The sequence below is a fragment of the Homo sapiens genome, chromosome 4 (genome assembly GCF_000001405.40).
Source record: "Homo sapiens chromosome 4, GRCh38.p14 Primary Assembly".
In the NCBI taxonomy this organism is placed as follows: Eukaryota; Metazoa; Chordata; class Mammalia; order Primates; family Hominidae; genus Homo; species Homo sapiens.
This window is the reverse complement of record NC_000004.12, coordinates 4,348,844-4,893,087: the sequence shown is the minus strand read 5'-3', so window position 1 is coordinate 4,893,087 and position 544,244 is coordinate 4,348,844. Positions and strand designations below refer to the sequence as shown.

The following is a 544,244-nucleotide window of genomic DNA, read 5'->3' as shown; positions in this document are numbered from 1 at the left end:
TACTGTCATCATCCCTATTTTGCAGATGGGGAAATGGGGTACATGGCGCTTATGTAATTTTCCCAAAGTCACATGGCTGATAGTGATTATATTTGAAACCAGAGAGTTTTGGTCTAAAACCCCCTCCTATAAACACTGCACCATGTTGTCTCATATGTAATGCCTACTACATGCCAGTCCTGTGCTCTTTTATAAACTATAATAAGCTAGCAGTTTCCTTAATTTAAAGAAACCCTTAACTTTCAAGTTTGCAACACAGAATCTCCATCAAGGAAGGGGTTTGGGACCTCACAGTCCCAATCCTCTTGACTTCATGGATGATGCTGGTTTCTGCTACCATGATCCACCTCTCTGGCCTAGGGGAGATGGGTTGTCCCCCTTAGACAGCCTCACAGAGCCAGATTAAGAACCAACAAGGCCAGGCATGATAGCTCATGCCTGTCATCCCAGCACTTTGGAAGGCAGAAGTGAGAGCATCAGTTGAGCCCAGGAGTTCAAGACCAGCCTGGGAAACAGTGAGACCTCACCTCTACAAAGATAAAAAAAACATTAGCCAGGCATGGTGGCATGAACCTGTGGTCTCAGCTAAGCTACGGTTGCCCCACTGCACTCCAGTCTCAGTATCAGAGCAAGACCCTGTCTATAAAAGGAAAGAGAGAAAAAAGAACCAACAGCTGAGCATGTCTCTGAAGCCATCTATGAGAGGGACCAGATCATTCCAGGGAGAGTAAGATGGAGGGAATTATATTTAGCAAAATTATCTCAAGGGCAGTGTGACAGGAAAGAATTCTTTGAGGGGCCTCCTGGATTGAAAAATAAGACCCCCAAAGGCAGGCTTGATGATCAACAGATGGTTGATCTAATCTTATTAGAGGGGCCTGAGTTAATTATAGTTTTATTTTATTCTGTAAAGCCTGCAAATTTGGGCCAGAGCAGAACTGTTCTGACAGCAAAAGAGATATAGAATCAGGGTTCCTACTTCCCCATATCTGCCACTCCTACCCCCAGATGAATATGAAGGCAACATTTAGGGAACATGAGTTTGGAGGACAAACTCTTTGCTTGCTCAGGGCCCCTACACATTTTCGCTGTCTTTACAGAGATTCTTCCCTTTAAAATCCCATAGCACAGTTGAGACATGAATAAAAGGTTCTATTTTATCAAGATTTTTTTCCCTAAAGTCCAAAATAAATATGGAGAGGAACATAAAACAGCATCATCTCAGCAGGCTATGTCATCCTGGCTTCTGACCTGCTCTGCTTACCATCTTAGCACCCACTGCCCGAAAGACCACCCTGCCAGACACACCTGCCCTTGAGGAATGATAATCTGTAGTGATTCATGCAAGTCCCCCGCTACCAGCCCAGGGCCCACCCTCCAAGATTCAGCTTCCCAGCTGAAGATACAGCTCTTCATTTGATTAACACTGGAAGGGCCTTTTAGAGATAATTAGGTAGTGGGGCTCAGAAACCCCTACAGGAAAACACCATCTCCACCTAGCCCCTCATTCATAAAAGACAAACACACACACACACACACACACACACCCTAGGAAGAAGAAGACCACAGAACACACACAGAATCCACACAGTAACTCCTCCGAATAACTCATCAAAATGAGTACCATTAGCTCTTTTTACAGAGCAGTAAACTGAGGCTCGGGAAACAACGTAATTTCTCCAACCCACGCAGTAACTAACGAAGCCACAGTTTGATTAAGCTTTCTCAGACTACAGAAACCACGCTGCCTCCCCATGATAAAGGAAAAAAATAAATAAATAAGTGCACACAACTGTTTTGGCATCAGTAACCCACACCCTTCTCATTTCACTACTTAATATTCAAATGCAGAGAATTTCCACACTGGAGAATCAAAAGCCCAGAGATTTTCCCTAGAAGGCCTCAGAGCTTGATTTTTCACAAATGGCCCCAAGGATGGAAAAAGTCTCCCAAATTGAGACTGGCAGGAGAGCGGGACCCATTTTGTCTGATTTTTCTTCTCTCCTTTCTTGGCATTAGCAGGCTTAGCTCGCGCCAGTGGAAAATTCCCAAGTGCCAAGCAGTTCTCAGATAATCTGCACGCAAAACAAAACAAAATTAAAAAAAAAAGAAAAGCCTTTCAACAGAGGCAGCTCATGAGGGGTTAAGGCGAGCCTGCAGCCAAAACATAGATTTTTTCAGATACTTGACGTCTTTTTCATGTTGATCAGGAGGTTTGTGCCCAGCCACAGCCTATAATGGCTTCAGTCCATCACTGAGACCGGTACTGGGTCAGACCAGAGCCTGCCTTTGGACTCAAGAGGGTCCCAGGTCCAGATAGTTTGACCTCTGCCAGGCTCAAGAGGGTCCCAGGTCCAGATAGTTTGACCTCTGCCAGGCCTGGGCCTGGAAATTCCCTGTGGGAAAGGACAGGAGCTGCCTGGGAGGGCTGAGGAAGAAGGATCTGTGCTGGGTTGGACTCAGGGATGACAGATAGATGGACAGAGGTGGAATTTGGAGAGGGTGAGAAAGAAAGAGAGAAATATTGACTGTCGAGGAGTCCCTATGTATATCCTAGAAGACAAAATCTAGTATAGAATGCTCTATTCATAAGACAAAAGATGTATTAATCCTATCAGAGTGCAATCATATTAACAATAACATTTGCATATAGTCATTTAGCCAATATTTATTAAGCACCTAAGCATCAGGCAAGAATTTGACAATGGGCAGAGTAGCCTGGGTGCCTGCTGGCAGAGAGCTTTCATCCTCACCGTGGAGACATGCAGTAAAATTGACAGTGACGTAGCAGACTTCAGTGCTATTGAAGGGGCCATGGGAGTGCACAAGACAGGGAAATCTGATGTTTATTTGGATTTGATGTTTTTACAAAACATGCTCCCCCACTGCAGTTCTTAATCTTTTAAAAAAAAAAAAAAAACCTTGTAAGGTAGGCATTACTGTGTTATCATCAGAGTCATCCCATGTTGGAGATGAGGAAACTGAGGCTCAGAGAAGTGGAGGAGCACACAGGGCAGCCCAGAAGCTAGGTGTGCCTGCCCTTACGTCTGAGATGCCCTCCTTCGGGACAGCGCCGGGCTCCTCTGCTCACCCGCTGAGGGCAGGTGGGCAGGGCCTGCCGCAGCTGGGGCTGGCTTACTCCTCGTTGTGAGGAAGCAACCTGCCTGCCATCCGCTCACTCAAGGGTCTTCTCAGCGAACTCAGTAGGTCTGAGAAACAGACATGGAAGACTGAGTCAGACCCACCAAGGTGTCCTCTGATCACCCCTGTTCCCCTTGCCTTCCCCAGGCTTAGCATTATAACAACCCTGCTTCCCAGGTCAGGAGATCCCTAGGTAGTTCATAAACACAGCCCAGTTCTGTGACACCTTATGCCAAAGACCTGTAACTCAACACAGGCTCTACCTTTGCCCACAGGCATGGGAAGATGCCTTTTCAGAGGGCACATCATTCTTCCCCTCCACTCCTTCAATCCTAGCCCCTGGGGCTAGCGACGGGCAGAATTCCTGGGGAAGAAGGACCACCTGAGATAGTACATCTTGGGGAAGGCTGCAATGACCTGTTCTCATTCCCTCTGCCCCAACAAGTTGTAAATCGGAGAGAGCTGAGTTCTAACCTGGCTTCACCATTTGTCTTAGCTCCAGCTGCTATAACAAAGTACCACAGTGGGTGGCTTATCCACAATGGATGCCTATTTCTCACAATTCTGGAGGCCGCCAGTCCAAGATCAAGGCTCCAGCATGGCCAAGGTCTGGCGAGGGCCCCCTTCTGGGTTGCAGAATCCTGACTTCTCCTTGGATCCTCACATGGTGGAAAGAGGGGACACTGGCTCTCTGGTCCCTTCTCATAAGGCACGAATTCCATCATGAGGGCTCAGCCCTCAACACCTCATCACCTCCCAAAGGCCTCACCTCCAAATGCTGTCACATAGGGGGTTAGATTTCAGCACATGAATTTGAGCTTGTTGGTGGGCTATGTAGGCATCTCTTGACCTGGGAACTGGGATTTTTATAATGTTGTGGATTTCAGCATATGAATATGGACAGGCACTTGACCCATAACCCCACCTTAAACCTGGGTGACCCTTGCTAGGATCTGTTACCCTTTGAGCCTTGGCTTTCCTACCTGTTCAGTGGCGACACCTGCTGCTAGTTGAGTGGCCCTGAGTCTGTGTCTGGTGCACGTGTCATGGGCTCAGCACAGGCTGCTGTTAGGGAGTTCCTTCCCTCCATCCTTGACAGCAAGGACCACCTCACTCCCTAGTCCCGGCACCCAGTGTCGGCCAGGCATAGAGGAGGCACAAGGAGCATTTCCTTTTGATTAAAGTTAGTTCATTTTATTCTGCCTTATTCTTTACCTTGGGGCTCTGTGGGAGGGGACCTACGTGGGATTTGGCCACATGGCCCCAGACCATGAATAGATCCATTAGGTTACATTTTCCAGTCTCAGAGATACATGCCCAAAGGAAACGAAAACCAGAGGTTGGAGTCAAGAGACCTAACTTCTAGCTTGGTTCAAATTCCAGCTTCATCACTTGCCAGCTTCATGAGTTTAGCAAGTCATTTGCTTTTTCTGGGCCTCTGTTTCTCAATCACAAGGTTGGGTCCCAAAGCACTACTCCTCCCTGACACTCCCAGAGGTCTCCCTAGTTCAAGAACAGGCCAGGAGACTCCCTCTGGGTCTGCTCTCCTCTATCCTCTATGTTGGGGGCCAATGCTGGTTTCAGAGCCGTGACTCTTCACCAGGACCGTGTAACCTGAAGCACATACAGAACCTCTTTTAAAATGCCCTGGGATGGAGACCAGGTAGCTTCTGGGATGGAAACCAGGTGGTTTCCACATACACCCTGCATTGAAAACTGCAGAGCCTGCAATAAATTAACCAAGCCTAAGCTGGAAAGAAACATCAGCCTGAGATTGCTGCCCTGGATCTTTAGAAACCAGGTCATAGTTCAGCAGGTATCCAGTTGGTCATGTGTGGGAGAATCCTGAGATGTTCTACACTCATACCTTTGTTGTGAAAACTTTTCCCAAATGCATCATTAGTTCCCTGAGGCTGCTGTGACCAATTAACCACAAGCTGGGTGTCTTTTAACATGGTAAATGTATTCTCTCACAGTTCCATCCCAGCCTTTGAGGGGAGTGACCACAAGTAAGCCACTTATGGCTAGATCCAGGAATAATAGCCCAGGAATGAGAGGTCCAGGGGCAGGAAATGAATGGGGAGCACACAGGCCTGGTGGGAAGGTCCTCATCACAGGCAGCGAGATGAGTACCACCCGTCCTCATGAGCCACCTCTCTGGTTTCCTCTCTGGAGGAATTGCCCCAAACAGGCTTTGGCTTCAGGAACACCAACACATCTGAAGGAGGTGTCCTGACACCTGGCTAATCCCAGAACATGTGGAGGAATTCTGCACTCACAATGGTGAGATATCTGGGCACCTTTCTCAACTTGGCTCCCAGAAACCTGGCAGCCAGGCTGTGCCCTTGCTGCCCTCCCCTGGGAAGAAACTGAAGGATCCCCCTCTAGGGAAACCCACTGGCATAAGGGGAAAGACCTACACAAACTGCCATTTCGGCAGCACCAGTGAAATGACGGATCGCTGCTTCATTGCCTGACTTGCCCACAAACCCAGATTATGCCCACAGAGCTCTTATTTCATGTTTTTGGGCAAATGTCACCAGTCATTTGGGAAGCATCTCTTGATATAAAAGAGGAAGATGAAAGCAGAAAGGGAGAGAGAGAGAAGGAACTCAGAGAAAAGAGAGAAAATGCAGCAAGCAGAATAAACTTATTTTTTTAAAAATCTGTAATTCCAAGCCTCGGAGAGATAAATATTGCATCTGTGAAACAAGAACAGGATGCTATAATAAAGGTGACATTCAGAGAATATGGAAGAGCTCTTAAACACTACGAATATGACAGCAGAAATGAAACCATCAAGGAAATGAATGAATGATAAAATGCAGAAAATCTTCAGAATGGAACATAGGAGAGATTTTAAAAGATTTTTTAAAATTAAAGGATTGATCTAATCAGCAAAACATCCAAACAATAGGAAGTAATAGGAATTCTGGGAAGAGAAATGATTAGCAATTAAGGGTACAGGTTGAGTATCCCTTATCTGAAATGCTTGAAACAAGGAGTGCTCTGCATTTAGGATTTGTATTAGTCCATTTTCACAGTGCTATAAAGAATACCTGAGACTGGGTAATTCATGAAGGAAAGAGGTTTGACTCACAGTTCCATATGGCTGGGGAAGCCTCAGGAAACTTACAATCACAGCAGAAGCCGAAGGAAAAGCAAGGCATGTCTTACATGGTGGCAGAAGAGGAAAGGAACAGGGGAAACTACCACTTATAAAACCATCAGATCTCGTGAGAACTCACTCGCTATCATGAGAACAGCGTGAAGGAAACAGCCCCCATGACCCCATCACCTCCCACCACATCCCTCCCTCAACATGTAGGGATTACAATTCAAGATGAGATTTGAGTGGGGACACAGAGCTAAACCATATTAGACTTTTTATCAGATTTTGGAATATTTACATACATATAATGAGATATCTTGGGGGTGGGACCCAAGTCTAAACAATAAATTCATTTATGTTTTATATAAACCTCATACACATAGCTTGCAGGTAATTTTATGCAATAATTTTAATAATCTTGGGCTGAAAACAAAGTTTGTGTACACTAAAACATCAGAAAGCAAAGGTGCAGGGAATGGGCACAGTGGCTCACCTGTGGTCCCAGCACTTTGGGAGGCCGAGGAGGGAAGATCACCTGAGGTCAAGAATTCAAGACCAGCCTGGCCAACATGGCAAAACCCTGTCTCTACTAAAAATACAAAAATTAGCCTGGTGTGGTGCACACCTATTATTCCAGCTACTCGGGAGGCTGAGGCAGAAGAATCGCTTGAACCCGGGAGGCAGAGGTTGCAGTGAGCTGAGATCGTGCCACTGCACTCCAGCCTGGGCGACAGAGCAAGATTCCATCTCAAATAAATAAATAAACAAAGAAATAAACAAAGAAAGAAAGCAACAGTGTAATTATCTCAGCCACCAATGTGGACAATCTGTGGTTGGTTGGCATCACCAACATTCCTGACTCTGAATTTATATTCTACCAATAAATAACCATTTTCTTACACTTATTCACATGAGTACTTTAACAGTAAAAAAAAAAAAAGATATGCCATTAATACAGTGAAAAATCATGTGTTCAGGGCACCCATGCGGCAGCATCACGAGAACTCCTGCATCACCGCTAACCAGCAGCAGCCAGCAAAGGCGGCGTTCGACTTCACTAGCAACGCGTTGCCTGATTAAAAGGTTACTAATAACTGGTTTTGTCTGTTTGTTTGTTTGTTTTGAGACAGTCTTGCTCTGTCACCCAGGCTGGAGTGTAATGGCGTGATCTCGGCTCGCTGCAACCTCCGACTCCCAGGTTCAAGCGATTCTCCTGCCTCAGCCTCCCTAGTAGCTGGGATAGAGATGGGGTTTCACCATGTTGGCCAGGCTGGTCTCAAACTCCTGATCTCAGGTGATCCACCCATCTTGGCCTCCCAAAGTGCTGGGATTACAGGCGTGAGCCACAGTGCCTGGCCTAGTAACTGTTTTTTGTTGTTTTTTTTGCTTTGGTTTGTTTTGGGCGAAGAAAAACATGAGAAGCAGTTGAGGAACAAGAAAGTGAGTCCTCCAGGCAGAATGAGGAGGCATTCCGCGAGATGGCTTTTTAAACATTTCCTGCAGAGTCCTCTGCCTCCTTAATAAGGTTTTTTTTCTGAGAGTCTCTCTTTGATTTTATCAAAGGACATGATTTTTTTGTTCTGTTGTGAATGTGCAGCACTCTAGCCCTTCAATAAGCCCATCCTGCATTTTCATCATGTCATGTGTAGACACTCTTTCTGCAGTGCTAACATCATCTTTATCATCACTATTATCACCATCACCTTGATTCAGAAACATTTCAGCTATTTTGCCATCAGTCAATAAATTAACAATTGGAGCCCATTCTCAATGTTAAAAACTTCTATATTCACTTTTTCCAGCTTACTGATAAAGTCTGAAGGTCTATATTTTGCACATATAAGGTCAGACATGATTTTTTTTTCTCACTTGACTTATGGAATCCTTGAAAGTCACCAGCTTGTTTATTATCATCACTGAATACAGTCACAGGCCAGAGGTTGTGCCAGGCATGCACAGCTGTGTCTTTAGTCACTGTGTTCTCAGCATTGGCAACAGTGTTTACAGCCTCCTTTGCGCTCAACTCCTCTTGAAAATCTCCCACACGCACACCACTGTTCACTGCTGCTAGCGCGCTGTTCAAGAGAGGGTTTTTATATTTACTCTTCATTGATCTAAGGATAACCTGGTCACATGACTGAATTAATGAAGTCACATTTGGGGAAAGTACATGGCATAAGCATTTTTTATGAGAATCTCAGCTGAAAGATGAGCAGAACTGTTGTCAAGGAATAACAAAACCTGGCCAGGTTTTGTGCCTCATGCCTGTAATTCCAGCACTTTGGAAGGCCAAGGCGGGAGAAGTGCTTGAGCCCAGGAGTTTGAGATCAGCCTGGGCAACATAATGAGATCTTGTCTTTACAAAAAACTTAAAAATTAGCTGTAGCCCTAGCTACTTGAGAAGCTGAGGTGGAAGGATCACTTGAGTCTAGGAGTTCAAGACTGCAGTGAGCTAGGATAACACCACTGCACTTCAGCACGGGTGACAGAGAGACACCTTGTCTCTAAAAAATTAAAATAAAATAAAATAAAAGGAATAAGAAAATCTTGCAGTCATATCTAGCTCAGCTTCCCTGAGCACAAGTCACTGGTACAAAATGTTTGTGAAATAGGCCGGGCACAGTGGCTCACACCTGTAATCTCAACATTTTGGGAGGTTGAGGCAGGAGGATTGCTTGAACCCAGGAGTTCAAGACGAGCCTGAGCAACATAATGAGACCCTGTCTCTATTTTTTTAAACTAAATTAAATCGAGTTTTTAAAAAACAAAATGTTTGTGAAATCAATCAGAATTGGTACTGCATGCATTTTTGTTAGTATAACAATTAGACTGGTAAGAAATTTACTCCATGAAAACAGTGAGGGTGCAAGTGTTTGCCCATCACAGCAAGCTCAAACTTATGCGTGCCTGCTGCATTAGCACATCCCAGCACCGTCGTTCTGCCCCTGACATCCTTCATTCCCACAGGGGCTGTCTCATCAGCTGTAGTCAGTGTCTTTCTGGGGCAAGCTCAGCAAAACAGTGATGTTTCATCAGTGTCGTAGAGTTGCTCTTGTGTCTGTAGAGTTTTATCAGTGATGAACTTGGCAAACTCATTAATGAATTTCCTCACTGCTTCTTGATCAGCAAATGTTTTATCACCACAAATCTTTAAGAATTTAATGCTGTCTTTAATTTTCTTTTATTTTCTTTCCTTTTTTTTTTTGTTTGTTTGTTTGTTTTTGTTTTTTTCCAGAAGGAGTCACGCTCTGTCTCCAGGCTGAAGTGCAGTGGCGTGATCTGGGCTCACTGCAACCTCCGCCTCTCAGGTTTAAGTGATTCTCCTGCCTCAGCCACCTGAGTAGCTAGGACGACAGGTGAGAGCCACTACGCCCAGCTAATTTTGGTATTTTTTCTTTTCTTCTTTGAGACAGGCAGGGTCTCACTCTCTCACCTGGCCTGGATTGTAGTGGTGCAATCATGGTTGACTGCAGCTTCAACCTGCTGGGCTCAAGCCTTCCTTCCACCTCAGCCTCCTAAGTAGCTAGGACTATAGGCACATACCATACCTGGCTAATTTTTAAAAAGTTTTGTATAGTAATTGGTTTTTCTGGAGTAAAATCAAAACAGAAATCTCATCCCCAAATATTCAGGATATGTATTTTTTCATTGCAGACACAGTGGGGCATTGACCGTAACTGCTTTAACAAAAATATTTAAATTATCTTGTAAGTCAGTGTTTTAAGGAGATAAAAAGAATCTGGGATGATGTGAAATAAAAATACAGTGGAAATAAAAAATCTTAGAAAAACATGTTTTGTATAGACGAGGTCTCACTATGTTGCCCAGGCTGACTCACACTCCTGAGCTCAAGCAACACTTTCTCCTCAGCTTCTCAAAGTGTTAGGATTACAGGCATGAGCCACTGAGCTCAGCTTAATGTTGTCTTTTCTTAAATTTCTGCATCCAGCCTGTTGAATATTCACAGTTTCCTTCAATTTTTTGTTCAGCTTGACTGATCCTTGCTTATTTAATGATCAGGGTACCATCATACAACACTGACGGGGTCACTCTCAGTACACAGCTGAGATCTTCATTTTTAGCTTTACGCAGTTTTTTTCTAGTTTCATTAACTTCTGTTCGTTTCTTGCGGCATAGTACTTTGACAGTTCATCCTTCTGTTTCTTCAGGTCATGTGCCATGGTCATTCCAACACTGAGCTCTTCCATCTGATGTTTTACATCTGCAGCACTGTCCGGCTTCTCCAACAGCTTGACTTTCCATGTTATAGATAAACACAAATGCTTCCTTTTTTTCTTATCACTTCTTTTTTTTTTTTTTTTTTTTAGCCCATGGGAGTATCAGCAGGCCTTTAAAATTTTAATCAATAACTTTATTTATTTATTTATTTTTATTTAATGTAATTAATTTATTTATTTTTCAGATGGAGTCTCACTCTTGTTGCCCAGGCTGGAGTGCAGTGGCACTATCTCGGCTCACTGCAACCTCCGCCTCACAGGCTCAAGCAATTCTCCTGCCTCAGCCTCCAGAGTAGCTGGGATTACTGGTGCCCGCAACCACACTCAGCTAATTTTTGTATTTTTAATAGAGATGAGATTCCACCATGTTGGCCAGGCTGGTCTCGGCCTCCTGACCTCAGGTGATCCACCCGCCTCAGCCTCCCAAAGTGCTGGGATTACAGGTGTGAGCCACCGCTCCTGGCCTTAATCAATAACTTTACACCACACAGCAGAGAATAAGAAAAAGAACCAAGTGAGTAATGCAGGTAGATCTTGGCTTCATGTGGGGCATAGTGGGGAATGTGTTACTGGTGCCTCAGCCTGTGAAAGTGCTATTTTATTCTCTGTGTGAGTGCTTGAGGGGCAGAGGGAACCTGGATGTGCGTGGAAAAGATACATCACTGCTGAAGCGGGCTGAGAAGGCCTTTTTTTCCTTTGGGGATATGAAATAAACGATGTGTTGTGCACCAGTATTTTGACTGTGACATGTCACATGAGATCAGATGTGGAATTTTCCACTTGTGACATCATGTCCACTCTCAAGACATTTCAGATCTTGGAGCATTTCCGATTTCAGATTTTAAGATTAGGGATGCTTAACCTGTACTTTCTTGCAACTGAAGGCCACAGGTTTCCAGATTGAAAGGATTCACTTGGGCCCAGCACAAACAACAAAATAAAACCACACCAAGGCACAGGATGATGAAATTCCCAAGCAACAGAGATAAGGAAAAGAATCCAAAACCCCACAGGGAAAGAAAATAAGAATTAGAATGACATCAGACTATCAATAGCTGGAAACAAGATCACAGAGAAATGGTTCCACGGTTGGAGGAGGTACAATGCTACATCCAAGCAAACTATCACTGAAATGTAAGAGGAGAATAAAGACAATCTCAGACATGCAAAACTTTGAAAATGTTACCTTCCATGCAGCTTCTCTCAGGAAGCTACTGAAGGAGATGCTCCAAGAAAGGAAATCAATGAAGCAAAAGGAAGGCCTGAAACCCAGGAAATCAGGGCTCCAACTCAGGAAATGGGCAAAGGGGACTTCTCAGATGACGGAGCAGGGAAGTCCAGGGTTGACAGCTGTTTGATGGCTTCCAGGACAACCAGTGGTAGGAGGGCAACGTTCTCCAAGAGAAGTGTCTCCGAGAGGAGAAAGGGAATGGGGATGTTACCTGGCGTGTGTAAATTTGCTCAGAATAGTTCTCCATTTCTGAGAGAGTGAAGAGGTGAAATTAATGACAAGCACATAGGTAACTAAAGAAAGCATAAAGGCAATTATCAACTTCCAGAAAGAAAGGTTATACAAGACAGGAAATGTAATTAAAGCATATTATGTGGCATAACTACGGACACTATTTATGTGGTCATAATAGTAACCACAGAATATTGATCTAACAAAAAATGATACCCTTATGAGAATGGTGAGAGGGTACTTGGGAAAGCAGCATAAGAGCTAATCTTCATCTTCGTAACAGAAAGTCCATCAATAATATTTAATACTAAAAAATCAAGGATTATCAGTGCAGAGAGGTGATTTAGAAAGAGGTAAGAAAATGCCAGAAGAAATAACTAAAGGTTGAAAATGCTCCATCTGGGGAAAATATTTGGTCTGGGCAGGCACAGGGTGGCGCTGCTCTTTTTCATTATATGCTGTTGAAAACCATTTGACCTTTAAAATGATATATGACTTCTTTAATTAAAAAAATCAAAATTAATTTTACAAACAACTTTTAAAAATAACCTCTAGGGAGAAGTGGAAACAGGCTTTATAAACATATGTATCCCTTTACAGGGGAAATATATTTAAAAACTGTTTATATTAAAACAAAAAATAAATTTTAATTAAAAAAAGGGGGGGTGGATACTGGATTTGAACCCAGGACTTTGACTCTCTGTCAGAGGACGGTGGAGGGAGGAGTTGGACCCACAGGACACATAGGACTTGGACCAACAAAGATGGGGAGGGAATTCCCAGCTGGGAAAAGACACAGAATATTTGGCTCAAAACAAGAAACCCACACAGAGATTTTGGTTTGAAGCTTTGGAAAACATTTGTTTTCGTTCCTTGTAAAAAATGGATGACGAACGGAGTTATTTGAAATGAGATTTTAACAAGAAAAAAACTCATCACATTTCATTAGCATTCTCCTACGAGCCCATTATTAACAAGTCCGATGACTGGTTTTAAGAGTTTCTATTTCCTTATGATCTCCAGTGAAAGTCATCAACACCAAGAGAGGGTTCAGAGTTTGTTCATTGTTTGCTATTTTTTTCAGTTAACATTCTTTGTTCTTCCTCTAAGCATATTATTTGATTTATATTTTTGCAACCACTTTCCACACTGCCTTTAGAGCTTATTTATGTGTTAAAAAGGCACTTATGCAAGCGTAGGTCCCTCAGCGTGAGTGGATTGAAACGGCATGTGCTTTAGAGACACACAGAACTTAATTTGAATTCCAGATACTGGTTTATTAACTGTGTGATCCTGAGCAACTGACTCATTCTCACTGGGCTGCAGGATTCCCTGAAAAACTGGAACCAGACATTCATTTCCCTAGCTATTGATGTGAGTAGTAAATTAAGGAACAAGGCTGGGTGCAGTGGCTCATGCCTGTAATCCCAGCACTTTGGGAGGCCAAGGCGGAGGGATTGCTTGAGCCCAGGAGTTCAAGATCAGCCTGGGTAACATGATGAAGCCTTGTCTCTACATAAAAATACAACAATTAGCCAGGTGTGGTGGCACGTGCCTGTAGTCTCAGCTACTCGGGAGGCTGAGATGGGAGAATCACCTGAGCCTGGGAAGTCCAGGCTGCAGTGAGCCATGATTGTGCTACCACACTCCAGACTGGGCGACAGGGCAAGACCGTGTCTCAAAAAAAATTAATTAATTGATTAAGGAACAGACTTGGAGAACCTGCTAGTTACTTAGCAAACAGAAATTACTCTTCCTTTCCCCCATCCACATATACAGAAAAGTACTCAGACGCTAATTACTTAAATGACTTTTACCACAATTGTGTCCAAGTGGAATTTCATCCGTCCACCTACATTTTGAGGATTTCTTGGAACTCCTTGTCCATACATATCTCACGGCTATTACAGACTGATAGTGCCTGCTGAAAGCTTCTAGAAAAGCCTTGGAGTTCAGTGGCTGTGCTCTGACCTAGGATTAGCAGTAAAACAGGGTCCAACTCCCTATCGTGTCTTCAGGTTCTAGCTCATCTGAGTCATGATCAGTCCATTGCCATTCAGAAGGCAGATCCAAGGAAAAGCGGTGCCATGTGCAAATGTGACCAGAATATAGCACTGGCCCCGGAATCCAAATGTCTGATTCCGATTCTGGCCTATCCCTCACGTGCAATCTTGGACAAATCCTTCCATCTTTCCGGGCTGTGGCTTCCTCATCTGGCTAAAGGGAATCACACCCCTGCCTTGTCAAGCTCACTGGTTTGTGACGAGGTTTACAAGGTGAGGGAGCAGGTGAGGGTACTATCTGTATATCTTTTCTTCCAGTGTTTCCTTGCCTCCTCTTTTCTGCTCCTACCCTGGCTCTGTAGGGTGGGAGGACAGGAAAGAACCCTCAGGGCTTCCGGCTTCTGAATCCCACGAGAGACAGCTTATCTCAGCCTCACTAAGTCCCTGGCACTGTTCTAAGCACATCACGTGCATCAACTCATTTGATCCTCAGAACAATCCTAAGAGGCAGGAGTTATTACAGCCCATCATCCAGATGAAAAAACTGATCGTGATCACTTAACGGGGTTCAGAAATCCACCAAAGGTCACACAGCCAGGGAGTGAGGGGCCAGGATTTGAACTCAAGCTTCCTGGCTCCTGAGCCCCCAGACTCAGCCAGTTCCTGTGTTCATACTTCCTCTCACACCATAAAACGTAAACCTTTAGGAAAATTGAGAGAAGTTTCCCAAATGGAAGGAAAAGAAGGGGAATTGTGGGTCCTCACACACCATCTCAGAGCCAAGGGGAGGTGGTATTGATTCCAACTTCTTGGATCACTGTGGGGATTGAACTAGAAAATAAACATTCTGGCTTATGGAAGTCCTCAGAGATTGGCACTTCCCTTCAGCACCAGCCCCGGAAGCCCCATCACCCTGAGCCGGTCCATCTCTTGGAATCTTGAAGTGTCCTGTGTCTGGTCGGGACAGGTAAGTAGCAAGATATTCGTGGAGCTGGCAGGCCTACATGGAAATGAGGGCCAACTTTTTCACCTTTATCATTTTCCCCCAAATCCAGGTTCCAGGGACTTGACTGCCATGGCCAGCTGTCAAGGGTGAGGCTGCTGACTTCTCGGCACCCACCTCCATGCCTCCTGGGCCTCCCTGGGTTCCGTGGGGCCTCCTCCGAGTATTGATGGCAGGAAGGACAGGCCCTAGAGCTGGGCTCAGAGCTCAGCAGGGCCCAGTTTGCCATCCTGAGGCTCCTCCAAGCCTCAGGCTCCTATTGTGCAGAACAAGGACAGAAATCCTTCAGGCCAGGAGCAGTGGCTCACACCTGTAATCCCAACACTTTGGGAGGCTGAGGCAGGCAGACCTACTTGACGTAGGCCAGGAGTTCGAGACCAGCCTGAACAACATGGTGAAATCTCGTCTCTACTAAAAAATAAAAAAATTAGCTGGGCCCGGTGTCATGTGCTTGTGATCCCAGCTACTTGGGAAGCTGAAGCAGGAGAATTGCTTGAACCCTATCCGGGAGGCACAGGTTGCAGTGAGCCGGGATCACGCCACTGCACTCTAGCTTGGGTGACAGAGCAAGATTCTGTCTCAAAAAAAAAAAAAAAAAATCCTTCATTCACTTAACAAATATCAAAGTCCTACTGCGTGCTGGGCGCTGTTCCTGGTGCTGGGAAGATCAGGGAATTACACAGATGAAGCCACTGCCCTCACGGAGCCCAGAGCCTAGTGAGGGACAGATAAAGAATAAACAAACGTGTAAGCATGACCTCTGCTGCCATGGAGTGGTTTAAATGGAGAAAAACAAAGCAAGGTGAGGAGGGATCGTAAAGACTCACAACAGCACAATTTTAGGCAAGGGGTCAGGAAAGGCTTCTCTGAGCCACCGAGCAGGTACTTGAGCCAGGTAAAAAAGGGACAGAAAGAATCACACAAATAACCAGGGCACAGCGTTCCAGGAAGAGGGAACAGCAAGTTCAAAGGCCCTGCGGCAGGGATGTGTGCACTGTGCTGGAGAGACAGCCAGAATCACTCAATGGCATCAGTCATTGAAGTCACAAGAGGCAGGGGAGCTACATCCTGTAGGGACTTGCGGGCCAGGGTAAGGGACACTGGAGGAAGGGGAACATTTAGCAAAAGAAAAGACTTAGGAGGACAAGGGATAGTATAGAGCCAGGCCTCAAAGTCAACCAGACAAGGTTCAGACTATGGCTGTTATATTCAATAGCTGTGTGACCTCAGAAAAGTTCTCTAAGCTTTCTGAGCCTCTGTTTCCCCATCTACAAAATGAGTCATTGGCTGGGCATGATGGCTCATGCCTGTAATTCCAGCACTTTAGGAGGCCGAGGCGGGAGGATCACTTGAGGTCAGGAGTTCGAGACCAGCCTGGCCAACGTGGAGAAATCCTGTCTCTACTAAAAATGCAAAAAAAAAAAAAAAAAAAAAATTAGATGGGCGTGGTGGTGGGCGCCGGTAATCCCAGCTACTGGGGAGGCTGAGGCAAGAGAATCACTTGAACCCGGGAGGCAGAGGTTGCAGTGAACAGAGATGGCGCCACTGAACTCTAGCCTGGGTGACAGAGCGAGACTCCGTCTCAAAAAATAAAATAAGTCATCAAGAAGATTCGATGGCAGGGGGGCAGCCCGGGAAGGGAAAGTACCAGGACAAATAACTAATGTATGTGAGGCTTAACACCTAGGCGATGGGCTGATAAATGCAGCAAACCACCGTGGCACACATATACCTAGGTAACAAACCTGCACGTTCTGCACATGTATCCCGGAACTTAAAGTAAAATAAAAATTTGTAATAAAAAAAGAAGCTTCTGCAGCTCAGCTCCCTCTGTGTGACCTGCCTTCTCTGAACTTCAGTTTCCTCCTCTCTGGCCTTGGTGTTCCTTCTCATAAAACAGGGGTAAGAATGTCTTCATGTACTGTGGTGACCTCATGTCCAAGGTGATTATTAAATAATATAATATATGTTGAGTTTTCTCCCAGCACAGTGTCACTTACGAAGACGAACATTTGAAGTGTATTTTCATAATCTTTAGTTAATATCTGTCTCACCTAAGCTCCAGCCTCCATAAGGGCAGAGACCTTGCTTTTGTCCCTCTTTGCCAGTGTGTCCCCAGCACTAGCCCAGGTCCTGGGTACATAGTTGGTGCTCAATAAGTGGTTGGTGCTCATTATGGGTAAGATAAATGCTAACTGAATAGGTGGATAGATAGACAGAAAAATTAACTGTTTCCCCAAGGTGGTGAGTGCCCCATACCCGGAAACGTACAAGAAAGCATCAGAGCAGAGATTGGTTTCACTTATTCACTCAACAAACATTGCTGGGCTGCCCCATGTACCAGCCCTAAGGACTCACAGGGTCACAGCAATGAGTGAAACTGGGAAGCCCCTGCACATTCCAGTGGGGCTAAAAGAGACAGGAAACAATAGATGACGTCTAGGGATGATGAGTGCTAGGAGTAAGAGAAGTAACGCCGGGAGCTACAGAGGACCCCATGTGATCTTGGAAAAGGTGCAAATAAAGAGGCGCTTGGATTCTTCAAGTTGGGGGATTTGAGAATCGCTTCCAGCTAGAAGATGCTTTCCTCCCTCGATGACTTCAGAAGGAACTGGGGTTGGGGTGCCGTCCCTTCTCTGGGTAGATTTGTGAAGCAAGAGGCTGAAATTGGACCAGACCACGTGAGTGCCCTATCCCACTCAGCTCCACCTCCTTGTGTAATGCTGTCACCAACTCCTCTTAACCTCAGAGTCCTCCGGTGGCCCCTCAAGACATGTACCCATGGCTGTTTTCATGCCCTGCCAGCTCTCTGATTCCGAGCCTGGGACTTCCAGAGTCCCTGCTGCAGGTATGTCAGCCCTGACCAGGCAGCATTTCCTGCTGGCATGCTGCCAAGTGTGTCTCCTTGTAAAGCTAGGGTCCCAGAGGAAGGGAGGCATCCTATTTTATGAAGACATGTTTATTGGCTGAGAGGTTGCTCTTGCCTGTACCCAGACCTCTCGTGGCTCAGCCCTGCTGACCAGTTCAAGACACCCAGTACGTGGGGGCAGGATTCAGCTACATAATCAGTAGGGTCCACTACAATAGGAAAATGCAGGTCTTCTGTTTTAAAGTAGTGGGGGGAAGCATTGCTAAAAGTATTCTCATGTAAAGCTTTTTCCTTTCTTTGTGGTCTTGCTCTTGACCTGTCATGATTTTTGTTGTTGTTGTTTTTAAATTTCCTATTTAACGCCACACTCACTCATGCATTCTCAGGGATATTCGCAAGGGAGTGCAGACTGTTGCAGGCACCTAGGGGCCCCAAACAGTGACTTGGCATGGGAGCACAGGGCTCTCCACCAGCTGACAAATTTGACCCAGGGTGAAGAAGTCAAGTCAAGCATCTACCTCCTCTTCCCTCAGGCCACTGCCCCAAACCATGGCAGATGGGTAACCTCCAAAGGCATTGCAATTTCAGTGCTAGGATATGCTCGGTACCTGGATCAGGGCTGGGTGAAAGGTTCACCCTTACCCACGTTGCCAATGAAACATATGTCACTGCCAGCCCAGGGCAAGAACGGTCAGTGCCCACCATGCCTCACCTGGTGATGCCAGGGGTATGAACATTGAGCCCTGACTCTCCTCACACTGGCACCCAGGCCCCTGCCAGGTGGAAGGCAGCAGCAGTCACACTGGGGACAGGGAGCTGGAGGCTGGGCAGGGGGTGGCTTCCCAGGGAGTGGAAAGCAAGCAGCCAAGAATTGTCCCAGGGAGGCATTTGAGGCAGGTCTAAGTGCCCAGAACACACTCCATTGTCCCATCAAACATCACTTATAATGCATAAATTCAAAGATAAAAATCACTAAGAACTCCAAGATAGTGACTGCAGCACTACACCCCAAGCGTGGCACCCTTCTGAGTGCAGGCCCCACGCCCATGAAGCCAGCATGCGGGAATGAAATCAGACTGGGCCCTTCCACTCCCCAAGCAGTGGTCAGGGGTTCATTCAGGTAAATGACTTCAGAGACCCCACACAATCCCGGTGAGCCTGGCCAGGTGCACGCTGGTCCCACCTGACTGTGAATGGACCCCAGAGGCAGGTGCTTTCTCCCAGAAGGAACGAGGACCCAAACATCTTTGGAACCCCACCCAGGTAGGGCAGACCATATACAGGAAAAAGAAAGACCCCCTGAGATCAACGCCCTTCCGAAACCAACAGCTCATGATCCCGCAGAAACCAACAGTTCCTGATCTCCTCCAGGGGCCTCTCTCTCAGCAAGAGGGTGATGTGTTCTGTGTGCGCCATGCTCTGGAACATTTCTTGCGGCTCATCCAAACCACCGCCCTGTTCCTCCTGGAATGAAGGTGCTGGTGAGATGCAGCCATAGACCTCAGCGCTCTCCTAAACCTGTTTGCCTGGAGTCAGCTGGGTGTCCTGGAATGACCAAGGCCTGCTTTCTCATCCCAGATTGACCTCCTCACTCACGGACAGGTCACAGAGCCTCACTTCACTTATCTAGAAAATGGGCACAGTGAGAACCCGTCCCTGCTGCCTGCTAGATGATGAAGGCCAGAGGAGACAAGGTCTGTGAATTCACATGAACAGCACAGAGTCCCTTCAGCGAGGCAAATCATGCCAGGGTCATCTGAAGGTTGAAGACTGGTCACAGCCTCACAATGTTGCCCACTCGTTGACTTGGGGAACCTTGCATTTGCTGGTCCCGTGGCCTGGACTTCCTTTATTCCATTCAAATGTCCCCCATGTTCCCTCTTCGGGAAAACCCCCACCCCGATCGCTATCTCGCCGCTCTGTTTTATGTACTGCCTGGCTTGGTAGTGTTATTTTTCCGTTCCTTCTTAGTGCCACCAGTTTCCACTCAGATCCTGCGCTGCTGCGGGGCAGGGACCCTTTCCCAGCACAGCAGGGGCCTCAGCACCTCACCCTGACCCTGCATGTGGAGGAGTGGCTGAATGAGCCAGAGTCCCGGGAACCACTGCCCACGCCACACCTTTTAATATAAGAAATTATAGTCATTGTATTAAAATAAAATGAGGGAAAAGACAGACAATAAAGGAAGAATAAACTTAGGGAAGAAATGGAGGGGCAGGAAGAAGTACTCTTAGGGGTCTCCGCCTGCTTCCCCTGCCTCCCCCAGCCCGGCTGTCAGGAAATCCAGGGCTCTCCTCCTGGAAATTAAGGACGTGGCTCAGGCATGGCTTTGTATACCGAGCCCCTGGGGCGCACCTGCCCCAACTCCCCACCCCCGAAGCCGGTGGAGTTTACTGGGCCAGGTGGTCTGCTGGCCCTACCCTCAGACGGGAGCTGCCGGATTTCCCACCGGGAGGAGCTTGGGATTCTGCTGCCCAAGGCCCCGCCTCTCCAAGGAGCAGTCCGGAGCAGGAGCACTCAGAGCAAACTGGTCCCAGCGCCTCCTTGCGTCCCCGCCTCTCGCAGCTCCCCTTGGAGGCCCCGAGGGCGAGGGGAAATCCCGGGTTTGGGTCGGGATTTAGGATTCCCTGAGGGCTCACCCAGAAACTGCTTGGTGACCTTGGGCACGTGGCTTGACATCTCTGGTCCACAGTTGACACGTCTGTGAAAAAGAACCAAGGCAATGTTTTCCTTTAGAGGCCTTGGCGTGGATTAAGGCAGACAGTAGCTATGGGGGGGCCTGCCACAGACTCAGGCTCAGAGTAAGCCCTCACCGAGGGATGGGGCGCTCGATTCCCCACGCGGGGCCATACTGGGCGCTGGCATCAATTCCTAGGGCAGGAATTGAAGTGTGAGTCAAATCCCAGGTGCTGGTGGCGGTGGCGAGGGGCAGATACGGACTCACGTTCTGCTTCTGTTCAATGGACACAACAGACACCGCCGAAGCGGAATGGAGACAATTATTCCGATAAGTCGGGGCCGGGCGTGCCTTCCTCTCTGGATAGTTCATCCCTCCTCCCTTCTCCCCGGGTGCCCACCCCACACTTGCACAACCCTGAAAGTGTCTCCTTACATTTTGCTTCCCGGGTTGCTCCCTTGCCTTCCTGGGTTGGAAATGGGACTAGCTGAGACCCTGGGCAGGTACCTTCGTGCCTCTGCGCAGCAGTGTGCTCGTGTGTGCAATGGGATAATATTCCTCCCTAAGTCGCTCGACTTTTGTGAGGATTAAGGGGCACCATGCACGCCGAGCGTTTAGCACAGGGTCTGGATCCGGTACGAATCGATAGGTAGCAGTCCCTCCCTTCACAGGCTTCCACACCTCAGTTTCCTGGGCCGCGAAATGGGCGCGGGCAGGGCCTGGAGGATGACTGCGTTCCAGGAGGGCAGGCGGAGCAGGCTCCTACAGCTGGCACGCACCTGGGTCGCAGGAGCCGCGCAGGGTGTCAGAGGGAGGGGAAAGCCAGCGGAGTTGGGAGCTGCGGTTGCCCGGGGGGTGAGGGTGTCCGCAACGGACTCCGCCCCACAACTGAGGTTCAGCTGGCCCCGCCCCGGGCTGGCACAGCCGAGTTCGGGGACTCCGGGGCCGCAGCTGGGCGCCAAGGAATCCGGGTGAGCTCCGTAGGGAAGAGAAACATCCTTGGGTCCCGGCGATGCTTCACTCTGCAAGGCTGCGAAGTTTCTTCCGGAACCCTCTCTGATTTGGGGGTAGGGGAATCACCAAAGACGAGGCACGTCTCAGGCAGCCACCCCTGGTCCCGGCCATTGACACTTCCCTCTCCTACAAGGGCACGCGGCCCCTTCTACCTCGCCCCCATCTTTCTCCTCCAAGTGGCCGCCAGAGCATCACAAAACGCTAAGCCTACTCCAAACTCGCCTAAGGCCGGTTCCAGCCGCGCCGGCCTCAGCTCTCCTTGGGGCTTTTGCATTTGCCGACCCCTCTCAATGGGAGATTCCTTCTTCAAACTACGGCTCCACCTCACCCTTCAAGTCTCAACCCTTAAGTCGCCTCCGCCGAGAGGCCTGCCTTGACCGCTCCGCCAAAAATAGGCTCCGACTGTGCTTCCTGCCCCCGTCTTGTTACTTTTCCCCTTAGAAGCATTCAGCTCTACCCGAATTCGTTATTTCTTAGTGTGCTGGTCTTGTTCAACCCCGCCGAATGAATTAATTTAAGGAAGCTGGACTAAAATTGGGGATGCCGGGTCTGTCCAGCCTTTCTGCCGGATCTCGGCCAAATCACGAACCCCCTTTGAGCCTCAGTATGTCATCCGTAAAGAAAGATGTTGGCCCATTGGTGACAATGGAGCATCACTCAGGTAACGCTCAGAGCAGTTTCTCCCAGTCCAGTGTGGGTTTAGGGATTCAGCCAGCATCTAGAGTGAGGCAAACTTGGTCAACTTTGACCATGGCCAAAGGGGAATTCTGCCAAGTATAGGAACCGGCTCTGGCCTGGGCGCTTGCTTCCCAGTTGCCGGTCGGCTGTTGGCTGCTTTCTGCATTCATGCCAGAAGCAGCGGCAGAGGTTGGTGGGAAATACAGGCCGGGTCTTAGACACCTATGTGACATTTGGCAAGTCACATACGCTCTCTGTGCCTCGGTTTTCTCACTTGAAACAGATTAATAAGAGTGCCTGCGTCATAGGGAGAAGATTAAAAGAGGTGAAGGTGTCTTAATTCCGGGTCCAGAGTGGCGCACAGGCACTTTCTGACACTTTCCAAGAGCAAGAACACTCTCCTCCGCTTCCACTCCGCTCATCCCTTCCGCCTCAGGGACCTCCCCTCACCCACACACACCCTCGGGGGACTGGAGAGTAAGGAATTCCAATGGCGCTGCGGAGAGCAGAGCCGGCCAGCAAAGAGCGCTCAGGTCACCATCCTGCCTCTATGCTCCGCGCTACGCTTGGCGCTCTCCTCGCGCGCTCCCCTTCTCACCCGGAGTTCTTACCGCGCGCTGCCTTTGGAGTCACCCATAGTTTCCTCTGCACCAGCCCGAAAGTGTTCCCATTCCGCGGACCAGGGAACTGAGATTTAGGGGCGCCAGATGGTGGCACCGGCTGTCTGAGTTGGAAGCTCTGTTTCACTCTCACTAGCTGTGTGATCTTGTCTGAGTCATTCAACTCTCTATGCTTCAGTCTATGACACGGGTCACAATGGCACGTGCCCACCTGGTAGTGAGGATTCGTTGGGATAACCCGCGTGGAAAACTTAGATTCTAAGGGTTGTGATCCATAGGCAAGCGCGCATACATGTCAGCTGCAGTCACCGCAGGCGGAACAACTGTGATGACCTCACCACCATCACCGAACTGGGGACGCAAGTGATGGTACAGCCCGTGGAGAACCCCTTCCCTTCTACTCTTTCAGGACCTGCCAGGGGTCAGGATTGTGTCCATTTAACAGAGATGGAACCTGAGTCTTGGAAAACTCGAGAGGTGGGGGGCCCCACCCAAGGTCTCAGCCTGCCTCACACATTCCCTTTTAGTCGATGTGGCTGTTTCTCCGGTGGAGAAGCCCCTGCTGCCACCCGGGTGCCACGAGAGTCATCAGAGAGGGAACGGGGTTTTCTTTTTAAAAGCAGCATCGTCAGAGAAACAGCGACTCAAAGCACTAGAGTCCAGCCCGCCCTTGGGGCAGCTCATCTAAGGGGCAACAAAGAGGCAGGGCGCCGCAGAGGGTTATGGAAAGCGCCAGGCGGGGGAAGCAAGGAGTGGTCTCGCAAAGGGGAGGCTTTGGGGTCTCTCAGACCCTCCTCCCGCTCCCTGAACCCCGCAAACTCTGGCAGCAGCGCCCGGTGGGCGCACACACGCACTGTCAGGCCGCGCCCTGTGCATCATCAAAATCTGCACCCAGCTGGTGAAGGAGAAAGCAACTCCTGAGGTCCCACAGCAGCGGGCTTGGATCCCACCACTGTCTCCTCGCCTGTAAAATGTGCAACAAAGGCTGCCACGTAGGGTCGGGGACCCTTCCTTCCATCTGCCCCTAATCAGGCCCCAAATTGAGGGCGGGCTTTTGAATTCGCTTTTAACTACCTACCCCCCACTCCTCCCCCCCACCACACACACACAAAGGCCGATCTTTATTGCACCCCGCTGGTGCGCTAGCCCCTGCGAGCCTGGCATTAGGGGCAGAGATTCATCCTGAGGGGGAAACCTAGATTCGAGCCCCATGTCTGAGTCAATGGCCGGCCTTACTCTTTGGGAGTTTCCAGGGAGGTACAGACATAACCCTCCCGCCTTTGAAATTGATCTAAGTGTCTAAGTGCAGAATTCATAATCAATGTTAATTGCTGTCGGGGCCAAGCATCTCACAGAGCGTTTCATTTTATTCCCTTAACAATAGAAGCAATTGTGACGATTCCACACTTTATATGGAAAAAGTGAGGCTCAGTGAAGTTAAGGAACTTGCCCGAAGTCACACAGTAAGTACCAAAACCAAAATTTATAAGTAGATGATCTGACTCCAGGTCGGCGACTCGACACCCGCCCTAACCAGGGTCTGCGACTGCTTCTTGAAGTACCGCCTTCTCTGTCCAGGGGAGGTGGGATGGGCATTCCTGATCTCTGGCTTTGGTCCGTGGAGAATGAGTAGGGTGTTGGGTCTGATCAAGGCATTCTGAAACCCTCTGCCTAGATGGGAGAAGGTGGGTGTACAGGACGAGGTGGGGCCGAAGGGGGTCCCAGAGGAGGGGACCCAGGGGGAGAAAGGAGAGCTGAAGTCACTGGCTGTTCTTGCGCGGGGGCGGGTGGGGGGGGGAACTCCCAGCGTTCCCTCAGGCGATTCTCCAGGCCTTCCAGTAAAAGGTCTGTGTCCGGGGATTGACCCCACGTGCGTGGAGCCAGAATCCGCGCTTACCCTCTGGTGTCAGCACAGCAGAGCACCCAGCGCTCTCACGCCTTGTGCTCTGAGCTGAGCTTCTGGCTTGCTGTATTGAGCTTCTGCCGCTCAGGTCTCGCGTGGCTTTGCTCCTCCTCCCTGGAGTCCCTGAGTCTGAACGCCTCTCAATACAGCACCTCCTTGGTTTCTCTCTCCCATCTATGTCTATCTCTGGGGTCTCCCTCCCCCTTTCTCCCAATATTATATGTGTCTGTGTCACCAGAACCCCTGTGGAAGATGTTAGAGAGTGGCCTTGAGTGTGTATGGTTGCCTCTATAACTAGGGCTTGTGGGTGTGGGATGTGAGAGTTGATTGTGGGTGTTGGGTGTGTGTTGGTTTTGTGTCTAGCATGTATTAGTTGTGCGTGGCTGGGTGTGTTGGTGATACGTGTTGATTTATGCGTTGTGTTTGTGTTTGTCAGCCTTGTGTGTATGTGCTGGGTATGTGTGGTGGGTGATGTGTGTTGATTCGTTTGTGTGTACCGCGTGTGTTGGTGTCTGCATATGGGTTATACATGTGTGTTGCATGTGAGTGTCATGTGTGTCTGTTTCGGTGTGTGTTGGTATGTCGTGTGGATGACGTGTGTTGGTCGTGTGCGTGTGCGCACTTGAGGATCTACTTGTAACGCAGGGAGCCAAGGCCAGCGTCCAGCACCGGAACTACAGTGAGCAGGCGCTGGGAGAGCTGGCTGTGAGCTGAGGGCCGCGGGAGGGCGCTGTGGGGGAGGCAGGCGGGGTGGAGGCAGGGTCCCCCTGGGCCTGGGAAGGGGGCGGAGTGCGCGGCAGGCGTGGGAGCTGTTGAGTGGAGCGGAACAAATTCCGCAAGTCTGGAGTGGGGGCCTGGGAGTGCTCTGGAGAGTGGGCACTTGGTGGTGGCACTTGGGGGTCGGGGGCTTCCCAGGGAGTCCGGCGTCGGGGCCGGGGGACTGTTCCACTGTGGGGCGATGCGAGCTGAGCGTCTGGGAGGGCGGGACGGAACCTTGGAGGCCGCGCGGCCTCGGGGGCCCGGCCAGGCCGGCGCCAGCCGCAGAGTTGAAAGGCGGCCGCGGCCTCTCCTCGCCGCTTCCTATTGCGCCCCCGAGGGCTCTAGGCGGGGCGCAGGCCTGGACCCGGCTGGGCTCACCTCCCGGCCTTGGGTCACTAAGGAGGGCGCAGCGGTAGGATTCGCACTCGGGGCCCCTGCCTCACCAGTAACTGTCCTCACTGGGCCTCCTGCTCAATCTGGTCCTTCAGCCCCGGGTTCAGCGATCCGAGAAACTAACCTTAAAGTAAGGCGCTCTTAGCGCGAGGTCTTCAGCCCCACCCCAGCCTCCCGGTCCCCAACCGCCCCGGCCCTGCGGACCTATGCTCAAAGCTCGAGGCGCCCCAGGTCCCTTGCCGCCAGGTAACCTCATTTCTGCCCCGCTTCCACGCCACGGACTGCTTTGGTCTTGACTGCGTGGTCAGAAGCTGAATTTGCAAAATGAGGCTTCCGTCTCCTCCCCAACAAAACGAAAACGCTTTCACAGCGTGCAGGGCCGGTGAGACGCCCCTATCATTCCTCAAGGGACAGTGCCTGTTCGTGGTTAGAGCGCAAGGAGTTAAATTCAGAACTAGTTCCCGGATTCTGCGCTCCGTTTTCCAGCGCGACGCGCACTTCGCAGGAGAGCTGCTCAGGCACCAGGTGACCCTCAACCAGATGGAGATGGGCAATGCGGGAAAAACCGGATCCTCGAGTGGAATCCGTGTTGGAATTCCTGCTATGTCCTTCATTAACTGTGTAACCTTGGGAAAACCATGTCACCTCTCTGAGCTGCAGTCCTTTGCGCTATAAAAATCTCCTAGGTGTGTTGGGAGTCAGCGTGAGCGGGAACTCCCGGCACACAGTAGGCTGTGAGTGCAGACTGCTCCATCACTACCTCCCAGCGCGGAAGGTGGCCGACCTCTCCGCCTGGTAGATCCCATGTTTCTTGCCAGAGAAGGAAATTGGTCCGTAAAGGAACAGACCCAGGAAACCCCTGCCCACTCCGCCCTCGGTTGATAAACCAGGGAACACAGTTCGAAGGACTGGGATGGACGAGAAGCAGTGCCGGAAGCGCAGCCGCGATTTCCGGCCGGACCCGGCTGACTGTGGCTCTGGGTGTTCTCCCCACACCAGCGTGCCGCTCCGATCTAGCAAACAATTATCGAGCACCTTCTGTGTGCACACCCTGTTCAGAGAGGGAATGCGGAAACAAAAGGGGGGCAAAGAATGGGCTAGACGGACAGAAACAAAAATGGGGAGATTCGGAGGCCCAGAAGTGGAAGGAAGCCCCTAGCCAAGGCCAGCAGCCAGAGGCGGAGGCGCGCGCGGGCCGGGGTCCCAGGGAGGCCGGGCCCTCGCACCCGGGCTGCGGCGCAGGGAGGGGGCGGGGAGGCGCGCCCGCCTCGCCTGCAGCTACCGCCTCGCTGGAGCCGCGACGCGTCTGCAGAGGGTGAGCCGTTGCTCATTACCGCAATTATGTTGCTCTAAATTTGCCTCTACCCTAAATTGCCAAACTCCAAGGAGCCAGGAGGTCCTGGAGCCGGGGCCGGGGGAGACACCCGATCCTGCCCTGCCATTTCCCTATCACGAACGCGCGGAAAAAAACTTCAGTGCTGCGGGCGCGCAGTAAGCCAAGAAAAGTCAGATGCACCCGGTATTCCCTGGGTGCCCTCCCGCGCGGGGGCTTGTCGACACTTCCCCCAAATCCTGGGGTGTAGGGGGAAGAGTCCAAGGCCCATTTCACAGACGAGAAAAAGGCGGTGCAGAGAGATGATATGATCTTTTATAGTAAGTGGCGGGCTTGATCCACACTGAACCACATTGGCTCTCTGACTCCAAGTTCAATACTAACCCCACGACGAGGACGTCTCTAGCGTGTTCCAGAAAAGAACCCAGATTTGCCAGAGCCGGGCGTCCTGCGCGCCGTCATTCGAGGGTTACTTAATTTATAGAGGAAAGAAAAAAGAAAAAAAACGCGGCGAGGCACTTCAGCCCTAAAGCACCTTTAGAGAGCTGCGTGGTGTGGGAGTCTGAGACCTTGTTATGCATAGCTCCCCTTTGGGGGGCGAAAAGGCCCAGACCCGGGCTCTGGTGCTTTTCTAGAAGTTCCCAGGCCGAGGGCAACAGCTCCGGGGCTCCCCAGGAGCGAAACTGCCCTCCACAGCAAGCTTTTCTTCTTAAGGAGCGGGGTTGTAACAAGTTCATACTGCAGCTCCAGCCAGGGAAGACAGAACCTTTGCCCGAGCTGCAGAGGCTGGAGGATCCGAAGCCCAGGACGCCCCGGAATGTGCCCGGCGCCCGTGCAGAACCTGCCCAGGGCGCGTTCCCGCAACCCTGGGCTCGCTGGGAATTCCTAGACCGACCTAAGGGTCCTGGGGCTAGAAACCGCGCGCTGCCCTTGGGGCTCTGTTTTTAACGTCTCTATCTGTGAAGCTGTTCACCCCTGTTCAAGTCCAACGCCAGGTACCCAGGTTTCGAACCATCTTTAGTCTACTGACCTCCGGCTTAACGGCTTACTGCAGACTGTCCGGCGCTATCCTGCGTGGAATTTGGAGGAGCGGGTCACCGCGGGACAGAGGCTGAAGGAGGAGAGGGATGCGCAGGTCTGCCGCCGCCCGAACACGAAAGACAACAGAGCGGTGCCTGGAGCTTAATAGGCTTTATTTAATCAGGGGGTAATTTTCTGCATTCGGCGTCCTTGCAGAATTCCCCGGAAAGCTAAACTTGGCGCGTGTGCAAATATATTCTCCTGGAAGACTGATCTTAAGAAAAACCGAGTTTGTGAGGGTTTGGAAACAGGGCTCCTGCAGAGGACTTTCCAGGCGAGAGTGGAAGGTGGCCCTGGGTTTTCTGTAAACTTTGTTAGGTTGTGTTGTGTTTTTAGCGGCCAGAATAGGGGGTGAGAAGGTTCTTATATTCTGGCAGCTCAAAATTAGTTCCACAAACCGCGTCTACAGTGGGGGTAATTTAGAGAGGCAACGCAATCGCTTCCATCCCCCACCTGGCCTCCCGTGGGAAAAACAGATTTGCGGAGGTGGGAATTGTCTGGATTAGCTGTCCACACTCATCAAACCATTTGGGCGATTTGCTTTGTTTTCATAGACAGGTTAAAAGGAGAGAAAGAAAGCAAGAGTTGGTTATAGGTTGCCCGAGTAAGTGTCGATTTCAGCTTAAAGTGAATTGGAAAATTGAGCCTAATTATCCTAGGTAATTACTTCAACTCTCCACTTGACTTTCCTAATGCAGATCTGTCGTGGGTGTTCAAAAAGACACCCCCCTCTATCCCTGCATACCCTGTTATCACCTTTCAAAGTTGCTGTCGTAAAAGTACCGTCAAACTGAAAAGCAACTGTACACATAAAGAGATAGCAAGAAGCAAAATTAAAATAAAAGACTCAATCAGTAAAGAGATAATTTTTGTAGCTTAAAATTAATTTATTTAACAAATATAGCTATAATATAAATGATAATAAAATTTCAAATATACAGTATATTACATAGTACACACAATCCCTTCCAAAGGGATGTTTGAGAGCCACACAAATGTACTGTTAAATAGAAAGAGTTTTTTTTTTTTTTTAATTTTACAATTGTGTTTCTGGTACTGGTAAGAGAGAGGTCCCTTCAACCTACCTTTGCAACACATCTGTGTTTTCCCTGCCCCCCAGAGCAAATGTTTTGTTGTTGAACTTGTCTTAAATTTTCCAATGGAAGAAGCTAGGATTCATCTTCCTGGCTGGCTAGTCTTTTTTTTCTCTTTTCTTTTTTTTTTTTTTTTTTTTTTTTTTTTTTTTTTTTGAGATTGTTCTCATTTCCAAAATCGTCAGACACCGATTTCTCTGCGCTTTTCTTGCCTGGTGTCAGGACAGGGAAAAGCTATGCAGGAGACATGGCCTCTAGCTCTGTTCAACTGTCAATTCTGCTGGGGACCTTAGATAAATCTGTTAACCTCTCTGCCCTCAGTTTCCCCATCTTTAACTCGAGAGTGTAGATCTAAATGCTAGAAGAGTACTAAGGGACTCTTCCAGCCACTTTTTGGCAGGGATCAGACTTCGGAGAGTGAACTCAGGGAGCAAAGAGGTGAAACTGGAGCAGTGTGAGGGTTAAAGGGAAGGCGGCTGGCGGTGCCGAGCAGGGGAGCACGTCGGGGGTACAGCACCAGGGCTGGAGGAATCGGCTGGCCCACAGGTGGGCGACCTGGGACCCTCTATGTCAGGTGGTACATGCTGTAGCCCACATGGGCCGTGTAGAGTCCCACGGGCGCCACAGGCAGCGCGGCGCGCTGGAAGGGGCCAGAGGCACCGTAGAGCGAGGCACCCGCCGCGGCCGCTACAGCTGCGGGGCCGCCGAGAGGGAAGGAGAGGCCGAAGGCAGCCGGTGGCAGCATGGGCTTGGCGGCCATCTTCAGCTTCTCCAGCTCTGCCTCTTGTAGTCTCTTTGCCTTGGCGCGGCGGTTCTGGAACCATATCTTCACCTGCGTCTCAGTGAGGCTGAGCGAGCTGGAGAACTCCGCGCGCTCGGCGATGGACAGGTACTGCTTCTGGCGGAACTTGCGCTCCAGCGCCAGCAGCTGCGCGGTGGTGAAGGGCGTCCGCGGCTTACGGTTCGTCTTGTGTTTGCGGAGGGTGCAGGCTGGGGGGCTCAGCCGCCCTGAGGGCCGAAAGAAAAAAAAAGCAAGGGGTTAAGAGAGAAGCATTGGAGCATGATCAGCCCAAGAAGTAGTAATAATAGCCAAACAATACCAGATATTGAGTGCCGCCAAGTGCCTCGGTGCCGGGCATCGCGCAAGGCACTTGAAATATATTTTCTCCAATTCCCATTGCAACCCCGCAGGGGAGAAGTTCCTGTCTACTTTTTGCAAATGAAGAAACTAAGATTCCAGGAGAAAAATACCCACGTTGAAGGCTCGATGTCCACATCTTAGGCCTAAACAGCTGGGAAGATGTGAAATCACCTTTGTGCTGCCCGGCGGCTTAGGAAGGCCTTCATGGCGGGCCTCCTCCCAGGGCCATCCAGAGGAAAGGTGGATGTTAATACAGTTGACGAACATGCAGAAAGAGGCCCTGCGCCCAGCCCAAGGGCACATTTAGTTTTACGCGTTGGCCAAACATTTATCAGTGCCCACGGAGTGCTTCAGTGTGGGGCTAGGCAGTTTTGTGGCATAGAATCCAAATCAAATTCTACACTTTCCCCGGAACACTTCGCTCCTACGGGATTCTAGGAGTAGTTCCCGCAGACCAGAGATGGAGCAGCGCAGACCATCATGGAGGGTGCACTGTGGCCAGCCCTCTTAGAAACAGAAAGTGTCATCTGGAGCGGAGAACGAGGGGCTGCTTTATTCTAATGGGCTTTTTCTTTAGATTGTCTCAGTCCTCTGTTGGATCGCGTTCACCCCTGGCGCCAGGGCCCTCTGGCCCCACTCAAACGTTTGTGTGTGTGTGTGTGTGTGTGTGTTGATGTTGTTGCGGGGGGAGTGTTGAGATCGCCTCTCCCCTCAACCTGTGGCATAGTCAGCAGACATCAACATGCCCAGCTGTCTTTTTCTTTTGGCTTCAAAATAAACCTCAAGGGTGGACAGTGAAGAAGCATCAGAGCGCAGGACTAGTGCAGGTCGGGGATGGGGTCTGCTGGGGACTGCCCCCGGATAAAATGTGGAACAAATTATCCCAACACAGCCGGGATCGCTTTGACTTCGGGGTCTTGGGGCCCAAGGCCCTAAGCGTTGGAAAGGACACTTTGCCTATGCAGCAGCTTTCCCGGCAGAAAGTGAATTCAAATCGAAGATGTTTCACCACGCGGGTTTTGCCTAAGTATGCATTTTTTCACACCTCTCTAAAAAACAACCACAAACAAACAGAAAAAACAAAACAAAACAAAGAAAACACAACGATCCTTTGGACTTTCAGACCACCAGGATGTGAGTCAAACGAAATCTCGTGTTAACACCCCGCTTCTTCCCTGCTGGAGGCCACCGGGAGTCCGGGAAGCGCTTGGCCCCCAACTAGCTTTCCGCCGGGCCGCCCGAGGGGCGGGCGCCGAGAGAAACGTCACTCCCTTCAGCGGCGACAACCCAGAGCGGGGCCACCTTCTCCGGCCATTAGGCTTAGGGAGGGACTGGCCTTTCAAAGACGTTTAATCCCCAGATAAAAATCATTCCTCAGCATCACGCCATTGAAATCTGGCTGCTATTATGCCGAGCAAAATAATCGGAGGAAACGAGGAAAACTTGGGAATTTCCCGTGCTCCTGAAATATCTCCGAGCGTGTTCTCTGAGTAGAGCAGCCAGGGGGCCGTGAGGCCTTGGAGCGAACCGCCTTGGGCACCTGGAGTCCACTTTAATGGCTCAGTCCTAGACGTTTGGGAGCTTCCCATAGGATTAGCGGGGGCGCCTTCCCCTAATTGACTTGGTGCCCCGCCCCCTCCACTGGAACCTGAATGTCCCCACCCCTGAATCATCCATCCGCCCAAAGCACCAACTATCTGCCTCAAACTCAAAGGGCATGGGGAGGTAGAATTCTGTAGGAGCTTCGGAACCTCTAGGCAAAGAGGTACTTGAAAGGGAAGAGGGGCTGGGGGACACCAGCTCCTACTGCGAGAAAGTGAAACTCCGGGTGCAGGGAAGATACCGCACCACACACATTCATCCGCTGGGGTGAAGCCGATGAAACAGAGTTTGGGATCAGATGAGGGATCATGGACCCCTGAGGTCGTTTGGTGGGGGCAGGAGGACAGGGTGCCCAGACATCGGTGTCCTATCCGTTAACTCCCACCCGCAGCGTCTCTGGGCCAAGGCGAGGAGGTCTGGAACCTTCTTCCTGGGTGGGAGTGGAGGGAGGCGCAAGACCCGGCCTTGCAGCCCACGGCTCCCTAGCACCGGCTGCAGGTACGCAGGCGCCGGAGGCCACCAGGAGCCCTCGGGTCCCACACCCCACCCGGCCCCCACCCGGCCCCCTCCCTCTGCGCCTGGGTTCTGGCTACTCACTGGCCGGCGGCGGGGAGAAGCGGGGGCTCTGCATCCACGGGGTCCTCTCGGGCTTCTCGGGGCTCTCGGCTTTGACGAGCGCATCTTCTGGCAGCTTGAGGAGTCCCCCCACCGAGAAATGGCCGAGCGGCCGCGGCGAAGAGGGCGCGTCCGGGGCTCCCAGCGACCCCGGCGGGACGCCCAGTGGCTGCGCCGAGCCACCCGCCGCCTGCACGCCCTCGGAGGGCGCCAGGGCGCTCTCCTTGGCCCCCGGCTTCCTGTGGTCGGCCATGAGCGCCTCCACGCTGAAGGGCAGGAGCGAAGGGGACACTTTGGGCTTGGCCCCCTCCTCGTCCGCGCCCATGGCGGCTGCCGTGGCCGCGGCGGCGCTGGGGGCCTGGCCCGCGCCTCCCCCCGCCGGCTTGCCGAAGGCGGAGTCCTCCACTTTGACACCGAGTGGCAAAGAAGTCATGTCAGCAGCCGGGGCCATGCAGAGCCGGGCCCCCCCTTCTGCCGCAGCACTGGCCAGCCGCCGGGCATGGGCTCCGGGCGGGCTGGGAGCGCGGCCGGCCTCTGCGAGCGCCCGGGGCCCTGGCCGGGCGGACCCTCCCGCGCGCGCCTCCCGCCCCTCCCCAGCAGGCCAGCTCCGGCGTGCTGGGCCTGGCCTCCGGTCGCTGCCGCCGCGCAGGCAGAGTTCCCGGGAGCACTCGCCGGCTCCGGGCCCTACCGCGGCTCCCCAGAGAACTTGCTAATAAGGCGAGGCCAGCGGGGCGGCGGCCAATCAGCGCGCGAGGGGGCGGGCCCGGAGCGATCCATTGGGCCGCGCTCCTGGGGACTCGCCCGGAGGCGCGCTGGGCCTGGGGGCACGCAGGGCAGGGCCCAGGCGGCGGAGGGCAGGGGAGGAGAGGGGGTGCCCGGGAAACTTTCCTCTGCGCTGAAGCCCAAGAGGCCCTCTCTGCGGGAGTCCCCTGGGTCTCTATCTTTCTGTGTTCCCGGGGGATTTTCCCTTGTTCTCGTTCCTTCTCTTCTGCCCTCCTCTCCTCCCCTCCCCTCCCCTCCTCAGCCCTCTTTTCCGCTCCTCTTTTTTTCCCCGTCCTTGTTTCTCTCCTCTACTGCTTCTTTTACCTTTCTCTTTAGTCTGTGGCTGGGTTTCCCTGTGCCCCCCTCCACTGTCTGACCCCCCCTCTTCTTCTACCACAATAATTTGAGTTGAGGTTATTTCTTACACATTCCTTTTATATATAGTTTTTAAAATACGCATGGCTATTTATCCTAGGAGAAAGACATACTATTAACTTCTTTTCAAGAAACGAAACAAAACCAAACCTTCATTTTCTTCCTGTTCTGAAATCTTGTAAACTTTACCTCGAGGTAAAAGTGGGCCTTTGTCTCTAACTTAGAGCTGGAGTAAACCTTGCGGGAAGAAGCTAGCTTCCTGTAGTGCCAAGGATGTGAGAATACGTAAGATTATCTAGAATCTGCAGTCGGTTTTCATACACGATGTGTATTCCCCCCCCCCCACCCTCGCTCTGAACTTCTGTCCCAAGGGTCACAACACCTATAGCGCCCGGGCGGGGAAAGGAGCTGCCAGATCCTTTTGATATAGAACTTACTGAAATAAAACCAACAGAATCGTCAATGAAACACCGATCTGGCCTTAAGGTGACCTCAAACAACGCGTCCTCGGAAACAATGACATGTCCCTATCTCTGGGCCGCTGATCCTGGAGGGGAGAGGCACATTTGGGGGAGGGGGCTGGGAAAAGAGGAAAGTTCCTGGAGGTGGACTCTAGTGTGGGACTTGAGAACTCTTCTTTTGCCAATTTCGGAGAAAACGTGATTTAATGTTTGCTGTTAATAATAATAATAATAATAAAGACAGAAAAAATGAGTTGGGGTCAGGGGAGATGCAAGATCTGCCTGAAGCGGGGTCGGGGCTTGGCCATTTTCTGCGCCTGTCGCTTTATGGCCTCTCCTCCTGCGGCCCAGGCCAGCGGCTCTCAGGGAGTGAGCGGAGGTGATTGGCGGCTCACTCGGCCCTGCCATTGATGACTGCGGGGTTCTAATCTCCAGGAAACACAAGGGGCTGCCGTGGCCATTTAGGGGTAATTATCCGAGCGCGGAGGGACAGCGAATTCCCTCGACTTTTAACTGGGCGCAATAAAAGCTGTAGATTAGGGGCGTCCAGATTAGGGAAAATGAATTAGAGCGGGAACTTTATTATCCGGAAGACGTCCGGGGTCTGGCGGCAGGGGTCGGGCTGCGGACGCCGGAGCGATTGGTAGCCTCCCATCTGTCCACAGGCCGCCGAGATATGCTGAGGCCTGGGGAAGTTCGGGAATACCGGCATCTGAATTTTACGCACATCTCCAGGTTTCTAAAGGACCCAAGACTGCAACTCAGGCACTGGGCAGTGGTTGGGGCTTCTAGCTCGAGTTGGGCCGGCTGGACGCGCGGTGCACCGGGGCCTCCGGAGGTTTGCCCGAGAGGGTACAAGGATAGAAGACCTTAAGACCCAATTTTGAAGCTCAGCTCGCTGAGGCTGAGCAAGGCTGTAGGGCAAATACCTTGCTGGTAGCCCAGCCAGGACAGCGAACAACAGCATCTTCCTCTTCTTCCTCTTCTTCTTCTTCTTCCTCTTCCTCTTTTTCTTCCTCTTTTCTCCTCCTCCTCATCCTCCTCTTCCTCCTCTCCTCCTCATCTCCTCCTCCTCCTCCTCCTTCTTCTTCCTCTTCCTCTTCTTTGAGACGGAGTTTTGCTCTTGTCGCCCAGGCTGGAGTGCAATGGCGCGATCTCAGTTCACTCCAACCTCCGCCTCCCAGGTTCAAGCGATTCCAGGACGGCGAACTTCTATTGCTCCCGTTCTAATCAAACTCTCGTCAGAACAACCCCCTCCGCACCCAGCCAGAATCTCCCTTTGTGGCCAGGTTAAAGGGGGAGAGGAAACAGAGGCCTATCTGCTTTTGGGGCCATTTAAAAAGCGAGCAGTGTGCCTTTTCGAGTCTTTGCTTAGTTCCGCCCTCGCCCTCCTTCTGCAAATGTTTTGCTCCCAGGTCTCTTTAAGAATCTGATACAGCCAAGAACTTCTTCCCTAGAAAAATGCACACCTACAAAAACACATTACAAGCAACGGGGCAGACAACTTCGGGGGCTCTGGTCCCAAGTGGAGTCCTCCAGTTAAGAACCCCTGCTTTAGGGCTGAGCGGGGGCTTGAACTCAGAGAGCGAAGCCGCATGGTGCAGCGGGGGCTAGTGTGGAACTTGCGGCGGTCGCAGTTGAGGAGCGCAGCAAGGCCTGGACTCCGCCGCGGGGGGGGGGGGGGGGGCGGGGGGCCCGGGGGCGGGCGGCCTGAAAAGGGCCGCATCGCTAATTGCGGGGATAAACAATGTGTCACGATTCCTCAGCGCGCCTAATAGGCAGACTAGGATGTTGTTTTAAGGCGCCAGCGGCGGCCGGATCAAAGGCTGCACCCGGCGCACGGGCCCTTGAAGTCGCGCCCCTGCCTCCGGGGAGCAAATCGCCTGGCCCCGCAGCACCGGCCCCGCAGCCAGCCCCTCGGCTTCCCGAGCCGGGTCTGAACGCCACGGTGTCTTCTTTATAGGTTCGGCCTGGGTTCGTGTCTGCTGTCGCCCCGCGCGGCAGGTTAACCGCGTGTAAACGTTGCTAGGCGAGAAGAGTGCATCGGCAGAGAAGGGGGTTCAGACTCAATTCCGTGTCAGAAAAGCGCGGGGCTTTCCCATTGCTCTGCCCCTGGATTGCGAGAGAAAGAAAGGTGCCGGCAGTCTCAAGAGAAAGGAGTCAGATAAAAGAAATAAAATGTCTGCCTGTTTCCCAGGGCGTTGTTTGTTCCCGCGGGAGGAAAGCCACGAGTTACAGGGGCAGTGAGAGGGAGACTTCTCTGAGTTATTTTTTGTCTAGGACTTTACCGATTTCCCGGCCCAGGGGTTCAGCGAGCAGGCAGGCCCTGGGGCTGAGCCTGTTATCTCGCCGCCAGCTCTAACCTCGAGGCGTTTGTACCCCCGGCATTTCTCTGCGCTGCCGCTGCAGCCGAGAAAGCCGGGCAGTAATTCATGCCTGGCAAGGGCAGGGCTGGCCCCAGCAGATAAAGCTCGGGGACTGGCGCTCCGCTTCCATCCTCTAGACTTCTCTCCCCTCCCCTCTCGCTCCATCTCCCCTCATTTTCAGGCATCCTAAAGCACTCCCCGCCCCCAAGTAGAGGGCCTCTGCATTTCGGATCCTGAAGATGGATTATCCTTCGTCTACTTTCTGGGCAACTAAACTGGTGGTGGGTTTAGCTGGTTTTTTTTTTCCCCCAAAATTTTGCGGGGGTTGGGGGGATGGAGGCAGGGATGGTGGTGTTGCTAAGTATACACCACTCCCGTGCAAAGATTAATTTTTAGAAGGACCCCGTCCTAAAGACGGTTATCCCTATCTGGGTATTGCTGCACCGGTTGGAAGAGCCTGGAGGCTGACTTCTCACTTCGGCATTTGTTGTCGCCTCCGTCGGGTTTTTGTTTATGCTCCCTCCCTCTCTTTCCACTGCATTTTGTGACCTCGGCCCAGGAATCCCGCGTGCATTTTTTAAAAATGTGCAGCTCAGTGGGATCCCCCGGCAATTAGCGAGCCCCAAACAGTCCTCTTTAATAGAATGAATGTGCTATGAAAACCGATTACCCGGAACGATTTATTTTGGTGGGAATTCACCAATCGCCAGGAGGGCGACGGAGGGGGAGAGAGAGGAGGTATTTTGTCCCGGGGAGGGGGTGGGGGTTGACGGGCAGACAGAAAGCACTGTCACGGGGTCTCCCAATCTGCGAAGGGGGCCTCCCGACCCAGCCATCTCCACTCTTTTGGCCTCTGTCGCCTAGAAGTGAGGGGCTGGGAGTCAGGTTCAGCAAACTGGGAGTCACTAACTTCGGGAGGACTTCACAGCGTTCCAGAGAAAAACTCCGAGCCCTGAGAACTCCAGGGAGTCTTCAGCTACTGGTTGAAGATCCACGACACAGACCTGGAGAAAAACAGCGTTCTGCTTTCCGGAGACCTAGGCAGAACTTGCGCTTTTCAGGAGTTTTGGTACCTCCTTTTAACAGCGAAGTCAAAATACAAACTCTTTGTGAAAATGTTTCCTCCTTCTTGCTAAATCCTCCTCAAAGTGGGTGCAACTTGTGCGGTGGTACAGTCCGCGTGGAGTGGATTTCACCCGGCGCCAAGGCGAAATTGACAAGCCCCACTCCCGGCTTCTGCCCCCACCCCCCCCCCCTTCCCCCACTGTCTGCTCTCCCTACCGTCCCAGGCCCGGGCTTCCTTGTGTCTTTAAATTTGGAAGGGGGTGAGCAGGACCAGGATCAGCAGGAGAAGAGAGCCCCAGCCTCCCCCCTCGCTTTCAAATGGCCCAAATTAATGTGATCGCGACGTGAGGGTGCACTTGGGAAGATGAAAGGAGAGGCCGGCCGGCTCTCCTAGAGCTCTATAATTATAGATAATATATCCCATTTCAAAGCAATTAGACCAATCAGGCGTAACGAACCACTTTGCTGCTGACGAATAACAAAGGCGCACGGTTATTTAAGCCCGGAGATGTCAGGCAGACCCCGAGGCTCCAGGGTCGACCAAACGTCTTCCATTCTGGCTCTGCCCACCCCGGCGGAGGAAGGCTGGCCCTTCTCCCCTCCAGCTCTGCCCTGCGCAGCCCGCCGTGGGCCCCATCTCAGTTCCGGCAGGGGGTGGGAGGGAATGCGAGGAAGATAACTGACTTGTATTGAGTTGGGTGTCAGGCCCCTTGTCAGAGGTTTCACAAACTTTATCTCTTTATAATCCTCTCTACTCTGTACTCTGGGAGGTAGGTATTATTGTCAGATTTCCCCCCGCTCCCCCTCAGATGAAAGAACAGAATCAGAGAGGTTAAGTGTCTTGCTCAGGGTCACACAGCTAGTTAGTAGTGGCATCAGGATCTGTTCGCAGGTGGGTCTGAACGCCTGGAATCCACTCCCTTCATTCCTGGGTGCAGCCTCTCTCGGGGCGCTTTCAAAAGAGGAAATGCACTAAAATATAGCGAGTAGGGACGATGGCTTACGCCTGTAATCCCAGTACTTTGAAAGTCGGGAAGATCGCTTGAGCCCAGGAGTTCAATACCAGCTTGGGCAAAATAGAGGGACCTCGCCTGTACCAAAAAATAATAATAATAAATAAAATAAAATAAAGGCCAGGCGTGGTGGCGCGCGCCAGTGGTCCCGGCTACTGGGGAGGCTGAAGCGGGAGGATCTTTTGAGCCCAGGAGGTCAAGGCTGCAGTGAGCCGCGATCGCTCCACTGCTCCAGCCTAGGTGACAAAGCAAGACCCTATCTCAAAAAAAAAAAAAAAAAAAAAACATAGGATGCTCTCATGCTCTCAGTATTTTCGTGGAACAGCCTCCCCGTCCCTCCCCCAATCCACGAAATGGGTCTTTGGGCCCGTACTCACTACTTTTCTCTTATGCTCCTCCCCCTCCCGCCCACCACCTTCTTTGGGAGTCCTGAACACTGTCGAGGTTTTCCATGAATTTAGGAAATGTCGAGGATCTCAGGTCTCTCTGAGAAGAAAACAGACCCAGGGCTACGAGCCAGGTAACCAGCCGAGGGTGGAGGGCCAATTTTTCTAAGCCTCTGTTGGTCGTCTTTGAAATGGGCGAGGACGGGCAGGAGCAATGATCAAGAGACTCCGGAAGACAGAGATGCTCCGGCCCAAGAGGCGCGGAGCCACAGAGGGTTGGGGAGGCTCCTTCCGTGGACACGGCGACAGAGAGAACGGAAGACCTCCCGAGGCCTCTGAGAGACCCAGATATGGAGTGAAACTGAAGGCAAGCTGGGGATGCCGAGAAAGGCCAGAGCTGAGGCTGGAAAGGAGGGGCGTCCAGGGAGAGAGTTTCCCCCGGAAAAGCCGCCCCTCGCCCCACCTTCGCGGGGGCAGCTGTCGGGACTCTGCGGGGCTGGGGAGCTGCCTTTCTGTGACAAGGCGGCCCGCGGACAGCCTGGTGTGTGGGAGTTGTCTCTTATTTTTCTGGGACTCAGGTTTGTCCCTGCCTTTCGGCGACATTCCTTTCCTGTATCCTTCTGTCTGCCTGTCTGTCTGCCTCTGAATCTCTGCGCCTAAGGCGGTCTCCCCTCCGAGCGTCTCTCTTGGTCTCTGTGGGTAGGTCTCGCAGCCTCTGTCTCTTCCGCTCTCTGCACTGCTTCTCGAGGCGCGTGGCTCGGTCTCTCTTCCCCTCCCTACCGCTCAGTCGTTTTCTCTGGAAATCTCTTTCTCCTCCCCCGCCCCTCCGCCCAAGTTGAAGTCTGAATCACTGCTGTCAAGTCGCTGAGAAGCTGCTGTGACTCCAGCAAGTTCTTCCTGGAGGCAGTCTGCGATTTCTGGAGCAGCCGGCGCACCTTCGTGAGAAGCAGTAAAGCGCCGGGTCGGCCCAGGCAGGAGAGGGAACTTCCGCCGGCAGCTTATCTCCGCGCCTCCCTTTTCACTTCTGGACCGCGCGCTGCACAATGCACTACCTTCCCCCAGGCAGTCCTGAGGACCCAGGAGCAGTGGCCCCAGGCCGCAGCAGGCCGGGCTGAGCTAGAGAGAGCCAGCCTATAGTGATTCATCCCTGCCGTCCTAGAACACGAGGATGGGAACTGGAGTGTGCGAGCGGGGCAATGCAGAGCATCTCCAGGAGGGGGAAAGGGTCACCGGGAACCCGCAGGCAGCCCACCGCTGGAGGCAGCAGGCAGCGTCTGTTTTCTGGAGGGGCAGCTGGCACAGCTCAGGGCACCCAGGCTGGACCCCAGCACGTTCTCTTTTGGCTGCTGGCTCCCTGTCTTCAGGGCTGGAAGAGCCACAGCCCCTGCCACCTGGAGTTTCTGCCCTCTTCCCTCTTGCGCTTACCGCCCAGACCTCAGCCGGCCCAGGATAGGCAGCAGCAGGCCTACGCCCTGTATCTTTGGGCCTGACTTTCCTCGCCCTTGAGTGAGATGGAGGGGTGTTCACCTTACCGGAGGGCCTTTCTGGGTAGAGAACAGAGGTCCAGAGGAGACGGTGACTGGGAAGCCTCCCACATGCAGTAAGTGCTCAATCAGTGCTCGCTGAGTACGAAGAGAGGAAGGGGAGAGTCCATTGAGTTTGCCTTTCAGTGGGGAAAGTTGGGGAGGTGGAGAACCAATGACCCAGGGTCCCTGTGACCTCGGTGACACCTGGACAAGGTTCTTCCTCCCTTGCCTCTTTCCCCCAGCCACCGCCTCTTGCTCACCACAGCCCCCACCCCAACCTGGGTTTGCTATGGAGAATAGGGCAGTCCTTCCCCACCCCGGGGTGGGGTGTGGGTGCTGTGTGACCCTTTTTGGTCCTTGCACTTTTCTGAGCCAGGGTCACTGACACAGCTGAGACCAAGCTGAGGGACTGGGGAGGGGAGGGGAGGGGCGGGATGTTCATGCTCACTCCTCCGCAGGCCTTCCTTTAGGCCCAGGAGAACAAAACAAAACAAACACAAAACAAAACAAAAAAAACACCGGGGTTGCAAGAAACTAGACATTTGGCGCAACATCCATCCTCCATAGAAAGGGACACTGAGGCCCAAACGGGAGTCATTTTCCCGGAGGTCTCTGAGCCAGAAACTGGCAGAACTGATACTAAGTGCAGGTTTTGCAGCCCCCACTTGGTGCTTATCCTTCCCCGTCCCCAGGAAGGTCAAGATACCTGGGGCATTCCCCAGCCTCTCTAAGCAGAAGCCACCTGTGCCATGTGGCCTGCACCTTCGCGACCTCGCAGAGGGCCATGCCCATTCGTGAGGACTGGGGTGCAAAAGGCTGTAAAGTGTGGGGCACCCTGCAGCACTCTGGCCCGGTAGGTTCAGAGAGCATCTCTTCTGCTCTCTGGTGTGGGAGGAGGCGCCCGAGTTCAGTTCTTGGAGCAGGGGGCGCCTGGAGAAAACCTACTTTGACTACGTGCTCCTCTTACTTGCTGGGTGCTTCACATGCACCGCCAAAGTTAATTCTCATGACAGTCCAGAGGTGACCACCCCACTTTTCAGATGAGAAAGTGGACACCCCGGGAGTTGAAGTGGCGAGGTCCTGGCAGCGCAGCTGTGCATAGGGACCACCAGGACTGGAACCCATAGGTGCCATTGCGTGGTTTCCCGTATACCACGGGCTGGAGGGGGGCTCTGGTTGTAGGCCTTCTAGCCTCTGCATGAGGTGGGTTGGCCCTGGGGCCTGCAAACGTCTCAGACTTTGGTTTTCCCTGTACCACGAAGGTCAGGGAGGTTTGAACTTCTTGGGCCCCCCAGGTCTAGAGTGTTCGCAGGTCCCCTGGGCACGCAGAAGGGGCAGGACAGTGATTCCCTGAGAAGCCCTACCCTCCACCTCACCCCACTGGGCTCTGCGGGAGGGGGTGGGGGTGCCAGCCTCCACCTCTGACCTCAGCTAGTGACCATCCCCAGATCCCAGTTGCTGCATCTGTGTAATGGACCTGCTAAGCCCCATTCTGTCTTCCTCCTTGAAGTTGGGTGAGGAGGATCTGAGTCCGAGGAGTCTGGAAAATCAAGGAGCTGAATACCAGGATGGGAAAGACTATTACTTGTTAATAATAGCACGTATTAAACAATTACTGTTGCCAAGCGTTGTTCTGAGTTCTCAGCATGTCTTCATTTACTTCATCTTCACAGCAACTCTATTTTTATCCCTAGGTTATGCAGGAGAAACTGGAGTTAAACAGTTTATACGAGCAAAAAGGAGCATAAAACAAGACGTCTCCTGGCGCTCGGGATTTTCAGGGATGAGTCCCACTTCGGAGACTCCCTGCTGTGGACTTCCTGATGAGGAAAGGCAGGGAAGGCTGCTTCTCGCTGCCCCAGTGCCAATCCCTGTGTGTGGCCATGGGGTGGCTCCTCAGAGTGAGCCCATATGGGTCCCTGAGACCAGTACAAAGCCTGACATAAAGAGGGGACCTCAGAGGGGGATGAATGGCTGACTACCAGGCAGTCAACCCTTCATCAACCAGGCTGGGCTCCTAACCCAGAGCACCCCAAACATATGGGCAGCTGCACCCGGGTGGTGGGTAAGGCCTGAGGGCAGAGCCTGGGGGTTAGGGTTGGGGACAATCCATTGGAGTGTTGGTCCCAGGTTTCTTGAATGACATTTTAAAAAGAAAGCTGAAGTCACCCCTCTTCGGTAGCTTATTCTCCTGTGTTTAAATTTCCTTTTTTTTTTTTTTTTTCCAGACAGGGTCTCACTCTGTTGGCCAGGCTGGAGTGCAGTGGCACAATCTCAGCTCACTGCATCCTCAACCTCTTGGACTCAAGCGACCCTCACACCTCAGCCTCCTGAGTAGCTGGAACCACAGGCTCGAACCACCATACCTGGCTAATTTTTAAAAGTATTCGGTAGAGCCTGGGTCTCACTATGTTGTCCAGGCTGGTCGCAGACTCCTGGGCTCAAGCGATTCTCCCACCTTGGCCTCCCTAAGTGCTGGGATTACAGGTGGGAGCCCCTGAGCCTGGCCTAAATCTCCTTTGCACTTGAAGATGGGTCTAGCTACCCCTTCCTCCACTGAAAAGGAAGCTGAGGCCCAGAAAGGTCAGGCAACATGCTTGGTGTCACACAGAATGATCTGTGTGACCTCCAAGCCCAGTGGCTGTCCCCACAAGGCAGCCTTCCCCTGCCCAAGGCACCTCCCACAGCCGCTTGCTTCCTCGCCAGTGTCCAGAGCTGGGCTGTGGGAGTGGAAGGTGGGCTGAGCATCCCCTAGGAAGATGTGGCAGCGTCTGTCATCCAGTGGCCCCGTCTTTCCAGGAAGGCCAGGTTTCCCTCCCTGGGTTTTCTGGTGGAGGAGAGAGAATTATTCTCCTGACAGCCTCTCCCCAGTCTAGGGTTCTCCCAACCCCCTCTAGCTTCTCCTGTCCCAGCCAGGGTGTAGGACCACCCCATCTGATGGAAGATTCCATCCCTGGGGAGACCCCCTATCTGATCAAATGCTGGACCCTTGGCCACAGTCCAATTAAGTGAAAATAGATCCAGCCTTATCAGATTCAGGCTGTAGTCCCTGGGGTGGTCCCCTCAGCGCCCGGAGGGTCCCTGTCTCTTTGACTTTCCTGCTCAGACACACTTGTTTAAACAGACCCCTCAGGGCCTTCAGTAACCTGAGCCAGCCTGGAGGGCAGTTGCCAGGTAAGGCACAGCGGTTCAGATGGTGGGTGGGGCAGCCAAGAGCACAGAGGAGGCAAAGGTGGTGTGGGGAGAGCAGGGTGAATCCACTCTTAGAACACAGAGGAGTCTCTGGAGCTTGCTCCATGGGTTCAAATCCTGCCCCCACCCCTTTCAGCTTTGTGGCCTTGGACAAATTACTGACGTTCTTTGGGCCTTGGTTTGCCATTATGGTGAGGATTCAATGAACATGAACACTTCTAAAGTTCTTGGAGCTGTGTGGGCACAGACTCAGGGCTCAGTGATCTGAAAATCCAGGTGCCCAGCAAGTCCTTTTTGCCATCACAACAGCCCCGGAATGTGGTTACTCCTGTGCTGCCCTACAGGCGAGAAAGCCAGGGGCCAGAGAGGTCCAATGACTGAGATTGGCCAATGTCTGGAGACTGTGTCCCCACCCAGGCTTGTGGCCCCAGGCAGGTGTTCTTTCTATCCCACCAGGCCACTGAATAGCTCTTAACTCAGGATCTGAGTCAGGATCCAGCACCTGCCCAGTGTAGGCAGCGGCAGAGCACAGCGCATCTGGGGATGTAAGTCCTTGGCCTCTTCCTCCTCCCAGTCCCGAAGTCCTGGGCCTCAGGTCTCTACAGGAGCCGTCCTCCCTTCTCCGCATCTCCCGTTCCCTGCCACCTCCACCACCATGTCTGGCTCAATCCAACAGTCACACTCTTGGATTGCAGTTAGACCCACATGCCAAGCACACTCCTGCCTCAGGACTCCCGTGTGGCTGTTCCCTCTGCCTGACATGCTGTTCCCACAGATATCCTCCTGATCCCTCCCTTCAGGGTTTCTGCTTAGTGGGTATGTCCTCAGAGAATGCTTCCCTGACCACCTTCACTAAAATACTAGACAACCCTCTCCCCAGCCAGGCAATCTTTTCCAAAATCCTGCTTTAACTTTCTCCAGAGTATGCATTGCCATCCAACATTTTATTATTATCTCTGGTTAGTTGCTTATCTGTCTCTCCCCATTAGAACTTCAGCCACATGTGGACAGGTACTATGTTTTGCTCATGGCTGTCTCCCCAGTAGTCAGCACAGAGCCCAGCACATAGTAAATAATTAATAAAAAATTTTAAAAAGAGACTGGGTCTCGCTATGTTGCCCAGGCTGGTCTCAAACTCCTGGGCTCAAGCGATCCTCCCGCCTTGACCTCTCAAAGTGCTGGGATTACAGGCGTGAGCCACCGCAACTGGCCCAATAAATATTTTTGAATGACTGAATAAATGTCTCACATACGCACTGTAACTTCATGGCCTCTATAGCCTCAGTTTTGTCATCTGTAAAATGGGCCTAATAAGTCTGTGCATCTTATATTGTTGTGAGGAATAAACTACAGAAAGCATGGGAAGTGCATGGTGCAGTGCCTGGCACCAAGGAAACCTGCAGAACTGTTTTTTTGTTGTTTTTTTTTTTTCTGACTAAAAAAGGTGAGTGGACTTTCCAGAAGTTTTCTGCTCTTGAGTGGAGTTAGTGCAGCAGGGTCAACCTTAATTCCAGGTTTTTATCATTCACTCCAGAAGATAAAGCCACTTCCCATCCTGTATTTTATCTGAGCCTTTCAGTGACTCTATGAGCTGGCCAGGAGATGTTTAGGTCTTTTTGTAAGTGGAAGGACAAGGCCCAGAGAGGTCAACACACTAACCCAGAGGTCACACAGCTAAGCAGCTCTTTCACATACCTGAGAGAGCTCTCTTGGCCCTACTCTAAGTTCTCATCCAGGGACTGGAAGCTTGCGGCTGACATCTTTGGATCTTACCTATCTGAGAGGGCAGGTTCCAATAGGCTGACACCTTCAACACGGACTGGTGCCAGGCAGTTTCCCTCAGAAAGACTCTGAGCTAAGAGCGGCCCTGGAGATGTGGACCTGGAGGAAGGGTCGGGATTTGGCCAAGCTGAGTGGAGGGGGCTAAGCAGGTGCAGGTGAAAGGACAAAGGCAGGGGGGTGGAGGGTGCAGGATATGCAGGGTGTGAGTGACCCCAAGGCTCCGGCAACCCTCCCTGCTTCTGACACTTCTACCAACTCAGCCTTTGGTCAGAGGAGGTCAGGGGGCCGTTATGGGCTTCCATGGACTCCATCTCCCCTGTAATGATAGTCGTTGCAGCTGCCTGCTCAAGCCTTCATTTTCCTGTTTACAAGCTTTCCAGAAAACAGAAGTAAGCCCAGCACGCCCCTCCCCGTTTCCTAGGCAGGAGTGCCAGTTCTGCACTCTGGGTGCAGACAGCAAACCCTCCCTGGGACTCTCCTGGGGATGGCAGTGATCTTGGTAGCCCCCGGTTGCCTGTGGTGGGGGTGGGGGGTGTTGTGGAGTTTCTGTCTTGAAAGGCAAATTTGGGCTGACATTTAGGCTTTGCCTTCACAATTCAAAGACAGGTGGTGAGAAGGGAAAGCAGAGGTGTGATGCTGGCTCAGTGTGAGGCACTGTTAGTATCTCATTGAATGTGTCCAGCAACCCTGATACCCAGGCACTATGAACCCATTCAATAGATGAGAAAACAGAGGCACAAGAGTCTGTGGTCTATGGCAAGAGTCCTCCTGAATGGTGTTTGCTTCTCGCATGTGAGGAACGTGGAGAAAATTAATGGCATAATGATTACCACCATGAAGCTTCCAAACACCTACTAGGGGCAGGCTCTTTACACACATTACCTTGGTTAGTCCTCCCAGCCACATGGGGTTTACATCACAGTCTCCATCTGACAGATGGAGAATATAATGGGGGTGAATAGTCGCTCATCCAAGGTCATTCAACTACTGGAAGAGAAGGGAGGACTTTAGCCTCTGAAAGAGTCTCCTCCAAGAGGAAGCTGCCCCTTTGTAGGGAAGACTAGGCAGGCTTGTGAAAGTACAATGAAAGGAAACAAACATTTTTGTTGCCTTTTTCCCTGGCAGGAAAAGCCCCCTGGGATTGCCCCCTCTCCACATGTGCAAAGATATCAAAGGCGGGACAGAATTGCTCTGAAATCCCAAGCCAGGGGCTGGGTCTCCCCTAGGGAGGGAGCCGGGATGAAAGGGAGAGAGAGGGAGGAAGATGGAGCAGGAAGAGGAGGAAATGAAGGCGCATCAAAGCCACCCGCCTCCTGGATCCACCGGGGTCTGCTGTGCCCTAGTGGGGTGGGGGCCTAGGTGGGGTTGCCACCTTCAAAGAGGAACCCTTGAGGCGCTCAGCCTACTGCTACTGAATGCAAGGCCCTAAGATGGGGCATTCAGGGCCTCCCAATGAGGGCTTTTAAAAAATCAGCGCTTGTGGCTAGGTGCGGTGGCTCACACCTGTAATCTCAGCACTTTGGGAGGCCAAGGGGGGCGGATCATCTGAGGTCAGGAGATTGAGACCAGCCTGGCTAACATGGTGAGACCCTGTCTCTACTAAAAATACAAAAATTAGCAGGGCATGGTGGCACACGCCTGTAGTCCCAACTACTCAGGAGGCTGAGGCGGGAGAATCGCTTGAACCAGGAAGGCGGAGGTTGCAGTGAGTTGAGATCACACCACTGCACTCCAGCCTGGGCGACAGAGCAAGACTGCACCTCAAAAAGAAAAATAAATCAGCGATTGTGATAATGTCGTATAATTAACAATCTTGCCAAGTGGGCCAGTGCTTCACTGACTTGATGCCATTCACTTTATTTATTTATTTATTTATTTATTTTGAGATGGAGTCTTGCTCTGTCACCCAGGCTGGAGTGCAGTGGTGTGATGATCTCAGCTCACTGCAACCCCCGCCTCCCAGGTTCAAGCGATTCTCCTGCCTCAGCCTCCCGAGTAGCTGGGACTACAGGCCTGCACCACCACACCTGGCTAATTTTTGTATTTTTAGTAGCGACGAGGTTTCACCATATTGGCCAGGCTGGTCTCAAACTCCTGACCTCAAGTGATCCACGCATCTTGGCCTTCCAAAGTGTTGAGATTACAGGCGAGAGACACCGTGCCCGGACCTCGTTCACTCTTTCCCTCCAACCTGTGACGGGGGGCATCGTGGTCCCGTAGCTCTGGGAGAATGGGGCAAGTCGTTCAGCATGGTGGGATCCCCACTGCACATCAGGGTCTGTGTGACTCCAGGGCAAGGGCTCTTTGGCCCCACCACACGAGACTTGGAATCGAAGTTGTCCTGTTAGGATGCATATTCATTTCCTAAGGTGGTCCTAACAAAGTACCACAAATTGTATGGCTGAAAACAGCAGTAATGTGTTTTCCCACAATCTGAGGGCTGGAAGTCTGAAACCAAGAGACTGGCAAGGCCGTCTCCCTCTGAAACCCTGGGTAGAGGCTTGCCCTGCTTCTCTGGGCTTTGGTGGTGGCCAGCAATTCCTTGGGGTTCCCTGGGTTGTAGCTGCTCACTCCAGTGTCTGACTCAGTCTCTCATGGTGTTCCCTTGTGCATCCCACATGGCGATCCCTCTGTGTGTCTGTTTCCACATTTCTGTCTTCTTGAAGGACAGCAGTCATATTGGATGAAGCGTCCACCTACTCCAATAGGACCTTATCTGAATTTGATTACTTCGGCAAAGACTCCATTTCCAAATAAGGTCACTGTTCCCAGGGGTTAGGACTCTCATATATCTTTTGTGGCAGGGGAGGGTTGGGGGGGCCACAATTTAACCCACAACAGGACAGATGCATCTCCCCTTCTACTCACAGGCAGCTCTGTGGTGCCACTGGCCCCCCGCTCTGAAAACCACTGGCTCCAAGTGAAATAATGGAAATGAAAACTCCCAGGTGCCCCAGTTCCTTTAGATGTTGTGGCCCATTCACGTCCTTTTGCAATGCCCTCATCCAATTTTGTACACTAGCCGGACGGGCATCATTATCCCCACTGTACAGATTAGGAAACCGAAGTTTAGAAATGTGGCATGGTAAAGCTTAAAGCTGAAACAATATCTGTTTGACTTCAAAACCAACCACCATCCCCCCATTCCACGAGGGGTTGGGGTGGGCAGGCAAGGGTTAAGGCTGAGGAGGAGGTGGGCCCTCCAGGCCCTGCTGGCTCCCGGAGCGCTGAGTGTGATGCTGGTGTCCGGGTTCTGTCGGTTGCCGGGGTGCTGATTAAGATGTCACAGAAGATTATGCTGTCAGGTGCAAGAATCACGCTCCAGGAGGGGTGGCTGCTGGGCCGGGAGGGAGGTTACCCTAGCAACGGAGACGGAACATCCACGCAGTGCAGCGTCCCAGCCTGGTGAGAAGGGCTTGGGGTTCAGCATCACCTGTCCTGGATAAAAAATTTGGCTCTTTGGCCCTGCAGCTGGGTAACTGTGGGTAAAACAGTTCACCTTCTGAGCTTCTTGGCCTCATCTCTGAGATGTGGGAGTCATTCCATCCCCCTGTGGATCAAATGGCAGAGCCAGAGAAAATCCCACGTATCTGCAAGCATCTGCCTCATGGCAGTTCCCTGGGAACCCCAGGCAGGCATTAGCTCAAGAGCTGAGGCCCGGGCATGGGCAGGCTTGCCCAAAGGTGGCAAAGCAATGGTGCCAAGTCACCTTGCTGCCGGGACTGAGGTGCTGGGAATGCGGGGTCACCTGGTGATGGGGGGGCCTTGTCTGCAGCCTTCTTTTTACTAATTAGTGGGGGGATCAGCAGATCCTCCTCCGAGTCTCCTAAACTTTCTGCACTAAATAGTGTTGACCACAGCACATAGTCACTGTCTATTCAGTTGTTGTATTTCCTATTCAGCCGTGAAACCTGTCTCTTTAGATGCCCAAAGCTCAGCATACAGCCCAAATGCATGTTGAAGTAAAGGAAAAGATGAATGAAGGTGTTTGCTCACATTCCCCCTCTATTCCTTGGAGTAAATTTCTTCTGTCATTGAGGAAGAAATATTCTTTCTCTCTTGCAAAGCTACTCTTTCCCCATGTCCTTAATTCTGATCTTATTTTCCCAAGTCCTGGCTTTCATTCACCCACCCACCATCCACCCGTCTCTCCACCCACCCATCCAGGCAGCAGACAGTGGCTGAGTGTCTCTGAGCCACATCCTGTGCTAGGCCAACAGGGCCAAGTCACACTGGGATCTTGGTCCAAACTAGTTCTCACTCAGCCTTGTAGAGGTGTGGGGGCATGAACCCAAATCCGTGTGATGCACAGTAGAACTCACAGGCTGTCTCGGAGAACGGGACATGGCAGAAGAAGGAGAAATTATGTTCCATTCAGAAATCAGGGGAAGCCAGAGCAGACAGCGACCTCTCTTTGAAGGAGGAGGATTTGGGCACAAGAAGTGAGCGAAGAAGCAACTGGGAAACACCCTTGTCTTCCACAGCCCTCACCACATCCTGATGTCTCCTCTCCTTTGCAGAGCCCTCACATGGGTTCAGAGAGGTTAACTAACTTCCTCCAAGTCACCCAGCTCATAAGTGGTAGCGCTGATTGGAGAAGCTCGAATGTTGATCTTCACAAAGGCCTTCCTGGACCACTTCTGTGTATCTCACTTGGCCTATTTTCGGTCGCTCCCTGTCCTGTGTCTTTTGTGCCTCTCCACTGCTGGAAGGCCGGCTCCACGATGGCGGGGGGTGGGGGTGGCCTTGCCTTGCCTCTGCTCTGTGCCTCGCCCCTGGAAACTAGTGGGTGCTCAAAGACATCTTTCTGAGATGCTGTGGATGCACCAGTCCCTGTTCTGACCCAAAGGACTGTTACCTGGTCCCCAACCTTCTTTCCATTCCTGGTAGCCGTCTCCTTGGAGGTCTGATCTGCCCTTACCACTCATCTACCTTTTAACTCTGGCCCCTTGGCTCCGCAGCTGGGCCCCTCAGCCAAACATGGTTCAGGCTCGGTGTCTCCTGGCCAGGGCTGGCATCCTTGCTGCACACTTCTGATCATCTCAGGAGCTGCATACCTCACAAGCAGATAATTGAAAAGATTACCCTGAGATGGAACTCTTGGAGGCTGATTTATTGTGCGTCATCCCTACTTCAGGGTTTTTATTAGAAATTGAAGAATGGCTTTCCAACTTGAGGCTGTGTTTAACCTCCACTAGTCCTGCAAACCAACAGTGGCTCCCAGGGTGGCTGCAAAGTCACTGCGCACCAGAGCTCTGCCCTGCAGCAGCACCCTTGAGTGGCTCTCACCCCAGAAACAGAGCCTCTCCTTCCTTTCTTTCTTTCTTTTTTTTTTTTTTTTTTTTTTGAGACTGAGTCTTTCTCCGTCACCCAGGCTAGAGTGCAGTGGCGCGATGTTAGATCACTGCAACCTCTGCCTCCTGGGTTAAGCAATTCTCATGCCTCAGCCTCCTGAGTAGGTGGGATTACAGGACAGGCGCCCACCACTACGCCTGGCTAATTTTTGTATTTTCAGTAGAGACAGGGTTTCACCATATTGGCCAGGCTGGTCTTGAACTTCTGAACTCAGATGCTCCACCCACCTCAGCCTACCCTCCTTTCATTTCTCCCTCCCTCCTTTCTGTGCCTGGGGGCCTTGAGAGAACTGGTTAAGACTGGGCACTCAAGCTAGACTATCCAGGTTAGTGGGACGGGGAGGAGGCTGGACCTAGAACGCAGTGTGCTGCAGTGGAGGCAAATATTATGTGGAATCCACTCTGCTCTGGGAAGCCCTCCTTAATTCTGCTCTTTCCTATCTGGAAGTAGTCCCTTTCCCAGGTGTGTCCAGAGCTCTTGGCTGGTGCCTATGTCTGCAGCACCCGCCCTGCTCGCCTGGCACTGGAGTGGCTGTGTTCACTGTCAGTCTGTTCCTTCTCCTTTAGGGCAGAGGCTCCGTGGTCTCTGAGCACAGAGGCCAGGAAGTGGGGGATGATACCCGGTACTAGGGAGGGTGTGGGGTGGGGAGTGGTTAGATGATGTATTGGACCTCATAGGCCAACAGGAAGATCAGCTGGGGATTGGTCCATAATCCAAGCGAGATGACCCCACACGTGAACGCAGCGTTTAGCAACCAGGTGGCTTTGGGCAAATCGCCTGACTTCTTCGAGCCTGCTATTCCCCATTTATTTCTACCATGAGATAATAGCACCCACCTTACTGGGCCAGCAGCATGGGCATCACCTGCCAACTTGAGAGGGACACAAATCACTGGGTCCACCCCTGACCTGCTGAATCCAGAACCCTAGGATGGAGCCAGCAGCCTGTGCTGAGGGAGCCCTCCTGGAGATTTCCATGCACACTCAAGGTTGCAATCCACTGCCCTGGAGCATTGCTGAGAGCAGTACAGGAGATAATGTGGGTGTAGCAGTTGGCAAAGCGAGGCACACGGGGACTCCGGGGTCCCTTCTTCTATGCTGAGATGATGAGGCCATGAGTATGCTTCTGACAGGGAAGACCTGGCCCGAAAGAAGTATGTGTTCTGCAGCCAAGGGGCTGGGGGCTGCAGCTCCAGATGCCCACAGAGCAGCAGAGTCCCCCACTCCCTCCCTGAGGTGCATCTGGGGTTCAAGGAAGGAAATGCAGCCCCAAGGGGAGGACCCTGGTGGGGACTCATGCAGTTGGTGATCCTCCACGTTGTATTTGGTTCATTCCTGTTCACTTAGATCTGCCTTCCCCTAGAGAGACGGACAGGGCATGCTGCTGCCCTCAGTAGGGCTAGGGCCAGGGAGATGTGTAGTTAACTGATACCAGACGCCTGGGGAGGAAGGGAGGGAACGACTGTTTCTGAGTCCCCACTGTGGACCAGCGACACAGGGAGAAGGTCATGTGACGACAGGCAGAGATTGGAGGGTCGCAGCTACGAGCCACAGGATGCCAAAGACTGCAGCAGCACCGAGGCCAGGAAAAAAGGCCCGGGCTGGATCCTCCCCTCAAGCCTTCAGAGAGATCAGGGCCCCATCAGCACCTTGGTCTTGGACTTCTGGCCTCCAGGACTATGAGAGTAAATTTGTGTTGTTTGAAGCCTGCCCATGTGTGATACTTTGTTATGTCATCCCTAGGAAATGAATTCAGATTTTGTTTTAGTCCCTGAGGAATGCTGTAAGGAGGGTATATGGGTCCCCATTAAACAGATGAGAAGGCTGAGGCTCAGACAGGTTAACTGCCTTCCCCCAGGTCACTCAGCATCAAGGGGGCACCAGGATCCCAAATGGACATGCCTGTGTCCCAACAGTGCATGCTCCTGGGGTGACGGTAGCTAACAACCTCCCCTGATCCTGAGACCCTCTTCCTCCTCATTTCCACCCCTCCCTGCTCTGCTGGGTATTTCTCAGGGCCCCCTCCCCACCCCCACACTTTAGTGTCTGCACGACTTGAAAAATCAGTGCGTAGACCTGAATAACTCCACTCGTCCGATGGCTTGGTCCCTCTCTGCTCAAACTGTAGTCCCCAAACCAGCATCATCAGCCTTACCTGGCAATTGGCCAGGAATGGCTAGAATCCTGGGGCCCCTCCCAGACCCCTGAAATGGAATGTGCATTTTAGTAAGACCCCCAAGCAACTGGATGCTTTCTGAAGTCTGAGAAGGCAGCTCAGCAGAACCTACAGAGCCCTTCGACAGCTATGGCTCCCTTGGCGTTGGACTGTCCTGTCCTGGCAGGGGCTCCAGAAGGACAAGGTGGGGCAGGGCCAGGGCCAGGGGAAAGGGCTCTGTCTTCTCAGAGTGGAGCTCTTGCTTGACTCTTGGCTCTAACACCGGTTGGCTGTGTGACGCTGGGTCAGTTTCTCAACCTCTCTGGGTCACACATCCAAAATGGCAGGTAACTGAACCAAGCTCCTTCAGAGTGTGGCTGTAAACGCTCAGTGGGTTCATTCAGGTTAGAGCTGAGTGCCCCCAAGAGGGGCTTTCACAGGGAAGGGGTTGAGCTGGAGAAGTTCCTGAGACTTGTGGGGAGGCATCCTCAAACCCGCCACCCACATCAGCCCTATTGCCATCCCCACTGCACAGACAGGCTCCTTCCGATTTCCAGCAAGGTGTCCTGAGGCCCAGGTGCAGGCTGCACAGCCAGGGGCGGGCGGGGAGTCCTCTCCTGGCTGAGACTGTGGCCACTGGCTCATGCCTCACCATCATCTTCGAGAGCTTTGCTCTCCAGCCCCTTTTGCCCTTTTGCCTTTTTTTCTGTCTGGTCTCGGCTCCCTTTTCCCCCATCTTTCCGTTCCCTTGTTTCTGCTCTCCACATTTTCCTCTCTCCCTTCCTGCCCCACCCTCTCTCAGGGACACACACAGCCGGGAGCTGGGGCGGGCACGTGGGAGCAAAGGCCTCTCCCTTGCTCACTTTCTCACAGGTGGACCCAGAGCCTCGATCTCCACTGCTTCCTGATATCTTTTCATCTGGGTCATGTCAACATATTTGCTAAAACCAACTGTGGGAGATGTGTGCAGGTGGACACAGCCTCCTACCCTGGCCCAGCCTCTCCGCCTTTCTCTCCTCTCTCTTCTCCCTCTGTCTCTCTGTCTCTCTCCCTCCCTCCCAGCTGTCCCTTTTCTTGTTTCTCTCTTTGTGCCTGTCTGTGTCCCTGTTTCTAAGTCTCTCCCTCCTTCCTCACCATGGAAACTGATTTTAATTCTGACCTCATCAAAATGCTTACAAATAGGAAGAAAAAACCACAGGCCTGGAATCTGGGCAAGGCGGCTCTGTCAGTGGCCGCGTTCGAAGCTTGATTTCCTTCCTTTGGGGTAGGGCAGGGTGTCCCTTGAAGCCCCCAAAATGGGCAGCCTGCAATGCCCTCTGTCACTCCCACTTCCAGGCCCCAGGCCTGAGTCTTTGAGCTCTCGGGTACAGGAGGAGGGAGGGACTCACGCCAAGGCTGGCGTCAGAGGATTATGTGACTTAGGCTGCTCTCCAAGGCCTGCGACCACCCTCTGCAACTCCTGGGGTCTCTCATCCAGCAGCAGCAGTGGGGTTTATAGTGACCAGGCCCAGGAGCTCTGGGGAGGGCTGGAGTGAGGAGCGCTGCCCTGAAGCAGTGCAGACCTGGAGGCCGGCAGGCTCATCCAAACCTGTTTGCCTAATTCCTGCTCCAGGAGCTCCCTGGAGACACAGTTGTGAGGGGGAGGGTGGCTACGCCTGGCCTCTTTCATCAGCTGGGACTTGTCTCTTTCTCCATCCTTGCCCCTCCCCTGAGACAGACCTGCTATCACTTCAGTCCTTTCAAAGAGAAATGCCTTCTACTTCCATTCCCTATTCAGTTCTGAGGTTTAATGAGTCAGGATTACGATTTGCAAGATAGGGGATAAGCTTACATGGGTTAAAAGGCTTGATTAAGGAACTAGAGGAAAAGAGGTGTAGTGTTTCTTGCCCCTGCTCTGGGTCTCAAAAATGAATGTTTTTATTCTGAGTCAATCAGCCATAGTCTTGGTTTGCAACCTCCAACTTTAGTGGATACCTTCCTCCCTAAAACACATACCCACTCAGACACCCATCACATGCATGCCCTAACACGTACATTCACACCTGTATACATGCACACATGCCACACGTACATGCTACTCACTCACATGTTCATGCACACACACAGCCAGACACTCACATGCACTGAGGCACTGACACACACATACTCAAACACACACTCACACTCTTACACTCAAATACACACATGCATACACAAACACACAACTCACACTTTCATGTACATGCACACACACACACACACACACAGAGAGAATTTCTTTGGCTCTAACAGAGGAAATCTATAGACACCCAAGATTGCTAAAGCTACCAGGAACCTCAGAGGCCCTCTGACTCAGGGATGGCAAACTCACTTGGTCTGGCACAGGTTGACTTGGGCCATGTGTGACTCTGCTGACCCGGATGAGACTGAAGAAGGAGGCAGCCAACACTCAGTGCAGTCACAGGGCTGTGTGGGAGTCCTGACCTGGGCTCACCCTTTCTGCTGATATTTTCAGAGAAGCTGGAGACCTGAATTTTTATTAGAAATAGCTCATTTTAAAATATTTTTTCAAGGAAAAAAACCGCAATTTTAAATGCTGGCCATTAATTGAACTAATGGCAAGAGCAATGTTTCTTCAGGCTAGATCTGTCCTTGGGGCAGCTCATTCAGGACCTCTTAGCAGGGCCAGTGTGCCCATTTCACAGCTAGGGAAACTGAGATTCACAAAGGAAAGCGGCTTTTCCAGGGATTCTCAGGAAAAGATTGACCCAATGAGGAGTAGAGCCAAGATCTTTTGGGGTTTCTCAACAATTGAATCTGGTAAGTGTAGACGGTTCTCCAAACAATCAGAAAAAGTTTAGCAAGGCAGTCGCCTGCCTCCCTTAACCTAAAATTACTACTCCAACAGCTCACATGTCACTTACCCAGACTGTCCCATCTAAAGGAGCTCCCTGCACCAGGCTCCTCCATCTCTTGTTACCCAAAAACGCTGCTTTCACTTCTTCACAGCAGTTATCATGATTGCAAATGATCTTCATTTGCCAGCAGTTTGCTTTTTGTGGTAGCCAACAGCGCTATTCTCTCCACCTCCAAGAGAGAATGGGAGGATAGCCATTCCTTGTCCCTCATGAGTGGATTCAGCTATGTGACTGTGAGCAGAAGTAACTTGTGTCACTGCAGGTAAAAGATTTCACAGCCATTTGTGGCTGGGCATGGTACCTCATGCCTGCAATCTCAGCACTTTGGGAGACCAAGGCAGGATGATCATTTAAGGCAAGGAGTTTGAAACCAGCCTGGTCAACATAGTGAGATTCCATCTCTGAAAAAAATTTAAACATTAGCCAGGTATGGTGGCATGCACCTGTAGTCCCAGCTACTTGGGGGGCTGAGGTGGGAGGATCACTTGAGCCTAGGAGCTTGAGGCTGCAGTGAGCTATGATTGCACCACTGCACCCCAGCCTGGGTGACAGAGCAAGATTCTGTCTCTTAAAAAAAAATAGCTGTTGTGAGATCCTCCAGAACACTCTTTCCCATGGTCATGGTGACCTGGAATATTTGAGAGCTGGCTACTCGAGCAGTCTGGTCACCACCTCCAGTGGTAAGCAGAGGCCCCCTGGTGACCCACGGTGGACATACAGCATAAGCAAGAAATAAATTTGTTATTTTAAACATGGAGATTGAGGGGTTGTTTGTTACAGCAGCATAACCTATCCTACCTGACTGGTACACTTAAAAAAATTAAAGACAATATTTTTTGAGCAGTTTTTGGTTCACAGCAAAATTGAAAGGAAGGTGCAGAGCTATCCCATATGCCCCTTGCCTGCACATGTCATAGCCTCCACCATTATCAACATCCCTACCGGAGTGATACATTTGTCACAATTGATGAACCTACCTTGACACATCATTATCACCCAAACTCCAAAGATTATATTCGAGTTCACTTTTGCTGTTGTACATTCTGTGGGTTTGGGAAAATGTATAATGGTGTGTATTTATCATTGTAGTATCATGCAGAGTATTTGCTTTGTATTTATTTATTTATTATTTGAGATGGGGTCTCACTCTGTTACCCAGGCTGGAGTGCAGTGGCAAGATCACAGCTCACTGCAGCCTTGACCTCCCGGGCTCAAGCCTCCTTCCACCTCAGCCTCCTGAGGAGCTGGGACTACAGGCATGCACCACCACACCCAGCTAATTTTTGTATTGTTTGTAGAGATGGGGTTTCACCATGTTGCCCAGGTGGGTCTCAAACTCCAGAGCTTTAGCAATCTGCCCACCTCAGCCTCCCAAAGTGCTGAGGTCACAGACATGAGCCACCTCGCCCAGTCTCAGAGTATTTTTATTGCCCTAAAAATCCTCCATACTCTGCCTATTCATCTCTCTCTCCCTTGTAACTCCTGGCAATCACTTACCTTTTTACTGTCTCCAAGTTTTGCCTTTTCTAGAATGTTATATAGTTGGAATCATACAATATGGAGTCTTTTCAGACTGGCTTCTTTCACTTAGTAATGTGCATATAAGTTTTCTTCATGTCTTTTTTTGTGGCTTGATAGCTCATTTCTTTTTAGTGCTGAATAATATTTCATTTCCTGGATGTTCCAGAGAGTTTATCTATCCATTCAGTTATTAAAGACCCCCATGGTTGCTTCTGGGTGTCAGCAATTACAAATAAAGTTATTATAAACATCTGTTTGCAGGTTTTGCATGGACATAAGTTTTCAACGCCTTTAGGTAAACACCAAAGAGCATGATTGCTGGATCATGTGATTAGGATATGTTTAGTTTTGTAAGAAGCTGCTGAACTGTGTTGGCAAATGGCTGTACCATTTTGCATTTCCACCAACAATGAATGAGAGTTCCTGTTTGAGACGGTTTGGCTGTGTCCCTACCCAAATCTCATCTCAAATTGTTAGTTCCCATAATTATCATGTGTTGTGGGAGGGGCCCAGTGGGAGATAACTGAATCATGGGGGCAGGTCTTTTCCATGCTATTCTCATGATAGTGAATAAGTCTCATGAGATCTGATGGTTTTATAAAGGGGAGTTTCCCTGCACAAGTTCTCTTCTCTTGTCTGCCACCTTATGAGATGTGGCTTTCACCTTCCACCATAATTGTGAGGCCTCCTCAGCCACACAGAACTGTGAGTCCATTGAACCTGTTTTTCCTTATAAATTACCTAGTCTCAGGTATGTCTTTATCACCAGCATGAAAATGGATTAATACACCGTTACCCCACACTCTTACAGGATTTGGTCTTTTCAGTGTTCTAAATTTTATCCATCTAATAGATGGACAATGTTATCTCCTTGTTGTTTAAATTTACATTTCCCTAATGACACATGATGTGGACCATCTTTTCATATGCTTATTTGCCATCTCTGTATTTTCTTTAGTGAGATGTCTGTTAAGGCCCTAGGCCCATTTGTAATCAGGTTGTTTGTTTTCTTATTGTTAAGTTTTTTAAGATTCTTTGTATTTTGGGATAATGTTTCTTTTAAATCAGATATATCTTTTACAAATATTGTCTCCCAGTCTGTGGTTTGTGTTTTCATTCTCTTGACTATCATCTGCAGAGAAGAAATATTTACCTTTAGTGAAATCCAGCTTATCAATTATTTACTTCATGGATCATGCCTTTGGTGTCATATTTAAAAAGTCATCACCAAACCCAAGGCCATCTAGGTTTTCTCCTAAGTTATCTTCTAGGAGGTTCACACTTTTGTATTTTACATTTAGGTTTATGATACATTTTGAGTTAATTTTTCTTTTTCTTTTCTTTTCTTTTTTCTTTTTTTTTTGCTTGTGGATGTCTGGTTGTTCCAGTACCATGTGTTGAAAAGATGATCTTTATTGTATTGACTTTCCCCCTAGTCAAAGATCAGTGACTGTATTTATGTGGCTCCATTTCTGGACTCTCTATGCTGTTACATTGCTCTATTTGTTTATTCTTTTGCCAATGCCACACCTTCTTGATTATTACAGCTTTATAGCAAGTCTTAAAGTAGAATAGTGTCAATCCTCCAACTTTGTTCTTTTCCTTCAATATTGTGTTGGCTATTTCTGAGTCTTTTGCCTCTCCATATAAACTTTAGAATCAGCTTGTCAGTAGCTACAAGAGAACTTGCCGAGGCTTCGAATGAGATTGCTCTGAATCTACACATTAAGTTTGAAATAACTTACATCTTCACAAAATGGAATCTTCCTATCTATGAACATGGAATGCCTCCATTTATTTAGTTTTTCTTTGATTTCTTTCATCAGAGTTGAGTAGTTCTTCTCAAGTAGATCTTATGCATGTTTTATTAGATTTATATCCAATATTTCATTTTTGAAGGTGCAAATGTAAATCATTTTGTGTTTTTAATTTCAGATTACACTTGTTCATTGCGGGCATACAAGAAAGCAATTGACTTTTGTATATTAACCTGTAACCTACAATATTGCTGTAATCACAATAGGAGAATTTTTGTGATCTAATACAGTTTTTCAAATCTAAACACTTAGTAAATACCTGACACTTAGTAAATAATAAATATTGGTCTCATGAACGGATGCATAAAATAGTGTAGTAATTAACAGCACTGCCTTTCAAAACAAGACAGACTCAGATTGGAAACTCAGCCCTGCAATGTGACTTTCAGCAAGTGACAACTTGTCTGGGCCCCATTTTCATATTCAGTAAAACAGGGACACTATGAGACCCACCTCACATGGATGTTACATGGATTTATTGAGATCATTCACACTGTATTCTTAGCACTATTCCTGAGTTGGATAAATGTGCTAGGCAAATGCTCCTAAACAGTAGCTGGTGATATTCTCATTAATGTAATTAATGAAACTCCCTCCCAGGGAGGTAGGTCTTAGAATTTCTCCAGGTATGTAGTATAATGCCCACTCCAGGGATCCAATTCTAGAGAGCCTAATTCAGTCTATCTGGCCCAGAGCTCTTTAACCTGCAATTTTAAATTTTTTTTAGCAATCCTATTCCAGCACTGGAAATCTGCATTTTAAATAAGCCCCCTGGGTTCCTTAAAGAACGAAAAGTAGATCTAACATTTGATTCAGCAATCTCACTCCTAAGTATCTACCCAGAAGAAAAGGAGCCGTTATATGAAAAAGACACTTGTAAAGGCAAGTTTGTAGCAGCACAATTGCAAAAATATGGAACCAGCCCAAGTGCTCATCAATCAATGAGTGGATAAAGAAAATGTGGTGTACAGGTATATGTACAGGTGGTGGTTGGTTACATGGAGAAGTTCTTCAGCAGTGATTTCTGAGATTTTGGTGCACTCATCATCCAAGCAGTATACACTCTACCTAATGTGTAGTATTTTATCCCTCCCACCCTCCCACCCTTTCCCCCGAGTCCTCAAAATCTATTGTATCATTCTTATGCCTTTGCATCCTCATAGCTTAGCTCCAATTTATGACAGAGAACATACGATGTTTGGCTTTCCATTCCCGAGTTACTTCACTTAAAATAATGGTCTCTAATTCCATCCAGGTTGCCGCAAATGCCATTATTTTGAAACCCAAAATCCAGAAATTACTGCTAAAGAACTTCTCCAGGTAACCAAACACTACCTGTTCCCCCCAAAATTACTGAAATAAATAAATTAATAAACGAACAAGCCTCCTGAGTGATTCCGATGCAATGGCTGCGCTTTGAAAACACAGGTCTAAGTTTTCACTAAGGAAACTGACAGTCAATTTAGGGAAGGTGGAAGGCTTAGTCAGCTTGTATTTAATTTGGCATTTGACAGGGCCTCATAATTTCCTCATGATTAATACTCTAAAAGCAGACAGTTTCAAGCACTTCTCATACACCAAGCTCTCTGCCAAAGTGACTAACAGGTCTCAGCTCCTAGCGACCCAAGAGGAAAACGTTATTGCCCCCATTTTACAGATGAGGAAATTGAGGCTCAGAGACAGGCAGGAATTGCCTAAGGGCACCGAGCTGGGGAGTGGCAGAGCCTGTGGGCAGCCCAGTCTTGTGTACTGTGGCTGAAGGCATGAGCCCGCCTGCAAACACTGATGCAGACGAGGAGGAGCTTGTGTGAAATCCGACAGAGATCCCCACAGATTCCAATGGGTAGGAGAGGCTTATCAGGATAAAATATGGTGTAGTTCAGTCTAAGCACCGATATTAACTTTAAAAACAGCTTCATTGAGATATGATAGAAAACACTAAAATATCTGTGTTTAAAGTGTACAATTTGATATGTTTTGACAAATGTAAACACCCATGAAACCTTCACCATAACCAAAGTCATGAGCATGGTATTGGTCTTTGTCAGCTCCGGCTGCCATGACAAAATTCCACAGCCTGGGGGATTTAAACAACAGAAATTTATTTTTTTTCACCATTGTGGAGGCCAGAAGTCCAAGGTCAAGATGCCAGCAGGGCTGGCTCCTGGTGGGGCTCTCTTCCTGGCTGGCAGACGGCCGCCTTCTCACTGTGTGCATACATGGCCTTTCCTCCAGATCTTGTTCTGTTCCTCTGGAGTGCAGTGGCGCCATCTTGGCTCACTGCAAGCTCCGCCTCCTGGGTTCACACCATTCTCCTGCCTCAGCCTCCCTAGTAGCTGGGACTACAGGCGCCGGCTGCCAGGCTCAGCTAATTTTTTGTATTTTTTAGTAGAGACAGGGTTTCACCATGTTAGCCAGGATGGTCTCGATCTCCTGACCTCGTCATCCGCCCGCCTCGGCCTCCCAAAGTGCTGGGATTACAGGCGTGAGCCACCGCGCCCAGCCCTTTCCTCTTCTTATAAAGACACCAGTCCCATAAGATCACGACTCCACCCTTGTGGCACCCTATTTAACCTTAATGACCTCCTAAGAGCCCTGTCTTCAAATATAGTCACATCTGGGGTTACACCTTCAACATACAAATTTTTTGGGTTGACACAGTTCCTCCATAGCAATATTTAAACTTTTAAAACTTAATTGCTTATCCAAGTATGGGTGGAAATTTTTGCCCATAAAAGTCTGTTGGCCAGGCGTGGTGGTTCATGCCTGTAATCCCAGCAATTTGGGAGGCCAAGGTGGAAGGATCTCTTGAGCCCAGGAGTTCAAGACCAGCCTGGGCAACATGTGAAACCCTATCTCTACAAAAAATAATTTTTAAAAAAATTAGCCAGGCAAGGTGGTGTGTGCCTGTGGTCCCAGCTACTTGGGAGGCTGAGGTGGGTGGATCACCTAAGCCCAGGAGGCTGAGGCTGCAGTGAGCCATGATCACTAGCCTGGGAGACAGTGAGACCCTGTCTCAAAAATAAATTATTATGGAATTACTGCTAGAGTAAAAAATCAAAGCCACTCAAATGCCTAACCATAGAGGCAAAGCCAAGTAAGTGATAGTGCACTTGTATAGCAAATGTGAACATAAGCCTGCATTTAGAACAGGACTTGACACTTAGTAAGTCCTCAATAAAAAAGTTAAAAAGCGTTAGAGTTTCTAGTGATGTAGAGAAATGCTGAGGATGTGGTCTTAAGTGAAAAAAGCATAATTTTAAATGGCATTAGAAATCTAATCTAAACATGTATATAGCAAATATAAACACATAGAAAAGGCTAGAAACTATTAAAATTTTAACAGGGATTGTCCTAGAGTGATGGGAATAATAGAAATTATATTTGCTGCTTTAAATACTTTTCTCTAGTTTCCTGGTTCTCTAAAATGAGCACATACAACTTTTATAATGAGGAATAAAAACTGTATTTGCAAATTAGAAGCAGCATTGGAAAACTCAATTGCACAGGAATGAGAGAAGAGGCACCTGGCTTGGCAGAGGTTCATGACAATGACCTCGAATAACTGAAAGAATTAGACAGACATGGGTTTGGGTTTCAGATTCAAACAGATGTGCTATTTTGGGGCAATTTACCGGGACTTCTCTGGGCCTCAGTTTCCACATCTCTAAAATGGGTATCTTCATGGGTCCTTTAGGAGCATGCTTTGAGCTTTGAGTATAGCTTCATCCTCAATTTTCTTTTCTCCATCCTCCCTGCTGACTCTCTTTCATCTTTTGTCTGTTCTTTATCTTCCTGATTATTTTTCTCAGTTATCCAATTAATATTTACTCACACACTTTGTTCCAGGCTTAGCCTAATTTCTGATGATGCAAGGATAAACCAGCTATTTTCCCATTCCCCTTGAGGATGAGGAAAGGCCTTGATGAGCCAGGACAGGCCAGGGGTCTTGGAGTCAGCCACTCCTCATTGTCAGCACACCACAAGTTCTCCCTGTCACACCAGGAAGATGCAGTCCGACTGGAAGGTAGAATGAGCTGTAGGGGCTGGCCCACAAGATCTGCACCCCTCATCCTCCTTCCACGAAGGGAGCTGGGAATGCCAAGGATGGATGCATAATTCTGGGGTAAGAGGGACTCAGGAAAGGGCAGACATCTGATCCAGGTCTGGAAAGCTAAGCAGGGGTTTAATCAACAGGGAAAATGCAGGGAAGAGGGAACAGCACTGTTAAAGGCCTGGGGTTTAGACCTGCACTTTGTGCAGCATAACTAATTCTGGATGGAGAGGAAGGAGGACATGAGGGTGGCACCTGGAGATGGCTGGGGATTTGAGGGATGAGTGTAGATAGGGGCAGGAACCACTTCCCAAAGTGCTTGTAGGTGAGGGTGAACACTCAGATCTTTAACCCAAAGGCAGTGGGGAGCCATTGAAGGGATCATGTAGTGGGGAGGTATGAGGTTTTCTTAGACAGAGACACCTGTGGCTCAATGAAGAGGCTGGATCAGGAGTGAGAAAGCAGCAGGAGCAGGTGAGAACCTGTTTCGTGATACAGGGAGGGCTGTGGGGATGGAGAGGGGAGGAAGCTCCGAAAGAGGTTGGGACAGAAGGATTGACAGGGCTGTGCAATGGGCTGATTTGGTTGTGCAGGGGATGCCTGCACAGCTCCCGGGGAGTAAATAGATAATGGTGGTCCCCTGTAAGCCAGGAGAGGCTGGAGGAGGGAGAAAAGGAAGGAGAGGAGAGAGGAGGGGGAGAGGAGGAAAGGAGGAGTAAGTAGAGGAGGAAAAGAAGAAAGAGGAGAAGAGAAGAAAGAAGGAAAGGGAGAAGGAGAAGAATAAGGAGAGAAAGAGAATGAGGAGGGAAGGGGAGGAGGATAGAGGAGAGGGAAAAGAGAGAAGGCAGAGGAGGAGGAGGAGAGGGAGAAGCAGGGGGAGCTGAATTCCTTCTTAGGGGATGGGACTCTGCCTAGGAAGTGGGGAGCCTCCTCTTCATGCCCTGGGGTGACCTTCCCTGCCCTTAAGAGGTCTTGCCAGGCTTAATAAGGGCCTATAATGTGCAGGGACTGTCAATTACGGAGATGAGTTTATTTTGAAGTCCAAGATAGGAATGGCTGTGTCTCAACCAGGTATGTGTTTACACCTCCAGGCCACCGATGCCAGAAATAAACATTTTTGTCATGGCCTCAAAACTGAGCCCAGGCCCTAGAAAGGTGCTGTGCAGAGGTCTGCCCTCTAGACTCTAGGTCATGGTGGGGGAGAACAAACATTTAGGTGACCACTACTACGTGCCAGGCAGTGCTGAGCACCCAGGATGAGTGCAGTGGGAACTTCATTCTGGAGACCCTTATAATCCGGCGGGGAGGCAGAGGGGTACAGGCAATGACAGGGTTGTCATCAGCATTGAGACAAAGAGAAGTGCTTGGGGCTGGAGGCCCACAGGGGTCTTCCCGGAGGGTGATGTCTCTCCTGAGGATTGGAAGGGGCTAGCCAGGCTGCAGCAGGCAGGGCGGGGAGCTCTGCTGGCCCATGATGAATGGTGTACACATTTCCTGTGGCTGCTGTAGTTAATAACCACACACTGGGTGACTTGGGACAACAGAAATGTTCCCCTTCATAGTTTGAGAGGCCAGATGCCTCAAATCAAGGTGTCAGCAGGGCTGTGCTCCCTAGGAAGGCTCTAGGGGAGGAGTCTTCCTTGTCTCTTCCAGCTTCTGGTGGTTGGCAACAACACAGGTGGTGCTTACAGATGTGTCCCTCCAGTCTCTGCCCGCATCGTCACATGGCCCTCTTCCCATGGCTGCATCTCTTCTCTTCTTATGAGAACACCAGTTACATGGAATTATGGTCCACTCCAATCCAGTGTGACCTCATCTTAATCACATCTACAAAGGCCCTATTTCCAAATAAGGTCACATTCACAGGTTCCGGGAAGACATGAAGTTTGGAGAGACACTACGGAACCCAGTATAAGTGGAATGGCTCAGTGTGACTGAGACTTCCTTCTAAGACAAGGAGAGGTGCTGGTTGGAGATGGGCTGGAGGGGTAGGCAGGGGCTAGGTTATGGGGGACCTGTCAGGCCAGGCAAAGAGCCTTGGACCTCGATTGCAAATCTATAAACAAACACGGCTTTCTCAGGAAACACAGGCAGATTCCCTTGCAGAGCAATGCAGAGAGGGCATTAGATTTTGATCTCTGAAGGGCTGGCTGAATTCGAAGACGTTGGCCTCATCCTCCCTGATGTGTCTGCTGCCCTCTGACACCCTACAGATTTATTCCTCAGCAGCAATTAAGGTGAAGAAATGTGGTCAGGCCAGAGGCAGCTCCTTTTTCTGATGTCTGGGATTGTTTTTTTTTTTTTCTTCCTGCGGAGGATCTGTCTCTGAAAGATGATGAGGCCCTCTGCCCTTGCTCCAGGGAAGACCCCCTGCCTTTGTCAGCCTGGGCCTGATTCTCACAGATTGTCTTAGGGTCCTTGAGCACAGGGGACATGTGACCACTTGTGACACATGGCCCTTCATAACACCTGGCTGGGAGCCTGAATGTGTCTTTCTTACCTCCTGTGTGCCAAGTACTGTGCTCAGCACTGCAAATTCACTTTTGGTTTGAAACCTGCTAACCCTTGCATGCCATTGGCTTGGTTATCCCCATTTTATAGAGGCAGGTGCTGAGGCCCAGAGAAGCTCAGTGGCTGGCCAAGCTCATACAGCCAGTAAGCCAGGCAATGGTTAATTTTAGGAGTCAACTTTTCTAGGCTACGGTGCCCACTTATTTGGACAGACACTGGTCCAGATGTTGCTATGAAGGTATTTTGTAGATGAGAATGACCTTGATAATTAGCAGACTTTGAGCAAAGCAGAGGACCTCCCATAACGGGGGTGAGCCTCATCCAATCAGTTGAAGGCCTTGAGACTCGAGACTGTGGTTTCCCAAGGAAAGAACTCTCCTCAAGACTGCAACCTAGAAAGCCTGCCTGAATTTCCAGCCTGCAGATTTTTACTGAAGACCATATGACATCAACTCTTTCCTCAGTTTTCAGCTTGCCAGCTTGTCTTAAAGATTTCAGATTTACCAGCTCCTACCATTGCATGAGCCAATTCCTTAAAATCTCTCTGTCTTGCCCAGGCGTGGTGGCTCACGCCTGTAATCACAGCACTTTGGGAGGCCGAGGCAGGCAGATTACGAGGTCAGGAGATCGAGACCATCCTGGCTAACATGGTGAAACCTCTTCTCTACTAAAAACACAAAAAATTATCCAGGCGCAGTGGTGGGCGCCTGTAGTCCCAGCTACTCAGGAGGCTGAGGCAGGAGAATGGCATGAACCTAGGAGGCAGAGTTTGCAGTGAGCCGAGATAGCGCTACTGCACTCCAGCCTGGGCGATAGAGCGAGACTCCGTCTCAAAAAAAAAAAAAAAAACTCTCGTCTTTCCAGCTTGCAGATAAATGTTTTGATAAGTAGATAGATGGATAGATGGATAGATGGATAGATAGATAGATAGATGAGAGAGGCATATAAATATAGATATGGTTGGATAGACGGATGGGTAGATTAAAAGATGAGAGAGTGATAAATATAGGTATGATGGATGAATAGATAGATACAAAGACAGGTAAAGATGGATGGATGGATGGATAAATAGATGAATTGGTAGATAGATAAATACATACATACATACATAGATGAAGGGTGAGTGAGTGGATTGATAGATGGGTGGGTTGGTGGACAAATGGATAGGTGGGTGAGTAGATGAGTGGATGGATAGAGACAGAAAGAGAGAGAGAAGAGAGAGAGAGACAGACAAGACAGACAGAGAGACATCATCTCCCATTGGTTCTGCTTCTCTGCAGAACTCTAACTAACAGCACAAACAACAAGGCAGGGATTCAAATGTTGGGCGTCTCACACCAAGCTGCTGTCCTGCTGCCTCCCTCACATGGCCCCTCTGAGTGAGTTGCACTGGCCATGCCCAGTGTGCCCCATGCTGCAGCAGCATTGCAGCATCACCTGGAACCGGCTGACATGCAGAGACCCAGGGCCCCTTACTGAATCAGCAACCGCATTTCATCAAGTCCCAAGCAGTGCGGGCATGGAGCTCCTTTCCTATTCCTAGGTAGTATCCCACTTGATATGGTTTGGCTGTGTCCCCACCCAAATCTCATCTTGAATTGTAGCTCCCGTAATTCCCACGTGTTGTGGGAGGGACCTAGTGGGAGGTGATTGAATCATGGGGGCAGGTGTTTCCTGTGCCGTTCTCATGATAATGAATAAATCTCATAGGATCTGATGGTTTTATAAAGGGGAGTTCCCCTGCACACACTGTCTCTTGCCTGCCACCATGTAAGATGTGACTTTGCTCCTCATTCACCTTCTGCCATGATTGTGAGACCTTCCTAGCCATGTGGAACTGTGAGTCAATTAAACCTCCTTCCTTTATAAATTACCCTGTCTTGGATATGTCTTTATTAGCAGTGTGAGAACAGACTAATACATCACCTCACTCATGGTCCCAGCTAGCCTGCTTGCTTTCCCACATAAGAGGCATGAAATAAATTCCAATGGGTTGCTTAGTTGATCTCTGTCCTGTCCCTGATATTTAGAATTGGCCCTTCTATTCACTGTATATTTTATTTCCTGTCCAGACATTTTTTATTGTGGTGAAATATACATACATAAAATTTACCATTTTAACCATTGTTATGTGTATGATTCAGTGGCACTAAGTACATTCATATTATTGTACAACAGTCATTACCATCCATCTCTAGGACTTTCTCATCTTTGCCAACTGAAACTGTCCCCATTAAACAATAACTCCTCTTCTCTGCCTGCACCCCAGCACCTGGCAACTGCCCTTACACATTCTCTGTCTATGAATTTGAGTACTCTAGGGACCTCATATAAGTGGAATTACACAAATTTGTGCTTTTGTGTCTGGTTTATTTCACTTAACATAATGTCCTCAAGGCTCACCCATGTTGTAATGTGTGTCAGAATTTCCTTTCTAGGGCTGCATAATATTCACGTGTGTGTGTGTGTGTACTATATTGTATTTATTCATCTGTCAGTGATCACTTAGGTTGTTTTCACCCTTTGGCTATTGTGAATAATGTTACTATGAACACGAGTGTATAGATATCTATTTGAATCCCTGCTTTAAATTCTTTGGGTATATCCAGACGTGGGATTTCTGGATTTCTGTTTGACTTTTTTTAATGTTTAACTTTTTGAGGAACTGCCACACTGTTTTCCACGGTGACTGCACCATTTTACATTCCTAGCAGCAGTGCACAAGGTACATAAGGGCTCCAATTTATCCACATCCTCACCAACCCCATCAGTTATTTTCTGTTGTCTTGATAGTGGCCATCCTAATGGGTGTGACTTGATATTTCATTGTGGTTTTGATCTGGAGGGAAGGAACCATGTTTTACATGCCTGTCTCCCCAGTCCTGGTGCAACACTACAAGGAGCAGGAACCCAGTAACAATGTGAGAATGAATGAATGAATGAGTGAATGAGTCGAGATATTTTCAGATGACCTCAGTAAGCCCACCTCAGTTAATAGCCCTCCACCTGATTGAGTTAACCTGCCCCTCTGCATTCCCTTACTGCAATTCACACAGCACTGGACTAGGGGAGTGAACTACATCTTCCCCTATCATCCTGCAAATCTGGAAAAGCCACAGGGCCAGAGCAGCCTGGAACCAGCTCTGACAGGGTCAGCCAGCTCAGTTCTCCAGTGGAAGGCTCTGTTTTGAAGAAGGTGTTTTATCTATCCCTGTTGTAATTTGTGCCCAGTGGACTCATAATTTCACCAGCAATTCATGATATATGGCAGAGTGTGTATGTGCATGTACACATGTGTGTGATGTATTACTCCCCATCGCAGTCACTGTGGCTCACAGTGGAAAGCACACAGGTTTTGGTCTCAGGCTGGCTGGGATGTAAATTCCAGTGATGAGATTTCAGTCAGGAGGTGTGGGCCCTGGAGGGGGCACCCAACCTCCTGGAGCCTCAGAGTCTTCATGCATAGATTGTGAGCATCAGAACCCTCCTTGTCTAATAGTTCTGAGAATATCAAATCATAGTAAATATTTATTAACTACACCAGTACTTTACATATTCATTTGAGTTGAGTGTATTTTCCGTATTAGTCCATTCTCGCATTGCTATAAAGAACTACCTGAGACTGGGTAATTTATAAAGAAAAGAGGTCTAATTGACTCATAGTTCTGAAGGTTGTACATGAAGCATGGCTGAGGAGACCTCAGGAACTTAAAATTATGGAAGAAGGCAAAGGGGAAGCAGGCACATCTTCCCATGGTGGAGCAGGAGAGACAGAGCAAAGGGGCAGGTGCTCTACACTTTTAAACAACGAGATGTCACAAAAACCCATGATCACAAGAACAGCAAGGGGGAAGTCTACCTCCATGACCCAATCACCTCCACCAGGCCCCTCCTCCAATGCTGAGGATTATAATTCGACATGAGATTTGGGTGAGGACACAAAGCCAAACTATATCATTCTGATCCTTGCCCCTCCCAAATCTAACGTTCTTCTCCATTTCAAAACACAATCATGCCTTCCCAACAGTCCCCCAAAGTCTTAACTCATTCCAGCATTAACTCAAAAGTCCAAGTCCCAAGTCTCATCTGGGACAAAGCAAGTCTCTTCTGCCTATAAGTCTGTAAAGTCAAAAACAAGTTAGTTACCTCCAAGATATTTGTATAATGGGGTACAGGCATTGGGTAAATCCACTCATTCCAAAAGGGAGAAATCCGCCAAAACAAAGAGATTTTAGGCCCCATACAGGGGAGTAGTTGAATATTAAATAAATAGTAAATAAAAAATATATGTTAAATACTTCCCAGCAGGGCAGTAATTAAATATTAAACCTCCAAAATAATATTTTTTGACTCAATTCTTTCACATCCAGGCCACACTGATGCAAGAGGTGGGCTCCCAGGGCCTAGGGGACCTCCACCCCTGTGGCTCCACAGGGTACAGCCCCCAAGGCTGCTTTCATGGGCTGGTGTTGAGTGCCTGTGGCTTTTCCAGGCACACGGTGCAAGCTGTCAGTGGACCTATCATTCTGGGGTCTGGAGGACAGTGGCCCTCTTCTCACAGCTGCACTAGGCAGTGCCCCAGTGGGGACTTTGTGTGGGGGCTCCAACCCTGCATTTCTCCCGCTGCACTGCCCTAGTACAGGTTCTCCACGAGGGCTCTGCCCTGAAGCAGACGTCTGCCTGGACGTCGGGGTGTTTTCATTCTCTGAAATCTAGGTGGAGGCTCTCAAGCCTCAACTCTTGCCCTCTGTGTACCTGCAGGCTTAACACCAGGGCTTCTTACAGTTTGCACCCCCTGGAGCAGCCACCTGAGATATAACTGGGGTCCTTTTAGCCGCAGCTGGAGCTGGAGTGGCTGGACACAGGAAGCAGTGTCCTGAGGAGGTTGCACAGGTTTTTGTGGACTGGGCCCACAAAAACCATTCTTCCCTCCTAGGCCTCCAGTCCTGTGATGGCAGAGGCTGCCATGAAGGTCTCTGAAATGCCTTTGAGGCATTTTCCCCATTGTCTTGGCTAGTAACATTCAGCTCCTCTTTAGTTATGAAAATTTCTGTAGCCAACTTGAAAACCCCCCAGAAAATGGGTTTTTCTTTTCTACCACATGGTCAGGCTGCAAATTTTCTAAACTTTTATGCTCTGTGTTCCTTTTAAATATAGTTTCCAGTTTCAGATGATCTCTTTGCTCACACATATGATCATACACTGTTAGAAGCAACCAGGCCATATCTTGAACACTTTGCTGCTTAGAAATTTTTTCTGCCATATTCCCCAAGTCATCTCTCTGAAGTTCAAAGTTCCACAGATCTCTAGGGCAGGGGCACAATGCCTTCCTCTTTGCTAACACATAACAAAAGTGACCTTTGCTCCAGTTCCTCATCTCTATCTGAGACCATCTCAGCCTGGACTTCACTCTCCATATTACTGTCAGCATTCTTGTCACAACAATTCAACAAGTCTCTAGGAAGTTCCAAACTTTCCCTCACCTTCCTTCTTCTTCTGAGCCCTCCACACTGTTCCAACCTCTGCCCATTACCCAGTTTCAAAGCTGTTTCCACATTTTCAGGTATCTTTATACAATCCCAGCACCAATTTTCTGTATCAGTCCATTCTCATATTGCTATAAGGAACTACCTGAGTCTGGGTAATTTATGAAGAAAAGAGGTTTAATTGACTCACAACTCTACATGCTGTGCAGGAAGCATGGCTGGGGAAGCCTCAGGAAACTTACAATCATGATGGAAGGTGAAGAGGACACAGGTGCATCTTCACATGGTGGAGCAGGAGAGAGAGAGAAAAGTGGGAAGTGCTACACACTTAAACAGGCAGATCTCATGAGAACTCACTTATTATGACAAGAACAGCAAGGGGGAAGTCTGCCCCTATGATTCAGTCACCTCCCACCGGGCCCTTCCTCCAACATTGAGGATTACAATTCCACATGAGATTGGGGTAGGGACACAGAGCCAAATCGTATCAGGTGCTGGTATCTCTATTTTGCAGATGAGAAAACCAGGCTCAAGAGATTAGGTGACTGGCCCAAGGTCATATAGCCAGAGAGTGACAGAGCTGGAGTTTGAACCCTGATAGTGTGGTCCCAGAGACCCCATGCTTGAGCTCTGCATGGGGCTTTGCACAGGAGTGCCCCAGGGCTGCATAGCAAACCTACGAGGTGGAAGGTGTTATTGTGTCCATGGTCAACACTAGTGCCTGAGATTCAGAGAGGTTGAGTGACTTTGCTCAAGGTCACAGAGCTAGCCAGGGATTCCACATAGGTCACGTCATGCTGATGTAAAACCTGAGCTCTTGGTACTGGGCAGGGGCCTGGCAGTGAACACTAACTGCTGGCCATTATTGTTAGGAAATATTATCCACGTTGCTTTTTCATCAGCTTTAAGGAAATAGTCATCAAACTGCTTGGCCTTTTGGCTTCCCAGCTATTCTCTAAGATTTCACCTTCACCAAGGCCTCTGTGGCTGGGGTGCAGCAGGACAGCGAGTTAAGGTGCTTAATGCGCAGAGAACCCTCAGCTAAGCAACCTGGGGTGGAATTATCCCCACTCTGGCCTGGCACGCCTGGAGCCTGTCCACAGCCAACAGTCAGCTGCCCGCCCTCGCCGCCTCCCGCCCTCCAGCAGAGTTGTCACAGCAACCGCTTGGGCATCTCATAGGCGTCTCCTTCAATAATCTGGGCCTCTGATCTCCGGCAGGCCTGTAATGAAGGGACAGTTTGTTAGTGCTGACATAAACATTGGGGAACTCGAGCCGCCTATTTCATGTCATTTAAGAAGTCAGCTCAAGCCTGCCGACAGCCGAGCAAACTGTGAAGATATTTATTTGTTGAGCTTCCTATGGTGAAAACCAATGTTTATGAGGCCAGTTTTTTTGTAGTCATTGATTTCTTTTTTTTGTAAGGAAAGAACAATATCTCAGAACATGATCATGTGCAATTTTCTTTCCTTCACTCAACCTGTGGCTAAAGCAAGTGGAATAACAGTGCCTGATCATGAACAGAGGAGATGCCATTTACATCACATTCTCTCATTTGCAAAGCCCTTTCTTGGGCATCACTGCTTCAATAACACATCAGTTCCGAGAGGAAGGGAGGTCTTGTACCCATGGGCAGATGTAGGGAAAGAAAGCAGAGAGGTTGAGTGACACACCCAGGGTCACACAGCTAATAAACAATGGAGTCAGGATTTGAATCCAACGAAGGCTTTCTGTGAAAACTCCAGAGTTCTTTCCACTACCTTGTGCTGGGGTTACTTGCTCCAAGGTATCTAAGCAACCCCATGTATTAATCCCCAAATTCACAGGAATGGCAGGAGGGGACGGGTGTGTCCTAGATCTTTCCATGTGTTTTAAAAAAATTAACCTGATGATTTTTTGGCAGCGAGAAAAAAGAATGACAGGAACAACCACAAAAACAAAACTTCAAGAGCTGCTAATGGGTTTGTACTTTGTCTTCTTAGCAAATAGACCTTTTTAAAAAATCAGGCTTCTTGGGGAGAGATTAGGTCCCAGATTCTAGCAGCTCTATAGTGCCAAGTTGTTCCCTGGGCCTCCCAGCCAAGGGTCTGGGTCCCTCTGTCAGTCCTTGGCTTCAGTTTTGGGCGTCATTCTAACGGGTTGCTGGGTTGTAGCCCTGGCTCTGGCACTCACCAAGAGAGTGACCTTGGTCAAGTTGCCTAGCTGCTTAGTTTGCTCATCTGTTAAATGGAGTTGAAAATCCCCATACCTTTTCTCGCAGGGCAGGATCTGTATGGGGAAAAAGTATCTGCCAAAACTAAACATGCTTCGTGCTTGGGCGGCACCATGTTGATGAGGAAAGGACCCAGGGTCTGGGTCAGAGGTCCTGAGTGTGTAGTCTGAAGGACTCACATTCCCTCTCTGGGCCCCTGCTTGTTTGTTGCAAAATGGGATGACAGTCTATGGCAGTGGCAATGGCAGCGACATGTTCATTCGCTCCTTTATCCATTCATCAGCTGTTTACCCCATGCAGGGCTCTGCATCCCAGGCTGTGCATTTTATGTATCCAACTCCTGCAACTCTCTCAGCACATGTACCCATTCTACAGAAGAGGAAAATGAGGCTGGCCTATCTGACTAGTTTCTCCTGCCAGGGCTGTCGTGAAAAACGAATGCCTCTCATCCAAGGGTGTGGTAAACAGTCACATTTGTCAAGGAGTGATTCACTGGTGCGTTGTCTTTTCCTTTCATGCTCCCCCTTCTCTAATGCATGGGGCTCCTCTGCACTCCTAAATTAGGTGCCACAGGACACAGACTTCCTGACTCCCGACAAAACAGAGCCAACACTTTGAGGGGAAAGGCATCCTGGCTCCATGTCCGAGTCTTCCTCAGCCACCGGGCTGGCCAGGCAGCAGGGGGCGGGCAGCGCCTCACTCCTTTTGGAGCCTCTGTCTGCAGGAGCCTGGTCCCCAACTGTCCCCTGGGGTGAGATCCATCACGCGGTGGCTGCACTCCATCAGGCACGCTCAGCCGGAGGGTCAAGTGGCCCGCAGACGCCGGGCTCTGGGAGCCCATCACAGCCATATTTAATTTAATTAAGGCTGTCAGCACTATTGATTTTGGCAGTTTCAATTACTAGGCTGTTATGGTTTCTGGATCAACTGATCTGTGATGGGTCCTATCAGCAAAGACACACATTGAGGAGAGGGCCCTTCATCTCCTTTAAAACCTGACACATGCTGCCACGGGCCATAAGTGATTGCTTTTATCCCGCCCCGCTCCCCTTCCCTTCCTCATAATTAATTTCTCATTAGACAGCTCTTTATTGTTTAATTTGTGCAGTTTATAATCAAATTGGGCACATTAATTGTCATTGAATTTAAGGCTAATGAAAAATAAAGGTTTTCAATAACTTACTCTTCCATTACTCCCGACAAGATAAAATAAAGCGCTCCAAGAAGTGTCAGCTTTTTAAATTATAAATTAGGTTTTTTAAAGAGCATGGGCATTTAAGGAGCAGTTATCACACATTTAGTAATTATAAATCCTATGCTGCAAAATAATTATTAAGATATAATTATGCTGCTTTACTGTTATGCGGCCCCCGCAGCTGGTAAAGGCCTGATTCTTCATTGCTGATGGGGTGGGGGCTTCTGTTGGGTTTGCGGAGGAAAAAGACTCCAGCAGGGAGCTAAGTTGGCAAACTTCGGAGTCGGTGAGGTGTCACTACTTTTTAATGAAACTGTTTGACCTAGGGGTGTATCGAATGGAACACCAACTCCTGGGCTTTTCTCTCTGTCCTTTAGATCTTTGAAAGACTACCCAAGGCCCACTCATATGTCCAGCCTGTGCTGAGACCTAGAGACACAATGATTAAGCAGACATGGGACACAGACACACAAACAAATGGAGGCACAGGTCAGTGGGGTGTGAATAAGGGAATATCCAGATCCACCTGTGGGGGAGGTCAAGTCTTTATAAGAGACTTATAGAGGTCAAGATTTAAAACTAGGTCTTCTTCAAACCCCACCATTTTGCACCCACTGTTCCATGAGCACCTACTATATGCAGGAAACTATGCCAGGGGTTTCAGGAGAAACTGGTGAGTCAGACAAGGTCCAGCTCTCAGAATGATGCGCAGGAGCCAGGCATGTCCACAGGAATTCAAGAGAAGGAACACCAAGAGACAAGAGTGTCACATCCAGGGTGGGCTAAACATAGCATTAAAGAACCTACTTGGTCCAATTCTACTTCTGGTTATATGGTGTGTAACAATGACATTCATGCATTCGTTTGCTCAGCAACACTCTGGAAGGTCCCCATGACCAGAGGTGAGCACCAAGAGAGAGGAGGCTGATGTTTCATGGGCAAAGTAGATTTTAATGGAGGAGCCTCCAGAAAGTGTGCAAGGCATCACTAGAGGACAGTAGAAAGGGTTCCCTTGGGAGAGGTCAGTGATGTTTCTTTGAGAAGTGACATTTAAACTTCAACACTAGGGATCAGAGGAAGCCTCAAAGATAAATCCAAAGTAAGAGTTGATTTATAACCACACCCCACGGCAGGGTTATGCCCCTGGCAATTCCAGGATACTTGGTGATACGGTTTGGATATTTGTTCCCTCCAAATCTCATGTTGAAGTGTAATACCCAGTGTTGGAGGCAGGGCCTGGTGGGAGGTGTTCCAGTCATGGAGGTGGATCTCTCATGAAATGCCTTCCCTGTGTGTATTAGTCCATTCTCATACTGCTAAGAAAGACATACCTGAGACTGGGTAATTTATAAAGGAAAGAGGTTTAATTGACTCACAGTTTTGCATGGCTAGGGAGGCCTCAGGAAACTTACAATCATGGCAGAAGAGGAAGCAAACATGTCCTTCTTTGCATGGCAGTAGCAAGAAGAAGTGTCAAGCAAAAGGGGGAAAACCCCTTATAAAACCATCAGGTCTCATGAGAACTCAATCACTATCATGAGAGCAGCATGAGGGTAACTGACCCTATGATTCAATTACCTCCCACCAGATCCCTCTCACAACACATGGCAATTATGGGAACTACAATTCAAGATGAGATTTGGGTGGGGACACAGAGTCAAACCATATGACCATGGTAATGAGTTCTCACTCTATTAGTTCATGTGAGAGATGGTTGTTTAAAAGAGCCTGGCATCTCTCTCTTGCTCACTCTCTTGCCATGTGACACACTGGCTCCCCTTCATCTTGTGCCATGGTTGGAAGCTTATTGAGCCCCTCACCAGAAGCAGATGCTGAGGCACTATGCTTCATTTACAGCATGCAGAACTGTGAACCAAATAAATCTCTTTTCTTTATAAATTGCCCAGTCTCAGGTATTTCTTTATAGCAACACAATTGCACAAATATACTTTGGCTTGCCCAGATGGCCTCAGGAAAACTGCTCACCCTATTTGGGCTTCAGTTTCTTCATAGGCAGAGCTGAGAGTATCTGACTACTTTAGATGATCTGTCAGGTCCCTGAGCATGGGCAGGGTCTTTCGGAACCCAGAGGAATTCAGAATTGCTTTGAAAATGATTGTCCACTCATACCAGCCACCCTACCCAAATCCCTGCTGTTCTTTGGCTTAGAGATATCTGAACGTTCCCAACTGCTCAGGTTTAATTGCCTTTTTTAGACTCCATACACGGACATAAAAGGCATATTTCTCTGTCTCCAAGTTGAAAGAACTGTTACCTGTCAGACCCTCTGTTTCCAAGCAAGATGGACCAACATCAGTGTGCTCCACCTCTGTACCCCCTGGACAGACAGATGAAACATCTACTCCTCAAACATTTTATCTTTACAATTAAGCCTGGAGGTAGGGAACTTTGCTCCCATTTTATAGATAAAGAAACCGAGGTCAGAGGGTTAGCACGGATGGAAAGGCAAATCCTTCCAGCTCATCTCTAGGGACTGTCAGTCTTGCAACTCAGGGGCCCAACAAGAGATATTTTTCCCCTTTATTTCTTCTAAAAAACAAAAACAGGATACATGTGCAGAACGTGCAGGTTTTTTACATAGGTATATGTGTGCCATGGTGGTTTGCTGCACCTATTGACCCATCTTCTAAGTTCCTTCTCCTCACCCCCACCCCTCCATAGGCTCTGGTAGGTGTTGTTTCCCTGTGTCCACGTGTTCTCAATGTCCAACTCCCACTTATGAGTGAGAACTTGTGGTGTTTGGTTTTCTGTTCCTGTGTTAGTTTGCTGAGGATGATGGCTTCCAGCTTCATCCATGACCCTGCAAAGGACATGATCTCATTCTTTTTATGGCTGCATAGTATTCCATGGTGTATATGTACAACATTTTCTTTATCCAGTCTATCATTGATGGGGATTTGAGTTGGTTCCATGACTTTACTATTGTAAATAGTGCTGCAATAAATATACATGTGCATGTGTCTTTATAGTAGAATGATTTAAATTCCTTTGGGTATATACCCAGTAATTACATTGCTAGTTCAAATGGTATTTCTGGTTCTAGGTCCTTGAGGAATTGCCACACTGTCTTCCACAATGGTTGAACTAGTTTACATTCCCAGTAACAGTGTAAAAGCATTTCTATTTCTCCACAGCCTCACCAGCATCTATTGTTTCCTGACTTTTTAATAATCGTCATTCTGACTGGCATGAGATGGTATCTCATTGTGGTTTTGACTTGCATTTCTCTAATAATCAATGATGTTGAGCTTTTTTTCATGTTTTTTGGCCATGTAAATGTCTTCTTTTGAGAAGTGTCTGTCCATACCCTTTGCCCACTTTTGATGTGGTTGTTTTTTTCCTGTAAATTTCTCTAAGTTTCTTGTAAATTCTGGATATTAGACCTTTATCAGATGGGTAGATTGCAAAAATTTTCTCCCATTCTGTAGGTTGCCTGTTCACTCTGATGATAGTTTCCTTTGCTGTGCAGAAGGTTTTTAGTTTAGTTAAATCCCATTTGTCAATTTTGGCTTTTGTTGCAATTGCTTTTGTCATTTTCACCATGAAGCCTTTGCCCATGCCTATTCAATACTGAATAGTGTTGCCTAGGTTTTCTTCTAGGGTTTTAATGGTTTGGGGTTTAACATTTAAGTCTTTAATTCATCTTGAGTTAATTTTTGTATAAGGGGTAAGGAAGGGGTCCAGTTTCAGTTTTCTGCACCTGGCTTACCACTTTTCCCAGCACCATTTACTGAACAGGAAATCCTTTCCCCATTGCTTGCTTTTGTCAAATTTGTCGAAGATCAGATGGTTGTAGATGTGTGGAGTTATTTCTGAGGTTTCTGTTCTGCTCCATTGGTCTATATGTCTGTTTTGATACCAGTACTATGCTGGTATCAAATATAGTTTGAAGTCAGGTAGTGTGATGCCTCCAGCTTTCTCCTTTTTGCTTAGGATTGTCTTGGCTGTATGAGGTCTTCTTTGATTCCATATGAAATTTAAAATAGTTTTTTCTAATTCTGTGAAGAACGTCAATGGTAGTTTGATGGGAATAACATTGAATCTATAAATTACTTTGGGCAGTATGGCCATTTTCACAGTAGTGATTCTTCCTATCCATGAGGATGGAATGTTTTTCCATTTGTTTGTGTGTTCTCTTTTATATCTTTGAGTAGTGGTTTGTAGTTCTCCTTGAAGAGGTCCTTCACATCCCTTGTTAGCTCCATCCCTAGGTATTCTGTTCTATTTGTAGTGATTGTGAATGGGAGTTCACTCATGATTTGGCTCTCTGTGTGCTTATTGTTGGTGTAAAGGAATGCTTGTGATTTTTGCACATTGATTTTGTATCCTGAGACGTTGCTGAAATTGCTTATCAGTTCAAGAAGTTTTTGGGCTGAGATGATGGGGTTTTCTAAGTATAAAATCACGTTGTCTGCAAACAGAGACAATTTGACTTCCTCTTTTCCTATTTGAATACCCTTTATTTCTTTCTCTTCCCTGACTACCCTGGCTAGAACTTCCAATACTTGGTTGACTAGGAGTGGTGAGAGACCAACAAAAGAAATCTTAGGATAATTTTCTGTTAGACTGTAGTAAAAGCTCTTCTCTGCAGGGAATGATTTGCTTGCCATGATCACTTGCCTGGTGCCCCCAATTCCCAGGCACAGAAGACCCCAGATGCTTGAGGTGTCTCCTCTGCCCTCTGGAGATTTAAGTCTGGAATCTGTACACTGCATACTGGATTTAGGTCTGCTTCATATACTCCATAAACAAAGCTATTAAACAAATAGGAGTCATTTATTGGTTGTGATTCTTTTGTCTTGTTTTTGCTTTTAAATAACAATGAGCAATTTTATTTGTCTAAAATGTCTAGATAATTAAAGTTTTTATAAAAATCATTTTTTTGTCTTCCTGGCATTGTTTAGATCATTGCTTCATTGTTCACTTCAAACTTCATGTACATTCAACCTCAGGCTTTTCTGTTGAGTAACCACCTTCTGCTGTCTCTTTGTGACTGATTTTTAGGTGTGTACATTAGAGCAAGGGCTTCTTAATTGTAAAATTGTGGCATTTGCCTTACATCCTCTAATTTTTCGTCCTGAACTCTTTGCTTACTTCCCTGTGACCCCCATCTCTCAACTGACTAACTGACTCTCTACTATTTCTATCATGAGCTGTTCTCAAGAAGACACCTTGTAACAGGCATTTAAGCCCAGTGCAACTTTTCAGGTATATTTTGCCTACCAAGGGCATTTACAAGTAAACATCAAATTTTGTGGACTAAAAAGCCTTGTCCTGGATAAAGAATTGTGAGGATACAACATCATGGAGATGTTTTCAGTCAGAGGAAAAAGCTCTGCTATGATCCTGAAGTTCCACCATCCAGGCAGTGGCCTATGTTATATGGATTTTAGACTAGTCTTGATTACAGTTTTCATCTTCCTCTCTCTGAAACACCTTCCCCAGAACATGGCCTGGTTTATCCAGATACACTTAACTAGCTCTCCAGGGATAGAGAAAAAAGCCAGACGTTGAGTTTTAGTGTTGTCTGAGTATAAGAAGAACTCTTTGCTACATACAGGGTACCCTGGACTTTGAGACAGGAGAGCTGGCTCCTAAGTAGTTTTAGTTTAACCAGGAACTTACATGACCCTGGGCAAGTCACTTACTCGCCAGGGTCTCAGGTTCACTGATATTTACAATATAGATGAAGTAATGATTAGATGATTTCTAAGGTCCCTTCCCACTCTTACAAACTTTTCTGACTTCCTCTCTTCACTCTCTCTTCTTTCCCTTCTTTCTCTCTCTTTTCCTTCCTTCCTTCTTTCCATTCTTCCTTTCTTCCTTACCTCCCTCCCTTCCTTCCTTTTTTCTCTTTCCCTCCCTCCCTTCCTCTGTCCTTTTCCTTGAGTGATGTGAACACTTAACACAGGATCTACCCTTTCAGCAAATCCCCAGTCTTATCCTTGACAGCGTGCATCTTTCTCCCCTGCCTCCCATAATAAAAAGTAACAGGAGAATATGTCTAGCCCCAGGGTGGGATTCCGGGGACTTGCTCCATACAGCATGACAGCTGATCCCTTCCCAAAGAGGAAAAACCTTTTGGCCAATCTGGGACACACGTGGGGACTACGTGGTTTCCAAAATAGTTTCCCACCTTCTATCCGCTGACAACAAAATGGGTTCAAGTTAACACATCTTTATGGTTCACCCACTGTGTGCCAGGAGCTGGTGAACAAGAGTGAAGGTCCCACTTCCAGGAGATCGCAGGCTTTGGGGGTCAGATGGCAAACAGGTGTGATTAAAGGGAAATAAACAGCAGACGGGGGACACTTGGGACAAGAGCTGGGGCAGGAGGAGGCTGGGGCGGGGAGGTCTCCTTGGAACAGGAGGCACAGACTTTGAAACCAACCATTTGTGTGGCCTCAAGCAAATTATTTAACATCTCTGTATCTCATTTGAAAAATGGGGATGACAATAGCACATGCTGTCACAGGGTTGTCCAGAGGGTTGAACAAGGAGCATGTGAAGCACCTGGGACAGGGTCTGTTGCTCAGGAAGCCTCAGCGCCCATTATCGCGATGCTGGCATGGTTGGGGAAGTCTCTCTCGGGAGTGGCATTTGAGCTCTCCTGGGCCACTGTGTGGATGAGAAGACAGGGAGGCAAGAATGGAAGCAAGGACACAAAGTAGGAGTTGATGGCAGCCATCCAGGCAGCATCCAATGGCAGCTAGGACCAGGAAGGAACTGGGTGACATGACCTTTGGGGGAAGAGCTGGCAAGACTTGTTGAGGGATGAGGAAATGGAGGGAGGCATCCAAGAATACCCCTGAGATTTTGGCCTGAAAGAGTAAATGAAGCAAAAGTAGTGGCGTTTATTAAGATCAGGATGGAGGGCCCAGGCAGGAGGGAGGAACAAGTTTGGGGAGGAGCTGTTTGGTTTTGGATGTGTTGGAGAGGTGATGTCCGTGATTTCCAGAGGAAATGTCAAGGAAGTGGTTGAGGATATGAATCTGCAGCTCAAGAGAGGGGGATGAACTGGAGATATAGATGGGCAGGAGAATGTAGAGAGAAGAGAGATGAAAAGAGGGTCACCTGGGTGGGCCCCTAGGGCACCTTAACATGTGCAGACCTGGCTAACAGGACAGCCAAGTTCAGGCCCTGAGCACTGACCAAGAAGACTGAAGGATCAGGAAGCCCCTTGCTGGGCCAGGCATCTACCCTTTTGTTTTGGGATTATGAGGAAGCCCAGGGATTCCTGTGCAAGGGTGCCTAGAAAGTGGGAGGCCCATAGGGGGCTGAGGAAACAATTTACCAACTAGTATGTAAGTATTCTAACAGTTAAGCAGGATAATTGTACTAGTGTCCACTGAATAACACCCCATGTCAAGACCTCTTGGCAGGGGTGGCCCCAGCTCCCCCAGGTTCCTTGCATCCCCAATCCCAGCTGGGACACTGATGTGGATGCCAACTGGTCACTGCTTCCAGCTCCTGAATTTTCATTAAAATCCTGGGCATTTCCCCAGAGCTCAAAGTCGTCCCGATTAATTACAGGCAAATGTTGGCTCTCCCCCCGGAAATCTGCTGCCCCAGCCTGGCTCCGTCCCCTATGATTTTATTAAAATCCACCTTGCCAGCCAGGGCCCCGAGATTTATGGCCACAGCTAATAGGCTGCCTCCCCAGGAGACATAAATCTGGGGCCTGCCCAGGGAGCTACTCGCTGCTAAGAGGCCGGTTAATTGTTCCACCCAGAGGGTTCCACGGAGGAATGTTCAATTAGACCTCTCAGAAAATTTGGAGCATTAAATAAGGTGAACAGGGATTTGGGTGCCATTATTTTCTGAGTGAGAAACAGCACTTCCTTGCTCCCCTGGCCTATTTCAGGCCCCTGGGCCTCCACTGGCTTTTTGCAGAACAGGAGGAATTCTCTAGGGTCAGGGCTGTGCTCTTAGAAGACAGCTAGACAAAAGACAAGACCAGGATTTATCATCCTACAAAACCCTTGAAACTTTCTAATGCAAGGTCAACTACAGACTTGCTGCTGTGTCCTTGGGTGAGTGACTTCTACTCTCAGAATCTGTTTCCCTTTCTATAAGATGGATCAATACTGTCTATTCCACCTGCCTCACAGCATTGCTGAAGGATACATTGATTCATTCATTTATTCATTCTTCATTTAACAACTATTTGATGAGGGATAGGCCTTCTGTCTTGGTCAATTTGGGCTGCTATAACAAAATACCATAACATGAGCAGCTTATGCAATAAAAATTTATTTTTTACTGTTCTGGGGGCTGGGAAGTCCAAGATCAAGGTGCCTGCAGGTTTGTTGTCTGGTGAGGGCCCACTTCCTGGCTCATAGATGGCCTTTCTTCTTACTGTAAACTCACATGGCAGAAAAGGGAAGGAGCTCTCTGGGTTCTCCTTTATAAGGGCACTAATCCCATTCATAAGGGTTCCACCCTTAAGTCCCAATCCCAAAGGCCCCATCTCCTAATGCCATCACAATGGAGACAAGATTTCAACAGATGAATGTTGAGGACATACAAACATTGTCTATAACACCTCCTATGTGCCAGGAAATATGCTAGATCTGAGGTTATAGGGGAGAAAAGGACAAGGTTCCTGTTCTCAAAGAGCTCACAGTTTTGAGGAATGGCCAATAAGGGACCCAGAGATGTGGACTCATACATGCTATGATAGAGGCACGAAGAATGTGGGAGCCCAAAGGAGATTCTCATTCCAGACGGAGGGTAGCACCAGTCTGGGGAGACTTCCTGGAAGAAGCAAGAGGAACTATATGATATTGTATCTGTGTGTGGCTCAGCTCCATGATACCATGCCACCATTTCCCTTCATGGCATTTCTTTCTCAGAAGATTACTTTATGAGCACACTCTAGGTATATCTTGCATTCACAAATTAACAACCTCAAGCACCCAGTCTATTGCTGTGTATTAGAGCCTGGGGCTCAAAGTCATTGAGTAACAGGTGCATGGTGACACCGCTACAGCTAGCAAGTGGTGGAGCAGACTGTGAGATGGGCTAACAGCTCTGCAAGGAGGTGGTCAGACGGGGGCCTCCACGAATGCCTGGGGGTGATGGCCCCAGGCCCCAGGTAACATTCTCCGCTGGATTCCACCTGGAGGAGAGACCTTTTTCTGAGCTGCCATTTCTGGAGACCTGAATCCTGGCAAGCCCTTCATTTGTTCAACACCCAGCTGCCCTGAGCCCAGCTGCCATGAGCCTGTGACCTTGGGTCCAATCTTGCAGGCCACACAGTCTTGGTCAGTGGGAAGAGGATCCAGTCTCCCTCACTGAGCTCACAGGCCCCCTTCTCTCCCTCCTCCAGGATGGTGGCCCAGTCCCCTGAGTTCTTGGACCCTGACCCCCAAATGGGGCTGTAGCTGAGGATGAGCTCCACACTCATCCCCTTGCAAATACTACCCAGCCCTTATAAACAGTCTCATTATTAAATACTTGAAAATACTCTTTCCCATTGGACCCTGACTGGTAACACCAAGTAAGACATAGACAGGAAAATGTCCCCCAGGTTTAAGCTGGAAGGACGAGGACATCAATTCCAACCCTATTGGGAATACCAGTTGGCTTTGAACACGTTAGTGATGTGATATTTAGTATTTTTCCCGATCTCACCTGATACATTAAGAAGACAAGTGGCCGAGTAGAAGGTTGCTCCATGTGGAACCAAACGGGCCTGGCCTGAGTCTGGGGGATCTTGCTTCCCTTTCTGTGGCCTTGAGTGCCTCAGTTTTCTCATCTATCATTAGGAATAAAACTCCCAGCCTGGAAAGATTGTGGTGGGGATCTGTGGGGCGAGATGGCTGGGAAAATACTTGGCAAAGTGGAAAGAGCCGCGAGAACAGAAGGGATTATCACAATGCTTTGCATTTTTATTTTTAACCTGCATGAAATTCTGGAAACCACTGGCTGCCAAGAAATGCTAAGCTACAGTTTATGTTCCACAGGGAAATCAAGTTTTTTTTTTTTTTTAAATGGGGAATTGCTTGGTGCACAACTTTTTTATTTGGGAAACATGGACAGACCCAAGACAACTCCAGCCACCTGTTCTCTCCCTGGCATTGCCTCCTGGGACACACCAAACCGATGGGCTCTTCGTTTGCAGTTAAGGCCCCATCCAGAATTTGGGCACAGATTGTTTTCGCCCGTGATCTCTGCCTCCTGCCCCTCCCTCACCTGTAGGCCTGGTTAGCCTGGGTTTGCATGAGCTGTCCTGAATGCCGCTCCCCACAAATATAATAACATTTCTCACCAGAAGAGCTGTGACTGCTGGCCTCACCAACACAGAAAAACAGTAATTGTTGTATTCTCACAGCAAGGCTATGGCAGATGACATGGTTCAGGAGGGACACAGCTCTGTGTTGCAGTACGTGTTGGTGGCGGAGGCTTATTCCTGAGTCCTCCGCCATATTTGCCTTTAACTAAAGAGTCCTGTTGGCCAAGACAGGAAGGAGGAGTGGCCCCAAATCCACCCCAAGGGGCTGGATCTGCTCCATTTGCAGAGCGGCCTCTCCTGACTCTTGTCACCTCTGCCATGCTGTTGAGCCCTGCTTCACTTGTTCCTTCAGATGCACCACTAAAATCTTGGGCACGTGAATCACAGAATCTGTTTCCCAAGGAACCAGACCTGTGGCAAACCCTATGAATAGCTGTCCCTCTTTCAGAAATGAGAAAATGGAGACACAGAAGGTTGAGAGACTCACACAAGGCCCTGAAGCTGGCAGGTAGCAGAGCTGGGATTTGAACTGAGGCCATCTGATTCCCCAGGAACATAAAGCTAAACACTCACTGTCAGTGAGCACCCACTGAGTGGCCAAGCCGATGCCAGCCCAGCCCTGGCCCTCCTGAAACCCCATACCTGGGCCACGCACAGGAAAGCCTGGAGCATGTAGAATACAGCCCTGGGCAGCAGCACCGGCCACATGGACCCCCTGAGGTCCTGCTCCTCATTCTGCTTCCCTGCAGTCCTATGGCTCTGGGTAACAGAGGCTGCCCCCTGCCTGGGCCACATGGCTCCTGATATTCTCTCTAGCAATGGAGAAGGATGAGACCCGTGCTGGTCCGCAGGGACCCAGATAACTAAGATACGAAATCCCTGAGAACCTGTAACTCACGGTCAAGCTGAGATGACTGATACTCCAGGTACGGTGGTGAACAATGGAACAAAGGAAGAACAGCATCCCTGCCCTTTGTCCCTGCCAGGACACACTGTCCTAAAGATGGAATTGTGTACAAGGCACAATTACAATTATATATAACAAAGCACTGCTTGGCCCAGATTCACAGGTGCAGAGGTGCTGATCTATCTACCTAGTGGGTCAGAGCAGACCTCTGGAAGCTGTGGCGTCTGAGCTTTGAAGGTGGCACCCACTCTCCTACTCACAATGCAGTAGTGGGGAGGGCATTTCTGGCCAAGGAAACTGCACAGGGAGCAGCCTTGGTTCTACCTCCTCTGTTCTGTGTACCACCAAATGCCGCCATCCCCTCTCTCTACCTCCTGCCTACCCAGAACCGCACAGCATATTAGGAGGCATCATCCCAAACCTCTGTGCGCTGCATCTGGCAACACCAACTCCCAAGGCCCCTTCTGTTTTCTCAGAGACTTAACAGGGGATGAGGTGCTTGCAAACCTCTTGGGAAGGCTAAAGAGGAGCTGGAGGCTGAACCGCCTCGGAGTGACTGGCCAGGGTGGCTACTAAGGTTTCCACCATGGTAAGATGGGAAACCAGAAGGTCACCGCTTCGACTGCGGAGCTTAGGGGGCCCACGGCACTGGGCAGATGGAAATGCTTTATAGCTAGACGATGGGGTGGTTACATGGATGTATGTGTACATGTAACAAACTAATCAAGAATTCACTTTTGCACACTTTATATAGGAGGTTAGATCTCAACAGTAAAGGACCACAGCTATGGCTATAATCAGGGATCAGGGAGAGGAAATCAGAAGGTTGCAACCACTGCTAAAACTGTCCCTCTAGGAACCTGCAGGAACCACACTCCACTGGAACGCTGACTGCGGCAGAAACGTGCCCTGGCTGCCAACAAAAAGGAGCGTGAAGCGCTGGAAAGAAGGCCTCGCCCTGCTTGTTCTTCCAGGGCTCCAGATGCATCTATTTGATGGAACCTAATTTGTCTTGGATCCAGAACTGCAAGGAAGTCTGGGAAATGTAGTTTTTAGCTTTCCAGCCCCTGAAGTCCAGGAAGAGGAAGCAGAAGGCACGGAGCAGGGATGCTAAGGGCCTGCCTACCCCAGGGACCCTTTCACGTCTGCTTGAGTTTTCTCTGGAGCTCTTGTCAGCATCTGACACTTCCTGACATATTTATGTTTATTGTCTTCTTCCCCATTAGAGTGCAAACGTTGTCTCACACTTTCCCAGAGCCTGCGCAGTGCTTGGCTTACAGTAGGTGTTCAAAAAGTATTCACGGAGTGTAGGAATGAAGTCCCATTTAAGCCATTGCAACTGCCTCCTTCCTGATCGCTTTGCCCCCAGCCTCTCACTCTTTGGCCTGCACATTGCTACAAGAGATCCCTCCCCCCAGATAAAGCCGATCATATCTCTCCCTTGCTTAAAACCCTTCTATGGCTCTCAAGTCCAGACTCCCCTGCTGGCCTGTAAAGCCCTTGCCTCCATTGTCCAGTGAGCATTCCCCACTGACACACCGCATCATGCCTTGCCTCTGCATGTGCAGTTTCCTCCGCTGGGATGTCCTCCCATAAAGGGGCAGACTCCTGTGTGAGCTTCAAAGCCCAGCCCAAAGACCCTGTTCCCAGCAGGACTGTGGTTCTCTACTCAACCCTTGCCCCTCTCCAGACAGTCAGCTCATAGAGGCCAGTGACGGTGTCTTGGTCACCTCTGCAACCCCAGAACCCATGCCTAGCACAAAATGGGCACACAGGCAATGCGGAATGAATGGATGGATGGATCAATAACCAGGGTGAGTTCAAAGAACAGTAATTTGTCCAGGGTAGGTAGGACTTAGGATTCAAGACGTATTTATGACATTATTTGCATACCAACTTCCTGACTTCATCCTCGCCTACGGTAGGGGGTAGTGGGAAGGAGGATCTTTTCACTTCCATTTTATAGGCAAAGAAACTGAGGCCAGGAAAGGTAGACAACACACAGTGGCAAGTGGCAAAGCTGAGACCAGAGGCACCACCCCAGAGGCAGTGCTGCTGTGGCTCAGCTCGCCCCAGGGCAGCGTGAAGTGCCACAATTAAGACTTCAAGAGAGGGGCCCTTTGATCCAAATTATACAGCCCCTTGTGCTCTGGAGCAATTAACTTGGAGCCACCGGATGGCTCTTGCAGCTGGTGCGGCCAGTGTGGGCGACACAGAGGCATCATTATCTGGTGCCACGTTGCCTGCCCTGCCCTGCCTCCAATGGAGGGCCCAGGCAGTGCCCAGCACAGCTGAAGGCGGTGCAGGTTTCTATACCGGAAAACTCAGGAGTATCTATGCCCCGCAGGCTGTAGACCTGAGCCCCAGAGCTGTGGAGGAAGCTTTCCTAGACCGCAAGTTCCCACCCTTCTCCCCTTCCATACTGGCTTAAGTGTTCCCTCCTGGAGAAGCCCACTCTGACCACCTGACTTGCATCTGCAGCCCTCTCTCCCAAATGCACTCCCAATCCCTGTTACCAACTCTACCCTTTCTTTTTTTCATGATGCTTCCCCAGGAACTCGCATGGAGCTTGCCGTATAGCAGACACTCATGAAATACTTGTTGAATTAATTAATTAATTGGTAAATAATTGAATGCAAGGAACTAGTGGTGTGACTTTGAACAAGTCACCTTACCTTTCTCCAGGCCTTCATCTGCCCCTCTGTAGAATGGGGAGAGGCTTTCCCACCTCACCCAAGGACTGTAAGACTCTTCGAGATAGCAGAGGTGGAAGCCCTTGCCTGAGGCTTGGCACTTAGTACAGTCTCAAAACTTTCCTTTTTGCCCTTCCGATCTGGAGGTGCTCCCTCCACCCCCACTAATTCCTGCAGTGGTACTTGCTACTCATTTAATATGATGTCACCTCTCCAAATGACTGTCCAAAGGTCAGTCCAAATGACTGTTCCATGTTTCCACTGCTGCGTAACAAACAGCCCCAAACTTAGTGACACAAAACATTTTATTCTATGTCATGATTTGGGGGTGAGGGGTCAGGGTTCATCAGGATGATTCTCTGGTTTATTTGGCATTGATGAGGGTTACTTAGTGGTATCCAGCAGGCTGCTGAGCTGGGCTTGTCTGGAGGGGATGTGCAGACACAGAAAGACAAGTTTACGCAGTCCCTGTACATATGGGTTCATTATCCAAGCCCTGGCAGGTACTGTGCAGCAAAGGAAACAAACATAGGTCTTTGTAAGAGGAAGAGCCTCACAAGTGAATGGACTACATATACTGTCATCCCCAGCAAACGGCCTTCTCTGCTCACCTCCATCAATCATCTTGTTAAAACCACAAACCTTGTCTCTGCTCCAGGCAGACCAGCCTGAGGCCATCTGACTCCCTTGACTGCAAGCAACACAATCTAAATGTTTGCTGTCTTACATGGAGTATACCAAGAAACATGTCTGAGAGCTGATTTGCATGCAGAAAATTCCTGGAGAGTGCTCTGGGCAGCAATGCCCAGGAGGGAGAGAGAGGAGCACCTTAGACAGGGGAGAAGCTAAAACGTGATGCAGCCATCACTGAGCACCACGTGGAGCTCTGAAGCTGGGATGAGCCTGAAACTATCCAAATCAAGGCCAGACTCTGTCCCCTGGGATTGACTGTTCATTCAATGCAGGCTGCCCCAGTGGAGAGGGGTCATAACCTTGGGTGAGGCTGCTATCTTCTGCAGAGGGCAGTTCCCAGGGAGGACTTGGCTGTGTGACATTCATAGGAGAATGAGGGCCTGGGTGGGATGACTGGAGGGGCAGACACAGAACATCAACCATGCGTCCAGCTCCCACTGTGACTGCAAAGCAAATTTCAAAGTTTTCAAAGATGCACGATTTCCTCGAAGTGGATAAAAATGGCATTCGTTTCCTACTGCTGCTGTGTCAAATGACCACAAACTTAGTGACTTGAAGAACACAAAGTTATTACCTTACAGTTCTGAAGGTCAGAAATCAGAACTGGGTCTCCCTAAGGCTAAAATCAAAGTATGGGCAAGATGGTGTTCCTCCTAGGGGAGAATTCATTTCCTCCCCTTTCCTTCTTCTAGGGGCCTCCTGTGTTCCATGGGTCATGGCCCTTTCTGCCATCCTCAAAGTACATCACTCCAACTTGTGGTTCCTTCATCACATCTACTTTTTGTGACTCTGACCCTCTTGCTTCCCTCTTACGAGGACCCTTGAGATGACTTTGGGCCCACCCAGACTGTCCAGGAGAGTTCCCCCATCTCGAGGTCTTTAACTTCATCATATTCAAAGTCCCCTTTATCCTGTAAGGTGGCATATTCATAGACTCCAGGGATTAGGACGTCGACATCTTTGAGACCATTATTCTACCTGCCACAATGTTTTTCAAGAATTTCTTCTGCCACAAGCAAAACTGGAGACACAGGAGGATCTGGTGGGATTAACTCCGAGAACATTTGACGAAGAGCAGATCCACTCAATCAGGACAGCACAGGCACTTCCAGAGGAGGGATGTGCATATCCAAACTTGAGAGAGGCTCCTGGGAGCATTGATGAGCTCCTCGAATGCTGTAAAAAATGATGCTCTTGGCTTGACGCATCCTGGTGTCCTACAATTTGTCAGGATCTCCAGAAGCATCAACTCTTATCTCATCTTGACCGGTCCCAGGAGCCAGTCCATTGGTATCATAGGACTAAATGTTGTGAAATGTAAAATAAACAGTTTCACAATGTTATTTCATTTATTTATTTATCTATTTATTTATTGAGACGGAGTCTCACTCTGTCACCCAGTGGCGTGATCTCAACTCACTGCAACCTCTGCCTCTCAAGTTCAAGCAATTCTGCCTCAGCCTCCTGAGTAGCTGGGACTACAGGCGCCCGCCACTACGCTTGTCTAGTTTTTTTTTTTTTTTTTTTTTTGGCAGTTTTAGTAGAGATGGGGTTTCACCATGTTGGTCAAGCTGCTCTCAAACTGCTGACCTCAAATGATCCCCCCGACTCGGCCTCCCAAATTGTGGGGATTACAGGTGTAAGCCACCATGCCCAATCTGTTTCACAATTTTAAATTTTATTTGCAAGCTAAGCCCTGATCAGCCTCCCCTGTCCCACATTATTTGCTATGACTTTTTGGTGCCTTTCCAGAACCCTGCATCCTCCACAGCCAGGCTCTCCTGCCCTTGAACTGCGGCCAGGTTCAGAGTCTCTACGAGGCATGGAATGGGAGCAGAGGAGGACAGGGCCAATTCTTCTTGGGGATGGGGACTTGAGTCAGTCAAGACTTCATGGATGAGCTGAGCCTGAGGTGAGGTGCTGGCTTGGCTGGCAAAACAGGGCATGCGTATTGGAGGAAGGTCATAAGCAGGCATGGTGGCATAAAACCGCTTTGAAGGTCCTGGGAAGTTCTGGAACTCTTAAGATGTTCCTAAGGGGTACAGTGGTAATGGGAGGAGGCTGGGGAAGAGAACGAAGGAACGTGTACTACAGCTCTCATAGGGGGCCAAAACCACAGAGCTTCCGAGAGACCCCGGCTGTGGCGTTAGGGCTGTGAATAGAACTGCAGCTGTTTTCAGCTCTCTGGACAAGGCACAAGGGACAGAAGAGAGTGGCAGGAACAGGAGACCAGGCCACTGAGCCAAATTGCTTGGGTTCATCTTCCGGACTCAACCTCTTTCTAGCTGTGTAACCTTGAGCAAGTTCCTTCACTTCTCTGTGCCTGTGTCCTCATCGATAAAATGAGGACAGTACAGTCCCTCCCCCAGGAGATTGTTGAGAACTTGCAATGAGTGAGCTCAGGAATACTACTAAGAGCAAAGCTTGCCATAGGAAAAGCATTTACATGTCTAATCTTATTGGCTCTCTTCTTAGAAACTCACTTTCTTTTGAACCATTTTCATCTTCCTTGGAAGAATGTTATGTCTGGAATGCATAACTCATGCAGTTACCTCCTTCTTGTCTAGTATTTCAGTTTCTCTTTCGAGCTTTAAAAAAATCCCAGCTTTGTTGAGATATAATTGACATACTGCATATATTTTAAGCATAAAATTTGATAAAATGTTAGCAGATGCATATGAACACAAATCAATCAATCATCACAATGAAGTTAGTTAACGTAAAAGTCATCATCTCCCAAAGTTTTCTGGGGCATCGTTATAATCCCTTCCTGCTTTCCCCACTGGATACTCCAGAGAGCCACTAATCTATTTGTTATGACAGATTTTCTAGAATTTTATGTAAATGGAACCATTACAATATGTGCATTTTTGGTCTGGCTTCTTCCACTCCACATAATTAATTTGATACCTGTCCATGGTGTGCATGTACTACCATTCATTACTTTTTTGCTGGGTAGTATTCCACTGCATAGATATACCCAGTCAGTTTACTATTCACCTGCTGATGGACATTCGGATAGTTTCTAGTTTGGGGCTATTGCAAATAAAGCTGCTCAACGTGTTCCCAACATTTGTGTGCAGTTCTGTATGCTTTCATCTCTGTTGGCTAAATACCTAGGAGTAGGATGGTGGGTCATTTGGGGGTATGAGTGTAACTTTTTGAGAAACTCCCAAACTGCTTTCCAAAGAGACTGTACCTTTTCATGCTCCTAGCAGCATATGACAGCCCTAGTTGTTTGACATTTTCTCTGATACTTGGTTAATCAGTCTTTTTAATGTTAGCATGTGTGTGTGGTGGTATCTCCTTGTGGTTTTATTTTTTATTTTATTTGAGACAGAGTCTCACTCTGTCAACCACGCTGGAGTACAGTGGCTCCATCTTAGTGCACTGCAGCCTCTAACTCCTGAGCTTAAGTGAATCTCCCACCTCAGCCTCTGAAGTAGCTCAGACTACAGGCGCTGATCATCATGTCCAACTAATTAAAAAAAAAATTAAAGACACAGTCTCACTATGCTGCCCATGCTGGTCTCAAACTCCTGGCCTCAAGTGATCCTCCGGCTCCAGCATCCCGAAGCACAAGGATTACAGGTATGAGCCACCTCGCCCTACCTCCTTGTAGTTTTAATTCCCCAATGATTAATGATGTTGGGCATCTTTTAATGTCAGTATTTGCTATCCACATATCTTATTTAAGTCTTTTGTCCATTTAAAAATTAGTTTATTTTTCTTACAGAGTTCTGATAATTCTTTATATAGTCTAGATATGAGTCCTTTTCTGGATATATGTTTCACAAAAAACTCTGCCGAATTTGTGGCTTACCTTTTCATTTGAGTGTCTTTCAAAAAGCAAAAACTTTATATTTTGATTAAATACAATTAGATACTTTTCTTTTATAGTTGGAAATTTCTGTGTCCTACTTAAGAAATCTTAACAAATCAAAGATCACTACGATTTTCTTCTATGCTATCCTCTTGAAGTTTTATAGTTTTAGCTCTTACATTTTAGATTTATGATATAGTTTAGGTTAGTTTTTGCACATGCTTTAGCGTAAATGTCAGGGTTCATTTTCTTGCATATGGCTATCCAATTGTTACAGCATCATTTGTTGAAAGATTATCTTTTCCTTATTGAATTGCCTTGGCACCTTGGCAAAAGTTGAATGTTTTCTTTCTCTAGTGATGCGTTAGTGTTGATAGTATACATTTTTAACCTATCACGGTTTACCTTCAAGTAGTATTGCACCGCTTCACATTGTAGTATAAGAATGAACCACCTCCTAGCCTTTGTGCTGCTGTTGTTACATACTCAGCCTCTACAGGTTATAAACCACACGGTTGTTATTTTAAAATATAAACTGCCAATTATGTTTCAAAGTGGTCAGAAATTTAGAAAAGAAACCCTTTACATTACCAACACATTTACTATTTCTGCTGTTCATTTTTTCTTTGTGTAGATCCAGGTTTTCATCCCATCTCATGTTACTTTGCCTGAATAATTTCCTTTAATACTTCTTGTAATATTGCTCTGCTGCTTTTAATTTTTGTATGTCCTTTTCAATCCTCTCTTTTTATTTCCCCTTTCTTTATAAAGAACTTTTTGCTGGTCATAAGATTTTTATCCAACCTTTTTTTTTTCTTTCAGTTCTTTAAATATTTTGCTCCACTTCTTTCTGGCTTACATTGATTCCAATGAGAGATCTGCAGCTATTATTATCATTGTTTTTCTATATGTAATGTCTTTTTTGTTACAGGGTCCTTTTGAGATTTTCTCCTTATCACTGTTTTAAAGCAATTTAATTATGATGAACCTTGATAATGTTTTCTTTTTCTTCTTTTTTTTTTTTGCAGTGGGTTCACTGGCTCTGTGTGTTAAAGATTTCATCAAATTTGGAAATTTTTTAGCTCTTAATTCTTCCAATATTGTTTCTATTTTCCCTTTCTCTCTTCTCCTTTGTGGATTATAATACACATATGTTAGCAAACTAGAATCTGTACCGCAAGTCAATGATGCTCTGTTTGATTTTTTTTCAGTTTTTTTCTCCTTTGTAGTTCATTTTTGAATAGTTTATATTACTAGGTCTTCAAGTTCACATATCTTTTCTCTCTGCAGTTTCTAATCTGCTGTTAATCTCATAAAGTGTTTTGTTTTATTTTTTAAAAATCTCAGGCATTGTAATTTTCATTTCTAGAAGTTCGATTCTTTTATACCTTCTATGTCTCAACGTGCTCAATTTTTTCTCTACTTTCTTAGACATAGTTATGTAGTTGTAATAACTGTTTTAGGGTCCTTGTCTCTTAATGCTATCACCTGTGTTATTTTTTGTTCTGTTTCTGTTGACTGATGCTCTCATCATGCATTTTATTTTACAGTTTCTCTGCATGCCATTGCTTCTTTTATACCACATATGATGATACTTATTTTCTTGTGTGCTAGACATTTTTATATTCTGTAAGTATTCTTGAGATTTTTTTCCTGCAACACGGTTAAATAACTTGGGAGCCATTTGTTCCTTTCAAGCTTTGTTTTTAATCTTTGTTAGATGCTATCGAGGCAGCCTTTAGTCTAGGGCCAATTTTGCCCACTTTTAAGACTATAAATACCTTCTGTAGTACTCTGACATCCTTCTAACTCTGAGGCTTATCCACTGTGGCTGGTGAAAACGCTATATTCCTGGTCTGTTTGCACGCTAGGGATGTTTTCCCTAATTCTTTGGAGGAGGGTAGCTTCCTCTCATGCAAGTGCCGATAAGTACTTACAGGATCAGATGAAGACTCAGGAGGGACCCTGTGCAGCCCTTTCTGTGTTATTTCCACCTCTGGTACTCTGCGTGAATTTTAGCCATCTTGTACTCCCTGTACTCTCACTTCCAGCACTTCAGCTCGTGGAGATGGTCAAGTGCTGCCTAGGTTCGACCTCTCCTGTAGTTGGAATGTGTTGCTCAGAACACATGTGCTGGAAATCAAATCCCCAATGCAACAGTGTTGGGAGATGGGGCCTAATGGGAGGTGTTTGGGCTATGAGGGCTACATTCTTAAGAATGGATTAGTGCTGATTATAAAAGAGCTTGAGGCTGAGAGTTTGATTTCTTGCTCTCTTTCACCCTCCCTTGCCCTCCTGCCATCCACCATGGGATGACCCAGCACAAAGACCCTTGCCAGATGGAGGCCACCTGATCTTGGACTTCCCAGCCCCCAGAACTGTAAGAAATAAATCTCTGTTGTTTATAAACTACTCAGTCTCAGGTATTCTGTTGTAGCAGGATAAAACTTACTAAGATAGCCTCCCTGCACTGATCTCAGGAAATGGTGTCCAAGCAATAGGCTGGGCAATTGTAGCCTTGTTTGTTTTCTCTTTCTCAAGGATTTTGGTCTTGTGCTGCCTGATGGCCAATATCTGAAAACCAGTTTTAACATGTTTTGTCTTGGTTTTTATTTGTTTCAGGAGGGAGAATAAATCTGGTTCCTGTTCCTATTTCTATGCAAGAAGTAGAAATATCCTCTTACAAGTTTTTGAGGTAGGTTTTCCCTCCCTTTTAATAGACTAAGAAACTGAGGTTCAAAAGGGTTATGGGATTTCCCATGGTCACGCAGTTGTGATGTGGAAGCTCTGGGCTGGTAAAGCAGAATCCCTGCCTGGGAGCCTTGCATTTTTTTCCTAATGCCTCCCATGCTCTTAATGCTGAGGAAATTGACTGGGTGTAGGCATGAAGAACCAATGTTAAGCTATTAGAATTGTTGCTGCACAGATCTTTGTTTGGACTAGAGGTACTCAACCCAAGGGATCCCATTGAAAATTTAAGAAATGTTGTAGACTCTCTTCCCTGAAAATCACATGTATATATTCTTCATTTTGCATACAATTTTAGGAAGTCTTTAACTCCACTGTGGCAGAGACAGCTGGTAGTCTATTCAATATCCACTTCCCTTCTTTCTTTCTAAAAGCACGTTAGTTTTACTGGGAGCCTTCAGTATACCAACTCAAATACAAACTTAATTCTCAGCCTCTCTTGCAGTTTGCAGTAGCCAATGGGATGTATGGGGAAGATCTTTCTAGTAAAGACCTTAAACAGGGATGAACCAATTGGCATATGCTTTTTTGCCCCTCACATTTACCCCTTCTTCCTGCTCAGAAAGACATTATGATGGTGGGGGTGGAGGACGGTCCGCCCTGTGACCAAGAGTACAGGAACTGCAGGCTATGGATGGTGGCACCAGTGAGTTGAGGAGTCTTGGGTCCTAAGGAGCCCTGGATTCTGGACCAGTTATTTCCAGAATTCTTATGTCAGAGAAAAATGAGTCCTACTTGTTTGATTTTTATACTTCTTTAAGTTGGCCATGTGTCACTACAACCCTTAGGGAGAGCAATGACTTTGTCTTAATCGTGGTTCAACTCCTTCACTGCTCAATAATTTTCATAGAGACAAGCGTAAGGCCAGAAACATGGTGAAGATGTTATAAATAAAAATGACAGAAAATGATAGCTGGGAAGTGTAAAATGTCACACACTCACCCATCGCCATTAGAACATGGAGGAGATGGCCAGGTTAGTCCTGGCAGAGAGCCAGGCCTCTAGGGAATGGGACACAGGAGAGGTGGTCGAGATGTGGTGCAGTGAACAGGGAATCAGGCTCCAGATTCCCCCCAAGCCCTGCCACTAGCTTCAGCAAATCACTCCTTCTCTCTGAACCCATTTTTCCATCAGAATCAAAGGTCTAGGCTCTTTATCAACCTTGACTTTCTCCTTAGCTTTGCAATGATGATTCCAAAGGCCTTGCTGTTGACTTACCCGCTCCCTGTAAAACTACGTGGAAATTTCCTTCCCCTCCATAACAAGGGGCATTTAAATTTGACCTGTAGGTCAGCCTCCTCTACTGTTGTTGATTAGAAACCATTTCCCGCACAAGCACAAACCACAAGCTCTCCCTGAGGAGCGGGATGTGGTCCATTTGTGTGCATGGAGGCACTCCAGGCCTGAGGAACTAGGAAGTTTGCTTGGTCGAGAAGCACATGGCGGCCAGGTGCAGTGGCTCATGCTTGTAATCCCAGCACTTTGGGAGGCCAAGGCAGGTGGATCACTTGAGTCCAGGAGTTTGAGACCAGCATGGGCAACATAGCAAAATCCTATCACTACAAAAAATAAAAGAAAATTATTCATGTAGTGACACATGCCTGTAGTCCCAGCTATTCAGGAGGCTGAGGTGGGAAGATCACATGAGCCTGGGAGGTCGAGGCTGCAGTAAGCCATGATCTTGCCACTTCACTCCAATCTGGGTGACAGAGTGAGACCTTGTCAAAAAAAAAGGAAAGAAAAGAAGCACATAGCTATTTAGTGTGTGCTGCTGAAGGGCAGCAAAGCCAAGGGGCTAAGAAACAGATGAGCCAACCCAGCTTTGAATCCTGTCTGTAAGCCTCAATATATGCTGTAACACAGGGATATTGGCAGAAAAGAATAAGAACAATTAAAGGAGAGAAAAAGGATTAAAAGCACTCTTGATGCCAAGATTTGGCACAATGCCTGGAGCACAGGGGCTCTAAATGATTATTACAGCACCATGTGCCCTGCAGTGTGCTTGAGGATGTGTAGGAGAGGGCAATCAAGTCACATTCCCAAACACCTTTTCCAATCCAGGCAGTGTGCTCTGTGCCTGACATTCCTGATTGTCTTTACAACTTCTAAAGCTTATCAGGAAGATCTTTCTCTTCTCTCATTTCATTTTTCACCATACCTCTGCCCACTAAGATTTTATTATTTCCATTCCATTTTGTAATAGATAAGGAAATTGGCTAGGAGAGGTAAAGCCACTTGCCCAAGATCATGTAGCTGGTCAGCAGCAGGGTCAGATCTGCATGGCTCTGACACAGTGTGGTCCTTGCTTTTAGTGACTTGCCCTGTCCATTCAGTGTGAGAAGAGCTGTCCAAACAATATTCATTGCAGCCCAACCTTAGATCGTGCTACTCCATGATGAAGAATGTGTGAATGTTCTAGATTGCAGATTAAAATAGTCTAGTAAGTCTCATTTTCAGAAGAAGCAGGATGGAGAGGGAGGAGGAAGGCATTCCAGGCAGTATGTGCATAAACAAAGTCACAGAGATGGAATTCAGCCCAGGGCATTAAGGAGCTATCACAGAGACTGTGATATTAGAGGTCCTAGAAGGATGTCCTAAGGGACTTTCAAAAGTTTAGCTTAGTCTATTTAGTCCTTCACACTAGGAGAATCCACTAAAAATTTCTGAGCATAAGGATTTTGTGATGGTACATATCGTTTGCAAGAAATTCACCTGGTATGTGCAGGATAGACCACATGGGAGAAGAGGTACATGATTAGAATCTTGGATCAGGGATAAGCAAACAAAAGGGCAGATCATGATGTAGCAGGGATGAGGGATGAAAGTAGGTGTTTACAAAACGTGAACAAATCAGGCAGCCTGAGGCTTTTGCTATCACAGGTCCTTTGCATGATACATTGGAGAACTTCCTTGAAAGTCAAAAGATTAGAGCTGCAAGTGGTAGAAGAAACAGTGTGGAGTGGTGCCTAAGAGAAGGCTGGGAAGTAGGACAATCATGGATTAGATGCTAAATCTGCTGGTTATCAGCCATGTGACTTTCATCAAATTTCTGGGGGCTTTAATCTCCTCTTCTATAAATTAGGAGAGATAAATATAGTTCTTATCTCAAATGGTTGAATATGTGAGTTTAAGAAGAGAATGGGGGGTGCTTAGCACAGCAGTAGACCGTATAGTATAAATGCTCAGGGATGGTAATCACCGTTGTTACCACCACCACCTCCATCATCATCATCATCATCATTACTACCACCACCATCACCTCAAACATTATCACCATTATCACCACCACCACCACCATCACCACCAACATCACCCTCACCATCATCACCACCACCATCACCATCATCACCGTCACCATTACCACCACCATCACCATCACCACCACCATCACCCCCACCCCCACCACCATCACTACCACAGCCTTCACTACCATCATCAACATCACTACAATCACCACCACCTCCATCACTATCATCTCCGTCACTATCACCACCATCATTCCTACCACCATCAGCACCGTCACCACCATCACCACCATCACCCCCATCATTACCACCATCACCACCATCACTATTACCACCACCAGCAACATCAGTCATCACCACAGCCCACTGTTACTACCACCATTACCACCACCACCACCATCACCACCATCATTACCACCAACATCACCACCGTCATCATCACTACCATCACCGTCACCATCATTACCATCACCACCATTACAACCACTATTATCGCCACCATCACCACCAACAAAATCAATACCAACCTCACCATCACCACCATTATCATCGTTACCAGCACCATCATTATTACTTTGCAGAACCACAGACTGTCAGGGTAGGAAGAGTCCATGGGGATTTCCTAGTCTAAAAATTCTCATTTTACAAAAGGGGAAATTGAGACCCAGAGACTGGCCTAAGCTTATACAATGAGTTAATGGCAGACCTGGAACTAGAACCAGGTACTCCTGGCTGCCACTCCCATGTTCTTGCCCCTGATACCAGACCATGTGAGAAATATTGTCAATCAGCACACATTCTTCACAGGATTCATAGGGAGTGAAAGATTTGAAGATTCTTTCCTCTTCAGAGTGGTCCTAACTCTTCCATTTCCTTGTGGTATGTTTCCATAGTCAGTTATCCACTGTGTTTAGACCCTCAGCAGGTATCCAGAGCGAGTATGTTTCTAACAAACTGATTTTCGTTTTAGTAAAAGAAATTTAAAAAATGAAACTAAGAAAGAAAAAGAAAGTAGGAATCTCTTTCAAGGGAGCCTCCCTGATTGGTGATTTGGAGCTGGGGCTCTGACACATGTGGACGTAGTGCTAAGGCAGTGGTGACTCCTACAGAAAATTCTGCTGTGGATGTGCTTAAGGTTCTGACAGGCTTCCAAAGAACTCCTACGGAAATCTTGAAACATTTGGATGGAATTTTTGCAAGGCAGCCTCATGGAATCTTTTATAAACCCTCCCATAAGTCCTGCTGCACTTTCTTCGGCTGCTCCTAGAATGTTCATGTCAGCTGTGTCTCCTTCTCATAGAATTTTTCCACAAGTCTGATGGAATGTTCATAGAAGACCTATGGAGTTCTCAATGAATTTTCGTGAAAATCTCTCAGAGTTGCCATGTGATCCTTAATGAATTCTCACAGAAACAGTGTGGAATTCTTACTTGGAATAGACCCCCAGCTTCCATGGAATTCTTAACTAACCCTCATGGCATGTTAATAAAATTCCAAAAACATGTTCACCGAGCTTGCATTAAATTTTCTTAGAAACCACAGAAAGGACTCCAAGAAAACTTGCAGAATTCCTTGGGAGCAAAAACTAATGAGTCTCCAAACTATCGAGGATAAGACGGGTCCAGTCCTTGGGGTCACTTTGTCCAAGGATTCTTAGAGTGGGTGTCTTCACTAAATGTGGTGAGAAGGCAGGCAGCAGATGTGTCTCAAGCTGTAACTTCTGATTTGAGCAGCAGGGAAGGAGCAGGTCCTCTCAGCATAAGATGAGGGATTTTGTCATCAAATATCTTCCCATCCCACTTTGTACTGTCACACGCCAAAGCCAGCTCCACACAGGGCCCAGCAGCAGTTGAACGGAGTGTCTCCATCCAGTCCTTTATGTTATTAATCTATCCCCAGCCCCTCCCTTTGGAGCCTCAGGCTCTCCGTGGATGTTCTCCCAATCATTAACTAAGCCCGAGTCAATTAAGAGCCCTGGATGCTGGCACATAATGGGTATCATTTATTGATGTAACATAATTCTTTTCAGGTTAGAATACAGAGACATGCAGGGCTGGATTTTCATTGAACCCACCCCAGAGCCTGCTGTTACAAGACAATACCCCGGGTTTTGCAAGTCGGCCTCCACAGAAACTGGATCCCAAGGGGCTCGGCATGGGGGACAGTGCTGCCACACAAAGGAGATGCCCTGGGAGGTCAGGGAGGCAGCCAGGCAGCGCTACCCTGCCTTCAGCACACAGGCATCTGCCAATGCCTGGCCTGCTCTGAGCCTGCCTGGCCCGGTCCCAAACTCTGGGCCTGGGAGCTGAGGCCCGACAAGCTGGTTAATGCAGCCAGCACGGAGGGGCCTTGGCCTTCATGCCTGGTTTGCTGAGCAGCCCTGGATGAGCCTCTGGAGCCCCGTGAGCTCTTCTCCACTCTTAGCTGGGCTGACTCCAGCTGGTTCCTGAGGACTCAACTCATGACAGCTGCTCCCCAGGGAAGCCCCGGGTAAGCTCAGTGGCCCTGCTTCATGCTTTCAGGACCCCCGGCATGAATCACAACTCAAGCTCATTAAGTGTGGGATGAATCATTTAGGGGCTGGGCTCCCAGCAGGGCAGAGACTCTGCCTTTTTTATTGCCGACTCCACAGTGCCAAGGCTGTGCCTGGCACACATGGGGGTGCAATAGATGTTTGTTGAATGAATGAATGATGACAATCACAACAATGCCATGATAATCATAAGAATAGTGGCTAACGCTTAGGGAGTATTTTCCATGCCTGGCACTAGTCTTAAGTCTTTCCATGCATTAAATGCATTTGAGGAAAGAATGAATACACTTGGAATGCCCTGGTGTGGAATACTGATAAGCGTAAACTGATGGTAAGTGCCTACTGCGTGTCAAGCACTGCACTTGGCACTTTTTCCTTTTTATCATTCAAGGTTGAACTTGCTGGATGAGTTTCTTTTCAGGTGGCCGGGCAACCTGTGGCTAGTTCCTGAGGACATATGTGGTTCTGAAATCCATGAGAACCCAGAGTCAAAATCAACATCAATGACAGTCCCAAATTCCCTACCTTGTTTTATGCTTTAATGCTTACATCAGGTCCCTGGCACACCCCGAGCTGCCAGGGAGGCTGGAAAGGGAGGATTCCATCTTTGCAGCCTCTGTGATGGATGTTGGGCCAGAAAGAAGCTGTGCTGTTGGGAGAGCCCTGGGTGAGTGGCTGCCACGATCCTGGGAAGAGGCGAGGGTGTGAGCCCCGGCCTTGGAGGCAGCAGGGCCGGCCGCCCAGCCTCTCTGAGCCTAGGCTTGCCTCCTTTGCAAGAGGAAGGAAGCTATGCTAATGGTACCAACTCCAGATCCTGGAGTAATGCAGAGGCTCACCATTTCTTACTGCCTTCATGATGGTTACCACACCCACCTGTCACCTGGACTTAATGTCCTTAATCATTTTTTTCAATGGCCTCAACTTTTAAATACTCTAATCTCATCCCAAGCAATAATATCAATGAAATCACACTTTGGATGTGTGTGGAAAAGACTAGTGTCTTTTCCACAATAATCGCTCTCCCCTTCCTCCCTGTGGAAGAACCTCTTATTTCTTTGCTGGCCACAGAGTAGCTTGGAATAAAGATTCCCAGTCCTGGCTTCTCTTAGAAGGAAAAGTGTGGGTTTTTTGTTTTTGTAAATGTTTTTAGAGATGTGGTCTTGCTATGTTGCCCAGGCTGGTCTCAAACTCCTGGCCTCAAGTGATCCTCCAGCCTTGGCCTCCCAAAGTGTTGGGATTACAGTCATGAGCCACCATACCCATCTCATTAAGTGTGGTTTTATAACTTGTACTCACCAGTGGGATGTAAGTGTGAGTTAAAAGAGAGGAATGTGTCTTTCTCCTTTCCTGTTCTCCTTCCTGCTGTCTGGAATATGGGCATGATAGCCAGAGCAGCAGCAGCCAGATTAGACCATGAGGTGACCTTGAGAATGGAAGCCCTGCATAGCAGAGTAACAAAATAGAAAGAGATGGACCTTGATCTTGTGGCATACTGTATTAGTCTGTTTTCACTTGGCTATAAAGAACTACCTGAGACTGGGAAAGTTATGAAGAAAAGAGGTTTAATGGACTCATAGTTCCACAGGCTAAACAGGAAACATGACTAGGAGGCTTCAGGAAACTTATAATCATAGTGGAAGGCAAAGGGGAAGTAAGGCATATCTTACCATGCGGCAGGAGAGAGAGACAGTGAAGGAGGAAGTGTCACTTTTAAACCACCAGATCCCATGAGAACTCACTCACTATTGTGAGAACAGCATGGGGGAACCACCCCCATAATTCAATCACCTCCCACCAGGCCCCTCCCTCAACACATGGGGATTACAATTTGAGATGAGATTTGGGTAGAAACACAGCCCCAAATCATATCATTCCATTCCTGTCCCCTGTCCCCTCCCAAATCTCATGTCCTTTTCACTTTTCAAAACACAATCATACCTTCCCAACAGTCCCCCAAAGTGTTAACTCATTTCAGCATTAACCCAAAAGTCCAAGTCCAAAGTCTCATCTGAGACAAGGCAAGTCCTTTCCACCTATGAGCCTGTAAAATAAAAATCAAGTTAGTAACTTCCAAGATGCAATGGGAGTACAGGAATTAGGTAAATCTTCCAGTTCCAAATGGGAGAAATTGGCCAAAACAAAGGGGCTACAGGCCCCATGCAAGTCAGAAACTCAGCAAGACAGTCATTAAATCTTAAAGCTCTGAAATGATCTGCTTTAACTCCATGTCTCACATCCAGGGCATGCTGATGCAAGAGGTGGGCTCACAAGGCCTTGGGCAGCTCCACTTCTATGGCTCTGCAGAGTACAGACCCTGAGGCTGCTTTCACAGGTTGGCATTTAGTGCCTGTGGTTTTTCCAGATGCAAGGTGCAAGCTGTCAGTGGATCTACCATTCTGGGGTCTGGAGGGGTCACAGTTCCACAAGGCAGTGCACCAGTGGGGACTCTGTGTGGGGGCTCCAATCCCACATTTTCCCCTCTGCACTGCCCTAGTAGAAGTTCTCCATGAGGGCTCCACCCCTGCAGCAGACTTCTGCCTGGGCATCCAGTTGTTTCCATACATCTTCTGAAATCTAGGAAGAGGCTCTCAAACCTTAACTTTTGCATTCTGTGTACCCACAGGGCCAACACCATATGGAAGCTACCAAGGCTCAGGGCTTGCACCCTCTGAAACAATGGCCAAAGCTGTACCTTGGCTCTTTTTAGCCATGGCTGGAGCTGGAGCAGCTGGGACAAAGGGCACAGTGTCCTGAGGCTGCACAGAACAGTGGGGCCCGAGCTTAGCCCAGGAAGCCATTTTTTCCTCCTAGGCCTCTAGGCTTTTGATGGGAGAGGCTGCCATGAAGGTCTCTGAAATGCTCTGGAGACATTTTTCCCCATTGTCTTGGCTATTAACATTAGGCTTCTCTTTACTTATGCAAATTTCTGCAGCCAGTGGCTTGAATTTCTCCCCAGAAAATTGGTTTTTCTTTTCTAGCACGTGGTCAAGCCTCAAATTTTCTAAACTTTTATGCTCTGATTCCCTTTTAAACGTAAGTTCCAATTTCAAATTATGTTTGTGAACACATATGGCATATACTTTTAGAAAAAGCCAGGTTACCTCTTGAATGTTGTGCTGCTTAGAAATTTCTTCCACCAGATGCCCTAAATCATCTCTCTCAAGTTCCACAGTTCTCTAGGGCAGGGGCAAAATGCTTCCAGTCTCTTTGCTAAAGCATAGCAAAAGTGATCTCTACTCCAGTTCCCAATAAGTTTCTCATCTCTGTCTGAGACCACCTCAGGGTGGACTTCACTATCCCTATCACTATCAACATTTTGGTCAAAACCATTTAACAAGTCTCTAGGAAGTTCCAAACTTTCCCACATCTTCCTGTCTTCTTCTGAGCCTTCCAAACTGTCCCAACCTCTGCCCATTACCCAGTTCTAAAGTCACTTCCACATTTTCAGGTATCTTTATAGCAGTGCCCCATTCCTGGTACCAATTCTCTGTATTAGTCTGTGTTTACACTGCTATAAAGAACTACCTGAGAACGGGTAATTTATGAAGAAAGGAGGTTTAACTGACTCACAGTTTCACAGGCTTAACAGGAAGCATAACTGGGAGGCCTCAGGAAACACAATCATGGCGGAAGATGAAGGGGAAGCAAGGCATGTCTTACCATAGCAGCAAGAGGGAGAGAGAAAGGGGAAGTGTCACTTTTAAACCATCAGATCTTGTGGGAACTCATTATCACAAGAACAGCATGGGGGAAACCATCCCCATGATCCAATTGCCTTCCACCAGGCTCCTCATGCAACACTGAGGATTACAATTTGAGATGAAATTTTGGTGCGGACACAGAGCCAAACCATATCACATGCCATGCCAGCCCCTGACTTACAGCAGAGGGCAAAATAAACTTCTGTTGAAGCCACTGGTTTTTGTTGTTGTTTTCTTTACTTTTTGTCTTGTTGTTTGCAGTGAAAACTATTTCTGATATAATACACCAGAAATATTTTTAACACATATTAAAATAAATGCAAAAGTATTAACATTTTAAAAGGTTCATTCACATATCACCAACCATGTTACACTGGTTGCCCCCAGTGCAATGCTACTTTAGGAAACACTTACATCATGTGTCTTAGTCTATTTGGACGCTATAACAAAATACCATAGACTGGGTGGCTTAGACAATGAACATTTCTCACAGCTCTGGACACTGGGAAGTCCAAGATCAGGGTACTAGCAGATTTGGTGTCTGCTGAGAGTGCTCTTCTGGTTTGCAGACTATCTTCTTGTTGCATCCTCATTCAGTGGAGAGAAACCTATCCTGTCTTTTTCTCCTTTTGCAAGAGCAAAATCTATCATGGGGGTTCCATCTCCATGACATCATCTAACCTTAACCAGCTCCCATGGGCCCCATCTCCAAATACCACCCCATGGGGGATTAGGGCTTCTATATACATATTTTGAGAGGAAACAAGCATTCAGTCCACAGCAAATGAAAAAAAATCTTGAAAATGATCAAGTATCCCATAAATCTCAGACCTCCACCCTCCAGGTGCCCTTGGTCTTGCCCAGCCTCCAACACATACAAGGTGCTGGGTCATGCTTTTCATGACCAAAGAAAGGGGACAAAGGTGCATTGAAAATGCAAAGTACAAAGCCACGGCCCCTCTGCCCCCTCCCAGGAATAACAGAACTCTCCATGTCCATGCTTGGATGTGACAGTAATCTCAGAATTGACACTGAAGGTGCTACTTAAGGTTCATATCCAAAGTCAACAATCATGAGTTCCAGTCATGGGTTCCAGTCATGGGCTCTGTTATTGCCTCCCTGTGTGACCTTGGACAAGGTTGTTGATCCAACTGAAATTAAAGCATTCAATTCAATTCTCCAAATATTTCCTTGTTGCTTAGTGTGTGCCTGGTGCTCATGCTTTGTGCTGGGATTCTTGCCCTTAAGGAGAGTAGAGTTTAACTCGGGGTAGACTTGGCCCTGAGAAGATCAGGAAGAGAGGAGCTGGACACAGGCCATTGCTCAGAGGGCAGCATCTTCATCTGGGTTCCTGGAGACAAGGGTTCAGCATCAGAATTTACTTGACAGGTGATCTTGGGAAGTGCTTGTCTTAACCTCTCCATGAGTTAATGCTCTAATCTATAAAACTGGCATAATAAAAGTGCTGTCCCCCAATCAGGGTGCTGTGAGTTCTTAAGAATCAGTGCACTGGAGCCACACAGGAGACCCAGTTGTGTGCAACCCCTCCCAATTCCCTGTCAATAATCTCATATTGATAGCTTGAGATCCACCATGGTGGGAAGTGGGATTATTTACACCATGGAGGAGAAATACTGTGGATGGGAGTTCTATCTCCAAGGGCTGTTTGTCAGACATTTCCCAGCATGCCACTGATTTCACACAGGACAGTACCTAGCACAAGGCGCTTCACACATAGCCAGCAATGATTGTTAGAAGGCAGTGAGGGCCACGTGGAGCCCAGGCCCGGGGCACACAGGACATACTTAGCCCCAAGGATGCATTTTCCACTCCAGGTCATGGTTCAATCCCTTCATCCACCTTGAATCTCAGAACTTCTGCTGGCCTACAAGGGCACAGTCAAAGGGCAAGATAACCGTACTCCTATGCAAAAGTAGATGAATTCATTGCTGTCTGCCAGACACCAGAGTTTCTGTTCAAAAGTAACGACGCTTCCAAGCAGATGGTAGCTTTTGTTCCTGCTTTTGCTGGCCATTAAAACTAGTCACCATTCTCCAGCCCTATGATATTGAAAAAGTCACTTGGCCACTCTGTGCCTCAGTTTCCTCATCTGTAAAATGGGAATGAAAGTAGCATCACAAAAGTGCCGGGCATGTAGTCAGTGTTGAGGAAAGTTTACTACTGTTCATATAATGTGACGTTGACATCAACGGGGCCCTCACATCTGTGCCCATGTCACCATTTATATTTCACCTCCACACACAGCTGCTCAGCAACATATCAGATAAGACCTTTGCACCCATTTGAAAGATGCACAGTGGGAGGCGCTGAAATTATGTAGCTCTAGCTGAGGTTACAGTAAAGATTAGAACTTCTCCATACAGCCCAAGTCCAGACCCTGCAAGGGGGAGATTTTAGGTCATCTGTAAAAGGATGGGGAAGGATCTTCTGCAGTGAGGGACCAGCATTAGCAAAGGCCCAGGGTTGGAAAGCGTGTGGCTCCATTAGTCTATCAATGTTCCTCGAGTGTCTGCTTTGTGCTGGGTCACACACCAGGTAGGAGGAAGGAGACTTGGCCCCAGCTTCATGGTGCTAACAGAGGTATGGTTGATGTGCCTGCGTATGAACCTAGGCGTGGACTCCCAGAGAGGGGACTGTATCCTATTCATGTTTATATCCCAGGGCATAGGCTTGTAGCTCTAGCGAGGTCGCAGTAAGGTCAGTGTGGGAGCTGGGAGGCCTCAGCCCCTTGCACACCTCACCCCACCACCTGGTCCTAACTAGTCACCCACACTCGGGCTGTCTCTGCCCTGACCGCCATTTCAGTCCCTTCCCAGCTGAGAGGCTGCTGGCCCCAAATAACTTCTGCATCCCCTCCTCCCAGCAGGAGCTTCAGAAGTCAGTGGCTCGGACAATTGCACTTGCTTTTCTCTTTCCAAAGAGGGATCTGCTTTGGGAGCCCTTTGAAAGGGCTGTGATTACATCTTCATTTGTGGGTAATGGGATTAGCACAAGGATGGCAGAGCCTCCCCGCAGCAGTGGGGATTGTCAGGTCTGCCCGAGAGGGCCAGGGAAGAGGAGCTCTCTGTTCCTCTGAGCTGCCAGGCGCTGGCCACTGCCCCGGAGGAGGGGGCACCCCAGTGCTGGGACACAGGGACTGGAAAATGGAACTAGCTCCATTCCAGTGCACAGAGGCCAGCTGTCTCACCCAGCCCCAACTCCTCAGCTGATGGACAGGATCTCCCTGAAGAGGAGATATGAGTGTGTGTGTGTGTGTGTGTGTGTGTGTGTGTGTGTGTGTGTGGTGGGGATAAGGTGGGGGGTCTTTTCGTGCCTTTAATCCCCAGCTATCCCCTTCTGGAGGGACTCAGACAGGTGAAGTCACCAGGTTCGGGTCTCCCACAGGTTACATCCAATTTCCTGCTTCCCATGTGCCAAGCCCAGTAGTACTTACAGGGACCCACACCACAGTCACCCTTCTTTGAAACCTGGCTTCTGGTGCAGGCTTGGTGCCGAGGACTCTACGCATGCCATTCATACAATGCTCACCACACACCTGTGAGGCCGTGACCGACCTCATCCCCATCTGGCATAGGAGGGACTCAGACCTGGGGCCGACTGACGCTGGAATGTGGGATCTACTGGCCACCTGGAGGCCCCACAGCAGGGCTCGGTTTAATGCCCACTAACACATTGTGTGTTTACTTGATACTTTCTTTAAGCTTTCTCACTTTTAAAATTTTTAATTTATTATTTTTCCAACTTTTTATTTTGAAAAATTTCAAGCCTACTAAAGAGTTGCATGAATAACACAGCGAACATTTATATGGCCTTTCTTTAGAGTCTAGATGCACTGGATGTTAACGCTGATATTTGCTTTTTTCTCTGTCTCACCCTCTTCTCTCTCTCTTTGCATGTGTATATATATGTGTATATGTATTTATATGTATGTGTATATATACAGATATGTGCACAGTTGATTACAGCAGTGCCCCCTTATCCATAGGGGATATGTTCCAAGACCCCCAGTGGCTACGTGAAACCTCAGATAGTACCGAATCCTATATATACTATGTTTTATTCCTATACATATCTAGGATAAAGTTTAATTTATAAATTAGGTGCACTAAGAGTTTAACAACTAATAAGAAGATAGAACAGTTATAACAATCTACTATAATAAAAGTTATGTGAACGCTTTCTCCCTCTCTCAAAGTGTCTTCTTGTACTGCTCTCCCCCTTCTTCTTGTGATGATGTGAGTTGGTAACACGCCTGCGTGATGAGATGAAGGGAGGTTAGGCTGCTGTTACCTTCTGATGATGCTTTGGAAGAAGGAACACCTGCTTTGGGTGATCCTGTATCATAAAGACAGGATGATGTCGATGGCTGGATGTCAGGAGCAGACGATCTCTGTGACTAACAGTACGTAGTATCTCCAGTGTGGACCCACTGGACAAAGGGATGATTCATGTCCTGGCAGGATGGTGTGGGACAGCATGAGATTTCATCACGGCCACTCAGAATATTGCAAAATTTAAAATTTATCAATTGTTTATTTCTGGAATTTTCCATTTCATATTTTCAGACCTTGTTTGACTGAGACTAACAGAAACCATGAGAGCGAAACCATGGATAAGGGGCGACTGGTGTGTGTGTGTGTGCGCGCACATGTGGGCACGTGTGCAAAAGCGCACACATATTTTTTGTGAACCATTTGTAGACAAGTATGAGACAAACATGAGTTGTCTCCTAAATACTTCAGCACATATCTCCTAGCACAAGGGCATTCTTCTACATAACCACAGCAATGATTCTCACACCCAGAAAATTTAAAATCCATTCAATTCTATCATGTACTTCTTAATCTACATTCAAATTTCCTCCCAGTTAACCCAATCATACTCTTTAGATCCTTTTTCTTTGCAAATTCCAGCAATCATCAAGGATCACTCATTGCACTTACTGATCATTTCTCCAAGATGTGATCTGAAGAACTGAAAGCAGACTGAATGAGGGGACTCTCCCTTCCTGCTTGGCTGCAGAATGCTGTGTCAGCACGCAGAGAACATCAACACTCTCATGTGGGGCGCCTTCTAGGAACCCTGCCCACTGAGATTGCTTCCAAAAATCAGTACAAAGCTAGATCTCCTCCAGATCCCGTCCTTGGGCAGTCACACTGGATTTGGTCTCCTGGATTGTTAAATGACGGTGTGGTCAGGGCTTCCATACCCCCTTTCCCTTCCCTTTCGGCTGCAAAATCATTGTGATTCATGAATGTTTCATGTGACTGACCCCCAAACAGCAGCGAGTGCAGCACTGCAGTTACCCAGGCCAGGGGTGGACTCCGGCTCTACCACACGCAAGCTGGGCAGCCGAGGGGGCGAGTCACAGCTTCTGTGAGCCCTGGTTTTCTCATCTATGAAAAGGAAATAATCATATCTGCTGAGCAATGTTACTGGCATGTAATTGAAACTCGAAGGGAGCAACCCCTTTCCCTTCCCCTCACCATCTGGCCCCAATTTTGTTCAGAGCAGCAGTGAGCCTGTTCCTGTGGAACAATCATGATTGGCCTGGGCGACTCTGGCCATCCCGTCCATCTTTGCTGGAGGTCCACTTCTCCAGCCGCCCTTGCAGCCAGGATTGGCCATGTGGCCAAACTAACAAGCAAGGCTTAAAGGAAAGTCTTCTGAGACAGCTGCCTCTGGTTCCCTTTTTCCTTTGCTGATATAAGAAGAAAGCACTTCAGGAAACTCGCCACCCCCTCCTTCCTTCCTGCCTCCCGCCTTTGAACTTGGTTGTGATGCCTGGAGCTGTAGCAGCCATTTGTGACCATAAAGCAACAACCATTAGGACAAAAAGCCATCTGGTGGAGTATGACAGAAGAGAAAGCTGGAAATAGCCTGGTTCCATGATGCCAATGCTCAGCTGTTGCCCCAGTCCTGAACTGCCATCTGCCACTTCTCCTCGTGGAAGAGGAGTCCATCTTTATCGCTTAAGCTACTGTTACGCTTTATAGCTTAAGATACTGTTGAAAGCATTCCTAATTGATACAACTTCCAAGAAACTTCTAGATGCAATGGAAAATATAAGGCATATGGGACCAAACACAACTGGGTTCAAAGGTAAGAGGCAGCCCCTAATTAGGTGCATGGACCAGGATGCATTACTTCACCTCTCTGAGTCGAAATGTCTCAGCTACCAAAATAAAAAACAAACAAAAACAAAAACCCACAAACAAACAAAAATCTCCAGGAAATGCTGTGAGGCTAGAAAGACATACTTATATGATTATGTCTATTCAATTATTCATTCAACAAGTATTTGCTGAGCACTGTTGTGTACTGTTCATTCAATGAACATTTTAATGAGCACCTAGTATGCTCTAAGTACTGTTTTAACATTGCAGGTATCACAACGAAATAGACCAAATCTTCTCTCTCATAAGCTTACATTCTGAAGTTCCCTTTGAGTTTCAATTACATGCCAGTAGCATTGCTCATCAGATATGATTATTTCCATTTTCATAGTTGAGAAAACCAGGGCTCACAGAAGCTGTGACTCGCCCACATGGCTGCCCAGCTTCCATGTGGTGGAGCTGGAGTCCACCCCTGGTCTGGGTAACTGCAGTGCTGCACTCGCTGCTGCTTGAGGATCGATCATGTGAAATAGTCATGAATCACCGTGATTTTGCAGTTGTAAAATGCTCTGGAGGAAGGACAATGCTGTTTCCAACTCCTTTTGGAAATGTGTTTCTCATTTTGATCCCATTTTATCAGATACATAAACTGGATTATCTGGAGAACGAACAGGCTCAGTGGTGCATTTTCAGCTAATAACCTTTGCTTTCAGCTTCTCAGACCTAGTGGAATTGCCATGCCAAGAGGGCCCTGGCCCGGACTGGCACAGAGCACGCCCTTCTGTTTATTTGTATCACCCTCTTCTTTTTCAGCTACTCGAGGAGCCTTAGAAACCCAAGTGCAGTCTTTCCCTCCGCAATCAGGGAGAGCAGGAAATAATTCCACTTTTTAGAATGTCTACTAATGTGGTGGCCTATGTCTCAACCCACTTCATTTTATCCTCAGGTCAACTCTGGGAAGCAGGGGTCATTCACCTTATTTTATAAATGGAGAAACTGAGGCTTGAGGGGCAACTTGCTGAAGATGACCCAGCCCAGACCTGTTTGTGTTTGTTTAGCGTCTGTCTCCCAGCATGACTGCGAGATCAGAAGCCATGTCTGTTTTATTTACTACTAAATCCCCTTAGTTCGGGGTCTGGCGCCTAATATAATAAATGTTTGTAGGATTGAAATGTGGAGTCTAGAACCTCTTGCTGCCTGAGGGTCTATGTGGCTACAATTCTAAAATTCTCCAACTTGTTTGCCTTAGCCTGAGAGGGGATGTGCGAGGCATAAGACAGAAAGAAGAAAGGAGACTCACATTGAGAATAAATGCAAAGCCCAGGCTAACATCGGACACGCAAGGCTTCCCCGTCATGGCCCAGGACTGCTTCATCAGAGCCTCTGCAGGTTTCCATCACACACATTAACCAAGGCTTGGCATCATTTTCTAAGACAGAAAGAGGTGGGCAAAGCGTACAAGGGTAGCACTGAGTGAGTTGCAAGCTCCTGGGTAAACCCCTTTCCTTTTCTGGACCTCTGGTTCCCCATCAGTAAAGTGGAGGAAGTTGAATTCCTAGACTCAATCTTCTCTCTACTCAAACATCCTTCCCAGAGCTGAGATTGCTGGACTCGTTTCCAGGCACCATAAAGTAAAAATGCAAAACTCTAGCTTAAGACACCTTCATCTTATCTATTTGCAAAGAGTAGGTAGCTTAACAAACTAATAGGAATCAACCTCATCAATGTACAGATGAGAATAAAACTATGCGTACGTGATGCTTACTAGGTATTTCATCACCTCCGTTTAACAGATGAGCAAACTGAAGCGCAAAGAAGATGCATTTGCATAAGTTGTCACAGCTACTAAGCGGCGGAGGCTGACTCTCAGTGTCCATGCACCTAACTACCTTACCGTACCACCTTCCAGTTTGTTCTCTGCTACATGCTGGACCTGGGGCCAAGATTTTACACAAAATATTTCTCACTGATCTCTCCAGATGGGAAGACATTGCTGTCATCTCTGTTTTCAAAGAAAGTGAGTAGTGCTCACACAGGAGGCAAAAATGGCTGAGCTAGAACCAGGGTTTCCCCTGGGAGTTTGACACTCATGTCCCTAAAGATGTCATTAAGCAGGCCAACTTGGGTGGCAATCCCTGCTCTTCCACTCAGCTCTGCGACAGCAGGAAGCTTGCTAAACCTCTCTGATATTAAGCTTTTCCATTCTGGGAAAACTCCCCCAGGGCTGTGTAATGCAACTCTTTGAGCTTAGGCTCTGAGATAAAAGAGAAACTGCCCTGGATTATTCTTTCCAGTGAGGCTGATGCGCTGAGGGATGGAGGAATACACACATTGGCTCCAGGTACTTTTCCCTTCAGACTCTTCCCTCTCCAGTCCTTGAAGTGAGTGGAGCTGGGACTGGGCACCTCTGTTCAGGCCACTGTTTGTGAGGACAGAGGGGTCACTACCAACCTGCCAAGGATTTAAGGGCAAAAGCCTCCTACATCCCTGACTAAATTCATGTTCACTCCCCACACTGCGGGGTGTGCGGAAGGCCACCACTGTTGTACTGTGGTACCCAGCATCTCCTGATCCAACCCAAAACACTCAGAGAGGACTGATACTGGAGGACGTGGACATAGGGAATATTCACTCCCATTTGCAGAGGGCTTCCCATGCTTTGCTTGTATTGCATCATCCTTTGAGCTCAGTAGTATTCTTCCTGCTTTACAGATGAGGGCATGGGCCCGAGAGATCATTTCCATATCACATGGTGGTGCTAGGATGAAGGTCATCAGTTATCCTGTCTTTAGATCATGGTTGTCACTGCCAAACTGCAGGCAATAGCTGGTGGATGTGCCTGGGCTGCGAACCTAGGTGTGGACTCCCAGAGAGGGGACTGTGTCCGATTCATGTTTATATCCCAGGGTACAGGCTTGGCACACAGTAGGTGCTCACTGAGCGCTCACTGGATGGATAAATGATGAATGCACAAATGAGAGCCCCAGCTCCTAAGGTAGTGACTAGCTGCTCACCACGCCCACTTCCTCTTCCCCTGGGCACCCAGCTAGACTGCATTTTCCAGCCTCCCTTGCAGTTCTGGCCAATGGACTATGGGGAGGCATTAAGTGCACCATTTCTAAGGTTGGTCGGTGAAAATCTTCCGTGTGATCCTCCACTTTTTCTTTTCCCACATTGTGTAGCCTTATGCACAGGATCCATCTAAGAACTCAGAGACTCAAGGGAAGGTGGAACCACAGGTGGAAGGAGCCTTGATGCCTGAGTCACTGCCTGGAGGAAGGCCACTGGTAAGTACCTGCATGGAGCTGTTACTTGGCCAAGAAATACACTTCCACAGCATGAAGCAATGAGTGACGAGGTTGTTGGCAACAGCATTAGGCTACCTTCACTAATCTTGGAGTTGGAAGAAAAAATTTCTCCTAGTATCATAGGCTCTCAGGGTTGGAAAGTACCTTGGACATCCCAGAAATAAAGTTTCCACCCAGTGCAGGAATCCCTTTATGACATGTCTGCCTACAATTCTTCCAACCAGATTTACACACCTCCAGTGACGGGGAGCTCACTTTCCCAGAAGCTTCTTTCTCTATCTTTGGACTGCCCTGGCTGCAGGAGGAGACTTCCTTACCCTGAGCCTTGCCTCCTCACATCTTTCTCATCTTGATCTGCCTCTTAGCCCCTCAGAGATGAAGCTGGCTTTTCCTTCTCACATGTAGTTGAAGGCAGAGATCAAGTCCTCCTGAGTGACTTCTCATTCCTTTAGTCAACAGGTATGTGCTGAGCCCCTCCCACCTGCCAGCATCCCCCCCACTGCCAGGCCAAGCCTTGCCAGCTATTCACTGTTACCCCCTGGGCATGGTTTTAGGTCCTGCTCCATTTTTTATCATTTCCTGTAGATGTGAGCGATCAGATTCTCTTCAGCTCTGTTCCTGGCATTGGCCTTCGTGGGAAAACTCACCTTAATAAATAGCATTTCCCAAATGACCACCTGTGCAGTGCTAAGTATCCTTTCTCCCATTTCATCCTCACAGTGATTCAGTGGAGTGTGCATCGTTTTACTCCCATTTTACAGAAGGGGAAACTGAGGTCAGAGAGGTGATGTGACTTGCCCAGAGGACCACAACTAGAAAATGGCAGCAGGGAGTTTAAATCGAGGTGCATCTGACACCAGAGCACAGGCCCAGCCTTTCAGGTGGTGGGGAGAGGCCCCAGGCCCTAGACAGCTGGGCATGAGGGACCGGGCTCAGCCACACTGGCCTTCAAGTGGTAGCATGGGCTCACCTCTAGAAGCAGCTGCCCAGCGCACATTGGCCCTCTTTGATTAGCCTGGCCACACCATTGGAGGCTACGGCTCCTCCCTGGGTATGTGGGAGCTGGGGTTACATGAGGAACGCCAAGGTCTGTGCTGTGGCTGTTTCTTGTGTCCAAATTGGTTAAGGAAGCCCAGAGTCTGGTGGAGCCAATTGCTTGGCCGACCTCTGCTGACCAGAAAGTTGCTAACATATGTCCCTAATCCGACCCACCAGCCACTTGCCAGGTGCTAGAATTCGGGAGCTGCTCCAAGGCCCTGCTGATTTTGGACAGGAGGACCCCAACTTACTGGGGCTGTGTACCTACTGCGTGCCAGGGGCTAACACACCAGACTTTATTTTATCCTCACAACAGGCCAGAGAGGTAGATCGTAATCTATCTACTTTCCAGGTGAGGAAACTGAGGCTCAGAAAAGTAAAGTCACTGGTGTACACAGACAGGGGCAGGAGAAACGGGATCTGTCCACACTCAGGCAGATCTGGGTTTGAATTCCGTGTTCATTTCATGCTGTGATTCTCCAGTCTTCTGGCTAGGAGAGATTTATTTATAAATGGTTTCTCCTTCGCCCCTCACACCTCATCCACCACGTGGGCAGGGCCCCAGTGCACTATGAGCTTCGTGAGAGCAAGGATTGACCCAGTTAACACCTCTGTTCCTGTGACATGCAGGAGAGGCTCAGGTAACGGTGAGTGAATGGGACTCCAGGGGTTTGATGCAGGGAAAGCACGGGAGCGGGAGGCCTGGGGAACACAGGAAGGAAGGAAGCAGAAGAGTAAAAGGGCAAAACATAAGGAGAAAGTCAACCAGAAGCAAGTCTGGAAGGGAAATCGGTCACAATAAAAGCAAGAGACAGAGGAAGAAGACCTTTAGCAAAGGGAAGGCCTTAGCCTCAGCAGGAGAATGTAGAGAGCTTCCCAGCTACATTCCAGCGACGTAATGAGCTCACTGTCGCTGGAGATGTGCAAGCAGGGCTGCACGTACCTGTGTCTGGGGAGTCCTAGGGTGGATTCATGCATCCAGGAATGGCTGCACAGGCTTCTCCTACCTCTGAGAGACCGAGGTTCTGATCAGATAACCACTCCCCTCTTATACACAAGCACATTTAGAGAGCTCAATTCTCATCTCTCATGCACTTTGAAAGGAGGTAGAAAGTGCCAGAATTATAGGCTCAAAGCTGCTCTTCTGAGTTGTAGGTGCTCTGTCCTTGACCCTGAAGTCTCTCAAACCCAGGCAGAGGAGAGCTGTGAACCTGATGAAGGCTACTTAGTGCCAGCAGAGGATCAGGTCTGCATTCCTCCAACTGAACTCAGAGCTGACTGTAGTTGGTCCGGGCCCTCCCCACCCCTCTCCCTCCACATCCCATCAAAGCCCCACATAGGCCTAAGTTCAGCCCCAGCCAGTCCCTCCCCTCCTCTTCACTCTCTGAATAGCCACGGTGGCGGCTGCACAGTGACTATTTTAGTGCTTTGCTTGATGCCACGTCCAGCATAACTCTGTTAGCACCGTGAAGCTGGCGCCAAGTCTGCTTCCTCCTGCCTGGTGTGTGACCCGGCACAGAGCAGACGCTCGAGGAACATTGGTAGACTAATGGAGCCACACACTTTCCAGCCCTAGGCCCTCACTCATGCTGGCCCCTCACAGCAGAATACCCTTCCCCATCCTTTTACAGACGACCTAAAATCTCCCCGATGCAGGGTCTGGACTTGGGCTGGATAGAGAAGTTCTAATAATAGCTCACATCGGCAAAAGGTTTGTTACGTGTTCTTTGTTCCTCAAGGTAACCTTAGGAGGTAGGTACATCACTATCCCAGTTTATAGGTGAGGAAACTGAGGCAGAGAGTCACAGAGGGGTGTTTGAGGACCAGAGTGCTGGCTTCTGAAGCTACACCTCAAACTGTAGACTGTGGGTTCTCAGGAAAAGAACACTCAACTGGAAAGCAGAGAATGGTTTCCTGTAGCTGTAGGTTTCTCTCCCCCATCCCCTGGCTCCTCTCAGAAAGGGGACAGATCTCCTTGGGGTCTGGCAAGATGCTTAGCACACAGGAGGTACACAGAGAAAAGTTGGGTAATGAATCAGTTCCCTTTAGGCAGCACTTTACTGGACTGTCTTTTCTTCAAGTGACCCACTAGTATGAAGGATCCTGAATATTGTGTGGCTTCCCTCGCCCCGTCGATCAAACAATGGAGTATCAGGAGCTGACTTTGTGGTGGCTTGCAAATCAAGGATGGGACAAATGTATTCAGTGTCAACCAAACCCTCCGCTGATGTGAGACCTTCCTCGAGCGGAAGAGCCTGGGACTGGGGTCTGAGGTGCCCAGTTTGCATTCCCATTGGCTGTCACAGTGGGTCCCCCAGGAAGTGAGCAGGATGGTTCTTAGGGTATGTTCCAGGGCTCCACACCTATGGGGTGGGCGAGGAGGGAGCAGGCTGAGCAGAGGAAGGCATGGAACTGCAGTGCAGTTTCCCCAGGGTTTTGTATCAGGGATGACCCTTCAGAGCCATCCCAGCTGGGACTAGAGGCCAGGCCTTGATGCCCAGCTGGACAGGCCATGGATGGAGCTGACCCTGGAAAGGGGCGTGAGTTTGCATAACTCCAGCCCAAGTACAGGTTCAGTTTTCTTCAGCCAAAAAAATCCCCAAAGAGGGCCAACAGCTGAGTTCCATCTTCCAACAGCTGGGGAATCTGGGCAGCGCATCACCAGCCCTTGCCATCATGTTGGGTCATTTTCCAGCATGGCGACCTCAGCCACATCGCCAGCCTCTCCCAGCTTTCGTTTCCTCAACTGCAAAATGGACTAACCAGTGGTTCTCAACTTTTTTGATCTCAGGATTCCTTTGTACTTTTTTTTTTTTTTTTTCTCTCTGAAACAGTGTCTCGCTCTGTTGTCCGGGCTAGAGTGCAGTGGTGTGATCTTGGCTCACTGCAACCTCCACCTCCCAGGTTCAAGCGATTCTCCCACCTCAGCCTCCTGAGTAGCTGGGATCACAGGTGCCCACCACTATGCCCAACTAATTTTTGTATTTTTAGTAGAGATGGGGTTTCACCATGTTGGCCAGGTTGGTCTTGAACTCCCGACCTCAAGTGATCCGCCCACCTCAGCCTCCCAAAGTGCTGGGATTACCGGTGTGAGCCACTGCACCTGGCCTCGTTTGTACTCTTAAAAATTATTGAGGACCCCTAAATTGCTTTTGCTTATGTACTAAATCTACCAGCACTAGAAATTAAAACTAAAAATATTTTTAAATATTAATTCACTTAAAAACCATAATAACAAAACTTGTATGCGTTAACACAAATAACTTGTTTTTATTAAAAAAAAAATCGGTGAGAAGAGTGGCATTGTCTTATATTTTTGCAAATTTTTTATCTTCTGGTTTACTAGAGGATTGTTGAATTCTCCTATCTCCTTCTGCAATCTGTTGTGAGATAGATTGTTTGGTTGAAGTATATAAAGAAAATCTGGCCTCACAGATATGTTGTTGGATGCAGGACAAGTATTTTTATAGGCTTTTCAGATAATTTCTTGATACCACAAAAAACTTGACAAGCAGTAGTATAGTATTTTAATGTGGAACCTGAAAACACATCAGTGAACATTTTGTTCTTTGTCACATTAAAATCCATTAGTCTGTCTAGCACTTTGGAGGTATCTTTTGCCTATGTGAGATTCTGAAACATCAGCATTAGTCCTTGGAAAATGCTGGTTCACTGACTTACAAGATCTGCCAAATGTTCACACACTGAATTTTACAACATCAAAAGGAAGCACATTCGCTAATACTATCATCAAAAAGTCTTTAAATTTGGAGAACAAGCTCACAATGATGGATACAAGCTTTCTAAAATTCTAAGTTTTGTTAAAAGTGCAAATCTCGGCCTGGCACGGTGGCTCACGCCTGTAATCCCAGCACTTTGGGAGGCTGAGGTGGGTGGATCATGAGGTCAAGGGATCAAGACCAACCTGGCCAACATAATGAAACCCCGTCTCTAGTAAAAACACCAAAATTAGCTGGGTGTGATGGTGTGTGTCTGTAGTCCCAGCTACTCAGGAGGCTGAGGCAGGAGAATCGCTTGAACCTAGGAGGCGGAGGTTGCAGTGAGCCGAGATTGTGCCACGGTACTCTGGCCTGTGTGACAGAGTGAGACTCTGTCTCAAAAAAAAAAGGCTCAGATCTCTCTGCAGATAAACACTATTAGCTGTTCACCTTGAAGCAACAGACTCACTTTGTTCATTCTCAAAAAATGTCTACCGAGAGATACCATCTTCTGTACCAAAAATAGACAAGAGAATGCTGTCAATATTGGTGTACTGTAATGTGAATCTATACTGGTGAAAACAATTTTTTGTTCCCCTTATTAAAAACTTAGTGTCCTTTTCTCAAAAAAAAAAATTGTCTACCAAAAACACAAGTCCGAATAACCATGGTTAGCCTGTCAATCATTCTTTCAAATAAAAAGGGTACTCCGTGAAGAAGGCAGTGAGTTTCGCTTACCACTCAAATGACTGCACGACTGTGTTTCTTCCATCTGCAGTGGAAGTGCTTTATGCAGGCTTCCCATTTTGTCACACAGAATGCTGAAAAGACATTCTCAAAGATTGAGATTTGACAATCCTTAACGAATTTTATTGCTTCATTGAAGATTATGTGTTTATGTTTTACTGACTGCATGATGGTGAACAATACCGTAACTATTAGCATAGTATAGCATAGCATAGCATAGCATAGCATAGCATAGCATAGCATAGCATAGCATAGCATAGCATGGCATGGCATGGCATGGCATGGCGTGGCGTGGCATGGCATGGCATGGCATGGCATGGCATAGCATAGTTTGGGGCCAGCATTTTGATTCGAGTTAAGCCTTAGCGGTTTTCCCCACTGTTGGATTTGTATCATCAGTGATTAGTCAACAGAGTAAAATATAACTTAGTGTTAGTAGTATTAGTATTAATACTAACATTACGATACAATATTAATATTACTATCAACACAAGATTTTACCTCATAGACCTCAGAGAATGTCCAGGGGTCCATGGGCCATTTGCTGAGAATAATTGATATTAAAAAAGGGTGTGGTATTTGAAGTCAGATAGACCTGAACTAAAAACCCAGGTCCTACTAGCTGTGTGGTATTGAACAATTTGCTTACACTCACTAGGTCTCAGCTTCCTCATTCATAAAATGGAGATTATGCTGCCTGCCTCACGGAGTCCTCTTGAGACTCAAATGAAATGGTATCTACGAAAGTGCCTGGTTCAATGCCTGGCACATGGCACATGCTTCATTAATATGCCCTTTCCTCCTCTTATGGACTTTTTTGTGTCCCCCGGCCAATTCACATATTGAATCCTCAACCCTAATGAGACTATACTTGGAGATGGGGCCTTTATGGAGATAATAAATGATAGGTGAGGTCACAAGGGTGGGACCTTAATCCGATAGAACTGGTGTCCTTATGAGAAGAGAGACACCAGGTTTCTCTCTCTCTCCCTTTCTCTCCCCCCGCCCTGCCCACTGTCCCACCCCCCACAACACTACGAAAGCACAGAGGAAAGGACACAGTGAGATGACAGCCATCTATAAGCCAGGAAGAGAGCCCTCACCAGAAACCAAATTTGCTGCCACCTGATCTCAAACTTTCCAACCTCCAGAACGGTGAGATAATAGATTTCTGTTGTTTAAGCCACCTAGTCCTTGGTATTTTGTCATGGCAGCTCGGATAGATGAATGCACCCTGCCCCCACACTCTTCTCCTTTCAAAGTGCTTGTGCTGTTGGTTTATATATTAATAGTTTGAAAGGCCTCTGTTTGCTGGAAAGAGCTGGGCATGAGCAAATAATATTGGCATTAGAAACTCTGTGCCCAGACAGCCTTTGGGCAAATCTCCCAGCTTCAACGATCATGCCTTTCGGGAGGTTTCTGATGAGAACATTCCGAGATGCCAGTGGAAAATCCTGATGCTGGCTAATTGAGAACCATACTGGGAAGAAAGCAATTTTCTAATAGATTTTCTAAAACAATAAACAGTGGAGAGAATGTCAGGATAGTATTTTTAACTACCACAAGCCAGAAAAAATCAGCTTCAAGTCCTAAACCATCACTCAGACTTACTATGACAGATCTGTCCCATGGAAACACCAACAGCCCATCTGATGGTAATAACGGTGGTCGTGACGATGGTGGTGGTGATGACGAAAAGGATGATAATGATGAAGATGATGCTGATGTCATGATGATCATGATCATGACAATCGATAATGATGAAGATGATGCTGATTGTCATGATGATCATGGCAATCGATGATGTCAATAATAGAAATGATGGTGATGACAATGGTGGTGGTAATGGTGATGATTGTGACGATGACGGTTATGGTTACAGTTATGATGTTGATGTTGGTGATGATGGTGGTGGTGATGATGATGGTGATGATAATGATTATGATGATGGTGTTGGCAATGGTGATGATGGTGATGATAATGACAATGATAAGGATGGTAATGAAAATGATAATGCTAATGCTAATTGTGATGATAATGGAAACCATGGCAATGATGATGGTAACTATCGTGATAATGATGATGATGATAATGATGATAGTAATGGTAATGATTGTGACGATCATGGCGGTGGTAACGGTGATGATGGTGATGGTGATAGCTACATTAGTGATGTTGGTAATGGTGGTGGTGATGATGATGGTGATGCTAATGATTATGATGATGATGATGGTAATGGTGATGATGGTGATGGTGATAGTTACAGTAGTGATGTTGGTAATGATAGTGGTGGTGACGACGGTGATGCTAATGATTATGATGATGATGGTGGTGGTAATGGTGATGATGGTAATGTTGGTGATGATCGTGGCTGTGATGGTGATGGTTATGATGGGAATGTTGGTGAAGATCGTGGCTGTGATGGTGATGGTGGTGATGATGATGACAATGATAAGGATGGTAATGAAAATGATAATGCTGATGCTAACTGTGATGGTAGTGGAAATCATGGCAGTGACAATGATGGTAATTACAGTGATGATACTGATGATGATGATGGTGTCAATAAAACAGCCAGTTTTTTGAACATCATATGCAAGGAGCTTTGCTAAGTGCTTTAATGAGCACTCATTTAATGCCATTAAATGTATCATCTCATTTAATGACAGGCAATACCTTCAAAGTAGGTAAAATATGCCCATTTTACAGGTAAGGAAACTGAGCGCAGAGAGGCTGAGTAACTTGACTAAGGGCACACAGCTGGTACATGGCTGAGATGTATTCTTTTCCATCCATCCCAATAGTAATTTCTTTTCTTTTCCTTATTTTGTTATTGCAGCTATTCCTAGGCTGACAATAGACTGAGATCAGGGTTTAAGTTTGTAGGAGAAGAAAGCTGAGCAACTTGCCCCAAAGTCACACAGCTTGTGAGTGGCCATGCCAGGATGTGTCCTCCAAAGATCTGTGCAGCTTTTGGAGTTTCAACTGATGTGCAGGTGTAAGGCCTTATTGGAAGTGCATGCCTGATGGTTTGACCTCCAGAATCCAAGAAACTCCAGAGTCCTCTCCCAGGTGGCCAGGAGAGGGAAACAGGTTGATGGACACTGCAGACACTGAGCAAGGCATTTGGGCCCCATCCTGCCCTGTACTTAGCTCCTGCCACTCACTCCCTACACCCCATCCACTCCAAAGCCGGCTTTCTGAGACAGTCTCAGCTCTCCAGCTCCCTGAGGGTCCACGGCACTTGCTGGGAACCATTGGTGAAGCAGAGAGAACTCACTTTTCAGGCTCACAGCACTGAATCGGGTTTTTTGTTTTGCCCCAACTTGCTCTGTGACCCTGCACATGGTACCCCATCTCCCAAAGCCTCAGTTTCCCACCTGCAAGAATAACCACTTCCCAGATTCAAGCAATAATCCACATGGGCCTGCCTCAGGCAGAATGTGGCAGGAGACGGATGCTTGGTCAATGGAGCTTTTATCCTCCCTTTTCTACAAAATAAAGTTGTATGGGTGAGCTACATATATTTTGGCTCAAGAAAGGCTCACTACCCACAAGATGGAAAAACAAACGTTCGGTGTTGAAGAAAACTGCGTGTACCAGGGACCACATTGGCTTCCCTGTCTAAAAGCACAACGCAAGCCCAGTGATTACCCATGCCACTGGCCCCAGAAATGTTGATTGACCAAAGCACAATTTCATTAGTGGTTTTAGAGATATACTCACGCCAAAGTGGCTAATGCAGACTTTTCTAGCACATAGCCTTACGAATTAAGCTCCTCTTGGAATCTGAGATTTAGCAGTGGATGTGGTCAACTCCCCTCACCTACGCCAACCCCGCATTTATCCCTGGATTTCCACTTATAAATCCACTTTGGGATTTGGCCTCTCTATCTGTCCATCTCCTGCACGCTGGGCTGACAGAATTCATTAGGGAATCCACGGGCTGCCCACTATGGAGCAGGGGCCGGTAACAAGGGGCCGGGGTGGGTGATCACAGGGCCAATCACTGAGCAGGGCCCTGAGTGCACCCGGCTCCTAGTTCTGGCATTAATCATGATTACCCAGGGAACCCCTGGGGATGGATAGGAAGCCTCAAACTGTTGTTTCAAGGCCCACCAAGCCCAAGCAAGGCACTTTTGAGGAAGGGTGGCTCTGGGCCTGGCGGAGCAGCTTTAAGGCCCAGGTATCCATTCTCACCGCCACCCTAGTCCTCTGATCCACACTGCAGTGTCAGGGCTCAGAGTGGTGTGGGTTCTTACTCGAAGTCAGGGTCTCACTGTGACGCTTTAGCGCATGGGCTCTGGAGCCAAACTGCTTGGATTCAAATCCCAGCTCCACCCTTCCTTGATGACATGGGGCTATCTGCTTTATCATTCAGGGCCTCAGTTTCCCCCTCTGTAAAATGGTAATAATGAGGATAGCTTTGTGACAGGGCTGCCGTGAGAACTAGAGGAGCTGTAAGGGCTCAGAACCGGGCATACACTGGTAAGTGTTCCGCTGCGACTTCACATCATCCTCTATCGACACAGTGTAAGAATGGCATTCAAAAGTTCCTCAGACATAAACAACATGGTTTTATTTATCTATTTAGAGACTGGGGTTGCTGGGGTTTCGCTGTGATGCCCAGGCTGGAGTGCAGAGGTGCGATCAAGAATCACTGCAGCCTTGAACCCCCTGGGCCCAGCTGGTCCTCCCACCTCAGCCTCCCAAGTAGCTGGGACCACAGGTACGCCTGCCATGCCTGGCAAATTTTTTTTTTTTTTTTTTTTTAGAGACAAGGTCTCCCTATGTTGCCCAGGCTGGTCTTGAACTCCTGGGCTCAAGTGATCCTCCTGCCTCAGCCAACCAAGGTGCTGGGATTACGGGTGTAAGCAACCAGCCTGGTTTTAATTTTTATTGAGGTAAAACTCACCTAGCATAAAAGTAACCATTCTAAAGTGTACAATTCAATGGCATTTAGTACATTAAACTCACATGCTATGCAGCCATCACCACTATTTAGTTCCAACACATTTCCATCACCCCAAAGGGAAACCCCATACCTATTCGCCAGTCACTTTCCTTCTTCCCTCTCCCAAGTCCCTGTAAACCACTCATCAGCTGTCTTCCACTATGGATTTTCTTGGACAAATTCTGGAAATTTCATATGAATGGAATCATGCAATGTTTACCCATTTGTGTCTGCCTTCTTTCCCTTAGCACAATATCTTCAAGGTTCACCCACACTGTAGATCCTCATTTTTTTATGTCTGAATAATATTCCATTGCCTTAATAGACTACATTTTATTTATCCATTCATCAGTGATGGACATCTGTTTCTACCTCTTGGCAGTAGAGAGTAGCATTGCTATGGACATTCACGTGCAAGTTTTCGTGTTGACATCGCTTTTCCTTTCTCTTGGGCATATACCTAGGAGTGGAATTGCTGGGTCATATGGTAGCTTTATGTGTAAGTTTTTAAGAAATCACCAAACTGTTTTTTACAGCAGATGCACCATTTTACATTCCCACCAACAACACCCAAGGGTTCTGATCTCTCCACATTCTCACCAACATTTATTTTCCATTTTTAAAATTAGCCAGCCTGGTGGTTGTGAATGGATAACAACATGGTTTTCAAATGAAGGTAGGATGTGACTTTTTTGTAACACAAGCATTGACCCCACAGCGTTGACCCTCTGTAAGCTCAACAAGGAGACTCAAGGAACAGACTGTGGCCAGGATTTCCTCTCTCTGGGCCTCAGTTTTCCCCTCTGTAACATGACCCGGTTGGTTTTGATTAGTGTGTCTCAAATGAGCTCTCTGGAAATGGCAGAGAGAAGAGGACGGAGATATCTTGCCACTGAAATGGAATAGTGCAGATCCTTTCTGGAGTCCCAGGGGAGGAAAAGATGAGTCATTCAGATAGATTCCCCTTCATCTGGAGTTTCTCATCTACTCCGAGGTGAGGGGTCTGGCCCTGATGATCAAGTCAGCTCTTTGGGGCTGTTATATCAATGTCTTAAGAAAGAGTACCCGGCCCTCCCAGCCATCAAAAAGCTCTCAAGCCAGATCAGAAACATAGGAAATCTCCTTCCACGCAGCATTCAGCCTTCTCCAACCCAACCCTGAGTGGGGCCCCAGAGACCCTGAGGCCACATGGAACATTCCAGGACCCCTCTGTTACTCAGGAGGAAATGCATTCCCACATCAACTGCTTGTCTATTTCTCACTGCGTGTTTTGCTCACCCTCTGCTCAGAACACCCTCCCCCGCTTCTCTATTCAACCAGCTCCTGCAGCTCTGTGTATGCCCAGCACAGCACTGCTTCCTACAGGAAGCCTTCTCTGATGCTCCGCCTGGAGTTAGGGGGTCCTACCCATGTGCCCCCTCTGTCACAGCACTCTTTACCTTGTTTCGAGCACTTTCTACTTAACTAGCCTCCTCCACTGGGCTGTGAGGTCCTTGAGCAGGCACTGTGGGACCCACGTAGGGGTCCGGCACTCATCAAGGCCACAGCTGGGATAAAGAGCCCATCAGGGATGACCCGTGTCTGGGCTGCCAGAAGCCTTGCGAGTTGTTTTCCTCCAGGAGCCAGCTCCTTCCTGTTGCAAGCGGTCTTGGTGGAGGGTCAGTCATGGTGTCTGACCCTTTTTGAGCACATGACCCAAGCTGAACGAATTCTGTGCTCCCTGCTGAGAACTTCAGGCATGAGAGAGCGACACCAGGCGGGATAAGAGTTGACACCAAGGTTTTCTGATCTCCCCTTACTTCCTGCTCTGTAGAAACCCAGAGCTACCCAATTCCTGTCTTCCTGCAGCCTGATGGTTCAACTTCTCTTGACTTTTGTGAGCTACTCCAAATCTTGGAAATAGCGCCTTTTGTTGCATGAGGTTTGCTGGCGTCCATCTGTGTTGCTTTTCCCCAGAAAACTCTGGCAGATACAGCATATCCATTATTCTTTAGTGCACAGATCACACAGATTGGTGAACAAATGAGCTGACTCTTGAGGGGAGAGATGGCCAATCAGATGGGAAGGACTGAAGAAAGAAAAGCCCTCACAGCAGAGGGATCTGCAATGGCAAAGATCCCTGGCAAGGATGCACACGAGGCTGCAATGCTGGGTTGAAGGTGGGTGGGAGGGGTCCTAACTGCAGAACCATCTTCTATCATCTTGGCCTCCTTTAGTTTGTGTGTATTGTGGTTGAATACAAAACAGAGAGAAGATGTCCAAACCTATGCAGCAGCTTATGGAAGTGGAGAAGGTGGCAGGGAAATGAGACTTTAAGTGATGCTCCCCACCCCAAGACATTGATGGGGAACCTGGGGTGCAGGACAAGGCCCCAGAGCAAGCTGAGGTCCCTGCTGGGAAATCAAAGGTCCAGTTAAGCCAACAGCATGCTGCATCAGACAGAGCTGTCTTACTTCAATAAAAATGGATAATCTCTTCCTTAAGCCTTTCAAAAGGTGGGCTCCGGCCGGGCGCGGTGGCTCACGCCCGTAATCCCAGCACTTTGGGAGGCCGAGGCGGGCGGATCACGAGGTCAGGAGATCGAGACCATCCCGGCTAACACGGTGAAACCCCGTCTCTACTAAAAATACAAAAAATTAGCCGGGCGTAGTGGCGGGCGCCTGTAGTCCCAGCTACTCGGGAGGCTGAGGCAGGAGAATGGCGTGAACCCGGGAGGCGGAGATTGCAGTGAGCCGAGATCCCGCCACTGCACTCCAGCCTGGGCGACAGAGCGAGACTCCGTCTCAAAAAAAAAAAAAAAAAAAAAAAAGGTGCGCTCCAGATGGATTACGGGCCTAAATGTGAATGCTAAAATAATAAAGCCAATCAAAAAAGCATAAGGAGATATCTTTGTGCCTAAAAAGGAATGACTCTACTCCAAAAGACCCTAAGAGCACAAGACAGAAGGAGACAAATATGAAGAATTGGACTGCGTGAAAACTAAGGATTCCCGTCCACCCAGGGCACCGCCGGCCACGGCAGCAGACAGAGGACTCACGGGATGCTGCTGCAAAGAGTCAAACTGGTGAGTGGCGACTACTTGGAATATACACGGAACTCTTACCAAACAATAAGAAAAACATCAAAGATCTGATAGAAAAATAGCCACAGGTTGTGAAAGGCAGAAGAGAGGTCTAAACGGTTAACAAGGATAACGAGATGTTCGAACTCCTCAGCAAAAAGGACTGGTAGTTTTTAAAGCAGCAGCGTTGCTTTAGACTTACTATGAGAAAGGCAAATTTCCATAAGTCGATGAAGTAACATTGCTTGGAATGTCTTGGAGAGCTGTGCACTCTCGTGTACTGTAAACCTGAGAGTCTTTCTGAAGGCGTGCTGGTCAGTCCGGACGTAAGTTAGGCCTGGGTACAGCTCACATCCCGGAGACCCCACTCTGGGCTGTGGAGGTATGGATGCCAGGGAAGTTGTCACATAGGCCCCTAGAAGAGCAGAACATGGATACCCAAGTAGCATTGGTCATGGGAGCAGAGGACTGGGGACATCCTGGCATCCACCGCTCACTAGGAGACACTGGAGTTCAATGCAGTGAGCTCCAGGCATAGCACACCATGGGGTGGGACAGGAAGCAAGGGGAACAAAGGTGCCCAGTCCACAGTAAGTGCTCAGCAAACATTATTACCAACTCTTGCAAACATGGCATCCGTTCACAGCAAGGCAAGGCTTACTCACAGGAAACTGCTTGCCCTCACTCCTCTAGGAATGCTTAATACCCAGGCAGTGTCTCTGGGACCTTGTGGACACCAAGTCCTTTATTCATCTACCTTTTTGCCGTCCCACCAAAGTCCTGTGACAGGAAATGCAGCAGGTCTAATCCTGAGGTCAGAGTGGCCCTCTGCGATGGCTGTTCTTTCCGGCCCACCCCCTCTGCCTCCCTCCCATTCTTGGGACCCTGATTAGCCTGAGTATTGGATGACCGCTGCTCTTCTTCCCCTGCCTCGCAAGGGTTAATCAGCCTTCCTGCGGGGCGGCAGGGCGGCTAGGAAGGAGGCAGCAGGGCGTCCTGGCGGCAGGCGGCTTTCATTACTTTGATGGGATACATGTGCTCGGCTTTATCTCCGGCCCTTTCTCCGTAATTCAGAGCTTGAACGTCTCAGCTGTCGGCCGATCTGCAGACAATTGCTCGGGGTAATACTATCCGGAAAAAGCTGATAAAATGCAGATGTGACGAGGCCTCTGAAATTTGCGGTTTGCTAAGTGGTTTGCTGCGATGCTTGCCCCTGGCCAGGGTGGCTTCCCTTCGAGGCTGGGAACCAGGGGGGTGGGAGTTGCATTTTTTTTTTTTAAGTGAAAGGTTGAATAGAGGAAGTGAGTGTAGATTTTTTCCCTCTAATTAGGAAGATGGGCAAATAGAAAGTAGAGGGGAAGGGGACAATACCGGAGGACGTGGCAGTTCAGGCCTCCCCTTGGGTCCCCATCTAACCAGCCTCTTCGGGGGGGCACCTCCAGAAATGGGCACCCTGGGATTCCTCTGTGCAGCCTGGTGCAGGGGGTGGTGCAGGGGGTGCTTGGAAGGAGGCCACTCACTGACTGTGTGACCCTGGGCCAGTCACTCAATCTCTTCCTCAATGACTCAACCAAAAGACCAAATGACTCACAATCTCAGTTACTTACCAGGTGCGCTGCACCCAGCAGGATGCCTGAACACAGTAGGTGCTCGATGAATGACGCAGCAGTTTCCTTTACCTCACTTGGGACCCCACATGACCCTAGAGAGTAAAGCTGCATGACACTGATGTAAACACAATGAGTCCCAGTTGGGTGGTAGGCAAGGGGCCTGCCAGGCTGTTAGTCCCAAAAATCATGACTTCCCAGGCCAAAGTCACCGGGCTGGATCCCCTGAGGAAACAAGCATCACTGTGTTTTCCTGGGCCAAAGAAGCATTGGGGCAGAGCTCCTCCACTTTACTGTGTGCCCGAATCACCAGGGATCATTCCAAATGCAGATTCCCATTCAGGAGGGCCGGGCAGCCTATGAACATGCATCTCTCACAAGGTCCCAGAGATGCTGAGGCCTCAAGCGGGGTGAAGACCCCGAGTCATCAGGCTGGGGAGGAGGCTTTGGGCATACCTAGGCCTTGCCCTTTCAGTCCCAGGAGAACCCTGCTGACCAGAGAGGACAGGCGGCATGGTTGGTGTTGCTCAGGACGTTGGGGACAGAGCCAGACTGGAAGGGTGACTGCACCCTGAGCTTGGTGCTTTTCCCACAGGGCCTCTGGTGACCAACCTTCCATAGCCAGCCCTGGTTTCAGACCCGTGGGTGAATCCACATGACAGCATCCCAGAGAGCTCGCCTCATCACGCCCTTCCCAACTTGCTTTTACGACAAAGGAAAACTATTAATAGATGAATTGATGCTGTTACGTGCTGCCATTGAGGCCACATAACACAGTTCTCAAAACAGCCACGGGCCTGACCCGCACCTATCTATGGACCTCATGCCCCAGTCTGTGTGCAAACATCTCAAATAATCAATAAGCCGTGAAGACAGCTTGTGAAAACATGGCTTCAGTTTCAGGGATGCCTTTTCGCTCTCTTATATGTTTACGCTAAGGTAAAAGTAGCCAGCACATTGAGCTTCTCCTGCCGTCCTTACCTCTCATCCTCGAAAATATCCCTGGGAGGTGACTTGATCACGCCCATTTTCAGATGAGGGAAACTGAGGCCCAGAAGGTTAAGTCACTTGCTCTAAGGCTCCTCGCTGGCAGGATCAGAGCTGGAGTTCAAACCCAAACGTGTTTAGGAGTATCCAGCTCCAAAGCACACACAGCTGGGTTGGTGCCACGCTGTCTCCGGACAAACAGGACCCCAGGGTCGGTGCGAGGACGCAGAGTGCTAAGGCAGCCGAATGCAAAATTTAGGGCAGGGCCTGGGTTTTTCCCTTGTAAAGGCCAGTCTGCAATTAGAGGGGCCTTTTGCAGTTCTTGCCTTTCAAAGAAAGAGGGCGTCTCTCCCCCTGCTGGGGTGTGGGCAGAGCTGGTAGCAATTTTCCCACAATGTGTAAATTAGTCAATCTCCGAGTCTGTAAACGGGGGCCTTTGAAGCGATCTTAATGAAGCACTCCATTAGGGCTTAGTGATGGCTGCCTCCAGCATTACTGGACCCCGCGCCTTTTGATGTCTTGGGGCCACGGGTTGGAGGCTCAACTTATCTAAATGTCCCGGCAGGCTTAAAAAAAAAAAAAAAAAAGGCAAAAAGCTCCCTTAGAGAAGCTGAAAAATTTTTAATGAAAAAAGTTAGTCCTGGCCTGACTGATGTTGGCACTTCAAAGCCAGTGCAGACTAAATTGCTGTAGACTGCTTAATTCAAAAGTGCTCCCTCGCGGGTGACAGTCCAATGGTGACAAAATACAATTGGCAACAGGAGACGGGCAAGATCAAAGGCTGGCTATTGTAATAGTTTTGTTCCATGAAGAATTGCTCATTGTCAGGAGTTTTTAAGCCTTTTTTTTCTCTCTCCCTCTTTCTCTCTCTTTTTTTTTTTTTTTTTTTTTGGCCCCAGAGCCATCCCGGGATTCTCTGGTTCAGAATCAGTGTACATAAATACTTGTAATTACATCCTTCTGACAATACATTTCAGTTCGCAGAGGTTGCGGCTGCCTTCCCGTCTCTCTCAAGGTTCATGGAGCTGATGGTTGGTTGGATTGTAAAAATCATTTCTGTGTTTTTGTTAGAAAAGATCTTTCGAGGCACTTGGAGGGCGAATTAGAGCTGGGATGTGCTCATCTTCTTGAGGACTATTTTAGGATTTGCTTCAGATTAAACTGCTGCCTGCAGAGGCCCTTGAGGGGTGATGGGGTGGAGGGAGCATCAGATGACTGGTCGTGGGGTTCTGGCTCTTCTTTATGACTTTACCTGGTTTCTCCTGGCCTCAATTTCCCCAGTTATAACCTGGGGCTCATTTACTCACACCACAAGTATTTATTGAGCTCTGACCTGGGTGAATGCATGCCTTGCCAGGGTCATTTGTAAGGCCGTTGGGAGAAAGTGGGCATGAAAGCCCTCTGCGATCTGGACACTGCCTCCTTCACTCCGCTCCGTGGTTTGGAGGGGCTGTTTCCGGGATCTGTGGGTACTGGGATCTGTGGGTTACCTGGCTTCTTTGACCACCATCATTCCCTAGGAACACAGAACCCAGAATGAGATATTCTGGTGAGCTCTTCACAAGCCTCTACTTGGAGGGAGGGAAGAGATGAAAGGAAAGCGTCTCCCCAGGCCTAGAATCCAGTCCTCACTTCTCTTCCCGCAGTGTGGCTCCACCAACTCACTTTTCTCCCAGAACCTCAGTTCCCTTCCGTGTATCATGGGAATCATACTCCCTGCCCTGGCAAATCTCCTGTTTTTTACCTGACTTTACACAAGGCTCAGACAAGGGAAAAGATGCCAACGCACTTTGTAAATGACCAGAAAGCCAGAAGCATCCCAAAGTTGGTCCATGCTATTTTCTGACCCAAGCCGGAGGAGGCTGGGGCTGTGTGGGGCTGGGTCGAGGGTGGGGATGACTGGAGACCATTAAGAAGCAGGAATGCTCTGGCTCCTTTTATTGCTTCAAATATTAGTCACCAGGAAGCTGCCCCGCGAAGCCTATGAGGCCTCGTATCATTTACTTGTCTTGAATTAATTAAGAAGACTCGTATGGGGACAATTAGGGGACCCTCAGGCTGATGATATCTCATCTTGTTGGGATGGAATTTGCTTCTGCATCCCATTTGCCTCCCTGCATGCCCCCAGATATCAGCAGGTTCATTTTTTCCCAAAGTATCTCAGGTATATGTTAGGGCTGGATTTGTGGTTCTACAGGCACGTGGACAGACAGACAGCCCCGTGAGAGATGAGCTGAGGGTCTATCTAGTTGACAGGTGTCTGTTTGCTTTACTCCATGTCTTGCTTTCCTACTTTCCTTTCCTTTGAACCCAACTACCCCTGCCCTTCCCCACCCTTTGCCAATGTTTCTGTCTGTCTTTTGTTTTTAAATTCCATTGGCACCAAGAATTCTAATTTCCCAAACATTTTAAGCAAACGTTCGAGGGTGGCACCACACTAAAGCCAACAAGCTAAGGGGTTTCATCCCAACTTTCTAAAGGTGCTGTCCAAGTGTCCGCAAGGCCATGACAGGCTCCCAGAAACTCCAGATCCACCCGCTAATCAGGAAGGGACACATCATCCGCCACAGACCCATCTGTTCACTATAATCACGCACAAGTATGCATAAGCCCAGCTGAGCAATTATGAATAATTAAATCAATTAGAGACAGTCTAGCACCGGGGATTATGGACGTTCGGGTGTGGGCCTCTGTAATATTTTAACAGTAAATGCAAGAGCCCCAGAGAGGCCTGGCGGGGAGAAGGGAACAAAAGCGTGTCCAAATGCCAAGCCATGTTGCTCGGTGACCCTCCTCCGCAGCACCGGCGGCCTTCCCAAGGAAAACAATGACCATGAAATGCCAAGAAAATATTTTGGGGACAAGTATGAAAGCTTCAAAATGAGTTAATTAAAAACGGATAAAACACGAGCCTTCGAAAGTATGTTGAGGAAATTTAGTGCTTGAAATTTGACAGAAGAAAAAGGTTTTCCAGCATGAAGCAGAACTTAAAAGTGGCAGAGCTGGACCACTGGGTTGTTTTCTTCTAAAACCAACCTCCTCCAGCTTCTTCACACCACAACGGCAGCTCAGGGAGGCCTTGGAAAGCACCTAAGCCTTCCGAGGTTGCAGAGATCAGCCAGGGCACCTGTAGGGCTGTTTCAGGAGCAGGCGACTGAGAAACCTGTTTCAGATCATGGGCGTGTGCGAGGTGAGTGGTTCTGAAATGAGCAATTGCATATGTAAGGCATTTGCAGAACGAAATCTTGACTCCATTTACACTTGCTTAGCATTCAATGAATATGGAAGAAGTGACGAGCTGAGAGAATTAACATTGTGTGACTTGGTTCCCTAGAAAGGGACTCAGTGACCCAGATGCAGGAAGGGGTTCCGGAAGAGAGAAGCATCTTGTGTGTCTTCTTATGGAGACAGGATTCATCTCACAGCCCAGCCAATTTGGGAGCAGCTGTTGAAGATGCCAGCTTCCCAGATTCCATCATCCCCATGGCCTGGGAAGGGTTGAGATCTCACTGCTTTATTGCAGACTGTCAGAGGATACCAGGAATATGATGGGTTTGATGAAACCAACAGGAACATAATCAATTTTCTGTTTCTTCCATGTCTGAACCAAAGGCATAAATATGGCTTGCTTTGGCCCAGCAAAGAGATTTGAATCGAACCCTTCTGGCAACAAAGGACCAGTGTGCCTTTTAAGTGACATTTTGTCCAGATTCATTAACCAGGGCCGGAAGATTATGCAAGAAAAGAACAGAAATTCCCACTATTCTCTCCGACAGGCCAAATCCAGTCCTGTCCTTATGAGTGCGAGAAAAAGCCTGGCCTCCCAGGCTGCACTCTACTCTTCCAAGGTTCCATTTGACACTTTGCATTTGTTTATCTCTGGGCTGTGTTTGAGACATTAGATATCAACATCCTGTGTTGTGGAGGAGGCTACTGATGCTCAGAGAGGTCAAGGAACTCGCTCAAGGCCTCAGAGTAACAAGCGGCTGCTGAGATTCAATCCTGCAAACACCTGCACTGCTGCCTTGCGCTGCTTCTCAGTGCCCGCATGGTGCACGTCGTGCTAACATTTCGAGGTATCAAGATGTCCCAGTGAGTTCTGCCCCAAATGGAGAAGCTCAGGATCCTCATCTGTGATTTTATAGGGTTGCCGCATGGATTAACAATCATGCCCCAATGCAAACCTGATTTCCCCCAAGTCTCAATGATCTAGAGACATGATTTCCCCAAGTCTTGATCCTAAGGGGTGAGGGACTCGCACCCTTACCAACCCTAGCATGTCACTAGCTCCTCACCCCTGCCCAGTTCAAGACATCCCCTGAGATTCCCAACCCCACCCTCGGCCTCCAAAGGGAGACTCCAGCGCTGTCAAGAGCCTGCAGGAGAGATCTCAGGTTAAGTTCTTTCCTTCCAGGTGCTGCTGAAATTCACTTCCCTACGTTTGCTTGGCATCTCTGTGTCCATGGTGGCTCCAGCTCATTCACCAAGTTCTCAGCGTGCCAAGGCAGACTATGCCCCATTGTAAGAGCTGGGGAATAGCGTCCTTGCCCCTCCTTCGGTTACACTGTTATACGGTCCCTGCCTGCGCTGCTCAGGTCCCAGGGGGACCTGAGAGCACAGGGGGAAGTGCTGCCATTTTTCTTTCTAGAGGCTGTCTTCCTTCTAGAGCCACATGTGGGTCTGTCCAGGGGATGGATTTGACTGAGTTGTTACCTGAACCCTGGGTTACTGTCCTCTAATGACTGGGCTTCGTCACTAGGTGGTTCTCTCCAATGGCCATACATGCAGAAGCAAATAGTGCATCCCAGCCCCTGTTTGCTAAGATTGTGTTCCTCCTCAGCAGACCCTCAGCTGCCCAGATTCAACCTGGGTATATTCCTCTGCAAGCAGCCAGGTGTGCCCAGAAATCTTTGCCCATGAGCTGTGGACGCCACCTCGGCCCATGCTGAGATCCCCTCTCCATGTGCACCACAGCCCTGGCTCCTGTTAAACATAGCAATAGAAAGAGACCCTGACTCCTATAAAGAATAGAAGGTTGCTGGATGCTAGAGTGAAATCTGGGGTGGGATGAGAAGATTGACATCCATCCAGGCCACCCTCTGATGACAATGAGTAAGGTCAAAACACTGATGGTGGAAGTGGATCCACTGGATCATTTGACTCAGCAGGTTCTCATGAAAGCCCTGGCAGAAGGAGGCACAGACGGCGATTACAGAATGGCTCTCGGAAGTGCAGGCACCTGCAGAGGGTTGGGGCTGCCTGCTCTCTTCCACATTCTCACAGCAACCAGCAGAATGAAAGGGGCCAGGAGGTGACCCCAGGCTGGCCTCTGCCCTCACGGACAAAGCTGCTTCCCCACGGCAGGTGGGAGTCGCTGCCCTTCTGCTGGCAGTGAGTCCCACCTGGAGTCTTGCTAAGCCCTTCCTAACTACCAGCAGCCTAGAGATCAACTAACCCTGAGGACAACGTGGTAAAAATGGGGCTTAGATGAGGGGCATGGCAGTGAATAGGGGAGCGACACAGAAACCCGAATCTTCTCTCTTTGCAGCTTTGTCTAGGACTGACCTTCTACTGACCCCACACCCCCTTATTCATCCCTTGCTGGGGGCCATCACAAGCCACTCTGTCCCCAGCTATGGATAGCTGCACAGATGATAGCACAACCAGGTGGGAATCTGAGCTTGCGGGCCCTCAGGTCACCCTTCTGAGCCTCAGCTTCCTCATCCACGAAATGAGAACAACCCTAAAGCTGGCCTGAGTATCTCACAGGAATGTGGGAGGCAGGAAATTAGATGATGGGTAAAAGTGAAGTGCAAACTGTGAAGTGCATGTCCATCAATGACATCCTGATTTCATAGGAATACTGTGGAATGAGAGAATTTAAGGCAAGTCCATCAAAGACATCCTGATTTCATAGGAATACTGTGGAATGAGAGAATTTAAGGCAAGTCCATCAAAGGCATCCTGATTTCATAGGAATACTGTGGAATGAGAGAATTTAAGGCATGTCCATCAAAGGCATCCTGATTTCATAGGAATACTGTGGAATGAGAGAATTTAAGGCATGTCCATCAAAGGCATCCTGATTTCATAGGAATACTGTGGAATGAGAGAATTTAAGGCATGTCCATCAAAGGCATCCTGATTTCATAGGAATACTGTGGAATGAGAGAATTTAAGGCAACATATCTTTACGTGGCTCCCCTGATATGATAGCAAGGAGTGAGCAAATCCCAAGTCCGAATTTTTCCAAATTCAGTGAGTTTCCCGCAGTGCCCCAAAGAGCCGGAGGAGCCTGGGGCCATCCCTTAAGGGTCACCTCTAGGGGAAGGCAAAAAGGGAGGTCAAGGAGGGCAGAGCTTAGGGCCCACCAACTCAACTCTGCTCTTTTTGGCCTGGTAAATTGTGAGGTTTCAGTGCAAGAGAGTTCTAGTTCTTGATGGAGAAATTTAAAAGCCACAACTCAACAATGCACAGTGCCTCTGGTGGACTTAGTGGGGACACAAATCCCCTAAACAGCCCCAGGCAGAGCTGCTGAACAGGAGTTAGCAGGGGAAGAATCCAAGCTCCTTGAAGAATAATAAGGATGAAACAAATCCCGTTTCCCCAGGGAGTGATGATGCCACATGGGCCTCCTCAGGCTCCCAAGACAGCAACGGCTCCAGGAGCAGAAATGCTCCTTGTGTCTGATTTGCTCAAATCGCTGCACATTCTCAGGTCCCTGGGTGATCTTGATGACATCACTTCCCCTCTGGGCCTCAGTTTCCCCATCTGCACCTCAGTTTCCCCATCTGCACCACCAGGGGTGAACTGGATGGTCTGAAGCATCCTGTGAGCTCTGCCATCCTAACCCTAAATTCGCCAGGGTCCTCTCCTTGCCACCTGCTTTCCACCGTCTCAGCCCTGCCTCTGTCTCCAGGAGCATCCAGCACCCCCACCTCCGGCCAACCCCCACCCCAGATCCAGACTTCCCCTCCTCCCCCGCCAAGTCCTCTACAAGGCCACCGCAGAAAGCAGCAATTTGGACAGAAAGCAGCAATGTTTTAATTTTACTCGATTAAATCACCATGTGGACAGAGGCTTGCGAAGGAATCTGCTCTACAGAACTTTTCATTTAATAGAATTAGTTGAAACCAGATCAGCCAAGCCCCCGTTCCTGCAGGCCATCTGCCCAGACAGGGAAACAGCTTCCCTAAATAGAACCCCATGCTGCTGGGAGCCTCCTCTAAAGGGCCGGCAGGGAGCTGCCCCCTGCACCGGCCTGTCTGTTCGAAATGGGTTCAGAGTCCTTCCCTTTGGGGCCGGCGGGGCGAGCAAAGCTCACATCCACTTTCAGCTTAGAGCTGGGGACTATAATCAGATTCACATTCAGCTCCACCTGCAGAGTCATCATGCCAAGATGGGGGACTGCAGAAAGGAGATGCCAACATAGAGCCTTTTAATTCAGAAAAGAGGTCTGTCAAGTCATCTGGCCAGACTCTTTAAGAAAATTAGATAAACTAACATTTACTCAGCATTTTAGTTTCCCAGGAACTTTCCCGCGTGTTTTGTTTAATCCTTGTGACGATCTTGCAGTACGGCTCTTCTATGTCCTTTTGCAGATGAGGGTCTGAGAGGTTTAGTAACTGCTCAAGTCTACACAGCTAGGAGCGAGGACCCGTCAACTCTAAAAGAGCAGTTATGACAGACACATAAAACATAAGTGTGGGGGATGTGGTGATAGCCAGGAGGAAGGCTGATGACGGGAGACCCGAGAGCTTGCAAGGATTTGAGAAAACCAGACACAATATGCCAAGCACCTTATTCTGGGGCAAATGAAGTGATGTCACCGTAGTGCCTCACATATGGTCACTGCTACCTCCCTGCCCTTCTCCTGAGCATGTGAGACCGGAGCTGCCGGCTCGAATCGTGTCATGTCCCATGCTAGTTCTATGACTTTGGGAAAACCACTTAACCTCTCTGGATCTCAGTTTTCTTATCTGTGGAACAGGAAGAGGCAATGACACCTCCCTCTCCCAGTTCAAATGAGATGAGGTGTGGAAAACAGTCTGACACACCTCTGGGTGTCAGGAGCCCTTGCTGGGAATCCCAGGTGCTGACTTGAATTCTGCAGGCTAGCCCCCTTATCACTCGGAGGGCGAGTTGCCAGTGACGAGGATGTTAAGGATGAGGATGCACCATTTAGAGCAGAGGTTAGCAAACGCCAACCCGAGGGCCAAATCCTGCCTGCTTATTTTTGTAAATAAAGTTTTATTGGCACAGAACCACACCCACTAGTTTACACATTGTCTATGGCTGTTCTCACCCGACAACAGCAGAGTTGGTAGTTATGACAGACACCAGAAGCCAAATGGCCCAAGAAGCCTAAAATATCTAGTGTCTGTCCCTTTACAGAAAACGTTTCACAAATCCTGATCTAGGGAGCATATAGCAGTAGCACCACTGCCCTCACACCCAAAGAGGCTGAAGACAGGCAGGGGGAAGAGAGAGGAAGTTGTCTAGGGAACATTTTATCCCAATTGTTAATGAGCTTGCTTAACCTCTTGGGCTCCTACTCCCTGATCCTAGAGACCAGTTTGGGTCTTGTGTGTTTTGATGTGGCATTCCTGTTTCAGGAGGAATTATGAATGTGCCCTGATTAGTCTGTCTTGGGGAGTTTTAAAGAAGGGAGGTGGGTTGGGGGTAAACTGTTCTGTTATCAACGGCCACTTTATAAGTCTGTGGCTTCCACTGCAGGGAGTGGCTGCTGTATGGAATTGATACACTTGGAGATTTATAAGGTCAAGTTTTATGAGCCTACAGATTCTCGTGGTGTATTACCACATCCTTATTACAAGCTCATGCTGCTGTCCAGTTAAACCAACGGAGCTAATATATTACTCCTTGCCTGCCTGGGCCACAGACTTGAAGGAAACAGTGCAAAAAAAAATATGGCCTTTGGGAATCAATCGTGTCCTGGTTTTTTCCGCCCAAGCGACTTTGGTTGTTTTTCTCCTCTCCCTAACCCGCATACTGAATGAGAGGCTGCTGTTCAGTTGGTGCACACAGAACAAGCCCTTAGGAGTGGCCTGAGACCCCCAGAGTTAACTGGGGGCAGGGGGAGCAGGCCTGGCTGGGACATTTCTCCAATAGGAGGGGAGACCTACAGGGAGCCCTCTGCAGAGCGTGGCCAAGAAGGAACGCCTGGCTGCGCTGCTGTCGTGCTAACAGGACCATAAATTCAGGATGCTTGTTTGTCTTTGGGCCAGGGCTGTTTTAATGGAGAGGGGGAAGTCACCCTGAATCAGGATGTGCTGAGCTGGTCGGGATGTCTGTGGGTGTCTGTCCCCTCTCTCCAGGCCTTTCAAGCCTTGCAGTGGGGAGGGCCCAGCCAGGAATGGGTTCTGAGCCAGCTCAGGGAAGCAGAGGCAAGGGTGCACCATGACCATTCCAGGTGGGGCCGCAGGGACCTCGTGGCCGTGGCAGGGGAGTGGGAGGGGCTTCAGGTCCCACCCCAGTCACCAGAGCTATGGTAGTGGTGATTTCCCAGCCTTCTCTGGTATGGATGACACTGTGATGAACACTGAGATGAGTCTTTGCACAAGTCTGCTTGTCTACCCATCTTTCGAGGAAATGAACTGATCTGCACACACCCACAGACACACCTGGTTCTGGAGCCAAAGCGAATGTTGAAAATGACTGGCTCAGACGACGCCCGAGAGTCTTTAGTCCCCACAGCATAAGGCCCTGTCAGCTCCGGCAATCTCCCCTGGCTGCATCCCACCCCACCCCAGGCTCTGTCATCACCCAAGTCCCCCAGCAAACTCCTGGGTTCTCTTGCTGGCAGGCGCCGGCTGCCTTCCTGTCTACACTGCCCAGACTTGTTTTGTGAGTCCAGGCAGCTCGCCCCTCCCTGGGCTCCATGTCTGCAGCCCTGTAATAAAGGCACGTTTCTAGGGGCAATTCGACTGTCCATACAACGAGTCTCAAACAATTTTGACTTGGGAATTCCACTTCTAGAAACCTATCATATGGAAAGAACCCGATGTTTGAATAAAGATCAGGAACAAAAGCTTCCACCATGGCGTTAATTATATTAGAGAATTGGAAATAACAGAAACGTCCAACCATGGGGGACTAGTTAAATAAACTAAGGGTCATCTAGTCAATGGACCGCTAAGCAGCCATTCAATATTTATCTTCGTAAAGAATTTGTGGTGACAAGAGAAAGGCATGCCACCATGCCAAAGGGGCACCCCCACCCCCGGCCCTGTAGCAGGAACAGCGGCAAGGTTGGTAAGGAGGGAGTCAACCCTCCCCTGGCTGTCTCCATGACGCCCTGGGGCCGGGGGTCACCCTTGCACTCAGGGTTCAGCAGAGCTGCAGGAGTCCTAAGGGAAGAGGGAATTTCTTACAGGAATTAGCCTGCACGCAGATGAGGGCCACCTGGAAGGGGAGGTCTGGAGGAGCACCCTGAGGACCTGAGAGAGACATCACTCAGCGCCTTGCCACACAGGTCCGGCACCAGCAGGGCCAGACAGGCGAAGGTTTGCAGGAAAATCCAAGAAGCGGCATGCGTCTGGAGAAGGGCACCTGAGGGGCTGAGGCCTGGAGAACCTGGCTCCTCTGGGAGCTGCCCCCTTCCAAGCTGCCCGCAACCAAGCTCCTAGTGGCAGGCTTGGGCTGATGTTTGCCAGCAGGGCTGTCACTTGGGAAGATGAGCTAGATGCAGAGAGCAGGACAGTAAGGACACGCGGAAGCCCACCACACACCTCTGAGTCTGCCACCAAGTGTGGCCAACGTGATCATCCGGGATCAATGGCCTCAGCTTCCCTTCCATCTCCCACATCCCGCTCGGAGCTTCCTTCCTGGGCAACTCTACAGGACAATATAGGGGAGGGAGTTCTGGGAAATGCAGTTCCCATCCCGCAGAAGGGAGCCAAATTCACAACACACACTCCTGCACAGCCTTCATTCCACAGCTGAGAAAACTGACACACGGAGATGTTGTGTGACTTACTCAAGGTTACACAGCACATGAGTGCAGCCTCTTGGGGCACTTAGGACTGAACACCCCCTTGGGCTAGCTTTGTTTATTGTTCATCTTTGGCTCTTCCACTCCATGCAGGATGACATAACAAGGTGGGGAAGGCTGGAGAAGTGGGGATGTTGGACTGGGGGCAGGGAGCTAGCAGCTGTGCCACACTGTGCTCAGCACCTTAAGTTCTCGGCAGGCGCTGGGTGCCTACGTCTCCTGTCTTATGAGAGCTCTCAGCAGCCCTCTTGGCAGGGGCTATGATTATCCCCATTTATGGGTGGAGCAACTGAGGTGCTATTCCTTGCCCAAAGTAACAGCGCTAGTAGGGGGCAAAGCTGAGATTCAAACCCAAGCCGACAGGCTCCAGAGCATGCTGGAGCCCTCTCATTTAGTCCCCACAGCAATGGAGTGTGCTAAGATTTACTATCCTGTCTGCCTTGGCCCCCACTGTATCTGTGGCAGTAATAAACTAAGTGTTCAATCTTAAAGACACAAAGTCGGTTGGCCTGGTGGCTCTCCAAGCAGCCCTTTCAAAAGGTGATGTGGAGAGTTAGATAGCCGGTGTGTGTCTGGTCACCTCCAGGCATTCAGGTTACTGGGCCACCTGGTCCAAAAAAGAGCACAGTAGGTGGGTCACACCTGACCAGGAGGGGTGTGGCTTGGGAAGGGGCGTGGCTTCCTTCCACTCCTAATCCATTGGCCAGAACCAGTAATGTGACTCCACGGGACAAGGTGGGGGAGCACGGGGGTCAGCCGCAGGGGAGGGGAGGACTGGAAAGTGTGGGCTTCGAGTACATTAGTCCTCTCTTAACTGCCTTTCCCTTTCTGTGGTTTCAGTTACCCATGGTCAACAAGGGGTTTGAAAATATTAAACGAAAAATTCCAGAAACAAATAATTCAATTCATAAGTTTTAAATTGCTCGTTTGATGAAATTTGCAGCCTTCAGGTATCCATGCTGTCTACACTATGCTGTTAGTCACTTAGTAGCTGCCTCAGTTATCAGATCTACAGCCGCTTTATTCACAATGGCTCCAAAGCACGGAGTGGTGATGCTGGCCATTTAGATGTGCAAAAGTGCACATAAAGTGTTTCCTCCAAGCAAAAAGGTGAAGTTCCGGACTTTATAAGGAAAGAGAAAAAAATATGTGCTGAGGTTGCCAAGATATTTTAAAGAATGAATCTTCTATCTGTGAAATTAGGAAGAAAAAAAAGAAATTTGTGTATAGTATACGTAGGGTTCTGTACTACCTGCAGTTTCAGGCGTCCACTGGGGTCATCTGATATATCCCCCCGAGATAAGCAGGGAGAGACTCCTGTACTGTGCTCACCAAGGAGAGGAAGTGACTCCACAGCCTGCCTTTTTGGACTCTGAATATTCAGCAAACATTTCACCCCAAACTTAGAACGAACTCACCTCTTCCCCCAAGAAACAAAACCCCAAACTCCCAGACCTCACTGCTTCTGCCTGCCTGGTGTCAGGGGGTTCATGGGAATTTCCAACCTAGAAGGCTCCAGAGACCCAGAGACCCCCCCGGTCTGCCCCTTCCTCCCCAGCGGGGCCAAGGTAGGCTTGGCCGCCCACCTCCGCCTTTGACTCAAACATTTGCCCAACCTTGAAAAAAAATGGTCTGGAAGCCATGCTTAAGCCACAGTGACCCCCATGACAGGGTAGACTCTGCATCTGTGTGATTGATGATGCAGAGACAGCCTCTTCCTTTGCCTCTCTCTGCTTCTCTGCTCCATGCGTTCCTCTTGCTTCAGTTGGCTTCATGCAATGTGCAGGACAGGCCTGAATTCCCAGCCCTGTGGAGCTCAGCTGGAGAGGCTTGCTTTCTGAGGACTTACAGGAAAAATTTCTTCATAGGTCTCTGTACCAGGAGCAGTTGAGCTTCCTTTGAGCAAATGTTTTCAAACGTTTGAGCAAATGTTTTTGTCTTAGAGTCTCTGTGAATCTTGTATCTGATCATTTTTACCTTCTGCTTTGGCCACAAGGAACCACAGAGACCAACCTTTCAGCATGGCTGTGGCAAATACACACTACCTATGGTATGCTTCCCTCCGAAGACCGAACTTAGCTTTGGCTCACTCTTATTTTCTTACTTCTGTTTTCCTATTGTACTAAATGCCCTTGATTTTGTTTCCATTCTTATGGTATTAAATACACATTAACATGATGTTTCAAATTTATTTTTAAGAGTTGAGGTCTTGCTCCATCACCCAGGCTGGAATGAGATGGTGCAATCACAGTTTACTGAAGCCTTGAGTTCCTAGGCTCAAGCAATCCTCCTGCCTCAGCCTCCCAAGTAGCTGGGACTACAGGTGGATGCCACCATGCCTGGCTAATCTTATGTTTTTAATTTTTTAGAGATGGGGTCTTACTATGTTGCCAGGCTGGTCTTGAACCCTTAACCTCAGGCAATCCTGCTGCCTCAGCCTCCCAAAGTGCTGGGATTAGAGGCATGAGCCATCATGCCTGGCCTCAAATCCTTTTTGATGTGAGGTAGAAGTTTAGAAATAATAGAATGTAAATAAGTCAATTAAACCTTCCTGTTCCAACATTCTGCTTCCCACCTCCCATCCATCCCATTCATAAAAATTGCTCCAACAAATTTGCTAAAGTGACATATTAGGTTTTTACACAGTCAATATTAAGCCAGGCATTCAGGGAGACAGAGAGTGCAAAGAGCCACATTGGATGGCCATGGCCATCCAGAGCCCTTGTGGTCATCTCATGGATTTCTCCACTTTTCACCTTAGCCTTAAGAGCTCTGGAAGAATTCCAGCCACGATCTAGTTTTCCTCCTGCCATTCCATTATGTTACAGCTGTATTAAGAGAAAAAGATCACATCTACTACCAAAAATGGCTCCATCCCAGTATTTCCCATGGTTTCTGCCAACATTGCACTTCCCTGGCTCTGGCAGTGGCAAGAACTGGAGGGATCATGGTGTGGTGCTCAGCCAGGGCTCCTAATCACATAGCTGTCTTCACAGGAGAGAGGAACCAGGGCTCAGAAAAGTGCATGTTAGCCTCATTGACTTGGTGGCGCCTGGGACGTGCCCAGGGGCTTCATTGTGACGGTCTTGGAGATGTTACAGATTAGAGTAGGCTATCAGCTACGCTTCCCACTTCCCAGGTAGAAGATACACAAAGAACTGGGCTAATTCCTGCTTGTGGCATGAACTTTGTGACCCAAAGTGCGTTACCCCTGGTAAGCTGGGTTGGAGAACAATAGCTTTGCCTCAAGGGTCTAATGGAGCTCACTCCTCTTGCGCTTGGGTCTTATCCAGCAAGTATGGGCTATGAAGCTGGAGAAAACTTCCTCTTCTACAGGCTGGGAAGGTTCTATGGGAGGCCCCCTTTCTGGAGCCAAGAATGCAGAATGAATTCACTCTGGCCAAGGACAGGCATTCTCAGAGAACAGAAGACACAGAGAGAGGCAGCAGAGCCTGCTTTTTGCATGGTGTAAAAACCCCAGCCCCTAGTCCAATCTTGCCTATAAGGGGTGGTGAGAAGAGAAAAAGTCTCTTCTAACTGTTATGGGCTGACTTGTGTCCAATCCAAAATTCATATTTCGAAGTCCTAACCCCCAGTACCTCAGAATATTGCCATATTTGGAGATAGAGCCTTTGAAGAGGTGATTCAGCGAAAATAAGGTCATTAGGTGGGCCCTAATCCAATATGACTGAAGTCCTTATAAGAAGAGAAGACTGATACACAAACACACATAGAGGGATTACCATGTGAAGACACAGGGAAAAGACACTGTCTACAAGCCACCTAGGGAGGCCACAGAAGAAACCTAAGCTGCTGACACCTTGATCTTGGATTTCTAGCCTCCAGAATTATGAGAAAATTAATTTCTGTTGTTTAAGCCACCCAGTTGGTGATATTTTGTTTTGTAAACCCCTGCAAACTATTATACCCACTATCCCCAAACTAATATACCTAATATACCCAACAGGGATTGGTTGAACTTCCTTATTCCAGTGAGTCAAGGCAAGAACTTGGGGAAGGTAGTATGGTATACGGCTGCATTGATGACCCTGATGATCTACCTCTTCCCACATCCTTTGCCACATGACTTTGAAGTTCCTCTCACTGAAGAAACTGAGCCTGTCTCCCTACCCCTAGGTCTGAGTTCATCTTAGTGCCTTGCTTTGGCCAAAGAGATGGGAGTGAATGTGACACAAGCACAAACTTGAAAGAGTGCTGATGTGTTTCCCATCTGCTCTTGTTCTCAGCCTTGGCTGCAAAAGCATACCTGGACTGGCCTGCTGGATGGGGAGACATGTGGAGCAGCCCATCTCCCCAGCTGCCCCAGCAAGGACTCTTCTAGGTTAGCCAGCCTACCACCAGTCACCAAAAATGAAAGTGACTCCAGCCAAGACCAGAAGAACCGCCCAGCTGAGCCCAGCCTAAAACAACAGCCACTCATGAGAGAAAGAAATGCTTTCTTCTTTTAAGCCACTGAGGGTTGTGTTATTATGCAGCTTTATTGTGGTAATAAATAACAGAGCCCCCTTACCACAGCATGTCTGAGCTGGGAAGGATCCTCATAAAATCTCAGCCAGTGATTTTAAATTGCTCTTTAAGAATTTCTCAGATGTTTGTTTCATATTTCAATGTTTTAATAGAATTGTCAACCCTTCTAAAAATGGAATAAAAAATAACATACAATCCAATGGATGGAGACAGATTTTAACACACTGGGGGCCACCACAAATCTGTTATAACTTGGACTGCCAGGTTAACTAGGTTTCATTCAGACTTAAGAAAAAGAAACACCTCAAAAACCCCCTCCTTTCATCTGTATTTAATTAATGCATTACCTGAGACAGTGAGACAAGATGTTTGAAGGATGTCACCATTTGCATATATTTATTTTTGTGAATGAGCATTTGTACTTGCAATACAGTGAATCCAAACAAACTTCAGAAATCAGAAATAAATTAGCTTTGGAGGCTAAGAGAGACCGTCTCAGACATAACTCCTTATTTTAAACGTTTGTGTTTGTAACCACTCCATTTTCCTCATTGTACAGTTTTACAAGTAAATGTTATTGTAGACTAATAAAATGCCATTCATATAGTTTTTATTTTACCAGAACCCTATATAAGAATCTATTTGAAATTTTTTAAAGGGTTCTACATCTAAACAGAAAAAAGAAAAGTTGAAAGCAAGAGCAGGGAGGCAGGCATTGGGTAGAAATGACCAGCTCTCCTAGCCCCATTCTGAGAGGTCACTGTCCAGGAGCCACCTGGGGGAGTGTGGACACTGCAGCAGATCCCAAAGGTGCAGCAGTCAGGGGCTGCACCCAATTTCACTCCTCATGGCTGGTTCTCTACACAGGGAGATCTGAGGGGCCGCAGCCAGCGTGACCACAACTTTGGGGGCACAGTTATATTTGGGAAGAAAATCCCCTTCCTGTTTCCCAGGAGTCATAATCATAAGACTGAAGTTGGAATAAAAATCGGAACTAAGAAACAGGAAAAATTAGAGACCTAGAATTCCAGTACTATTAGGGAACTCTGGACATTCATTCATTCATCAGCCAATATTTACAGCTGGCTCACTCTGTGCCAGTCACAGGGAATTCAAACCTGGCTTGGTCCCAGTGAAGCCTGCATTCTAGCAGAGCAGAAGGGAGTGAGGGGCAGTAGACAGTACAAGGGCAATGGAGTCACCAAGGCAAGGTTTGAAACTCAGCCTCCTTCCCTTAGATGTGTGACCAGGAGTGAGTTGCTCCATCTACCTGAGCCCTGATTTTCTTATGAATAATAGGAATAAAATCACATCTTGCCTAATCCTTCAGAGATACTCAAAAAGTAGCACTTTCCTTCCTCTTTCCCTTCTACTTTTTTTTTTTAAGCTCCCAAATACCTGGCAAATTGCTAAGTTCTGCATTCGCGTTCACCTCAGCCCACCTCCACCCCATCTCTGATTATCCCTGTCTTTATTCATAAAGTGATAAACACGGCTCCTAGGGCTGTGGTAACAAAACACCACTAACCAGGTGGCTTTAAACAATCAAAACTTATTCTCTGGCAATTGTAGAGGCCAGCAACTGGCCTCAAGGTGTCAGCAGGGCCATGCTCTCTCTGAAGGTTCCAGGGGAGGATCCTTACTTGCCACTTCCAGCTCCTGGGGTTTCCTAGCATTCCTTAGCTTGTGGCAGCATCCCACCAATCTCTGCCTCTGTCTTCCTACAGATTCTTCTAGGCAGAGTAGTCATTGGATTTAGGGTCTACTCTAATCCAGTATGACTTTGTCTTAACTAATTAAATCTGCAAAGACCCTACTTCCAAATAAGATCCCATTCTGAGGCTCCAGGTGAACATGAATTCTGGGGGGACACTGTTCAACCCAGTACAATGGCCAGCTTGCATCCAACAGAGGTGGCATGTCATGGCTGTGCTGAGCTCACAACAAGTTTTAACTCCACAAACTGCAGAGCACTTACAACAGAGCCTGGACCATGGCAAGCATCCATGATCTTAGCGTTATTACCGATCTTCACTGCTAACCTATACGGTGGGGGTTACGATCATCCCCATTCTGCAGAGGAAGAAATTGAGGCACAGAGAGGTAAAGTTACTTTCCCAAAGCCACACAGCCCATAAGTGGTAGAGGCAGGACTCAGTCTCATCCAGTCTGGTGCCAAGTGCCTTAAACACTACTCCCCAGTGTCCCATAGGGCTGCTGAGGGCCAAGGTGGGAATCCTCTCAACACCACTTCCTTGAGCCATTGTAATTCGTTGGCATCATCAACTGAAACCCCTCTCCCATTTCAGAGATGAGAAAAGTGAGGTCCAGAAAAGCCAAGTGATTTGCCCATGACTGCAGCGCTGCGACTCGGCCACCTTGCATCTGGTGCCCAGAACGCTGTGTAGCCTCCACTCCATTCTCCCACCAGTGCTCCTCATTCTTCCAGCACAAGCTGGGCAACTCCTGTTCCAATGACATTCCAGACCTGGGACCCAGCACTGTGGCTCTGTGGCTGTGGCTGCTCAAATCTGTTTTGGATTTAGTGCTGCAAATTATGCCAAGTACCCCAACCCAGAGCCATTTAAAATTCCTCTGTGCCTTGAGGACGGAGCTTGGGAAAAATGTCTGCTTTGCCATTTTCACGCTGTAGTCATTCAAGACCCTGATGTACCACAAAAGGTAAGTGTCCCAGGGGAAGGCTGGCAGGGCATGCAAGGGGCCTGGACGATGCAAAGAAGTGCCCAGCTCCTTCCTTCTCACTTTGCTCCTTCATTTCCTAAAGGCCTCTGGGTGAGTTTAGTCCATGACATGAACTCTGGACTTGGCTCTGACATAGCCCAACTACAGCCGAGAAGGAAAGCTCCTCACTTCTCACATAAAATGTTTTACACAGCCTTGCAGTTTAGGTCCTCAATGGCAAACTCATGCTCCAATGCTCCAAAGATATGTTGTGAGGTATCCAGGAGGCTTTGGCCACCCCATGGGCTCCATGGCTATGGGGGGCACAGATTCAAGAAGCCCCAAATCTTCTCTGAGGTCAGGAATCCTGGGGACATGATGTGCAGATATACAGAGAACTTCCATAGACTAAGCCAGGGACTTACACACTTAAGGGCCCACAGGGGTTAGGCAGGAAACACAAATGAGCCAAGTGCAGTGGGTGTAAGGCAATAGGGAGTGGTGGGGATGGGGAAACTGAGGTGCCCAGGCCTGTCTCCATGGCAACCATGTCTCCGCTCTGGCCTGCCTCCATGGCAACTACTTCTCAGCTCTGGCTGAGTGTTGCCAGGTAGGAATACAGGCCCATGATGCCCAGAGCTTCTAATCTGTCAATAGAAGTTGAACATCTAGAACTTTTGGGGAAATTGTTCCATTTTTGAATGCCAGTTGCTAATTCAAATTCTTTGAAAAAACACTATGAAGTTTGAGAAAACACATGTCTGGGCTGGGCTACTTTATAGCCCTTGGGCCACCACTCGGAGGCCAGTCGAGGCAGCAGTGATTTCTGCTTATCATTGCCCTCAGTCTCTTAGGAGTGGAGTGATGCTCTGTGAATTCCCAAATCCACACTGCACCAGATCCTCCTTGTCCTGGATACGCTTGGGTATCTTCTCTTCTTGTCCATATTCATGCCCTTGCTAACTTGACCCTATCTGATGGCTTTAAATATCAACAGATGCTCCCCAAACTGGAATCTCAAGGCCTGTTCTCTCCCCTGAGGCCCAGGCTCAATTCTCCAACTTCCTGCTTAACACCTTTATCTGGAAGTCTACTCACTCTCTCAAACTGAACATGCCCTTGACCCAACCACTGAAGCTCCCTGTACCCACAAACCTGTCATTTCTAGTGTCTTCCCCTCCCAGTAAATGCCAATTCTATCCTAGAATATCCAGCTGCACCCAACCTAGCTCAGCCAACCTCCACCCTGAAGATGCATGATTGGTGTTTTAAGTCACTGAGCTTTGGGGGTGATTTGTTACTTAATAGCTGGCTGATGTACTTCTTGTTGGATAGCATCTTTCTTTCCACCATAACCAGTTTCCTCGCCATAATACTCAACTCTTGAGGGGACATATTGTTCAACACCAGGCAAAAGCAAGGGCGCACTTTGACATCACTGTGGACAAGCACACGACAGCACAGATGGCTCACACCGGGCAGAATATGGAAGGCCTCCTTCAGTGCCAACATCAGCTGAAACACACACTCCTTTGGTTGACATGTGTATATATGATTCTGAGAGTCTGCGGATTTTATTTGGGATGTAATTGGAGACTTTTCTTACTCATCATTTTATTTAGGGAAAATGTTATGTTGAGTTATTTAGACATAAATATAACTTTTAAATGTAAACACTCATCCCTCAAAATGAAGTACTATGAGATATAGATAGTCTATAAAATTTGGATATTAAAAACCAAGGAGATTCCTCCTGGGAGCACATTAACCAAAGTGGTATTCTTGGGGAGGGGAGCCTCTATTTCCTCAATTCTAAGGCACCATCAATTATCAGAAGCATCATGGATTTAGTAACAGCTTTCTTTGAAAGAAAAGAAGCAAAACATTTTGCATACATTCAGTCCTGGGCATCTCCGTTTCTCAAGAGTTACACAGGATCAATAGGATTTCTAGACTTGAGGACGCACACGTGAGTGTAGAGAGACACACATGTACAGTGACACAGCAGCTGTTCCACTTGAAATTCCCAGCTGATACTGGATGGCAGAGTCTGGTTGGACCCAATATGTCCCGCCAACGCACCTTGGGATCACTTTAATTGAAGTGACAGGGCATGGCGTTGCCACACCACTTTGATCTGTGTTGAACTCTGGATGGAAACACATCTAAGCTTCCTGCCGAATGCTTCCCTGAACTACAGATTTGGGGCTGGATTCAGGCCCCAGGCATGATTTCTCAGGGGTCCTGCCATGAAGTAATGCAGCTGTCTGTGTGATGAGCCTGCAGAGGCCTCTAGGAGGCCCTCCCAACCCCCAAATATCTCCCTCCCTGCCTGACACCCTGCTTGAAATTCTAGTATGAAGTTCTTGAATTTTTTTTTAATCCAGAAGAAACCTTAGAAGAGATTTTCGCCAGTCAGAGTTTAACCAGGAAAGTAGAAGCCACTTTCAGACTTGACAAGGTAGGAAATGTGTGCAGATGTACAGAGATTGTGACAGCAGGAGACACTGGCACCCCTACGTTGCAGAGGCAAAGGGAGATGGTGCTAGTGGAGCCAGGACTAGTGGGCTGTGCTGTATCCCAGGATGGCAGCTGAGCCATGCAGGAGGTGTGGTTGCTTCTGGAGACGCAGTGAGGCAAAGAAGAAGGGGAGAGATCCTGCACCACTCCTCCTCCCTGAATCTTCCCTTGAGTGTCCTTCCAGAACCTTCCATTAGTTGAACCTTCCATTAAGCTGACATGGAGCCTGGGAGTTGCAGCCTGCGGGAGTCAGCCTCTGTAGATACCGAGCAAATCAGGGGAAGTGTGAGATCTGGATCTGAGGACAAATAGGTCTCTAGGATTCTCAGCAACTAATGTAATCTGTGTGTGTCCCATGCAAGGCCACTGAGGCCCAGAAATGCTGAAGGGCTGTCTCTCATTTAGGATCATTAACTTGTGACCACTGAGAGGTCCAGAGGGGAAAGGGATGCCTTTCCATTCGTCTTTGCATCTCAGGCTCCTAAACCAGGGCTGAGGACATAGTAGGTGCACAAGAAATATTTGTAGGGGCAAAAAAGTGCGTAAAAGGATGAATGAGTGAATGAATAGAATAAATGTGAGATGAAGTCACATCTCTCTCTGGGCTTCAGTTATGCTATCAGGAAAAATATTAGCAATCATTGACATTTACTGTGCTTAGCATTGCTTCAATTTTGTCTTTATATCTTTACTGAGGTATAATTGACATATAATAAACTGCACATATTTTAAGTGTACAATTGTATACAATTGACATATTTCTATACCTGTGAACTATCACAATCAAGAGAGTAAACAAATCCATGATCCCGAACTTTCCGTATGCCTATCTGTACTCTTTTCTTCCTGTCCTCCCTACCCCCTACTCAGGGAAATATTGATTTGCTTTTTGTCACTGTAGATTAATATGCATTTTCCAGAATTTTGCATCAATGAAATCATACATGTACTCTTTAGTCTGGTTTATTTCATTCAGCATAAGTGTCTTAGTCTGTTTTCTGTTGCTTATAACAGAATACCTGAAACTGGGTAATTTATAAAGAAGAGGAATTTATTTCTTACAGTTATAGTGGCTGAGAAGTCCAAAGTCCAGGAGCTCATCTGGTGAGGGCCTTCTTGCTGGCAGGGACTCTCTGCAGAGTCCCAAGGCAGTACAGGGCACTTCATGACAAGGGGGCTGAGTGTGCTGGCCCAGGTCTCTCTTCCTCTTCTTATGAAGCCACTGGTCCCAGTCCCATGATAACCCATTAATCCATTAATGCATTAATCCATTAATTCATAAATGGACTAATCCCATTGGGTCCATGAATGAACCCAATCACTTCCTAAAGACCCTACCTCTCAATGCTGCTGCAGTGGGGATTAAGCTTCGACATGAGTTTTGGAGGGGACAAATATTCAAACCTTAGCAATAATGCTTTTGAGTGTTATGCATGTTGTTGTATGCATCAGTTATTCATTCTTTTTAGTTGTTAAGTATTCCATTGTATAGACGTACCACAATTTGTTTATGCATTCTCCCATTGGTGGATATTTAGGTTGTTTCTAGTTTCTCACTATTATTTAAAAAGCTGCTATGGACATTCCTGTACAAGCGTTTGTGTGCACAGATGCCATTGTTCCTCTTGGGGATACACAGGAATAGAATGAGTGGGTGATATGGTAGGTGTACGTTTAACTTTTTAAACAACTGTTTTCCATAGTTGTTGTACCCTTTCACATTCCTACCACCAGTGTTTGAGAACCCACCAGTTGCTTTGCATCCTCACCCACACTTGGGATGGTCTGTCTTTTTAATTTTAGCCATTCCAGTTGGCATGCAGTGGTATCGTATTGTAGTTTTAATTTGCATTTCTTTAATGATTAATAGCGGGGAGCATCTTTTAATACACATATTTTCCTTGGTGTAGTGTCTGTTCAAATATTTTCCCCAATGTTTATTTTCTCATTTTAAAGAGTTTTTAAACATATTCTGAAAACAAAACCTTTACTAATATGTGATTACAAATAATTTCTCTTAATCTCTGCCTTTTCAATCTCTTAACAGTGTCTTTTGAAGAACAGGAGTTGTTAATTTTAATAAAGTACAATTCATCAATTTGTTCTTTATGCACTGTGCTTTTGGTGTTGTATCTAAGAAATCTTTGCATAAAGCAAAGCCACAAAGATTTTCCATGATGTTTTCTTCTAGATGTTTTAGCATTTTCGGTTTTACATTTATGTCTATAATCCATTTTGCATTTTCTATATGATACAAGGTATAGATTAAGGCTCATATTTTTGCATCTAGAGGTCCAGTTTTTCCAGCACCATTTGATGAAACTGAATTATCTTTACACATTTGTTGAAAATCAGTTGAACATATGTGGGTAGTAGGGGTAGGTGTCTCAATTTGGGCTGCTGTAACAAAATACCGTAGGCTGGGTGGTTTAAACAACAGACATTTATTTTTCACGTTTCTGCAAGTTGGTCACGGGACACCCACAGACTAATCAACAGTGGCCAGATGGGAGGAATCACCTGGGAACATGGCTGCCTCTGGAAACCACATAATGGGAAGATGGGAACATTCTAGAAGCAGATAGGCGCTGCACCAAGAAATTGTGTGGGCAGGGATCTGGCACATAAAACTGAAGGTGGTCACCATGGGTGTACATCTACTATGTATCTTAAAAATTAATCTAAAGCCCAGTGTGGTGGCTCACACCTGTAATCCCATCACTTTGGAAGGCCCAGCTGGACAAACTGCTTGACCCCAGGAGTTTGAGACCAGCCTGGGCAACAAGACAAAACCCTCTCTCTACTTTAAAAAAAAAAAAAAAAAAAAAAAAGCCAGTGTGGTGGCGCAGGCCTGTAGTCCCAGCTACTCAGGAGGCTGAAGCCTGCAGATTGCTTGAGCCCAGGGAGTCGAGGCTGCAGAGAGCTGCATGGCGTCACAGCACTCCAGCCTGGGTGAGGGAGTGAGACTCTGTCTCAAATAATTTTAATTAATTTAAAATAATAGCACCCAATCATTTACTAAATATTTAGTATTTTGCCATCTATGGCGCTAAATGTCTGATGACAACTCTATGGAGTATGATTTTCCTTATTTTCTGGATGAAGACATTAAAGCTGAGGTCAGGCAACTCACTCAAGATTAGCCCCCACAGTCAGCACACACCCAGTCAATGCGCACAGCCACACTGCAAAGTGAGCATGGGTGGCCTTACTTTTCAGATGAAGAAATCAAGGTTCTGAGGGATTAAACAATATGTCCAAACCCACAGCTATGAGCTGGTAGAGCCAGGGTCCCACCCCCCATTCTGTCTGACCAAGTCTAGTCTCTGTCCACAATTCTGATACTATTTTCCTGCTCTTTTGATTTTAACAGTGGGGAGACTGAGGCCTGGAGAGGTGTCAGGACTTGTGAAGATTCCTTTCCCAACAGACAAAGCCATGGCCTAAAAGCAAACAAGCCCCCCCAGGAGCTGAGCTCAGGGCCCCTTTTTGTAAAAACAGAACAACAGCAACAAAAATGTACAGAAATGTAAAGTGTTTTCCATTCTTTTGTAGTCTCTCTGGACTTGCTGTGGTGTATTTTAATTTGTTATTTAATGACATTGTAAGTTTTTTAAATTAAAATTTCATATTATTAGCATGAATTTCATGGTTCAACTTCATAGCATGTGATGCCAGTTTTAATGCACATATAAGAGTAATTAACTTGAAGGTGAAATCGCAGAAATCACACATTCGTGTGGCGTATTGTGCATGTCCTTGTTTCCAAAACTGGAAACACTGCACAAAGCCAATTCAGCTGTTTTTAGTTTACGTCTTGAGATGAACGCATTCTGCCACCACTTTCTACCTTCAGCTTATGGAGGACTAAGGAAGTACTGAGTCGAAAAAAAGCCTGTGATTTCCCTATCCTTCTTTTTCTTTCTCTGTCATCATTGTCAGCATAGGTGGTTGTCTTATACCAAGGAAGTAGCAGGAAAAGGCAAGGACAGAATGGGTCATTCCCATTGCTTAGAATGTCATTGTCTTCTTTCTGCACTTGAAGCACGTCCTGGTTGGAACAGAAAGTGCAGCTTCTTCTTACTGCACCCCACCCCACGACCTCCATAGCCACACATGTAACCTGCTTTCCTTGGACTTGATTTGAGTCCTGCTGAATTCCTATGCACCCCGCACCTCTGGGGCCTCACAGATGCTTTGTGCAAAAAGGGCCACAGGAACACTGGGCACACACATGGCATGGAGCTCCTCTGCCCATGTGCATGCTCCATTGTCCCATCAGACTTCGCTTACAAAACACATGTCAAAGGTAAAATCAGGAGCTCATGTCCCCTGGGCTGGGTGACAGGCTGCTTGGGGTTCCAACTTTCCTCACCCCACCACCAAAGTCTCCATTGCCTCACCCTCTCCAAACTCTGGTCAGCTCCCCATGCACTCTGGGTAGGATGAAGCCTCCAGACCTTTGCCCAGTCCATTTTGTCTGTCTAGAATACTTGCCCCTTCCACCTGCCAATGCTCGGTTCCAGCATCACCTCTTCCTGGAAGCCTTCCCTGACCTCAAGCTGGGTGGTCCCCTCCCTCCTTGGTGCCTTTTCCTCCATTCTCTGCCTTCTACCAGAGAGGTGGCTCTGTGCAATGATGAGAGCTGAAACTCTCCAATTTTGGAAGCTGAAAAGGGGTTCGAATCTCAGCCTCCCACTCACACTTTAGGAGATTTTAGCCAATGACAGCCTCCTGGAACTCAACTTTCTTGTCCCTAAAATGAGACCAGTACTGGTACTGTAAAGCCTAGCAGTGTAAAATGAAATGGGAACACAATTGTGGGACTGTTATCTGCTGCAGAACATACTGAATGCACTGATTCCATTGTTCATCTGCACCTTGCCCCTAGTTCGAGTTCGTCAGAGGAGAAGGGCATTTGTCCTTGTAGTTCCCGGGCTGGGCATGGGCACTCTCCAACCCTGGGAATGACATCTCAAGCAGGAACAGGAGACTTCCCCACACACTCTGGACTTTCCCACCCTCCTGAAGTCAGTCCGCCTGCAGGATTCAAAGGATTCAAAGCAGGTTCCAACTTCCTTCTTCATTTTCCACCAACCCCAGACAGAATTCCCTTCCTACCCATCCCTTGAGTGTCTGTCCCAGGCTGATTTGCTGTTTACGCTCTCATTTCTCTGTTTATGTTCACCCTCCCTTCCTGGGCCTGCAGCCTGCCTAACCCTCCCTCAGCAGCTCCAGCCCCCACTTGCCCAGGCCCCTCAGGGCAAGCGCCAGTTTACTTTCACAAACCTTAAGAAAAGAAAAAACAAAAGGCAGCCACTAATGCCAAAACTTTCCAAGAAGTCCAGACACCGCATCGTAATCATCTGGGGAACCACTACGTAATCACGGGGCCCTGCCAAGTTTCTGGTTTAAAGGGGGAAAATACTTTGTAAATAGACAATATATCAGGCTATTAGAAATGTTCAGGGTAGGTTGCAAATTATTTGCAGCCCTGAAAGGAGGCAGACAGCCCTGGGCTGGCGTCCCTCCTCTGCCCTTCCTGGTTTAGGCAAGCAAAGGGGCTACTGGGAGCCTCTCTTTTCTCATCTGTGAAATGGGTGCAATTGGTGGGGCCCTACCCAGACCAAATGATCTAAGGTAAGTGAAGGGTGGAACCCAGCACCCAACACCAGGAAAGCACCGAGCACATCTTTATTTTCTCCCCTACGGAGCAAAATTGCAAAAAGCAAAGGAAAAAAAAAAATGAGCAAGAGTTTACAAGCAGCCACTGGGGTGCCAGTAAAACCCAGAGGGCAATTATTTCAAGCAGGAGCATAGATGTTACTGGAAGGTCCATGGGGTTAGGTGGAGCCAGCTTCTGAGAATCTAAGCATCTCTAAGGGGAAAAAATAAATTAAATAAATGGTTTCTCAAATACACAGCCATCTGGAGATTTGATAAAAGTATCGGGTTTCTCAAGGCAATCCACGAGTGCTCCCTGGGCGCCACCGTTTATGGCTTAAATATGACTCGCATGTGGAACCAGCATTACAAATGGGAAACAGCAGCTCCTGAGCTTGTTCCCTAATGGGGGCCTTTCATCACCCAGTTACCCTTAAGCGTCTCCCTTCCTATTGTAATTGGCCCTAAATGAAAAGCATTAGTCCCGTCAATAAAAACTAATGGTTCTACTTACTAAAGAAGAAGGGGGTGGAGAGAAGAAGAGAAGTCTCTTTAAAAGGCAGGAAGGGCCTGGCGTCGCTTCCCTTCCGGAACTTGGGGGGTTTCATATTGGGGTGCAGAGGGCCATGCTGGGGAAAGTGTCCCCAGCAGGAGCCAGCAGGCAAGGTCCCTACTCTGGCTCTTGCTGTGTGATGCTAGACAGGTAGCTCTCCCTCTCCGGGCTTCCCTTGATCTTTGTCAAAGTTGATATAATGAGGCCACTCTGGCCTGCTCACAGTAGGGCTGATTTCAAAAATCAAAAGAGAAGCTGGACGAAAAAGGGTTTTGAGAACTGTCAAGGGCTTGAGCTCTGGGTCGAGTCATGGCAATTTTATCCTTCCTGGCAATGGGAAAAGTCCCCCAGGCGAAGTCTTCTGCTGGGATCCAAAGGGAAGTCTATTCAGGGTCCTGTGCCCCAAAAAATGTGGCCTGTGGCTGGTCGGCCCACAAAGAGGAGCTGTTGGAAATTAAACTGAGAAGGCATTCTCCACCCACATGGCAGGGGAGTGGTGGGGATAGTTATTTATTTGTTTGCTTAAGACTTCTCAAAAATGGTCTAATCCTCTCTTGGCTAGTGGCCATCCCCGGCCGTGGGCCCCCAGTGCACGTCAGTGGGAAAGGTATGTCCTCCAGTAAGCACAATTACAAGAGCCTAGAGATGGGATGCTCAGGAGCCACTGGCACTTTAAACAACCCTCACTTCAGACTTGTCACACTGAGCTTCTGTTTTGCACCTTGTCCTTGAGGACAAGTAGAGTGCAAGCCTGCTAGAAGGAACAGCCCTTGGGCAGAGAGGTAGGAAACTGAGCTGTGAACAATTGCTATGGCCAGAACCTTTGCCAGGTGCTGAGCAGCTATCCATGCCTGAAGTACTGCCAGCAACACTGCAGGTGTGGCCTGCTATCTGCATTTCATAGGTGAGGGAATTGAAGCCCATCCCAGTAAAGAGAATTGGGTAAAGCCACACAGCAACAAAGGAGGTGGTAGGTTCAGACTAGGTACAGAGCAGGTGCTCTGCCCTTCAGAGTAGCTTCCCCAGGACAGCAGGTAATGGCAAGAACCTCAATAAGGCTATGGTTCAGATGCTACGGGGGTCACACCTTTATCCCCTCACCCTTACCTCGCAAAGCATGCTGCCCCATTTCCCACCGGCTGCCCCTGTATTTTCCTGCCTGATAGCTTTCTCTGGCCACCACAGGCAAAGCTAGAAGTGTCAGGAATCCATACCTCCCAGTAAATAGCCCTTAGTCGCTGATGTGGGGTAGTTGGGGTATAAATACCACAGCTCCCTCTCCCTTGGGTGAAATAAGTCTGGGTTGCCTGACTACACTTGTTCTCAGAGCTCCCTGCAGGCATGAGCCACACCTGCTTTCTAACACATTCTTGGTTGCCTGGCTCCCCTTCCCTATCTCACTTCCCACCTCCTCTCAAGTCTGTCCCAGGTTCTGCTTCTGGGAGAATCCAAACTCAGATGTGTGGGATGGGCCCAGGGGAACTAACCTGACAGCTGGGTCATTCCAGGCCAGGTCGATGTGAGCCCAGACCAAGGTTAAGACACAGTTATATTCATTCATTGTTCATTCATTCAACAAACATTTATTGTATGCCTTGATGGGCCAGGCACTCTGCTAGGCACAAGGTTTCTGGTGAGAACAAAATAGAGATTGTGTCTGACCTCATGAAAATCACAGAGAGATGGCAAAATTCCATCAATAACCAATAAACAAATGAGAAATTGTGAAAGAACAGCACAAGTGCCTTGCAGAAATAAGAGGAGGGAACTATGCTAGAGAATATTGGAGGAGGGGACATTTCTTCCCTAAAGAATGGGAAGGATCCAGGCTTGCGAGAGCAAGAGCATTCTCTGGGGAGGGCATAGCCCCTGCAGAGGCTCTGAAAGTGGAGAAAAGATTCACAAGTGAGGAAGCCTCTTGTATTCAGAATAATGCTGAAGTGGGCTTTTAGGACTTGATGGACATTGAATAGTACTCTTTGGATGACAAATAATTGAAAACCTGATTCAACCTGGCTGAAGCATAAAAGAGAAAATATAGCCTTTAGGGGTAGATGTAGTTCCAGACACAACCACGGAGGTCAAACAGTATTGGCAAGCTGCTTTTGCTTCTGTCTTCTTGGCTCACTCTCTCATGTTAACTCTGTTCTTAGACCAATTCTCCCCTCAGAGCTACAGAATAGCTACCTAAATTCTGGCAAAAGGCTGGAGATTCACTCTTATTGGACCAGCTCAGGCATCTACCTAAGTGGCTCAAACCACACCAATTACTATGTTAGGGCAAAGTGATGCCCAGTCTTAGATCTGGGTCATGTGATCCCCCTCAGGGCTAGCGAATGATGGATTCTATTGAAAATCAATGCTTTCATCCAAAGAAGGGGAAATGATTGCTGAAAAGGGGGAAAAAGTCTTCTAGAACCACCATGCCCCCATGGGAATGGCTGAAATTAAAGACTGACAACATCAAGTGTTGACAAGAATATGAAACAACAGGAACTCTTGTGTGCTGCTGATAGAAGTCTAAAATGGTACAACTACTGTATCACAAAGCACAATAAAGTGAGGTATGCCTGTACTGTATGTAGGAAAGATGCTTGGCATTTTCTACTAAAGCTAACCATTCACATACAATATGACCCAGCAACCCAACTCCTGGGTATATATACCCAGCAGAAATGAGTGTTTATGTCCCCCCAAGAGTCATACTATATTAGCCTCTTCTCACATTGCTATAAAGAAATATCTGAAACTGGGTAATTTACAAATAAAAGAGATTTAATTGGCTCATAGTTCTGCAGTCTGTACAGGCAACATGGCAGCATCTGCTTCTGGGAAGACCTCAGGAAACTTACAATCATGGTGGAAGGTGAAGGGGAAGCCAGCACTTTACATTACCAGAGCAGGAGAAAAGTGGGGGATTAGGTGGGGGGAGGTGCCACACACTTTTACAACCAGATCCCAGTGAGAACTCACTCACTATACAGTACCAAGTGGGGGATGGTGCCAAACCATTCATGAGAACTCTACCCCCATGATCTAATCACCTTCCACCAGGCCCCATCTCCAACACTGGGCATTACAATTGAACATGAGATTTGGGTGGGGACGTAGATCCAAACCATACCACATGCCTAAGAATGTTCACAGCACCTTCATGTATAAAGCCAAAAAGTAGAAATGGCCCACATTTCCCTCACCAGTAGAATGGATAAGTCCTTCACATGAGATATAAAGAGTACTATGCAGCAGTGAGGGAGAGGAGGGTACAGCTGCCTACAATAACGTGAGTGAAACTCACAGATGTAATAGTGAAGGGAGATAGATACAAAGGAGTATTTACCATGTAATCCAATTTACATGAAGGCTTAAGAGCAGGCAGAACTAATATATGGTGAGAAAAGTTGGAGTAGTGGCCACCTCTTCTGAGGTGCTGATGAGAAGGGGAAGCCTAATAGAATCTACAAGGGTTCTATATCTTTATTGGTGGTGGTCACCTGTTGGCCACACATGTAAAACCTGTAAACCAAAACTAAAATTCTAAGGCCTCCCATCAACCATGTGAATGGGGACCCCTCCTCTTGGCCAAGGCCATTCCAGAGTCAACCTGAAAAACGAGTTCAGGACACGATGGAAGAGAGGATCGGACCTGCCTCATCTACCCTCCAGCATTATCATCAACACAGACCTTAGGTCTGACAAGAAACATTTACAAACTCTTCTCTCTGAAGCCTGCTACTTGGAGGCTTCAGCTGCATGATAAAGCCTTGGCCTTCGCAACCCCTTAGTATAACCCACACATTCCTTTCTATTGATAGTAACTCTTTCAACCAATTGCCAGGTAGAAACATTTTAAATCTACCTATGACCAGGAAGTGCCCCCCATCCCAGTTGAAATTGTACCCTCCTTCCAGATCAAACCAATGTAAATCTTACATGTATTGATTGATGTATTATGTCTCCCTAAAATGTATAAAAGCAAGCCGTACCCGGACCATCATGGACACATGTCGTCAGGACCTCCTGAGGCTGTTAACCTTGGCAAAATAAACTTTCTAAGTTGGTTGAGACCTGTCTCAGGTAATTTTGGGCCACAAGCTTCATTGAGCTAGCTAAACACTTAAGACTTTCTTACTTATATGCACGTTATACCTCAATTTAAAAGTTTTTTAAATATTATTTTTAATGTTCCCAAGAGTATCATATATAGTTCTGTTTATTATCTTTCTCTGGCTTTATTCTATTATCCTTTCTTTATTTTCCCTTTGTCCTGATTTCTTAATCTATTTATTTTTATCCTATTATATTGCGTCTCTGTAAACTATCTCAAACTCATTTGCAATTAGAGAAGTTAAGAATTTAAGGGAAAAAAAGCTTGAATAGGAGTCTGCTTTTTTAACTTAATGAACATGATTCTCTTTTTATTGTCTTAGCTTCGTTGCTTTTAGTCCTAAATCAAGATTTTTCTCTGTCTGCCAATTTGCAAATGGGCCAATTTCTACCAATTGGCCTTAACATATACAAATCAGTCTCATAAATAAAAACAAAAGTTTTCCAGCCGACACAGCGTTGGTTTTCCATCTTCAGATCCCTACCCCATGGTGTTCTTCTGGCAGTAAAACAAGAAAGCTATCGTCCTCTTCGACGCAGCATAAATTGTCATCTTTCCCTGGTTAAGCTTCAGATGCTTACTGCCAAAAGCAGGCCTCTGATTCATTCCACTGAGATTCCGGAGTAATCTGCCTCGAGGCTGCAACCGAAGATACCTTCAGCAGACCCCATTACAAATTAACGTTTAATCTTGGCCCAGAGAATGCTGGAGCTGAAACAGCCCACGGGGGTGGCTGAGCCCACCCCTGTGAAGTCCGGGAAGGAGCCCCATCCCCACCCTGAGCCCCATGGACCCACCACAGTCCAGGGATGGATGCAATTTCCAGGTGCCTGGGCACGGGGCTCTGCTGCTGACGCCACGTGATTGCGCACAGCCTCTGTAAGCCTTGGTGTCCTTCCCACTCTGCTCCCATAGCAGGAGATGCAGGGTGTAGGGCTGATGGACTCAACGATCTTTGCATCTTGATCCCTCGGGATTGCAAGAGCCTGATTATAGGGACTGTGTTGTACTCTGAATGTCCAGTGCAGTGCAGGGCACACAGCAGGGACTCAGCCAATGCTTGTCAAGTGACAAAATAAGGACGACACGAGACACCACTGAGCAGTCGGATGTAGGCTCCGAGGGAGGGGAAAGACTCAAATATGGCAGCAGGTTCATGGCTTGAGTAACTGATGAGACGGTGGTGCCATTCTCCAAGGTAAGCCCCTAAGAGAAGGCAGGAGCATGAAAATGGGAGTCAGATTTCATGATTTGCCTGCACGTCCCCAAAAGCCAGCACCAGCAGAGGGAGATTCTGGTCTTTGTAACATGCTCAGAGAAGTCCCTAACTCAATTGCTAACTCAGTTGCTCCTCATGGGCATAATAGGCCCCACTGTTTCCAAGGGCAGGGTCCTAGCCTTACCGACAGGGAAAATCATCTTTTCTCGAGATGGAAATAGACCATGGGGTCATCAAGGCCAAGCCGCACACATCTCTGAAAGATGGATCACAGGAAGAGGGGCTGCCAGCCTGCCGCTGGTTCTGGGGGTGGGGTGGGGATTGAGGTGGGAGCTCAGGTTCCAGTAGGGCACGTTAGCCAATGTTGAGCTCAGATGATTCATGAGCGGAAAAGAGCACCAGCGCCCACCCAGGTTGGGGCTGCTGCACATCTCCCAACTGCCGAGCTCAGGATACCCATGGATGACTCCCTTGCTGCACCATTAATCCATTCCCAGAAAAAGGGGTAAAGTTTCACACTGAGAGGCTTGGAGAGGGAACTGGATGGGGCTTAGACAGGGCAATGAGACAGGGGTAGGGCGGGGGTCCCCTTGCAGAAGGCTCAAGCCCTGAGCAACGCAAGGGAAAACCCAAGTGGAACCCGGTCTTGAGTGTCACCCCTAACGGGACGTAATCCTCTGTGACCCCAAGGGATTGCCCTGCCCCACGTAAGAGCTCTACACAAGCCTGTGTACACTGGGGGATGCTTCCCAGGCAGGGGGATCAGGGAAGGGTGGACTCTACCCTGCTGCTTCCCAGATTGTCACAGAGGAAAGGGCCTGGCACTGAGGGTGGGGAGTGGACAGGAGCTACAGAGTGACTGGCAGCAGCCAGGAGCCATGCTGGATATGGACACTTAGAGAAACGGCTGCGTGAAATACAGCACTCTCCACACTGCCTCTGTGCCACAATGGGCAGTGCCCACTGTGCTTATTGAAGCTCTTCATCCTCATGGTGACCCTATGAGGAATATTCTATTATTACCATTGCTCATTTTGCTCATATCCTCATTTTGCTGATGAGGAGCCAGGAAGTAAAAATCAACTGCCCAAAGCCTCAATGCTAGAAAATAGCAGGGTCAGGCTTTGAATCCAGGGAGGTGGACTCCAGAGACCCTGCGCCTAACCCCAGCACCCCCACTTCTGTGGCAAGCCATGACATCCCACCCAATTTGCAAAGCTGCCCCGGGTGATTGGGGGCAGGAGCCTCAGCCACCCCAGCCCCTACCCATGCCAGCTCAGAGCCACAGGGGGAAAAGGAGCTCAGTTCTGGCCAGTGCCCTTCGGTGCTGATTCTGAACCCTTTATTGAGGAATTCGTACGGCCTTTTGCCATGTATTTTGTGATCTACTCAGCCAGTCCCCAGAAGGGCAAAACTTCCCTTATGATATCCTAAGATCTATATATTGTTACTATGAATAATAATAATACCTCACATGAGTTCAGCTCTTGACAATTTATGGACTTTTCACCTCCCCAAATGCAATTGGCTTTCACAGCAACCAGGCACAGACATTACAGTCCCTTTCAGAAATGAGGAAACTGAGGCTGAGAGAAATTCACTGACTTGCCCAGTCTTGTACAGAGTACATCAGACTTTTAATCAAGAACATCTAACCTCAAATCCTAGGCAAGTATTACCTCATGCCTGCAAGATTTTCTTATTTGGAGATAAAATTATTTAAATTTGAAAAAATTATGGGAAGGAAGCAGCTTGGTAATTTTAATATAAGGAACCTTTCCCAAACTATAAGTTATTTCCTTTCCAAAACAGGCTCATAAGTGGTTTTGCTATTTTTATATGATTCTCTGTGATGAAATCTGTTATAGGGTACACTTGCAGGTTCTACAGCACAGGAGGGGGAGGTGGGAAAAGCCCATTACCTGTCACTAAGCCCAGTCCTCAGAGAGATGCCCAGGATTTGCTCTAGGTTACCACAGAGTAAGAGGAGTCCTTCCCACCATCTTGCAATTGCAGATTGCTGGGTAACTGAGCCATGAAAAATAATCCTACCCATGTTCCTCCACTGGCCTCAGAGAAGGAATCCTGAAAGCAAATTGTTGTGGTGGAAAGACTCTTGTCTGCATGCCAAGGGGTTCTTTCTGGGGGATGAGAGCATTCCCATGGTTCCTAAGAAAGTATCCACAGAATTCATACATTTCCAGGTTAGCTTCGGTGCAGAAAATCATCTCCTTTCCAGGTTCTGATGGATGCTTGTGGGGTTGGTGACCATGAATGTGTTACTGAAGTTCTCTGTGCCTCAGCTTCCCCATATATAATACGGCATCAGGACCCACTTCCTCGGGTGGTTTGAGGATTTGTATATATGTATTAGTCTGTTCTCATATTGCTATAAAAAATACCTGAGACTGGGTAATTTATAAATTCCCCATGTAAAATAGGTCATGAGGACCCACTTCCTCGGGTGGTTTGAGGATATGTAGATATGTATTGGTCTGTTCTCATATTGCTATAAAAATACGTGAGACTGGGTAATTTATAAAGAAAAGAGGTTTAACTGTCTCATGGTTCTGCAGGCTGTACAGGAAGCATGGTGATTCTGCTTCTGGGGAGGCCTCAAGGAACTTGTACTCATGGTGGAAGGCAAACCAGAAGCAGGTGTCTTCATGTGGCTGGAACAGGAGGAGGAGAGGGAAGATGTGCTGCATGCTTTTAAACAACCAGATCTTGTGATAACTCACTCACTATCATGAGAACAGCACCAAGGGGACGGCGCTAAGGCATTCATGAAGAATCCACCCCCGTGATCCAGTCACCTCCCACCAGGGCCCACCTTCAACACTAGAGATTACAATTCGACACGAGATTTGGGTGGGGCACACATCAAAAACACATCAAGATATAATAGAGGTTAAACATCCAGCCAGCTCTGTCCTGACACATGGCAGGCACTTGATAAATGTCACCTTCCCGACCTTCCAAAGCACACACCCTTTCCCTCACCACCCAGGGAACACCCTTGACTCCAGAAAGAGGAGTGAGAACTCCCAAAGTTGTAAACATATGGTACTTGTTTAGAGATGGAAAGTGAAATGCTGCTTCAAACCTAAGCTGCCTCCTGGGAAAAGCCAGAAGGGAAACAAGAAGAAGTCACTGCTGAAGCTCTGTCACCTACAGCATGGGGGACTCTGCTAAAGCTTCTGCTATTTTTATGCATGCTGGAAAGTGAGGGGAGGAAGTCATCCCTTATTAATTTTTATGTAGCAACCTGTATTCTTTGTTTTACCAACTCCGGGCACAGTGGACACCTCTGAACTTTGCCAGTCAATCACCAAAGGCTTTTGTGTCCAACTAGCAGAAGCTCTTTTCCCTCTGAGGTCACCTTTCCACACACCTGAACCCACCCTGCACCTGTATCATAATCGTTTGAAATACTTAGAGGCTTGCTCAGTCTAGAAGGGGTCATTCCTGCTTCTGAGGTTCACTTGGAGAAGCGGAGTCTGATCTATTTACTGCTGTCATTGCCTTGCATGGCCACAGGTGTCACTGTTGAAGACAAACTCTGTGCAGCTTGCCTAACACACTTGCTCCTGCTGCTGGGCTGCACCTACTTATGGAGGCTACCATGCTGTCTCACTCTAGGCATCAACAATACAAATCTTGCAGTTCACATTCCCATATCTTTTGCTTAGCTGTTGTTCCCTCAAACACACCATTTGCAAGGGTGACTGGGTCCAAAATAATTTTCTGAATAGATCTCAACTTCTGCCCAAACCAGCTCCTTCCCTGTGAACACTCTGTGATGGTTCATTTTACACAACAGCTTGGCTGGGCCATAGTACCCAGATATTTGGTCAAACGTTTTTCTGGATGTTCCTATGAGGGTGTTTGGGGATGATGTTGACATCTAAGTTGGTGGACTTTGAGTAAAGCATGTTGCCATCTATAATGAGAGTGAGCCTCGTCCAATCAGTTGAAGGCCTGAATAGAACACAAAATTAACCTCCCCACTAAGCAAGAGGGAGTAGTGACAGCAGATGGTCTTCAGATTCAAACTGCAACATTGGCTCTTCCCTGGGTCTCCAGCCTGCAGGCCCACCCAGCAGATTTTGGATTTGCCAGCCTCCATAATTGTGATTGTGTCAGTTAGTTCTTCAAAATAAATCTCTCTCTCTCTCTCTCTGCATGCACACACGCACACACACACACACACACACACGCACACATCCTATTGGTGCTGTGTCTCTGAAGAACCCTCTATCCCTATATTGAGACTTCAGTCTGACTCTCCTGACTGTCACACAAGTTCTCCTTCAGTCTTTGATGCTTTCTCTACCTGCAGATCATAACCAGGTGACCTCCATCTTTCCTGACAGTAGACTGGGTCCCTGGGCTTTGTATGCAAGATGGTAACTTCCACACCATTGTCTAAAAATGAAGGTCTATTTGCCTTATACTGCACTGACAAACCAAGAGAGGCTGCCAAAGGATTCTTTCCTGGACAAAGATGATCTGCTCTGAGATGAATTGCCCACCTCTTAGGAGCCAAGAATCCCAGATTAGCTTCTAGTAACCAGAAGCCATCACAGACAGATCAGCTTTGGGCCTGCTAAAAGCACTTTGCATAAATTTTCTCACCTGATTGAATTCTCCGCTCACCCTGGGAGGTGGGTGTTTTACATGCACAATGAGAACACCAAGGTGAGTTGCTTCTCCAAGGTCACATAACCGGTTAGTGGCAAAGTTAATATGCCCCTTATAATCTGTAATAATGTTTTAATACAAGTGTTATTTCTTAATAGAAAAGAAAAATTGGATTTGTGCCTTAATCCTCAGCCCATCTTAGCTAACTTAGGACCAGACTACACTCCAAACTTTTAAAACCATTTTTGGATTGATCAGCCAAGAAAAAAAACGGCTTCTAGGGAGTGTGCTTAGCAATGCCAAGCTATTAACTTCCAGCAGAAGTCAACCATGATACTAAAATGAAAGTTTGATAATATCTATTATTTATCATATTGTTCCCTCCTCATCTCTTTATGATAAATGGATAGAGGCCCAGAAATCCTAATTGCCATGCTTTTTCCAGATGGGAAAAGTAATAATTTTCTCTGTTCTGCCTTTTTTGTATTTGAATGAAGTTTATGAGGAACTCGAGTTGACTCCATCTGGTTCTTATGGGAAAGCAGTTGGATGGTGTTCTGACTGTGTTCCAAATCTTTGGGATCAGTCTGCCATGAACTAGATATAGGACATGAGGAAGGTCACTCATCTTTCTAAGTCTCATTAAAAACAAGAGGCTGCTCTAAAGTCCCTTCCAAGTCTGATGGTCCATCTGCCTCTGGTTCTGCAGATACCTCCTCAGGGTTCAGCCAGGGGCAAACAGCTGCTCTGGAGAGATGGAGGCCCTGACACGGTCCAATATGGGTAACACCTTCACAATCAGAGCGTTTACAAGGCCCAGATGCTGATCCTGGCTCTACCGCCATTGGCTACAAAATCTTGGACAACTCATTTAACATCTTGGCATTTCCTTATCTGCATTTTCCACATTGGTAAGGTAGAGATGATAATGCTGGCCCGAAGCCTACCATTAAAAAATATGAAACAGATTCTTTTAAAAGGCCATAAAGCTACAAGGCAGAACGCTTCACCAAAAGAAGCACTTGGAAACAAGTTTGCCTGGCCACCAAGTCCTCAACCATTGCAGGGTTTCTATGCAAACACTGCCCTCCCAACACACACTGACTCCAGGCTGCTAAGTGTGACTCCTCTGTCAAGGGTCCTCAGCCCCCCGAGGAGCTGCACCAGTTTCTGCATCCCAGATCCAAAAGGGGGTTCATGGGATTAGCCTGAGAAAGGAAGAGTCACAGAGGGACATTTGTGTGAGGTCTTGAGCCTCTACCCTGGCTACCACGGCTCCCCTCACCTGTGTCTGACGCACATTTCTTGAAACCCAGAATGTTTATTTTCTAGGAGCTTGGGGAGTTCTTTTCTCACAGACTCAGGAAGGACTAAAACTGGAAGATTTCTAAGATCCATTTTCCATATAAATGTATATCTTCAAAATGCCATGCCCCACACATCTTACAAGCTCCCAGAGAGAGGGAAATGGAGTGGAAAGGGAGAACCTTATGGCCAGTAGTACCGGGGCAGCTGTGTCCAGGACAGCATAGCCCCAGTCTTCCAAACAACAGTCCCTGTAGCAGAGAAGCAAGAAAACCAGCACAACATGTGCTCCCACCTCTATAGCAGCTTCTTCTCTGAGCCCTAGAGTAGGGGTCCCCATCCTCTGAACTGCAGACTGATGCCAGTCCCTGGCCTGTCAGGAGCTGGGCTGCAGAGCAGGCAGTGATCAGCGGGCCAGTGAGCATTACTGCCTGAGCTATGCCCCCTGTCAGATCAGTAGCAGTATTAGATTCTCATAGGTGCACAAACCCCATTGTGAACTGTGCACGTGAGGGACCTAGGGTCCAAGCTCCTTTTGAGAATCTAATGCCTGATGATCTGAGGTGGAACAGTTTTATCCCGAAACCAGTCTTCCTTGGTCTGTAGAAAAATTCTCTCTCATGAAACCAGTCCCTGATGCCAAAAAAGTTGGGGATCACTGCCCTAGGGGACAGAACTTGTTTGAAGGATAGGATAGTCATCTTTAAAATTGGGGAAAAGAGTTGGGACACTCATCTAAAGTTTCCTCTTCTTTCCTCCCTGTCTACTCAGGCATGGCCAAGGTAAGCACTAGCCAGTAGGGCTCCAGTGGCCCACAAGGAAGTCTATACTAAACATGGATGTTTACAAAGGCAGATTTGCAAAACTGAAAAACATTAGTCTGCACCAATTGTCCCTACTGTTCTATGGACTGATTACCAATGAGAGTTGTTATTGTATAGCCCATAGATTTTGCACATAGGCAATGAAAGCCAAGATATATCAGGGACCCAGGGGCTAACTCCAGTATGATCCAGTTTCTGGCTTGAACAACTGGGTAGATGGTGTCACATCTCAGATGCGGAGCCCTGGAGAAGGAGCACTGGCCCAGGGATCATGGGAGGAAGACGTGAGTTCAGTTTGGGACTTCTAAACTCTAACTATCCAGGCCAATTCCTAAGAGAAAGGTGTTCAATGTTTACTGAGTTCATTGTTCAGTGTTTACTGAGTACAAGATACGGTTCTGGACGTGGAAGATTCATTGACAATGCAATACTCATATGGATAATATAGCAGCCTTGGAACTTATATTACCCCCAAGCGGTGGGAAAAGGATTTGGCAGGAAGATGAGAATCCAGAATTTGGGCCACATGCACTGGGCCCCACAGAGGCTGTGTTTTAAACTAGGAGTGACTGAGTTATCTGGAATTGGCAAAAACACGTTTATCCCCAATGAAAAAACTGGGAGAGTCATAAGATAAGCTGAGGTCAATGGAAAAAAAACTTCTGTTATTGCACATATCACTACAAGAGAAAGAGAAAGAGAGGGAGAGGAAGAAAGGGAGACAGGCCAAGAAAGTCACTTAAATATTGCCACTAAAGAGATAAAAAACACCTTGCTTTCTCATTCCACAAAGGAGTAAAATGAGAAAACGGAGGCAAAGACACTTTGCAAATTCAAAAATTCATCCCTCTGTGGTAAAATATTCTAACTTCTTATTTAGAACATAATATCTTTAAAATATGAACTTTTTATTTCAAATTGTAAAATAGCTTGTAGACCCTTATAGAAAGTAGTTTAGTTATCAGTTCATCTCTAGGACAGTAGTCTCCATGTTTTTTTGGATCTGGTCCTCATTTAGTAAAACAAATTTGCGCCATTAATATATATTGATTATTTTCTTTATAAATTCATTACATGTCCTACTATTATTGGCTTATATCCCAAGGTACAATAAGCCATGCAGGGCAAAACTTCAAGCAAAACTACGGAAGCAGTAGAAAGATCAGTGGTTCCCGGCAGTTGGGGATGAGGAGAGGGAGGGATGAGCAGATGGTGCCCTGGAGAGTCTTAAGACAGTGAAATGATTCTGTATGACACTCTCACGGGGGATCAGTATCATTATACATCTGTCCACACCTATAGAATGCACAACACAAAGAATAAACCCCAATGTAAACTGTGGACTTTAAGTTATAATAAAGTAGGCATATTGGCTCTCGTCAGTTGTAACAAATGCATCAAGTGAATGCAGGACACTGATAATAAGAACTTTTGGGAATGGAGGGGAGGGGCCACGGGAGCTCTGTATTTTCCATTCAATTTTCCTAAAAACCTAAAACTGCTCTAAAACATATAGCCTGTTACTTCAAAAACAAACAAACAAACAAACAAAAACAAAAAACCAGTTTGGCTGACCAGTAATTTTGTTCAAGAACTTCTGGTTGTTTTAACACATGTCGAGCCCCCTTAAAAATGTGTTTTCAGCAACCCCAGTTCATGAATGTGACCATCTGTGCTCATCTGAAGGCAAAGCAGGCCAGTATAATCCAGAGGAAAATCTATAGGCCAGCTCCATTTGGACATCGTGAAAATCCATTTCTCAGAATCCCTTCTCTCCTAAAGTGAATTTGATATGCCTTCCTTTCATCACCCATGGGGAGTTATTCTAAGAGGGTGGTCCCCCCGGGTTCTTTTTGTTATTTCTGGAGTTTGAAATAAGCTCCATGTGGTTATGGAGGAGAGGAAGGTACATGAAAGCTTCATAGGTTTCATGTTCCAGAATTCAAATATTTCAAAATCAATTATTCGGCTTTTTGGTGGAGTCTTCAAAACATGTCCTCTAAGTCATAACAGAGGCTCCTGCAGGGCCAGGGAGTGGAGCCACCTCTTGGTTGTCATCAGATGCGACTCACAGGCTCACGGCTGGCGCATCTGCCCGGGGACACATGCCTAGACATTGTATTCACTTGTGTGACATGCTGTCCTCTCCCTTTTTTTCCTCTTTTAATCACCCTCCAAACACTGGGAAGAGATTCACTACCACGCCCCTCCCACAACCGCTACCCTTCCCTACCCTGTTCTGTCCCTGGGGACACTCACAGGCACAGATCTGTCCAGATGCCAGTGAGAAGAGGCAGCTGGTCTCCAGGTACTGTCCTGAGTGCTTCCATGTATTGTATTGTTTACTTATCAAACAGTTTCAAGAGGTGTGTGTCATGATTACCCCATTTTTCTAGATGAGGATGCTGAAGCTGGAGATGCTAAGTTGTGCTATGCTTTAATCACGATCAGCAAGTGTTTATGACGTGCCTGCTTGAAGCTCTGCACTGTGCTGATAGAAGGGAGAGGGCTCAGGCTTGGAGACAGGCAGACCTGGGCTCTAATCCGGACCCTGGCCAAGGATGAGAGCAATGCCCAACTATAACCTGCTTCCCAATATGCCAACCGTTAACCCACTTTTGTTGAGCACCTACCCTATACCTGGAGCTGATCTGAAGGATTAGGGGGTGTCTGTCTGTGAGGAGTTTATATTCTTGTGGAATGAAACAGACAAGACCCAACACACAACATCAAAAAATAAGAAGCTGCATATGATGTATCGAGTGTTCCTGGCATGTAACCTGAGCAGTTGCACCAGGCCCCATGCATAGAAGGGACCCCAGGTTGGCTTAATGCTCTGCTGTCTCTATCTTGAAATTCTAAATCATGTTTGAACAGGGGACTCTGTATTTTCATTTTGCCTGGGGCCCTGCCAATTATGGAATCTATCCTGGCTCCAGGAGGGGAGAGAAATGACAGTGGCATAGGGGGATTGGGAGGCCTGGGAGAAGAGTGGGGGTGGCCTGCAGTGGGAAGAGATGGTCCAGCGGGCCTGCTTCAGGAGGCAATGGGGGGCTGTGCTCGGTTCCCGGGGCTGCTGCATCACAGGGCCACACCGGACACCTTCAGACATCACAGATTCTCTTCCTCCCCATTCTGGAGGCCGGGTGGCAGCAGAGCGGATTTCTTCTGCAGACTGCGGGGGAACCTGCTCCAGGCTCTCCCTCAGTTCTGGTGGTTGCTGTCAATCTCAGCCTCCTCCTTCCCATGGTGTGTCTCTGTGTCCCTGAGTCTCCACATAGCCTTCTTATAAGGGCACCACCCGATACGGTTTCATGTGTGTCCCCTCCAAGCCTTATGCTGAAATGTGATCCCCAGTATTGGAGGTGGGGCCTGGTGGGAGGTGACTGGCTCATGGGGGTGGATCCCTCACCTATGGCTCAGTGCCATTCCCTTGGTGATGAGTGAATTTGCATTCTATTAGCTCATGTGAAAGCTGGTTATTTAAAGGAACCCAGCATCTCTCTCTTGCCCCGTCTCTTGCCATGTGGCACGCCCACTCCTACTTCACCTTCTGCCAAGATTGGATGCTTCCTGAGGTCCTCACCAGAAGCAAGTGCCAATGCCATCCTTCTTGTACAGTCTGCAGAATCCTCAGCCAAATAAACCTCTTAATAAATTACCCAGCCTCAGGTATTCCTTTATGCCAACGCAACATGGACTAAGACACCACCCTACTCCAGTATGACCACCTTTTAACTTGGTTATGTCTGCAAAGACCCTATTTCCAGATGAGGTTGCATTCATAGACACCAGGGATTAGGACGTCAATGTATCATTTGCGAAGGGACACAATGCAGCCCCCATCAGGAGGTGAGCCCCATGGCTATCAGGGAAGGTGCTCTCAGCAGAGGGAACCAGCAGCACAGAGGCCCTGCGTGTGCAGCCACAGGTGACCATGCTTGCAGAAGCGCAGAGCCCAAGGCAGAGTGAGTGAGGGGAGGGCACAAGTGGAGGAAGCCAGAACCAGGCGTTTTCCGCATAATCCCCCTGCAAAGCAACAGTTATTATTCCTATTTTATTGATTAGGAAACTGGGGTTCAAACCAGTCAATTAAGTAACAGATACACTCTGTGGTACACCCCGAGGGACCTGAGGGGGAGAGAGAGAGACCCTCTGGTCTGTTCGTTCATTCACAAATGGGGCACTAAGACCCAGGGAGGAGAAGGGACCCAGGGAGGAGAAGGGACTCACCCCAAATTGGAACCTCCACCCAGGCTTTTGCCTCTTGTCCTCATGGACCTGTGAGAGGCCTTCAGACCTGCTGGACTTCTAGGCATTTCAGAAGGAGACAGACCACAGCATACTCCACTCTGCTGAGGAGTACATGATGGGAGAGAAACAAACCCCATCTTTAAAGGTGTGCAAAAGCAATCAAGGGGCAGCCTGTGGATGGGAGGCCCTGTGTGCAGGGGCCAGAGAGTCCTGTTTCCCTCCAGCTTACACTCATTGAGAGACACTCATTCATTGACACAGAACAGTTCAGGAGGGTGGCTTGGTTGGGTTCCCCTGGAAGCAGGAGTGAGATAGGGCCAGCAGATGCTGTGTTTGGGAGGTGGTCCAGGGAAGCTGGCTGAGGGAGGAGAGCATGAGATAGGGAAGGAGAAGCCCAACAGAGGGTACACTAGTGCTGGGCCACCACTGTGGCACTTGGGCTCAGTCCTGCTGGGGACCCGCCAAGGAATAGAGAGGAATCCACCTAGAGTTGTTCCAACAAGCCATGAGGAAGTTGGGATATTCATCCACCAACTCCTGTCTTTCACTGGGGGATGTTAAATCCCTGGACTTCCCAGCTGTCCTGCAAATAAACAGGCCAGGTCTCAGGGCACCCCAAAAGGCCCCAGGCAGAGAAGTGGACTCTTCTGGAATTGTCCACCATGGCCACAGGAGAGTTCAGAGGAGCCCAGGGATGACACCCGGGCATCAATGATTGCCTGCCTTGGGTTTGTGGAACATGAGCTGAGTGAGGACAAAAGGAGAGCCATCCCTTGAGTTATCCTTCACATGCAAGCCATCCCTGCCTGGTACACAGCTAGGGTGGAGGAGATGCTGGGGCACGGAGGAAGAACTGTGCAGTCAGCACATTCCGTCAGCTAGACCTGCTGCATTCCGGTGACTGTGCACACACTGGGAATCCATTCCACAGGGCCAAAACATTAATTAGTCATTTGATTCAACCAACTGATACTTCCTGAATGCCTTATCTGTGGCAGACCTGGTTCTGAACAGAGAAATATAAAGAGGTTCTTTCTTCCAGGTGAGAGAGATAAATTAAGAGATAATGCTGTGAGCGAAACGTTATGGCAGAGAAGAGCCCGGATGCCAGCAGAACGGAGGAGAAGTCCCTGCCACTAATGTTGCATGGGGACATGGGGACATGGGGACAGGGGTGAAGAGTTAGGGAAGATTTCCAAAAAGAAAGAAGTCCAGCTGGATCCTGAAGGAGGAGTGGAAGTTCACCAAGAGGAGAAGCTGGAGAAAGGATGCACCTGCTGTTTCCTGTGGAGGGGGAGCAGGTGGAGACCAGGGGCCACAGTGGTGACCCAGCATTAGCGTACCCCATGTTGGCTTCTCCTTCCCTATCTCATCTTCTCCTCCCTCAGCTGTTTTCTGTGGAGGAAATAGCTGGAGCAAAGGTGTGCAGACCCATAAGTCAAATGATCTGGCCACACTCTGTCTGCTGTGCTGCATGACTTATACATGTGATATGTGTTGCTGTTTCCTAGTCAGGAGTTCCATGTGGCAAGAGCCCGGGCTGGTGCACAGCTGTGTCCTAGCACTGAATCCAAGGCCAGGTACACAGTAAAAACTCCTTTGTGCATGTTGGATTCTCCACTCTTGGATAGAATCCTGGAGATTTATCTAGAAGAGAAATGCAAGAGGCCAGTACCTTTTTCAGGCTGTGGACAGAGAATACTCATCAAATGCCTTAACAGTTCATGCACGCAATCTGGTCTCAACTGTGGAGTGAATCCCACCAGCTGCCCACCCACCTCCCCGGGGTGGATGTATTATTCCGGGTCACTGTTCCTCATCTGAAATAGGGATGATGGAGAAGCCAACAGAGGGTGTGCTAATACAAGGTCACCACTGTGGCACCTGGGCTTAGTCCTGATGGAGACCCTCCAAGGAATAGAGTGGAACCTACTTAGAGTAAAACCTTGCAGCGGTGATGCAGGAATGGCATGTGAGAAAATGCTTAGCACAGCTCTCAAGAGATTATGTTTACTGTGCAAACTGACAAGCAAAATAAGCCAGTCCAGAGAAAGAAAAGGAGAAACAGACTATGAATTCGACCTACCAAGTGGAGCCATGGACAGAGAGTATGACCCAGGGGTTCTTAATTTCCTGGATGTCATGAGTTCTTTAGCAGCCTGTGTAAGCCTAGGGATTCTTCTGGGGGTGGGGAAAGGTAACATATAAAATAAAATGGGCTGGGCATGGTGGCTCACGCCTGTAATCCCAAAACTTTGGGAGGCCAAGGCAGGCAGATCACCTGAGGTCAGGAGTTTGAGACAAGTCTGGCCAACATGGTGAAATCCTGTCTTTACCAAAAATACAAAAAACTAGCCGGGCGCGGTGGCGGGCATCTGCAATCCCAGCTACTCGGGAGGCTGAGGTGGAAGAATGGCTTGAACCAGGGAGGTGGAGGTTGCAGTGAGCTGAGATCATGCCACTGCACTCCAGCCTGGGCGACAGAGTGAGATTCTGTCTCAAAAAAAATTAATTAATTAAAATAAAATAAAGAGGATTATCAAGGAAAGCAATTATAGTAAGATACCGTTATCAAAATATTTAAAAATACATTTGTGAAACAGTAACATATGTGCTGCTTTTTTCATCCCACTAGAAGACACCATCCAGCATCAGAGCTAAGGTGCTCATTTTGAGGCAGTGATGGGCACAAATGGTCATAACCATGTGATGTGAAATATCTGTGATTTCTATTTGTGACAAATTCACAGGTATTGCTAATATTGCTCTGGTTTTTGTCTATATTCATAAGTGGAGGAAATGCTAAATTTCAATTCAAGATTAATAAAACTAAAGATGCAATGCTTTTCATTCAAGTGTAAGAGCTCCCCAGAATTCCACATACAACCCTTGAGCATCCGTAGCTCCTAGGCCGAAAACCCTTGCTCATCCTATTCTGAGAGCAGGTGCTTCTGCCTGTTGTTTGCATGAGATATCTTTCCCTTCCCCATTATCCCAATAAATCCCCCTTTGATGCTTGAGGGAGCCTGCGGATCTCTGTTACTTGCAATCAGAAGAAACTGGTTTAAATCTCTGTCTATATTTCTACCCTCGCAAGGGCATTGGCAGTTGTCAAACATCAGCTTGCATCCTCCTTCCACCTCGTGAGCATCAGGATGGTTTCTTTCTGTGTTGTTCCACGAGTGCCTAAGAAGCCAGGGGAAGAGCCTAGCATGAGTGAAGTCTTCCTGTGGCCAGGCATTAGGCCAGAGGACTTATCATAGCCCTGCCAGGCAAGTGGCCTATTTAGCAGATGAGAAAACTTAAGACTCAGAAATGCCGGGAGACTTGCCTAAGGCCACACAAGTGAAAGGAGTGAAGCCAGGGCTCAGTTTCAGGTCTGACTCAAAGTCCATACACTCTCATCCCTTATATCATGGGAACGAAAGGACTTGACACTGTGTATGTTTTTTATATTAAAGTATGTGAAAAAAGTATGTGACTCCATTTAGAAAATTGGAACTGCCCTTCATTTTGTAATAATTGTATTGTATTGGGGGAAAATGATACATACTCAACCATCTCTGAATTTGAACACTTCAACAGGTTGCTATAGATAAAATACACACACAACACATGCACACACAATGTACACACAACACACACACACACAAACAATGGAGAAGGACTTGTGAAGATGAAGGGAGAGATTAGAGTGATTGAGCTACAAAACAAGGGACCCCAGGACTGCCAGCCGCCATCAGAAACTGGGAGAGACAAGGAACCAGCTCTCCCTGTAGCCTTCATGAGAGTGCAGCCCTGCCAACCCCTTGATTTGAACTTCTAGACTCCAGAACCAAGAGAACAAATTTCTGCTGTTTTCAAACTACCAGTTTGTGATAATTTGTTAAGGCAGCCACAGAAAATTGATACTGACCCCAACACATGAAAATTTGAACCCACTTTATCCCCACTAAGCAGAACAGAGGATTCTGCTCTTCTCAGATTTGAGGGTTCAGCATGCTTCCCCCATTGGAACCACTTAATCATCTGTCCATGGCACAAGGACTACAACAGCCTTGTGCATCCCATATCCCCAGAGTGTGGTGAGTACTTATTGAATTGCATTATACACCTTTATCACTAATCACTTGGGGTTCAGGTATCTAATTCATGGATTCAGATCTCAGCTCCTACACTCACTACAGCTTGGTAACCATGGCCCACTAGTCTCTGACTAGTCTCCGCTGACTCCTCTGTTTCCAAGGGGATAGTTATGACCTCATAGCATTGTCATGAGGCTTCAGTGAAGTTCAGGGAAAGTTCCTCAAGAAGTGGCCCACTGCTTAACAGAAGCTCAAAATCTCTTTGCTCCAGCCAGGGGTTGTGACTTAAGCCTATAAATTTTGGGAGGCTGAGGTGGGCAGATTACTGGAGGCCAGGAGTTCAAGACCAGCCTGGCCAACATGGCGAAACCCCATCTTTATGAGAAATACAAAAATTAGCTGGGTGCATTGGCACATGCTTGTAATTCCAGCTACTCGGGAGGCTGAGGCACGAGAGTCACTTGAACCTGGGAGGCGGAGGTTACGGTGAGCCGAGATCATGCCACTGTACTCCAGCCTGGATGACAAAAATAGACTCCATCTCAAAAAAAAAAAACGACTTTGCTCTTTTCATCAATAATTATAATATAATTATAAAAGAAGGAAATGGCTTTATTATTAGTAGAAGAAAATACTTCTAATTGAATTAGAATAGAATTATTCATCTATAATAATTATAAAAAGAAGGAAAATGATTATATTATTAATAGTAGAAGAAAATCTGGGTAAGTACTGGAAAACTGAGTTTGTTTTTCTAAAAAAAAGTGTTTATTTACTTTATAACACTAGACTCTTCAAATATATAATCAGATATACAGGTTAATGTAATAACCACCTATGTTCGCACTACCTAAATTTAACAAATATTAGTACTCTGGTATATTTGCTGCTGATTTTTCATAATGTTCCTGTGTTGTGTTTTTCTTGTTTATAGGATTTGTAGATATTTCTGAGTGATAATTTGTGCCTTGTCTTTCTCTGTCTCTCTCTCTTGTTTTTTTAGTGTTAGGGTCTGGCAACATTGCCCAGGCTGGTCTCAGAACTCCTGGCCTCAAGCAATCCTCCCATCTCAGACTTTCAAAGCACTGCTATTACACTGTAATCCTCTTTTTCTTAATCAGTCTTATAAGAACGCTATCAATTTTATTGGCCTATTCAAATCTCAAACCCTTGGCTTTATTGATTCTATTGAATGTTTCTTTTCTATTGTAGTAATTACGACTCCCACCTCTATTATTCCCTCCCTTTTGCATTATTTGTGTTTATTTTGTCTGTTGTGTAACTGCTGTGGTCTGATGTTTGTGTCCTCCCCAAAGTTCATGTGTTGAAATCCTAAGTCCCAAGGCAATGGTATTTGGAGGTGGGGCCTTTGGAAGGTGATTAGGTCATGAGAGTAGAACCCCTCCTGAATGGGATTAGTGTCCTCATAAAAGAAGCCACAAAGAGCTCATTGGTTGCTTCTGTCATGCAAACACAAGAAGCATGTCTACAAACCAGGAAGCTGGCCTTCACCAGGCACTGAATCTGCCAACACCTTGACCTTGGACCTCCCAGCCTCCAGAACTATGAGAAATAAGTTCCTGTTGTTTATAAGCCATCTAGTCTATGGTATATTGTGATAGCAGCCCAAATGGATGAAGGCACTAACTTACTTAGGCAAATACTATTGCACGATAGGCTCCCTCTAAGATCTGGGTACAGGACGTGCCTGTAGGATCAGTCCCTGTAAGGGAGGGAAACAACCAGGATGGGGCAGAGGGAGAAGTTGAACTGCAATGCAGACCCAGCAAGGGCCTCTGCCAAGCCCAAAGGGTCAAGCACTGGTACTGGGATATGCCATCTGGTTCAAGGGGTGTTCTGTGTCTTCTGATATTCTTTATTTGTCCATGTGGCATCCATTAGTCACAGACCAAACTTATGGCCGAGTTGTTTCCTGCTGCCCTGAGATTCAGAGCTCATTCTGAACCACTTCTCTATCTAACTCACACACCAGTCAATATTTCCCTGCCCTAAATCAACCCAGGGCCAGGTACCAGACAACTAGGACAGCCCCTGTGGCCCAAGGACTGCCAGAATTATTCAAGCTAGACAATCCTAAGCCATTGCCTCTGCCTTCCCTTTCCTGCAGAAATTCTAATACAATCTCTTGCCTAGACTTGGTCCTTGCTCCTGCTGTATGTCCTGACTAATCCAGGTGCTTCCCCACACGGCCCTGTGTGACATGGCATGCCCCCTCCTCTTGGGAAACGTAAGCAATGAAAATCTGTCAAGGGGACCATATACCAAACTGTTAATAGTCATTTCCTCTAGGAAATGAAATGAAGGCATGATATTCAAAATTTTTTAATTTTCTTTTGTAGTACTTGATTTTTAACAGTAATTGTGTATTGCATTTGAATTGAAAACAAAACTTAAAATCTTAAAAATATAACAATACGTTCTTCTGCTGCTAATGAAACAATAAAGAAATATAGAGAAACCAAAAATCTTTCAGGGCATTGGCCTCTCTGTGCTGGCCCCCAGTCACCTCCATAAATTAAAATTCCACAGGTATGACTGAGGAATGCGGCCAGACCTTTATTCTCTCATCAACTAGCTATTGGATGTAGACCATCCCTGAGAAGAGAATGTGGCCCGGACAAGGTGGCTTTCATTAGTCAAGGGCAGTTTCCCAAAAAAGACTCAACTGAAAGCTGTTGGCTGCAGGCATTCCCAACAACTGAGGCAATGAGGGCTTCAGTCCTGAATGGGATAACCTGGGCAATACAGTGTCTGTTACAGATGTTTCCATTTCCAACCTTTCTTTCTTTCTAATATTTAAGACTAAGAATCTCTCTCGAAGCATACCCTTAGCTGCATCCCACAGTTTTTTATATTCATTGGCATTTTTATTTGGATTTTCTAAATTTTATTAATTTGATATTCTAAAGTATAATTGCTGAGCTTCCTAAAATTTGTGAACTTTCTAGTTATCTTGCTTTCAGAGGCTTTTGCAGCCATTATTGTAATTTACTCACCCAGATACGCTAGAAAAATTTCACTGGCTAGCCAGAAGATTAAATTAACCAGAATGTTTTTTTCTAAGCATTCTGGGTAATTGTCAATTTGTTGCTCCACAAAGGAGTGCTAATTATGGTATCTGTAGGTCATTCAAGCTAAACGCTAATATTTCTTTCTTCCCACTGCAGATCAGCCATGTGGCCTTGGGAAAATCTTTCAATAGGTTAAGGTCCCAGATGCCCTCTTGGTAAAATATGGAAGCAAATCTTATTCCCTAGAGAAGAAATATGAATTCATGAATATACATACATATTCATATTCACACTCGAGAACCATTTTCATTTCAAGTTTGTGACTTTCTAATAATAATCACTAATGCAAACTGAATACTTCCTATGTGCCAGGCATTACCAACTGCTTTATATGTATAAACCCAATCCTCACAACAACACTTTGCAGAAAATACTGTTATTAGCCCCAATTTACAGACTGCGATCTGAAGCACAAACAGGTTAAGTAACTTGCCCACGGCTAGCAGATAAGAACTAGCAATGTTGGGATTTGAACCTAAGAAATCTGCCCTTAGAATCCACATCTTTGGCCACTATGTTTTATTCCCTCTGAGCAAGCCAAAGATTAGCAACTTATTATAAACAATATTTTTATTTCTGGGGAAATTCATATAGTAGCTCAAAGATATTATTTTCTTTTTTATCCTGTTTCCCATGAAGTTTGCTACAAAGCAGAATTCCCTTTTGGTCCATTTAATTTGGCATCAAGTATTTTATTGGTCACACATCCATTTTATTAACATTTCATATGAAATTTCAGTATAATTGCACTGGTTACATTTTCCGACAAAATTATTTTCACAGCAGAAAGAACAAAAAAGATGCAGCTTAGCGGAACCACTGTGTTTGAAATCAGGAGATAAAAGACAAATAGACAATCTCTCTTACAAAGCATACTTCACCCTTCCTTCCTAGAGAAGGGGATCACTGAAAGATTCTCAAAAGGGTCCTCATCACAGTTCAATTCAGAGTCTTAGGGGGACATCAAGGGAGGTTCCTTGACATTTCAATCCTCTGATCCCATGGAAACTGTGAAATCAGAAGCAAGTATGCTTAATTTACAGAATGTCAGACCTGGTTAAGAATCATCAGTTTAACCCTCATCAGGAAATTGAGGCTCAGTGGAGCCGTGTCCTATTGAACATCATCCAGCCAATTAGCATCAGGTCTCAAGTGGGTTTTCTGGGGTTTGCACACACAGTTTCCTCACTAGTTCCGTCCAAAAAAAAGAAAAATAAAATAAAGCAGGGTTTGAACTTGATTTTATCTTCAACAAAGTGGCGGAATTGAGTCTTAAAATGTTTCAGTTACCAAAAACCCATAAAATAAAAGAGTAAGACATCAGGGGAGCATATGTGGGAAAGAGGACTATGAACGAAGCAGTCCAGAGGTCTCACCAAAGAAATGGCAGAGCATCAGGCCTCCATCGCCCGTCAGCTTCTAGAAGACCCTAACTTCCAGAAAAGACAACTCCCAATATCTAATGCAACCTTCGAGTCTGTGTTGGCAAATACACAAATGCTTCAAAAAGGCAGTGTGGCCATTCATTAAGAAGTTTTAGATGGCCTGTAATCCTAGCTCAAAGGAAATTAATGTTCTCTTAAACAGTTCCAGGTTTCCTGGTCCAAGCCAGAGGTCTGTAGTGCTTGGAGAGATATTACTGGCTTATTAAAAATTATATGGAAAGAAGGCAGGCGGCCAAGTCTGATTGTCCTCATAGACTGTAAGCAGCTCCCATTAGTCCTGGCACCAGAACAGCTAAGGCTTTTCACACGCTTGTGGGTGAGGTACAAAGTGTATACAACAGATTACTGTATGCGAAGAGAGGAGCGGGGTCTTGGTAGAAACACATGGGGGCTCCCGGTCAATGAACTGGCAATGACATTTACCAGCAGGTGGCCTTCAGGAAGCCTTGTTACCCAGGTGAATCACCTGAGTCAACCAGTGGACACCATGGTGGACAAAGTGCTGAGACCCAGATCAAAGTCCCTGCTTTGCTACATATGAGCTATGTTATCTTTGGCCACTCACCTTGTTTGAGCCACTATTTCTTTACCTGAAAAATGGGCATCATGATGTAAGCACGACAGAGCTAACAGGAGAAGTCAGTAATGTCTGTGAATAAAGCATATGAAGGCTTTATCATCGATTGCTATTACTTTTAATAGTATTATTTCCTAATCTCCAACTCTGAACACACAAGAGTATCCACATTCTGAGGCAAGAGGTATGGTGCCTAGCCTGAGTGGGGTCAGAGACTGAAAATGTCAAAAATGGCAAAGTTAAGTTCTGATGAAGTGGGAAATATGGAGCCATGGAAGGCTTTTCACCAACAGAATCACATGTTGAATTGGGGGCTTAAAAAAGATGGGTTTCACAGGATTATGCCAAGTTTACTAGAAAATGAGAAAGACCTAAGTTGGGAGGTCAGCTCAGAGATAATTATAACAATGCAGGGAGCAGAGAGAGGGAGAAGGAGGAAATCACCAAACACCTAAGGAATGCTCCGAGATGAAATACAGAGACACAAATAAACAAACAAGGGAAAAAAGTAACTTGGGGAAAACAGACTATAAAAGAAAGAGGAAAGATATTACATCCATGAAATAAGAACAGGCTACTATATAAAAGGAACAGTCAGAGAACACTTCCCTCCACTCCCCTCTCCAAAAAAAGGTATTTTGGAATTTAAAATTATAATCACAGAAAAGATAAAAGTTTAGAAGAAAAAATTTGAGAAAATATCCCAGAAGGGGGAGAAAAGTGGCAAAGAAAAAAATGGAAAAAAGGAGGAGAAAAGATAAGAAAATTAAAGCTCTGCTCAAAAAATTCAACATATGAATAATAAAAATTATCAAAGAGGAAACAAACCAAATAAGAGAGAAAATCTCCAAAGAAATAATCTTCAAAAATACTCTCCAGATCTGGAAAATTGCTGCAGTTGGCTCAGAAAACTGCGATGCTCTCACTTTGAGATAGTAAATACAGTTTGGAAAACTCACTGAGACAAAGCAAAACAAAACACCATGCTTTGGCTCTGGATTATTTATTGAGAATCACAACATGTTAAGAGCAGCAGAGAACATAATAACTGCTCGTGATCCCTGGTCAACCCACTAAGAATTTATATTCCAGGCAATCACACTGCCCCTGCAAGAAGGAAGCTATTGTGTGAGAACTATGCAGTCAGGAATCAATTTTTAAATCAGGAAGCAGAAAAAGCTCCTGGCTTGTTATAAAGTAGGAATACTGATATTCTCTGGAAGAAAAAAAACTTTCACTCAGTGAAGGATTCCTTGTGTCTCCTTCTGGAAGCAGTATTGGCCTTCTGCATGTGGTGAGAATGGTCGCTATCCCAGAATCCTTCCCCCACACCCCTTGCCTTCCTCTTTTAAAACATCTCCATGCAATGAAATAAAATAAATGAAAACTAAAGAAGCCTGAGTTTAATAATCAGGGGATATAATTCAAGTGTAGCCAGTTGGACAACTTTTCTGTTAATCAGAAGAATAACAGTTTTTCTCCTAGTTTTCTTTGTAAAACATAAAACTCAGACTCGGCACAGAGGCCACATAGATGTGTGGGAAGAGTGTAGATTCAGAATTGAAGCCTGGCTTGCCTTGGACTCACCACATCTCCCAAGAAAAAGCTCAAGACCAGATTTCCCCTAACCCGACTATATTAGAATCATTTTCAAGTCCTCTTAAGAATTCAATTCCCTTTGGTTTCTAAGATTTATCTAAGGAAAAGAAAAAAATTTTTTTAAAGAATTTATATTCTCAAGCCCCACCCCAGGCCTTCTGAATCTCAGCCTCCAAATATAAGAGTTCAAAAGCCAGGCTTTTATAGACTCTCCAGGAAGCTCTCGAAAGAGACCAACTCTGCTCCTGTTGACACCCAACACTGGAGAATGCTGTACTCGGAGTTCTTTCCAGCCCTGAGATTCTAGGATAAGGCTGCCAATATGGTGATCCATGGGCTCAGTTTTGGGCTGGTGTTTGATTTAACAAAGCAGAGTTCAAGCAAGAAAATAAAAATGAAAAAGAGGATCAGAATTCACTCAGCTAGCAAGAGGAGCACCAGCTTTCTCTTTAGCTGAAGTCTCTCTTTCGGACTGTAGGAGATTGTAGAATTCTTTAATTCAGATTGGGGTGGAAATAGCTTTCTCTAATGGTGTGGGTGATTTGAAGAGCAATTAAGAGCTATGGTACATCTTTTTTTATTATTATTTTAGATTTAGGGGATACAGGTTTGTCACATGGGTATATTGCATGATGCTGAGGTTTGGGCTTCTATTGATCCTGTCACCCAAATAATGAACTTAGTACCCAATAGGAAGTGAGCCATCGTTCATCTTTAACTGGTACAATAAGACAGAGGGTTTATATTCAGGAGGGGTTTCTGCCTGGTACCCCTCACCTAATTGAAATGCATCCGGAAAAAAAAGAAAAGAAAAAAACAGAAGCAACCAGCTTAGATGACCTCCTTTTTGTTCCAGAGCTCCAACACAGTGGATATCTCATCACAACCCACAGCAAAGCCACTCCAGACCACCTGCGGGTCCCTATATGTACCCGTGCTGTCTCACATCTCTGGCTTTTGCATGGACTTCTGCTCTGCTTACAGTGTTCTCGTGCTGCCTCTGTCCTTTCATTCCCTCCACCTGTTTCACCAGCATTCATCCACCCACGTGTACCTAGTGATTACAGGCTCATCCTTCAAGGGCACCATTTCCACAAGGACCTAATGACTCCTCATCATTTTTCCCACTGTCCCTCAAGCCTTCTCATTGATAAATCAAAGCCCAAATGTGTAGCAGGTGTCTTTGGGGATACGTGACTGCTTTCACCTCTGGACTCAGTCCTCTTCCTTTGTGGCTCTAGACAGACTCCTTACCTCTGCCATGCTGCCCTGTGCCCAGGGGATTACCTCCATTATCTGTCTCAATTGATTTCCCTTGCCCTCTGGCTTCCAGCTGGGTTCAGGCAACAGGAAGCATTAGCAAGAACTGCAAGGGAAGGATGAGCAAGGCCCCATCCTGCTGGGCCTCAGATGCACAAGGTCTGTGCTGCTCTACAGAAGGGTGCAGCTCATGTTAGGTGGCCCTGCCCAGGCTTTGGCTACAGCTAATACTGGGTCCTGTAACTCTCCTGCCCCAGCCTTTTAAGTCAAGTGAGAAGGTCTCCCAGTGTCGCTAGTCTTGGGGTGCTTTGTCACATCTTGCTGGTTTCCTTTGAAACAGTCTCTTGGGCTGCCCTGTGTAAATGTGCCTTCCATTTCCTGGTAAGATCCTGACACAAGAATATGTAGCTTTGGGGAAGGAGGGCACCTTGATACTTCTCAGCTGGGGTTTCAATTCTACCTCTAGTCTGAGAACTTTTAACTCTGTTTCTGACCCTCTACTAGTGGAATGTTGGGAAATAATCTTGATTGTCTTGAAAGTGAGGCACTGAGGTTCCTCTGTTTAAGACTAGCTTGTTGATGTTGGTAAAGAAACAGCCTGAGACTATAGAGTGTCTTCTTCCAGAACAAAGGGTGGATTTGCTCAAAAAGTGTACTTATCAAATTGTACACTTTACCTATATGCAGTTCATTGTATGTCAATTATAGTTCAATAAACCTGTTTTAAAAGGCAGCAAATCCAGTAGTCTGGGGAACAACTTCTGCATTCAGGCTTATAACACAACCATCTACAAAAGCAACAAAGAGCAGACACATACACCTTGTTAGTGTATGAAGGCTAGGCTGCTCTAGTCCAAGGTTCCCAAAACACAGTGGTTCAAATAAGATAGAAGCTTTTTCTTCTGTCTCATGATAGTCCAGGGGAAATCAGGCAGCCCAGGGTGGGCAAAGGCCTCTGCTCCACAGGTCACTCAGGGCCCCAGCTTCCTTCCATCTTGTTCCATGCCCACATGATGAAAGCTGATCATCCATGGCTATCCATGATTACATTCCAGGCTGCAACCAGGGGAAAGAGAGATAAATTGGAAGGCAAACAATTTTCATTTAGGAAAATGTCGCTGAAATTGGCACACGACATTTCCACTCATATTCCACTGGTGAGAACATAGTCTCATGGCCATATCTTCCTGCAAGGCAAGCCAGGAAACATGTTTTCTGGCTATTAAAATCAGGGAGGCTGTTTCTCTTAATAAAAGGAAGGAGCATGTGTACTGGAGAGCAGTTAGCCATCTCTGCTCTACAATGTTTGGGACAGAGAGACAACACAAGTCTCCATAAATTCTATTGCCACACACTCAATAAATTGTATTGTCTTAAAAACTACAATGTGTTTACCATGACGAGTGGTAGATTGATTTCTTGGGCTGCTGTAACAAAGAACCATAGACCAGGTGGCTTAAACAGTGGCAATTTATTGTCTCATAGCTCTGGAGGCTAAGAGTTGAAAAGCAAGGTGTTGGGAGGGTTGGTTCCTTCTGGAGGCTGTGAGGGAGGATCCACTCCACGCCTCTCTTCAGCTCCTGGTAGCTTCAGGAGTTCCTTGGCTTCTAAATGACCATCCATCTTCTCCCTGTGTCTTTACATTGTCTTCTTTCTGTATGTGTCTCTGTCTCTCCATGTGGCTTTTATTAGGTAGAGTCTTGCTGTGTTACCCAAGCTGGTCTCAAACTCCTGGGTTTCAGTGAAGTGATCCTCCCACCTCAGCCTCCTAAGTAGCTGAGACCACAGGTACCCATCATTGTGCCCAGCTTGGCTTTTTGAAAAAATAAGGACACCAATCTCAGGAGGCTGAGGCAGGAGTATTGCTCGAGCCCAGAAGTTTGAGGCTGCAGTGAACTGTAATTATGCCACCACACTCCAGCCTGGGCAACAAAGCAAGACTCTATCTCTAAAAAATAATAAGAAGAAGAACACCAGTCATTGTATTTAGAGCCCACACTACTCTGGTATGACCTGATCTTAATTATTAATAATTACATCTGCTATGAACCTATTTCCAAATAAGATCACATTCTGAGGTACTGGAAGTTAGGACTACAGCATATAAATTTTGAGAAACACAACAAGTGGGAAAAGAATTGAATTTGAAGGCAAGAAACTCGACTTCCTGTCCAAGCCCTGCATGGCTGGCTGTGGAACCTCGGACAATCACATGAAGTCTGACCTCATTCGCCCCATTTGCTGATGATGAAATAACCACACGTTCTTCAAGGGCTGAGGTTAGAGACAGAGGAAACGATGTCTGCAACAGCAGAGAGCCAGCAGTAAAGGGTGTGTGCCTCTCGCTGGTCTGCCTTCCACCCTTCTCTCATTAAAAGGTCAACTCCAGAGGAAGATGGAGCTTCGGGCACTAGCCTGTCCTCTCTTCCTGGAGCACACTCTTCTGAATTAAATCTGGAAGAAGATTCTCCACACTACTCAAGTCAGAAGGGACCTCTTAAGAGAGAAACTACCACAGGGCAAAATACCTTCAATTCCCTTCAAGGGGAAAAAAAATCCCTTTTGGTCTGCAGATGGGTAATTGTATTCACTGTTTCCAAATGTCAAAATGCCAGCCTGGGCCAGCTTTCCACTAAGATCAAACATGCTCCTCAGGGCCTCCTCTCTACTGATGTGGATGCGCGTTTAGCCACAGTGGAAAAGGCTGATTGCTGAGTGGAGTGGCCTTGGCGGACTGCACCGCTCACACAGCAAAGGAGAGATTGGATGTTGACCTTCCTGCTAGGTCACACTCCGAGGAGTCACACCCAAACCCAGGAAAACCCTTCAAGCTACCAAAAATGTACAGTCTTCATTGCCCAATATGAAGAAATAAAAACTGGAATATCTCAGGGAAATAAGGCAAGCAAAGTTGTCCAGTCTACGTTCTTAGTTTTGTGATTAAAGATCAGACTAATTGTATTAGTTGTTTTAACCCTCTTGATAAAGACATACCTGAGATTGGGCAATTTACAAAAGAAAGAGGTTTAATAAACTCACAGTTCCACATGGCTGAGGAGGCCTCACAATCATGGCAGAAGGTGAAAGTCACGTCTCACATGGTGGCAGACGAGAGAAGAGAGCTTGTGCAGGGGAACTCCCCTTTATAAAACCATCAGATCTCATGAGACTTATTCACTATCATGAGAATAGCACGGGAAAGACCAGCTGCCGTGATTCAATTGCCTCCCACCAGGTCCCTCCCACAACATGTGGGAATTGTGGGAGTTACAATTCAGGATGAGATTTGTGTAGGGACATGGTCAAAACATATCACTGATTCTTTCCATGAATTGATATTTGTTATTAGTTTTAGAAATTAAATTAGTAGCCTAGTGTTGATGATGGCGGAGGGCCAAAGTGTATGCTCCTGGAGGGTGTGAAGGTGGTATGAGCTTTCTAGAAGGCACCCTGCAAATGCGCTACCAAAGCCTTTTGTGCCTTCAGGCTAAGGGAAGAATCAGACCAGCCTACAAAGTGGAAGGTGGTTTGTTCTGACTGTTTATAAGAGCAAGGAATGGAAACACCTAAACGTCCAGTGATGGATGTCCCCTCGGGGCTCATCTCCAGTGGGAGCTCACGTGGGAAGGCTTGCTGACAGCCCCAGCAGGTTCAGACTCCTTCTTCTCTGGTTCTGAAATCCCTCGCACACCTCCACCCTAGCAACTGCTTGCGTTAGAATCCTTTCTCTGGCATGTTTCTTTTAGCTTCACAGGGGTGGGCAAACCACAGGTGAGCCAGGCCATCACTCCTTCCTTCCTTCCTTCCTTCCTTCCTTCCTTCCTTCCCTCCCTCCCTCCCTCCCTCCCTCCCTCCCTCCCTCCTTCCTTCCTTCCTTCCTTCCTTCCTTCCTTCCTTCCTTCCTTCCTTCCTTGACAGGGTCTGGCTCTGTCACCAGGCTGGAGTGCAGTGGCACAATCTTGACTCACTGCAACCTCTGCCTCCTGGGTTCAAGTGATTCTCCTGCCGCAGCCTCCCGAGAAGCTGGGACTACAGGTGCTTGACACCACACCTGGCTAATTTTTGTATTTTTAGTAGAGACGGGGTTTTGCCACATTGGCCAGCCTGGTCTCAAACTCCTGACCTCAAGTGATCTGCCCACTTTGGCCTCCCAAAGTGCTGGGATTATAGGTGTGAACCACCATGCCCAACCTACCACCTGTTTCTTAAATAAAATTTTGGGTACGCAGCCACACCTATTTGTTTACATAGTGCCTGTTGCAGCTTTTGTGAAGAAAGCTACGTGACCTGCAAAGCCTCCAATATTTGTTATCTGTCCCTTTACGGAAAAACTTTGCCGGCCCCTGACCTATGCTATAAAGCCCTTCAAAGAAACAAATAATCTTACTCATGTCTGCATCCCATGAAGACTGAGTGGTGCCGCGGGCATAGAAGGTGTTTCGTAAATGTGTGTTGGGTTAATTCAGGAGCTTGAATCTCCAGACGCACAGTGGCTCACACACTTATGTGTGCATCAGAATCACTGTGGGCATTTGTTAAAATGCAAGTTCCAGATTCCCAAAAGTGTGATTTGAGAGTCCTGGGGTGAAACCAGAGAATATGTATTTTATTAACTACACATTCCCAAGGTGAGTCTGATGCTGATAGACCTTAAATTAATCCTGTCAAGAGACACTGATGATGACACAGGGAATCAAGTGGCTTTCTAGCAGCATAGTGGATGGACCAGATAACCTGAAAACCCTCCTGCTACTTGCTTAAGAAAAACTGCAAAACTTAGTTAAATGCAGAGTTAAGTTCATCAAGTCAAATAAAGGAAACTTGCAGGGCACAAAGGAGTGGCAGGAACTGACCACCAGAGCAATCCACGTGAGCTTACCTGTGGTTTCTCTGGGGCAGGGATTAGAGGGTAGGCTTTGGTAACTTAAAGGCTGGGGTGTTCATGGGCCAGCTGAGGTCAGGAGACAAGACCTGAGGCCCATGCATGATGGGGAGTTAGAATTGAGGACATCACCATAAAGCAGGGACCCTCAACAGATTATAACCCTGGAGAAGAGTGGGTTAGAAAAACCCTCCCACTGGCCCCAGCAGCTGCCCAACAAGCTGGTCTCTCTCAACTGTGTCATCCTTTAAGAATTTGCTGGGCGCAGTGGCTCACACCTGTAATCCCAGCACTTTGGGAGGCTGAGGCGGGCAGATCACAAGGTCAGGAGATCAAGACCATCCTGGCTAACATGGTGAAACCCTGTCTCTACTAAAAATACAAAAAATTAGCTGGGCGTGGTGGCAGGCAGCTGTAGTCCCAGCCACTCGGGAGGCTGAGGCAGGAGAATGGTGTGAACCTGGGAGGCAGAGCTTGCAGTGAGCTGAGATCATGCCACTGCACTCCAGCATTTGAGCAAGTTTCAAAAAAAAAAAAAAAAAGAATTCACACTCACTGAATGTAAACTAGCACAACCACTCATGGAAAACGGTGTGGAGATTCCTTAAAGAACTAAAAGTACAACTACCACTCAATCCAGCAATCCCATTACTGGGTATCTACCCTGAGGAAAAGAAGTCATTATATGAAAAAGATACTTGCACATGCATGTTTGTAGCAGCACAATTCGCAATTGCAAAAATATGGAACCAACCTAAGTGCCCATCGACGAACAAGTGGACAAAGAAAATGTCATATGTGTGTGTGTGTGTGTGTGTGTGTGTGTGTGTGTATATATATATACACACACACACACACACACACACACATATATGACAGAGTACTACTCAGTCATAAAAAGAAATGAATTAATGGCATTTGCAGCAAACTGGATGAGATTGGTGACTGTTACTCTAAGTGAAGTAACTCAGGAATGGAAAACCAAACATCATATGTTCTCACTCGTAAGTGGGAGCTAGGCTATGAGAATGCAAAGGCATAAGCATGACATAATGGACTTTGAGAACTCAGGGGGAAATGGGGTGAGGGATAAAAGGCTACAAATTGAGTGCAGTGTATACTGCTTGGGTGATGGGTGCAACAAATCCCACAAATCACCACTAAAGAACTTACTCATGTAACCAAATGCCACTTGTTCTCCAATAACCTATGAAAATAAAAAAAAAAATTTAGAAAAAAGATTTCACACCCATAGCTTGTCTGCATTCATATTTACTATTAGCATTGATACTCCCCATGTAGCTGATGAAACTTGAAGCAGAGAAATTTACCTAAAAGGCCAGGCTCATCTCATGAATCAATATTTGTTGACTGTTTTCGAAATTAAGGTAGTAGCCCAGTGTTGATGAGGATGAGTGTCTGAGATGCCCAGAAGAAGCATATGCAAAATTTCCTTGGAGATGTATCCCTCAACCTTAGCTGCAAGGTATGTCCGCTGAAGATAAGCTCACACACCACAGTCACAAAACAGTGGCAGCAAGCTAACAGACGCAACCAAGTGCAAATAACAGAACTATCATATCCTACTGTTTCTCGCCACTTTCCTAACAACACCTGGTCCCAGCCACCATCTCCTCTACCTGGGATGACTGCTTTTGCCCTTGTTGTCACTGCAGTGTGTTCACTTTGGCAATCAGAGTGATTCTGTTAAAATATAATCTGATCATGTCTCTCCTCTGCTCAAAATCTTCCGAAGACTTTTCCATCTAATGCAGAGTAAAAGCCATGAGACTTTGCATCCCCCAACCCCTCACTGTCTTTCAGTCCTCATTTTTTATAGTCCCACTCTTTCTCTCACTCTAGACTCAAGGGCATCCTGTGTTCCCCAATCACTCCAGGACTCTACTATTTGTTTTACTTATTCCATTTTTGTTTATTCATCTTGCTTGTTGTCTGTTTTCTCTGTTATATTGTAAGTTCAAAACAGATACTTTGTTTTGTTCCTTTGTCCCTGGTATCTAAAACAGTGCCTGGCACATACTAGATGCTCAGTAAATGTTGAATAAGTGAATGAATGAATGAAGACACAAGAAAACCACCGCAGAATTTGAATAAAAGATAGAACTTGCTCATACTAATGCTTTAGAAAAATCGCTCTTCACATTAGGACTGCAATTATTGCTCACCTACTGTATACATGTATGGATTTAATTGCCATGGCTACCATGTGAGGTCAAGAGGAAGGAAACTATTTTTATCCCTAATTTGTAGATGAGTACAAAATGCTTCCATGATTTAATGGCTCACCCAACTTCATACAACTGGTGGGTCTGAATTGGACCTATGCTTTAAGATTCCTCATTCTGACTCTTACTTTTGTATTTACCACCCTTCCCCTAGTTTCAAGTTTCAGTGTGAAATACCTCTTGACATATGAAGGATTTAGAGCTCGAAACCTCAAATCAAATGTTACTTAAACACCAATCCCAGGGATGAAATGTCATTTAATGAGGTGTCTAATGGCAGGATTATCTGTGAAGATATTTCACTAAGGAAGGGTGGGAGGCGGGAAGTGGCTGCCTCTGGAAGGTCAATTTTGATGTGGTTGAGGTGAGATGGGAAGCTCACCCAATGGGACATAGAAATCCTACCCTCCAGCCCAGCTCCACCCTCAACTAGCTGTATAGCAGCTGGCAGTTTCCCTGACTGCCCTGGGTCTGTTTCCTCATCAACAAATAGACAGAAGCTCAAACTAAAGTAATATTATGTCTTTCCCAGCCCTAAAGGCTGTGCTTAAGGAGTTGATGGCTGAGCTTGGGAGACCAAAGTGCTGATTCACTTTCTCTATTAAACACTTCATTGACAATTTCCCTGTGTGTGAAATAAACCCAAACACACTTCTCAGCCTCTCCAGTGACCCTCATAACTCTTAACCACCCACATTGTTTGACTGACCTGGTCCAGAGCGCCATGCTTAAAGCTCAGGGTTGGAGACCTGGGCTTGAATCCTTACTCCAGCTCTCAAGCTAGACGTCCCTCAGTGAGTGAGTTAACCTTCCCTTATCTGGAAAGGTGAGATCATCCCAGCTCCACCTGTGTGGAGGGGAACTCAATGGAATTAGTTCCATAAAGTACTGGGGACCCACCCATTAGAAGAAATTGCTTTCCATCATTGAGCATCATCAGACCTTTGGCTTGGGAGGGAACGTGATTCCAGGACTCACAGTGTTGTGATGGGAAGACCTTCATCAGTTCATCCCCCTGCTCTGAGCCAGAGTCCACCAGGAACACATTACATTTATGCTTTTGGCATGAAATATCTGGCTTTAACAACACAGACTTGCAGAGAAATGAAAGAACAGTTTGCAAACATCAACATCCAAAGGCCCAAGGAGATATTGCCAGCCACACAATCCATCAAAAATAAACAGTGATGGATTTTATTGGGAAGATGTGATTTGTTAGCAGAGCTTTATCCTGAGAATGCTTCCTGAGGCTTGGAGGCAGGCCATGTGGGGAAAGCGCTGCAGAATCCCTGCCCACTTCCCCAGCTCTTTCTCACACCCTTCTCTCCTCTGCCCCACTGCACTGCATCACACCTACGCTCTGTCACTTCCAGCACCACACAGGTCATTCTCTTTGGTGGACTGCTCCCCTACCCCACTGGGGCAAATTCTCCAAAATCAGTAGATCAGTCTCTGTTTAAAACTGACCTCTGGCCGGGTGCAGTGGATCATGCCTGTAATCCTAGCACTTTGAGAGGCTGAGGTGGGATGGTAACTTAAGGCAAGGAGTCCAAGACCAGCCTAGGCAACAGAGCAAGACCCTGCCTCTACAAAATTCTTTTTTAATTAGCTGAGTGTGGTGGCACCTGCCTGTAGTCCCTGCTAATCAGGAGGCTGAGGTGGGAGGATCACTTGACCTGAGGAGGTCATGAGCTGCAGTCCTGCCATTGCACTCCTGCCTGGGCAACAGAGTGAGTCAATAGATAGACAGGGAGATAGATAGATAGATAGATAGATAGATAGATAGATAGATAGATAGATAAGATAGACAGATAGGTAGATGATAGATAGATTAGATAGATAGATGACAGACAGACAGACAGATAGACAGACAGACAGACAGACAGACAGATAGACAGATAGATAGATATTTAGATAGATAGATAGATAGATAGATAGATAGATAGATAGATAGATAGATAGATAGATAGATCTGACCTCCCACAGGACAGGCCCCATCAGATTGGTGCCCTCTGGGTTGGCTCTCTTATCCGCCTGTGGATGCTGCCTTGTAGCACTTTTCACACTGGTGGCTCGTAAATGATTTGTATAATTCACTGTTTGGTGTCCACCACTCCCATGAGATAACAGGGAAAGGAAGAGCCATCTGTGACTGTCCAGTTTACTGCTGTCACCGGGCCTGGCATTTAGTAAGTTCCAAGTTGTCACATGAACAAATGAGAAGGAGGAGAACCAATATTTTTTGAGTTCCTCCTACAAGCTATGGTCTCATTTCTTCCTCCTTACCTTCAGGGAGGTAGAGCTTTCAGATGAGAAAACAGACTCACAGAGACAAGAAAATAGTCTAAGGTCTCCCAGCCAAGAAGAGAGGGAGTCAGGAGTCAACTCCAACATGACACAAAACCTCTCCATGACCTTTGCAGTTCCATCCTCTGGGATTCCAAGTGATCCCCTGTAGTCTGTGAAGTCACTCTGATAGGGGCCTCCACATTCTGGATATTAAGTGGGTATCAAGTCACTGGCATAAGGAAACATTCATGGAACACAAGTCTCCCTTTTCTTCTCAGTCCTGTGCAACTTTGAGAGTTTCACAATTTGCTTGAATATATCTTGGCAATTTCAGGGTGTGGAAAGGCTTCATCCCACTTTGCCTGACCCAGGAGTAGAGGATGGAGGAGGCTGAGAGGGGTTGGAAATGCCTGACCAGACAGAGCACAGAGGGGTGATCTGTGGGGCTCTCATGAAAGCAGACAGTGCTTAGTGAGGCAAGGCTTCCGTCGGGCACGGGCAATTCGGTGGGGTCACTGAGGCTTCAGTGCCAGCACAATGGCGTTCCGGGAGGCCGGCTGGAGGGAAAACAAGATTACACAAATCCCCCGGCTCATGGACTCATCAGGGTAATGAGGCTTGATGCCTGCTGCTTGGTGGTAAAAGAAATTAATTGTGGCTCCCGTGCCTGCCTCCCACAGCACAAGATGGAGCCTCTGGCTGCACATTTGTGGACCTGCTCCTAACACACTGGCCTTAACTGTGGCCTTGAGAGAAAGTCTTCCTCATTCCTTCCACCCTCCATCCATCAAATATTATGAAGCAGTCAGTCCTCCCTTTGAAATTTGCCTACTACCTCTCTGACCTTGATTGGAAGCATATACTATGTATAATGATTGTGATGACCAACATTTGGGTGTTTACAATATGCCATTCACATGCCTTATACCATATAATGCCCACAACAATCTGATGAGATGGGGACTGTTATTATCCCATTTCACAGTTGAGGAAACAGAGACTTAGGGAAGGAAGTAACTTTCCCAAGATGCAGAGCCAAGATCTGAACCAGGCATCAGAATTACAGTGGGAGCACAGGACAGATGTCACAAATGAGGCCCTGGACTAAGCTCTCTGTCTCTCAGAGCTTCAGTCTTCTCCTCTTTTAAGTGGGTAGAGAAAGCCCCATGTCACAAGATTGGCATGAGCATGCGAAGTGGAAATGCATGTGGAGTGGGATCCCTGCATGGGACACAGAGTAGGGCAGAAGAATGGTTTATGATCTGACAGCTCATGGAAGCAGGAAGGGTCCAAAGGTCAAGGTACCTTGAAGCCTAGTGGCTTCAGGGTTCAGGCAGCTTTGGGATGGAATCCTGGCCCACTGACCTCGGACAAAACTGTAAGCTCCTCAACTATGGAGACCTAGCTATAGGCTTCTTAATCTGTTTTCTGATGCAAACACTGGGGGATGGCACAGGGGATGGATAGGTGGGTTAACGGATGGGTAGGTGAATGGATAGAAAGATAGATGGATGGAAGGATAGATGAGTGAATGGAGAGATGGATGAGCAGATGGATGGATGCATGTATACATGCATGGATGGGTGGGTGGATGGATGGATGGATGGATGGGTGGGTGGGTGGATGGATGAATGGATGGATGGATGGATGGATGGGTAGATGGATGGAAATATGGATGGATGGCTTGATACCTACATGGAAGGGTGGATGGATGGATGGATGGATGGATGGATGGATGGATACATGCATGGATGGAAGGATGGATGAGGGAATGGATGGACAGAATTCCAGAACTACAAGGAGGTGGCCAGCTCAATCCACCCATTCCTCTTCAAGTGACCAGAAGCCTGAAGTAGGGAAGTGACTTGTTCAAGATCACACAGTTAATTAGGCCCAAGACTGAGAGATTCTGGCCCTTTTCACTATGCTCCTCCCTCTTTTTAAGTTCCCTGGTGTCATTTATTGCTTCCTAAACTTGTAGCACAGAAACTAGATTATACCACCCACAGACCCTGCCCTGTGCTTGGGGGTCTGGGGTAGGGAAGGGAGGTAACACCTTTGTTTCTGGCTTGAGCTACATGTGGTGCTGCCTCAGTCAGTCTTCATCTCATGAATCCTCAAAAGATAGGAAGGTGGGTTCAGGTGAGTCTCACCCTCACCTGGACTCTAACACAACCCAGATACTGGAAGACTTGAAGTCAGCAAACTTAAGGTCTAGCTCTGATTCTGTCACTAACTGGTTGTGCAACTGGGCAAAAGTCACTTAATCTCTCTAAGTCTCCAAAATAACATGTGAGGGCCATTCTGTCTCTTTTATGGTTTATGGTTTATGGATGTTGGTGAGAGATAACATTCCAGGGCAAATGTTTTCCAAAGCCATCCTGGAGGCTCAGAAGCCCAAAAAGGCAATTCAAAAGAAAACTGCCTACAAAAAAAGGGAGGGCACAGAGAGCCCTGGTGCTTTCTGGAAGGTTCCTCACCTATAAAGCTTCTTCAGGAGCTGAGGGGAGCTTTGCACGCAGCTCCAGATGACGGGCTTCCATGCTGCCAGGCTGCCCAGTCACAGGAGAGGTAATGAGGCAAAGGCCCAGTTCCACCATGCCTCTTATTAAAACAGTACAAGAAACTGTCTAAACACTGGCCAGCTGCCAAGGCCACTGAGGCCTCCTGCAAGCTTGTCATTCCATGAGCTGAGAAGAGAGAACCATGCTGCTGCAAAACGGCAGGGAATTCTGCCAGCCAGGACACTTCAAAGACATTGATGTCCTTGTCCAGCAGACGTGGTGATTCCTGCAGCCTGCACAGAATGGACTTTTTACCCTGGAAGGCCCACTTTAAACAGACGCGAAGGAAGGAGAGTTAGAGCTGAGCGGCAGCAGGAGCTGGGAACTGGGGGAAGCCCTCAGGCCAAGGTCAGGGCTGGCAGGGGGAAGCCACTGAGTCAGCAGAATCCTCCAATCCCTGTTGCTATTCATCAACAACCACTAGGGGACAGGGGCTGATGGGGATCCATTGTGATTCTCACAACAGGCCTGCAGAGCAGATGCTGGGCCTAGCCCCACCTCACACAGGAGAAAACCGAGGCTCCAAAAATAAGGAAATTGCAACAGGCTTTCCAGAGGTGATTCCAGAATTTAAATCTAGGTCTGTCAACTCAAAGCTGGTGAGTCTCCTCTCAGCCTGCACTATTCCTGCTCCTGGCCATGGCACGACCCCAGAAGCCATTTAGTGACCCGAGGAGAAGAGGTGTGCCCCCCTCACTTCCCACCATCAAGGTTGAGTAGGTAGGCATTCCCACAGACTGGTTGCACCAAAGGGAAGGCGGCCAGCCTTTAGGAGCAATCAATGCCTGGCCCGCAGCATTCCACGGCCCAGAGCTCACTGCAGATCACTCTCAAACAAGCCATGAGCTCCCCTCTCTCTGGCTGCAGGGGCTTGTTTGGCTTGGCACACAGAGCAAGTCGGAAGTGCCAGGAAGTGAACATCCTAGGAGTGACCCTCAACCAATGAGGGAAAAGAGTTGGGGGATAAACACGCTATGCTCCTCACTCTGCATGGGACAGTTCTGAGCTGCACCTCCACATCCTCCTGCAGAGGCTCCCAGGGGGCTGAGCCCTGGTTGCCCTCAGCGAAGACTGAAGACCTGACCATCTCCCCCCTTGATTGACTTTCCCTCCCTTCTTGCCTCACTTTCCTTTCCTTCCCTGTGCTTTCTGGATCATCACCAAATAAACTGCTTGAACCAATCCTTGTCTCAGGATCTGTTTGGAGGGAATTTAAATTTAGATACCATCCTGTGAGCAACAGGTGCCATGCAAAAGGGGAACCCCCAAAAGAAAGAGGCAGAGGGAGCTCCAGGCCACATGTGCACTCAAAGCCTCACCTCTGACTCATTCTCAACTTCTTCCTGCCACTGGACTGCACTTTTTTTTTTTTTTTTTTGACACAGAGTTTTGCTCTTGTTGCCCAGGTTGGAGTTCAATGGCGCAATCTCAGCTCACTGCGACCTCTGCTTCCCGGATTCAAGCAATTCTCCTGCCTCAGCCTTCCAAGTAGCTGGGATTACAGGCATGTGCCACCATGCGAGGCTAATTTTGTATTTTCAGTAGAGATAGGATTTCCCCTTGTTGGTCAGACTGGTCTTGAACTCCTGACCTCAAGTGGTCCACCTGCCTCGACCTTCCGAAATGCTGGGATTACAGGCATGAGCCACTGCGCCTGGCCTGCACCTCTTTCAATTATCTGGGTACTCACCTGGTGACATGTTTCCACTTTCCTTCCCACTTTGTGTGATGGTTAATTATTATTATTATTTTTTAAGACCAAGTCCACTCTGTCACCCAAGGAGTGCAGTAGTAGAATCTCGGCTCACTGCAACCTCCACCTCCTGGATTCAATTGATTCTCATGCTTCTCAGCCTCTCGAGTAGCTGGGATTGTCCATGTGGGTGACACATGGACAGGCGCGTGTCACCATGCCCGGCTAATTTTTGTATTTTTTGTAGAGACAAGGTTCACTATGTTGGCCAGGCTGGTCTTGAACTCCTGACCTCAAATAATCCACCCGCCTCGGCCTCCCAAAGTGCTAGGATTACAGACATGAGCCACTGCGCCTGGCCGTGATGGTTAATTTTATGTGGCAGCTTAACTAGATCAAGGGGTGTCCAGATATTCTGCTAAACATTGTTTTTTGTGTGCCTGCCAGGGTGTTTCTGGATGAGATGAGCATTTAAATGGGTGAACTGAGAAAGGCAGGCGGGCCTCCTCAGTGCGGGTGGGCCTCGTCCAATCTGTTGCAGGCTCAAATAGAACAAAAGGTGGAAGAAGGGAGAATGTGTCCCTTTTCTTTGCCTGACGGGTTGAGCTGGGACTTGGGCTTTTCCTGCCCTCAGGCTGAGACATGCACCATCAGCCCTCCTGGTTCTTGGGCCTCTGGACTGCCCTGAACTCTACCGCCAGCTTTCTTGGGTCTCCAGTGTGGGGGATTTCGCAGCCTCCATAATCATGTGAGCCAATTCCTCATAATAAATTTTGTGTGTGTGTCTGCGTGTATGTATGTCTGTGTGCGCACATCCTGTGAATTCTGTTTCTCTGGAGAGCCCTGACTAATACACCTTGCCATCGAGATCAGACTTTGGGGCCAGTTCCAAGGTCCCTACATCACATTTACTGCCTGGAGTCACTTAGGTAGGTGCTATCCCTCAGACCCTGAGCCCAGACATGCCTTCCCCTGGGCCAGCCTTCTGGCGACAGGATTACCAAATGTGCCTCATTCTCACTTATTTTCTTCAACACTCAGGGGCATTTTACTCCACAGAGCAGCACATGTCTGCCTTGGGCCACTGGGTGGACAGTGATATCATTTAACAAAGGGAACACCCAGGGTGAAGAGCTGGTTTAGGGAAGGAAAAAGTGTTGAGCGGGAGGTCCTGAGGCACTGCTGGGAGAATGCCTCAGGGTGGCTTGAGCTATAAAGCTCAGGCTTAGCTGACTGAATGGATCTGAGAGGTTTTTGCCCAAGCAGCTGGTGGGCAAAGCCATCAGAGTGGGTGAGGGTCCCCAGAGGCCAAACCTGAGCCAGATTTTGAGGGGCCCAGAGTTTATACAATTTGGGGAATGGGGAAGAGCTTATTAAGAAACAAGACTGGGTGTGGTGGCTCACACCTGTAATCCCAGCACTTTGGGAGGCCAAGGTGGGCAGATCACCTGAGGTCAGGAGTTTTCAAGACCAACCTGGCCAACATGGTAAAACCCTGTCTCTACTAAAAATACAAAAAAATTAGCCAGGCTTGGTGGCAGGTGCCTGTAATCCCAGCTACTCAGGAGGCTGAGGCAGGAGAATCGCTTGAACCCAGGAGGCGGAGGTTGCAGTGAGCCTAGATTGCGTCTCTGTACTTCAGCCTGGGTGACAGATAGAGACTCTCTCAAAAAAAAAAAAAAAAAAAGAAAGAAAGAAAGAAAAGAAAAGAAAAAGAAAGAGAAACAAAACCCAGAAAATTGTGAAAACAAAATCGCAAGGCCTTTCTCAGACCTGGGTAGAGACCCAGGCAAGTGAGGGACACTGAAGCTTAAGCTTCATGCTTCACTGTATACTCACCTCTGAGTGGGGTCTAACAGACAGGTACATTGTAGTGACATTACTTTCTAACTTTCTGTCTCCATCACTAGAGTGTGAGTGTCGTGTTATGGAATTAATTATGTCAGGTTCACCTGTAGCCCCAGGGCTTTGCATAGTGAATGGCTCTATCAGCAGAGTTCAGTCAAGGAACCAGAAATGTGTCTAGGTATTTTTGGCAGCGAGGTATTCAATATGAGGAAATAAATAGGTGCTAGAAAACTGTTGGATGAGCTGGAGGAGTGAAAGTGATAAGGCTGTTACTGGGCTTTAGGCTTCAAGGTCACTCTGCTTGATTCTGAACTCAGGATACTGTAGGCAATTCCAGCTGATGCCCCACCAGTCCCTTACCCATGAACTGATAAATAGAGAGTATGACCACTGCAAAGCTCACTCCTGCCAAAGCCTGCCCACCAGCTGCCACTGCCAGAGCAAATTCTGCTTTCCAAATGTTGCACATGTGCTTCTCATTGGCAGAGCCTAATTTTTTTTTTTTTTTTTGAGACAGAGTCTCACCCTGTCACCCAGGCTGGAGGGTAATGGCTTGATCTCGGCTCACTGCAACCTCCGCCTCCTGGGTTCAAGCAATTCTCCTGCCTCAGCCTCCCGAGTAGCTGGGACTACAGGTGTGCACCACCATGCCCAGCTAATTTTTGCATTTTTAGTAGATACAAGGTTTCACCATGTTGACCAGGATGGTCTCAATCTCCTGACCTCGTGATGTGACCACCTCGGCCTCCCAAAGTGCTGGGATTACAGGTGTGAGCCACTGCGCCTGGCTGGCAGAGCCTAAATTTTATCCAGAACCCTAGCAGCAAAGGAACATAGGAAATACATTTCATCCCCTATGAAATAGCAGGATTGGGAAGTTCATAGGAAGGGGTACAAATAGATGCAAATTGTCCAAAGAAGACATTTAGGACAATGGCACAGAGTGGGAGAGTGGGTGCTGTGTGAGTTATTGATCATGGTGTAGGAGATTACCCCAAAACTTAGTGGCTTGAAACAACAGTTATTATCTCGTGGTTTCTGTGGGTCAGAAGTCCAAGCACAGCTTATCTGGGTGCTCTGCTTCACGGTCTCTGGCTGATGCCATCAAGCTGTGTCAGTCCAGGGGCTGTGATGTCATGGGAAGACTCTAAGGGGGAAGGGTCCACTCACTCAGTGGCTGTTGGCAGCGTTCAGTTTCATGTGGCTGCTGAATGGGGGCTCCGGTTCCTCACTGATTTTTGGCTGAAAGTCACCTTCAGTTTCTTGCCACATGGGCCTCCTGCTGGTTTCATCAAAGGATGCAAGCCAAGAAGTCAATAGAAAGAATCTGCTAGCAAGACAGAAACCATGGCCTTTTTCGAACCTAACCACAGAAGTGACATCCCATCATTTTTGCCATATTCTATGGTTAGAAATGATTCACTAGGTCCAGCCCACAGTCAAGGGCAGGGGCTTACACAACGGTGTGACTACCAGGAGGAGGAAATCATTGAGGTCATCTTCGGAAGCTCTCTGCAATACTTGGTGAACACCTGAGTGAGGAAAGCCCGAGAGCAAGAGGCAATGGAGTCTGGTGCTCCAGGGGGAGGCCTCTGGCTGTCTGCGCACAGCTTCACATGGTCATGGTGTCCCAGTGGCACCACCTGGAAAAGGGTGCCCAGAGGCGGCCAGGCTGGAGAATGGAGGAGGACTGCTTCACTGGGATCAATGCATATGACATGGATAGATAAACTGCATGTCAAATTCTCTTCTGTTTTGTTTGTTTGTTTTGAGACAGGGTCTCACTCTCTTGCCAAGGCTGGAGTGCAGTGGTGTGATCTTGGCTCACTGCAGCCTCAAACTCCAAGGCTCAAGTGATCCTCCCACCTCAGCCTCACAAGTAGTTGAGACTACAGGTGCACACCACCATGCTTGGCTAATTATTTTATTTTTATTTTTTGTAGAGCTGAGGTCTTGCTATGTTGCCCAGACTGGTCTTGAACTCTGGGCTCAATTGATCTGACCTCCTCAGCCTTCCAAAGTGCTGGGACTGCAGGTGTGAGCCACTGCGTCTGGCTCCAAGTACCCTTTTAAAATGAGGACGGTAACTGGCACGGGGGTCCAGAAGGTGGAGTCAGCCCGATGTCTTGTGTATGGATAATTGTCGCAATTTGATTTAATCTTGCCTTCTCCTCTCCTAAAGTTCCTATCTCCCCTCGTCTCTTTTTTCATTTTATGTCACAAAAATCCACATGGTAGATAGCTGTGACTGAGGGGCTTCATTCGGACACACTCGTGTGCTTAGCATCCCCCAGGCACCGTGCTAGGCAACGGGAGTATAGACACGAGCAGGACATTTCTCCTCCTGTTTTCACAGTCTTTGCCGACCCTGGTGGAGATGTGAGCACAGACAGGAGGATTGAGTACGGGCAGAGCCAACCAAGGGAGAGGCCCTGAACTCCAACTCGGAGAGGATAAAAGGCCTCCAGAGGAAGCGACCTGGGAGAGGAGTCTCAGAGGTTAAGAATTTAGTCAGGGAAAAAGGAGAAACGACTCCAGGGAGAGGAGACAGCTGGACGACAGCAGGAGTGGGGATGAGAAATGGGGAGACAGGGAAGCAGACATCGGAGGCAGTGGGAGAGCTCACATTGCAACGAACCAGGGAGCTGCCTCTCTAGAGGTTGTTTGGGCTGCCCTCTTGAAATCGTTAGAAAGAATGCAGTGTTCGGAGGCACTTTATTTTAGGCTTTGTTTAGACTGAAAGGAAAAGCAAAGACGGTGGTGTGATCCTTAATGAAAGCCTAGCAGACGCGGGCATCAGCCAACTGGAAAGCAACAGTCCACTTCTCGGGAAAAGCAAACAGTCACTCTGGGCCTTGGTGTTTCCATCCATAAATGGGGCTGTCTATGTTATACACCTGCTCACTTGATGGAAGCACTAGGGATGAATAAAGACGAGGGTCCCAGGCAAGGTAAGTCTCCGGGGAGCTGTCTCCATCTTTAAAAAGGCCTTTGAGTTCCTCAAGATGAAAGAATCTGTGGACGTGAAATTCTGTGATTCTCCAGGAACAAAGTGCCCAGACCAATTTGTAAGCTATGGAAGAAGTGACTCATCTGCTTGAAGGGAGAGATGTTGAAGGAGCGTGGAGCCAGGGAGGAGGGAACGCAGGAACACGATGGGAACCCACAGGTGGTTTATGAAGGAGCCCTCAGAAACAGAGAGGGGAAAATCAACGATATCACAAACAACAGAATGTGCAGCTGTCATGGAAGTTGGTGTTTACAAAGGTATTTTAATGACATGAGAATGTGTTTGATAAGAAGTGAAGAAAAGGAAAAAGCGGCAAAATTGCGCATGTAGTTATGTGATTATTATCACCAATATATACACTTACATACATGCACTTATGTACACACATACATATATGTATTATATAGATGTAGATATAGCTATATAAACACACATACATACAGGGGAAAATGATTGGATGGAACTTTGTGTAAAGGAAAAACATCCAGGTAGTGGAATCACAGATTTTTATTTTACATGTGATTTTTTTTTTCAAATTTGCCAATTTTTTTAGGAAGGGCATGCTATGCTTTGAAATCAGAAAAATGTTTAGAAATGTAGAAAGAAAAAATGGCGGGGCGGGGGTGCGAGATAAAGGATGAAAGCTGGAAAAGTGAAAGGAAAAAGTATTTTGGAAAATAAGAAATTCAATCCATTTCCCCAAACATTTCACTTGACCACACGCTGTGTGCCCAGTGCGGCACAAGCAGAATAAGATAAAATCATGCCCACCCAGGAGCTTCAGTCTGGGAAAGGCTGAAAAGTAGCAGGCTGTCTAGTACCTGTGGTGTGTGCTAAGGCTAACAGGAGGCTGTGTGAAAACGAAGGTAACCACTCAGTCCAGGAAAACCCAGGAGGCCTTCCTGTAGGAGGCAACACTTGAACTGAGTCTCAAACAAGCAGTGGGAGATGGCCTAATACAGCAAGGATGATGGGGAGGGATGGACAAGGGGTGATAGACATCTCAAGGAGGGTTAACTTGTGAATTCTGTCAGGAGACAATTAAAAAGAGTGTCTTTCCAACTGAGCCAGCCAATATGTGGTCCCCAGCGTCAACCCTCATGTCTTCAAACTCTGGGGGTTATGAGGTTTATTTGTTTAATATCTTCATGTAACAATAGTGTCCTATTGTTTTAAAAGGCCTTTGTATGTTGTCTCATTTTATCCTCTGACAGCTCTCTGATGTAGATATCATCACAATTATCTTTTTATACATGATAAAATTGAAACTTGGGAGCCTGGAAGGAAGCAAATGAAGCCATAAGGGCAAGGCCCTGATGCAATAGAACTGGTGTCCTTGTGAGAATAGGAAGATGCCAGGAGTGTGATGCACAGGAGAAGGACCATGTGAGAATGCAGCAAGAAGGCAGCCATCTGCAAGCCAAGGAAAGAGACCTCAGGAGACACCAACTGTGCTGACACCTTGATCTTGGACTTTCCAGCCTCCAGAACAGTGAGAAAATAAATTTCTGATGTTTAAGCCACCCAGTCTGTGACATTTTGTTATGGCAGCCCAAGTACATTGATACAGGTTCCTATATCAGCTTTATCACTATTAGCTGTGTGACCTTGAACAAGTTGCTTAACCTCTCTGTGCCTCCATTTCCTCAACTGTAAAATGAAGTGGCCGACTTCATACTGCTGTTGTAAAGAGTATATGAGTTAATATCTCTATATAAAAAGCACTAAACACCCCTGGCATACAGTAGGTAGTAATAAATAAGGGTTATTTACTATTTTAGTGACCTGCCCAGGGTCATCACACTCTAGCCAGTGCATGGAACAGAAGCTCAGACCTGAACCTGGGACAACCCCTGCTTCCCATTGCTCCCCTTAGGTGGATGTCATAAAACCCTTTTGTTTTACAACTATGGAAGCTGAGTCAGACAGAGGGTCAGTGGTGGAGCCGAGATCTGCCTGGACTTTCCTCTCGAGGCTCCGCTTTCTTCCTCATGGAAGAAAGTTTTGGTTCATTTTTGCCCAAGGCAAGCAGCACACCTGAGCACTGAGGCAGGTCCTGCCAGAAGGCACCTGCCACTCACCCAGGCCTCCACCTTAGAGGCATCCAGACCCATGAGCCAGTCAGTAGACCCCACAACTGACTGGCCTCCCAGCAGCCTGCACATTCCTTACAGTCCCAAGGGACCGAAGCATGTGGTTGAGATACCAAGTGTTAATTTACAATGAGAAATGAACTCTCCCGTGGCTGGACATCTAGGCTGCCCCTGGTTTCATCCATTCACTCGGTAAACGCTGCCGAGCATCTGCTATGCTCCAGGCCCTGGGGATGAAATGGGGAGCGATGCAGACTTAACCCCTGCCCCCATGGAGCAGGGAGCCTGAAGAAGGACACGCATTTTAATGAAAGACCTGAGCACGTTCATGTAAATTATGTAACCAGAGTTTTGAACACAGAGGATTCCTGTGGTGTAATCAGAAAAGCAGCTGCAGTTTTGTTTCTTGAAGTCCCTGCCTGCCTGCCCTTGATCCCCTGTCCCGGTGAAAACTCCGTAGTTCCACAACTCTCCTGCTCCTTCTTAGGCAATAGAAAGTTCTGCCATCACTCTAAGCCATAATCCTGGTTTCAATTCGGCATGAAATAGCCAGTCCCAATTTGGTAATAACCAAAACTCAGAGCTCAATTTAAACTTGGAATTTTCTTCTCCCTAGCCCAGGCTGGCTCCAGATGGGGCACCTGCCCAGGAAGAGGAATCCATCCTCCTTTGCCCTCTCCCTTTCTCCCATGCTGGCTGTTCTTCCTGACCCCACCAGGGTTAAAGTAGGGGGAGGGGCCAGACACAGTGGTTCACGCTTGTAATCTCAGCACTTTGGGAGGCCAAGGCGGGTAGATCACTTGCGGTCAGGAGTTCGAAACCAGGCTGACCAACATGGCGAAATCTCATCTCTACTAAAAATACAAAAATTAGCTGGGCATGGTGGTGAGTGCCTGTAATCCCAGCTACTCAGGAGGCTGAGGCAGGAGAATCACTTGAACTCAGGAGGTAGAGGTTGCAATGAGCCAAGATTGAGCCGCCACTGTACTCCAGCCTGGGCAACAGAGTGAGACTCCATCTCAAAAAAAAAAGAGGGAGGAGAGGGAAGAAAACCAGAAAAATATTCCTGTGATGGGTGCTGCTGTCAGATGGCTTCTTGCTCTCTGCACCTGATGCATATTTACAGGTGACCCCCCGTATGCTGCTGCCACAGGCCCCTTCAGCTGCCTTCACCAAGAGGCAGGCACCACTGCCCTGTGCCCAGCTACAGGGCACACAGCAAGCCCTCCGATGATCCTTTGGGTGCCTTTTTTTTAACCAGGTTTGGGATTTGTACAGAGCATTTCCCAATCCCCAGCCCTGTACACCAACAACTTTCTTCAAAAATATCTTCCCATTTCCACTCTCTTGATCTGCTTAATGTCCTTGCCTTAGACTAAGGGTCCAGTAGCCATTCTTGGATATTTCCTGTCAAGATGTGCATTGTGGTGGGCGATCCTGCCAATTTTTTTTTTTTTTTTTTTGAGATGGAGCCTTGCTCTGTCGCCCAGGCTGGAGTGCAGTAGCGCGATCTTGGCTCACTGCAACCTCCGCCTCTTAGGTTCAAGTGATTCTCCTACCTCAGGCTCCCAAGTAGCTGGGATTACAGGTGCCTGCCACCACGCCCGGCTAATTTTTGTAGTTTTAGTAGAGACGGGGTTTTGCCATGTTGACCAGGCTGGTCTCAAACTCCTGACCTCAGGTGACCCACCCACCTTGGCCTCCCAAAGTGCTGGGAATGCAGGCATGAGCCACCACGCCTGGCCTATCTTGCAAATTCTATCACTGTCTAATAAACTCTGTCTTGGCACCTCAGCTAGGACATGTGACCACTGGGTCACATTTCACCCCCAGTGCCTACCACAGGGCCTGGCACACAGCAGGTGCCCAAAAATATTTTTTGAATGAATGAATTAATAACCTGATAACATGAATGTCTGGTTGGCTTGCTTATTTATTTTTGTCAATTAGTTCATTGCTATCTGCTCAGTGTGCTTTTGCTTCTTGTGCTTTCGATTAGGGGAAGGACAAGGCACTAAAACACCATATGGCTGGGCAACCCAAGGAAGAGGGTATAGAAGGGAGGGGAAAGGGGAACAGCATGGAAGGAAAGAGAGAACAGCATGCACGTAGGCTCAGAGTATGCGTGAATGAATTAATAAAATGGAAAAAAGAGGGAGAATAATGACCAAAAGAGCTACTCTTTATATATTACTCTTCAATATTTATTGAATGTCTTGTGCCAGGCTCTGTTCTGCATTCTTCATAGATGAGGAAATTGAGGCAGGAGAGTTTTAAGGTAATGCCCCAAATATTAGAAACAACCATGTCTGTCAATAAGGCATCGATACTAAATTGCAGTATAGCCCACACTGGCATCTGATAAAGGCGCAGTGACAACCAGAATAAAGGAAGTTCATGAGCTGGTCTCCCGCCACCTCCAGGATGGAGAGTTAGGCAGGAAAATCAAAGTGCACAGCAGAAGGGGAGAAGGGGAAGAAAAGACTATAGCCGTATATTGGCTTGTGTGCACAGAACCCATCTCTCAAAGGATACATGAGAAACTTGGAACACTGGAAGCCTTCTGGGAAAGGAATGCGGAGGCTGGGGAGAGAGTTACAGAGAAAGTTTTCACTGTACATTTGCTTAGACTTTTTTGATTTTGCTTTATGTGACTATATTAGCTATTTTCACAAAAATGTTTAAGTTTAGCCAGGCTCAGTAACTCACACCTTTAATCCCAGCTACTTGGGAGGCTGAGGCGGGAGGATCGCTTGAGGCCAGGAGTTTGAGACCAGCCTAGGCAAACATAGTGAAAACTCATCTCTTAGCAAAACAAAACAAATAATAATAATAATAATGACATTTAAGTTAAAAGAAGGAAATAAAAAATATAAAGGTCTTTGCCCTGTCTCTGGAAATGAATGGCTGGGAGTTAAGTCTGCAGCTGGGTCCTCGGCCTCTAGCTCTCCTGCCTTCCCATCCATTGCACTCCATTCCTGCTCCTGAAACAGGCATAGCTGGGAGAGTCTGGCTGGGAAGGAGAGTGGCAGCTGTCACAGAGGTCAACTGATCACCACCCTCACTTGTCACCTAGACCACCTGACCTGACCTCAGAGGTCCCTTCCAGCCAGAGAATGCAGAAGAGACAGCCCCAACTGAAACATGGCAGAAAAAGGACAGCTGCCCCTCTGCTCACGAGGAGCTGCCTGAAGGACACCCTTGTTCTGCTGGAAGCTACAGGACTTCCTTGAGCCTCCTCCACTGACGGCCCCTAGGATCAATCCCACCTCCCAGATGAGGAAACTGAGACCCAGTAGTGGAAGGGACTTGATCAAGGATGTGGCTACTAAGGGGCCAGGGTGGAGCTCATGACTTCACATCACCTGCTGTGAGGGGATGACTTGTGTTCCCCAAAAAATCTATATGTTGAAGTCCTAACCCCCAGGGCTTCAGAATGTGGGTGTATTTGGAAATAGAGCCTTTACAGAGGTAACTAAAGTTAAATTATATCATTAGGGTGGGCCCTAATCTAATCTGATTGGTGTCCTTATAAGGAGAGGATTTTGGGACACAGACACACAGAGGGAAGACCATGTGAGGACACAGGGAGAAGGGGGCTGTTTGCAAGTCAAGGAGACAGGCTTCATTAGAAACCAACCCTGTGGACACCTTGATCTCAGACTTTTAGCTTCCAGAATTGTAAGAAAATACACTTCTATGGTTTAAGCCCCCAAGTCTGTAGTACTTTGTCATGGGAGGCCCAGCAGACTACTATCCCCATCCTGCCCTGGGCAAACATTGTCTTATTTTATCTTCACAAGAAGCCCGTGGGGTAGATATGCTATTCCCATTCTATGAGTAAGCCAACTGAGTGAAATCACTCTTGAGTTAACTTAGCCAATGAAACTATTAAGAGAGACAATCAACAGAAATCGAAGGAAAGGCTGGACACAGGGGCTCACACCTATGATCCTAGCATTTAGGGAGGCAGAAGCAGAAGGATAGCTTGAGCCCAGGGGTTTGAGACCACCCTGGGCAACATAGCGAGATCCTGTTCTCCACAAAGAGAAAAAAACAAAAACAAAAACAAAAACAAAAACAAAACAAAAGACAAAGAAAGAGAATGAAACGGAAATGAAAAGTGTAAAACTTTAAAGAAATAAGCACTGTACTTTGTTCTGCTGTTAGAGTAACCCCATCAGCTAACACATCACTTAGATAAAAATTAACATAGGATGCTGAAGTCTGCAGGACTTTTTGCAGCCGTGGTGTCAAAGTCAAATTTCTCAGCCAGGAACAGCCATACAGTCTCCCAGATGAAACATTAAGTGCAAAGAGCTTTAGATGCCAAAGGCCATGCTCCGTCCACAGTACCTCCCATGGCCGCCCCCTGCTCAGATAATCCTGGGTACTTTCACATCCAGCAATTTTATGGAAACATAGACATTCATAAGTGTATGTATGTAATAAGTATATGTATAAATTATATATTTATTAATGTAATAATATATAAATGTATGTAATGTGACCACCTCTGTCCTGGATGCCGTCTAAGGATCATACTCCACCTAAGCAAGGCAGCACGATGTGGAGCTTTCTACAGCGTTGGAGTCCAACAGACGTGGGTATGAATCTGGCCCTGGTAGTTCCTAGCTCTGCCTCCTTGAGCAAATCACTTGCAAGTTCCAGGCAAGGCCTGAAGATGTATCATGGGTTTGCACTTCTTCTCTATGCATTTCTGCCATCACCCTGAGAAGAGAGTCCCCAAGTAGTTGATGTTCCTTCAGAGATAACGAAAAATGAGTATACAGAGAGCAAAGCCATCCCAGCCAAGCTCAGCCACCAGACTCCCAGCTTGAAGGAGAACCGCCCAGCTGAGGCCAGCCCAAATGCACTGCCCCAGACGACTTCTACCCCCATAAGAAGTAAATATTGATTGTTGAATGCTTCCGAATATTGTGGTTGTTTGTTACACCGCATTACCAGGCAAGAGTTGACTAATACAGGCTATCAATGGGATTTAAAAGTAGTTGTACATCATCACACACAGCTTTAAATTGGTAATCAGTTGCTCCTGTTATAGCTTGAGAGAGGAAGATAGGCCTTTTGCCTTTATGACTAAAATCCTAGTAATGACAAAACCAACAGTGAAAGTCAGGTGGCATAGATTTGGAGTCCAAAACCAAGTGTCATCACTCAGTAACTAAGTGACCTTGGCCAAGTTACTTAACCTCCCTGTCTTTCAGTTAGTAAATAAGCTGGATAATAATCGTTCCTAAAGAATAGGACTGTGTGGGAATTGAATGAGTTCCTATATGTGCAGCATTTAACACAGTATCTGGCACATATTGCTAGTTACTGCTATGCATTGAGCACTTACTTCATTCTAGGCCCCAGGCTGGGCACCCTGCCTTGTTATTGCTCATCTTCTCAACAAATCTATGAGCCCCATGTACCAATGAGCTCAGCGAGGCTGATCCATACAAATCTCTCCACCTTCATTTCTACCCCTAGTCCAAACTCTGGAATGCTCTTCCTTTGGGGCCCCTACCTATCTTCTTGAGACCTCAGCTTTGTTTTCACATCTTCAGAGATATTTTTCTACCCTGCCAGCAGCCCATCCGCCCTCTGATAGCCTTTCACAACACCAGGTACCTGCGTGTCTCGCAGCTGCAGCACTCAGGATAGGCCAGGCTCTGCTGCAGTAACAAACAAGCTCTGAATCTCAGTGGTTTAACAAAGGTTTATTTCTCCTCATGGTATGTGTTCATTGTGGGATGCCAGGGGGTGGGAGTGTAATTCATCAGAGCCACTCTGGGACCCAAGCCTAGAAGAGGCTTAATTTAACACCCGCTTCCACACTCACTGCCACAGTGGAAAGGGAATGTGGCAAACGGAGCACTGGCTTGTAAAGCTTCTACCCATCACTGAGACACATGGCCCTTATGCTTGCATTTCATGGGCCAAACAAGTCATGGACATGCCTAACCTCAAATGGGGTGGGTAAGTACAATCATACCATGTGTCCAACAAGAAATGAGGGGACAAGCTGGGTGCAGTGGCTCACGCCTGTAATCTCAGCACTTTGGGAGGCTGAGGCAGGTGGCTCACTTGAGGTCAGAAGTTTGAGACAGCCTGGCCAACATGGTGAAACCCTGTCTCTACTAAACTAAAAATACAAAAAAAAAAAAAAAAAAATGAAAAAACCCGTCTCTACCAAAAATACAAAAAAAAAAAAAAAAAAATTAGCCAGGCATGGTGGGACACACCTGTAGTTCCAGCTACTCAGGAGGCTGAGGCAGGAGAATCACTTGAACCCGGGAGGCGGAGGTTGCAGTGAGCCAAGATCATGCCACTGCACTCCAGCCTGGGTGAGAGAGTGAGACTCCACCACCAAAAAAAAAAAAAAAAAAAAAAAAACGGAAATGAGGGGACATCCCTGGTAACTGCCATGATAGTTTTGAATGTCCACATATTTGTGTGACTCTGATGAATATCTACCTCTCCGCTAGACTATGGCTCCTAGGAATAGGGCCCATCTGGTTTAGCTCATCTTTGCATCCCTTGTGCTTTGCACACAGTAGGCACTCAATAAAATTTGTTGAGTACATTATTGAAAAGTGACTATTCCAAAGTCACCTTGTGGGAAGATCTGAACTTCAACCCACATCTATATAATATAAAAACTTTTATCCACATTGCTATACCAGTGTTTACTTCATTAGTCTGAATTTTATTAACAATGATTAAACATGGTACCCTCTTTTGAACTGTTAATTTTGTGTGTGTGTGTGTGTGTGTGTGTGTGTGTGTGTGTGTGTGTGTTTAGAGATAGGCTATCACTCTGTTTTCCAGGCTGGAGTGCAGAGGTGCAATTATAGCTCACTGTAGCCTCAAACTCTTGGGCTCAAGTGATCCTCCAGCCTCAGCCTCCAGAGTAGCTACAGGCACATAGCACCACATTGAGCTAATTTTTTAGTTTTTTATAGAGAGAGGGTCTCGATATGTTGTCCAGAATGGAAATCCTGGCTTCAAGCGATCCTCCTGCCTTAGCCTCCCAAAGCACTGGGATTTCAGGCATGAGCCACTGTGCCTGGCCCTGAACTGTTTTGTTTTTTTGTTTGTTTGTTTTTAACTCTGAAAAGAGTTTAGGTAGGAATGGAAGGATTAGTTCATGTCTCAGTGGAAATTATTAATAATTCAGCCATACATTTTTTCTCAAAATCTGGCTTAGCTCTACCTGAGAAGCTATATCTGGGGTGCAGGTGCTGGTATGGATCATGGGTTTAATTAATGAGATAAGGATGAAAAACAGGAAGCGGATAGTGCTCATTTAGAACCTTTATCACCTGCGTAACAGTTTGAGATGAGATGACTTTTGAAGGACAACGTTTGAACATTCCCTGGTTTTGCCCACAGTGGACTCTGATCGCAAAAGTGACACGACCTTAGTTGGATAATCCACATCACTTCCTTAGAAGGCGCTGTCATTAGGAAACTAAGTCATCTAAGCAAGTTGAGCACACAAGTAAAACAAGGACTCTGTAGAAATATAACTTTCCCTTTTCTTAATTGTGGCTGGAAGTAATTTTGCCAAAAGTAAGCAGGCCGTGGATATGAAATACTTTTACGAAAGTTACTACCACACAGCACCCTGTCATTCTCAGGGTCTTGTGCAAGGGGATACCAAAGTGCCCTCTTGTGTAGAACCTGAGAACTACAAGCCCACTGCGGTCACCGCTGCTCAAACGCATCCTTTACATCTTGCAAAGGGGAATACATGTTTTGCAAAGTATGTTTCCTAATACTTCTTCTTTGTTGTCAACCACAACTATCTCAAACAACATCGGATGGCTAAAAGATGTGTATTAACTGCTGGATTGTTAGCGGTGTGGGAAAAGTGAGAAAAGATGGCTGTAAACTGATACACGGTACTGACAATAACTTGTCCACGGTAATGAAGCTATACAGATATTTTCGGTAATTACAGCCTTTGCTAACTGCCAGCTTGAATTGCATAATGGGAAAAAGGGAAGAATGTTTTGTTTTTAAGGAAAAGAGAAGACACACTTGGAAAGCTGCTGGAGCTAAAGGTGGGGGCAGGGAGTGTTAATGCAGCACAGACATTTTGGCTCCGAGAAGCTAAAGAATTCAGCGGAGAGACTTTTTCCAAGATGAATAAACGCATTTTAAAGTGATCTGCGATTCATTTCACATCTCGGTTTTCAAAAGCCTCACTGAGAAGCGCACTCAGGTAGAGCATTTAAATTTAGCCTGGAGATTTCCTGAGTCTGAAAATACATTTCTGCGGACTTTGCTACTTGTGGCCCAGAATTAGCCATATCAACACAAGAGATTTTTTAACCTCAAAGACACAGCATCGCTGGCACTTTTACTGGCTTCATACTTGAGGTCGATGTAAATCAGGAGCTCCCAGGAAAACGCCCACACCCCAGCCCTGCTTGCACCCTAAGCTGGGCGGCAGACCTCCTGCCGGCAATATCCCGCTGAATGAAGTTTCCCAGCTCAAAATGTCAAAGAATTTCTTATCAAGTCAGAGCCTTTTTTTTTTTTTTTTTTTTTTTTTGGTGGGGAGGAAGGCAAGGCACTGGGAAAGACTCACAACAGATATGACCCTAGTCGTAAAGAAATCCATAATTGCCAGTAACACGACATATTTAAGAACAGGAAAAGACAGACAAGAAAAGAGGGAATTTTTTAAAAAACATTACTAAAGAATAGGACATAGAAGAGTGAAATTGAGAAGGTAAGGAGGAGGGGGAAGGATGTAAAAACTATGACAATACACGAGTTATTCAAAGAGTAGCCTTTCTTCTGCATGAGGCCGCCATGCAGAGTGCCACTTACATGAGGATGGCTGTGACACTGGTACTCATGGGAAGCTGTGGGAAATAAGTTTGCTCCCCTGGAGAAGAAATGGTTGCGAAGATTCTCTGAAGGGGTAAGTGAAGACCTTTCTGGAAAGTTCTGGAAATGTCCTCCTGAAGCCAACTCTTCTATATGGATTTGGGGGAAGATGTGGATTCTCATTAGTGCACACTTGGGTGTATTTCTCCATCATCTTTTATAGTGGCACCCCCACTCTCTCAGTGGTTTACTTTGAGGCAAACACTGTCCTACCTCAGCTCCCCTCCTCTTTTCTCCAAATGTCATTTGAAAATTTGAAAAAAGAAAATTTAAATGAACTTTTTTTTGGTCAGAGGGCCCAAAAGAACTGAAATAGCCCCAGGAAAGCCCAACTACAAGAGAGTCCTTAGGAAAGGCAGTAGGAAAGGGAGTAGTTTGCTTCTAAAATAACAACTGCGCCCTGTTTCCAGTCTCCTCAGTGCTCGACAGTGATCAATGCTGGCTTCTTGGGAATGGACGGTATTTGCCGTGAACTCCCCGTGGCAGTTGGAAGCCGAGAGCCTTGTGCATGGATACACACACAGGTAGTGTTTGGAACAGGAATCTTCCCCCACATGGTGGTATTTTTGGCTTAATCCTAAGCTAAATTTTATAAAAGGGCTTCTCTCTCTCAAGTACCTATTGGACTGATACGGAAATTGCCCTCAAAGTAAACAACTGGGGAAGTGGGGTTGCCGCTATAAAAGATGATGGAGAAACACGCAGTGTGCATGAGCCACGTGCCCTCCGTTAGAACTCCTGTCTGAAGTCAGTGCAGACTCCAGCTGGGGGAGCAGCACACCCTCCAGCAGAGTCTGAAATGACCTGCTTTGTAAAATGTGAACTCTATGACAGTACACCTTTCTCTCTATTTTCTTTTTAGCTGAGAAACCCATTTGTAAAAGATCAAAGCATTTGTTAAGCCAACTTTAGGATCTTCTTCTTATCCCTCACTTTATTTTGGATGCCAATTCGGCCTCATTCTAAAATGCTTTTTTGCTTATTATTTATTCCATTTATTTGAGATAACCTCTCTTCTTAAATCCATCCTAGAGTGATTTCCAGGGAATTAATAGAGAGATAAATATTATAGTTGTTTTCTACTTTTTATAGAAATACCCCCATATAATATGCCTATCATTATGCTTACATTAAAACACACACACGCACACCAGATCTTGCCTTACAAATTTCAGGACAAAGTGAGACTGTAACATAGTATAACATTTGCTGTAAATCATTGTAAATACCTCTTAATTCTCTTAGCTCCAGGCCCAAGATGCTATCTACAAAAGGAGATATTTCAGAGCTCAGAAACTCCTCCTCTGCCAAAGGCCCCCATAAAAGCCACTAGAATCACAGGCAGCCACCTCACCAACCCACCTGCTTAGGAAAGAACAAAAGCAGGGGAGGCTCCTTGGTGAAACTGTAACTCCACAGTAACAATTGAAAGTATAACATGGTGCAAACTAGGAGGTGGGAGGAGGCAGAGAAATTTGATCTTTATTTAAAAGATTCAAAGATTCAATAGAGGAATTTCAAAGAGACTGGGGGCCCAAGGCAGGGAGCAGGGGAATGACTTAGAAAGGTAATAAAGTGTGACCTTTCAGATGCCCCTGCAGGAATAAAGGACAGAGAGAGAACGATTCTTAGATATTCTCATCTTCTTATTCTGTTGTGTTGTAAACAAATAAGAGAGTAGCTTCAAGAAGATGGAGCTGGAAAAGACAGAAAAGATGGGTGGATGGGTGGATGAATGGATGGGTGGATAGATGGATGATGGGTGGATAACCGGATGGGTGAATGGATGGATGGGTAGATGGATAGGTGGGTGGATGGATGGCTGGATAGGTGGATGGATGGGTGGATAGATGATGGATGGATGGATGGATGGATGGACTGATGGATGGGCAGGCGGATTAAATATGTAAGACCAGTAGACAGGTGGGTGGATACCTGTACAGGTGAGTGGGTGGGTAGATGGGTGAGCAAGTGGGTGGGTAATGGATAGGTAGATGGATAGGTGGGTGGAAGAAAGGGTGGGTAAGTGAGCAGGTGGACAGATAGGTGGATGGGTAGGTGTTTGGAAGGAAGAAGGGTAGGTGAGTGGGTAAAGAGAATAAGCCTTTTCCTATTATTACATGTAATTTCATTACAGCATGTCCCCCTCAATATTCACAGGTCTTCCATTTTGAAAATTGCTGTCAAGTGCTGAATATAGTAAAATAGGCACTCATGCAGCCACTGCTAGTGGATATGGAAATTGGTACAACTTTTCCAGATGATAAAGCTTATTAAGAATCTTTAAAAGGCTGGTGCACCCACATGTTCATAACTGCATTATTCACGATAGCCAAAAGGTGGGAACAGCCCAAATGTCCACGACAGATGAATGGATAAATAAAACATAATACATATGAGATCGCGCCACTGCACTCCAGCCTGGGCGACAGAGACTCGGTCTCAAAAAAAAAATTAAAAAAAAAGTAATACATACACATGCAATGGAATATTATTCAGCCTCAAAAAGGAAGGGAATACTGATACATGCCACAACATGGGTAGAGCTCGAGGACATTATGCCAAATGAAATAATCAGTTACAAAAAGACAAATACTGTACTTGTCTGAAGTTCCTAGAGTAGTCAAAATCATAGAGACAGAAGCAGAATGATGACTGCCAGGGCCTGGAGGAGCAGGGGTAGGGTTCATATTTAATGGAGACAGAGTTTCAGTTTTGCAAGATGGAAAAATTCTGCAGATGGATGGGGTTGATTGTGGTATAATAATATGAATGTACTCAGTGCCACTGAACAATATTTAAAAACAATTAAAAGGTCACTTTTATGTTATATATATTTTACCACAATAGAAAAAAAAAAGAAAAAGAAAAAGAAAAACATCAGTGCTCTCTGACCCCTTGTAAAGCTACTTAGAGCAATCAATCCTTAGGAAATATGTCAAAATGCAGACAAAGAAGTGTGCACAATTACATGTGTCACCTAATTGTTAACTGGAATTAATATAAATGTCCAAAAAATTAGGGACTAAGAAATGATGCCTCATTCACACCATGAATTATTAAGCAGCCATTTAAAAATGAGATTTGGCCGGACGCGGAGGCTATCGCCTGTAATCCCAGCACTTTGAGAGGCCAAGGCGGGTGGATCCACCTGAGGTCGGGAGTTCCAGACAAGCCTGATCAACACGGAGAAACCCCGTCTCTACTAAAAGTACAAAAAATTAGCCGGGCGTGGTGGCGGGCGCCTGTAATTCCAGCTACTCCGTAGGCTGAGGCAGGAGAATCGCTTGAACCCGTGAGGCGGAGGTTGCGGTGAGCCGAGATCGCGCCATTGCACTCCAGCCTGGGCAACAAGAGCAAAACTCCGTCTCAAAAGAAAAAAGAGAGAGAGAGAGAGAGATTTACAAACTATTTTAAAGAAATGGGTAATATGTGAGATCGTTTTAAATGATAAAAACAGAACACAAAATTGTCTGCATAACCTACTAATAAACTCATAAAGAAAAAGAAATAGACTATTAGAAACGGGCCAAAAGATTATCTCCAGTCCTCAGAGTAGTAGAATAAATGGATAGAAGTTTTTCAGCTTTTTACACCTTTATGTTCTAAATTTCCTACAATATGCGTGTGATGATGGTGGGTGGAGTTAAGATAGCAAATGGAGGGAAGAAGTATGGAGATCTGTCTCTTTGAGCAAAGTCAGGGGGTAAGGGAACGTGGTCTGAATCGGCGTCAGGATAATGTGTGCAGAGAAATACTACTAATGCTGCAACCATCAAAGAGGCTTCCAAAAGTCCACTCGCAGTAGAAGACCTGAATGGAAGATGAGCTGGGCGTGGGCGTGAGGAGAACGGGCGTGGTCCGAGGAGGAGGTGGGCGAGGTCCTGAATGGGGTGGGCGTGGCCTGGAATGGGAGAGGGGCGTGGTCCTGAGGGGAGGAGAGGCTAGTCCTATAGGGATGGGAGTGGTCAGGGAGGGGGTAGGCGTGGTCCTGAAGGGGACAGGGGCTGGGACTAAAGGAGGGATGCGTGGGCGTGGTCGGGAATAAGTGGGTGTGGTCGTAAAGGGGTGAGGGGCGTGGTTATTGCAGGACTCCGGACAGACGCTTTTGCCAAGCTCCTAGGCAGCCTTCAGAGCCAGAGTCTCCCAAACTCCTTCGTCCTACAGTGAACAAACCAGGCTAGAGTTTTAAGGGAGGTCTAAGGAAAGGACTCAGAGAGGAGTCAGAGTCAATTAAGAGCTTTTCAGAACTAAATATATTATTGAAATAGCCAATGGGCTGATTATTTCTACTCTATAGATTCTTTCAACACTGGGGACAGGGTGGAGAGTAGTTGTTGTGAGGATTTTTATAAATGAGAGGATCAGACAAACATTCTCATCCTGAAAGCTGCCTGTGAGTGACTATATTACCCGTTCATCCGACAAATACATTATCAAGTGCCTACTATATCAGCAGGGCACTAGGCTCTGGGGATATCAGTGAACAAAACAGACGAAGATCCCCGCCTTCGTGGAGCTTGCATTCCAGGGGGAACAAAGGACAGTAAATGTAATAAACGTGTCCAAAGGGAGTGGCACGTCACTGTGTACTTGGCACCACCCTGGTGCTGGGAATGGAAACTCAAGTGTCTGTCTGCTCAGGGTACATCACATCTCCACGCCTGCCCACAGTGTCCTCACTGGAGTCAACAGCACTTGAATAATGGAGAAAGACCCTAATACTTGGAATGTTGCCCATTGCTGAATTCAGTGTCCACCACAAGGCAAGCACACAGTAAACTTGTACTGAATGTACTGAACAGTAAACGAATGAATGCGTCAATCTGTGACTCAATCAATCACATCGTTCACTTGAAGGGCAGAAAAATGAGGGTTCTAGAAAGAAAAGTGTACCAGCAAAAAGGGGTTTGCCAGCATGAGGACCTACTGTGTATCAGGCACTCCCTGTCCACGTAAGACACACAGACACCCACATACACACACACACATGCATGCTTGTGCAAGGCTGAGCACACATTGACACAGAAAGGCTCTGTGCCCTGCACACTGGCCCACACCCGTACTCAGGGAGCCAGGGTTTATATCCAGGTCTGTCTGCTCCTTCCACTCCCTTCCCTGGGTGTCTCTGTAAAATAAACTCAGCTGCTAAGTTTTCTCTTTGCCCCAAGTAACTAAACCCTAAAGAACTTCCCAGGAATCCAGACATGTTTGCAGCAACGATGACTAACTTTGCTGCCTGAGACGGGCCCTTTGTCATCTTTATCTAACATGTCAGAAGTTTCTTCTAATTGGGTTTGTTTGTGGGTGTTCCACCCAGCCCTACAAATTGCTGTCAATAGAATCCTAGGGACTGACTAGGTTTAAATCTCATCTTACAAGGAGTTGATAAAAGCAGTATCACCTCCTCTGGAGGGGGCTGGAAGGTAACTGGAAGCCCAGCAGACCCCTCAATCCCAATCCCCCATCCATAAAGAGCCTGCCCTCTCCCAGCCCAGTTGACAGTAGGTATTTATGCTCTGAGACCCAGAGATGTTGTTCCGTGTATGATGACCCTAATGGCTGGCAAGCCAAGATGCTGTTTGGAGGAGGACATAAATTAGACCTGGAATTTTCAGGATAAACATCTTCAAGATTTATTCCTGCAGCCACTCCCATGAGCACTGGTTTCAGAGTAATCACAAGGCTTCTAGGAAAAAAGGCTTCTGCACATTTTTTCTGGAGCCAAGGTGCTGGGAAAAGGTCACAGGCCCATCCTCAAAGCTCACCAGAGAGAAAGGTCCCTCCTGAATGGCAGGAGCTCTCGCCCTGGGTGGGAGACTGCTCTGAGAATGCAGCAGTTAGGAGGCCTCCAAGCTTGGAGTTTTCCCTTGGTCAAGTCCTTAGCAAAGGCTTTTTTACATTCCGCCAACTTCTGCTTCAAGAATTAGCTTTAACCATGTCCAGGGTAGCACAAAGTGCTTGGGTTTTGTAAGCTAGAGGTAGGTTTGGGAGCCAGCAGGAGGATACAGAACACATTTCCTCTTTTGTAGAGACAGGGTTTCCCCATGTTGCTCAGGCTGTTGTTGAACTCCTGGGCTCAAGCAATCCATCGGCCTTGGCCTCCCAAAGTGTTGGGATTACAGGCATGAGTCACCGTGCCAGGTGGGAATCATTATTTAACAATGGCAGCCTGAGGCTCAGGACACCAAAGTAAGTTGACCAAGACCACAATGCTAAGCAGAGGAAGAACCAGGATTTGAACTCAGATCTGCCTGACTGTTACGCTCTTGGTTTTTCATTGTTCTATGCCGCCTGCCTCTTGAACACAACCGATCACACTGAGGTGCAATTCTGCCTCTCCAGGGCTGCCTCTGTGGCAGGGCTCAGGCCTGGGCCTGGAAGGAGCCAGCACTAGGATCTGGGTGCCAGATGCCCATAGCCAGAGCCAACTGGGAAGATGCTGAGTGACACTCATGCAGCCAGTCTGTTACTGGAAACAGGTCCTGATCCAGAAGCCAAGAGAGGGTTCTTGGTCTTGCTCGAGAAGAATTTTAGTTGAATCCATAAAGTGAAAGCAAGTTTATTAAGAAAGCAAAGGAATAAAGAATGGGTACTCCATAGGCACAGCAGCCCTGAGGGCTGATGGCTGTCCACTTTTATGGTCATTTCCTGATTATATGCTAAACAAGGGATGGATTATTCATGAGTTTTCCAGGGGGTGGGCAGTTCCCAGAGCTGAGGATTCCTTCCCTTTTTAGACCATATAGGGTAACTTCCTGACGTTGCCAAGGCATTTGTAAACTGTCCTGGTGCTGGGGGGGGGAGTGTCTTTTAGCATGCTAATGCATTATAACTAGCATATAATGAGCCATAAGGATGACCAAAGGTCACTTTCATCACCATCTTGGTTTTGGAGGGATTTGGCTGGCTTCTTTACTGCCACCTGTTTTATCAGCAAGGTCTTTATGATCGGTTTGTTGTGCTGACTTCCTGTCTCATCCCGTGACTTAGAATGCCTAACCTCGTCACCGGGGTGTGGTGGCTCACGCCTGTAATCCCAGCACTTTGGGAGGCCGAGGCGGGCGGATCACAAGGTCAGGAGATCGAGACCATCCTGCCTAACATGATGAAACCCCATCTCTACTAAAAATACAAAAAATTAGCCAGGCGTGGTGGCACATGCCTGTAATCCCAGCTACTCGGGAGGCTGAGGCAGGAGAATGGTGTGAACCTGGGAGGCGGAGCTTGCAGTGAGCCGAGACTGCGCCACTGCACTCCAGCCTGGGTGACCCAGCGAGACTCTGTCTCAAAAAAAAAAAAAAAAAAAAAAAAAATGCCTAACCTCCTGGGAATGCGGCCCAGCAGGTCTCAGCCTTATTTTACCCAGCCTCTATTCAAGATGGAGTTGCTCTGGTTCCAACACCTCTGACCAAATCCAGCCTCATTCATTCATTCATCAACAAATGTTCATTGAGTGCCTGCAATGAGCCAGGTGCTGTTGTGGGCACCGGGAAAACAGTGGAGAAAAAGTACAATTGTCGCAGCCCTCATGAAGCTTGTATCCTACTGGGCAGAGCCAGACCACAAAAATACAACAGGAACCATGTCAGCTGGCTGGTCATGAGTTCTATGAAGGAAAGTAAAATGGGGGAGGGTGACAGGTAAGGGGCGGGGTCACCGTTGCCCATAAGCTGGTCAGGAAAGGCCTTTCTGCTCAGAGACTTAGAGGAAGCTAGAAATAGTGGGGAAGGGAGAACGGCCTTCCAAAATCCCAAAGGCGGTGGGAAGAACATCCTGAAGACGGAGCCAAGGCTGCTTCGGAGGAAGGGAGAAGGACGAGCAGAGCGCCCACTGGCGTCGAGGAACGGGAATGCCACAGCTGTGAAGTCCAGAAAACGCTGAGCCCTCCCGCAATGGCTTCCTCACTGAGGGGTGTCTAGGGCCTCGGGAACGAGGCGGAGGATACCAAGCTCCTAAGCCTAGCCGACCCCAGAATTCTGGGAGAGGGAACACATATCCGGGATAAACACACTCCTCAGAAAACACATTGGAACCTCAGAAAGGAGGGTTTTCTGCGATTTTCGGCAGGAGCTGTTTTCTAAGCTAGAAAAGACAGTGAGGTCTCACGTCCTCGAGCTGTGGGCCTGGGGAAGCAGACCAAGTCCTCAATGAGCACAGCTCCCCGCCTTTGAGGCAACGAGGTTGAAAAAGGGCCGCGTGTGAACGTGGGTTAGCGCCGGCACCTCTCTGAGCCTCAACTTGATAGTACTTCCTAGGCTGGACTTTTGTGAGGATTAAATGACTTAACTTGTGGCAAAATTGTCAGGCAAACTGTAAAGTGCTGAAGACATATGAGTCATATTCGTATCTCCCCCCAACGGCTTAACATCCTCAAAATATGTTTTATGTCAACTAGGGCAAAACCTTAGTCAAATTAGTGACTTTAAGGATAAAAATATTGACCTTGAGGACAATAATAAAAATTCACACTAAAAATATCAAAAACAACAAAAGCTTCATCTATGACTTGTCTGTGACTGGCCCATTTACATACATTAGAACTAGTCACAGCAACTCTGTGGGGTAGACATTACCATTTTCACTTTATAGATGGGAAACCCAAGCATCAGAGAGGTTAAATAACCTGTCCAAGGACACACAGCAGGCAAAGATGCCACTGGAAAGATATTTGTTCATTCATTTAAGAAATATCTGCTTGCTACTTTCTCTGTCCTGTTCTCTGAGGTTTCAGAGAGGACCTCCCGCACTATCTATTACCTGCAAATAGGTCACTGTGGTGAAATGAAGTGATGATACAGACATGCAAAATGTACTGCAGAAACAAACTCAGGCCTGGAGGAAAAGAAGGCTCCCTGGAGGAGGTGACGCCGGCACTGAGCTTTGGAAATGAGTGGGAGGCAATTTGGAGAGAGAGGAAGAAAAGGGGCCTTCCAGGGTAAGCGAACAGCTCCAGAAAATACGTCCAATGGAGAACGGCAGCCTAGACCTTCTCAGTCAAACCCCATCTTCTGCCCTCAAGCAGAGCCATTCCTGGTGCCTGGACAGTAGGGAACCCCATGGAAAAACGCGCTCGCTTCTTCTCAGGGCATTGGTTTTGGACAGTGGTTTGAAAGTGTTCTCCCCAAACCAGCAACATCAGCATGACCTGGGAGCTTACTAGAGACACAAATCCTCAGGTTCCACCCGAGACTTGTGGAATGAGAGCCTCTGCAGGAGGGGCCCCGCGATCTGCATTTTAACGAGCCCTGATTCTGATGCGCTGGAAGGGAAGGTCTGAGAACGTCATGTATGGGACTCTGATCAGCCCAATCAGCGAGAATGTTAGAATCTCAGGCCCCACCCCCGACCCACTGAATCAGAATCTGCATTTCACGAGATCCCCAGGAAATCGTATGCATATTAGCATTCGAAAAGCTGGGTGACACCCAAATTCGGAATGACGCCTCCTTGCAGCTGTAAAACTCCAACAGAAACTCTTGGGAAAATCACCCAACCTTTTATTTCTTCTTCTGAGAAAACTCCCAGGTGGGAGGGAAGGAAGCCCTTCAGGCTCAATTAGGGCCGTGAGACCCTTTGATTCTTTCCAATCTCCCGATAAGAATGCGGGGCCAAGGGGCGCTGGGGGCAGCCCTCTCCCAATAAGGGGAAAGTGCTTCCCTCCAGGAGGCAGGAAGCCAAACAGTGCTCTTCTGCCAGCTTGGCCAAGGAACGGCCCCCTCGTGGAGCCTCTGGAATTGGGAAGAAAATTCCTTGCAAATTCCACGGCCATCTCAAACCAGTGCGAAAACGCAAGGGCAGCCCAACGTGGTGCAGCCCAGCTCAAAATGAGTTCAAAACAATTACCAGCCAACATGTGTTTCCTATGAATGGTGCAAGTGTTAAAACGGATTTAATTTTCTTTTGTAAATAAAGAGGCCCATCCAGACCGGCCTGTTTATCTCCCTGGGAGAGATGAAAGTGTTTCATCTGCCAGTAGCCTCTGCCTGCTGCGGAGGTTGGGGGCAGCTCTCTGGACCCCATGTGTTCTCTATCTTGTAATCCAAAGTCATCTTTCCCATGTGGAACTGTTTGAGCACCATGAGGTCTTTTCTCGAAGTCTTACTTTTAGTTATCTAAAATAGTACTCCCTTTTTTTTTCTTAAACATATTAGTGATTCATAAACAGTAAAATTAGTCTGCTAGAAGCTGATGGAGGTATTCATCCTGGTGGCGCCTGCTTTCCTGGGTTAGTAGTTAAAATAAATCATTGCTGTCACAATGGAATTCAGGCCTAAAAATCACCTGTAGGAATCCTCACCATCCCCCCTTTCACCTCCCCCAGGCCTCCAGAGCATCTAGGATCAAAGCTATCTTCCTCACTCCAGCTGAGGGGGGAGAGAAGGGAGGAGAAGGAGGAGGAGGCCCAGAAGGAAAATCCCAGAAGTTATACCAAACCAGGAAATTAATGTCTTTGCTCTATTGTTGAAACTGGAAGCACAAAAGTATGAGGCCAATTTATGATATTAGTGTTTCTAAAGCAAAATATGATTAACCACTTCATTATGTAAAGTTGTTTCCACTTAACCTCTTTGTGCTGGCAACCAGAACTTTTTTTTTTTTTTAACTGCAAATTTAATAAATTCCAACATGCCCAAACTTCCTGACTTCCACTGTCCACCACTGGTTTCTTTGGAAACTTCAATAGCGAGAGATAACTGGCGAGGTCTGCTCTGCCTACCTTCACGGCACATGCCATAATCCAGGATCAGGCAAATAAGCTTTCATCTTCGAAGCACTTAAGTTAATTACATGGAGGCCGGTGGAGGCCCCAGAGCCAGTTCTGCGCACAGCCCTCCCAAAGCCAAACATCATAGGATCCAGATGCAAACCCTTGGCAACTTAAGCCCAACAAATTTCCTTTGTCAAGAAATGCAAACAGCCAAACATTGAAGCGTAGGCTACTTCAGTGAGTTGGCCTCCTTGGGTGCTAGGGCCTGCAGAGCCCAGGCCAGAAACCCAGATCAGAAATGATTCAAATGCGCAAGTGGTCGGGACCTAGCTGGTTCTCAGGAGGACCTTGGGTTGTTCGATTTCATTTTGGACGCGTAACCGACCATGCATGCTTGCCTCCTTTTGACATTTTGACAATTTGAAAGGAACACGTCCCAGAAGCAAGGATGTGAGGGGAATGTGTTGTGGGGGGCAGGGGGAATGCTGTTCCCCCATCCAGTGGAGTTCTCACTGCAGGGTTTCTGCCAAGACTGCTGCAACCTTCCACTCTTTCTGACTCCTTCCTATCTGTCCCATTTACAATCGTCTCTTTTTGTGGACCCCTCTACAGACCCAAGCACCATGTCTGGGGATGTCTGTGTCTGTCCTCTGTTCCCATTGCGCACTGCACAGCCCATGCTCATCATCTGGAATTTTCAGGATAGGGCAACCTCCTGTCCTGGCTGCAAGATCCAGGTTCCATGAAAGGGACATTCATGGCCGTTCTCATCCCTCCTGCCTTGCAGGGTGGCTTGGACTGCGTGGGTGAACCTGCCTGATTCTGGGGTGGCCAGAGGAGGTGCACTGGTGCAGCACTTATCCCACACAGTCACCAGCTTCTAGACAGAGCACAGTGGATACTTTGGTGCTGTCCACCTGACTTCAGTGGATTTAGAGCTCAGGCAGATTCAGAGGAGAGGGGTGTGCTTGGTTAGCATCTTACTGCAGGTTGAATTGTGTCTCCACAAAAGATATGTTCAAATCCTAGCCTGTAGTGCCTGTGAATGTCACCTTACTTGGAAATAGGCCCTTTGCAGATGCAATCAAGGTAAAATGAGGTCACATCAATTAGGATGGGTCCTAATCCCATGACTGGTGTCCTGTTAAGAAGAGGAAGATTTGGACACAGAAACAGACAAAGAAGGAGGCATGTGAAGAAAGAGGCAGAGATGGCAGCCATAAGCCAAGGAAGGCCAAGGATTACAAGCAATCACGGAGGCTGGAAGAGGAGAGAAAGGATCCCCCACCCCCAAGAGCTTCAGAGGGAACATGGACTCAGGACATGTGGATTTCACTTCCAGCTTCCAGAACTAGGGAGGAATCATTTCTGTTGTTTTAAGCCACCCAGTTTGTGGCACTTTGTACAGCAGCCACAGGAAACTAACGTACCTCCTAAAGCCTCAATGATAATCACCTGCTTATGGTTTCCCAAGTGCACTCTGAGCATTGCAGGGGGAGAAAACTATACCCTTTCCTCCCCCATGGCAAGCTTCATAGCAGACACCCCTATAAGAAAAGACATATTAACAAGAGAAAAGTGCGATGCATTGATTCCATCTAAGTTTTATGTGACATGCGAACCTTCAGAAATCAAGACTCAAAGACACAGGAAAACGATGCATTTTTCTGCCTAGGTTTGCTGGAGAGTGGACAGTCGTGTGATTGGAGAGAGGGGGTGTGATCTCAGGGTCCTAAACTGGAGGTGCTCAGCAAGGCCCTGTTTGTTCAGATGCGTCTTGGCAGTTCTGTGTCTTCATTCCTTTCCTCTGGGTACAGGTCAGGACACCTGTCACATGAGGGTCTCTACTTTCAGGGGAGTGGGTCAGAGAATCCTTTCATGCCAGTGGTCATACAGCAAGGCCTGGGAAAGGCAGACAGTGGCCTTCCTGCTTCTGATGTTTTCTCCATTTCCGAGGTGCTATGTCTTGGGGTGACATGTCCTGCACACTGTCAGCAACAGGGGGAGTAGGGACCAGGTTGTCCACAGCTTTGCCTGCTCTCTTTACTGGCACATAGTAGGGCTTCAGTATGAGCAGTGAAGCCTGCACTCGCTCAGCTGGACATATGAGCCCTGCTCACGAGTGTCCGGCTACCTCTTGCATTTCATCACCAGCCCCCAGGCCCCATCCGCTTAGCCTCAGCTACCCTGGGTCTTTGCATGTTCCTGGACTGGGACTGGGATGCCCTGCCAGCCCCCAGCCCTCAGCTAGTCTGTTCTCCCTCCCTGTCGAATCCATCCTGCTTCTACACCTGGCCAGCTCTCACTCAACTGGCAAGACCCAAGTGAAAGGACCCTGCTTCAAGGCTCCAACAGACCTTCCCCAAGCCCCATCCAGCCTGCTTCAGGGCCTCCCTCTGTGTCCCCACAGCCCCTCGCATAGCACCTGTCACACAGTACTGTCATTGTCCATTCACAGGACTCCCTCACAACCACCTGAGGGCAGGGGTCATGCACCACCCACCCCTGGGCCCCCAGCCCTCTGCCAGCCAATGACGCATGGGATGCGTGTTGAGTGAATAAATGCTTAAAATGAATAAATGCTCCATAAATAACTGAGTAAATCTCAACAGTCTCCCCAAATGTGCATCCATATGAATCCCAACTTCACCTCAAAGGTCATATCCCCACATAGGAACAGAAATAGGAGAAAAGGAAACCAGCAAGGCCTTCAGTCCCCTAAAAGAGCAAAGATAAATAAAGGTGAAAATCCCTGTAAATTCTCTATGTTGGGCTCCCTTTAAGCTGGACATGAAACATGCCTCATGAGCCCTTGCTTTTTGGTGTGTGCATGTAAGAAAATTAAGAAAATTATATATATTTTTCCTTTTTTTTTTTTTTTGAGACGGAGTTTCGCTCTTGTTGCCCAGGCTGGAGTACAATGGCGCAATCTCCGCCTCCCCAATTCCCCAGTTCAAGCGATTCTCCTGCCTCAGCTAATTTTGTATTTTCAGTAGAGACAGGGTTTCTCCATGTTGGTCAGACTGCTCTCGAACTCCTGACCTCAGGTGACCTGCCCGTCTCGGCCTCCCAAAGTACTGGGATTACAGGTGTGAGCCACCGTGCCCGGCGAGAAAATTGTAATTTGTCTAGCTGTAGAAAATTCTCTTCTTTATGAGCTTCCAAACCCATCTTATCAGTGTGCAATTTTGACTGTTTGCTTTCTCCTGAATGAATATTGTTGTTGGCAGGAACAGCGATATGATTAATTCCCTGAGGGTGGTTAGCTTGGGATGACCAAGAGGGACCCACTGGATAACTTCGTAACATTGACGCTGGGAAGAAAAGTTCCAGATGCAGGTTGGTGTTTAATTTCTCACGGGGTCCCAAATCTAGGAAGAATCTTTCTAAAAGTTAAACGGCCAATCACTAAATATTTCCCAATGACCACAACCCACCCAGAAGGGGAAGTTAGGGCAGGCTGTGTTCTCTTGGTGTGAGAGTTTTTATCCTAAACTTTGTCCTGGACAAAGTGGCCAGCGACACAGTAGCCTTGATCGTGTCACTGCACTCTCCACTTCCATCCACAACTTCTTGCCAAGCCGCAAATTTGCCATTCTCTTGTTTCCTCTGCCTGACACTACATTCCCTTCCTGCGTTGGCCCTGCCTCCTGCAGGTCTCAGCTTAAATGTTACCTCCTCAGGAGACCTTTGAGCCCCATTCCAGCTCAGCCCCTCCTGCAGGCCCTTGTGTGATGGTCCCCAGGTAAGGTGACTGCATCTGCCCTGGCCACACCACACTCCAGCACCCAAGACCACACCTGGCACAGAGTGAGATTCAATATCCAGAAAGTAAAAACAGCTTGGCTGTCTCTTTGCAGCCTCTGGTTTAGTGAAAGGCACACACTGGCAGGAGGACAGAAACTGTCATTCATGTATAGTGACTCTAAGAGAGACCCAGAATAATCGTGGCTTAAACTCGAGAGAGAGGTTTGTTTCTCTCTCACCAGGGACCCAAGCTTCCTCTGTCTTCTTGCTCTGCCTAACAGGAAACTCCCACTCATGGCCCAATATGGTTCCTCTGGCTCCTGCCCTCACATCTGCACTCCAGCCAGTGAGAAGAAAAGGGGCAGAGGAAGGACATGCCCTGCAAGTTGCACATATCACTTTGGTTCACAGCTCATTGGCTGGAACCTGATCCCATGGCCACACCTGGCTGCAAGAGGGTCTGGGAAAGTAGGCATCAGCTAGGCACCCACATGCCAGCTAAGAACTCAATTACTGTAGAAGCAGGAGAGAATGGACAGTGGGGGACAGTGGGGGAATGCCACCTCCAGGGATCATCGTGAGTAACTCTCACCATCCTCTCCTCAGACAGTCTCTAACCAGTCACCATGTCCTTGTCCCTTGGGTTTAACCTTCCAAGGGTCCTCATCCCTCAGCTGGAATGCCACAGTAGTCCCCTCCCCACCAGCCCTGCCACCCCACCACAGCCACACTGGCCCCAATCTATCCTCCATATCTGAGAGTCCATGTGGTACAACCCTGTGGTGGGCAATTTGGAAATATATATCAAAATTGCAAATTCCCATGGAGCCCTTGACCCAGCAATTATATATCTAGGAACGTGTCCTACTATGCTGCTTATGTGCAGGCACAATGCTGCTATCCATTGTGGTCCAGTGCTATTCAGTGCAGGGCTGTGTATAACAGAGAACAACTAGAAATAACCCAATAGCTATGCTTATGGGATTGTGAATAAATCACAATATACCTGTGCATTGAGACCCTACCTATTACTCAAATAAAAAAAGGAAAGACTAGGTAGGTGTAGTGTCTCACTCCTGTAATTCCAGCACTTTGGGAGGCCAAGGTGGGAGAATCCCTTAAGCCTAGGAGTTCAAGACCAGCCTGAGCAATATAAGGAGATCCCTGTCTCTACCAAAAATTTAAAACTTAGCCAGGCATGGTGGCATGGACCTGTAGTTTCAGCTTCTTGGAAAGCTGAAGCAGGAGGATCGCTTGAGCCAGGAAGGTCAAGGAGAGTGCAGGGAGCTGTGATTGTGCCATCGCACTCCAGTCTGGGTGAGAGAGCAAGACCCTCTCTCCAAAAAAAAAAAAAAAAAAAAAAAAAAAAAAAAAAAAAAAAGTGTTCTGTGCTCTGATATGCAAAGATCTGCAAGATAAACTATTAGAAAAGAGATTCATGGTTGCCAGGGCAATATAGGAAATAGAAAGAGCTGGGCATGATGACTCATACCTGTAATCCCAGCACTTTGGGAGGCTGGGGCAGAAGATCACTTGAGATCAGGAGTTCTAGACCAGTCTAGCCAACATGGTGCAACCCTGTCTCTACTAAAAATACAAAAATTGGGCTGGGTGCGATGGTTCATGCCTGTAATCCCAGCACTTTGGGAGGCCATGATCCTCATGGATCATGAGTTCAGGAGCTCAAGACCAGCCTGGCCAAGATGGTGAAACATGGTCTCTACTAAAAATACAAAAATTAGCCAGGCATGGTGGCAGGTGCCTGTAATCCCAGCTACCTGGGAGGCTGAGGCAGAGAATTGCTTGAACTTCGGCGGTGGAGGTTGCAGTGAGCCGAGATCGTGCCACTCTACTCTAGCCTGGGCAACAGAGCAAGACTCTCTCAAAAAAAAAAAAATACAAAAATTAGTTGGGAGTAGTGGTGGGTGCCTATAATCCCGGCTACTGGGGAGGCTGAGTCAGGAGAATCCCTTGAACCCAGGAGGCAGAGGTTGCAGTGAGCCAAGATTGTGCCACTGCACTCCAGCCTGGGCAACAGAGCGAGACTCTATCTCAAAAAAAAAAAAAAAAAACAAAGGAAATAGAAAGTCAGGATTCTTTCTGGGGTGATGAGAGTATTTTAGAATGAGATAGTGGTCACAGTTACACAACTCTGTAAACATACTGAAAAACCACTGAATTATATACACTTTAAAGGGTAAATTTTTCATCACTAAGCAAAAAAAGCCAGGTGCAGAATGACACCATAATATTTTGTGTTAACAGGAAAAATAAGAATCTTCACTGACCATTGTTTCACTTAAACTCTGAAAGGCGACACAGAAAACTAACCTGGGAGACTAATGAAAATGGGAGTGGGGACGTCAAAAGGAAACTTTTCCATTTCCCTTGTATATTTGTTGGTTTGTGAGCCATGCGACTCTATTGTTGATTCAAATATTTTAATTAAAGAAACGGACCCTGAAGTGGCTCCCTGCTGCCTCCAGGTTCAAGTCCAAGATTTTGAGGCCGCAAAACAGCCTGGTCTCTGACTCACATCCTGCACAACCCCTGTTCCCTCCCCAGCCTCGCTGTGTCATCATTCTGTGTATCCTTGCTCTGGCTGGCTGTTCCTTCTACCAAAAACGCTGTTCTCCAAGCTGTTAACCTACTCACTCTCCACTATAGCTATAGCCACAAAGCAGGTGGGTAAGGCGTTGACCTTCATGGGTCCAAAGCCAGGCTCAAACTCTTCCTAGCTGGACAATCTGGGTAATTACCATATGCAAAATGGGAGCCATAAATACCGCCTGCCTTGTGAAAGAAGCTGCGTGTGCCTGACACATAGGGCCCAATGCGTGGTGGATGTTTTTATTTGGTTCAATCACAAAAGTAAAGAGAACCAGGGGCGCCTGGTGGGAGGAGCCTCTCCTTTACCTCCATGTATCTTGGGGCTGGAAAAACTAAACATTTGTTTTCTTAACCTCCTTTTAGGTCAGGCATGGCCAAGTGGAGGTTCCAGTGATCTACTGCTGCCAGTTATCTTTCGGCCACTATGGAGGTTCTAGTTACCTATCCCTGTCCAACCAAACACCTCTTAACTTAGGAGCCTAGGACAACTTCTGTATTTTGCTGATGGTTTTGTGGGTCAGGCAATCGGGAAGAGCCAGCTGGGTGGCTGTCTCTGCTCTACATGGGCCCAGTTAAGGTGGCTGGGGCTGAAGGACCCACCTCCAGGATGGCCTCACCTCATGTCTGGAGCCTCAGAACCCCTGAGCTCCCCCATCTCTCCAGGTGCCTTTTCCTCCTCCAGAGTTTCTCCTAACATGGCAGCCTCTGAGTTATCTGACTTCTTGCAGAGCGGAGGGAGGAGGTGGAAGCTCCTAGCCAGTTATGGGCCACACCTGGAGCTGTGCACAGGCAATTCCGTTGTGTTCTATGTAGTCATAGGATCTTCCCAAGTTCAAGACAGTGGAGAAACAACCCCTACCTTTTTTTTTTTTTTTGAGACAGAGTTTCACTATGTTGCCCAGGCTGAAGTGCAGTGGCATGATCTCTGCTCATTGTAACTTCTGCCTCCTGGGCTCAAGCGATTCTCCTGCCTCAGCCTCCCAAGTAACTGAGATTACAAGTGCCTACCATCACACCCAGCTAATTTTTGTATTTTTAGTATATACAGGTTTTCACCATGTTGGCCAGGCTGGTTTCCATCTCCTGACCTCAGGTGATCCACCTGCCTCAGCCTCCCAAAGTGCTGGGATTACAGGCATGAGCCACCGCTCTCAGCCCAGCCCCTACCTCTCGATGAGGGAGTGGCAAGGGCACCTTGCAGAAGAGCGTGTGTAATGGGAAATATCGCTGGCACCATCTTTGGAAAATACAATCTGCCATGCTGGGCTAAGCAGAAGCCTTTAGCAGATTCTGGAAAGCTTTGACTTTTTCAGTGAAAGGGTTCACATGTTGCTGGTACTGCCCCTGTTCCCCTTTCTTTCTTCCTTGAACAGGAATGTCATGGTCAGAGCAGCAGTAGCCATCTTGCAACCAAGAGAAAACAGTGAAGAGAAAAACAGACATGTCAGTCCTACTCCCTTGAACTGCTAAATCAACACCAGCAATCACCTGCCTTCGGGTTTCCTGTTACATGAGAAAAATAAACCTACTTTTCCAAACAGAATTCCAACTGATACAAGCAGGAGTTCTGACATAAGACAGAATGGGTTTGAATCTCGGCCTTTCTGGGGGTAGGAATCTTGGCTCTCTCTCCTTCAGTTTCTTCATCTGTAAAGTGCAGGCGACGATACCCACTATCTCATGAAGACCACATGGAAGACACATGTGAAAGTTCAGGACCCAGACTCTTTCCATCATGCTGTCCCCCCAGCTTAGCATGTGGCTTCCAGACCCAAAGTCCTCTCAGGATACAAGAGAGCTGCTAGAGTTCCAGACATCACATCTGCATTCCAGACACCTGGAAGGAGGAAGGAAGGAATGCTCGATCGAGATGAGTCAGCTCCCTTAAGGAATCTTCCTAGAAGTCCCTCTGACACTTCTGCTTTCATTCATTGGCCAGAACTTAGCCATATGACCACACCTGCCTTCAAGAGAACCAGGAAGTACAGTCTTTTAGTTGGGCATATTATAGCCCTGAATTCATTAGGTTTTGTTACTAAGGAAAAGAGATGTAGAGTGGGCAGCAGTCTGCCCCAACTCTGTGCATCTCCTCCGAGGCTGTTCTAGCACCCTAACTTCATCTTCCACTGGTTCCCATCCTGCAAGCTCCACTCCAGGCAGGCCTGTCCCCTGAATCCCCTGGCTACCATGCGCTGAGTGGGCATCCTTTTCTTGTCCGGACCCCAGGGTCCTCCTCTATAAAATGACTGGAGAGGCATTGTTGTGTCTAAGCCCCCATATCTGTCTGACAGCAGCAGTTCTCTGCTCTGTCTCTCTCACCCCCACTGTCATCTCCACCTCTGAGACACATGCACAGACCTTTCTCAACTGCTCAGTTCCTACCTCAGAACAGCCAACACTGAAATACACCCACAACCCATCCCCTCCCTGCTTTCTCATTGGAGACCAGCACCACAAGAGAAGCCGAGACCGCCAGCTAGATGCTCGTACTCCCAGCCTCCCTGACAACTAGGAGTGGCCTCTTGTCCTAGGTCTGCTAAGTGAGACATCAGTGATGTCTTTCAGGGCAGGGAAGCTTCTGGGACAGTTCTTCGTCACTGAGGAAGGAGAGAGGAGCGTTCCCTGTCACTCCCTTCCTACTGTGCTATTGTTGGGTGAGGAGATGATGCTCAGAGCTAGGCTGACACATTGTGACTGTGTGGGAAAGGTCAGAAGAATCTTAGAGAGGCCAAGCAAAGGCCCTAAAGTGGTTGGGCTCTCAGCAGTTTCCTTGTAAAGTTTTTGGATAAGTTAGGATCAGGGTCTCCTGCGTATGAGGATTAAATGATCCCGCTCAGTGTAATCTTCACGACATCCATGAAGTAGGTAACACTGTGACCCCACTTCACAGATGGAGAAACTGAGGCTCAGTAAGTAGGTAACACTGTGACCCCACTTCACAGATGGAGAAACTGAGGCTCAGTAAGTAGGTAACACTGTGGCCCACTTCACAGATGGAGAAACTGAGGCTCAGTAAGTGCCCCACACAGCCCATGAATAGAAGTGAGACCCAAGTTTGCCAAACACCCAAGCTTAATAGTCATTGAACAATTCTGCGAAATGGAGATTTAAAAACACAAATGCATGAAATGATAGGCCTGGCCCCCTGTCAATGTGCAGATTGTAGTTATTGTTGTTACTGACAGCACATGGCTTCCATGGCCAGGAGGAACGGCAAGTGGGAGGGTTGCATCCATTCTAAGCCTTCTGCGTTAGTCATTTCTGATGCTATCACAAAATACCTAAGAGTGGTGAATTTATAAAGAGCAAAATTGTATTTTTCAAAGCTCTGGAGGCTGGGAACCCAAAATCAAGGCACTAGCAAGTTCAGTTCTGGTGAGGGCTGCTCTGTTTCCAAGAGGGTGCCTTCTTGCTGCATCCTCTGGAGGGGATAAATGCTGTGTCCTCACATGGTGGGAGGAAGAGAAGGGCAAAGGGACGTATGTAATGAAGCCTCTTTCATAAGGTGATGTGGTTTGGATCTGTGTCCCCACCCAAATCTAATGCCGAATTGTAACCCTCAATGCTGAAGGTGGGGCCTGCTGGGAAGTGATTGGATCATGTGAGCAGTTTCTAATAGTTTAACACCATCCCCGTAGAGCTGTCTCATGACAGAGTTCTCAGATCTGGTTGTTTAACAGTGTGTGGCACCTTCCCTGTCTCTCTCCTCCTCCTGCTCCAGCCATGTAATGTCCCTGCTTCCCCTTCACCTTCCACCATGTTTGAAACTTTCCTGAGGCCTCCTCGGAAGCCATCATGCTTCCTGTACAGCCTGTGGAACCATGAGCCAGTCCAACCTTTTTTGTAAATTATCCAGTCTCAGGTATTTCCTTATAGCAGTGGGAGAACGGACTAAAACATAAGGCATTAGTCCCATGCATGAGAGTGGAACCCTCAAGACCTAATCATCTCCTAAAGGCCCCACCTCTTAATACCATTACATTGGCCATTAAGTTTCAACATATGAATCTGGGGAACACATTCAGACCACAGCGTCTTCTAAGGTCAGATAACCATGTGGTTTTTATTAAAACTCACATTGCTTTGCATTTTTCCTTCCCTTCCCTACATCCTCTGCTATTATATCTACCCTAAAAGGTTCAGCCTGCTCCCCCTTTTATTTTTTTGAGATGGAGTTTCGCTCTTCTTGCCCAGGCTGCAGTGCAATGGTGCAATCTCGGCTCCCCACAACCTCCACCTCCCAGGTTCAAGCGATTCTCCTGCCTCAGCCTCCCGAGCAGCTAGGATTATAGGCATGTGCCACCATGCCCGGCTAATTTTGTATTTTTAGTAGAGACAAGTTTTCTACATGTTGGTCAGGATGGTCTCGAACTCCCAACCTCAGGTGATCCACGCACCTTGGCCACCCAAAGTGCTGGGATTACAGGTGTGAGCCACCATGGCCGGCCTACCCTGCTCCCCTACTAAGCTCATGCATGTCTCCCTGCCTTTGCCCATGCTTATTCCCTGTGCTGCCTGCAGTGCCCTTCCTGTTGGTTCTTTCTTTCTTTTTTTTTTAAATATTAAAACTCCTATTCATCCTTCAATGCCTAGGTCAAATGGCACCCCTGTTCGTAGCTTTCCTTCATGCCTCCTTATACTCCTGATAAAAGAATTATTGCTCCTACCACCACCCTAGAGGGCCTGGAAAGGGCCTAAAATGTAAGCACTTACAGATCAAAATGTGGTTACTATCAACTCCTAATTATCCATAGGTTGAGAACTGCTTTTCTGATTATAGAAGTGACAGGCCATTGCAAACCTGGGACCAACCACCTCCCCAAGCAGGCTCACGAGTTAAGCCAAAGAGGAACCCAGACACCTTGTGAGTTGATCTGCTTGACAAGAACCAGGGACCCAGAGCCCCACCCTTCTTGCCTCCTCCTCATCAGTCCTGCAGCCCAAGGCTATGGATTGGCCTCCTCCTGTCAATAAAAGCTTACTGTTGCCTTGGAGCTGAGATTCCAGGGGCAGGATAAACTTAAAAACCAGTTACCATACCCAAACATACACGGTCATCTGCTTATGTCAAAGATAGCATTGCAGTGATCAGTCAATTGAATGTCTATGTGGGGAAAAAACAAAGCTGAATTCCATCTCACACCATTCACAAAAATCAATTCCAGATAGCTTATAGATCCAAATATGAAATGAAAGGTAGGCTGGGCGTGGTGGCTCACGCCTATAATCCCAGCACTTCGGGAGGCCGAGGCGGGCAGATCACCTGAGGTCAGGAGTTCGAGACCAGCCTGAACAATATGGAGAAACCCTGTCTCTACTAAAAATACAAAATTAGCCAGGCATGATGGTGCATGCCTGTAATCTCAGCTACTCGGTAGGCTGAGGCAGGAGAATCTCTTGAACCTGGGAGGTGGAGGTTGCGGTGAGCCGAGCGCCATTGCACTGCAGCCTGGGCAACAAGAGGAAAACTGTCTCAAAAATTAATTAATTAATTAAATAAAATGAAAGGTAAACAATAATGTTTTAGAAGAAACATAGAATAACATCTTCATGATCTCAGAGTAAACTGAGATTTCTTTTTTTTTTTTTTTTTTTTTTTTGAGATGGAGTCTCACTCTGTCGCCCAGGCTGGAGTGTGGTGGCACGATCTCGGCTCACTGCAACCTCCGCGTTCCGGGCTCAAGCGATTCTCCTGCCTCAGTCTCCTGAGTAGCTGGGACTACAGGCATGTGCCATCAGGCCCAGCTAATTTTTTTGTATTTTTAATAGAGACGGTGGTTTCACCGTGTTAGCCAGAATGGTCTCCATCTCCTGACCTCGTGATCCACCCACCTCGACCTCCCAAAGTGCTGGGATTACAGGCGCGAGCCACTGCGCCTGGCCTTAGATTTCTTAAATAGGACAAAAAGGGTGCTAACTACAAGATTAAAAACTAATAAAGTGGGATATATTAAAATTAAGTACTATATCCAAAAACACCATTAAAAGAGTGTAGCAGCAGCCCACAGAACAGGAGAATATATTCACAATATATACACCTGACAAAAGAGTAGTATCCAGAATATATAAAGAATGCCTATAAACCAATAAGAAAAAGAAACTATCCTATTTTTTAAATGGGCAAAAGACTTGAGCAGATACAAAAAAAAAAGAGAATATTCAAATAGCAATAGGCATATGAAGGTACTCTATATTAGTCATCAGGAAAATGCAATTCTTTATTCTAAAGGAGGTGAGAGCCACTGGGCTTTAGCACGGGACAGACGTGTTGAAAAATGGACTAAATGGGGCTGTGTGAGTTTCCCGGAGCTGCTATAACAAATAACCACAATCTGCATGGCTTCAAACAACTGAAATTTACTACTCACTGTTCCAGAGTCCAGCAGTTTAAAATCAAGGTGATTGGCTGGGCACAGTGGCTCAGGCCTGTAATCCCAGCACTTTGGGAGGCTGAGGCAGGCAGATCACTTGAGGTCAGGAGTTCAAGACCAGCCTTGCCAACATGATGAAATCCCATCTCTACCAAAAAATACAAAAATTAGCTGGGCATGGTGGCGAGCACCTGTAATTCCAAATACTCAGGAGGCTGAGGCACAAGTATCACTTGAACCTGGAAGGCGGAGGTTGCATTGAGCTGAGATCACACCCCTGCACTCCAGCCTGGGCGACAGAGTGAGACTCCATCTCAAAATAAATAAATTAATTAATTAAATAAATTAAATAAAATCAAAGTGATGGGCAGGCTCACTCCTCCAGGGGGCTCTGAGGGAGGATTTGCCCATCCTCTCTCCTGGCTTCTGGTGGTTCCCAGCCATTCCTGGTGCTCCTTGGCCTGTATGCACATCACTCACCTCAGCATCCATCTTCTCATGGCTTCCCCTCTGTGGGTCTTCTCCTCTTGTCCTCTGAGAAGGACACTTCTCATTGGATTGAGGGCCTACCTAGGTCATCCAGGAAGTTCTTGTCTCAAGATCCTTAACTCAATTACATCTGCAAAGGCCCTTTTTCCACATAAGGTTACGTTCCTAGGTTGGGGGTAAATGGATCTTTTGGAGACCACCATTCCACCCCCCTCAGGGGGCCAGGGTGGACAGGGGAGGATCACTTAAGAGATGCATGGCAGTGGTGGCCTGGACTGGACAGGAGGAAGCAGAGTCATGGGCAGGTTTGAGAGGTACCAGGAGGTGGAATCCAAGCACTTCACCAGTGTTGACATACACAGAATTGAGGAAGATGGAGATGTTAAGGGTGTCTGTCAGGCATTGGCTTAAGCAACTGGGTGGATCATGATTTTTTAAAAAATCTTTATTTATCCAATTCTATACCACAAAGCTTACCTGTCTCCCCAAACCCAATTGCCCCAGTTCCTTGGGTTACCTCCAGGGCAAACCCAACTTCTTCAAACCAGGTCTGGTTCTCTACAGAACTCCAGGAAACATGAGAAGCCCTTCATGTGATTGCTAAGTAATTGCTTTTCAACTATAAAAGTAATTAAAAAATGGCACCAATTTCCCTAAGTGTATAATATAATTAAATCCACTGGCTTGGAAAATCATTTGTGATAAACCGAAACAGCAAAAGATCAAGCCACTGGGAATTAGGGAAACGTCTGACATGAGGACAGAGAGCTCTCTGGGGCCTTTTCCTGGAGGGGCCTTGGTGGGCGTGGAATGTGGCTGGGAAAGGCAGGGAGAGTGGAGGATGGGAAAACCAGATCCCCAGCTGGCTGGGACTGGATAGGGAAGAGGCGGTGGGAAGCCACCTGCCAGGCCTTGGGCTGTGGGATGGAGCTCAGGGCCCAGGCCAGGCGGGGTAGAAGTGTTGCCGGTGAGGGTCTTGACTGTAAGTTGCCCAGGTTCTTGGCGTTTTGAACAAAGAATTGGACAAAAGCCCAGCAAAGCAAAGAAAGAATGAAGCAACGAAAGAACCAAAGCAGGGATTTATTGAAAACAAAAGTACCCTCCACAGTGTGGGAGGGGCCCAACCAGCGGCTCAAGAGCCCAGATACAGAATCTTCTCAGATCCAAATACCCCCTACAGGTTTCCTATTGGCCCCCTCATGTAAATGAAGTGGTGGCCCGCAATCAGTGTGATTGACTGCAGAAAACAACCAATCAGAGGCTGAAGTGAAGTTACAAAAGTCACACTCCTCTGCAAACACCTGATTGGCTGCAAAAAGCAACCAATCAAAGGTTAAGATGAAGTTACAAAGTTCCACTTCTATGCAAAGGAAGACTCCGCTCTCAATCAGTCTGATTGGTTGCGGACAGCCAATTTCCCATCTGCCTGGAGGAAAAGGGATTTGCAAAAGGAGTAGCCTCTGGTCCTTTTGTTACTTAGGCGTGGAAAGTTAGGGTTTTCTTTTGAGACGGAGTTTTGCTCTTGTCACCCAGGCTGGAGTGCAATGGCAGGACCTCGGCTCACAGAAACCTCCGACTCCTGGGTTCAAGCTGTTCTCCTGCCTCAGCCTCCCAAGTAGCTGGGATTACAGGCACCCACCACCATGCCCAGCTAATTTTTGTATTTTTAGTAGAGACGGGGTTTCGCCATGTTGGCCAGGCTAGTCTGGAACTCCTGACCTCAGGTGACCCACCCTCTTCGGCCTCCCAAAGTGCTGGGATTACAGGCGTGAGCCACCACGCCTGGCCCGGGTTTTTCTTTCAATTTAGTTCTAGGAAGTCGGCCTGAAATTACCTTAGGTTTCCTGCCTCCAGACCCTATTCTCTTGTCTCAGAAGCACTACCCCAGGAGGTCAAAGGCAGCTCAGACTCAGTCAAAAAGGCAGCTAAGGAAGCAGGATGGACGGTGGGGCACAAGGAATGAACAGAATTGGTTGAAATCAGTGTCAAGTTGGGCTGCGAAATTCCGGACAGTTCAGGCAAGCCGTTCAAGACTAAGATTCGGCCAAAAGGTAGGGGTCAATAACCTCTTTTTATTTCTTTATTTAAAATTTTTTTTTGTTTTAGAGACTGGGTCTCACTCTGTGGTACAGGCTGGAGTGTAGTGGTGTGATCATGGCTCACTGCAGCCTCAGACTCCTGGGCTCAAGCAATCCTCCCGCCTCAGCCTCCCGAGTAGCTGGGACTACAGACATGCGCCACCACACCTGGCTAATTTTTTAAAAAATTTCCAGGTCTTGCTTTGTTGCTCTTTTTAAGTGGTTTAGCTGCTAACACAAAGTCTGTTGGCTTAAGGGAGCCAAGGGGTCCAACAGACAGATTTCCAATACACACTGAAACTAGCCCCCTTTTTTGGCTGGGTGTGGCAGAGATAGAACCTGAGTCAGGCACAGAGCGCTGTGTTCAAATCCCAACTCTCCCCCTTGTTATCTTGAGCAAGCTGCTTAACTTCTCTGAGCCTGTTTCCTTTCCCATAAAATAGCAATCATAATTCCTAACAAGCGCATTTTAAGAGCGGAAGTACAGGGTGTACTTTATAAACTGTAAAGGCCGATGCGTGCATCCCCTGGGATTTCTGAGAAGGCCTTTCCCTCCTCACTCCCTAACTCCTCCATCCAGCTAGGACGTCCCCTCTCTCGGATCCTCATTGTCACCTCTCTTTCCACTGGTGCTCTCCCCTAGACATAGGCTCCTGCTTTCTGAATCTCAGTTTCCTCAAATATAAAAAGAAGAAAATTAAACTCCCTCCCTCATGGAGGACTATGAGGATTTAAATACATGAATTAACACAGAGAATGAGGCTGGCACCGAGCTTTGTGGGCCCTCAGGAGTGCTTAGCTATTATTATTATTATTATTATTATTATTATTACTACTACTACTACTAACAGCTTAGAAAATAGTGAGCAAAAGAAGAAAGAAAAATCATCCCTGAAAACTTCCCCCTAGCAGTAACTATTATTAACAATTGGAGAATAACCTTCTTGGCTTTTAAATAAAATGCATGAAGTGAATTTTCAGGAACTCATCATATTGTGCAAACTGTTTGGAGACCTATTTTTGTCATATAACAATATACCGTGAGCAACTTGACATGTTATCATGCTATCTTGTGCATCATCGTTTCAGTGGCTTCCAAATCACCCACAGTATTAGCACACCACTGTTTAATGCAATAGTGATTCCATGGACCATTGCCAAAGCTGGTCTCCAAACCTCCTTTCCAAGCAATTCCCACCCCCCAGGGCCCCATTTCTGGCCCAGGCTTCCTCCTCTTCAGTTCCGCCTACAGATCTCCATCAAGGCAAAATCCAGTACCAAACACATCACTTATCCGCTCAAACACCTTCTATGGCTCCCCAGTGCTTAACAGTTGAAATTGTATCTTCACTGCCTGGCAGCCAAAGCTCTTTACAAACCACTGCTCTAACCCTGCTTAGCTCCTACATCTTCCTTGTTATACTCCACATGCCACCTCAAGGACACTTCTCACTCTTGCTGTTCCCAGCACCTATAAGGAACTTCTTCCCCCATTCCTGTCTCAGTCCTACCCATCTTTCAAATCCCAACCCAAGTTCATTCTCTTCCTCTCAGTTGACCCATTGTACCACTTAGGATCACATTCAACTGGCAAGAAACAAGACCCAGTATCACAGTGACGTTAACACAATACGAGTTCACTCACCCTTGCATAGAAGATGATCAGAAATAGAAGATCTAGGGGCAGGTATGGTAGCTCTTCAGCCATCAGGGACCGAGTCTTTTTCTGGCTTTCCTCTCTTCCATTCCTGGGGTGTACATTCATCCTTGTGGTCTGATATGGTTGCTAGAGCTCCAGACATCATATCCACATTCCTGCTAGAAGGTTTTTGAGGAAAATGGGAGAAGAGTGTATTCGCTCTCTTTCAGAAAGCTTCCCAGAAGTATTACACAAGACTTCTATGTACATCTCATTAGCCAGAAAGTGTTCACTTGGTCACCTTGCTGCAAGAGAGGCTGGGGAACGCAGTAACGTGCCCATTACTAAGAAAGAAGGGAGCGTGGACACGGGAGACATCCCAGCCCTCCACAATGAGATAGAAAAGCTCCTTTTTCCAAGCATAATGTTGAGCTCTTACCCCAGGCAGCAGCAGTGTGTGCTGGAAGACACAGGCTTTGGAGTCAGACAGACCTGGGGTAGATCCTGGCTCAGTTACTGAATTCCAGCTAGATGATTTAGAAAAGTTGCTTAGACTCTCTGAATCTCTGCATCTAAAAAATAGAAAAGGCGGGGTGGGGGGAGCAGTTGTGAGAAGGTAATCGACTAGAATCTGTGTATAGAGAACACAGGAGGGTGCCCAGTACAAGCCTGATGGTCATGAACTGTCATCCCCATCAGCATTGTGTCATCTATATCCATGTATTCTATATTCTACAACACTGTGTTATTTAAATTCTTTCATTATAATAATATTTTTATTTTATTTTATTTTAAAGACAAGATCTTGCTCTGTCACCCAGGCTGAATTGCAGTGGTGTGATCATGGTTCAGTGCAGCCTCAAACTTCTGGGCTCAAGTGATCCTCAAGACTTAGCCTCCTGAGTAGCTGAGGGAAGTCCAGGCACCTGGCATGTAGTCAGGGCTGTCAGTAATATTTGCTGCATTAAATGGAATCACATTGTCCTGACCCTTCTCCTGGGCTTGGTCTTACCCTGCCTTCGCCATTGGGATACTGTGCATAATGTGGTCTCAGCAGGTTTGGGATGGGGCCTGGAAACCTACATTTTTCATCTCTCCAGTATTGTAAATCTCTCTTTCAGAAGGCTTCCCAGGAGTACTACACAAGACTTCTGTGTAGGCCGGGCACAGTGGCTCATGCCTATAATCCCAGCACTTTGGGAGGCCAAGGCAGGGGGATCACTTGGGGTCGGGAGTTCGAGACTAGCCTGGCCAACATGGTGAAACCCTGTCTTTACTAAAAATACAAAATTAGCCAGGCATGTTGGGGCATGCCTGTAGTCCCAGCTACTTGGGAGGCTGAGGCATGAGAATCGCTTGAACCCGGGAGGTGGAGGCTACAGTGAGCTGAGATCGTGCCATTGCATTCCAGCCTACCAAGAACAAACAAACAAACAAACAAAAAAACTTCTGTCTATCACTGTAGCCTCAACCTCCTGGGCTCAAGCAATCCTCCTACTTCAGCCTCTCAAATAGCTGGAACTACAGGCACGCACCACCATGTCCAGCTAATTTTTTTTTTTTTTTTGTAGAGACAGGGTCTTGCCACATTGCTCAGGCTGGTCTTGAACACTTGAGCTCAAGTTATCCACCTGTTTTGGGTGCTAGGATTACAGGCATAAGTCACTAAGCCCAGTCCATTATCACTTTTTTTTTTTTTTTTTTTTTGAGACAGTCTCGCCGTGTTGCCCAGGCTCCAGTGCAGTGGCGTGATCTCGGCTCACTGCAATCTCTGCCTCTTGGGTTCAAGAGATTCTCCTGCCTCAGCTTCCCGAGTAGCTAGGATTACAGGCACACACCACCACACCTGGCTAATTTTTGTATTTTTCGTAGAGATAAGGTTTCACTACATTGGCCAGGTTGATCTTGAATTCCTGACCTCAAGTGATCCACCCGCCTCAAAGTGTTAGGATTACACAGCCTCCCAAAGTGTTAGGATTACAGGCCTGAGCCACTGTGCCCAGTCTCATTATCACTTCTTTACAAATGGAAGAAGCTGAGTTTCAAAGCTCCTTCTTCCTCTGACTGTATAAGCTCTTAATACAGTGCTGAGCACACAACAAGTACTTGGTCAATGTTAGCCCTTATTCAATGGTTGTTATATTTGCTCTACATACTGTTGCTAAGTAACAAATGAACCCTAAAATGTAGTGGCATTGCACAGCCATTTTATAACATTCATGATTCTCTGGGTCAGGAATTTGGGCAGAGACAGTTTGTCTTTGTTCCCCAACATCTGGCACACAGGAGACTCAATTTGTTGGGGATGACTCAGGGGTGGGAGCCATTCTGAGGTGTCTTCATTCCCATGCTGGCAATTGATGCTGCCTTTCAGCTGGGACCTCAGCTGGTCTCTTGGTTAGAACACGAGCTCTCTCCATGTGGGCTAGATTGGGCTTCCTGACAGCATGGCAGCTGGGTTCCAAGAGAGACTCAAGAGAGTAAGGTAGATATGCATAGCATTTTATAATCTAATGAGCTTTTCTTGGAAGTTCCATAGTGTCACTTCTGCCATAGTCGCAAGCCTGCCCAGGTTCAAAGGGAGGGAATACAGGCACCCCCACCACTCAGTGGGAGGAGTGTCAAAGTCACGTTATAAGAAGAACATGTGGAATGGGAGATATTGTCACAGCCATCTTTAGAAAATATTATCTGTATAATAATAAGTGATAGTAGTTGTCATCATCACTGTCATGATCTGTGATCCCCCAGGCCACTACAACTCAGTTCTTTGGAGTCAGACAAATCTCAGATCTCTTACTTCCCAGCCATGTGGTCGTGAATGAGACCCTTCTTGTCTCTTCCCCTAGGCTGTAAATTTAGAACATGGGAGTGAGACTTCTTCTCTTCCAGAACTATTATGAGTCTTAAAGAGAAAGAAAGTGTAGAAAGTTCCTAGGACCTGGTGCAGGCTCACTACGTGGGTTTTCTTCTCAGTCCTGCCTCCCAGGCCCGAGTTAGAGCCAGTCCTGCCCACGGACATTTTTGCAGCTCTGTGAGGCTTTTGGTCAGGGTCAGGGACAATGGGCGCCAGACCAACAATGTGTGTCCAGACCACCTTTAAAGGGCTGTCGTGGACTTTTTAAATTTCAGCTTTCTGGAGGACCGTCCTTTGAAGTTACCCGCAGTGGCCTGAATCTCTTTGGGAGTGCATTTCAACTTTCCCCTAAGAGTCCAGTGAGATATTTCGTTGGTGATAGGGCCGGAAAGATCCACAGGAGAGCCATGCAATATCTTTCTTCCCAAATTTCCCAGTCCTCGAAGGAAAGGCCATGTTTGGTTTGAAAACAGAGCTGCTTTATCACCAACCAGGGCCCTGGATGAAATCTTTCCCCCTAAAGCTGAATAAACAGCTCCAGGCTCAGCTCACACCCTGCTCTTAGCTCCTGAAACTCACTTATCTAGGTCCTGCCTACTCCCCAGCACCCCTACACATACCCCAGGCCTGCCCAGACACCTTCTTCTTTGAGGCGTACCCTGAACCCCAGAATGACCTCATAGTGCTGTGAGACCTGTGTTCAGCTCTGTCTCTTCCTTGTAGGATGAAAAAGAGGCAGCTGGATTCAAGTCTTCTCCAACTCTGAGCCCCAGTCTCCTCCTCTGCAAAACGGGGATGATATTGCCTGCCTCGCCAAACTGTGCCAGGGCAGAATGATACTATTTTACTGGAATGTGCTGGCATAGAAGGTGCTCAGGGAACTCTGGCTCAGCTGAGGAGTGGGATCCAGAGTGAGGCTTGGACCCATGCCCACCAACATTACTACTTATGTGCTGGGTGATCTTGGGCAAGTTTTAACCTCTTTGAAGCTCAGTTTCTTCCACTTGTAAAGAAGTGATAATGGGCTGGGCGTGGTGGCTCACACCTTTAATCCCAGCACTTGGGGAGGTGGAAAGAGGCGGATTCCTTGAGCCCAAGAGTTCAAGACCAGCCTGAGCAACATGGCGAGACCCTGTCTCTACAAAAAAAAAAAAAAAAAAAAAAATACAAAAATTAGCTGAACATGGTGGTGCATGCCGGTAGTCCCAGCTATTTGAGAGGCTGAGGTGGGAGGATCGCTTGAGCCCAGGAGGTTGAGGCTGCAGTGAGCCTTGATTGTTGCATTGCACTCCAGCGTGGGCAACAGAGCAAGACCCCATCTCAAAAAAAAAAAAAAAAAGATTGCTGATGAAATTAATATAGCACTTCAGGACTGTGTCTGACACATGTCACTCAATAAATGGTAGTCATTTAAAAATTATTACTATTATGATTAATTCAGTACATTCCTCTAGGGCAAGAACCAGGTCTTATGTTTATTCCAAACATTTCACATACACACAATAAAGTTACTCAGTGTGTTTATAGAGAGAATCCTCTATATTTTTTAGTTTATTTATTTATGTATTTATTTTTGAGACAGGGTCTGGCTCTGTCGCCCAGGTTGGAGTGAAGTGGCATAATCTCAGCTCACTGCAACCTCTGCCTCCTGGGCTCAAGTGATCCTCCTACCTCAGCCTCCCAAGTAGCTGGGACCACAGGCATACACCACCATGCCTAGCTAATATTTTTGTATTTTTTGTAGAGGCAGCATTTTTCCATGTTGCCCAGGCTGGTCTCAAACTCCTGGGCTCAAGCAATCTGCCTGCCTTGGCCTCCCAAAATACTGGGATTATAGGCATGAGCCACCATGCCCAACCCATTTCTATTTTTTAAATTGATGTTTTGATTGAGATTATTGTGGATTCATGTGAAGTTGTAAGAAATAATACAGAAAGACTCCTTATGCACTTTGCTCACCCATGTAACATTTTCAAAACCATAGCATAATATCACAATCAGGATATTGGCATTGATTTAATCTACCAATCTTATTCATACTTTCCCAATATTACTTGTATTAGTGTCTGTGTATTAAATTCTACACAATTTCATCAGGATAGATTTGTGTATTTACCACCACAGTCAAGATACTGAATAGATCTAACACAATCCCCCCCATCCCCCACCCCATAGAAATCCTATTTATTTAAAGCTAGAGACCAGGCGTGGTGACTCATGCCTGTAATCCCAGCACTTTGGGAGGCTGAGGCAGGCAGATCACCTGAGGTCAGGAGTCCGAGACCAGCCTGGCCAACATGGTGAAACCCCAACTCTACTGAAAATACAAAAATTAGCCAGGCGTGGTGGTGCACGCCTGTAGTCCCAGCAACTCTGGAGGCTGGGGCAGGAGAATCGCTTGAACCTGGGAGACAGAGGTTGCAGTGGGCTGAGATTGTGCCACTGCACTCAAGCCTGGGTGATAGAGCAATGCAAAAAGTAGAGTTTCCTCTTCAAAGGCTTTCCTCCCCATCGAATTAAGAATAAATAGTAACTTCTCTCAGAAGCAAAATTTATTCAAAGACCTGTGCTAACATTCTTAAATATCTGCTAGCCGTAATAAAGAAATCAATGTACTTTATGTTCTTGGCTCCCACAATTTAGCCTAAATATTTGCCCTGGCATGCTTATACTGGTCCAAGCAAGCATTAGGTCATAGCATGTTCCTCTTCCTCATTTGAAGGTTTTTACCTTTCTCAACATTGCACAAAACAATCAGGACAAATACAGAATGTGAAGCCCGGTTCCAGCCAATGGAAACTGGACACAGCAGTAAGGTGGACACGTCAGGTTATAAATGACCCTGTCTCCTTTGTTCGGTGCACTCTCGTGGCAAAACTGCTGACGAGTGTACCCTTTCTACAGAAAGTAAAAAAAGGAAAAAAAGGCCTTGCTGAGGAAATTAAACTTATGTTCAAGTGCTATTTCTTTATGGCACCTAGGAACAAGCATTTCTAACAGTAAGACTCTGTCTCAAAAAAAAAAAAGAAAGACAAAAAAAAAAAATATTTAAAGCTAGAAATGCCCCTAGTTGGATTTTGTGAGTCAACAGATCATAAAGATTAAGAAAAGGCTCAGCATCTGCTGATCTGGGTTCAAATCCCAGCTACACAACTCACAGCGTGCGAACCTGGCAGGGCCTCTAAGATCTCAGTTTCCTCATCTGTGAAATGGGGAAACAACAGCACCAGCATTCAACAAAGCATTCCATAAATGCAAGCTGTTAGCCCAGCGTGGAGACCGATATTCTGGAAGTTGGTAATGAAGAAACTGAGGCCCCAGAGGCACAGACACTGGCCCAAGTTTGCACACGAAGCTGGGGACACAGCTGAGATGGGAGCCCAGACAGACGGGTTACAGCAAGATTCCTGACCAACCACGCAGGCGGGCCGCGCAGTCCAGCAGCCAAGAGAACAGGCTCTAGAGGCCACCTGCCTGGGTGAGTATCCCGAATATTAACTGAGACAAGCTACCTCAGTTTCCCCCATGGCTCAGTTGCCTCATCTGCAATGTGAGGATGACAATCAAGCTGTGGTATGGATTTGATGACATAATACAGGTCAAGTAATTAATTATCAGATGAAGAGCACAGTGTGTGGTTATTATTCATATTAAGCCAGTTTCTATAACTACTTGTCTTCACTAATTTTTTTTTTAAATTAAAATTATTGTAAGGGACTCTCTGGGCTAGGATGGCAAGGGGCAGACACGTCCAACAACGTGAGAATGTTATGGCAGAATCTGAGTATATTCCCTTAGAACCATAATAAACAATCAAACTAAAGGAGACCTCAGACAACCCATCTGGCCCAATCCTGTGTTTCCAGGCAAGCGCAGCGCCTGATTCCTCCACACAGAATTTCCTTCTTTTTGTGGCTGGATTAACTCTTGAATACCAAAAACTTCTGATCCTGTACTTGGAGCCTGTTGTTAAAATGTCATTTCCAAACAAACATAGGTTACAATCTTTTCTTCTCTCTCTCTCTTTTTTTCCTTTCCCCAAGATCAAAGAAGGCATTTGGGCCTTTAAGATAACATTCATTTGGAAAGAGATGGTAATATATAAGATTAATGAAAATTAACATAATCCCTCTGAGTAGAAGAGAGCCTTTGTTCAATCGCTTGTCCTGCTGTTAATTATGCGTTAGGTGGTGATAAATGCTTTAAATCAAACGATGCTGTGAAAACCATTTAAATGATTTTCACCTAATTAGGTTCCTTGCCCTGTTCTGAGCCAGGGATCCCTCCCCAGCGCACCCGCCTCCTTTTGATATGTAATGTACCAGGGGGAATCAGGGAACCCTGAGCTGGAGAAGGAACCTTTTCTGGCTTCTCTGGCTCTGACCAACCACCGTGGGCCCACTGTTGCGATTTATTTTTTCTGAGCGGCTTTGCAGATCTGAGATCAAAAGAAAATTTATCAGTTTCTGTCTCCCTTCAGCCCATTCCAGCCAGACTTTGTGACAAGACCCTATCAGACTTAAAGTTGAGAAGGCCCCAGCACGGAGAACAGAGAGAGAGAGCGAGAGAAGGTCCCAGTGAACTGTCACTGTCAGATTCGGCAGCGGAAATTGCTGCGTGGCACCCAGCCGGCCTTTGAAGGGGGCTGGGGCTGGCAGCCGCTGGACCGGGGTGGGGGAGAGCTAGTTTGTGCAACTCAAAGAGCCGGGGGTCACAGATCCATAAAGGCCCCCCAACTCTGTCGCTCCCTCTGAAGTTGAAATACCATCTGCGCGCCTGAAAGAAACTGGTTAAAGGTGAACTGGCTACTCTGGAGGGGAGGGAAGGGGTGGAGGAGTGAGAAACAGGCAAACATCCCAGACAGCTCCCAGGTCCTCAACAGGAGGTGTCCTGGGCTGAGAACTCTGGCCACCACAGTGAAAGTTTGGGGAGCAAATGAACGCCTCCTCCTGGGAGGCTCCGGGATTGAAATTCAGCACGTTCTAACTCGTGTCTTTCTTGCAGCAAAATGCGCACATCAGAAAATTCATTTGGAGGCAAATCAGCCACCACTATGGACTGGCCCTTAGTAGCCAGGTGGCACTGGATAAGGTGCTCAAGCTTCCTGGGCCTTGCTTTCCTCTCGGGAAACCTGTAAAGCGCCGCAGGCCCCATGGCCCCACACACCGATATGATTCCCAGATTCCGCGAGGAATCCCAGCCAACACCCCATGTCTGCATCACCTCAGTAGATTCCTGGTATCTTTCTGTTTCCAGCAGGCTGAAAAATCACAAGGGCAGCCTCTCTCGCTGTGTTTTAACCTCTCGCCATCCCCTTTGAAGCCCAAAGATACAAAAGGGAAAAGGAAACAAAAATTCCTACAATAGACACCCCTTCTGGCTTAAAAAAGAGCCAGTTCACTTGTGAAGTTGGGATCACCAGAGTTTCTTCTCTCCTTTTATCCCAAACAATTTGTCTGTTTACAATGGAGAGCTTTTCAGATCCCCCTGAAGTTGCAATGATTCGAACATTTTTGGAACGTGTCTGTTGATTTATGATCCCACGAACTGATTTTGAATTAATTCCTTTTTCTAAAGGACAGTTGGTTTCCCATTAAGGGGCAGACCCTGAATGCCATGCCTCTGCCCTCGTGCTAAATGAACTTTTTAGAGGTTCCAGATGATGCCTGGCATCGGACAGAGGCCAGCCAGCCAGAGAGGTCACTTAGCTGGGATGAGTTCCCCGGACCATCCCCCATGTCACTGTGGCAGGAAGCGGTGCCCTCTGGAGTGAGGCATTTCAGAAATGCCTTTGAGACCTCAGGCCAGGCCGAGCTGGCCTCTGGGGCCCTCAGCAGGAGCAAATGGGAGAAAGGTCAGTCCCAGCGCCCTCAAAGCCCCGAGGCCCCGCTGCTGTGCCCCGCTTGCCTGACTCCACCCTCCGAGCCCCACAGGCTCCCTGCTTCACAGGGAAGCACTTGGCCTTCCCAGGAGCCCTTCATCATTCTTATTCCCCCACACTTTATAATATATACACAACATAAAACTTACCATTTTACCCTATTATTATTATTATTATTATTATTATTTTTTTTTTTTTGAGACGGAGTCTCGCTCTGTCGCTCAGGCTGGAGTGAAGTGGCGCTATCTCGGCTCACTGCAAGCTCCGCCTCCCGGGTTCACGCCATTCTCCTGCCTCAGCCTCCCGAGTAGCTGGGATTACAGGTGCGCGCCACCACGCCCGGCTAATTTTGTGTATTTTTAGTAGAGACGGGGTTTCACCATGTTAGCCAGGATGGTCTCGATCTCCTGACCTCGTGATCCGCCCACCTCGGCCTCCCAAAGTGCTGGGATTACAGGCGTGAGCCACTGCGCCCGGCCCATTTTTATTTTTATTTATAGAAATGGGGTACCATCTTGCCCAGGCTGGTCTCAAACTCCTAGGCTCAAATGATCCTCCCAGCTTAGCCTCCCAAAGTGCTGAGATTACAGGCATGAGCCACAAGCTTGGCCGATTTTCCCCATTTTCAAATGTGCCACTCAGCGGCATTAAACACATTCACATGGTCTCGGAACCGTCACCACCATCCATCTCCAGGGCTTTTTCATCTTCCCAGACTGAAACTCTGTTCCCATTAAACACTAACATTCCCATCTTCACCCCACAAGCCCCTGGCACCCACCATTCTCCTTCCTGTTGCTGTGAATGGACTACTTTAACTACCTCATACAGTATTTGTCCTGGCTTATTTTATTTACCATAATGTCCTCAAGGTTTAACCAGGTTGTAGGATGTGTTAGAATTTCATTCCTTTTCAAAGCTGAATACTCTTCTATCGTAGGTACAGACCACATTTGCTTATCCACTCAGCTGTCATGGACACTGGGTTGCATCCACCTTTTGGTGGAAATTAATGTTAGTGTGAAGAATGCTGCTATGAACAGGGTTGTACAAATATCTGTTTGAGTCCCTGTTTTCAATTCTTTTGGGGATACACCCAGAAGTGGAATTGCTGATCCTATGGTGATACGGTTTTGCTGTGTCTCCACCCAAATCTCATCTTGAATTGTACCTCCCATAATTCCCTCATTTGTGGGAGGGACCCAGTGGGGGAGAATTGAATCATGGGAGTGATTTCCCCCATACTGTTCTCGTGGTAGTGAATAAGCCTCCTGAGATCTGATGGTTTTATAAGGGGAAACCCCTTTTACTTGGCTGTCATTCTCTTCTCTTGTCTGCCGCCATGTGAGACATACCTTTTGCCTTCTGCCATGATTGTGAGGCACCCCCAGCCATGTGGAACTGTGAGTCCATTACACCTCTTTCTTTTGTAAATTGTGCAGTCTCGGGTATGTCTTTATGAGCAGCATGAAAATGAACTAATACATATGGTAATTCTATGTTTAATTTTTTAAGTACCTGCCATTCTGTTTTCCACAGTGACTGCACAATTTTACATTCCCACAGCAATGTACCAGGGTTCCAGTTTCTCCACATCCTCACCAACACTTGCTTTCTGTTTTTTTGTTTTTTAATAATATCCATCCTAATGGGTGTGACATAATATCTCATTCTAATTTTAACTTGCATTTTCCTGATGAGCAGTGATGTTGAACATCTTTTCATGTACTTTGCCATTTGTATATCTTCTTTGGAGAAATGTCTATTCAAGTCTTTTGCCCCACCTTTTTTTTTTTTTGGTAGAGACAGGGTTTTTACTATGTTGCCCAATCTAGCAATTCTCCTGCCTCAGCCTGAGTATCTGAGACTACAGGCATCTGCCATCACACTCAGCTCATTTTTGTATTTTTAGTAGAGACAGGGTTTCACCATGTTGGCCAGGCTGGTCTCGAACTCCTGACCTCAAGTGATCCCCTGCCTTGGCCTCCCAAAGTGCTGGGCTTACAGGCGTCAGCCACAGCTCCCAGCCTAGATATTTTTCATTATGAAGACCTTTAACCTAAAGTATTTCACAATTATTCACCTGATATAAATTATTTCCATGTTTATATTGAGAACATGTATGACAAAAACAGCGAGGTTTTAAAATAAGTGTGCCTCTATTTGGTACCTATAGCATCTACACTCCCTCCATCTACCACAGTGCTGGTTTATAGGGGAATGCTAAGACTCAGAATAATTATGCAGTCCCCTCACCCCTACTGGGATCCACAGGCCACAGATGGGGAACAACCACATATTTATCAAGGGGAAAATTAAGTCTCAACAGTGGAAAAGGAATTGCCCCGAGACTCTGGCAATAGTAAGTCCCGAAATACCAACTGCAAAACTCCTGCCCTACTGTCTCCATGAGATGGCTAGCTTTGTTGGACTCTTGTCCAGACGTGAGATTTGAAAAATTGGGTGAATGTGGCACAGACAAGCCTTGAGGCCCACCACTCATTTCTCCTTCCTGGGCACATCCTGGCCAGCGTTTCCCAGCCTCCTGTGCAGTTAGACTGGAGACCATAGCACTGAGTTATGGCCAAAGGAATATGGCAGAGGGGTGAAAGCCACTCAGCTGTGGTGGTCTTTAAAAAGCATCCTGGCTGATCCTCACTTTCCCTGCACCTTCCAAAGTGACCTTGGCAGCCATGTGTTTAGGACAATGATGACAATGATGTCCCAAGATGGAAGAAGCCTGGACCCCCAAGTCACCACTTGCAGGAGAGCACTGACGTGTGACACAAACGAGGAATATACTTTCGGTGTGTCAAGTCCCTGAGATGTCTGTTAATTTGTCACCTTGGCATGGCCTAGCCTCCCCTGACTAATGCAACTACTCCACAAATGAGTCACGTCTGCTAAGAAGGAGCCTCACCTGCCGGCAGGGTTCAGACTCCCAGCCCAGTGCTCTTTGCAGCACACAACCTCTTTCAGTGTTATCCAGTTTTTTCAATGGAATGTGGAGACAGGTGACACCTTCCCCTGTCCTCAAGCACCTCATAGTCTAATGGGGGAGGCTGACAAAGCAAAGGTTTGGGCACAGGGACACAGGTGAACTGAAAGTCAGAGTCATGGCCACATGTGGGACAGGCAAGTTATAAGTGACAAACCAAAAGGAGAAAAAAACAGCCCAAATACTTGGGTTTTGGAGTCACACAAATCTGTGTTCAGTTCCTCCCTTGGCCACCTGAACAACTCACATCAGGTCCCAGGCCTCAGTTTCCTCATCTGTAAAACAGGAAAATAATAATTACTAATAATACATACATCCATCACTCTCTGTTTGCCGGAAGAGCTGAAGGAGATGTATAAAGCTCTGTAAGTTCTATAGTTCTGCATGCCACCTTTGTAATTTTATGTCTCAACTATCTCCCAGCTTAGAGTGCAGGAACCAGGCCAAGCGTTAAGGAGCAAGAGATGGATTTTCCCTGAGGAATGAAGAGAACAAACTGTGCTCCATTGGTTTCCTTTCTTTTTCTTTCTTTTTCTTTTTCTTTTTTTTTTTTTTTTTTTGAGACAGAGTCTCACTCTGTCACCCAGGCTGGAGTGCAATGGCGTGATCTCGGCTCACTGCAACTTCCTCCTCCTGGGTTTAAGCAATTCTCCTGCCGCAGCCTCCCGAGTAGCTGGGATTACAGGCGCCTGCCACCACGCCCAGCTAATTTTTGTATTTTTAGTAGAGAGAGGGTTTCACCATGTTGGCCAGGCTGTTCTCGAACTCCTGACCTTAGGTGATCCACCTACCTTGGCCTCCCAAAGTTCAAGGATTACAGGCGTGAGCCACTGTGCCCAGTCTCCATCAGTTTTTCAAAAGTAGATGTGGTGATCTCCATTTTATACATAAAGGAACTCTGGCTCAGAAAGGTCCACTCAGCCGAGTGACAGTTGATAAAGGAAGGAGCAGAGATTCAAACCTGACGCTCCTGCTTCCAGCTCAAGGCGTTTCTGCCAGTTGCCCATCTTCCAGGTAGGAGTGTCTGAAGCCCATATCGGAGGTGCTGATGGGGGCGATAGGATCTCTGTGCTCCCCACATATCCCCCTAGGTCCAGATCAGAGAAAGCTCTTGGAAATGCTGGTCCCAGCTCCCTTTGGCTTCATCTCACTCCCTGCACTCCAGCACATCTGCCTCCCTGCTCTTCCTCCAATATTCCAGGTACACGCCCACCTCAGGGTCTTCGCACTTGCTGAGTCCCTGCCTGGAATGTTCTTCCGCCAGATAACCTCTGGGCTCACCCTCTCACTTCATTCCTAGCTCTGCACAGATGTCACCTTCCAGAGAGGGGACTTCCCCGTCTAAAAGAGCACCCCTTGTTCTCTGGCCCTCACCTGCTTTGTTTCTCTTCGTAGCACTTACTACTGTCTCTTACATGGCAGTCATTGTGGGTTTGGTTTGCTTTCTTCTTCCCTTTCCTGCCATTTCAAATAATGGAGTAGAGAATCGTGGTCTTAGATACACTGTTTCCCTAATATCTAAACCAGTGCCTGTCATGTGGCAGATATGCAGTAAACATTTTCTGAGTGAATGAATAGATGAAATAAAGAATGAGTGAACAACTGAGAAAGGATCTCGTTAGACACGTTCCGAGTTGCCGTCCCTGGCTCTAGCTGGCCTCTGTTTGAAAGAAAACCAGCTTGGGAGGCCGAGGCAGGCGGATCACGAAGTCAGGAGATCGAGACCATCCTGGCTAACACGGTGAAACCCCGTCTCTGCTAAAAACACAAAAAATTAGCCGGGCGTGGTGGCGGATGCCTGTAGTCCCAGCTACTCGGGAGGCTGAGGCAGGAGAATGGCGTGAACCCGGGAGGCGGAGCTTGCAGTGAGCCGAGATCGCGCCACTGCACTCCAGCCTGGGCAACAGAGCGAGACTCCATCTCAAAAAAAAAAAAAAAAAAACAAAAAACAAAAAAAAAAAACCAGCAACTCATCCTCTCTCTGTGTCGTGAATGCACTGGGCCTCCTGGCAGACTCCACCCCATTGCCTCTGGCTGGTGGGTCCTGGCTACATCTGATGTCTCACTCCAACTAAGCTGCTTAATTCTCATCTCTTATTGCATAAAATTAATTCCCCAAAGTGCCAAGAAGTCCCCCGTGTTGAAGAAACTAGATGGGCATTTTGTTTGGACTTAAGCGCACTAGAAGCATTATTTTACATTATCTGCAGCTTGAAAGGAGAAAACCTAGATTCAGGGATCCAAGATTTTCTGAGAGGAGCTTAAACCATGCATATAGCAATTGATTCAAGGCTGGTGAATCTGGTTACAATATAAATGAACAAGCTACATCTGCTATGAAAAAAATCTAGGCCAGGTGTGGTGGCTGATGCCTGTAATCCCAGCACTTTGGGAGGCCAAGGCAGGTGGATCTCCTGAAGTCAGGAGTTCGAGACCAGCCTGGCCAACATGGTGAAACCTCGTCTCTACTAAAAATACAAAAATTAGGCAGGTATGGTGTTGTGTGCCTGTAATCTCAGCTATTCAGGAGGCTGAGGCAGGAAAATCGCTTCAACCAACCCAGGAGACGGAAGTTGCAGTGAGCCAAGATCGTGCCACTGCACTCCAGCCTGGGCAACAAGAGCAAGACTCTGTCAAAAATAATAATAATAATAATAAAAGATGAAAGAAAGAGAAAGAAAGACAGAAAGAAAGAAAGAAAAAGAAAAAAATCTCATAGCTTAAAGTGCAAATAGAATATTTGGTAGCTTAATGTGCAATGATGTATACATGCTTTGAGACTGATGGTTACATTCTGGAGAGATTTAGCAAGAATTCGCCATTTATCAATGAATGAGAATCCAAAAAGAACTGAGAGTTACTGTTTCTCCAAGAAGTTTTTGCTCCATCTCAGAAAACATGGACAAAAGGCTTTCTATAAAATTAAATGTAAACCGACCTTTTCCCCTCCTAAGGAAAATCTCTGTTTTCTGGGCTCCTGCAGCTGTGGAATGTAAACAGCCTCACCTCACCAGCAAGACACTTTGAAAGTGTCAAGTACTCATTATAATCAAATTCTTCTGTCCCAGGTTTATCCAATTAAGTTGTGATATCGTTCCTTTTCACTTTTTTTTTTTTTTTTTGAGACGGAGTCTCACACCCTCGCCCAGGCTGAAGTACAGTGGCGCCATCTCGGCTCACTGCAAGTTCCGCCTCCCAGGATCACGCCATTCTCCTGCCTCAGCCTCCCGAGTAGCTGGGACTGCAGGCGCCCACCACCGCTCCCGGCTAATATTTTTGTATTTTTAGTAGAGACTGGATTTCACCGTGTTAGCCAGGATGGTCTCGATCTCCTGACCTTGTGATCCGCCTGCCTCAGTCTCCCAAAGTGCTGGGATTACAGGCGTGAGCCACCGCGCCCGGCCCGTTCCTTTTCACTTTAACCAAAGTTGAATCAAAGGGTTGGTTCTCCATTTCTATTTCTGTCTTTGAGAAGATCATGTCCACGAATGCTGTCAAGTAGGAAGTTAATTCTTCAACAAACCCAAGGGACAAGACTGTTAACAATGGCATATTGATACAAAATTATTCTGGTAATCCCAATCTCCTACATTTTTACAGGACTTGAACAATGGCACAGAGCTCTTTTCCATTCCTGCATTTAACCCACACACTGAGAGAGGTAAGCCAGAGAGGTGAGAGCTCTGCTCATTTTGCAATTTTTTATTTTTATTTTTTGAGACAGAGTCTCACTCTGTTCCCCAGGCTGGAGTGCAGTGACACCATCACAGCTCACCATACCCTCGACTTTTTGGGCTCAGGTGATCCTCCCACCTCAGCCTCCTGAGTAGTTGGGACTACAGGTGTATACCACCATGCCAGCTAATTTTTTGTATTTTTTTGTACAGACAAGGTTTTGCCATGTTGCCCAGGCTGGTTTCAAAATCCTGGACTCAAGCGATCCTCCCTCCTTGGCCTCCCAAAGTGCTGGGATTACAGGCATGAGCCACTGCGCCTGGGCCATTTTGCAATTATTAATCCAATTTTACTGCTATTTACTGAGCACCTACGACATACCAGGTCCCTGCCTCAAGGAGCCACAGTCAAGAGATACATAAACAGACAATGAGGTTGTGGTATGATAGAGAAAAGCCACCATTTGCTGAGCACTTGCATGTGGGGGGCACCATTCCAAGTGCTGCACATGTGTCATTCATTTAGTCCTCATGACAAATTCACAAGCTATGTCAGATTAGGACCATCTCCATCTGGCATCTGAGGACAGTAAAGTCACTTGAAGTCACTAGTTAAATTCTGGAAGTCCATTCTAGAGTCCACACTCTCACTTACTCTAGTGATGGTTCTGACGAAGAAAGCATTGCATGGCCTCTGAGAAGGCAGCTACCCCAAGCTCAGTGGGGAAGGGGCATCCTGGAAGGCTTCCTGAAGGTGGGAGCCCCAAGATGAATTGTGTGGATGGAGTAGGAATCAGCAAGGGAAGGAAGATGCTCTGGGCTGAGGAAATAGTATATGCAATGACAGGGAGGGAAGACACTTACCATGGCCACCCCCTTCTAGTGTGACCCCTGATGCTCAGAGGGAGGTGATGGAATGAGACATGTTCCTGGGCCCATATACCTAGGTCCACCTTGGGCCAAGGACTTCATATTCCTGGACCTCAGTGTCCTCATCAGTTGAATGGGGTAGCTGGTATACCTACTGTATTAGTCAGGGTTCTGTAGAGGAACAGGATGAATAGGATAGATGTATATAAAAAAGGGAGTTTATTAAGGGGTATTGACTCACACGATCACAAGGTGAAGTCTCACAATAGGCTGTCTGCAAACTGAGGAGCAAGGAAACCAGTCCAAGTCTCAAAACCTCAAAGGTAGGGAAGCTGACAGTGCAACCTCCACCCTGTGATGGAAGGCCTGAGAGCCCCTGGCAAACCACTGGTGTAGGTCCAAGAATCCAAAAGCTGAAGAACTTGGAGTCCGATGTTGGAGGGCAGGAAGCATGAAGCATGGGAGAAAGATGGAGGCCAGAAGACTCAGCAAGTCAGTGCTTCCATGTTACTCTGCCTGCTTTTATCCTAGCTGCACTGGCAGCTGATCAGATGGTGCCCACCCAGATTGAGGGTGGGTCTGCCTCTCCCCAGTCCACTGATTCAAATATTAATCTCCTTTGGTAACACCCTCACAGACACACCCAGGAACAATACTTTGCATCTTTCAATCCAATCAAGTTGACTCTCAATAGCAACCGTCGTACCTACTTCATAAGAATACTATGGGATCAGAAGATAAAACATAGTAAAAACAATTTTTAAACTCTACCTAAGAGGTTTTTGCGAATGAAAGGATGCTTGTTACCATCTTACAGATTTCCACTTTTTGATGCTTTCCCAAAATATTATTTTGTTGTACTGCAGGCAACATTGGGATGAATTCACTCAACGGACATTTGCTTAACTGTAGGAGAAGAGGGAAAAGGGGAAATCAAAGACATCTTTGAAGTGCCAAGCCAGGAAAGCTTAAAGTGCACTCATTCCAAAAAATTCATCGAGTACCTCTTAGGTATGATACATATTGGTGCTAGAGATTCAGAAATAAGGATGATTGTATCCATTTTAATCATATTACCTCCTATAACAAGTAAACTCCCACATTTCAGTGACTTTATGAAATATTTCTCACTCCCTCACAGATACACCTGTCTGCTCTCTTCTTCAGGGTCATTCAGGAGCTCAGGCTGATGGAAATTCTGCCATGTCACACAGTGGCTTCCACAGTCATCCTGGGAATTGACCTCTGGCTAGGAGGTGGGAGAAGATCATCTGTAGGATTATACCAGGAGGTTGGCAGGCCAGGCCTGGAAGTGGCCACATCATTTCCATTCACATTCCAGTGGCACAGACACAGGGCCCCATGTAGCTGCCTGGGGAAAGGGAAACTAGGTTTGATGCACAGCTGGCTGCCTGTGCCAACTGACTCTGCCCTCCAGTGGCTCATAACCTCGCCCAAAAATTAAGAAAACAATTCCAGTTTTGATACCATCTAAAAGGACAAAATGTTAAAAATAAATTTAGCCAAAGAAGTGCAACACTTGCATCCTGAAACTAGAAAACATAGTTGAAAGAAATTAATGACAACCCAAATAATTAAAAAGGCATCCTATGTTCATGGATTAGAAGACTTAATATTATTAAGATGGCAATATTTTTCAATTAATCTGCATCTGATATGATGCCTATCAAAATTCCATCTGCCCTTTTTGCAGAAACCGACAAGCTATTAAAATTTATATGAAAATGTAAGAGACCCAGAAAAGCCAAAACAAACTTTAAAAACACAAAGTCAGAGAACTTAGACTTCCTAATTTCAAAACTCACTATGAAACTATAATAATCAATATGTGATATCTAGAGTAGTCAAATTCACAGAAACAGAAAGTAGAATGGTGGTTGCCAGGGGTGGAGGATGGAGAACAGGGAGTTATTATTTAAAAAGTACAGAGTTTCAGTTTTGCAAGATGGATGGTGGTGATGGTTACCTAACAGTGTGAATGTACTTAATGTTGTTGAACTGTTCACTAAAAAATTATGAAGAGGAAAAATTTTATGTTATGTATACTTCACCACAATTTAAATAAATAAATAATCCAAAAAATGAAAAAAATACACATAGTAATCATGACTGTGAGACACTAACATAAGGATAGACATATAGATCAACAGAGTAAGAGTGAGTCCAGAAATGAACCCTTGCATTTATGGTCAATTTGTCTTCGAAAAAGGTGCCAAAACCATTTGCTGGGAAAAGAATTATCTTTTCCTTCTTTTTTAAAAACCTTTATTTTAAGTTCAGGGGTACATGTACAGGTTTGTTATGTAAGTAAACTTGTATCACAGGAGTCTGTTGTACAGATTATTTCATCACCCAGGTATTAAACCTAGTACCCATTAGTTCTTTTTCCTGATCCTCTCCCTCCTCCCACCCTCCACCCTCCTATAGGCCCCAATGTGTGTTGTTCCCCTCTATGTGTCCATGTGTTCTCATCATTTAGCTTCCACTTATAAGTGAGAACATGCAGTATTTGGTTTTCTGTTCCTGTGTTAGTTTGCTAAGGATAATGACCTCCAACTCCATCCATGTCCTGCAGGGGACATGATCTCATCCTTTTTTATGGTTGCATAGTAATTCCATGGTGTATATATACCACATTTTCTTTATCTAATCTATCGTTGATGGGCACTTAGGTTGATTCCATGTCTTTGCTATTTTGAATAGTGCTGCAATAAACATATGCATACATGTATCTTTATAATAGAATGATTTATATTCCTGTGGGTATATACCCAGTAATGGGATTGCTGGGTCAAATGGTAAGAATGGTGTTTTCAACAAACGGTGCTGAGACAACTGTACATCCACATGCAAAAGAAAGAATTTGGACCCTTACCTCACACCATCAATAAAAACTAACTGAAAAATATCAAAGACCTAAATGTAAGAGGTGAAACTATAAAATTCTTAGAAGAAAATAGGTATAAATCTTCATTACCTTGGATTAGACAATGTTTTCTTAGATATGACACCTAAAGTACAATCAAAGAAAAATATATATAAATTGTACTTCAACAATATTTAAAACTTTTCTGTATCAAAAGACACCAACAAGAAAGTGAAAAGACAACCCACAGAATGAGAGAAAAAATATTTGCAAGTCATATATCTAATGAGGGTCTAGTATCCAGTATATATAAAGAGCTTTTACAACTGAACAATAAAAAATAATTTTTAAAATGGGCAATAGAGGCCGGGCACCATGGCTCATGCCTGAAATCCCAGCACTTTGGGAGGCCGAGGCAGGCAGATCACCTGAGGTTGGGAGTTCCAGACCAGCCTGACCAACATGGAGAAACCCTGTCTCTACTTAAAATATAAAATTAGCCGGGTATGGTGGCAGGTGCCTGTAATCCCAGCTACTTGGGAGGCTCGGGCAGGAGAATCACCTGAACCCGGGAGGCAGAGGTTGCCGTGAGCTGAGATTGTGCCATTGCACTCCAGCCTGGGCAAGAAGAGTGAAACACCGTCTCAAATAAAATAAAATGGGCAACAGATTTGAACAGATAGTTTTTTAAAGAATATATGCAAATGGAGTGTGCAAATAAGCATAAGAAATATGCTCAATGTCACTACTTATCAGGAAAATGCAAATCAAAACCACAATGAGATAACACGACACCTCCAGTAAGATGATGACTTTTATCACAAAGACAGATAATGACAAGTGTTGAGGACAATTTGGAGAAAATGAACCCCTAATACACTCCTGCTAGGAATTCAAAATGGTGCAGCTGCTTTGGAAAATACTTGGCAGTTCCTCAAAAAGTTAAATATAAGAGTAACCATGTGACCTAGCAATTCCACTCCTAGGTATATACCCAAGGAAATTGAAAGCATATGGTATCAGGTCATTCTTGTGTTGCTGTAAAGAAATACCTGAGGCTGGGTAATTTGTAAAGAAAAGAGGTTTCATTGGCTCACAGTTCTGCAGGCTGTACAGGCACGGCACCAGCATGTACTTGGCTTTTGGTGAAGCCTCGGGAAGCTTACGATCATGGCAGAAGGCAAAGGGAGAGCTAGCATCTCATGGTGAAAGTGGGAGCAAGAAAGAGGAGGTGGGAGGCACCACACTCTTTTAAACAACCAGATCTCATGTGAACTAACTAAATGAGAACTCTTCACCAAGGTGATGGTGCTAAGCCATTCATGAGGGATCCGCCCCATGATTCAATACCTCTCACCAGGCCCCACTTACAACATTAGAAATTACATTTCAGCATGAAGTTTGGAGGTGACAAACATCCAAACCATGACACATATATCTATGCGAAAACCTCAATGTGAATATTCATAGTAATATTATTTATAACAGCCAAAAAGTGGAAACAATCTAACATCCATCAATGGACAAATGGGTAAATAACATGCAATACATCCACACAATGGAATATGATTCAGCCATAGAAAGGAATGAAGCATTGACCCATGCTACAGTGAGGGTAAACCTTGGAAACGTTATGTTAATTGAAAGAGGCCAGACACAAAATATCCCACATTGTATGATTCCATTTATATGAAATGTCCAAAATAGGCAAATCTAGAGACACAAAAGCAGATTCGTGGTTGTCAGGGGCTGGAGGAGGAGGAAATCAGGAGGGGCTGCTGATAGGCATGGGAGTTCTTTTGGAGGTAATGAAAATGTTCTGAATTGGTGGGAATGGTTATTACACAACATGGTGAATATACTTCGAACTACTGACTTGTATACTTTAAAATGATAAATTTTATGTTGTGCGAATGACATTGCAATAAAATTTACTCTAAAAACAAATGTGGTAAATTAAAATAAAGTGTGATTAGGGCAATGGCAGGTTACTCAGGGGAGGGAATAACTAAAGTGTAGGGCCAGCAGGAGGGCAGGGAGGGCTTCCTGGAGGGAGTGAGACCTAGGTTGAATTTTGCAGGATGAGTAGGAGTTTATCAGGCAATGAGAACAGCCCAAGCAAAGACACGGCTGATCTGTTCAGAGAATGAGAAGCTGCTCATCTTGGCGGGGGGAGAGTGGGTATGCCAGGAGCACCAGGAGTGAAGCTGGGCAGGGGACTGTCACCCTGCTGAGACCAGAGATACATCATCCAGCCCCAGGCCTATTCTCTTGCTCTGTGCTTTTCCACACTTGTGATTTTTATTCAATTATTTGTGTAACTCTGCAATCAGGGGGTCTGCCTGCTAGACTGTCAGCTCTAGGAGGGTGGCTGCTGGGTCTGTCTGTTCACCATCCTGGCCCAGCAGCTAACTTAGTGCAGGCCAAGAGGGAGCCTTAGGAGCTTATGCTCTCCCAGGCTCCCCCATTATACCCCACAGCCCTAGGCACCCTACATTACAAGTCTGAATATATCAGACACTGCATCATGAAAGCTGTCTGTTCCATCAAGGCAAACCCTCATTTCAAAGGCCTGACAAGGCAAGGGACTCTAATGCAGGGAGCCATCTCTGGACTGCTCAGCACTTCCAAATGTCAAGGCAGGAAGTAAAATTCAGATAAGATACACGCACAAGGCACCTGCAGAATTATCTCATTCAAGCTCCTGCTCCTCCAAGGTCAAGATCCCACTGCCCCCAGATTCTATATCCCCCTCCTGATGAGCCAATCAGGGATGGAAACACCCTTGACTTGTTCATGCAGAGCACATCTGCCAGCTAAACAAATACCAACCCGCAAAACAGCACAAAGTGAAATACAATGACTTCACAATACACTGAAATAAGCTGTTGTGTTTGGACACGTGGATATGGAGAGCTCTTTCCTTGTGTTGTTTCCTTTTGCAGGGAAGCAGGGAAGATGCCCAGGAAGGTTCCTTCTTGCTAGAAGCTTTGCAAAGGCCGCTGGCCACACCCACAACTGCTGGCTGAGAGGCCTGGTGGGCTCACAACTCAGGAAGACCCCACCCACCTGCCCGCCCCCACGAACAGCCCAGGAGCAGGACTGAGCTCAGCACAGTGGAGCTGATTTACCTGCTGCAGCCTTTCTCCTCTGCCAGAGGTCTTCTGGGGCCACCAGAACCTGGCCATGCTCACAGAGTGTCCAGCCCTCACTGAGCACAGGCCCTAGCATGGACCATGGGAAAAGAGGTAACAGGGTAGCCAGGGCCATGCTCGGCTGGGCTGGAGTTGGAGGAGAAAGGAGACTCAGGCCTGAGGGGTTAGGGACTGTGGCTGGGAGCGGCTCCTCTGGGCTCCATAGCACCCCATGTAGACCTCTTCATATAAAAACAGTAATAGCTGCCACTCTTGTATGTGTCACCATTACATACATTTTCATATTTCAAGCTCCCATCAACCTGTTGGTGCTGTTATCATTTCCACTTTTCAGAGGAAGAAACTGAGACTAAAGCAACTTGCACCAGGTACCACACCCAGTTAGTGGCTGGAGGGAGATCCTAACCCAGGTCTCTAATTCCACAGCCCATTCTGTTAGCCACTAATGTTATGCTGCCTGCTAGCATGACCCTCGGGCCCGGTATGAATGGGACTGAGGGGTTTTCCAGCACACAGGACTTTCAGTGTTCAAATGGCCATCCCAGGCTGGGCATGGTGGCTCATGCTTGTAATCCTAATACTTTGGGAGGCTGAGATGGGAGGGTTCCTTGAGCCCACCAGCCTGGGCAACACAGTGAGATCCCATCTCTACAAAAAGTTTAAAAATCAGCTGGGTGGGCCAGGCGCGGTGACTCATGCCTATAATCCCAGCAATTTGGGGGGCCGAGGCGGGTGGATCACCTGAGGTCAGAAGTTCAAGAACAGCCTGGACAACATGGTGAAACCCCGTCTCTATTAAAAACACAAAAATTAGCCAGGTGTGGTGACACATGCCTGTAATGTCAGCTACTCAGGAGGCTGAGGCAGGAGAATCGCTTGAACCCGGGAGGTGGAGGTTGCGGTGAGCTGAGATTGCACCACTGCACTCCAGCCTGGGCAATAGAGCAAGACTCCATCTCAAAAAAAAAAAAAAAATTAGCTGGGTGTGGTGGCTCGCACCTGTAGGCCCAACTATTCAGGAGGCTAAAGTGGGAGGAGGGCTTGAGCCCAGGAGGTCGAGGCTGCAGTGAGCGATGATGGCGCCACTGCACTCCAGCCTGGGTGACAGAGTGAAAATTTATAGACGATCTATAAATTAAATCAGTTAATCAGTCTGGCAGTCCCAGGCAAATCGGGTTGGTTGTTCACTGTGATCAGCTGAACAATAGCATACTACCACCACCACTACAAAGATGTCCACGTCCTTATCCCTGGAACCTATGATTGGCAAAAGGGACTTTACAGATGTGATTCAATTAAGAATCTTGAGATGGGAAGATTATCCTGGATTATCTGGATGAGCCCAAAGTAGTTACAAAGATCCTTATCAGAGGGAAACAGAGGGTTAAAGTCAGAAAAAGGAGATATGAAAATAGAAACAGTGGTTGCAATGACGCAATGCTGGCTTTGAAGATGAAGGAGCCAGAAGGCAAGGAATGCAGGCAGCCTCTAGAAGCCGGAACAGGCAAGAGCCAGAAGGAACCAGCCCTGTCGACAGCTTGACTTTAGCCTAATGCGAGCCACATGAGACTTCTGACCTCCAATGTGTCTGTGGTCATCTGTTACGGCAGCCAAGGACACTAAGACACACACTGTAGCTGCCTCCAGGCACTGGCCTTGCCACTATATTTTATTTCATTTTCCCAGGGGAAGGAGCAAATGTTTACTGAGCACATACAGTGTCAGGGCCCAGAAGGCTCCTCATTCACTCTCTTGTACATTGTTTCCTGGACTCTCTGGACAAGAGGTGTGGTGCGTATTACCATGATGATTCTCAGTTACAGATGAAGCAGCTAAGTGGGAAGAGATTCAGTGGGTCCTCCGTGCCCTTGGCTCTAACGAGCTCCCAGGTCCCCACCCTCAGCTCGCCCTCCCAGTTCCAGAATGTCACCCCCAGCCCCATCCTAGAGCTTCAGTCCTGCTCTAGGACTGCTCATGGACTGATCCTGGTCATGTATTCTTTCATTCATGTGTCCAACAAACACTGAGCGAGCCCCTTCTGGGTGCCAGAACAGTCCCAGAAGGGACCCAGAGGTGAGCACAACATGCATTTTGCCCACAAGTAGCTCATAATCTAAGAGGCCAGTGGTCTCCAAAGTGGGCGAAAATGCATGCTAGGGACAGGCAAGATGATGCACTGGGGCGTGGGGAAGCCCTCAAGTCTCTGCTTATATTCATTTGTATCAGATAAGTAGCAGGAGCTAGGAAATTGAGTCATGCTGTATTTATTATGAGGGTCAACCCTGGTGCCCAGGAGCATACTATGTCTGGTGGGCATTTGAGAGCATCTGACGGTGATATAGTTTGGCTGTGTCCCCACCCAAATCTCATCTTAAATTGTAGCTCCCATCTTTCCCACATGTTGTGGGAGGGACCCTGTGGCAGATAATTGAATCATGGGGCGGTTTCCCCCATAGTGTTCTCGTGGTAGTGAATAAGTCTCATGAGATCTGATGGTTTTATAAGGGGTTTCCCCTTTTGCTTGGTTCTCATTCTCTCTCTGGTCTATCTCCATGTAAGATGTGCCTTTCACCTTCTGCCTTCCCAGCCACGTGGAGCTATGAGTCCATTAAACCTCTTTCCTTTGTAAATTACCCAGTCTCGGGTCTGTCCTTATTAGCAGTGTGAAAACAAACTAATACAGATGGGAAGAGTGAGAGCTCCTCACAGAGGCTGGGGGACCCAGGGGGTGAGGGCGCCTTGCATCCACTAGCCTGCTCAGTGCTCTGTGGCTATCTGTGCTCTGTGAAGAGAATTTGCAACTTTATATTGTCTAGTTAGTCACACGAACTCTCATTGTGGAGCCACAGATGAACAGAATTCCTGCAAGGGAGCCATGGATTGAAGACAATTGTAAACATGGAAGCCTGAGAGAACAAGAAAACAGCAGATTTGGTGTTTGTCCTTCAAATATGAGTTCATTGTCATCCCTTAGGTACAACCCCTGAGAATCTAATCAGAGGCAGTGGGAGTCAACCAGAGAAAGAGGGAGAGAGAGAGAGAGTGCTCATTGAGAAAAGAGCTGAATATAATTCACCTCTAACATTAGCAATGTTAGCAACACCACTAACATTAGCAATAATTCTCTCCATAAAGGATTATATATTGTGTCTGGAGATATTCAAGATTATGTGAAAATACCCGAAACATTATTAATAATTTTTGTTTTAGTACTATGAATGAACACAATGAAAGAATATTTTAAATCTTTTTAAAATTCTTTTTGAGTATCTTTTAACATTCTTTTTGAAGTTTTTATTTATCATTATCATTATTATTATCGCTTGTTTGTTTTTTTGAGATAAGGTCTCACTCTGTCACCCACGCTGGCATGCAGTGGCATAGTTTTGGCTCTCTGCAGCCTCGATGTCCAGGGCTCAGGTGATCCTCCCACCTCAGCCTCCTGAGTAGCTGGGACTACAGGCACACACTACCAAACCCAGCTCATTTTTGGTATTTTTTGTAGAGATGGGGTTTCACCATGTTGCCAGGCTGGTCTCGAGCTCCTGGGCTCAAGCGATCTTCTTGCCTTGGCATCCCAATGTGCTGGCATTACAAGCGTGAGTCCTGCGCCTGGCTATTGTTATTATTTTTAAATTAATCAAATTGTCTAGAGATGATGCCTGTATTCGTCCATTTTTACACTGCTACTAAAGGCACACCTGAGACTGGGTAATTTATTTAAAAAAAGAGGTTTAACGGACTCACAGTTCCACATGGCTGGGGAGGCCTCACAATCATGGCAGAAGGCAAAGGAAGGGCAAAGGCATGGTGGCAAGCAAGGGCCATGTGCAGGGGAGCTTCCCTTTATGAAACCATCAGATCTCATGAGACTTATTCACTACCATGAGAACAGCATGGGGGAAACTGCTCCCATGATTCAATTATCTCCACCTGGCCCCGCCCTTGACTCGTGGAGATTATTACAATTCAAGGTGAGATTTAGGTGGGAACACAGCCAAACCATTATCAATGTCTCATTATGTTGCCCAGGCTGGAGTCCAGTGGCTATTCTCAGACTTAGTCACAATGCACTGCAGCCTCAAATTCCTGGGTTCAAGCAATCCTCCTGCCTCAGCCTCCTGATTATTTAAACTACAGACACATATCACCGTGCCTAGGTTTGAAATTTCTATTTTTGTGTAAGGTTTTTATCATTCATAATATATTCGTAGGTATAAATATATAATTTCTAGACAAGCGAATACATGGAGTGCATGCTAAATTTTTTATGGGGTAAACAACATTTTTTTTTCAATGCAGACAGCAGCAAAGAGGATGAAAGACACGTCAATAATGAAGCAGATAAAAAATTACAGGTACCAGTTGAGCAATGCTGGCTGCCGACTTTCTATCTGTTTCTTTTTCTTTACTAAGAGAGCTCTGATTTTTCTTTTTGGATGTCAATGTGTTTGCTAAAATTCTATATTCCTCAGCATCTTTTTGCAGTTAAGAGGTCACCATGTGACACACTTATGGCCAATGGCATAAGTCCTGATTATCTGTTAAAATGCAACAAAACAATCCAAAACCTATTCATTTTAAACAGCAAATCACCTAAAGCAGTTTGTAATTTACTTTACAAATCTGAATGTGGGCACAGCTCAGCTTGGATGGCTCACTTAGCCCTACAATGGCATCAACTGGGGCAGGTCATCTAGAAGATCCATTTCCAAGGTGGTTCACTCCCGTGGCTGGCTGTAGGGTAGAAACTGTAGTTGGGGGTTTCGGTACCTCTCTACATGGGGTTCTCCACTGGGTAACTTGGACTGCCTGACAGTATGGTGGCTAGGTTTCAAGAGCAAGGGTTCTAAGAAGAACTGGAAGCTGCCATTTTCTCAAAGCCTGGACCTAGAAACTAGCATAGCATCACTTCTGCTATATTCTAATGGTAGAGCAGTCAAAGACCCTACCCGCATTCAAAGGGAGAGGACATAAGCCTTCCCTCTCAGTGAGGGTGGTGGTTGATCTTAAATCTAAGATTACATGTAAGTAGAGCTTGCCAGGGATTTTTAGAAAAGCTTTTACATCGTTTTTACTATTGCTTTCTTCTTCCTTTTCCTAGAACTCAAATAGAAAACTTGGGGTGAAACATGCATCTTGTAACGAGGAAGCAACCGTGTTAATGGGTGCCATGTACTGCAGATGATGGAACAGAAAGACACAGGGAGCCCGAGCCTCTGGGAGCACCACTGAGCTGCTATGGCAGCCAGGTCTTCCCATTTCTAGACTTCCTGTTATATGAAGAAACAAAAATTTAGTTAAGGTCCTCCAGTAATATTTCTGTTGCATGCAGTCAACCATAGTCCCTAATTCAGTGCACAATGCCCAAGGTGCACAAAGGAGAAAGGATAAAAGGACTTCTTAGGAACATGATCTTTGAGTTGATCTTGACAAATGAATAGAGTCTAAGATTTCCCATGGGCGAAGGCACAGAGGGGCAGCCTCTTATTCTCCCCGCCTGCCAGGGCTTCGATACCTGAATGTGCAGTCATCGTGTGACACCCACCTTCCAGAACCTCTTACTTTTTCTTGGGCACCTGAAACTAAGAATCTGGTCTTTGACCAACTAAATCAATCATCACCTTCTCCCATTCAACATTCCAACCCCCAGGCTGGGCGCGGTGGGTCACGCCTGTAATCCCAGCACTTTGGGAGGCCGAGGCGGGCAGATCACCTGAGGTCAGGGGTTCAAGACCAGCCTGGTCAACATGATGAAACCCCATTTCTACTAAAAATACAAAAAAATTAGCCAGGCGTGGTGTTAGGTGCCTGTAATCCCAGCTACTCAAGAAGCTGAGGCAGGAGAATCGCTTGAACGCAGAAGGTGGAGTTTGCAGTGAGCTGAGCCTGTGCCACTGCACTCCAGCCTGGGCAACAGAGTGGTATAAGGAAGTGGGGCCTTTGGGGAATTATTAGCTCATGAGGGTGGTGCTTTCATGAGGAGGATCAGTGCCCTTATAAAAAAGACACTCCAGAGAGCTCCCTTGCCCCTTCTGCCATGTGAGAACACAGTGAGAAGGTGCCATCTATAAACCAGGAAGTGAGCCCTCACCAGACACCAAATCTTCCAGCACCTTGATCTTGGACTTCCCAGCCTCCAGAACTGTGTGAAATAAATTTCTATTGTTTATAAGCCATCCACTCTACAGTATTTTTATTATAGCAGCCCACATGGACTAAGACAGGAACCTTCTAGGAGCCTGGCTCTGGGCTCTGTGCCTCACATTTATCTCATTTCACTCTTGCAACCACCCTGAGATAAGGACATTTGTCCCCACTTTGCAGGGGCAGAAGGAACTGAGGTGCAAAGAAATTAGCAACCCAGCCAAGGTCACACAGCTAGTAAGTAAGGTAGGTTGGTGTGGAATTCAGACCTGCCTGTGTACCTTCAAAGTATGCTTGCACTCTAGTTCCCCATTCTGCTATCAGGAGCCTTGAATTCAACATCCAACCCAAACACCACCACCATGTGTGGCTTAGATAAATTAATTTCACCTCCTTGAGCCTCAGTTTGTCCATGTCTAAGTTGAGAGAGTTCTGGGGGCTAAATAGGAGGTCTCAAAGGAGGCTTCTGCCCTCAGTAGCTTTTGATCCTATGCAAGCTCAGATAACATCAAGGTTTATAAAAACAGAACATCATCAAAAGAGCTTGTAATGAAATTCCAAAGCAATATGCAGGGGTTAAGGGCTGCAAATCCATAAGATGGCAATTCCAAGTTGAGTACAATTTGCAAGAATATGGGTCAAATATCACAGGGTCAAATAATTTTGAGCTTTCCAGTATTTACAAACATACCTCACTTCCTAAACTTTTCCAATCCATGCTGCACCATACATGTATGCACATATATACATACACACACACACACATATATATACACACACACACACATACAGGAGGACCCATCTTAAAAGGCCCTATTTAATTTGATGTGGCTTTAAGTGAGGTCTGTTAGAAATATGCTACTAATTTTGGACTTTTGTGTTTAGGAGGAAATGTGATTAAAGCTTAATCCAATTTTCTAACACCAGAAAACAGCTACAAGAAAAATAGACAGCCATGAAAGAACAATGGCAGCAGTCGCCTCAGAACAGCCTCTACTGGTCACTAACTTGTCAAACTAGAATATCCCATACCAACAAAACATTGGCCCTCAGGCATGAGAGAAAGTAAAGCCGTGAAGATAGCTCATAATGGGGCAGGGAACTGCAGGAGAAGAGTAAACTTAGCATGTACAGCTGCTCTCAAGAAACTCTTTTTGGGGCCAGGCACAGTGGCTCACGCCTGCAATCCTAGCACTTTGGGAGGCTGAGGCGGGTGGATCACTTGAGGTTAGGAGTTCGAGCCCAGCCTGGCCAACATGGTGAAACCCTGTCTCTACTAAAAATACAAAAATTAGCTGGGGGTGGTGGCACACACCTGTAGTCCCAGCTAGTAGGGAGGCTGAGGCATAAGAATCACTTGAACCCTGGAGACGGAGGTTGCAGTGAGCTGAGATCGTGCCACTGCACTCCAACCTGGGCAACAAAGTGAGACTCCATCTCAAAAAAAATAAAAATAAAAATAAAAAATAAAAAGAAACTCTTTCTGGAGGACATTTCTGCTCTAACTAGCTGCACACAGGATTCTCAATACATATTTGCCTGGTCTTAGAGCTAGATGACCAGTGACAATAACATGTTATCATTTGCTGAGCAGCTTTACAGGCAAATACTTTGGGTTGCCTAACAGCCATTTTCCATTTCTTCCAAGGCCCTAGCCACCATTACTCTGGTAAATCCAGATAGGCAGATAGGTCCGAACTACACATGGTGAGCTCATCCTCCTTGTTATTAATTTGTTAAGAGGTAAGCATACGTGGCAGACTGTGTTTTCCAAAAATGATCATACCAGTAGATATCCATCCTGCGTGCTCTTCAACTATGTGACCTCCCATTGAGAGGATGAGTCTAGGTTGTCTCCCTTTGAATTTGGGTAGGCTTGTGTCTATGGAGTAAGAATTCAATGTGACTTCTGAAGTTACATCATAAAGATAATACAGCCTCCACCTGGTTCTCTCGGGATACTTGTTCTTGGAACACAGCCACCATACTGTGAGGAAGCCCAGGCAGCCTGTGGAGAAGTACACATGGACAGGAACCAAGACCTTGGCCCACAGCCCCAACTGAGGTCCCAGCCAAGAGCCAGCACCAGCTTGCCAGGGATGCAAATGAGCCATTGAAATCAGACCCTCCTCCAGTTTCCAGCTGAACCACCTCAGCTTAGAAATGGAGCAAAATCAAGTTGTCCTTGCTGACTCCTGCCCAAAATGCAAATTTGTAAGCAAAATAAATTATCTTTGTGGTTATAAGTCACTAAATTTTGGGATGATTTTTTAATGACCCATCTACAGATACCCAGAACATGTTACCTGTTTTAGCAAATAAAACTTGAGGAGAAGACTGATAGGGGCCAAGCAGGAAATATTTAGTCTTCAGTAGAAATGCACAAGGGAGAAATGTCCTTCTTCTGCTTCTGGACATAGGTATGTGAGAAGCTGATGTCTGGAGCTGCAGCTGGCATATTGCAAGCATAAAGGGAGCCCATGAAAGCACTGAGAATGGCAAAAAGGCAAGACAGAGAAAACCCGGTCTGTGTTGACATGGTTGAGCTGCTGGATTAGCCAAACCTGGAACATCCCTACTTCTAGACTCCCTTTTATGTAAGATAATAGGTTAATTGTTGGTTAAGCCAGTTGAGGAGGGCTGTTCTTTTGCCTGTAGCCAAATACATCCTAACTGATTGATGTATTATGTACTTTATGTCGTTCTATTTATTTGTGACCCCCATCCTGAGAGGTAAGCGTTAACACCATTAATTTTTGGCTGAAGAAACAGGCTTAATGAAGCTAGGTAACTTTTCTGAGGTCTTTAACAGAACTGGGGTGACCAGGATTCACACCCAGGCCTGTCTAACTCCAAAGCTCATGCTTTCCATGCCACTCCCCATGGCTTTGTCATTCTTTAGTGGGCCAGGCACTCACCTGAAAGTCAGGGTTCCAGGGTTGAATTCAGACTCTTTCCTAATTCTCTGTGCATCTTTCAGAAGTCACTTCACTTCTAAGAGCCCCTGTTCCCTCATATTTAAGCCTTACGTGGCTGCTGAGAAGCTCAAGGCTTCATCTGATTTACTATAACATGAATAATATTTGGATGTATCATAGAGATGTGTTTTTTATCCTCTCTACCTTATTGCAAATGTTGTTGCCTGTGAGCCATTCTGCTTTAGAGCCTTAGGGAATAGGAGAAGAAGAAGAGGGCTTGACCTAGAAGTTCTTGCTAGACAGGAAGGGGAGTAAGATAAAACCCACCTGGCTCTCTAAGAGGAGGAAGAAGGAGGTAGGACAGGACGTGCCCATGACCTTGAGGTAAAAGTATGTAAATAATTTTGAGAAAACTAGAGAGCATTAGGCTTACGAGCTGCTTGCTCATACAGAGCCAGAGGAGACTCCAAGCCTCTAGGAGAAGCTGCACATTGCATTTGGTTCAACTTCCAATATATGGCCGAAAGCAATAGTGCGGCATCAGCAAAGAGAATGTCTAGACACTGGCCCTGAGGAGGTGCTGCTCATTCTCCATGATCAATGAGGATGCAGGTTCCCACGTGCCCTGGTGAGGTGAGGGAGAACCAGGGGACCAGCAGAGTCCAAGTCAGAAGGACAGAGCCATGGAATTCAGGGACTTTGAGGGCAGGAGCAAATGGCCAAGACTATTTGCAAGAGTGCCCTGATGATACCCCAAAAGGCCAGTTGGACTCAGCTGCCTCTCACGGGACTCCACACAGGGGCCCAGGAGCCAAGTCATACCAAACTGGATATGCCAGAGAGGAGCTAAGAAGATCCAGGGACAGCCCAATGACCTGCATGCCCAGATACTGCTCCATGTCTTCCCCCAATCCTTGTGGCTGCCATCTTAGATAGGAGGAGAACTCTGCACATCTGAGCACACAGCTGACGGAGACTAAGCAGACAACGAATTGTGGGAGGGATGGAGCTATCATGACCATCAAATTGTATGTCCCTCTCCCTTTCCACAGCTACCCAGCAGCATAGTTAGGCCATTTACCGGAAATATAGAAGCTTCGTTTTCTTCACCTGTTTGAGGAGTGGGGTATAAATCTGTGATACCATTCGGCTTGTTATTAGTATTGTTTTATCTTACTCTCTTGTTTTTTTTCTTTTTTTAGACAGAGTCTCACTCTGTCACCCAGGCTGGAGTACAGTGATCAGATCTCAGCTCACTGCAACCTCCGTCTCCCGGGTTCAAGCGATTCCCCTGCCTCAGCCTCCCAAGTAGCTGGGACTACACATGCATGCCACCATGCCTGACTAATTTTTGGGTTTTTTGTTGTTGTTGTTGTTTTTGAGATGGAGTTTCGCTCTATTGCACAGGCTGGAGTGCAGTGGCACGATCTCGGCTCACTGCAACCTCCACCTCCCAGGTTCAAGCGATTCTCCTGCCTCAGCCTCCCGAGTAGCTGGGATTACAGGCGCCTGCCACTACGCCCGGCTAATTTTTTGTGTTTTTAGTAGAGCCGGGGTTTCACCATGTTGGCCAGGCTGGTCTCAAATTCCTGACCTCAGATGATCCACCCGCCTCGGCCTTCCAAAGTGCTGGGATTACAGGTGTGAGCCACCACACCTGGCCAATTTTTATTGTTCTATCTCATGATCTGTTCTGTCATAAAATCCTCTCTCTAAAAGGAGACTCCTATGAAAACTTATTTTTTATTTATTTATTTTTTTGAGACGGAGTCTCGCTCTTTTGCCCAGGCTGGACTGCAGTGGCGCTATCTTGGCTCACTGCAAGCTCCGCCTCCCAGGTTCATGCCATTCTCCTGCCTCAGCCTCCTGAGTAGCTGCGATTACAGGCGCCCACCACCGCGCCTGGCTAATTTTTGTATTTTTAGTAGAAATGGGGTTTCACCGTGTTAGCCAAGATGGTCTCGATCTCCTGACCTCATGATCCACCCGCCTCAGCCTCCCAAAGTGCTGAGATTATAGGTGTCAGCCACTGCGCCTAGCCGAAAACTTATTTTTAAGAAGCTCCAATGCCAAAGAGAAGAAGTGGAGCTGATGAACTGAATTTCCTCCCAAGGCTTTTGGAGACTCATTGGCGTTTTAAGCAGGAGAATGGCTAAAGAGATGTATAGTTTGGGAAAATCTGGAGGCAGCGAGGGGAAGGCTTTGGGGAGAGGGCAAGATCCGAGGCACAGAGACTAGAATGTGCAATGGACCAGAAGAGAGGTGGAAAGCATCCTGGACCCAGAGAGCAGCCACATAGAAAACAGCTAAGGAGGGTACCAGGTGCAAGACATATTCCAACATCACGGCCTGCCTGCCTCCATCATCTGTTCTTGGGCAATAACCATACTGTCTCTGAACTTCAGTCTCCTATTCTATCAAATGGGGGCATAATACCTACCCAGCAGAGATGTCAGGAGCATTAAGTGAGATCACAGCTAAAGCACATCTCACGATGTTTCTCCCATTGCAACTGTTATTTCCTGCCCCCAACCATGTAAAGACTCATTTTCAAACAGCAATGGAGATGTCTAAGAGAGGTACACCCGTCTCTACTGCTGTTGTGAAAATAAACAAAAAGCCTCTGTCTTCCGTTTGGAGAAGAAATGATCTTTGAAGCAGCAAGCTGGAATCTGCAAGGCACAGGAGAATTTCATTCCAAGTCTATAAAAAGGCACTCGGAAAGAAAGCCTTCCACACGAGGGGCCTTCCCCAACCAGATCCAGATGTGTCTCGAGAACAACGTGCCTGAGGAATTAGGCCAGATCCAACATCATCAAATGAGACCATTCTCTCCTTCCACTTAACCATGAGAACTCAGGCAGGCTCCTGACTTCTCAGACCCCAGTTTCCCCATCTGGAAAGGTGCAACACCTTTGATGTTACGGAGTTGCTGTGAGCCCTGTGAAGCAGCATGGGGAAAGTAGAGAAATCCTGGGCATGCCATCTCCTGGGAGACTTTGGGCAGATGGTTAATTATCCAAGGCCTCAGTTTCCACATCTGTCAAATGGGCATAGTACTCCCTCTCTCACAAAGTTCATTCATTTTTTCCAAGTCTGAAGAATGGGCAGGTCTCTGCCAGGGATCTGGCTCAACTGTAGATGCTGGATTTGCCACCAGAAACACAGACAGAGCTGCTGTTATCATGGGGCTCAAAATCTCTGGTCAAGACCATCTGTGAGAATAGCACAGCCTGCCCAGCACAGAGACAGTTGGACGTGATAGCCAAAGATCCTCCGGAGCACGCCTGCCTGGGTTGGAATTCTCTTTCTACAACTAGCTGGCCAATTGCCCTTTGGCAAGTGTCTTAATCTTTCTGTGCCTGAATTTCCTCATCTGTACAATGGGACAAATCCCCTTTCATCAAAATGTTGTGGCTGGACACAGTGGCTCACGCCTGTAATCCCAGAACTTTGGGAGGCCGAGGCAGGTGGATCACTTGAGGTCAGGAGTTCGAAACCAGCCTGGCCAACATGGTGAAACCCTGTCTCTACTAAAAATACAAAAATTAGCTGGGTGTGATGGTGCACACCTGTAATCCCAGCTACTGGGGAGGCTGAGGCATGAGAATTGCTTGAGCCCAGGAAGCAGAGGTTGCAGTGAGCTGAGATCATGCCACTGCACTCCAGCCTAGGTGACAGAGTGAGACTCTGTCTCAAAAAACAAAACAAAACAAAACAAAACAACAACAACAACAAAAACTGTTGTGAGAACTCACTGAGTTAAGACGTGGCTGGCTCCTGACAGCTACCTGTGTGTTCTCTCTCCTAGTTATATTTTCTAGTGTCAGGCACTACGCAACCTGGCTCCAGTCTCCTTCCTGCCTCCACTCTTAATAATTTCCAGGCATGTACAGCCGTGCAAAATCTAGCAACAGCAAGCTACTCCCAGATTTCAAAAAATACTTTTGTGTCTCAAGTCCCCATACTCACCCTCAACTATTCCCTTGGTTCAGAATATATATCTGTATCACACTCCACCTGGTGAAGTCTCCCTCCTCCTTTAAGCGCCAGCTGAAACATCACCTCCTCCAGGAAGCCCTCTCTGATTTCAAAGTCAACAGCATCCCTCCCTCTCTCTCCTCTGTAGTCAGTGGAGGCACATCTGCAAATTTCTAGGGGGCACAGGATAAATCTTCACTATCTCTAAACCACTCTGCCCATTCCCAGGGCCAGGCCATGGTGGCTGCTCTGCCAGGGCTTATAGAACACATGAATGGATGAACGGATGATGCAGTGATAAGTCTTCCCACTAAAACATGGATATTGGGAGGCTTTATGAGGCAGGCAGATGATTCGCTCCATTGGACTGATGCTGAAGCTGAAGTTCTGTGGGGGTAGGATATTTACCAACTCCCACAGTCGTTAAGCAGTGGAAGGAAACAGTGGTGGGGTCTTAGCATTCAGCGCTCTACCAGTGGTGTGCATGTCGGCCTTAATCACACTATTTCATCCCTCCTCAATCAAGCAACTGTGAGCGTTTGTAAATATCTTTCACCTCTTTTCTATGCATAAATAAAAATAGGATAACATTTCAAAACTTGTCTTTTTTTTAAGAGGCATTGTATAATTCATATTACTGGCCAACTTCAGGGGGTGGTTATCTGGTTATTTGTTTGTTTGTTTTACTTAATAACATGTCAGGAAGAGCCCTCCAGATAATTATGTAGAAATCTAATTTTGGAAAGACTGGTATTCCAAAAAGCCATGTATCATAACGTATTTAACCTTTCCAGTTCCGGTGGACTTTCAGATTGCTTCCAGGTTTCTGCCACCACTAACAGTGTGGCAATAAACATCCTGTTCCTATGTCCTTATATTTTGGGGTTTTCATTTCTGTGGGAGAGATTCCCAGAAGTGGGATTGCTGGATCAAAGGGAATGTGTATTTCTCAATGTTAATAGATACTTACAGATTACATTTTCAAGAGGTTTTGGCAATCCCCAAGGACCCAAACTTTAAGTCCAGGTCTTGCAAAGGAAGTACAATATCAGAAAGCACTTTCCTCCCTTTGGGATGCACAAAACTAGCCTGATGTCTGGAGAGGAGCCCTCCCTCTTTTTTTTTTTTTTTTTTTTTTTGAGACGGAGTCTTGTTCTGTCACCCAAGCGCACAGTGACGCAATCTCAGCTCACTGCAACCTCCCACTCCCAGGCTCAAGTGATTCTCCTGCCTCAGCCTCCTGAGTAGCTGGGATTACAGGTGCACGCCACCACGCCCACCTAATTCTTGTATTTTTAGTAGAGATAGCGTTTCACCACGTTGGCCAGGCTGGTTTCAAAATCCTGACCTCAGGTGATCTGCCTGCCTCGGCCTCCCAAAGTGCCGGGATTACAGGCGTGAGCCACTGTGCCTGGCCCCTCCCTTTTTGAACCCAGCCAGTGAGGCTTCCAGACGGTGTGGAAGCAAGCAGATGGGGCTTGCGTCTTGGCTAAGTGCCCGTGGGCAGGTCATTCAACCTTGCCAAGCTCGTTTACTCATTCATAAAAGGACCCAAACCTGGAATAAAATTACTTTGCAAGCACTTGGCTGGAGCGAGCAGACACAGTGGGGGCTAGACACATGTCACGTGTTGAGGATAACTATTCTGTCTGCTTAAGTAAAGACCCCACCGACACTGGGCTTCCTGATCCAGCTGCTCTGGAGGGCTGCGGAGGCTGTACCTTTAAGCCACTCCAGGCCACCTGGCGCTACATGAGCTGCGCAGGGCTTGGGCAGCCTGTCTGTCCTTCCTTCTGCATTGACTCGGCACACCATACCCTTTCCAGGAGGCCTGACCACAAGGCACCTCTTGGGATATACTTGCTGTTCTCTTCTCCTTTTCCCTTCCTACCCATATGCACCGCACCGCACCCTTTCAAAGCCTGGTCTGTCATCCTGAGCGTGGGTCCTTATCTACCTTCCTCCTGCTCACAAAGTTGGCAATTCTGTCTTATCAGTTCAGCAAAATAATAATAATCATAATAATGGCTAATATTTGTTCACTGTTTCCCCTGTGCCAGGCACTGTGCTAGCTCTTAATGTATATTAATTCATCTAGACCTTACAATGACGACTGAGACCCCACTTCACAGGTGAGGAAACCCAGGCTTGGCAGCTGGTTTGGTGTCCTTTAGCTCCTGCTGCCTGGGTTAATTTCCTGGGAATTTCATGAGCCCCAGGACCTGCCTTGTCCAGGCATCTGTGTGCCTGGGAGAAGAACCTGGGCTCACAAAGGTCCACTTGGGGAGGCCAGATTGAAGTAGGGCGCAGTGTTCCAGACAACCTGGGGGCCTACCCTGTCCATTCGAGGCTGTTCCTCCCTGGCTTCCAAATTCCAGACAGAATCAGTTTGCTGCTGCCGGTTCTGCCACATTGGATGCCTTCAGCAAAACATCCATCCACTCACGTGTCTCTCCATTGAGTCTCCCATCATCTGGAGCACTAACTATGTGCTGGGCACAGGGGAAATGGAGATAGGATTAAGCCAGTGCCTGGCTCCAAGGGAGTCCGGGTGATGAAGACAGTGACATCACAATGTGCTCAGTGCTTCGGGATCTCAGATGGGCCCCTGACCCAACCTGGGAGCAGTCAGGGAAGTCTTCCAAGAAAAGTGAGGTTCAAGGAAAGTGGTAGCAGGAACGTTGCTCCTGGAAGAAGACACAGCAAGCGTGAAGGCTGGGAATTTTTTCCAGAGAAGCCCAAGTTCCAGTGGCTGCTGTGGCACCAAACCCATGGCTGAGGCCCAAAGTTCCAAGAAGCCACCTGATTTTTCAGTCCCAGCCCCAGGATAGGGCAGGGATAACACTTTTCCCTCCTTGCACCTGGCATTAGAATTACGGTCACGGCTGTGTCTGACATCTGCTCAAACCAATTCGTTATCATTAGGAAATGAATCCCTAATGAATTTCTGCAGCCATTAAGTCTGATTTACAGTAATGGTAATCACCCTTGGAAGCACACGCTTTATCCCTTTAATTAATAATTCCCACTTATCAGCAACCCTAATGATCACGGGACAAAAAAAAAAAAAAAAAGGAAAAAAGCCTCCAAATTCCAGCCCTTGCTTCCCCATCACACCTCTGGGGATGGGGAGAGAAGAGTCGAGTCCTATGGAGAGGGGTCTGGAGACCCCTGTTGCCTGCCAGGGAGGGCAATTATCGACCCTAATCCTCTACCTGAACTTTCTGTGTCAGCCAGACAGTTGTGCTCCCAGCCCCCGGGGCATGCTGGTCATGGCCAGCCACCATGGGATCAGGCTCCTCTCCATAATCACCCCAACAGCCTGCCTGGCCTCACTGGTTCCACACTCACTCATACGGGGCATCTCCACGCTGCAGTCACGGCTCCTGTCTACATATTAGCAAATCCAAACAAGCCCTTTTCCGCTTGAATCCCCACAGGGGTATGTGCACATGTCCTCAGGACAAAGCCCCAGCTCCCAGTGCCCTGCTCATCCTAAAACCTCCTTGTTTACGCCACCCAGCCAGCGTCCCTACCCGCCAGCTTCCCCTCTCCTCCCAGTCACTGCCACCTGGCACAATTCTCTACCTTGTTCTGAAATGCCCTTCTTTCCTTCCTTCCTCTGCCTGGCACATAGCTACAGCCCTTCTCCCATCCCTGTTTATGTTAAAGAATCTGTCTGTGCAACTGGGCAGCCAGGTGAACATGTCAGCAGGTCACACAGAACCAAATGTGGGACGTGGCCATCACCGTGTGTGAGGCACAGAGGGGACAGCAGACAGAGCCAGGGAGGGTTTCTAGGTGAGGAGACACCTGAGCTGGGTATTGAAGGGAAAATTTTATCATATGAATGTAAATCCCCACCACCTATTAGGCATTCACCAAGTGCTGGGCACTTTACCTAGAGTACCTCATGTAATTGTCACATCAATGCTGAGAGATAAGTATCAGTACCCCCATTTTATAGGTGAGAGGACCGAGGTTCAGAGAGGTTAAATAGGCCCAAGTTTACACAGAACCCTGGGAGTGGCAGAGCTGGATTTTGCCCCTGAGTATCTGTCCCAAGGTCACACCTCCAACAGAAAGTACCATTTGTCATGAGTTTAACAACACCCTTTATTCTAAAGCAGGACACACTGAAGCACGGCCTTGATCTGGCTATGGCTCACACACACACATATATTTTATCTAGTGGCTCACTGGGTCCACAACGGAGGCTGCTCCAGCCAGAAGCAGCTGGCGAGCTTGCATCAGAGTAGCCACTCTGAGGGCTACTAGATTCAGTGTCTTGGAACACCTTGTCTTAGTCTGCTCTGTCTGCCGTAACAAAACACCACAGATCAAGTGACTTAAACAATAGAAATGGATTTTCTCACCATTCTGCAGGTGGAAATCCAAGGTCAGGGCACCAGCACGGTCAGGTCCCGGCAAGGGCCCCTTCCTGGCTTGCAGGTGGCCGTCTTCTCGCTGTGTCCTCCCATGGTGGTGAGAGAGCAAGCTCCCTAATCTCATCCTGAGACCCCAGCCTCATGACCTCATCTAAAACCGGATCACCTTCCAAAGGCCCCACTTCCTAATACCATCACACTGGGGGCTGAGGCTTCAGAATAGGAATTTGTGGGGAACGCAATTCAGTCCACAGCTCACCTGAATCCTGCCAGTGACGCCCAAGCGTGGTATGGCTTGCCTATGGGAAGACTCCAATAGGAGCAATGATGGAGCTGAAGGAAGGAGCTTTTGGCAGGACTCAGATCCTAACTCAACCCCTCCTACCTCATGATGCTGGGGGACCTCTCTGTGCCTCAGATTTTCCCATCTAAAAATGGGGATACCAGTGGTGCCTACCTCGCAGAGTCCTGGCGAAGATTAAATGAGTTGAAACATGTAAGATATTTGCAACAATGTTCAGCCCATAAGAAGCATTTGCAAGTGTTGGTTTACTTACATATTTATTTATTTATTTAGAGACAGGGTCTCACTCTGTCACCCAAGCTGGAGTGCAGTGATGCCATCATATCTCACTGCAGCCTCAAACCCCTGGGCTCAAGTGATCCTCCCTCCTTGGCCTCCTGAGTAGCTGGGACTAGTTTTTGTATTTTTTGTAGAGATTGGGTCTTGCTAGCTTGCCCAGGCTGGTCTTGAACTCCTGGCCTCAAGTGATCCTCTCACCTCGGCCTCCCAAAGTGCTGGAATTACAGGTGAGAGCTACCACGCCTGGCTGATAGTATTATTATTATTATTATTATTATTATTATTATTATTATTATTATTATTATTATTATGTCAGCAGGAACATCCCGCACTCAACAAAAAACATAAGAACCTCAGACTTTGGGGGCTAAATGATGAAATGGGCATAAATAGATCTTTTTTTTTTCTAATGCTCTGTAGCCTTTTTATTTTTTAATTTTTTTTATTTTTTAACTTTTATTTTAGGTTCGGAGACACATGTGCAGGTTTGTTACATAGGTAAACTCACGTCACACGGGTTTGTTGTACAGATTATTTCCTCACCCAGGAATTCAGTGCAGTACCCAATAGTAATATTTTCTGCTCCTCTCCCTCCTCCCACCCTCCACCCTTAAGTAGACGGCACAAATAGATCTAATGACAGAGGGAAAAAAAGCCAGGCTAGGTGGAATTTTGAAATAGTAATCTGTATTTTTTCTCGTCTATATTTCTTTTTTTTTTCCCTCATCCCTGCAAAGAACCTCCAGGCGGCATATCCTGAAATGTTTGAATTACTGCTCCTCCTAAAAACCCTGACTCAGGCCTTCCTTCCCGCCCTCCTCCTGAGTTCCAGTGGGTAGCGCCCACGCTGTGCCTCGGGCTGACGTCTGCCCACTTCTCTGGATTCATCTCTTGATTATCTCCCACCTTCGATGCAGGAGCCTGCCACACCTACCACACGCGAGCACACACGCATGCACACACACGCCATGCTGTCGTTAAGCTCAGGGCCTGTGTCGCTTGTCCCCTCTCCTCTTCCTGGCCCCGGCTCCAATTCCCCATAAGGATACCCACCCCTCCAAGAAGCCTTCTCTGCACCCCCTAGACTATGTGGGAGGGGTGCCCCTCCTCTGTGCCTCCGCAGTCCCTGGGCTGACCCCAGTAGCATTGAACTCACCTCCCTGTGCTGTGACTCTGATGCTGCTGTATGGGACAGCGGTTAAGAACAGAAACTCTGCAACCGACGGCTTGGATTTGAACCCTGACTGTCTACTTGCTGGCTGCATAATAGTGGGCAAATTTCTTTGACCTCTGTGCCCCATCTGGAAATGGGGATACAGACAGTGGGCCTCCCTTGCCGGAACCCTGTTAGGATGATATGGGTTAATGTGCATAAAACACCAGCAGGGTGCCCAGCATGTGCCCATTGAAGAGCTCATTAGTGTTTACAAAACAGGACCCCCCACTCATTTTGGGGTTGGGGGTAACTTTATATACCCACTGCCTAGCACGGTGATTGGGACGTGGTAGGCACTTGAAAAATATTTGTTGAGCTGAATTACTCCCACAAAATGAAAACAGAGCTTGGCTCACAAAGACAGCCATCACTCACATTACATATTAAGCGATTTTTCCAGAGTGCATCATGCCAAATATTGTACATTCTTTGTTATAGCGAGGGCGGTGATATTCATTAAAGGGTAGCGCAGTTTCATTAGAAACACTTATTTTCGGAATTTTATAGCTCAGCCACAAAAATTCACTCCGGGCAAAACGCTAACTTTCGCCTGGAAGTAAATGGGTTTATTTTATAAATTTTTATGTATTTTCCACGCATAAACAACTCGCCAGAAAACCATTCTTTAATGGAAGGGTTGCAAGAGGAAAACCTAATATTCTGGTGTATGAGACATAAAGACTCAAAAGGTGTGGTGGGGGTGGGGACTCGGGGGATGCCTGGTCAGGAGGTGACTTTCCCCGGGGAGTTCCATATCAGCTTCCTGAGCCCTTTCGAAGGTCTCAACCATGCATCCACCAATATTTTTGAGGATGTCATTGGGCCAGTTGCTGTTTTAAGTGTTTTCTGTGTATTAACTAATTCCCCAAATTACATCTCCTCCTAAAGAATGTTACTAGGGGGTTAAGCAAGTGTCCCCCCAAAATCTATGTCCACTCAGACCTCAGAATGTGGCCTTATTTGGAAACAACATCTTAGTAGATGTATTCGAGGTAAAATGAAGTCACATTAGATTAGGTTAGGCCCTAAAGCCAATGACTAATGTCTTTATCAGAAAAAAAAAAAAGCCAGGCGCGGTGGCTCACACCTGCAATACTAGCACTTTGGGAGGCCAAGGCGGGGTGGATCAACTGAGGCCAGGAGTTCGAGACCAGCCTGACCAACATGACTAAACCCCGTTTCTACTAAAAATACAAAAAATAAGCTGGATGTGTTGGCCCGCACCTGTAACCCCAGCTACTCGGGAGGCTAAGGTGGGAGAACAGCTTGAACCCGGCAGGCAGAGGTTGCAGTGAGCCAAGATCGAGCCACTGTACACCAGCCTGGGCGACAGAGCAAGACTTCATCCCAAAAAAAAAAAAAAAAAAAAAAAAAAAAATGTGATTTGGACACTGAGAAGCACAGAGGGAAGAAGGCCATGTGACACCACAGGCAGAAATCAGAGTGACTCAGCTACAAGCCAAAGGGCGCCACGGATGCCGGCAACCCACGGGAGCTGGAAGAGGCTGGGGAGGATTTGTCCCTGGAGGTTTCAGGGGGAGCACGGCTCTGCTGACACCTTGATTCTGGGTTTCTGTCTTTGGAACTGTGAGAGGATAAATCGCCATTGTTTTAAGACCCCCGGATTGTTGTCATTGGTTGCAGCAGCCACAGGAAACTAATTCAATGGGGAAACGGAGGCAAACCAAGCTCAGATAACCCCCCTCTCATCCCCCATTTATTCAGCTAGTCGTTGTGGTTGAACTTTAAACACAGCAGTGCTCCAGGGTCCAGAGACTCCCTTCTCCCCACTTGCCCATTGGAGATAGACTCCCTTCTCCCCACTTGCCCATTGGAGATAGAACACAAGCAAATGCTAGAGCCTACCCAACAGGAAACAACATGCTTCCATACGGCTTCCTCTTTGATTGTCCTTGATGAAGGAAAGATCACCAAACAACACATACACACACACACCCCACTTGAGAACTTTGAACTCATAATCCAGGACTTTCTAACCAGCTAATCGCCATCTCTCATTCATTTCTATAGCATATTGTCACTCTGATCACAGCAAAAACACAGATGCTTCCATTTCATATCTAGGAAAACAAAGTCATAAGGAAAAGCAATTTAACACTGACTGGTTTCAGGCTGAAACTCCTCAGCCAGATACGTGTCTATCCTCCCCACCTGCACACTCTAACTAAAAACCCAACAGCAGGGGAGTGTGAAAGAAAGGAGGCACCGGCAACAATGAACTACGCAGCAATTTGAAATGTTGATATTGCCAGGCATGGCAGCACTTTGGTAGGCTGTGGTGGAAACTTAAAATGTTGATATTGCTGGACGTGGTAGCACTTTAGGAGGCTGAGGTGGGAGGATTGCCTGAGTTCAGGAGTTCAAGACCAGCCTGGGCAACATAGTAAGATCTTGTCTCTACAAAAAGTAAAAAAATTCATTGAGCATGGTGGCGCTCACCTGTGGTCCCAGCTACTTGGGAGGCTAAGGCGGGAGGATTGCTTGAGCCCAGGAGTTTGAGATCGCAGTGAGCCATGACCGCACCTGCACTGCAGCCTGGGTGACAAAGCGAGACTCTCTCTCAAAAATAAATAAATAAATAAAATGATGTCAGTTCATAATTATGGACATGGAATGATGTGCACAATATGTCATAATGTGAAAAGGCAGCTCACAAGATGGTATGTGCAGTACACACGGTTCTTAATGTCAAAACAGGCAAAGAAGGCATCTATGGGTATGGATGAGCACACAGGAGGAATTGGAAAACAGCCGATGCGGTGTTCACGCTAGGAAGTTCATGTTAGGCAGCAAGACAGTAAGGAGCATTTTTACCCCTTTATGATTATGGTCTGTGTCAACCAAAACAGTCAAACTCTCTAAAATATTTGAAAAGGTTTATTCTGAGCCAAATATGAGTGACCATGGCCCACGACACAGCTTTCAGGAGGCCCCGAGAGCATGTGCCCAAGGTGGCCAGGGTACAGCTTGGTTTTATCCATTTTAGAGAGGCATGAGACATCAATCAAATACATTGAAGAAATACATTGGTTTGGTCCAGAAAGGCAGAACAACTCAAAGCAGGAGCTTCCAGGCTATTGGTGAATTTAAACATTTTCTGGTTGACAATTGATTGAGTTTGTCTAAAGACCTGAGATTGACAGGAAGGGAATGTTCAGGTTAAGATAAACATTACGGAGACCAAAGTTCTTTGAAGTCTTATAGTGGCTGCCCTTAGAGACAATAGATGACAAATGTTTCCTATTCAGATCTTAGTTAGTCTCTTCAGGATTGGGAGGGTCTGGAAGAAAAAGTTCTAGCTGTGTTAACAGAGATTCTTTACAGATGCAAATTTTCCCCCATAAAGAACAGCTTTGCAGGGCCATTTCAAAATATGGCAAAGAAACATGTTTTGGAGTAAAATATTTTGATTCCTTGTCTTGTAATGATACACCAGTCAGGATGGAAAGTAAGTCACCATATATAGGGTTAAATAAAACCCATCTGATGAGAATTTATGATTTGTAGGGCATGACTCCCCAGACCCCTTAGATAGGAATTTGGGCAAGATTAAAGAAAAAAAGTTTAGTTCTCATCTGCATTGCTCCCAGTGAATACATATTTATTTTGTAATAAGAAAAAAATAGCAAAGCTTACATTCTGGGAGGGACTGGAGGCCTGCAGATCCCAGTGCATTTGTGTGTGACTTCTCCTTCTGCAAGATGGGCACCATAAACCTCCCCAGGTCACGGGGTTTTGCTCAGCAGTGCCCCCCTGCAAGAAAACTTCTCTTATGACCCTCAAGGACCCAAATGGGTTCTGATTTCAGCTCCCCTCTGCAGTCATTCAAAGTTAGCAGGCCTTTCCTATCTCAAATACAAATGATTCCTCAAAGTTAATCTGAACCTCCTGCCCTGATAAGCAACTGTGAAATAAAAAAATAAAAAAAGGTCTACTAAAATCCAGCCAAGCCAGACACTAGGGATCCAGCATCTATAGGTAAGGGGGAAAGGCCCCTGACAGGGGAATCTTGCCAAACTGCTGGAGTGTTCCAGAAAGAGAAATGGCATCAGGCAATCACCCTTGAGGGGCAAAAAGGCCCAGTGGATGCTTATGCAAGAAGGAGGCTGTGCTAATTTTCTAGGGCTGCCGCAAGGAATGACAACTGATATCTCATCCTGAATCCCCACGTGTTGTGGGAGGGACCCGGTGGGAGGTGACTGAATATGAGGGCAGGTCTTTCCTGTACTGTTCTCGTGATAGGAAGTCTCAGGAGATCTGACGGCTCTATAAGGGGGAGTTTCCCTGCACAAGCTCTCTTTTTGCCTGCTGCCACCCATGTAAGATATGACTTGCTCCTCTTTGCCTTCTGCCATGATTATGAGGCCTCTGCAGCCATGTGGAACTGTAAGTCCATTAAACCCTTTCTTCTGTATAAATTACCCAGTCTCTGGTATGTCTTTATCAGCAGCATGAAAACGGAATAATGCAACAACCAACTAGGGGACTTAAAACAACAGACATTTATTTTCTCACAGTTCAGGAGGCCAGAAGGCTGAGGTCAGGGTGTCGGTGGGGCCACACTCCCTCCAGAGGCTCCGGGGGAGGATCCTTCCTGGCCTCTTCCAGCTCCCAGAGGTTCCTGGCATTCCCTGGCTGTGGCTGCATCACTCCACTCGGCCTCTGCCTTCATGCCATTGTCTTCTCTGTATGTGTATCTGTGTCCCCTTCTGATAAGGACATCATCACTAAGCCAGGATGACCTCATCTTAATTACATCTGCCAAGACTTTACTTCCAAATAAGGCCATATTCTGAGGTTCTGGGTGGACATGAAGTTTTTAGGGTACATGGTCCAACCCAGAGACAGATCCAAGTTTCTGGGACTATAACTACTCTCAACTCGCCCTGAGATTGTCCATCCCAAATCCCACATCCTAACAGTATCAGGTATCTGATACAATTGCCCCTTTGAGTAACTGGTCATTGGGTCAATAGTCAATAACTGTGTATTGAGCATGGCCAAAGAACAACCCAGACGCATTCAGATTAGACTGCTGCATGCCCATCCACTCGCTCTGATGGTTTACTTTATGTGTCAGCTTGACTGGGCCAGGGGATGCCCAGATGTTTGGTTAACTATTATTTCTGGGTGTGCCTGTGAGGGCATTTCAGGTGAGGTTTGCATTTGAGTCCGTAGGCTGAGGAAAGAACATTGCCCACCCCAGTGTGGATGGTCTCATCCGGCCAGTTCAGGGCCTGAACAGAACAGAAGGCTGAGTCAGAAATAATTCTTTGTCTCTGTCTAAATGCCTTTGAGCCAGTCTTCTCTGACCTTCAGACTCAGACTTGGACTGGAACTTACACCATTGACTCTCCTGGTTCTCAGGCCTGTAGACTCAGATTGGAACTCTACATTGGGTTTCCTGGGTCAGGACTTTTCAGCCTCCATAATCATCAAATTAGCCAATTTCTTATTTTGTGTGTGTGTGTGTAATGTTATATATTATATATATAGGATATATATAATATATAATAGCTTTATGGGATATATAACATATACTAGGATGTAGACGACATGTTATATGTCTTATGTTATATGTCGTATATATCCTATTGAAGAATCCTGACAATACACTCACACATAAGGGAGATAGCCATACACTATTGTCAGGAAACAAAGGCAGAAAATAACCCAAAACCCCCACAAAACCCCAAACAACAAAGAGAAAAAAACCCAGGGTCTAAAAGAGAGAAAAGAGATGAGGGGAACCTTACAGACAATCTGGGAACAGTGAGCTTCGTTTATCTTGTTTATACAGCTTTGTAGCAAACTGATCAGCTGGCTTCTAACAGAGAAGTCGGCCTGGGCAATTGGAGCCTAAGCGGACAGACGAGGGATATTCAGAAAACCATTTCAGCTGCTTTTCAAATCTCCAGAAAAGCCTGGGGGTTTGGCTATGAAGCACAGGTGACAGGCTGTACTGCCTGGGCCTCCTGCTCCCCGACCTTCTGTCGGGGCCAGGGGAGCAGCCCTCCTCTTGAGCGAATTTGCAGCCCCTACCACGTGCCAGGAGCTAAGAACACGGCAGCAGCAGCCCAGCCCTGGACCTCGCGCGTTCACCTTCTAGTGCCTTGATGACTTTCACCTCAATCTGGGAAAGAACCGAGTCTTGCCCCAAGCTGGACAGCATAAGGTAGCAAAGTGGACAGCAGCAGCAGCCCTGAGCTTCTCTTTTCCTTCTACAACTTCTCTGGGGTGCGTGGCGGACACAGCCTGATCTTGAGCACCAGACTGAGCTCGCTGTGAGCTGCAGTCACAGAAGGGGTCCCCAGGAGGCAGACTCTGGTGGAGTTCAGCATGCACAGGGAACCAACTCTTCCCAGTAGACCCAGGACATTCCCAGTTTTGGTGCTGAAAGTTCTCGGTCCCGAGAAAGCTGTCAGTCCAACCCACACCTACATATGCATGAGCAGGATGCTTATTTCGGAGACAGAAGATGGAATCAGGATTGGACAGAGAGAGAAGCTGAACTGCAGTGTAGGTCCAGCCATGGCCTTGGATGATCCTGGGGCTGCTTCTGGAGCTGGGACAGCTCTTCAGCATTGTCCTGCTTTGGGCCATGCTGGCAGAGCCGGGACACCCCTACCTTGATCTGCCAGATGCAGGCCACCATGGAAAGGGGCTGGGGAGAGACCTGGGCAGCTGATCCATGTCCATCCTGTTCTTACAAATGAGCTGTGGATCTTGGGCAGGTCACCCAACCTCTCTGAGCCTAGTTTCCTTAAATGAACACCATTTTATCTACCTCAAAGGGATGTGGGGAGGAGAAATCTAAAAAATATAACGGAAGTGATTAGAGTATAATAGGACCTCACAAATGGGGTCATTTCCCTCACCTCTGCCCGGCCTTAGGACCTAAAGTGAAGCTGTCCATGATCATGATTGTCCTAGTTTATTATAATGATAACAATAACAATAACTAACATTTATGGCGACCTTGCATTGTACAACTGGCACCATTCTAAGTACCTTACACACATGATCCCATCCGATCCTTAAAGCAGCCCTAGGAAACAGGTACTATTATTAACCTCATTGCACAGATGAGGAAACTGAGGCACAGAATTGCCCAGCAGCTTGTTGACATTTTCGAGAGTAAACAAGGGAGGGATAGTATTTATGTTTAGAATTTCTCTCTCTTTTTCTTTCTTTCTTTCTTTTTCTTTTTTTCTTTCTCTCTCTCTTTCTTTCTTTTCTTTCTTTCTTTCTTTGAGACAGGCTACAGTGTGGTTGTGTCACGCAGGCTAGAGTGCAGTGGTGCAATCAACAGCTCACCACAGCTTCGACCTTCCAAGCTCAAGCAATCCTCATGCCTCAATCTCTGGAGTAGCTGGGACTACAGGAGTATGCCACCGTCCCTGGCTAATTTTTTAAACATTTTTTATAGAGATAAGGTCTCACCCTGTTGCCCAGGATGGTCTCAAACTCCTGGGCTCAAGTCATCCTCCTGACTCAGCCTATCAAAGTGCTGGGATTACAGGCAAGAGCCACTGCACCCAGCCTTCTTTTTGAGTGACAGGACTTGGGCTAAAGCACCTTTGACTTAGAAGAATAAAAGTCAGTCAGCCTCCAGAATATATAAAGAGCACTTACAACTCAACAAAAAAAGACAAACAACCAATTTAAAAATGGGCAAAGGACTTGAATAGACATTTCTTTGAAGAAGACACACAAGTGGCCAATGAGCACATGAAAATATGTATAATGTCACTTGTCATCAGGGAAATGCAAATCAAAAACCACAATGAGATTCTACTTCACTCTAACAAGGGTGGCTATAATGTTTTAAAATGGAAAATAACAAGTGTTGACACAGGTGGAGAAATGGAAACCTTTGCACATTGTTGACAGGAACGTAAAATGGTGCAGATGTCGTGGAAAACAGTTTGGCAGTTTTCCAAAAAGTTAAATGTTGAATTACTGTGTAACTCAGCAGTTCCACTCCTGGCTCTGTATCCCCAAAGGACTGAAAATAGGTGTTCAAACAAAAACTTGTAAATGCATATTTATAGCAGCACTATTCACAACAGCCAAAGGATGGGAACAGCACAGGGGTCCATCAACAGATAAATGGATAAACAAAATGTGGTAAAATGTGGGATACATATGCCCTGGCCTGTCCTAAGGCCATAAAAAGGAGTCAAGTACTGATGCATGCTACACCATGGGTGAATCTTCCACCACTATGCTAAGCGGGAGAAACAAGATGCAACAGGTCACATCTGGTCTGATTCTGTTTATACAAAATGTTCGGAATAGGCAAACTTATAGGAAAAGAAAACAAATTAGTAGTTTCCAGGTGCTGGAGGAGGAGGAATGGGGAGTGACTGCCTCGTGGGTACGGGGTTTCCTTTGAGGCAATAACAAAACGTATTGGAACTAGACAGAGGTGGTGGCTGCACGACATTGTGAATTTATTGAATGCCACTGAACTGTACACTTTAAAATAGTTAAGTTTGCATTGAGAAGTCAAGCAGTAGATGCGGCTCCAACTCTGTTTCCTGGCACCTCCCAGGGTTAGAGGTGAATTGGGGCTGCCTCGCATGGGGAGTGTTAGGAAGCCAGGAGTTAAGCTGCGATGAGAAAAGCACCTGGTTGAACCAAAGCCTTTTAGTCAAGGCCACCCATGTATTTGTCCAAGCCGTGCACTGCACAACAAGGGAACTAAACCCAGGGAACTAAAGTCCACTTCATACATCATCCCCAAGCCATGTGCCCTGGGTAAGACTGCATTGACACGGAGCAATTTCCTTTCCCTAATTCTCACAGATGTACCCTATAACATGTGACTGCAGCAGCCTTTCTTTTAGCGAGTCAACCTTCCCCAGCACCACCCCACTAGCAGCCCATCAGAGACAGTCCGGCAACCTCCGCTGTACACAGCTTGCATACTGAGCTCTGGGCCTCTCCCATTCCTCACTCTCCATTTCTACAGTGTGCTGTTCCTTGCCTCCTCTCCCAGCCCAGCCTCCCACTGACAAAAAGGGACAAAAGTCCCCACTCTCCTTGGAGTGACCCTCGGCTCACCTCCCCGCTCACCATCTGCACCTGCCCTTGGCCTTGGCCAGCCCCTGCCCCTTGGGAGTGGAGGCATATCCCAGCCTCCTGCCCACTCCTCACCTCAGCGTGGGCAGCAGCCCACTGCTTCTTTAATGTGAGTTTTTGTCTGTCCTGGCAAAGACGAAGCGTGTTTCAGACTGTGGTTTCAAACGGGGTCAGGGGCCCAGAGGTGCCTGCTCAGGAGAAGGCGATAGACATGGTTTGCTTCTCCATTGTAACGAACAAGTTTCTTGGCCAGAGCACAGTTTTACCCCTGCCTCATTCCTTCAGGCCTCCAGGGCTACAGTTCGGGTCTCACTTTGCAAGGAGGGAAGGATGAGGACCAGACCCTTCTACTTAAATGTTTAAGCAGCAGAAATTGTCAGGCATAGAGTGGGTCTAGTCCCAGCTCTGTTGCAAACCTGCTGCATGGGATCAGCAGGTCCCCTGACATTTCTGAGTTTTTATTTCTTCCTCTGCAAAATGAGTAGGCAACAGACAACGTGCTTGCTAAAGTTCCTTACGGCACAAGGATTTATGCCAGGGTTTTATACATGTGGAAGGCAGTTTTCAAAGTTGCTTTCAACTTGAGCAGCACCCCAATGGGTGAACAGAACATGGGTCCCATGAAGTGAGAAAAAAAAAAGAATAATGCTACTATGGACATTCATATACAAGTTTTTGTGTGAACATCTGTTTTCATTTCTTTTCAGTATATATCTAATAGTGGAATCACTGTGTTAAATTATCCAAACCAGTGCTTGAATCACAACTACATCATATTTCTCTTTTTTTTTTTTTTTTTTGAGAAAGAGTTTCACTCTTGTCGCCCAGGATAAAGTGCAGTGGCATGATCTCAGCTCACTGCAACCTCTGCCTCACTGGTTCAAGCGATTTTCCTGCCTCAGCCTCATGAGTAGCTGGAATTACAGGTGCACACCGCCATGCCAAGCTAATTTGTGTATTTTTATTAGAGACGGGGTTTCACCATGTTGGCCAGGCTGGTCTCCATCTCCTGACTTCAGGTGATCCACCTGCCTCCCAAAGTGCTGGGATTACAAGCATGAGCCACTGTGCCCAGCCAACTACACCATATTTCTGGCAACAGTAGTATATTATAAAATATACTAAATATACCATACAACTCACCTATTTAAAGTCTACAAGTCAAGGGTTTTTAGTATATTCATAGAGTTGTGCAACCATCACCACAATCAATTTTAGGACATTTTATCACACCTAAAAAGAAACCCTGTATTTTTTAGCTATTACCCATGGTCTCCCATCCCCCTCTGCCCCAGGCAACCACTAATCTACTTTCTGCCTCTATAGATTTGTCTGTTCTGGACATTTCATATAAATGAAATGAAAATGGAGTCATTGGGATTGACTTCTTTCACTTAGCATGATGCTTTCATAGTCTGTCCATGCTGTAACATGTATCAGTAAGTCATTCTTCTTTACGGCTGAATAATATTCCATTTTGTGGATAGACCACATTTTGATTACCCATTCATCAGTTGATGGACATGTAGGTTGTTTCCAGCTTTTTTTTTTTTTTTTTTTTGTCATTAAGAGTAATGCCACTATGAGGCCAGGCACTGTGGCTTACTCCAGTGATCCCAGCACTTTGGGAGGCTGAGACAAGTGGATCACTTGAGGTCAGGAGTTTGAGACCAATCTGGCCAACATGGTGAAACTCCATCTCTACTAAAGATACAAAAATTAGCCAGGTGGACGCCTGTAATTCTGGCTACTCAGGAGGCTGAGGCAGGAGAATGGCTTGAACCTGGGAGGCTGAGGTTGCAGTGAGCCGAGATCATATCATTGCACTCCAGCCTGGGTGACAGAGCAAGACTCCATTTTTAAAAAATAAAAATAAAAAAGAATAATGTCACCATGAATATTGATGTACAAGTTTTTGTGTAGACATCTGTTTTCATTTCTTTTCAGTGTATACCTAATATGTTGTGCAATCATTGGGTCAACTAATTGCCATGAAGGCAGAGTCTTCGTATGAACAAGTTGCAGCTGAGGGGCCTTTGGAACATTCAAAGGGGGATGTGTTGCAGGGAATGGGATAAACAGGTCAGACCTCCAGCAGAGAGGTAAGGGATTGAAACATGCAGTTGGGAGCAGGAGGAAATGCCTTCTCAGAGCACGGCAATGGCAGTCATTTTCTGGAGATGTCGGGTGCCATGTGAGGGTATATCCTGCAAATGCACCTGTAAGGGTGAACTGTCATCCCTGTGTGGGCCACAGTTCATCTGGCTTCCTGGAGGAGCTGCATTTCTCAATCAAAACCCTGGACCTGAGCAGGAAGGCTGGAAGGGAGATAAGCAGACATCCTTTTTCTTTGGACTGGAGTCTGGGAGAAGAGAGTGCCCTGGAGAGCTGCCTGCTGTTTTGTAGTCACATGGAGTATGAGCATGCCTTCCCAGGGACCCTCACCTGGATGGAAACTCCAGAGAAATACTCACTCAGAACCTGAAGGGACAAGGGATTCTTTGAAGTATCACTTATAACAGAGGGTTTGGAGGTAATCTGGGTATCCATCCATCACTAGGAAGATGGATGACAGAAATGTAACAGACATCCTTCCTGGAGTGCACAGATAATGAACAAAATGAGATACGGAATAAATCTTTTAGTTCAATATTCATGAAAACTCCATGAACAGACAAATCCATGAACAGACAAAACAGTGCTACATACTTATAAGCATGCATAAAAACGCAAGGACAGCCATCAAACATTTCAAAGCGATTGCCTGTGGCAGTTCTCAGGGAGGGGGTGCAAGAGAGAGAGTACAAGTATAGACTGGAGATTAAAAAAAAAAGAATAAATGAATAAAGCAAAAAAGGAGCCTCATATAGACAAAGGATGAAAGTATACCATAAGTTGAGAAGTAAGACTGATTAATCATCCACTCTGATGTCCAAAGATAAAGCTGGAGAAGGGGTGGCCCTAAATGCTCTCAGCAAGTTAGTGCTTAACTTGTGGCTATGGGTGAAATCAAAAAGTAATGGTCTAAAAAGCTTCTCTTCCCAGGGATCCTCATGGAGTGGGACAGTCCTGCAAATCCTGAAGAAAAAGTTGGCTCACGTCATAGCCAAATTCTAAGATGGTGCCCAGTGATCTCTGCCTCCCAATATTCATGCCCTGTGTAGTCATCTGCCATATTGAATCAGGGCTGCCCCTTTGTGACCAATCAGATATTAAGAAAATGGAAATGTGTGACTTCTGAGGTTAGATGAAAAGCATTGCTGCTCCTGCAATGATGGCTCCCTCCAAGGAAAGTCAGTCATCATGCTATGAGGACTCTCAAGCAGTCCTGTGGAGAGTCCCATGGGCAGAGGAGATGAGGCCTCCAGCCAATAGCCAGCAAGAACTTGCTGGCCATGTGAGTGAACCACCTTGGAAACGTAGCCTCCAGCCACAGTCAAGCCTTCAGATGAAACTGCAGCCCCAAGTGGCATATGAGTGCAACTGCATGCAAAATCTCAAGTGAGAAGCACCTATCTAAGGCCTTCCTGAATTCCTGACCCATGGAAATGATTAGTATAATATGTGATTATGTTATACATTAAACTTTATGTTATAAATTATATTACACAGCAACAGACAATTCATACAAGCTCTGTTAGTTTATACCTTGTAAGCCAAGTTGTTTACCTTTCCTGATCTCATTGTGTTTTCCTCTTTGTGTTTTCCTTTGTGCTTAGAACATATGAAGAAAGCTTCTTTCCATCTCAACCATGCTTTAGGAAAACTAAGGGAAAGGAATTTGCTTCTACTTAGTAAGTCAGACATTTGCAAGAAAGCAGGTTGTTCCTGACATGCCCCAGAGGAGTGGGGAGTTAGAAAGTAAGAATTCCAAAGAAAATAAAACTCAGACAAGGGCCATGTGGCCAGCTGCCCCATTTCACCAAGAAGCTCTCCTCTCAGTACTGACCTGGGAGATTCTTGGTTTTATTTCATTAAATAAAAATACCACTACTGGGAGGTACTGTACTGCCTCCCAGGTATCTCTAGGCTTAAAATGACAGAAGAAGCCATGTGGGTGGATGAACTAACTTGAGGAAGAGAGTGTTTCCATGAGTAGAAATAGAGAGCTGAGACTGGCTGGAGCCCTGGGAACAGCAATACTCATGCAATCAACATTGGAAGAGGAGCCAGGGAAGGGACTAGGAGAGGAAGCCAAAAAGTGGGAGGAGAGCCTGGGCAGGGGAAGTCTAGGGAGCAAAGAGAAAAACGTTTTAAAATGGAGTTTTTTGTAACACAGACAAACAAGAGGAATAGAACTTACTGACGTTAAAAAAAAACAAAAAGTGAGAAGGTGACCAACCCCGCAGAGGCCCAGAAAGACGATTAGAGCCTACGTAGGTCCAATAGCTGTGGTCCTAGCCAGTGGTCCTGTTCAGCCTCTCTGGACCCAAGATACTGGGACCACTGCCATGAGCCGTCACTGGCACAAACCATCATTATAAGAAGGCAAAGTCATTCCCCAGTTCTTTTTTTCATCCTCAGACAAGGGACATCTCTGGAATTGCTGAATGTGTGGTTTTAGCAGAAAGATGGGTTCTGTCTTCAGCCCCCTTTTCCCCTTCCCAGTTGATGTTCCCTTTTGTCTCTGCCCACTTTGTCTTTGTGTGAACACTGAGATTTCATTGAACATCCCCAAAAGAGGGATTGCGCAGTGGCTCAGCTCACCGCGCTGAAATGTCCCTGAGGAAATGCACAATCATCTTCAGTGAGTACAGGACAATGAGGAGGTGTCTTATTACATAATTGAGGAGACAATGTCCTTTGTACTCAGTCTGGTTCACTTTTCACACTAAATTAATCTTAATAAGCATCTGCTTTGAGTAAAGGAAGTTTTGTGATAATTCAACCATGACCTCTGTAGAAGTCCAAATGATTTCACTTCAGTCCCTCAGCCCCGAGTATCCTATTGAAATGGTCATCTTTATTTCATGATCATCAGCTTGTTAACATGAGCTGATTAATCCCATCAACCTAACTACACAGATCGGACGCAGCCCAGGGCTATGACATCATTAGCTTTGGGACTCGAGCGTGTAGGATCACAGGCTAGGCAGGTCAGCTGGTCCCACAGGTCATTCGATCCAACCTCCTCGTTTCTGAGAATTAAAAGCAGATTCTCCCTCTGGCTTGTTTTCTGGCTCCAAGATCCAGGCAAAATTGTCCCAATAACAGCATCTCTGGGACCACACGGTACAGGGTCCCACTGAGCCAGAATTCCAAGCAGAGCACTGGTGGCCAGGCCATGGAGCACCCAGCCAGGACTCGGGACCCACCACCCCGTGGGTCTCAGTGACCACCAAGATCCCGGTCAGCCTCTCTCTACCCTCCTCTATCATTCTGAGCACCTTCCTCTTAGACCTTCCTTGGTGCATCACACATTTTTCCAGAGCAGAAGCCCCTAACAAGCTGGACCTGGGAGTCCCTGCCACATGCAACCCTTCCCTCTCTCCTGGCTTCTGCTTCCCATGGATCTTTTAGGAAATTGCTCTCCCCATAAATATGTGGGCTCTGTGGGAAACCAAGTCAAGGAATTCTACCTTCTCTTAGCCCAGGGGGTCTCAAAATGTGATTCTAGGAACAGCAGCATCAGTATCACCTTGAAATCCATAAGAAATGCAAATTCTCAGGTCCTTCCCTAAACCCACTGAATTAGAAAATCTGGGAGTGGGGCCCAGCAATCCGCATTTCAACAAGCCCTCCCAGTGGTTCTGACATAGGCCGTTGCCAGCGGTAGGTATGTAAATTAAAGGACTTGGGTGGCCACTGCAGTCAGCAGAATGGTGGCTCCCAAACATGTCCCTGTCCCAGTCCCAGGAACCTGCAAATACATGAAATTCCGTGGCAAGGGGGATTTTGCAGATGTGATTATACTAAGGATCTTGAGCTGAGGGATTGTTCTGGCTTAACTACAAAGACCAAATGTAATCACAAGTCTCTTAACAGGAAGATGTAAGGATGGAGGCAGAAGTCAGATAGGAGAGAAGCTGCTACACTGCTCACTTTGGAAATGGAGAAATGAGCCAAGAGCCAAGGCAGAGACTAGAAGCTGGAAAAGGCAAGGAATAGATTCTCCCCTCGAGCCTCCAGAAGGAACACGGGCCTGCTGACACTTTGATTTTGGTCCAAGGAAACTCATTTCAGACTTCTGACCTCCAGAACCGTAAGAGAGAAAGTATTTGTGTTGTTTGAAGTCCCTGATGTGTGGTCATTTTGTTACAGCAGCAATGGGAAACTTACACAGCCTCTTTCTCCCTCTCCTGGACTTCAGTCGTGAACAAAGAGGTGTGACACAGAATGGAAAGCTGGAGCTGACTGACACCAGCATGGGCTTTGAGTTGCTCAACTTCCCCATATCCTCCCAGGCATGCAGGTCCTGTCCTTCTGAAGCCTGGTTTGTCAGCCTTTCCCTGAATCTAAGAGCTAGGACAGTCTCCCTAGAGCTTGCCTTTTTGCTTCTGTTAGCCGGAGTTGGTGTTTGTTGCTTATAGCCAAAGGGACTTGCCTCCACCCTTCACAGTGCAGATTTGAAGGATGATAGGACTAGCGGTGGCAGCTAATACTGAATTCAGTGCTTACTATGTGCCAGGTGCCACCTTTTTGATTTAATAAAGCTCCAGGGCTTTATTTATTTAATCCCCATAGCAACGCCCTAAAGTGGATACTATCATGATCCTGTAGAAGAAGAAAAATAATTTATTCTTCAATCCTCATAAGTTCTTAGTTGGAGCAGACCCCTGTAACAAAAGACAGACTAACAAGAAGAGAAAAACAAACCGAAGTTTATTATCAAGTATATTTCACATATATATGGCAGACAACCAGGGAACGAGTAGTTCTCAAGGTGGCTTTGGATTCCTGCTTATAGCTTATATAGCATCTTCAACAACAACAGCAGCAACAAAAAAAACAAAAACAAAAACAAAAAAACCCAGCACATTTTTAGACAGTGACAAGACAAAGGGAAAAAGGACTTTGAGTCTCTAGGGGTAGCCACTTGTGGGAAGGCAATAACAGGCAGATCAAGGTGGATTAACGAAGCTGGACCTGGTGCCATCTCCAGACAATAGGGCTCTAACATTGTCTTCCATGGTTACCCTTTGTTCTCCCTGCAGAGTGGAGGTGGAATACCTCTTGTCTTTGTAAATCTATGTCCTGCTTTTAGGCAAATAGAGGGAGGGCAGAGAGCCTTCCTGCATCCACTTCTTAGTTGTCTTTGGCTCAACAGTCCTTCATGTTTTGGGGTGGCATATTCTGGTCTCCAACAGTCTCCTTTACAGACACGGACACCAAAGTACAGAGATGTTAAAGGTCTTGCCGAAGATCATGCAGTTATCCTTGCTCAAAAAACTGCAAAGATCACCACAGAGGCAGAAGAGTTGGTGGTGTCTTCCAGCTTCATCCTTCAAAGCTGAGTGCCTTCATGTACCTACTTTCCCTCCTATAAGATGGGATGGTAATACCCACATGACAGGGTGGGTGTGAGGATGAAATGCTGCAATGTGTATGAAACAGTTGGCAGGGATGGGACTCCTAACACATGCTACTCCCTCCATATGAGCAAACCAAAGCTGATGAGAAAATCACAGTTCCAGATGACAGTCACATGCCAAGCACCAGCTAGCCCATCAATGGCGAAGTCAGAAACGCCATTCCCAGCCCCAGCCCTGAAAGACAGGATGCCTGCCTGTCAACTTCAACCATCCATGAAAGATCTACTCTTTTCCACGGAAAGCTGTCCGCCTCTGTGGCTGCATTGTTTTAAACTCTATTCTGGAAACAGAATGGAAAAACTTTTTTCTCAACATCTTAAGAATATTTCACTTTCATTTTTATTCCAAATTATAACTCAGATATGAAGACACGAGCTAACTTGGCATTTCTTTCATTTGGGATTTGAGGCTGGAAAACTCACATGTTAGTTTGCAGACACTAGTTAGTTTAGCTTAGTGTTGCAGAAACCTCATCCAATTCTTTCAAATTTTCTGCATGTGTGTGCTTGTGTGCATGCACGCACACACACACACACAATCGCAGCATCACAAAATGAAGTCGGGTGGGAGGATAGGAAAGTCAGGAGGCCAAATGAATCAGCCCTCCCCAGTGTGACCCTGTCTCACGGCCTCAGGTCCATGACCTCCCCAGCCCTCCAGGCTGCTGGGAGCCCACTGCACACACATGGCTTCGATTTCTCTTCGTTGGCCTGGCACACAGATTTAAATACAAATATCCTGTAAGAGGAAATGAGTCGGTGCTGACTCCCAGACTCACAGATTTGCTCCCTCTTCTCTGATTTTAGCAATGAGGGCAGGAGGCCCACCTGGGGGTGGTGGAGAGAGCCCTGGGTTTGGAGGCAGGAGACCTGGGTTCTAGCCCTCCCTCTGCAACCAAGTCACTGTGTAATCGCAGGTGAATCATTTGCTGACTCTGGGCCCCAGTCATTACATTTAGGGAAGGGAAAATGTATATATTGCACTGAGAGGAGATTGCAGTTAGAACCCCTGGGATCCATAAGATATTTATTGAGCACCTACTATGTAGGCACAGAAGCTGTGGACTTGAGAAAACACATCCTTCCGCTGAGGGCCTCCTTCTTGGGGGTCAAGGAGGCACTAGGGGCTGTCCGTCTTCAGCCTCAGTGCTGTCACTAACCATAATCTTGGTTAGTCCTTCTGTTATGGGTTAAATTGTCTACCACAAATTTCATGTGTTGAAGCCCCAGCCTTCAGAACCTCAATAGGTGACTTTGTTTGGAGATAGGGCCTTTAAGAAGGTGATTAAGGTTAAATGAGGTTATAAGGGTGGGGCCCTAATCCAATAGGGACTGGTGTCCTTATAAGAAGAGGAAGAAAGCCGGGCATGGAGGCTCACGCCTGTAATCCCAGCACTTTGGGAGGCCAAGGCTGGCAGATCACCTGAGGTCAGGAGTTCGAGCCTGGCCAACATGACGAAATCCCGTCTCCACTAAAAATACAAAAATTAGCTGGGTATGGTGGTGGGAGCCTGTAATCCCAGCTACTTGGGAGGCTGAGGCAGAAGAATTGCTTGAACCTTGTAGGCGGAGGTTGCAGTGAGCTGAGATCATGCCATTGCACTCCAGCCTGGGCAACAAGAGTGAAACACTGTCTCAAAAAAAAAAAAAAAAAAAGAAGAAGAGGAAGAGGCTGGGCACAGTGGCTCATGCCTGTAATCCCTTCACTTTGGGAGGCCGAGGTGGGTGGATCACCTGAGGTCAGGAGTTCAAGACCAGCCTGGCCAACAGGGTGAAACCCTGTCTCTACTAATAATACAAAAATTAGCCAGGCATAGTGGCGGGTGCCTGTAATCCCAGTTACTTGGGAGGCTGAGGCAGGAGAATCGCTTGAACCCAGGAGGCAGAGGTTGCAGTGAGCCAAGATTGCACCATTGCACTCCAGCCTGGGCGACAAGAGCAAAACTCCATCGCCAAGAAAAAAAAAAAAAGAAGAAGAAGAGGAAGAGACACCAAAGAACTCCCTCTCTCCATGTGCACATGGGAAAGGCTGTGTGTTGTCACAGCAAGGCAGGTGAATACACCTTCTCTCATGCTGCCTCAGTTCCTCAGATTAGATCGCTGGATCTTAGCATTGTCTCAAGGATCCTTTGAGAATCTGATAAAAACACATGTGCAGGTAGGCCCAATCTCTGCTTGAAATTTCAGAGGCACACACTAAAGAACATCATGAGAGGGTCCTTGAACCCCCTGTGGTCTCTGTAGTGCCTACTAGTCTTAATGTTTCCCCACCCTGGTCCTACGCATGATGCATGCAACGAACGACTCTACACCAATTATTCTCTAATGTGAGCTTCCTTTCAGGGCAATGAGAACAACTGCATGTCTAGAAAAAAATCAAAGAATGCTAGGGTGTTCTTCCTCTCCTGTCCAGACAAACCATTAACCTTTTTTCATCAGGGAAGAGAACCCACACTGAATAAAAAACTTCTTACATGCCAAGTACTATGCAAAACTTAATTCAAACTTTTGCATCTGCCTGAAGATAGGTTGCTGTTATCAGACCTAACTTGTCACCAAGAACCACTGTAAAAGCTGAAAATTTTTTAAAAGGTCTGTTTGAAGGCATCAAAAAATATCCCAGGCAGGCCAGACTTGAGGGATCAAGACCCCAGAGAAAAACATTAAAGTGAGTGCTGCATCCCCTGTGGGTTTCATCCCTTGCAGTATATTTCACAATGTGGGGTCACAGAGACCTAACTGAAAGCAGTGAGCTAGAGCATGAGGCAGCATCTTACTGGGATAAGAAGAATCATCTTAGTCCATTCTGGCTGTTATAAAAAAGGCTGGCTTATAAACAACAGACATTTCTTTTTTATAGTTCTGGAGGCTAAAAGTCTGAGATCAGGGTGCCAGCATGGTCAGGTTATGGTAAGGGCCTTCTTTTGGGTTGCATAGTAACTTCTACTAGTAGCCTCACATAGTGGAAAGAAAGCTAGCTGGATCACAGTCCTTTTTTTTTTTTTTTTTTTTTTTTTTTTTTTTAATTTTACTTTAAGTTCTGGGATACAAGTGCAGAATGTGTAGTTTTGTTACATAGGTATATGTGTGCCATGGTGTTTTGTTGCATCTATCGACTCATCATCTAGGTTTTAAGCCCCACATACATTAGCTATTTGTCCTAATGCCCCCCACTCCCCAACTGGCCCTGGTGTGTGTTGTTCCCCTCCCTGTGTCCATGTGTTCTTATTGTTCAACTCCTACTTATAAGTGAGAACATGCGGTGTTTGGTTTTCTGTTCCTGTGTTAGTTTGCTGAGGATGATGGCTTCCAGCTCCATCCATGTCCCTGCAAAGGACATGATCTCATTCCTTTTTATGGCTGCATAGTATTCCATGGTGTATATGTACCACATTTTCTTTATCCAGTCTATCAATTGATGGGCATTTGGGTTGGTTCTATGTCTGCTATTGTAAATAGTGCTGCAATAAACATACATGTGCATGTGTCTTTATAGTAGAATGATTTATATTCCTTTTGGCATATATACCCAGTAATGGGATTGCTAGGTCAAATGGTATTTCTGGTTCTATATCCTGAGGAATTGCCACACTGTCTTCCACAATGGTTGAACTAATTTACATTCCCACCAACAGCCTCACCAGCATCTATTGTTTCCTGACTTTTTAATAATTGCCATTCCAACTGGCATGAGATGGTATCTCACTGTCGTTTTAGTTTGCAGTTCTCTAACTATCAGTGATGTTGAACTTCTTTTCATGTGTTTGCTGGCTCATAAATGTCTTCTTTTGAGAAGTGTCTGTTCATATCCTTTGCCCACTTTTTGATGGGGTTGTTTGTTTTTTCTTGTAAATTTGTTTAAGTTTCTTGTAAATTCTGGATATTAGACATTTGTCAGATGGGTAGATTGCAAACATTTTCTCCCATTCTGTAGGTTGCCTGTTCACTCTGATGCTAGTTTCTTTTGTTGTGCAAAAGCTCTTTAGATTAATTAGATCCCATTTATCAATTCTGGCTTTTGTTGCAATTGCTTTTGGCGTTTTCCTCACGAAGTCTTTGCCCATCCCTATGATTGCCTAGGTTTTCTTCTAGGGTTTTTATGGTTTTGGGTTTTACATTTAAATCGTTAATCCATCTTGAGTTAATTTTTGTAGAAGGTTTAAGGAAGGGGTCCAGTTTCAATTTTCTGCATATGGCTAGCCAGTTTTCCCAGTACCATGTATTAAATAGGAGGTCCTTTCTCCATTGCTTGTTTTTGTCAGACTTGTCAAAGAACAGATGGTTGTAGATGTGTGATGTTCCTTTTGAGGCCTCTGTTCTGTTCCATTGGCCTATATGTCTGTTTTGGTACCAATACCATGCTGCTTTGGATACTGTAGCTTTGTAGTATAGTTTGAAGTCAGATAGCATGAGGCCTCCAGCTTTGTTCTTTTTGCTTAAGATTGTCTTGGCTATACAGGATCTATTTTGGTTCCATATGAAATGGCCTCTTCTTATAAAAGCATCAATCTCATTTATCAGGGCTCTACCCTCATGACCTAATCACTTCCCAAAGGCCTGATTTCCAAATACTATCATATTGGGATTAAGATTTCAATATAGAAATTTTGGAGGTAACACGAACATTAGTCCACTGCATTCTGTTCCAAACCCCGCAAAGATCATATCCTTCTCACATGTAAAATATATTCATTCCATCCCCAAAGCCCTCAAAGTTTTAACTCATTCTAGCATCATCAACTCCAAACTCTTATCTAAGTATCATCTAAATCAGATAAGGTGAGACTCAGAGTACAATTCATTCTGAGGCAAAATTCACAGCTGCAAACATGTGAAACCAAACATGTTTTCAAAATACAGTGGTGAGACAGACATAGATAGACATTCCCATTCTGACACGGAGAAATAGAAAAGAAAGAAGGGTTAACAGATCCCAAGGGAGTCCCAAACCTCACAAGACAACTTTCACCAGGTCTTCAGGCTGAAGATAATCCTCTGTGGCTTGATGCTCTCCCCTCTAGGGCCACTGGACACACTGGGGCAGAGGTACAGTCTTGCAGACCCACTTGGGAGGTGGTCTTCTCCAAAAAGCTCTGCTGGACAGGACTTGCAGCTCCAGGGCTCTGCCAGGAGGTGGTATCCCCAACAGCTTTGGGTGGAGCTCATTTCTGTTGAAAGCAAGGCAATGGTCCCTCCTTTTGAAACTAAGAAGGTAACCTACTGACCTCTGCATTGCCCTTGGGTTCATTCTTCCCCTTGTCTTTAACAAGAGCACACATTCACAACTGAATAGCTCTATAGTCCTGTCCTGTAAAATCCAAAAAGTCCAACAACTTTCCTTCATTCTTTACCATCCCCTTCCTATTTAGTTCAAACTGACAGTTGTCCTGCTGGGAAACCGCTGGTTGATTAAGTCCATGGTTCACACCTATACTGACCTCCATATCAAATGGTCAGTTAGCCACACCCTTAGTGTTATTTTCCAAACACACTTTCTCCATTTTTGCAATATGAGTAGGCTGAGAATTTTCCACATCTTTAAGTTCTAGTTCCTTTTGCTCGATAATTCCATCTTCAAGCCATTTCCATCTTCTTATGTTTTGCCTTAAGTGGTCAGAAGGAAGCCAGTGACTTCTTCAACACTTGGCTTAGAAATCTCCTCTGCTAAATATCCACTTTCACTGCTCACGAGTTTTATCTTCCACAAAAATACTAGAATGCAAAGACAATTCAGCCAAGGTTTTTTGCCACTTTATAACAAGGATTGCCTTTTTTCCATTGTCTAACAATTTGTTCCTCATTCCTGTCAGACACCTCATCAGAATGGCCTTTATTAGCCATATTTCCACCAACATTCTGTACACGATTATTTATGTATTCTCTAAGAAGACAGAAGCTTTCTCAATACCTCTCATCTTTCCTTTCTGAATCATCTTTAAAAGTACTTTTGGCCAGGCACAGTGGCCAAAAGTGCTGTAATTCCAGCACTTTGAGAGGCCAAGGCAGGAGAATAGTTGAGCTCAGGAGTTGAAGACCAGCCTGGGCAACATAGCAAGACCATCTATCTACTAAAAATCAAAAAAATTAGTCAGGTGTGATGGCACACATCAGTAGCCCTAGCCACTGGGGAGGCGGAGGCAGTAGGATTACTTGAGCCCAGGAAGTCAAGGCTGCAGTGAGCCATGATTGCACCACTGCTCTCCAGCCTGAGTGACAAAGCAAGATCCTGTTTTTATGTTTTTTGTTTTTTGTTTTTAGTGACAATTTTGACCTTTCCTAGTATGCACTTCAAAAGTCTTAACAATTTTGACCTCTCCTAGTGGGCACTTCAAAACTCTTCCAGCTTCTACCCATTACCCAAAACTGCTTCCACATTTTTAGGTATTTGTTATAGGAGGCACCCCCACTTTTTGGTACCAGTTTTGGTCTTCATCAGTTTAAGCTGCTATAACAAAATATCACAGACTGGCTGGCTTATAGATAACAGAAATTCATTTCTCACAAGTCTGGAAGATGGAAAGCTGAGATCAGGTTGCCAGCATGGTGTGGTTCTGATGAGGACCCTCTTTTGTGCTGCAGACTGGAAAAATTAGAGTTTGGAGTAAAAAGTGGCCATGACATAAGGGACTAGATACCAGATGACGGGGAACCACAGAGAAGTGAGTCCTACAGTCTGTATATGATTTCTCCCCAAGAGAAATCCTGTGTAATCACAGAAAGAGGCCCAGAGAACCCCACTATAAAGCAACTTCTAAAGCTAAAAGATGAGCAGAGAACATGGCAGTCTCATGGGGTTGGGGAAATAAAAACTGGAGTTCACAGCAAGTTAAGGATTAGGGCTCCCAACAAACACCTCAAGCTTTCCACCGAAACCCTAAAAAGGGTTAGAATAAGAGGAAATGTGAAACAGGCCAGCTGTGACTAGATAAAGATGATTTGGCCATACTCTATGTGCCAATAAGAAGAAAATTAAACCCTTTCTGAAAGAATATAACACCAACCATAAGCTCTATAACTTTTCATATGCAATTTTCAGCCTGCAATAAAAAATTACCAGGCAGGACAGGCAACATGATTAAATGCTGAAAATCAAGAGAAAAATGGAGAGTAAAAACAGACAGCAGAAGAACCAGGTATTGAACTTTCCAGACATAAACTTTAAAATAGCCATGATTACAATGCCAAAAGACAGGCAGAGTGGTGGAGAAAATCCCCAGAAACTGGCATCTATTTAAAAATAGCCAATTGGAAATCCTAAAATTGAAAAATATACAATAGAAAGTAAAATTTTAATTGTTAGCTCAGTATACCTATCAGAAGAGAGAACAAGTGAACCAGAAAATAGAAATATAAAAATATTCAAACTAAAGCAGAGAGAAAAAGGATAAAAATACAGAAAATTAGACATATATATGGGACCAAGTAGAAGATATTTAACAACATGTAATTGGAGGCACAAGAATACAGGAGAGAAAAAATGGAGCAGTTGGTGGCGAATTGCACGTGTCAACTTGACTAGATTGTGGTGATTCATTGTTTGGTGCTGGGTTCTGAATGTCTGTGTCCTCCCACAAAATTCATGTGTTGAAACCGAAGCCCCAAGGTGATAGTATTAGGAAGTGAAGGCTTTGGGAGGTGATTAGATCACAAAGGTAAAGCCCAGATGTGGAGTAAAAGGGGAAGAAAGGTGGGTAGGATCTGAAAACTGTTAGCATGAAACATAAAAATATATAGTCTGGGCTGGGCGCAGTGGCTCATGCCTATAATCCCAGCACTTTGGGAGGCCAAGGCAAGTGGATAACCTGAGGTCAGGAATTCGAAACCAGCCTGGCCAACATAGTAAAACTCCGTCTGGGTAGCTGATGGGATGGTGCCCACCCAGAGTGAGGGTGGGTCTGCCTCTCCCAGCCCGCTGACTCGAATGTCAATCTCCTCTGGCAACGCCCTCACAGACACGCCCACAAACAATACTTTACCAGCTATCTAGGCATCCCTCAATCCAATCAAGTTGACACCTAATATTAACCATCACACCAATTAAAAATAAAATAAAGGTAAAATGAAGATACTTCAGGCAAGAAAAAACTTTGAAAATGCATTGCCAGTAGACCAACACTAAAAGAAGTATTAAAGGAAATGATTCAAGATAGAAACACGAAAAGGTAGAAATAAATGAGGAGTGCTGGGAATGGTAAATATATTGGTATATGGGTAAATATAAGTAAATTCTGACAACTTAAACCAAAAGTAACAATGTTCTCAGGAAATTAAAATATATGTAGAATTAAATACATGATAACGTAGCACAAAAAGCAGAAGGAGAGAAATGGACTAATGGTGTTGTACTAACAACACTTGCCATGGTAACATCCAAAACTAAACAGAATGTAACAAGCCAACAATGAGTATTCTACTCTCTAGGGCAGGGGTTCCCAACCTCTGGGCCATGGACAGGTAGCAGTCTGTGGCCTGTTAGGAACCAGGCCGCACAGCAGGAGGTGAGTGAGGGGTGAGCGAGCATTGCCGCCTGAGCTCCGCCTCCTGTCAGATCAGCAGCTGCATTAGATTCTCATAGGAGCGCCAACCCTATCGTGAGCTGCACATTCCAGGGATCTAGGTTGCAGGCTCTTTATGAGAATCTAACAATGCCTGATGACCTGAGCTGGAACAGTTTCATCCCAAAACCATTCCCCTGCCCCCGATCCATGAAAAAAATTGTCTTCCATTAAACTGGTCCCTGGTGCGGAAAAGATTGGGGACCGCTGCTCTACGGGAACAGGTACAGGAATAATACAGAATGCATAACGAATAAGTTAGCAGGGTGGGGAAAATGGAATAATTTTCAAAATTTTTTTAGCAATCCAAAAATTATCAGATATCTAAAATAGTAAAACCCAATTACATTGTGATTATATGAAACATTTACCTTAAAGATAAGGAGTCTGAAAAACTGAAATTAAAAGGACAGGAAAAGCTGATACATAACTACATTAACATATACTTAATAACAACACTACATAATTATAACACATACATATGTAGTTATATAACATATAAAGACAATACATTCTGTAAGGCAAGATTTGTTACTAGAGATATTTTATAATATCAAAAAGTCATTTAATAAGATAATAATTTAAAATTTGCATGCAGCAAAAAACATAGCCTCAAAGAAAGTGGGACAAAAGGAGAAACAGTCAAATCCATTATCCTAGTGGAGATTTTAAAATACATCTCTCAGTTATTGAAAGAAAAAGCAGAGAGAAATTCAGTAAAGATATAAAAGATTTTAACATGATTAATGAACTGGAGCCAATAAAAATAAATAGAGCTGGCCGAGCACGGTGGCTCACACCTATAATCCCAGCTCTTTGGGAGGCTGAGGCAGGTGGATCACCTGAGGTCAGGAGTTTGAGACGAGCCTGGCCAACATGGTGAAACACTGTCTCTACTAATAATATAAAAATTAGCCAGGTATGGCGGCACGTGCCTGTAATCCCAGCTACTGGGGAGGCTAAGGCAGGAGAATCACTTGAACCCAGGAGACAGAGGTTGCAGTGAGCCGAGATCATGTCGTTGCACTCTAGTCTGGGCAACAGAATGAGACCCTGTCTCAAAAAAAAAAAAAAAAAAAAAAAGGCAATGCAACCAACAGCTGCAGTTTACATATTCCCTTTTTTTTTTTTTTTTTGAGACAGGGTCTCACTCTGTTGCCCAGGCTAGAGTGCAGTGGCACAACCGTGGCTCACAGCAGCCTCAATCTCTGAGGCTCAAGCTATCCCCGCAACCTCAGGACCATAGATGTGCATCACCATGCCCAGCTATTTTTTTTTAAATTTTTTGTAGAAATGGAGTCTCACTATGTTGCTCAAACTGGTCTCAAACTCCTGGGCTCAAGTGATCCTCCTGCCTGGGCCTCTCAAAGTGCTGGGATTACAGGCGAGAGCCACCATGCCCAGCCAATCTCAATGAGTTTGAAAGGTTTATCATCATACAGTTATACTCTCTGATCATAGTGAAATTAAGCTAGAAATCAATAATAACATAACTAGGAAAACTCTAAATATTTATATTTATGTGTGTATAGCAGCATAAATCATGATAGCCAAAACCGGAAGCAAACCACATGCCATTCAACTGGAGAAGAAATAAACAAGCTGTGGCATATCCATACAATGGAATACAGGGCAGCAAGAAGAAAGAGCACATGACTACTATACACGGCTACAGGGAGGAGTCTTGCACGCACATTGTTGAATGAAGGAAGCCAGATATAAAAGACAGCTTACTCTATGGTTTCATTTATATAAAATCCAAAAATGAGCAAAACTAATATACAGCAACTGCAGTACAAATAGCGGTTCCCTTTCTTAGGGGATAATGACAGGAGGCACATAGGAGGGGGACTTCAGGGCATCTATCAGGCTTCATATCTTGATCTGAGTGGTGGTTCCAAGGGGATATTCATCATTTTGTAAAAGTTCTTAGTGCTGGGCACTTGAGTTATGCAAATTGCTGGATACAAGTTCTACTTTCAGAAGAAGTTTGCCCCTCGCCAAAACAAGAAACTTCATTCATAGGCTGGTTAAATAGCCAGATCTGGAGTCAGGCAGCCTGAGCTCAAATCCTGGCTCAACTGTTTACACTCTGTGTGTCCTTAGACTATGTAGCTTCTCTACGCCTCAGTTTCCTCATCTGCAAAATGGGGATATCACCAGTACTTAAGCCTAAGGTTGTTTTGTGGACTTATGAGTTGATCCATGCAAAGTACTTACCATAGTATCAAATATATAGTAAGATCTCAACTTACATTGCTCTTTTTAAAAAAGATCTTTGCAACCAACCTAGAGGGCCACACAACGTTGGGAGTAAAAGCAAGGACTTTATACCCTTGGACATTTTTCCCAGAAAAGTAAAAACTTTTGTTTGCACAAACACCTGTACGTGAATGTTCACAGCAGCATTTCTCATAATGGCCAGAAACTGGACACAGATATTCTTCAGTGGGTAAATGGTTAAAGAAACTGTGGTACTTCTATGCCATGGAACACCACTCAGTTAAAATTAAAAAAAAAAACAAAACACTACTGATGCATGCCATAACTCAGTGACTCTCAAGAGAATTAGACTGAGTCAAAAAGCCAATCCCAGAAGCATATACTTCCACTTACAGAACATTCTCGAAATAATGAAATTATAGAGATAGAGAACAGGTTTAGTGTTACAAGAATGAGGGATGCTGGGTGACATGGAGAAGTAGATGTGATTATTAAAGGCTGCAGAAGCCTGTGCTGACAGAGCTGTTGTGTATCTTGACTGTGGCGCTACATACATGGACCTACATACATGTTAAAATTGCAAAGAACTAAATACACTCACATGAGGACAAGTAAAACTGAGGAAATCTGAATAAGGCTGGTGGATTTTATCAGTGTCAATATCTTTGTTATGATATTGTAGTACAGTTTTGCAAGATGCTCCCTTTGGAGAAAACTGGATAAGAGTTACACAAATCTCTCTGTATTACTTCTTACAACTGTGCGTTCATCTACAATGATCTTTGATGTCAGTCAGCCAAGGTCAGGTAATGTCCTGACTCCATCATTTACTAACTAGGTGACCTTGGGCAGGCAAACATCCTAAAGGCTCAGTTTTCTCACCAATGAAGTGGAGATAGTTAAGAGTTCCCACTCCCTAGGGTGAAGTGAGAATGAAGTCACTCAGCATAGTGCCCAGACAACATAAATCCTTCACAAATGTCACCTTAAGGAAAATTGCATAGTTACAAGTGAGAAGAGTGGAAGTGACTGGGTCACCCCAAAACGAGCCAGAATCCTGGTCTCTGAAGCTGGGTTCCAGGCGGTGAGACAGGAAAGGATCAAAGTGAGAAATCTGTGGGTGGATACACTGATTTTCTCCTCCTGACGTTTTTGTGTGTGTGTGTGTGTGTGTGTGTGTGTGTGTGTGTTGGGGGAGGGAAGAATTAGGAGCGGGGTGGGGGTGCATTAGGAGACAAAGGAAGAAGGGGTCAGAAAGCAGGCACCAAAAAAAAAAAAATGCTAAGAAAATCAAAGGGCTGCATGGAAACAATCCTTTCAGGGACTATTGTGCTCTTGCCCAGCTCCTCCACCGGGACTGAATGGATTCCTCAGCCGTGTCCTCCTCTCCCACCAGGGTGCCTGTAGGGGTCAACTGGGTTCAAGGATGTGACAGCTGCTCAGGACAGGGGAAAGCACTGCACAAATGTTTGCTGATGGTGACGATGACGATGTTGATTTTTGTATCTGTGGTTGGAAGGATCCCTCTGGAATCATTTCACATTCTGTGCTCTCCTGGCTGACCCAAATCTGGGCAACTGGGTTTTTGTTGTTGTTGTTGTTTGTTTGTTTTTTGTTTTTGTCACTCTCTTTGTGCCCACTGCCAGGGCTCAAGGTCTGTCCCTTCAGAGCAAGAGGTGACCTTAGAAGTCCTGCTTGCTCCTCAGTGAATCCACAGATGGGCAAAAGTAACTGCATCCTCTGGGAGCTTGTTAGAAGTGCAGGATGTCTGCCCCCAGCAGGTCTCCTCATCAGGCTCCACATTTTAACAGGATCCTCGGATGATTTGAGAAGCTCTGATCTAGTCCAGACTTCTGGTTCCCTGAGGAGGAAACAAAGGCTCCAAGAGGGTAAGGGACCTGCTCCAAGTCACAAAGAATGCTTGTGCCAGGGCTGGAACTGGCACCCTGGCTCCTGGGCCCCCAGACAGCTGTCTTTAGTCAGAAGCCTTTGGGTAAAATAGGTTGTGGAGGACTGGATGTGAGATTCCTTTGTAAGGAGGAAAGCTGTCTTCTGCCCTGAAAGCTGTTCTAGTGGGAACACAGTGTCCCTCACTGACCTCATGCAGCTGTGGTTTGGGTACAGGTAAGAAGAAAGTCCATGCAATTTGCAGATATATAAAATCTCTCCTCTTCCAGAGAAGGCTGTGCAGAAACATCATAGCAGTTAGATTGCTTTTGCATTGACTCAGACCTCTCTGTGCCTCAGTTTCCTCATCTGGAAAAGATGTTCCCTCCTGCAATGAGCACCTGCCACATGCCAAGCCCAATGCCTGGTGGTCACACAAGTCACAATGGCATGAGACACACAGAAAGACCATGGCAGTGTCTGCTAAGGATTCAAGGAAAAGTGAGGAGAGTGCACCCAGAAAAAAAAATCACAGAGAATCACAGGCTATCACTGGAGAAAATATCTATTTGACCCCATTTGCGAAAGTAGGCCATTAGAACTTTACCTTTCCCTAATGCTCAGTTGCATGAAACCAAACTGCTTCTTCCATGAACCCATATGAGAGAATGATGGCACTGAAAGGAGCTTCAGATAGGAAATTTTCTGATCCACCTTCATTTTCCAGAAGGGGAAACTGAGGAACAGAGAGGTGCAGAAACTTCCCTGGGGACACACAACATGAGTAGTAGCACCATGTTATGGACAGAATGTTTGTGTTCCCTCCATATTCATATGTTGAAGCCTTAACTCCCAAGGTTGGTATTTGGAGGTGGGGCCTTTGGAGATAGTTTAGTTGAGATGAGGTCATGAGGGTGGGATCTTCATGACTGGATTAGTGCCTTTATAGGAAGAGACCAGAGAGCTTGTTCCCTCTCTCTCTCCACTATGTGAGAACACAGCAAGAAGGCAGCCATCCGCAAGCCAGGACAGGAGCCCTTACCAGACAAGAATCAGCTGGCCCCTACTTCTTGGACTTTCAGCCTCCAGACCTATGAGAAGTCAATGTTATCTGAGCCACCCTATGGCTATGGTATTTTGTTATAGCAGCCAGAGCTGACTGAAACACACCAGAACTACCCATCCTTTTTCTGGTACACTTAATATCTCATGTTCTTCTACCCCAACCTCTCATGAGAAACTCACAATTCAATTCAGCACTGACAAGTACCCTCCTTCTATTAGAGTTAGGCTGGTGATTGAGACATGGTTACAATCACACTGGACTCCAGGGAATCTACAGCTTAGCAGGGCCTGACCTGAGAAGGTCCTGCTCACATGAAAGCCAGGACACTAGAAAGATGGGAGGTGCCCCACCCCTAGCATGGGGAGGAGGTGGGGGACTGAAGTGGGCAGGACCATCCTAGGGGTTGGGTACCCTAAGAAAGTTGCCTGGGACCCCCATGCTGCTGGAAGGGATTTCCAACAAAAATGCTGGAGACCTGGAAAAGTAATTTTTGGCTCCACCAGGAGGAAAGCAAACTACAAAGTCAAAACTAATAAATGTCTAATTAAATGTCTACAGAAGGTAGCACCGTGTCAACATCATTAAAATGCTAAATTAATTATTCCTAAAAATTTCATTACATGTGAAAAGGATTTAATTTTCTCACTTTGCAAGAATTTCCCAGTACACCCAATCATTTCTGTGAAATCACAGCCACTGTAAATTAGTGCCTTGTAGCCAACTAAAAGCAAAATCAAAATTATTTTTAAAATATAGTTTCAGATATTATGGAATAAAAAGGCCATATGTAATGTGTTTTGAAGTTTGCTATGATGACGGCCAGGCTCCACAAAACAAAGGTAGCTAAGGGCCTGCAAGGTACTGACTTGGTACCTTAACTAGCTGGTGTCACAGTCCCTGCTGGGCATCCCTGGGCAGGTCACTTCACATCTTTGAGCTTCAGTTTTTCCCCTTCTGAAATATCCAAGGGGTCAGTAACCCTGCCTGCGAGAGCTTGTTGTGAGGATCCAAAGCCTCGACCCAGGCAGTAAAGAGGCATAAAAGCCAGACAGGGCCTCACTCGCCTGGGACCCAAAATTTAAGAGGGCGCCCAAAATCTCAATAACCAAGATAAAGAATACTTTAATGTAATATATTTTTAATCAAAGTAAATATATTTCTAAATTTAAATAAATAAATGAAGGGTTTTTAAAAACACATACACACACAAGACGACAAAAATGTCAAATATTTAAACATCTGTCTGGGACTCTGAGGCCACCCTGCCCAGCAGCATCCCTTCTAGCTCTGTGATCTGGGACTCCTTCTGCGCCTCGCTTCACAGATCTGTACAGTGGGGTGATCTGTACAATGGGATCTGCACAATTGGGTGGTTTATACAATGGGGTGATCTGTACAATGGGGTGATGTGTACAATGGGGTGATGTGTACAATGGGGCGATCTGTGCAATGGGACGAGCTGTACAATGAGGTGATCTGTACAAAGGGGTTATCTGTACAATGAGGTGATGTGTTCAATGGGGTGATCTGTGCAATGGAGTGATGTGTACAATGGGACAATCTGTGCAATGGGACGATCGGTACAATGAGGTGATCTGTACAATGGGGTGATCTGTGCAATGAGGTGATCTGTACAACGAGGTGATCTGTACAATGGGGTGGTCTGTACAATGGCTGATGTGTACAATGAAGTGACGTGTACAATGTGGTGAGCTGGACAGTGGGGTGAGCTATACAATGGGTTGATCTGTAGAATGGAGTGAGCTGGACAATGGGGCTACTCACCCCACCCACCTTGCAAAGTGATGCAGGACAGGAAATGGGTTAATAGAAGCTCGGATTTAGAAGAGTGCCTGGCACGCCTAAGGGTGAGGTGCGAGGGGGGTGCTATATTGCCCTCAGCGGGCACATCGCGCGTATCGGAGAAAACCCAGGTCACACTGTCACCCACGAGGTTACGCTGGGGCCGGGGCTTGGCGCAGGCGCGTTGTGGTCGCCGTCGGCGTGGCCTGCGCTACCGCTCCCGCCCTCAGAGAGGCTCTTGGGGGCTCCGGAGGCAGCGAACCGGGCGCCGGGCGCTGGAGGCCAGGCTCTTCTGCCCGTGGGACCCCGCCGCGCGCCCGTCTCCGCCTTTGTCCCGCTCAGCGCCGCGGGCCGCACGCTCCTCCCAGCGCCGCCAGGCGGCCCGCGCCCTTTGTCTGCCCTGCGGCGTCTGGGGCGGCGCTGACACTTGATCCCGAGGCCCAGCGAGTCCCTCATTAGGCGCGGCCGCACTTCAAAGGGGGCGCGACCGTCCCTCTCAGACGGCGACCCGGGCGGGGCCGCGCCAGCCGAGCGGTTAACCCGCTCCTTTGGGGATGGGAGGCGCCTTCCCCAAAGGGGTCCAATAATGAAACTTTTTGTCCATTGCAGGCTCAAGCCGTCTGTGTAATTATCTTAAACTTTTTCATTTCGGAAATGAAACAGCTCCTCCCTTCACCGCCACCTTGGCTATTTCTGGGACCAAAGGAATCCTTGAAGCTGACCGGGCAGGAGAGTCCACGCTGGGAGTAAAATCACTACAAACGTTTGTAGGGGGGCCCTGGCTGAATTAGTTCAATTTCAGGGAGAAAACTGGTGTGTGTGTGTGTGTGTGTGTGTGTGTGTAAAATCACTGCAAATGTCTGTCGGGGCGTGGCTGGATTAGCTCAGTTTCCGGGAGAAAACTGGTGTGTGTGTGTGTGTGTGTGTGTGTTGTGTGTGTGTGTGTGTTGGGAGGAAGGGGGAGGAAGGAGGAGGGCATTCTCTGGTGGAGGAGAAACAGCCTGAGCTTCTCCCCTTCCCATGTCTTTCACAGCAGCTCATACACTGTTTTCTCGCCTTGCAATGCCCAACTTTCTACCTAATGACCTACCCTCCCCTAAGGCCCTGCTCAACTCACCTTCACTGAGAAATCTTCTCTGGCCTTCAGCCCTTTTCTTAAAGCCCAAGGTCTCTGAAGCTGCACTTGATTGGTTGGATACTGTATTAGACCATTCCCACGCTGCTAATAAAAACATACCTGAGACTGGGTAATTTATAAAGGAAAGAGGTTTAATTGACTCACAGTTTAGCATGGCCGGGGAGGCCTCAGGAAACTTACAATCATGGCGGAAGGGAAAGCAAACGCGTTCTTCTTTACATGGGGGCAGGAAGGAGGAGTGCTGAGCAGAGAGGGGAAAAGCCCCTTATAAAACTGTCAAATGAGAACTCATTCACTATCACAAGAACAGCATGAGGGTAACAGCCCCCATGACTAAATTACCTCTCACTGGGTCCCTCCCACGACACTGGGGATTATGGGAACTACAATTCAGGATGAGATTTGGGTGGGGACACAGCCAAACTATATCAGATACTTAGCTGGCTGGATTCCCGGCTGGAGCACACACCTGCCCTGTGAGCTACACATTAGCAGGGCCAGGTATTGCGAACGCAGTGTCTGGACCAGGTTTCCCACATGCTAACCCGTGGAGAATGACTGGGCAAAGTATTTATGAAGGAAGTGCTCTCACAAGAAAGCAAGAGGGGAGTGGAGGAAGCAGGAGAGGAAAGGAGAAGAGGCCACACAAGGACATCACATCAGAAGTCCCAGTCCCAGCCTGATCCCGAGCTCCCCAGAGTAGGTTACATCTGCTTGGAGGCAAGGAACACGGGCTGTCCTACCCTCCTGCCTGTCTGTTTTTGAAATGCTGACGCTCACTGCCATTGCAGAAGTGGCTGCAGTAGCCCAGGTTAGTCCCTCCAAGAAGGCTGCAGGGTGAGTCTTAAGAGTGGAGCTCACAGAAGCATGGAGGATGGGCATGCAGAGCCAGAAAAGGGCATGCAGGATATCTGAGGGCCCTGGGCAGACCCAACGGTGTCTGCTGCAGCAGCTCACAGTGAGTGTGCCACATCATGGCCTGGAAAACACTCTAGTGCTCTTTTTATATACAGTTGGTGTCTGTCTCTCCCAGTAAACAACCAGCTCCTTGAGGACAGAGACAGCGAGAACAGTCTTTAGCAGGGAATGAGTACTGTGTTCCATGCTCTTGCCACCAGTCTTAGAAATTCCAATAAGCATTCATTCACCATCTTCCATGTGTCAGACTCTAAGCCAGCAATATGGATTAGGATGGCTTGGTTACCTAATGAAACTCCCCACTAGACTGCAAGCTCTTTGAGGGAAAGTGCTGCATCTTGTTCTCCATTTTCATCCTTAGTACTTAGCACAGAGCCTTTTACAATGGTAGGAGCTCAATAAATATTTGACGAATGAATGAACAACTTGTCTCAGGGAGTTGGAGTTCACAGCCTAGTATAAGAGGTGCACAATATATTAAATATCTTTTAAAAGCTAAATGTGAAAATTGTAGCAGAGGGAGAAAAATGATTAACTTGGGGTCAAATTTAGGGATCAAAGAAAGTTTCACAGAGTTAAAATATTTGGAATGGAGGGGTTTATCGCACATGGGAAAAGCATTCCAAGCAGAGAGACAGCCTGTGCAAAAGCAAACAGGCATGAAATAAGCTATCTGGTTCTGGTAAATGGGGGCCTTCCAGCTCCAACATCACATGGGAACTCGGGGAAAGTTAGTGATGATGTAATGATTTCAGGGAGTACTGCAGAAATGGATGATTTTCATTTCCTGCTCAGATTTCACTGTAGCCTTTGAAAATGGCAGAGCCACAAACTGTGAAAATTGATATACCCTTCCAAGGAGAGAGGGCCTAAGCTGCCACTGAACAGGTGTGATACATGTGCCTCCTTTCAGCTGGTCAGGTGGGACAGGTGGAGTAAGGAGAGCCTCTATCAAAGGGTGGCCTGGAGCAGAATATCAGGCTATGTGTATTAGTTCGTTTTCACACGCTATGAAGAACTACCTGAGACTGGGTAATTTATAAAGAAAAGAGGTTTAATTAACTCAGAGTTCCCATGACTGGGGAGGCCTCAGGAAACTTACAATCATGGTGGAAGGCATGATAGCAGGAGGGGTGGAAAGAGGGGAGTGTCACACTTTAAAACCATCAGATCTTGTGAGAACTCACTCACTATCATGAGAACAGCAAGGGAGAAATCCACCCCCATGATCCAATCATCTCCCACCAGGCCCCTCCTCCAACACATGGGGATTACAATTTGATATGAGATTTGGGTGATGACACAGAACCAAACCATATCACCATGGAACCTGAAGAAGGCATCCAAGGAGGAGGGCTGCCAGGCATGAGTGTTTGAGCTCTGGCTAAATGAAGAAAGCACCAAAAGGGGCAGCTCAGTGTAGGGTGTTAGATACAAGGAGAGAAAAGTGACCCCATAAAGATGTCAGAGGCCAGGCAGGATGAGCAGGGCATCCATGCATGGAGAAGGCCTAGCACCAGCTGTCAGGACCCCAGTGGACCAAGAATAACATCCTTCTAAGGGAGAGAATGGCAATGGAGATGGAGGATTATTTATACCCATGGGGACTCATCAGGTAGGCAAATATATTAAAAGCAAAGGAGAAAGATTTCTTGCTGTTGGAGCATCAAGTTACAAATATGGAAAGAGAGAATCTGGAAAGACCCTTGTAGAGGGGATTGCGATTGGAGGTATTGATAGGAACTCATAACATTCAATACCTAAATCGACATAGAAATATAGATGAAAGATGTGTGCATGTATGTATACTTGCAACTAGATGTGTATATAAACACATATATTCCTTAGTTTTGTCTATTGAGAGAACCTGAGGGCACTGACATTCCAAAAGCAGTGAGCCTACATTGTACCCAGGTTTTGGATTCCAAATTTCATCTCAACTAAAAGGAAGATGCACCCTAGAAGAAATGGTTGATTCTGGGACTGAGGCAGAAAGGAGCCTAGAACATCTTGTTACCCAGAAATTAAGCACCCAAACAATGATGGAAACATGCCAGAACACAGAAGCCACTGCTGGACATTTCTGGAGTAATCTAAATACAAATAAGTAATGAGAGTTAAGAATTATGGCCCACAGAATAAAACAGGAAAACAGGAGTCCACAGTGTTATTAATAACTGAATACATTGAAGGTTTCATGAGGAACAGGATATTTATATAAAAATAATTATCAACTGCAGAGGGAAGAACAGTAAAAATAGTAACTTCACAATGGAGAAGGTGGGCAGATGCCACTTTAACCAGGTGATGCAGGTGAACATCATCAGTCATGGGACAAATTGAGTTCTTGTGCATCTGATAGGATGCAACCTAGAGAACACATTGCCATTCATGTGATATTTCTGCCAAAGATGCATATCCTAATTCTAATCAGGGTGAAAGGTCAGACAAATGCAGATTGAAGGATATTCTATCAAATGATTGGCCAGTCATCTTCAAAAGAGTCAAGGTCACGAAAATCACAGAAAGACTGAGAAAACATTTCAGACTGAAGGAGACTAAAGGAGCTTGATATCTAAAGGCAATGTGTGATTCCACCCTGGCTCCTTTTGTTATAAAGAACATTATTGGGACAAAGGATGAAACCTGAATGTGGTCTGAGGTTCAAATGGTAAAAATGCATGTTGTGAACGTCGTGATTTTGATGGTCATTCTCTCTGTTTGTTGGAAATGCATAGTAAAGTGTCCAGGGGTGACAGGCATCATGCTGGCAGCTTACTTTCAGATGACTCAGGGACAAAAATTATTTGTCCCATACTTGTAACTTTTTTTGTAAATTTGAGATGGTGTTAAATATATAGGATGTATAAAGCTTAGATCATATTACTCCACTGCTCAGATTACGATTTGAGATGAGATTTGGGTGGGGACACAGAGCCAAATCATATCGCCATGGAACCTGAAGGTGTCCAAGGAGGGGGACGCCTAGAGGTTGGATACCTTTTCTGGTACGTTTTATATCTCATGTTCCTATAACCCACCCCCTACCCCATGAGAAAGTCACAATTCAACCAGCACTGACACGTTCCCTCCTTCTAGTAGAGTTAGGCAGGTGATTGAGACATGGATATGGTTACACTGTAACCTTAGTGCTTCCCTATCACCTTTGGGATGAATATAGAGTCCTGACCATGGTCCCTGAGCCCTAGATGGCCTGGCCCACCTCCTGTCTCAGCCCCTGTGCCTGGCTGTGTTTCAGCTACATTGGCCTGCTGGAGGTTTCTGGAACAGGTCCAGTGCTCTCCTGCCTCTGGGCCTTTGCACTTGCTCTTCTCTTTGCTTGGAGTGTGAACCCTCAAGATTTCTACATGGTGCTCCCTGTGCAAATGTCCCCCATCAGAGAGGTCTTGGAAAATAGCTCCTCCTCCTCCTGGTCACCTGCATCCCTCCACCTGTGTTAACTTTCTTCATCATGCTTTCACTGCTTGATATTTTAAGATGGTAATATGGTTTGGCTGTGTCCCCATCCAAATCTCATCTTGAATTCCTACATGTTGTGGGAGGGACACAGTAGGAGGTAATTGAATCATGGGGGCAGGTCTTTCCTGTGCTGGTCTTGCGATAGTGAATACGTCTCGTGAGATCTGATGGTTTTAAAAATGGGAGTTTCCCTGCACAAGCTCTCTCTTTGCCTGCTGCCATCCATGTAAGACGTGACTTGCTCCTCCTTGCCTTCCACCATGATTGTGAAGCCTCTCCAGCCATGTGAACCTGTAAGTCCATTAAACCTTTCTTCCTTTTGTAAACTGCCCAGTCTCAGGTATGTCTTTATCAGCAGCATGAAAACAGACAAATACAGATAGGTTTCCCTGTGTGTTGTTTGTTTCTTCACTAGAAAGTCCACTCTCTGTGGGCAGGAACTCTGTGTTGCTTCTCTCTACTCCCAATGCCTAGAAGAGTTCCAGCACTGTGGGGATGGGTCAGTGATTATTCCTGAGTAAGGAGTGACAGGCCCCTGGCGAGGGCCTTCCCTCATCACCTTGCAGCAAGGTGGGCCTACCTACGTTCTCATTTTGAAGATGAGGAAGTTGAGACTCAGAGAAGTGAAGTGATTCACCCAAGGACACACAGACAATACCCAGAGGAAATAGGATTTGAACTATCAATGAAAAAAAAAAAAAACACACACACACACACACACACACAGCGCAAAACACTTGTGAAAGGTGGCAAGACAGGTTTTATTCAGACTCCTGCTTTGGGGGAGATTCCAGGTCAGACAGAACTCAGCCCCAATTAAAGGGGACTGAGGCTTCTGAAGGGAGAACAGAGAGAGAACAAAAAGGGATGCTGGGGAAGTGAAGAAGGGGGAACAAAAAGGGCCTGGGGTTTATGTGGAAATGGAAATTACAGAAGGGGTCACTAGAGAATTCCTGAAAACAATTTGGTGCAAGCTGGGTTGGGACAATGCACATTTTGTGGTTTGGTAGCATTGCATTTTCTTGAGTAAAGACTTAGTGCAAGGCAGGGGTGGGGCCACCTTTAGAGACACAGCCTAGAGCAGGCGGAGCCAGCCTGAAATGTGGTCAAGTCTCAAGCATGGTGCCTAAGGGAGCGATCTGTGCCTCCTGAGAGCTCACTGTTCACAGGCCCAAGCCTTCAAACTCTAGAGCAAGGCACAGGGAGCGGGATTTTGCAAATTATTTTTCAAAGGAAGTCTCAGGGGCAAAGGAGAAGCCCATTGTCTTCTCCTTTGTATCATTTGTATCATTGTCTTCTCCATTGTATACATTTCTTTTGTGTCTTGTCCTCTCACAGTGTCCATCAGAAGGCCCCTGCTGAGTAGTTGGCAGGGTGGCTGCACATAATGGAAAGCACATAAGCTTGAAGCCAGACAGATGGGAGTTCTAACCCCAGCCCTGCCACTTATTCCCAGGTGACACTGAGTAAGTGACTTAACTTTCCTCAGCCTGAGTTTCCTAATCTCAATCACGTTACCCACCTGGCACCTTGTTGGAAGGTTTATATAAACCAAAATGTGTACATGCTAAGCACAGTATGTGGCCATAGGCAGTTCTCAGTAAGGGGGATGATAAATCTATCATGGGCTGGGTTTTGACACTGTTCACCCGCGCCTAGCAACTAGAGATTCCAAGAGATGAAAGATCAGGGAGGAAGGACCACACCTCTCTGCCAGAGGCCTGGAGGGGAAGCTCCTGGTGACAGAGGCTGGATTCCAAAGTGTCTCTTCTTTGACGTTGGTACCAGTCCCACTCGTGTTTTGCATGAGATTTGCCCCCAGACCCTGTGGACTGAGCTAAGCCCCGCAGGGGTGGCGCTTCTCCCTCCCTGCTCAGTGCCCAAACCTTCTGCTTCAAAGCCTCTATGGAGATAGCTTTCTCATTTGGCCCAGGCGGCCAATTCCAGTGGAGTATATGATATCGTCCACAGGCTGTTGGCTCAATGTGGAGAAACACAAAACCATCTTGAAATGCGACTTTACAGTTTTGATTTTGCTTGTTTATAAATGTATACTGTAAGCAAGCTGCCATCGCCTACAATCCGGTCTCTTCTCTGGCATCTAATTACCTTTAGAGCATGAATATCAACATCAAGAAGATGTTTTTTCCCCAGCCAAAGAGCAATTGGAAACATTTGATACCCTTTTCACCATTAAGGATGGATAGGAAGGGGAGGTTATAAAATATGGCCCTATTGGCCTGGCGCGGTGGCTCACACCGATAATCCCAGCACTTTGGGAGGCTGAGTGGGGTGGATCACCTGAGGTCGGGAGTTTGAGACCAGCCTGACCAACATGGAGAGACACTGTCTCTACTAAAAATACAAAATTAGATAGGTGTGGTGGTACATGCCTGTAATCCCAGCTACTCAGGAGGCTGGGGAAGGAGAATTGCTTGAACCCAGGAGGCAGAGGTTGCGGTGAGCTGAGATCACACCATTGCACTCCAGCCTGGGCAACAAGAGCAAAACTCCGTCTTAAAAAAAAAAAAAAGTACCTATTGCACTTTTCGATAGTCTTTATGCCTAGCTAGGAAATAAAGCTCCACCGTGTTATGTCCTGTCAAGTTACCATCCGTTCACTCAACAAATATTTATTGAGCGCCCTCTCTAGGGCAGGCAGCACTCTAGATACTTGGTCAGTGGACACAACAGGTGATGATCCTGTCATTGACACCTTGGTACAGGTGGTGCTTTCCGCCAGGTTCACCTTTCTCCTTGCTCTACCTGGTGAATTTCTATTGTCCTTCAAGACTCAGTTCAAACCCATCTCCCCTGGAAGGGTTTCCCTGTGTGCTTTCTCTGTGTTGTCATAACACTTTGTACATATCCCTTTTATTGCACTTTATTACCTTGTTCTCTACATTAATAGACTATTCTGGGGGGCAGTTGCAGGTTTACAGAAAAATTGAGTAGAAAGTATAGTTACCATATAACTTCCTCAACACCTCTTCTCGGACTTTCCCCTATATTAACATCTTGCATTAGTGTGGTACATTTGTTACAATTGATGACTAAATATGGATACATTATTATCAACCAAAATCTATAGATTACGTTAGGGTTCACTGTTTGTATTGTACATTCTATAGGTTTGATGAAGATATAATGACAGGTATCAACCATTACAGTATCATACAGAATAGTTTCATTGCCCTAAAAATATTGTGTTCGACCTATTTATCCCTCTCTCCCTCCCCTGAGCCCCTGGCAACCACTGATCTTTTTACTGTCTCCATAGTTGTGCCTTTTCCAGAATGTCCTATAGTTGAAATCTTGCAGTATGTAGCCTTTCCGATTGGCTTCTTTTACTAGCAATATGCATTTAAGGTTCCCCCACATCTTTTCTTTTTTTTTTTTTTTTTTTTTTTTTTTAAATTGGGATTTTCTTAGGAAAGTTTAATAAAGGGATTATTTGCAAAGATGTGGCAGGTTGTAGAGATGATGCTCTGCCCTGGAGCTAGTAATGGCAGGGCTGTTACCTGTCCTTAAGCCTGAAGGGAAGAGGGTAGGGAGTAGTTTTCCAGAACACAGAAGGAGAGTCTCCTAGAAAGCTTCTGGGGAGGAATAGTGACAGCCTAAGGCAATGCTGCAGGGCAAGCATTCAGAATAAATCCCCAGCCTCACTCTCAGCCCTCCCTCTCATCTTCTGTCTGGGCACCCTATTGGCTAAACCAAAAAAAAAAGCAAAGGACAAGGGAGCCTCTAGTGGTCCATGCAGGTCAGCCTCCTTGGGAGGGAGACCAAGGAGTAGCAGGTGGACAGTGGATCTGAAGGAAAAAATGACAATATCTAGTATAAATACATATCTCATTTAATTTGCACAAGAACACTCATTATTCACATTCTGCAGATGAGGAAATTGAGGTCTAGAGACTAAGTAACTAGTTCAAGGTCAGATAGTTAAGTTAAGGAGTCAAATTAGCATCTACCCCCACATCTTTTCTATAGCTCATTTGCTTTTAGTGCTGAATAATATTCCACTGCATGTATGTACCACAGTTTGTTTATCCATTCACCTATTGAAAGACATCCTGGTTGCTTTCATGTTTTGGCAGTTATGAACAAAGCTACTGGAAATGTCTGAGTGGAAGTTTTTGTGTGGATGTAAGTTTTCGGCTCCTTTGGATAAATACCAAGGAGCATGCTTGCTGGATCTTATGGTAAGAGTATACTTAGTTTTGCCAGAAACTTCCAAACTGTCTTCTGAAGTGGCTGTACCATTTTGCATTCCCACCAGCAACAAATAAGAGCTCCACTTACTACTTTTCATTTTATCTGTTAACTGCTCTGCTCCCACCACCATCTACCCTTCAGATTGTGAGCTACCTGAGCAGGATAGCCAGGTGTTATCATTGCATCTTCAGTGTTTGACACTGAAATGTTTATGGTATTAATAATTTGTCGAGTTTAAATTTTAAATTGCAGAATGATCTCTCAAGTAATAGCACATACCTCTGGATGCTACTTTGGTAGGGGGGAGGGCATTTAGAGGCATATGTTATGGCCAATGGAAGACCTAGCTTCTGTTCTGTGGATATGTTATTATCTACAGCATGTTAACATCGAGTTTAAATAATGTTCAGAACTAGAGTCCAACCATAGTCCTCGAATAACTTATCCTTTATATTTTCATTTTGTAACTTTTGTTATTTTGTTAATAAACTGTTAAAGAATTGACCATCATGACCATAACTACACTTATCAGCTGTCACCTAGATCTCATAAAAGACTTACACATCTCAGCCATAGCAATCTTTTTGCAATCCACTGGGGAAGACAGACAACGGAATAGGTAAGGGCAATGGAGAATCCAAAGCTGTAACAGAAGGATGCATTAAGGACCATGGGTGCCCAAAGAGGACTCCTAACCTAGTTTTGGCTTGAGAAGGTGCAATGGATTTGATTCCTGTTCAGCAAATACTTGCTTTCTCCTTCCCTCTCCTGGGAAGAATAATCTTCCTCGTCAGACCCAGCTGTGGGACTTGCTATGGCCAATGGAACATGAGTGGTCACGACGCAAACAGAAGCTTTCAATGTGCTCATGTGGTTTTGTCCTTTTTTGCTCTCCTAATCCACCATGAGGAGAGCATCCCCTAGGTACATGGTGTGCCCTAAGTTAGGGTTCTGGAATGAGAGACACAAAAGCAGACCTGAACCCACATCCTGGGCCAGAGTCCCCTCAGCTGACCTGCAGACCTGCGAGTAGGAAAAAATGTTCATTAATGTTTGGGGGTTATTTGTTACACAGCATAATCAGCAATAGCGACTAGTACAGAAATCCTCCTGGGGAAGGAGTAACAATAAGAAATGTTATCCAGATGGACAGGGAAAGGTTAAGAGAAAAGCTGGCTTAGTGCAGGGAGCTGTGAGTACAATGAATAATATTTATAACTGGCATGAGACCACTTGATAATTTGCTACAAATGAGAAGTAGATGGATGGAAGGCAGGCTAGAGCTGGTAACAATCACTGCGGTAATCACCGTTACGATCTAAACTGCTTACTCCTTCCTGGCAATGGCTCATTACTGGTGTGCCAATCATGATTATCCTGTTCCTAACTTTCCCAGCCTCTCTGCAGCTAGGGAGTAGCTAGTGACCCAGTTCTGGCCCTTGAGACCTAAACAAAAATTTTCTCATGGATTTCTGGGAAAGGCTTTTCTTTCCTGATGAAAGATGTCAGATGTGGTTAAGGCAGTCTTCCCCCTCTCTCCAGGCTTAAACAAGGATGCAATTGCCTGAGTTCTAACAGCCCTCTTGCATCTAGGAAGAAATGTCCAGAATTTCAGAGACATTGGCCCCATCATTTTTGAGCTCCTGAACTGAAACCTGCAACTACCTACTTCTAGACATCTTACTGTATGCGAAAAATAACTCCTTCTCTGTTTAAGCATAAGGAGGATTTTGTATTAGGTATCATGTTCTGCATTAGCTTGCTTTCCTAACTAAAATAATAGCTAACATTTACAAACACCACAAGCCTGGCACTGTGTTAAGCATGTTATAGCCATTATGCCATTTAACCTAAGTAATAATCCTATGGAAAAGTGGTATTATTGCCACATTAGAACTTTTCCCAGAGATCAGATCTGCTAAAGGCTCTGCTACTCCAATTCTACCTAACTCCTGGGGTGCAAACCCTAGTCCGGCTGTACCTACTCCAAAACAATAAGTAAAAGCTTTACTCCACCTGGATATAGGCTGAGCCAGAAATCACTTTGAGAAACAGAGATTTGAGCCAAGGTCCTCAATCCCTTCCAATGGCAAGGGAGAAAGTTGTGAGTTGGGGCTGAAGATCTTGAGCTTCTGGGGTCCCCACATTTCTGAGCTCCATGCTGTCAAGTGGGTTACTGGGATGAGCAGAAAGAATGTTGAGGATTCTCCAAATTATTATTATTATTATTATTATTATTATTTTTGTGAGACAGAGTCTCGCTCTGTCTCCCAGGCTGGAGTACAGTGGCACGATCTCGGCTCACTGCAAGCTTCGCCTCCGGGGTTCATGCCATTCTCCTGCCTCAGCCTCCCGAGTAGCTGGGACTACAGGCACCCACCACCACGCCCGGCTAATTTTTTGTATTTTTAGTACACCGTGTCAGCCAGGATGGTCTCAATCTCCTGACCTCATGATCCACCCGCCTCAACCTCCCAAAGTGTTGGGATTACAGGCGTGAGCCACCACGCCCGGCCCGAGGATTCTCCAAATATTTCTGGATCCCAGGGTTAGCCAGCCTCCCTCTCTAGAAGCTCTGATAGGGGAGAGGGTTGGGTGTGTATGGAAAGGCCTCTGTCAGAGTCAGCTTAATGATACTATTTAAACAAGCCTTGTCTCCACTTGCTTCTGCTATGACTGCTAGATTTCACCAATCAGTTTAAGAACCAAACACCTTGGGATAGTTAAGAAGAAGGTGAAGCAGTCATTAAAAAAAAAAGAAGAACAAAACCATGTCCTTTGTAACTACATGGATGGAGCTGGAGGTCATTATCCTAAACAAACTAACACAGAAACAGAAAACTGAATACCATATGTTCTCACTTGTAAGTGGGAGCTAAACAATGGGCACATAAAGATGGACATAAAGATGGAAACTATAGACAGTGGGGACTCCCAAAGGGGGGATCATTAGAGTGGGGGATAGAGTTGAAGAATACCTATTGGGTACAATGTTCACTATTTGGGTAATGGACACACTAGATGCCCAATCCCACCAGTACATAATTATACCTGTGTAGCAGATATGCACATGCACACCTTGAATCCAGAATAAAATACATTTTTTTTAAAAAAAGAAAAAAAAATTCAATCAGTATGTATGCATCATGAAATTTTTATTCCATTCTGATCAGTCACTAACAGAATGAACTTTTCTAAATGAGAAAGTTTGTCTTCTGAATTTTAAGCAGAGCACACTTGAATTTTGATGCTGATAATAAAATGTAGTATAGCAATATGCAATTCATCACTGTTTTGATTTTCTGACAGGTGGAAATTAGGCCAAAATAAATACTACTTTCTGCTTAAAAAAATGCAGGTGAGCACTATCAATAATTCACTCCTTAGTATGGATTCGTTTGCTTCTATTATCCCTGTAATGCTTGGGCAAAAAGTGCTCAAGAATGAAAGTTTTGTTAGGGAATGTTGAATAAATGTTGCAGAATAAATAAATGTGTGTATGAATGAGCTGTATTCATGGAAGATTGTTCAGAAACCTATAGGTGGCCTCCTCAGAGCTGTACCCAGGGGTGTGCGTACGAATACACGCACACACACACACACACACATTTTAAGAGGAGATGTGGAGCTTTCTAGGTCTTCTTGGTTAACAGGAGCAAGACTCAAAATGTTTGAGAAGTTAAAACAAGGGGACTAGTGTAACAAGATTACGTTTAACAAGGGCAGGTGTTGTACTCTGAACATTTGTTGAAAACTGCCGCACACATGGAGGCGATGAGGGAGGTGAGGCTTAACAGACTCACGTGTGAAAAAGACAGGGGTCCCCTAAGTGGACAGGCAGCTCCTGCACTGTCAGGGGTAGGACCTGGCTGCCAAGAACATTAATGAGCTCCCAAGCTGCTTTAATACAAGCACGGTTTTCAGAGGGAGAGACCCGATAGGACGTGAGTCAGACCACACCTGAAGTCTGGGACTCACTTCTGGAGAGAAACACCAGCAAAGTGGTGACCAAGCCAAAAGCCACTTGACAGAAGAAGGGACAAGGTGGAAAAGCAGGGCAGAAGAGGTGGCCGCAAAGGAGCGAGAATGCTGCGAACAGCTGGAGGGCAGGGTTTGTATCTGATTGGTCTCTGTATTCCCAGCGTCTGGGATGTCTTTGAAGCTTTGTAAAGAGTTGGAGAATGAGGCCAGGTGCGTTGGTGGCTCACGGCTGAAATCCCAGTGTTTTGGGAGGCAGAGGTGGGAGGATGGCTTGAAGCCAGGAATTTGAGACAAACTTGGTCAACATAGCAAGACGCCACCTCTGCAAAAAATTTTTAAAAATTAAAAAACTAGCTGGGAGTGGCGGCACACGCCTGTAGCCCTTAGCTCCTGGGAGGCCGAGGCAGGAGGATCACTTGAGCCCAGGAGTTCGAGGTTACAGTGAGCTATGATCACGCTACTGCATTCCAGTCTGGGTGACAGAGTGAGACCTTGTCTCTAAAAAAGTTGAAAAGAAAATGTGCTGAATGAACAAACTGGGGTGTCCCAAATATAAAGAGCTTTCCCATAAAGGAGACAGTTCCCAATCTGTGGGGGTATTTAAGTACACAACAGACAGATGTTTGCTGGGTTGCTCTAGGAGAGAGTCAGGTGTCCAGCAAAGATAGGGAGGGGAATAGATGTTAGAGACATCTAATGTTAGAGACAGGGGGCAGCCAAGTGTCCCAGGTGAAACCCCACCTCCAAGGCTAAAACAGCCTGAAGGCTGAGAAACTGGATTGCTGGTCCCTGATGAAGCCTGCCCTTTCCCAAACGATTTTCTCTAAATGAGGCCCACCTTCTTACTGGGGGAAAGGGGTAGAGCCAGGGGAAGTTCACGAAGTTTGCAGGGGAGAGGAACCTGGCCTCTGTGGTAACCTAGGATTCAATTTGTGAGGAGAGAGGTTGTTGGCAAGACCCCCTATCACTTCGCTGAGAGTTTTTCTTTCTTTTTCCTTTTCGCCCAATAAATTCTGTTTTCCTCACCCTTCTATGTGTCCGGGAGCCTAATCTTCCCTGGTCGTGTGACAAGAGCCTGGTTTTAGCTGAACTCAGGAGAAAGCTCTGCAACACTAAGTTCTATTGGGTCCCAAGGATTTTGTTCCGTAAGGCTAGATATTAAAGCCCTCCCCATGTCTACGTCTCTGACATCTGTTTCTCTTTTATTAGTGATGTCCAAAGAGAAGGGAGGAGGAAGGATGAAAGGAAAGACAGAGGAGGAAGGAAGAGAAGAAAGAAGAGTGGCCGGCACAAGGGCTTGGAGATCCCTGAAGCTGTTTTCCTTTCTCCTCACCCCCACAGGGAGGGATCCACATCGTTGTGGGGTTTTTGTTGTTGTTGTTTTTGTTTTTGTTTTTTTGCCTCCCTTCATCAAAGCATTCATTGTAGTGTATGGTAATTGTCTCTGAATGTAACAGCCTCTCTTCCCTGAGGCCTGGGTCTGCTTGTTTCATACCATCTTCTCCTTAACACACAGTGCTTGGTAAACAATACCTATTAATAAACATTTGTTGAATGAATGAATGAGTGAATGAACGAATACTGCACTCTTTCGACTTGGTTAGAGACATGTCTTGTAGGCTGGCATGTACTTCACACAGCACTCTTAGGTAGAGTTTGTATATGTTATTCCATTGAAGGGAAAAGGAAGCCAGACTGTGGGGAGAAAAAAAAAAAAAAAAGACATTCTGAAGAAGTAAAAACTACCCTTGTGGGTTTCAAAAATGTCTGGGCTATTATGCCTGAAGCTGAAACATCAGGTCATATTTACTTTTTCTTTTCTACAGACAGCTCATAGGTTTTCTAAAAAACAAAAAACAGACATCAAAACCTCTTGTTACTTTCTGCGTGCCTCCTTTCCATGTTAGTTTCTTTTTATAATGAAATCATATGAGCATCTGTCCCTGAAATTCTGGCTCTTGATAATCTTTTATTTGCTTTGCTCTTCAAAGTTTATACAGATTGTACATTGATCTTGTACCTCGTGTAGGGTTTTAACTAGCAAAAGTACTGGAAAAAAATTTTAAAGTACTTGAAAAAATTTCAATGAGGACAGGGCTATCGTAGTTTCTATTACAGTTCCTGCAGGTAGGGCGATGCCTGACACACAGCAGGTGCTCGATACTTAGACAATGAATAAAATATGTGCTGTCTACCTCGATGAGAGATATTATATCATAAGCACATTACTAACATTACTAGTTAATCCACCAACACCCTTGTGGTTGTGATTCCATTCTTAAGATAAACAAGAAATAAGATAAAGGAATTAGTCGATGGTGGTAACAAAATGAGTCAGAATTCAAACCCAGTGCTGCCTGACTCCAAAGCCAGGCTCTCTCTGTATCACAAGCTACTAAGGGGACAGTGGCATGTGGCTTCAGTGAAGCTCATCCTGGGCATCTCCGGTAACCTGCCCAACCCCTTCCCTTCCCAGCTGCTCTTGGGTCCAGATCTCTGGCAACTTGCTTCGAATGACTTTGAGAACAAAAAAGTATGTGTTAAGTGGATGGCTGGATAAAGGGTTAGGTAAATGATAAAGACATGACAGTAAAATCAATGGATGGATACTTAGTTACATACAAACACACGCTCCTTCCCCTGCCTGTATTCCTGGTGTTTTGGGAGGCAGAGGTAAGGGGATCACTTGAGCCCAGGAGTTCAAGGTTACAGTGAGCTATGATCATACCACTGCACTCCAGCCTGGGTGACAGAGTGTGAGACCCTGTCTCTAAAAAAATTTCTTTAAAAAGATTTGCTGAATGAACAAACTGGGGTGTCCCCAAATATAAAGCACTTCCCCTCTTTACAGAGAAAAAGCTGTACCTACAGTACCAGCCTGTCCATTTCAGTCCGGCAACACATCCTTAAAAAGACAGATTGGCCTCTAACTCTTCCCTGCCAATTCCACCCCTGCTGCCTGCCCCACCCAGGATGATAAAGGCCCTGAAGTCTTGAAAGCAAAGCATACTTTTGTGCTACAGTTTTTGCCCAGACCTCGTTAATTCAGGAAGATGATATACTTCAGCCAGTGGAAAGATATCGAATGCGTGCAAAGCCTCTTTAATTGTGGGTTTCCTTTTGTTGTCTGCTTCCTTAATAAATTTGGAAACTATTTTATGTAAATTATATTCTCTAAATGAGGCTGTTGCATTTTCCTGCTCTAGGAGCTGGAGCAGAGATGGGGCAGAGCAGGATGGAGGGAAAAAACCGCCTTGTGAAAAATGCTCCTTCCCTAGGAGGCGGCATCGTCCCTGCTTTTCTAGTCTCGGCCAAATTCCTCCTAGGGATGCTGCATGTCCTGCCATCCTTGAGGATGGGCAGGCAGGAGAAGAATGGTGAGGCGGAGATCCTGGCACCAGGAGTAACTTTGAGGGCAGGAAGTACAAACTAAGCCTGGAGATGCCTGGGGTGGGATCGGGTGGCTTTAATAAGTAAGATGTGTGGGCAAGAGGGAATGAAACTGAAATGGAGAAAAGATGTTGATTCAGCCAGCAAGGCAGAGCTGCAGGAGCAGCCCAGTGGGGCCAGGAGCCCAAAGGGTGAGACGGCTCCCTAAGCTCCTTCTCCAGGTCACACTTGGCCTCAAAGCCAGAGTCCCTGCCCCTGCCGCTCTACTTTTCCACCTGACTGGTCCACACACACTTGTGGCCTGATGACTTCCTGAGACTTTGGGGATGAGTTGCCTGGGTTCCATTCTTTGTTGTTGTTGTTGTTGTTGTTTTGTTTTGAGACAGTCTTGCTCTGCCACCCAGGCTGGAGTGCAATGGCGCGATCTCGGCTCACTGCAACCTCCATCTCCCGGGTTCAAGTAATTCTCCTGCCTCAACCTCCCAAGTAGCTGAGATTACAGGTGCCTGCCACCATGCCCAGCTAATTTTTGTATTATTAGTAGAGATGGGGTTTCACCATGTTGGTCAGGCTGGTCTTGAACTCCTGCCCTAAAGCAATCCACCCGCCTCAGCCTCCCAAAGTGCTGAGATTACAGGTGTGAGCCACCATGCCCAGCATTTTGGGTTCCATTTTTTTTCTTTTTTGAGACAAAGTCTTGCTCTGATGCCTAAGCTGGACTGCAGTGGCGCGATCTCGGCTCACTGCAATGTCCGCCTCCCAGGTTCAAGTGATTCTCCTGCCTCAGGCTCCTGAGTATCTGGGACTACAGGCGTGTGCCACCATGCCCGGCTAATTTTACTTTTTGTGTTTTTAGTAGAGACGGGGTTTCACTATGTTGGCCAGGCTGGTCTCGAACTCCTGACCTTGTGCTCCACGAGCCTCAGCCTCCCAAAGTGCTGGGATTACAGGCATGAGCCACCGCGCCCGGCCTTGGGTTCCATTCTTGCTCTGCAACTTACTAGCTGTATGACCTCAGGTATGTGTCTTAATCATTCTGTGCCTTGATTTTTTTTTTATATCAACAAAATGCATATGACAAGAATACGAGCCACATAGGATTGTATGATTTATTCTCCCTCAAGCACTTAATAGTGCTTGGTACTTAATGAGTGCTACATAGGATTGGCTATCATTATCATCACCTTCATCGTTATCTAGCTCTATCAATGACAGCCTGTCACCCAAGCCAGAAATTTCAGAATATTTTCCTGTGGGGAATGGATTTTCCACTATATTCCCATCCTCAATTTCCTGGAACCTTCACTCCTCAAGGCTAGGACAAATAAAAGACAAACTAAAGAGGAAGGAGGCAGACGTAACATAGAGAAAGAGCTTGCAAAGCTTAGACTTGAAGCACACCAATGAAAGGTCTGACTCTTTGACCCAGAGTCCACTCTGACAACAGTACCTAGGGGGACGCAGCAAATTTCCTGTAGCCCTGGCATGAGCAACAGAAGCAAAGACAATGACAACTCAAAGAGGACAGGACCCAGGGGATCTCCAGGGACTTCAGTGGACCAAGAAATGGAGGAAGGAAGAAGGGAGGAAGAGAAAGAAGCTCTTCAGGGAGGAGATTTCGGTGCTGACTAGAAGAGCGGCCACGGCCATGTGTAAGGAAAAGAGGGCTAAGATTTCACACTGGCTATGGGACTGGGACGATGGCTGCTTCTAGGGCAGCTGCCTCTGCCTCTCCTCCCTCTGTTGACCCTGTGTGGGTAGAAACTTGAAGTAAAAGGACTGCTTGCATATTTTTCTGGACTCTGTGGGGGATTTACTGGAAAAGAGCTATTCTGTTGGTTTATAGATACCATCACCCAGTCCCTCTACAGGAGGGGATCAAGGGCCATGCACGGCTGATTTGGAATCACCAATAGAGGCCTGTGGGTCCAACAGGAGGCAGCCAATATGTGAAAGTCCCTGGGCTACAATCAAGGGCTTTATCAATGAAATTATAATAAACGAGACATTTTGGACAAAACAATTTGGGGTGTATAGGGGCATATTTAATATGTGCCAATATACAGCCTCTTTGTTGAAGTCCCTTACAAGGGCTAGTTATTCAACTCTAAATCTATTTAAAAATAAAAACTTAACCCACCATGGGCTACTTTTGGGGTGAGGGGAACCCAAAACTATTTGCTGTGATGCTCACAGTGAGACCTTTGTGTCCTTTGAACTTACAGCTGCTGCGATTTGCCTGCCTTTTTGATGTACAATAATGAAAACTAGTGGTTGGCTTAAAACCTTCTGAAATTAACAGCTAAAGACTTAGCTTCCATGGGAGGGAAGGGGAGAACCCCCACAGTGTGGTCAATGCCCGGTTATTGATAGCTTATGCCTACAAAGCAAAGGAAGGTGCAGACAAGTAATAATGGAGACCTAAAAATATATCAACAAAAATAAATGCATTGTGAGGAAATTCCAAGCTCTATTAAATGCACTTTTGGTGAAAGAAGCCCTGCAGAGAATTTCTTAATACATTTCAAAGAGGGGAGGTGTTTGGTCGCTGGAGTAGCCTACATAAGCAATCATGGTATTTGTGGAATGTCAAACTGCAGATTGCCAGAGATAGTCATCCAGCTCCTACCACAACCATTTCTTATGCTAGATCAAGGTTTTGGACAGTGGTTTGGGGTTGACTGAGACTCATATCCTCACGTTAGAAGATCCCGTTAATGTCACAGACTCTCCCACTTGGAAAGAGCGTGTGAGTGTAGACATTCCTGCATGGAGCCAATGCTTCCACACTTCAAGATCTGCAGCCAGAGAGACACTGTCCTTATTGTAGACACCTTGGTAACTCATTCCAAAGTCCAACAACACCCACATCCAGGAAATTCTTCTTCATGTTTAGCCTAAATCCCTCATGCTTCAATGTAAGCTCGTTTCCTCTCATTCAGTCCAAAACAGAAATAGGGAACAGCTGCTCTCCACCACTGGTTCATGTGCTTGAGGACTTTCATTTCATCCAACCCCTAAATCTTCTCTTCTCCAGAATAAATATTCCAAATCCTAGAAACATTCTCTGAGATTTACCCAAACCATGTGGCCAATTACTTTCTAAGTGCTTCCTTTAATTCCAAACACTTGTCCAAGGTACCGTCTCAGTCTTCGCTCTTGAACAACACACATTCGTTGGGTGATATAGAGGACTGAAAGGAACCAAGCTTCCTTCCAAAATCTAAAGAAGACTTCTCACCACCTCCAGCTACCTTGGCATTGCCAGTCTGAAGTTTCTTCTGTCTGGTTTCATCCTCAACATCCCCATTGCCATGATGGCTGGGTTTTTTTATGACTAACTACACCAGATGCTGTGCTACACACTTTATATGGATCATCTCATTTAACACATTGACATGGTTTGGCTGTGTCCCCACCCAAATCTCATCTTGAATTGCAGCTCCCATAATTCCCACGAGTTGTGGGAGGGACTGGTGGGAGATAGTTGAATCATGGGGGCGGTTTCCCCCATACTGTTCTCATGGTAGTGAATTAGTCTCATGAGATCTGATGGTTTTATAAGTGGAAACCCCTTTCGCTTAGCTCTCATTCTCTCCTTGTCTGTCACCATGTAAGATGTGCCTTTCACCTCCTGCCATGATTGTGAGGCCTTCCCAGCCACGTGGAACTGTGAGTCCATTAAAGCTCTTTTTTTTTCCTTTATACATTACACAGCCTTGGGTATATCTTTATCAGCAGCATGAGAACAGACTAATATACATGTACAACAACCTGATGGATGCGTTTTTATCTTTTATTCATAGATGAGGAAATAACCTTGAAAGAACTCATTATTAATAAGTGACTGGGATTTGAACCCAAGCTTGTCTGACAGAGAACTGAGGCTCTTGCCACAATGCCAGGCTAAGAGGTGGTTCCTGCTCCATAGAGTCCCATCAAGACAGAGATAATGAAATGGCCAGAAATGGACCATAAGGAAAGCATCTCTCCAACTCTATTTCTGGAGTGCTGATCATTTCCTGTCCCTGCAGAGTAGCTTTTTAATTTCATGGTTTGAAGCTGCCATGAAAAAACAACAAACTCCATTATCACATTTATGTTTAATTATAATTATGTCTGTACACACTTGTCTGTCCATTACTCCTTGACTTGCTCCAAGGCGGGGACTTCAGCTTTGTTTTTATATTTTCAGCACCTAGCACGTGCCACCTACTGAGTAGACACTGGGAATATGTTTAGAATATGACTCACTGACTGGCTAGCTTAATGGATGAATGAATGAATGAAATACACACAAATCCACACATATCAGTTACTCCAATTCTCATATTCAGAACTGCTTACAGATACATAGGGATCTCCTTGAATAAATGCTACTCTCCTTACTCCTACTCTCATCACAAAACTGTTTGGGGGACATTAAACAGTTGGAAGATAAAGATTCTAATCTCATTTTCCCCTGCAACTCAACATGTGAACTTGGACAAGTCATTTGTTTTCTCATCTGAAAAATGAGGAAGTTTGGCCTGGATGATATTTAAGGCCCTTTCCAGTCCTAAATTTCCATAATTCGATAGCTGCCTATCTACCATAATCACACTTATCTAAATAATCACAAAAAACACTACTTCATGCTGGAGAAACACAGTCATAATAAACTAAGCAAAACCAAATGCCCTTCAATATCCTGTTGTGAACTATAAAATGCCCCTTAAAATCACATTTTCCCCTTGAAACAGGATGTAGGAAAAATATTTTCCTATTAAATCCTTTTAAAGTGCAAGGGAAAGCATTTATTCTGTGATTTGCTGTCCAACTCAATAAAAAGTGGAGGATTCGGCCATCTTAATCATGGAAGATACTGTCAAAAAAGCAAAGGCGGTGGAAATTCAAGTTAGAAACCAAGATGCCATGCCAACAAAACAATGCACATGTTCTCTGGAAGGGATTTCCAAGTGTGTATCAAGTAGTTTATTTCTGCCATTATGTTGGGGAAACCAGTAAATGGGTTTTTATGAGGTGCTCTATGAAACTCCTGGGGTGGACGAAGTCAGCCCTGGGAAGAAGTTGCACCAAACTTCTCAACCTGGAGGCCAGGAGAAGGAGGGGAGAGAGAGGACTTGAACTTTGGTGACTGTTGATCACATTGTTGTGAGTTGACGCCTCTAAAATGGGGTGAGCAGAGTGGGATAAGTACCTTAAAAGAGGTAGAAAGGACTAGAAGATTTCAGAAGAACATTGCTTTGTGTTTGGATATTGGTGTGTCTCCTACTAGGTTAAATCCTCAAAGGGAAAAGGTTCTGTTTTCTTAATTTCTGTAGACCCCTGGAGTATTACCAGAGCAGGCCTACAAACATTGTTTGAGAAATGGAAAAGAGTAGGTGGATCTCTCTGTCTTCCAGGAAGACACAAAAGGGGTGTCTGCCCAGCTCATAATCACCCCATCTTTTTACTGGAGCTACCTCATTGTGGTAGACTGAATAACAGCCCCCCAAAAATGTCCAAGTCCTAATTGCTGAATGTGTGAATATGTATGTCACTTGGCAAGGGGCACTGAGGTTGCAGATGGAATTTGTGATGTTGATCAGCTAGCCTTCAGATAGGGGGCTTATCTTGGACTATCTGGGTGGGCCCAATGTCATGACAGGGGTCCTTAAATGTGGAAGAGGGAGGCAGGACAGTCAGTGTCAGAGTGATGCGATGTGAGAAGATCTCCACCCATCATACCTGGCTTCAGAGAAAGAGGGTGGGGCCGTGAACCAAAGAACGTGGGCAGCATCTAGGAGCTGGGGAAGGCAAATAAATGGATTCTCCCCCAGAGTCTCCAGAATGGAACACAGCCGTGCCAGCTCCTTGATTTTAGCCCAGTGAAACCCACATTAGACTGTTGACCTCTATAACTGTAGGATAACAAATTCAAATTGGTTAAGCCAAAATGTGATCATTTGTTATAGCAGCAATAGAATATTAACATATCCCCTCCCCACAAATCCCCAGCCAGAGAGTGTATGTATCCTGACAGTCACGTTGGTCCCATATGACTCAGATGCTAAAGCCTAGCTGACTGGACCAGGGGAAGGTCTGTCTGAAACTGGGCCAGCTTGGGACTTGGGACTGATACATCAAGTTAGACCCTTTCTGTGACTGGGGGTGTATTAGTGCATTTTCATGCTGCTGATAAAGAAATACCCGAGACTAGGAAGAGAAAGAGGTTTAATTGGACTTACAGTTCCACATGGTTGGGGAGGCCTCAGAATCATGGCGGGAGGCAAAAGGCACTTCTTACATGGTGGCAGCAAGAGAAAATGAGGAAGAAGCAAAAGTGGAAACCCCTGATAAACCCATCAGATCTCGTGAGACTTATTCACTATCATGAGAATAGCATGGGAAAGACCGGCTCCATGATTCAATCACGTCCTCTTAGGTCCCTCACACAACACGTGGGAATTTTGGGAGATACAAGTTGAGATTTGAATGGGGACATAGCCAAACCACATCATTCTGTCCCTGGCCCCTCCAAATCTCATGTTCTCACATTTCAAAACCAATCATGCCTTCCCAACAGTTCCTCAAAGCCTTAACTCATTTCAGCATTAACACAAAAGTCCACAGTCCAAAGTCTCATCTAAGACAAGGCAAGTCCCTTCCACCTATGAGCCTGTAAAATCAAAAACAAGCTAGTTACTTCCTGAATACAATGGGGATACAAGTATTTGGTAAATACAGCCATTCCAAATGGGAGAAATTGGCCAAAACAAAGGGGTTACAGGGCCCATACAAATCGGAAATCCAGCGGACAGTCAAATTTTAAAGCTCTAAAATGATGTCCTTTGACTCCAGGTCTCACATCCAGGTCACACCAATGCAAGAGGTGGGTTCCCACAGTCTTAGGCAGCTCTGCCCCTGTGGCTTTGCAGCTGCTTTCTCTTCGCTGGCATTGAGTGTCTGTGGCTTTTCCAGGTGCCTGGTGCAAGCTGTTGGTGGATCAATCATTCTGGGAGCTGGAGAACAGTGGCCCTATTCTCACAGCTCCACTAGGCAGTGCCCCAATAGGGACTCTGTGTGGGGACGCCAACTCCACATTTCCCTTCTGCACTGCCATAGCAGAGGTTCTCCATGAGGGCTGCCATCCTGCAGAAAACTTTTGCCTGGGCATTCAGAAATTTCCATACATCTTCTGAAATCTAGGTGGAGGTTCCCAAACCTCAGTTCTTGACTTCTGTGCACCCGCAGGCTCAACACCACGTGGAAGCTGCCAAGGCTTGGGGCTTTGACCCTCTGAAGCCACAGCCTGAGCTATATGTTGGTCCCTTTCAGCCATGGCTGGAGAGGCTGGGGTGCAGGCTACCAAGCCCTTAAGCTGCACAAAGCATGGGGATCCTGGGTCCAGCCCACAAAACCACTTTTTCCTCTTGGGCCTCTAGGCCTGTGATGGGAGGGGCTGCCATGAAGGTCTCTGACATGGCCTGGAGACATTTTCCCCATGGTCTTGGGGATTAACATTAGGCTTCTCACTACTTATGCAAATTTCTGCAGCCAGCTTGAATTTCTCCCCAGAAAATGGGTTTTCTTTTCTATTGCATAGTCAGGCTGCAAATTTTCTAAAGTTTTATGCTCTGCTTCCCTTATAAAACTGAATGCCTTTAACAGCACCCAAGTCACATCTTGAATGCTTTGCTGCTTAGAAATTTCTTCCACCAGATACCTAAATCATCTCTCTCAAGTCCAAAGTTCCACAAATCTTCAGGGCAGTGACAAAATACCACCAGTCTCTTTGCTAAGACATAGCAAGAATCAACTTTGCTTAAATTCCCAATGAGTTTCTCATCTCCATCTGAGGCCACCTCAGCCTGGATTTTATTGTCCATATCACTATCAGCATTTTGGGCAAAGCCATTCAACAAATCTCTAGGGAGTTCCAAACTTACCCAAATTTTCCTGTCTTCTTCTGAGCCCTTCAAACTGTTCCAATCTCTGCCTGTTACCCAGTTCCAAAGTCACTTCCAAATTTTCGGGTATCTTTTCAGCAATGCCCCACTCTACTGATCCCAATTTACTGTATTAGTCTGTTTTCATGCTGTTGATAAAGACATACCCAAGACTGGGAAGAAAAAGAGGTTTAATTGGACTTACAGTTCCACATGGCTGGGGAGGCCTCAGAATCATGGCGGGAGGTGAAAAGGACTTCTTACATGGCAGCAGCAAGAGAAAATGAGGAAGAAGCAAAAGTGGAAACCCCTGATAAACCCATTAGATCTCATGAGACTTATTCACTATCATGAGAATAGCACAGGAAAGACCAGCCCCTATGATTCAATTACCTCCTCCTAGGTCCATCCCACAACATGTGGGAATTCTGGGAGATACAATTGAAGTTGAGATCTGAATGAGGACACAGCCAAACCATATCAACGGGTATCTCATATATTAATAAATGTAGGATTTGAGTGGGGCTGGTGTTCAGCCGTAGGAACAGAGAAGCAGAGAAAACTGACTTGAGGAGATGATAATGACGATGAGGAAGAGAGAGGAAGAAAGAGACAGTTCTGGCAGCGTTCTGGTTTTTAGCTTCCCTCTGAGGTAATGTATGAGTCTGCAGAACACAGTCCTCAGCCAGGTCACTGCGTCCCACTGGCTCAGGTTAAAGGGTGAAGGCAAAAGAGCAAACGTCCCCAACTGGTAGATCGCTTCAACCAACTGAAAAATGCAGACTGGCCGATGTTGCCCCAAAACCAGATGACTAAGGCTGCTTCCATTGGAGAGGTGTGAAAAAGAAATCCCTACTCACAGAAATCAGGAGCGGTTAATAGGGTTTGTCTGCATTTTTCAGACAGAGGCTCAGAGAGGTGAAGTAACTTGCCCAGAGTCACACAGCTAGTGAGTAGGGTAGCTGAATTCAAACCCAAGTCTTTCCATTTCTGAATCTCAGGTTGTAGTGGTGTTGTGTTTTTGTTTCCTATTAGTCATCCTCTGTTAACTACTTCCTGGACTTCTGGAAAGAACTCAGAGATCTGATAAATATCCCTTAGGTACCCTATAAAAATTCCATGGGTATTACAATACTCCAGGCTACCATTGTCCAGAGAGGAAAAAAGTCAATGTGTGATATAGTTGAGGCTGGTCTAGGCTTACAGTGTGCAGAGGCCTACAGGCCAAAGACAGGATGGGGGCTACCAGGGCAGTGGTGTCCCCTTCTCTCTTCTGAGGGCTTTTGTTCGCTAGTGCCCACCTCCAAGTAGCTCTGGGAGTGGACACCAGTGACAATGGATGCTCAGCTGCCCTCTGGCCTCCATCTTTGCCTGCTGGCTGGGCTTGCGATTCCCACCCAAATTGTGACTCTTGGCTTCAAGGATATTTGTGGAGCCCAAAGACCATGCTGCATGGTCAGAGTAAGGGGATGCTGACAGGGTGGTCTTAATTCAGGGTGGTCTTAGTTCTGAGAGATCACTGCCTCCAAAGCCGGACTCTTGGGCTGTGCCACACTGTGTGCACATCACACTGAGCCCCCCTGCACTTGCTGGGCTTTGTATTCCTGAAGACTAACTTGGAGCAAGAGACAATTGTAGTCTTCTTGGGGGCTAGAAGGGAGGAGTGGGAGTCATCCCCAAGGCCATTGCTGATGGCAGGAAACACCACAAACTGAGAACCAGTTAGTTTTCAACCCTTGTGTCTCACCACACACACACACACACACACACACACACACACACACACCCTTGTCTTCCCATGTGAAAATCAACAAAAGGACACGTCTTCCTTAATTTCCTAAGTCAAGCTCCTCATGGTGATTTCCTGAAATATGACAGGTAGAAGTTCAAACCACAGGTAATGCCCCATCAACTTTGCTTTTTCTAACCTGCCCTCTTGAAATTTAGTCACATGGACTCAGGATGACAAAAGAAGAATCCTTGACATCTGTTTTGTCCCTGTGCTGACTCTCATTATCCAGTGGCTCCTAATCTTGAAGTTCTGGAGGCAACTTATTGTTCACTATCCCTGGGACTGACTTGGCTATGTGGGCAACTGTCCCCTTCCTCTCTCTGCACTTACTTGAACTGCTCATAATAGAATGGGCTTTCTTTTATTCATTTTTGAGACAGAGTCTTGCGTGTCACCCAGGATGGAGTGCAGTAGCATGATCTCGGCTCAACTGCAACCTCTGCTTCCCAGGTTCAAGTGACATGGCTCAGCCTCCTGAGTAGCTGGGACTACAGGCGTGCATCACCATGCCTGCCCGCTAATTTTTGTATTTTTAGTAGAGACGGGATCTCGCGATGTTGGCCAGACTGGTCTTGAATGCCTGACCTCTGGTGATCCACCCGCCTTGGCCTCCCAAAGTGCTGGGATTACAGGCGTGAGCCACCGCGTCTGGCAGAATGGTCTTTCTAGACTGAGAAGGGCAACTCTTTGGGTGCAGACACTCCAGATGCCACAGCCACTGCCAGAACTGTCACACAAGCTCTCTCCTATCTTTTGCATTCGAATAGCTCCTAAATAGAGAAGTTGGAAACAAGAGTTGAGTATGTCTGCCTTCTCTGAGTCACACAGGGAGAGTGAAATATCTGTTGCATGGACACCCTTTCTGCTGCACATTTGATGAAAAGAGCCCACTTTGGTGTGCTTTTTGGCTAGATCCAGTTCATTCTGGCCTCTAGTTTTCCTTGTGGGACAGGGGGCCTGGTCAGTTGTGACTCTCCAAGGGGAGATCAAAGAAGAGATGGGGAAGGAAAGAAGAGCACCAGGCTAGGCAGCCGCAGGACTTATCAACCACAAGAAAGGTACAGACCCAGTGAAGCTGAAGGCGGCTTACCTGCAGAGCTGAGAACCCAAACAGGGGCTGAGGGCCACACCCAGGAAGTAGAGGATAGGTAATGGAGGAAGGATGGGCAGGGAAAAGAGTTAGGGTACACGTTAATTTCCTATGGTTGCAGTAACAAATGACCACAAGCTTTGTGATTTAACAGAAATTTGTTTCTTACAGTCCTGGAGGACAAAAGTCCAAAATCAAGATGCTGGCAGGGCCACGCTCCCTTCAGAGACTCTAGGGGAGAATACTTCCTTGCTTCCTCTGGTTTCTGGTGGCCATCAGCATTCATGGGCCTGTGGCTGTATCTCTCCAGTATCTGCCTCTGTCTTCACATGGCCTTCCATTCTGTGTGCCTCTTTTAAAGATATTTGCTATTGGATTTAGGGGTCACCAGGATAATCCAAAATCATTTCTTCATTTCAAGGTCTTTAATTTAACTCTATCTGGAAAGACTTCTTTTCCTAGTAAGGTCAGATTCATGGGTTCTAGGGATCAGGATGTGGACATATCTTTTGGGGGGCCAACATTTGGCTCATTACAGGGTGGGAGGAGACACAAAGTAGGATGAAACAAGCCAGTAGGCTAGAGCAACGGGCTCAGGATCTAGAACAAGAATCAGGTAGGAATGAGGTGGTGGCAGCCCCTCCTTTAGGTACTCTCTGTGTATGAGTCCATTTTCACACTGCTATAAAAATACTACCCGAGACTGGGTAATTTATAAAGGAAAGAGGCTTAATTGACTCACAGTTCTGCATGGCTGAGGAGGCCTCAGGAAACTTATAATCATGGCAGAAGGCAAAGGGGAAGCAGGAACCTTCTTCACACAGCAGCAGGAAAGAGAGAGTGAAGGGGGAAGAGCCCCTTATGAAACCATCAAATTTCATGAGAACTCACTCACTATCATGAGAACAGCATGGAGGAAACTGCCCCCATGATCCAATCACCTCCCACCAGGTCCCTCTCCTGACACATGGGGATACAATTCTGATCACAATTTGAGATGAGATTTGGGTGGAGTCACAGCCAAACCATATTACTTCAATGGGCGGTGGGGGGACAAAGGCCACACCTCAAAGGGCTGGACCACAACAACCTCCTGTTTGCTTCCTGCCTTTCCCTCGCTTTTTTTTGCACATCTGTTTCAAAGCTAAACTTCTGGGGGAGCTGCCGGAAGAAACCCACCTTGGGCCGAGTTCAGTGGCTCATGCCTGTAATTCCAGCACTTTGGGAGGCCGAGGTGGGTGGATCACCTGAGGTCAGGAGTTCGAGGCCAGCCTGGCCAACACGGTGAAACCCCATCTCTACTAAAAATACACACCCCCCAAAAAATTAGCTGGGCATGGTGGAGGACGTCTGTAATCCTAGCTACTTGGGAGGCTGAAGAAGGAGAATTGCTTGAACCCAGAAGGTGGAGGTTGCAGTGAGCTGAGATCACGCCATTGCACTCTAGCCTGGGCAACAAGAGCAAAACTCCATCTCAAAAATAAAAAAATAAAAAAAAAGAAAGAAAGAAAAAAAAAAGAAAAAAAAAAACAAGAGAAATCCACCCTGAATTCTTTATCTAGGTTCCCTCTTGGGAACAAAAGCTTCTTCTTTGAGCTTCCCACCCCTAGAGTCAGGGTCCTTTCCAGAGTCCCTGAGGGGGGAAAAATGGTTTTCAATGAATTTCATTGAGTTTACCTCCTAACGTGAAGGTATATGTTTTTGAAGGCCTTTCCTCTTGTGTTATAAATTCTACCCTGCCATGGTCACAGTCTTCCAAGGTTTCTGCCACTCTGTCCCTGCCAGCCTGGTCTTTTCCATTGGTTAGGTTTAGGCACAACTGTTCTTTCCTCTCCATGCTTCATTCACTGAGGAATAATACTGTTACGATGGTGAGTGGAGAATACATCTAATATTCCTGTTTTGGTAGATACCTAGATATGGGTTGTCATCAATCAGGACAGGCTAATTATGCTGCAGTTAACAAACACCCACAAATCTGTGGACAATTCTCAATCTTAGTACATGTCTGTGATGGTTAATATTGAGTGTCAACTTGACTGAAGGATGCAAAGTATTGTTCCTGGGTGTGTCTGTGAGGGTGTTGCCAAAGGAGATTAACGTTTGAGTCAGTGAACTGGGAAAGGCAGACCCACTCTCAATCTAGGTGGGTACAATCTAATCAGCTGCCAGCATGGCCAGAAGAAAAGCAGGCAGAAGAACATGGAAAGACTAGACTGGCTTAGTCTTCTGGCCTACATCTTTCTCCCGTGCTGGATGCTTCCTGCCCTGGAACATCAGACTCCAAGTTCTTCAGCTTTGGGACTTGGACTGTCTCTCCTTGCTCCTCAGCTTGCAGATGGCCTATTGTGGGACCTCACCTTGTGATCATGTGAGTCAATACTCCTTAATAAGCTCCCCTTTATATATACACCTATCCTATTAGTTCTGTCCCTCTAGAGAACTCTGACTAATACAATGTCCTTGGTTGGCTATGCTCCATGTCATCTTTACTTAAGGACTCAGGCTGATGGAACATTGGAACATTAAGGGTTGTCATAGCAGAGGGAAAAGAGCATCGTGAATCATACATTAGCTCTTAAATTTGCTGCCCAGAAATTACACGTTGGTTTTCACTGGCAGCCTACATCTAGTCTCCTTGCATAGGTGTTGCTGCTGTAGTGAGCTATATTTAGGGGTGCCAATACAGTTGATCCTTGATGACTCCTCCACCCCTCACAGTTGGAAATTTGTGTATAACTTCTGACTCCCTAACATCTTAACTAATAATAGCCTACTGTTGACCAGAATCCTTATCAATAACATAAACAGTCCGTTAACACATATTTTGCATGTCATATGTATTAGATACTGTATTCTTTCAATAAAGTAAGCTAGAGAAAAGAAAATGGTATTAAGAAAATCATAGGAAGAGAAAATATATTTACTATCCATTAAATGGAAGTGGATCATCATAAAGTAAAGGTCTTCATACTCACCATCATCACATCGAGTAGGCTGAGGAGCAGGAGGGGTGGGTCTTGCTGTCTTAGGGATGGCAGAGGCAGAAGGAAGTCCGAGTATTAGTGGCCGCATGCAGTTCAAGCCTGTGCTGTTCAAAAGTCGACTGCGTATTTTTCAGAACAGTGTCTGGCCCACTCAATGTTTGCTGAATGCATAAAGAAAACAAAATTTGTATACTACATCCAACTGGGCAGTTGTGTGCTACCTCCAACAGGCCAGGCATGGTGGCACGCGCCTATAGTCCCAGATACTCAGGAGGCTGAGCCGGGAGGATTGTTTGAGCCCTGGAGTTGCAGTAGTATACTCTCACAACATTTCTGCACATCCTTTTAACCCACATCCCCTCTCAGCTTTATGGGGCTTAATATTAGTCAACTGTCAACTGAAGTCACTTTGCTCTTTTAAATTAAAGAGTAAACACAAAATGTAAAAAGCACAACCCCATATCCCATGGTCTGTGGAAAGTTCAGCAGCCTCCTCAAGATCTTTGTGACTTATTTAGGAATTTTATGTACTTGTGGTCACTTGTGGATTTACAGCCTGATGTTTTGAGCTCACTTGGGTCTTATATCCACCACAATCTTCTCTGCTCTTGCAAATCCAGACAGAAAACTTAGATCTTTGTCCCTACCCTTCTACCCAAAATATCCAACTGCACCAAACACACGGTTTACACAAGGCACCACTCACTGAAGGCTTGGTGTAGTTCAGCCTCCCTCCCACTCAAAGATCCTTCCCAGTTACCTACTTTGTACTTTCCCGGCCCCCTCCCTGGGTTCTGGCTTCTCTTTTCTTCCCCCCAATTCAATCCCCCTCACTTTATTATGCAGGGCAATCTCTCTTTCCTTCTACTCTACCCCAGGCTTAACTTTGCATGGCCAAAAACTGATTAATGTCTGGATTAAACAAAGGGCCATTTATGCAAGATAGAATCATTGGCAGAGATTTTGTAATTTCTTTCTCTTTTCCTCAGTAGGTGGAAGAAAGCTGTATGGAAATTTATTTTCCTTAAACTGCAAGAAGTGGCTACAGTTTGGGTTTAAATAATCTTTTCCTGGCCGGGCGCGGTGGCTCACGCCTGTAATCCCAGCATTTTGGGAGGCTGAGGCAGGCGGATCACGAGGTCAGGAGATCGAGACCATCCTGGCTAACACGGTGAAACCCCATCTCTACTAAAAATACAAAAGAATTAGCCAGGCGTGGCGGTGGGCGCCTGTAGTCCCAGCTACTCGGGAGACTGAGGCAGGAGAATGGCGTGAACCCGGGAGGCGGAGCTTGCTCCAGCCTGGGCGACAGAGCAAGACTCCGCCTCAAAGAAAAAAAAAATCTTTTCCTTCCTCCTTTCTGGTAAATATATACTTTCTTGACATCTATTTCTGATAAACTTTATTTTTTTAACACAGTGGTTCTCAAACTTTTGGTCTCAACTCTTTTGCACACTTAAAAATTATTAAGGGCTCTAAACAATTTTGGTTTATATTGACATTATCGACATTTACTATATGAGAAATCAAAACAAAAACTTGATGTTTTTGAAAGTCTTTTTTTGGAGTCTGGCTTAATAGAAAACAGCTGTTCTGCATTTACTCCGTTGCAATATCACAGTCTCCAGCAAACTCAACTGTATGCAACTCATAAGAAAATCAGAGCGAAAAGGCAAATAACATCTTAGTATTGTGAAAATTTTATCTTGATGACCATTAAAACTGCTGTTTTAATACATATTCTACTTGTGCTTCCTCTTTATGAAAAAAGAAATCTTGAAGAAATCAATGAGATTTTGAATTAAAACTGAACCATAGGCCAGGCACGGTTGCACGTGCCTATAGTCCCAGCTACTCAGGAGGCTGAGTCCGGGAGGATCGTTTGAGCCCTGGCGTTCCAGCTGTAGTGAGCTAGGATGGCGCCTCTGACTAGCCACTGCAATCCAGCCTGGGCAACATAGTAGACCCCCGTCTCAAAAAACAACACAAAACAGAACATGAACCTAAAATGCAGAAGAAACTCATTGATTGAGTTGTCAATTTTAATAGCTATGGCTCAAGACGGTACAATTAAAAACTATGCATGAAGGATGAAGAGAATCCAGCGGCATTAGGGCCACTCTTTCACCTTTGTCTCCATCTAAACTTCCTATTCATCCTTCAAATCTCTGCACAGGTGACGCCTTTTCTCTAAAGCCTCTTCCTTTACCACAAATAACAGTGATTATAATAATAACATTATTAACGATTACTACCATTTATTGGCCACTTACTAGGAGCCAAGCAACATCAAAACACAGCACGCGTCAGCTCACTTAATTTTCACAGTAAACCCCGAGGAGGATGCTGGCTTCACTTTAAAAAGAGGTGACTGAAGGTTGGAGAAGAAAGGCCTCTGGCCTCTAGCTCTGTGCCTTGCACACCTGATCTGTCTCAGCATTTATTGCATCCCGAGGGTCACCGTCCACGTGCCTCTATCCTGCTCAAGGTGAGTTCTTGCAGTCAAAGGTCAAGGGTGGCTCGTCTCCACTTCCCCCGCAACCAAACCGCCCGGTCTCAGTGAGGGAGCCGCCAGAAGGGAAGGAGCCTCCTAGCTTCCCGGTCCTCACGCTCCCGGAGCCCACACGCCCCAAACAGACACAGAAGAGCTCGCTGAGCTCTCCGCGCAGCTAAACCCTCCAAGCTTTGCTGGGAGAAACCGATGCCCGAGAGCGCGTCGCGAGGTTCCTCCTCCGCCAGGTGCGCCGGCTGAGGCCGGAACCTTTTTCCTCCCGCCGCGGTAGCAGGGCGCAGGCCGGAACCTTTCTTCTCGCGTCGCCGTTGCCGGGGGGAGGCGTGTGGGGCAGGACCAGTCCTTCAGCGGCCGGGTTCGCGCCGCGGTCGCCGGCTGCTTACGTGGGCGGGCCTAGTGTGGGGCTGAGGGTGCGGGTCGCTATGGCGGTGGACATCACGCTGCTATTCCGGGCCAGCGTCAAGACCGTGAAGACGCGGAACAAGGCGCTGGGAGTGGCGGTGGGCGGCGGGGTCGATGGCAGCCGGGACGAGCTGTTCCGCCGGAGCCCCCGGCCCAAGGGCGACTTCTCCAGCCGGGCCCGCGAAGTGGTGAGCTGGTTGCTATGGAAACGGCGGGTTGAGGAGGGGGCAGTCCTGCGACAGGGACCCCGGGCCCCAAACCAGACCCCGTCCCGTAAGCATTGTGTGAAGGGGGTGGCTCTAAGGGGGACAGAAGAGTTGGCCTCAGAGACCCTACAGCTTTTTGGGGGAAGGAACAGCCTTATTTTGAGGAAGGGGGACGCATATTGGGGAACAGATTTCTCCTGCGGCGACAGGGATTGGGGGACAAGAAAGGAGATCCTCAGAAATCTCTATCTGGAAAGTGCATGGGCGGCTTTGTGAGGTCATGAGTTCGCCGTCACTACAGACTTGCACTCAGGGGAAACCTCCTGACAGTCCTTCGCTTCCTGTTGCAGCACTGACCACACCATATTTGCCTGTTCTATTTACTTGTCTGCCTCCCACCCCTAGTTGAGATTAAAAACTGTATTCAGCCGAACTCTTTCTTCCCTTTGTCTCTGCAATAAGTAGGACTCAGTTCCTCTTGAGACGGGTTTAGGGTAATCTTTCGCAAACACAGTGTTACAGTCACCTCAACTACTTTCTGTTCCCTGATCAGAGCAGGTGTCCCTTCATCTCCCTGGGAACAGGAACCTTTTCCTTAAGGGCAGGGACAGTGTTGTTTTCATCTCAGAATGCATGACTCATAGCATTGCTTAGTAAATGTTTGTTGAATGAGTGAATGAACAAATGGCTGTCTTTCCCATTAAACAGAAAACTCCATAAGGGGAGAGCTGTTTGTCTTGTTCCCTTTTGTGTTCGTGACACCAAGGAGGTATCTAGGTTTTGTGGGGCCTACAGCTTATATAGTTCTGTCTGCCCTCTTCAAGAAATAAAAATCACCAAGAAAGATTCAGAGCTTTGGAAGATTGAAGAGAGGGACCCTAAAGCTTAAGCCTCATTAATTTCACAGTAAATCCTTCTCTGCTTGGCATACACTTGGCACTGTATAGACACTCAGATATTTTTGAATGAATGTAGTCATGCATGCATTAATGACAGTTAGCAGAGGATACTTAAACATTAGAAAGGGGATTGGACCAGATGAATACACTCGCCCTATTGATGACCGTCTATGAAGCACCTACCTTCTGACCAGCCTCGTGTTAGAGTAATATGATGTAAAAGCAGTGGTGGAGTAGACGGACATAGACATAAAACAAGTGCCATAAAGCCTTGCAGGTGTTGTGTAGGGCACAAAAAGAATGTGGTCAGTTCTACCTGAGGACCAGAAAAGGCTTTATAGAGGCGATGATGCCTAAAACAAATCTTGAAAGAGGATTAGTTGGTTCCAGTGCAGAAGGACATCTCAGGCTAAGAGAATAGTATGCGCTAAGCTGTGGAGGTAGGTAACAGTCTGACATAAGTTGGTTCAATAAACATTTGAGTGAGACTGGAATGTGGGACTCTCATAAAAATTGGACGCGGAGATCTTAAAGGGCTTTGTGTATCATTGCAGAGTTTGAATTTTGCCCTGTAGATGGTCAGATGTTATCTGGTAGAGAAAGCACCAGAGAAGGAGCCAAGAGACGAGGTTGTTGTCTGAACCCTGCAACTATTAGCTATATGATTTCATTAAGCAAGTTTTAAGACCTCAGTTTATTTACCTGTAAATGGTCCTTTTTTTCTCCTCCTCCTTTTAAAAAACTACCTTGGTCCTCTATATGTAACAAATTAAAGTGGGAGCTTCCTAGGTTGAAATAAGAGGAAGAGAAACAGGACACTCTCCCTCCCAGTTTGGCCCAAGCACTTCTTGAGATTCCTTTTGTAGAACTGTGGTATGAATATCACAGTATTGGCTTTTTAAGGGTCCCTTCTAACTCTGAAACCACTGATTTATTAACACTGTGCTAATTTTGAGTCCTGCTCAGGGAAAGGGGGGATTTGGGAATGGTAGAGACAGGAGGCACAGTTGGGTTGGCAAGCCCTTTGGAGAGCCCTGTGATCACTTCCACCTCTCCCTGAGTGGTGAAAATGTGTTTGAGTTTTGAGTTAATGGGCCTCAGGGACAGTAACAGTCCCATAGGGTGCTGAGTTCCCTGTCACTGGAAGTGATTAAACAGAGTGATGACTGCTTTTCAGAGATGTTTGAGAAAAGCTTTGTGCATATGTCACAGGGTTGGACCGCATGACAATGCAACTTGCAGTTCTGCTATGTATTGATGTGAGTAGGTGTCACATCACCTTAAGTGAGTTCATGGGCTGTGTTGTTCAGGGACACTGTCCCCCTGACGTAGAGGAAACATACATTCTTTTAAGCAATTTTGATTTTATGTTGTCATTGCTTTGTGTATTATCTCCTGTTCTTGCAACCGTTCCCCACTCCCCATCTTCTCTTGTGGGAAGTTTAACTAGAAGAGCTAGTGATGGATGTCCTGTGCTTTTACTACAATTAGATGTCAAAAGTTTGGCTGTTATTTTGTTTGGCCTGGATTCCTTATAGAGAAAAGTCTGGTAAATACCAGAAGCACATATTCTAATTCAGGTTTAGCCCTGGTTGTCAGACTTAATGAAATGTAATAAGTTATAGTATGCCTTTTGGTAAGTGCCTTCCTTGAAGCATTTGCTGTTACTTCTAGGATGCGTTTTATCTGGTTCAATTTCTATTCTTCCATTCCATTCCTCAAATATATGCCTGATGCCAGATTTCCATCTCACTGAATTGTTGTAGAGGTTATATTAAGTTGAATAAAATTGCATTGAAACTGCAATTTTATTGCAGTCCCTACCTTCCAACAACAGGCTGATTGCTTCTGCATCATTCTTTTAAACATTTAACTTTTATGCTCAATTTTACTAAATTTATATATACTCAAATGCATGTCTACCCATTAAATTACAAATGGAGAGTAACGACTTTTCAGATTATTTGGGGGAGGAACTTATATTATTCGAACAACTCCAAATAATAATGAATATGTCACTCTGCAATGGGAATTTGATTAGTTAACTCATTTGAAGTGTGGGACTAGTGAGGATGATGGGATTGGAAAGAGACCTGGGCCTTGGGTTCAAATCTCGCTTCTGCTACTTAGAAATGGGTGAACTTGGGCAAGTCTGACTCTCGTTTTCCATTTCTATAAAGTGGACGTGATAATACCCTACTTAACTCACAAGCTAAGTAGGGTAGCTTCTGAGTTACCCTACTCACATAGTCTATATGTATGTATTTTAAAAAAACAGACTGATTATTATTGTTCCCCCAAACTACCTCCCCCCTCCTCATGTAGGCCATTTAGACATATTTTCTTTAGTGGCACCAAGCTGTATTTTCCAAACCACTTAGTTTTCTTGCACTTTCATTCCTTAATTTAGTTAAGTGCGTGAGGAATGAGTGAAAATCCTGAGCAGGTACTGATGAATCAGCGGTGGTGCAGAAGTACTGTCTGCATTCGTAAAAGATGGTAACATTTCTTTGCCAAGGTGAAACTCTTTCAGTGATGGCAGATGTGTGGCAGGTATGCAGCTTTTACTTTCTTTTCTTCCTTGTGATCATGGAAGCCAGTGCTAATTTCTTAGTGGATCCCTATAGCTCAGAATCCTTTGCAACATTGTACCCCAGGAGCCGTTACCTGTTATTAGGCTTGACATTCAAGTTGAAATCTACTTGACATATAGTAACAGTAGAATCTGTATGCTTAAAGCAGACCCATGTTTGTTTGTTTGTGGTTTTTTTTTTTTTCACTCAAAAGGACCTTGTGTTCATTTTGTTAATAGATAAGAAAACTAACACCCAAATAAATGAAATTACTTGCCCAAAGTCGTAGCAGTTGAGGTCATAGCACAGAGCCATAAGTAGAAGCCAGGTCCTTTGACCTGGTTTAATGCTGCTCTCCCTCTGCCCACTACATTCTCCTGTAATTTTTAAACCAGAATTTGTTTGGTTTCTGAATGGCAGTGAGTTTCTTCTTCTTGAGTTAATTCTGAATACTGCATACTGAATGGAACCTGGGGCAGAAAGACTTGGATTTGAATGTGTCTTATCTGTTATATGAACTTGGGGAAGCCACTTAATTTCAGTTACCTTATGGCTAAAATAGAGTGAGTAATAGCAACCTTATAAAGTTGTTAGGTGAAATAAGAAAAGGTATGCAGGTGCCTACATGAGTCCGAGTTCTTTTGTTTGCAAGTAATAGTAACCTAATGTAAATTAACCTGAACAAAGTGGGAATACCTTAGCTCATATAACTGGAAAATTCAGGGATAGAGCTTCTTTCTCTAGCTCTTATCCATAAAGCCCAGGAAGGAAATCTAGTTGGTTCTGCTTGATCCTCTGCTCTCTCTTACAGTAGTCATTATAGCCAGAGGAATGTTTCTTTAATTGGTCAGGTCTATGTCCACCTCAATCTGTGGTTAATAGGTGGCTTGGATGCTATGTAGCCCCCACCAGAATCATGGAAAAGGCAGTGCCCTGTCTGGGAATAGGGAGTAAGGAATGTTGGGCAAGCAAAAGCAACAAAAACATCCCTCACAGTGCCTGGGACAGTGCCTGATGTGCCTTCACCTTGCCTGCCTGGCTGTCTTCAACTCTGTGGGGAATGAGAAACTAGAAAATGCAGGAGTTTATAATGACAGGTTCTGGGGTGAGGATAGGCCTAGAGATGCCTCATAGTGGCAGCTCTTCTATTCTCTTACTGACTTATAAAGGTTACAGGAGCCAGGGGGGGCTACCACACAGGTAAGCAAGAAACCCGTAAGCACCGAACTGCTGTGCAGAGGCAGCAGGGGCTACTGAAGAGCACCGCACAGGAAAGCAGGAACCCATGTTCTAGCCGCAGGTCTGCCAGTAAGTGGGCTGCTCATGTGATTTCTCTGGGCCTCAGTTTCCACATTAGTAAAACTGAAAGCTTCGATTAGATAACTGCAGAGATTTCTTGTAGAATAAGGACACTTTGATTCTAAATAAGGTAATAATGATCCTGAATTGCTGGGAACTCTATTTTCAGATTAGGCATGCAGATGAGATTTTGTTCTTGATAATACATTCTTTTGTGGAAGCTAAACTTCGTTTTTTATTTACTTATTTTTAGGAATTGATTATCTTGAATCTTTGGCTGAAATTCAGAGTTCTTGGAGTGGCCCAAAGCCAGATGATCTGGCCCTGCTCCCTCTCTGGCCTCACCTCCTCTCCCCCTCCTTTTGCTCACTCTACTCCAGCTATTCTGGCCTCTTTCATTTTCTCACATGCATCAGGCACATTTCCCGCTTAGAACCTTTGCATCCCTCTACCTGGAACACTTTTCTCCTAGATTCCATATGGCTTGATCTCTCAGTTCCTCAGGTCTCTGGTTAAATGTTGCCTCCGTGAGGCCTTCCTTGAATGCCCTGCGTAAAGTGGCCTCCTTTTTCTGTCCCTTCCCCTAGCAGATCATATATCCATTTATTTGTTGTTTGTCTACTCGAATATATGTTTTCTGAAAATGAAGAACTTTGTGTTGTTAGCACTGAATCTGTAGCTTCTAGAACAGTGTGGGGATGCAGGTGCTTAATAAATACTTCTTGAATTAATGAATAACTGTTAATCTACTGTCTCTCTCAGTTTTGGGGCTAGGTGATCTCTGTCCAAGGCTCATTGCAGTTCTAAAGCTCTGTGATACTCACATGATTCTTGAATATTACATGATGCACATTTATACTTAGTCCGGTATTAAGAGTAAACATTCAGTAAATAGTAGCTTTTATTACTAAGATTCCGTTCCTCCCTCAACACATTTACATTCTAGTGGAAAAGCAGACACAGGTAGCACAACAACTCAGGTATGAGTAACAACTGTAACTTTTTTAGCATTGATTCCCCAGGTCCTCCTTGATTTCCTTTTCAGAGGCAGTGTTGACTTTCTGTGCCAGTGTTGGGACCCAAAGGTTGAGCTGGGACCACCTGGATTATAAATTTTACCTAAGGGTTGAGTATAATCATAGTTAGGGGATTTCAGTTGAGGGAGCATGATTCAAAGAAGCAGTATCATGCAACAGGTACAGTGAGTCCATGAGAGGCAGGAAGGACAGGAGATAGGGCCAAACCATACAGAAGTAGGATTGGGAAACAATGGAGGTTTAGAATGCAAGCTGTGAACAGAGCATGAGTGTGCTGAATCATATAGATTTCTTTTTAAATATGGCAGGAACCTTTTAGCTAATGAAATAAGGAGCAGCTTTGGTAAAAGCTGGAGTGAGAGGTTTGGGGAGAGAGGTTCATTCGCCAGCCTACTACCCTTCTGTTACCTTCCCCCTCTCCTTGAGGAACCCCTAGGAACCAACCAGAGGGCCCAGAGACACACAGTTTAAAAACCACTGCTTTAATGCTCTCCAGGGCCTGTTTTAGCTTCATGATGCTGTGTTTTTATGGATTGCAATAACTGAGTGTGTACTATAAGGAGAGCTCAGCACTGCAGAGTTTTCATGAGATTGTGAGTCCTTTGTGTGGATTACACTTCTGAATTTTGCCCAAGACTTAGGAGGACTGTAAGTTTTGAAATGTATTTATTCAATAATTGATTTATACCATCATCCAATAAACACTGAACATCTGGTGTGTCAGGCATTGTGGGGCCATAAAAAAACTATGAGGCATATTAACCTGTTCTTTGAAAAGATAGATAAAGGATACCTAAATCTCTTTAGGGGAGAATCAGTGGAAACCTCAAAGTGATCATCAAACTTGGCTTTTAAGGAGAAAAACCATTCCACCAGACGTAGGTAGAAGGGATGGGTGTGAGCAAAGGCAGTGGCACACAACAGTAGGGCAGTTTGGGGCCAGAGGCAAGACTGGTGTGACTAGAGCCCTTTTCTGGAGGAGGCCCGGGTGAGGGTCAGAGTGTCAGGGGGTGAGGTTGTACTGAAGTAGGTTAGAGCAGGGGTCCACAAACTGGCCCACAGGCCAAATCCGGCCCACTGCCTAGTTGTGTAAATAAAGTTTTATTGGAATATGTCATTTTCATTTGTTTAAATATAGGCCAAGAATGCTTTCATGCTGTAGCAGCAGAGCGATAGCCTGCAGAGGCCTGCAAAACTTAAAATATTTACTGTATGACCCTTTAGAGAAAAAGTTTGCCAACTCTTAGATGAGAGCGTTGTTAGCAGTGCTGAGGAGTTTGTACTTTATGCTCTGGGCTATGCGGCAGAGGCACGAAAGGATCATGTTTGTATTTTAAACTAATCCGCAGTGTTGATGATGGGTTTGGAATGTAACAAGACTGACATGGAGAGCTAAGCAGGATGCTGTTGCAGTAATTCAGGTGAAACTGAGGAGCCGGTGACAGTAGGGTTGGATGGGAGAAAAATAGATGAAGTAGGTATTTAGTATTTAGTAGGTAGGCTCAACAAACTTAGTAAAACTTAGTAACTAATTAGTGGAAATAGAAAGAGGAGGAGGTAGAATAATTTCCAGCTTTCTGGTTGAAAAGTTAAATGGTAGAAGATTACAATAACAGAGTTTTCAGGGTTAGAGTTGAGTGCCAGTTATTCATGCCTTCTTCTTAATTCTAAATAGTAGAGAATAGATCCAAGGAGCCCATGGACACTGGAGTTTTATTAAGACAGCATGTGGTGGATAACTCCCCAGCAGCAGTGCTTACTGATAAACCTGGATTGAGGAACTCAATGGGGTCCTTCAGCTTTGCCACATTTAGACCTTGGAGACAGTTGAGTACAAAATAGATACCCAGTGCCTATGTACCTATGCCCAGCCAGTTGCATGGAGATTGAGACCTGTCTCAGCAATACGGCCATCACTAGGCTGGGACTTATGGTGGCGAGAAGTACAAGGAGGTAGAAACTTAGGATGGCCCGTGTGGATGCCAGGTTCTCTCCTGTTATTCTCAGTTCTGCTTTCTTTATTCTTGAATGAAACTCATCTTGGGGTTAATGATTATATCACATGTTGTAGAAGCATGATTCTCAGGGATAGTTGATTCATTTTCTCCTGCATTCCATGAAGAATCTGGAGTGTGTCAAAGAGTTCCCTCTTTCCTCACTTTTGAGTTGGCAGTTGACCAATTATTATGTGTCTCACCTACTAGGGTAGGGCTGCAGAAACACGTCTTCTCAGTGTGACGTTTTTAGTGAATTCTTCCCATCAGGGGCTGGCTTCATTTTGGAGGCCCAAGAACCAGATTTTTCTACATATTGAGGCTAGAGCCATCTGTTAGGGCAGATATCAGCCAAGCTCACGTCAACTTGTGTGTAAGTCAGAATACCAGTTAATTTGTTGTAAGCACTGTAACTAATGTGCAGAAGAATACAGATTTTGGAAACTCAGTCATTTTTGAGCTTCTGCTATAGGTCAGGAACTCGGTTAAGGACTTTATGTGCCCGATCTCATTTAATTTTTCTCTTTTTCAGGGGATAGAAATATATTATTGAGTGATTTTATAATATTGATTGTATTATGAATAATGTGGTTGTTGAATTCATGTAAACTTGATGTTTGACGTCTCTTACTACATGGAAATCCACATGGACTCCCTCTGGTGGGTAAAGTATCAGTGAAGTCTACACATGTTAATTATGGCTTATGGTATGAAAACCATTTTATGTTTAAAGCGTATTACATTTAATATTGACTTAAAAAGAGGCAACTTCAAAACTCCTCTAAAAGAAAGTGAATAAACCAGAGGAATGAAAGTATGATATATTGAATGAACCCAATAACTCAGATATGGAAAGCTTGCAGCACAGTTGAAATTTTAAACCCGGCAATACTTTTTTCTTTGTTACAGACTTTCAGATCCTCAAAGACTATGAATACTAAAGTTTGCCAGCTTCTACTTATCACCATCTAACATATGTCTGTTTGTCAAAATGTTCTTACCATGGAATTTGTAAGCTGTATTTAACCAAGAGAGAGACACTTCCATTTCACAATATTGTAACATTTCTATCTAATTTGTAGTCAAATGATAAGAAAACTCTGGTGAAATGAACACTTGCCTTTTCTTGGACATTTTCTCCAGCAGTGAATTCTATAGTCTTAGCAGAAGTAACAGGCTACAGCATATCTTAACTCAGAGGAATTGAGAAAGGAATTAAAAAGTGTACGTTTCGAATTGTAAATACTTTTGGCCTTTGCCAATAGCTTACTATGTGATCTTGGAGAACTCACCTAACCTCTCTGGGTGTCACTCTTCTGATTTTTTTAATGAGAGGTTTTGACTAGATAATCCATAAGGACCTTTTCAATGAGATGGTTGCATGACTCAGTACTCTTTATCTGAAAGTCCCAGGATGTATTTTTAAATACTTTTTGCAGTGATAACTGCCCATTACCTTGTGATATTTTCCCTGAGTCTCTGAAAGAGTGAGGTTTTTTTTTTGTTTTGGTTTGTTGTTGTTGTTGTTGTTTTCAAAGTTAGCATTTTTGGTGTGTTTTCACAAATGTATTTGATTTAAAAGTGGTGATATAATTTTATAATGGAATTTTATTAGCAGGGCACATTTTTGAAGTTGACTATTTTAAAATCTGATTATAAAATTAGTAAGTGCTCATTAAACAGAATAAAGAAGAAAATAGTTCACATTTAGTACCAGTGTCAGGAAATAGCCATAGTTAAAATTCTGGTGTTTAACTTTCCAAACATTTTTTCTGTTAAATAAAATCAAGATTCTTCTACAATACGGTTATGTAATCCCTCTCCATATGCCCTCCCCTCTTCCTTGGGGGAGTAGAGAGGGGTTACATAACAGTATTGTAGAAAACAATGTATTTTGGAAATTTTTAAATATCAGTATGTATTGCTCTTACCACCAGTTTATTTGGCTGCATAGCTATTAAAAATAGTAATAAATAATTGATTTATCTGAACCCCTGTTGAAAGCTATTTAGGCTGCTTCTAGTTTATTAGTATTTTAAGCAAACAGTATATTTTTACCAAATTTGTTTCAAATTTATCATAGCCTCTTAAAAAGACAAAAAATGTAGTTTGTTTTTTGTTTAATCTTTTCTCAAATGTAAAAAATTGAATGTTCTAGTATTGATAAAAGGAAAATTATTGCTATATTATTTGAAAGTATTAAATGTTTTAGGACTTATTACCAGTTCTGGATGAGTATAGAAAAAGGCATGTAATTAGAGGCAGTCTACTTAGGAAAGCTTTGACCTGGGAGCAGATCCTTGAAGAGCAAGTCAAGTGGATGGATGGTGAACATGAGCCTGGTGTGCTCAGTGACAGTAAGGAAACCAGCGTAACAAGGCCAGTGGGGGCTTCTTACTCAGCAGTGTGAAACGGGGAGGTGCTGTGGCCTGATTACAGAGGCCTCGAGAGCCATTGTATAACATTAGTGGGCAAACATCAATGGCGATCCTATATTTAATTAATAACCATTTAGAATATAACGAAACATTTATAGTAGCAACAAAAAGAGTTTCTAGTAATAACCTTAAAAAGAAATGTAAATGACCTAGTTGAAGCAAACTGCAAAATTTTGTAGACAGATACAGAAGATTTGGATAAATAGAAACACGTATTGTGTACCTGGAAGTGAAGAAAAAGTGTTGTCAACACAGCAATTATTACTTTAATGCTCACTTTGGCAGCATATATACCAAAACATTTTACACCAAAAAATAATATATGCATATATGAATTTTTTAGTGAAACCCATTAGTCCAGGGTGTGTGTGTGTGTGTGTGTGTGTAAATTTTATCCATGCCAAAGGATGTGTTGTAAATCAGTAAGAAAAGGAAGATTTATTCAGTGATTGGCGGTAATTGGTTAGCACTTTGGGAAAAAAATAAATTTTTAGTTCCTTGTTTCATACATACATTAAAATAAATTTCTAGATGGACTAAAGATTTAACTGTAAAAACAAAACTGAAGAAAATGAAGATGAATGTTGACATACTTTGTAGAAGTGGGAAGTCTTTCTGAGTTTTAAAAGTTTGACCGGGTATGGTGGCTCATGCCTGTAATCCCAGTACTTTGGGAGGCTGAGGTGGGTGGATCGCTTGAGCTTAGGAATTCAAGACCAGCCTGGGCAACATGGCAAAATCTCATCGCTATAAAAAAATACAAAAATTAGCCTGCCGCTTTGGCACACACCTGTAATCTCAGCTACCCGGGAGGCTGAGGTGGGAGGATTGCTTGAACCCGGGAAGCAGAGGTTGCAGTGATCCAAGATTGTGCTATTGCACTCCAGCTAGGAAAAACAAAACAAAACAAAGTTTGCAGCAGCAGTGTTTCTTTTCTTTTCTTTTTTTCACAAAGCCTTAGAAATGTTCACAGAACAGCAGCAGCCTTAATAATACAATAATAATGATTTTGATGATGATGGTGATGGCAGCTGTCACAAGTACCTTACATAGAGACACTACAGCATTATTCCCAAGTATAGAGAAATTGTTAGGTAAATGTGACATACTGAAGAGTATGTCATGACATGAGAATTATATATTATTATATATAATTAATATATGCTTATATTATTATGTTAGCTTAAAAAAATAACTACCCAAACCAATTACAATTAAAACTATGTATGCAAACCCAAAAAACTCTAGGCATGGAAATGACTGGAAGGGAACTCACCAAAATGTTAACCATGGCTTTTTCTGAGTGATGGGACTTGGGTGATTTATTTTTCTGCTTCTATCATCCAGAATTTCTTTAATGAGCACATTTACTTTTGAAATGAAAAGCAAAACAGAACAAGTAAAACTCCTGGCAGATGAGTTTTTATTTGCTGTGGTAGGAAATGGAGAATTAATAGCTTTTGATTAGAAAAATGTTATGAGCAAGCAATATCTAATTCTATATTAAATGTGCAGTGGAGGGGTGGGGGCTATTTAAAGGAAGTCTGTGGTAAAATCTTTTGTAAAGGGAGTAATTTTCCTGTAACTCAGCTGGATTTCCAATCCAGACTTTCTTAATCTATATGAGAAAATCATCCACAAATGTTGCATTGATGTCTTAGTTTCTGGTTGTTATTCTAAAGCATAATAAATGATAATAATGGCTACCACTTGTTGAGCACCTACTGTACCTGGCCCTGTGGTAAAAGCTTTATAATTTATTTGACTATCCTTTCAAGTTAGGCTCCTTTATTCATGAAGAAACCGAGGTTCAGAAGGGTAAGCTATCTCCCAAGATGACGTCCCTGGTGCTGTGAGATGAGTAGTCCTGGCACGTGTGTGCTGTGCTTCTCCGGTTGCCTGCTGCCTCCCCAGCTCTTGGGCATGCACAGGTGTCCTGTGGCAAGTGTGTCCCAGGCTGGGAACTGTGCTCCACTTGGCATTCCACAGACCACGCCTCTGGGGATTTGCTCTTTAGTATGTTATCACATCATCTGCTGTCTTTAGGAGCATATTTTGGTGCATACATTATATATTTGAAAGTGCTTGACTAACTTTTGGGGAAATATGGCTGCTTCCAAACCAACCTTTTTCTTTTAATCAACAATTACCTTGTGACCGTGCATTTCTTTTCTTTCTTTTTTTTGAGACGGAGTCTCGCCCAGGCTGGAGTGCAGTGGCGCGATCTTGATTCACTGCAAGCTCCGCCTCCCTGGTTCACTCCATTCTCGTGCCTCAGCCTCCTGAGCAGCTGGGACTACAGGCACCAGCCACCATTCCCGGCTAATTTGTGTATTTTTAGTAGAGACAGGGTTTCACCGTGTTAGCCAGGATAGTCTCGATCTCCTGACCTCGTGATCCGCCCGTCTCAGCCTCCGAAAGTGCTGGGATTACAGGTGTGAGCCACCATACCTGGCCAACCATGCGTTTCTTAAAGATAAGTGTTGTGGTTTGCTTTTGGGGAAAAGAGAAAAGGATTTGTGGTTTTAGTTAGTAAAATCATTGAGAGGGAAGGAGACCCAATTTATGGATTATAGACATTTGAAAAAAAATTGTAATTCCCTTTTCTGTTGTTGGGATACCAGTTTTTGATTTTATTTGTTCATTAAATGGTCAGTTCCGTGGAGATCTCTGGAGCTGAGATGGCTTTTTAGAATTGCCCAATTGAGGCAAAGGGCCAGGGCTTTTTAACCACTGCATTGGCCAGCCATTGTCTGTGGGCTTCTCCCAGGGAAGGGCCCTAGTGTTGGGTGAGGCACCTTCCTGCTGCTTGAGACACACTCGGCTGTGAGCCAGCAGCAGGCAGTTCTCCTAGTACCTGGGGGCCTCAATCCGAAAGATGCAGTTTAGCCACACAACCTGTATTAGTTCATTTTTTGCATTGCCATAAAGGAATACCTGGAGCTGGGTAATTTATAACGAAAAGAGGTTAATTTTGGCTTATGATTCTGCAGACTGTACGAGAAGCATGGCATCGGCATCTGCTTTTGTGAAGCCTCAGGAAGCTCACAATCATGGCAGGAGGTGAAGGGGGAGCAAGAGTGTCACATGGTGAGAGAGAACAAGAAGAGAGAAGGGGGAGGTCCCAGACTCTTTTAAACAAGCAGATCTTGTGTGAACTGAGCAAGAATTCACTTATCACCAAGGGGACAGCGCTAAGCCATTCATGAGGGATCAACCCTCATGATCCAACACCTCCCAGCAGGCCCCCCCTCCAATATTGGGGATCACATCAAGAGGCTGATCTTTATGGGCTGCATAGTGGGGTTTCCTTGCCCCCTGGCTTCTGATAGGGGTCAACTAATGGGAGGCTCCAGCAGGAGATGGGAAGGCTGGAAAAGAGGAGTTGGCTTGGGAACTGGGTAGAAGCTTTGCATCCACAGCCCATGACTCAGGTTAGGTGTCTGCCCACCAGCTCTAGAATTTTTCCGCTGTGTAAGTCTAGCATCCTGGGGGTTAGGATGATTTAGCCAGTAGGCTAGTACCAGCCAGCAATGGACAAGGCAGCATTGCAGCCTCACTCAGGGTGACCCTGAAAGACAGTGGCTAAGGGATGTCTTCCCCATGCCCAGAACTTGGGCCAAATCATCACTGCCTTTTAATTTAAGGTAGTTTTTAATATATATATATATGTGTGTGTGTGTGTGTATATATATATAAAGACATATATATATAAAATTATATATATATAAAAACATATATATATATAAAATTATATATATATAATTTTTTTCTCTATCTTTCTTCCTTAGGCTCAGCATTACAGTGGGAAAAGTCAAGTATTTTAGGCTCACACAGATTTTTCTCTCAGTGACGTGGCAGTTCATACTTTCCCTCCAAATATGACCTGGTAAATGACTCTGTGGCATGTTGACTGCAAATCTGAACTGAAATGGAATCTGTAACCCATTATCAGATCCTGAATCAAGCTGCCTTGTCCTTCTCCAGTTTTTGTTTCAGTGGAAATGTGTGTTTTTATTCTGTCAATGGACAGTTTACATACCTAATATTAAAAGGGAATTATATAATGAACACTTGATGTAAAAGAGACTAGTTAAATACTTCAACTCCAAAAGTTTCCATTAAAGTAATAAGGAAATTACATTTAATTTTAACTGGTAGAAAGTTTTAAAAAATGTTATTGCTATTAAGCATTTATTACCCACACTCAACCCTTTTTTTGTGAGTGAATTCCCAAAGCACAATTCATCTTTATACAGGTAGAAAGGAAATATTCTTGCAAAATATGTAGTTTGATGTCATCTTAACTGTGGAGAGAAGCATATTTTTCCAAAGAATAGAATGTGATGGTTGATTGGAAACTTTTGGAGTTACAGGCTAGCTCTACCTCTTGAAATAAGAAAATATATATAAATAGGTCCCCAGATGAAGGCGTCGTGGGGTACTTTACAGCCCCAATTGGCTCCAGACACAGAGGCAGTGATTTGTAAGCAAGCAATGACAAGAGGAAGTTAAATCAAAATTAAATTAAGAGAAGGAAGAAAAAGAAGAGCTATCAAGGAGAGGTGATGAATTTCCTGAAAGCTTCTAAATACCTATCTGTGGGTAAATGATTGAAAATCTGTGAATATATCTCACTTATGTCAAAAGATGAAATCTGGAAACATTTCAGTCCTAAAAAAATACCTTACTTGTTATCTTTGAAGCCTTTTTTTATTTTTTCAATTTTTTTTTTGGAGATAGAGTCTCACTATGTTGCCCAGGCTGACCTCAAACTCTTGGGCTCAAGCGTCCTCCTGCCTCAGCCTTCTGAGTAGCTGGGATTATGCATGTACACCACCATGCCTGGCTTCAGAAGTCTTTTCAAATATTCATTACTTGGTACAGTTCAACCAGTACAAGCATATTTGCTTCTATACTTTCCCGTTGACTCAACTGCGATAAAATCAGCATCTTCCATGGTGCACATGAAGTCGTATATTGGGAGGATTGGTTTTCCTGTTTACATTTTGACGTTTTGTTGTTGTTCCAGCTTGTGTAAATAAAAATTTAGGAATTCGAACTCACCAGAGAGCTCCTCCACCCTGACTGCCATTTTTGCAGTTACATCTGTCATTCTCCCTTTTCCTGTCCTCTATCCAGTTAATTACCAAGCCCAAGAAGATAGACACTGTGTTCCACTCCCCTCACAGCACAGAGCACAGTTCAGTACATAGTATTTGGAAATCAATTAAGTGAATAAGCACCTGCACTTTCTCTCCGTCTCATCCATTCTGCTGCTACCATAGGAGTTCAGACTCCTACCATCTTGTGCCTGAGCTGACACAGTAACGGTGAGCCCTCAGTCCCTCTCCAAGCTAAGCCACTGCACGGAAGATGTTGCTTTCATCATTACTTTGGCTCAGAAGCGCTCAGTACCGCTCATTCTCCACGCAAAGATTCTCAGATATTTGGTCTTTATAAAGCTAGCCTACCCACCTCCAGTGTTAAACCCCACACTTCCCCCATCATCCCACCAGTTTTCACCATGCTGCTCTGTTAGCAGTCCCCTCAGCTTCTTGCCTCCTTCCTTGGCTCCTGCTATTTCTCTTGCCTGGACTGCTTGCTCTCCTTCACTTTCTCAAATTCCATTGATCTTGAAAGGCACATTCTAGCCTATACTAGTCTCCTCTTGAATTGAAAGCATTTGCTGCCTGTATTCTTACTATGGAAATATGTATGGCTTGTGACATCCCTTGCCTTATTATTTTGTGTTTTTATCTAGTAATAACATTGTCACTTAACCTTTCAGCTGCGATTGTGTTATCTCTCAAATGATATTGTTTATTTGTGGGCTTATATTGGGCACAGGGGATGGAAAAGGAGAGAGCAGGACTCTATTTTCATGCTTCTTTGTATTTAGCACAGTGGCTCTTGTACCCAGTAATACAGCCTTTAGACAGAACAGACACCATATCTTCTTGGTCTTTGTATTCCTAGTGCCTTGCAGAGCATCTGGCCCATAGTAGGGATTCATACATGGCATTTGAATAAATGAACAGAAGGCACACCTCAAATATTTGTTTAGTAGTTTTACCCCCAAACTAAATGAATCAACACAGGTAATTTTCCATCTTTTAAAAGCCATAAAAATCCAGTTTTCCATTTAGTTTTTTTCATCATTAACAGTTCTCCCTCAAGCACTTCTCCTTTGCCTGCCTTGAGCTTCATACTGAAATTTAAATCAATTTCCTCTCATTCTTTTCCCTGTGAAATTGGAGAACAGCTGTTTAGTCACCTCCTTATAAATAACCCTTCAACAAGTTAAATTGCCTCTAGGATTTGCTTTCTCCAGATTAAATTATCCCAAAGTCTTTTCTTTTTTCTCATAAAGGCCTTTTCAAAAAGAAACATTGGTTACTTTTAAAATTTCTTTTTCTAGCTCTTTATAAAACTTTATTCTTTTCATAAATGTACCACAGGATACCCCTATGTGGGCCTGACTGATGCTGTCTGGAATGGAAAGCTTTCCTTCCACATCTGGAATCTCATTCTTCTATTTTGTGTTGTACCTTGTTAGCTTCTTTTCTTTTCTTTTCTTTTCTTCGTATCCTATCAAATTTAATTTGCGGTCCACTCTCACCCTCTCCCTGTTTGTCTCCTTTTTCTGTACATTTCTTCAAATGTGTGGCTTGATTTTCTTCCCATAAACACTAACTTGCTTTATCAGAAGTCTTACTAAGGTTATAAGTTACAGAGAATCCAACACAAATTAGCTTAAGTGATCAAAGGAATTTATTGATTTATATCACTGAAAAGTCTAGTGGTATGACTTAACCTCTGGCATGGCTGGACTCGGTGAACCAAACAGTGTCACCACAGGCCTGGTTTTTCTTACTCCCTCTGTTCTGCCTTGCACACACAGTGTTGGCGCCTTTAAGGCGCCTCTAACGCCCTTGCTTTGTGGCAGCCACTGAGCTGCAGCACTTGCAGGCCTCACTTTCTCATAATGCCCCCTCTGGAGGAAGAGAGAGGCTCTTTGCTTGACTGGGTTTCACTTTCTCTTACTGGCTCAAATTGAGTGATATTCTTATCCTCAATCCACTCCTGTTGCCACTAAAAGGATATACTGCCTAGCTTGGTCCATTTAGGACCCAGCTCTGCATCTGATGCAGTATGTTACTTCCACCCAATACATTTGGCTGAGAATCAGGGACGAATTGTTTCCAAAGGAAATTTGGGGAGCTGTTCCCAGAAGGAGGGGAGCAATGCATGGGGGTGGCCAACAAGAGATGTACATTGCATTCAAAATTGTGCCCATTCACTCTGCTTTAGGCATTATAAATACCACTTTGAACTGAAGGTATCTCTGAGAATGAATTATTTATTCACTTACTCATAGTCACTTACTGTTAAGCACCAACTATATGCCAGGCATACAACTAGGTTAGGTATTAGGTGTACAAACGTGAGTGAGACAATGTCTGACTTTGAGAAACACATAATCTAGGGAAAAAAATAGACTTAGAGGCACATAACTAAAGCATGTTCTAATAAGTGCTGCTATCAAAGTGTCTGTGGACACAGGTGGAAGTGAAGAACTCAGTGGGAGGGGTTAAAGGGAGAGGGCATAACAGGAGAGGTGAGTTTTGAGTTAAGCCTTGAAGGGTAAAAAGAGATTCCCCTAGAATGGGAGAGGAATGGCATTATCTCGAAGGCCATGGTGCACTAGAAAAAGTTTTCAGTAGGGGACTAATGTGGTTAGGTATGTATTTGAGAAAGATCATTCTGCTGGCAGTTGGTGGATTCGGCAGAGGTGAGAAGGACTGGCAGCAAGGAGGAGGACCAGTTGAGCTGTTGCAGTAATCAAGTCTAGTCAAGATACAGCAAGGACCTGAACTCAGCTCGTTACTATAGAGCTAGGGAGTAGACTCGATATATTTGAGAAGAGCTGGGACTTGTTCAATGTAGGAGATGTGAATCAGTGGTTATAGATGACTTTGAGGTTTTCATTGTGATAGGTAGGTAGTTAAGATGAGTTCAGGTTTGTAGTTACTTGAGGTGCCTGCTGAACACCCAAGGGACACGTTTCCCAGGCAGTTGTAAATATAGAAATGTACTGGAGGAAAGATTTCTAAGCCAGGAATTTAGACTGGAAAAGACATCAGAATGTAAATGGAGATTGAAGCCTTGAGGAAAGAGTGGGATCACCCAAGGGGAATTTCAAGTCAGAAGAAAAGAGGGCCTCAGAGTAGTCCCTGGGAAAAGACTACATTTGAGAAGCCAGCAGAGAATAAGAAGTCTGAGGAGGCAGCTATGGAGAACGTAGGCCTGTGGATCCCTCCAAGTAATAAGCTTGTTTTTACTTGGATTAGAGGTAATGTCACCTGGAATGATTTGTGCCATGATGGTTAAGAGCATGGACTCTGGGCTCTACCACCTCCTGCAACTGATCTGTGGATAAAATATTTAACCTCATTTCCTCATCTATGTAATGGGAATAAAGTAGTACCTAATTTTGGAGAATTAATTTGAGTAAAGCACCTTGAAAGTGCTTAGCACATAAGAAGTGCTATAGAATGTTTGATAAACACATACGCCAGTAAACACATGTGTTTGTACATTTCTGTCTCTCTGCACTCACATAGCTGCTGGCCAGTTAATCTGAAATCCAAAATTAGTTTATTTGTACTTAAATAATTTGATTTTCTGGAAACTCTGCTAGTTCCAATGCAACAATGCAAGTATCTTGACTTCTTGAAGGTTTTCCAGATTATTTGCTGGATTATTTTTTTCTACTGATGATTAATTTTACCTCTGACTTTGTTATACTTTTCTTTGTTTCTTCCACACTTCACATATTTTTTATTGTTCCTAATACTTTATAGCATACAGCTTTTATTTATTTTTAAAATTTACTTTCTCAGAATTATTCCTAAAGTTCTGGAGTGCTCTGTGAGTTGCTCCTCCACATTTCGGTCAGTTTCTAGTGTGTTACTTTTAATCAGGCTAGTTTTCTCATGCATCTAAAGGAATTGGCAATATTCTCAACTCCTCCCCATTATGGTCAGGGATATGAACTTACTGTCTTCTTCTTTCATTTTCCCAAGTAAATGTCTTGAACCACTGATTAGATCTGTGTGCCCACAATAACATAAGCAGGCACGAAGCTTAAATCTGATTTAAAGGAGAGGGCTGTATAGTCTATTACTCCATTACGTTTTTTTAAGTGTCTAGATTAAAATAGATCAGTATTCAGGGTGTGAGTATATTGCTAAGTCTCTTAACACTCATTGAACCAGACGTCGTGTGTGTTCATTTTTAAATGATGGGGTGGATTACTTTTATATTTATTATGAACACAAACACTGATGCTAACAACTGACATGTGAAAGGAAAGCAGGCAATAGTGATGAAAACCATTTAATGATTAGTGAGGAAACAAATATTGTTTAATGAAAATAAAAACCATGTCTAAAGGGCCTAATGCTGACTTTTGGAAATATAACCATGTTGCGGTCTTTTGTGTACCCTCTGTCCTGTACAGTAGATATTGTTTAAAATTGCTTGGGAACTGGAGCTTGCAATTGTGAGCCTGGAATGTCCTGCAGATAATTAAGTTGTGGTCAGGCTTTGGAAAAATAAAAAGTTCTCGAACTATGATTTTATAAACATGCTACAATAACATTTCTTTATATTTAACAGTTTCTTATAGAAAGTTGATACTCTCATGAGGCATTGATTAAAGGTAAAACATCAAGAAAGAAAAAATATTAAATTAAAACTTCACTTAGGATGTTGACAGTTGGCTTGTAATATTAAACAGATGTGTATGTTCCTGGGGATATTCTTCTTTCTGAACTGAATTGCTAAGTTGTATTTTTTTTTTAATGACAACTACAAATATTTGATCAGTTAATAATTTTAAATACCCTTTCTACAATCATCTGTATTCTAACTTCATCTGTAGTTTGAGCCCTCTCAATGATATAATGATTGGTGAAACCTTTGCTGCCTCTTCTTAAGTCTTTCATTTTCTTTCTTTCTTCTTTATCCTCCCCCGCTCTAAAAGCTTAACTGGGCTCTTCTGATTTCATGATGCATACTTGGAGATTGATTCCTTGAAATAATTTTAGGATCATTGGGTGGAATTCTACCCTTGCAGATTTATGTCTGTAGTTTACTTCCCTATAAGCTTCACTTTGGCATTTGAGTGCATAAGCTGACCTACATTGTGGTATTGTGTTTGTGTGGTCAATTGTAAAGGCTTCATAATACGTCTGTATAGCCAGCCATGCAGATCGGCCTGTACCCCATGCTGTGGGGCCAAAGAAATGTCAGTGAGGGGACCTAAAGGAAACCAGGCCTTGGAGTCAAAAGAGATTCAGTAACTTTTTCTTTTTGCCTATGAGGATTTTGCCAGACTTTTGCATTTTATTGGACAAATAACAGAGTCTAGTGAGAGCTGTAGAGTGGGTTGGAGGGGTGGGTTAGATGGGTGAGTAGTCTTTGGTAAATGAAGTCAGGTGGGATTTTGTAGGATGTGGTGAAAATGTTTTTCATCTTCAAAGATTGTTCAAGTCTTTTTGGAAGACTAGATAAATTGTACAATGTTGTTTTTGGGATGATGAATTTTTTTAGATACTAAAGATCATTTTGATTGTAAGTCTTAAACATGTGGACATCTTATGTTTTCTGAAAGATATATTTCACTAGGCAGGAGTCTTTGATTAACCTGGAGGAAGTTTTGTTGCTTTGAGTACATTTATTTATCTTGGAACTATGTATTGTTTGCACAGTCTTCTTTTTGGAATCAGTGTTTTTTTTTCTCTGCAGATTCCATTTGGGAAGCTTTGGTTTGGGGCCTTAAGTATATGGAAGGCATTTTCAGTAAACACAAACAAAGGCCAGCTAGACTGTCTGAACAAGTACAACGATGTATTTTATAATACAAAACTTTAACTTCAAGAATAATGAATTCATTTTTAATAGCACATTATTTAAAAGTGGCTATTTGTTCTTTACATCTAATAGTATAGCTTTTTAGGTATCTTATTCCTTTAAGTCTGATATAGAAGCAAAAATATTTAAAGTGCATTTTTATGTGAAAGGATTTGATGAGTTCACATTTCATGTCTTCAACTTTTGTTCTCTAGCTCACTGTTTTAGAATTGCACTTATTATATTTTGTGTGTGTGGAAGGAAGGAGACCAAATTTCTGTGTACAGTGTCTTAACAGATTTAATCGAATCACTGCCATATTCTCCTGGAATTTGAGATACTCCTTAACAGCACCCTATTGGGAAAGAGTTGGGATCTTTGAGCTATATGCAAAAATACTATTTAATTTCAGCATAATTCGTTATGAGCAACCATTTTAATGTAAGAGTCTGAAAAGCAATAAAATGTATCTGTTAAGGTTTGTACTAGTTAGCTTGTTTCTGGGCTTCATGTTTATTTCACTTCAATTCTCTTCCAATGTTTTACTGTGAAGGAATGTTGCAAATATTTTAAATCATTTGTTGTAACTGGAATTTGTAATTATGAACAGGTTTAAGTAGAAAATGCTGTTTTGTTTTACTGTTATTACTGCATCATAAGATAAATGATATTCTTTTATAGATATTTTGGCTTGGCTCACCAATCCTAATTTCAGTATCATGCCTGACTTAGCAATAAACTGCTGCGATCAGCTACAGGGAATTGTATTAGGCAGGCTTTATTTTTCTGTATCAGTGTGGTATTGCAGTTTCATCCACCTTTAAGTTAGAAAAGCATGGTTTTAGTATTTCAATTTTCTTGTTCAATAATTCTACCATGGGGAAACAGAAAGTAGAAAGTTTTCCAGAGTAGATGATGATTTAACAACTACACCATTTGAACTAGTCGTCCTTTTAAAATCTCATTTGAGCATTCCCTTTTTTGCCTATATAGTGTTCAGTTCTTCTCAGCTGTTTTACAGCTAATGATTTGGTTCTATTAGGGAGAAGGTAATACATGCTTATTTTCGCAGCATGTTAATTCTATTAACTGTTCAGTAACTGACTCGGGAATGGAAGGCACCTATTGGTCCCTAGTGGTCTGAAATGGGAAATGCATTCCCTGAAAATTTCATTAGGACTTTCCATAAAGCTTAACATTTGACTAGAAACAAAAATGTTAGTAGCTTTAGATAGATTGATTAGGTTATTTAAAGTGTTCCTTGAGCTACAGATGAAGTTAATAATTTTCTTAATCTCTTATTAAAAATAGATGAACTACATATAAAAACTTCAGTCCTAGATTAGCACCTGTATTTCAAGTCATTTAGGGAATGGTGGAAAACTCTGTAAATGCTTGTGTGTTAAGCATATTGAGTAAACTGTCAAGATTTTTCTCTTTGTCATCTTTTTGTCAGCTTTATCATGCTTAATTTTCAAGAAAATAATGTGTTTGTTACTGTGGTCACACCGTGATTTTGCATTGGCTTATGTATGATATTTTATTGTCTCTGTCCTAGAAAATTATAGCAGTTTTTATGAGGAGTGGTTTGTGGGTTCACACAACCCACTTGGAGTGCCATTTACTACAATTCTCTTCTAAAAGAACCATAAAACATCATGTAAATTGTTTAAAAAGGGAAAGACCTTTTTCGAGAAAGGCTAAGAAGAAATCTTTCCAGGCTTTCTTTTGTTTCTTATAGTCAGTTTTATGATTTTAAGCTCCCAATTTATTTAGAGCGTTAATGTCATAAAATAAAGTGCACGTGTGTATAAGTAAACCGTTGTGAGCTAGAGCTAGGCTAGAACTGGGTGTTGTTGATGCAGATAATATCAAATTCATTATTTTATAATCTTTTAAGATATGTTTTCTGTGACTTTGGAAATGAAATTAAAGAAATTAAGGAAGAAAGGAAAAGAGAGAGGAAGGAATTAATTTATAGCTTGTATATCTTTTTTTTAAAAACCCTTATGTTTTCTTAAGTAGTGATGTGTTTATAATCTACATTAAGGCACAATTTTTGGTAACCAGTCCTGTGAAACTCACATTTAAATTCACAAATAGATTTACTTAGAGAAACTTTCCTCCCTTAGGAGTTTTACCATTTAGATTGGCTTGTTGCACTCAGTTTGTATACACCCTTTCGAAGAAAGAATTAAACAGCACAATAACAAGGCCAAAGTTCTGTCATAGTTTTCTATACAAATGCCTTATTCTGATATTATCTTGGCTTTGTGCATGAGCTCTCAGGAGAGTAAGGACGAACATTGTTAATAATTTTCTACAACATTTACATGGTTCTCTGTGCTTTTAGTCACTTAATACAGGTATATCTTACGTTTAACAAACCGTTATAAGAAAATCCACATATATCTGAAATATAAATTGGGGCAGTTGTTCATTTTGCATAAAGATTTAACACATTTATAATAGATTTAAGTTTTAAAGCCACTTCCTTAGCACATGCGAGATCATTATATTTGCAACATTTTATAAGAACACATATAGGCCGGGTGTGGTGGCTCAAGCCTGTAATCCCAGTACTTTGGGAGGCCAAGGCAGGCGGATCACAAGGTCAGGAGTTTGAGACCAGCCTGGCCAACATGGTGAAACCTCGTCTCTACTAAAAATACAAAAATTAGCCAGGCGTGGTGGCAGGCGCCTGTAATCCCAGCTCCTCAGGAGGCTGAGGCAGGAGAATCGCTTGAACCCAGGAGGTGGAGGTTGCAGTGAGCCAAGACCACACCTACACTCCAGCCTGGGCAACAGAGCGAGACTCCATCTCAAAAAAAAAAAATAAAGAAAAAAAAAACACTTATAAAGGGAATGATGATTGCTATATTCATGTAGGTAGTGATATGAACATTTGTCTCTGTAAAATATTATCTTCTTTTGAAATTAGTGGTTTTTAAAAACACAAGATTATCTGTGTGGTTTAGAAACTCCTTGGTTTTATGACAGGAAGAGGTTATAAATAAATCACGTTTATGCATTTTGTAAAGAGTGTTAGTAAAATTGCTAGATTTTCTTGAACATGGTTGTAAATCTTTTTGTTTTAATTATAAAGCTTTCTACATACATGTGTGACTTTATGAAGAATGTCAACTTAGGTTTTAATTATGTGACTGTAAATTCCCCTTTTCCTTCTGTGTGAAAACACAACACCAACAAGAAACCAACTTCCTAAAATATACAAACTTTTTGGGATTATTCTTTATTCTACACTGTCTTACTATTTTTATTTTTCTGATGTTGGGGTGTTTCTATTTAGTATCACAGTAGCTAACTGAAGTAAATTTTGGGAATAGAAAATGAAGCTATAATTGGAAAGGAGATTTTGAAAAAACAGAAGCACCTAATGTCATGATGTGGGTGGGAATCAGGGGAAGAATGTACTGACGAGCCCCAATACCGCTGGTTCAGAACAGCCCTGGGAATTCTATAGCTGTTTTCCAAAGGATTGTTTGATACAGTCGGGAGCTCCCGTGACCAAATCTAAAGCCTGAGAACCAACTTTCTGTGATAAAGCATACTAAGCAAAGAAGACTCTGTGGCATTGTAACCGATGCTACTGAGTATGCCACAAATGTTCATACAAATTTTGTGTATAGCGCTATTGCATAAATCGTTTTAATATGGGATGTTTGGAAATAAGATAGGTACTACACTGAAGGGACCAAATACTGAATTCTCCAAGTTAGATACTGTTTTTCACTATGAATTTATAATATGTTGTTATATAACAACATCATTGTTACTGCAAGTGATACAAAATGTTATGTTTGGAGTTTTTCTCTTTTTTTTTAGATTGGAAAATAGTTTTAATGTTAGCACAGACAAAATATTTCCTATTTATTTATAGTTATTAAATAAAAATGCATAGCACGTTAGTCAAGAATGTATTGTTTTATAAATTATTCAGTTGCAAGTATCTAAGATTACTTTACTTACAACTTAAATGCAGAATGTTGATGTTTCCTTGTTTCTGTTTTTCACTTGAGTCAGTTAGAAAATATTTTTCATGGACTTTGTATATAAGCTAAAGATTTTTTTCTTATATGAAAATCATCAATATGGCCAATTCCTGTCGGAAAAGAGGCATAATTTTTCAATTTTTTCCTCCAAAACTGCAACTTCAGAAAATATGTACGAGATGTAGCAATTAACCTACATGCACATTTATAATACTAGAAAATAGGCAGCTAGTTATATTCAAAGACTGGATCTGATAGGCCCAAATTGCTTAAAACATCACAGTTATTGAAGATATACCCCAGGGAATTTGAGAAACCATTTAACAGATGAAAGTACATTTTGAAAAGTCTGACCTTACAGGCAATCATAAAATGAATCAAAACAGTGCTTTTTTCCCCCTGAAATGTACAGAGCCCATCTGTGTCTAATCCAGTAATTATAGACTGTGTTCAATTACCTTTTCAAACTTGGAGCAGACTGGAGACTAGGCAATGAACAAACATAGGGTTTTGTCTAGACCTCAATTGACCACAGTCTAAAAGTTGAATTTATATCTAATTTTATTTTTTGTTTGGTTTGATAGTTCTTAAAGGATTCATTTTTGCTACTTGGTGTTTTACCTTCTTAGATTTGAGGTACTGCCTTTTCTCATCACAAAAGCTTTTGTATCAGCTATAGCTTATGCTGTAATCAGATGCTGTTTTCGGAATACTTACTCTTGCCTGCAAATCAATAATTTGCACTGCAGAAAAGACTGCATGGGGTTGGGGAGGGGATTTTACCAGTGAGTAGTATTTTTTTAAGTAGCCTTTAAAATGTTGCTGCTGACTATAACTCTTTTTTATGTGCTAGGAAAAAATAATTTATTTTCCTCTTAAATTTAGAAAACTATAGGTAATTTCCAGTTGGGTTGTACACTTAATGTCTCCAAAAATACATGTAGACTGCTAAAGCACGTGTGTCTCTCTTTTGTCAGATGTCTTATCGTTTTTTTCTAGGTACACATTTTTATTGCATTTACTAATCAGACTGGTATCCAGTATAAAATACAGTGTATAGTATTCAAAGTCCATTTCAAATCGTGTCTCTTAATAAAGTCAGTTTATGATCTGATGAATCTTTAAGTGAGAATTAATTACCATGAACCACCACAGCCAGTTCAAAGTATTTAAATTTTATCCAGGAACCTTGGCTATTCAAGTTTTTCTTAAAACACAAAGCAAACAAAAGATGACCACAATTTTTAGAACTGCTTATGTGGTAGTCAAAGTTCTTTTTTTCCATTATTTAGTATTTACAGTTATTCACATTACAATTATCACTGGAAACAAATGTTTTGAGGTATTTATTAGAAGTAATCATTGCATATTAGACCATGAATTTTTCTAGAAATTTTACAACCATTCCTAGTATATTATATTATTATTTTTTAAAGTTTTATTCATTTAGGTCTCACTATCCTTTGGAACTTTTAAGGACTTTGTCATTGGGGAGAGAAGCAGTTTTATTTGGTTGCATGAATGTACTTTCTGAGAATTATATGGAGAAAGTGAAACTTAAAGAGGATTACAAGTACCTTATGTTGAATGTTTTCATGAGACATTTACTTGTGAAACTTGGATAATATGATTTCCTTCCCTCCTTCCTGTCCCCATAGTTTATGGAACTATTGTTATAATTAGCCTCCATTGTATGCTTCTTAGGATCTTCATAGAGAAGGCAAAAGATTAGTCTTCCTAACTAGGAACTTGAGAGACCCTTTGGATCCTCTCTCATATACCCCCTTATCTGATCCAAAGAAAGAATTCTCTAGTCTTTTTTTTTTTCCCACAGACCAGAGGCCCCTCCTAGTTCCTGCTTTCATTACCTAATGTATGGGTACCTCCTTTGGTGGTTTGGATTTTATATTCTCTGATTAACCTGTTTATGCCACTTTCACTGGATTGTAAGCTCCTTCGGATCAAAGACTAGATGGATGTTATCCTATCCTATTGTATTACTGCTTAAAACACAGTGCCTGGCTTGTGACAGGCACTTGCTCCTTGTTGACCAAATGAGGACAGAGTGGATCATCCATTCGGAATCTTAGTATTGAAAGGTAGGAGTGAAGAATTTTTAAAAGTTAGTAGAAATCACATCTAAATAACATATAACTCTCTTTTTTGCCATAACGAAATAACTGAAAGATAGAACTTTTTAAAATTTCTCACTTTAAATGTTTTTAATGAGACCAGTGAGAGAATGAATTTTATTCATGAAGTCTCCATTTTCCATTGAAGCTGCACTATCTGTTGCTGTGCTTAACAAGTTGATAGCTTTACTTATGGCAATTTTTATGGAACTGCTTTCTCCATCTGCAGTGAGAAGACTGAGAAGCATTTTTCTGATTCATATATCTACGTGTATCCTTTTCTTCATGATTCTTGGAGAAGCCTTGCAGAAATAGTCAGTAAACAGTATTGAATACTTACTACTTTCAAGGTGCCGCTTGATACAGTGAAGCCATGATATACAAGTCCTGGCCATGTGGATTTTGAAGTATGTGGTTGATGTCATGTCTCCTTTAGGCTGGATTCTCTCCTGCAATGGAAGCTGCCCTCTCGAGTTCTTTCTCCAGTATTGACTCTTAACGTAATTACATGTCCTTACCCCCGCTAAGGACGTCAGTGTCTTTATCACACCCCTGCCCTCAGGTTAAAAGGGGAAGAAATCACATCATTTATAAAAGCAGTGATGGAACATCAGTCTTTTTAAGAAAAAAATAGAAGTTTATGATTGTCTCATCACAGTCAACTGGCAATTCATTACTGCAGTAGCAAGGAGATATCCCAGACCTCTGGCTTTGCTGTCAAGATTGAGTGCTGGGGTAGTTTTTACTCAGCATTAAAGATTTCATTGGCCATGCTGTTTTGTCGGGTATCTGTTTAAGATGTAGCAGTGTGATTTTTACTAACCTGATTTTAGAGATTTTCAGTGTGTCACATTTAAATAATCTACTTTTGAAAACAGTAGTGTCTATTTGAGTATGTTGCTCACCGGGGAATGTGGCCTCTAAAAGCAACCATAAGATCCAAGAACAGAGCAGTGAGGGCCATGACCATTAGATGACTTCCACGAAGCAGTCTGTGACTCTGTTGGTTGAAATCCCCCACACTTTCCTTTCCTTCTTCAAACCTGTTTCTCTATCCTTTGGTTATGATTGGCTCCTGGCTGGATAAAGTGGTGCTGCTTCTGGGATAAAGCTGTAATCAGGCGCTTGAGTCTACTTCTACTGGAAGATCCCAGATGAATGGGAAACCCCATGAGCTCTGGCTTGCCTAAGGCAAAGCTGAGATTTGAGATCCAGGCCAGACGAGGGTCCCCCCCTCTATCAGAATCTCCACTCTCAAAGTACAGGTACTTCTTTACTTAACATAGAACCGAATTTCTGAGGTTTCCTAAAGAGACAACCAGGGAAGGATTTCCTGTGTCTGTCTCCTCTCATTCTCTGGGAAGTCTTAAAATTTTTCAGCTTAGACTGCTTCCTTCTTTAAATTCTAAATTGAATACCCTTATGTCCGTTTGATATGTATATTATTATTATATTCCTGGATTTTATTCTTGAACCCAGTTGGAGTTTCAAGGCAAACATTTGGTTTTCTGTCAGCCCACAAACTGAGCAATGGTTGGTCAATTATGGTCTTCTGTTGACTGAGGCAGAGTCGCATGTTAAAAGTATATTTTATTAATAGCCCACAAAGCATACCAACTGCCAGCTTTTTGCCATGTCTAACTTTGAGCAATATTTAGTAACAATATTCCCAGTTTTCATCTGTGGGTTACTTAAATGTGTCATCCAGGAAGTCACTGTAAGATACGTTGGTGAAAAAGCCTTCAAGCTTAGATATTGTGTATTCTGCTTACCTGCTTACCAACTCATGCTTCCCAGAGTACCTAACTCACAAACGTGCCTCAAATGCAGAAAAGCAAATCTAGTTCAGTATTATACAGGACTGGTAATGTCCTGGCTGTTTGCTCTATGGTGTGCTTGTTAATCAGCAGTAGATGATTGTGGCACATACCTATTCTTGGTCCTGAAACCACCCTTCTGTCAACAATAGTGCCTGCCTTCTTCCTGGGAACTCATCCCCACTCTGGCTTCAATCAAGTGGTTTCAGTACAAGCTGCTGTGTTTCCATAGTATCTTCTACTCTCTAGGTCATGGACCAGGGGTAGCAACCAGACTCAAATCAGGCCAATCAGAATCCTTTCCTAAGATTTTTTTTTTTAATTGGAATTAGGAAAAAGAATTATTCTTAGTCCAGAGGCCTGGATTTCAGCAAACAAAGCTCGGGAGCTGTTGGTGGCCAGTTTTCATTGCTGAGCTGCAATGAGAAAATTAAGGCTAAAATGCAGACAAAACAAGTAGGAGTTAAGAGAGTTCTAGAGGAGTTTTAAATATCTGGTTTAGTTGTTGCAGAGGCTAGCTGTATCCTTGCCGTTCCCATCTTTTGATCATTTAAACCAGTGGCTCGTGCAATTTTGCTTCTAGGGGATATTTGCCAATATCTGGAGACATTTTTGGTTATTACAGCTAGGGGGCTACTACTGGCATCTAGCAGAAAGAGGCCAGGAATGCTGCTAAACATTCTACAATGTACAGCTCTCCCACAAACACCCCCACCTCCGCCCCCAGACAAAGTATTATCCAGCCCAAAATGTCAATAGGGCTTAGGTTGATAAAACCTGAACTTTAACCCATCCTTCATACATTACCTTAGTATTTTTCAAATCTCCTCTCCTTCTGTTTTGGAAAGCTAGCTAGAATTAGTTTATGCTTAAGAGGACCTTAACCTAGGGGCATACACACACACACACACACACACACACACACACACACACACACACACACTAATCATGAGTGTTGTTTGGTGATTGTATGTATTTTCAGTCCCATATTTAAGATTTTTCAGTTTATAGCTGCCCTAGTATACAAATACGCCATCACCCAGGTTTAGAAGGACTATTGATTCCCCTACCACATAGATTCAAATAGCTACTTCTAGACTGCCTTGGGTACCTAAACAATACATATTCCAAACTATTGAAGCAAAGGCTATTCAGAAATTGCTACTAGGATTGCATCAAAATTATGCTGTCCTCCCTAAGATTTGTTTTACGATTAATATTCAACTCATGTATTAGAGATGAAATCACTATTTTTAGGAATGATTATGATAAAAATCAAGTGTTCAGTTTCATAGAACAAAACATAGCTGTCATATGAAGTCCTTGATAAAGCATTGCTGGCACAAGGAACTGTGAGAGTCCACATTAGCGTAGGCTGGACAAGCTGCATTCCTCTTTGAAACTGTCAGAATGCATTGTACCTTTGATTCATCTTCCAACCTACATTCAAGCCATGGCATGGATTTCTTTTTTTAAATGTTTTAAATTTTACTTTAAGTTCTAGGATACATGTGCAGAATGTGCAGGTTTGTTACATAGGTATACATGTGCCATGGTGGTTTGCTGTACCTGTCAACCCGTCATATAGGTTTTAAGCCCTGCATGCATTAGGCGTTTGTCCTAATGCTCTCCCTCCCCCTTGTCTTCCACCCCACAACAGGCTCCAGTGTGTGTTGTTCCCCTCCCTGTGTCCATGTGTTCTCCTTGTTCAATTCCCACTTATGAGTGAGAACAAGTGGTGTTTGGTTTTCTGTTCCTGTGTTAGTTTGCTGAGAATGATGGCTTCCAGCTTCATCCATGTCCCTGCAAAGGACGTGATCTCATTCTTTTTTATGGTTGCATAGTATTCCACGGTGTATATGTGCCACATTTGCTTTATCCAGTCTATCATTGATGGGCCTTTGGGTTCGTTCCATGTCTTTGCCATTGTAAATAGTGCTGCAAAAAACATACATGTGCATGTGTCTTTATAGTAGAATGATTTATAATCCTTTGGGTATACACCTAGTAATGGGATTGCTGGGTCAAATGGTATTTCTGGTTCTAGATCCTTGAGGAATCTCCACACTGTATTCCACAATGGTTGAACTAATTTACACTCCCACCAACAGTGTAAAAACGTTCCTATTTCTCCACAGCCTCTCCAGCATCTCTGTTTCCTGACTTTTTAATAATTGCATGTCATGGATTTCTTGATGGACAGATTGATGAAAAGAATGTTAATGAATAACTTGACAAGGAGGATCTGAGACATGTAGCAGGTACCTGCAGTTAATCACCTAGATTAAGACCCAGATTTAAGATTACTTATATTTTACACACAATCTTTTTTTCTTAACTTTCTTTGACTAATTTTTTTAAAAAACTATGACTGGGGATGATCTGTGTTTCTCTTCCTCTGCCTTCCTCCATTGCTTTGGTTAAACTAAAATTAAACTAGCAGAGTATTTTGTGAAGCTGAGTTTCTCTTTGTGTCTCTCTCCTTTGCACACAGTTGACACATAGTAGGCACCCATTATAAAATGCTCATAAAACGATGCGTGGTGATTTCCTGCAGCCCCCTAGTTCTAAATATTCTCTGTAGTCCAGAAACTCCCAGATTTATATTTCCAGGTCAGACCTCTTTGAAACCCTACACTTAGAAACATCTATAGTTGTCTACCTACCTGACATTATTTCTGTTACCTGAGTATCTAATAGACAGTCAGTCTCCTTGCTGTTCTTCACGCATGCTTGATACACACCTGTCTTAGGGCCTTTGTACTTATTGTTTCCTCTCCTTGGAATGATTTTCCCTAAGTATTTGCCTGGAGATACCTGCCTGCATAACTTTTACTTCTCCTTCAAACATTTTCTTATATGTCATCTTTTCAGTAAGTTCATCCTGACCACCCTGTTGAAAATTAGAATTCACCTTTTTCCCTACACTCTTCCTAGATTTCCCTTACTTTGCATTACTTTTGCTTTTTGTCCCGTAACACTTTCACCACTTACCATACTTTGTTAACACACTTATTATTGATTTTAATATATTGATTATACTTATTATTATTTGTCTAAAATATGGCTGGATTGTAACCAAAACCCATGATCATTTAAATTAGGGTCTTTCGACTCCAAGTTAAATTTTTGTTACAAGACAGCCTTTTTGTCACAAGAATGGGTGAAAATTTTCGTAATCTATCCACCTGGCAAGGGTCTAATATCCAGAGTCCACAAGGAACTTAAACAAATTTACAAGAAAAAAAAAACCCTTTAAAAAGTGGGCAAAGGACATGAACAGACACTTCTCAAAAGAAGATATACATGCAGCCAGCAAACATATGAAAAAAAGCTCAGCATCACTGATCATTAGAGAAATGCAAATCAAAACCACAATGAGATACCATCTCATGCCAGTTAGAATGGCGATTACTAAAAAGCCAAAAAACAACAGATGTTGGTGAGGTTGCAGACAAAAAGGAATGCTTTTACAGTGTTGGTGGGAGTGTAAATTAGTTCAACCATTGTGGAAGACAGTGGCAATTCTTCAAATAACTAGAGGCAGAAATACCATTTGACCTAGCAATCCCATTAGTGGGTATCTATCCAAAGAAATATAAATCATTCTGTTGTAAAGATACATGCATGCATACATTCACTGCAGCACTATTCACAATAGCAAAGACATGGAATCAACCTAAATGCCCATCAATGATAGACTGGCTAGAGAAAATGCAGTACATATACACCATGAAATACTATGCAGCCATAAAAAGGAACACGATCATGTCCTTTGCAGGGACATGGATGGAGTTGGAAGCCATTATCCTCAGCAAACTGACACAAGAACAGAAAACCTTATAACACTGCCTGTTCTCACTTATAAGTGGGAGCTGAATGATGAGAACACATGGACACATGGTGGGGGAGCAACACTCACTGGGGACTGTCGAAGTGGGGACTAGGGAGAGGGAGAGCATCAGGAAGAGTAGTTAATGGATGCTGGGCTTAACACCTAGGTGATGGGATGATCTGTGCAGCAAACCACCACGGCACATGTTTACCTATGTAACAAACCTGCACATCCTGCGCATGTACCCCAGAACTTAAAATAAAAGTTGAAGAAAAAAAATTGTTTGTTGTTACACAGCAGCTCCTTCTTGTTAACTTCAAAATAATCCTGACATTTTAGAATCTGGCACTCCTGGTCTCCAAGTAACAAACTTCTCATGTATATTTTATATATAATCTTTGTGCAACACACAAAAAAAAACAAGATTTTCACCAGATTTTTGGGATCCTCTCAAGTGAAATATAGGATATATGCCATAAATGGGAGGCAAGAAGGGACAGTTCAAAGAGATAGGTTGTTGTATTCTAGAGAAGCAAAAACGGGGGATATGTGGTGAGGTCCACATATGACATACTTAAGACACCATGAACAGACAAAAAACAAAAACAAAGTAACAGTGGTTTCAGATATGAGCCCTAAGTTGAAGTCCTAAAAGCAGGTGCTTTTCACACGGGCACTTCAGTGTCCTGTGCACTAGGGGGAGTGTCAGCCATGATCCATTTTATTTAATAGTGATTAATAATTCTCCTGAGCAGTGATGGAAGGCCAGCTAGTGTTGAAGTTAAAAACATCCTATAATTGGACTCAGAATACCTTTTACTTTTGTGTTAGGATAGCCAAGGTCATTTGTTCTGAGGTCGCCTCTGTGGCATGGTGACCGATCAGTGGTAAGCAGGCAGTAAATACGGAATGCTTCCTTTCTAGGCTAGAACATAAGGGACTAGGAAACTCGTATATTTTTCTAGCTAGCTGCCGCTTTTTAACTTTTTTTTTTTTTTTTTTTTTTACTGTGAATATATTTTATTTAGTCATTTTTGTTTACAATTGAAACTCTGGGAATTCAAAATTAACATCCTTGCCCGTGAGCTTCTTAGAGACACCAGAAAAAGTTTCAGTCTGTGTTCCACGTTGTTCTGCTGGGCTTTGTCCAAACGAACCTTTATGAGCCGGCTGCCATCCAGTTCACGTGAATTCTCTTGCCCACAATTTCGCTTGGGAAGATCAAGTCCTCAAGGCTTGCGTCGTGCACAGCTGTCAGAGTGCACTCCTGGGACGCTTTTGCTTATTTTTTGTGCGGCTTTTTCGAATTGGCTTAGGCAGAATTCTCCTCTGAGCGATAAAGATAATATGCTTTCCACTGAACTTTTTCTCCAGTTCGCATACTAGCCGGACTTGGATTTTCTGGAAAGATTTCAGTGGAGGAACGGGAACAAAGATTGTGATAGCTTTCTGACCACCACCAACTTCAATTTCCTTGGCTGCCATAATATTCAGCTCTGTGAGCTGAGCCTTGAGGTCCGAGTTCTTTTCCAGCTCCAGAAGAGCCTGGGAGATGCCGGACTCTTTATAGTACACTGTAAAGTATGGGTTGTTTACCCTCATAATTGCATGGCTGACTGAGAGCTGCTGCTGAGCATCAAGAGGGAGTGTCATGCCGTCTTGTACTGTGTTGCTAGCATTCTTTGGAACTCACCTGGCTTCTTGCCATTGGGCTTCACGATCTTGGCGCTCCAACTGAACATGGCCTTCTCCTTGCTGAGCACTGGCTTAGGAAGAGCTGCTTTTTAAAAATTTAAGTGTTATTTGTAGATTAGCATACAGTAAGCTTGACCTTTTTGCTAATACAGTTCTCTGAATTTTAGCATTTTATGTACAATAGTCCCATCCCCCATGTTATCCACAGTTTAATTTTCCAGTTTCAGTTACTCATGGTCAACTGTGGTTCGAATTTTATCCTCTCACTTCATCACAAAAAGAAAGGTGAGTACAGTACAATAAGATACTTGGAGAGAAAGAGACCACATTCACATAACTTGTGAGAATTCTTCTATTTTATTATTATTGCATTTATTCTCTAACTCTACCTAATTTGTAAATTAAACTTTATCATAGGTATGTATGTATAGAAAAAACATAGTATCTATAGAGTTCAATGCTATCCTTGGTTTCAGGCATCCACGGGGGGTCTTGTACTCTCTCCCTGTGTGTGTATGTGTGTTTTGTATAGCCATTTCCCTATTAGGATGCAGAACAGTTCCATCTCCCTTCAGAAACTCCCATGCTGTCCGTTTGTGGTCACACCCACTCCCGTGAACCCACAAACGGTTCTCCATTGCTATAATTTTGTCTTTTCAATAACATCATATAAATGAGATCATATATACCCTTTGAAACTGACTTCTTTTAGTCGGCATAATGCCTTTAAGGTTGATTCTAGATGTGTGTGTATCAATAGTTCCTTCTTTATTACTAAGTAGTATCCGTTACATGAAGTTACTACAATTATCTATCACCTGTTGAAGGACATTTGTGTTGTATCTAGTTTTTGACAATTATGAATAGAACTGCTACAAATGTTTGTATACAGATTTTTGCATGAGCATACATTTTCATTTCTCTAGGGCAAATACCTAGGGGATTCCTAAGTTATCTGGTGAGTGTATGTTTAATGGTATAAGAAACTGCCTGTACACAAATGTTCATAGCGGCATCATTCATAATACTCAAGTAGTGAAAACAATCTGAGTATTCATCAACTGATGAATGGATAAATAAAATGTATATCCATACAATGGAATATTATTTGGCAATAAAAAATGAAGTACTGGTACCTGCTACAATATGGATAAACCTTGAAAATATGCTAAGTTAAATTAAAAAACAGGCACAAAGGGCCACTTATTGCATAAGTCCATTTACACATGGTCTCCGACTTACTAAGGTTCAGGACATGATTTTTCAACTTTCACAGTGCTGCAAAAGTGATAAGCATTCAGTAGAAACCATACTTCGATTTTTCGTTTTTGTTTTTGTTTTTTGAGACAGAGTCTCTGTCACCCAGGCTGGAGTGCAGTGCTTGATGTCAGATCACTGCAACCTCCACCTCCCAGGTTCAAGTGATTGTCATGCCTCAGCCTCCTGAGTAGCTGGGATTACAGATGTGCACCACCATGCCTGGCTGATTTTTTTTTTTTTTTTATTTTTAGCAGAGATGGAGTTTCGCCGTGTTGGCCAGGCTGGTCTCGAACACCTGGCCTCAAGTGATCCGCCTGCCTCGGCCTCCCAGAGTGCTGGGATTGCAGGCGTGAGCCACCACACCCATCCCCATACTTCGAGTTTTGGATTTTGATCTTTTCCCAGGCTAGCAATGTGCGGTATGACACTCCCTCTTGATGCTCGACATCAGCTCTCAGTCAGCCATGCAATTATGAGGGTAAACAACCCATACTTTGCAGTGTACTGTGTTGCCAGCATTCTTTGGATATGATTTTGTTCAACTGTAGGTAAATACATCTGTAAGTGTACTGAGCACACTTAAGGTAGGCAAGGCTAAGCTATGATGTTTGGTAGGTTAGGTGTATTAAATGCATTTTTGACTTCCCATATTTTCAATTTATTATGGATTTATTGGGACATAACCCCACGGTAAGTGAAGGAACTGCTGTATATGAAATGTCCAGAACAGGCAAATCCATAGAGTCAGAAAGTAAATCGGTTGCCCAGCACTGGGGGTGTTGGGGGAAATGGGGAGTGACCACTAATGGGTATGGGATTTTGGGGGTGATGAAAATGTTCTAAAACAGATTGTGGAAATATGATTGCACAACTTTCAAATACACTAAAAACCATGGAATTGCACAATTTAAATGGATGAATTGTTTGCTATGTGAATTAGGGCTCAATAAGGCTACTATTTTTTTTTTAAACAGCTACTTATTTTCTAAAGTGGCTGTACAATTTTGTGCTCCCACCAACAATGTATGAGAATTCTAGTTATTTCACATTCTCACCAACACTTGGTATTTTTAGTATTTTTTATTTCAGCTATTTTAATAGGTGTGTAGTGATACATCATTGTTAATTAGCATTTCTCTAATAGCTAATGAAGCCAAACATCTTTCATGTGCCCCCCTTGCCTTCTTTAGTGAAGTGTCTGTTCAAGTCTTTTGCCTATTTTTAATTTAGTTTTTTGTTTTCTTAGTTTTGACTTTGAGAGTACTTTATACATTCTGAACAACAAGTCCTTTGTCATGTGTATAATTTGCAAATATTTTCTCTTAGTCTCCCATTTAACTTCACTTTTCCTTCTCTGAAAGTAAATACTTCTTGCTAAGTTTCGAGAGGTATCAGAGCTTTATTGTCTGTGTACTCCTGTATCCTGAGTGCCTAATAAAGTCTGGCACAAAACAGATATTCAGTTAAGATTTGATGGATGAATGAATGAATGAATTCCCTGTTTTTACTGATAAGCAACAGATTTTTTCTGAGAGATAATAAATACATAAGAAGTAAATCTGAATAGATCATTTTCCTGATTAAAACACTCCCTTCCAGGTATCTCTTTAGAAAAAAAAATAAGTAATCTCTACTCTAGATTAGAAAGCATGGCATGATCCAGCTTGATTCCTTGAACATTTTATGTTCTCCTCCACCTCACAGCCTTTACAAACGCTGTTCCTCTGTTTCAGGCAGCTCTCATGGTATGCTTATGTTTTTGCTTCATAGAATTTTATTTGTAAATACGTGTTTAGTGTTTTTCTCCCTACCAGATGTGTAAGTCAGTGACCTTTACACATTTTTATTCATGTATCCCCTAAAAGAATTTTGAAAAAAACTGAGTAACCGCTCATATGTATCTATTAATCTGACATCTATAATTCTTTATCGTAAGTTTAAATAATTGCAAAGGATATAGTTTTCAGTGTGCTATAAAACTTGACATTTTAAAGTGGAAGTTTTTATCACTCTTTTAAATATATCTCATGGAATCTGAATACCATATTTGATATCCACCATCATTTGTTGAAAAAAACATTCTCAAAAAACTTTACAGTCATCAATTTTACAACCTTTTCCTCCTTGAACTCACATTTCCATTTCACTTTCCCCACATAATATCCTATCCCGGTTTATGCTTGGAAATATTTTTAAAATTTTTATTTCAGTAATTTTTGGGGAACAGGTTGTTTTGGTTACGTGGATAAGTTCTTTAGTGGTGATTTCTGAGATTTTGGTGCTCCTGTGACCCAGAAATCTTTTATTGATCATTTTATCATAGTTCTGTGCGACAGAAATAGATATGCAAATTGAAATTTAATTTTTAAAAAAATTTCCAGTGAAGACTGAAAGTCTCTAAGTGTTGTATGTTGAGTTCTGTGTTGAGTTACCTTTGTAATTATTACTAGTGTGTGTGGATTAAACAACAACAATAAAAATACACTATTTTATCAGAAGAGCCTCTCAAGGTGATGCATAGGTTTAGTTTTTTCTACTGATGTTGTGTGCAAGTAGATGAATATTACTTTTTTAAAGAATCTGACAAGGTTTAATATCAATTTCATTCTTAACTTTCATTTCTTAGTGACGTTAAGAGCTGAGAACCCTCATTTACATAAACAAGGAGATAAGAAGGGAGCTTTTGTTAGGGCACTGCCACCCCACGCAGTTCTTGGAACTTCCTCTGAATTACATGCCGAAACTGTCATTAACTTTTTTTAGTGACCTGCCAGACGACAACTCAGTTAGATTCTCTATTAATTTTGTTGGATGGAAAAAAATTGGGAGCCCTTGACTTGTGAGAGGCTCTGTTGTCCAGTCATTAGAGTCATTCACGTTCTCAGCTTCCCCAGGATTTCTGAGCGTTGTTTTGTTTGAGGTTTTTATATCCGGGACAGCGCAGCATAGTGGGGTTGGGTTTGGTGAGAACTCTGTGTTTTCTGAAGTAGGAGGAGATTGCATCGGGCATGTGGGAAAGTAGAGCCGATGAAGTGTGTGTCATGGCAGATTCTCATGCAGATCTGCATAGGAAGACAGATGAAGGTTAGGGACCTAGACATCAGTTCCCTTGAAATTACATGTGCTGCACACACACCTTAGCAATTCAGCCTCCACTTCCAGGGATACCCATCCCTCCGTTGTGTGGACTGCTGCTGAGAGCTACAACAGGGCAAAGAGCTGTGTATTTTTTTTTCTTCAACACAGTTTCCTCAACTCAAGGCATCCAGTAAGAACTCAATATTTTTTTTTCACTGATAATGAATACAGGGAAAAACTTTTTATGTAAAATTTGACTCCAAACCTGTGAACCTTTTCAGTTTCATTTGAAAAGATATAAAAGGAAAAGTTTTATCCTTGAGTAGTCTTTTATGCCATGAATTTTCAAGAACAGAAATATTCTTTTACAAGGACAGTTTTTATTGACTCCTAGCTTCTTGCTAACTTAGTAACACTGCCCATTTCCCTAAATTCTTTTTCTCTGTTTTCCCAATTACATTGTTTTAGGTAATTTTTACTGTTTTTCAGGTAATAAGAAGGTTCCACTCAAATTCTTTACTAAAACAATGTTAGGGTGGTTTTGGTACATTTTATACTAATGTAATTTTCACCAAATTAAAAAAAAGTGCTGTCATTTGTTTCCCTTTTGCCTATAGTGCTTTCGAGGTATCTGGCAGATACTTTTAGGTATATTACACCTAATAGAGGTCTTTGTGTGTACATCAAATGAGTATGTTCTATGCTGTTTAGACATATTAACTGCAGATTGGCAGCTTCATCTTTCCATTAATGTGCAGGTTCTTAATGCTTAGGAGTATCCTGGAGCTTTCTGTTTTTCTGAGAAAATCTAATACAGATTTTCAGTTGCCTTTTAAAATGCTATACTTCTCCAGGAAACCTTATCTTTAATATAGCATCTGGTTTTCTGTGAAGTTACAAGTTTGAATCAGAATTTCCAGCTGTGGCATCTGGTTTTATGGAGCCTGAATTGAGAATCAAAAACTGGGTTATGTATTTAAATACCAGAAGTAAATGTTATCTTTCTTTTTATAAAACAGTATGGCATTCGTATTTAAGTATTTCCAATTTGCCGAGTTATTGTTCATGATCTGCTTCCAGAGAAGCAAGATTAAATAACAGCTGAACAGCTTTAAGTGAATAGGTTACATTTTGTTATTCTGTTAGTGTCCTGTGATCCCAAACACTCGGTGTCTCCACAGCAAAAGATAAGAATCATAAAATGTTAGAACGCAAAACAGTCTGAGAGGTCATGTAGTGTGACTCCCCTCATTTTCCAGATGAGGAAACTGAGGTCTTATTTTCCCTCATATAGATTTTCCCTCACAAAATAATCACTAACGAGTGAAAGAATTGGGTTTAATTGCATTAGAATAATCATGTTGTTTACTGTTTTTAAAATGCAGTCATTCTGACCGACAGTGAGAGAGAGGTGGCAGCAATGGTCCTGGAGTGTGGCCTGCCTGCCTAGGAGGCTGGGAGGGGTGCTGTGAGGCAAACAGAATGAGGAACCATGTCGCAAAAATGTGGCTATATTTTAGAAATGCTCCTAACTTTTAACTTTGTAACTCCTTTTTAAAGCTGTTATGTTAAGGAATGACAAAATCAGACACAGGTTCAGTGAACAAAAATACTCTGGTATAGTTTAGCAAAAAGATGTTCATTACAGCATAATTTGTCCTTGTGAAAAATTAGAAGAAACAAACTAGGTGTCCAACAACAGAGAAATTGTTACATTATGGTAAATTTTTTATTTTACTTTATTTTTTTTGATATGGAGTCTTGCTGTTGTTGGCCCCAGCTGGAGTGCAATGGCGCCATCTCGGCTCACTGCTACCTCCTTCTCCTAGGTTCTAGCAATTCTCCTGCTTCAGCCTCCCGAGTAGCTGAGGGTATAGGCGCCCGCCACCACGCCCAGCTAATTTTTGTATTTTTTAGTAGAGACAGGGTTTCACCATGTTGGTCAGCCTGGTCTTGAACTCCTGACCTCAGGTGATCCACCCACCTTGGCCTCCCAAAGTGCTGGGATTACAGGTGTGAGCCACCGTGCCTGGCCAAATTATGGTAAATTTAAGCAATGAAATGTTATGTAGCCATTGAAGGTAATTTTTTAGAAGAATTTGTAATTACATGTACTCATGGTGTTGAGTAAAGTAAGTAGAATACAGGAATTACATATAATATGGTTTAACTTATATGAGGGCTATATGGTCATCCCTTGGTATCCTCAGGGGATTGGTTTCAGGACTCCCTCTGGATACCAAACTCTGTGGATGCTCAGGTTGCTGGTAAAAAGGTGCAGTATTTGTGTATAACCTACAGACATCCTCCTGTTTATTTCTCTGGATTACTTATAAAACCCAATACAATGTATGTACTATGTAAATAGTTGTTATACTGTTTTGGTTAGAGAATAGTAACAAGAAAAAAATCTGCACATGTTCAGTACAGGTGCAGCATCCTTTTTAAAAAAATATTTTCCGTCCATGGTTGGTTGAATCCACGGATGTGGGTGTGGAACCCATGGATACACAGGGTCAAGTTATGTGCATAAAATGGAAAAGCATATATTATTACAGTGATAAAAGAGTTTCTTTCTAGGTGATGTTATTATGGACTGATTTTATTTTCCTCCTTATATTTTGCATATCTCGTAAACTCTCCACTATAAGCAGAAAATAAGGTTGGAGAAAATAAGAATTGAAGAGCTAAATTTTTTTTTAACACCAAGTGATAGAAAACTCTAAAAATCCCATTGAAGATAGGATCATAGACAAATAGTCCCTGATGCCTGTGCTGGGATAGTCACACACAGCTGCCTCACCTCTGCCCCCATGGTGAGGATCCCAGTGGTCAGGGACAGTGACCCATTTGGAACATGAGCAGTTGGGTCAAATCCACAAATAACTGTTTTAAACAGCAGTCATTTTATTTGAAAAAAAAAAAGTCGATTTGAAAAGCCATTTCCCCCCACTGAACGCACATTCTTTTATTCTTTTATTTAGCAAGCAGTTTGGAGTGCCTACTAGTTAGTTCCTCTGACCTGAAGATAACATTCTGCTACTAGTGATTTTTTGCCCAGTGATTGTTGAAGTTTTCATAAATCTCGTTGATAGAATGTTCTATTGTGTAAGTAACTTGACAGTTCCTGTTCTCACCTGGTTCAGGTTTAATGATTAAGTTGGATTAGCTATTGAATAATGAATGTTTGTGTAGAAGCCAGTCAGTGAATACCTATGAATCTGAAAATGCAGCTTTAATCAGTGCTAGGCTTGCTGGGATCCATTTTGCTGTTTCTTTGCAGTACAACGTGGGCAAGCATCTGTGCATATGAAATGCTGTTTTTCTAAAAGGTAAGTTTTTCCAGAGCACAGTATGGTTTTCTTTGCTTTCAGAATCTTTGAAAAATCTTTGAATATTTTGAAGTCCTCCATTCCACTTTATAATTTCAGATTAATAACTTCTTACTACTGTAATTTCATACATTTTATACTACCCCCAGGAAAAAAAGTATTTACTTACTTCAAATTTCTTGTATTGATTTCAGTTGGTCTCATTCCACATTACAATTATGGCTTTCCATTCCACAAGGTACGGTTTAGAGTTGTGTTTCAAATTTGAAATGGGTTGTGCATTAATAAAGCTACTGTTTTTAATTTGAAAGAAAAGATCTTTTAAGGAAAGTTTGTTAGGCACTAGGATAAATTTTTGAAATGTTTGTCTTATGTAAATTCATGATAGCCTCAAATTGTTATTCCTCTCCTAAGAAGTGGCACTTTCAGCTTCTTCATTTGCTGGTTTGGCTTAGTTGTATATTTTGTTTCATATGCCATAACCAAGGAATTCTAGAGCTAGTATATGCTATCTAGGTGAACTTTGTCTTCTTGCAAAAATAACCCTAAATTCTGTGAAACAGGTGATGTCTTACTTATTCTAAAGACCTTCAGAGAAAGAAATTCTGTATTCTTCCTAGTGTTTAGTTTCTTTCGTTGTCCACATCTTTCTCTCTCTTTTTATCAAATAAAAAAACCTAGATCTTTTTCTTAAAACTTAAACTGCTTTGCTATTTGATTTATGCTTACATGAATATAATCTATTTTTTATTATGCTCCTTAAATGTCCTGACTGCCTATTTTGTATTAGTTGATAGTTTTGCTCTGACAATAGTGTTTGTACACCAGCGAATTAGTATCACAAAACTATTCTCCTTGGAGAGATAATGAAGTCTTTGATTTTGGATTGGAGCAATGATATAGATAATCCAAACACAGGTGCTTACTTTAATTTACTTATTCAGTAAATATTAATGGAGTACCTATTATGTGCCAGTCATTGGGCTGAGGATTGAAGATACAAAACAAACAAAAACCACCAGTGCTACTGTGTTCTAATTTAGTGTTTTAAGATATAGTAAGTCTAATAGGGACACCTTTCTGATATATTGGCAGTAATATTATTTTGGGGGGTATATTATCATCATTGATCTTATTATGCAGTACTATTTTGCGAAGAAAAGTCACTGCAAATCTACTTGCTTCTTTTTGCTGGGAGTGCCTCCCTTCAGGGAAAAAAAAAATCTAAAAAGAAAAAAAGCCCTCAACTTTAGGGAAGACATACATACATGAGTTGTAAGTTTTTCTTTATGAGAAACAGTATGCACTGAGTGTCTGTGGAACAAGAATTCCCCTTATCTAGAAAAGGATGACTTAGTTTGAATTTCCTAATTAATACCGTTATTAAAGTCTTATGTGACTGTTTTTAGTACGAAGGAAAACACAACATCGCCCACTTACATGAATTGGTAATCATCCCTTTCTTTGACAGACCATAGACCTTAGACGGAGGCACCTGTGAATACATTCTCTCTGGACAGAGGCATATTACCTCCTTACATTCTTGTGTCTTGGAAGGTAAAGTTGATGTTAGTTTACCTCTGCAGGAACAAGACAAATTTTATTCTAAATACAGTTGATATATCTCAGGAAAATAGGACAAGGTGATCCTGAGGATCGGCGAACACATTTTTTTACTGGCAGACCTTATTTGTATTTAAGGTAGTGATAACATGGTAGGCAATATGGACAGTAATTAGGTGTAAAGATTCTAGAGACAGATTAACTGGGTTTTAATCCAGTTCTGCTATGTACTAGCTGAGGGATATTGAGCACAGTGCTTAACCTTTATGGGCCTCAGTTTTCTCCTATGTAAAACCAGGATAATCAGTTTTCTCATGTATAAAATAATGACAATCTTATTAGGTCATTAATGAGAATTAAATGAGTTAATGTTTGTAGGACAGTATAAAACTCTGGTGCATAGCGTTACGTAAGTGATATTGAATGAGTGAATAGACATTTAGTTAATTCATTGCTGTTTTCGGTTTTAATCACATGTTGTAATAAAGTAACATGTTCTAGTTCCAGGGCCTGATCAGTCAGTGATGATTAAGTACATTTCTCCCCCTGGTTTTTCTGCCCTGATGGTGCATTATAAGCATTTTAGAAAACAGAAGTCTGTGCTCCTCCTTGGCATATTGTCCAGTAATCCTGGGAATTCAGCCTGTGCCTCTGAGAGCAAATTGGAGGTCGAGCTATCCTGACCCCATACCAAGGAGACCTTGTACTGGGGAGTGTGTGAGTCATCTTTTCTTGCCCTCGCCTGGCCCTGGAGCCGGAGGGGGAGCCTGGACAGTGTCCACCGTGGGCCAGTAGAGCCAATCCAGGGCCTAGATTCGGAGCCATCATCCTCACAAACTGCTCTGGTTGAAACGCTGGCTTTGTGGGGTTTGTTTCGCGTAAAACATGAGGAAGCCCACCCTGACATTGTCTAGGCACTCTACTTAAGTCTTCTTTAGATGCAGGCTAGTTTGTCCTGGCCTTATGAAGGAGTTCTCCCCACCTCCTTGAAAGGGTGTGTAAGTCGCTGCTTCCCATGCATATCATGTAGTTATTTCAGGCATCTGTTCTTTTTTGCATCCTAAGTGCTTAAAGCTTACTGAATTTTAGTCTCCTGCATGACACCATAGTGTAACATGACTGGTGGTAATTTTTTCTCCAAACTCATGGTGAGACAGCTGTTTAGCATAGAAAGGATTAGAGAGAAGATGTCAACCTTTCTACCCACAGTTGGATTGGGCAGCACCATCCAAGGCTGAAGAATGACATGCAGAAGCTCCTGATTATAAAATAGCACAAATATGTTAGGCCTCAGCTTTTCCTCCTTAGCGCAAAGGCTTGGGTAAGCTCAGTGGGTGGTGTGGGAGAGTGGATGTTGCATTAGAAAGGGTAGAGACTGCAAAGACAGGGCCACAAGTGAGGAATCCAAGAGCGAGGCTGATGGGGTGAGCGAAAGGGGGTGAATTTAGGAGCCCTTAAAGATGTAGAAGCTGGAGGACTTGATGGCGGGTTGGCTGCAGTGGTTCAGCAGGAGACAGTGATCAGCTGTGAGGTTGTTCTCATAACCAAGACACAGGATCTCACTGGACTGTGTTTGGAGATGGGGGATTATCAAGTTGTGAGAGCCTCAGCGATTTTTGGGTGCCAGTTCATCCTGCTGCCTAGGCCTCTCTGTTACCTTACCACTGGCGTTGCTATTTAAGAAATCAGTGTTCATCTCGCTTATTGGCAGCTTTGGCAAGTCCCTCTGACACTCAGTTTCTTCATTTTTAAATGGAGGATCTTAGATTGTTTGCTTTACCTTTCTCTTGGAAATGTAAAGAATTTATAAAAAGAGAAATCTCATTTTTGAAAGTGTATATGGAAAGTTTAACGTGTCTTAATGAAGGTACATTACTTGAGGAAATATAGTTCAACTATAGGATTAAAAAATTGCGTTATCCGATAATCATAGATGCTCTTATTCACCTTCCCAGTATTTCAAACATGAATAATTTTTAGAGCCTGTAATGTGAATATGGACAGATAGTACCACTGCTCTGCTATTCTATTTTGCATTTTAACTTGTTCCATTTCTTTGCACTAGGATTAAAAACTTGTTTGAGTTTACTCAACAAAATTCATTTGCCTAAAAATGAATTTTATTAGATCATTTTCCTGTTTAAAAATTTGGTCTGGGGGAGGTGCTGGAGGTGGACTAATACAAGATTATCTTTGTTTTTGCGTTTAGTTGTACAATTTAAATATAAAAGAAAGCAAGCCAAGGCAGGAGGATCTCTAGAGGCCAGGAGTTTGAGACCAGCATGGGCAACATAGCAAGACCTCGTCTCTCAAAAAAAAAAAAAAAAAAAGAAAAGAAAAAAAATTAGCCAGACACGCGTGCCTGTAGTCCCAGTTACTTGGGAGGCTGAGGCAGATGGGTTGCTTGAGCCTAGAAGTTTGAGGCTGCATTGAGGTATGATCATGTCACAGCACAGCAGCATGGGTGATGGAGGAAGACCTTGTCTCAGAAAGAAAGAGAGAAAGAGAGAGAGAAGAAAGACAGGAAAGAAAGAAGAAAAGCTGCCATCTTGCGTCCCCATCATTTGTAAGAGAACATTTTAACATTGTTGGCTTACAGAAATCCTTCACTAGACATTTGAGGTCTTCCAATATTAGCCTAGAACTTATATATGCCAGGCACTTTTCTAGGCCCTTTGCATTTCATCCTCACACACACTCTGAGGCATGTACTATATCTTTCCTATTTTACAAGTGAGGAAACTGAGGCAAAGACAGGTTAAGTAAGTTTGGAATGCTGTATAATTCATGAATGTCAGCCTGCATTAGATCCAGGCAGTCTGATTCCAAAGTCCATGCTCAACCTCTTTCCTCTGGCTCCTACATCAGTGGTTCTCAACCCTGATTGTACATTAGAATCATCCAGGGGCCTTATGGAGCAGGGTGGGGAAGGGATAAATAATTTTTACAGGGCCCTACATGAGACCAATCAGATCTTCCCTCTTCTCCTGCTTTCAGGTTAAAAGTCACTCTCTCTCTGTTTTCTAGACCTTTGTAATCTCTTCTTTCCTTGATTTCTTGGCACACGTGGGGCTCCTAATGACCTTTTGCAATTAAGGACACACAGCTTTTTGGTTTAGCTCTGTAAGACAGGCACCATGGAGACAGGGAGATGCTTCCCACCTGTATGTAACCTGCGCAAAGCATTTTACAGGTAACCTGGAGCTTGATTGTTAATTCCTCAGCATGTGATTCAATATATTGTTATTTTTGCATCAGGGGAAGAACAAGGATAGTTAATAAGAGAGATCTAGGATTAAATAGCAACTCTAACATATCTGAGCCACACTGTTCTTACCTATAAAATGGGAGAAGTGATAATATTAGAGGACTTTTGTGAAGATTCAATGAAATATGGAATATGCTCTGTAATGTAGTCATCAGAAATGAATGCTAAATCCATTGCCTTGTAAGTGAAGCACAGCACCGAGACTTGGATATGAAAAATCACTTGAAAGTATGCTGTTCAGTCTTCAGTCAAATGCAAGAAGCCAGGGAATTTGGGGAGCTGGACTAGACCTTAGGGATCAGGGAATGCAGTCTCTTCATTTTATTAGCAAGGATTGAAGCCTGGAGAAGGAACTTGACCAAGGGTACACTGTGAGCCCAAATATATGTACTGTACAATATGTAGTGTACAAATAGTTAATAAATACTTTCTTGGTGCTGTGATCATTATCAGTTTTTACTTCGTAGCATTTGTCTTCTCTATCACTTCAGTGTGCTCATGTATATGTTATGTAACCCTCAAAACAATTTTGTAGGCCTAGCTTACCTGACCCCAGTGTAAGACTTTGAGATAAAATCCTAAAGGATACCACCATGGGATATGGGCTTATGGAGGTACTGAAAAATAACATATATTTACCTTGTTGACTTTTCTTGCATGAGAGGGAAAAGAGTTAAAGACATTCAAACCACATGTGATTGAAAGCCCACGAACCTCTTTCCAGTTCTGTTTTCCCATGAAAATGAGGCTGTTGTATCTTCATAATTTCTTGCATGTATAAGGTTAAAAACAGAGGGGAATGAAGATATTCCAGCTACATTTCTAGTAGAACACCTACATTTTGTTTTTCTAAGCATACTGTAAAAACTTCAAAACAGCATTATGCTTTGCGCTTATTTTAAAACCATTATTAACAATATTTTCTATTGATGCTTTAGTATAGATTTAGACTTCTAGTATCATTGATTATTATAATTTGAATTAAAAGTGAAAATTCATGATAGGTACTGTTTACTTGGAGGACCAATTGCTGTGGAAGTGTGCAGCCTACAATGAAGATAATAAGATGCGTCATTTGAATCAATATTTCTCCCACCTAAACAAAAACAATTTTTTTTAATCATAGAGGAATCATTTTTAGAACTACCAGGTGAATATGCTGTGGTGTCAATTAAATACAGTGGAAACTACCTATTCTTACTATTTACAATTCCTAATCACTTTCTGTCTCTTTCTGCAACTCATTACGTGTACCACGATGTCTTGATTCCCTGAAGTGCCTAGTAAATTTTCTCTTTGTAGGACTATGAAATTAACCATGGGCAGTGGAGGGGGCGGGGGGGTTGGGAATGCCTGTGCCTTTTCCAAAAATTGGGGTTGCTTAGAGAAAATGATAATGTTTAGCATTTTTAGTGGTGCCTAAATGTGTGTAGAGAAACACCTATTTCAGGCCTCTCCAAAGACTTTGATTGTCTGAAAGCAGAAATATTTGCAGTTTGACTTTACTTGGTGTTTACAGTACACTTTCTGAGCACTTTATGGATATTTAATATTGTATGACATGATCAGCAATATCTTTTTTTCCAAATAAGTGGGTTTTTAAAAATATAATGGAATCAGAATGTGAATAACTTTTAAAATTATTTATTATGCAGAGAAAAATCTGAAGCCATGAATTTTAAATCTCATGTAAGTTAAATTTGGAAGTACACAGATTTGCCCAGAATCTGAATTTTATAAGCCTTAAAAACTTTGACATTTTAAAAATATTTGAGGAGTTTGTTATTACCATCTCTTAAATGCACACATTTTTTTCAGACTACTAGGGAAGAGAGTGGCTAAGCAGAGCATTGTTGACTGCCCCAGACATCCTCGACTGGTTTCTAAATCTGAAATAAACTTCTTAGTCATATGGTGATAAGCAGAATTCAGAACATGTCTCTTTTTTAATGCATGTGAAATAGAAAGTGATAGTCATCACAAAATGAAATTTGATTTATGATGTGTTGATGCATCGTCATACTAAGGCACGCTGAAAAATATTTTCAGTTTCCTAATAAAAACAAAGTGACCTCCCCATGAGTGATTCTCCTAATTGTTATTGTCAAATGCTTTTCTTTATGCTTTTTTTCTTGCTCACACTCAGATAATCTACAAACACTGTTTGAATCCTGTGTTTCACTTTCTTTTCTTATGAAAAGTTTTCAGTGAATATAGTCCCTGAGCGAATCCTTTCCAACAAAGTACTTAACTTTCTATGCACACAATTCAAAAGTCAATTAAATGTGCGTGATTCATTTATCACAAAGAGTACCACCTATACTCTGTGGAAAATTCTTTCTGTTCGAAAGAAGGTTCTTATTTCTAAGAATGAGCTCTGATTTTAATTAAATAAAGAGCATTTTATGCAATTTTTTTCTAAAGCTTAAGATTAATTTCTATGGTTACTAGGGATATAAATCTCTAGATTGCTTTAAAACAAAGATTTTTGTCCAGGAGAGAGTTGACAGCTCCCTATAAGAGAAGCTATTACTTAATTTTTCTTTCCTAAGTTTAAACACATAAAAATATTTGTAATGATACCCCAAAGGCATCATAAAAATGTAAAATAATTGTACTCTAAAATATCTAAAATTACAGGAAATAGACCTCATTTTAAAAAATGAACTGAGATTCATGGCTGGGTAACCGGAGTGTGACATACTTCAAAACCAGAATCTCTTGTCAGGATACTTTTAGTTTTTTAATGGCTAAAAAAAGAAGTCTTTTGTCAATCATAAAAACTTTAAAATATGTTCATTCTATTAGGAAATCTTACTTTTTAGTTTCATTACCTTTAACGTATATTACACTGTGGCTGCGCTAGATCCCTTTGAGAGGCACATTTCAGTCTTTAGAATTAGGTGGCATCACTAGGCTTGTGATCAACGATATCACAAGACAACCGTTAGACTGTTTTTAATGATTATTTTTTAAAAGTACATAGCCATTTTCTAAGCAGCTTTGAAAAAAGGCAGCATAAATCGTTTCCAGTGTCTTACTTACCCAAAGTATACTTCCTCTTTCGGTAGATGATGTTAACTGGTAAATTGTTCCCAGGTTAAAGGTTTGTCATATTTTAATAAATGTAGTGTAAAATCTATAGTAGAGACACTTCAAGGAAAAAACCCTCAACGTTTTCAGTAAATGAAATTAATATATATCCTTTTTCCTACGTTAGTATTATGGTATCATTTCTTTTGTTATTTTTATTTACTAAAACTTTAATTGAGCCTTATATAGTAAAATATCCTCATGTTTTTAGGAAAAGTGAAATTAGATTTATAAAATGTCCAGACTGAAGTTTTGAAAGAAATGGCATTTTGTATATAATATGGATGAATGCTGTTGAGGCTAGACGTGCTCGTAGTTTAAAACATGCCTGATCCGGGAATGCTTTGCATTAAATGAGTTTATATTTTGAGAGCAAAACAGGGAAAGAAAACACTTTCCTTCTTTTTTTTTTTTTAAGAGACAAGAAAATTAAGTTGAATGCGTATATTGAAAGTGCTATAAGCCGAATGTTTGAACAACAAAAGTAAACACTGATTATTACAAATGTACATTTGGACCACGTTGCTTTTATCTTTCAAGCAAAACATTTCCCACAGTTTTTGTGGGTTTTTATTTAAGTTGGGAAAACTTCGGAAGTTTGTGTGAAAGTATAAATAAGTTTGGAAATGTCATGATTAGAGTTTGATAATAAACATGCAAAAGCAAATGGGAAACTCTATTAAAGTCAGATGTAACATTAAATAATGTTTTCTCTAAAATGTATTTGCAGAGAGAAGAACAGTGATTTATGTGGATTTGAAACAAAGACTTTGGCTGTAATTTAAAATAAAGGTTAAATGTGAATTCTTCAGCCTGAACATGGATGAAGTTTTTTGTTTTTAAGAGCTTCCTTAGTGATTGTTATAGGAGCCTCTGTGCCCTTTTCCAATTATGGGCACAGAAATTATGCATGTATTTATAGATTCCATGTAAAAAAATTCTTAGTTTCCAATAAATTTTAAGCTGCATTTTACGAAGTAAGCATCTGTAGAGAACCTTTTGGAGAAAAAATAGGAGGGAAAACGTTTCAGTTTATGTAATTATTGAAATATACCACTGTATAGAGAATGAATAGAAATTTAAAACCGTAATCTGAAATTTGTTTTAAATCTCATTGTTATGAGATTGACCTCATAATTGCAAATCGGCATTTTGTGTTCAGTACAACTCCAATTCTTAAGGAAATTTGTCTGTTCTATTAGAGTAATACTGTAAGTTTAGGAAGATGCCCCTTTGGCTATTGTTACATATGGGCCCTTTTGAAAATAGTGGTCATGCTAATATTTGATCAGATAATGCTGACTAATGCTGTAGAGCTTTCGAAAGATTTCTTGAACATTGTCAAGTTTTACTTTCCTTTCTTAGGTACATGACTGTGTATCTCTTAAAAGTGTATATGTATTTGTGGGGGGCAGTTAGTGTTACATTTTTATTGTAAATTTATTACAGTTCGATATGTGATTTTGAGTGAAATTCATTGCAATATGAATGAAAATTTTTTGTATGTATGGTGTTTCAAATGCTTTACCTAATTAATTGTCTGAAAAACTGTTAAAGGGGATTTAAATTGCATATACTAGTTTTACATTTAAAGCTTTCACACTGAGCTGAATTCAGATACAGGACCTTAAATTTTTTGTCCAAAGAAAGTAAGAACTCATGTAGAATGAAAAGATATAATTTGAGTCTCAAAATCAAGATCTTTAATATACTGCTCAGGACCTAACTATTATTTTTCTAGTAGTTTTCACACATTTTTTTCCGGCAAATGTTATGTTACGGAGTGATTATTTTGTGTTACTTTGTACACTTAAGGAGCAATCCATTTTTAGCAGTTGAGCCCTCATTTTGTAAAACTAAGCTGTTGGCAATTTGCTAGTTTCTTTAAATTCTAGAAACCACTAAGTTTTACCTTTTCATTTATTTCCAAACAAAGAAGATGTTAGAAAGTTCTGTAACTTATCTCTTGAAATAATATTTTCTGGCCGGGTGTGGTGGCTCATGCCTATAATCCCAGCACTTTGGGAGGCTGAGGCAGGCAGATTGCTTGAGCCCAGGAGTCTGAGACCAGCCTGGGCAACATGGCAAGACCTCGTCTCTACCAAAAAAAAAAAAAAAAAAAAAAAAAAAAAAAAAAAAAATTATTTTGCATGTGTATTGAAGTGCTTTGAGTTTCTTGCCTTGTTCACTCCAAAGACGATCATAATGACTTTCCTCATTATAGGAAAAAGGAAAAAAGGGATCTGTATATTTTTGAGGACAGGGAATGATGAAGCAAGACCCTGGACTTTGCTTGGAATTTGGACATTTGTATTATTGGTCAAGGCCAGCATACTCTGCATTTTATTCCCATTCACTTAGTTGAAAGATGACTTTGGAGGCAAGGACATATATCTTGTTACCAAACCCTCTTTCTCAGAACTTTGAGATAAAATGAACATTCATTCCTTTGCTTTTGTTTTTGCTAAAAGAGAAAAAAAATCAGTTTGAGTAAAGCAAAAACATTTCTACTTTTGGGGTTTGAATGATAACAAAGCAGTTGAGATTAAATTATTGACATCTGACAAGCAGAATGGATGTTGAATGTATGTTCTTGCTATGGGCCGCTTGAAGTTGCTTTTGCTATTCTCTTTGCTGATGTGAAGCAGAAAATGAACAAGGTAACAGTTTTGATGGTGAGATTAGAGGTAGCCAGGCTGACTGTCTCCTGGCTCTTAGAGACCCTTATAAGCTCAGGGCCACCCCCTCCCCTTGTTTAGATATTACTTGCTCTTTTGAGTTTCAGATTACAGGAGCAATTGGTCTGCATGACCTATCTTAAGAACTTTAACTTTGCAGTAGAAACTTAAACCAAATGTATATCCTCAAGAGACAAATCATCTTAAAACTAGGCTGTTGTCATTTTGATGTACTGTACTGCTCACTGAGGAACAGTGTGGTGGAGAGCACCACCTAGTGGATGGGACCCATACTTGATGGGCTGTGTAGGAGATTTCGTCTACATTGATGTAACTCTTGCCCTTGTCTTGCAAATAAGTGATTTTTAATCGTCCTAGCACATATTTTTAAGTAGCGCTAGGACCCCAGGAGAATGAGATTGGGAGTAGTTGTGAGATATGTCGGTTTTCTTTGTAGTTTTCGCACTTCTATAGGTGTATGTACTGGTGCTTGACATCTCCACATTCTTATAAGCTGATATTATAATTCAAACAAAACTTTTTTTTTTAAATGTCAGTAGGGTAGTATTTAGTCTTTGGGAATTTTGTGTTTTTGAGTGCTTATGTTCAACCTCGGTAGTAAGAGACGGCTTTGGATAGAACCTGTTTGTTGCCACAAACTTTATACTATGCTGCTAATCTGTTCACCTCACGAGAGGAGGAGTTGCTGCTGATTATAAACTGTAGGTCATAAATTGTTACCTGCTTGTCATAGAGACTATATGCCTTTTGAGTGTACTAAAATATTTGCAAAAATTAGATGAAACAATTCCACATTTAAAAAAAAAACAACTTTTAACACATCATGACCACAAATTTTAGGTACAGCCATTCCTTGATATTTATTTTAGAATGTCAAATTCTTGATAAAATGTATCACCTCTTCGTTTGTTGAATGTTCCTAGACATTTGTTGAGCTAGGAACTATGCCAGGCTTTGGGAATCCAAAGTGAAGAAGACATAGTTCTTTTTGGACTTAGAATTTTTTAAAGTTTTAAAATTCTTCAACACAAAAAGAGTGAGCGTATTCCTGGGATGTGGGATGTATTATGTTGGGGTATAAATACATTTTTTTGCTTAATATTTTCTGACATTTAGCAAATGCTTTTGAAGAAACTGCTAAATAAAATTGATGGGTTTGTTTTCATGGGTTTGGCAGGGGGGAGGCGACAGAAGGCTGCAGGTAACACCTCTTTGGTTTCGTTCTTCACTGAGTTTTATCCTCGGAGAGCCCAAGTTTGGAGGCATAGAGTGAAGAATTTAAGAGCACAGGCTTAGAGTCTATTCCAGAGTATGGACCCTGGCTTTTCAACTTGCCAGGTGTGTGCCTTTGGGCAAGTGTACTCATCTGTTTTCTCATTTGTTGTGAGGATTCAATGAGATAGTCTATACAATGGGTTTAACATGGTGTCCGACACATAGGAAACACTAAATGTTCAATATGATTTATTATGATGATGATTTGGAAGTTTATTATGATGATGATTTGGATGATTCAGTGTAGGTGGTTCTCATGGTGCACTCAGTCTCCCCACCACCTGCAGGCCCCAGATCCCTGCTTAGTGTGACCATGCAGACAAACCCCCACTGATGGCCAGCAGATGTCTGCGGGTGCTGAGCTAGAAAGTTCAAAGTTCTTCCTTATGCAGATGATGTTTACAGAAAGAGTGTACCCTCGTGTGTCTCGTGTGTGTGTGTGTGTTGAACAGTGTTTACAATCAGAGGCACTTAACCTGAGCTCCATGAACCAAAAGCCTCTGAAGCTCAAAATGACAGGCAGAAAGTTTTTTGTTTTTGTGTATATGTTTATTTCTTTTATAGAAGAGATCAGATTCATAGCTTTTGTCAGTATCTCAAAGGCATCTGTGCCCCTAAAAAGGTCAAGAACTATACTTTAGATGTTCGTGACTCTGTGTAAGGCCACTGGAGAAATTTAAAATATAGTCCCCTCTTAGAAAGTGAAACTCAAATATGAATTTTGCACTATTTGTTTTTGAAGATATGTAAATAATTTTAAAGATAGAGTTGATATTTTGAGGAACTCAAATATGAGTAAAATGTTTTTTCCTCTCGCCCCTCTTGTCAAGGTTCTGAAGAATTTTAAGAGCAAGGAAAAGTTAAGAATACAGGCTATGGAGTAGACCTAATTTCAAATACAGCTCCGACACTTCCTAATGAGTCCTCAAGCCAGTTAACTTGGCCTCTCTTCTCTGTAAAAGAGGAATCCTAGGGGTACCTGCCTCCTAAGTTTATAATGAGGATTAAATGCAATAATCTGTAAAAAGCCCTTACAATTCTTCTTGGCATATAGTAAGTACTATAATAGTGTTTGCGGTGATCATTTTTGTTGCATATTCACTCAAAAACATTTATAATGTATCCACATTCGTTGTCTGTTATGAATTGTCAAGGTAATTCTTTTCTTGTCTATTTTACCTCCATCTTATTGACATGTGAATGACATTTCTGATTTCTTATGAGCAGACTTTCCAAAGTTCTGCAGCTGAAATGCCCTAAGTCTGATAACCTCAGTAACTAGAATCCCAAATGTACCTGGAGCCTTAGAATGATTTTGGAAGCTTTGGAAAGCATAAAAGTAGAAAGAAACTGACGGGGTTGGTGGTAGGAGCTTTCAAATTGATTGAACACCCAAAAATTATCTTGGAATTTCTGAGCTGGAAAGCATTTGGGGGTTCTTTCCATGCAACCTTCAAAGCACACAAGTGAGGAATTGCACATCACCCGGTGACTCCAAAGTCAGAGAACCAGCTGGGAGTTACCATGTGCCTGGAGGCGCTGTCCCCGCCCTCTGCCTGCGTGCTGACCATCCACCACTCGTACTTCTAAGAGAGCAAAGGATATAGGCTGCTCATGGAATTCTAGTATAAGCAGTGATCCCAGAAAAAGTGTGTGGTGAGTCAAAGACTGTTCCGTGCAGGAAAGTACCAGTAGCATCGAGAAAAAGGAGAGCTTTGGGAGCAGGAGAAAAGATACGGAGGAGAGCGCATAGGGGACAGGGCAGGGACAGGCTGCACGCTGTAGGTGCATCCCACAGAAACCTAATGGTAGGAGGTTATCTATGTGTGCTTGGCAGAAAAGAAATGCCTGTTTCAGCAGTGCCTGCCGTCCACCCAGCGTGTGTGAGCTCTGGGGTGAGGGTGAGATGGGGCTTGCGAATCTGCCGTTCCCATCATTGGTTTTGTTCCCTAGGGCCTCTTCTACTAAGAGTATCTTGCTTACTGCCTGCGAGTCTAGCATTTTCACTGTCATCATGTCTCCTAAACTCAAACCAGCCACTTCCTCTGATTCACAACTGAAGAAATGGCAGTCTTTTCCAACACTGGGCTGGGGGCACTGGCTGGTTTGAACCCATTGCAAGAATGTGTTGAAGTCCAGAGTGGCCTTGTGGCCTTTTAAAATTGTCATTTGAATTGTGTATGCTTTTCACCTTATGCACTAAAGTTCACCTTGCCCTATGGGTGAGACTGAAATAGTGATGAAATGAAGAAGAAAACTTAGAGTAGTTGAGCACCTACTGTGTGCCAGACACAGTGTCAGACTCTTCACAGACATTATTTTCATCAGTGACCTGTAGTCACCTTCAGCATTATTACTGTCTCAAGTTTATACCTCAGAGATGAAGGCTGGAAGAGGTTAAGTGACACAAAGCCATGTCACTAGTAAGTGGCAGAGCTGGGATCTGAACCCAGGTCTGTTTTACCTGGTTTCATCCTTTGCAGTATGGAGACTCAGAAGAATGCAGCATGCATGCACACTCTCCACACACAGCCTCCAGACCAGATGGGGTTTGGATTGAAACGCAAAGCAGTGCGAAGTTGGGTCGGATCCTTGGGTTGGAACTTCTTGTTCTGTTCTCCCTCCTCCCTTCCTCTTTTCTTTATTACCTCCGTCCTTAATGTGCCTGGCCCATGCTGGGTCTTACATATTTGTCAAGTGAACAAATGAAAGAAAGTTTTCCAAGCACACAGAAAAGAAAGTAGTCATTATTAACCGGCAGGGATTCAGAAGCCTGAGCCATGTCTTTCCAGCCTATTGTGTAGTTTTGGATTGGGTTGTTAGGCAGGTAGGGGAGGAGAATATTTGTTTTTAGACGGCAGTAGTTAGCAAAGCCTCTCCGTGATGTTTTTGTGGAGGAAATGTTTTTAAAATAGACCCTTAGGGTGTTCGTGACTAGTTGAGCTGGCTGTCTACAGGGAGGGGTCTCCGGTTCTTTGTTACTTTTTATATCCCATTTTCATCTCATTTTTTGAATGATGATTTTTCATTATAGATGTCTTTAATGGCATAATGATCAGAATTGCAAATGACAGGAGGCCAGGAAAAATGTGCATATAATGAAGACCTAGTTTATCAGCAGCACTCATGGAAAAAGTCATTTTAGTCGATGTAAATTCAGCTCGACTCAGTGACATGAAGGTGAGCATGCCCTTAAGTGGCATTACTAGAAGCCCAGAGTCTGGAACAAGGGAAGCAATGGTTCTGTTTTCCTCTGCACTTTCTGCTGACACAGAGAGTATTGATTCTATTCTGGAAACTGTATTTTATTTGGGAGGCCCATGAACTATTTTCAGAGGTAGTAAGTATGGCCAGAAGCCGCAGATGTATTTCATATAAAAAATTCCTGAGAGGAAGGGGCCGGGCACGGTGGCTCACACCTGTAATCCCAGCACTTTGGGAGGCCAAGGCGGGCGGATCACGAGGTCAGGAGATCAAGACCATCCTGGCTAACATGGTGAAACCCCATCTCTACTAAAAATACAAAAAAATTAGCTGGGCATGGTGGCACGCACCTGTAGTCCCAGCTACTCGGGAGGCTGAGGCAGGAGAATCACTTGAACCTGGGAGGTGGAGGTTGCAGTGAGCTGAGATCATGCCACTGCACTCCAGCCTGGGCAACAGGAGCGACACTCTGTCTCAAAAAGGAAAAAAAAAATTCCTGAGAGGATTGGGAATGATTAGCTTGGAGAAGAGAGAAGACTCAGGTGGAGTAGATCACAGTAGCTGACCTCGATTCAGAGTAAGAAAGAACTTTTTACTGTCTGAGGTGAAATGGATGGCCAGGGAGAGGCAGTGGGTGCCCTATCATGCTGCTCTTTTGGCAAAGCAGGTGTCTTCTAGATCCTTGCTAGTCTTAACCATCCAAGCAGGGAGGTAGTCACTGCTCTGTGTGTCATCTAGCCTGTTCTAGGCAAATAGTAAGGTCAGGTAAACCGGGAGTGGACAGAGCTTCAGAAATAGTGGGAATGTGTTCAGTAATGCCAAATAATTGTAGTTTGGGGAACTAGAAGAATGGGAATGAAGATGTTTAATTAGATTGAAGTTAGTAAGTTGGGGCTGGAAGGAGTGAGGAGGAAGAGTTGAGTGCATAATAAACATTTGTTTTTTTCTATGGGTGTAAGAGTCCTAGAAGTCTTTTAAAATGGAAGTTGCATTGAGTTTAATGGGAATCTTAAGCATTATAAGGTGCCACTCAACTTTTGAAATTAAATCATGAGTTCTTTGTGTCATCAACACTAAGATTCTAGGTTTTTGTTTTTTTTAATTTCTGGGTTTCTTTAAAGATGATAGGGGCTTAATATTAGAAAGGAAGCTATACGTTCCAGGTTGTTAGAAAGTTAGTTGCTAATATGAGAAATTAGACTGCTAAATCCACCTACCTAGTGTTAACCACCCATGCCCCCCTGTTAACCAGCCTCATTGTCTGTTACTTGAGACTCTCTGCAGTAAGAAGGTTGGATCTAGAAAAGTCAGTCTCCTCTTTTGTGCACATGTTTTCTCTCCTTCTGTCTCTAAAAAGACATATGCTGAATTCTGGAAGCCGCAGTCCCGTAAGATTAGTATTGGTTCTTAGCAATAGGTTATTTAGCTATTGATTATACTTTTCCTAGGTTAAGATGGCCTTATTTATTTTTTCTGGTAAGATTTCCAGACTGATGGAATAAAGAACTTGATATATTCAGCTAACATTTATCACTTACAGCTTGCCTCAAGGAAGGTGGAAAGTGAACCCAGAATACTATATTTTAAAGCCTCCTTGGGCCTGCAATTTTGAGTAGAAGTTGAGTGATGGGAATGAAGACATTCTGGGCAGAGAGAAGCAGGTGCCAGAGTGCAGGGCAGAGAAGAGGAGGCTTGCTTAAGGAAAGGCTCTGTGGTCTGGCACGCAGGTGGTTGCAGGAAGTGCAGGAACAGAAGCTGGTAGATGGAGCTGGCTCCTTTAGCCAGTGTTTAACAAGGTGAGTGGATGGGACTGACTGACCAATTTCATTTGTAGGGTGAAAAAGAGAGAAGAGTGTAAAATGGCCAAGGTGTTCTAACTTGGAATCTAGAAAGGATGAAGACTTTCTCTTTGGGGCCGTCAGAACAGGAGGGACTAGGAGTAAGCCAGAGGGTGTGAGTGGCTGCATGAGGATACCGTTGGGACATATTGCTTTTGAGGCGTCAGTGGGACACACAGTGGCAGTATCTAAAAAGCATTTGGATACACTCAGCTTGAACACAGGAGGGAGGCAGCGGCTGGGTGGACAATTCATGTAGACAGTAAATAAAGCTATGGATTGGAATGAGTGAGCTTAGCAAGAACATGTAAAGAAAGAGCCAAGGGCTGAACTTACAAGAAGTTTCAGAGATTAACAAAGGCAGAGAGGGAATGAATGAAGGTGAAGAAAAGGAGTTATAGGTTTTAGAAAAGAACCTAGAGACAGTGGTGTTCTGGAACCCGAGGGAGGCTAGTGCTTCAGGAGGGGACAAGGAAGGAGGAGGCAGGAGCAGGGAGGAGAGCCATCCGAGTTTGGTGAGGCCTGGTGAAGAGTGTCCCCCTCAGTAGGAATTGGGGGAAAGTGACAGGAGTTGCTTACTCAACAACTGCTGAAAGAAAAGAAGAAAGCGAGAAAGGAACAGTTCCTTTATGTATTCCCTCAACAAACTCGCTGCTGTGGTCCTGAGCACAGTGGAATGTCTGTGGCTGTGCTAGCCTCTTTTGTGGGTGATTGGTCACTGGGGAGCTTCTTTTGCACAGGGATAGGACTCAGACAGTCCCCACTGTGACATCAGCAGGTCAACATGCTCCAGAGGTGTGTTAGTTCTGAACTTTTAGCTCTGACTTAGTAATTGCTATTGATGCATTTTTCAATTAAGAGTGAAAGGAGTTAGACTCGGAATTTAGTCAGTGGGCTCCAAATTAAACTTGGGTACATGATCCTTGTGAAAAATCACTTTAACTTGTCAGTAGTTGGCAAACATACAGCAGTGGTTTTTCTGGCTGTGCCTTTGGCTGCATACTAACTGAACAGCAAGCTGTGTCCACTGATTGAATGAAAAAAAAATAATGATTTTGTGTTACAGGGACCTTTTTACAATATGCCAGAGGGACCTACTGGAGTCTCTTTAATCTTGAACAATGCTTGTTTCTTGCAGAGGCAAATTATGCAAATCAGTACTTAGTGTTCCATAATCAATCAGGTCTTTGTTGGAAGTGTTGTGAGTGCCAGCAGAACAGAATTTCTATCATCCTGGGAAGGGTGAGGGGGTTTGCAAGTCAAACCACTGCTGTGATCAGCAAAGGACACTTGCCGACTGCTTTGAACTCTCCCCACAGTCAGAATGCGGTCGCTCTTTGAGAAGAATCCCATCATTTTGTACCAGGGTTTTTGTTGTACAGTATATCGTGCTTTGGGTAATTCACAAAACACCCACGAAGGAACAGCTAGCAAGGCTGTTCTGTGGGTGACACATAAAAACAAAGCTGGGCCTGCCGCCTGGGATGGCAGCTGGCAGCCATGCTCCCAGAGCTCCCTTTGTGTGGAATCTGCCTAGAGTGCAGTGTTTCAGAATATTCCTGGACTCAACTCATCTGTAGTGCATATGTATGCTTAAAAACAATCTCATTTCAGCTTCCTCCTGCACAGAATGGTGAACCTTTATTAATCCTTTGATTCCAGATCAAAAGAATCAGAGAAATTTTTAAAGTCCTTGGGAAAAAACTGCTGTTTTTGAGAGGTCCTGTTATTACTGCTGCTCTAATACTTGTGTTGCCATCTAGTGGATAATGGGAAGTATGTGGCTGCCTTAGTATGTTTGGAGTTTATTGTACCCTATTACTGATTCTTGAAGGGGATAGAAAATCAATTCAAAAAGTTTTTTAAAAAAAGAAAATCCCATGTGGAGCATTAAATAGTTATTGAGGAGCCACTTTGGGCTAGGCAGACGCCTCAGCAGCTTATGTCAGGGAGACATGAAAACAATTCAAAACTCAGAAGATGGTGACATCTCTGCAAGGGATGTATTTGCAAGATGGATCCTTAACCTGGCCTCGAGTTAGCAGGGAAGCCTTTAGGAGGTGTGACACCTGAGCAGAGCCTCACGCATAGGAGTGAGTCAGAAGACAGGATTGGGAAGCAGGGAGGGCTTTGCGTCTGGAGACAGCAGCAGAGCGTAGGGCACTGGCGGGCCTTGGGCATGAGGATGTGGGCTTATCCTGGGTTAAAGGGGAAGGTAATGTACAGTTTTAGTCAAGGAAGTATGTGGGAAGATTCACCCTTTTTGATTGTTTAATAACATGTTTTATCTGATTATAAGGATTTTACGTAGTAACTGTAGAAAAATTTTAAAGTGCAAAAAGTATGAAGAAGAAAGCAGTCTCCAAATCTTACCACCTACAATCATTGATACCTTGCCGAGCAGTCTTTTAGATTCCCCTCTATGTATGTATACAGCTCTAGGTGTGCATTTCCTATGTTTCACGCATATGGGTCACACCATACATGCTTTGGGCAACCTCTGTTTTGTCTCAGTTTTTCCCCACTAGGTAATATGCTTATGGGACTTTCATCCATGTTAGTAGTTCCTGGTGTTGAGTCCATGTCAACTGTGTAGATCCACTGATAGGACCAGCTCTCACAGGAGACCTGTTTGCCTATTGGGATGCTGTGTTGTTTTGTTTGGTGTTTCCTAGTAAAACCTTTATGTGTATAAGAGCAGATAATGTAAGAGAGTCTTTTTTTCCCCCTGTCAAATGCATCTCATGTAGGGACCATACTGCTGTTTTATAATGAATTTGGTTTTATGGTAGATGGGTTTTATGGAGAATTTCAATGTCTTGATGATCTAGGAAATTAGCGTCATTAAAATATAGCTAGTTAAAAAGTAAACTTGATTTATCTTTGGAGAAAGAATGGGATGAGTCAGATGAATGCCTGTAGTTTTAGAATGGAGTTTAAATAACTTGTTTGGTTAAGTATTAGCCTAATGAAGGAGCCAGAGCCTGGCTGATCCTGGATTGTGGCTGTTAGTTCTGTGCTGGCCCATAGCTATAGACAGTGCCTTTCACCTGAACAAGTTAGATCTCACTATGTCCCTTCTACAGGTCTGGTAAATGCGACCTGCAGTGACTTAATTGTACTCAGATGGGACAGCAGAGTCATCTTTGTGGGTAGACTTGCAGAAGCTAAAAGCACACAGGCACTCGGTTTGAGACATACCAAACAAAAATTTATTTTTGTATTTATTTCAAACCATTTATACAGGATGTGTTAGTTTACTGTCTTCTCATCTGCAAAAGGGTAATAATGATACCTACCCTAAGGGATTGTTAGGAGAAGCAAATCGGATGCATAGCATTTAGATTGGTGCCTGCCGTATAGTATGTAGTACTCAATAAAAATTGACTATTAACTTGTGCCACTACTATTTTTTAAAAATAGTTTTTACCCAATTCCCTTTTGTAGTGAAGCCCACGGAGATTAAGCAACTTGCTCAAAATTTCAGCTGGCAAAGGTTAAAAGTTGAGTGGAGCTTGTAAAATATATCCCTTTCTTCCCAGTCCAGTGGAACTACCTGAAAGAAAAATACAGGAGTCAGCAAGAAAAAGCCAAGTGGAGAACCTGACTTTAGAGTTATGGCCCAATACGAGTGGGGCATGGGCCAGAATATACCCTCTCTGCTGGCTGGTCGATCTGAAAAGAGGAGAGGACAGGGCAGCATGCTCTCCCTTCTCAAAATCTGAACACAGCTCTCTCCTCTTCCCTCTAAGAAGAGTGAGTAAAGGTTGGGAGATAGGCCAGGAAGACTGGTCCAGCTGAAGTCCCTCCACATGATGCATGGCAGTGGGGAATAAGGAATCCCTTCACAGTAAGTGGCAAAGCAGGGAGTAGAACCCAGGCACCTTGGCCAACTCCCTGGATTTCATGCCCATCTTTCTTTTGTCCACCCTGATTCATCCAGGCCCCCCACAGAGTCTTTTCCTCTGCCCTCTACCCTATTCTAAGCTAAAAACTGAATATAGATGAACTCAAACGGGAGAATGAACAATCCTGGATGTTGCTTTCGTTACTTGTTTAAACCATGTTTTCAGGTGGCTTGATGATAGATACTCAAAATGCACTGGTCACCGTTGTACTGCCAGTCTTTCTGACCATTCTTTTTCCTTGCTGTATTTGTGAACCTTCTTCTCAATACCCCTATGGGCTTGCCAATCCAAAGCCCCCCATGTCGTAAAACACAAGGAACAGTAGTAGCCAACTTCAGAGGAGACAAATGTCAATCAGTGAAAACGTTTTTGTTTTTTTTTTTTGCCGATCTTTCTGTATCCAGTGTAGTTAATTTGTTAAAAAATCAACATATACAAATACTCTCACAAATACTCTCATGAAGCTCAGTTTCTTTCTATGAAGAAAAATTCAGACCTAACTAAGCTAAACATAACATGAACACCGTGAGTCATACAGATCTGTGATCAATGCCAATTCTTCCGTTTATTAGCCTTGTGACCTTGCTTAGGTTTGTTTCCATGTTTACTAGGTGGGGCAGGAGGAGGTAATGTCTAATTCGTACGATCGTTATGGAGGGGTGGAAACCACAGAGCACACGTCAAGCAGTTTATGCACTACCTGGCACACACGTGGCGGGTGCTCTGTAAGTAGCGATCACGATTGGGTGAAATCAAGCATGTACTGCATGTTGAATAGAGATGTAGTACAAAAAGAAAAGAGCAGGTTGATGTTGATATTGCCCACGTGGAGGCTTTTTCTCAGTTCCCAGGTGCTTCCTTGCAAATATAGCACTGGAAAACTGTAGTTGTGACTTGCCAGGATTCTGTGTAAATTTGGCAGTTAAGAACTCAAGACTGGTACTTAGACTGGCTGGATTGGATCCAGGCTTCAACCCACATGTCCCTGAGGAAATTCCTTATCCTCTCTCTGACTCGGTTTTCTCATCCATGGGGCAGCCATGATGCTGTCACTGCTCCTGGGCATTGCTGGGAGAAGTGGGTGAGTAGCACACACAGAGCTCTTTTGGACTTCCGCCTGACTGGGAGTGAGGTCCCAGTGAAAGTTTTGTTGTTGTTTTTTGGTGGCATTGATCCTGTTACATGGAATTTAAGCAAAGATTGCAAGTACTTAGAAATAAAGTAGCCAGAGATTGTTGGGATTTAGTTGTTACTAAGTAAGGGTTGTTCCTAGTTTGGTAGCAGAAAATCTCTACCTCAAAATGACTAAAAATGTTAAAAGAAGAAAGTACTACATGAGTTTGTTTTGTTTCGTTTTGTTTTGTTTTGAGACCGAGTCTCGCTCTGTCACCAGGCTGGAGTGCAGTGGCGCGATCTCGGCTCACTACAACCTCCACCTCCAGGGTTCAAGTGATTCTCCTGCCTCAGCCTCCCGAGTAGCTGGGATTACAGGCATGTGCGTCACCGGCTAGTTTTTTTGTTTTGTTTTGTTTTGTTGTTTTGGTTTTTTGGTTTTTTTTAATTGTATTTTTAATAGAGACGGGGTTTCGCCATGTTGGCCAGTCTGGTCTTGAACTCCTGACCTCAGGTGACCCGCCCGCCTCAGCCTCCCAAAGTGCTGGGATTACAGGCTTAAGCCACTGCCCAAGCCCCGAGATTTTTTAAAATAACATGTTATTATGGAAAATTTCAAATATATACTAAAGTGGAATAGCACAAGGAACCCCCCATATAAGCATGTACTCACCTTCAGCCTTGAGCAACTCAGGACTCATCCTGTTGCATCTGTTACCTCCCCCTGTCTTATTGTGAAGCAAATCCTGGGCATTGTATAATTTTACTTGTAAGTTGTTCCGTGTATAAAATATAAGGATTCTAAAAACAGAAAGATAAATGAAAACATAATCCTAGTACATAATATCATTATTACACCTAACTGAAATTTATTATTCCTTAATATCACTAAATATTAAGTAGGAGATTCTTTAGTGAAATAACAATATACAGTGGACATTAAAACGACTTTAACATCAAATGAAACTAAAAAACACCAACATATTTATTAATTTAACAGTACTGAGGGAGCCCATGCTAGTTCCCCGTAATGGTTAAGGGTTCTAGTTCCAGCTCAGTCAGTCTTGAGCTTTGGTTTCTTTCCACTAAGAATATCTGTTTCCACAGGTTATCAGAGTTAAGTGAAATAACTCATTTACAGTAACTAGTATAGAGGAGACATTAAATAAATATTACATTCCTTTCCTTTTTCTTTTATCTACAGTTCAATTCTTGTTTTAAACTACACTTTATGTTAGAAATACAGAATTCTCTATTCTTTGTCCATACCCTTCCTCTCTGATGGAGACATATTTAATATGGCGGTGTAATCAAACCGTAGCTCACTGATGAAAACTCTTTTCCATGATAGACCATCAGTCTGATGGAAGACTGTTCACTTGTGAGGACAGATGATCTTGTGAAGCTGTTAGGTTGCCCAGTCTTAGTAGATTTTACATGGTGATGCTGCACCTTCTGAACACACCTCAAGTAAGAGGCATTCTCTTGATGTATATACTTATTCCTACTTTATCATATTAAGTGACTCTTCCAAAATTAGCACTGCATGTGGAAACATTTAAAGTCCAAAACATAGGCCGGATATGGTGGCTTATGCCTGTAGTCCCAGCACTTTGGGAGGCCAAGGGGGGAGGATCACTTGAGCCCAGGAATTTGAGACCAGCCTGGGCAACATAGCAAGACCCCATATCTACAAAAAAGAAAAAAGAAAAATCCAAAGCATACAACTACTTAACCTCTCTAAAAATGTGAAAATGTAATGAGCACGTCAGAATTGTATGCGCTATAATATGCGGTCTTTGCCAGTTTATTCTGAAAAATAGGACTGAGTCTAACAGTAAATAGATTAAGCTTGGCCAAGAGTCTTTATAAAGTTAATGGTAGTCATGTGATTAAACAGTCAAATCATTCTCTGCAGAGATAATTGTATTATGCTATTTGGGGACTTAGGTATGCCTATGTAGATAAATCAAAGATTTGTTGAACTTTTTTCTTTGTTGTTGATTTGTCATGTTTTTTTTTTTGTTTTTTTTTAAAGAAATTAATAGAAAATTCAGAGCTCTCAAATTTCTAAAGAAATCTTAATGTTCCTTTATTTTTTCATTCTCAGCATTTAAAATATCATACATTGTGTTCCTGTTAAGTATTGAGTTATTATACTGATGTAATTTAGTCAGTAATTACTTAACACACCTCTTATCAAGAATTCTGTTTAATCCTGAACCACCTGCACTCTGTTTTAATAACCTCGTTTCATAGAAATTTCCCATTACAGAGCATATGAAGTTGGGATCACATTTGTTAGACTAACTGCAACCTCTTGTATAATAATTATGTGCTTGTGGGCCTCTGTGGAGCTTGCTTGCTCCTGGCATTCATCCCTAGGCACCATCCCTCCCTTGTAGAATAGAACTAACTAAAAGTAGGGGTGGGCAGCTGGATCTAACCTGTACAGTAGATTCCTCTGCACTTTTCAAAACTTTGTATGGAAAACTTTATGGCTTCTAAAAAAACACCTGTTGTGGATAGTAAGGTTCTTAGTAGGTGTATTAGTTTCTCATTGCTGCTGTAACCAATTACATCAAACTTGTGGCTTACAACAACACAGATTTATTATCTTATAGTTCTATAAGTCAAGTGTCCAAAATGGGACTCCCTGAGCTAAAATCAAGGTGTTGGCAGGACCGTGTTCTTTTCTGGAGGCTCTAAGGAAGGCCCATTGCCCTGCCCTTTCCAGCTTCTAGAGGCTGCCCACATTCTTTGGCTTCCTTTCCCCATCTTCAAAACCAGCAACATTGGAATGAGTCTTTCTCACATTGCATTACTCTCACTCTCCCTTCTGCCTCCCACTTCCACATTTACCGACCCTTGTGATTGAGCCTACCCAGATAATTCAGGATAATCTCTCTACTTTAAGGTCAGCTGATCAGCAACCTTAACTCATGTGCTGCATTAATGCCCTGTTGTCATGTAACACCATATAGTCACAGGTTCTGGCGATTAGGAGTTGGACATCTTACAGGGGGATGGGCCTGGGGAAGCTGGAAAACCATTATTCTGCCTACGGTAGCAGGTATAATCCTTCTGGGATTATTCAGTACCCACTATTTATTCAATATTTAGTAAAAGTTTCTGAGGGTCTGCTTTGTGCCAGAAACTGCCTGACAAGCTCTGGGGAAAGAGAGAGGACTCTCTGCCCTCTCAGAGTTTGCAGTCTGGTGAAGGGAAATCAGTTTATGAACTAGTCATTGTTATCATGAAGGAACAGGTGCTGAAATAGATGCACATGTAGCGTTTTGTGCGGGAATGGGATCTGACTGCAGCTGGGAGTGTAGGGTGAGTATGAGGAGGAAAAGAGAATCTTGAATGAGGAGGAAGAATTTGCCTGGGAGAGAATGATGGGTAGGGCGTTCCAGGGAAAGGGAGAACCATATGGGTATGCAAGTGAGGGGAAGGCCTGGGACTTGGAGGCTGGAGTGGTGCGGGGTGTGCGGCAGGGACTTTCAGCGCTGAGTTGTGAAGGGCCTTGAGTGCTGCATTTGGGAGTTTGGACTTTTTCCCGTTGTTTAGACACTGAGATGACTCATTGGCTTTCCTTTGGCAAATCAGCATGCAGAGCTGCTTCCTTTAACTGCAGTGTATTTTGAAACCAGAATTCACCACTGTCGAATGTATTCTACCCACGCATTTCCCTTGCTTTGCTCATTTATGCTGTTCACATGGCCCCTGGAAGTAGTTGAGTGTTTGACCCCTGGTAGGCAGGGGAAGGAGGTAAGGAGATGGAAACCATTGAAGGTTTTGAAACAGAGGAGTAGCTTGGTCAAATCTTTTATGTGATGGAATGAACACCTTGCTTGCGTATCTCTTAATTTTTTTCCCAACAGACTTAAAAGTCAGATTTCCGACCGGGCGCGGTGGCTCACGCCTATAATGCCAGCACTTTGGGAGGCTGAGGCGGGCGGATCGCGAGGTCCGGAGATCGGGACCATCCTGGCTAACATGGTGAAACCCCGTCTCTATTAAAAATACAAAAAAATTAGCCGGGTGTGGTGGCGGGTGCCTGTAGTCCCAGCTACTCCGGAGGCTGAGGCAGGAGAATGACGTGAACTTGGGAGGTGGAGCTTGCACTGAGCCGAGATGGCACCACTGCACTCCAGCCCTGGTGACAGAGCAAGACTCCATCTCAAAAAAAAAAAAAAAAAAAGTCAGATTTCCTGATGCAGCCTAAGTGGAAAGCAGGAACAGGATTGTAAGGCAGGCAGGCATGGTGGTGCACTGGGAAACACGCTGAATTTGGACTCAGTCCTGAGCTTTTGAAACCAAGCTCACATACTAAATGTGTAACCTTGGACAAGTCACTTAGCTTTTCCCAAACTGGTTAATGAGAACAGTAAGAATCATAGCACAGCAGGGTTGTTGGGAAGAGAAATAGGCCATGTACGTGAAAGTGTTGAGCAGTGTCAGGGATGGTGGACAGTCTCTCAGTCCTGATTTGCTATCTGTGAAATAAATGAATATTGTGACCATACTTAATTCTTTTTCTTTGATTTGTTTGCTTACAATGCCTTAGGGTGTTTTTCTGAATCACATTTATAATAAGAGTCTAGACTATGTGGGAAATTTAGCTGAACCCAAACTGACATATCTCCAGACAAACCATGGATGTTTCTTTTGTGATCAATGCTATTTTGTATTTAGGCATATACTCATTCCACAGTGTTTATTGATCACCTCTGTGCTTCTTGTTGTGCTTACAACTGTAGGGAAAGATGGGCAGCCCCTCCTTGCATAGTTCTGCCACTGACAAAGAAGTGTGTATATAAAAGTTAGGTCAGAGTACATGGCCATGAATAATTGAGTGCCAAGAGTGTGGTGTGCAGAAGTCCTTTTAAGATCAGAGCAAAGTGAAAATTAGCCTGGGTTGGCCTTGACAGAAAAACTTCCATGGAAGAGATGAAAGTTCCGCAGACCTTGCAAGGCTGGGGCCACGTGTGTTTGGAACGAGTGCAAAGTGTGTGAGTCGGAAGCTGGAGTAAGACGTCGTCAGAGGACCAGCAGGCCACTGGCTAGTAATCATTCTCCCTCTGGAAACACGTTTGTCCCTATTGACTGTGGTCTGAGCGTTCTTCCCACCACTTTTTATTTATTTGTGAATTGCTAGTTCCATGCACAGTACCTGGCATGTAGTAGGTGCTTTAGAATAGGTTTTTATTATACTAGAAACAGCCATCACAAACACAGTGCTTTGTACCTGTATCTTTGAGTTCTTTTTCTTCATCCATGGAAATAGCCCATAGGAAAGACAGAGATTTGCTATGTGGGGATAAATTGTTACCCCTGAATCTTTGCTTTAACTCTGCTGCTCTGCATGGGCCCTATTTACAAACGCAACAGCTTCAGCTTTAGAACTGTCCCTTAGAACACTTGGAAGAAGGAATACTTGCTGTGCAATTTTAGCTATAAGAAAAGAAAAGGAATTAACCTTATTGAACACATGCTATGTAATTACTAGACATGCATTATCTCATTTCGTCTTTAACTTACCTAGAAATCACCTACTCATAGTGTCATAGGTCCTAATAATTAGAGGTGGAAGGAACCATCGATGAGAGACTGAGGCCCAGGAATGGTAACTAATTTGTGACTGTACGAGAGTCCAAAACCGACGGTGCTCAGTTTGTAGCTTCAGAATCTTTCTGCAATTTGCATTTTATTCTCTATTAATTTAAAATTCATTACATGAGTGTAACATATCTATATAAACTGTTGGCTTTCTTTTTTAATTTTAGATTTCTCACATTGGCAAACTGAGAGATTTTCTTCTGGAACACAGGAAAGATTATATTAATGCTTATAGGTAAGTACATATTTTTTTACCAGGACTTTGGTGACTGTGTTCTTTTCTACACCTATATTTCTTTTGCGCTTTTTGCCCTCACCTTTTTCTTAATAACTCAGAGTTGTAATGAGGAAGACCAGTTTGGCAGTGGAAAAATCTCCTCAAAGCAAAAGGCTCTGCTGTACTCCATGTCCTCAAAGTCATGAAATCACAACAGCAATATCTTCCAGTCTATTTGTATCTCTCTATGTACCATTATCTCCTGTCAAATGAAACTCCATGAGTACTTACAGAGCTGTATTTGAAGTTGGGGACACATGTATTTGTATGCCCTCAACCTGTGGAAGAACAAAGTTTTCAAGCCTCTGCTAAGCTATTTTTGCCCATCTCTTGCGGTCCCAGTCTGTGACACCAGTTTTGCTGGTTTGGTGACGTTCTCATGAGCACATTTCAGTCCTTACCCTCACGTCGCTGGATCATGCCTCCCTCGCCAATTCCCAGTCCTCAGTCCTGATGGCCATTTTCTTCTTTTGTCCTTCTCCCAGGCTTTTGACACCTGCTAGAGGCAGCTACACACCCACTTTGGCATAGCCTTCATTTCTTACGGCACTTTTGCTGAATCCTTCTGTTCATCCCCTAATGTTACTCATGTTGACATTCCTTCTGGTGGCTAAGTCTAGTTTCTACTCAGTAGCCAGAGTCTTTTTTAAACTTTAATTGGATTATGTCACCACCTGAGTAAGCCCACCATGAATACTGCATTGGAATTAGCATTAATACCAGCCTCTACACTGCGGTCTCCCCACTCCTGATCTAGCCCCTGGCCTTATTTCAAACACCGCCTTCCCACGACGGTGCTCCAGCCATGCCAGCCTTCCTTAAAGGTGCCATGCCCTTTCCTGGTGCAGGGCCCAGGCCTATGCTGTTCCTCCTCTTCCCATGGTGGTTTCCTTTTCAAACTTAAAGGCTCAACTTAATAGTCCCTCTTCCCAGAGGCCTTCTCTCACTACCCTTTATAAAGTAGGTCTCTTCTGTTAGTTAGTTTCTCCACCCTGTATATTTTCTTCAGTAACAAAACACAATTTGTAATTATTTAATAATTACAGTTTATTATCTGTCTTTGTCACCAGGCTGTACATGTCATGAGGTCAAGGACCTTGTCAGGTTTCCATCGTGTTTCCATAGTTCCTCACCCATATTTGGCACTCAGTAAATACTTGTTGAATGAATGATTTCCTCCTAGTCCTAAAGTCCATGACTAGCCCAGCAGCACTCAACTGTGGTGATTTTGCACCCCAGGGGACATTTGGCAATGTCTGGAGACATTTTTGTTTTTCCCAACTAGGAAGAGGAGTATTGCGCATTTAGTGGGTAGAGGCCAAGAATGTGCACAACTCAGGACAACTCTCCACAACAGGGACTTACCCGGCCCAAAACTGAGGAGGTGCTGACATTGAGATCCCCTGCTGCAGCCTGACCCCTCACTTCAGATTAAACTTCCTGGTTCGTCACAGGTTTATTGAATTCTAGATGCTTAGGGCACATCTGGGGGTAAAATACAAATATTCCTGCCCTCATGGCGTTTGCATTCTCGTGGGCTGGCAAAGACAAGCACTACGTGTATAGTACATTAGGTCATAGGTCCTATGGAAAGAAAAGGAAGAGTAGAACCAAGGTAACAGGGATCGGGAGTGCTGGGAAAGCTTGTGATTCTTACACAGAGTAGTCAGGAAGGCCCCATCGAGGTGGCATCAGAGCCTACTCCTCGGTAAAGTTTGGAACCTCTAATAGGGTCTCTCAGTTTCCTCCTCACCTCATCACCTTCTTTCCACCTGTCATAGAGAAACCCCTCTCTTTGTTTTTAAGGATACTGTCCTACTTGTGTATAAACTAAAGGGAAGAAAAAAGCCAGACGACCAAAAATAGCTGGGAATCATGAATGCAGCAGTACCTGAGAAGTGGTGCGAGTGCATCCTTTATGTCATCACTCACACCGCCTCTCAGGTACCGCTGTGCTCATGATTCCTGGCCAGTTTTCATCATCTGGCTCTTTTCTTCCCTTTAGTTTATACATTCAGCGGTACAAGCATATCCTTTATCTCATCCCTCACACCGCTTCTCAGGTACTGCTGTATTCATGATTCCCAGCTATTTTTGGTCATCCGGTTCTTTTCTTCCTTTTAGTTTATACATTTGACCTTGCTTGCTCCTTAAGCCAACAGGCCCTGTCGCTTCATTTCACGTCAGTGCCAAACATGGGGAGAAAGTCTAATCAGGGATCAGCCAACTTTCTATAAGAGCCAGGTAGTATAGTTTAGGTTCTGTGGGCCACATATGGTTTCTGTCACATATTTTTTGTTTTGTTTTTTTTACAACCTTTAAAAACCTTTAACCATTCTTAGTTCTCAGACCATAGGGAGCCATGCCTGCAGGCTAGACTTGGCCTACGGACTGCAGGTGACGTGACCTCTGCTTCCTCACCTTTTACTCTGCGCCAACCATATGGCTCGGTTTCCCTCACTTTTCTGAAATTTTTCTCCTAATGCTCATCTGTGACTTCCTAATCACCAAATCCAGTGGCTTTTCCTCAAGGGGAATATAAATAGACTTGTATGGTACACACTCTGGTGTGTCTACCTTCTTTTACTCCACATGTTTTTGAGGTTCTTGCATGTTGTGTATACCAGTAGTTTGTTCCTTTCTGTTGCTTTATTATTTTTAATATTCCATTGTGTGACGTTACCATAGTTTGCTTATCCATTTATCTAATAGAGAATACGGGGCTGTTTCCACTTTGAGACTATTAGGAATAAAGCCTTTGTGAGTAGCATCTTCTACAAGTCTCTTTGTGGACATACTGATTTATTTCCTTTGAATAAATACCTAGGGGTGAAATTAGTGGGTCATACAAATGGTAGGTGCATGCTCAGCCTTAAAATAAACTACCAAGCAATTTTCCAAAGTGGTTTTTCACTCCTTGTAGCAATGCATGCGAGTTATAATTGCTCCCTATCCTTGCCAACATTTGGTGTAAATAGGCTTTTCAGTTTTAACCATGATAATGTAACCGAGCCCAGGCTTGGCTGCTCACCGCTTGCAAAGCCAATAACAAGGACGAAAGGAAGGTGACTTTATTTCCAGAGCAAGCAGTGGGAAGGCAGGAGCGATGCTGCGTACTAGGTCTGTGTGTCTCTTTCTGATAGCTATCATCGCAGGCTGGCGACATGTCAGCAATGGCCGGGTTGTAGACTACCCGCCTTGAGGTAATCTCTGGAATTTTGCAGTTAGGTCTCCGTGCTCAGTCTATTTCAAGTTAGCCCCTGCAACTTCCAGGTAAGCACATAATTAGATACATACAGTTAGGTAAATGTGCATGGTGTAAGGGAATGTATGGTGAGAAAGGGAGGGGACGTGGTGTTTCAGAGAAAGTACGTTTCAAGGCTGTATTCTAAGACTAAGGAGGAAAAAAAAGGGTTTCTGCAGTAAGCCTTAGGATTACATCTTGAGACTAGGGAGAAAAGAGAAAAAGGAATAAAAAGTTTTAAAGTGCACTTTCAGGCTAGCCTGTCTAATTCCAGTGACAAATGTGAAATGGCAAGTCACTGTACTTGAAGTGTGTCCTTCTCTAATGAGAATGATGTTAAGCGCCTTGATGGTTTTTTCTCAGCTCTTCTACTTTGCCACAGCCTTTGATCCTGTTGACCATCATCAGTTTCTTGAAATTTCCTATTCCCTTGACTTCCATTACAGTATTTTTTTGGCTCCTCTCACCACTCATTTTTGCCTCTTTGTCCTTCATCTATCCCATAAGAACTCCGGGGCTCTGTTTCAGGCCCTTTTCTTTTCTTTGTCTCTACTTTGCTTAGAAAAAAAGTTCTATCTACCTCCCTAGCTACCCTCCCACCCACCCCCCATGCCCACCTTATCTTTCCATCCTGAATGTTTATTCTGTGTTAGGTACTCTGATAAGCACCAGTTATTCATATTTTATCTCATTTGTTCCTCACATCAACCCTATGAGGAAGGCACTGCTGTTAAGCCTGTGTGGCAGGCAGGCAATGAAAGCATAGCGATGGCATAACCTGAAGATCACAGCTGGTGAGCTCTGAGCCAGGGCTGGCCATGGAATCCTTGCCCTTGCCCACCACACATTCTTACCACCTACTGTGGCTTCCTCTCTCACCAGTATGCCAGTAGTGAAACCACCTTTGCAAAGGTTGTAACAGTGAGAAAGTTATGACAGCGAACGAGATCTGACCTAATCAACTCCATCTTGCCTTTAACCTCCCAGATGCCCTTGATCATTACTAGTCGTAGGCCAAACTAACTTTGGGAGGAAGTTAATTTATAGTTTAACTTTGAAACAAATGTGATAACAGCCCCTCTTGGAAACAAACGCCCTTCTTGCTTGGGGACAAGGCCACCTTTGTAAAACCAACAAATTAGCCACGAGATTAGAAATTATGGCTCAGGAGTCATGTAGCCAGAGGCCAGAAGACTGCTAACCTCCCCATTTGCTCCTATAGATAACATTACTGCTATAAAACCTAAGATTGATGTTAGAGGTATTTTCAGACCCCACATTTTGATGGATCAGCTGGCACCATGCAGACCAGGACACTGGCTCATCTGGTCTTATGGCCCCCACCCAGAAACTGACTCTGTGCAAGAGGACAGCTTCGACTCCCTAGGATTTCATCCTTAATCCAACCAGTCAGCATTCCCCATTCCCTAGCCCCCTGCCCACCAAACTGGCTTTTAAAAATCGAGCCTCCAAATCTTCAGGGAGGCTGATTTGAGTAATAATAAAACCCCAGTGTCCCTTTTAGACAGCTCTATGTATATTTAACTCTTTCTCTATTGTAGTTCCCCTGTCTTGATAAATCAGCTCTATCTGGGCGGTGGGCAAGATGAACCTGTTGGGCAATTACAGTTGTTCCTAAATGCATGTCATAGGCACAGGCTTCTCCCAGTCCCCATTGCCACTGTCCTGCTCGCCCAGCACCTGTGAGCAGCACCATTCCCATGCATGCTGCCCGCTCCTCCCATCCGCTCTAGAGTGCTTCAGTGCAGCCTTTGTCACTTGCCTGATCTCTTTGTTCTCAACTCCCTGCTCTTTGTCCCTTCCTCTCCTGGTCTGTCTGGAAGGCACAGGTGTAGTCCTTATCATCGTAGATGGAATCACGTGCTTCCCTCTTCAAATCCCTTCTCTGCCTGCAGGATGTGGCCCATCCATACTTCTTAGATAAGCAAGACTTTTCATTACCCTCACCCACTTTTCCATCCTACCCCTTTCCTTCATGTGCCCTACAGCTGCATTCAGAATTAACATTTGTTCTGCCTCCAGGCCTCTACTCACACTATCAGGTTGGCCTGTTGCTCTTCACTCCAATCCACACATGTCACATGTTCACATGCTTCCATCCTGAGAGACCCATTTATCACCACCACCTTCTCGGTAGAGCCTGCCCTGGCCCTGCCTTCCTATCTGAAAGCCATCTCTCCTGCCTCTGAATACTGACAGCTCTTTTTCTGTGCTTTTCTTATGGTACTTTTCACATGTGCCTGGTAGAAGAGTAATTTGTTCGTAATCACTTCTACCACATTTCTTGAGGTGAAAAACTGTGTCCTACTCATCTCTGCATGTTTATAGTGCCATGATTTGATCAATTTGATTCATTAATCAGCTTATTCATTCTGCAGTTATTTATTGAGTGCCTACCATGTGCCATAGACTATGCCAGGCATGGAGTATAAAATAGTGAACAAACACAAACATGGTTGTCCCTGCCTTCATGGAGCTGCTAAGGTATTCATGTCAACAGGTAACATTGCAGATATGATAGGTACTGCAAAAACAGTACAGATAGCTTTTTATTTTTCCAACTTTTAAGTTCCTGGGTACATGTGTAGGATGTGCAGGTTTGTTACATAGGTAAATGTGTGCCATGGTGGTTTGCTGCACAGATCATCCCATCACCCAGGTATTAAACCCAGCATCCATTAGCTATTCTTCCTGATGCTCTCCCTTCTCCCACCCCTGATCCTCCAACAGGCCCCAGTTTGTATTGTTCCCCACCGCCTCATGTCCATGCGTTCCCATAATTCAGCTCCCATTTATAAGTGAGAACATGTGGTATTTGGTTTTCTGTTCTTACGTTAGTTTGCTGAGGATAATGGATTCCAGCTCCATCCATGTCCCTGCAAAGGACATCATCTCATTCCTTTTTATGGCTGCATAGTATTCCATGATGTATATGTTCCACATTTTCTTGATCCAGTCTATCATTCATTGATGGGCATTTAGGTTGATTCCATGTCTTTGCTATTGTGAATAATGCAGTGATGAACATACAAGTACTTGTCCATGTGTCTTTATAATAGAATGATTTGTATCCCTTTGGGTAGATACCCAGTAATGGGATTGCTGGGTCAAATGGTATTTTTGCCTCTAGGTCTTTGAGGAATCGCCACACTGTCTTCCACAGTGGTTGAACTAATTTATGCTCCCACCAACAGAACAAAGATAAAACTTACCAGAATCTCTGGGATGCAGCTAACACAGTGTTAAAAGGGAAATTTATAGCACTAAATGCCCACATCAAAAAGCTAAAAAGATCTCGAGTTAACACCTAACATCAAAACTAAAAGAACAAGAGCCAAGAGCAAACAAACCCCAAAGCTAGCAGAAGACAAGAAATAACCAAGATCAGAGCTGAACTAAAGGAGATAGAGACACACACAAAAAAAAAAACGCTTCGAAAAAATCAATGAATCCAGGAGCCACTTTTTTGGAAAAATCCAGGTTTTTGCAAAAAATTAATGAGATAGACTGTTAGCTAGACTAATAAAGAAGAAAAGAGAGAAGATTTAAATAAACACAGTTAGAAATGTTAAGAGGGATGTCACCACTGACCCCACAGGTATACAACTGCATGGAAATCAAACAACCTGTTCCTGAATGACTCTTGGGTAAATAATGAAATTAAGGCAGAAATCAAGAAGTTCTTTGAAACTACTGCAAACAGGTAGCTTTTGAGGAATTTAGCCTTGTCAGAGAAAGTGTCCTTAAAGAAGTGACATTTGAGCTGAGCTCTGAAGGAGTACGAGTTACCTAGGTAAAGCAAGAAGGAGGGAAGGGAATCCAAATGCAAAGGGGTTGGCACGTGCATACACCCTGCAGACAGCGTCTGTCCTGTAGTGAAACATGCAGAGATGAAAAAGATAGTTTCTCACACACTAAATATTTATCGAGCAGATGAAGGAATGATGCAAGTCATCGAAAATGCCATTTGGAAAGAAAAAGAGAAAAAAACATTATAAGCAACACTTCTAAAACGCTTTCTGGAATAGACTCCAGCTCTCCATAGACAGTGGGAGTACAGGTGTCTTGTCTCGTCTCTTCCCCTAGCTCCATTTGCACTGGCTTTAGGATGGCATTTTACCGTAGGACTCATCTTCAAATGTATTATGTAAATTAATGAAAAAGTTGGATTTGACAGATAAGATAACATCATTAGGAGCATCTTTTTAGGATTTCATCTTTATAAAACGAGGGGTGGTTGCCTTTCAGAAGCATTCCTGTCACAAAGATAGAGAATATAAAATAAATCCTGCTTTTTTTTAACTTTGTCAATATATGCAAAAATGGAAATACTTCTTATAAATTCTCCAATAGAGAAAAATAATTATACCCTAGTTGAATTTTAAATAATCCTTGATGCTTTGTCTACTTGCACTTAACATCCATAGGCAATTTTATGCTTTTAAATGCACTTCATTTGCATTATTTTGGAATATACTAAAATAATTATTCCGATGCATAGTACCAAGAAAACCTTATTTTTAAGCTCTGAGTTAAAAATAGTTGGTTAACACTAGATCGCAGTGTCAATTTTATTTCTAAAGGTGTGTATGTGTATCAAATACTGATTTGATAGGCTGTAAAAAATGGAAGCTACAGTGATTTTGTAAAACTTTACAAAACTTGTATAAAGCTCTCAATTTGTAGCTTCTTTCTTTAGTATCTGACAAGTTAGGTTGACGAGGTGGTTGTAAATATCTTTCATACAAATCACTTATTAACTTCCCTTTTCCTTGAAAAGAAATCCAGCAAAGTAAATGCTTAGAGTGTTGGTTTGATTCACACCACTCCTTACGAACCATGTGAATCTGTGAAACTCAGTGTCTTCCTCTAATGCTACAGGTCAGCAAATAACAGCCACAGGCCAAATCTACATTTTAAATATACTTTTAAATGTAGTTACATATTTTAATGTTGGGGAAAAAGTAATAAGGATATTTTATCACATGTGAACATTATGTGAAATTCAAGTTTCAGTGCCCATAATAAAGTTTTATTGGCACACAGCCACGTTCATTTGTTTACATATTGTCTAGGGCTGTTTTTATGCTACAACAGCAGAGTTGAGTAGCTGTGATGGGCTACAAGGCCCACAAAGTCTAACATGTTTACTCTCTGGCCCTTTTCAGAAAAAATTTGCAAAGCCAACAGTGGGAGGGATACTCACTCAGGAAGCAGTTGAGAGGTTCAAAGCAGACAGTATGATTCAAATGCAATGTGAAAAGAACAACACAGTGGCATCCGGGTGTTCTTCTGCAACTTTGCAGTTGTTTTAAGCTTTCGATGTAATAGTGATGTTAAGGCAGTTATTATACTCAAACAGCAAAAGGAGGCTCCTGCACACTGTTTTTCAGTGTTCCCAGACTACTGCAGCATGGATTCTCATCTTAGTACAGTAAAGAAGGGCCTAAGCCTTCCCCTTTCCCAGCTACAAGGGCAGCAAATGCTAGGACTGAGGATTGGGTTCCCTAGGGGCCAGTGCCAGCTCTGCCACTTAAGGGCAGATAACTTCAGAAGATAGAACTGTTGTCCCCGAGGCATTCTTCATTTTGTTAGGTACATCGCCTCATTCTAGAAACTCAGTCTTTTTTTTTTTTTTAAGGTGGTTTTGCTATGTTGTCCAGGTTAGCTTCAAAATCCTGAGCTCAAGTGATCCTCCTGCCTCAGCCTCCTGAGTAGTTGGGACTATAGGCATATGACATGATACCCAGCTAGAAACTCAGTCTTTTATCTTTTACTCATTTTCCCGAGGCCAGTTGTTCATTGCCAACTCATGCACACTGAATTCTACTCCACCCCCTGTTTTGGTCCCTGTGAAAGAGCATGGGCTTTGGGGTCAGTCACACCTAAGTTCCAGTCCCAATCCTGCCATGTATTTATCATGTGAATGAATATAACTTGCCTTTGTGCTAGTTTTCTTTTTTATAAAATGTGGATGATGTTCTCGTGAGGATTAAATTAGGTGGGTATGAGAGTTCCTGACACATAGAAGTCTCCTGGTGAATGATAATTGAATTGGAACCCCATTTGACCTATGCTGCAGTTGCAGGGGGTTGGAGGGTGTTGGTTATTGAACAAGACAAAACCCACCTCTGTTTCCTGCCAGAGAGCTGGGAGGAGGGAGAAAGAAAGAAATGGAGGCAGGAGTCAGATCAACACAGTGGAGACCCACGTGTCATATCAGCTTTATCATTGGTAAAATCTAGGTCAGCAAACAAAGCTTTGGTTTGCAGGCGGGTGGCCTTGTTGATACTCTGCTCTTGAATTAGACACACTCAGGCATTAGTGCCACTGCGCAGCCGCAGCCCCTGGAGCACAGACAGCAGGGACAGGCCCCTTTGCAACATAGGAGAGAGAGGAACAGAGCGGAACCTCTGCTGTCTCTAAGTAGGTAAAAGAGAGGAGAGAAAGGTGTGGTGACTATATGCACACCCCATGCTTTCTGCGAGGGGGCCAGAGGGAGGAGGCTCTGGGAGGAGGCAAGGTGTCATTTGGGGAAGTTGGTTCCCACAGAAACATGAGGATTAGGGAATAAGCATTCCCCCCGGTAGCCCAGGTTCTGTCCAGGTGGAGAAAGACCACCCTTATTGTCTCTCATCAAGTTCTCCCTCCCAAAGGTGGTAGACTGCTTAAAGCCTTTCTTTTTTACTCTTCTGCCCTCCCAGTGCAATGTGCTAGCCTTGGCCTGCTCCTAGGAACATTTTATGTGGAGTATGATCATGGAATTGAAAGAATATGTGTAGAAATACTGCCTTCAGACCTATGAGGCTTTGTTAGTTTGACATAATTAGGAAGCTGTAATTTTTTCCAGAATGTAGAGCTCAGACTTTATTGACCCATTTAATTTTTTTTTAATAATGACATTTTACTAGAGCAGAACAGCATGTAACCTAGATAGCCTGTGGCTAGATCTCTGAATGATTTTAATTAAAAATAATGTCTCCACTTCTGGTAGATGGACTTTTTCCACAATATCCTGGCAACAAAACAATCTGGGAGAAAAAACTTCCTTGGTTTCTGTTGTTCTTACTAATAGAATAACCATACTGTCAATTTTCAATTTAGAAGGTTAATGTATATATATAATGTTTCCTAAAGGAACATTACCTTTTAATTAAATAATCAGTTTTATCAAATTAACCTTTAGACCTTTTCAATTTCACTGAGCTGAGTTTCCATTAAATCAAAATATAGAGTAGGAGGATGTTAATCGAATGTTCTTGGAACTAGTCATTTCTAGGTCTGTTCTGTCTGCAGGGTACATATTCACTGAGTTGGTACCTTTCTGACTCATTTGTCCCTGACCCCGTTAGCCTCTATTTCCGATGAGAAGGTTCCTAGTAGGGATGAACCTAAGGCTTTGGCCCCTCTGCTTGCCACTCTGGCTCCTCCCCAGAGGGGAGCCATTCATCTGGTGTTGGAGGTGGGCTGGGGTTGGGGAGAGGGGATCGAGCTTGCTGGCTTAGCGCCTTTGTCTCACTGTTGGGTCTTCCCTCGGACAGAGTCCATTCTCTCATGGTTGCCATCCCAAGCCTAAGTAACTAATAGAACAAGATCCTAAGGAGCATTGGAATAAGGAACTAATTCCATGTCACTCTTCAAGTTCCACTGAGAGAGGATCATCTATTCCCTAGGAGGCTGGAGGCTGTGGGATTTCTTTTTCCAACTCTTCCTTAGAAAATATGGAAGTGGGGTAGGGGCCGTGGGATAGGGGTGACTCCAAGGGAGGAGAGGATGCTTATCTGGTGATTGGGAGTGAGAAGGACTTCGTGCTCATCTTACCCCTTTCTTTTTTAGAAGGGCCTGTCCTCAGGATGGATGTATTCCCTGTTTGTTTGTGCCTTAAGTTTCCTAGAGAAGGCTTTGGGAGGGGGATGCCTACCTGTCTTGGGGTGGGGGGAAAAATCGGTTTAGGAGGAACTTACTAGGGAGCACAGTCGTAGCTGTGTATCAAGCATATTCTCCAACTCAGGCTCATTCATTGGTTCAGTTCATTCAAAAGTATTTATTACTGATTTATTAATTGATCAGCCTATTAAAAATGCTAGGCATTGCTCTTGATGATGGGGATACAGCAGTGAACAAACAGAAGTCCTTGCCTTTGTGGAACTTACGTTTTTAGAGGGGAGAGACAGGCAAGAAAAGAAATAATTACACAAAATATATGGAATGTTAGAGTGGGGTAAGTATCTTTACGGGGAAGGAAGAAGGGAAGTGGGATAGAAAATGTCAGGGAGGGGACAGTTTATAAAGAAGGATTAGGGAAGGCCTCATTAAGAGGGCAACATGGAGTAAACACCTAAAAGAAGTAAGGGATGCATTGATGCAGCTATCTGGGGAAAGAACATTCCAGAAGGAGGAGACAACCAACACATGTAAAGGTCCTGAGGTGGGAGTGTGCCTGGAATGTTTAGGGAACACCCTCCACCCTCTGATTCAGTCATTTTGTAGTGTGAGACCCTTCAGTAGCTGCGCCATTGTTCTCAAAAGCAGAGCCTACATTCTTTATAAGCCTGGCTTATGCTGTAGCCCTGACTCCACGCTCCTTCTCCCTCTCCCTCTCCCCATCTGGCTTACGTCAGTTGGGTCTATTCCGGAGGATTTTCTACCACACACCCTTCATATGTGTTCTACTATCTATCTAGATGGTTCTCTCACCTTTTCACCTGGCCTGTTCCTCCTCACCCTTCAAGTCTCAGCTTAAATGTCACCTGATCAGGGAGGCCTTTTCTTCTCTTCCCATCCCACTCAGACTATATTATGTTCTCATTTGCTGCTGCCCTTTCCTTTGCTGTCTTTTTTTAGCCATACCATGTCTGAATATGGGAGGATGACAGACACAGAACGAGACCAGATAGACCAGGATGCCCAGATATTCATGAGGACCTGTTCAGAAGCAATTCAGCAACTACGAACAGAAGGTAAAGTGCTCTGAAAGATGCAAACAAGCAACCATGAATATAGCAAGTAGTTAAACAAGATGCATATGGTGCGGCCAGTTAAAATTCCCTCTTCTTATTTCGATTTAGGTTTTAAAACGTTAAAATCTTTTCTTTCTTGATCAATGTTTTAACCAAAGCTGTTAAAAGTACTGCAAAGGCTGTATCATTCAAGTTAAACCAATGAGAGGAGGGAGATGGAAAGGACCTCTCCAAACAGAACCAAAAATATATCTAGGGGCCAGGGGCAGTGAAGACAAATTTGTGTGTGTGTGTGTGTGTGTGTGTGTGCGTGTGTGTGTGTTCTGTGTGGCAAATTGTATGTGTGTGGGTGTGTATGTGTGTATGCACATGTGTGCCTCTGTTCTGTGTGGCATTTAGTGGGATGGGAGTTGACAGCAGCCTGGGGTACTTAAGCTCTACTTGTAATATTCAAGTAAACTTTCCTATCAAACCTTCAAGGTTAGGAGGAAGGCTCTGGAGCCAGGGCTGCTTAGGTTGCACCCCAACTCCACCCGTCCGAGCCATATAGCCCTCTGCAAATCACTTAATCTCCCTGGGCCTTGTTTTTTTGTCTATGAAATGCAGACAATTAGGGAATGTATCTCTAGGGTTGTTATGAGCATTAAGTTAAATTCCTACAGCATGCTTAGAACTGTGTCTGGCACAAGAGCGCTTATTATCTCACTTTCGTTGATGTTTAATTCTCACTGAGACAATGAGATGGCTTCCCAAGTCACGCCTCTTTCTTGATTCTTTTTTAATTTGCTTAGGCATTTACAGAGTACATTAAATAGTAAGTAGAGTTCAAAGCTGCCAGATGCTGTTGTGCTCACAACACAGACTTTTGTTGGGGAGGTTTTTATTAGAATGCTGACGGACCACTTGGAGACTCTGATGGAAGCAATAGGCATTCTTGCCAGAAAAATGTACATACACAAAATTCTATATGCAATTTCACAGAGCTCCTGAGTCCCCCACACAAATCTTGGGTTAAGCAGCCCTATAGTAAGGCAGAAATCATGCCCTCTACCCTTAAGGGCATATACATTCATTGAGAGACCTAAAAAATGCACAGGAATATTTAACAAAACCTACATTTACATATGAAACCATCTAACCTTGGGCTATTTATTGCCTCTGAACCTTAGTTTCTTCACGTGTAAAAATCAGGAAACTCGGAATTGCTATTGTAATTACTAGCAGTACATATGTAAAGTGCTAGCAGAGTACCTGCACGCAGTAGGCACTCAGTCTCTCAGTCAGTGGTCACTATCTTACCAAAACCAGTGGCACAGACTTTAGGTCTGGTAAGGCCTTTTAGCACACTTCTGTGTGGTAGTTCCCAGGAGAAAGGCATCTTTGTGGCTAGGAGTCATAGGTTTCCTGGAGACAGAAAGTTTGACTCATTGTCTAAGGGACCCTTAGAATGTGAGTGGCCAAGGGGAGAGGATGGGGCACTACAGGCTGAAAAGCAGCACAGGTTCAAGCAGGGAGGAGTGTGTGATTTCAGTTGTTTAAACATGTTCGCTGAAGGTCAGCTTGAGCATTGGATGCTGTTAACACAGATGGGGTCAGCACTCAAGAAGTGGCTGCGTCAAATACTATCCTTAAGTGTTCTGATAAACCATAAATTATTTGACTATAGATTTTCTACAGGTTTAATCTTTCACTCTTGCGAAGCCTGATACATCTTACTGTTTTAAAAATGTAGTGTCACTTGGCACAAGACTTGTTTTATAGCTGTGTTTTAAAAAATACTCTCAATAAAGAAAGTGTTGTGAGGAAGCTGATGAATTGCTCTTTAGGATAATTGAGTGCGAAGGCCTGAACATTGTCTTTTTCTGTTACAGCTCACAAGGAGATACATTCCCAGCAAGTGAAGGAGCACAGGACCGCTGTTTTGGATTTCATTGAAGATTACTTGAAAAGTATTTCATTTTCTTTTAAAGGTCAAATGTAACATTTCACAATAGATGTGATGCAGAATTTAGCTTTGCTAGCTGAAGACTGTAGTATCTCATTATATTTAATGATGGCTTTGCCTGAGAAGCTGTTTTAAGCAGTCTCTCTTCTGGTATTTTCTTCTGCAACAGGAGTATGTAAACTTTACTCAGAACAGAGAGCCATCCGAGTTAAAAGAGTGGTGGATAAGAAAAGATTGTAAGTATTGCTTTCATTGGTGTTTCTTAATTAATAATAGTACTACTAATAATAGCAGTTAAAGTTTGTAGAGCACTTACCCTATGCAATGTACCGTGTTTGAACTTCTTCGCAAAATGCCATAGCTGGCGCTACCGGGCACTCACTGTGTGCCAGGCAGCATGCCAGCCACTTTATTGGCCCACAACAAACCCCCATGAGGCAGGTACTGTTTCCTCCCTCATTTTACAAATGAGGAAGTTGAGGCTCAGGAGGCTTGGCCACTCACCCTAGATCCCACAGTCCCACAGGTAGCATAGCTGGGGTTTGAGCCTAGGCTGTTGGTCCAAAATCTGTGCTCTTGCCCATTTTGTCTCTTAACCCGATGAGGCTGGCACATCTTGAGCCATTTTACCTCAATCTCTTTGACCCCCATACCCCTTCTTGTCGTCCCTGAAAGTGTATTCCTGAGAGAAGAGCGAGGGCACAACAAGCAGGCCACCACAAGGCTGTCCTCAGGTCACCTGTGACAGACTTGCTCGATGCCACATGCTCTGAGTGCACACCTCCCTCCAACCCCACTACCTGTCCCATGCAGGCACTATTAGGAGCCCTGTCAGCAGGTAAGGACGCTGACGCTCCAGCAGGGTAAATGACTCATCCAAGGCCACAGGAAGCAGGAGGGCCAGGCTCCTGTATTTTCCATGGCGCCTGCCTGGTTTCCCCTCTGGGCTCACATGAGCATCTGGAATGCAAGAGCTGTGTCCTCACAGTCGTTCCCGCTGCAACTCAGCCAGTCTTGGAGATGGAATACATCAGTGAGCAAGTATCCAAACCTGGACCATTTCTAGACTAGCTTTAGAAAGGTTTTAGGATGTTCTTTCAGAAGATAACATCACATAACTGTTTGGGGACACATTTTCTTTTTTGTTTTTTTTTGTTTTTTTTGTTTTTGAGACAGGGTCTCACCCTGTCTCCCAGGATGGAGTGCAGTGGCACGACCTCCTGGGCTCAAACAATCCTCCCACTTTAGCCTTCCGAGTAGCTGGGATTACAGGCATGTGCTACCATGTCTGCCTATTTTTTAATTTTATTTTATAAGGGTGGGATGTCACTATGTTGCCCAGGCTGCTGTCAAACTCCTGGGCTCAGGCAATCCCCCTGCCTCCCAAAGTGCTGGACTACAGGCGTGAGCCACCATGTCTGGCCCACATTTTTTAAATTCTTACTGTGTCAGGGGTCCCCAGCACTACTCTCTGGTTCTAGGATTCACTAAGAGGTCTCATGGGACTCAACATACAGTCCTGCTCCTGGCTATGATTTGTCACACTGAAAGGATACGAAGCAAAACAGCAAAGGAAAAGGCATGTGGGACAAAAGTCCAGAGGAAACCAGGCATGAGCTTCTAAGAGTACTCTCCCAGTGGAGTCACACAGCATGTGACCTATGACAACACGTGAAGTGTTGTCTACCAGGGAAGCTCATTAGTAACTCATTGCCCAAGGATTCTGTTAGGGGCTGGTCACATAGGCACCTCACACCTGGCATCTACCGAAACTCTAGACTCCCAGGAGGAAAGCAGGTGCTCAGCACTGAACTGCATTCAAACCGCATGTTTTGCAAAACAGTTCAGGCACGGCGAGCTGTTTTTATCAATTAGGATGGCATGAACTCTGCCAAAGTCCAACTTCTCAGATGCCAGGCAAGGGTTAACCTTGCAAGCAGGCCTTTCTAAGGATAGCAGCCTCAGGCCTACTACATGAACCCTTTTCTGCACATTTGTGAAACAGATGTGAAATTGTTAATGCCAACAAATAGAAGCATTTGTGGAAGATAGTAAGCAGATCAGTCAAGTTATCTGTCAGCAACAGCTACTATTATATAATGCACTGAGAGGGTAGCTTGAGAGAAGCCATAGATTAAGTCTTTGTGCTTAGAGAGCTTAGAAGCAGGCTGGGTTGCTATTAAACATGAAAAATTAGTCAGCTTAATCAGGATATGTCATAATTAGTGAAATCGGTAGTAAGCTCAGAGGGGGAAATGGTACGATCAAGTGGCATAGTATAATGCCTAAGAGCCAGACTCTGCAACCAGACAGCCTGTGTTTGAATCCTGGCTCTGCCACTTTCAAACTGTGTGACTTTGAGCAGGTTGCTTAACTTTTCTGGGCTTTTGTTTCCTTACCTATAAAATGGGAAAACTCATAGTACCTAACTTGTAGTGCTGTTGTGAGAACAAAATGAAGATACAGATAAAACACTTACAGTGAGTTAATAAATGTTAATTTGTACTATTATCTACCACTAAGCATTTACCATGTGCCAGGCAGTATATTATTTTATTTCATTAATCCTCAAAAAGCCACCATATCTTTAAATATTAGTATTTCATTTTCTAAATTAGGATATTGGGGCTCAGCAAATTTGGGTTAGCTGTCCAGCATCACAGCTGAATCAAGATTTGAATCTCAGGGTAATTGGAGCAGATTTCTCAAGCAATGGGGTTTGTGTTGGCTGTCAAAAGAAAAATATCTGGGTGTGTGAATTAGAGAGATAGAAAGCAGTCCAGACTTGGGGAAGAGTTTGAACTGAAGATCTGGGACACGATGAGACCAGTTAGCTCCAAGACATTACGGAGAAGGAGGTAGGCCTCTGATGATGCGTGATTTGTCATCAAGATGGTGTGGTGGTCACTGGGTCTCACACTCACCAGGGAGAGGAATGCGGATTTCTCCTTCACTATCCCAAGTGGACTTCACAGGTACCCAAGTAAAGTAAGAAGAGATTTTTGCTGCTACCTTAGTTCTTGTTTCTCAGCAGAGGCCTTGACTAAAATACAAATTAATATCAGTCAGATGGGAATTGTTCTCATTTAGACAGCGAAGTATAGCCTTGTCTCCTGCCACATAGTTAGCTGCCCTGTGCCAATTACTTTGCACAAAAGACCTTGAGGGAAATAATGATGTGACCCTTCACAATGTAGTTCAGCACCCTCCTTCTTGTCCTTTCCTCATCTTTAGGCAGAAGGCATCTGCCTAAAACGTACATGTGATTTTATCACTCCCTTGCTTCCATGTCTTACAAAGGCTAGACAGCATGGCATGTGCCTGGACAACAGCCACAGTAACTCACCACAGTAGTGTGACAACTCCTGAGCTTGTCTATACTCTGTCCAGCGAAATGAGACCACTGATTAAATGGCAGTGTCATTTATGCTATGTTTCTAGATGCTTACTCTTCATTTTTGTACTTATCTTGTAGCAGACCAGTAACAAACAGTCCATGGTCTGGTTCTGTTCCATGGACCACACTTGGAGTAGCACTGGGTTAGAAAGTCACCTAGTATGTAGTGTATGCCCAGTAAATATCTGTTCAGTGAGTGAGTAGTGGTGAAGGTGGCTTCATTGAGGTAGTGTGAAGCATCTCCTGCTTTGGGGGTCCACGGTACCTGTGCCTGAGTGGACACATTTGTCTGAAAGCTAGTTTTAAAATTATAGTACTATGATATTATATATCAAAAATATCTTCTTTCTACCCAGAGCCTTTGCTGGAGGCATAAAAGAAGGACAGGCGTACCTCGGAGATATCACAGGTGTGGTTCCAGACAGCAACAAAGTGAATATCACAATAAAGCAAGTCACAAAGACATTTTGGTTTCCCAGTGCATATAAAAGCTATGTTTATACTATAAAGTGTGCAATAACATTATGTCTAAAAAAAATCATGTGCATACCTTAATCAGAACATACTTTATTGCTGAAAGTGCTAATGTTTGTCTGAGCCTTAGGTGAGTTGTAATCTTTTTGTTGGTAGAGGGCCTTGCCTCAGTGTTGATGGCTACTGACTGATTGAGGGTGGGGGTTGCTGAAGGTTGGGGTGGTTGTGGCAGTTTTTAAAATAAGACAACAATGAAGTTTGCTGCATCAACTGAGTCTTCCTTTCACAAAAGGTTTCTCTATTGTGTGCAGTGCTGTTTGATAGCATTTTACCCATAGCAGAACTTCTTTCAAAATTTGAGTCAGTCCTCTCAAACCCTGTTGCTGCTTTGTCAACCAAGTTTATGCAATATTCTAAGCCCTTCCTTGTTATTTCAACAATGTTCACAGTCTCTTCACCAAGAGCAGATTCCATCTCAAGAAACCGCTTTCTTGGTTCATCCATAATAAGCAGCTTCTATCCATTCAAGTGTGATCGTGAGATTGCAGCAGCTCAGCCGCATCTTCAGTCTCCACTTCCAATCTTAGTTCTCTGGCTGTTTCCACCACATCTCCAGTGACTTCCTCCACTGAAGTCTTGAACCCCTCAAAGTTATTCAGGAAGGTTGGAATCCACTTCTTCCAAACTCCTGTTAAAGTTGATATTTTGACCTCCTCCCATGAATCACGAATGTTCTTAATGGCGTCTAAGATGGTGAAACCTTTTCAGAAGGTTTTCAATTTACTTTACCCAGATCTGCCAGAGGAATCACTATCTATAGCAGCTATAGCCTATGAAATGTGAGGTTTTTTGGTTTGTTTTGAGTTGGGGTCTCACTCTGCCACCCGGGCTGGAGTGCAGTGGCAGTCATGGCTTACTGCAGCCTTGAACTCCTGGGCTCAAGCAGTCCTCCCACCTTAGCCTCTCGAGTAGCTGGGACTACAGGCATGTGCCACCATGCCCAAGATTTTTGGAATGGTAAATGAGCATCGGCTTCAGCTTAAAATCATCTGCTGCATTAGCCCTTAACAAGAAAGTCACCCTATCCTTTGAAGCATTGAAGTCAGCCATTGACTTCTCCTCTGTAGCTATGGAAGTCCTAAATGGCATCTACCTCCAATTCCAATAGAAGGCTGTTTTATGTAAATTGAAAATCTGTTGTTTAGTATAGCCACTTTGATCAATTATCTGAGTTAGATCTTCTGGATAACTTATTGCGGCTTCTGTGTCAGCACTTGCTAATTCACCTTGTACTTTTACATTATGGAATCGACTTCTTTTTTTAAATGTCATGAACCAACCTCTGCTGCCTTCCAACTTTTCTTTTGCAGCTTCCTCACCTTTCTTAGCCTTCACAGAATCGAAGAGAGTTAGGGCCTTGCGCTGAATTAGGCTTTGGCTTAAGGGAATGTTGTGACTGATTTGATCTCTCCAGACCACTCACACTTTCTCCCATCGGCAATAAGGCTGTTTTGCTTTCTTATCATTTGGATATTCACTGGAGTAGCACTTTAATTTCCTTTAGTAACTTTTCCTTTGCATTCACAACTTGGCTAACTCTTCGGCACAAGAGGTCTAACTTTTAGCCTGTCTCAGCTTTTGACCTGCCTTCTAACTAAGATTCATAATTTCTAGCTTTTGACTTCAAGTGAGTGATACGCAACTCTTCTTTCACTTGAACACTTAGAGGCCGCTGCTGGGTTATTCATTGGCCTGTGTTATGTCTCTAGGAATAGGACGGCCCGAGGAGAGGGAGAGAGAGGAGAAAATGGGAACAACTGGGCCGGGGAGCAGTCAGAGCACACACAACACTTATGAAGTACGCTGTCTTATGTGAACGTGCTTTGTGGCACTCCAAAACAGTTACAAAAGTCACATCAGAGATTACTGATCACAGATCAGAAATATAATAATAATGAAAAAGTTTGAAGTATTTTGAGAATTACCAAAATGTGACAGAGACACAAAGTGAGAACATGCTGTTGGAAACATGGCATCAATAGATTTACTCCATGCAGTGTTGCCACATACCCTCCATTTGTAAAAACAAACAAAAAATGCAATATCTGCAGAGTGCAATAAAGCAAGGCATACTGAAACAAGGTACGGCTGTATAAGAGCCACGCTGAAATCTGAAACAATTACTTTTGTCTAATAATTATAGCAGGCTGTATTTAAGGTTTGCAAAAACTTCCCACATATTTTCTTGTTTCAAAACTGAAAAAATCTGTCTCTCTTCTGTCTCTTTATGTTCTCTTTAAATTTTAAATAAAATCCTGAGGGTTTTCAAGCAAGGGACCTGGAAGCAGATGCTGGCCAGGTAGAAACTGTTGATTGCATTTCTGAAATGTTCAGCCTTCAGTCAGAGAAATCAGTTTAAATAAATCATGGGGCATAAACTGATCTTTCTGATGGCTTTTTAAAAATTGCTTTCTTTCCCCCAAATTGGCTTCAACTAGTTAATTTGTAATTTCCCTGGGGACTTTAGTAGACATTCTGTATATAGTTAGAATCTGTTTTTATCACTTAAGAAAAGAAAGGCACTCAACTTTGTCTAAGTCTGCTGCACTGTAGTCTTTAATTCCTTTTAAATTGGAAACTTGTACATTAGCATCCTCTGGACACAAAGGATGACAGACATTAAAGGAGTCCTTTATTTTAAAAGTCAGTGAAGCCCTTTGACTTCCTGAAGAAGTCAGTCCTGAAGCCATGCAGTGAGGCAGGGGTAAGGTGGGCGTCTGCAGTCGTGGGGAGCAGCAGTTTTCCAGGGCAGGGAGGAGAGGGTGGCTTAGCATGGGCAGTCATAGCCTAAGCCAGGAGAGGGACTGATCCGTGCTGGAGAGGGATGGAGAGGGGTGGTAGAGGCGGGTGGTTACATTTAGGAGAATAGATCAAATAATAAATACAGAAGGAGGCTGGATGTAGTGGCTCACGCCTGTAATCCTAGCACTTTAGGAGGCCAAGGTGGGTGGATTGCTTGAGGCCGGGAGTTCGGGACCAGCCTGGGCAATATGGCAAAACCCCGTCTCTACTAAAACAAAAATTAGCATGACCTATAGTCCTAGCCATGTGGGAGGCTGAGGCACCAGAATCACTTGACTCGGGAGGTGCAGGTTGCAGTGAGCTGATATTGAGCCACTGCACTCCAGCCTGAGCAACAGAGCGAGACACTGTCTCTAAATAAATAAAGGAGGATATTGAAAGCTAGGTTTCTCACTATAGGAGAAGTGAAAGGGGAAAAGCCCTGTCTGTGGTCTTGGGTGGAAATGAAAGATTGGCACGAATTCACGGTTTTCAATTTCCAAAGATCAATACAGAAGTAACTATGGTTGTAAATGTGTACGTATGTACACATTTATACGCGTGTATGAAAATGCATGCATATATTTTCTTGCTCTGGCCACTGAGGAGGCCTGGAAACAGTGACACTGTAATAGCAATAAGCGTAGTTAGCACTCAGATCTTGTCTTCTAAATACCAACTTCACCTTCAGGGAGCCAGGCCTCTTAGGGAAATGGCTGATTCTTAAACTGGAGCAGGGAACATATAAACCTGGAACAAGGAAGGGCTCAGAATGTTAGGACGTGTCTAAAGGACACAGCCATCAATTTGAAGCGGTGTCTACTGGCCAAATTAGAGATAACTTAAGCATAAAAATAAATGGCAGTAGCACATTATAACACATTCAATGAGATAGGACATTATGAATCCATCTAAATAGGAATAAATAAATGAATAAATTGAAAGATTGAAATTGATACATAGTGTCAAAGCACTGCTCCCCCTGGTACTTACTAATTACAAAGGGGAAGAGAATAACTTGACAGTGGGGAAGCCTAGCAGTCACCACCTTCATCAAGTGGGCAAAGGGAAATCACACACAACCTAATAGGATGCAGCAAGAAGAAAGCATCACTTTTGTGATTTCTGCCAAAGAAGCATGACTTGAATCCAACCGCGAGGAAACATCAAACTCAAATTCAGAGATCTCTTACAGAATAAGTGACACATTATTGTGTGTTGAGGCCGTGAAACTCAAGGAGAGACTGAAGAGCTGTTCCAAACAAGGAGACTGAAGAGAAGTACTAGTTAGGAGCAGTGTGTGATGCTGTTGTTATAAAGGATATTACTGAGATAACTGGTCAAAATAGAGTGGGGTGGGGGGGTGCCGTGCACAGTGGCTCACACCTATAATCCCAGCACTTTGGGAGGCCGAGGTGGGAGGGAGGATTGCTTGAGGCCAGGAGTTTAAGACCAACCCGGGCAATATAGTGAGATCCCATCTCTACAAAAAATTTAAAAATTAGCTGGGTGTGGTGACATGCACCTGTAGTCCCAGCTTCTCAGGAGGCAGAGGTGGGAGGATCGCTTAAGCCCAGGAGTTCAAGGCTGCAGTGAGCTATGATCACAACACTACACTCTAGCCTGGACAACAGAGTGAGACCTTATCTCAAAAAAAAAAAAAAAAAAAAAAGAATGGGGTCCAAGGGAGAAATGGAAGTAATGTAATAATATTTTTCATAACTTTTTTTTTGGTCTACTGCTTTTTTAGTGTTTGCAACAACTCTAGTAGTAGATATTGTTGGAAGGATATTGGAAGCCAGGTTTCTCACTCAGAAAAATGAAAGGGATAAAGCCAGAATGAACCCTGTGGTGTTGGGTTGGAATGAAAGATACTGAAAGCCATTTTACAGTTAAGAAAACCAAGGCCTAGAGGTTAGGTGGTAAACCAGGGGAGCACCTACTGTGTGCCAGGCTTCATGCCAGGCACTTTCTCATGGGTGATCTCATTTAATCTTTGAAAGAACTCTTTGAGAAAGATAGTATTTTCTCCATGTTGCAGATGAAGAAAACTTAGACAAAGAGGATAAAATTGGCTGGGCGCGGTGGCTCATGCCTGTAATCCCAGCACTTTGGGAGGCCGAGGCAGGTGGATCACTTGAGATCAGGAGTTTGAGACCAGCCTGGTCAACATGGCAAAACCCCACCTCCACTAAAAATACAAAAATTAGCTGGGTGTAGTGGTGCACTCCTGTAATTCCAGCTACTCGGGAGGCTGAGGCACAAGAATCGTTTGAGCCTGGAAGGTAGAGGTTGTGGTGAGTTGAGATCGTGCCACTGCACTCCAACCTGGGTGATGGAGTGAGACTCTGTCAAAAAAAAAAAGCATAAAATAAAACCCATCCAAGGCCACACTAAAAATAAGTGGCATTCTAGAATTTAAGCCCTTTGTTGGCTCCAAATCCCATTGTAAATGTGTCTTTTTCAAGGCAGTCAGTAAACCAGTGGTTTAAGGAGTCTCATCTCCAGACTGCCATGGGATTTACAGAATTGCTGGAGTAACCTGACAGCCAAGACAGCGTGGGAGGGCATCAGGTCAGTCTGGTGTGCAGTGTGGCCAAGGAGAAAGCCCCCTACCACTCGAGTAGCCTTTGGCCACCACCCTAGGCCACTGCCCTGCTACTCTGTCAAGGCTCCTTCAGTCCTTCCCCCTTCACAGTGACATTCAGAAGATCAGCAGCTAGTTGGGCCAGCACTGAAGACCCTGCTAAGTCCCTTGTACAGATTGTACAAGTATACTCTTTTCTCTGAATTATTTGCATTATTTATGGGTTGGTTCAGCAGTTTTCTTCTGTTCCTCCATCGGTCTGCATCTTGTCAGAGGAAAAAAATGTATATTGCTTTAAGACTTCACAAAAAAAATTGTCTTATTAACCATTCTGCCTTTTGTTATTTCACAGTAATAATAGCAGCAGCAGCAGTAGTGTAATCGTTGTAGTAATAGCTAATTTTTTGAGCTCTTACTATGTGATGTAGACTGTGCTGAGTTAGCACTTACATATAAAGCAGTAACTCTAACAAGAAAGATAGTCAGAGCCCCATTTTTTTTTTTTTTTTTTTTTTTTTTTTTTTTTTTTTTTTTTGTGAGACGGAGTCTCGCTCTGTCGCCCAGGCTGGAGTGCAGTGGCGCGATCTCGGCTCACTGCAAGCTCCGCCTCCCGGGTTCACGCCATTCTCCTGCCTCAGCCTCCCGAGTAGCTGGGACTACAGGCGCCCGCTACCACGCCCGGCTAATTTTTTGTATTTTTTTAGTAGAGACGGGGTTTCACCGTGTTAGCCAGGATGGTCTCGATCTCCTGACCTCGTGATCCGCCCGCCTCGGCCTCGCAAAGTGCTGGGATTACAGGCGTGAGCCACCGCGCCCGGCCCAGAGCCCCATTTTATAGGTGGGAAAACAGGCTAAGAAATTTTGCTATTTGTCATTTAGTAACTGGAAAAAAAAATCTGAAAATTCTGGCAGATGAGTATCTTGTCAAGCTAGTTTGAAAATTTGCTAATGTGTCAGGTTGCTCAATTCCTACATCCCAAAACTAATATTTGAGGTAAAATATTAAGTCATAGATGCTAAATTTAATAATCATATGTGTATACCTAGTGTCAAACATGGAGCAGATCCTCAGTTTATCTTTAAATAGGTTTCTCTTTTAGGTTTTTAACTGGCTTTTCCTTTGCTTAACACATTTATTTTTGAGACTTACCCTTGCTATGTTCTTCTTCATTGCTGAATGGTATTGCATTGCATGAAAGTAACCCCACTGGCTTATCCATCCTGTTGGTGGACATTTAGGTGTTCCCATTTTTTTGGCTATGATGGATAAGGCTGCTGTAAACATTCTTTTATAGGCCTTTGTGTGGATCTATCTTTTCATTTCTTTTGGGTAAACAACTAAAAGTGGGTTGTCATAGTAGAGATGTTTCTTAGACTTAGTAAGAAACTGTCTTAAGTTTTCCAGAGTGATAACACCATTTGACACACTGTCCAGCAATGTATGAAAGTTACAGTTCCTCCACATGGCAGGATTTGGCATTGGCCATTTTTTCTAGCCATTCTACTGGATGTGGAGTGGTATTTCATTGTGGGTTTAGTTTGCATTTCCTCACTGACTAATATTGTTAATCACCTTTTCATGTGTTGATTGACTATTCATTTTCTTCCTGTGAAGTATCTGTTCAAGTCTTTTACTCATTTCTGTATTAGAGGATTGTTTGGCTGTTGATTTGTATAGGAGTTCTTTGTATATTCTGCATACATATCCTTATATACATGCTGCAAATATTTTTTCCTATTCTGTGGTTTATTTATTTTCTTAATGGTGTCTCTTGGTGAGCAGAAATGCTTAATTTTGAGGAAGTTGAATTTTATTAATTTTTACTTTGTCTACCCCAAGGTCACTAAGATATTATTTTATGTTTTCTTCTAGAAGCTTTATGATTCTGGGTGGTATGTTTAGGTCTATCATCTGTCTCAGACCAACTTTTTGATAGGATGAAATGGGGTTGAGGTTTATTTTATTCTATATAATAACTGGGGTTGAGGTTTATTTTATTGTATATAAATATCTATTTATTATATCAATGTTTGTTTAAAACACTTTCTTTTTCTCATTGAATTGACCTGGCATCGTCATCAAAAGTCAGTTGACCCAAACATGTATATGTCTGTTTCTGGACTCTATTCAGTATCATTGGTCTGATTGTCCTTATGCTACTGCCACACTGTCTTGATTACTGTGGTTTTATCATAAGTCTTGGAATCAGCTAGTTGTAAATCCTTCAAATTTCTAAATTTTCAGTATTGTTTTTGCTATTTTAGATTTTTTGTATATTTCCATATCAATTTTAGAATCAGCTTTTCGGTTTCTTCAGAAAATCTGCTAGAATGTTTATAGGGATTATGTTGAATTTATAGATCAATTTGGGGAGAATGGACATCTTAACATCTATCCACAAACATAGTATATCTTTGCATTTATTTCTGTCTTCCACTTTATTTTTAAATTTCTTTTTCTCAGCAATATTTTGTTATTTTCAGTGTAGACATCTTGCTCATCTTTTGTTAGATTTATTCCTGGATTTTTTTTTTATTCTATTGTAAACGATACCATTTTGTTAATGTTATTTTCCAGTTTCTCGTTGCTAGTATATAGAAATACAATTAATTTTTGTATATTGACCTGTCTACAACTTTGATTAATTCACATGTAGTTCTAGTAGCTTTTTTTGTAAATTCTTTTCTTTTTTTTTGTTTTTTGTTTTTGTTGTTGTTGTTGAGACGTAGTTTCGTTCTTGTTGCCCAGGCTAGAGTGCAGTCGCTCGATCTTGGCTCACTGCAACCTCCACCTCCCGAGTTCAAGCAATTCTCCTGCCTCAGCCTCCTGAGTAGCTGGGATTACAGGCGCCCACCACCATGCCCGGCTGATTTTTGTATTTTAGTAGAGATAAGGTTTCACCTCGTTGGCCAGGCTGTTCTTGAACTCCTGACCTCACCTCAGGTGATCCACCTGCCTCGGCCTCCTAAAGTGCTGGGATTACAGGCATGAGCCACTGCACGTGACCTTTTTATTGTAAATTCTATCAATTTTCTACATACATAATCATACCATATGTGAATAACAGTAGTTTTGCTTTTTAATCTTTATGCCTTTTATTTCTTGTTCCTTTCTTGTTTTATTGCACTGGCTAGGGCCTGGACCTCTGGTACCATGTTGAATAGAAGTGGTTAGGATGGACATCTTTTCCTTGCTCTTGATTAAGGGACAAGGATTTAATACTTCACCATTAAGTATGAAGTGTTGGGATTATAGGCATGAGCCACTGCACCCAGCGCACCCATGTTTGTTTATTTGTTTGTTAGTTTGTTTTCATATTTGTGGTTCATTTTTTTATGTGTATATCACAGAAGTAGGTATTATGTAGCTGTTCTTTATCAGGTTAAGGAAATTTCCTTTCTTATTGAGGGATTTGCTAGAAGAACTCATGGAACTCAGAAACACTATTATACTCATAGTTACAGTATATTATAGTGAAAGAATACAGATTAAAATCACCAAAGCTAAAAGGCACATAGGGCAAACTCCAGGAGAGATCAGGTACAAGCTTCTAGCTGTCCTCTCCCAGTGGAATAGTGTAGACAGCACTTAATTCTTCCAATATGTGTCTCCCAATACCTGTGTCACCATGTATTGTCAATCAGGGAAGCTCACCTGAGCCTTGGTGTTCAGGGTTTTCATTGGGGGTCAGTGATGTAGATGTGAAGTGCTAGCATAGCAGGCCGTAGTTAACTCAGTCTCCAGCCCCTCCAGAGGTCAAACTGATGGTCATGCCAGACCCCTGTTAACTTCAGTAGGGATGGCACTTGGTTCAAAGAGGCTGAAGAAGAGACCCCGAGCCAACAAACAAAACAGAGTTTATTTGGGGGAACTTATTTATAGAGCAGTCCAGTGGCAGTGGGCTGGACAGGAGAACCACTACTGCTTGTAAAAAGAATGTAGTTTGTATACACCTTCACTTAGCCACCCTCCCGCCAAACAACCTCCACATGGCAGCCCTCATTACTTAAATTGCCATCAAGTGTGTCTGCCATGCACTGATACAGTGGCCCAAGGCCCCCAGTCATAAATCACTCTGTTAGCATAAACTATCTGGAATGCCCCCAGGTATACAAAGATACTCTCATCAGACAAGACGTACTAGGAGCTTAGAGGTTATCTCCCAGGAGCCAAGCAAGGGCCAGTTTTTTCCTTGGAATGTGCAGAATTTGAACACCACAAACCTGCTGAGTCATCCCTTTACTGCATACCTTATTTTCCTAGTTTGCTGAAAGTTTTTATCATCAGAGGATCTTGACTTTTTCAAATGCTTTTTCTACATCTAATGCAATGATCATATAGGCTTTTTTCTTTTTTTGTTAAGGGGGTGTATTACATTGATCGATTTTCAAATGTTAAACCAACTTTGTATTCCTGGGTTAAACCTCATTTGGTCATGATACATTATTGTCTTTACATATTGCTAAAATCAGTTTGTTTGTATTAAGGATGCTTTTATGTTCATGAAGATATGTGTCTAATTTTCTCTTCTTGTAATACCTTCATAGGTTTCTGAATCTGGGTAATACTGGCCTCATAAAATGATTTTGTAATTGTTTTCTCTTCCTCTGTTGTTCAGATCTACTGGGTCCTTACGTTGTTCCTCATCCTAGGGAAAACACTTAGGCTTTCATCATAAAGTATGATGCTAACTGTAGATTTTGTACGTGTTTATCAGATTAAGGAATATCCCTTCTATACATGCTTTTCCCCATCTTGTTTGATTGCTCTAGAGCAGTGTATAAAGGTATACATTCTATTTTACAGCTCCATAGTACTGCAGAGTGTCTTCCACCAGTTCCATGTTGATGGACATGTGGATTTTTTCCTAGGCCTTTGCCATATTAAAATTGAATTACGAAATTGCTATAATTAATAACTTTTTCATATTATTGTTATATCTTTGGGATAGAGTCCCATAAGTGGGATTGCTGGATTAGAGATTAAATACATGTTAATTTGCAGGATATTACCAAGGTCCCCTCCATAGGAGTCACACTGTTTGGTACTCTCACCATCAATATACGGAAGTGCCTACTTCACAGCCTGACCTACCCAGTATGTCTTCACATTTGGGTATTTTCACCAGTCCCAGTAGGCAAGAAATAATGACGCAGTGTAGTTGTTAATATGCATCATCTTCTTATGAGGAAGATTGAGCATTTTTCATGTGTTTAAAAGCCATTTGCATTTGTGTGAACTTTCTTGCCTAGTTTACTGTAGGGCTGTTGGTCTTTTTCTCTGTCTGCTTTACCTATGGTGGGGCTTTTTTTTTTTTTTTTTTAATAAACTTGTTATTTTAAGAGCAGTTTTACGTTCATAGCAAAATTGAGCAGAAAGTACCAAGAGTTCCCATATACCTCTTTCACTGTCCTCCCCACCCGCCAATACACTAATAGCCTTCACCACCAATAGCCATCAACATGCCCCACCACTCATGGTGCTTTGTTTCGTTTGTTTTGTTTTGTTTTGATACGGACTCTCGTTCTTTCGCCCAGGCTGGAGTGCAGTGGGTGATCTCGGCTCACTGCAAACCTCCACCTCCCAGGCGTAAGCAATTCTCCCACCTCAGCCTCCTGAGTAGCTGGGACTACAGGTGCGTGCCACCACGCCCGGCTAATTTTTGTATTTTTAGTAGAGACAGGCTTTCACCATGTTGGCCAGGCTGGGCTTAGACCTCAAGTGATTCGCCCTCCTCGGCCTCCCAAAGTGCTGGGATTACAGGAGTGAGCCACCGCACCCAGTTCACCCATGTTTTTTTTTTCATATGTGTGGTTCATTTTTTTATGTGTATATCTCTGATGCATTTGGAATTTACCTTGGTGTACAGTGTAGGGAGAGGGAAAACATTTATTCTTTCATATAACTACCGATTATCCCAGTGCAACTTATTAAACCATATCATATATTAAATACATATATGCAGTTGAGTCTGGTTTTGAATTTTATATCCTATTCATTGGTCTGTCAATCTTTTCATGCTCTAATACCACACTTGGTTTTTTAGGGTTATCTTGGCTATTATTGCCTCCCCTTCCTAATCTCCATGATATTTTCACTATAAACCTTTTCAAACATATGGCAGAATTGAATTTTACAGTGAACACCCATATACCTATACCCTAGATTCGAGCATTTACATTTTACCATACTTGCTTCTTTTACCTGCCTATCATTCCATATGCATTTAGTCTCTTTTTAAAATAGATTTCAGAGTAAACTGCAAACAGTGCCCTTCCCCTTCAATACTTTAGTATGCATATCATTAACTAGAGTTCAATATTTATTTACAGTTTTTCTGACCATTCTTGCTTATTTCCAGATGAATTTCATAGTTGATTTTTCCGGCTTCAGGATGGGACCTGGTGATGTTTTTTTATTGGGATCACATTACATTTATAAATTAACTTAGGGAGAACCAACATCTTTATATTTCTTTTTCTATCCAAGAATGATGTGTCCTTTCCTTTGTGTCTTTCAGGAATCTTTTTTGGTTTTTTACGTATGGGCTTTGGGCTTAAGTTTATTCTAAAGTTTTTGTTGATATTGTTAGTTTTTTATCTTTTGTTTTGTTTTGGCTATTGCAAGTAGAATCTTCTCTTTCATTATATCTTCCAACTGTAAATGAGGTACATTATCATGAACATTTAAGTCATTTTGTTGTTGTTATAAGCAGTTTTGTGGTGAATATCCTTATAACTTTACCTTTGTGCATATTTGTGATACTTAGAATAGCAGATTATATTTTCCAAAGAAAGCTGCCCCCAAATAGATCCCATACCACATGCTCTTCTTAAAAAGTGATGTTACTGCTCCATTGAGAAAGCAAATTGGAGTCTGTGTTTCTTCCCCTTGAACTCCAGTGGACCATCGTGAATGTGTTGGGCAGTAGAATATGGCCAGAATTATGATTTCTGACTTCTAAGGCTAGGTCATGAAAGGCACTGAAGCTTCCACCAAAGTCTTTAAGACTGCCAGCCCTGCAGGCAGCCAGCTGCCATGCACCAGTAACACACTCATGCAGCTCCATGAAGAAGAAATGAGGCTCCCAGCAAGCACCAACTTGCTAGCCATGTGTGTGGCCTCCTTGGAAGTGAACCCTCCAGCCCTGGTCAGCCCTTCAGATGACTGCAGCCCTAGTTGCCTTCTAACTGCACCCTCCTGAGACACACAGAGCCAGAACCACCCAGCCAAGGTGTTCCCAAATTCCTGACCCCAGAAGCAGTGATCAGTAATAAATCTCACTGTTTCAAGGCACTAAGTTTTATGACTCAGCTGTAGTAACCAGAACAATTAAAAAGATTGATAACAGTGACTTTTGAAAAAATTTTTTGTTAAATTTTGTAGAGGACCATTTCCTAAATAGTCTTTTTGAGAAAACTGCTCTCAAAAAACTCTGTGAAGAGAGTGTCTGCAATCAGGTTATTTGCAAATACCATCCTTTTTGGAAATTCAAAATGTATTTGAGCATATTAAAGGCTCTGAAAACTTATATAGTGAAACACCTTTCTAGCTTTGACTCAGCTTTCTCAGACTGATTCGACCACAGAAGTCCTTTCCCACAGCCCAGGATGGGTAGAATATACCCCACATGGAGCAGTTGTTACGAGCATGGGCTTCAGAGCTAGGTTCCCTGAGGTCATGTCCCAGCCCAGCCATTTGCTGACTGTGACCTGGGCAAGTTTCCTAACTTCTCTACACCTCAGTTTCCTCCTTTGTTAAAAGGTTGTTAATACTAGTACCTACCTGATGGGGATATTCGAAATTAAATAAATTTATCCATACAAATTGCTTAGAAAAAATGTCCACTATATGAGCCATTAACAAATGTTAGCTGGCATTAGTAATATCACCCTAATATGCATTTACATTGTTCCTTTAATTACAGTCTCTCTGCCTAACAATATGGAATTTATCCTAGATAGCACTCTGCCTATAATTTTATAGCATTTATGTAGATTCTAGTAAAGCTATTACAAAGCCTGTTATTGCATAACCTAAACGTTTTCTTATTAACCAGTTACTTGTATTTATAATGCACTCATTCATTCAACATATATTTATGCAATGGAATACCAGGCACTAATCCAGAATCTGGGATCTAGGAGCAAGGCTGACAACCAACAGATAAATAAACAGGGGGATTATAGACTGTGATAACTGCTATGGAGAAAACAGATGCAGAGGAGTGGGAGGCGGCCTTTCCTTCACAGAAGAGTCAGAGGTGGCCTCTCTGAGTAGGTGAAATTGAGCTGAGCCCTGTAGATGGGAAGGAAGACGATGCCCTGGGAAGAGCCCGTGGGGAAGAAACAGGGGAATGCCAAGTGCAGAGGACTCAGTCCTGAAACAAGTCTGTGCCTTCAAGTGGGTATTTAAGGACTTGTGCTTTCAGAGCTAACTTATATTAAGATGTGACTTAGAACATATACGTGTGTGGGTATAGGTATATATATGTGTGTGTATGAGTATATATGTTGGGGGGTATGTGTGTGGGGGTGTGTGTGTGTATATATATGGGTAGGGGGTATATATGTGTGTGTTTCTGTGTGTGTATGTGGGAGTATATGTGTATGTATATGTGGGGGTATATATGAGTGTGTGTGTGTATGTATATATGTGTATGTAGATATATGTGTGTGGGGGAGGGTATATGTGGGGGGTATATATACATATCTGCACATATATGGTGTGTGTGTGTATGTAGGGGGTATATATGTGAGTGGGGGGTATATATATGTAGTATATGTATGTGGGTGTGTATATATGGTATGTGTATATGTGTGGGTATGTGTGTGTATATATGTGTGTGTGTTTATGTGGGTGAGTATATGTGAATATATGTATGTGGTGTGTGTGTATATGTGGGGGATATACATGCATGTATGTATATATATGGGGTATGTGTGTATGTAGGGGGTTATATATGTGTGGGGGGTATATATATGTGGTATATATATTGTGTGTATACATGTGGGGGTATGTGTGTGGGGGTATATGTGTGGTGGTATATATGTGTGTGGGTATATATGTGGGAGGGTATGTATATATGTGTGCATGGGTATATATATGTGGTATATATGTGTGTGTGTGGTGTGTGTATATGTGTGGGTATACATGTGTTGGGGGTATATATGTGTGTGGGGGTATATATATATATATGAATATATGTATAATATGTATTATATATTATTATTAATAACATACTCAGCAATCTTTTTGCATTAGTGTCAACTACTGGGTAAGCATCAATCCAGCTTCCTGGGTTTGTTGAGTGCGGTGTGTCAGTCTATGGAGCGTATTCAGCACATACCAACTGCAGCCTCCCCCTGCATGCTGGTCACTGTGCCGTGGCTGCAAATGCAGAGGGCATGCACAATCTCTACCCTGCAGGCAATAATGCCAGTGTTAAGTGCCCCAGTGGAGGTGTGTCCGGATGGCCACTGGGCCCAGAGGCAGTGACTGCTCCCCAGTACAGGGACACAGAGCAAAAGCGCAGGGTCACATGTGACTCCTTCTGTTTTCAAAAAGGAATCCTGTTATGGAAATAAAATACCTGCCTGCTAATTATTTATTTTTAGATCTAAGCTGGAACCAGAACCAAATACAAAGACAAGAGAATCCACATCTTCTGAGAAAGTTTCACAGAGTCCTTCAAAAGACTCTGAAGAAAACCCTGCCACTGAAGAACGTCCAGGTACGAATTGAGATGAAAATCTCACCTTGCATTTCTTCCTTGTGACATGTTGGCAAGAGTACAGCACAGGAACGAAGTAGCACAGTCTCAGACATGTTTTGGTGTTTGTATTTGCATAAAGCAAAGGAAGCAGGAGGCGGCAGCCTTTGTGTCTGTCACAGTTGATCTTCGTGAGTGCCACAGAGGCAGGGGGTGCATTCACCCAGTCACCTGGGAGCTGGCGGGGTCCGGGAGAAAGGGCCTGCTGGAGGGGTGAGGCCGGGAGCTGTCTGCCTCAGGAGCCCTGTGTGCCGGCCTCAGGAGAGGCAGCATTGCCTCCCTGGCAGCCATGCCCTGCATGTCAGCTCTGAGCTGCCAGGCCTGCATCCGGGTAGAGTGTATAACCTCAGCAGCCTTGCACAGCCAGTCAAACCAACAGGACAAAATGCAAATCTGAATTGACGTGCTGCCTATCACCACAGATACTAGAGGGCCCATGGCTTAGAATAGTTCCTGATGCACAGGAGATGCAGAAGAAATACAGGGTCTCCATGAAGTCCGAAAATGTAGGGGGACATACACAGTGTGGTCATGGATGTCTGCGATCTGTGTGTCTGGCTGGTACCCCTGCGTAGGGATGCCTGCATAGTTTGCCATATCTCAAAGGCAGAGTGGAGCAGGGTTCTTTGTGTGAATCACAGGGTGATGGCGTGCTGGAGCCAGGAGAGACCTGGGAGTCCCCTTTAGCATCCTTCTCCGTAGTCTCATGGCAGTTCTTATTAACTCTTGTCTTCCAGATGCTAGGCATGGTCCTGGACATGTCACAGAAATTACAGGTTGAGTATCTCTTATCTGAAATGCTTGGGACCAGAAGTGTTTTGGATTTAGGGTTTTTTCAAATTTTTGCATATTTGCATTGTCCTTACCAGTTGAGCATCTCTAATCTGAAAACTAAAATCTGGAAAGCTCCAATGAGTATTTCCTTTGGGTGTCACATTGGAGCTCAATAAGTTTCAGGGATGTGATTCCTGCCCTCAGGGAGCTCACAGTTGATGGGAAAGATAAGGCTCTAGCCCCTGGGAGAAAGTAAGTAGTACCTCAAGAGAGAGCAGAGGGCCAGGGAGACTTCAAGAGGAGGTGGCACTAAGAAGTGAGTCTGGGCCAGGCGCAGTGGTTCACACCTGTAATCCCAGCACTTTGGGAGGCCAAGGCGGGTTGGATCACCTGAGGTCAGGACATCAAGACCAGCCTAACATGGAAAAACCCCATCTCTACTAAAAATACAAAATTAGCCAGGTGTGGTGGCACACGCCTGTAATCCCAGCTACTGGGGAGGCTGAGGCAGGAGAATCACTTGAACCTGGGAGGCGGAAGTTGCAGTGAGCCAAGATCGTGCCATTGCACTCCAGCCTGGGCAACAAGAGCGAAATTCCGTCTCAAAAAAAAAAAAAAAAAAAAAAAAAAGTGAGTCTGGACCTGAAAAAATAAAAAATGAAAGCTTAGAAAGTTCTAGACAGAGGCAGCAGCATGAGCAAATGCTCAGAGGCCAGAAAGCCTGGAGATTGGGTGGGATATAGTCAGTAAAGAAGACCCGTGGGGATCAGTGAAGCCCATCAGTGGGAGGAGAGGTGGGAGTAAGCTTGGAAGGGTGGGTAGGGCCTTGAATGCCAGAGTAGGGAGTCTGGACTTGCCTCTGTGGCACCAGGGTGCACGGGTGGCCTGGGCAGAGGACTGGCATGGTGGGTGCTGTGCTTCAGGCTGATCCTTAGGGCAGCCTATCAAGAAGGCTTCTGATGGCCACAAATGAGCATGTTGTAGAGTGTGAGTTCTGCTAAGAAAACTTTCCCATTCTAGCTCAGAGTTAATTTATGCTTGGTTCAGATATGAACAAGGTTTCTGTTTCTAATTTTGATGTTTTTTTCCTTAAAAAAGAAATCAACAACAGTAAAAGCTTGAAATGGATACCATAATGAGGACAAGTAGGAGACAGCTCATAAGGTGGGGGTGGGGGGTAGATGAAAGTACAAATGTTCCTACCCAAAGAATGTCATCTCAGGAAAATATCAGATCATTTCTAAAGATACTTTTAGCCAACCTTTTACAAACACATGTTTTTCTATAATGACACTTCTGGTAAAAACAGCCATTTTTCTAAAAGCCTGCATGCACTAAGTTGTGGATGACATGCAGTTTTTTTTGTAAAGATATATTTCTAATAAATAACCATAACTTTCAGGCATGGCCTGCCTAGTGAGCTTTCTCTACATTGTTGCTATCATTACGTTCTCTTCCCCTATTTAAAGATCTGGACTTGTTGCCATCTCATGGGGCTGAGACTGACTACAGGAAATTTACTGAGATTGAGGAAAAAAGGAAAAAGAAGCAGTATTTGCCTTTGAGTACTTGGAAGCTCACTGATAAGCCCTGAGACACAGACACAAAGTGACTTCATTACAGTCTCCCCCGAGGATCCATCCCTGCCATCCCTCTCCCCTCCGCTCCCAACCCTACCCCGGTGATGAACTGCACAGACCTCTTACCGTCATCCTGGGCGGCAGCAGTCCTTTCTAGGGGCCTGTGGTATTGACATGCTTCAATGGAGGATGCATCACCTTTCCTTGATCATAATGAAAAAGTTCTCCAGATTAAAATGTTCCTACGCTCCCTTTCAGCAGTTGCATGCCCAGGTATCTGTCCTAGAGAGTCACTCCAGCATGTGCACATAGCACAGACCGGGACACAGTACCATGACACCAGTGAACAGTCTGAAACCACTGAGGTCTGTCAGCGTAGTTATGGCTAAAGACCAGTGTATCCTCACGATGGAATATCATGCAGCAATTTAAAAGAACAAGGTAGATCTACTTGGACCATCTCCAAGATGTATCAATAAATCATACAAAGCAAGTTTTAGAACAGCATGTTACTATTGATATCTGTGTGAAAAGCAAGCCGCCATACACACAAAACTGTGTATTACTTGAATTTCATGGGTAGACAGGGACTCATATATCTTTGTATGTGAATATCTTTAGATAAAATCTATGAAGCTACATCAAAGCAGTAACATCTGGGAGAGGAATAGGATTGGAGAACAGTATATCACTTCCTGTATATATATATATATGTATGTATATATGCATATGTATTTTTTACAATAAAAATATGTCTTACAGTCTTTAAAAGTAGACAGGGGTGTATGTGTCTTGAAGTAAAACATACTTTAAGACTCATTCTGAAGAATTCTGAAGACATTCTGAATAATGTCCATTTAGTTTGCAGCCATTGCTGACATCAGTGCGATACTGAAACCGTGCATAGGTCCCCCTCCCCATCACACACACACATGCACGTGCCTGCACAAAGACAATTTAAAGCCTAAATGTTGTGAAAGAATCATGTCTGCAGTGCCTGAATATTAGCCCAAAGATCATGAAATATATAGACAAAGCTGTAAGATTCTGTTTAATCTCTTGTTTGTGTTATGACTACATCCTAAGCCAGCCTATTCTAAAACACATATTTGGTCTTCTATTTTCAATTTTTTTTTTAACAGAAAAAATTTTGGCTGAAACACAACCTGAATTGGGAACGTGGGGAGATGGCAAAGGCGAAGATGAGTTATCCCCAGAAGAAATACAAATGGTAATGCTATTCTCTGCCTAATTATTTATTTTTAACTGGTTTTCATAAGACTGTTTCACTAAGGAGAAACTCATCCTCAATGCCCTTGCCCTTATTTTTATACTGAGTTTTAAAAATTATAAATGTGTATTTTATATACACTTTCCCATTTGATTTCCTAATTCTTACGGTGCTTTTCATATGCTTTAAATTTGCAGTAGCATAATTAAAGAAGACATTTTGCCTTGGAAGAATTTTACTAATAATAGATGTCTTTTCAACAACAGTAAAATAGTCTTCTAGACTAAATGGGTCTTTTATAAATGCCACTATGATGCTTTTTAATTGTTTGAATTGCTAGTGCTATGGTAATGTGAAAAAAGTAAGATAATGACTGAAAAGTGAAAAGAGTAACACCTTAACTACTGATAGCACCTCCTTTTAGTTACCTGCCTTCTGGTTTCCAGCTGCTATAGCTTACCATCTATGGGTGGGTTTCAAAAGGAACTGATAGGTCTGCCAAGCCCCTGCCAGCTCACGTCCAGCAATGTCTGTGTGCAGCTCATCTGGACACTGGTGTGACAGAAGCCAGATGGAATATGCTATCTGTGTGTGGGAATAGATGTCACCTAGAGCTGCTAGGATGTGACACTGTCCTCTAAGACGTGGGGAATGTGACTACCACACGGCACGCCTCCAGTGACTGTGCCTGGCAAGTGATAGCATTTTAAGTGTGCAGCAGTTTGCAGTAGACAAAACTTTTTGATTCTCATTTTATCCATGATACTTTTAATAATTGCACAAAGAGGTGGTGGAACATTAGCATCTCATTTTAACATTGGCAAAAGGCAGCAAAGGGTCTTGCCCAGAGTCCCCTAGTTAATCAGGGAAGAGCTGGATTTCCAGCCCTCAAGAAGATAAGGAGTGGAGCATGAAGACAGCTCTGTTGAGGAAGAATGGGATCCAGTCTTTCCCCAGCCTTGAGCTTCTCAGACTGAGGCGTTTGTGTTGCTGCTTAAGCCACCTGAAATTTCAAGCTCTCTCTATCCACTCCTGGCATGTCTTACAGGTCTCAGGTATTTTTTCCTCAGACAGACCCGGCAACCCCACCTACAGCAGCTCCCAGATACTGTGTCCCATGACCCTACTTGATTTCCCGCATAGAGCACAAGCTCTGTGAGAGCAGAATCTTGTCTTGTTTTCCTCACCCAGAGCCCAGAACAGTGTTTGGGAATTCTTTTTTTTTTTTTTTTTTTAATTTATTTTTTTTATTGATCATTCTTGGGTGTTTCTCGCAGAGGGGTATTTGGCAGGGTCATAGGACAATAGTGGAGGGAAGGTCAGCAGATAAACAAGTGAACAGAGGTCTCTGGTTTTCCTAGGCAGAGGACCCTGCGGCCTTCCGCAGGGGAATTCTTTGTTGAATGCATGAGTGACTTTGATGAGTATAACATAAAAGCTATAGGTTGTTTTCAATGGTAAAATGGGATCATCAGTAATAACTATTAGAATGTTCTAGTGTTCAGTTATTACTAGTATTATGGATACTTATGAATGCCTTCTCTATCCCAAGCCTTTTACATATGTTGTCCTGTTGAATCTTCATGACAATCCAGTCAAGTAGGAATTATCACTATTACACAGTTGAAGAAAATGACGCACAAAAACTAAAGCCCTACCCAACGTCACAGAACCAGTAGAGCAGCAGAGCCAACCTTTGGCTCCAACCTGTGCTTTTTTTCCAGTTGGTTCTGGTGGTCTAGGCAAGTGTTGCTGCACAGGAGCAGCGTGGCACACTGACACAGGCCAGCCAGGCAGAGAAGTCAGAACAGCCGCGCCGGCCCACCGAAGTGTCATTGTAAGCATAGTTGTGCAGGCTGGGGACCTCCAGGGATGGCCAGGTCCACATGTCTGCTCTCGTGAGCATTGGCCGCCAAGGGCAGAGGACTGGCTCAGCATCCTCTTGCTCTTTGGACTTCCTGTTTCTTCTCCATGCCTGAAATAAAAGACGGAAACCAAATCTCTTTCCTAAAAATGGCATGGACAAGTGAAGACAAAAAAGCCAAAAGGTAGCACAGCCTAGTGGGAACAGTGTACTGTCTGACTGGAGTCCACACGCAGCCTCATCATTGCAGCCCTGGGCCCTCTCACTGCTCTGGACCTCTGTTCCCTCATCTGTGAGATGGGCAAAAAATGGCCACCCCACAGGTGGGGCTAAAGTTTGAGTGAGCTGGCCCATGAGGTGCATGCAACAAAGAGCCAGACACATGGGGTGCTTGAAAAATTCTGTTTCCCCTTCCTTTACCCTTGAGAGTGGCAGGTTGTACAAAGAGGCAGAAGAGCCTCTCCCTGCACAGGATGGAAGAGATTGGGCATAGCTGCCCGTGTGCCATGAGCAGGGAAGGACTGTGGCATGCATGCCATCATGGCAGGGTCAGGGCATGCAGGATGGCAGCTGGAGCTCAGACCATTTTCATATGCCTTTCATATACAATTCAGTTTCACACAGATTTATCCACCCAGATGAGTGGTTTCCCCTTTAAAATCATCGCCTTGAAAGCTTGAAACTGATTCCAGTGATGGTACCATTAGCCCTGACTTTCCTGAGACTTGCTTTGGGGGTTCTCCTTCAGAGCCTGTGATATTTTCTTTGGAATACTAAGCAGAGCTGTCTTTGTCCTTTACAGACAAAAATAATTCTGAACTAAGAAAATGACTCAAACACCTTAAAGTGCCCTGCAAGGTCCTTGCCTTCCTTTCCAGCTTCTTTCATGTTCCAGAATTCACCTTATGACTTGAAATAAGTGCTCACCAAATCCAGCAAATGTGGGACCTAGGCCCTCGAGGTGCACATTGTATAGTCGGTGGTTAGAGGAAGACAGCCGCAGGGATTCCAAGCAGTCATTGCTGTCAGTCAGGTTGAGAGATGAGGAGGGCCTTGAGCCGGGAGTGGCAGTGAAGGTAGTGTTGAGAGCTGTGGTGTAGGAAATGGCCTGCACTGAAGTGTGAGATGAGGAAGGAACCTTGAGCTTTCTGACGTGGGTCATCAGGAGGAGGGAGGGTGCACAGAAGGTGGGCAGGCTGGGGCTGAGCAGGAGATGATGAATTTCATGTAGACAGGTGTGAGTTTGAGGCGCCTGTGGGACATTCATGAGAGGTGTCTATGGGCTCCAGGGCTCGGGCTAGAGAAACGCATGTGGGAGACATCTTACAGCTGATGTTTGAAGGATGGGCTTGCGTGAGGCTCTCTAGAAACATGATGAACAGCGAGAAAGGAGAAGGGGTCATGGACACCACCCTGGGGTACACTCCACTGGAGGGAGGCTGGGGCGGAGAAGCCAACAAAGGAATGTAAAGAGGGATTGGATCATATTCCCGTCCTACAGCCAAATAATGGCAGAAGTTTCTTAAAAATCTCTTAGGTTTTCACCGGTTTATATGAAATCCTTGTATTAGTGGAAATGAGTCGTTTCCCCAAATATTATACCATTGCCCCATTTCTTTGCTAGACAAAAAATGTGTACAGCTCTGTCTCTTCATTAAGAAAGAATACGTTTGTATTTAAGAAGAGTTTACCTTCTGTGTTGGGCTTTTTTTTTCTTTCTTTCTTTTTTAATGCACTCCACCACTCTTCATAAAGGAAATAGCTAGAATAACAATAGTGTGGGTTGTTTGTCTGAGGATTTTTGCCTTTCTCTGGCAGGCAATGGTGAGCTAAGCATGTTAACCTTTACAGCTGCGTGACTTAGCAGCCTGTAGGTGTGAGAGTTGGACCAGAGGAAGGCTAGCAGTGAGGATATTCGTAATCACCTGATGCTCTCATCCTGTGGAGGGATGATGAAAGAACATAGGCTTTGGGACTAGACAGAGTTGGCTATGAATTTATACCACTTACTATCTTTGTAAGCTGAGGCAAGAAATCACTGCCATCAGTGATCTCTTCAGAATCAATACCCCACAGAATTGTCTCAAGCGCTGGATGCAGTAGCACCTGTAAGAGCACCCAGCAGAGGGCAGGGCAGAGCAAATGGTGACTCCCTCCCACCAGAAGGATACTGCCATGTCTGTGCATTGTGGCATGCCCTGCACGTGTTTTAGCAACTGATATGTCAGAGTACGGCTCCTCTCCCCACATTGAGGTTGATGCAGCATGCTTCTGTTTCATTCCACTGTCCCGAGTCATTGTCTAAAGACACCAGCGGCCACTCCCAGTAACACTGGTAGCTCTAGCATGGTAGTATCAATGACTAAAGCAATCAGAATCAGCAGGACTTCCTAATTTTTATTGTGTTACTGCAAGAGGATCGGGCAGAAGGCTGTAATGTTCAGTACTTTTATGACAGGCTATTTAATGTCCAGTTAACTTCTTTCTTAATTGGGAATAATAGCTAAGTACCATATCTTATAGTCTGACTAACTCAAATCTTATTTAAAAGGCTTAACTTTGAAAATAAAGAGAAAGAAATACAACACTGTTGGTTTTAAATTGGAAAATATTGTAGCAAATCGTGGTCATAATTCATAATCACTGTTTCGGAATTTTTCCTCAGGGTAAAATAATGAATTAAGCCCAATAATAGCAATATAATTCATTGTTTCACCCAAAGGAACAGTTATTACATATTTCAAAATGGTTGCAGGGTATTATATGATTTGCACAATAAATTTCCCTATATAACTCATGATACAGGTATATTAATGCCTTTGAGTTTGCAGGTGTTTGTGGTCAGGCTGAGTGGAACCAAATTGTTTTCCAAAGTTACATCAAGAAAATTTCTCCCTTTCTAAACACACATTCACTTTACTTGCCTCAGGTAAAACCACCTGCATTTATTGATGTACTCCTTGGGATAATTTTTTTAAAACATGAATGTGGCTTCTGTTTCTTAAATCCACATGAAAGGCGTCTTCCAAGGCCCTGTCCCCTGAGGTAGGCCTGTAGAAACTCCCAGTGGCTGGCTGGCAGGGCTCGCCAGTTTTCAGCTCATGCATCTAGAACAAGGATTGGTGGAATCTGAATACCACATAGTGAGAGCTGGACAGACCCTGGGGAGGTTCCAGGTTTACAGGGGCACAGCAAATGCTGGCTTCCACCAGAAGGATACGGCAGAGTCCGTCTACTGTCACATTATGGGGATCATAGGGGATCGAGGTGAGGGTCACACAGCCAGAAGTGTGAAGGGGTTTGGTACAGAGAAAGCACGTCTGGAAGAGTCCAGAAAGGGCTGGGCAGGGGACTCCTGAGCTATGAGGGCCAGAGGGCTTTCTGGGATGGTCCCCCTGTGCTCCTCAGCTTTTCTTGGCTCTTTGTGACACAAATACTTCTCTTGGCGTCATTTTATACTGAAAGGCCTTTGTAGGAGTGATTTTCTTTTGAAAATTATAGTAAAGAGGATTAGATTAGAAAAGGATTTCTATAACAATATATTCACAATGTGGATTTGTATCCTTTAAACCAGATTAGAAACCTTTTAGCAGGGCTTGATTGGAAAGTCTAACTGACTTCTAAATGGGATAAAGCAGTTGAATAATGATATTGTCTAATGCGCATGTGACACATACCATGTGCCAAGTACTGCTCTGAGCCCTTCAGCATATGTTCATTTATGCAACCCATATGGAGAGAGTATTGCTGGCCCCGTTTTACAGAGAGCTTAAGTCACCAGCCCTAGGTCACATAGGTCCCAAGTCCTAGGCTGTTCAACATGATGCTGTGCTGCCATGGTTGGAGGGTGGGGGAGAGTGCTGGTCTAGCTGAAGGAAAGCATTGTGTTTTGGTAGGAGACCGTAACAGCGTAGAGCAGATGGGCCAATGCAGGGAGCCCAGAGCAGCGGCTGGCAACCACCATGCATGGAGGGCCCAACCTGCCCACCGTACCCACCATCTAGGCCTCTCACCTTCCTTTGCAATTCCATAGGAAAATAAGAATTTCCTTGATTGTGTTCAGGTTTGTCTTCACAAAGCATCTAGATACCCATCTGTCGTGCTGACCTTGGAGACCAGGTCTTTCATTCAGCACCGCACCTTGCAAAGTGTGGCCACAAAGAGACAGATACTAGCTAGTGAGGCTCAGCGAGCTCTGGAAGAAGATGCTATGGGTGCATTTCCCAGTGCCTGGGAGAGTGAAATGGCTGAGAGCCACAGCAGGCCTCTAGGACTTTGAGACTAGAGGGTAGAAGGGGTCCCACAGCATCTGACCGCTCATTTTGCATATCCAGAAACTGACACCCAAGAGATTAAATCATGATAGACAGCCTTCACCGAGAGCTTACTATATGCCATGCACTTTGGTAGACAACTCACATGTATTCACTCATGTATTCCTTCTAACAACCCCACTACTTAAGTACTGTTACTATCCCCATTTTAGTGACAAAGACAGAGACGCCCAGAGATTGTGACCTCCAAAACAGCTTACTGCTTAGAAGGTGAGGGGCTGGAAGTCCAGCCGTGACTTTGCATCCTCAGGGTCAGGCAGAAAAGGATAAGAATCACCACATCTGTCCCCAAAGAAACTGACAGGCCCACCAGAAGCCAGTGACTGGCCCAGCATTGCCCCAGGGTTCCTATAAGGCCCCCAGAACTGGCTCCCATATCCACGTGGTACATCCACCACTATGCCTGCCACCTGGCAACAGACGAAGGGAGGCACACAGGTTTGCCATTTAGACAGCGTTGGAAGCCATACTGAAACCTGGTACAAGTCAGTGTTGTCAGCAGCCTTGCCATGATCTAATTGTCCTGGGCCCTGCCAGCCTCCTTAAGTAATAGTGACCTTGTAGTTGTCTGGGAAATAGGCCTTTTGTTTTTTAAACACAGAGGCGGCTCTCCATTAAAACTCCTGGCCGTTGGCAAACCTCTCTCCTCAGCCCTTAGCACCTTTGATCCTTGAGGCACCTGCTTCTCTTCCTCTAGGGACTAGGTATTTTTCAGGTGGGGTGGAAGGAAATTAGAGCCAGCATCTGATCCCACTCCTGAGTGCAGTGGAGGGCGGACATGGAGCTATCAGAAGTTAACAATTACGAAGAGGCCTAAGAGGAGGTGCCGCACCTAAGTGCCTTATACCACAGGCCCTCAAATTGGGGAGGAAACAAGAAAAGCTTTGTTCCCAAGGAACAGTCCAGGAATGAATCACCCCAAACCACTAGTTAATTTTGTTTAGGAACAGTTTCAAAGCATAAAAGGGACTGTGGATTTAAAAGGTCAGGGCCAGGGCCATATTTTGTCATTAGAAAAATTCAAGAAAATGCCGCCACCCAGGGAAAGCTGAGTAGTACCTGAATTAGCCAAAGTGAATTGGCGCCTGCATGTTTTAGTAATTACATGTTTTCCTTAAATACTGTCCTCTTAAGTAACTGTTGAAGTTAACAGAGCGGATACTTTCAAACTCAAAAGTGAAAGTTTTACTCTCTTAAATAGCCTTTGTCTTGCCTAATTAAAGGGGCCATAAGCAATTCTGTGTCAGCAGCCAGCACGGCCCCCTGCTGTGGATGAGTTGGTCCTGCAGGGAGCTTTCCTGGCACTTCCGCCCTTCCCAGAGCTTTGCCCCTTCCCCGTTTTCTGGCCCGGTGGGTCTGGAGTGCAGCAGATGCCTCCTTGTGTTTTGAGTAGCCGGGGCCGAGAACTGGTGTTCTGTCATGTGTGAGGCCCTGGGCTGGGCTCAGTGTCCAAAGGAGGACAGCTGCCTTCCACAGAGAGAAGACAAGCCCCCTGAACAAGTGTGAGAAATGTCCTTGAAGAGCCAAGTACAGGGGAACTTGGTAACAAGAGTGAGAAAGTAAGAGAAGGTGATTCAGTCTGCCCTGAGGTATCAGATCGCTAGGAAGATGCCTGGGGTTTTGAGGGACCACGTGGAGTTCTGCAGCCAGGCAGGAAACTAGCCTGTCAGAGCAGAGCTGAGATGGGAGATGTCACGTGGCCAGGGCATGGATAACAGTGTGCCCTAGACCTGATCTGTAGGGTCAGCGGGCAAGGCCACCATGAGGCATTCTGGCATGACCAGCACTTGAGATCACTTTGACCAAGGATTGGATAACAGGTTGGAGGCAAGTGAGAAACGGTGAGGGTGGAATGTGGACGGTAGGGGAAGGGCTGAATACAGCAAGTGCATGTGCGGGGGCGAAACTGGTGGACTTAGGAAGGGGCGTGTGTGTGAAGAGCGCCTGCATAGAGCACAGCTGGGGTACTTGGAGGGGAGGGGTCCTGGGTGGGAAGGAGGCTGCTGGGGAGACCCTGCAACTCATTTCCGCCCTAGGACAATGGCAACAAGGTCAGGCTGTTGAATGAAGTGCCAGCATAGCCCGTGGTGGTCAGCTGCCTCCCATAACCATTGTTTCCCTTGTATTTTTGGTTTACTAAGCAAGTGATAAGCCAGATCTTCCATCGATTCGGAGCCTCCAGAGGCTTGCTTGTATGTATCCCTCCCACTCCTGCTTACAGAATGCCTCAGAAAATATTTGTGGATTTGATGGCAGCTTTAATCTATAAGAAAGAAAGAACAACTGGAATGCCTTTGCAAAGTTATGTTCCACCCAGTTCCCGCCCTCAGGAAGCTCAGGGTGACACGGGAAGTTTGGGATGGGCACAGTTTATTACAAGGCAGAAAGGGACCGTTGGGCGCTACTATCCTAAGATATTTTCAGAAAATGGTAGGCCAAGGATAGGAATATGAGAAATAAGTTTGAGCTTAGGGGCCAGGGTAGGTGTCCTGGAGAAGTGGGGCCTGCGGGATGCATCGGGGAGGAAATGCAGGACGCCCCTGACTCCCTGCACATTGCGGGAGTTGAGTGGACACACGAGGACAGGGCTGTGGGGGCCTGCAGTGAGGGCAAGGAGCTGTTCCTGTCCATTCTCTGTGCTGAGTTTCAGGAGCTTCCATCCTTTTCTTTGGCCCATATCAAACTGGCAAGAATGGCTGGGAGAGCAACTGTCTGTGCCAAGCTCACTCAGCTCCAAGAAGCTCCCATGTATCCCTGGTGTCAGGGCACCCGTCCTCACCCAGCCTGAGCACTGGGAAACACGCTCCTCTGGCTCTGGGCCTCTGTCCCTGTTGAGCAGTGGAGTGGCCAGGCTCTGAAGTCAGAGGGGCCCAGAGGCAGCTCGGCCAAGCTGCCCACCTCCCCTTCCTCTCCAGACCCTCCCCACACCAGATCCTTCTCCATATTAAAAAATATGTATAGTCCTTCAGTATAGTTCATGAGAGAAAACAACAACAAAAGAATTTTCTTAATAATGGTACTAGAGTCAGGAAGCAGGCCGTGGGATCCCAGGGGAGAGCGGGTAGGTAGATACAGCTACAGCCATAGCAGTCAGCTTGTACCCCTGGAGTGCAGTGGTTGAGATGGAGAAGTCAATTACCAGGCAGCACAGCTGTTTTTTAAAACTTTCTCCTGAAAGCAGGGACGTTGTTCACACTAATGCTAACGGTCGTCCAGCACCGGCTGCCACGTTGCCGCAGCTGGAAATGGGGGCTTCGGCAGTGATTCCTGGAGCGTAGGTCCGCTTTCTTGCTAGACTCTTGCCTAAGTTCAGTATGATGTCATCCTGAGTGTGTCTGTTTCCTCACAGTTTGAACAGGAAAATCAGCGACTAATTGGTGAAATGAACAGCTTGTTTGATGAAGTGAGGTATGTTTGTAGCTCCTCTGTGAGCTGATAGCCTGCTTTACAACTTTTCCAGGAACTAGGAACTTTATTTACCTTGGTGCCCAGGCATCCCCATGGGGCCCTTGGGCTGGTGCAGCCCCCCTCAGCCATTTTGACTGGGCTGGGGTGGGCATGTGGCCTGAATCCACAACTCCCTCAGCTTGTGGGCCTGTGGGTTACCTCCTGCCTGCTGCCACTGCTGCGGGGGGCCCAGGTGCTTCCCACCCCGAGAGATACAGGAGTGACTACAGATTACCTGCGTATAATTTCCACCACCATTCGGGCTGTTTCCACGCAGCGACTCTGAAATGAAATGGGGCCCTTATGAAGGGCAGCTAACCAAGGGAAGCCCTCTTCTGCAAATGGTTCCACTGGGGTCTGCCTGCTCCTGTACCCACCAGGGAGTCAGGAATGCAGAAGGCAAGGCCTTGGTCACTCACACATGCACCCGTTAGCCTCTAGTTTCTGTGGGAAGGCTTGGAGCATGCTGAAAGTAAGGCCCAGGACTTTGCAGAGCCTGTTGTATTGTGGACATGTCCCCCAAATAAAATCAATCCTGATGCTGCACTCACACAGCCTGAGGACTTTCTCAGTGTAGGTGTCAGCCTCCAAGGGGCTCTTCGCCTTCTGCCCTCAGAGATGGACCTCCTAGTCCTCCTCTGACAGCCTAGCTTTCACTGTCTGCCCCACTACCGCCCCCACCCCGCTACTCCCCCATGCCCAGATACTCACTGGCTTTTCTTCCCACATCTCCTCCCCTGCCCCCTGCCACTGTGATACTGTTGGGATTCATCACTGCTTCCACCTGGCCAGGAGCTCAGCTCCCACCACTTTTTGCCTCCTGTCACTTCCTGTCGCTGCTTTGTGCTGGAACAGCAGTTGACTTCAGCTTGGGCCAGCTTCTGTTTCTAAATAGATGTGCCCCCACCCGCCCCCCAGGGTAGCCCATGCTGCCCCTGACACCAGGAAGATGGCTAGCCCAAGTGTTTCAGATCCGACAGAACACTCCGTTGCCAAACCAAGACATGGCATTTTCTAAATGAATCAGAGGAGCTTTTTTCTTGGAACAGGGAGTTGGTTTGAAGGTAAATACACTTTTTTCTTTAACCTGCTGAGCATTAACAAAGCTGGATCATCAGCATATTCTGACCTTCTGAATCCCCACCATGTGTTACCATGGTGATGAGGCTAGGCAGAGAACTTACTGGAGACTGCTTTCTGTAACTGGGGCACAACCAGGCCCTCCCCATTCCCCGAGCAGTGACACAGAATGCAAAGGGCACTGCACACACCCACCTCTTGGGACTGAGGGTCAGTTGGCATGGTAGAGTGGACTTCCAAAAAGACCAGTGTGCTAGGCTATGCCAGAAGACAGGGAAGGTGACCCAGTAAGGAGAGTTCGCCTTCCTCTCCCATCTCCTCTTCCCCCAGCCGACACAGTGTGCCCCCTGTCTCTCCCACCTTCACGTAGAAGATAGGATTTCTTTAGAAGTGTGTAACAGTCCTGTTAGATTACCAAGTGCTAATAGTTAATATGTAATCTGTTCTTTTTATGAAGGCAAATCGAAGGGAGAGTGGTTGAGATTTCCAGACTCCAAGAGATATTCACGGAAAAGGTTTTGCAACAGGTAAAAAAACAAAAACAAAGGAGCTGTATGTTTTCACTCAAAGGGGAATGTACTTGAGAGCACGAGACATTTTTCCCAAAGGCTGCTGCTCTACACAGCCAGGAGCAGAGCCATGTGTTGCTAGCAGGTGTGTGTGCGCAGAGCTCCTCAGGGAAAAGCTCTCACTACCCAGAGCTGCCTCTGCACACGTGTGATGGAGGAGGAGCTCCCCACAGGGGACCCACTGACCACCCCATGTGGTAGCACATGCGGTGGCACGTGGGAGGAGAGTCCAGGCCTGGCAGTCAGGGTTCTGGATGTGCTGGGTAAGCTAGGTAGCCCCCACAAGCTACAGTTTCCCATCTATAGGAGGGAGGGACTCCTGCAGGGTTATTCTCTGTTTGAGAGATAACTGCAGAAGCATCCAGCACGATGCTGACGGGCAGTTGCTTTTCAGTCAGTAGGTTACAGGAGCTCAGACCCAGGCCTCTCACAACGCGCGGTCCATGCCACCTCAGGGATGGTGTCTGCGTGGGAAATAGGATTGTTCTTTTCAAGTGAATTTTCTGAAATTCTTCCAGCCAATAACTGGCAAAACTTTTCAAGACCTGATAAATTTGCCCTTTTATTTTTAGCATCCAAAGACTATGGGAACGTTTGAAAGACAAAATTTTCTCCAGTATTTTAAACTGGACTACTTGACTTAAGATACTTCACTCACAAAATGACTTTCCATAAACCACACAGCCAGAGTGAAATCATTGTAAATGAGGTACATTAAGTCTAACAGTGGTTTGCAAGTTCGGGTTCATAGGAGTCGCCCTTTTTAATAACACTACCCTGCTTCAAACCTCCCAGCGGCTCCAGGGGGCCTGGGAGGGGCGTGCAGAGCATAGGCAGAGCCTTGCCTTGGCTCACCGGGAGTTTCTTTTTCTTTTCTTTTTTTTTCTTTTTCTTTTTTTTTTTTTTGGAGACAGAGTCTTGCTGTGTCGCCCAGGCTGGAGTGCAATGTTGCTATCTTGGCTCACTGCAACCTCATCCTCCCAGGTTCAAGCGATTCTCCTGCCTCAGTCAGCCTCTTGAGTAGCTGGGATTACAGGCATGCCACCACGCCTGGCTAATTTTGGTATTTTTAGTAAAGACGGGGTTTCACCATCTTGGCCAGGCTGGTCCCGAACTCCTGACTTCAGGTGATCCACCTGCCTTGGCCTCCCAAAGTGCTGGGATTACAGACGAGAGCCACTGCGCCCGGCCCACTGGGAGTTCCTAAGTCCTGAGGAACAATGTGTCTTTCTTGTTTTTTCCATCAGTGTTGCATTGTAGTTCATATTGATTCTCTCATTGGAACCTTGGCAGTGGTCACTTAGTTCACACTTTGAGACTCTCTAAAAAGGGGTGATGATGAGGCAAAGCCATCCCAGTAATATTCATTGCTGGGAATCAGAGGCCACATGCTGCCTTCCTCCCTACAATGTGTCAGTCAGGTTTCTCTAAAAACCCACGCTAGCATTCATTCTGCCCTGACCCTGTTAGGAAGCAGCTTCACCACCACCGAAAGGAGGAGAGAAGCAGGCACTCCTGCTTGTAAGGACGTCTAGCACCGTCTCTGCTCCTGTGGGGCCAGACGCCCCCTGTGTTATCCCACGCTTCTCAAGCTTTTCAAGGCTTCGTTTGGAGTAAACGTTTTCTGTAAGCATCCTGCATCCTATTTTGATTTTTAAATTTTAGCCTGTTTTTTAAGAGATATGATGATAGTAAAACACAAAGCACTATTTTTGAAGCTAGCATATGTATTTCGAAGCACATACATTTTAAAGCTTACTTCTGTGGACTTCAGAAAGAAATGAGAGACTAGAAGGGAAGCCCCTGGCATATGGTGGCTGCTCCACAAACAATAGCTCTTAGGTTTTTGTCCGTCACCGGCGAGTGGCGCAGGAGGGATGGTAAGTGTGGCGGAAGGAGCACTGCAACAAGATGGGGTCTCAGCCCTGCGCGGTGGCTCATGCCTGTAATCCCAGCACTCTGGGAGGCCGAGGCGGGAGCATGGTGTGAGCTCAAGAGTTCAAGACCAGCCTGGGCAACATAGGGAGACCCCCCATCTCTACAAAAAATTTTAAAAATTTAGCCAGGCGTGGTGGCACATGCCTATACTCCCAGCTACTTGGGAGGCTGAAGTGGGAGGATCGTTTAAGCCCTGTCTCAAAAAAAAAAAAAGTCTCAGTCCTGCCACTTGGTTGCTGTGTGATGTGACTTTGGGCAAGTTAGTAAACTTCTCTGAGCCGTGAGTTTCCGTTTCATAAAATAGAGGTAATACCTACTTCTTGGGGTGCTGTGAGGATTTGTGGCTATGCAAGTAAAGCCGTTAGCCCTTGGTGACGGCTACTGTTCTTGTCATGATATACGCTTCAGGGAGGAGGAAGTGGCTGTATATGTCAAGCATCCCTAAACTTCAAAATGTGAAGTCCTAAGTGCTCCAAAATCTGAAACTTTCTGAGCGCTGACATGACACTCAAAGGAAATGCTCGTTGGAGCATTTTGGGTTTCAGGTTTTTGGATAAAGGATACTCAACTTGTATTTATCTTTTCTTCCACAGGAAGCTGAGATTGACAGCATTCACCAGTTAGTTGTGGGGGCAACTGAAAATATCAAGGAAGGCAACGAAGACATAAGAGAGGTAGGCACTGTTTAGGTTCCCCAGGTGCGACGTGGCGCAGCACTGAGTCCCAGCAGCGGGTGTTAGTCTCGCCGGCACAGCTGCCCAGGAGCCTTGCTGGGCAGAGCTCACGGGGCTGATCACAAAATTGTGTGACCGCGGAGCTGCGTGTGTTCATGAGACCCACCACCTGTCGCCCACCTCCAGCTGCTTTCGAGAGGCAGTGGCTCACCAGCCTCCAAAGGAGCAATCCAGGGTGGGTGGGGGTACTCCTGGCAGGGTCAGGCCAGCTCTTCATGTCCAGGGATGTACATGGGTAGCTCGTTGGCCCCCACCGAGGGGTCAGAGCCTGGCCCCTGCTTACAGAGGACACTACAGCCATCCTGTTGAGGGGACTGTTTCCCAAGCTCAGTCCTCAGGGTTGGGTCACCACGGACATCATGTTACTGGGAAACACAAAGCTTGCGGTCACACTCTGCTCGGGGCCCTTAACCCTGGGACAGAAGGGAGTGATTCCGAGAGTTGTGTTGAGGGAGAATTGTGCAGGACCCAAATGATGGCCAAACAGAGGGAAATATAACCCATTTGTCTTCTGGTGGATCTCAAAAGCCATCTATTCAAGGTAAGCACAGATGGAACGACACCCATAGTTACAGCCAGGATCAGGAGAGCACGTGGGAAGAGGGGGGCATTTCAGGGCTGCTCAAACCAAAATCCTGTGTGATAAAAACACCTGTGCTCCCGTCCCTGCCCAGGCCATTAAAAACAACGCTGGCTTCCGCGTGTGGATCCTCTTCTTCCTCGTGATGTGCTCCTTCTCCTTGCTCTTCCTCGACTGGTACGACAGCTAGCCAGGGCCACGGGGGCCCAGCACGAGAGTCCTCATGGGCACTCACAGACTGCGTGCTTTCATGTACTTCCAGTGCTGGAGCATGGTATGACCAGATTTTATCACAGTGCCATTTGAAGGGAAAGGAGTTCAGACAGACAGACGTATTCCCCAAAAAGGGATACCCCAGGCCGATGGTGTTCAGCCATTTAGCAGCTGAAAAAGGAAACAGTGCACACCAATGGGAGGCAGCCTGCGTAGCCCTCATCAGGCAAGACAGACTGAATGCAGGAGTGGGTGATTAGCTGCTCCTTGAACTTGAGGCTGCCTTGGCAGCAGGGGCACAGCAGGCCTCAAGAGCCCCTAATTGTCTCAGGGTTCAAAGGAAGACACTGACCTTTCCCATCCCGGTAGCTTCAGGGAAGATCATAGTTAATAACGTCTCTCAACAAATGATTACTTCTTTGTTTCCTTGTGGCTTCTTGTCTGTCTGAGTCAACGAATACACAGACTTACTGGATTATAGAAGAGAAAATTCACATCTGCCTTGTTAATCTAATAAATATAATTACAGCCCCTTAATGTGTTGTCAATGAGTCTAAGTTGACAAATTCAGTGGCAGCCCAGCCACCTCCTATCAATCAATCAGGGAAGAAATGCAGGGGAGACTGGGGCCCTCAGTGAGGGGCTGCCTGGCATTACTCCTCCAAAGACTGCTGCCCCCAGAACAGGCAGGGGGTGTGGGAGGGCCAGTTTCCCGCCACTGGGTCCAAGGAGCCTTTGTTCAAAGGAAGAAGTGGGCCACGGAAGAACGGGCCTGCTTCTCTCGTGCCTGTGCTTCTGACCTCCAGGAACTGTAAACAGGAACACCTATGTGTAACTGAAGGCATGAGACATCTGTACAGGAAGCATCCCAGCGCCCACATGGGCATGAGACAGTCTGCACTGCGCCTGGTGAAATGCGTGTGTGTACAGACAGTCCACTGGGCAGCACAGGTATCCTCATGTTCTTTATTTGCACAGAGTGAAATGTCAGAAGTTACATGTAAATGAATTCACAGTCAATAAAGTCCACGTCTACCTGGAAATACAGGCTCGGCCTCTGCACTGTGCGCACACGGGCTTCACTTGTGTCTATTCAGATGCGCAGGGAAGCTTTGGCACTGATTTATTGCTCTTGAGTCATTTTCCACAGCTTAACACCACCCTTCTCAGCACACGCCTCTGATGCACACCGCTGCGCCAAGGTCACGGTCTGTGTCTCCAGACACCCTTGATGAGAAAATACATTTTCTGTCTTAGAAGCACATTTCAGGAAACAAGAGTGGCGCTGACCACGGTCACCATGCCTGTTCACAACACATCTCACACTATTTGTCGTTTATTTCTGATCTAAAAAACTGAAACTTTTGACACGTACACCAGAAACAACACATTCAATAACATAGAAGAAATGTCTGCGAATGTCTTTTCTATTTGTTTTACACACTTAGTTCATCTAACTGGCAGTTTTGTAAACATAAACTTTAATATCAAGATTCAAACTGGAACAATTTTCTTACAAAGATTGTGAGTTGAAATTTGTCATTTTGTTTGCACGGTGCCACACCAGTCCCCCACCCCCACCCCACAGCCTTTCCTGCCTGTTTCCCACATCAAGGGATATCAGTTTCATAGAATAAAAATTAAAGTAGCTCAAGCTTACCAGAAATTACATTTCCACTTTTCCCACCCAGCTCATTTCTTTAAAAACTAATGGGGCTATTGGTGCAAATTTATTCATAATAGAAGTGAACCAGAGGGCCAGTGGGGGCTCTTTCCTATCAGCACATCACAGAGCAGACAGACTACCTGCAGGGAGAGTTCTGCACCTCACGGGCCCAGGGCCGTCTCTTCCCAGCCCTCTCCCTCACATGCTCTGCCAGTCTACACACACTGGAGCAAACCCCAGCTGTCTCCACCCAGATGGGTGGTGCCCCTCCCTCCTTACCAAGATGCCAGAGTCAGAGGGGAGGGAGTAGTCAATCCACACCGAGCCTGCCACATTGCAGGGCCGTCCCACCCCGACTCAGGAGTCAGCACAGGGAGGGGTGGGGGGGTCTTTTTCCTCGTTCTCTATGCCACTTACTTACTACAGTGCACCTTGGCAGCAGTCAGCACTGTTACCCGCTGATGGCCGAGGAAGAAATGCGAAGTAGGCTTGCTCTTAGCACAGCGAGAGATCACTCTAGATATGGCTATGGAGGAAGGTTTGCAGACAGCAGGGTCGGTTCAGAAAATCAATTCCACAAAATGCATTTATCTGAGATCCAAACCCTTCGCATATCCAGTGTAAATTTATTTTTTTACAGCATCCAATAAATCCCAGTAAAGGAGCTAAATGAAGATCTTAACATGAAAAGTGGTGTCAGAGCTCTTTAGGCAATGCTGAAATGCACTTGATTTTATGCCCGTGGGTGGTCGGCAGCAAGTTTTATTTGCAAAGCAGCATTAGCAAACAGAAGCAATTGCACCGTAAATGAGTAACCTCTAAAGTATCAGTAATTATATTTAATGAAATGTCCCTCAAAGTCCCTTTGTTATTTGCAAGTGACACATTGTAAGGAACTTGCCCATCCCGCTAAGCTGACTTCTCAGCCGCTTCAGTCTCCTGCTCGGACAGCTTCTCTTCTGACAGAACTGACATCCAGGGCGATACGGAGCGCGTGATGCTCTGCTTGGCCAGGTTGTAGTGGTTTATGACTGTGTAAAATTTCTCCCGGGCACTGGAGTCTTGCTCCGCGTAGTAGCTCTCCAAGCCTTCTGGGATGCACTGGGTGTTCTGAAAGACAAGAGGCCACTGAGAGCACGCGTCGGTGCAAGAGGGGGTGCCAGTGTGTCTCCAGTTGGCAGCCAACAGTTACTGAGCACCTTCCCTGAGCTTGGAGGAATAGATACAGTGATGAGCAAAAACGGGCATGGATCTTGCCCTGAGAGAGCACAGCACAGGGGAAGCCTGGCCTTGATTATTCTTAATAGACTGGCTGGTGAGTGCCATGGCAGATGGGCACTTGGGCTCCAAGGGTGCCAGTGTAATGGGACAGCAGGCCTTACTTCACTGAAGATCTTGCACTAGTTGTCATTTTTAATCAATTGGAAAACAACAACTTATGAAATATCCCAAAACAACCAATTCAAATGAGGACGGAAGGGAAGTGAGAAGAGCTTCCCTTGAGCTAGGTTCTCAGCAGACCTTAGCTAGGTGAGATGAGGGAGGGGCAGCACTCAAGGCAAAGGAAACCAGAGCAGAGAGGGGCCTTGGGGCGGGAGTCAGAAGAGGCACACAGAGCCACTAGGTGGTCATGACTAGGGGCTGGGAAGATGGCGAGGGGGTAGGGAGGGGCCGTGGGTTGGGGGAGTGCGAGACAGCACTTGGGTCTTACAGAGGTTTATCAGGAAGCGGATTCTGGCAGCAAATCCACACCCCCATTCCCTGCAGGCCAGGCCCTGTGGTTCAGGCAGGGCCGGGGGCGTTTTCCCTGTTTTGGCAGCTGTGGCTGCAGCCTGTCCTTGAGGTGAGTGGCTCACCTCCACGGGCTTAAGGCAGGTGTACAGGGATCAGCTCCTGATGCCACCCAGCCCCCATGGGGAATCCATTCTCTGTTACCAGCTCATTGAACCCTGAAGTCTAAAGATGAGAATACTTTATACCTGCAAGGCCCTTGTGAACAAAGAGCTATTTTCAAAAGAGAAATGACAAATGGAATGTGCTTCTCACCAACACTGCCCCGCATCCAGTGTTCAGGGGCTGCCACTGGCAGGAGGGCGGCGCTACAGGAGAAGGGAAGCTTTGGAGCCAGGCCCACCGTACCAGCTGAGTTCACGTGCGGAGTGTTTTCTCTCTCAATCTCAGGTCCCTCACCTATAAAATGCGGCCAATGAGTCACACCACCGTGTTGCTGAGGACTCAAGTCAATGCACAGTGGCTCAAGTAAAGAAGCCAGGATGTGCCCCAGGTCACAGTGTGGACAGAAAAGAAAGCCAAAAGACACCACTGAAGTACAGCCCTTTTATCAACAGCGTCTTGATCTCAGTCCCACCAGGACGTCGGGAAGCACCTGACACGCTACAGAACAAACAGCCCATTCAGACCAGCAGCGCGTGCATCAGGAAGGAGGCTCTGCAGGCCAGACAAACTCCCCTCCAGCCTCACCGCCACGCCCCTTCACGCTGTCCTCTCCATCTGCTGCTCGTCATCCCTCAGGGAAACGGACCAAGGGTTCCCCTCTTCCCTCCCACCTCGGCACCCAGCAGAGTCCTGCAAGACCTGATGCGGCCAACACCTGTGGAGTGGCGGCCCCGCTCAGGGCTGGCATACGAGATGGCTCAGAAACGGCCCTGCCCTACAGGTGCCCCGCCCAGGGAGAAGGACAGATGGAGTCCCCAGATGCCTCCCAGACAACGTGGCTGCCCAAAGGCAAGGCTGGGGAGGCACCTTGGTGCCCATGGTGGCGAGCACCCCAGGGGGTGAAGGGCTTCCCAACGGAAGCAGAATGCAGAGGCCTTGCCGTGAGCCCACATGGGCCAGGGAAGGCTTTCTGAGAGGCTCCTGCCGCCCCCCATACCCATCTCATACAGAGCCACCCTCACCTGTGGGGTGTGTGCCTTGAGGGGAGCGTGACTCAGCTGGGCCTGCACTTGGAGGAGCTTGGGGAGGTTCCCCAACTTCTCTGGGCCTCATTCCCTCACCTGTGAAGTGAAGCTGATGACGGACCTGTCTTGTGGGGCACGGGAGGACTGAGGTAGCTACGTAAGTGTGTTCCCAGCACCCAGCACTCAGTCAGCACTGGAAAAGAGTAGCCACTAAGGTCCGGGTGCGATGGCTCATGCCTATAATCCCAGCACTTTGGGAGGCTGAGGGTGGATCACTTGAGCAAACCCAAGAGTTCGAGACCAGCCTGGGCAACATAGCAAGAACGTGTAACCTGTCTACATGAAAAAAAAGAATGGCCAATATAAAGGGAAAAGCCAGTATAAAAATGTGGGATTTGGGGCACTTTCCCCATTATGTTTAAAACTTTTTTATAAAACATGTAGTAATTTCATGTTGTTGTTGTTTTTTTTTAAAGGCAGAGGTAGAAACCTAGTGTCCTCTCGGGCCACGTCTGCCTTTTTCACCCTCCTCACGATATGCCTCAGCTTGGGGCCACTGGGAGTGGCTGTCCAGAAAAAGCCTGTCCCCTCCCCACTGCCTGGGGCTCTGAGGTCCCTGCCCTCAAGGTGTCGAGTCCAGTGTGCACATAGTAGGAGGTACTTAGTACATGCTGACTGTACCAAGTGAACTGAAGGGCGTGACCTTGGGCTCCACGAAGAGCCTCTGTACACCCTCTAACCACTGGTAAAATGGGGATATAACAGCATCCACCTCAAAGGGCTTCTGGATGCATTCTGTGAGCAACAGGTGTAAAAGTCCCACACAAGCTGCCTAGCGTTGGTGTGTGACAAACACACGCACAAATATGGAGGGAAGAGGTCAAGGGGACTTCATGAGCTCATGCCTCTCCTTTCTCCAGCTTCGGCCAAGGGCAGCTGGATACAGACCAGCAGCTCCCTGGCCTTCCTAGGTGCCTTCTCCGGAAAGGACACCCCCTCATTAGATGCTAGTGGAAAATGCCAAAGTCCCACAGGACATCACTCCAGAACAACTTATCAGGGGACTCTCAATTCCCAAGGCTGGCTGTGGATGGGAATCACCTGGAGCGCCTTTTAAACAAAAGGTGCCAGGCCCCTTCCATTGTGGCCGCCAGTCTCATCTGCAGCCGGACACAGGACTGGGGCTTCATCTCCTGGGTCATCTCCCACCCAGGCCAGGTATCCAGCGGGACTTGGGCTTGCAGGATAGGGAAGGCAGTTTTAGCCACCCCCTCCTCCCTGTGGGGAACCTGCTCCAGGCTCAGAGAGGATGAGCCAGGAAGGAAGCTCCAGGGCAGCTGGTGAAGCCACTGGCCTCAGTTATTTGTAAGTAGCCAGTTTCGGTGGGGACTTCCGGCCCCCAGGAAGCTGTCCTCTGCTGTCCTCTCTCCGGCTCAGGGCCAGCTCCTGGGCCTGCCCGTGCTCCCTCTCCATGACATCGGCCTCCCTCAGTAACTAGCTCTGCACCAGGCCCTTTCCTTTTACCCCTCTGCCTCCCAGATTAAATCAGTTCTCCAGTCTGCAGTCTCCCCTCCATCCCCAGCGCCCCAGTCTTCTCTTCCCTCAGCCACTGCAGCAGTCTCCTTGGTCATCTCACTGCCCCGTCTCTCCCTTCCAATCTCCAGCCTCCCCAGGTGACCCAAGAGGTCACCCTATCACTTCCCCCTCCTCCAGGGGCCTGTGCCTGGCACTCAGGATGCACCCGCTCTGGCCGTAAGCTGGTTCATCCTCTGCCGCCTCCCTGTGCCTGTGGCTAGCCCCCCACCAGCACACCCCCACCAGCACGTCCCCACTGCCCGCTGCTCCCTCTGTGCTCCTCTACCATCACAAACCCCTTCCCACTGGGTCAGGGCCAGCACTGCCCTCGTTCCCTGAAGCCCGCACCCTCCGCTTCTGCTTGTTGTAAAGCCCTGGTGTCCTCTCAGCCTCCAAAACAGACTCAAACTCTCCCAGCCCCAGCCTAGGGCGTGGACGGGGCTTGCTGAATAAAACATGAGTGAAAGGGTGGGGGCTTTCCTTGGCTGGGCACACTCCCCCAAGACCCGCAAGCTCCCTGGCTCACCTCCTGGAGACCCGCTCCTCCAATGTGGACCATCCTTCTAGAAACTACCGCCCACATGCCCATGCCCAACCCCTGGGCCCTCTTTCCTGTCTGTCTATAGCCTTCACATTCAGTGTACGACTGACTTCCTCACCGTTCATTTGAGAATGTAAGAGCCTCGTGAAGGCAGGGGGCTGTACCTGACTGGCTCTCGGCTGTGTTCCAGCGCCTAGAACAATAGCAAGAGCTGCTGGCACGGGGTGGGTGCCATGTACATGCCTGCCCAAGGGAGGAAGAGCTGAATGTCGGGAGCCTGAAGGACAGCATGATGTGCAAGGAGAAAAAGGGACTTGGGCTGGACAACGTGAATTCCAGCCTTTCCTGCTAATCGCGTAAGGACTCTCTGCGTCCTCATATCAGCAAAAAACAAAACCTAAATGAAACCCAAACCCAAGCTACCCAGTGACAGCTGCCAAGCCAGGCTTCCCTGTGCACGTGCTCAGTGCTAGAAACAGTTGGCTTCTCCTGCTTTATTTTAATCTCAGCAGTGCCAAGCCCTGGAGATGAGCATCTCACACTGACTCTGGGAAGTTCAGAGCCAGCTACTGAGTGTATGGATAACGGGAGCCCACAGCTACCGAGTGTATGGATTCCGTGAGCAACAGGTGTAAAAGCCCCACACAAGCTGCCTAGCGTTGGTGTGTGACAAACACACGCACAAATATGGAGGGAGGAGGTCAAGGGGACTTCATGAGCTCACGCCTCTCCTTTCTCCAGCTTTGGCCAAGGGCAGCTGGATACAGACCAGCAGCTCCCTGGCCTTCCTAGGTGCCTTCTCCGGAAAGGACACCCCCTCATTAGATGCTAGTGGAAAATGCCAAAGTCCCACAGGACATCACTCCAGAACAACTTATCAGGGGACTCTCAATTCCCAAGGCTGGCTGTGGATGGGAATCACCTGGAGCGCCTTTTAAACAAAAGGTGCCAGGCCCCTTCCATTGTGGCCGCCAGTCTCATCTGCAGCCGGACACAGGACTGGGGCTTCATCTCCTGGGTCATCTCCCACCCAGGCCAGGTATCCAGCGGGACTTGGGCTTGCAGGATAGGGAAGGCAGTTTTAGCCACCCCCTCCTCCCTGTGGGGAACCAGCAAGTGCGTTTTACAGCCACACGCGGCATAACAGCATTTGGGTCAACGATGGACCACATGCCATGGTGGCCCCATAAGACTGTCACGGAGCTGAAACCTCCTGTCGCCTGGTGACCTCGCAGCCACCGTGTAGACGGAACACAACACACTCCTCACTTTGCGGAGGTGCTGGTATACACACACCCCCTGCACTGTCAGCTGTATAAACGTCTTGCACATACAATTACATACAGAACATAATACTTGACAGTGACAATAAACGCGTATGTTACTTGTTTATGTTACCGTACTATACTTTTTAATCAGTATTTTAGAGTGCATGCCTAGTTATTAAAAAAAAAAAGTTAACTCTAAAAGAGCTTCAGGGAGCTCCTCCAAGAGAGATTCTGGAAGAAGGCAATGTTTTGTTTTGTTTTGTTTTGTTTTGTTTTGTTTTGTTTTGTTTTGTTTTTAGACGGAGTCTCCCTCTGTTGCCCAGGCTGGAGTGCAGTGGCATGATCTCAGCTCACTGCAACCTCCGCCTTCTGGGTTCAAGCGATTCTCCTGCCTCAGCCTCCTGAGTAGCTGGGATTACAGGCACCCGCCACCATGCCTGGCTAATTTTTGTATTTTTAGTAGAGACGGTGTTTCACCATGTTGGCCAGACTGGTCTTGAACTCCTGACCTCAGGTGATCCACCCACCTAGGCCTCCCAAAGTGCTGGGATTACAGGCGTGAGCCACTGCACCTGGCCTGGCATTGTTATCCTAAGAGATGACAGCCCTGTGCCTGTCACTGCTCCTGAAGACCTTCCAGTGGGACAGGGTGTGGAGGCAGAAGGCGGTGATACTGTGGATCCTGACCCTGTGCAGGCCTAGCTAATGTGTGTGTCTGTGTCCTTAGCTTTAACAAAAATGTGTTGGAAGTAAAAAAAGAATTAAAAAATTTTTTAATAGAAAAAGCACATGTAGAAAAATAATATACAGTTGTGCAAGATGTTTGAGCTTTAAGCTAAGTGTTATTACAAAAGAGTCAAAAACTTACATTTTAAAAGTTTATTGGCTGAGTGTGGTGGCTCACGCCTGTAATCTCAGCACTTTGGGAGGCCGAGGTGGGTGGATCACCTGAGGTCAGGAGTTCGAGACCGGCCTAGCCAACATGGTGAAACCCTGTCTCTACTAAAAATACAAAAATTAGCCGGGTGGTGGCGCACACCTATAATCCCAGCTACTCAGGAGACTGAGGCAGAAGAATCGCTTGAACCCGGGAGGCAGATGTTGCAGTGAGTCAAGAACGCACCATTGCGCTCCAGCCTGGGCAACAGAGTGAGACTCCATCACACACACACAAAAAGTTTATGAAGTAAAAAGGTTACAGTGAGCTCAGGTTAATTTATTACTGAAGAAAGAGTATGTTATGAATGGAGTGTAGCCCACATGTCCAGCGCTCACTCGTCTACAGGAGTGCACAGCCATGCCTCGGCCTTCGCATTCACTCACCACCCACTCCCTCACTCACCCACCCAGACCAGCTTCCGGTCCTGCAAGCTGCATTCATGATGGAAATGCCCTATTCAGGTGGACCATGCGTTATAACGTGTTTTTACTGGACCTCTTCTATGTTTAGATACACAAATACTTACCATCGTGTGACAACTGCCTACATTGTTCAGTATAGCAACATGCTGTCCAGGTTTGTGGCCTAGGAGCAGTCGGCCATACCCTCCAGCCCGGGTGTGTAGCAGGCTGGGCCGCGTGGGTGTACAGGACACTCTGTGAGGCTGGCACAATGATGGAGTCGCCTAACAACGCGTTTCTCAGGACGTATTCCCGTCACTAAGTGATGCGTGGCCAGGCCTCCCCTGGCTCCGTCTTCTCTTTCCACCCTTATCTCCCCTCCCTTTAATCCCGTTGCCTTGCATGTCACTTGTGGGCTTTTGGGAATGAGCATTATATATGCAAAGCGAGCATTTCCATGCCTGTAGAGAGCCCAGCACCAGTGTGGCTCCTGCGGTGGGACAGGCAGGAGAGGGACACAGGTCAGGAGGGTGGGTGTGCCCCCCAGCCCTGCTCCCCTTTCCCTGCGTGGCCTTGGGCAAGGCCTTCCTCTCTGTGGGACTTGGCTTCCCCCAGTACATCCTCTCCTCTTTCATGTGGCGGACATGGTCCCGTCTCTCTCCCTCCCTCCCCCAGAGCAATCCGCTGGGATCCGGTAGGTATCATCCTGGGCATTTCCCACGGCAGACCCTGGCTGGGCCCACTTTCGAGGAGGGCCCTTCCCCGGACTGCTGAGGTCAGCTCCCAGGGGCCAAGTCCGGGAGTTTCCTTCCTGTGGGTCTCATGTGCCCCCTGCCTACCTGCCCTGCTCTCCAGGTGGGCCTTCCACAGGGACACTCCTGACACTGGCCCCCTGCTGCTCTAAGGCCTGTCCGTGGGCCAGCTGGGGGAGACGGCAGGAGCAGCCTTGAGTTCAAGGGAGAGAACATGGGGTGCAAAGGCGTCCCAGGGCCTCTGGGGGAAAACGGAGTTTTACCTTGAGGACGAACCCATCGGGGCAGGCGCGGTCATACTTGTACACCTTGTAGACAACCAGGAAGACGACGCAGGTGAGGAAGGCCAGGGCGAAGAGGACCAACACGGAGACCTGTGGGCAGAGGTGGGACTGTCAGGGGTGGCCGGAAGGCAGCAGGACAGACACACACACACCCGCACACGAAGGCCCCCCCCCACACAGCATGTGCAGAGACTATCTCTGGAAGAACCTGGTAAGGGCAGCTAGGCACAAGAGGTTAGAAGCATCACTGTTCACTGGGCAATTTTTTGGTAACATTTTAATTTTTCACCATATTCATAAGTGACATTCATTTTAAATTAGTTATTTTTAGTACCCAAGGTCCTGCATAGAGAGCTCAGGGTACAGATATGAAGAAGCCCCACTGTTGCCCAGGCAGCTCTCGGGCCACTAAGACACATGTGTGAGAAGTGGGGTTGGGCTGCCCACTGCCCCATCACGGCGGTGGTGCATCAGCTACCAGCCAAGCATCCGCTCAGCAAATGTGTCCTGAGCCCTGGGCTCAGTGCTGGGACGCAGTGTCGCATGGACACCAGCCTGCTTTTGCGTGGGACCAGGAAAGACAGAACCTCTGCAGCCCCATTGGCCTTCGCCCTCGGCGGTTTCCCATGTGGTTAATTAAGTGTCCTCAGGGACAGGGATTCGGTTTTCTTCACCATGGTATGCTGAGCACTAGACAGCCCCAGCACACAGTAGGTGTTCAGCTGGTGTTTACAGATGAACTCACGACAGCTGCAAGACAGCTGGCTTGGAGGGGGACAGCCTGCCCCGGCTGGAGGGCACGGGGCATGGGTCACTAGATGACACTGGACCTGGACCTTGAAGGCACTCACCCGGCTGCCAGGGAGCCTGGCAGGGACGAGAGTATGTCTCAAAGCCAAAACGGGCTGGGCGTGGTGACTCACACCTGTAATCCCAGCACTTTGGGATGCCGAGGTGGGTGGATCACCTGAGGTCAGGAATTCGACACCAGCTTGGCCAACAGGGCGAAACCCCATCTCTACTAAAAATAAAAATTAGCCGGGCATGTTGGTGCGCACCTGTAATCCCAGCTACTCAGGAAAGCTGAGGCAGGAGAATCGCTTGAACCCAGGAGGCAGAGGCTGCAGTGAGCTGAGATAGTGCCACTGAACTCCAGCCTGGGTGACAGAGCGAGACTCTACCTCAAAATAAATCAATCAATAAAAAGCTAAAACAGCGTGCAGATGGCCCTCCGCCTGCCCAGAGAGGCAGAGAGAGCGATGGGGCTCCCTGGCCGGGTGGGAGGATGCCAGGTGCCAGCACGTGGCAGGGCCTCCGTAATCGTATGAACATGCACAGAGCTGCTCGCTCCCCACCGCCCCTCCCAGCAGCCTGGAGGATGCGAGGGGCTGGGACTCTCCCCTGGCCACATACAGACCCTACAGCCAACAAGGTTAAAGAACTGGGGAGCTCTGCTGCTTCCTAAGGCTGCAGTCCCGAAGCTCAACTGGGTAGACCCTCCAGCAGAGTGCCCTCCTGAGCCCTGCCCGCTTCAGGAACTCTAGGCTTGGAGTCCCCTAACACCATGCAGTCCCCAGTTCCCATCTGTGATAGGAGACCAAGGGCGTCCCAGGCACTGGTCCTGGGGAAGCAGGAGATGTACGTGAGAAAGTGTCCTATCAGCCGTGCAGCATGGTCACCTGGGAGACGGGCGGCCACCCTGCCGTGAATGCTGAGGCTAACCCTCCTTCTCTTTGGGGGCCCCTATGCACCCCCTGCAAGCCGCTCAGGCCCCAGCACCAGGGCCCAGGGTGCAGATTCTGCCTGCAGCTCTGCACCTTCGCAGCTTACCAGCCTCACCACCTTGGAAGCCCCTTAACCTCTCTGAGCCACAGACTCCTTCCCTATGACATGGGACGACACCTCCACCACGTCCCCGTCTCTGCAAGGCTGCAGATGCCTGGAGAGCCACACTAGTCACTGCAGCTCATCCCCTGCCTCCACTTCCCGGAGGTCTTCATCTCCAGGCCTCACAATTGTCCCCGAGCCTGCATCCTGACTGCAGGGAGCCCTGGCCACAGGACCAGCTGAATGGGGTGGCTCAGAGCTGAGGGACGTGGCCTCTCTGCAGTCAGATTCCTGTCCATTGTGCTGCCAGATTCATTGGTCCCAGGGGCTCTCAGCACAGTGCCCGGGGCAGGACAAGGGCAGCACCAAGACCCTGAGACCCCAGCCCAGGCTGCTCTCGCACTCCGCCTGGCTACCTGCTACATCCCACCGCCCGCCCTCCCATCTCCCCAGCTCAGACCCACTACAACTCCAATGAGACCTGTCCCCTCTGTGTCCCTTCACCTAGGGAGGGACCCCTCAGGCCCCTGGCAGGCAGATTCACATCCCCTCTGAGCAGGCCCATCCTCCTGGTCCCCAGGTCCTGCCAGTTCCTCAGTCACGTCTCCCGCCTCCACTCCCCCAACCCCGACCGTAGGTTGCCTTCTCAGGGCCATCACCCTCTCTAAGGGCCAGAGAAACTCCAGTCCACTGGGATGGCCTACAGTGCATATGGAGCCTGTGCCTGACAAGGGACACAGACAGGATGGAGCCAGGCTGCTCCCCAGGGCCGCAGTGCCCACAGGGAAAGGCGCCGTTTAGTCCAGATCACAGCTGCAGTGCACAGGCCAGCGCACAGCACCTGGGCCAGGGCAGCAGAGCGCAGAGCTGTGATGAAGCAGGCAGAGCTGGCCGGAGAAAGAAGGCGCAGCCGTCTGAGGCACGTGGCAGCCAGAGGCAGTGGCAGGAGCCCAGCCAGGGAGGGCTGCCTGGCGATGATAGCCGCAAGCCCTGATGGTGCCTGGGGTTGGGACAGGCTCTGGACAGGGGCCGGAGCACAGACCCTGCGGCTCTAGCTCACTGGCCGGGAGTCTGGCACCTGGCTCCAGCCTGTGAATAGCAGTGAAAGGAACGCCTTCCAGGGACAGTCACGGGACACTGAGAACAGCACCTGGGTTGGGGGGGAGCATGACGGAGCTGTCTGCTGTCGCTGCTGTTATCCTCACTCTCATCTCCTCACTGGCCCTGGGGTGTGCGCCTGGCAGACAGCAGAGCGGGCTCTCAACCCTCTAACCAGCTGCCCCGTCGCATGTTCACCCGGGGCCAGCCTGCCCGGGCTCCAGCTACCTGCCTTTCTCCAAGTCTACACTGCAGGGCTGCCTCACTCAGGGTGGTCCAGAAGGACTTGGTTCCATTTAACTGGCCTCCTTCGTAACCCTTTGCATTTTATTCTGTGCATCTGAAAACACTATTCTGAGAAGAGAGCCAAGCCACCACAGGTGCAGATGTCCTGTTAGAAGAGGGTTTCAGGGGCAGACGTGGTGGCTCACGCCTGTAATCCCAACACTTTGGGAGGCAGAGGCGGGTGGATCATGAGGTCAGGAGTTCAAGACCAGCCTGGCCAGCATGGTGAGACCCCGTCTCTACTAAAAATATAAAAAATTAGCCGGGCGTGGTGGTGAGTGCCTGTAATCCCAGCTACTCAGGAGGCTGAGGCAGGAGAATCGCTTGAACCCAGGAGGTGGAGGTTGCAGTGAGCCAAGATCGCGCCACTGCACTCCAGCCTGGGCAACAGAGTGAGACTCCGTCTCAAAAAAAGAAGAGGGTTTCAAGTCCTTGAAGAGATGGGGCATCATTAAACCTGTTTCTCCAGTTGGGAAGCCACATCAGTTTGGCTCCTGGTACCCCACCTGTCTAGATTTAAAAAGAACCCCCATTCTCTCCTGCAGGGCTGTGGGGGAACCACCTCCTCGGGGGTGTCCTCCGAAACCTGGCCAAGCCTTTCCTCCAGGATCCCAGGCCCAACGGCTGAGGAGCCAGCCGAACCGTGCAACGAGAATGCGAGAGTCCCTGGAACAGTCAAGGGGAGAAGGGCAAAGAAATACATCCAGGGAGAGTCAGCGGGCGGCCCGTGGTGTGGCAAAGAGCTCCCCTACAGGCTGAGCTCTCTCTTCCCCCTGCCCTGTGCAGACTCTGGAGCTGGGGTCTCCTCAGCCACTGCAGGGCACAGCATGGGGTCCATGGCCTAAGGAGAGAGAGGGCCACGGGCCTCTCCAGAAACTGGCTCGGAATTGAATCCTGTAAGCTGCTGCCTGTGTGATCTTGAACAGGTCACCTGGCCTCTCTGGGCCCCACATCTCATCGCCAAAGTGGGGGAACCATGCCTTACACCCTGACGCATCTCAGGAGAAGGACAAGAGACCACAAGTTGAGAGCACGCTGGGCCCCTCAAAAAGAGATGCTGAAGTCCAGCCCCCAGGATCTGTGAAGGGGACCTGATTTGAAAATAGGATCTTTGCAAATGAGCCCATCAGGGTGGGCCCTAATCCAACCAAACTGGTGTGTCCTTATAAAGAGGGGAAATTTGGATGTAGACAGACACGCATATAGGGAGAGGGCCGCGTGAGGACGGAAGATTACAGCACTGTGTCTACACAGCAAAGCCAAGGATGGTGGCAACCTCCAGGAACTAGGAGGGGCAAGGACAGAGTCTCCCCTGCAGGTTTCCAAGGGAGCACAGTTCTGCCGAAGCCTTGATTTCAGACTTCTGGCCTCCAGTAGTGGGGGAGTAAATTTCTGTTGCTCTGAGTCCCCCCAGTTTGTGGTACTTTGTTATAGGGCCCCTAACAGCAGAGTGACTTCACAGGGGTCAGGACTGGCTCCCCTCCCCCATACTTGTTCTCTCTGCCATTACCCCGTTCCTTCCGCACCATGCCAGGCTGCCCTGCCCTCTCTCCTTGCCCTTCAAAGCCCTGGCCAGGCCCCCTGCCCCAGGAAGGCTCTGGAACATCCCAGCCTCTATCGGGACACCAATCGTGAATGCAGGCACCAAGGAGCCCAGCATCTCTTTTTTCCTAATTAAAGTGAAATAAAAGTGTCACAGTTTGGAGACTTTCCTAAGTCCCTGCCCCCTCCCCATGAGATACTTAGAAGAATTCTGGAACATTGGATGATGTTACTGAGCCAGACATCGGCGTTTCCTCCAGGACCTTGCAGTATCTTTTAAGCTTCCTCTACAACAACATGCCATGATCGGAAGCATCTTGGAGAACCACGACCACCAGCAACTCCATCGTTCAACCAATTTGAAAATACTTGATGGACGAACTAGCCATTCATGCCAGGGACTAAAAGTGAGATAAGCCCGGGTTCCTGGCCTGCTCGGCCACACGCAGTGACCCTGCAAAGGGCATTCGCCCCAACGCCTGGTTTCCTGTGAAAGGGGGATGCCGGCCCAGCACCTGCGTCTATGATGGGGTGTGCAGGAGACCCCATGGCTGGCAAACAGTGGGCACGGTGAGCTGGGTGAGCCATTGTTACCCTATGGGAGCCCCACTCCCACACAATGTTGCAGGCTCCATGCTGGGCAGAAGCTGGAGACCGTCCAATTCAACGCCTTTCTTTACACATAACAAACGCCTTGTCATTGAAAAGGCAGCACCTCCAAGTCGGCCAACAGGACCCAGGTGATCCTAAGAGGCCGGTGTTGGCTATGCAAAAAGAGAGGTGGCGGCCATTCGCAGTGACTCCAGCCTGGGTACAAAATGGACTCAACTGTGGCTGCCAATGAGAATCATGGGAGGCTCTAATGTCCCCATCATCTGGACTCCACTCCAAGTAGCGATAGCGGCATAGCAAGTTTAAAACTCTCCAGATGCCTCCCGCATGTAGCCTAAGCTGGAAGCAAGGGGATAAACAAAGGATTCCACATCTGGGCAGAATTCCTGGGGGCTCTCGAGCTACACCCCCCACCAGACTTTATACTCTCACACCAAAACACTACCATTAGGAGGAGCTCTGGAGACGTCCGCCGCCTTCTGCACTCTGGTCAGCATTTAAAGTCTGCGTACTCCTAACACAACACCTGCAAGGCAGTATTACTGACTGTGTTTTACAAATGGGGAAACTGAGGCTCAGATGTACATGACTGGGCCCAGGCAAACTGGCTGTCGTTGGCTGAATAACGGCCCTAAAGACACCCAGGTCCTACTCCCGGAAATGTATATGGTAAGGGACTTTGCTGATTCAATCAAGTCAAGGACCTTGAGAAGAGGAGATTATCCTGGATGATTAGGTGGGCTCTAAAGGTAATCACAGGTGTCCTCCTAGCAGGGGAGCAGAGGGAGGTGCCCCTGCTGAGGAGGCGGCGACTTGAAGACAGAGAAAAGAGCAGAGAGAAGCTTGAAGACATTGCGCTACAGGATATGACGGCGGAGGACGGGACCATGAGCCCCATGTGATTCCAGAAGACAGAAGCGGCAGGGAAACAGTGTCTGCCTAAGAGCCTCCGGACAGAGCAGGGCCCGGCACACCCCTTGATTTTGGTGCAATGAAACTGACTTAGGACTTCTGACTTTCAGGCCTGGGGAGAATGCCCGTGCGCCGTCTTCAGCCATGGCATGGGTGGTAATTTGTTACACTCACCTCTCCTTTCAGTTCATCTTCCCACAGATGGAGCCCCCGAGGGCAGGGCTGTGATTCACACATCTGGCACAGAGAAGATGCCTCCTGCACGTTCAGCGAGTGAGTGAGTGAGTGAGTGAGTACAACCAGCAGATACTCCATCTCCTAATGAACACACACTGAACAACTCTTGGACACCTGGAGCCGACCCAGAATAACGTCTACGCATCGAACAGAACGTGGATTTAGTTTGCAGGAGGTGCTGGCTGTCTTGGTTTTATTAAGCAAATGATCTCGCCTGGGAAGGAAGCAGATCCAGGGCAGCTCTTCCATCCACGCCCCGTGGGTTGATAGACAGTGTCTGATTCCCATGCCTGGCTTCTCCAGGTGGGCCAGGCAGTCTCTAGGTTGGGAGAAGCGCATTTCCTTAGAAGCCGGGCCTTTCTTCCACCAGGCACAGGAAGTGCGGGGCCCACACCCGGGCCCACCGTGCCTGCAGGAACCCATGAACCTGTTCAAGTTTTTGTTTCAAAATCAAAGGAGAAAGGCCGGGCACCATGGCTCAGGCCTGTCATTCCAGCCCTTTGGGAGGCCGAGGCGGGCGGATCACGAGGTCAGGAGATCGAGACCATCCTGGCTAAAAAACGGTGAAACCCCGTCTCTACTAAAAATACAAAAATTAGCCGGGTGTAGTGGCGGACGCCTGTAGTCCCAGCTACTTGGGAGGCTGAGGCAGGAGAATGGCGTGAACCCGGAAGGCGGAGCTTGCAGTGAGCCGAGATCCCGCCACTGCACTCCAGCCTGGGCGACAGAGCAAGACTCCGTCTCAAAAAAAAAAAAAAAAAAAAAAAAAAAAAAAAAATAACCAGGCGTGGTGCTGCGTGTCTATAATCCCAGCTACTCGGAGGGCTGAGGCAGAAGAATCATTCGAACCCGGGAGATAGAAGTTATAGTGAGCCAAGATCATGGACTGCACTCCAACCTGGGCTACACAGCAAAACCCCATCTCGAAAAAAAAAAAAATCAAAGGAAAAAATAAGAAACCAGGCTGGGTGCTGTGGCTCATGCTGTAATCCCAGCACTTTGGGAGGCCGAAGCGAGAGGATCACTTGAGCCCAGGAGTTCGAGACCAGCCTGGGCAACATAGGGATAACTCATTTCTGCCAAAAAAAAAAAAAAAAAAAAATTAGCTGGGCATGGGGGTAAGCATCTGTGGTCCCAGCTGCTCAGGAGGCTGATTTGGGAGGATCGCTTCAGCCTGGGAGTTTGAGGCTGAAGTGAGCCGAGATGGTGCCACTACACACCAGCCTGGGTGACAAAGCGAGGCCCTGTCTCAAAAAATCATCATCATCATACTGACACTGGTGAATCTATATTGAGGAACCCAGCCTGGACTATATTCATCTTTAGATCAAAGCAGTCAAAATTTTCTCTTTTTTTAATGAAGGAAGGGGTCCATGATGGCCAAAGCACCTCAGTCCCAAAAGGCCCTGCCTTCTTCCTTCTTACTGGAATCCCCAGGCAGCCAGGGGACATTCTCAGGTGCTTTGACGTGGTTGAGCAGCCCTGCAGGGCTGTACGGTCCCACAGCGTCACCCTGGTGTTAACTCTTCCCAACACAGGGCGAGAACTGCTAAAGAGCCAGCCCCGATAACTTTGCTAGGGAAGGCTTCTGGGAGGAGGTGTCCATGTCCCAAAGGAGGAGGAGCTTACCAGGGAGGAGGGAAATGGGAGTCCAGCAGGAAGAAAGGGTTTGTGCCACGGGCCTGAAGCATCAAAAAACCCAGTGTCTACGACCAGTGTGGCTGCAGCATCGCACACCCTGCAGGAGAGGGAACACGAGCCCGGCGACAAAGATGCCTGTCTGCCACACCAAGACACTGGAAGCAGACAGGTCCCGGGTGTTTCAGGACCCCAGGAAGCAACTGCCACTTTGTGACAAACTAGCATTTCTCACAGCACAAGCAGTCATCTGAAGGACAGATGCCTACCACTGATATGCATGCATGTGTGTATTACAGCAGGGTCTACATTATCCCGAAATTTACATCACTTCTGTGCAGCTGGCAGTAAAAGCTCTAAAGCAGGGGCAATGGGATTATAGCTGCTGGGCAGGGATTTGTACTCATTGCTGTGCATCCCACGGTGGCCCAAGGTGGCCCAGCCCCCACTGCTGTGGGTGTTAAGGGATAGTGCACTGGAGCAGCGGGTGCAGGGCTCCACCAGGTTTGTGTCATTGACCTCTTTGGCAGCTGTGTGAAACCACAAATCCTTAGAATGATGTTTTAAATGAGTAAAACACAATACATAGACTTGCAAGGAAAACTGATTATATTGAAATACTGGTATCGAAATATTACAAAAATATAAATTTGTGATAGATATGCATTTATTAACACACTGAACAAGATCTGATACTGTGGCTTCAAAGGAACCATGAGCAATAAACACTGTCCCAAGACCACACTGTCCCACAGCTGCAATGTGATATAAAAACACCTGGTATGCATTGGTGACAAAGTCACAAGTACTACTAATACCTCTGTGGTTTACTGCCTACATTAAAAAGTGAAGGAATTTGTACACTGAAAACTATAAAAAATTTTTGAAGGAACTTAAAGAGGATATAAATAAAAGGAAAGATACCCTGTGTTCACAGATTGAAAAACATAATATTGTTAGGATGGGAACACTTTCCAAACTGATCTACAGATTCAAAACCATCTCTGTCAGCAACCCAAAGGTCTTTTTGTTTGTTTGCCGAAAATGGAAATTACAAGGGACCCTAAAGAGCCAAAACTGTTTTCAAAACCAGTCTTGAAAACAAAGAACAAATTGGAGGAGTTCTCAATTTTAAAACTTACTACAAAGCTACGATAATCAAAACGGAGTGGTATTAGCATAAGACGAGATATATAAATCCACGTAATACAATTGAGAGTCCAGAAACAAAACTATGAGTCCATGGTCAACTGATTTTCAATAAGGGGGCCAAGACCATTCATTCAATAAGGAAAGAACAGTCTCTTCAACAATGCTGTTAGGACCACATGCAAAAGAATGTGACCCTTACCTCATACCATATATAAAAACTAACTCAATTGAGTCAAATATCTAAATATAAAAGCTAAGCCATAAAACTCTTAGAAGAAAACACAAGGGAAAAATCTTCATGTGATTTGGCAATGGTGTCTTAGATCAGGGGTCCCGAACCCCTGGGCTGCAGACCAGTACCAGTCCATGGCCTGTTAGGAACTGGTCTGCACAGCAGGAGATGAGTGGCAGGTGAGCAAGCATTATTGCCTGAGCTCTGTCTCCTGTCAGATCAGTGGCAGCATTAGATTCTCATAGGAGCATGAACCCTATTGTGAACTGTGCATGCAAGTTGTGTTCTCCTTATGAGAATCTAGGTTGTGTTCTCCTTATGAGGATCTAATGCCTGATGATCTAGTTTCATCCCAAAACCATCCCCTGCTCCCTGGTCAGTACAAAAACTGTCTTCCACAAAACCAGTCCCTGGTGCCAAAAAGGTTGGGGACCGCTATCTTAGATAGCTATGACACCAAAAATACAAGCAATAGAAGAAAAAATAAATGATACTTCACCAAAAATGTAAGATTTTGTTTATCAAAGAAACTAGCAAGAAAGTGAAAAAAGAACCTATAGAATGGTAGAAAATATTTACAAATCACATATCTTACAAGGGCTTATATATATATAAGCATATCTTACAAGGGCTTATATATATCCAAAATATATAAGGAACTCTTACAACTCAACAACAAAAACACGGCTGGGTGAGGTGGCTCACACCTGTAATCCCAGCACTTTGGGAGCCCAAGGCAGGAGGAATGCTTGAGTCCAGGAGTTTGAGACCAGCCTGGGCAACATAGTGAAACCCCATCTCTACAAAAAATATGAAAATTAGCTGGGTGTGGTGGTGAATGCCTGTAGTCCCAGCTACTCCAGGGGCTGAGGTGGGAGGATCACTTGAGCCCAGGAGGTCGAGGCTGCAGTGAGCTGAGATCCCACCACTGCACTCCAGCCTCGGCGACAGAGTGAGACCCTGTCTCAAAAACAACAACAATAAAAACACAAACAAACTGATTAAAAAATGAGAAAGGACTTGAGTAGACATCTCTCTGAAGAAGAGATACAAATGGCCAACAAGTACATGAAAAGATGCAGGACATCATTAGCCATTAGGAAAATACAAATCAAAACCATAATGAGATACTACTTCATATCCACTAGGATGGCTATAATAAAATAAAATAAAAACAAACAAGTGCTGGTGAGGATGTGGAGAAATTGAAACCATTGTGCATTGCTAATGGCAATGTAAAATGGTACAGCTCTGTGGAGAAGTTTGGTAACTCCACAATACGTTAAATATCAAATTACCACACAGCCCAGCAATTCTACTCCGGGGCATATACCCCCAAAAATTCAACAGGTATTCAAACAAAAACCTGTAAATGAATGTTCACAGCAGCGCTACCCACAACAGCCCAAATGTGGAAACAACCCAAATGTCTATCAACCAATGAATCAATAAACAAAATGTGGTCTATCGGTACAATGGAATATTACTCAGCCATGAAAAGGAATGAAGCAGTTGTAAGTGCTACAACGTAGCTGAGCTTTGAAATAGCATGCTAAGTGAAAGAGGCCAGATAGATGGTCACATCACATCTTACAAGATTCTATTTCTATGACATGTCTAGAATAGGTAAGTCACAGGGACACAAAACAGATTTGTGGCTAACCAGGGGCTGTGGGGGGGGGCATGGGAGTGACTGCTTAATGGGAATGGGGTCTCCTTTTGGGGTGATAAAAATGTGCTGGAACTAGCTTAGTGATGGTGGTTGGACAACATGGTGAATGTATTAAATGGCACTGAATTTAATATGGCACTTACCTTAAAGCGGTAAGTTTTATATTTTGCATATTTTACCACAATTATTTAAAGAATGGGCCAAGCCGGGCGTGGTGGCTCACACCTGTAATCACAGCACTTTGGGAGGCCGAGGCAGGTGGATCACGAGGTCAGGAATTCAAGACCAGCCTGGCCAAGATAGTGAAACCCCATCTCCACTAAAAATACAAAAATTAGCCGGGCATGGTGGCAGGTGCCTGTAATACCAGCTACTTAGGAGGCTGAGGCAGGAGAATCACTTGAACCTGGTGGGGTGGAGGTTGCAGTGAGCCGAGATCGTGCCACTGCACTCCAGCCTGGGTGACACAGCAAGACTCCATCTCAAAAAGTAAAAAAGAAAAAGAAAAAAATAAAGAATGGGCCAGAGGAGAGAGGCGGGAGGCTGGTGTCGCAAACTATTGTGGGTGTGCTGACAAGAGGCCATGAGCCCCAGTGGAAGGCAAGGGAGACCTGAGGAGTGTTTTCTGGAAAGAACAGCCGGGAACAGAGAAATACAAACAGGATCTGGGCCTCAGGGTGCGTTTATAACGAGTGGATAAGGAGGGAATATGTGTCCTCGAGGCTTGGGGGTCCTGGGTGATGGCCGCCACCCAGCATCCTGGCCAATCACTGTGTCTGCTGTCACTCACAGAAGGGCCCCACCTGGGCCAGGAGTTACATGGTCACTCACGTGAAAGGCAGTGGCCCGTGGCCTTGTTCTGGGAACGCTCACCGTCTGGACAGGGAAGCGTGAGCGGCCTCAGCACTGGCTGTGCTCCCGTCTGCCCTCTCAGGTCTGGGGCCACTGCCCAGCTCAGGGTCCACAGGGGAGTTGCCCTGCACACCCCACTGGCATGGAGGACGGAGCACAGTGGGATTTGGTGTGTCACCCTCATTAGCTGGGTGACCTTGGGTCTGTTCCTTAACCTTTCTGGCCTTATTTCCCCACCTACAAAATCAGGACAGCAGGGTCAACCATCAGAGACTAACAGGGAACGAGACAGTGCTCATGGCGCCCCAAGCCCAGGCATGCACTGGGTCGATGGCGCCAGGTCGACGGCGCTGGGTGGCTGCTGTTACTCTCCCCATCCTCCTACCCTCAGGCGGAGGGAGAAGGAAATGAGCATTTCTGCTGAGTAATTCAGTTTAAAAAAAAAAAAAAAGGAAAAAACTTGGAAAAAGAAGATGAATCCCGACATCTTCAAGCGTTTACAGCACTAAATATTTTAGGTAACCCACACAAAAGTGAATACATACACACACACACACACACACAGATGACTGAACCCACGTGGTATCTGATTCAGCCGAAGCCCCCACACTACAGCTAGCCTGGGGAAGGTGGGCTCTGCAACCACAGCCCCAGGATCCTACAAGATGCTCGCATAGCTAAAGGTGAGGGGGCGTCCACACACACCTTCAGGGTCTCCAATACCACCCCCACGGGAAGAACCCCCACCCCCACTGCTGAATGCCAAGGAAACGGCATCACTCTTCATAAATATTTAAGAAATGCATCTTGAAACACACCAGGGGCTTACTGGAGAATGTGGAAACAGATGCGCACGCAGGAAGCTCAAGGTCATTAGGGAACACACCAGGGGCTTACTGGAGAATGTGGAAACAGATGGGCACGCAGGAAGCTCAAGGTCATTAGGGATGTGAAGAAAAGACACAAACCACCCACAGAGTCCTCTGCGACAGGATGCAGAGGGACGTCCCCACCAGAGTCTGGACTGCCAACCAGGGGGACCACGCAGACTAACGAGGGCTCTCCTGCCAAGTCACTCCCCAGCCCTGTGCTGGCGGTGAAAGGTGTTCCCGTGCAAAGCCGACCTTCAGATCTCTCAAGGCCCCAGGGTGACATGGTACCCGGTGAGGGTCAAGGCTGGACCACCCAAACCTGACCTCACATCACAGGCAAACAGGGTGTGGAGACCTCTCCAGCGTCAGCAACCGGTCATCACCGGAATCACGAAGCACGAAGGGCTGGAGCGGGCCCTGAGGGAGCCTTCCTGTCACCTGTCTGATGACGGCCCCTAATGACAGTCTCCAGACCGGAAGGAGAACTGCAAGCAGCGGCCCCAGCAGCCCCGACCCGCCACTCTGCAGGCATCAGTGGGGAAGTGCAATTTCAAAAATGTTTAGGTTTGGTTGAGAAACATCTCAGCCAGTGTTTATTCTCACTGTAAATATGCCTCCAGTTAATTAAGCGACTGCTTTCCTTGACAAGAACCTCTTTGGAAGCCCAAGCAGCTGGCCGCCGCTGGGGGAGTCCTCCTGCCATCCCGTGTGGCGGAGTCTCTCAGAACCTTCTCCCAGTCAGCAGTTACCTAGCAACCAGCCTAGTAACCTCACAGCCAAGAGATTAATCCCCAAGTGACAATCAGAAAGCTGCATGCAAAAAGACACTCCGTTTCAAGGATGCCATCCAAACGCCTATAAAGATGAGGTGCTTCTGAGCTACACAAATTGGAGAGAGGAGGGGACAAACGATTTACCTGTCACTTCAAGATCGGAAAGGCGAGATTCCATTCCTGCAATTCATGCATGGAGATGAAAGAGCTAAGATGATGGCTGGGCCAGGGAGCTGCACAGAAGCTGTCCAGTCACTAGTGGGACGAGGAAGATGCTCTGTCCCAACCACAGCTTCGACTGGGCCCTGGCAGGGGGGTACACAAGCCAGGGAGGGTGAATCTCTATTGCGGACCCTCCATCATGCCCGTGTCTCCAGCATAGCCTGCTCCCCATATGCTCCCGTTTCAGAAAGAGAGACCCGCCCAGCCCTCAACCAGCTGCAGCTTCACACACGCCTCATTGTGTGCACGCGTTCAGGGATGCCAGAAATCTAACTGGGTAATAAAAAGCTGGGAGAACATTCCAGAAAGGTGGGCACCCTTAGCATTCCCAAAAAGCACCAGCCCTCCTCATCCTTCCCAGCTTCTGTGCTGGAATGCACCCCCATCGGAAAGGCTCGAAAACTCAGGACACATTAGGATCACCTGGAAAGCATTTGTCAAAACGCATCTCCCTGCGGTTCAGGGTCCAAGTTAAAATCAAACTTCAGGTGATGCTGACTCAGGTGGCTCCAGAAACACCTGGGGAAGCAGCACTTTGGAGGCTGCCTCTCACATCCACCCCACAGCAAGTGGGCAGGGAGCTAGGTAAATCTCCTTCCCAGTTGAGAAGGGGCTCGGAGCAGGCACAGAGAAGAGATGCCCTTAGAATGCAAGTTGTTCAGCTGCGAAAGTCCAGCCTGCAGGCTTCCTGGGCAAGCTAGTGGGCTGAAGTATGCCACAGCAACAGGCTTCTAGAGCCGGCTGCCCAGCTCCTACTCTGCCTCTGCCACTCACTGACTGTGTGGTCTTGAGCAGGTCACCTGTCTGACTTGGTGAGAGCTGACAGGCATCACCTGTTAGAGGCTTACGCGTAAGCATGGCCCCGAGAGAGGCTTCAATCCAATGAGCTGCCAGCTGAACTTACTCAACAAGCAAGGACCCACGGGCAGACCCAGGAAATCTCGCCAAGTACCCCATTCATGGGAGGCCAGCAGCACAATTAGTCATCCATTTACTTATCAAGCTGTTACTGTGTGTGCAAGAAGCGCCAGAGAGATGATATCAAGGAGCTCTTACCATGGCTGGCATAGAGCGGCTGATGAGTAAGTTCCGTCTGCACAAAGAGTCCCTAAGCATTCATTCTTGGCTGACATTCTTGGCTCAGGGGGTCTCCATGGCCTTGTTCCCCTCCTCGGGTCACCAGTTCAGGTCGAGGGGGCCTATGCTTGGAAGGGCCACACCAATGGACCTTGCCAGGACACCCAGTCACAGGTTTCACACCCAAAGAGAAGACAGCCCAACCCAGACCCTCAAAAGAGAGCACCTGGGGGAAGGGAGCGTGGAAACCAGGACTCAGAAAGACACAAGAGAAAAAGAAGCTGTACACTGGGGAGGCTTCCGGGGTACCTGTGCCTGCCATGTCTCTGAAGGCCTTGGGGATGGGGAAGGAGGGCGCCGCACATTCTGTGTGGCTCAAGGCAGCAGAGCAAGGGTTTTGAATCAACAAAGGAAAAGGATTTGAAGAAGTGGAATGGCTCAACAGCGATGGCGCCTGGGGTGAGTGCTCCCACACAAACCCACTTCTCCAAGAAACCAAGGACCTCTGGTGCCACAGCCAAGAGCAGGCTGCCAAGGCTCTCTGCCTCAGTTTCCCCTCTATGTAAAATGGAGCTATAAGGGCGCCTACCTCCTGAGGTGTTTATGAAGATTAAATGAGACAATATGAGCATTAGGAGTGTGAAGCAGAGTCTAGCTCATGGATCACTCCGTCACTGTTAGATGCCATTGCAGCCTGGCTACAAAAGGCACTGGAAACAGGGCGGTGAGGTCTGTTGCAAATGAGAGTGACCCAGGAGGCTTCCTGGCAGAGGTGTGATCTGCACCTGCCCTGGGAGGAGATGGAAGGGATGGGGTCTGGGAAGCAGCAGGCGTCCCATGGGAGTGGGGAGGGATGTGGTGCAAGGTATGTTGGGAAGGCCTTGGCTTTGAAGCTAGAGAGTCACAGAGGGAGCACCCCAGCCACCCTGGGACCACCTGGGACTCAACAGCCTTACGTGTAAAGGGGCCGATGCCACCCCTTCAGGGCAGTTGTGAATCATAAAGGAGGAAAAGAAAACTAAGCAGAGGAACACACCCAGCAGACTTAGTCCAGTATAGTCATGTACTGAGCACCTACTGCATACATCGCCTTCTCAGACAGCCACAGGAGGTAGAGGCAGGGAGATGAGGCAGGGCTTCTGCTGCCAGCAGCCAGTCTATTGGGATGAGCATAATCACCCATGGTCTTCTGAGCCTTCAGGTTCTGGGCAACAGGGGCCAGGTAACCACAGAGTCCCAGCCAAGGCTGCCAAGGGCCCTGGTGGCAAATATGCATCACCCATTCCTTAGGCAAGAGACCTGGGGACCTGCTTCAGGTGGTCATGTGGGAAAAGTGCAAATGAAGAACACCAGAGGTCGGGGACAGAGGCTGGCACATCATAGACACTCAACAGATGAAGGAATAGCTGTTCAAGTGCCGCACTGCGCCCTGCTCTGTGGGGACCTAAAACGCCGGGGCTGGGAAAGCAAAGGGCAAGTGGGGCCTGAGAAACCCAGACACACTCAGACATCACACAGCATTTAGCCATCAGGACAGAGGACACCATGACCTTGAAATCAAGGCCACTCCTGCCTCAACCAGGGACAGCAGCCAAACCCAGGGTGCAAATGGGGCAGGACAGGTGAGTGGCAGCAGATAAGGCACGCGCTAATCCCACTGGCCAGCGCAGAAGACAGGTATTGACCTCGGATCAGTATGTCTTGGTCCTGGCCAAGAACCTCAAAAACGTACGATGGGCCGAGCCAGGAGCCACCAAAAGAGCCTCTCGGCACACACGACATCCTTACATACCAGCAGGGACAGACACAGACTGCTCTGTGCCTCGACTTCCCCATCTGTAACACTGGTAATACAAATAGTACCTACTATTAGTAGGGAGCAGGCAGAGGGCTGCTGGGAGGATTTGCTGAGCTGACACAAGTAATTGCCCCACAGCAACACTCATGGGACCCGCTGGACCAGGCAGGCCCTGACAGGCAGTGTGTGGCAACGGGAAGAAGGAGGGACTGAAAGTCAGATTACGCCCTGGCTTCCCCAGTCACTCTGTGGTTTTGGCTTCATCTGTTAACCAGGGATGGCTCCCAGTCCCACCTTCTGTGATCCACAAGGTTGTCACAGAGATCCAATATGATGCCATACCCACAGGGGCTCTGGAAACTGCAGCGGGTGGGGGTGGGAGTCCCTGTGCCCCCAGCACAAGCAAACTGCTCACACTGCCAAGTGGAGGGTGACCAGAGAGCCAGACAGGGCCACTCTGCAAGGCCTGGGGCCCACTGATGTCTCTCAATTCACCTCCTTGAATCTGGATGAGGCTACCGCTTTACTCTCTCTCTCTCATGTTTCCCAAAGAATGAGTTTCCTGATCAATATCCCAACTTGTTCTTCAACCAACGTGGCCTCTGAAGGCAGCCAGGCTGGCAAGAAGGCTCCTCCCACCGAGACAGGCTGGAACCCTCCCGCTCTCAGCAGCACCCCTTCATCCCATTGGGATGGGGGGAAGGATGGAGGATACACACAGGCCCAAAGCCAGACCCCCTGCAGATCAGATCCTGGCTCTGCTGTGTAGAGCTGTGACCACTCTGTGCCTCAACCTTTCCATCTGCAAAATGGGTTATACCGATAGTACTGGTGTGCCAGGAGGGTTGCTCAGATGAGCTCACTAGGTAAAGGGCTGGGACCCCTTTCTGGCATGTGATCAGTGCTGTGCGTTATCTTTTTGTTATTGCCTGCTTCCTTCCTGGAACTGTTAAGTAAATATTGTAATGTTTGGTAAGTGATTTTTCATATGTTTATAATCTTTGCCTAAAAGACAGTTTGTGGGTGGGTTTCCCCTGTTATAAAAATAAGTAATATGTGATCATTTTGGAAGAGGAAAAGAAAAAAGAAATGTACAAAAAGCACAAGGACAACATCTTGGCAGGCAGTCACAAGCTACTGGGTGTGCACAGCTGGGATGAGCCCAGACAAACGGCGTCAAACCCTGGCCCTCCCTGCAGGGCATCTATGCAGCTCAGCAGACCCCTTCTGGGGGCAAAAGCAGCATCTCACCCAGCACAGGACCACTCACCTTAAACCTCTCGGTGACACCCTCCGTGATGCTGACGGTGAACTCAGCAATTTGGGGAGGACGTGCTTTCCCTTTCTTGCGGTCAGGTTCATACTCGGTCTTAGTTTTCACGACCACCTTATCCAGGAAACAGAGAAACAAAAGTCAGATGCATTCAGACATATCTGCCCAAAGAGGGTGGGTCTGGGAACTCCCATATTCAAAGTCACCATTTGCCAGGAAGAAATTCACAAGAACGAGAACAGCCACTACTTTTTGGAAATCTCCTCTGTGGCAGGACTTTCAGAGAAATGACCCATTCATAATCCTGATAGCAGTCCCAGGAGGGAAATATTATAACCGAGGGGCACAGAAGTTAAGCTCATTGGCCAAGGTCATGCGGTTTATAGGCGGCAGGGCGGGGATGCAGCCTGGCAGCTGACTCCTAACCCAGTGCTCCTTCCACCCACCAGAGCCAAAGCCTGGCTTGGCCCAGGAAGCTGGGAGGCTGCACCTGCCTTTTCACTGGCCTTGCTGTGCCACCATGGGCACAAGAAGAGGAGGTCTGAGGGTACTGTCCACAGCCCTCCAGGACTGGCTGGAGAAGCTGGCCACCAGCTTGTCTGGAAACAGATCCAGGATCAACCTCTTTGTCTCCACCCCCACATCCTCCTCTCCCCCTGCCCCTGCCACAGCCCCCAAAGGGTCTCCCTGCTCTCATTCCCCTCCACCCCCTACTGTGAAGCAGAACGATGTTTGTCCAACCTGGAAACCAGCCCTTGCATCTGCCCTACACCCCAGCAGCTTCAGATGGACCCAAGAAGCCTCCCAGCCCTGGACACTCACAGCCCTGGCCTCAGCGGCGCTGCCTTCATCACTCACCACACCCGTTGCCAGGGACTGTTTACTTCTCTGTCCCACTGGACTGGGAGGTGTTCAAGAGCAGGGTCAAGGTGTTATAGGTCTCTAATCCCCAAACCCCGCTCCCCAAGCCAGGTTCCAGGAGAGGCTGTTGCACTAGAGACAGCCAGCCACCTCCAAGCTCTTTCTCCCCCGAGGGACGAGGCCCCTTCATTGGGCAGTCCGTCACCTGCTCTCCACGATGGTGGGGACCAGGACAGAACAAAGAGACCCCAGCAACTGGGGATGGTCAGCCCCAGGCGGGCAGCCAGAGGGCCTCTCATCCGGTGCTACGACCCCCAAAGCCAGCCTTGGGGAGAAAGAACAGCGGAGCCCATTCCAGGGTCACTGAAAAATGATCCCAAGAGCCATAAACCTTGTAACCACACTCTTGGCCTCTGACCCCAACTCCTTTTCCACCCAGTGCTCCTGCGGTGGAGAGGGAGGGGTGCCTGGCATGGGTTGGCCTGGGCACCCACCCCTGTGAGGCACTCATTGCTTGAGGCAGTGGTTGGGTGTCACCCTGCCATCCTCAAACCCCGACTGGACCCAACTAGCCATGTGACCTTGAGCACGCAGGCCTAGACTGGCCAATGAATGGGAAATAAGGCTACTGCTGAGGATGAGGAAACCCATGGAAACCTCTCCCGTATGTGGGGGCCCCATCAATATTCTGTCGACCTGGATTCTATCCCCACCTGCCACTAACAGGCTAGGTGACCTTGGGCAATTCTCAAACTCTCCGTGCCTGCATTTCCACATCTGCAAAATGGGGGTAACATGGTAGTGACCTCATGGCATTATCAACACATTAAAAGAATTTAAACCTGTAAAACTGGCAGAATAGTTCCTGGTGCAGAATAAGTGTCTGGCAAATGTCAGGGGAGACCAGCCCTGACTCTGCTGCCAGCACTGTGACTGCTGTCACCGCTGCACCCCAGCACCTCAGCACTCCATACACGTTCTCAGAACAGATTCTCATTTATAACCCAACTGTGTCACCACCCCTCAGAAGCCATGTCACCTGAAACAGGTGACATCGCCTCCCTGAACTCTGACCGTTAGCAACACGTTGCTGTTGTTCAGGTTAAGAGAGGTCTTACGTGAGAGACATCTGGCTCCAAGCACAGTGGAGTAAGAGGCACTGCCAGAAACTTCTGCATCCTGGAGGACTGTAACCTTCAGCCCAGTGACCTTGGGTATGTCCCATAAATGCTCTGAGGCTCAGTTCCCTCATTGTGACCTTAGAAGCCTTCTGGAAAATGATCCCAAGAGCCATAACCCTTGTACCCACACTCAGTCCCGGCGGGAAGTCCGGGATGGAAGGTCTGGCTGGACCCGAGAAGAGCATCCCTGCTGGCTGCCCCGCTTCGGACGCTTGCAGAGAGAGCAGACTCATCACCTTTCCGAGCTGCCTAGGCTACTCCTGGTCGACCTAATTAGTTGGTGAGGATTTCATACCTGCCTGAAACCCTCCTCCCTGTATAAACCAACTGTGCCAAATGGTTCTGGAATGGAACAGACTGAGGACAAGAGAGGAGGCTCAGGCCAAGTGAGGGGAATCACCTGATAGAGGTGCTGCCTCAGGACACGGAGTTCCTGGCACAGGCGCCACTGCTCCTCAGCCGAGCAGCTGGGGGCCCAGGCAGGAGGGGGTGTGGGGGCCTCGGGGCCAGGCCCCGCTAACTGGACGAGTCTGATGCCTAGACAGGGAGGGGTGGAGTGGAAGCTGAGGCCTCAGGCAGCCCTGCCCCTCCTGCAAAGCCTAGCCTGGACCATCAGTGGCCCAGAGTGGCACCACCGTGGCCTGGGGGGCACAGGTGTGGCCGGCTGATCCCCCTTTCTTGAACTGAAACCCCCGCTGCCAGCCTCTTCCCGGCTCCTGCCTCCCTCCCCAGACGACACACACAATAAAGCTGGGAGGACACCTTCACAGGGGTCAGGGCCCCCACCAGGACACCCCCACCCCACAACACCCACCCCGTCAGCAATCACCAACTTGCTGGAACGAAGACAGAGCCCTGGCTCAGAGCCCCTTCACCAGGGACTAAATGAGAAAATAAATAGAAAAGCACTTCCGGGAATTATTCGTGGCTGTGGTGGTTCGTAAGCGGCAGCAAGATGCTGAGAGTAGATGCTGTGTCTATGGTCTTAGATGTGAATTTTACAGTACAATTGCCTAGACATGCAAAGATCTATTTACATTTTTAAGTGTTAACTCTTGGAAATATTATTCTTAGCAAACAGAAACTACTTAATTGGATGCTACATTCAAAAAGAGGAGATTCTTTAAATTCAGCAGAAAACACTTTGGGGAAAGGTTGATGAATGGTTTTTCCCAGTGACACCAATACTGAGCGAGCCCGGGCACTTATTTGGAGATTTCACAAAAGGAACAAAGAGGAAGGAGACCCTGTGTGAGCGCGCACACCCTCCTGCACCTAGCGCCAGCCTGGCAGGGGCAGGCAGAAAGGGCGAGAACAATTCAGCCCTGGGGAGGGGCCATCTGACCAAGGAGAACGCTCCCCCGCCTCGGTGGGGCAAGTCGGGCTGAACTGCCACACCCGGGAAGGTACAGGGGCAGCCTCGCCCGCCCCTAGGCTCACCCCCGATCCAGAGCCCCTGGGGCCACGGGGCAAGGGAGGAGCAGGGCAGCTGCGGGGCCAGGGCCCTCTCGGATGAGGCTCCCAGGAAAAACGCGAAGGAATCTTGCCCCACCGCGTTCCACTGTCAGGACGAGAATATCATCTAAGGCAGGGCTCCCCTCCCCCGCCCAGCATCCCGCGATCCAGAATCCCGCGCGGGTACACTGTCCTCGCCGCGCTCCCTCCGGCCTCCCGAGCCCGCCCCCACTTCGCGTACCCAGCGCACGCGGCGCGTTTCTTTTGTTGCGCCCGCCGTGCGAGATTTGGGGGTGCACACCCGGCAACGTGGAGGGGCGTGGGGGGGCTTACCTTATCCGGGGGCGGGAACTGCAGCTGATTGACATCGAGGGGCGTCATCAGGGGAATGGTGTCGAAGCCATCCTCCAGCAGCGGCTGCTTGGTGCCCTTCTCTGCGAAATTGTTCCCCAACTTCACCATCGTTCCGGGAGCTCCGAGGCTGCAGCCTGCGGCGGGAGGGCCGGGGGGAGTCACCACAAGCAAGACCCGGGGCGGGGCGGGGGGGAAGTGGGCACCCACACCCACCGGCGTCCCGGCGTCCGCGAGCTCCCCGGCCCCGCTTCGTCTCGGGGAGGGCTCGTGGGGACGCGGTGGTCACGGCCCGATGCGGGGGTCGGGTGGTGCTGTGTATTTCTAGACCCTCATCTCGCAGGACCCAAGCGCCGGGCGCAAGGGCGCACCGCGGCCAGGGAAGGGGGCGCCGCCCCTGCCCAGCACCTCCAGACCCGGTCCCCGGTCCTGGGGCCGCCGCACCCGGGCGACCCGCTGTTCACAGCCCCGTCCCGCGTACTCCGGGAGATGGGCATCCCCCGGGCACTGCTCCTGGGCGGGCAAGGTCTGGCCTCGGCAAGCCCAGGCGCGGCCGGCCGCACTCACCCACGCCCGGCTCCGGCAGGTCAGCTGAGCGCTCCGAGCTCCGCGTCTCCTGCTCCTGCTCGCAGCAATGGCGGAGGCGGCGCCGCGCGCGGACCCGGGAAGGGGAGCGAACGATTGGGCTCCACGGCCGCTCCCTCCTCCTCGCGCCGCCGCCTCCCTTCCTGCCTCTCCCGGGGGCTGGGTGCGCGCGGGTGGGTGCGCGCGTGTGGCCGCGCCTCCACCTTGACGCAGCGCCCGCCCGGCCGCACAAAGGAGTGCGGGGCTGGGCGGGAGCCTCCCCTGGGACCACGCGCCCGCCCTGAGCCGGGGGAGGGAACAGGGGAGCGGGAGAGGACGCGCCCCCAGGGGGTCTCGGAGCGGCGGAGGGCGCCCGGAGCGGGAGGGCTGCGGGCTGCGCCACCCCGGGCGGCGGCCTGGGCGCGAGGCGCTTAGAAAGGAGAAAGGGGAGGCGGGGACCGTAGGGACAGAGCGACCCCCAGGGGTGCGGGGAGGTGCAGAGAGGGTCCCCGCCCGCAGCGCGCCGCGCTCACCTGGGGGTCCTGAGGACGTTCAAGGGTTTGGGGGGATGGGTCCAGGAGGCGCTGGGTGGTGGCGGAGACCAGAGCAGGGTGCTCCTTAGTGCTGGGTTGGGGAGGGGGCGACCAAAAGAGGGCGCGTCCGCGTATAAAGGGGGCGCGGCCCGTAAAGGAGGCGCGGCCCGTAAAGGAGGAGGAGGTTTTCGGTGGTGCGGGAGGCGGAGTAGCGCTCTCCCAGGGCTGGGGTGTGGGCGCCCAGGGTGAGGCTGCCCCAGGCAGCGGGAGGGAAGTCGTTCTAGGCAAAGAGCGCTCAGTGCGCCGCTTGGAGGGAGGCGGAAAGGTTCCTCCGCTCTGGTTGGCAGAGAAGGTGGAGGTCCCACTGCAGCCGCCGCCCGAGCATCCTGGGCACAGAGGAGGGGCCGCTGGGACGATGCCCGGACGCGGAGAGAAGGGGGGTGGTTCTAGCCCGACCTGCGCCCCCAAACCCCGAGCTCAGCCGCTGTCGCGGCTTCCCAGAGAGGGTCCTGTTTGCAGACCTCCAACCCGTCCTGCCTGCAGGACTCACGGATGAAAGACTATGGGGTGTGGGGGCGAGGCCGAAATGGGAGTGGAGCCCGCGCGGGAGGAGGCCGGCTGCGGGGATCGGTGCCTCCTGGGCACCTGGGCCAGGAGCTGGGCCCTGTCAGGCGCTGGACGAGGAGGAGGCATCACCCAAATTCGATACTTTTTCACACCCTTTCCGGGGACTTCCCCGCGGCACTACGGAGGGTCCGGGGCGTTTTCCATCAGCCGTCTGAGAATCCTGGGAATAAGCCCAGAGCACAGGAGCAGCCACCGCCTTGAGCCCCAGGCACAGCCTGGGAACTTGCCGCGGGTGCCCTGATTTCAAAATCCCCAGGAGGGCTAGCCGTCTTTGACAGGTGACCTAGTGGGTATCTCGTAACTCGCCCCAACTCTCCAGCCAGGGTCTAAGTGTGCCTTTGACCACAGGCCAGCCTGGTCTGAACCCAGGCTCCTGGCAGAGGCACCCCGCCCCCAACCCAGGGAAAGCGGGTGTCAGACTCTGGCCCCTGCCACGGGCCTCGGGGACCCACAGAACCCACCTTTTTGGCACTTTGATGCCTCCCTGAAGCAGGTGAAGAAGAGAAGATTTCTCTTGCTCCACTTCAGAAATCTGCCCAGGCATCTGCCATGAGAGTGACCCACTGGTCAGGAGAAACCCTTTGGGCTTAAGCAAGGAAATGGCTTTCCCGCACCCCCCCCCGCCCCGCCCCCCGTCTCAGGCTCAAGCATTTAACAGAACCCAACACACACGCGCGCGCGCAAACACACACACACACACACACACACACACACACACACTTGGTCAGAATTCCACACCAGGAGGAACAAAGTGGAGGCCCTGCCCCTCCCTTAGAGACTCTGTCAACTGAGGAGGACAGAAAGGCAAGAAGGACCTAGGTTGTCCCAGAGATGGACGGTGAACAATCATGTTTCTCTGCTAGCTGGCCTTTTGTGCTGTCTTGGGTCTTCACTGGTGCTGGTCATTGGGACTGTTTCATCCTGTGGTTTTCTTCCTCTGCTGATTGTATCTGGGCCCTGTGAAGGGCATGGACAATGCAAAATGCATGAGACACAGCGCCACCCGCAGGGAGCTACGGACAAGGGCAAGTCTTTGCTGGGAGCAGTGGCCCTGTGGGAGAGTGGCCTCTGCCTCTTGCCAGGAGGGAGGACATCCAGAGACTGTGGGTAAAGACTGTGGATAAAGCTTCCTACAGGTGGGCCTGAGAGAGGTGCGTGCAGAGGGGAAGGCATTCCAGGTAGGAGAACAGAATGTGTTAAGACAGTATATGAGCTTCCTGCCACTGTTGGAACAAATTTGGCTTAAAACAATAGAAACATGTTCTCTCCTGGCTTTGGAGGCCAGAAGTCTAAAGTCTAGGTCCCAGCAGGGCCTCACTCCCTCTACAAGCCACAGAGAAGAACCTGTTCTTTCCCCCTCCAGCTTCCAGTGGCTCCAGACATTCTTTGACTGTGGCTGCATCACTCCAATCTCTGCCTTCATGTCACTCCAGTCATATTGCCTCCTCCTCTTCTCTGTGTCTCTTATAAGGACACTCATCATAGGATTTAGGGCCTGCTGGGATAATCCAGGATAAGGTCTCCCTCTCAAAATCCTTAACTTAATCCTATCTTTGCCATATAAGATAATGTTCACTCTTTTACTATGTAAGGTAAATCAGGTTCCCGGGGTTAGCATGTGGACATATCTTTTAAGGGTCGCCATTCAGCTCACTACAGGCATTAAGCTTGCAAGGGTGTGGTGATTTGGAGAACCCAAGTCATTCACAGAGGGTGGCAGAAATTAGGTTGAAGAAGCCACAGCCACCAAAATGGGGATGGCTGAGGCTGCAATGGTGGTTGCAGGTCAAACAGATGTCAGGTATTTTCACAACATACAAAAAGGGAAAATCAATGGGATGCGATCTCCCCCTGGACCAGTTTCATCCCAGCACCAACAATTTAAAATCCAAGTGCCACAGAAGATTGTTGACACATACTCAGTTTTTCTAAATGACTCTTTTTTTTTTTTTTTTTTTGGGACGGAGTCTTGCTCCGTCGCCAGGCTGGAGTGCAGTGCCGTGATCTCAGCTTACTGCAACCTCCGCCTCCCTGGTGCAAGTGATTCTCCTGCCTCAGCTTCCTGAGTAGCTGGGATTACAGGCACGTGCCACCACTCCCAGCTAATTTTTGTATTTTTAGTAGAGACGGAGTTTCACCATATTGGTAAGGATGGTCCTGATCTCCTGACCTCGTGATCCACCTGCTTCAGCCTCCCAAAGTGTTGGAATTACAGGAGTGAGCCACTGCACCTGGCCCTAAATGACTCTTTTAGGAATACTTCCAGGGTTGCTGATCTCAGGCACAGACCCATCACTGCCTGTACGATTGTAACTCCTACCCTGCTCCCTCTCCTCAGGGCAGCCAGGCGCTGCTCTCTAATGACCCTGGTACTTCCAGGTCCAAGCGTTTTAGCAACTTCCCTTGTCCCACTGGTTGAAGTCCAGACTGTCACAGCAAGAGACAATGTGACACAGTGGCTAAGCCGTGGCCCGATTTTGAATCCTGTCCCTCTCTTCCTAGCAGTGTGACTTCAGGCAAGCTGCTTAACCTTTCTATGCTTCAGTTTCCCCATCTATAAATGGAGATAATGAAACCTCCATCAGAGCAGTGTTGTGAGAATCAAATGAGCTATTCTTATTTTTTTAAGTGCCTGTTTTAGGTATTACTATTGCTTTGACCTCTAATTCTGTACTCCTGTGGTCTCTATTCTTAGCAGCCGGTGCTGGAGCCAGGGCGAGGTGATAGACACTTTTCCTGGTTATGTGACAAGTGTTCAGAGTGACTAAGGTGACTCTTCCCCTAGAGGCCTCATGAGCCTCTTTGCAGGTCACAGAAGTCAAATGATGAGTCCCCGGCCACAGGCTTCCCTGCAGAGCTGGGATGGGTTGCAGGATCTAGTCAGGCCTCCCACAGCCAGCCAGATCTCCAGGATGGATGAGGTCCTGCTGGGAGGGTGGCCACCCAGTGCTGTCAGCCTATGGAGGTTCAGTGGCAGGTGATCAGCAGAGGTTCTGCTCTGTTTTTCTGCAGCCTGGCCACGTCGATCCAGCGATGCTTCATCCAAATGTCTTGTTTTTAGATTGAGATGTAATTCACATGCCACAGATATCACCAGTTTAAAGTATACGCTTAACTGGTTTTAGTATATTTACAAGGTTGTACAATCATCACCACTAATTTCAGAACATTTTCATCACCCCGTAAAGAAACCTGCATCCCACAACAGTCACTCCCTGCACACATCCTCATCTCTGATGGTTTTAAGTTTCTTGGGTCCACTTCTCAATCCACGGGACCAGCCGGCACGCTGGGACCAGCCGGCACACTGGGATCAGCCGGCACACTGACACAGAATCGGGAGAGACATTAGGCTCTGGATCTTTCTGCAAATGGGACAATCCATTTGCAATGTGAAGAATCAGCCCACCTGGGTGAAGTCATCCCTGTTTCTCCTTAAACCCTGTCCTGTAGCCAAATTCTCCATTCCCCCAAGTGCCTGCCTCCAGGCCTTTGCAAATGCTGCTTCTCTTGCCTAGATTGCCTTCCCCACTCCTCATCGATTTTGCAAACTGCTCCTCATCCTCCAAAGCCCAGATCCAATGTTGCCTCCTCTTTGAAGCTTGGCCTTTCTTTATGCTCCTCTATCCCGGAGTCTGGGTATTTACATTTCTATATAGATCATGAGCAAATCAGGCAGAACCACTTAATCTTTCATTTCCATATCCCCCCTGTCTAGAGCATGGCCTGGTAATCAGGAAATGTTTGCTTAATTGAATAGGCATCCACTTAGCTTACATTCACAGTAAAGTAAGACATGAACATCAGAGGTGTAAATTCGAATTCAAGTGCATAGTAAGAAAGTCAGGTCAGGCCTGGTGGCTCATCCCTTTAATCACAGCACTTTGGGAGGCTGAAGTGGAAAGAACCCTTGAGCCCAGGAGTCTGAGAACCACCTGGACAACAAAGTGGACCCCCATAAAAAAAAAAAAAAAAGAAAAAGAAAGAAAGGAAGGAAGGGAGGGAGGGAGGGAAGAGAGAATTAGCCAGGTGTGGTAGCACAAACCTGTGACCCCAGCTACTCAGGAGGCTGAGGTGGGAGGATCGCTTGAGCCCAGGAGTTTAAGGCTGCAGTGAGCTGTGATTGCACCCTGCTCTCCAGCCTCAGCAACAGAACAAGAACAAAAAAAAAAAAAAAAAAGAAAGAAAGAAAAGAAAATTCATGGTCTAATTAAAACCGAAGGCAGGTTTGCCCATGACATCGTTGTGATGCTCTCTTCTTAGAGTTCACCTTACTGCAAAATACCCATTTCTGGAAAACCCCAAATGTTATTATTTAAAATACATAATATATAAATGAAATCATAAATATAGTTTCTAGTGCTCTCCAGCGTTTTATTTACCTTTGTGTTTCCCAGCGCTTGGCCACATGAGACGCTCAGTAAATGGCTAAGAAATGAATGGACTCACTCTACTTCTTTGCTTTCACTGGGTAAATACGATTATGGGGCTCAGAATCATTTGATGACCGATGATGTATTTAAACAGAATTGTGTCTGCGTGTTTAGTTTGGGGGTTTGGGGATTTTGTTTGCTTGTTGTTGCTGTTTTGTCTTATAGTCTTAATGAACCACTCAGCAATTCCTGATTTTCCCAAATTATTTCTAAGATCCATTTTGCTTTGGCTGTGAGGCACTTGACCTTGGGGGAGTGGGAGCAAGAAAAAGACAGCCAAAGGCTTTGGTGAAAAGCCCTCTGTGGCCTGCGTTTCCTCATCTGTAAATTGACAAGAATGGTCACACATGTTTTCTTTCAGCTCCAGGATTTGTTATCTAAGAAAAGATGATTTACAAATACTCCCCATTGGAGTCCTATTTCTGGATTTGTGATGAGAACCTTGCAATGTGGGGTGATCGATGGGCATAAAGGCAGCAGAAGCTGAGTGTTCTTTGGTTGGATGCTCACCTCCAAGATGCTGGCAGCTCCAAATTCCTCTGGCCTGCTCATTTTCCTCTCACAACCCAGGCTGTTTTCAAATAATCCAACCTGTCCAACTCTAAAATTAAGGACATTAGAGTAGAAAAATATTTAGGTCAAGAAATGTTCTCCCTGTCTAGGATTTGCGTCATGGAGAGGGTGGAGGGGAGAGCGGAGAAGCAGCCCAGCCCCCAAACCCAGCAGAGGCAGGGGAGGGAGGCACATGAGGACTTCTTTTTCTTTTTCTTTTTTTTGAAACAGTCTTGCTCTCTCACCCAGGCTAGAGTGCAGGGGCACAATCTTGGCTCACTGCAACCTCCACCTCCCAGGTTCAAATGATTCTCCTGCCTCAGCTTCCTGAGTAGCTAGGATTACAGGTGCCTGCCACCACGCCTGGCTAATTTTTTTGTATTTTTGGTAGAAACAGGATTTTGCCATGTTGACCAGGCTGGTCTCAAACTCCTGACCTCAAGTGATCTGCCTGCCTCAGCCTCCCAAAGTGCTGGGATTACAGGCGTGAGCCACCACGCCCAGCCGCACATGTGAACTTCTAAAGAGTGCATCCAATATGCCTTTTTTTGGGAGAGGGTCAAATTCAGAAGATAGAGCTCTACAGTCTTGCAGAGGGGAGGGGGCGAAATGTGGACCGAATGAACAATTATGTTAGGGTCAAGGGTTTTTCCAAGGTTGAATAATCCTCTAGTTCATGCCTTCATTTTATACCTGGGCCAGCAGGGAGTAAGGTGCATTGTTGCCGGCCACTCAGAGGAGAGGTGGAGCCTGTCCCTGGACTTCTGCCTGTTCAGTTACCCCCAGTGAGCCATGGCAGGGGGGCTCACAGACCAGGCCAGACTCCTGCCTCCACAGCAAAGCTCCCAACCCCCAGGCACCCTCGCTGTTCTGATCCACCAATGGTGCTGTGCGGGCCTCTGCCCTTGGCCCGGCAGATCCTGTCTCTAGGACAGGAGCTGGGCTGGATGGACTGTGGCCGCTGCAGTGGACTCCCTTGCCCTCTGGCCAACAGGCATTTGTCCCCTGGCTGCCTCAGACTGACCCTGTTCCTCAAAAAACGCCACCTCTCCTCCAAGGCAGCCTCAGCCCTTCCAGAACCCTGTCACACCCCCTCCCCTCCTCCTGCTGGCCCAGGGATGGCAATAGCTCCCCTTGCGAGCCCAGGCCACTGAACGCTTCTTCTGAGCCCTACACCCTGGCCACCTTTGCAGACAATTCTTTGAAATACATCTCCTCACATGACCCCATTTGGCGTGGCCCCTGCAACCTCTTGGTATCTTTACTGATGCAAATGCTGAGGAGAATACTTCTTGCTCCCTGAAGCCCCCTAGAGCCTCAAGGAGGAAACCCCCTTTAACCATCCTCCAGGCGAAAAATTAGGTGATGATGATGACCATGAAATACCTTCCCTGTCACTATCTTTGTTTTTTTTAGCTTCACAAAAATTCTGAAGTAGAAAGGACAGATACTGTTACACCCATTTTTCAGATAAGGTAACAATCATCATTGGTGTAAATGACCATATTAAATAGCATGTGTCATCAGGGAATACAGAGGGAGCACCAAAGTGCTTTCTAGGTATTTCTCCCAATGCCCTCAACCCACATTCTAGGGCTGTTTCTATTCATAGTCCATCTCTCAGATGAGGCCACCGAGGCTTGGGTGACAGATGATTATTAAGAAGATGCTGGATGTTCTCACTTATAAGTGGGAGCTGAACAATGAGAACACACGGACACAGGGTGGGAAACAACAGAGAGTGGGGCCTGTTGTGAGGGCGAGGGGAGGGAGAGCATCAGGATAAATAGCTAATGCATGCGGGGCTTAATACCTAGGTGATGGGTTGATAGGTGCAGCGAGTCACCATGGCACAGGTTTACCTATGTAACAAACTTGCATGTCCTGCACATGTATCCCAGAACTTAAAATTAAATTAAATTAAAAATAATAATGCAGATAAAAACATTAAAAAAAGAGAAGATGCTGGGAAGATATGTTGGCAGGAGGGAGAAAACCAGGCACTTCAAGAACTCGGTCAGAGTCCGGGTGCGGTGGCTCACGCCTGTAATCCCAGCACTTTGGGAGGCCAAGGTGGGAGGATCACTGAGGTCAGGAGTTCGAGACTAGCCTGGCCAACGTGGCAAAACCCCATCTCTGCTAAAAATACAAAAATTAGCCAGGCATGGTGGTGCACCCCTGTAATCCCAGCTACTCGGGAGGCTGAGGCAGGAGAATCACTTGAATCCAGGAGGTGGAGGTTGCAGTGAGCCGAGAGCACACCACTGCACTCCACTCTGGGCGAAGGAGCAAGACTCCATCTCAAGGAAAAAAAAAAAAAAAGAAAGAACTCGGTCAGAGGGGTGGACTCCCGAGCAACAATGCAGCCCCCTACTGTCCCCAGGCCCAGCCCTGCTCTCGGCCCATGCTGGCTGACAGGAGACCTAGCTACACCTCTCTTTCCCTTCTTGACTGTAATAAAGTGGGGAGGGAGGATCCCCTAAAGCCGAATACTCTCCTCCGGTCCTGAGCTGATGCTAGTCCTCATACTAGCCATGTGGCCTTGGGCAAAGCGTGCCCCCACCTCCGTTTCCGCTTCCATAAAATGAGGGGTTTGGACTGGAATAACTAATTCTCCTCCCCCTGAGAAGTGCCCCCCCACATTGTGTTCGCTGTCACGATGGCAAGAATGGCCCAGGATGAATCAGATCCAAAGTTATCGAGGACACACTGAGGTCAAGCAAGTGACCACGCGTGACCGGGGGGATAAATAACGAAGGCCACATAATTCCATTCCGCCCTTCCCCTGCTTTTTTCATAAGCAGTCCAATGTCCCTCAGCACCAGCTAAGTACCAGATTTCGAGCTTGTAGCAATAACTCGTATTAAATTATTTAGCCAGTAAATGATTATAAAAGCACTTTGCCAAAGTAAAGAACCGCAGAAAGGCCAAATTCTAATAACAGTGATACCGCCATACGCTTGAATTAATTATTGAATTTTTTAAAAGCCCACAGATGGATGAATGCAATTCATTTCATGCTTTGTGGAGCCAGGGTCCCTGGGAGAGTGTCTGAAATTCACAGTCTCCCCGGAGTGTGCTGGAGATTACACAGCGGAAGGCTGAACGGCATTGCAGGCGGCGTAGCGATGACCTAATGGGGCTTTTCCGTCTGGAATGCCTCCATCCGTGCAGCTGGGTCTGGGGCTTGGTGGCCACAGCACAGTGAAATTAGCACGTAACCCCTAGGCCAGCCCTGATGCACAGGCCCTGAGCTGTCCTGCAACTTCTGGCCATGACATGACATTTTTCTTATTTTTTTTTTAATGTTCATAATCTGTCACCTTTTCTCCCCTTGTTTCTCAGGCCCAGCTCAGGAATAAGGTTGGGGTCCTCATGAGCAGATTTTCCAGAGATTGAATTTTTATCCCTCTAGGTCTAATTTTCCTCATTTTGGACCAGAGTCATTCTAAAATGCAGAGCACGTCGTCCTGCTTTCCAAAACAGAGGACGTTGGAAAGAATTTAACCTCTTGCTGAAGAATCAGGTCAGCTTCATGAACACCATAGACCGAACTGGATTGGGTGCTATGGGCTGGGACTCGTGCCCCACACTGGCTGTCCACAGGCTGTAGGCTTGGCTAGGCTTGCCCCTGCCCTTGTCGCTGCCTCTGTGGCCGCCGTCCCCACAGCGGTTGCAGACGCGATCCTCATAGTGCACCCCTCGCTCTTTCCAGTGCACTGTTTCTAATCTGCTATGGGCAGAGAGTCCAAATTGCTGAACTTATCAGAATGACATCTGAAAGAGGCTGTATTGGGTTGAAAGGTGTCCCCCCAAAATTCATGTCCATCTGGGACCACAGAATGTGACCTTATGGAAATACGTCCAATCAGATAGAAAAGGTAAAGATCTTAAGATGAGAGCATCCTGGATGTAGGGTGGACCTCAATCCAATAACTAGTATCCCTATAAGAAGAAGGGACATGGCTGGGTGTGGTAGCTCACGCCTGTAATCCCAACACTTTTGGAGGCCAAGGCAGGCAGATCACTTGAGGCTAAGGGTTTGAGACCAGCCTGGCCAACATGGCGAAACCCCATCTCTACTAAAAATACAAAAATTAGCCAGGTATGGTGGTGCATGCCTGTAGTCTTAGCTACTGGGGAGGCTGAGGTAGGAGAATCGCTTGAACTAGGGAGGCAGAGGTTGCAGTGAGCTGAGAAAGCACCACTGCACTCCAGCCTGGGTGACAAAACAAGACTCTGTCTCAAAAAAGAAAAAAAGAAAAAATGAAAGGACACAGGGAGACACACAGGGAAAAGGCTGTGGGACAAGAGAGGCAGAGACTGGAGGGATGCGGCCACAGCTAAGGGATGCTAAGGATCCCCAGGAGCCTCCAGCAGTTAAGGAAGAGGCAAGGAACGGAGCCTCCCCGGAGCCTTCAGAGGGCATGGAGCCCTGCTGACACCTTGATTTTGAACTTCCAGCCTCCAGAACTCTGAGACAGTAGGTTTCTGTTGTTTTAAGCTGCCCAGTTTATGGTAATTTGTTATGACAGCCCCAGGAAATGAATACGGAGGTTCTCGAGCCCAGATAGCTTTTCTACTTTTTAATGTGTTTTCCCTTTATGTTTGAATATATTACATATTTGGACATCATATGCATTGTTTAGAGTTTTTGAAGCATTTCACGAGTCCAAATTCCCCGGATTGATTAGAGCTCAGCAGAGGGAAGATGCATGGTCCCCACTCAATGCTGCTGTCCCTCCCTGGTGGCCTTTGCAGGACAGGACAGGGATGGGTCTTGCTGCACTTGTCTGGAGCCTAGCCAGCTTGCGGTGCTTCTTCTCTCTGAGCACAGTGCCTCTACATTGGGTTTTGGAATCATAAACCTGCATTGGAGAGCTGGGGTGGATCCCAGAAAGCATTAGTCCAGGGCTCTGGTTCTCAAAGTGCAGTCCCTGGACCAGCAGATCAGCCTTTCCTAGGAGCGTGTTAGAGATGCAGATGCTCAGGCCCCACCCCAGACTTGCTGAATCAGGAACGCTGCTTTTTAACAAACCCTCCAGGGAGATTCTGATGCACACTTAAGTTTCAGAATCATCGGTTCTGGGTTTGTAAACGGGAATTCTGCAGGGTGAGCTATACTCATTTGTATGTTTTGAAAATTGCCAGCTGGGTGCGATGACTGATGCCCATAATCTCAACACTTTGAGAGGTCGAGGTGGGAGGATTGCCTGAGCCCAGGAGTTTAAGACCAGCCTGGGCAACATAATGAGACCCTGTCTCTACAAAATAATAATAATAATGATAATAATAAACAATCGGGTGAATTTAGTGGTGCAGCACATTTGTAGTCCTAGCTACTTGGAAGACTGAGGTGAGAGTATCACTTGAGTGCAGGAGATTGAGGTGACAGTGAGCTATGATCATACCACTGTACTCCAGACTGGGCCACAAAATGAGAACTTGTCTCAGAAAAAAAAAAAAAAGAAGGAAGGAAAGGGAGGAAGGGAGGGAGGAAAGAAAGAAAGGAAGGGAAGGGAAGGAGGGAGGAAGGGAGGGAAGGAAATTGCCTTTACTGGAAACACTTAAAAACCAGATTTCATGAAACACGCAAATTTACTGCCTTCTTCTGAAAAATTAAGAGACCTCACAACAAAGACATTCCCACGTGGCAAAAATCAGCTCCATGGGGAGAATGGCTGCCCACCTCCTGCACCCACCATTCCCTCTCCTGCCTTAGATGTGGGGCTTGTGCCTCACTCACCTTGGCTGCCCAGCCTGCCTGGCCCTGTGGGTGCTTGAGTGTGAGCCCCTCATCCAGTTCAATACCTCAGTTCACAGGTAGAGAAACTGAGGCACACAAAAGGGAATGAGCATGTTCCAGGAACCATGCAATGCTACCGACTGCTGAGTGACTGGGCAGCTCAGAAGCCTTTGCAGTTACTAGAGGCAAGCACAAGAAGCCCATGGGAGGACCTGGGAACCCTGAGATCCTCAGGAGCTCAGTTCTGGAATGAGAAACTCTTGGTGGCGCCCACAGTCCAAGCTGGAGAAGGCGAGGGTGGAATGAGGGTAAGGCCATGGAGATGGACAGGAGGGAGAGATACAAGAGATGGCCAGAGGATGGCCACAAAAAACACCAGCCAATAATAAGTGTTGACAAGGATGCAAGGAAATTGGAACTCTCAGACGTTGTTGATGGGAATGTAAAATGGTGCAGCCACTATGGAAAACAGCATCAAAGTTCTTCAAAAAGTTAGACATAGAGTCATCCTATGACCCAGCCACACCACTCCTAGGAATACACTCAAGAGGATTGAAACAAGTTCACACAAAAAAGTGTACATGAATGTTTATGACAGCGTTAATCGTAATAGCCAACAGGTGGAAAGAACCCAAATGTCCATCCACTGATTAAGGGATAAACAAAATGTGGTCTAGCTGTACAGTGGAATATTACTCAGCCATAAAAAAGGAATGGAACACTGACACATGCTACCACATGATTAAACCTTGAAACCATTTGACTAAGTGAAAGAAGCCAGACAAGAAAAGACCTCATGCTGTGTGATTCGTTTATGTGAAGCATGCAGAAGAGGCAAATCCTCAGAGACAAAAAACAGATGAGTGGAGGGAGTGGGAGGTGACTGCTGTTGGGTATGGGATGTTTTGGGGGGATGACGAAACTATCCTGGAGTTAAATAGTGGTGATAGGTGCATGACCGTAAAATATACTCTTAAAAAGCCCCAGCAAATTCTATGCCTCAAAACGGTGAGTTTTTATGGTATGTGAATTGTTATATCTCAATTTTTTTCTTTTTTGAAAATTTTTAATAATTTTAGGTCATTTTAAGGACTTTATTTTTTTTTTGAGAGAGAGTCTCCCTCTGTGGCCCAGGCTGGAGTGCAGTGGCATGATCTCAGCTCACTGCAACCTCCACCTCCTGAGTTCAAGCAATTCTCCTGCCTCAGCCTCCCAAGTAGCTGGGACTACAGGCACGTGCCACCACGCCCAGCTAATTTTTGTAGTTTTAGTAGCAACGGGGTTTCACCATATTGGCCAGGATGGTCTCAAACTCCTGACCTCAGGTGTATCTTAATTTTTCAAAAGAGATGGTCGGTGTAAAATGAGGAGGAAGATGAGGAATGGCAGGGATGAGGATGACTCTGAACTTGCAGCGACTGAGCCTGCCGTGGGCCTGTCCTGTGCCGGTGAGCAATCTGCAGACTTTGTCTCCTTTAATCGTCTCCCAGCTGTGGGAGTGAGGGAGGCACCCTCATTTGCCGCATGTTACCTGTGAGTAAACTGAGGCCCAGGGAAGTGAAGCACTTGCTCAAGGTCACACAGCTGGGAGGGAGGAGCTGGGCTTGGGTCTGTCTCCAGCTTTCTGTGCCCTCTCCTTTCCCCACTCTGGTCTGTGAGCCCTGGGAGGGCAGAGAGGGAGCTCCTTCATTCCCCCAGGACCTGGCCTAGTGCAGGGCCTGTTCCCCAACATGTTCTCATTAAATGGTCCTTCAGTTGCTTTGAAGAGACGGGAAACGGGCAAGAAATGGGGGGGATATAGGATGGCGCCATTCACTTCGTTCTCTGGGTCATCTTGGTTTCTGAAGATTGTTTTTAAACCTCCAACAATGACCCCTGAATGTGAAAGGAAAATGTTGTCCCAGGAAAAGGGGCACTTGTGTGTGCAAAACGGGAGGCTGTGCCGAGAGCGCTCTGACTGTGTCGCTCCTTCTTCGCCCCATGTGGAAGGAGATGAGATTTATAAATGATACAGCTAATTGTGTTTTTCTACAAGATTAATTTTATTGTCCCATTATCTGCTCCTTCTGAGTCCATTCAGGGGTGGATTATGTCTTAGCTTTCATCTCTGGAGCTTTCATTAATAATTAGGTCACCTTTTAGCCAGGAGCCCTGGATGCCCTAGGCCAAGGAAACTTCCAGCTGGAATGGAAACTGTGTTACAGTATTCCCTCTGCTACTGTGGGTGCCTCTGTGTCAGAGGAGATGGGCGCTTCCTCCAATACCAGCTGTCAGGAGTCAAAAGGCCAGTGGTTCTTTGGGGGCTTACTAGGCTCCAGACCCTGTCTGGGGGCACTTTTTTATTTTTTGTGAAACCTCACAATTGCCTGTGAGGTCAGGACTGTTGCCCCGTTATACAGATAAGACGGCTGAGTGGCCCCTCCGTAGGATTAGAGAACATGAAGTCACCTAACCACCAATGTGAGCCTAGACAGCTTGCCCCAAAGCCAGTGTTGTCCCCACGCTGTCACACAGATAACTCTCACTCCAGAGTCTAGAGAGTTGGAGGGCGGAGTTCCACTCTCCTGAGATCTTAGAGAATAAGGTGCTTCGAACATGTTGACATCGGCCCCATATTTTTGGTTGGTGAAGATGTGTTGGTGCTGGAGGAAGGGTTGGAGACCGTTGACTGAGCAGCAACCATGCACCACACAAGCTCTATTTCTTTCGTTTTTGTTTGTTTGTCTGTTTGTTTGTTTTGAGATGGAGTCTTGCTCTGTTGCCCAGGCTGCAGTGCAATGGTGCAAACTCAGCTCACCGCAACCTCTACCTCCCAGGTTCAAGCAATTCTCCTGCCTCAGCCTCCCGATTAGCTGGGATTACAGGTGTGTGCCACCACGCCCAGCTAATTTTTTGTATCTTTAGTAGAGACAGGGTTTCACCACGTTGACCAGGCTGGTCTCAAACTCCTGACCTCATGATCCGCCCGCCTTGGCCTCCCAAAGTGCTGGGATTACAGGCGTGAGCCACTGTGTCCGGCTACACACAAGCTCTGTTTCTTATCTCTGGTCCTCACCATCGTCCTCACAGGTAAAACACATTTTCTTCTATTTTCCAGATTAAGTAACTGAGGTGCTGGGGCCAGACACTGAATGACTGGGACCCAGTTTGGGACCCAACAGCACAGGTTGAGCATTTGGGATATTTAGGGTTCTTCACAATAAGTAACGCTGTAGTGAGCGGCTTTGGGCATGTTCTCTGTGCACATCTTTGATAGAAACTGTTGGTATAGGAATTCCTAGAAATGGAATTAGTGTGCAAAGGGTATAAGGATTTTCATCTACTATGTAATAGAGAGGCTAGACAGCTAAATCCTTGGCTTTCCAGACTCCCTTGCAGAGAGAGGTTCCAGGAGATCCCCTCCTGGCCAATGGGACTCTATGCAGTCTTTGTGGGTGTGTGGGAAAGCCATTGTTCTCCTGTGGAAAAGGGACATACATGTCTGGCAGTATTCTTCATCCCTCTTCCTGCCTTACATGTAAAAATGACACCTGGGCCGGGCGCAGTGGCTCACACTGGTAATCCCAGCACTTTGGGAGGCCGAGGCAGGCGGATCAGTTGAGGTCTGGAGTTGGAGACCATCCTGGCCAACATGGTGAAACCCCATCTCTACTAAAAATGCAAAAATTATCTGGGCATCGTGGTGCACACCTGTAATCCCAGCTACTCGGGAGGCAAGCGCATGAGAATCGCTTGAACCTGGGAGGCGAACGTTGCAATGAGCCGAGATAGTGCCACTGCACTCCAGTCTGATCCAGTGACAGATCAAGACTCTTTCTCAAAAAAAAAAAAAAAGAAAGAAAGAAAGAAAGAAAGAAAGAAAGAAAGAAAGAAAAAGAAAAGAAAGAAAAGAAATGACACCTGGAGCCACAGCAGCCTTCTTCCGTCCCTGAGGCTACAGATCTGAGATTGGAAACCCACCCTCAAAGTGTGGTCATCTTTGGGCCAACTGCACTGTACCACCCCCCAGACACTTCTCACTCAGTGAGAATAACGAAGTCTTACTTGCTTAGGCCCTTTTGGGGCAGGATTTCTGCTCCTTGATGCTGAGCACATTCCCAACTGGCATCGGCTCAGACAGGTGAAATACAGCAGAGATGTGGGTTATCCCCAACGTCTATTCTCCCCTTCTTCCATTGCAATAAAAATTCCCTCCAGGCATGTGTTTGCAGAAAATAAGAACCCCCTCGTCCTGTCTCCCTTTTGGCAAGGTGTGGCCCTGTAATGACATTCTGGCAAGAGGGATGAGAGAAGTACGCAGCAGCTCTAGAGGCCTTCCAGAAGGGACACTGGTGCACAGCCCTCTCCCTGTCTTGCTGTCCCCTTCTCCCTCATGCCACCTGTTGTGTGGATGCCATCTTGGGCCATGAGGTTAAGATTCCCACCCAGGATGGTGAAGCAGGGTCCTGGGAGGAGCCAGGCCTGACGACCCCAGGGAGCAGCGCCCCTCCCTCCATGGCCCCGGACCACCTACAGACTTTGTAGCCAATTATCTTGTTGAAGCCACTGATAGTTGGGATTTCCTGTTGCTCACCGTCAAACCTAATCCTGGCTGTATTCGTTCCCTGTTGCCGCTGTAACAACCTACCACAAATGGAGAGGCTGACCCCAGAACAGGCGAATTCTCTTACCGTTTAGAGCTCAAAGCCTAAACTCAGCTTCACTGCGCTGAAGACAAGGTGTTGGTTCCTTCTGGAGATGCTGAGATAGAGTCGCTTCCCTGCCTTTCTCACTGCCTACTGGGCGCACTGGCATTCCTTAGTTGGTGGCTCTTCCCCCATCTTCGAAATACGTCACTCCGATTTCTTTTTTCTTTTTTCTTTTTTTTTTGAGATGGAGTCTCACTCTGTTGCCCAGGCTGGAGTGCAGTGGTGCAATCTCGGCTCACTGCAATCTCTGCCTCCTGAGTTCAAGCGATTCTCCTGCTTCAGCCTCCAGAGTAGCTGGGATTACAGGCACACACCACCACACCCAGCTAATTTTTGTATTTTTGGTAGAGATGGGGTTTCGCCATGTTGGCCAGGCTGATCTTGAACTCCTGACCTCAAGTCATCTGCCCACCTCAGCCTCCTAAAGTGCAGGGATCACAGGCGTGAGCCATCATGCCCAGCCAACATCACTCCAATTTCTGTTTCCCTTTTCACATTGCCCTTCCCTCTGCCTGTTTCCCCCTGACTCCCTCTTATAAGGACTCTGGGGATGACATCAGACCCCCCTCAATAGCCTAGGATCATCTTTCTGTTCCAAGGTCCTCCACATAATCACATCTGCAAAGCTCCTCTTCCCATTTAAGAAGCCTTTTGTAGGATCTGGGGATTAAGATGTGGACAGATTTTGGGGGATATTGTTCAGCCTACCTCACCATCTGGACTACATATTTGTGTCTCCCCCAAATTCCTGTGATGAAGCCCTAATCCCCATTGTGACATATTTTGAGATAGAGCCTGTGAGGAAGTGATAAAGGTGAAATGAGGTCGTCAGGGTTGGGCCCTGATCCAATATGGCTGTGCCCTTGTAAGAAGAGGAAGAGACAGCAGAGCTCACCCTCTCTCTCCACCACAGGAGGACAAAGTGAGAAGGTGGCTGTCTGCAAGCCAAGAAGGGAGCCCTCACCAGAAATGGACCCTGCCGGGCCTTGATCTGGGGCTTCAGGCTTATGCTCCCATGAGCAGAATCATTGCAGTTATACAGAAAACAGGGCCCTGAATCGAACGTTGATGAACCACCATCACATACACCTCTGGGATATTTGGGAAGTGTGATGGGAATCAGACAGGCCTGAACTCAATCTCAGATGTAGGACTCGCTGACTCCCTGCTGGTAAGCAGGTCTCCATTTCCTCATCTGTAAAACGGGACTGATGATCCCAGTGATGATGTCATGCAAGCTGGCTCAGTGTGGCTCTATGCCCAGCACTCAGTGGGCTTAGGGTATTGCTAAGCACACGCCCTCCATTGCCACTATCTCCCATCCCTGACTCAGCCACCCTGCCTTGCCCTTATTCACTCACTCATTCATTCATCCAATATATTTTACTGAGGGTCTATCCTTTCAAACCAGGCACAGCACGGGGCATCAGGAACACAATGAATAGGTGCAGTTTCTGCTCTCCAAGCCCCATCACGGAAGTCCCAGTTTCCCTCTTTAAAGGGCTGGCCAGTCCTTCCCCTAGAGAAATGTGGGAAGCTCTCAGGCATTCGACCTGCAGCCCTGCTGGGCTACGTCCCACTCCACCATGGGGCTGGAGCACTGCTTCCTCATCTGTGATCAGAGGCCTTCCCGCTCCTTGGCCCGCCCTTGCAAGCTTGCCTCCCAGCTGGAATGGAATGAAAACAAATCAGCACTTTGCAAACTCACAAGCACTATGGACACAAGAGGAAGCATTATTTTTTCCCCAAACAATAACAATAGTAAGTCTTAGCCTTCCTTGAGCACTGATAATAGGTCAGGCCCTGTCCTTCTGATTGTCTGGATGATCTCTCGCGACTCTCAGCTCCTCCTAGGAGGTGAGGAGTATTAGTGTCTCCAATTTATAGGTGAGAACACTCATGTCTAGAGAGGCCCCTGCAGCTCTATGCCAGCCCTCAGTGACTGTAAGGGTGGATGGACCTTTTCAAACCCAGGGGTCGGTGGTGGAAAATGGCTTGATTCTGGGTCAGAGAGGCTGAAAGGAAAAGGTGGGCAGCAGGATGTGTGAACCAAAGCCCAGCCCTGGGAGTGGGGAGGTGGGTTTGGATCCTACATTAAGGAAGTGTTTTTCAGGCTATGGGATTTTAAAAAGAGGCATCACCCAGTTGCACTCTGAGCCAGTGTATTAGTTCATTTTCAGGCTGCTGATAAAGACATACCTGAGACTGGGAAGAAAAAGAGGTTAATTGGACTTATGGTTCCACGTGACTGGGGAGGCCTCAGAATCATGGCAGGAGGTGAAAGGCACTTCTTACATGGCAGCGGCAAGAGAAAAATGAGGAAGAAGCAAAAGTGGAAACCCCTGATAAACCCGTCAGATCTCCTAAGACTTATTCACTATCATGAGAATAGCATGGGAAAGACCGGCCCCCATGATTCAATTACCTCCCCCTGAGTCCCTCCCACAACATATGGGAATTCTGGGAGATACAATTCAAGTTGAGATTTGAATGGAGACACAGCCCAACCATATCATTCATTGCGGAAGAAAGGAAAACAAATCTATTGATTCCCAAACCATCAAGAAAAGAGGCAGGTGCAATAATTTATCAGGGGGCTTTGGGAACTAGGAGCGTAGTGGGCTCAGGGAAATGAGGGGTAGGAAGTAGGGCTGACTCAAATCGATTCACAGAGAGACATAAGCCAGCCCCTTCAAGATGCTGAATACCCCCAGAGATAGATATTTACTGCTCATGAAGAATGATTTTATCCATAACAAACTCTGAGCTCAGGCCATATCTTTTGGAGTGGAATTCAGTATTTGCTAATAAAACAGCACTGATCAGAGACTGCCCCAATGACACAATTGACAACTGTGCCACTCCTGGAGTGTGCTGAACCTGGCTCCAGCCCAGGTCTCCCCAAGTGACCTGGAGGGATACTCTGAAGCTCCACAGGGCTCCTGCATCAACAGCAAAAGCCACTTCAGTAGCAGTAGCTTCTGTCTTCCAATAAGTTCACAAGCACAACATGTGACAAGTGCCAGAGTGGTGTGAGGAAGATGACTAGGCCAAACTAAAGGCAACACAAAATTCCCTGGACACTTATGCCAATTCTATGGTAAGTATTCTAAGGTGCATTATTATCTCATGATGATGTCACAAAGACAGCATCAACCTTCTTTTTTTTCCTTTTTGAGACAGAGTCTCACTATGTTGCCCAGGCTAGTCTCAAATTCCTGGGCTCAAGCAATCCTTTTGCCTCAGTCTCTCAAGTAGCTGGAACTGTGGGCCTGTGCCACCACATCTGGCTTCAGTCCTCACCTAAGCCAAAGAAAATTTTGTTTCAGAGAGATTAAGTGCCTTGCCCAGGTCACGCTGAAATTGGTTGGCTATATTTTGTTGATTTTCACACCTGTGTTCATGAAGAATCTTGGTTTGTAGGGGTTTGTTTCCTTGTTGTGTCTCTGTCTAGTTTTGGTATTAGAGTCATGCTAACCTCATGAGATGGGTTGGGAAGTGTTCTTCTATTTTCTCAAGGAGATTCTGCAGAGTAGTTATCATCCTCAAATATTTGGTAAAGTTAGCCAACAAAACCATCTGGGCCTGGAAATGTCATTATTAGATATCTTTAATTTTGAACTTAATTTCTTGAATAAATATAAGATTATTCAGATGGTCTAGTTCTTCATGCGTGACTTTTGGTAGTCTGTAGATTTCAAGGAATTGGTTCATGTAAAATTTTTGGCATATTAGTTCCTTCTCCTGCTGCTAAAAGGACACGCCCAAGACTGGGTAATTTATAAAGGAAAGAGGTTTAAGTGACTCATAGTTCCTCTGTGCTGAGGAGGCCTCAGGGAACTTACAATCATGGTGGAAGTGGAAGCAAACACGTCCTTCTTCACATGGTAGCAGGAAGGAGAAAAATGAGTGCCCAGTGAAGGGGGAAGCCCCTTATAAAACCAATCAGATCTCATAAGAACTAACTCACTATCATCAGAACAGGATGGGGGAACCGCCCCCATGATGCAATTATCTCCACCTTGTCCCTCCCACAACACGTGAGGATTGTGGGAACTACAATTCTGGATTTGGGTGGGGACACAGCCAAACCATATCATATGAGACATATCCATTTTATCCTGCTAATGTCTGTATGACCTGTAGTGATTACCCATCTTTCATTCTGGGTCTTGGTAACATAGCTTCTCTCTTTTTCCTTGGCCAGTCTTGCTAGAAGCTTCTCTCTCTTCCCCTTAGCAATGATGCTCCAGCTCCCAGCCTCCTTTCTCTTCCTCCGGCAGTGACGCTCCTCTGAGCCTCAGCACTTGATGGCTTCACTCCTGTCCTACAGAATTGGAGATCCTTGAGTTGGGAGGGCCCTTCAGTGACCCCTGGTAGAGGCTCCTTCCTGGGTGCTTCTAGGAAGACTGGATGGTGGTCAGGCTGCCTCCATGCGCCTCTCATTGGAAGCTGAGTTCTTGTATCATGTCATTTGTTTCTACTTCTGGCAACTTTCCCATCAAGGGCAATAACTGCTACCACTTACCAAGAGTGGCAACACAGCTAGTTGGGTGACAGGCTCATGTGTGACTCTGGTAGCCACTCCCTGGGCACTCCCCTCTACCGAGTTTTGCCCCCTTGGGCTCCAGGCTTACCTCCATGCCTTCTTTTCTGTCACATCATGCTGGATGGTGCCAGCCCTGGAACCAGGCTTCCTGATCAGAGCCCAGCTCTGCTGTAGGTCACCAGCTGTGTGACCTTGTGGAAGTTATTGAAACTCTGTGCCTCAGTTTCCTCACCTATAAAATGGACCTAATACTAGTTTCACTTGGGGATGTTGGGAAGATGAAGTTAGAATCATCCATGTGGCTGGCACATAGTAAGAGCCCAGTGTCAGCTGTGAGTTTTAATCTTGTGCTAACCCATCAGAGACTGTGCCCCTGGCATTTCTTTTCTCCAGGCATTCTCAGCACCTCCAACTGTTTTTACCTAGCTGTACCTTCCTGTCTAACCTTGTACCTTCAGGGTCACCCCAGGTAAGACATGTGCTTCTTCATCAATGTGCCCTTTCTGGTGTGAGTCCTGAACTGGCCCAGGATTCAGATTCTGCATGAGAGGTGAGGTGTGCAGACACGATGCTCTGGGGGTGCCTGAGAATTGCCACCAGGAGGTTATTCATGAGGTCTCCAGACAGAAGGGCCCTGAGGAAGGGCAGGGAGAACATTCCAGAAGGAGCAGCCCCTTGGCACATCTAAGCAGGGCTAGATGGGGCACGTGGGAAGGTGAGGAGCTGATGTTGCCAAGGGAAGCAGAAGCTTTTAATGGCGGCTGTGTTTGGCTGCAACATGGCCCCCAAGGTTATCCCCGTCCAAATCTGCATAACCTATGGCTGTTACCTTATATGCCAAAAGGGACTTTGCAGCTGAGACCAAGCTAAACGTTTTTGGGTGTAAAGCTTATTCTAGGTTATCGGATGACCCCTGAATGTAATCACAGGTGTCCCTATAAGAGGGAGGTTTGATGCAGAAGAAAAACTGGAGCAAGATGTGACGCTGCTGCCTTTGAAGATGGAGGAAGGAGTTGCCACCTGAGGAATGCGAGGAATGTGAAGAAAGCAGTTCCCGGAGCTGGAAATGGATTCTCCCAGGGCCTCAGGAGTGCAGCCCTGCCAACACCTTGCCTTAAGCCCCATGAAACTCATTTCAGGTCTCTGCCCTCCAGAACTGCAAAAGTTGCTCTCATTTTAAGCCACTGAATGTGTGCTAATGAATTTGTTACAGCAGCCACAGGACACTGATACACAAGGTTAAGTGATATAGTTTGGCTGTGTCCCCACCCAAATCTCATCTTGAATTCCCATGTGTTCCAGGAGGGACCTGGTGAGAGGTAATTGAATCGTGGGGGCGGGATTTTCCCATGCTGTTCTCATGATCATGAGTCTCACAAGATCTCATAGTTCTATAAAGAGACATTCCCCTGCACAAGCTCTCTCTCTCTTTGCCCGCTGCCATCCACGTAAGATGTGACTTGCTCCTCCTTGCCTTCTGCCATGATTGTGAGGCCTCCACAGCCATGTGGAACTGTAAGTCCAATAAACCTCTTCCTTCTGTAAATTGCCCTGTCTTGGGTATGTCTTTATCAGCAGCATGAAAATTGACTAATAAACTAGGGAATTTTTAACTTTCTCCCAAGCATACATAACCTAGTGAAGAGTTTTGAGCAGGGATGTTTAAAAATACAGTGTATTCATAGGACATCTGAAGTCCCTGAAGGCCCACAGATCACAAGACGCCTGCCAATAAAAAGATTGTTTGTCACTCACAGTTTCCAAGAGGAGGCGGCAGGCCATGCCTGGGGCCACACAGGAAGATGGGCACAGTCACGAGGAGGAGGCAAAGGGGAGAGCAGTGAGTGGGCACTTTGACTGTGGTTGCTGTGGGACAGAACCAGCAAGAAAGGTAGGCAGGCTTAGGATTGGCCAGTTTGAATAATTAAAGCTGCTCCAGGGCACAAGGCTGTCCCTACTAATCTGGTACCTGCCCTGAGCTGATGAGGACAGGTAGATGTGGCTGGAGCAGTAGAGCCTAGAAAAACAGGTGGCTGCAGCGTGGACTCTGGGTTGGTTGGTTTGTATTTGAAAAGTGCCTCTACCCAGAAGAGGACTCCTCTGAGGAGTGGGGGAGGTGACGAGGGAGGCAGGAGGTCAGGCACGGTGACTTAAGCACATTATCAGGTTGTTCAGAACAAGGCCTTTCTGGCCCATGCATGGAGGATGGATGTCAACGAAGTGTCAAGTTCACAGAGGCTAGAAACACAGGTGACGCCGGGTGTAATGCATTCAGGCTTGTCTCAGCAAAATCACCATTGTAGCAGGGTGCAGAGACCCCCTCTGGCGGCTGAGCAGGCACAGAGGGCTGTGTATTCAGTAGGTGCATATATCAACCCTCCTGCACCCTCTGTCCCCTCCCAGCCCCTCCAGAGCTGCCTTTCCCCTCCCTGCCCCAGTCTGTGCTCTGCCCACACTGCTGTCTCGTGGGTGCCCCCCAGCGCCCAGCAGCCCTTTCCTTCCGCATGAGCTCCTGCCCATCCCTTGGGGCCAGTGTGGATGCTACTCTCCCCTGGAGAAATCAGCCCCGACAGCACCCGCTGTGCATACACGGCGCTCCCCGTGCATTCACCACGTGCTCCCTGCCATGCTGGGCACTTCTCACCGATCACTGGGTTGGCTCTGATGCAACTGCCAACATCCAGTCATTTTTGACCTACAAAAAGTGGCGATTTAATACGGTTCGACCTAAATCCTTCAGTTAATCCTCAGAATAATTGTGTAAGTTAGGGACGCTTTACCAGTGAGGAAACTGAGACTGAGATGATTTGGAAATTCAGTCACAAAGCTCACATTCATTTTCTGTGGCTGCCATGACACATACCACAGCTTGCATGGGTTAAAACAACACAGATGTATTTTCCCACAGTTCTGAAGGCCAGAAGTCTGAAATCACAGTGGCAACAGGGCTGCTGCCTCCGACTGCTCTAGGAGAGAATCCATGCTGGCCTCTTCCAGGCCTTCTCTTTGGTCTCAAATCTCCCTCCGCCTTTCTCTTGCAGGGACCCTGTCACTGTATTTGGGATCCACCTGTATGATCCAGGCTGATCTCTGGAGATCCTTCACTGAATTGTATCTGCAAAACCCTATTGCCAAATAAGGTAGCTAATATGGTTAAGCTCTGTGTCCCCACCCAAATCTCATCTTGAATTGTAATAATCCCCATGTATCAAGGGTGGGACCAGGTGGGGATCATTGAATCATGGGGGCAGTTTCCCCCATGCTGTTCTCGTGATAGCAAGTGAGTTCTCATGAGATCTGATGGTTGTTTTCTGTTTGTTTGTTTGTTTGTTTGTTTGAGACAGAGTCTCACGCTGTTACCCAGGCTGGAGTGCAGTAGCGCAATCTCGGCTCACTGCAACCTCCGCCTCCCAGGTTCAAGCAATTCTCCTGCCTCAGCCTCCCAAGTAGCTGGGATTACAGGCATGGGCCAACACACCTGGCTAATTTTTATAGTTTTAGTAGAGACGGGGTTTCGCCATATTGACCAGGCCGGTCTCAAACTCCTGACCTCAGGTGATCTGCCCGCCTCGGCCTCCCAAAGTGCTGGGATTACAGGTACGAGCCACAGCACCTGGCCTAAGATCTGATGGTTTTTTAAAGGGCTTCCCCCTTTGCTAGGCTCTTACTCTTCTTCCTGCCACCATGTGAAGAAGGATGTGTTTGTTTCCCCTTCTACCATGATTGTAAGTTTCCTGAGGCCTCCCCCGCCATGTGGAACTGTGAGTCCATTAAACCTCTTTCCTTTATAAATTACCCAGTCTCAGGCGGTCCTTCACAGCAGCGTGAGAACAGACTAACACAGTGGCACTCGCAGGTTCTGGGGACTCGAGCACGGACACATCTGTTTAGGGGCCACCATTCAACCCACTACAGCTCATAAGTGGTGTCATCAGCTGAGCCCAGGGTGTCTACAGCCACAAGGCTGGTGTGCGGTTAGGGCTTGCTTTTGTACCACTTCCCCACCTGACACTGTGTCTGTGTAACACCTGCCCAGCCCCCACATATGGGCTTGGCTTTGGTCACGTCCAAGCTCCAGATCCTAAATCATCTGGAAGCCTCTTTCTTACCCTCCTGAGTGTTTCCCCACATGTTCAACACACACTCAGGAGGGTTTTCTTACGTCTTTAATTTCTCAGCACAAAACAAGTCTAAAAATAAGCACTCACTGCTTCTTGTCAAATAAATTCTGAAAACCATGTGTAGGAAGGGCCTGTGTTGACAAGGGTATGAATATCCTGGTGGCTGATGTCAAATGGGGCAGTTCCATGTGCTGAGTTCTGTGCAGGACAAAAAGCTGACACTGGCCGAATCTTGCCGTGGGCAGCTTACCCGTGAGCCACTGTGCACAGCCCACACAGAATTAGCTGTGAACCCTGAAAATCTGAGGCAGGTCTCAGTTAATTTAGAAAGTTTATTTTGCCAAGGTTGAGGACACACGCCTGTGACGCAGCCTCAGGAGGTCCTGACGACATGTACCCAGGGTGGTCAGAGCACAGTTTGGTTTTATACATTTTAGGGAGATATGAGCCATCAATGAACATATGTAAGATTAACATTGGTTTGGTCCGGAAAGGTGGGACAACTGGAAGCAAAAACGGGACAACTCAAAGTGGGGAGGGGGTTTCCAGGTCCTAGGTAGATAAGAGACAAACAGTTGCATTCTTTTTTTGTTTGTTTTTTCTTTGAGATGGAGTTTTGCTCTTATTGCCCAGGCTGGAGTGCAATGGCGCAATCTCGGCTCACCACAACCTCAGCCTCCCAGGTTCAACTGATTCTCCTGCCTCAGCCTCCCGAGTAGCTGGGATTACAGGCATGCACCACTATGCCCATCTAATACTGTAGTTATAGTAGAGACAGGGTTTCTCCATATTGGTCAGGCTGGTCTTGAACTCCTGACCTCAGGTGATCCGCCCGCCTCAGGCTCCTAAAGCGCTGGGATTACAGGCATGAGCCACTGCACCTGGCCTGGTTGCATTGTTGTGAGTGTCTAATTAGCCCCTCCAAAGGAGGCAGTCAGATATGCATTTATCTCAGTGAGCAGAGGGGTGACTTGGAATAGGATGGGAGGCACGTTTGCCCTAAGCAGTTCCCAGCCTGACCTTTCCCTTTAGCTTAGTGATTTTGGGGCCCCAAGATTTCTTTTCCTTTCACATAGCAGCTGTCTAGAGTGAGAGAGCTGAGTGGGGAAACCATTTCGAGGACAGAAACCAAGACGTTGTTTCCTCCTGACCTCACTGGATCCCCCTCAGTGCTCTTTCGCAAAAGTATTATTATTCCCACTTTAAGGAAGAAGGCAGTGGTTCAGAGAGAGTGTAACTGCAATAGGCTCGTTGCCCGGTGTGCGTGGCAAACCAGCATGCCAGGACATGGGGTGGCAGCAGAGGAAGAGGTTCCATTGTAGGGCCACCAAACGAGGAGATGGAAGGACAAATTCATCTCCCCAGGGAGTTTGGGGCTGGGGTTTTTCAGGGTTTTGGAGTGCACCGACGTGTGGAGATGGTTGATTGCTCGAAGAGTGGGGGGTAAAGCCGTGGAAGCTGGACCAGGGAGAGGAACCGGCTGCATTCTCCTGCCCACCCCCCAATTCTTCCCCATTCCTCTGGAGGGGGCTTCAAACTGTTTGCTGGAATTCAAGGTGTGAAAAGCATCTTAAGTGTTTCTTAAACAAAAGCCTAATGATTATTAGAAAGCCAGAGATAGTTTAGCATATTAGTCTATTCTCATGCTGCTAATGAAGACACACCCAAGACTGGGTAATTTATGAATAAAAAGAGGTTTAGGCCGGGCACAGTGGCTCACGCCCATAATCCCAGCACTTTGGGAGGCTGAGGCGGGTGGATCACCTGAGGTTAGGAGTTTGAGACCATCCTGGCCAACAGGGTGAAACCCCTTCTCTACTAAAAATACAAAAAATTACCAGGGCATGGTGGCCAGCGCCTGTACTCCCAGCTACTTAGGAGGCTGAGGCAGGATAATAGCTTGAATCCGGGAGGCAGAGATTGCAGTGAGCAGAGATTGCACCATTGCACTCCAGCCTGGGAAACAAGAGCAAAACTCTGTCTCAAAATAAAAATAAAAATAAAAATAGGGCCGGGCACAGTGGCTCGTGCCTGTAATCCCAATACTTTGGGAGGCTGAGGTGGGTCAGGAGTTCAAGACCAGCCTGGCCAACATAGTGAAACCCCATCTCTACTAAAATACAAAAAGTTAGCTGGGCATGGTGGAGCGCGCCTGTAATCCCAGCTACTCTGGAGGCTGAAGCAGGAGAATCCCTTGAACCCGGGAGGCGAAGGTTGCAGTGAGCTGAGATTGTACCATTGCACTCTAGCCTGGCAACGAGAGCGAAACTCTGTCTCAAAAAAATAAAAATAAAAAAATAAAAATAAAAAAGAGGTTCAATAGACTCACGGTTCCACATGGCTGAGGAGGCCTCACAATCATGGCAAAAGGTGAAAGGCATGTCTTACATGGCAGCAGGCAAGAGAGAATAAGAGCCAAGTGAAAGGGGTTTCCCCTTATTAAAATCATCAGCTCTCATAAGACTTATTCACTGCCACAAGAACAGGATGGGGGAACCACCCCCCTTATTCAATTATCTCCCACAGGGTCCCTCCTACAACACGTGGGAATTATGGAAGCTACAATTCAAGATGAGATTTGGGTGGTGACACAGCTAAACTATATCCTATAGAATTTCTGTAGGAACAGTGGGGATGCAAACCAGTTCTTAAACAGTCTTATGACCCTAATGTCAGAATTCCTACCTCTAGGAATGATGGGTAGTGTCTAGTGCTACATGCAAATGGTCAGTGTCTAGTACTACGGGACTTCTAACAACAGGGAACTGGGCCAGAGTGTAGCCTGATGAATGCTTAACTATAACTAGATTTCTGTGCAGAATTCTTATTAACCCTGTGAGGACGACTTCAAGGCTAAGTGACTTGGTCAAGGTCATACAGCCACAAGCAGCGAAAGCGGATTTCGAACCCTTGTCCCTTTAACTCTACACTAGGTGGGGGATTGAGAGGGGAGGGGACTGAGATTTGGAAAGACTGTCGTGAAAGTGACAACCGTACAGAGCTCAAAGGCTCAGGCTGCTGGGGGGGTGTGGGCTGGGGTTCAGCCCACTTTAGAGGTTAAATGTTGAAGCTGCAGAGCAGACACACTCCAGGAGGATGATGTTGTGTATTCTGCACCGTGGCTCATCTGGGCTGAGGCTGGGGGCTTTTCTCTGCTGCCAGTCCTATGTTTCACAAGCAGGTCCCCTGCAGTAGCCTGCAGCGTTATTGCCTCACAGACAATAAATTAGGGTCTTTAAACCATAAAATTGGCATTTGGACTCTAGTCATGTGTGAAGGGCTCAGCCTGCTTCTGTGAGCTGCGAAACAAAGCGTCCTTGGTTATGAATAAATTAGGTCCTTCCCCCTTGCAGGGGGCACAGGCAGCTGGCGGGGATGGTGCATGATTCCAAAGCAGGGAAGAAAGAGCATGGGGTGTGGGGTTATTTCAGGAGGCAGCAACCTGACGGTTTATTTATTTAACAACACTTAGGTAGGACTACCTTCAAGCCAGGCACGTTCTGTGTTTTACAAAGATTAGTTCATTTAATCCTCTGACACCCTGGGAGAAGGAACCGTTATCATCCCCATTTTACTAAGAAGAAACTCAGGCACATAGAAGTCATTTGCCTAAGATCATGTAGCCAGCGGGTGGCAGCAGGGTGACCCAGGTGGCCTGGCTCCAGAATCCTTGCTCTTCTTCCCCATTGCTAAGCGGCCTCTTCATTTTGTGACTTTCTCTAAAGAAGGTCAAATTCATGTGGGGTTAGAAGCTTGGCTTCGCCCTGGGTGACGAGAACCTCTAGATGCTAAAATGACTGAACGTGAAAAGGTGCAGCCATTGTAGGCAGCAGTCTGGCAGTTCTGTACGAAAATTAAGCTAAGAGTTACCCTATGATCCGGCCACTCCACGCCTAGGTATGTTCCCGAAAGAGCTAAAAGCAGAGACTCAAACAGACATTAGTACACTCACATTCATAGCAGCATTATTCACCGTACCCACGAGGTGGAAGCAACCCAGGTGTCCATCCATGGAAGGATGGATAAATAAAATGTGGTCTGTCCGTACAGTAAAGTATTGTCCAGCCTTAAAAAGGAAGGACATTCTGACACATGCGCCAACAGGGATGAATTTGGAAGCCCTTAGTCTAAATTTAAAAAGCAGTCACAAAAGGACAAACAGTGTGTGATTCCACTCATGTGAGGTAGCTGGAAGTCAAATTCAAAGAGGCAAAAAGTAGATTAGAGGCTACAGGGGCTGGGGGAGACCATAGGGAGCTATTGCTTCATGGGTACAGAGTGTCTGTTTGGGGTGATGAGAAAGTCGTGGAAATAGATTGTGATGATGGTTATACGACACTGTGAATGAAATTAATACCAATGAATGGCATTTTAAAATGGTAACATAGGCCGGGTGCGGTGGCTCATGCCTGTAATCCCAGCACTTTGGGAGGCCAAGGTGGGCAAATCACCTTAGGTCAGGAATTCGAGACCAGCCTGACCAACATGGAGAAACCCCGTCTCTACAAAAATACAACATTAGCCGGGTGTGGTGGCACATGCCTGTAATCCCAGCTACTGGGGAGGCTGAGGCAGGAGAATCGGTTGAACCTGGGCGGTGGAGGTTGTAATGAGCCGAGATCGTGCCATTGCACTCCAGCCTGGGCAAAAAGAGTGAAACTCTATCTCAAAATAAAATTAAATTAAAAAATGGTAACATAAAATGTCAAATTTTATGTTATATATATTATTTACCTCGATTTAAAAAACCCAGTGAAGTAAAAGCAGTTATTGTCTCCATTTTACAGATGTGCACACAGAGAGGCAGGAAGGGGTAACACGCCCAAGGCCAAATAGCTCCCTGCAGAGCACGTTCGTCTCCAACAGAAAATGTCTCTGCAGCTCCAACTGGACAAAGAGGCCTCTGCCTGGGGAGAGCCCTGAGCAGCCAGGACTGAGGTTGTGCAGGGAGACAGCAGACAGAGCAGAAAGGCGCAGGGAGCGTGGGAGGTGCGCTCCTGCCTTCCAGCAGCTCACAGGGGCGACCCTGTGCATCGGAACTGCAAGAGCTCTGTGTGGGGGTGAGGGTGAGGGCCGCGGGGGTGAACTCTCCAGAGAAGGACCCAAATTTACACTCAAGGAATGTGTTCCAAGCAGGAGATTTTGCCACAAAGGAAGGGAGGGATATTTATGTGCCTGGCCTTATCTCCTCTAGATTGACTTTTCCTGAATCACAGAGGCTCAGGGAGGAGGGAGGAGGGAGGAGGGGGAATAGCTCTCGGGATAAAGGAGGCCATTGGCGAGCAGCCATTTAATGCCCGCCTTTAATCTGGTGAATATAATGCTACAGGCGAGGTGGCCATTTTTCCCGACTGTAAAGAGAGAATCTAGCCTCATAGTCCCAAGGAGGCCCCAGACCCGGCATCCAACAGCCGTGGCCCTGTGTGCGCAAGGGGTGCTGGGGGTGGAGAGGGCTTGGCCGGGGATGTTCTGAGACCCCGGGAATACTTGGTCCACCAGCAGGCCTGGGGGTCCTGCTCCCCCTGAGCTGCGACCTGGGCCACGTCTCCCCTGCTCTCCCAGCATCCTCCACGGCAGGCTCGTTGGTCCCTGCGGGACTAGCCGTCCACTGCTGTGCTGTTAGCAGGCTGGTCCCTTGGCTTCCTAAAGAGCAGCCTCCTCCTCATCCAACCACTGTGCTCCTATGTCACCTTTTCTGGAAGCACCACCCCAAGCCTACAGGGAGAGCTAGCCGCCCCTCTCCTCTGTCTGTCTCCGTCTCTCCTATTGCCTCATTAGAGGGGGAACCATTTCCAAGGGAGGACCCACGTCAGTTATCTCTGGAACTTGTCAGGCCTGTTACATGGCTGGTGTAAAATCAATATTGATGGAAGTGAATTGGATTAAAATGAAACACTGAATAGAAATGAAATGAATTGAAATGAATTATAAATACACTGACTACAGGTGTATTGAATGAGTTGAAAGCTGACCTCCAAAAAGAGATGGCCATGTCCTAACCATCGGAAACTGTGAATGTCACCTTATTTGGAATAAAGATCTTTGCAGATATAACCAAATTGAGGATCTCGGGATGAGATCATCCCAGATGATCCTGAACCCTAAATCTAATGACAGTGACCTTGTAAGAGACACATAGAAGACAGAGGAGGACCCCACATGAAATGGAGGCAGACATTGGAGTGAGGCGGCTACAAGCCAAGAAACGCCTAGAGCCACCAGAGGTTGAAAAGAGGCAAAGAGTTGTCACCTAGAGCCTTTGGAAGGAAGTGTTAACCTTAAAGAATGAGATTCAGAAAGTGTGATTGAGTATAGAGTTTATTCAAGTGCAAAGCTTAAGGATGGCTACCAGTGAAAGTACCAACTCCAAAGGAATGGGCTCAGAGTTTCCAACGTGGAGGAGTTAAGGTTTCATTGATATCAGTAGAGAAGTTCCAGGAAGATTACATCAGCTACCCTACAAGGCCAGGTGCATACATCACAGCAATTGGATTGGTTACAGATTGCTTCATACCAAGGAAGATTACTTTATTACTCCATGAGGAGGGGCAATGATCTGAGGGGGTCTCATCTCTGGTGCAGCTTGGGTCTTCTTAATTACTAACAAGAAGAAATAAAGGCAGAAGTTGCAGCTGCAACCCATGTGACCGAGATTGCATAGCCACATTGCTCTCAAGGCTCAGGTTAATTCGAGGTTTCAACAGCTTTAAGCTTGAATTATTTAACTTCACATTTCCCCCTTTTCATCAAGATCTTTGGAAGAAAGCTTCATAGATGAACTCAAATGGTTTTGGCTCCTTTTATGTTCAGGACCTTAGTCCCTTATTGCTAGAAGGCTCATTCCTAGAGTGTCATGTCCATGGTAGGGGGAATGTCAGGCTATCAACCTGATAAGGTAGCAACCTAATTTAAAGCAATATGAGGGAAGTGACTTTGTGACCTGAGTCAGGCTACTCCGCTGCATCTTCAGTTAATGCAGTTCTTCAAGTGACCATTAATTTCATTTCTTCAGTTGTGAGTTGACTCCCTTGCAAATACATTCTGTAGCAGCAGTGAAGACAAAAAGAAGGCAAAACCCGCTGGGCACAGTGGCTCATGCCTGTAATCCCAACACTTTGGGTGGCCAAGGTGGGTGGATCACTTGAGGTCAGGAGTTCGAGACCAGCCTAGCCAACATGGTGAAACCCCGTCTCTACTAAAAACACAAAAATTAGCCGGGCTTGGTGGTGGGCACCTGTAATCCCAGCTACTTGGGAGGCTGAGGCAGGAGAATCGCTTGAACCTGGGAGGCGAAGGTTGCAGTGAGCCGAGGTTGTGCCATTACACTCCAGCCTGGGTGACAGAGTGAGACTCCGTCTCAAAAAAGAAAAAAAAAAGAAGAAGACAAAACCAAACAATGATGATAATTTCTAGAACGAGTAATAGCTTTTGCCACCAAGTTTCCCAAGATCCCAACCAGCTGCTTAGCCAGTCGTTTAGGGAGGGCATTGGATCTGAAAGGATAATTATTTGAGTTTTCATATCAGCCATCAATTTAGTGATGTTACCTGGGATATAGATACAGCAGCCAGTTTTTATGATAGCATAGGTTCCCCCTTGGGCTGCAGTGAGTATGTCTAAAGTCATATGGTGTCAGGTAAATGCACCTGACAGCAAACATTTAAGCATATCCTTAGACTGACCCTGTGTGGAAGATGCACCTGAATGTGTGTTCCCAACTAGAGAACCTGGGAGTGGACAACCTGGAGATTCATTCCGTATCTATGGTAAACATCTGAGTTCCCATCCCATCCCATTGAATGTGGGCCATACAGGGCACTGAGGTTCTGAGTTTTGGGTTAAATGAAGGTTGCCAGGTGTAGGTTGTTAAGGGGAGAAAGTGTTAAGTGAAAATGCTATATGAACTGCATGCTGTTTGCAAGCATTTGTGGTTTCCCTGCTCAGCCTGCCATCACTAGAGCCTTTCTTTTTTTTTTCCGACAGAGTTTCACTCTTGTTGCCCAGGCTAGAGTGCAATGGCATAATCTCAGCTCACTGCAACCTCCGCCTCCCGGATTCAAGCAGTTCTTCTGTCTCAGCCTCCTGAATAGCTGGGATTACAGGCATGCGCCATTACGCCTGGCTAGTTTTGTATTTTTAGTAGAGCCGGGGTTTCTCCATGTTGGTCAGGCTGGTCTCGAACTCCTGACCTCAGGTGATCCACTCACCTCGGCCTCCCAAAGCGCTGGGATTACAGGCCTGAGCCACCACGCCCAGCCTAGATGGTTTCTATACATAAGGGGGTTCTCTTGTCTAGCCCACAGCCACTGGATTCTCTCCCCTGTGCGTAAGCCCCCTGATAAAACCCCGTGTCTTGTTTGCTGGCTTTGGGTCGCTTAGCCTCTTGAATCTTGTGCCTTCCCTACTGAGGTTAATAGGGGTTCGGCACAACACACAGTTCTGTGATACGGCCTTTCTCATAAGAGTAACTTTGTTGTTTAATAACGAGATGCCCATGTGGCTATCATCTAGGGCCTTTTGTGTATAAATGGCTAGGGCCTCTGCAAGCCAAATGACATCCTTAATACCTAGTTGTGGCAGAAAGATGGAAGCTAAATGATCACACCAATGGCATACAGAATGAACCCAATGAACTCAATGATTATATAAGTGAGGAAGATTTGTGGGCTTTGAAAGAGTATAAACTATTCAACCTTGTGCCCAGGCATAACCCAAAAAATACCGTCTTAACCATCCTATGGGTAACCACGGCCATAGTTGGTGCCCGCACAGCAAAGATGTTCCATTTGCAGCTAACCAATGAATACCTAGTCACTGTGCCCTTTCAGTGGGATGCCAGTCAGTGCCTTGTAATATAATGGTGTGGATACACTCTTGTCTGGATATCCATCCCATATCTCTAGTGCTACTGGGGCAGGAATCTTTGGTGTGATTCTTTTGATCCCAACATAAATGGGCAAGCTAAGCTGACCAAAAGAGGGAGTACACCAGACAAAACAAACTCAAATTTGTGTTATACTATCTCAAAATTGAGTTGTCTCATTTCTCGGTTGGGGGCAGCACCAGTGTTAAAACTAACAAATGGGCCGAGCCCGGTGGCTCACGCTTGCAATCCCAGAACTTTGGGAGGCCAAAGTGGGCAGATCACAAGGTCAGAAGTTCAAGACCAGCCTGGCCAACACAGTGAAACCCCCTGTCTACTAAAAATACAAAAATTAGCTGGGTGTGGTGGCGGGCACCTGTAATCCCAGCTACTTGGGAGGCTGAGGCAGGAGAATCACTTGAACCTGGGAGGTGGAGGTTGCAGTGAGCCAAGATCGTGCCACTGCACTCCAGCCTGGGCGACAGTGGGAGACTCTGTCTCAAAAAAAAAAAAAAAAGAAAAAAGAAAAGTTAAAATGGGAGTTAATATATGTAATTAAAACTACTAGTTACAAAATAAACAATTTTATATACAGAAAATAAAAGAAAATTGAAAAGACAGAGTAATTTGTTTTCTTTTACATGAGAAAGAATTTTGTGTGGTCAAAATGATAAGGGAGAAAATAAACTTTTTTCCTAAGGTGGAATGCCAATAGGAAAAAGGAAGTATAGGCCAAAATTGAAGGTTACATGAACTGTAGAAGGTTTGTGGGAGATACGGCCGGGCATGGTGACCCAAGATAGAAGCACAAAAAGGTAGAAATAAATGAGGAGGCCGGGCGCGGTGGCTTATGCTCGTAATCCCAGCACTTTGGGAGGCCAAGGCAGGTGGATCACTTGCGGTCAGGAGTTTGAGACCAGCCTGACCAGTATGGTGAAACCCCCTCTCTAGTAAACATACAAAAAATTAGCTGGGTGTGGTGGTGCGCACCTGTAATCCCAGCTACTGGGGGAGGCTGAGGCAGGAGAATCCCTTGAACCTGGGAGGCAGAGGTTGCAGTGAGCTGAGATCGTGCCACTGCACTCCAGCCTAGGCGACAAAGCAAGACTCTGTTTCAAAAAAAAAAACAAAGATTTGTGGAAGATTAATCTCATGAAAGGAATTTTGTGTGTGATCAAGTTGGCTAAAATTAGAAGGGAATTATTTAGTTTTTCCAAAAACTGAGGAAACTGTGCATTAATATGAAAAGCACATTGATGCAGGGTCAGAGTATGGGCCTTAATGTTGGAATGACAGGGTTTTCTTGAAGCATCCATCTATTCTTTAATATAAAATTATATGAGTTTATAAAAGGTTTATGGAAATCTTATGTGGCCAAAGATGATTGAGATTGGATGGATTTGTTGATAATTAGGTTTTATTAAATTACCTTTAGCATTAATAATATGCTGATACAAAGGTAGAATTTGGTTTTATCTTTTGAACATGAGTTTCATATAATATTAATAAGATAATAAAAGACTCATGTTTACCTTTTGAGTAAACTGCAAAAAAAAAAAAGAGAAAAAAAGACTCCGTTCATCTCATTCTTCATGCTGTCTTTATTAGGCCTTTTGATTGGAAAACCGGGTCTCTTCTCTATCAAAGAGTAAAGAGGGTGCTTTTTGAAATCTTTAAATTATCACTTTGGCAAAATAAATGACTATTGTTTTACACTGACCTGTGATCCTATTTTAATTAAGTGTGCTAAATCTTCCTTTTTAAGAAGGAACTCCTGTGGCCCAAGAGAAACATATTAAGCCACCGTGGTATGTTAAAGTCATACAGGAAGCTTTGTCAAATAAGAAATGGTGTTTAAATTTGTTTGAGTTATATTTGTATAGATACGTTATGAATGTGTGTTCTCAAGTTATGAGATTCCTAACATTCTGATACGTCTATGTTGTCACACATAATTATAGTTATTATGTTAAATTATTGTATGCCACAGAAATAATCAAATTTCCTTGTTAATTACATCTTTAACTATAGCTACCCGAAGTCTTTTGCCATTCATAGACAATTATTGCTCTATTTTGATTCTTCTCAAAAAGTGATTTACAACTGGCTGCAGTTCAAATTTGCTTTTTCTTCAAAGAGATTCATGGAAAAGGACCCTGGCCCTGTACTCTTTTTTTTTTTTGAGACGGAGTCTTGCTCTTTCGCCCAGGCTGGAGTGCAGTGGCCTGATCTCAGCTCACTGCAAGCTCCGCCTCCTGGGTTCACGCCATTCTCCTGCCACAGCCTCCCGAGTAGCTGGAACTACAGGCGCCCGCCACCACGCCCGGCTAATTTTTTCTATTTTTAGTAGAGACGGGGTTTCACCGTGTTAGCTAGGATGGTCTCGATCTCCTGACCTCGTGATCCGCCCGCCTCGGCCTCCCAAAGTGCTGGGATTACAAGTGTGAGCCACCGCGCCCGGCCGGCCCTGTACTCTTGAATACAGGTTTTTGATAACTTCAAAGATCGTATCATTGGACCAAGTAAAAACATTCAGAACTCTAATAAACTAATGCATTCATGAAGATTGCTAACCCAACATCAAGCAAGACAAGAATTAATTACATGGGACTGAACTGATAGAGGACTGAAATGACTTTTATGATTTTTTGCCCAAAACATTGCTGATTCTTTTTATATTTTGATTTCCACAGTCAAGAAAACTTTTCTCTTTTGAACTATTTGTAGCTTATAGAAACTGGATAAAATATACCTTTGTAAACAAAATGGAAACATTTGCCTTTATCTCTACCTGATTTCCCCAAAACTTGGAAAATCTTCATGAGTATTCGTATTTTATGGCAATCAAGTTATTTGCATTAGTTCAGTAAGAATCTGTTTTCTGTCACAGGATACAATTTAAGACAATTTTTTTTTCAAATCAAGATTCTGACTGGAATGACGTATTTTCAGATATGATAACACTGCTTTGAGGAATTGAAATGGACTTTATAGAGCTGATAAAAAGCCTCTTGGCAAAACTGGCCTGCTATCTTGTCTACATAGTTCCCTTTCAAGGTTTCTAATCTTGCAGTAAATAAAGAATGTGTCTTTCTGATATGCCCAGGAACCAAAAGATATTTTGGGGACCTTGGGAAGAGAGAAATTCACCCAATTTGTACAAGTATTACAGGTGCAGTCTAGCGGTGAATCCTTGGTTTGATGTCCTAGCCTTGAGACTTTTAAAAGTCTAATCTGAAATTCCTTCTGAACGTTCCAGCAAAGTCAACTTAAAAGGGTCTATATGGCCAATCACTATTCTTGCTGCACTTTATGCAAATAATCAGGCCAAGTATAATACTAAACTTTGGTAAAAATAGGGACTGGAGAAAAAAGTTAGGCTCCTGAAGAAAGCTATAGAACACCTGTTATTAGATTCCAGCCCCCGACCATTGTTTTTGAGTTCTTTTATTATTTTCCTACAATTTGAACTGAATCCCCAATGGAATAGGCTTTGTTACTATGTATCTCTCAGGGTTTTGCTTCTTCCAAGAAAACCAGAAAATGATATTCTGAAGAGTGGAGATGATTCAACAAGCAACAACAGCATTTATATAAATCAGTGGCTTGAATGAGGACTACCCAGGAATGAGACTTCCCAGCACTGAGGGATGAAGGACATCTATCACTGCCACCTGCACAGAGACTGATCATCAATGCTGCCATGGGAATAATTTTGATCAACAGGGGGGATATGAGAAAAGAAAAATAGCTCAGAGCAGGCTGAGAACTGAGAGATCTGCAGACCCACAGAGACATGGGTATGGAATTCCAGTCATTCCCTGGCCCCCTGTAGCCGGTGCCTACACCTGGGGACAATTGTTTAAAGTTATTTTGTTCCTACCGGTTGGGCGTGGTGGCTCACGCCTGTAATCCCAGTGAGAGGTGAAGCCAGCTGGGCTTCTGGGTTGGGTGGGGACTTGGAGAACTTTTCTGTCTAACTAAAGGATTGTAAACACACCAATCAGCGCTCTGTGTCTAGCTAAAGGTTTGTAAACGCACCAATCAGCGCTCAGTAAAAACGCACCAATCAGCACTCTGTAAAAACGCACCAATCAGCACTCTGTGTCTAGCTAAAGGTTTGTAAACGCACCAATCAGCACTCTGTAAAAACGACCAATCAGCACTCTGTAAAATGGACTAATCAGCAGGATGTGGTCAGGGCCAAATAAGGGAATAAAC

General features: G+C 46.0%; 4 protein-coding genes, 7 long non-coding RNA genes, 1 other non-coding gene and 1 pseudogene across 32 annotated transcripts, besides 45 other annotated features; 4 read left to right on the top strand and 9 right to left on the bottom strand.

Annotated features, from left to right (window-relative positions):
• Positions 4,052-4,346: a silencer, noted in NCBI's record as "tiled region #11527; HepG2 Repressive DNase matched - State 13:Ctcf". NCBI's record gives its function as "represses a minimal TATA promoter and a strong SV40 promoter by Sharpr-MPRA in HepG2 cells {active_cell/tissue: HepG2}" and the evidence as "EXISTENCE:reporter gene assay evidence [ECO:0000049][PMID:27701403]".
• Positions 21,413-21,988: an enhancer, noted in NCBI's record as "H3K27ac-H3K4me1 hESC enhancer chr4:4872827-4873402 (GRCh37/hg19 assembly coordinates)". NCBI's record gives its function as "activates a minimal SCP1, AML or CMV promoter by ChIP-STARR-seq in naive H9 embryonic stem cells {active_cell/tissue: H9 hESC(naive)}" and the evidence as "EXISTENCE:reporter gene assay evidence [ECO:0000049][PMID:30033119]".
• Positions 27,672-28,589: an enhancer, noted in NCBI's record as "H3K4me1 hESC enhancer chr4:4866226-4867143 (GRCh37/hg19 assembly coordinates)". NCBI's record gives its function as "activates a minimal SCP1, AML or CMV promoter by ChIP-STARR-seq in primed H9 embryonic stem cells {active_cell/tissue: H9 hESC(primed)}" and the evidence as "EXISTENCE:reporter gene assay evidence [ECO:0000049][PMID:30033119]".
• MSX1 (msh homeobox 1) lies at positions 29,152-33,423 on the bottom strand. Its single transcript, NM_002448.3, has 2 exons — positions 32,720-33,423; positions 29,152-30,387 (listed from the first exon to the last, which is right to left on the bottom strand). The coding sequence occupies exons 1-2, from the start codon at positions 33,186-33,188 to the stop codon at positions 29,945-29,947; spliced, it is 912 nt and encodes a 303-aa protein (NP_002439.2). The 5' UTR covers positions 33,189-33,423; the 3' UTR covers positions 29,152-29,944.
• Positions 30,107-30,778: an enhancer, noted in NCBI's record as "H3K27ac-H3K4me1 hESC enhancer chr4:4864037-4864708 (GRCh37/hg19 assembly coordinates)". NCBI's record gives its function as "activates a minimal SCP1, AML or CMV promoter by ChIP-STARR-seq in naive H9 embryonic stem cells {active_cell/tissue: H9 hESC(naive)}" and the evidence as "EXISTENCE:reporter gene assay evidence [ECO:0000049][PMID:30033119]".
• Positions 32,832-33,271: a silencer, noted in NCBI's record as "silent region_15219". NCBI's record gives its function as "represses an Ori minimal core promoter by ATAC-STARR-seq in GM12878 lymphoblastoid cells {active_cell/tissue: GM12878}" and the evidence as "EXISTENCE:reporter gene assay evidence [ECO:0000049][PMID:35858748]".
• Positions 33,282-33,521: a silencer, noted in NCBI's record as "silent region_15218". NCBI's record gives its function as "represses an Ori minimal core promoter by ATAC-STARR-seq in GM12878 lymphoblastoid cells {active_cell/tissue: GM12878}" and the evidence as "EXISTENCE:reporter gene assay evidence [ECO:0000049][PMID:35858748]".
• Positions 33,542-33,601: a silencer, noted in NCBI's record as "silent region_15217". NCBI's record gives its function as "represses an Ori minimal core promoter by ATAC-STARR-seq in GM12878 lymphoblastoid cells {active_cell/tissue: GM12878}" and the evidence as "EXISTENCE:reporter gene assay evidence [ECO:0000049][PMID:35858748]".
• Positions 39,004-39,960: an enhancer, noted in NCBI's record as "H3K4me1 hESC enhancer chr4:4854855-4855811 (GRCh37/hg19 assembly coordinates)". NCBI's record gives its function as "activates a minimal SCP1, AML or CMV promoter by ChIP-STARR-seq in naive H9 embryonic stem cells {active_cell/tissue: H9 hESC(naive)}" and the evidence as "EXISTENCE:reporter gene assay evidence [ECO:0000049][PMID:30033119]".
• Positions 39,004-39,966: a biological region, named in NCBI's record as "H3K4me1 hESC enhancer GRCh37_chr4:4854855-4855811".
• Positions 39,877-39,966: an enhancer, noted in NCBI's record as "active region_21234". NCBI's record gives its function as "activates an Ori minimal core promoter by ATAC-STARR-seq in GM12878 lymphoblastoid cells {active_cell/tissue: GM12878}" and the evidence as "EXISTENCE:reporter gene assay evidence [ECO:0000049][PMID:35858748]".
• Positions 39,961-40,918: an enhancer, noted in NCBI's record as "H3K4me1 hESC enhancer chr4:4853897-4854854 (GRCh37/hg19 assembly coordinates)". NCBI's record gives its function as "activates a minimal SCP1, AML or CMV promoter by ChIP-STARR-seq in naive and primed H9 embryonic stem cells {active_cell/tissue: H9 hESC(naive and primed)}" and the evidence as "EXISTENCE:reporter gene assay evidence [ECO:0000049][PMID:30033119]".
• On the bottom strand, positions 42,261-48,651 carry LINC01396 (long intergenic non-protein coding RNA 1396). Its single transcript, NR_125765.1, has 4 exons — positions 48,534-48,651; positions 46,548-46,649; positions 45,579-45,764; positions 42,261-42,381 (listed from the first exon to the last, which is right to left on the bottom strand). It is a non-coding gene; the product is annotated as a long intergenic non-protein coding RNA 1396 (long non-coding RNA).
• Positions 61,452-61,746: an enhancer, noted in NCBI's record as "tiled region #11147; HepG2 Activating DNase matched - State 9:DNaseU, and K562 Activating non-DNase unmatched - State 3:PromF". NCBI's record gives its function as "activates a minimal TATA promoter and a strong SV40 promoter by Sharpr-MPRA in HepG2 and K562 cells {active_cell/tissue: HepG2 | K562}" and the evidence as "EXISTENCE:reporter gene assay evidence [ECO:0000049][PMID:27701403]".
• On the bottom strand, positions 105,714-131,328 carry LOC101928279 (uncharacterized). Its single transcript, NR_125892.1, has 3 exons — positions 131,021-131,328; positions 128,635-128,847; positions 105,714-107,578 (listed from the first exon to the last, which is right to left on the bottom strand). It is a non-coding gene; the product is annotated as an uncharacterized LOC101928279 (long non-coding RNA).
• Positions 111,358-112,557: an enhancer, noted in NCBI's record as "CDK7 strongly-dependent group 2 enhancer chr4:4782258-4783457 (GRCh37/hg19 assembly coordinates)". NCBI's record gives its function as "activates an origin of replication core promoter dependent on BRD2, BRD4, P300/CBP, MED14 and CDK7 cofactors, with strong dependence on CDK7, by STARR-seq in HCT116 cells {active_cell/tissue: HCT116}" and the evidence as "EXISTENCE:reporter gene assay evidence [ECO:0000049][PMID:35650434]".
• On the bottom strand, positions 120,513-350,957 carry LOC124900165 (uncharacterized). 8 transcript variants are annotated; one of them, XM_047416490.1, is made up of 6 exons: positions 350,613-350,957; positions 348,181-348,350; positions 281,243-281,594; positions 243,979-244,111; positions 243,546-243,715; positions 120,513-132,542 (listed from the first exon to the last, which is right to left on the bottom strand). In XM_047416490.1, exon 6 carries the CDS (start codon positions 123,069-123,071, stop codon positions 122,160-122,162), a length of 912 nt encoding a protein of 303 aa, XP_047272446.1. In that variant the 5' UTR covers positions 123,072-132,542; positions 243,546-243,715; positions 243,979-244,111; positions 281,243-281,594; positions 348,181-348,350; positions 350,613-350,957; the 3' UTR covers positions 120,513-122,159. The 8 variants fall into 8 exon arrangements, with proteins under 8 accessions (XP_047272446.1, XP_047272443.1, XP_047272447.1 ...); XM_047416487.1 differs by having other exon boundaries at positions 243,546-243,718; positions 350,463-350,947; XM_047416491.1 differs by having other exon boundaries at positions 243,546-243,718; positions 281,354-281,594; positions 350,463-350,947.
• Positions 129,044-129,581: an enhancer, noted in NCBI's record as "NANOG-H3K27ac-H3K4me1 hESC enhancer chr4:4765234-4765771 (GRCh37/hg19 assembly coordinates)". NCBI's record gives its function as "activates a minimal SCP1, AML or CMV promoter by ChIP-STARR-seq in naive and primed H9 embryonic stem cells {active_cell/tissue: H9 hESC(naive and primed)}" and the evidence as "EXISTENCE:reporter gene assay evidence [ECO:0000049][PMID:30033119]".
• Positions 129,044-130,572: a biological region, named in NCBI's record as "P300/CBP strongly-dependent group 1 enhancer GRCh37_chr4:4764243-4765442".
• Positions 129,328-129,467: an enhancer, noted in NCBI's record as "active region_21233". NCBI's record gives its function as "activates an Ori minimal core promoter by ATAC-STARR-seq in GM12878 lymphoblastoid cells {active_cell/tissue: GM12878}" and the evidence as "EXISTENCE:reporter gene assay evidence [ECO:0000049][PMID:35858748]".
• Positions 129,373-130,572: an enhancer, noted in NCBI's record as "P300/CBP strongly-dependent group 1 enhancer chr4:4764243-4765442 (GRCh37/hg19 assembly coordinates)". NCBI's record gives its function as "activates an origin of replication core promoter dependent on BRD2, BRD4, P300/CBP, MED14 and CDK7 cofactors, with strong dependence on P300/CBP, by STARR-seq in HCT116 cells {active_cell/tissue: HCT116}" and the evidence as "EXISTENCE:reporter gene assay evidence [ECO:0000049][PMID:35650434]".
• Positions 129,582-130,118: an enhancer, noted in NCBI's record as "NANOG-H3K27ac-H3K4me1 hESC enhancer chr4:4764697-4765233 (GRCh37/hg19 assembly coordinates)". NCBI's record gives its function as "activates a minimal SCP1, AML or CMV promoter by ChIP-STARR-seq in primed H9 embryonic stem cells {active_cell/tissue: H9 hESC(primed)}" and the evidence as "EXISTENCE:reporter gene assay evidence [ECO:0000049][PMID:30033119]".
• Positions 129,638-129,947: an enhancer, noted in NCBI's record as "active region_21232". NCBI's record gives its function as "activates an Ori minimal core promoter by ATAC-STARR-seq in GM12878 lymphoblastoid cells {active_cell/tissue: GM12878}" and the evidence as "EXISTENCE:reporter gene assay evidence [ECO:0000049][PMID:35858748]".
• Positions 133,749-134,164: a silencer, noted in NCBI's record as "fragment chr4:4760651-4761066 (GRCh37/hg19 assembly coordinates)". NCBI's record gives its function as "represses an EF-1alpha promoter that drives an FKBP-Casp9 reporter gene in an ReSE screen in phorbol 12-myristate 13-acetate-treated (for megakaryocytic differentiation) K562 erythroleukemia cells {active_cell/tissue: K562(+PMA)}" and the evidence as "EXISTENCE:reporter gene assay evidence [ECO:0000049][PMID:32094911]".
• Positions 134,238-134,347: an enhancer, noted in NCBI's record as "active region_21231". NCBI's record gives its function as "activates an Ori minimal core promoter by ATAC-STARR-seq in GM12878 lymphoblastoid cells {active_cell/tissue: GM12878}" and the evidence as "EXISTENCE:reporter gene assay evidence [ECO:0000049][PMID:35858748]".
• STX18-AS1 (STX18 antisense RNA 1 (head to head)) lies at positions 182,150-350,957 on the bottom strand. The gene is made up of 6 exons (NR_037888.1): positions 350,613-350,957; positions 348,181-348,350; positions 243,979-244,111; positions 243,546-243,715; positions 187,178-187,415; positions 182,150-183,572 (listed from the first exon to the last, which is right to left on the bottom strand). It is a non-coding gene; the product is annotated as an STX18 antisense RNA 1 (head to head) (long non-coding RNA).
• Positions 221,716-222,309: an enhancer, noted in NCBI's record as "H3K27ac hESC enhancer chr4:4672506-4673099 (GRCh37/hg19 assembly coordinates)". NCBI's record gives its function as "activates a minimal SCP1, AML or CMV promoter by ChIP-STARR-seq in naive H9 embryonic stem cells {active_cell/tissue: H9 hESC(naive)}" and the evidence as "EXISTENCE:reporter gene assay evidence [ECO:0000049][PMID:30033119]".
• Positions 223,719-223,818: a silencer, noted in NCBI's record as "silent region_15216". NCBI's record gives its function as "represses an Ori minimal core promoter by ATAC-STARR-seq in GM12878 lymphoblastoid cells {active_cell/tissue: GM12878}" and the evidence as "EXISTENCE:reporter gene assay evidence [ECO:0000049][PMID:35858748]".
• Positions 225,879-226,474: an enhancer, noted in NCBI's record as "NANOG-H3K27ac-H3K4me1 hESC enhancer chr4:4668341-4668936 (GRCh37/hg19 assembly coordinates)". NCBI's record gives its function as "activates a minimal SCP1, AML or CMV promoter by ChIP-STARR-seq in naive H9 embryonic stem cells {active_cell/tissue: H9 hESC(naive)}" and the evidence as "EXISTENCE:reporter gene assay evidence [ECO:0000049][PMID:30033119]".
• Positions 227,377-227,877: an enhancer, noted in NCBI's record as "H3K4me1 hESC enhancer chr4:4666938-4667438 (GRCh37/hg19 assembly coordinates)". NCBI's record gives its function as "activates a minimal SCP1, AML or CMV promoter by ChIP-STARR-seq in primed H9 embryonic stem cells {active_cell/tissue: H9 hESC(primed)}" and the evidence as "EXISTENCE:reporter gene assay evidence [ECO:0000049][PMID:30033119]".
• On the bottom strand, positions 228,665-228,762 carry SNORD162 (small nucleolar RNA, C/D box 162). The gene has a single exon (NR_145783.1). It is a non-coding gene; the product is annotated as a small nucleolar RNA, C/D box 162 (small nucleolar RNA).
• Positions 232,854-232,998: an enhancer, noted in NCBI's record as "145 bp enhancer 85 fragment used in the MPRA reporter construct; PK_construct_3817". NCBI's record gives its function as "activates an SV40 promoter by MPRA in HepG2 and K562 cells {active_cell/tissue: HepG2 | K562}" and the evidence as "EXISTENCE:reporter gene assay evidence [ECO:0000049][PMID:23512712]".
• Positions 232,921-232,931: a transcriptional cis regulatory region, noted in NCBI's record as "NFE2L2 motif; enhancer activity is reduced when this motif is scrambled". NCBI's record gives its function as "necessary for full MPRA enhancer 85 activity {active_cell/tissue: HepG2 | K562}" and the evidence as "EXISTENCE:site-directed mutagenesis evidence [ECO:0005528][PMID:23512712]".
• Positions 241,118-242,015: an enhancer, noted in NCBI's record as "H3K4me1 hESC enhancer chr4:4652800-4653697 (GRCh37/hg19 assembly coordinates)". NCBI's record gives its function as "activates a minimal SCP1, AML or CMV promoter by ChIP-STARR-seq in primed H9 embryonic stem cells {active_cell/tissue: H9 hESC(primed)}" and the evidence as "EXISTENCE:reporter gene assay evidence [ECO:0000049][PMID:30033119]".
• Positions 250,187-251,104: an enhancer, noted in NCBI's record as "NANOG-H3K27ac-H3K4me1 hESC enhancer chr4:4643711-4644628 (GRCh37/hg19 assembly coordinates)". NCBI's record gives its function as "activates a minimal SCP1, AML or CMV promoter by ChIP-STARR-seq in naive H9 embryonic stem cells {active_cell/tissue: H9 hESC(naive)}" and the evidence as "EXISTENCE:reporter gene assay evidence [ECO:0000049][PMID:30033119]".
• Positions 252,023-252,942: an enhancer, noted in NCBI's record as "NANOG-H3K4me1 hESC enhancer chr4:4641873-4642792 (GRCh37/hg19 assembly coordinates)". NCBI's record gives its function as "activates a minimal SCP1, AML or CMV promoter by ChIP-STARR-seq in naive H9 embryonic stem cells {active_cell/tissue: H9 hESC(naive)}" and the evidence as "EXISTENCE:reporter gene assay evidence [ECO:0000049][PMID:30033119]".
• Positions 281,875-282,864: an enhancer, noted in NCBI's record as "H3K4me1 hESC enhancer chr4:4611951-4612940 (GRCh37/hg19 assembly coordinates)". NCBI's record gives its function as "activates a minimal SCP1, AML or CMV promoter by ChIP-STARR-seq in naive and primed H9 embryonic stem cells {active_cell/tissue: H9 hESC(naive and primed)}" and the evidence as "EXISTENCE:reporter gene assay evidence [ECO:0000049][PMID:30033119]".
• Positions 310,241-310,741: an enhancer, noted in NCBI's record as "H3K4me1 hESC enhancer chr4:4584074-4584574 (GRCh37/hg19 assembly coordinates)". NCBI's record gives its function as "activates a minimal SCP1, AML or CMV promoter by ChIP-STARR-seq in naive H9 embryonic stem cells {active_cell/tissue: H9 hESC(naive)}" and the evidence as "EXISTENCE:reporter gene assay evidence [ECO:0000049][PMID:30033119]".
• On the top strand, positions 317,197-332,558 carry LINC03091 (long intergenic non-protein coding RNA 3091). 2 transcript variants are annotated; one of them, NR_199719.1, is made up of 5 exons: positions 317,197-317,332; positions 317,877-318,030; positions 324,142-324,269; positions 330,328-330,376; positions 332,209-332,558. It is a non-coding gene; the product is annotated as a long intergenic non-protein coding RNA 3091 (long non-coding RNA). The 2 variants fall into 2 exon arrangements; NR_199718.1 differs by lacking the exon at positions 330,328-330,376.
• Positions 317,404-317,763: a silencer, noted in NCBI's record as "silent region_15215". NCBI's record gives its function as "represses an Ori minimal core promoter by ATAC-STARR-seq in GM12878 lymphoblastoid cells {active_cell/tissue: GM12878}" and the evidence as "EXISTENCE:reporter gene assay evidence [ECO:0000049][PMID:35858748]".
• Positions 350,745-474,120, top strand: STX18 (syntaxin 18). Of its 5 annotated transcripts, none has more exons than NM_001346282.2 (11): positions 350,745-350,928; positions 421,382-421,449; positions 433,601-433,716; positions 435,588-435,665; positions 435,831-435,897; positions 454,579-454,694; positions 458,230-458,318; positions 467,866-467,924; positions 469,501-469,570; positions 472,144-472,224; positions 472,959-474,120. In NM_001346282.2, the coding sequence occupies exons 3-11, from the start codon at positions 433,608-433,610 to the stop codon at positions 473,052-473,054; spliced, it is 765 nt and encodes a 254-aa protein (NP_001333211.1). In that variant the 5' UTR covers positions 350,745-350,928; positions 421,382-421,449; positions 433,601-433,607; the 3' UTR covers positions 473,055-474,120. The 5 variants fall into 5 exon arrangements, 4 of the variants coding, with proteins under 4 accessions (NP_001333211.1, NP_058626.1, NP_001333210.1 ...); NM_016930.4 differs by lacking the exon at positions 350,745-350,928 and adding an exon at positions 351,040-351,291; NM_001346281.2 differs by lacking the exons at positions 350,745-350,928; positions 467,866-467,924 and adding exons at positions 351,040-351,291; positions 439,415-439,467.
• Positions 350,872-351,166: an enhancer, noted in NCBI's record as "tiled region #11878; HepG2 Activating DNase unmatched - State 1:Tss, and K562 Activating DNase matched - State 1:Tss". NCBI's record gives its function as "activates a minimal TATA promoter and a strong SV40 promoter by Sharpr-MPRA in HepG2 and K562 cells {active_cell/tissue: HepG2 | K562}" and the evidence as "EXISTENCE:reporter gene assay evidence [ECO:0000049][PMID:27701403]".
• Positions 350,872-351,170: a biological region, named in NCBI's record as "Sharpr-MPRA regulatory region 11878".
• Positions 350,891-351,170: an enhancer, noted in NCBI's record as "active region_21230". NCBI's record gives its function as "activates an Ori minimal core promoter by ATAC-STARR-seq in GM12878 lymphoblastoid cells {active_cell/tissue: GM12878}" and the evidence as "EXISTENCE:reporter gene assay evidence [ECO:0000049][PMID:35858748]".
• On the top strand, positions 363,945-366,620 carry LOC107986254 (uncharacterized). Its single transcript, XR_001741564.2, has 2 exons — positions 363,945-364,639; positions 365,341-366,620. It is a non-coding gene; the product is annotated as an uncharacterized LOC107986254 (long non-coding RNA).
• Positions 370,765-371,948: an enhancer, noted in NCBI's record as "VISTA enhancer hs746". NCBI's record gives its function as "enhancer in: branchial arch[4/7]" and the evidence as "EXISTENCE:transgenic organism evidence [ECO:0001131][PMID:17130149]".
• Positions 384,954-385,043: an enhancer, noted in NCBI's record as "active region_21229". NCBI's record gives its function as "activates an Ori minimal core promoter by ATAC-STARR-seq in GM12878 lymphoblastoid cells {active_cell/tissue: GM12878}" and the evidence as "EXISTENCE:reporter gene assay evidence [ECO:0000049][PMID:35858748]".
• On the bottom strand, positions 385,272-386,043 carry RPS7P15 (ribosomal protein S7 pseudogene 15; annotated as a pseudogene).
• Positions 402,788-402,967: an enhancer, noted in NCBI's record as "active region_21228". NCBI's record gives its function as "activates an Ori minimal core promoter by ATAC-STARR-seq in GM12878 lymphoblastoid cells {active_cell/tissue: GM12878}" and the evidence as "EXISTENCE:reporter gene assay evidence [ECO:0000049][PMID:35858748]".
• Positions 404,475-404,594: a silencer, noted in NCBI's record as "silent region_15214". NCBI's record gives its function as "represses an Ori minimal core promoter by ATAC-STARR-seq in GM12878 lymphoblastoid cells {active_cell/tissue: GM12878}" and the evidence as "EXISTENCE:reporter gene assay evidence [ECO:0000049][PMID:35858748]".
• Positions 411,388-416,967, top strand: STX18-IT1 (STX18 intronic transcript 1). Its single transcript, NR_126434.1, has 4 exons — positions 411,388-411,483; positions 414,114-414,421; positions 415,091-415,204; positions 416,944-416,967. It is a non-coding gene; the product is annotated as an STX18 intronic transcript 1 (long non-coding RNA).
• Positions 465,525-466,068: an enhancer, noted in NCBI's record as "NANOG-H3K4me1 hESC enhancer chr4:4428747-4429290 (GRCh37/hg19 assembly coordinates)". NCBI's record gives its function as "activates a minimal SCP1, AML or CMV promoter by ChIP-STARR-seq in naive H9 embryonic stem cells {active_cell/tissue: H9 hESC(naive)}" and the evidence as "EXISTENCE:reporter gene assay evidence [ECO:0000049][PMID:30033119]".
• On the bottom strand, positions 474,030-506,556 carry NSG1 (neuronal vesicle trafficking associated 1). 8 transcript variants are annotated; one of them, NR_167932.1, is made up of 6 exons: positions 505,915-505,986; positions 505,330-505,484; positions 501,497-501,613; positions 483,405-483,515; positions 475,161-475,853; positions 474,030-474,304 (listed from the first exon to the last, which is right to left on the bottom strand). NR_167932.1 is itself a non-coding variant. In NM_001287763.2 (6 exons), exons 3-6 carry the CDS (start codon positions 505,456-505,458, stop codon positions 475,653-475,655), a joined length of 558 nt encoding a protein of 185 aa, NP_001274692.1. In that variant the 5' UTR covers positions 505,459-505,484; positions 505,915-505,969; positions 506,445-506,556; the 3' UTR covers positions 474,030-475,652. The 8 variants fall into 8 exon arrangements, 6 of the variants coding, with proteins under 6 accessions (NP_001274692.1, NP_001369156.1, NP_001035190.1 ...); NR_167933.1 differs by having other exon boundaries at positions 505,330-505,430; NM_001287763.2 differs by adding an exon at positions 506,445-506,556 and having other exon boundaries at positions 474,030-475,853; positions 505,915-505,969.
• Positions 477,475-477,976: an enhancer, noted in NCBI's record as "H3K4me1 hESC enhancer chr4:4416839-4417340 (GRCh37/hg19 assembly coordinates)". NCBI's record gives its function as "activates a minimal SCP1, AML or CMV promoter by ChIP-STARR-seq in naive H9 embryonic stem cells {active_cell/tissue: H9 hESC(naive)}" and the evidence as "EXISTENCE:reporter gene assay evidence [ECO:0000049][PMID:30033119]".
• Positions 487,004-487,134: a silencer, noted in NCBI's record as "fragment chr4:4407681-4407811 (GRCh37/hg19 assembly coordinates)". NCBI's record gives its function as "represses an EF-1alpha promoter that drives an FKBP-Casp9 reporter gene in an ReSE screen in phorbol 12-myristate 13-acetate-treated (for megakaryocytic differentiation) K562 erythroleukemia cells {active_cell/tissue: K562(+PMA)}" and the evidence as "EXISTENCE:reporter gene assay evidence [ECO:0000049][PMID:32094911]".
• Positions 495,602-496,150: an enhancer, noted in NCBI's record as "H3K27ac-H3K4me1 hESC enhancer chr4:4398665-4399213 (GRCh37/hg19 assembly coordinates)". NCBI's record gives its function as "activates a minimal SCP1, AML or CMV promoter by ChIP-STARR-seq in naive H9 embryonic stem cells {active_cell/tissue: H9 hESC(naive)}" and the evidence as "EXISTENCE:reporter gene assay evidence [ECO:0000049][PMID:30033119]".
• Positions 496,151-496,698: an enhancer, noted in NCBI's record as "H3K4me1 hESC enhancer chr4:4398117-4398664 (GRCh37/hg19 assembly coordinates)". NCBI's record gives its function as "activates a minimal SCP1, AML or CMV promoter by ChIP-STARR-seq in naive H9 embryonic stem cells {active_cell/tissue: H9 hESC(naive)}" and the evidence as "EXISTENCE:reporter gene assay evidence [ECO:0000049][PMID:30033119]".
• Positions 506,557-508,478: 1,922 nt separating the features above from the next.
• Positions 508,479-522,716, bottom strand: LOC112268462 (uncharacterized). Of its 2 annotated transcripts, none has more exons than XR_007058004.1 (3): positions 522,473-522,716; positions 512,015-512,105; positions 508,479-508,566 (listed from the first exon to the last, which is right to left on the bottom strand). It is a non-coding gene; the product is annotated as an uncharacterized LOC112268462 (long non-coding RNA). The 2 variants fall into 2 exon arrangements; XR_002959778.1 differs by lacking the exon at positions 508,479-508,566 and adding an exon at positions 511,176-511,213.
• Between the last annotated feature and the right edge of the window lie 21,528 nt (positions 522,717-544,244).

Excerpts from the sequence above, each read along its gene's own strand:
- MSX1 (NM_002448.3), bottom strand. The coding sequence starts at position 33,188 with ATGGCCCCGGCTGCTGACATGACTTCTTTGCCACTCGGTGTCAAAGTG. Across the intron at positions 30,388-32,719 it reads CTTCTCCCCGCCGCCGGCCA|GGCGGCTGAGCCCCCCAGCC; the intron begins GTGAGTAGCCAG and ends TTCGGCCCTCAG.
- LOC124900165 (XM_047416490.1), bottom strand. The coding sequence starts at position 123,071 with ATGATACATTTAATGGCATTAAATGAGTGCTCATTAAAGCACTTAGCA.
- STX18 (NM_016930.4), top strand. The coding sequence starts at position 351,124 with ATGGCGGTGGACATCACGCTGCTATTCCGGGCCAGCGTCAAGACCGTG. Across the intron at positions 421,450-433,600 it reads GATTATATTAATGCTTATAG|CCATACCATGTCTGAATATG; the intron begins GTAAGTACATAT and ends GTCTTTTTTTAG. Across the intron at positions 454,695-458,229 it reads TGCCACTGAAGAACGTCCAG|AAAAAATTTTGGCTGAAACA; the intron begins GTACGAATTGAG and ends TTTTTTTAACAG.
- NSG1 (NM_001382227.1), bottom strand. The coding sequence starts at position 505,364 with ATGTCAATCAGCTGCAGTTCCCGCCCCCGGATAAG. Across the intron at positions 505,103-505,329 it reads AGTTCCCGCCCCCGGATAAG|TGGAACGCGGTGGGGCAAGA; the intron begins GTAAGCCCCCCC and ends TCGTCCTGACAG. Across the intron at positions 475,854-483,404 it reads CCGATGGGTTCGTCCTCAAG|AACACCCAGTGCATCCCAGA; the intron begins GTAAAACTCCGT and ends CTTGTCTTTCAG.